The sequence below is a fragment of the Globicephala melas genome, chromosome 14, assembly GCF_963455315.2.
Source record: "Globicephala melas chromosome 14, mGloMel1.2, whole genome shotgun sequence".
NCBI classification, from domain to species: Eukaryota; Metazoa; Chordata; class Mammalia; order Artiodactyla; family Delphinidae; genus Globicephala; species Globicephala melas.
Genome location: NC_083327.1, coordinates 47921394 through 48498109, shown reverse-complemented (window position 1 = coordinate 48498109; position 576716 = coordinate 47921394). Strand labels below are relative to the sequence as shown.

At 37.0% G+C, this 576716-nt stretch overlaps 1 protein-coding gene, 1 long non-coding RNA gene and 1 other non-coding gene across 4 annotated transcripts; 1 reads left to right on the top strand and 2 right to left on the bottom strand.

Moving 5' to 3' along the window:
• Nucleotides 1-217510: 217510 nt before the first annotated feature.
• On the bottom strand, nt 217511-485843 carry LOC115851197 (uncharacterized). Its single transcript, XR_009558841.1, has 6 exons — nt 485758-485843; nt 315955-316029; nt 315231-315375; nt 313263-313370; nt 279389-279632; nt 217511-217799 (listed from the first exon to the last, which is right to left on the bottom strand). It is a non-coding gene; the product is annotated as an uncharacterized lncRNA (long non-coding RNA).
• LOC115851198 (glycerol-3-phosphate dehydrogenase 1-like protein) lies at nt 470155-471210 on the top strand. Of its 2 annotated transcripts, XM_030852868.2 has the most exons (2): nt 470155-470379; nt 470449-471210. In XM_030852868.2, the coding sequence occupies exons 1-2, from the start codon at nt 470155-470157 to the stop codon at nt 471208-471210; spliced, it is 987 nt and encodes a 328-aa protein (XP_030708728.2). The 2 variants fall into 2 exon arrangements, with proteins under 2 accessions (XP_030708728.2, XP_069899591.1); XM_070043490.1 differs by having other exon boundaries at nt 470155-471210.
• Nucleotides 485844-504205: 18362 nt separating the features above from the next.
• On the bottom strand, nt 504206-504267 carry LOC115851567 (U7 small nuclear RNA). Its single transcript, XR_004038845.1, has one exon. It is a non-coding gene; the product is annotated as a U7 small nuclear RNA (small nuclear RNA).
• Nucleotides 504268-576716: the final 72449 nt, after the last annotated feature.

Here is a 576716-nt window from a genome sequence, read left to right as displayed (position 1 = left end):
TGTAATGTAATATATTCACAGAGGGATTTGGGCATGGACATCATTGGGAGGGGCTATTCTGCTTACTACAGGTGTATATAGATGTATGATAATTACATCTTGGTGATGAATTGGCCTATTAATCATTAGACAATGTTCCTCTTTATCCCTTTTAATTTTTTCCCCTAGGACTACTTTAATAATAATAATAATCAAGTCTGCATTTCTTTCTTTTGATAGTTTACTTTTCCCATTTTCTTACTTTTAACCTATATATATTACATTATTTGAAGTGAGTTTCCTATAGACAAAATATAGTTAAATCACTGGTTGTATCCATTCTGCCAATATCTCTTATTTAACTGGTATGTTTAGATCATTTACATTTGGTTTAGTTATCAATATATTTTGATTTAGGTCTATCATTTTATTTGTTTTGTTTGTTCTTCCTGTTTTTTACACCTCTACTGAAAATATTTTAATATTCCATTTTACTTATCATGTTTTTGATTATATCTCTTTGTATAGTTTTTGGCAGGGGCCAAGTGGCAGGAAGATGGAGAGAAAAACAAAAGCAATGTGGATTGCTCTGCCACTAGGGATCATAGGTCACCTGATAAGAAAAGAAGGTTGCCCTGCCTCAGAGTTTTAGGCTCTTGTAGGTCTGCAGTGCTGCTATGGTCAATATTACTACTGCTGCAGCAATGACATTGCCTGTGGGTTGGGGCATGAGAAAACAGAAAAGATATAGAGGAGAATTCCCTTAATTTCTCTGAGCATTATTATTTCTTTTTCCCTTTCCTCAAACCTGAAACAGAACTCTCTCTCTCTCTCTCTCTCTCTCTCAGATTGCAACCACCTATCTCATTTCCCCATTCACTACCCCTTAATCATCAGCAAAACTGCCAATCACTCATTCCTCCAAGGTCTTTAATCACAAAATTAATTTTTTAAAAAAACTAAGGCTACATTTTTTATAAAACCCTCATCTTCTTCTCTTGCTAATTCAACACTTGTATTCATTTTCCTCCCTTTAAATTCAGTCTCCTAATTATTGTTGGATATATTTTAAAGATTTTTTATTAATGAGATTCAATAAAAAGTCATGCTGCTTAACTTCATCCATTTCATCCTCCTATGCAAACTTTATTTAACTTGCACAACATTTTACCAATATTGCTGTAATATTATCAGTGATTGTCTTGTGACTGAGTCGTAGTCTTTCCTCTGCCTCCATATTTGCAAGATTTTATTATGTGTACCACGGTCTTCTTGAAAAAAACCCAACTCTTGGTTTTATTACTCATTATTTTTTCTGTTTCCCCTAACTTCAAAGATGAATCAAAATATCGCTCAAAGTTTGGTCTCTTTTCTCAAAGTCTACATTTTTTAAAGGAAATGTTCTTTTTTCTACTCACAGTTACACATGGAGACTGTGGGGGGGAAGTTAATGGCTTTTTATCTTGACCAAACCAACACCTACAAGGCTTTAGAAGTGAATATTTTTCAAAAAAATGTTATTTTTGTTAGTTAGCTCAGGACATTTAGAATCACTTGGAAATAGTATTATAGCAAGCATTAATCAGTAAAAACGAAAGGACTGTACTGTTTTGATACATAATGAAGAAAATATAACTGATCACCTAAGAAGCCAGAAGTTAACATCTAGAACTAGTGAGTAGAGTTGCATGTGTGCAGGTGGACTTGAAATTAAAGATTTGTAAACGATAGGTAGTACTACTATTGTTATCAGCAAAAAGAAGAGCATTTTACTAAATTAAAGTTATCAAAGATGGGCAGCAAGGAGACTGACCATAACAACTGTCATACTTATAAAAGTTTATCTTAAGAAAGAATAATAAACTAAGCTTAAATCACAAAGTAAGGATTCAGTCTCAAAATAAATTAAAAATTCTTCTTCTCTGTAAAGGTTATTAACTACTGGGAAGAATTAATTAAGAAATTTTTAAAAACCTGGAAAGTCTTATTTCTTCAAGGTTTTTAATAACAGGATTGGCATCAATCTATAAGACCAGGTATAAGCACAGGGCAAGCGTTTGAACTAAGCAGGTTCTTGAGAAATTTATACTGCTATAGATTAAGAGCCAGGATGATTATAATAAACTCATAAACAACACAGGGTAAACCAAGAAAATAAGAATAATTAGAATAGATATAGAGCATTATTTAAAGGAAATATTTTCTTTCCTTTTTATATTTTTTAGATATATAAAGAATACATAAAAATTTCTATACAGGTGTCTGAGTTACATAAACACTTGTAAACCTCACAAAAGAAAACACAATTTCCTTATAAAATTCTTCAATTCTTTTATTGGTGAATTTATACCAATTTCCTTAGTCAACTTTCATTTTTCAGTTATTTTTAGATTATAACCAATAATCTAATTGGAGAGGTAATGTATGAGTATCTGCATATTTATGTGTGTCAATGTGTGATTGGAACCAGTATTATTAGTATGTTATTTTTACATCAGTAATATTGTTTTTCCACTGGGAAATATACAGAGAAAGAAATCTACTTCTCCGTCTTTACAAGCGGTTAGAGAATCATGTCACTGACCTAGAGGTGAAAAAACCTGCCTCATGTGAGCTTAAAATTTTGATCTGTCCAGCTGACTAACAGTATTATTTTTGACAGAGATCCAATAAATTTCAAATTTGGTCTCTATAAACTACGTATAGCCGTAAGCAATCCTCACAGGCAGCCTCATTCTGTATTTATAAAGCTTTTGGGGGCAGATTTCTTACTGTATCTCAATTTCACCAGAATAGGAGAGAGGCTGAATAATAATTTCTTTCAAAATTTTTTGTCTCTATAACTATATTCAAAGAAGAATTTGCTAGAAAAAGTAAAACTCATTCCCAATCAACTGCCCCTTTCATACCAAGCAAATTCACTTGGGATTGCACAAATGGACCTTTGTAGGATGAGGCAGCAAATGTACTGGCTGAATATTTTGGCTTTTAGGTGAGTATACCTTCTTAGAGAATACAGAGTGCTAGAATGCTGAGCAATACAACACTATGAATACATTTCAGAGACTTTTACAAGGAGGAAAATATGCCATTATGAAGAACAAGTTCTTTTGTTTTTGACATTCCCAGAATCCAGTAACGTTAGCAGGAAGAGCATACTCTGAGGATAAAACATTCTGGCTAAGGAAATAATAGCTGTAATAGCTCAATGCAGCAGTTTCAGGGAGGGGGAGGAAAATTATCATGGCATACACACACACACTTTTATTCTTGGTTCTTTCATTTAATCACAGATATGCCTACAGAAGCTTGTAGCAAAGTAAAAAATCCATGGCCCAATCAGAAAAGAAATTATTCTCTTGGTGAGAATTGCTATAGTAATATTATTATTATTTCTAACTTCAGGGTAGAAGTACCAGTTTAAAGGTTGCATCTTCAAATATTGTGTCCAAAGTTTAGATGATGGCCTTCAACATTTTCCCTGCATCCAACTGTCATTTTAGTTTTTTATGCTAATAATTATTGAAAAACATACTGATGAGTCATCATATGTAAAACTGTCCTAGAGATCAACAGGTAGAGCAAAGTATCACCTGAAAGAACTTCAGAAAACAAGAAAGGATTTTAAGAAAACTGAACAAAGAAAAGGGTTGAATTATAATAAAGTAAAATGTGGAGAATTTCCCCTATGCTGTACTCAGAAAAGGTATAGATTCAAGTTCACTAGTAATTTAACTGCAGATTTTAAAAAATATTGTAGTTTTTCCTGTGGGTATGGAGATATACAATGAACTATTTTTGATACAACAGCAAAAAAATAACTTGAATCACTTGTAGTACTTCAAGTATCTGTATCATTGCATTAACACGTTTATACCATTCTCATATTTTAATCATTGTACTCCACACTACGAAAAAAAAATCCTTTCCTTCACTATGGAGAGCTATGATGTTTAATTTTATGTGTTAATTTGGCTAAGCTACTATTGCTGTAAAAATATTTTTTAAATGTGATTAAGCCTTTAAATCTATAGTCTTTGAATAAAGCAGATTATCCTCCATAATGTGCGTGGGCCTCATCCATTCAGTTGAAGGCCTTAAAAGACCAAGATCTCCCAAACAAGAAGGAATTCTGCCTCCAGACTGCTTTCAGATTCAAGATTGGTACACCAACTCTGTCCCAGGTTTTTAGCCTGATGGGTTCTGATCTGCAGATTTTGGACTTACTAACCCCACAATCACATGAGCCAATTCCTTAAAAACAAACAAACAAAAACTCTCTCTCTCTCTCTATATATATATGTATATATACACGCATGTGTGTGTGTATACAGACAGAAAGACAGACATACACATCCCTTTGGTCCTGGAGGACACTAATACAGGAGTTCATTCATACTCACTTAGAATCTTCTAAAATTAAAATATTGACTCTTTTATTCCTATCCCTAATATTATGGTCATTTATTTGCTTTTATATAATTATTAATATTCAAAATTAAGAGCTTTCAGGATATGACATTTCTAGAGATCTTTGTCTTATTCATTTACTCAAGAATTATTCATTAAAACTAAACTCATTGCAGACATTGTTCTAGCAGCCAAAGATGTAACAGTGAATAAGATAGCCATGCCTCTGCTCTCAAGGAGCTTCCATTCTTATATAGACCAGTCAGGAACTCTTGAAAAGTCACTAAACTTTTAAACCAATTTATGTTACATATTAACTAATATTAATAACTGCTGATACCACAAGCTTCTATATAAGAAGATGGCAAAGTAGAAAGATCCTGGGCTTACCTTACCTCCTCTCGTGAGAACACCAAAATTACAACTATTTGCAGACCAAGTATTGATGACAAAAATCAGAAGACTAGAAGAAAAGTTCTAAAACTAAAGATACAAAGAAGGACCACAATGAGAAGGGTAAGAGGGGTAGAGATGCTGTACAGCCAAGACTCATACCCCTAGGTGAGCGACCCACAAACTGGAGGTTAATTACAATTGCAGAGGTTCTCCCCAAGGAGCAAGGGATCCAAGCCCCAAATTCGGCTCTTCAGCTGGGGAAGATGAGACTCCAGAACACTGGCTTTGAAGCCAGTGGGGCCTATGTTAGAGGAAGCCAGAGGGCTGTAAGAAATAGAGACTCCACTTTTAAAGGGCACACATAAAATCTCACGTGCTCTCAGACCCAAGAAAAGTAATTTGAAAGGAGCCTGGACCAGACCCACCTGCTGATCTTGGAAAGCCTTCTGGAGAGGCAGGAGGTAACTGGACCTCACCCTGCGGAACTAGACACTGGAAGCAGCCATTTTGGGGAGCTCATTCTACCATGTGGACACTGCTTCTGGCAAGTGCCATTTTGGAATCCTCCCACTAGCTTATTAGCTATTAACACTGGGACACAGTCCTATCCACCAGCTTAGAGGCACCAGTACTGAAACACCTCAGGCCAAGCAACTAGTCAGGCAGAGACCCAGCCCCACCCACCAGCAGGCCCACTGTCTTAAGACTTCCTGAGCCTACAGCTGCCCTGGGACCTGTCACTGTTCATCAGAGGGCCTAAGACCTGGCCCCAAACACCTGTGTACCTGCACTAGTCCTGGGACCCCCAGGCCCTGCAGCCAGAGACCCTGGGGCCCAGCTTTGCACGCCAGTGAGCCGGCACTAGCTGCAGGACCCCTTGGGCATCAGCCTTGCCCATGAGCGGGTCAAGCTCCAGGACCCACAGGCCCTGCAGCCAGAAATCTCAGGACTCAGTCCCACCCACCAGTGAGTAGGAATTTTAAAAGGCAAAGTATTAAAATCATCTATACCCACAATAAGTAGTTAAGGGATACACAAAACAAAAAAGATGTAAAATATGATGTCAAAAACAGTAAACATTGGGGGGGTCTAGAAAAATGCAGGGTTGTTATAATTCTGCATTTGAACCTTTTTGACCAACTTAAAATAATTACATATATATTGCTATGTACAGGGTGGGAATACAGTTGATAACTATGTAATACCTTCGTATGGTAAGATATTGTAAGTAGACTTATCATGGTGATTATGTTGAAATGTATAGAAATACCAAATCACTATTTTGTATAACAGGTACTAGCACAGTATTGTAGGTCAATTATACTTTAAAAACAAACTAGCTAACTAACTCATAGGAAAAGAGAACAGACTTGTGGTAACCAGAGATGATGGGTAGGGGAGTAGAACGAATTGGATGAAGGTGGTCACAAGATACCAACTTCCAGTTAAAAGATAAATAAGTACTAGGGATGTAATGTGCAATATGATAAATTTAATTAGCACTGCTCTATGTTATATATGAAAGCTGTTAAGAGTTAAGTCCTAAGAGTTCTCATCACAAAAAAAAAATTTTTTTCTATTTCTTTAGCTTTGTATCTATATGAGATAATGGATTTCACCAAACCTGTGATAATTATTTCATGATGTATGTAAGTCAGATCTTTATGCTATACACCTTAAACTTATACAGTGCTATATCTCAACTATATCTCAATAAAACTGCAAGAAAACATTTTTAAAGTTTCTGTATAAAATTAAGATGCTTCTGGTTTAAATAGATCTATTTCATGACAATATTTAATGATTTGAAAGCTTTCATCTAATATTTAGTGTACATTTGAAATTGTGAATATATAAGGCTTGTTTGAGTAATTCTTTTATTCCTTAACTCATTCTTTTTTTTTTTTTTTTTTGTGGTACGCGGGCCTCTCACTGTTGTGGTCTCTCCCTTTGTGGAGCTCCGGACGCGCAGGCTCAGCGACCATGGCTCACGGGCCCAGCCACTCCGCGGCATGTGGGATCCTCCCAGATGGGGACACGAACCCATGTCCCCTGCATCAGCAGGCAGACTCTCAACCACTGCGCCACCAGGGAAGCCCCCTATCTATTTGGTTTTGAGCATTTACTTATTGCCACCTAGCTTCTGTTGCTTCAGGGTTCTATCATTCTTCTCATTGAGCCTAGTTCTATAATGGTCTCTCCTACTATTCACTCTGATCTACAGAGCAGAATGAGATTCTGGTACTTTTCTCATAACTGCATTCCTTATGGCTTTGGTAACTGATATGGAACTTGGACCTGCCTTTGGAACACAATCCTCTTTGAGCCTCTGGCCTTACATAGTATATTTACCCTCACCTGCACACTTTCCTGAACCTTTCAATCCCTTCTTTCACCGTCTGCCCTGACAGTTACGGTATTTTGACCTTACTTACAATGGGTCATTGCTTGTTTTATGCTTCTAGGAAACAGCATCATAGCAAATATGCACCAACTCTTGGAAATTTTGTTAGACATTAAATCTTATATCTCGGGAGATCACTCACATAGCAATAAATCTTTCTTATAGCCTGGTTCCCTTGAACAAGCAATCTTGCTATTTAAATTCCTGACACATTGCTTGGGATTTCTGCATGCATGTCAAGTAAAAGTTCTTGGTGTATAACTTTCCTGATTTGTAAGATCCTTCTTGGGTTTTGAGACTAAGATAATGTTGGAATTTCAGAAGTGCATCTTATTTTTATACTTCTTGAAAAAGTCTGTATAATATTTGTGTTAATTTTCCTTAAATAGTTGTATAATTCAAAAGCAAAAGCCATATTGATCCAGAGTTATCTTTGTGGGAAGGGTTTTAATCACAAATTAATTTAATTGCCATTGGACTGTTTAAATTGTATTTCTCTTTTTGTATAAATTTCCATAAATTATATTTTTCGAGAAATGAGTCGATTCAATCTAAATTATCAAATTTATTGATTAAGGTATTTATAATATCCTTCTATTACTTTCTAGTCTCTGTTAAAACTATAGTGATATCACATTTTAAATCCTGATATTAGTAATTTGTATTTTCTTTATTTTTCTTTAGTGATTTATTGACTTTGTTAAACTTGTAAAGAAATTGAATCAAAACTTGATTTCGCCCCTATTGTCTATTCGTTTTCTATTTCACTGAACTCTGTCTTTATCTTTACTATTCACTTCCACCCACTTTCTTCAGGTTTGATTTTTTTCTAGCATCTTGAGATGAAAACATTAATTTTCAGCTCTTCTTATATTTTAATATAGGAATTTAAGGTTAAGTAAAACTAAGCATTATTTTAGCAACACTGTACAAGTTTTGATATATTTTCCTTACATTAGAGCAGTATTTTCTAATTTCCATTGTTATTTTTCTTTGAACCATGTAGTTTTTAGCATTGTAGTTGCTTAATTTCAAGCAGTTGAAAATTTTCTGGTTTTTTTTTCTGTTATCAATTTCTGAATTATTTCCTCTCTGGAAATATAGCAGACTCTTAATGATTTCAGTATCTTATAATAAGATATCTTCAATATCTCATAATACTGAAATCATTATTCCTTTACAACCCAGAATGCCATCAGTACTCATACTCTCACTCTTGTAGGACTCTGTCTATATATATCCATTTGGTTGAATTTGTTAATTACATTTTTAGACCTTCTGTAATATTTCTGGGTTTTTGTTTTGATTTTGTTGTTACCTGCTACTTCTTTTACTATTGTAAAATGTGGGCATAATTTCTTACTAAAATACTGGACCTACTCTCTTTGTTTCTTGTTATATCAAACTTTCTAAACAGATACCACTTCTAACTTCTTGAAATGAATATGTAGACAACTAATTTTTTCTAGCCATTTTTCTAATATTTAAGGCTCTAAATTTTATTATAAGCAGATTTGGATGCACCCATCAAATACTGTTGCCTCATATTTCTATTATTATACAGCACAATTCATTTTCTAATTTTCAGTGTGTTTTTATTTGACCCATATGTTGTTATAATTATTGTGTAATTTGTAAATATTTTGGATTCCTTAGTTGTCATATTGTTATTGATTTCTAACTTTATTCCAGTGTGTCCAGAGATCATACTGTATATAATTTCAATTCCTTGACCTTTGTTTAAACTTGCTTATGTGGCCAGTATATGGTTAATTTTGGTAACTAATCCAATGTGTACTTGTAAAGAACTGAATTATTCTGTTAGTGGAGATACCTATATATCTACTTATATCTATATCTACCTGGATATCTAACTATAGATACACATCTTTATATCTATATCTCTATATACATACAAGCATACTTATAGATTCATACATACATATTTGATTTTGCCAATCACCATATTTAAAGCATTTATTGTTAGGTTTATATTTTGTTTTGTTTCTGGGGAGCTGGGATTTTTTTAGTCTGTGCACTTAATTGATTTCTATTTGTCCTGAACTTGGAGCTATTGAGCGTTTTGTCTAAAATCTTCTACCATGAATATGGAATTGCTATATCTCCTTTAAAATCTGTCAATTTTTTATTTATCTATTTTGAATCTACATTACATCTTCCTGGTGGATTCACTACATAATCTATGATATGTCTACTATTAAATGTGTTTAAAAGTCCATTTTGTCAGATATTGAATAGTCACTTTCACTTTCCATTGATTTGTGTTTTTATGGTATATATTTTTGCATTCTTTTTTCCCCAATATTTCTCTATACTTAATATTTAAGTTGTGCTGATTACTATTACCAGCATATGAATGAACTGTATTTCATCCATTCCAACAATCACTTTTTTTAATTGGAGTATTTGGTTTCTCTATATTTACTGTCAGAACTCATATTTGTTTCAAAGTTTTCATCTTCTACTTATATACATCCCTTATTTTTCCTTTCCGTTCCTTTCTTTTATTTTTTCTTTATCTTTCTTTGTTCTGTACCTTGTTTGCTTTTGAATTTTAAAAAGTATCTTTTCCAATTCTCTTTTTTCTCTCTGTTAAATCTCTATTTATAGATGTTTCTTGTTTTCAAGAGTTACCATAGAATGTATACTACGAATTCTCAGTTTATTACAGTTTAATGCAAATAATCACTTTTAGCATTTCCGAGTAAATACCAGATCTTAGATCATTGTAACTACATTTACAACTCTTTGATGGTTTTGATTACTCTGTCATTTATTTTAATTTTACATTTAAAAATTCCAAAACATATTAGTAATTATAATAATTATTATTAATTATATTTAATCAATATTTATATTTATTCATGTTTTAATATTTTGTTTTTCTCAATTTTGTTCTGCATTTTCAGAGGCAATACATAACACCCTTTTTCCTGGATCTCTATTAGTGGCAGTCTGCTTGGGACAAATTTCTGGTTACCATTTGTTTGAAAACATCTTTATTTTAACTTCATGTTTGAAGAGTAATTCCATTGCAGATAGAATTATACATTTTCAGTTACTTACTGTCGGCACTTTTAATGCCACCTGAATATTATTCAGCCATAAAAAAGAAGGAATTACTGATGCATGCTACAATATGGGTTGATTTTGAAAATAGCATTGTGAGAGAAAACAGACACAAAAGGCTACATATTATATGATCCCATTATATGAAATATGCATAATAGGCAAATAGATGCAGAAAACAGAATAGTGGTTTTCTGGGGTTGGGAGGAAGGGGGAAATGGAAAGTGACTGCTTAATGGATACAGGTTTTCCTTTTGGGGGTGACAAAATGTTCTGGAGTCAGATAACAGTGATGATTGCACAAAATTATGGATGTACTAAATGCCACTAAATTGTAAATTTTAAGACGGTTAAAATGACAGATTTTATGTTATGTGTGTTTTCTCACAATAAAAAAAATGCCAAATAAAAAATTGCATTAAACTTTTTTTCCTGTTAAAATAGTAGCTGTCGAATTATTGTTGTTGCTTTACAATTAATATTACTTTTTTCTTTGCTGTTTATAAGACTTTCCCTTTACATTTGGTTTACAAAATCTTACCATTATTTGCTTAGGAGTGGGTTTCTTTGGATTTATGTTGTTTAAAGCTTTTGAAGCTTCCTAAATTTGTGGCTTCATTTATTTCAACTCTTGGAAATTTGTTGGTTATTTACTCTTCAAATATAACTTCTGCCTTATAATTTTCTCCTCTTCAGTGGGTCCATTTATACATAGTTTGGATATTTAACCATATCTCTTATAGTCCATATATCTTTGCTTTAGTCTGTATTTTCTAATTATTTTTCTTCTACTTCTTAACTCCTGTTTTGAATTATTAATATCAAGTATTTTGTGTTTCATTTTTGAAATTTTTATTCGATTCTTTTTTATAGATATTATAGATTTGTTTTGGGTGAAATTCTCCATCAATGTATCTATTCTCTTGAGCATATTCAATAAAATTATTTCTAATTCTATGTTTAATTTCTTCAGAATCTGAATCACATGTTGGTCTGTGTCTCTTTTTTATTTTTTCTTAATTTTTAGACATTTATTTCTGTCTTCATTAATTTTTATGCTAGCTATTATATACAAAGTAAGGTAGATATTCTACATGATATAATACTCCTTGCTTTTGCCAAGCAGTTAGAATAGAAGCAGTTCTTGTTCCAATCAGAGACTGAGATTATTAGGCCATGTTTCCATCTCTGTGAGGACTGATCTATTTCTGGTATACTTTACTAATCAGGTATTTCAACTAAAAGCCTTCCAGGTTTTTCAACTGCAAGCCAAGTATAAATACTATGTCTCTTCCTTAGTGGCCCCTAAACACTAATTTTTGTGTCTCCAGCTCAATAAAACTGGTGAAAGCTCTGCTTAGTCTTTTATCTTCTTATTACAACTTTCTGCTTGGGTTTTTTGACCTTTTGTTCTCTTCAGCTTAAATATCAGCTAATGCCTTAAGGGCTGGGGAGCACCACATAAAGTCAGCTCACTTCCCTTTAGTTTCTTTTCCCTCAGTGATATTGTCTCAATTCCTGCCTGCTTGGGTCGTGCTACCTTCCAGTGTTTGCCTGTCTAGGACCGTGAGACTGCTGGAAGCTCGGGGGTGCCTGTTTTGGCTCGGTCACTTGGCCCAGAACCACAATGTAATGAGTGAATACATTAAAGTGGAAAAGTGGCAGAGAATGTTATTTTCTTCACAATGCATTTTCCTTTGGCATCTTTTATACTCAAATCCTGGGTACCCTGGATGTTCTCTGACACATTCTGACAACTGGGGTTTTAGTTTCATAAAAGTTGATCCTTGATAGCCAAAAACAGTGTTTTAAAAAATCGTTGTTTTAATACGGAAATTTTTTGAGAAAAATTGAGAATGTATTCTTTTTGAAAGGATTTATTTTAGATTCTATCATGTGCAATAACACAATTTTCAGTTAATTTCTCAGATTGGAATTACCCACAACAAGCAAATGGTGTAAATTTGAAATCCAAACTCACAAAGAGCCACTCTTCTTTTCCTTTGATAGTTTTTTTTTTTTTCCCCAGTCTGTAATTTCATTAAAGCAATGGTTCTTCTATTCTGGCTTCATATGAGGTTCTAAGTTCTTAATACCTGCTTTACATGGGCCCAGTGCCTCATATATAGACCCCGATGTTAACCTTAAATTCCCACATCTAAGTTACCAAAGACCATCAGTGTAGGCATGTCTTCATTGGCATGTTCAGCCTTCGTTACTTAAAAGTACTTTTGGTTTGCCAAGTCTCATTCTATTGTTCCTGGGCTCTTGAAAAAGTCCTTTTAATCCGAGTTGTATGTCATCCTGAATTATGTATCATATCTTTTTTCCTTTCAGAATATGTTTATAAACTCAATATAATTTTCTGAGAGACACTTCAATCAATTTTATATATTTTCTAGAACAGTGTCGTAAGCCATAACCTCCCAAAAATGAAAAGTTTCAGTTTTGTAAGTCCAGAAATAATACCAAATACCAGATACTCAGCCTTGTATGTGGTTGTCCAAATCTATCCCTGTAATGTTTTATTAACTCCTAGAACCAGAACCCAAATCCACTTTCTTTTGGTACAGATATACCTTCCAGTTGGTCTTTTCTAGTTTCCAGTGGTAAAGAGACTATATCAGTGGTTCCAAAAAAACTTTTAATACTTTTTTTGTCTCTGCCAGCCAAACCTTCAGGGACCCTTATCAGCCAGGAAAGCAGGGCAATGACTTTAACGTATAAAAGCTTAACAACTGCTTAGTATCTTCATTCAGAAAGTTCTCTAACTTCTTAATAATTGAAATGTTTATAAATGTTGAATAAAATTGATCTCTAGTTTGTAACTTTATGAAAAAGAGTTTTTGAAAATTGATTTTCTCATGTTAGAGAAAGCACATAGTCTTGCCTACCTCTGTTTTTCTATTAAGTCCCTGATAATTTCCTCTTTCAAACATTATGATTCTGGTCACGAAGCGGTCTCTACTGGATGCCTCTGACTTTGCAAGTGTGTTCCAAAGCCCATCGTGGTTTCATTGGTTAAGTTGTTTTCCTTTGTAAAATAGTCTCGCTATTTTGGAAAAAGTGTGATATTTGCTGTTTTAGGATAAGAATTTTAATAATAGTTGTCACCAGTACTTTCACAGTACTCTGGTATTAAAAAATTAAATAAAAAGCCATTTAGAAAAGATTCACTTCTGCAAAGAGACAGAATTTTTATAAGTATTCTCAGGAAAATTCACTACAATTATATTTTTATTATTCCTTTCATGTATAGCACGACTCTTCCCCAAGCACCTCCTTTTTTGCAAGTCCCTAAATTACTTCACATCCAAATGACCCTCACCTCACCTTTTCTTCTGGACATATTTTATTCTTTTTAGAGAGCATTCCTTTGTAGGTTTCCAGTGTAAATCAATCTAGCATTTCTGGCTTCAATTTCTTAGTTTTATTCATTATTGTGATCTACTTTAAAAAAAAAACAAAAACAAGAGACATGTCTAGCAAAAACAAGTGTTGCTTTAGTGTGTTGGGAAGCACAAGAGACTCCATATAATCACCAAATAATTTATAGTATGATACACACAATCACACACACACACAACATAAACATCCTGATTTTTAAACTCTGATCAACATTTTGCTAGATTTATTCTTATATGTTGTAGAAAAAATTTTCATTCCCAAATTAACTGCTAAAATCATGCCAGTAAAAATGTTTGTCTGGACTTTTGTACTTCTTATATTTTTAAATCAATATCATGGTTACAAAAGGCATTTGTTAATAAAATTCTTAGATAATTACTTGGTCACCAAGTGTTTATGAGCAAGTCATTAGTATAATAACTTCAGGAATCAAAACGAATTAATTTGCAAAAACATTAACACCTTCTTCTTGGTCCAGCTACAAGGTTAAAAATGAGGTTAATATCATTCTTTCAACCAGATGGTCAAGTATGAATTTGGGGGCCATTAAAATGTGTTTTTAAGAGCATATATTTCATTTTCAGCTTAATTTTAACTTCCTTATTGAAAACAGTTTGGAACACAACTACTTTGTAGATTCCCCAATATGTTTACCTATCATGAAGGCCTCTCTATCCACAGTAATTCTAGGGGAATAGAAGATTCAGGTATTTGGCATGTTTTACTTCCTTGTTTTACTGTGATTGTTATACTTATGCTCAACTCAAACAATTTACCAATTAAAAATTATTTTTCTTCAAAATGTTCCTAATTTGATTTTAAAGATCTGTATTATGCTTATAGCCTTCATGCTATACTTACACTTTTCTTTCCAAAGATACACCATGTTTAGTCTCACTTCTAATTAATCAGTAATAAAGCACATATTTGACTATCTGACAACTTTTAGATTGACTTCACTTACTCTGTAACACAAAATAGTAGGTTTTAATTGGAGTGTTATTTTTAAAGAAAATGAAAAATGAGAGTTTATTATACCACGTAGTATACAGTAATTCATAGCAGGCCAAGAATCTCATTGCCAACAACTAGAAAAACTTGGGTAGAGCATCAGAGAACTGGAAAATAACTTGGACTAGACAGTCTAGAATACCAGAACGGGGACAAGCATTTGGAGTATGGACAGTCATTTCCCCTTTTGGACCCTGAAGGTGGTTTGTTTTGACAGGTTCATATCAAGAAGGGATTCTTGCAGGCGAGGGAGCACTTTTGCTTGAGTTCAGTTTGCAGAGTGTTCTGTTTCATGATCTAGGTGTCTATTACATGCTTCAGTTTATGAAAATTCATTGAGCTCTACACTTATGTGTTTGCATTTTTTGTATGCATATAATACTTCAATTAAAGAATTTTAAAAGTAAATGAAGAACAGCATCAAAATATACAAACTTGAAAATTTTGTAATTTTATGATATCTGCAAACTCACTGAGTTGAGAAATGGAATGAACCATAATTTAACAGTGTTTGTAAATAACATTTGATTGAGTATAATTGTGACATGATTTGAATGCATTCATGAGTGTCACCATTTAATTTTCTGTAACCAAAAACAAATTTTTTAAATACTGTTTGCACAGTGACAAGTTCAATAATTTATAAAGCTAGCTGCTTGGACCTTTTCAGATTTACTGATGAATCCAACTAACATTGCAGTTTGCTCAATCCGGCAGACTAGCACCTCTCACTAAACGTGTGACATTACACAAAGAGTAATTTGCCCTCTTCTCTCTGATTGTGCTCTCTGTTTAACACAGGTATACTTCCTCCTAGATAGAGTTCCTGTTTCTTAATAATACATTGTCCTTTCCTCACTAGACTTTTACCACACAATACAAAATTGAAGATATTGGATTTATTTATTTACTTTGTGTGCATTTGGAAATAAAACCTTTAAAAGCCTATAATTACATAGAGGAGATGGCATTTCACAGAAAAAACCATAAGAAAGTAACCCAGTCACATGATGCCTAGAGAGTATAAGGAATGTACACAGTGTGTTGATACATGGGGCTTCTAGAACAAATCTTGGGAAAAATAGGTACTCAATAAATACTTTTTGAATTGAATGGATAAATTTTTAAAAATGAAAATTTTTTTCCTAGATCATTGAGTTAAATTAAACTTCACAAAAACTCAACACATGTATCCTGTATCTTTGAGATAATCTTGGCACATCACTGCGTTCCCACAAATACTCATCCCAAATTGAGAGGCCCAGACATAAAGACATAATTAGGAATATGTTAAAAGCTTAAGTGACAAATTGTTCATCACAACATTCATTATAAAATAGAAGCAACCTACACATCAACAAATGGTAGTTAATTAAATCTATTCATTGAAATATGTATAATCTAATGAATGATATATGAGAATTTAATTTCTGGGAAGTGAGTACTTTTAACTTCTAATATATTCACCTATTAACACTATCTAGAAACATTGCAGCACAGTAGCTAAAAGCTTAGGATTTTTAAAAATAATTAGATAAACAAATAAAGCACTTATATCTAGCACAAAGGAAGTGCAATGTAAATATTACTATTTTAAGTGTTTTATATTTTATTACAACACATTGATACTGTTTTAGGAAAACATAATGCCTTATTATAATAAAACTCATTTTGTGTAGGTTTTTATGGACATGAAAGTGTTTCCGATATGATGTTTAGTGAAAATGTATGTTTAGAAAAGCATTCATTATATGATTTTAACTGCATATAAAATGTAGAAATAGATATTAAGGATAAAGAAAATGTTCATCCTGGATTTTTGTAAATTACAGACTATTTACTTTTTTCTCCTTCTCTTTTTGATATTTTACCAATGAATGCCATATTAATGAATTGAATTTATCAAAAAACATGGGTAACACTCTTTTCGAAAAACATGTAAATATTGAGGCAGATTATGACAGAATAGTGTGAGAACAGCTCTCACATTTTATCATCTAGGCCCAGATCTTAGCTTTACCACTTTAATTCTTTTTTCACATCCTTTTAAGGCTAAGGTCTACAATTTTGAACATGAGGAAATTTTGTTTTGCAAACTGATGATCTTCAACCCACTTTAAAAAATGAGCCCTCCAATTGGGACAAGTAGGAAAAATATATTTTAGGTGATATAATCTGTAAACCAAGTTATTTTTCTCATACTTATTCTGATTTACAAAGCGCAAGTTTCAAATTGGAAGCTCTAGTTTTCCAAGAAACACATTCTTTTCTGCTCAAAGAAGGCTGGAAACGGCCCATATCAAGTCACCTCCCTTTCTTCAAACCCAGAATAAAATCCTCCCTGAGGCCCAATCCAATTTAAACAAGCCTGAATTGTCAATCATGGCCATGAAGGCCACTGACAAAGGCTTAGCTGATTCATGAAAACAAGAGCTGGAATAAACTCTCCATGTTCTTATTCTTCATGATTCAAGAAATCCTTAAAAAACAATATTTAATTGAGTTCTTCTCAAATTAATTTACCATTACAATTAATTAAAATAATCTAAAGGAAATATTCATATGGAGAGACTGAAGCAGGGAGAATTACATACTATCAAAATCTTCATGCAATCCCAGGAAGAACACAGATCAAGAGACACCTGCCAGGCAGGGTGATATAAAATAAAATGGCTCCAGAAGTCTAACCAAGAACCCCTTCATCTGACTTCTCCCATGCAATCAGAACCACCTTAATTCTCAGTAAAATCATGCCAGGTACAATAAATGGCACATCCTACTTCAACCTCTTTTGTAATGTACAGCATGTGTGGTTTGCCAAATATGTAACTTCTGCCTAGAGATGATCAGAACTTTGCTTGCTTCTGGTTGTGGCTGACTACCTATTGTACCTGGAGTATGGTTGCATCCTTCAGATAGTCCTGAAAAGAACTAGCTCACCTGCCTCGAATTTGAAAAATAGCGGTGGCAGTGGGCTTGACTTGCAATTTACTGAAGTGTCAACTTCTTATTGAAGAGGTGCCTATGAGTGAATGGACTATGAGGTTTTTTTTTTTTTTTTCACCTCTTCTGCTTTAGCTGCTTGTTTTGGGACAATACATTTATTAATTTAGGGGTAATTCATTTCTCCTTAAGGAAAAACTGAAGGAGAATAAAAAATGGACAAAGCATGAAACCATTCCTTTTCACATCATTAAAATAAAAAATACCCTGAAATAGGTTGACACAATTTATAAAAACAACACTTTTAGATTACTGATAAATTTTCTTTACCTATGTCATTCTTCTTTCCCAATAATGCAGGTAATTAAAATATTTATCTCTGCTCCCCACTTCTGCTCTTACAAAATTTTTTACCCATAAGTTGTCTTTTGGAATAGGAGAATGGCCTCTGCGTGCATTTTATCTGGACAGACACAGCTGCTCTCATAGCCTCAATTAAAGTAGCAAAGGTGATGGTAAAAGAATCAGGACAAAGTGCCATGTGGTTTTTATGCAACTACAAGAATTTGAAGACATGTTAATAATTTTTAAGGTTTTTACATAATTTATACATAAAAACACAGGTATATATAATCATATTAGAATCAGTTGCATATTCAATAATTGTAACATATATTAAAGGTTTTGGACCTCTTGGTTAAAATAAGCAATAGTCATTAACAATACTATTTTTAGTTTTAAATATTTGTTTTATTTGGAAAAGTTAATTATCTCTAGGCTAGTCTTCTGAAAGAATCTGACCAATCCATTAAGTTTACTCCAATGTTATCATATAACCTCGCTTTGGTGAACTACAGTGTGGCTGGTTTATTTTGGGAAGCAAATGTGACACTGCTAATAAGAGGTGTTAGAAACAATGAAACTGCAATCAAACATTAGCAAGTCTTTATTACTAAAACATTATTCATGCTCATTCTGGATCTCTTGTGAGTAGGAGAAATAGGCAGACTGTCCCCGTTACGAAGCCATATATGTGCACATCTAGTACTGCTAAAAAAAAATCACACAAAGATTTTTGTGAGTAATAGAATTGCTTTGATCTGATGTATATTGTTTGCGTATCATAAGAGAAACTGACATCTGAAAGAAAATCTGTCTAAACTCATCCTGACTTAGGCCCTGAATGTGCTCATCCAATCCTTGGTCTTCATTTACATTCTAATGAGCTATGGCAATAACTGAAATGTTTAAGTAATAATGTAACAGTGAGTGAGTAATTGAAAGTTTCAGTCAGGAGAAAAGTTCATTAGGTTTAAGATTATTGAATTGTGTCAGCTTCACAGAATACACAGGTACATAATTAGCCCAGTATTCATCTTTTCTCCTGTGTGCCCATTTACTTTTGCTTTAAATCAGAGGCCATAGAAGAAAGGAAACTCTAAAAGAAAAGAAAATATACCTGAGAAAATGTTCCCAAACAACAGAAACAAGCTCTAAAGAGTTTCCAGAGGCTTAAAACCTTAACTGAGTGTGAAAGATAAGCAAAAGAAAAGCAGTAATGAAGAAAATTAATAATTCAAATAGACCCTTAGGAGAATCATTTCATTAAAAAAAGACACTTCTCCTTTCTAATGAGATAAAACTCTTATCTATGTATCATATCCTTTTTAGTTTTTTTCAAACTTTGGTTTTGAAAGTATCATATTGAAGTTGAAACCTTTTTGATCGTTTACTCAGCCACATATCTTTTCAGTGAAGATAAGTTATGATTTGTGCACCAAGAAATGTCCACTATACTTTTTATATTATCTTAAATAGACATTGCATATTACTTTCTGTGATAGGAAATAATTTAAGACATGCACAGCACTAAGGGTAGGAAATTCTCCTTCAAAAAAATTCCACATTAAGTTAGGGTAATTCAGTAATTTAGAAAATATATATGCATTTGTCTATTTCTGCCAGATTTACCTGTATTCATTAGCAATAACACTTGCAACAAATGAGCAGAACTAGAACTTCCATTTTACTTCCATTAACTCTGGACAAACTAATGAATTAACTCTGCATAAACTCCATATTAAATCACCTGCAGTAACAAGCCACCGGAACTCAAAATATCCATAACTCTATGTGAGCCTCAGATCATATATCATTTATTGGAAGAATTGAGTTAAGTTCTCACATCAGGTGAAATAAGATTGGGGGCATTACAGGGGCCCAGGGAGAAGACCTATCGCATTTGTTGGTGGGTAAAATAGCACATAAATATGGGCAAACCTTTAACAATCTTTACAAGCATCCCAAAGACTGACCATGCATTTCAGTTAAATTTTAAACAGACTACTGATTTTACACTGTTTCCTACTATGCAGGAATAATAGGAATTAACTAGAAAGTTAATATGTAATACTAACTCCTAAGTCTTCACCTGCAGAGATTTTCATTTAATTGACCTGGAGTAAGGCCCAAGAAACAATATTTTTACTAGTTCTCCAGGTGATTCTAAAACTCACTATGCCAACAATTTGCCTTTAAAAAATACATTGACCAAATCATAAATCTAGAGCATATGCCCAAGGAGAGAAGCAGCAACTGCTTCTGTTCCTCATCTGGTTATTCCCACTTCCTCTTCCTCAGGTTTTTAAGAATGTTAAAAATATGAGTCACATAATTTGATATAGACACACCACTCTATAAAAGAATAATGTCATTTCAGTAGTTGAAGCCACAGTGTTCTGGCGAAGAGTCTTGTGAAACTTCATAAAGATTAGAGAAGCCCATTGATACATAAACACCCTCAACCTTGTAAATTTTGACTGTATGATTCTAAGAGTAGTAAAACTCTACCTTGATCTTGTTTTATAGGCACCAACGAAAAACCAACTCCTGTAGAAAAGAAGTAATGAGTAGGTGCTGATAGTGGCACCCAGAATATAATTTTGTTTAATTTGTAAGTCTTAGTATAAGCCTCTGTGGTCACAGTTAAGCATGTTTTAGAACATTTTCTATATTCATAATTCAACATGATTGGAGCTTCTAGTAGTAACTATCATGAAAATATAGACATGCAAGTTTGCAATTGCTGAAATATAGGTTTGGGATGAGTTTGCAAATGAACTTTCCAGAATCCAGGTAATATTTCCCCAAAACAGTCCTCCAAAATTAAAGTCATGGGACTAATGAAAGCAGTATTTAGAGGAAAATTTATAGCATTGAATGTATGTATTAGAAAAGAAGAAAACTCTAAAATCAATAAGCAAAGCTTCCACATTAGGAAACTAAACCCAAAGTAAACAGAAGAAAAGTAACAACAATAGTTACGGTAGAAATCAATGAAATTTAAAACATAAAATCAGTAGAGAAAAATCAACAAAACCAAAAACTGATTCTTTGAAAACATCCATAAAATCAATAAGACTATAGCCAGAATAACTAAGAAACTAAGACATAAATGACTAATATCAGAAATGATAGAAGACGCATCACCACAGATTCCCATGATTCCCATGATTAATTAAAAGGATAATAAACGACTGCTATGAACAATTCAGTTACATGAAATGGACCAACTCCTTGAAAGATAAAATCTGCCAAAACTTACGTAAGAAGAAATAATCTGAATAGGTCTATATCTAGTAAATTGACTCAATAAATAATAACCTTCCATCCTGGGCATATATCTGGAGAAAACCATAATTCGAAAAGATACATGCACCCCAATGTTCATTGCAGCACTATTTACAATAGCCAGGACATGGAAACAACCTAAATGTCCATCAACAGAAGAATGGTTAAAGAAGATGTGGTACATATATACAATGGAATATTACTCAGCCATAAAAAGAATGAAATTATGCCATTTGCAGTCACATGGATGGACCTAGAGATTGTCATACTGAGTGAAGTAAGTCAGACAGAGAAAGACAAATATATGATATCGCTTATATGTGGAATCTAAAAAACAGGCTACAAATGAACTTATTTACAAAACAGAAATAGAGTCACAGATGTAGAAAACAAAATTATGGTTACCAAGGGGGAAAGGAGGGGGAGGTATAAATAGGGAGATTGGGAATGACATATACACACTACTACATATAAAATAGATAACTAATAAGAACCTACTGTATAGCACAGGGAAATCTACTCCATACTCTGTAATGAGCTATATGGGAAAAGAATCTTAAAAAGAATGGATATGTGTATATGTATAAATGATCCACTTTGCTGTACAGCAAAAACTAACACAACATTGTAAATCAACTACACTCCAATAAATATTAATTTGAAAATGTAAATTAAAAAAACCTTAAAACAACAACAAAAATAATAATAACCTTCCAAAACAGAAAACACCAGGTCCGGATGGGTTAACTGGTGAATTCTACCAAATTTGTAAGAAAAAAAATTATACAAATTTCTACAATCTCTTTCAGAGGATAGAAGCAGTGGTAATACTTCTTAACTCATTTACAAGGCTAGCATTGTTCCAATACCTAAAATAGACAAACATGTTACAAGGAAAGAAAGCTACACACCAATATCTCTCATAAACAAAGATGAAGGAATCTTCAACAAAATGTCAGCAAATCAAATCCGAAAAAGTATAAAAAGAATCATACACCATGATTAACTGAGCTTTATCCCAGGTATGCAAGGCTGGTTCAACATTCAAAATTCAATTGATGTAATCCATCATATCAACAGGGCAGGAAAAAAAATCACATAATCGTATGAATAGATTCCGAAAAAGCATTCAACAAAACTCAGTACTTATACAGGATAAAAATTCTCCATAAACTAGTAACAGAGGGGAAATTCTGCAATTTGAGAAAGAATATCTCCAAAAAAAGCCTATTGCTAACGTCATACTTAATGGTGAGAAATCAGAAGCTTTCCCATGAAGATTAAGAACAAGGCAAGGATGTCCCTTATCACCACTCCTTGTCAACATCATACTGGGACGTCTAGCTAATACAATAAGACAAGGAAAGTAAATAAAAGATATACAGATTGAAAAGAAATAAAACTGCCTTTGTTCACAGATGAAATAATTGTATACGTAGAAAATCCAAATGAATCAACAAAATATTTTTTTAAAAAATTTATTTATTTTAATTTATTTTTGGCTGTGTTGGGTCTTCGTTGCTGCATGCGGGCTTTCTCTAGCTGCAGCGAGCAGGGGCTACTCTTCGTTGTGGTGTGTGGGCTTCTCATTGGGGTGGCTTTGCTTGTTGTGGAGCACGGGCTTTAGGCATGCAGGCTTCAGTAATTGTGGCACATGGGCTCAGTAGTTGTGGCTCATGGGCTCTAGAGTGCAGGCTCAGTAGTTGTGGTGCATGGGCTTAGTTGCTCCATGTCATGTGGGATCTTCCCAGACCAGGGCTCAAACCCATGTCCCCTGCATTGGCAGGCAGATTCTTAACCACTGCACCACCAGGGAAGCCCCAACAAAATATTTCTGAAACTAATAAGCAATTAGAACAAGATTGTCGGATACAAGGTTAATATACAAAAGTCAACTGTTTTCTTTTATACCAGCAACGCACAAGTGAAATTTAGAACTGAAAGTACAATACCGTTTACATTAGCACCACAAAAATGAAATAGTTATAAATTTAAAATAAGATCTGTATGAGAAAAAATCTACAAAATTATAATGAGCAAAATCAAAGAAGAACTAAACAAATGGAAATATATTCCATGTTCATGGATAGAAACTAAATGTTGTCAAGATGTCAGTTCTTCCCAACTTGGGCTATAGATTCCGATACAATCCCAGAAAGTTATTTTATGGATATTCACAAAGTGATTTTAAAGTTTATATGGAGAGGAAAAAGACCCAGAATAACCAACACAATATTGAAAGAGAAGAACAAAGTCAGAAGACAGACAGTACCCAACTTAAAGATTTACTATAAAACTGTGGTAATCAAAGAGAGTGTGGTACTGGTGAGAGAACAGAAAAAGAGATTAATGGAACAGAATAGATGGCCCAGAAATAGACCCACATAAGTATAGTGAACTGATCTTTGACAAAGGAGCAAAGGCAACACAATGGAGCAAAGGTAGTCCTTTCAACAAATAGGGCTGGAACAAATGGACATCCACGTGCAAAAATAAATCTAGCTACATAACTTAGACTTTTCACAAAGGTTAACTCAAAATACATCACCAACCCATACATAAAACACAAAACCATAAAAATCCTAGAATATAACATAGGAGAAAACCTAGATGACCATGAGTATAACAATGACCTTTTCAACACAACACAAAAGGTGTGATCTGTGAAAGAAATAATTGGACTGGTCTTCATTAAATTTAAAAACTTCTGCTCTGTAAAAGACAATTTCAAGAGAATAAGAACACAGACTGGAGAAAGTACTTGCAAAAAACACATATGATGAAGTATTGGGTTGGCCAAAAAGTTTGTTCAGGTTTTTCTGTAACATTTTATGGATGTTATCCAAATCTAAATTTTGTTTTCCAAAATTTAGAAACAACTCCTGAAACTCAACAATAAGGAAGTAAACAATCCTATTTTAAATGGACCACAAAACTGAACAGATACCTCACAAGGATCATATACAGATGGCAAATTATCATGAAAATTATTCTACATCATAAGCTGTTGGAGAATTGCAAGCTAAAACAATTGAGGGCTTCCCTGGTGGCTCGGTGGTTAAGAATCTGCCTGCCAATGCAGAGGACATGGGTTCGAGCCCTGGTCCGGGAATATCCCAGATGCTGCAAAGCACCTAAGCCCGTGAGCCACAACTACTGGGCCTGTGCGTCTGGAGCCTGTGCTCCGTAACGGGAGAGGGCGCGAAAGTGAGAGGCCCGCGCACCGCGATGAAGAGTGGCCCCCGCTCGCCGCAACTGGAGAAAGCCCTCACACAGAAACGAAGACCCAACACAGCCAAAAAAATAAATACATAAATAAATTTAAAAAAAATACATAAATAAAAATAAAACAATTGATATCACTATATACCTATTAGAATGGCCAAATCTGGAACACTGACATCAAATGCTGGTGAGAATGCAGAGCAAAAGTAATGCTCATTAGTTGTTGCTGGGAATGTGAAATGGTACAGACACTTTGGAAGACAGTTTGGCTATTCCTTACAAAACTAAACAATCCAAGCAATCTCTTACCATACAATTGAGCAATCACACTCCTTGGTATTTACCATGCAGAAACCTTCACATGGATGTTTAAAGCAGTTTCATTCATAATTGCCAAAACTTGAAGTCAACCAAGATGTCCTTGGTGATTGAATAAATAAACTATAGTACATCCAGGTGACAGAATATTATTCAGTGCTAAAAAAGAAATGAGCTACCAAGCAATGAAAAGACATGTAGAAATCCTAAATCCATGTTACTAAGTAAAAGAAGCCAATCTGAAAAGACTACACACTATCTGATTCCAAATATATTACTTTCTAGAAACAGAAAATCTATAGAGACAGTAAAACATCAGTAGTTGCCAAGAAGGAGGGAAGGATTTTTAGCAGCACAGAGGACTTTTAGGGCAGTGAAACTATTCTGTTTGATCCTACAGTGGTGGATAATGCATGTCAATAAACATGTGTCAAAACTCATAGAATGTACACTAATGTAAGCTATGGCCTTTGAGTGATAATGGCGTGTCAGAAGTCATCATCTGTAACAAATATACCACCATGTACAGTATGTTCATGGTGAGGGAGGTTGTAAATGTGTGAAAGCAAAGAATATATGGAAACTCTAGTTTCTGCTCAATTTTGCTTTGAAAATTAAAACTTATCTAAAAAATAAAATCTATAAAAAAAGACAAACCATGTTACATCATAATCATTGATGGCAAAACAAAGAAACAAACTAAAAACAAAAATAAATTATATTAAGGTAGATTCTGTATTACATATACTACATAATTTATAAACACAAGAGTGATTCATATGACTCACAACATTCTTTTAAAAAAATAAAGGCAAATTCTAACCAAAGCTTCTTAGTCAATGCTCCTAAAAAATGTAGCTTTGGCAGAGAGACTCATGCTATCCTTTTCTTGGTAAGTATAATAGCAAAAACTATTCCAGGCCACTAGACACAGACTCTAGCCAAGAAGTTCATATGAACAAAATTTTGACTTGCTGCAGATGAAGTAACTACTATAACATGATACTCACTTTGGAGTAAAATAAGATTATTTCATAAAAAGCAATGATTTATACTCATCACATTTCACCAGTTCTCACTCAGAAATAAATACAGACTTGTATTAGGAAAATATCTCCACAATGGAAAATACAACTTCAAGTAAATATACCTCCAATCATTGCACCTTGTGAAGTAAAAATATTGAAACTGTTATTAGTTGGCCTGGAATATATTTTTAAAAGCCTTCTAAATTAAAAAATAACAGAAAAAGTAATAATTTCCTGGAATATCTTAGGTTCTGGTGCATTCATTTATGATTGCAGACTATCCCTTTTTGGAGAAAAAATACATAACAATTAACACACCCCAGGGACACAGTGTAGTAAGACCAACTGTAGATCCATGTGAGAGTAGTATAGCAGTTTGGTTAATTACTATTATTCTAACAATAGAGGAAGAGATTTTATTAAGTATTACTTATTTAACCACATGTATTGCAAAGAATCAAATTTTCTTTTCAAGATATAGTGTATCTCTTCCTATAAAGCTTACAAAGTTTATAAAGCTGTTTCAACTGCCAGATGGACCAACTTGTAAGGACACAGACAGATGTGATACTCAAGAGCTTTCTAACCTGATAACTAACAGTGTGAAACAACAAATCAAAGCACATGGAATCGATGGAGCGAAAAAAAGGCACTGGAACAACAACAAAAATATATTGTTTTACCCTAGTAATAAATGTTACCATGAAGTTCAAGCAAAAGAGATCAGGAAAATACTGTAAGGAATAATTAGCAGTCCTGGAGAATTGTTAAGACAAGAAAACCCCAAAACCCCACTTTATTTCTTTATAATTTTCTAAAATTTTGTTAGCCATTTTTCCCCATTCCATTTCCAAGGTTGTTTACGTTTGCAAAGTTGTTTGTAACATGTAAAAATAAGGAGAATGGAATGTGACTGCATCTATGAAGCAAACCATTCAACCCTACTTTACTTCAGAAATACTGATTGATTTTTCGTCATAACTATAAAAGCTGCATTCGTCATCTACAGATGCCAAGAAATTGTTAAACAGTTGTGACCAGCATCTTGGTTAACTGGGTGCTCTGTGTGCCCTCCCAATACAGATATGGGCAAAACATACTGTTCAAGCCCTCATAAGAAGTAGAGGAAGACCCTCAATGATCTCGCCATCACATCACCACCAGATGCAAAGCTAACCAAGCACACACACATGTATGATTTGAAATAAGAGCTTTAAGCCAGGAGCAACAGGCAAATGGGAGGAGCATGGTACCTTTGGGTGGGTGCCAATAGGAAAGCTGCTCTAATATCTGATCCATAGCACAGTGTGAACCAGGCTGCTTGCATTAAGGCAGAAATCTTAAGGGGGCTGAGATTGTTTCTAGTCGGTTGCTTCCCCTAAGCCAAAGAAGAAACAATCCTGTCTGGAGAAAAGCTTACTGAATTTCGGCCTGCAAGACTCCTACAGGTGATCAAGTAGTGAGCTACTCACAAACACATTTATTATTTGACTTGCTTTTCATTCTTTCTGGCAACACAGACCTTATTCTGGGATGACTTTTCTTTTTGAAATATATCCTAGAAAATTACCTTACCATAGGCTTTTTTTGGTGGAATTTTAATTCGTAATTTTTCTTGAATGATAATATTTCTGAGAATTTAAAGGTAGGTTAACAATCAATTTTTCATAACAATTGGCAGAATAAAGGTATTATTATTTCTTCTGGCTCTCCTTTCTTCTGGCTGCATAAAATATTTTATTTTTTTCCTTTGTGTTCTACAGTTTTACTTTGATGTGTTTCGACTCAGATTGATTTTTGTTTCTTCTGCTTGTGATATGTTACAAATCCTGGATCTGTGAATTTTTATTTTCTTTGGTCTTGTAAAACTGTAGCCATTTTCTTTCAAATATTACTTCTTCATTTTCTCTCTCCCTCTGTGATTCTATGCTGACACATGTTAAACCTTTGCATTCTCTCACATAGCTCTTACCTTCTCTTTCATGTATATATTTTCTGTCTCTCTGTGCACCACAGAGTGATTTGTTTAGATATATCTACCAGCTTATAACACTCCTTTCAGCTGTGTTTTTTTTTATTTAAGCCATCCAATACATTTTTATTTTATATTTTCAATTTCTAGAACTTCAACTACCCTTTATTTCTTTTTCAAACTTATTTGTTCATTCCTGGCATTTCCTTTATCTATAGTTCTTGGAAGACTTATGCATTGTTTGCCTTGCCTTCTACTCTGATTAAGAACTCTTGCTATGAATCCAGACAAATAATTGTATTAAAAAGACTGATGGTGACACTGATTAAGGTGATGATGAAGTAGGAATATTTGCTCTATCAAGTTATATTTTCAAGCTGTGGTAATTATAATGTGTGGAATTGGACAGAACTAAACAAACAGACTGAAGAGAATAGAGGTCCTAGAAAATGAGCCATATATAAATGGAAACTTGATACATGGACAAAGGTGATGCTACAGAGCAGTGGGAAAAGGAGAAACTATCAAATGACCCTGGAATGGTTGGTTATATTTGTGGCCAGCAGGAATGTGACAGCGTTACTAGTTTGCTAGGGCTACCATAGCAAATTGCCAGAGACAGGGTAGCTTAAAAAACAGAAATTACTTTTGTCAGTTTTGGAAGATAGCAATCCAAAACCAAGGTGTTGGCCAGCTTGATTTCACCTGAGGCTCCTCTCCTCGGTTTGCAGATAAGCCACCTTCTCATTGTGTTTTCACATGTTTTTTCCTCTGCTGCATGTGCATCGCTGGTGTCTCTGTTCACATTTTCTCTTCTTATAGGACACTAATCATGTTGGATTAAGGCCCATCCTAATGAACTCATTTTTAATTTAATTACCTCTTTAAAGACCCTATCTCCAAATACAGTCACATTTTCAGGTACTGGGGGTTATGGATTCAACTTATGAATTTGGAGGAACACATTTCAGCTCAAAACATATCTTACATAAAAATGAGTTACAAATGGATGAGGAACTTAAGTGTGAAAACCAAAATTTTATCTGGCTAAAAATGTAAAAAATATCTTTCACCATGGAGTAGGGAAGTATATATTAAATGAGACTCAAACATACACGCACACATCGATCAAAATGACCGCACTGACATTTTTCAAATTCTCTTTTTCAAAAGGTACCGTAAAGAAATTAAAAATAAGCCACAAACTGGGAGAAGATATCTGTAATACTTATAACCTATAAAAGGCTAAGATAAAGAATATATCTAGTGGAAATTAAAATAAACTACCTAGGAAGTATAATGAAATTTCTCCATTGCACTGATATCTGCAATTTCTTTTAGAACAAGAATAGAGATTTCAAGGGTAGAATATATATGCAATTGATATGCCTGAAGAGTTTGCAGCTTTAAGATTACAGAAACATTCTGTAATTAGCATTTCAATCAATCCAGAAAGACTTACAGAATTAATTACTGAGGATTAGAGACATATCATGAAGATGATTAAAGAGGAAGGTGTCTCTGGAGTTCATTTGTAACACACTAGTCCCTTTCGGTTGATGAGCCGATCAATATGCCATCTCAACCCCTCCATGCCCATTAACATAAGTCAGTAACTCTTGATTTTCATTATAATAATAATATACTATTATAATATCTGAATTTAATTTTAAAATGTTTTGGATAACCATTACTTACTATGCAATTTCAATGCTTAATATTATATTCTCATTTATATTTGTCTTGGTGCCTTTACCACTTTAATTGTAGTAGGCTAATAAGGGCAAAAGAGAATAATGTGCATATGCCCACCACTGTTATGTGGGAACTGAATGATATCAGAATATTATGTATGAAGAAATGTCCTCCAATAGCTTAACTAGACGAAAATGGTGGACTAAATTACTTATCAGATTTTACATGGCAACATAGATATGCCAAACTCACAAGCACCTGTGCAATAGTATCAGTACACAAGTCACACTGTGAAAAACAATTTAGTTTTTCAACAAAATGTCCACTCATACAACAAATTAATCCTTATGATTAAAATGTTATTGATTTTCTAGTCTTGCTTGTATTAGCTTACAAATTTGCTTTTTGGTTTGTCATTTATGGTTGTAAGAATTTATTGTTTATATTTGTACATATTTAAGAAATAGTACAATAAAAATAATTTAAATAACCTTAGGGATATATTAACAGGTTTTTTTTAGTGGTATCCATACATTACCTTCGAGAAATACAGTTTTATATTTTTTCTTTCCTTTTACATCCTCATTTTCCCCCTAAGAATTGAAGATATCTAAGAAATAAAATGTTTCTTTTACAGAGAGGCAAAATTAATAAGAAATATCTCTAGACTTCTTTGTACTTCATGGTTTTGACTCTGATAATGGACCAAGAAGGATCCAGATGTTCAGACATTCTATTCTACCACCATTTTAAACTTAGAAGAAATTTTAATGTACCAGTTATTTTTCTATTTTTAATTTTTTAGACTTAATCTTGGATTTCAGATGACCATATATTTATCACAACTTTATTAATTATGAATGAATTAATAAATTTATGTTACATGAGACATAAACATACACCAAAGATATTTTAGGAATGATATCTCTCCAGAAGAATTAATCTCTGTAACTATAAGGCCTCATGATTGCTGCAGGATCTCATCTAAAATAACATTTCCAAAATGGATAGCTAGTGGGAAGCTGCTGCATAGCACAGGGAGATCAGCTCAATGCTTTATGAAGACCTAGAGGGGTGAGATAGGGAGAGTAGGAGGGAGGCTTAAGAGGGAGGGGATATGGGGATATATGTATAGATATAGCTGATTCACTTTGTTGTACAGCAGAAACTAACACAACACTGTAAAGCAATTATACTCCAATAAAGATGTAGAGAAAAAAACCCACTAAACTGAATACTTTAAATGGGCAAATTTTATGTGAATTACTCAATAAAGTTATTTAAAAAAAGAAAGAAAACTTACTAGACAATATATAATGAAGAAATAATCCTTTAAAAATGCTTACAGTGAACACCTAGATAAATTTCTTAATTCTGCTGTGAAAGAAAGTTGTGGCATCAAGGTAATTAGATTTATTCTTTCAATATCTATTTCTTCAAATTCTGAAGCTAAATATGAAAAGCTCTAGAAACAGAAAAATAAATATATAATTTATAATGTAATTCATTGCTTAGAACAATTATTCTTAAAATTAAACTTTTATTTCTTATATTTGTCAGTTTGTTGGGTAACTGTTACAAATACCAAGATTTCCTACTCTACCAAATATATTATAACTAGTTAAGATGAGTTGAATGTTATTTTGTAATATAAATACCTCCTGTTTCTCACCCCTCAAAATAAAATAAAATAAAATAAATAACATAACATTTCCCACTAGGGGTATAATTTCCCTTTAGACAAACTTTGAATTTCTTGAGCCCTTAAGGTAAATTGAAAGATTTACTGACCACCGCAAATAAATGGAGTCTGAAATAAATTCACTTTAATCTAACAAGTGATTCTCATTTTTCAAGTCCTAACATTGCCATTAGAAATAGTTGGAATTTATTTGATTTGGCTATAAATTGTTCATGTATAACTAGAAATAAGAAAAAGTATTGTTCTTTGAAAAATGCACTAGCACGTTTTAGTACAGAATGGAAATATGTAGCTAAAAACAAAATTATTGTTTTGACTATTGAATAATATGCTGTAAGATACTACTTAATTAAGGATTTACTAAGATATAATAGCCATATTAATTTTTTAAAGATACTAACATTTTCTGAGTCCCAAATGCATGGATATTTATATGACAATCTTTGAATTTAGAAAACTGACTCCCAATTAGAGATTCATTATATACTTACACAGCACTATCACGTAAGTACATTTAAATTTATTTAACAAGCCATATGGTATATAATGGAAAGATCTTGGGCATTAAAGTAAGAAAAGCAGAGATTCCAATTTCAGCCCAGCCCCTGGACTTACTGTATGCTTAACTTTTCGTTGGCCACAAAAATTATCTGAGCATCAATTTTTTTATCTATAAAATACATAAAATAAACTTTTCATCACAGGTGACTATAAGAATTAAGTGATATACTATAGGTAAGAATCCTAACCTATGCTCATAGTAGTATAGTAATTACTGTTCCTTCCATGTCCACAATTATCCTTCCATAACTAAAATGCAAGTTATCATGTCTTATTTATGTCTGAATTTTAAATATAATCTCTGGCATGGGAAAACTGTTCAAAAATATTTGTTGAATGAATATGCACTGTCAACATACTGCCTAGGTTTCATTTCTTACTAGATGCCACAGAGAGGCTATAGAATTTTGATCAGGCAACTGTTTCAACAGATGCTAATTTGGTATTGAATGTTTTACATATAGGGAAATTATACTTGGAAATCTTAATTTTTCCAATTAAGGAAAATTGTTACATAGAGATGCATACCGGCTACATTGAGTTAGCTTATTTGCATTAAATCAACTTATAATCAGCTATACTTAAAATGTAGCTATAATAACATTTAATATTTATATACATATTTACAGTGTACAAAATATTTTCACATATAATAACTCACAAGGTCAGAGAAAAGTGTTATATTAAATATTGCTGGAAAAGAGAGAAACAAATTTTATTTTTGCCACTGGTTTTATAGTAATTGCTGTTTATTGCTAAGAATAGAGAAGTTTCATAGTTGATATTATAAATTCATATTTTACCTAACAGATTAATATGATAATAATAGAGCTTCATTAATTGAATCTTCCAGTAAGTTTCATGGCTACAAGAGATCCAATTTAAGTCAAATTAAATAGTTTGACATAATTCTGTAAGCATTTCAACCTCACACATACAATAAGCTGTGTTTTATAAAACAACATTGTTTGGAGGAATAACCATTAACTTCAGTCCATATTAGAAAAAAATCTTCTTTGTGGTCAGTACAAGTTGAAATGACTAGAGTAATTTAAGTGATGCACATTTTATCATTTACTTTATCTTATAATCTCTTTAACAATGTAGACGTTTTTATAGTTTACTTCAATAAAAGTAATATTTCAAGTAAAAAAAAGCATATCAAAAATAAACTATAAACAGTAAAAATAGAATGAAGAGGTAGACATGCCAAGATATAATAATTTGAAATTTTACATTTTAAAACTCTTAAAAGGGAAATTGCCTCAGTGTTCACATAGAAATTACATCTTTGTAGAACAAAAAAGGAGACACACTTGAAATAAGCTGTTAAAAGTCATAATTATGGTTAACCAGGTGGGCAGTAGAGACTGGCAAGGGACAGGTAAAGTTTGCCAGTGTGTTGCTAATGTTCTGTTTTTTCACCCACACGTTGTTACATGGGTATGTTCAGTTTATGACAATTTAACTAGCTCCACATTTATGTTTTCTATTCTATATATTTATTATAGTTTAATAAAAACTTTAAAAAATAAAGGAAGGAAGAAACTTTTAAAAAATTCAAAGGAAAGTGAAGAATTAGATGGTAAACGAAAGATCCATCATATGCATAATAGGAATCTTTAAGGAAGAAAATCAAAGTAAGAATAAAGGGAAAAGTACTAAAAACTATAACTCAAGAAAATGTCCTTGAGTGGCAAAACTAATTGAAATGACATACTGGATGGGCATATCATGTTCCTGAGAAAATAAATCCAGAATTACCAACACTGAAACATACTCTCAAAAAATCAATAAAAGTTAAATAAATAAATAAAACCTTGAGGCAAACAAGTAAAAATACGAAGTTAAAGAACAGAGTAGGGGATTAGACAAAAGCAAATTTTCATCACTTTTCAACCTCAGTTCTTTAGGCCAGAAGAATGTGGATTAAAATAGCTAAGATCCCCAAGGAAAGAAAATATGAACTAAGAATATTTTATCTGTCAGCAGATTTTCAAAAGTAAAGGCTACAGAAAAGAGTTATCAATATGAATGAAGTCAGGAAATAGTGTTCCCATGAGTCTTTCTTGAAGAATTTATTAGTGTACAAGCTTCAGGCAACCAAATGATTGGAGAGAAATCAAGATAAAGGCTAATGGTGAGCATTATATATAAGACTAAATATGACTAAGAAAAGTATATAGTATTTAATTCTAGTATTGCTGATACAAGTAACTGGAGGAGTTACTGTGACATTTCCAAGGATAATTGCTTTGGGATTCAATCAACACTTTGATTAGTGTATCCCCCTACTTGCCCAACACACTTGAGTTTGACAGTACTATCTATCAGCAAATTAAATAAGTGTTGACCATGGAGTAGGAGAAGCAAGATGGCTGGCTGGTTGTTATTTATTGAGGTAGCTTATCATTAAAAACAACTGGTAGGCAAATAGGGTCTCTCAAATAAAATATGACCAGAAAACTAAAAAATACCAAAATAGTGGGGCAACAAATTCAACAAGAAGAATTAACATCCTACCAGCAGAATACAGTTATTATTCTGACAGAAAATTCAGAATAGTTGCACGCAAAAACTCATACAGATTTTTTAAAAGAAAACACTTGATCAATGATATATAAATAAAAGCAATATATAGGTTGCATTGCTAAGTAAACATTACAGAAGGGTTAGAGAACCAGAAGACCATACAAAGAAGTTCAATTCTATCACAAAGAAAAAAGGATGGACAAAAATTAAAATATATGGAATATAGTTAGCATTTCTAATATTAATCTAGAAGAAGTTTCATAGAGAAGTTGGTGGGGAAATTAATGAAAGAAATAAAACAAGAATATTTTCCAGAACTGTAGATGGATAGGAATTTATAAATTGTAAGTGCTCTTTAATTGCTGAGCAGGATGCAATCTTATAACAGGGATAACTAAGAACTACAAAATCATCCAGATAAAGACAGAAAAATTAAAAGTATGGTTACAAAAGAACAAATGAAAATTTGGTATGGAATAGCCATAATGGATTCTGAAAGAAAATGAAGCAAGAGCTTGAAAATATAATTTCAATACAAGATAACATTCAAGCAGAAAGAAAACACAATGACCTTTCCAGTCATGAGATATATGACTGGAAAGACATATCTAGTCATATGATATATACTATAGGTAAGAATCCTAAAGGAAAGTATACTAAGAGACTATTAATGGCAGTAATAAAATCTCATGTAATTTCAACTTTAAGTATTCTGGAAAGATTGCAGGTGTTAGTGTCTATGTGAAATATCAATCATGAATGTTCAAAGAAATTTCAAAGTTAACATGCTACACACAAATCTCAGTGTGTTGCCTGTCAAAATAATTCTAAGAATTATTCCTCAATATAAATGTATTCTTTAAAAACACCCATGCAGTTGTTCAAACTATGAATCCAATACCAATACTATAAAAATACCAATACAAAATTATATTCATATTAATACAAAAGTAATAGCCAAAAAGGAGTGCATCCCTTTCTGTTTTATTCTTCACATCCTCTCGATCAGTGCTACTGAAAGTGTGGTCTACAAACTGCTAGCACTCTGGGATGAGATATGTACAGAAATAGAGACAATATTTAGAAATTCTCATAGCAATTTAACACAATAATTTATGTCAGTTGAATCTAATAATCAAATTGGGATTACATCTTCGTGTCTGTCAGTTTATTTCTTTGTAATTTATTTTTAGTTTATTTTACAAAATGTTGGCCTGTGATTACTGATCTTTACACAAATGTCCTTCACCACCAATATTTTTTTTCTGTATATAAATGTTTGTTTATTGCAAATTTATTCTTGTATGTTTGGATATAATTTATTTCTTTTTTTAACCCTTTATTGGAGTATAATTGCTTCACAATGGTGTGTTAGTTTCTGCTTTACAACAAAGTGAATCAGCTATACATATACACACGTCCCCGTATCTCCTCCCTCTTGCGTCTCCCTCCCACCCTCCCTATCCCACCCCTCTAGGTGGTCCCAAAGCACCGAGCTGATCTCCCTGTGCTATGCGGCTGCTTCCCACTAACTATTTTACATTTGGTAGTGTATATATGTCCATGCCACTCTCTAGAAACAGTTATAGGTCATATCTGCCATTACATCTTAGTAACATCTACTACTCCATCTCCACCCCACAACTGCCACACGTACAAAAAAATGATAAGATTATCATAGCTCTTCTGTCTGCTTCTCCTCTTTCCTTCTTTATGTTTTCTCCTAAATAGTTATAAGGGTGATGATTACAGATAAATTGTAAATAGATACATGCTATAGATATGCTACATGCTACAGATGTATTATACACTGTAGATTATTTCCTTGAAGAAAAATTAAAGTTGTAGAATTTTACTTTTAAAATAATTCATTTAACGTATCTTTTCTAACATAAACGTAAGATATATTATAGCAGTCTCCTCAAAATGATTATATTTTGAATGAGAGATAAATATCTATGTCAAATTTCCATTCTCACTGCGTGCAATAAGAAGAGGCATGCAGTAAAATCAGCTGAAAAAACATATTTCTTAGTCTCTTTTACCAATTAGTGTGGCTGTGCCCCCAGTTATGACCAATTTGATACAAGCAGAAATGACTGGGTTCCACTTTTGAGAAAATTCTTTGGAAGAAGGCAGAGAAACAAAGAATGTTTACCTTATTATTTAGCAAGTAAAAATTAGAATGACAGCTGATTTTCAAAAGGAACACTAGGTACTTGCAAATATTGAAATATCTTTAAATTGTTTAAAGAAAATAACTTTGAACATATAAATTTATATATTATCTAATAAAAATGAAAGTAGATGTGCACCTTGGAGTATGATGAAGTACTGTACAGAAAACCAATGCTCCATCTAATAACTAGAAAATAAACATAGTAAGTAACCACCACAATAGTAATAAACATTTATTTAAAGTTACCAGACAGTGGGAGGTAGATGCAAGAGGGAAGGGATATGGGGATATAGGTATACATATAGCTGATTCACTTTATTATACAGAAGAAACTAACACAACACTGTAAAGCAATTATACTCCAATAAAGATGTTAAAAGATAAAAAAATTTAAAAAATAATAAAGTTACCAGATAACTAATGAAGCAATCAATAATAGAAGAGCAAACTCCCAGAGAAGTAGTAACTGTGAAGAGATGAGCTGACATTTGGCAGCTGCATTTTCCCTTTCTCTTACTAAATGCAAGACAAGAAGTTTAGAACCTCGGCATTTTCGAGACAGAGGAACACTTCTAGGGGATAGAGAAATCAGGAGAAATTTTGTAGTTTTTCAGGAGTTGAGGGAAAAAAATTAGAAGCTAGGGAGATTAAGATCCTGATGAGTAAAAAATGACCAGAGAACTGAGCCTAAATGAAACAAGTTTTCTACTCAACACATTGAAAACTTTGGAGGCCACAGGAGCAGAAGAGATAGAAAGGCAATACAAAAACTTCTTTGAATATCTTGATGTGTTAAACAGAAGAAAATTTCAGTTCAGGACATAGCAATAGAATGTATACCCATGAGGACTGGCACCTCAATAACACACTTAGATATTTTTCTCTAAGGATAGCAGGGAAACTGAAGTAGATGGAGTAATACCAAATGTGCAGAAGAGTTTGACTCAGCTGTTTCTGATTGAATTAAGGTAAAGAACCCCATTCTATCTCCCTAATAGAGGAAAGGGTAAACTGTATTTAAAGGAGAAATATACCATGTGGAACACCTAAAATTTTTATCCACAATGTCCATAATTTAACCAACAAGTATTAGAATGGCCAAGATATGGGAAAATATAACTGAAAATCAAGAAAATAGAAGACTTATATGTGATTCAGATATTGGAGTATAATCACAAAGACTAAAATATCATGATTAAAATTTTAAAGAAATAGTATAAGATGGAGAAAAAAATTGTTAAACCTGAAGAACTTTACCAAAAAAATGGAACTGAAGAAAGAGCTAAATAGGAAATAAAGTGAAAAATTCAATAACAGAAATAATTAATTGGCATAATAAGAAATTAGACAATGGCAGGAGACAGAATTAGTGAACAATTAAGCCAAGAGAAAATATACAAACTAAAGCATAGAGGAAAAAAAGAGCAAGAGTCATATACTACCCAATGAAAAGATTTCATATTTATATGGAGTTTCAGAAAAAGAGGAGAGAAAATTTGACAGAGTTCATAAAATATATCAAAATATATTTCAAGATGGTCTGAAAACTCTAAGGAGAAAAAAACACAAAGAAAGCCAAACCTAGTTTATTTAGTAAAATGGCTGAACCCCCATGACAGAGAAAATCTTAAAAGCAGCTAAGGAATAAAGATACATTACCTTCACCAGAGCAGCAATAGAATAAAATAGACAGGTGGCTTCCCAACATAAACAAAGACATCTTGAATGTGCTCAAAAATTATTACCAACCTAAATTTGATCTAAAGGAAATCAAATAATATTCTTCATGCAGAATGATAATTTCAGATGGAAATAAGGAAAAGAAAAGGAAGTTATGAAGAACAGAAGAGGTAGCCATGTGGGAGTGTTTGTGTGTGCAAAAGTGAGAGGGGGAGAGAGACGCAGAGACAGAGAGGGAGAGAGAGAGGGAAGGAGGGCTCAAAATGATACTGTCTATGGGGTTTCAAATATATATAAATTAAAATTAAAATGCATGAAACAGTAAAACAAAAGGCAACAGTGAGGTACATGAATGGGAATTAATTGTTTTAAAGTCTTAACTTTATTAAAGTTATTAGGGGAGAGATAAAAAGTGTTCACTGTATTAAACTGCAATAAATCAAAGATACATGTAAATCCTATGGCAGCCATTAAAAAATAAGGAAATAATAAATAACTATATTATACATGTTAATAAATGATAAAATTCAATGATAAATACACTAGATTAATCAACATCGTCAAGTAAAGACTGATAAAAAGATATAATACAGGTGGTTTGAATAGAAAACACATAGTAAAACAAAGACATAAACCAAAAAATATGAAATAATTACATTAAGCCTAAATGGAATAAATACCCTTATTAACACAGATACAAAAATTCTTACAAAATATCAGAATATCAAATCCAGATAATATATTGCAGCCAATTGTCATAACCAAATTTTATTCCAGGAATTCAGAGATGGTTTAACATTTGAAAATAAATCAATTCACCAATTAACCAAAATAGACCTCAACATGATTTTTAAAAAATGATTAATTGAAAAACAAAATGTTTGTTTTGTTTCAAGCAAAATAAGATTGCCAAAAGGCCACGTTGATTTCTTATGTATGAAGGTCAACGATAAGGAAAACTAATCTATGAAGCTAGAATAGTAGATACTCTTGGATAGTTGGGGGAATTGGCTGTGAACAGGCACAAGGGTGTTAATTTACTACTTTTATCTGGGTGCTAGTTATATGCATACATTTACTTTCGAAAATTCTTGGATCTCTCCATTTGTATTTGTGCAATTTTCTATTTGTATGTTATGCTTTAACAAAAAGAGTTTCCTTAAAATGATGGGAGACTTTTCTAAAGGGCTATGATAAAATAATTGCAACAGTCAAATCTACCATGGAGAAATATGGAAATAGCCAGATAAAATATAAAAAACAAACAAATAGCAACCACCACAACAAAATCATTAGAAGGCAACAGAGAATTCCCAGAGGAAACAGTACTCAAGAAGCCAATATCCTAAAGAGAAAGGGAACTACAGATAAAGGAACAAATTCTGCAGACTCTTCATCCCTCAGGCCATTTGATAATTCTTGGTATGTATCTTGAGAGATAGTCCAAGTAGGGACTACTACTGCTAAAGGCAGAGAAGCCAGGAGATATTCTGTTAATTTCATGGGGCCAGAGGAAACAAAGTAAGGATTATGACTACAAAAACAGTCAGAACTTGGGAGAGAGGGAGTTAGCAGATATATTCCTGTGAGAATGTGCCACAGGAAAGTAAACCTAACATTATACTGGTTTTGTCCTTGAGGCAACTGCCAAATCCTTGAACTGCACAGGGCAGAATATAAGAAACTAGACAGAAAGTTCCTGGTGGTCAAATAGGCATTTTCTGCAGTTTTCAGTGCTGAGAAGACAAAAATTAAAGTTCAAGACCTCACCAAGGAGAGGCACCCTTGGTAGACACCTCATCATCTCAGTTGGGAACCTTACAGGACTAAGTAGATGCAGAAGTAGAGAGAAATTTAAAAAAACATGTTATAGTCACATAATTGAACACTAAATAGAAATAAGAATGAATGACCCACTGCTACATGCAACAAAGTGGAAGTTTCTCACAAGCACATATTGAGGAAAAGAAGCCACAGAAATAAGTACTTAACATAAGATTCATTTACATGAAGTTCAAAAGTAGGCAAAGCTAATCTCTATAATGTTAGAAATCAGGATAATAGTCACTTTGAGGGGCAGCAGTGAATAAGAGGGAGAGGGAGATTTCTCGATTGCTGGTCTTTTTCTATTTATTGATCTGTGAACATAATTTTACATTGTGAAAATGCTGCCAATATATATTTATTATTTGTAACCAGTTACACATGTATTTTATATTTCAGTGAAAATTTAGTTAATAAAAAGTAAAATATCCAGTGAATATTTTAATACTTATATCTTTAATATCATAGAAAATAAAATACAAGATAAAATGTCACTTTTACACATTTTATTAAAGACAAATAGGACAATAAATAAATAACTTTCAAGCATAAAATGCACTAAATTGGGAGAAAAATTCTACAAGGAAAGTGGAATGAAAATATGAGTTCAAAGTAGAAAAAGGGAAGATATAAAGTTTCAGAAAGTTAAAAAGAGCATGTTCATTAATTTTTAAGTGGATGTTGGTAGATATTTATATTCCATTGAATATATTTCACAAACTATTCAAATACATAATAATCTTATTACAGTTTTCATTAAAATGTCAATATTTAATTATACAGCAGTTACAAATTTTACAAATTAGAATGAAAAAAATGTGTAAAGATTAGATTTTAAAAACGTATTTGAGGGGATATGGAAACAAAGAATTTTGATGCCCTCTGTGTCCTATAGACCACTTTTTCTTATTAAAAACTAATGGATGTGCTTCCCTGGTGGTGCAGTGGTTGAGAGTCCACCTGCCGATGCAGGGGACACGGGTTTGTGCCCCGGTCCAGGAAGATCCCACATGCCGCGGAGCGGCTGGGCCCGTGAGCCATGGCCGCTGAGCCTGCGTGTCCGGAGCCTGTGCTCCGCAGCAGGAGAGGCCACAACAGTGAGAGGCCCACGTACCGCAAAAAAAAAACCCCAAAAACAAACAAACAAAAAAAAACTAATGGAATATTTATCATACAGTAAGTTTCCACAACTACAGGGAAATGTTCTTGTGATTTTTAGACTAATCCCTTGTACATTGCTGAATCAGTGCTACAAGATTTTAAAGTCCATGCCCTCAAGACAAATCTTTATAATTGTTATAGCATATTCTCCTAACATTTTACCTCACAATTTTCTTGTCCATTTTATTCGTTTACATCTTCACCCTTATGTAAGGATCAGCTTGTGAAGTTCTATGAAACATTTGATAAGGATTTGGGAGTAAATATTTGTTGTATTTTAATAAGGGATAAGTGATATTTCTAACAATACTCAATCTTTCTATACATGAACAGGGTCCACTTTCCAATAACTTCCTGAGAGAAATGATTGGGAGTTAAAAATAGTGAGATTTTGCATGTCTGCAAAAGTATTTTATTCTATCCTAAATTAATAATTTGCCTTGACAGTATTCTAGATTCTAGATGGACAATATTTTACCCTCAGAACATGGCAGGTATTTCTCCTCTCCCTTGTAGATTCTAATGTTACTGTCATCATCCTGGCCTCCAAGTCTTTGTATGCAATGTGTTTTCCTCCTTCTCCTCCTCCTTCTCTCTGGAAACATTATCTTATATTTGTCCCTCAAAAACTAAGAAAATTACACCATCGTGTCTTAGTTTATTTTTTATGGAATCATTGTGTAGGGTCCTTTGTAGCACTTTGAATGTGAAAACACATTTCCTTTAGTTTGGGAAAATTTTCTTGTATTATTTTGATCATTCTGTAACTCATTCAAAAGTTGCATCAGTTAAACTGTATTTCTATTTTTTCTCCCTTTTGAGTTTTGTAGTTGTTGTTATTGCTGTTTTGTCTAAAAAACTTTCTTCAACCTAGACCCTATATATTTTAATTAATATTTATTTCTACTACTATTTTTATTTCCAAGAGTATGCATTCTTTTAAAATATCTGTTTTCCATATGTAATATCTTTTCTTATTTCTCTGAAGATATTAACTAGGTTGTTGTTAGTTAGCTTCATTTTTCTATTGATTCTTCTGTTTCCTCTGAGTTCCTTTAGTTTTCTGTATGATTTTTGTATCTATTTTTGATATTAAAAAACCTTCCTCAACTGTATTTGTCCATTCATATTTGAGATGGAGGCACTGAAATTTACTTAGATGTTCTGGTTATAGAAACAGTGCTTTCCCAGTGCTAAGCTTTACTGTAGGCTAATTGTATAAGAGACTTAGCAGCTGAAGGTCTCAATTATCCATATTATTATCTTTTTTTTTTTTTTTTTTTTTTTTGTGGTACACGGGCCTCTCACTGTTGTGGCCTCTCCCGTTGCGGGTTAACAGGCTCCGGACGCACAGGCTCAGCGTCCATGGCTCACGGGCCTAGCCGCTCCACGGCATGTGGGATCTTCCCGGACCGGGGCACGAACCCGTATCCCCTGCATTGGCAGGCAGACTCTCAACCACTGCGCCACCAGGGAAGCCCTATCTTTGTTTGTTTGAGGCAGTTGGTGTGATCCAGTTTAGTGTGATCCTTCTGGGTGAAGAGTATAAGCCTCATTGCTGGCATTCTAGATGCAGAGCTAGAGAAAAGTATTGGTTATCTATCAATGGCACTGTTTTCTATATGGGCAGGTTGAGGAGGGGAATTTGAGGATTGAAATGCTTTTCACGAAGTCTCTCACCCGCACTTTCACTTTTCATGCTATACCACACCCTTTCATTTTCTAAGGTAACTGACATTTCCCATTCATCTTCTGGGAAAATGGCTCCCACTATTTCATGCATGGGTTTTGGCATTGTGGAAATAAATGAAGACTAACTGAAAGAGAAAAGCAAAGGCTATTTATTCTGGGCTTGCTTTAGCTAGGGAGTCAGGTTGGTGGTAAGTTGAAAGCAAGGACAAAAATTAGGTAAGCTGTCAATTATTAATCAAGTCCTTGTCCTTTTTAGCCAATTGTTACAGAAATTATTGTTTAGCTCCCTGAATTGTTACCAGTGATAGCAATCTGGCTTCCTTTAAGTCTGACTTACAGCAGGCTGGCTTCCAGAGTTGTTTACTATAGATAAGGGAGTTTGTTTCTTGGGTAGTTGCCTGCAGGTTGTGAGTCAGAGTTCTATACGGTCCACCTATTGTTTGTTTTTATATCAGTCCCTTAACAGTCTCTCTCTGACAGTTAACACTATTTCATCATTATCGAAATTATATAATTTTGTTGTTATTCTTGGAATATTCTTGCCACCTTCCTTGATTGTTTTTCATTCAACTGTTTTTATTTCTCCACTCTTCTTTTGAAAAATACAAATAATACTGCAATGAATAACCTTGTGTGTATGTGTATACATTTATATACGTATTTTTTTGAATTGTTGGAAGTATGTCTTCCGGATAAATTCCAAGAAGTGGGATTGCTGGGCTGAAAGATAAACACATAGGAATATTTTTGGTTTTGAGGTTATCAAATACTCCTACATAAGAACTGTATCAGTTTATTATCAGTTTGTACTGCCAGTAGCAATTGTGCAGAATGTCTGCTTAATCCAATCAACAGAGTACACTGTCAAGAGTTTTAATAGTTGCTAAACTCTGTCTTATGAGTGGCAGACATGTTTATATGTTTAAAACAATTTTTATATCTTATTAAATGAATTGCTTGCTTCTGTCTTTTACCCATTTCTTTTGAGTGGGCTGTGGTCTATTTTTCCTCAATTTTAAAATATTTTTTATATCATAGGGGATTTCAGCCTTTTATCTATGACAAATGTTGCAAATACTTTCTTTCGGTTTATTATTTGACTGATTTTACTTACAGTGTTTTATGTATTTGTTGTTGCCATATACGTATGTGTGTGTGTGTGTGTGTGTGTGTGTCTGTGTGTGTGTATGCATGTGTGTATAGCTGAATTTGTCAATCTTTTCTTTGATTGCAACTAGACTTTCAGCCATTGTTAAAAATCCTTGTCCTACATCTAGGTTATAGAATAATTCATTCATTTTCTTTTAATGTTTATATAGTTTCACTCATTGTGTTCATAGCTCTGATTCATTTGGAATTAATTCTTGTGAGATACAGATCAAATTTTACCTTTGTCCAATAGTTATTCACTTAGTCATCCAAAAACAATATTTATTACTCAATCTTTGCCCCAGTGATTTGAGATGCTTCTTTTATGATATACTAAACATGTGCTAAAGAGTATTGCTATTGCTTGCCTGTCAAGCACCTGTACCAAGAAGTTTTAATTCTGAATTTGTACAATTGTCTCCTTACATCTTTTTTCAGTGTTTACTGATGACTCTTAAAGACTTATTTTACTGTGTGAAATGAGATATCAACTGGTTCCTCACAGAAGCTGTGGATAATTTTTGTGGACTAGCATTAAATATTAAATATTTAGAGAGAACTAAAATCTATATGATGTTGAGTCATGTTACCTAAGAACAAGGGATGTCTTTACAATTCTTCAAGTCTATATCAGTGTCTTTCAGGAGTGTTTTAAAGTTTTCTTATATTGATTTAAAATAGTTCTTTTAACTTTCTTCGTAAATATATTACCTTTGTTTTACTATAGTAAATAGGGTTTCTCAAACATTATATTTTCTACTAACTGGTTATTGATCGTGTATATAAAGACTATTGATTCTTCCTATTAAGTTGATATTCTATACTCTCACTGAATTCTCTTATTGTTTGAGGTAATTTTGTCGATGATTCTCTAAGCATTTTAAGTTTACTAACATATTTTCTGAAAATAGTATTTTACTTCTTCCTTGCTAATTCTTATACTTCTAATTTATTTCTTTTGTTTGATTACATTAGCTAATACTTCTAGTATACTGTTGAATAAGTAACTGTGAGGATTTCACAAGCGTGAGTGTTTAAAGGACTCACAAGCACCCATGACTCTCCTCACGACACTCCTGCATACCTGTGGCCTGCTGTCTATTATGTTAATTCCTGAACAAGGTCTTCACATATATTTTTCCCTGTGGATAGAATTGTCTTCCACCCATTATTCATCTGGTGAAGTCCTATTACAATGCTAGGTTTCAGTTCTAATGTTAGTTCCTTAAAACAGTCTCCCATGACTTCTATATCCATGCACATCTTTAATGAACTGTATCCTTTTCACATCACCATGGGCTCCTTCCATTTATAACAATTTTATTCTACTTTGTATACATATGTATTTATTAATGTCAATCTCTATTTTATTCTTTACTCATGAAAACAGGATCCTCTATCACACAGCTGACTCACCAGTGCCTAATACATGTTTGTATACTTTGATGGTGTATAACACTTTTAAGCTGCTGAAGTGTCCACACTAGACCCAAGCTAGAGTCTCTTAGGCTAAGCCCCATGTCAGCAAACCAAAACTTAACTAAGTTTCTATGCTCAGCCTTCCAAGAAAAGGAAGGCCTAGGTCAACCAATCAGTGCTTGCCTGCTCAGCACAAGTTACCTGGCCTGGGTCCAACACTTCCCTTTGTTCCATAAAAGGAAAATGACCTGCTTTAATCAGTCAGCAAATGCCCAGTATAATTTCCTTGTTTCTATTTACTTCCATCTATAAAACCTTCTCTCTTGTACAACTCTTTGGAGCTTCTTTCTGTCTGCTAGAATAGATGCTGCTCAATTCATGAATCACTGAATAAAGCCCATCAGAGCTTTTCAAAATTTATGATTTGGGGATTTTTCCTTTAAAAAAGTAAATGAACAGATTAAAAGTATAATTTATATGATCATGTTTGATACATGCCAAAGTCCAACTCAAAATTCAACAATATTCCTTTAAAAATTTGTAAACTTATTCGCAGACAAAAGTTATGAGAGTACAGTAAGTCCCCTACATATGAACTTTCAAGTTGCAAACTTTCGAAGACGGCGAACATGCCCAGAGAAAGGACGAAGAGAGACAAGAGGAAGGAGAAGTAACTGAAGAACCAAAGAGATTCATGACACAGGAAATGGCAAGAGGAGGCACTGTTAGTTTTTGAGGCACAGGACCTGAATGTAGAATAGTACACGAAGGTTGCAGCAGCTGTTCCGAATGCAATCCAGTGCTAGCGTGTCATCTATGATGACAAAAAAAGAGCTACTACCCAGACATCACTGTATTGTTTTTTCAAAAGGAAACACAGAATTGAATCCAGCAAGGAACCAGAACCTGTGCCATCAACATCAGGTGTGAGTGAAATTGCAGCTTGCCCTCTGACCCCTATTGCTGACAATCCTTTAGCTCTACCATCTCCCACCTCCTTCCTCTCCTTCCTCCAGTCAGTAACTCTTCTTGCCTGTTCATCCGATGCCAGCCCCTGTATCCCAGCTGTTGTACTGTACTACTGTACTTTTCAAGGTACTGTACTGTAAGATTAAAAATGTTTTATTGTTTGTTTTTTATTTATTATTTGTGTGAAAAGTATTATAAACCTATATGGTACAATATTATATAGCCGATTGTGTTAGTTGGGTACCTAGGCTAACTTTGTTGGACTTACGAACAAATTGGACTTATGTATGTGCTCTTGGAACAGAACTCGTTTGTACGTAGGGGAGTTACTGTACGGAATTTAAAAGAAGGGACTCTGGAAGTAAAACATTTGAGTTTGAATCCTGTCACTTAGTAGTTATATAAATATAGCCAAGTTACATATCATTTTTCTTCCCTCATTTTTAAATAGCAGTATCTGTTTCGTGTAGTTTGTATAATAATTGAAAGTGTTAATACATGTAAACACTCAGAATCCAATGCAGAAAGAGCTTTCAAATCTGTTGAATTTCTTCCATTACAAGCTAAAACGTTCTCAGACTGATTCAAAGCAATAACTCTAGATTTAGCTTTCTACTTTCTGAATAGGAAGATATGGATAAATATATTGTTTTAAAAAGCATGCAGTTGCCAACCTTAAGCTTTAGACTAAACTTTAATTCTACTTATCTGTAGTTTCCTCTGCTATATAGGAAAAAAGGATATGGCAAGGTTAATAAGGTAGTTAGATAAAGCAGAATAAACTGAGACCTCACCAGATTAAAAGGCAATGGATGTGAGGCTAACCAGGTGTGGATGATTCATTTCTAGTATGGATTTGAAAATGCATACTAATAAATAAAGTTGGATATGAAGTTCATTGATGTTTTGCCAACTATCCATCATTCTTATTAATATTTTATATATATAATCATTCTCCTGTTTTCAGTGATAAATGTATCAGATACAATAACATCAGATTGTTTTTTCAGCAAAACTTATCAGAACCTTCAATTTAAATAATATTTACATGGATTGTAAATGTCATAAATAAGATGTGAACCACTAGGGAATATATAATTTTATAAAGTTGAATTAAACTCAAATATTTCAAATTATGAACCAGCTTTAAAGACCTTTCTCTTTAGAAGACAACATAACAGAATAAAAACTTTCTCTCTTATTTTACTTCTAGTAAACGTAACTCCTGCTACTAGTGCCTACCCAATGTTCACTCTTCCTTCATCATTTACTAACAGACCTCTAATTTTTTCTTTTTCTTTTTTTTTTTTTTGTGGTACGTGGGCCTCTCACTGTTGTGGCCTCTCCCGTTGCGGAGCACAGGCTCTGGACGCGCAGGCTCAGCGGCCATGGCTCACGGGCCCAGCCGCTCCGCGGCATGTGGGATCTTCCCGGACCAGGGCATGAACCCGTGTTCCCTGCATCAGCAGGCGGACTCTCAACCACTGCGCCACCAGGAAAGCCCCGTTTGTACTCTTAATAATACAAACATATTTGCAATCCAAGATTCCACTGAGCCTATCTTGCCATGATAAGCATACTTTCTGCCACTGCTTCCACTTTCTGAAGACCCAATAATGATCCCATTTGAGTGAGTTGGCTTGTAAGGAAAGCTGATTCCTCTCAGGACCCATAGAGCCATCTACTCTAAATACTTATAGATCTATAATTAGTGTCATATCCTAGCAACCCAGGAAGACAAATTAAAGTCTGTCCCAGGAGAAGGTACATAAATACCAGACAAATTGCAAACTTTTTCCAATATATACTGACAGAAACATTTGGAGTATGCAAAAGGATGCATTCTAAGGATATTAGATCAAGGAGGAAGAATATAATTTTGGATTGTCCAAATTTACTAGTTTTGAGTATACTTTCTAGAGATTCTCAATTTAACCTATAAGCTTGAACACAGAATAGCACTCACAATTTGCTTGGTTGCTTAATGAAATGTCAGCAACACTGGAAAATAATCTGAGAAACCAGAACTTCTTCGGTATGTTGTAGAAGACTTCTAATGGCTCAGACATGCACTGGTGTTAGGAGGGTGCATAAGTAGGTTTTTGCCAGCAATTTCTGGACAACTTCCTGAGAAGAACCCGCTCTGCTTAGGGGAAGTAGGAAGCAGAAAAACATAGATACCAGCTTTTATGTGATTCTGACCCTTCTGGTATTCTTGAAAGTTACCTTTCTAATCTGTTCTGGCTTGCAAAGATTTTATAAACCTCTACCTCCCTAAAATAAACTTCTTCCCATATTGACTGTCTAAGGTAGCTTCTGCTTTCCTTACCTAATTCTCATGATTTCTCCTTCCAATATCCATTCCTATTTTGGACCAGAGACACCATATTCCTATCAGATGGTTAGCATTCAGATATTTGAGTATCTGGTAATGCTTCCTGCCTAAGTAAAAGAAAGTCTCGGTAGTACTGGAAAATGACCTCAACACTATTAACCACAGAATTTCTTTAAGGCACTAAAATCTCTGGTTTTAGACATCCCCGCAGCCCTGCCCTTGACACAGGTTACATGAGTCTATGCAATCTCATTTCTCCCTAAGGTGTGTTGAGTCAGGTTGCTATCACTTGTAAAGAAAAGCTCCAATAAAAACAAACATACACACACATAAACCAGACTTCTGGCAAGAAGCTGTATGATTCAATATGCATAGGAGTAAGGATGAAATTGAATTAATTTGCATCGAGTTTTATAAGCAGTTGATTCTTACCCTTTGCTCTATAAACTGTCAAAAATGAGAAATACCACTATTAAATAATCTTATAACATAGAAGGTAGAAAAAGTCCATAAGGTATCATGATGTTGATGAATCTGCAGTATAGAAATCTCACAATTTTGATGAGTTTCTGCTAAGGACATGTGTACATAAAACATGTCATAAATATAATACAAATGTATTTATAAATTTATATAAATTAGTACATATTTATAAATCACATTATATAGGTGTGCAGATATTTATAAATTCTATTATATATTATGCTATTAGCTGATCCCTGAGCTATACTTTAGAGATCAACAATTGATATATTATTATAAGTACTCTAAGTGTGCTGATCATAAACCATTTGAGGTTACAAATTTTCTGGGAGATAAATAGGAAAAAATTCATGTATAATAGACTATTCTGATTTGTTATACCAAGCGATTCTTGGTACTTATTATACCAAGCATTCTTATTTTACACTATTCAGTAACCTTTAAGCTCTGCATTCATTACCCAAAGGAGAAAGCAAATAACATCAGCATTTCTAATAACTAAAAGTATGCTTTCAGTATAACTTTAAGGAGAAAGAAGAAGGAGCAGTTTACTCTGTATTATTTCCTTTATTAAAAGAAAAAAGTAATAAAGAAATAAGTGAAGCAAACTTGCCAGTGCACAATCCTGTCTTATCTTTTAGGAACATATATATTTATACAATTTATCATTAATTATGCATTACATGGACAATAGCTATCTCTGCCAGTTTAGCACCTTTGCACTTAGATTTCCTGCCCAGGGGATAATGAATGAGCAGGGACTGAATTTCAATAGTGAAATTCAAATCTATATTCAAATATAAAATTGAAGCCAATTAATTCAGAGTGCTTAACAGTCTCTTTAATTTTGAATCAGTCTGTGCTACTAAAAGTAGATCACCTTATCTAGATGCCACAGAAGACCAAATTAGTCTTTCAGGCCATTAATGCATTCTCTTTAATATTACAGCTACATCCATTCAATGTTCTTCCAGTGACCTGAAAAGTAGATATACTTCCAAATGACTTAATTTACATTCCATAAATTTAGCAATTTGTTATCTCTTTACTATATTATAAAAGGTCCCTTTTTACCCAGCTCCTAGCTATCTTGCCCTCTGTATCTATCATGATTGCTCTCATCAAACTTTATGCTTTATGCTCCTGGAACACTGCTTACAGTTGCTTGAATGAAACTTGCTGCTTTGATTTTTTACTTGCTCTTTTCTCATCACCCAATCAAATATTAGTCAGGTATTTACTCTCTCTTCTGTGATATATTGCTACGCAAACATTCACACAGACATAGACACAGAATGCAGTAAACCTTCAACGAATGTTGACTATGTGATAAAAGGGATAATTAAATATATGTGTGAAATGGATTTTCATATATATATACTCACATATATGACGTTTCATTAAATACACACTATATGCAAAGATATATATTAGGTCCATGGGGAATATAAAAATGAGTAAGAAAATATGGCACTGCCCTTAAAAGAGTTAAAAACTCAAACTGGGGCAGATTTTTAAGTAACTATAATGTGAGACAAAATGAAATAACCTCCACAAAGCAGGTACATATGTCCATGGATAGATCATGGAAGGCACAATTAATTCAACTGAGGAAATAGGAGTGACATCATGGGTGAATCATTTAATCTAAACCACAAAGGAAATAAAACTTTAATGGGCATATAAAGAAAGAAAGGACAAGCAGTGTAACCAAATAGTCAGAGGCATACTAGAACACAGGGTGGTGTGAGAAGGCTTTTGCGGTTGGAATTCAGATGCACAAAAAAGATGGGTATGTTAGTTAGCACTGATTGTTTTCAAGTGAAAGAAGCATATTGGAGCTATTTTACAAAATAAAATTGGGATAGGACTAGGATAAATTTGTCCTAAGAAAATAGAACTATCTCACAGAACTCAAGGGTGGGGATCTGTCATGGAAAAGAGAGATTGTAACCAGGATGTGGAAAACCATCAAGATAATTTTTCAATCTCTTACATTTTCTTCTCTTTACATATCTGATTATTCTATTTCTCTCTCTTCTTCCTCAACATTATGGAAGATCTAATATGATAATAACATAGTTCCCAAGTTTCCAGTTAAAGTTCTTGCCAGAAGCAGAAAAAAAATGGCATGTCACAGATATCCAGGTCTAATATTCTGGAAGGTTCTGATAATTCTCCCATCATGGGTCAACTGTCCACTTGTCTTATGGACAAAGTGCAGTGCATACACAGTCATACCTCATCCTCAGAATGAAGCCTATTATTTTACACATGTTAAGAACTGGTGATTGAGATGCCTAATGAGGTTCAGGAACTTCTACAAGTTCATAAATCAAGTAATTGGGTCATTGGTACTATCAGGATTTCAACACAGTCTGATAATCAGATTTGGGAGACTATTTTTAACCATTATATTGTACTGTTACTACTTCACACACTTAGCCCCTTGCCTACCTGAGCAAAGACTTTAAAAACTGATTTCTAGTATAGCTAGAGCAAGCCCATACCCCTACTCTTTTCATTAATATATTTTTTAAGACTTCATTTGTCAGCCATCTCATGTGAACGAAGACACATGTCCACTGGTAAGAGTCACAGCAGTTACACAGTGTAGTATGAGGTGGTAGTTTTTACTGTTTCTTCCAGGAAGAACATATAACAATTTTTAATGAAATAAATACCAAACTCAGACTGTTTCAGGCTATTACAGAAAAAAGTCAATTTATTCCAGGGAGTAGTTAATGAGATGTCTCACTAGATAAAGAGGCTTACCCAGTATATAAAAAATTTATATTGCAGAAATAGGGTTAGAGACTCTACATATTAATTACTACTCCAGGTGGTTAAGATTAGCAGAGAAATTCCAGCACCCACGTGGAGTGAGAAAATGAGTCTTCTCTTTATGGACAAAAAATTAGGCTTAGTTAGATTTCCCAATGCTCAAGGATGAAAAACAGAATAAATGTGAGGCCCCCCCAAAATTTCTGCATCATGAAAGACAAACAACATAGGATACAAGAGGGTGTAGAAGGACAAACTTTAGAAGCAAAATATTGCAGTAACCATAGGAAAAAATGGTTCACAACATTTGTTTGGTAGTTTTAATGAAATTCAGGAAAAATATATAGATATTGCCTAAAATAATATATGTCTACCCATTTCCATTTATATCTGTTTGTATTTAAAGAGGTGTGATATGTCTTTCTGCCTTTTTTCAGTTGGCATTTTCTTTATGAGGTAAAAGCCAGATTTGCCCAGAAGTGTGGGTGGGTGGAGTATTCTCAATTCAGATCTCATTTATGATAAATTCTATCTCCTCTCATCTACGGCAATGTTTGTCTCTACCAGCCTTGGGTTTTAGTATTATTTTCTAAACTTCCACTTCAGTTTTTATAAGTAACTGACTAATTGGAAAATTGCAATCTAAACACTATTTAAGAAGTCCTATGTATGCTATATTTTATGATTTCAAAGTTGATGAAAGCCTAGATGATGTCAAAGACCAAGGTGTAAACACGGGTATAGGAGGCAGAATGGAAGTAAAGTTCATGAAAGTGAAAAAAGTCAAAGATATGTAGCATAAATATTAGAAGAATCAACTCTGTAGATGCTGAAGCCCCATAAATCATTTGACATTCATAGGCATGAGCCATTGATGAATATAATTGATGAAATAATTACTAAATAACATTTCAAGAAGGTACAGTTATAATCAGACAGTATGGCTGCAAAGAAAGAAATTTTACACGTGAATGAGTATGTAATGTGCTATAGCAGGAGTAGAAGGTGAGAATATGCATTTTCAGAGTGATAGTGGTACCTGAAATGGGAAAAGTGAGCACCATTCACTTAAGGAAGCTTCTTCAAGAGAAAAGCTTTCCTTATGGTAGAGTCCAGTTAAGACAACAAATTAGTTACTTCAGTGAAAAGTTCATTTGTATTGATGCTGGACAGAGCCTCCAAAAGACATGACAAAAGAGTTTGAGATAGTGAATACATTTCTTAATATTTAATGAATACCAACTCTATATCAGAAAACCAGAAGTTGGCATATTACATTGAGTTCAAAACATTGGTTTCAATGGTAAACACAAGAGGCAAAGTACCTGCACACTCATGAAGCTTACTGTAAGTCATACATATACCTAAAATTTTGCTTGCTTAGAGAGCATAAAATGAGATGTATTCATCATCTGTATTATCTCCTTATGACAGCATTTTGAAAGGACTATGTTAATCTTAGTGATATCTACATCCTTAGCTCCTTTTTTTTCCCCCAAAATTGAACCTAAAAAATGTTGAAATCAGTTTAGATAAGACAATGCACATAGATACCAGGTAAACACTAACAGTATTAAAGAGCCATCAACAATAGATATTAAAAGTCTAAATTCATGAGCTCTTGGTGAGTTCTAATTTTTTCTTAAAAAAAGTGCTTCCATAAGCAATTGCAAAAGAGAATATACACTCACATTTCTGGATTATAATTTTCCTGATTACCACATTGTAGGCACTATATCCCAAAGGACGGTGAGATAATTATATTATCCTCAGAAGTGGTATAGTCCAAGGCACCATGTTGAGAACTGCATACAGCAAAGAGCAGAGCAGTTTCTCATGACCAGCAATGGGAATATGGGCAGTTCACGTGGCCTATTTTGCAGGTCAGATGTCGAACTTTGTATCATACTTGTATACCAATTATATACTCCTGGAAATGGCTATACTTTTTTTGTGTGTGGTACGCGGGCCTCTCACTGCTGTGGCCTCTCCCGTTGCGGAGCACAGGCTCCAGACGCGCAGGCGTAGCGGCCATGGCTCACCAGCCCAGCCGCTCCGCGGCATGTGGGATCTTCCCAGACCGGGGCACGAACCCGTGTCCCCTACATCGGCAGGCGGACTCTCAACCACTGCGCCACCAGGGAAGCCCTATACTTTTTTTTATATATATACTGGGTGTTTAGGAAAAGAGTATATTTGGGGATATAAAAAAACCTGAATTTTGGCAGGGTTTTTTCCTCAACTGTCACTGAATATTTTACAGCCATGAAAAACCACCGTTAACCTTTTTTAGGCTGAAGAAAGCATTATAAAAATCAGCTTTACACAGATAATTTCTTTATCATCCCATTTTCTTTCCTTTTTAATTTATTTTTCATTAGCACTTGTTTATAAGAAATTTGTGTAGTTGCTTGTTTTGTGCCAGTCTCAGGCTATCAGTAATCAATCATGTGGCTGGAATGGCCCTTGTGGTTCTTATGATTGCAAGACACCCTCAGCAATAACCATCAGGAAACTTAGAGGGAAAAAAAAGTTTTATCACATACATGTCCTAAAAATTACATGGCACACCAGGGGCCACACAGCAAGCTGGATGGCGGAGAGTGGAAGTGTGAGCATGAGCCTGGGGTTCTGCTTTTATGGGGATTAAAGGTGGGCGCTTATGGTTGCTGGAGCTCACTCTTTATTGATGAATTTAAAACTTAAGAGTGGGAATTCAAAGCCCAAAAAGAGAAAAAACAAAAACAACAACAACAAAAAGCAAGCAGTCCGAACAGTCAAAATAATCAGTTATTGAAATCACCCAAGATTTCTAAAACAAAGGAGCCGGGGCTGGGGCTCTGGCTCTTTCACATGGCTGGTGATGTGTTTATTCTAGATAACCATCCTTGAAATCGATACCCGGCAATCAAAGCTTAAGTCAGGCACTTGCATTAAAAAACAAGAAAAACCAACTGTCAGGTTTTATACTACACATTGCTACAGAAAGAAGTTTCTATTTCTTAGTTCATTTAGATGAGAATCTGTTGGAGAGGACAAACGTGATTAGGAAAGGATGGAATGGTAAATGGGGACAGGAGAAGGAACTTAAGCCCAAACCTGGGTATGAAGATGTTTCTCACCAACTATGTCATACATGTCAGGACTATAGGTAGACAAGTCTGACTACTGGGGGAAAGCATAATTTTTTTTTCTTGAAAAAATCTGTGAAGTGTGATTGTGTTGTTTCTTTTGCCAAGATTTTCTCAGTGAACTCACTGACTTTTTTTGTTAATGTTTCTTATTATTAACCACTGCGTTCATTAATAATTTCTTTATACTTCTATGTTACATGGAAATCTGGTAAGTTCCAGAGAGTGGCACTAATGCTTAGCAAATTCATTTGCAAAGCATTCAGTATAAATTCTGCACACCAAACAGAATACCTCTGGGTTTGAACTACTACAAAACTTACTTGCAACACTGGCAATGCCCATTTATGGAAAATATGAATTCTAACAACTTGTGTATAATTGTACTTGTCAGCAGCACCTATAACTTGAATGTAAGTTTTGAAGGACTGCATTTATTATGTCAAAGGAAAATTAGCAGCTGCTCAAATGGGGATGGTAGAATTTTAATATAACATCTGCAAAACAGCTTTATATATCTAGAATCAGCTTTTTCTCATGCAGAGCTTTCAGTGAGTTTCACTGATAAACTCACTCCGTATGTCTCCTGCAGTGTTTCATACTCTCTAGAGTAACAGCTATTTTAACTGGTATGCCTAGGCTCAAAAACCTTTATGTCACTGAGGCTTATCCATCTCCTTTACATTCCCTTCAAATTAACCTCCAATGTAAGTGCTATGTTTCTCTAATTCATAACACTGTCCTACATTTCTACATTAGCCCCTTATCAGTATAGGCCTAGATGCTTGAATAGGCTACATCTAGTTTTATGGTCTGTATTTAACATATTTTAAAATATCATTTTGTTATGTTACATTCTCTTCTCAGTGACTCTCCCTTGGAATTTGAAGAAAATGATAGCCTAGTAATAGAAGGTGTCTAAACTCTGTGACAATAAAACAAAATAAAACAAAAACAAAATGAGAAGAGAAAACTTTCACAATAAAGAAACTCTAGTATGAACATGAATAGAGAAAAGCATTATCCATACCTCAAGAAAATACAGGGTTTTTTCTTATATACAAAGCAAAGATGGTCATATTGAGAGATGTCAGCAAAGGACACAAGCCTCAGACTGAGATAACTGTGAAAAATTTATAATTTGTCTATTTTGTGGCAAATTATAAAGACATTTTAAAAAAACCGAATGGAAATAGAGGATAGATGAGATGCCTGGCCAAGAAATAGGCAGCAAGTATGGAGCTATACCTAAAGGACGTTTGCAGGCCATGAGCATTTTTGTTTATTTGGATTTTCAAAATGTGACAAGGTCCTATCAGACAAAATTTACCATTCTCCTGAACTGAAAGGTAATCTTCTTAATGTAGTGGGGAAAATACTGGAATTAATAGATATGGGGGATTTCCGTTTGTAGCAACCATTGCCTTAGCAGAAGAGCGAGGCTTTAGGAGTTACATAGTGTTGAACCACCATGTGCAGGAACAGGACTAAGAAAAGCTGTGGAATGTGCACCTCCTTCCTGACTCTGCTTTCCCCTGGCATTTCTGAATCTCATCTTGACTTAAACAAGCACTTTTCTGACTCTGAAGGACAAGCCCCAGTAGGGGTAGAGCATTCCTTTGACTACACCAGGAAAGAAGCCAGAGATGAAATAAGATATAGTTCCACTCCATGAGTTGAACAGGGAGCTGCCAACCCTGAGAACACAAACCTGGTCTAAGAAACAGGGGATCCCAAAGATGTAGAGAACATACAGTTTTCAGAATGAAGGGCAAAAGAACAAAATCATGGAAAAGAGAGCATATAATGGATAGAAAGGAAATGGTGATCAAAAATACAGATCAAACAATCATTCTTCTTCTTTAACCCTTCAGCTGCCAGAAGACTGTGAAGAAGTATCCACGTTGGTCAATCTCAAAATGCCCTTCCCTTCCATGGTTGAGAGTCATTGAGTACCAGCCCAATTAATAAAGGGAGAATAATGTGTTCCTCAGGTGGTGATATTGAGGTATCCCAGAATTACAGAAGGAGTTAGAGTGAAGAGAAAACTCTACCAGTTTCTATGATTGAAATAAATTGAAGGAATAACTCATAAATTAACATAAGATAGAAAAAGGGGAGAGAAAAAGAGACAAAAAGCCAATTGGTATGTTACAGAATTTGAAGGATTAAGTGCATGAAAGGAAATAAAAGAAATGAAAATCTAAAACAGAAAAAATGTTTTTGAAAAATTTTCAAATAAAGAAAAATAGACATCAAAGACATCTCGACAGCTGGATCAGGTAAGGCAAACTTGTATATCCTCACCATAACATTTCCTCTACATTCATTAAGTATCTAGTTAGGTAAATAGTTAAAATTTATCTTCCCACTCTTCCTCTCCCTACCCCATCCCTTCATTGTTCCTGTTAGATAATTTACTAGTTAAAAACCCTAACAGAAATCCGAGGGAAATTCTATGAAAGTAAATTTTAAAAGCTAGAAATATTTCGGAAAAGGAGAGATAAAAATCTAAATGAACTTGCACTTAGATTTCTTAACTTGAAAACAGAGGTAAGTTAAAACTGTAAATCTTGAAATATGATATTTAGAACTCAAGGCAAAAGCAACATGACATGAAAAAAGGTAAAGAGAAAATCAAATGCAAAGACACTGATTCCACTGTCTTATTCAAAAATGGTAAGAAATAATCATTTGAAAGTAAGATTTGTGTCAACACATGCATATTCTATGATATGTTGACATTCAGAGATCAGGGATTGAGATCTGAGAGCTTTTCAAGGATACTGCTAATTGCTTAAACTTTATACTAGTTATATGATAAATATTATCTTTGGCAATTACTTTTCTGCTTTATATGGTATCCTCAGCTCTATTTGTGCTAGCACCTCGGTTCACTCTAATGATGGGTCATGTATGTATAAGCTTTAAATATGTAGGCTTTCTTTAGCAAGCTGCTGAGTTCCAGTTCATACTGCTCTGGTTATTTATAATATTTATTATTTAATGTTAATGCCACTGTCACATTTTCAGTGTTTGTCTAAAGAACTCTTAGTGTCAACATGCAGAATGTCACTTCTTGTCAGGATGCACCTGCCCTGAGCAGCATAATTCTTAGATAGATCACAACCTAATCTGTGCAGTCTTTAGAACAAAACAAACTATCATCTTGCCAAAGGGGATGAGTATTCAGTACATAAAGTGTTTGACTAGACAAGGAGAAAGCAAGGAATTAAGGAAAGGATAAAGGAAGAGATTCCCATGTTTTTTGATTTCTTTAAAGAACATAAAAATAAGTTATACTAAATAAATACAACTAAAGAGAAAATGCATATTTTAAAAAAATCTTTATTGAATGTATTATATCAAAAAACTACCTTTATCCTTGCCATACTTGAGGATATAACTGCCCATAAAAAAAGGAATTAATCACTTTTTTCTGTGGATGCTTGCTAGAACTCAATCTTTAGTAGGAAAAAAACTCAGACTCTAAACTAAACTAGGACTATCTCTTCTGAGTAATATGAGGATACCTGGATGTTTATTATAAGAATAAATATTACAACTCTAAATGGATCTTTAGGAAGGTCTATTCCTTTGTATTCTGGGAGACATATAGTGTAGACTCTGGAGTCAGCCTACCAAGCTTTAAACTCTGGCACCACCACTAGCTGATATGAGACAAATTACATAAATTCTCATGTACAAACTGGAAGTAATAACAGTATCTACTGCAAAGGGATTAAATGGAACAATACACATAAAATGCTTAGAACAATACCAGTCACAAAATAAATACTCAGGTAATTATTACTACCTGAATTTAAGATCCAGCACATAACATCCACATACAGTGGAGATTTTTAAAAATTGTTAATAGTCATACATTTATACTTGTAAGTTTAGTTTCTTTGCCCTGAATTCTTTGTTCTAATAGCCATCAATTAGTAACCATTAACTTAATCAGTGATTTCAATTTTTATATTGCACAAGGACAATGTACAAGTATGTTGCCATCAAATTCAAGTTTCAAGTGGAATGTTCCCCTTTTAAGAAGTAAATCAATTAACTAGATAATTATTATACCCTGTTGTAAAACTTGGGTGATCACTGTAATATAGCTGTATTTTTGAAGAGTGCAAACACCAAAAAAGTTATATTCTGTTTGAAGTACTTTGTCAACATTTTTTTTCTCTTGATTTACTGGATCAACCTCACTTAATTGTTAGAAAGCCATAAGGCCACAAATCAGCTGACTTTGAGTTACTCAGAGATAAATTTTCCTGGGTGGGCATGATCTAATTGGGTGAGCCATTAAAAGGCGCTGGGTCCTTCTTGAAAAGAGAAATTCAAAGCAAGACAGGCTGTCCCATTAGCTTAAGTCTTCTCAAAAATTGCTCCATGAAACTTCCATACTCATCCAAAATCCTATCTGACTAACTTTTAGCCACAGAGAACACATACCACTAGGATACAATCTCAAAAATCTCCCTGTTATTTTTTCCACATAAGAACGTGAAACTGCATGTAGTCTCTGGCCTTCCAGAATCCCAAGCACCCAAAGCCTACAGAGTCCTCTTCCCAGCAGAGAGTGGAGCATTTCCAACCAATAATCTTCCATCACACTGCAGCACTTCGCAAGAAAAGTGAAATTGTTTTTTACTCTCAGAACAAAAGTCTGTGTCTACTCAAAGTAGACACAACCCCTTGAAGTGAAACTCTGACAAGGAGAAAGACAACATTTTACATTGGTATGTAAAGCGGGTTTATCTCCTCACTTATTTAAACACTTTCATTTCATAAAAGGATTTTGACTCAACTTCTATTGAATACATAAGCAAAAGATCATTACAATATCTTTCCCCAAAATAAACATTAGCCTTCTCCAAAGATGAATTAGAAAATAGCTGTAGCCTATTTAAAATAATAATTTTTACCCCTTTTTACTCTTCCAGATTGCAAATACTGAAATATAATCTTATATTCGACAGCATTCATTAAAAGTCTGATATAACTAAATATAATCGACAGCATTCATTAAAAGTCTGATATAACTAAAGAGGTATTTGAACTCAAAAATTGAGACTAAAGTATTGCAAAAATATTCTTAATTACAATGCACCATAATTTCATAACTCTCAAGGATAAAACAAATCTTCATTTATATTAAATAGGTATGTGTCTGTCTCTGTTGTTTGGATTACTGCAGTAAAGACTCTGTGTGTGGGTGATTATATTTAATGAGTTCAACTGGATTTGATATATAGCATCAGCAAACACCCAAAAGATTAGCAGAGGTTAGTGCTGATAGTTAACAGTGGCTAAACTAGATTGGAGTGTGTAATTACAATTATGACTTCTTAGTTGCCTCATTTCACCAGTTGATTCATCCCTCTGCCTTAAAACTGTTATCTCCCTTAGCATGATTCCCTATTCCTATAAAGAGCATTTCTTTGACCTCTCATTCTCATAACGGCAAATTGCCCAGCAGTTGCAAATCAAATGCCTCTTGAATGAGGCAGGGAACTTTAATGTATATAGCATACTGGATGTTGAAGGCTGGGTGCTGAAGGCCAAGGACTGCGTTAAATTGGAGAATGCATATCCAAACTAAAGGCATGTAAATGCAAACTCCTTGGAATACTGTATAACCAAGTAAAACATATCTGCAGAATGAATTTGGCCAAAGGATGTTAATTTGTCTACTGTCTTAGATCAATAGTTTATAAATTTGTGGGATGAGATTAAAATAATCCTTTCAGATTGTAATGAAAGATTTTCCCCATGGATTTTTTTCTCTGTTTTTATACTATATCTTGGATAATTTCATTCAAATTACTGAAGTAACCAATGCACATGGTTTATAAGTCAAATAGTACCAAAAATATTACACTGAAAATCACCACTTCTCAGATCCCACTTTCCCCACCCCTCCCTCCCTCTCCTCAGAAGCCACCAGTTTTGACTCAGATTCTTGTTTAAATTAGCACTATTTTTTAAAATACTTGCATTGCTAATTAAAATGATAAAATCTATACATTTTATTTACTTTATGCTATGATGGATGAGGATTAAGTAATCTTATAACAAGCCCAACTGTCCTTCTCCATCTTCTCAAAGTATTATGTCACTACTTTCCATTAAATCTTACAAGAACGTTTATGGCAATATGTCTTCATAAGTGTGTTCACAGCCAAGACAAGCAGAGGACTCTCATTACATTTCTCTTCTTTGAATGATAGTACTTTATCTTTCCTTGTGATTCTAATTGTCCCTTTTTTGGCAATATACTGTACTTTAAAATTCCATTATATCAGGCTCATTTTTCATCATTTTTAGTAGAGATATTTTAATAGGTTGTGCTTGTTTCCATAATTTAAAAAACAAAAGAAATATACAAATACAAAGATACAGGAGTGAAAGCCTCTGTGTATTTCAATCCCCTGTTTATGTTCTATAACAAGCCATCTGCTCCATGTACACATATCAGTAACAAGTGTTAATATATTGTTGTGTAACCTTTCAGAGTCAGCTATACATGTAAAAAAGCAAATATATATTCTTATTCCATCTTTTTGTATAACAGTAGGATACCACATATATTTTCTGAACCTTATTTTTTCACTTTATATTACTTTTATTTACATACAAAAAAATTAACATTTTTTTGCATTTCTTGAGTTTTGAGAAAGACACACAGTTGTGTTGCTACCACTATAATCGATGTACAGATTAATTCCCTTGTGCTGCTCCTTTCTAGTCCCACCATAGTTGGAAACTACTAATCTATTTTCTTTCCTTATTATGTTGCTTTTTCCAAAATGTCAAAGAAATGGACTCATACAATATGTAGCATTTTAAGCCTGATTTTTAAAATTTAGTGTAATGTATTTGAGACTCATCCATATTGTTGTAGGTATCACATTTCATTCTTTTTATTTGAGTTGTAGTCCATTGTAAGGATGGACCACAGTACGGTTCTGCATTCACCAGAAACAGTTTGATTTTTTTCTGTCTTTGTGATTATGAATAAACACTCGCTTGCTTAAAAATACATTGTGCATAAGGATCATAGCAAAGCAAGTGAACACAATTTTCATTAAATATTTTTGGGAAATGAGGTAAAATAACAACTATCTGAAGATGTTCCTCAAGAAAATGGCATCTAGGTATTAGGTAGAAGCATGAATAATTTATGTGTGGTAGCCAGAGAGAATGCCAAATGTGTGAATGCAGAAGGATATATGGATGTAAAGTATATGGTAATGGGAATGTTCTGTTATTATGGCTTCAATTTTCTCAGTGATACAGGGAACAAAGGTATCAGCTGATATAGTAAAGAAGGGAAGGTAGGAGTTGAAAGTTTTAGGGAAGAAGAGAAGATGCAAATAGAAGTAGACTGTAATGACTTGGAAGCATCATTTGAGGCTAATGATCATTAAGTGAGAATGAGACCAGTCAGCATGGCTGAGCTTTTCTCCAGCCACATTCAGTTGCCTGGGCGAAGTACAGAGGAGACGCAGAGTCAGACTAAATCAGGGTGGTATTTTGCATAATTTACATGGTGAAACAAGTGAGGAGCAAGGTTAATTTTTAAATACTTTACAATAGACTTTAAGCTGGTAGAGTAATAAGGGAGGATATAAAAGCAAAGAGCTACAAAGCAACTTTGGTAGTTTCATTATTTTCTTAATTATTTTATTTTCCTTTCTTTCTTTCACCCTTGTATTTTACACATTTAAATATTCTCTTATCTTATTTGATCAGCTTATCTATTTTATTGATTTTTCCCAAAGGTCTAAAGTTTGGATTTATTGATGATTACTCGTATGTTTTCTGTTTTCAATTAAATAATATCTGTTTTATCTTTATTTCATCCTTTTGCTTCAATTCAGTTTATCTAGTGCTCTTACTAATTTTGGGAGTCAGTGCTGAATGTATTTGTTTTCTTATCTCCTTATTTGTTGATGCATGCAATAAAGGCTATGAATTTCCATGTGAACTGAGTAACTGTACAGAAAACATTCTCATATCTAATATTTCATTATTATTTTTGCTAGAGTTAGTACTATTTGATTTGTATTCTTCTTTGACCAAATAATTAATGATTTTCTAAAGATAATGTATTAAGAGAGAAGCACTTAATTTCCAGGTGAAACAGCCTATTTTCTAAGTGTATTGAATTTTGAGCAGACAGTGCTCTCAGTACTACTTCTATTGCTTGGGATTCATGGAGGTTGTCTTCATAACTTAAGGTAACATCAATATTTTCAAATACTCTTTAGCTACCTGCAAAGAAGTTGTGGGCTCTATTTTCGCATAACACATTTCAACGTATACCAATAAGTTATACCTTCAATGTATATCAACTGTATATTCATGCACATCAATGTGTATCAAAAATACCTCAGTGTATATCAGTAACATCTGTCTTATTAGTCACACCTTCTTTCTTTCTTTTTTTATTTATTAAAGAGGTCAAATAAAATATCAATTTAGTATGTTTCTTCAACTTTCCCCTTAATTATTTTTAAGAATATTACTGCTGTTGTCAGTAGGCATTCCTAAATGTTACATCTTTATTGTGAATGCTGACAATATTTGACATTAAAGTGTCTGCACATTTGTCTGAATCCCACGTTTAGTAAGATCACTACCCCTACTAGCTTTATTTTCAATCATCTGCTATATCATTGCCCATTCTTTAATATTCAGCCCTTTTTAATGCTTTAAGGTGTGTTTCTTGTAAATAGTAAAATCTTAGGCTTTGTTTTGTTATACTGTCTACTGAAAACACTTTTGTTTAAATAGATGAACTTAAATGTTACTATCCTGACAGATATGTTTGTCCTTAGTTGTATCATATTATTTTCTATTGCATTTTTGTTTCCTGTTTACATTTATTTTTCAACCTTTCGATACCTGATTTGCTTTCTTTGGTGGGTATATGTGTGTATCTATGCATGTGTAATTTTCCTGATATTTTAGAGGGTTCAACTTTTTGTTCTAATGATGATAATCTAATGATTACTTTTATAATTATTTATGTATAATTATTTATGTATTACCCTCTTTGGTGTAAGGCCTAAATTTCATATTTTGTGCTGCCTTCATATCTAGATAGGAAGGGCCTGGCATGGCCAACTGCAGGTCGCCCCGACCCCACTCTGCTCCTATGTATAAGGTCCCCTAAACAACCCTCCTTACCAAACAGACCAAATGCAGTTCAGTGCCACTTATCATACACTTAAAGATTTTTGTTCAGGACTTGCTTCTCCCCTTTTTCACCCTGCTGGCTGGAAATGGTTTTAACCAAAGCAATCTTACAAGTCAAGTGTTAAAGACTGCAGAGCCACTTTGTAGCCTGGATCCCCAGGTGTCTACTTAGAACACACACACACACATACACACCTGCCCTAAACTGTTAAAATGAGTGATAAATAAACTACTTCTTGTTGAGCCACTATATTTTTGGATGTTTGTTAAAGCAGATTAGCCTTCATCCTAACTAATAATGTATGTTTTATTTAAATTCTTATTTTGAGATAATTACATTCTCACAAAGAAGTTCCAAAACAACACAAGAAACTCCCATTTACTCTCAACCCAAATTCATCAGTTGCTTACATTTTGTGCCATTTTTCTATCGTAATAATAAATAAAAGGAAACATTTACTATTATTTAATAAATATTGATTATGTATTCATATATCTGTGATTTTTATTAAACCATTTTGAAGTAATTGTTTTTTAGCTGCGCATTGTAAGTTAAAATTTGTGACTGCTAACAGAGAAAGTTTTATTCCTTCATTTCAAATATTTATTGTTTTGGGGGCTTCCCTGGTGGCGCAGTGGTTGAGAGTCTGCCGGCTGATGCAGGGGACACAGGTTCATGCCCCGGTCCGGGAAGATCTCACATGCCGCGGAGCGGCTGGGCCCGTGAGCTACGGCCGCTGAGCCTGCGCGTCCGGAGCCTGTGCTCCGCAACGGGAAAGGCCACAACAGTGAGAGGCCCGCGTACCGGAAAAAAAAAAAAAAAATTATTGTTTTTGCCACATGACACTGGCTAAGACTTGCATTAGAAAGATGAATAGGAGAGATGACAGAGAAAATTCTTGTCTTTTCATGATCATAACAAGGAATCATGTGATACATTACCATTATTTATGAGCTTAGCTGTATGATCTTGTAGCTATGCTATCAAATAGAGGTAGTTTTCTGCTTTGTTCTTAAGTTTTTTCGTAAATAGCCATTACGTTTCATTAATTTTTTGGTATCCATTGAAATGATCATATGATTTTTCTCCTTTACTTATGTGGTGAATGGTATAAATTGATTTTTGAATGTTGAACCAAACCTACATACTTGTGATAAACCCACATAAGTGTGATACAAGTCTTTAAATGTATGCAGGCAACATAGACTTTTTCTATAAAGGAAAAGATAAATATTTTCACTTAATGGGATCTAACTGCTTGACTCTTCTCGCCTAATGTAAATGCAGCCATGGACAATATATGAATGAATGGGTGTGGCTGGATTTAGCCTGTAGGTTGTAGTTTCTTTCTCACAATGATATCTGTCTGTGGCTTTCTTTTCTTATAATGTCTTTGTCATGATTATGTAAGAGGGATATATTGCCTCATGAAACTGATTGTAAAATACCTCCTCTTCCTCATTTTTCTGAAGAATATTGTTCATTAGATAATGTCTTCCTTAAAGTCTGAATAAATTCAAAAGTGAAATTATCTGGGACTAGAATGTTCTTTATGAGAAAGTTTTATAATTAGAAATTTAATTACTTTAATAAATAAAAAGCTTAGCAATATGTAGAATGTGTATTGATTTTAGCAAGTTTTGTTTCTTTGGGATTTTTTCCTTTTCATTTATGTTGTCAAGTTTATTGTCATGTAACTCTGCACACCATCATCACCTTAGAATCCCTTAAATGTCTATTGGATCTATGGTGATATTCTCTTTGATTTCTGACCTGTTTCTCTCTCTCATTTTTTAAATTGATTAATGTATTTAAAATTTTGCCAATTTTATTAATCTTTTTAAAGAAAAAACTTCTCACTGTTAATTTTCTCTTTTGTTTCTCTATTTTATATTTCATTGTCTCTGCTGTTATATTCATCATATTCATGTCCCTATTTATTTTTGGTTTAACTTGCTCTTTTCCTAGATTTTTGAGATAGAATCCAAATAACTGTTTTAATTAATACAAGCATTTAATGTCATAAATTGCCTTCTAAGCACAGCCTTTATTGCATTCCTCAAATGTTTATATTGTTTTTCCATTATCATTCAGTTTGGACTATTTTTAACTTCGTTTTTTTCTTTCTTTCTTGAACCATGGACCCCACAAAGTTAGTTTTAGTTGCCAAATCTTGTGGATTTTCTAAACATCTTTCTGTTATTAATTTCTAAGGTAACTTAATGATCAGAAAGCATAATCTCTAAGATTTCAATTTTTTCAAATTTATGCAGACCTGTTTTGTTTCTATATGTAAAAATAATATTTACTGCAATCGTTAGATATGGTATTTTTAAACATCAGTAAAGTCAAATTGGTTGATAGTGTTGTTCAAATCTTTGTTATTCTTGCTAATACTTTTATACTTAAAAAATAAATTATTGAGAAAAGTCTTTCAATCACAAACCATGATTTTGAATTGTTTCTTTCATACTTTAACAACTGTATTTGGTAATTCCAAATTTAACTAGTGTTTTATTTCTACTTGTACCATACTTATTTTTACCAATTTTTGATGTGAGATCAGGCCTTTTCTTTTAGTGTGGGTCCACACTTTGGATTTGCAGATTAGCTTTATTGCATAAGCCAGAAAATAACACTTTACATTCAATTTCTATGTTCTCTTCCTTTAAAGAGGAATGATAAAGTTATTACTGAGTACATATTTCCTCTGAATTTTTATAATCTACATTGAGTCTTTTATAGTTTTTGTTACCCACACATCACTAATAGCATATTTTTCCACTGACTTCTATTTATTATATTTTACCAAAGCATTCAAATCATATTTTTAATAAAAAATGTTAGCTCTTTTTCTTTCAAACTCATATTTTGTCCTTTAATTAGTAAATATCAATAGCAAATACAATCAATATAAACATATTTTGGAGCACCTGGCTGATTCTTGCTATCACAATTTGACTTATGGTTTCAAAAGCAGACAGCACATTAGAATTAGCCTTTTGGGGGAACTCTGTATAACATTTAAAATATTTAGTATGTTTTAGAGTATGTTTAGAAGGAAATTGCTGCTTAATTTAGCCAGTTAAGAAGAGATCAGTTAAGAGAACTTCTGGAATACTTCTTAAAAATATTTATAAGAAGAATGGAGATTTAACTACTTTTCTTAAAGTCTGTGAGAAAAATAATAGCCAACATTTAGTGACCTCATAATTTGAAGCAAGACATATTCTAAGTACGAAACAAAATTAAGATTTATTTCTCACAATAGCATTCACAGAAAGTTTAACTCACTTAAGTTCATTCAGCTAGTAGTTGGTAGAAGTAAAATTTTAATTTAGAGTCTGATTCCAGAGTTAGTTCCTTAAGCCTCTAAAGTAATACTGAAACTTATTTATTTATTTATTATTTTATTTTATTTTTTTTGCTGTACGCGGGCCTCTCACTGTTGTGGCCTCTCCCGTTGCAGAGCACAGGCTCCGGACGCGCAGGCTCAACGGCCATGGCTCACGGGCCCAGGCGGTCCATGGCATGTGTGATCTTCCCGGACCGGGGCACGAACCTGTGTCCCCTGCATCAGCAGGCGGACTCTCAACCACTGCGCCACCAGGGAAGCCCGAAATTTATTTTTTTAATCACCTTTAAGAAAATTTATTTAGAGTAAGTTAAAAAAACAGATGGAGTAAGTAAAATTAAAATTAAGCTAAGCACTGTATTTCTACTGGAAGCTTGAGGAATGTTTCCTAAACAATAAAAATAAATCTAGGGGATGGCATGAGCAATAATTTAAATTGGACCACCAATATCAGCTAAGAGCCTTCAGGAATCAATGGCAGAGCTTGAGCTATTAGCACTCAGACAGTTGCAATGTCCTCAAAGTGTAGGGGATGCTGGTGGGCACTGATGATCTCATTAACAGGGCTAGCAATGAGGAAATCGGATCTAGGAAATGGAGAGGAAATTTTAAAATATTTAAACCTTGGATAGGATAACTACCATAAAAGGTAAATATTTATTCCAAAGCTACAATACACAACCTGCAATAGCCAAGCATTTCTCACTCCAACAGCAGACAAGCTTTATAAGATTCAAAGCAAGCTCTATGAAATCAAGTTTACAGATTTAAAAAATCAGTTGTATACAAGTGGGCAATCAAGTACTATCTTGGCCAAAATTCCTGCTTCTAAATGTTTTCAAGTATATCTCTCTAAGTTGTTCAATTTATGAAGGAAATTTATGAAGGAAAAATACTGTTATACTTTCATATGTTTGAAAAAGTATTCTATAAATGGCACTGTGATACTCATAAGAAAGACTCAATCAGTGCCTTTGAGGCAGTCAAGTGAGACTTCAAAAAAGGATTTGGTTATTTTTAATTTATAAATGGATAAGAGAACACACACAAAGGCACAACATGTGAGTGGCTTGATGTGGTCAAGAATGATAAGCTTAGTGTGGTTAGAAAATATTTTATATGAAAAAATTGATATGAATAGAATTGTCAAGGTGAATTGAAATCAGACCAAATGCCATGATATGAAGTAGTAAAGAAATTTTAACTTTACCTTGAGTTCTATTTTAAGATTTATCACATACTAATTATAAAATTGGTATGAATTACTTAAATTTTATAATTTCTATAATTAGCAAAATTATATGATGGAACTTTGTAACTATTTCTCAATCATTTCTGTACATTAGGATAATCTGGGGAAATTTAAAAAAATAATACCAGTACCCAGGTTCATATCCAGAATGTCTGATTTAATTAGACTCAGACAGGGTTTCTCAACTCTGGAACTGGATAATTCTTAGTTGTACGGGACTGTCCTTTGCATTGTAATATGTTGAGTACCATCCTTGGGCTCTACTCGTTAAGATGCCAGTAGGATCCACCTAATTACCCCCTCACTTGTGACAACCAAAAATATCTCCAGACATTCCTTAGAAGTCATAATTCTCCCCCTTCCCTCATTGAGAACCATTGGTTCAAGTTATAACTTGGATTGGGTTTTGTTGTTTTGGCATGTAATAATTTGAAGTTATATGTGCCATGTCAACTTTTAAAACTTTTCTTCATCCTACTGAAGAAAAATTTACATACAATTAAATAATATGCTTATACATTTTTATGAATTTAACAGTTGCATACCATATCAGTAATACAATCACATCAATCAAAATGTAAAATCTTTCAGATTCTGAAATTTACAAGGAAACTCCATCGGGACCTATGCTCCTACAGATGATAGTTATAGACTCTGGACAAAATAGAAAAACAATGATTTAAAAACACTGGAAAATGATTTAAATTAAGAAGACTGTAGAGTGTAGTAAAAGCTTGGAAGAAAGTACTAGCACAACATGTTTCCCATTTTCACAGTACTTAGACTGAAAGCAGGACACAGTCAGTCCCACGTGGAGAAACGAAACTCAGAAAACCCAGAATCATTTTTTGCCTAATGATTGAAAGAACAGAATTCAGGTAATAAGAATCACTAGAAAGTAGAAAGAAATGCTGGAAAGCAGGGGTTCAGAGAGAAGGGGCCACTGATTTGACGTATAAAGTTGGCACAATACTCTGGTGACCATTAAATAAACAATCATTTAATGGAGATCTGAGCTGTCGCCCAAGACCTAAAATTTAATATTTGAATTCAACCAAGTAAATTGTTCACTAAAACAAAAACATCGATATACTTTGGAAAAGTAGAATGATCCAGAGTTTCCAAAACATAACTTTCACAACATTCAAGATTCAACCCAAAATTATTCATCACACAAAACAATCATGAAAACACATCTAACTCACAGGTAAAGATAATCTAATGAGATCAAATCTAAGATGATATAGATGCTGGAATTTGCAGACACAGATTTCAAAGCAACCCCTATGACCATAAACTGAAGGAAAGTATACCTGTAATAACTGAAAAGATAGAAACTATTAGCAAAGAAGTAAAAACTAAACAACAACAATAACAAAAATACAAAGTAATCACAGAACTGATAATTATATTACCTGAAATTTAAAACCTGCTGGTTTAGTGGAACAGCAGAATGGGGAAAGAAGAGAAAAACATCAGAGAACTTGAAGATAGACATTATCCAACACGATGATAGAAGAGAAAAAGATTAAAAAAAAAAAAAGAGCTTCAGATACCATTTTGGTACGATAACAAAAAGTCTACTATATGGATGTAGTTTGAATTCCAGAAGAAAAAATAAAGAGCAAGTGGGGCAAAAAAAAAAAAAAAAGTGAAGATGTATGTCCTAAGAAATGTCACAAATTTGGTTAAATATATGTATTTACATATTTAAGAAGATCATGAATCAGAGTAGGATTTTTTAAATGCCTGGGTACGTCACAGTCAAATTTCCTAAACGTAAAGTTAATGAGAAATTTCCAAAAGCAATCAGAAAAAAAAAAAAAATGACAGTACATACAGGGAAACAACAATGAGAAAATTGCTGACTTCTCATAATATAAGACACTATGGAAATCAAAGACAGTTTCACAACATCTTTAATGTGTTGAGAAAAATAAATAAATGAATGAAGTACAAATCCAGAACTCTGTGCCTAACAGTGAAGGCAAAATAAAGACATTTTTATATAAAAGAACATCAAAACTATTTGTCACCAAAAGACCTGCTGTATAAGAAAGATTAAAGGAATACAAGTAAAAATATACATCTTCAAGTAGATATGAAGAGTATGATAATATATATATGAGTCATTGTTGTGCAGGGATTATAATGTATTTAGATGCAATACATATGAAAACTATAGCACAAATGACCTGAACAGTTGCAAGTTTTCTATATTTGATGGAAAGCAGAAAAATTAATTATAAGTAGACTTTAAAAATATAAGTATATTGTAATTATCAAAGCTACCAATGTAAAGAAGGTGTAGCAAGGGAGCCAAAGACAAATTGAAATAAAATATAATTTTGATTTTTAAAATTAATATACACTTTTGAGTATAAAATATAGAAATTTCAGGAAAGAGTAAGAGAGAAACAAACTAGCAATATGGACAAAAAATAATACTATGGTGGAGCTATATCCAACTACATAAATTAACACATTAAATGTTAAAGGATTGAACACTCAAGTAAAATTCAGAGATTGTTTTCTACCAAAAAGAGATGTAATTTAAATAAAAAAGACACAGGGAGATTAAAAAAATGAATGGAAAAGATATAGCATGCAAACAATAAGCATAAGAATACCAGAGTAGCTAGATCAGTATCAGACAAACCAGACTTTCAGATAAAAACATTCCCAGAAAAAAAGAGACATTCCATAATGATAAAAGGGTCAGTGCATCATGCAGATGTAAAATGATAAATGTGCTAATAAATCATAAGGGTTTTGGAATTTATAGAGCATAACTTGACTGACTCAACGGGAAAATTAAACCATTTTACAATCCCAGTTGGTGGTTTTAACACTCAGGAACAGCAAGTAATAGAAAAATCAGAAGAAAGTTAATGAAGTTCCAGATGATTTGAACAAGTTAACCAACAACTTTGACCTAACAGATATTTTTAGAACACTAAGCCCTGTAACTGTAGAATACATATTTCTTTCAAGAGCAAATGCTGCATTCATCAAGATAGACCATATACTGTGCTATAAAACAAGTCTTAATATACATAAAATGACTGAAATCATATCTGTTCATAACAGTGGTAGGCTAAACAATGGCCCCCAAAGATATCCAGGTCCTAATCCAAGGAACCTGTAAATGTTATATCAAAAAAGTGACTTTTCACATGTAAGTAAATTAAGAATATTGAGATGAAGAGATTATGCTGGACCACATACATCCTTATAGGAGGGAAGCAGTGGAAGACTTGACTATAGAAGTGGAAAAAGGCAATGTGACAATGGAAGCAGGGGAAGAAAAGGTGATGTGATGCAAGGAAGAAGTCATGAGCCCAGAAATGTAGGTGGCTTCTAGAAACTAAAAAAAGACAAAGAAACAGATTCTCCCCTTGGAGTCTCCACAGGAACTAGCCTCACCAACCCCTTGACTTTAGTCCATAGGACCTTTTTAGACATCTGGCCTCCAGAAATGTAAGAAAATTAATTTGTGCTGTTTTAACACATCAGGTTAATCATAATTTGTTACAGCAGTCATTGGAAACTAATTCAGTGATGGAATTATATTTGAAATTAATAATAATAAAATGCAGAGGAAAACACAGGGTATTGGGAAATTCAACAGTATAATTCTAAATAGTGCATGTGTTAAAAAATCACAAGGGAAATTTTAAAATATTTCAAACTGAATAATATGGAAATATAATATATAAAAACTTGTAATATTCAGCTAAAGAACTGTTTCAAGGGAAAGTTGCAGCTTTAAATGCTTATGTAAACTCAAAGATCTAAGGTTTAACCTTAAGAAGCTATAAAAAATAAGACAAAGTTAAACCCAAGTTAGTAAAAGGAAAGAAATAATAAAGAAATGAGCAGAAATCAATCAAGTAGAAAACAGAAGAACAATCAAGAAAATTAACAAAGCCAAAAGTTTGGTTACTGAAAAAGTTCAAAATAATATATAAATACTTAGCTAGATTGATCAAGAAAAAAGGAGAAGAGCAAAAATGATCAGTATCAGAAATAAAAGAGGGCTTATCAATATAGATGCTACAGACATAAGGCAGATAATAACATAGCATGAATAATTTTATGCCAATAAAATAAACAGCACAGATAAAATGAACAAATCCACTGAAATATACTACTTACCACAATAAAAGTGACATAATATGAAACAGTACATCAGAATATTCCTTTATATACACAGGCATACCATATTTCTTACATGTTGAAGGTTTATGGCAACCTGTGTTAAGTCTATCAGCACCATTTTTCCAACAGCATTGTTTTTAATTAATGTTATTTTTAAATTAAAAAAAATTTTTTTAGACATAATGCTATTGCACACTTAATAGACTACAATATAGTGTAAACATAACTTTCATATGCACTGAGAAGCCAAAAAATTTCACATGGCTCACTTTATTGTGTTATTTGCTTTACTGTAGCGTCCTGGAATAAAACCTGCACTATCTTGGAGATATATATATATATATATATCCTTCCCACAAAGAAAACAGAAGGCATAGATGGTTTCACTTGTGAATTCTATTGAATAAAATATTTGAGGAAGAAAAAATAGCCATCTTACCCACAATATTTTAGAAAATAGGAGGAGTGTAAGCTTTCCAACTCATGGTATAAAGCTATCATGGTCCTACTACAAAACTTAGCAAAAATACAAAAAAGTGTATCATAGGCATGTCCCTTAAAACATAAACAAAAAATACCAAGATATAAGCAAACCAAAGTCAGAAATATAAAAAAGATATATTATCATGATAAAGTAGTGTGTATGCCATTGGGCATGACTTTATATGCATGGCTCAGATGATAATATTCAATTATTCAGACAAGGATTTGAAAATAATCTAAAACAGAGGCTCCACCTTGTGAACATGATGTTTAGCGTACCAATAATATCCCCTGGGTTGCTGAAAAAAGAAAGCATGAGTAGTGCTGAATAAAGAGGCAAGCATGGTTCAAGAAAAGGCCAGGGGTTCTTTTTATCCTTAGGCCAGTAGGATTTATTCAAGAGTTAACTATTTTTGCACATTAGTAAAGGCAGCCACCAGAGAATATTAGCTGTAAGATTTTTAGCAAAGGAAAAAAGATAAATGAAAATGTGCTATCACTGCTCCTAGCTTAAATAAGCTCTTTCAATTTGGAGGTCATAAAATGATCAGTCCCCCATGATTTTCCTACTTATGACTCAAAGATAAATTGTTAGATGTTTTCTTTGATGGAAGCAGGATCCAAAGTAGATTAATTTTCACCAAGCTTCGAAGAGATGAAGTGGATGTATTTTGAGTCAATCTAAGTGAAATTCAACTGGTTTAGTAAATATAAAATAAGTAAGCTCAATTGGGCTAAACAAACTCTTACCACAGTAATCTTGACTTTGCAATTTGAACTAAAAATAACTAACCAACCACCAGTTTTCACTTTGTTTCCCATGCAAGAGCACTGCCCTAATACTGCTTCTAACTCATTTTGGATTTTACAAAAATCAGATTTTTCAAATGGCTGAATGATCCACATTAGAGTTGTCAGTCCTCAGGTAAAATAGGGTCTTTGAAGAGTCAAAGATATACTGGAGTCACTAGAATGTATGCAGAGTGATGATAAAAACAAGAGGGTTCCCAGTTATATTAAGAAAAATTTTTAAATGTAGAAAATATTAATAAGATTCACCTCTGAAAAGACATATAGAATAAGAAACTCTCAAGAAATAGAAGGAAATAAAAATAATACAATAACCATAACAACATCTGTACTACACTTCAAAGTTTACATTTTTATTACATGATTTTTGCCCATCCTTACAGAAACCTTGTAAAGTACATATTATTATACTTGTGTTATAGTTGAAATAACTAAAAGACTTAGGAAGTATCTTGCCCAAGGTAACAGATGTGCCTGGAGTGAACGAACCAAACCCAGGTATTCATTTTTCATTTACTCTGTTAGGTCCTGGGTTTTCACGGACCACCTGGTACAATAAGGACCCTACTGCTTATCATGCAAAAAAGCTTTCATTCTATCTCTTGTAGAGACTCACGGTCTACAGTACAGCGTGATACTCTTGTATATGATTGACTCAGGTTCTCTACTTAGATTTTAGCTACTTACTATCCTAGGAAAAGCTTCTCTATATTCTCATTACTTCCATCTTATCACCACTACTCCCCTCAGCTATTATACACTGTCCTGGCTAAGGGTATTGCTATAACCTGGACCACTCTCCCACCCCGCCACATACATTGTTAAAACACTTAACTACTGACAACACAGATAAAGTGTGAGTTGCTCACATTCTCATAGACATTTTCATTTGGATTTATAGTCATTCTCAAAGGAGCCATACCCGAATCCAGGCAAATGCATCTATCTGTCTCACACTTGCCATTCCCCAGTTTATACAAGGTTCTATTTGCTTGTTGCTGTAGTTCCAGTTGGTTTTGCAATTAAATAATAAAGAACTTAATGTTTATTGAGTGCTGGCAAAGTACCAGGCATTGTACTCTTCCAATGTTTAACTCATTCCATAAAACAGAATACTACAACATAGGCATTAGTATTGTCCCCATTTTACAGATGAGGGAACAGAGGCAAAAAGAGGCTGAATTTGTTGCCAAAAGACAACAGATAAAGCCCGGATTTCAATCCTGGCATTCTGACTTCAAAGTCTTGTAAACTTATAAACTCTACATTATATTCCACAGAGTGAGACTATTTGAATTTGACAAAAGTTATCAACAGTAAAGTTATTTCTTTAAGGGAAGAGTGGTCACCTCTGCAACAATAATTAGAACTGTTAGACTAAGTTTTGAATTGAGACAGAGTGAAAAGGTTAGATCTGGCAAAAACAGAAAACAAAAATCAAAAAACTTGACTATGTGCCATTTGATTGTCCTTTCCTTCTGTTCAATTTAAAGCAAAAATCAAACTCGGCAAGTCTATCTGTATTCATATGATTGCCTTATCCTTGCACTCATCATAAGGAGATTAGGAGTGACAGCAACATTAGATCACCACTGGATGGCACCGTCCACCTCCCTGCTCTAACCTACACTCTTCACAGCCTTCAACACTCAGCTCACGTATCATTGTCCCCAGGAGGCCTCACCTGAGCCCATGGGCCTGCCTAAGTACCTTTCCCATACGTAATTATGACCCCTCTATTTTAGCACTGGTTGTTCCACCTTGCTCTGAAATCTTCAATCTATGTCTCTCTGGCCTGAAACTGAGAGCTATTTGGAATATTTCTCTACTTGAGAATGTCACAGCACATAGTGCCTAGTACTTTTTAGGAACATAAAGAATTATGTGTGATGATGGATGCTAACTTTCATAATATATAAAAATATTGAATCATTATGTTGTACATCTGAACTAATATTATACGTCTGTACCTCAAAAAATAAACAGAACATAAAAAAGAAAAAAACACTCAAACTTCTGAATTTATGTAGTAGAGGACGAGGTAGTTGTATTTATTTGACATAATTCCCTTTGTGAAACCAGAAACATAAAAGCCTGCAACTTAATAAATTTATAGTTGTAATTACAATGATAGCTTTTAATCATGGAAAGATTATGCATCCTCTACAATCCTCAATTTTCTCATCTGTAAAATGTGATAATTCATGGGATTTAAATGAGGATTGATTGAGTTCCTTGTAGAACTGTGTAAACTTTAAATAAGCATTTAAATATTATTATTAAAACCTACGAGGTTATAAGTTGCTTTCCAAAATGGAGCAAGGAGTGCCTTTTCTGGCTATGTTTTGGCAATGTAACACTGGAAAAGATGGAGTAAATCACACCTTCTTTAATGTTCCCCTCTATTCATTCCGAAACCAAGCCAAAATAAGCCAGTAGAAATCATGTAGAACAGAAGTAGGAGAAAATGAAGAGGAAAAAATGACACAACTTCCTCTGTTCTGTTAAAGTGGGTTTTCCTGATTCTTCAATAAACAATTTATTCCCTTATTCAAGTTTGATATAGTGCTACAGTTTCATAATTTTAAGTTTCAGTTTCAACACTGAAAATGTCTGATTTGTAATACTTCAGGTGAATCTGTTCTTTTCTGTGACCATTAGCCACAAATTTTGCAATGACTTACAAAGACAAGATACTTCACAATCATTCTGATGTGCCTGCCACTGCAACAAAATTTGAACTACCAAAAGGGATCCCAAGTGTTCCCTGGAGACAGATCTTTCCCATAAACAAAAGAAGCTACTTTATATAATGATTCATTGTGTTGAATTATGAGGGAGCCAGAGGTGAGCAGTCATATGAAATAATCAATTTATCCATAAAATTGCCCTTAATTTAAAATATAATAATTTTGTTATCTCAAGTAAGCTCAATTTTAGTCAAATCATTTATTACATAACAATTTTGAGTTTCATTAGTTTACAGCTATTTTTCTTCCCTTTTATCAAAATAAAATATAAAAAACATGGTATAAATTTCTTGATGTTAACTTCTTTTGTCACAAACAATAAAGCTTTCTTCTATAGACCATCAGAAAAAACGTACAATGTATCTTCCAATATCATTTTCAAATGAAATAAAGCTGAACTCAAAGTAAGCAGGAGTTATGCCAGACACAGTGGAGACTGATCTGGATCCAGAGCTCTGGGTGAAGCAGAGAAGACCCCTGTGGCTACATATTTGGAAATGAGCCAGAAAAGTTCATTTTCCCGCATGCAAAAGCAAAAATTGATTTGCAAACAATTGCATAGGGGTACTCTACTGGCAATACTTCCCTGGACCCATCTGGTTCTGTATGAAACAGAAAAATTAGGAGTAAACATGAAATCACACAGAAAATATATATTTACAGGAAGCAAGCTTTCCTTATGGCAGCAGGATCAGAGGGCAGGAAAGATGAGAAACTCTTTATTACTTTGATTGTCTGTATCAAATTTTAATTTTAGTGAATCCAGACACAAAATCCTGCTAGCCCAGAATATGTCCCTGGCTTCTCTCTTGCAGTGAGCTCACCAAATTAAAGAATTAAAAAAAAAAAAAAGCTTTCAAAAGTAAGATCCTATCCAAGCATATTAGCAGTGTTTGATACATCTATGTCTTTTGACCCAGGAGAAAACTCCCTCTTTGAAACATTATATTCACTTGACTCCCAGGATAACATCTTCTGGTTCTCCTCCTTTATCACTGGTTGCTAACTTTCTTAGTTTCCTTGGTTGTACTGTTCAAGGATTTAGTCCTTAGACATATTTTCATATCTAGGGTTACCCACTCCCCACATTCTATTATCCGCTCTTAAAAGGGTTTAAATACTACATATATGCTGATGAGCTTCAAATTTACATATTCAGCTTACACTTCTGACTACATTTCATATTTAACATGTTTAACAAGTTAAAACTTCATATTTAACATGTCCAAAACCAAATTATTTTATTCTCTCCAAACAGCTTCCTCCCTTGGTTTTCTTCATTAAATAAATGGAAACACCAAATTTCTGTTGACTCAAAACAGAAACTTAAACATCACCTTGACTCTTCCCTTCAGACTCCATATACAATCCATAAACAAATCCTGACAATGCACTTTCCAGATATATTAAAAACGTAACAATTTTGTGCTGTTTTAACCACTGCCACCCTGGTTCAAGCCAGCATTATGCTTCACCTTTCACAGTTTTGCTTCTATCTTTTCCCTGCTTTTCTTCGTTCTCAAAATAGAGCCAGAGTCACAAAGTAAAACTCTTCTATTCAGAGTTCTCCAACAGCATGTAAAGAAAGCACAGCCTTTTCAGTGCTCTACCTATATTAGATTCCTTGCTGTTCTTTGAACACACTGAACTGCTACTGTAACTCCTTCTGCAGGTAATGATTTAATCTCAGATATCCATGGAGGTTCTCCTTTTCACTTTCTTTAGATCTTTCCTTAAATATCACTATATCACAGAGACTTCAGACTACCTTAAAATAGCATCCCACTTTCATTCTCCACCCACTCATCCTGCTTAATATCCCCTTACACTTTTCAACACCCAGTATATTACACATCAATTTTTTCCTTTTTTTAATCCCCTGTGACGTTCCCCCTAAAACATAAGGACTTTTAGGGCAGGGAAAGTATTTTGCCGTCATATTCCTTGTACCTAGAACAACACCTGACATTTGCTAGATTCTCAAAAAAATATTTAATGAATACTAGATACAAGAAAATATGATAAACAAAATTATTTCAAATGAGTATGTCAAAAAGAAAGAACTATATATACAGTCAACATTAAGTGCGCTTTAATTGCAAGTCAGTTTTGTGGATAAGTTAACATACCAGGTACCTGACTAGACTGACTCTTAAGTGGGAAGAATGATATGAGGATAACCCAAGTTAGCATTCAGTCTGTGATATCAATGAACTAGCATATATACAGTTCTAAGAGATATTCCTCTAAATCTTATTCCAATGGATAACAATAATATGAATCACTAAGTGGAAGCTTATCATTCTTCAGCAACAACAAAAAATTATATAAATTTTGGGGTTACAGAAAGGTAAAAATAAGATAATAATTGGTATTTTAAATTATTTCAACTAAAGTACACTAATAATTTCCAGATATGGGGAAAATTCCATACACTCTGATTTGCAGAAGTGGAAAAGTAAATAGGGCCATTTATAGACATACATAAACTTTAGTAGCAAATATTTCAATCATTGATTTAAATTGTGCATGAGTATTTGCTTTGTCAATTGATTAAATAGTTAAAGAACTTTTATCTGAGCCTTACCTACGTGTCCTGCACCTAAAAATGGAAAGGCATGTCCTCCCCTTAAACCATAGGAAAATGTAAATTAGTACTTTGAAAGAAGCCTGCGGAAATCAATTAATGTAATCCACCACATCAACAGGATAAAGAAGAAAAGCCACAGATGATTTCAATGAATACAGAAAAGCCATTTGACAAAATCCACATCCATTCATTACAAAAACTCTCAGTAAATTAGGCATAGAAAAGAATTTTCTCAACTTGATAAAGAATATCTACAAAAAACTTACAACTAACATTATACTTAACAGTGAAAAACTAAAAGCTCTCCCACTAAGATCAGGAACAAGGCAAGGGTGTTCCCTTTTACCATTGCTTTTCAACTTCATACTGGACATCCTAGCTAATGTAATAAAATAAGAAAATAAAATAAAAGGTATACTGCTTGAGAAGAAAGAAATAAAACTGTCTTTATTCATAGATGACATGATCATCTACGTAGAAAATCCGAAAGAAGAAGAACAAGGAAAAGAATCCCTGGAACTGAAAAACAATTATAACAAGGTTGCAGGATATAACGTTAATATACAAAAGTCAATCACTTCCCATATACCAACAATGAACAAGTGGAATTTGAAATTAAAAACACAATACTATTTACACTGGCATCCAAAAAATAAAACACTTAGGTATAAATCTAACAAAATGAAAATTACAAAACTCTTGAGGAAAGAAGTCAAAGAAAAGTTAAATAAATGGAAAGATATTCCATATTCATGTTTAGGAGTACTCAATGTTGTCAAGATGTCAGTCTTCCCAACTTGATCTATAGATTCAATGAAATCCCAGTCAAAATGCCAGCACGTTATTTTATGAGTATCAACAAAACGATTCTGAAGTTTATATGCAGAGTCAAAAGACCCAGAATAATCAACACAATATTGAAGGAGAAGAAAAAAAATAGAGCTAACACTACTTGACTTCAAGACTTATTACAAAGATACAATAATTAAGAGTGAGGTATTGGCAAAAGAATAAACAAACAGATCAATAAAACAGAACAGAGCCCAGAAATAGACCACATAAATACACTCAACTGATCTTTGACAAAGACGGAAAGGCAATACAATAAAGAAAATGGTGATGGAACAACTGGACATCCACATGCAAAAAATTTAATCTATAAACAGATTTTACACCCTTCACAAAAATTAACTCAAAATGGAACTTTGACCAAAATGTAAGACTCAAAACTCTAATGCTCTTAGAAGATAACATAGGAGAAAATCTAGATGACCTTGGATTTGGTGATGACTTTTTAGGTATGACACCAAAGACATGATCGATGGAAGAAAGAATTGATTAGCTGGGACTTCATTAAAATTAAAAACTTCTGCTCTGTGAAGACACTGTCAGGAGAATAAAAACACAAGCTACAGAGTGGGAGAAAATATTTGCAAAAGACAAATCTGATCAAGGTCCGTTATTCAAAATATTTTTAAAAACTCTTACAACTCAACAATAATTAACCAACCAATTAAAAAATGGGCCAAAGACCTTAACTGACACTTCACAAAGAAAATATATTGATGGCAAATAATCATATGAAAAGACGTTCCTTGTCATATGTCATCAGGAAAATGCAAAGTTAAACAACGAGATACCATAACACACTTAGAAGGGTCAAAATCCAGAACACTGACAACACCAAATGCTGGTGAGGTTGGGGGACAACAGAAACTCTCATTGATTGCTGCTGGGAACAGAAAGTGGTACGGCTGCTTTGGAAGGAAGTTTGGCTGTTTCAACAAAACAAAACATTCTCTTGCCGCATAATCCAGTAATTGTGCTCCTTGGTATTTATCCAAAGGAGTTGAAAACTTATGCCTACACAAAAATCTGTACACAGAAGTTTATAGCAGCTTTATTCTTAATTACCAAAACTTGGAAGCAACCACAAGTCCTTCAGTAGGTGAATGGATAAATAAACTGTGGTACATCCAGATAATGGAATATTATTCAGCCCTAAAAAGAAATGAGCTATCAAGCCATGAAAAAACAGGGAGGAAATTTAAATGCATATTACTAAATGAAAGAAGCCAATTTGGAAAGGCTACATCATGTATGATTTCAACTATACAGTGTTCTAGAAAAGGCAAAACTATGGAGACACTAAAAAGATCAGAGATTTCCAATGATTAGGGGTTAAGAAGGGATGCAGAGGTGGAGCACAGAGGATTTTTGTTTTCACAGAATAGTGAAACTATTCTGCATGATATATAAATATGATATATATTATCATATATACATATAAAGTGGGGAAATTTGTTTGAGATTGGAAAATGATGACCAGTAATTTGTGGCTCAGTAATAAAAATAGCACTGAATGATATTAACCATGCATATATGGAATTAGAATTTAATTGATAAGTCATGATAGATTCACCATCTAAACATGTTTTCTTCTTCCTTGGTTACTTTAATAAGGCACTTTGTTTATTAGTACAGACTCAATTGTTTCAAAGCCCCAGTCATTGAAAGAAATAAATGATTATCCCCTTAGTAGCAAAAAAAAGTAGCAACAATTATTTAATGAGTTTGGACTAGAAATTGTAAATTTTTTATATTCCCAAAGTTTAGTTTACCTAATTGCAATTGGTAATTTCTCTTAAATTTTATAATATAAATCAATCATTACACAGCAATCTAACATACAAAGTCCTGATAAATCTTAAAATTTTTCCTCAATATTGACCGTATCTTCTTCTAAAACAATCTCCAGCAAGGAATCTGCACTACCTGAAATTATTTTTGATTGAACATATGTTTCTTAATAAAAGCAGCTATATTGGTACATACTTTGGAGACCATAATATATAAAATGGAAAAAAATGCTTAAACAGACTTATGTAAAGTAATATAAAAACAGATTTTGAAAAGTTATGATTTTTTTCCCTTAAAGTTTTGAAAGTCCTAATGGGATTGTTCCTAATCACACAAAAATGTCACACATGTATTATTTCTTACTTTGAATATCTGTTAAATTTTACCTAAAAAACATGACACAATATAGGTTTCTGTCTTTTGGGTTTTTTTTTTTTTTTTGGTCATAAACTGTTTTTTTTGAGGTTTTAGTAAATACAATAATCATCAAAATGAACTTGTGAGGGATATTTGGTAAGAAAACCAAATTGACAATTTTCATATTAATATGCCTGCACTATGGCTACAAGTCTACTGAAAGACACTGAATTTAAGTCAGAATATGCACCTTACCAATCTCCTGTCTTATTTACAAAATGACTTTATAACCACTTTCACTTACTCCTTAATTCAGAAAAGCAGACCACAACCGAACAGTTTAAGTGTTGCATAAATTGGCAACAGTGGAAATCACTTAATCCCAAATTATTATGGCAACATGCATTCCCAGGTAAATTACCTTATGCCAAATTCCACTCATTAATATTCTAGAAGTTCAAGAAGATATCTAGAATAGTACAGGGACAAACTCACAATAGTACCCTGCAACCTAGAAAGCAAGTTGTCAAAGACAAGACTATAACTACTGTAGATAAACTAAACACAATACGCTAAAAAACAACTTCTATAGTTGATTGATACAGAATGTTATCAGCAATGTTGTTTCATTTGTATTATTACAGAAGGTTTCACAGAGATGAATGGGATACTGAATACCTATAATTCTGCCAAAAACAGACTATTATATAACTCTTATGTGCAAAAATAAACATGTACTTTAGACCCATGGAAATTTCTTAGTAACAGCAACTAATTTAGAATAAATGCCTACATTTATTGAATGAAAGAGGAAAGAGTTCTAAGGAAAAGGAAAAACAAAAAGAGTGCAAAGTGAGAAGAATAAGGAGGATGTCTCTAGCTATAATTTCCATGTTTTAACAACCTTTTTCATCTATAAAACATAGATCCACGACAACATGCCCAAGTAAATGATAAAAAAAAAAAGTATCATTCCTACCTCTCTTTTGTACTGGTTAAAAGGGAGCATCATCTAGGGATGTTTTTCTGTAATCCATTACTCTTTTCTTCCTAGTTTTCTAATTCATGGAGATAAACCTGTGGAGAAACCAGCAAACAAAAATACATTATCCGAGTGGCCCCTTTAATTGAGAATCCCTTAGAGATTTTCTGTTCTTCAATAGAGAATGTCCAAGTATATTTATATTCTGGCAAGTCACACACAGTACAGCCAATAAGTTTCCATGATTGTTATATTATTATTATGAAATTCACAGTAATTGAGATTATTTTATAAAAGAGTGATCAACTAACAAATTATAGAGAAAATAAAGAGCATATATTAAACATACTTTTTAAAAAACACTCATTTAGAAACAGTAATTGTAAACAAAAAGGATTTAAAGTCCCTCTTCATATAATATTAGGAAAGTATATTCTACTAGTATAATTCAATTATTTTCATAAAAGGTATTTTGAATGTGTGTTATGACATGCTAGAGAATGTACAAAGAGCAGCTAAACAGACAAATCCCTTATAAAAGTGCACCTATTAGCATAAACACATATATGAAAATCATGTACAAATATCAAAGCTTTGCTTTAACATTAGTGAGTACTTTGTGTAGTCAGAAAAAAGGAGTGCACTGTGAGTTACAAGTTCAGGCAAGGCGAAAGGCAGCAAAGTTATTTTCCAGATCCAAAGAAATCTATAACACTTGAAGATTACTTTTTCACAAGATGAATAATTTGTTTGATTTTTGTAATTTCTCCAACACTTCAGAGGATTCGTGGGTCCATATTCCCTCAAGGACATTCTGATTTAGACACTTCACGTTTTTTAGCTCTTTCACAGAAATACACATGCAGAGAAAATGCCTAAAGGCCTGTTAGAATATACCCATTTTATTTCAATCCATAATGTCATCAAAAGGTTAATTTGAAAAGAAGGTTAATTTGAAAAGTGACTTCATTTTAATTGCTTTACATATTAGGGCAACCAATGTTTTGGAGAGTTTTTCTTAGACGACTAATTTATGAAAAATCTTAATTTAAAAATTATGTAAAAGGTAAAACTCAAATGTCTCAATTGTTTTTCTGTACTCTTTTTTATGATATTTAAACTTATTAAAATATTATTCACTTATAAAAATGTCAAACAGTACAAGGGTATATTAGGTAAAGCTTACATGTCCTGTTTCACCAGTCCTCAATACATTATTTTCTGTGTATCACAGATAATATTTGAATAACCATCCAGGGCTTTTTTCTATGCAGTTGCAGAGACTTTTATACACACAGCCATATGGATATTTTTAAATAAAAATGAGATCATACTATAGATATTTTTTGTAAATTAAAAAATTCCCTCATGGAACAAAAAATCATGAGTATATTATTCTCACATTATCACAAATCTACCTCATTCTTTTTTAAAGGGGGCAGATGTACTAATATTTATCCAAATATTTCCTAGAGATGGATATATACGTTGCTTCTGAAAATTCCTCTTAAAATATGTTACCTGGGTATTCTTATAGAGAAGGAGCTGAGCACATGTACAAACATTTCTTTAGTTTGAATATTTCTAAAAGGGTGGCTAAGCCAAGCTATGCACATTTAAAATTTTGTTAGTTGTTCATAAACAGACCTTAAAAGAATTTATTGTTTATACTTATTTCAGAAATGTATGAAAATATACATTACCACTCATGTACAATTGACTAGATATCATCAATCCTTTATTTTTTTCCAATATGAGATGTAAGAAATCGTATTCGTTGATGTGAAACATTTTGCCTTTAATGATTTTCAGTGAGTCCGAACATTTTATATAGGTTTCTATAAGCTATTTATATATAATGGATGATATTTTATTTAGCAAGTGTTTTTCATGTATTTATTCTCAGCCTGTATTTTACATTGTACCTTTTATATTTCACCGTGCTGATGTGAAATTTTGCATTGCAAAACCCACCAATCTTTTGCTTTACAGTTAAAACTTAAGTAGAAATAGAAAGCCTACCTTGTCACTAATTATGAAACAATTTTCTTATATTCCAATCTAGTGTGTGCACATTTTTTCCACATTTAAGTTATTTGAACATCTTCAACTTTTGGTATAGTATTATCCAGGGGGTTAACATTATTTTTTGACCCAAACAGATAAATGCTTTTGGAAAAGTTAGCTATTTAATAGTTTATATTTTGCCTTCTGTTATAATCCCTTTAAAATCTCAGTTTTCTTTAGCCTGCTTTGAATCCATCTTAATAATGTATTTATACTTCCTCCTTAATTGTACCCTTATTTTGCCTTAATTTATTAACCAAGCTATAAAAATAAAATGTTTGTCTACAATTAAGTAACACTTGCAGTAAAGAAAAGACAGGCAGACACAACTACACAATCCATTGTTTTCAATTCAATCCCTGTGATAAAATGTCCAGGAGTTTACATGGCCTAAAACTAGAATGTGACTTACAGCCAATTATATAAATGCGAGATATTTAAAATAACATAAAATATGTTCAGTCAATATTGCTCTGTAGAACAACTCTAAAAATAGCTGTTGATATTTTCCAAAAAGTCAGCGTTAATATTTGTTACTACAGGTCTTTAAACAACAAATTTTTAAAGGAAATGGGGAAAGCAAGCCAGCAATCAATTCAATATGCTTGTGCATCCCCCTGCTATACAGAGATATTCATCATTCAGCAGTGAATAAACTCCTCATCCTGCTTCTACCAGGGGGCATTATTGGGCCTGATAGTGAACATTAAAGGAAAAGCGAATTGCAGCCTAGAGAATTAACAAGAGGAAATGAGACAGAAGGAAAACATTGTTCTAATCATTCTTTGAGTCCTTATAATTATGAAGTTAAATCATTCCTTGAGCGTTATTATGGTGATAGCCATATAATGGAGAGGAGGCTGACGGATTAGGATAAAATATGTTGTGTCTGGGCTTGTATAAAAGGTAAATTTTTAAAAAAGTAGCAAGAAAATGATTTCTTTTACAGAGAAACATCATTTTGACTTTAGTAATTTAACAGTTGTTTATTAAGAGAAAATTTAGAACTAGAAGCCCTTTCCAAAGCAATTTTGAGGAGATGTGTAGGAAATAGGAACAAACTTATTGTTTTGGTAATTGTTAATGGAATTGGACCCTTGACGATGTATTCTCCAGATGTTTATTACTATTATTTTTATTATTATTGAAATTAAATGCCTTTGGCATTGTTCTTTATATTTAGAGTGGTTTAATCTCATTTTCAAATCCTACAATCACAGTTCCTAAGACTCAGCAACTAGTTCAAAAAGAAACCAACTTAGTCTTAAAAATAAGTTTAAGATCTCATCCAAATTCTGCCATCATCCCACTCCTTAAACTCATTTGCATATATAAATAAATATTTGTCAACATTTATATTTTTTAAATAACGTGGAAGTGAAAGTCACATAACACAAAATTAACCATTTTAGAGTGATTCGGTGGCATTTAGTACATTTATAATGTTGTACAACTACCATCTTTATTTAGTTCCAAAACATTTCATCATTCCAAAGTAAAATCCATTATCCATTAGCCCTCTTCCCCTTTTCCTGGGCAACCACAAACCTGTATTCTGTCTCTATTAACTTACCTATTTCTGGGTATTTCATATACATGGAATCATAAAATACGGGACCTTTTGTGTCAAGTTTTTTCATTTTGGAGGTTCTTCTATATTGTAGCTTATATAAGTACTTCATTGACTTTTATGTCAGAACAACATTCCATTGTGTGTGTGTGTCTGTGTGTGTGTGTGTGTGTGTATATATATATATCTATATATATACCGCAATTCACTCATCCATTCGTTGATGGACATTGTGCTGTTTCCACCTCTTAGCTCTTGTAAATACTTCTGCTACGAACATATGTATACATGTACTTGTTTGAATGACTGTTTTCAAAATTCTTTTTGGTATATACCTAGGAGTGGAATTGTAGGGTGATATGATAATTCTATGTTCAACATTTTGAGGAATCACCAAACTCTTTTACACAGAGGCTGAACCCTTCCCACCAGCAATATATGAGGATTCTAATTCTTCCACATTCTCACCAGCATTTGTTGTTTTTTATTCTTTGTTGTTGTTATTGCTCTTTGGTGTGTGCTTTTTTTAATACATACCCTAATTCTTAGTGGGTATGAAATGGTACCTGATTGGGGATTTGACTTGCATTTCTCTAATAACTAATGATGTAGACGATCTTTTCATGTGTTCATTGGCCATTTGTTATGTCTTTGAAGAAATGTCTGTCTAACATTTGTATTCATGAGCCCCATGGAATGGAAAATAAAGTTTTAAAATTTAGTTTCTTTAGTTTCTTTGCTGTAATTCTTCAAATGGCCATTCTATTCCTTTATCCTAAGAGCAAAAAAAGGTTCCCACTGTTTTATTTTCCATGATCTTTTATTTCAATTCAGAAGATGTAGGCAAAATGCCTCAGGAACACATAATTTGGAAAGCTGGATAGGCCTCACATATTGAAAGAGCACTCAACTAAGTCTTTGGAGGCTAAACAGAAAAATGTGTGCACTAAAAATGGTTTTACCCTATATGCCCATGTGGTGAAATGGAGATGTAATGAAAGGAATTTAAGTCATAAGTGAATGGTAACAACAGCTGAGTGACAACAAATGTGGCATAAATCTAGCAAATAGCCTTTTCTTTTCCCTAAATTTTCATTTCCCTAAGGCATGTCTCACTTCACAGAGCAGAACACTGGAAAACCAAATCTTGGTTGAGGTCCACCCCCACATATTCCTAGAAACTTAATACTTACTAGATACATGAAGTTTCTTTCCATTAATGAAGTAAATACATTAAACATATATTAAGTCACAACACAGGTCTAAAATGCCTATCAATATAACAAGGAGAAGCCCTTTCTAATGTCTCTTTTCCTCCAAAATTCTGTTTCTATTATCTGAAAACATCCTGGCTTCCAAGTTGACTTAATGACTCTTCTAAAGAAACAATCTTATTGGTTTTTAAAATAACCTTTAATTGACTTGTTATTTTTCCTTACTAAAAATGTAATTACACTTACTAGCCTAGATAACAAAGAAGCTTTTAGAATTTCAGTTCATCCATTTACTTATTCACCCAAAAATATTTTTAAATGTCTCATACGGGCTAGACACCATTCTAGCTTTGGATATTTGAAATGAATCCAACACAATCCTGTCCCTTAGGAAGCTCACAGTCTAGTCAAATAAACAAAACAAGAAAATGGAGAGTTATAATATAGTATGTTAAGTGCTAAGATCATTATAAACTCAAGGTGCTGTAAAAGAAGAGGAAGAACAAGTATTCTAGGTAGGTGAACTCATGAAAGTTTTCCAGGAAAAGCGGACCTTGAACTAAATCTTATAGAAGAGGTAAAGCAGTGAAATGCAACAGAAATTCGCTTCATGAATAAAATGCCTTTGCTGCCCAAGGATGTTTGATATGCTCTCTCTCATCAGCTACCACAATGCATTGACTTTTATTTACTGCATATCCTGTCTTCAGCCTTGAGATTCCCACTGATGGCAGCCGTAGCACCACATTTTCACCCAAAGCATACAGGGTGATAAAATCTATGGTCACAGCTGTTTTTATTCTTACCAAATTCAAACTCATTAATTGAGTGAAAGCTTTCAGAATACATAAACTGCCACCAAAGTAAACACACATGTTGAAAATATAGTATTTTGTCACTGTTAACATATTACTAATGGATGGAAATATTAAGACTAACTATGGACCCTTAAAGCAGTTATATTTAAGATAAAACATATCATGCAGAGCAATTTCTTATGGATAAATTTCAAACTTTTATAGCAAGTCAGTATTATTATTAAAAAGTTATTTGCTTCTAATATTAAAATTATTTGATTAAAATCAAAATTTTTGAGTATAAAGTATATTTTTTCCAAGAAATTTAACATTGTCATTACTTTTACCTGAATTTGGTCCCTATTGTGTCTGAAATCCTTTAGAGAAATCTTTGCGTTTTCTAAATGTTATTTTCTAGATATTAGTGGATCCTTGTTTAATCAATATGGGTGCTATATCCACACAATTTTACTCTGCTGGGAAACATTTCTTTCTCTTAAGAGAAGGATAGGAATTTATTTGCCTGCTTAAAAATCCACAATGCTAACACAAATGGATTCACACAAAATAATAGCATCTCTTTCTTTCACTCATCTATTGCAAAATCTAATTGTACTACTAACCATTAGTAGCCTTCAGAGTAAATAATAATTTGTTCTATATTATTATTTTCCTGAAAACATTAAGTAACTAATACCTATAGCCAAGCTTGGGGAGTTCATGTATGTTTGTGATTTTTTACTTCAAATTAATGTCATAAATTTATAACTTCTACTTGCCCTGCAGCACATTTAGCGATTATATTTGGTTTTTATTCAGTGGGAAAATCTAATCGCTGTCAAAGTATTCCATGTTGTAAATTAAGAGTCAGAACAGATATCTTCTTTGAAAGGAAGATTAACCCCACCCAGAAAACTGAAGCAAACTCATAATGGTTTATAAGCTCATATGGTTTACTTTACACATCTCAAGCTGCCTAAGGCAACTATAAATGGCAAATGAAATACAAAAGTCTTGAGGTAAAAGATAAGCGAAAATAAAAGGTAATAGGACAAATAGGGAATATATGAATAACATATTTGTTTTTCTTGTCTTGTATAGAACCAAAAAGTAATCAATGGATTGGAGTAAATACGGTCTATAGATTGTATATGAGAAGCATTAAGCAGAAATATAGTGTTATTTTATAAAGGCTGATTTTTTACTCAGTGATACAATGATAATGACAATATCCACCCAGAAGTGTTTTTTTGTTACCAATAATGATATGATGTGGATAAAACACTTGTAAAAGGGTATGCACATAGATCGATAAATAATTATTTTTTATAAAAATCATTGATAAATTAACTCTTAATGAAGTACTTAAACTATAACTTTCATTAAAATGTCTGTTAATTATAAAAGAGTTATTACAATTACTCACAGATTATCTGACCAGAGTTTGAAGACCTAGTATGAAATATGAATGGTTAAAATTCTTATTTATAGCCACAGATAAACTGTGAGAAAGAGCTGATAAAGTGAGCAGAAAAGAGGAAAGCGAATTTGTATAACCGAAAGGAAAAAGTAAGATGTTTACATTTCATGGGAAATAAAATCTTGGTCTTTTGGGGAAAAATTAAGAAGATATTTGTATTCCTACTTTCGAAAAGATAAATATTATTTTAATGGTGGATGGTTACTGTTGATTTAGAAAGTCAACACAGTGAAGGTGGGTGATATTTAAACGTCACTGCTCAATTGGCCTGGATAAAACATTAACAGGACTTTAGACACTTCTATTAGCAGTTCATGGGGAAAAAATGGAAAAAGTATATGGCATGGGAGGAAAAAATCTCTCAGAGTAAAGTAAGGCTTGAAAAGTAGCAAGTATAATGTCTTCGAGCAAGAATAACCAATGATTTGGTAGGTATGACCAAGAAGGTAGAGCTCACTGTTCCCCCAAATTCCAGTCAAGGGCTACAGTATCTCTCGGGGAGAAGCAGGCCACCAGCATTTCACATCAGCCTGTATTTCACAGGCTGAATTCCAGAGAAGTGCTGCTGAGAAACTGAAGGTTCCTTTCCCTAACCCAGCACTCTCCTGTATGGTAGAGTTTCTGCCTCAGACACAGCAAACTAAGAATACTGGGTCCTGATTGCCTAGGTCACTTGCAGGATGGAACATCCATGCTGGGAGAAGCAGCTGAGAAGACGATAAACTAATGCCTCTGTCTAGGCTCCGCTCATAAAACAAGAGTATCACTCCCAGAGATGTGGGCCAGTATCCCTGCCACCAACTCTGGGGTAGTAACTAAGAGATTTTGCCTAATGATAGAGGCAAATCATAAGATGAGAGAGATCCAAAGTTCTCTCCAAAGTAACCAAATTTATTTGGAACAGAGTGTTGGGAAGTTCATGTATAGGATACTTTTAAAAACTATGTAAATTTTAGCAGTAAGCAATTAAGAGGAAGCTAGTAGATCCATTAAAAAATTAAGCTTATTTGCAGGTCAAACAGTTTACCAAACACAACCAAGAAAAGAAAAAGAGATAACTAAGAGTTCTTCTAGGGTGAGAACAAACCACAAAGACCAGCCTCAAGAAATACTCCTGCAAAGGGGCAAATATAGGATATATATCCTATTGGTTCTGTTTCTCTGAGGAACCCTCACAAATATAGAGGCTATCTATAAACCAATGAAAGAGGCCTCAGAAGAAAAACAAAACAAAACAAAACACTGCCACCTTAACCTTGGACTACCAACTTTCAGAACTTTAAAAAATATATACTTTTGTTGTTTAAGCAACAAGTTTTTTGGTATTTTATTATGGCATCCCAGAAAAACTAATACAGGGGATTACCCAAAACCACCCTCAAGCTCAATAATTCACTAAAAAGACTCACAGAAGATAAATGCACAAATTATATAAATAGTTATATCAACGCAATGCTTTGTTTGCAATATATATGGATGTAATATGTGTTATAATAATGACACAAAAAGAAGGAAAAGGAAATAGAGTTATATAAGAATAATGTTTCTATATATTACCAGAATTAGTATTTCTGAACTAGATTCAATTAAGATGTATATGGTAAGCCCTAAAGCAACCAGTACTAATAATTACTCTAAAATATAGTGTAAAAATCCTTAAAGTATTTAAAATGTTATTCACCTAATGAAAGAGAAAGAAATAAAGGATGAATAGAGGAACATAAAACAAATGAGTTACATAGAAAACAAAATGTAATATGGCAGAGATAAAACCAAACCTATTGATAATAAAATTAAATGTTAATGGATTAAACAATCCAATCATAAGCAGAGATTGTCAGATTGAATATTAAAAAGATACGATTCAACTACATGCCATTTACAAGACACACAGTGCATTTTTTTCAACTTCATTAAGGTACAATCAATGAATAAATATTGTATATATTTAAAGTGTACAATGTGACGTTTTGATATATATTGTGGAATGATTACCACAATCCAGCTAATTTACATATCCAACACCTCATACAGTTACCTTTTTTTGTTTTTAATGAGAAAATTTGAGATCTACTCTCTTAGCAAATTTCAGTATAAAATACATTATTATTAAGTACAGTCACCATACCATACATTAGACCTCCAGAACTTCTGCATCATATAACTGAAAATTTGTACCCATTAACCAACATCTGCACATTTCCCCTAACCTTCAGGCTCTGGTAAACACCATTCTATTCTATGTTACTATGAGTTTGACATTTTAAGATTGCACATATAAGTGAGATCATACAGTGATTGCCTTTCTGTGGCTTATTTCACTTGGCTTAATTCCTCTAGGTGTATTCATGCTGTAGTAAATGTCAGGATTTCCTTCTAAGGCTGAATAGTATTACATCGTGTGTGTGTGTGTGTGTGTGTGTGTATCACATTTTCTTTACTCATTCATTCATGAATACTTAGGCTGTTTCCTTATTTTGCATACTGTGAATAATGCTGCAATATACCTGCAAGTGTAGATATCTCTTTGAGATAGTAATTTTATTTTGTTCAAATATTTACCCAGAAGTGGGATTGCTGGGTCACACAGCAGTTTCCCTTTATGTGGTTTCCTTTCACGTGGTGAGTCCCTTTTTCTCTCACTGTTTTCAAAATTCACTTTGTCTTTGACTTTTGACAGGTTGATTATAATGTGTCATGTGAAATCTTCTTTGGGTTGAACGAATTTGGGATCCTTTGAGTTTTGTGTACCTGGATGCCCATATCTCTCCCAGATTTGGAAAGTTTTCAGCTATTATTTCTTTAAATAAGCTTTCTGTCACTTCTCCCTCTTCTCCTTCTGGAACTCCTATAATGTGTATATTATTATTTGTATGGTGTCCCATAAATTCCATAGGCATTCTTCATTTCTTTACTTTCTTTATTCTTTTGTCTCCTCTGACTGGATCATTTCAAATGACTTTTCTTTGCATTCACATATTCTATCTTCTGCTTGATCAACTCTGTTCTTGATGCTATTACATTTTTCATTTTATTCACTCTATCCTTCAGTTCCAGAATTTCTGTTTGGTTCTTTTTTTATTATTATTTCTATCTCTTTGTTAAACTTGTTTTGTACATGTGTTCTCTTCCTAATTTCACTGAGTTGTCTATCTGTAACTTCTTGTAACTCATTGAAGGTCTTTAAAACAATTATTTTGAATTCATTGTTAGGCAGTTTGTAGATCTCCATTTCTTTAGGGCCAGTTCCTAGATAATTATGGTGCTTCTTGTTATAATGTTTCATTGATTTTTCACATTTCTTGATGTCTTGCAGTGCTGTCTTCACATATAGAGAAGCAGTCACTTCCTTCAGTCTTTACTGACTGGCTTTGGGAGAGAAACATCTTCATCAGTCAGTCTGACTAGGGATTATAAGGCTCTCTCAGGTGTTTTCTATGAATGATCCCACCTACAAGAGGGAACTCCTGTTCCCTCTTAGGGGGTAATTTTTAAGATTGTATGCCTTCTCTCAATTCCACAAAGCCAGACCAAGTGCTGAGAGCATCCCATTTATTTTCCTTAGGGCAGGACCCTGAAATGCTCAAAATTGTGTGTTTTCTCCCAATCCCACAAAATTGGGCCAGCTTTCTGCACATGCTCTCAAACTATCTGCAAAGGTTTACATGCACCATCCATAGGGGCTGGTACATGGCGGATTCAGCCACTGGGTTGCGGGTGAGGTGTGCCGAATGTCAGAGGTGCCCATGGGCCAACCTATGGGGTCTGAAGATGAGGTGTCCCAAAAGGCTCATGGGTCTGATGGAGTCTGTAAAGTGATTTGTGGGATACATGGACCTTTGATGAGTTCCAATCCTTGGCTGCTGTGCTTCCTGCCTTTCCCAACCCCTCAGCCCTGATGATAAACTCAGTATTCTGAGTGTGGTTAGAAAGAAGTAGCCCTCTTAGGCAGCATCCTGCACAGATAGGGAAGCCAGACACTCACTCACTCTGCTCTCATTTTTCCAATGGGAGAAACTGCAGACTAAGTGGGGGAGGTCTCTCTTCATATTGAGCTGTGCCACCTTAGGGGAGGGGTGACACTAGTTAAGTGAAACTGTTTTTCTTACCCTCTTCAATTCATCTATTTATGGATTTTTCACTCTCACGATGTACTGAAACTTTTCTGTTAAGACTCCTGGATTCCTACAAAAGTATTCTCATTTGTGGGTAATGGTCAAAATCAATGTTCTTTGGGTGGATAATAATAGAAAACTTCTATACCACCATACTGCTCACAGGAGACACAGTATAGAAAATAAAAGGTTAGAAAAATAATATACTATGCAAACAAAAACCATAACTGAACTGGAATGACTAGACTAACAGACAAAATAGACTTTAAAACAAAAAAATTACTAGAGATAAAGCTGTATTATAAAGAAAAAATGTTTAATTATCAGGAAAATGTAAAACATTACATTTGCAGCTAGTAGATCATATATAGAGATATATAGATATAGATATGTTCTATACAAACAGAATAAAGGACAAAAAACACAAAATTATCTCAACAGATACAGAGAAAACATTTGACAAATCCAACCTCACTCAGTGATCAAAAAAACTCAAAAAACTGGTAATAGATGGACTTTTTCAATATGATAAAGGACATCTGCAAAATCCACAACTAAGATCATACTTAATGGTGAAGAACTAAATGCTTTCTGCCTAAAATCAGAGACAAGGCAAGGATGTCTGCTTTCACTACTTCTATTCAAGATTGTAGTAAAGGTTCTAGCCAGTGCAATTAGTCAAAAAGAAAAATCATCTACATTGAACAGGGGAAATCAGCTATCTTTATTTTTAGGTGATAAGATCTTATATACAGAAAATCCTGATAAATCCATTAAAAATATATTTAAACTAATAGGCCAATTCAGCAAGTTTGAAGGGTTAAAGAGAAATATGCATTAATCAACTGTACCCACAAAAATAAAATTCAGAGAACAATTCCATTTATAATATCAAAAAGAATAATATATATAGGAATCAATTTCACAAAAGAAATGCAAAATCTGTACTCTGCAAATTACAAAATATTGTTGAAAGAAATGAGAGAAGACATAAATAAATATAAAGGCATCTCATGTTCATGGATCAGAAGACTTAATATGACCAAGAGGGCAATACACTCCAAATTGATCTCTAATTCAATACAATCCCTTTCAAAGTCCCAAAGGTATTTTTTACATAAATGAAAACGCCGATCATATAATTCATATGAAATTGCAAAGGAGCCCATAAAGCTAAAATAATTCTGAAAAAGAGGAACAAAGTTGGAGGATTCACATTCCCTCCTTTCAAAACTGACTGCAAAGTTATATTAGTCAAGAAACTGTGGTAGTACTCCCATAAAAATAGACATATTTTCAGTAGAATTAAGAATTCATTTATATACTTTCACATTTATGGTCAATTCATTTTGAACAAGAGTGCTAAGACAATTCAATGATGGGAAGGGGGAATAGTCTTTTCAATAAATGGTGCCGGGACAACTAGATACTCTGTAAAAGAATCAAGTTGGACCTCTTCCTCATACCACACACAAAAATTAACTCAAACTATATCACAGACCTAAATGTAAGAGATAAAACTATAGAAATCTTAGAAAAAAGTATAGAAGTACATCCTCATGACCTTAAATTAATCAAAGGACTTCTCTTATGACACCAAAACCAAAAGTGACAAATGAAAAAAGTATAAAAGTGGGACTTTTTTAAAATGAAAAACTTCTATGTTTCAAAGGGTACCATCAAGAAAGTGAAAAGACGACTCATAAATGGGAGAAATGTCTTTAAATTATGTACCTAGTAAGGGATTTGCATGTAGATTAAGTAAAGAAATCTTAAATTCAACGAAAAAGACAAATTGTCCAATTTTAAATTGGGAAAAGTATATAAATAGACATTTCTCCATGAATATATACAAATAGCCCAAAAGCACATGAAGGTACGCTCAAAATTATTGGCCACCAGGGAAATGCAAATCAAAACTGAATTGAGATACCACTTCATACTCACTGGGATGGCTGTTATCAAAAAAAGAGATAACAAAATGTATGGGCAAGAATGTGAAGCAACTGGAACTCTCATACTCTGCTGTGGAATGTAAAATGTTACAGCCACTTTAAAAAACAGCCCAACAATTTCCCTGAAGTTTGATATAGAGCTACTGCACAATTCAGCAATTTCATACCTAGGCACATTCCAAAAAAATAAAAAAATATATATGTCCATGCAAAAATTTGTACAGAAATGTTCATAGAAGCATTATTGATAATATCCAAATTGTGGAAACAAGACAAAACCTAAGAATGAACAAACATAATTTGCTATATTCATACAATGGATTATTATTTAGCAATAGCAAATCTGAAGTACTGCTACATGCTACATGGTTATCTGTGGATAACCATACAGTGCATGATTCCATTCAGATGAAATTTCCAGAATAGGGAAATATCAGTTAGAGACACAAACAGATTAATAGATGCCTAGAACTTAGGGAGGGGGGACTTTGGGAGAAAATGGGAAATGACTTCTAAAGGTTGTAGGTTTTATTTTGTGGTGGTGGTGAAAATGCTCTAAATCTGATGATGGTAGCAGTTACATAACTCTGTAAATATAGTAAAAACTATAGAATTGCACACTTTAAGTGGGTTAATTGTATGGTGTGTTAACTGAATCTCAATAACACTGTTCTAAACAGATTTTTTTGAAGAGTGAGTCAGGAGACACCATTGAGGAAACTTTGATATAGATTTATCTATGTTATATTTCTCCTGGAATGAGCTGAGTCCAGTAAAAATACAAACCCTTAGATATCATTAAAACAACAAGATGAATCAAAGGAAAACTTTCTTCTTCTATTTTAAAAAGTCTACCTCTGGGAAGGAATTTTTACTATAGTCTGAGATGGAAATAATTCATGAAAATATTAATAAAGACTTCCAGAAATAGTAGTGAGAATTGAAAAGAGTAGTTTCATCTTATGAGAAGAGAATGAAAAGATCTGAACTTTTGCATTTGGAAAACAAAAACTGGGGTAGGTATTACTGAACTCCATGAATTCTTGAATGGCACAACTAAAGTCAACAGTATGTCTAATGTTAATAGAAAGGGACACATTTTTAACTTAATCTAGTAATTTAAAGACATATTGTACTAACAAATGAACAGTATCCATTAACCCAAATATGATAGCAGTAGAAAAATAATTTCATTCAAAAAGAGTTAAGACTAAATTAATAACTATAAGTCCTCAGCAGACTTTTAAAAACTCAGTGATCTCTAGAGTTTCTTTTGGGGTGGCAACGAACCTCTCCTCTGTTGACAAAAGCCAGCTGGATAAGTCAGGTTTCAGATTCAGAAAGTTAGTTCTAATTTTCAACTGGATAAATCAAGTACACCATTAGATATACAGGTCTGGGTTTCAAAGAACAGCTCTGGGCTGGAGATATACATTTTGGAGGCAATAGAATATAGATGGAATTTAAAGCCAAGAGGATGGATGAAATTATGACAGGAATGTATATAAATATATAAGTGTAGTGGATGGAGTATAAATAGATATAGGTAGTGTAAGTGGCAAGTAATACGACCAATCTAATCTATGATGTACTATAATTATATATTTGAGTGGGTATTTCTTACTACTGAGTTCCACAGGAATCAAGTAAAGTTCATGGCATTTTACTTCAGGCCCAGAGTGGTACTGACAATTTACTAGACAGAAAAATGAAGGTGAAGCATTACAATAAAAAATAATATCAAAGCAGACTCAGAGATAAGAGTTAACCAATTCAAGATTTATACCTTGCAGGCTGGCCTCCCCCTAAGAACTTGGGAGATGCAAGTTTCCCTGGTAATTGGCTATAGCCCAGTTACAAAGGGAATCTGTTCTGGTGAACTGCAAGTCTTAACATCACGCCTAAAATGCAAGGGGAGGGTTTCTACTTCCCTAACACCAAACACTGGTATGAAAAATCCTGATTCCACTCTCAAATATCACATAGCTGAAATTATAAGGCTTGGACCCCAGGCTCAGTATTATGCCAGGGGAGGAGCTAAAGGGTATCCTTTAGTTTGTGAAGCAAAACTAGAAACACGTTTCCTTTGGGAGTAAATGGGTACATGCGGTTATTAAGAAATTTGCATTGCACTGTTTACTTTGGGCACATTTTAAAAATTTTAGGCAGACAATTTTTTTCTAAAAGCGATAATTTCTACATCCTTAACAATAAAAAGCATTGCTACCACCTTATGTTTAGATAAGGATATTTTCGCAAGAGATAAGAGTAATGCGAAACATCAGTTTGTTCACTAATTAAGTAGAGAGCACTTAGTATATACATTATTAATCTGCTTCTCTCCAACATCTAAACAACTAATTCCTTTAGACACTCAAGTAACTGTATCCATTTCTCCTGACAGTTACAAAATCACAGCTTAAACTCTTCTTAGATTAATTTGGAAACTTTGAGCCTGAGTTGAAAAATGAAACCTAATTTGTTATAAGGTTAATATCATCTTTGCAGAGATGGATTTTGTGCCTGATTTAGAAGCATTACACCTTTTCAAAAATATAAATGAATTTTAATGAATTAACAATAAAATGGAAATGTTCATGTTTCATATTATTTTCTCTTTACAGCATTTTCATTTTTAGCTTAATTTTTATTTTATATTAAAGTATAATTGATGTGTTAGTTTCAGATGTAAAGTAATTGTCATATATATTCATTCTTTTTCAGATTCTTTGCTCATATAGGTTATTACAGAGTATCGAGTAGAGTTCCCTGTGCTCTACAGTAGGTCCTTGTTGATTATTTTTAATATAGTAATGTGTATATGTTAATCCCAAACTCCTAATTTATCTCCCCCCCTTTCCCCTTTGGTAACCATAAATGTGTCTTCAAAGTCTGTGAGTCTGGTTCTGTTTTCTAAAGTTTATTTCTATCATTTAAGATTCCACATGTAAGTGATATCATATGATATTTCTCCTTCTAAATTACTTCAACTAGTATGATGATCTCTAGGCCTATCCATGTTGTGGCAAATGGCTTTCTTTTTTTACAGTATTTTCTAACAATTTATTTCAATTATCTGCATACTTTTTTTTTAACATCTTTATTGGAGTATAACTGCGTCACAATGGTGTGTTAGTTTCTGCTTTGTAACAAAGTAAATCAGCTATACATATACATATGTCCCCATATCTCCTCCCTCTTGCATCTCCCTCCCACCCTCCCTGTCCCACCCCTGTAGGTGGACCCAAAGCACCGAGCTGAGCTCCCTGTGCTACGCAGGTGCTTCCCACTAGCTATCTATTTTACATTTGTTATTATATATAAGTCCATGCCACTCTCTCACTTCGTCCAGCTTAGCCTTCCCCCTGCCCGTGTCCTCAAGTCCATTCTCTACATCTGCATCTTTATTCCTGTCCTGACCCTAGGTTCTTCAGAACCTTTCCTTTTTTTACATTCCATATATATGTGCTCGCTTACAGTATTTGTTTTTCTCTTTCTGACTTACTTTACTCTATATGACAGACTCTAGGTCCATCCACCTCACTACAAATAACTCAATTTCACTTGTTATATGGCTGAGTAATATTCCATTGTATATATGTGCCACATCTTCTTTATCCATTCATCTGCCAGTGGACACTTAGGTTGCTTCCTTGTCTTGGCTATTGTAAACAAAGCTGCAATGAACATTGTGGTATATGACTCTTTAGAGTTATGGTTTTGTCCGGATATATGCCCAGTAGTGGGATCGCTGGGTGAAATGGTAGTTCTATTTTTAGTTTTTTAAAGAAACTGCATACTGTTCTCCACAGTGGCTGTATCAATTTACATTCCCACCAACAGTGCAAGACGGTACCCTTTTCTCCACACCCTCTCTAGCATTTATTGTTTGTAGATTTTTTGATGATGGCCATTCTGGCTGGTGTGAGGTGATACCTCATTGTAGTTTTGATTTGCATTTCTCTAATGATTAGTGATACTGAGCATCCTTTCATGTGTTTGTAGGCAATCTGTATATCTTCTTTGGAGAAATGTCTATAGGTCTTCTGCCCATTTTTGGATTGAGTTGTTTGTTTTTTGATATTGAGCTACATGAGCTGCTTGTAAATTGTGGAGATTAATCCTTAGTCAGTTGCTTCATTTGCAAATATTTTCTGCCATTATAAGGGTTGTCTTTTCATCTTGTTGATGTTTCCCTTTGCTGTGCAGAAGCCTTTAACTTTCATTAGGTCGCATTTGTTTATTTTGGGTTTTATTTCCATTTCTCCAGGAGGTGGGTAAAAAAGGAGGATTTTGCTGTGATTTATGTCATAGAGTGTTCTGCCTATGTTTTCCTCTAAGATTTTCAGTGAATGGCCTTACATTTAGGTCTTAATCCATTTTGAGTTTATTTTTGTGTATGGTGTTAGGGAGTGTTCTAATTTCATTCTTTTACATGTAGCTATCCAGTTTTCACAGTACCGCTTACTGAAGAGGCTGCTTTTTCTCCATTGTATATTCTTGCCTCCTTTATGAAAAATAAGGTGACAATATGTGCGTGGGTTTATCTCTGGGTTTTCTATCCTATTCCATTAATCTATATTTCTGTTTTTGTGCCAGCACCATACTGTATTGATTATTGTAGATTTCTAGTATAGTCTGAAATCCAGGAGCCTGATTCCTCCAGCTCTGTTTTTCTTTCTCAAGATTGCTTTGGCTATTCAGGCTCTTTTGTGTTTCCATACAAATTGTAAATTTTTTGTTATAGTTCTGTGAAAAATGTCATTGGCAGTTTGACAGGGATTGCACTGAATCTGTAGATTGCTTTGGGTAGTAGAGTCATTTTCACAATGTCGATTCTTCCAATCCAAGAACATGGTATATCTCTCCATCTGTTTCTATCTTTAATTTCTTTCATCAGTGTCTTACAGTTTTCGGCATATTTTGTCTCCTTAATTAGGTTTATTAACAGGTATTTTATTCTTTTTGTTGCAGTGGTAAATGGGAGTGTTTCCTTAATCTTTCAGATTTTTCATCATTAGTGTCTAGGAATGCAAGAGATTTCTGTGCATTAATTTGTATCCTGCTACTTTACCAAATTCATTGATTAGCTCTAGTAGTTTTCTGGTAGCATATTTAGGATTCTCTATGTATAGTATCATGTCATCTGCAAACAGGGACAGTTTTCCTTTTCTTTTCTGATTTGGATTTTTTAAATTTCTTTTTCTTCTCTGATTGCTGTGGCTAAAACTTTCAAAGCTATGTTGAATAATAGTGGTGAGAGAGGACAACCTTGTCTTGTTCCTGATCTTAGAGGAAATGGTTTCAGTATTTCACCATTGAGAATGATATTGGCAGTGGGTTTATCATATATGGGCTTTTTATGTTGAGGTAAGTTCCGTCTATGCCTACTTTCAGTAGGGTTTTTATCATAAATTCAATGGTATTGAATTTTGGCAAAAGCTTTTATGCATCTATTGAAATGATTATATGGTTTTTATTCTTGAATTTGTTAATATGGTTTATCACATTGATTGATATGTGTACACTGAAGAATACTTGCATTCCTGGGATAAACCCCAGTTGATCATGGTGTATGATCCTTTTAATGTGCTGTTGGATTCTGTTTGCTAGTATTTTGTGGAGGATTTTTGCATCTATGTTCATCAGTGATATTGACCTGTAGTTTTCTTTCTTTGTGACATCTTTGTCTGGTTTTGTATCAGGGTGATGATGGCCTCATAGAATGAGTTTGGGAGTGTTCCTCCCTCTGCTATATTGTGGAAGAGTTTGAGCAGGATAGGTGTTAGCTCTTCTCTAAATGTTTGATAGAGTTTGCCAGTGAAGCCATCTAGTCCTGGGCTTTTGTTTGTTGGAAAATTTTTAATCACAGTCTCAATTTCAGTGCTTGTGATTGGTCTCTTTATATTTTCTATTTCTTCTTGGTTAAGTCTCCTAAGGTTGTGCTTTTCTAAGAATTTGTCTATTTCTTCCAGGTTGTCCATTTTATTCGCATAGAGTTGCTTGTAGTAGTCTCTCATGATCCTTTGTATTTATGCAGTGTCAGTTGTTACTTCTTCAATTCTAATTCTATTGAGTCTTCTCCCTTTTTTTCTTGATGAGTCTGGCTAATGGTTTATCAATTTTGTTTATCTTCTCAAAGAACAAGCTTTTAGTTTTATTGAAGTTTACTATTGTTTCATTTATTTCTGATCTGATCTTTATGATTTCTTTCCTTATGATAACTTTGGGGTTTTTTTGTTCTTCTTTCTCTAATTGCTTTAGGTGTGAGGTTAGGTTGTTTATTTGAGATGTCTCTTGTTTCTTGAGGTAGGATTGTATTGCTATAAACTTCCCTTTTAGAACTGCCTTTGCTGCATCCGATAGGTTTTGGGTCGTTGTGTTTTCATTGTCATTTGTTTCTAGGTATTTTTTGATTTCCTCTTTGATTTCTTTAGTGATCTCTTGGTTATTTAGTAGTGTATTGTTTAGCCTCCATGTGTCTGTATTTTTTACAGATTTTTTCCTGTAATTGATATCTAGTCGCATAGCGTTGTGGTCAGAAAAGATACTTAATATGATTTCAATTTTTAAATTTACGAAGGCTTGATTTGTGACCCAAGATATGATCTATCCTGGAGAATGTTCCATGAGCACTTGAGAAGAAACTGTATTCTGTTGTTTTTGGATAGAATGTCCTATAAATAGCAATTAAGTCCATCTTGTTTAATGTATCATTTAAAGTTTGTGTTTCCTTATTTACTTTCATTTTGGATGCTCTGTCCATTGGTGAAAATGGGGTGTTAAAGTCCGCTAGTATGATTGTGTTACTGTCGGTTTCCCCTTTTATGGCTGTTAGCATTTGCCCTATGTATTGAGGTCCTCCTATGTAGAGCGCATAAATATTTACAATTGTTATATGTTCTCCTTTGACTGATCCCTTGATCATTATGTGGTGTCCTTCTTCGTCTCTTCTAATAGTCTTTATTTTAAAGTCTATTTTTATCTGATATGAGAAATGCTACTCCAGTTTTCTTTTGATTTCCATGTAATATCTTTTTCCAACCCCTCACTTTCAGTCTGTATGTGTCCCTAGGTCTGAAGTGGGTCTCTTGTAGACATCATATATATGGGGGTCTTGTTTTTGTATCCATTCAGCCAGCCTACGTTTTTTGGTTGGAGCATTTAACCCATTTACATTTAAGGTAATTATCGATATGTATGTTCCTATTACCATTTTATTAATTGGTTTGGGTTTGTTATTCTAGATCTTTCTCTTCTCTTGTGTTTCCTGCCTAGAGAATTTCCTTTAGCATTTGTTGTAAAGCTGGTTTGGTGGTGGTGAATTCTCTTAGCTTTTGCTTGTCTGTAAAGGTTTTAATTTCTCCATCATACCTGAATGAGATCCTTGCTGGGTAGAGAAATCTTCATTGTAGATTTTTCCCTTTCATCACTTTAAATATCTCCTTTCATTCCCTTCTGGCTTACAGAGTTTCTACTGAAAGATCAGCTGTTAACCTTATGGGGATTCCTTTGTATGTTATTTGTTGCTTTTCCCATGCTGCTTTTCATGTTTTCCTTTGTATTTAATTTTTTATAGTTTGATTAGTATGTGTCTTGGCATGTTTCTTCTTGGATTTATCCTGTATGGGACTCTCTGTGCTTCCTGAACTTGACTATTTTCTTTCCCATATTAGGGAAGTTTTCAACTATAATCTCTTCAAATATTTTCTCAGTCTCTTTCTCTCTTCTTCTGGGACCCCTATAATTCGAATGTGGGTACGTTTATTGTTGTCCACAAGTCTCTGAGACTGTCCTCAATTCTCTTCATTCTTTTTTCTTTATTCTGCACTGTGGTAGTTATTTCCATTATTTTATCTTCCAGGTCACTTATCCGTTCTTCTGCCTCAGTTATTCTGCTACTGATTCCTTATAGAGAATTTTAAATTTCATTAATTGTGTTGTTCATTATTGTTTGTTTGCTCTTTAGTTCCTCTAGCTCCCTGTTAAATATTTCTTGTATTTTCTCCATTCTATTTTCAAGATTTTGGATCATCTTTACTATCATTACTCTGAATTCTTTTTCAGATAGACTGACTCTTTCCTCATCATTTGTTTGGTCTGGTGGGTTTTTACCTTGCTCCTTAATCTGCTGTGTGTTTCTCTGTCTTCTCATTTTGCTTAACTTACTTTGTTTGGGGTCTCCTTTTCACAGGCTGCAGGTTTGTAGTTCCTGTTGATATTGTTGTCTGCCTGCAGTAGCTAAGGTTGGTTCAGTGGGTTGTGTAAGCTTCCTGGTAGAGGGAACTAGTGCCTGTGTTCTGGTAGGTGAGGCTGGATCTTGTCTTTCTGGTGGGCAGGACCTCATCCGGTGGTGTGTTTTGGGGTGTCTGTGACTTTATTATGATTTTAGGCAGCCTCTCTGCTAATGGGTGGGGTTGTGTTCCTGTCTTGCTAGTTGTTTGGCATAGGCTGTCCAGCACTGTAGCTTGCTGGTCGTTGAGTGGAGCTGGGTCTTAGCATTGGAATGGAGATCTCTGGGAGAGCTTTCACTCTTTGATATTACATGGAGCCTGACTTGGCTTTCCCACCTCAGAGGCACAGGCCTGACACCCAGCGGAGCACTAAGACCCTGTCAGCCACACGTCTCAGAAGAAAAGGGAGAACAAAAAGAAAGAAAGGAAGAAAAAAAATAAAATAAAGTTATTAAAAAGTAAAAAAATTATGAAAAATAAAAAAATTAAAATGTAATAAAAACAAAAGAGTAACTAAACCAAAATTCAAATCCACCAATGATAACAAGTGCTAAAAACTGTACCAAAAAAAACAAAAATGGACAGACAGAACCCTAGGACAAATGGTAAAAGGAAAGCTATACAGACAAAATCACACAAAGTCCACTGCCTCAATTTTGGGATGATTTGTTGTCTATTCAGGTATTCCACAGATGCAGGGTACGTCAAGTTGATTGTGGAGATTTAATCCATTGCTCCTGAGGCTGCTGGGAGAGATTTCCCTTTCTCTTCTTTGTTCGCACAGCTCCTGGGGTTCAGCTTTGGATTTGGCCCCGCCTCTACGTGTAGGTCGCCTGAGGGCATCTGTTCTTCGCTCAGACAGGATGGGGTTAAAGGAACAGCTGATTCGGGGGCTCTGGCTCACTCAGGCTGGGGGGAAGGAGGGGTACGGATGCAGGACCAGCCTGCAGCGGCAGAGGCCGGCGTGATGTTGCACCAGTCTGAGGCACGCCGTGCATTCTCCCAGGGAAGTTGTCCCTGCATCCCAGGAACCTGGCAGTGGCAGGCTGCACAGGCTCCCGGGAGGGGAGGTGTGGATAGTGTCCTGTGCTCGCACACAGGCTTCTTGGTGGTGGCAGCAGCAGCCTTAGCGTCTCATGCCCATCTCTGGGGTCCGCGCTGATAGCCATGACTCACGCGGGTCTCTGGAGCTCGTTTAGGTGGTGCTCTTAATCCCCTCTCCTCACACACCCTGAAACAATGGTCTCTTGCCTCTTAGGCAGTTCAGGAGTTTTTCCCGGACACACTCCTGGCTAGCTGTGGTGCACTAGTCGCCTTCAGGCTGCGTTCACACAGCCAACCCCAGTCCTCTCCCTGGGATCCGAACTTCGAAGCCCGAACCTCAGCTCGCAGCCCCCGCCCGCCCCGGCGGGTAAGCAGACAAGCCTCTCGGGCTGGTGACAGCTGGTCGGCACTGACCCTCTGTGCAGGAATCTCTCCGCTTTGCCCTCCACACCCCTGTTGCTGTGCTCTCCTCGGCGGCTCCGAACCTTCCCCCCTCCGCCACCCGCAGTCTCCGCCCGCGGAGGGGCTTCCTAGTGTGTGGAAACCTTTCCTCCTTCACAGCTCCCTCCCACTGGTGCAGGTCCCGTCCCTATTCTTTTGTCTCTGTTTATTCTTTTTTCTTTTGCCCTACCCAGGTACGTGGGGACTTTCTTGCCTTTTGGGAGGTCTGAGGTCTTCTGCCACTGTTCAGTAGGTGTTCTGTGAGAGTTGTTCCACATGTAGATGTATTTCTGATGTATTTGTGGGGAGGAAGGTTATCTCCACATCTTACTCCTCTGCCATCTTGAAGGTCTCTTCCCAATTATCTGCATTCTGCTTTGATTCAACATTTTAATTTTAAAAATTCATGTTTCAAATGATTATAGGAGATCACACTATTCATTATTTTTAATCATGCTTCTCTATCCCTAGATATGTAGTGATTTTTTCCTTTTCTAAAGTTCATGAAATAAAGATTTTTTTAATCAATATATAATTAATGCCTAATGGTAGGAATTCTGAAAGGTACACAGGCCTTGAGTTTTGTAAATATTGGGTCACCAGTCTCTTGACCAACAAATAGAGGGAGCCCACACTGGCTATATGCAAAGCAAATATGCCCAAATGTATAAAGGAAGTAATATTATTCTGCCAATGGTATTTCAGTAGGTCTGGTTGTGCACTAGGGTGCAAGGGAAGCAGCAGTGTGTTGCTTTACTAGATAGGCAACATCACTGTAACCATTTTCTAGGTACCATCATGCCTCCTCTAACATGGGCTAAATGCTTTACACAACTTCTATGAGACAGGTATCATTTTTATTCCCATTCTCTTCTGAAAAATCTCCCAAGGTCATACATAGCCAAGGTGTTTGACAGAGCCAATATTTATTTATTTATTCACTTATTTTTAATTTATTCATTTATTTTTGGCTGTGTTGGGTCTTTGTTGCTGCGTGAGAGCTTTCTCTAGTTGCAGTGAGCAGGGGCTACTCTTCATTGTGGTGAGTAGGCTTCTTATTGCAGTGGCTTCTCCTGTTGCAGAGCAAGGGCTCTAGGCGCATGTGCTTCAGTAGTTGTGACATGCAGGCTCAGTAGTTGTGGCTCATGGGCTCTAGAGCACAGGCTCAGTAGTGGTGGCACGTGGGCTTAGTTGCTCCATGGCATGTGGGATCTTCCAGAACCAGGGCTCGAACCCATGTCCCCTGCATTGGCAGGCGGATTCTTAACTACTGCGCCACCAGGGAAGTCCAGAGCCAATATTTAAACCCTCAGCTGTCTGACCTCAGAGGATATGCTCTTAAACACTGTCCTAGGTAGCCTCCTAGCAAATAGGGTTAAAGAAGGTACTCAGGAATATTCTAGGTCAGTATACTCTGATTTGGAATAGTTCTCTAAACATCCTAATTTACAAAAATACTTAAGGCAAAAAGAGGTGAATGGACATTTTTCCAGTCAGCAGCACAATGGCAAGCAGGTCTGCACCACAGTTCTCACTGATCATAAACACAACTGCAGATTCAAAAAAAAAAATCTATACTGTGCTGTTTTGGTGTATTAGGTATGTGTTCACTATGGTGAGGAATCCAAATTCATTTTGTTTCCTCTTCAATGATCTTTGGCCTACCTATATCTTCAGCCATGAGCAAACAGCTGCATATGAATTTTTATCAGATAATGTGTTCATACCCGTAAGACATTTCCCCAGCACTTTTATTGACATATCTTGGCTTAATCCACATATTTGCTTAGGAAAAATAATGTGTTCAAATCTGTAAAATAAAATTGTCTAGAAAATAATATTATTTGTAAGCATAACTTGACAGCTCCACATTCACATCCCATTAAGGTGTGCATGGTGCAATATATTTTAAGATAGCCTTCAGGTTTATCTTTACATTTACAAAATAAAGGAAAATTCTGGGAGTTCACTAGTGCACGAAAGCTATGAATGTGTAATATTTCTGTTTCTGTGGAATTTTCTCACAAGCCATATTGGTTAGTGGGTCTATATCTCTTTCATTTGCTGTACTGAGTAAACCACTACCCAAGACAGTTAACTGCTGAATTAAAGTCTGAGGAGGTAAAGAAATAAATTTGTGCAGCATTTGTTCAACAGTAGTGTACTGTAAGACATTATGAGTTAAAGTAATGTTGTAGAATGCTAGCAACAAAGAATTTAGAGCAGACTCAGAGGGAACTCATAATCATAAAGTCATCCTTAGACAAGAATAATAAAAACACACAGTTACTGTAAATAGACCGAGTCCTCAGTAACACAGGATAAATCACATGGTGAAAAACGGAAAAAGCACACTACAGACATCATATGAGCAAGGCAGAGAGAAATGATCAAACAATGAGTTAACAGAAATGTCACAACACTGGAGCCAGTGTTCATTACAACTTCTCTCAATGCCATTCATTTCCCTTAAAGGTCAAAAAAAACTTAAAGAATGATGAAACACCAGTTTCATTTCCTTCTATTTTCAATTTTTTCTGTAAAAGTCTTACCTGAGATCAGACTTGAAAGCTGAAATAGCAGCCCCTAGTTTGGAAAGGAAAGTGAATATATTTTCTCCTAAGCTGATGATAAGACCCACTATTCTTTTTTTTCTTTAATTGAGGTATAAATGACATACAACATTATATTAGTTTCAGGTATATAACACAATGATTCAATATTTGTATATGACCCATTATTCTTAAAAATAATTTTATTGTGGTTAGGAAAGGGAAAGAAGCATCAATATAAGAATAAATAGGTTCATAGAAATGGAGGAATTATCATGAGAAATAAATTCTGTAGTAATTCAAAGCAGAATTCTCACTCTTAGACCCCATGGAAGGTAGAAAATGGAATGCTGGGACATTGACTTTGTTTAGAAACCATAGATGACCTTCCCTAGCTAATGCATAAAATCAGATGTCTCTGGCTTTTTCAAACTACTGCATATTTCTTATTTTAAGGAATCCCCATTTGTTTGCCACTTTTATGAGTGTCCTGTATTATAAACAATAACTAATAAACCACATGCCCAACAATGAGAAAGTCTAGGAAAATCAGATCTGAGGTCAAGAGCCTTTTTTAGAGGCAAAAGTGATCAATCTGAACCACCAAGGATGTGGCTAAAAGTTGAAGAAATTAATTCAAGTTTCCATTTTATAATTAAAGAAATGTAATCTTTGACTTGGGAAATTATTTCATTTTGAGAAAATTTGATTAAATCTGTGTATGATTCTTTTGACCTGGGTTAAACTGACAAGAGATCATCAAAAAAGCATACAGACCCAACGAAACTGCTAGGAAAGGTCAAATAGGCAGTCAGTTGCCAAGATCCACTGCTACAAGCTCTTGACCATCTGGTAGATTCTATCCAATTAACCAATTTTAAGCCTCATGTATATTATCAGATCCCACATCTGTCTATGAATTAGTTATGTATAAACTAAGCTACTATAAAAGAGACCCCAAAATATGGCAGCTCAACCAAGACAGGTGTTTTTTTTTTTCAATCACACAAAATAACCAGAGGAAGTGAGGAGTCCAGGGCAGGTAGGCAAGTCTGCTCCACAAGAACATCCAGGGACTCAGGTTAGCATAAAGCCCCTGTCATCCTTATTATGTGCGCCTTTCTGTTTTTTCTCTCTAGGCCTAATGTCACTGACTGATCAAATCTTAATCATTTTCTGCACAATGAGAAAGCCAAAAGAGGGAACTGAAGGAAAACCAGCATTCATTGGCCTGACAATAGTACATATCACTTCTACTAGCATTCCATAGTTAAAGGGCCATACCTAGCTGCAAAGGAAGCTGGAAAATTAAATGTCAAGATATGGAACTCTAAAACTGCCTGTGTGTATATTTGTGTATGTGTATATCTGAGTGTTTGAAGAATTCTGTTGCTCTAAAGGGAAAAAGGTGGAAGTAGTACAGGAAAATAATGAGCTGTCTCTGTCACATATTATTTTCTGACTATGGAAGTGGAATGTTAAAATTTGAAGCTAATTTAGTCATGTCTTAGAAGAAGACCTCATATAAAATTTTCCAACAGATTCCAGTCTGTATATATTCTAGGGATAAAGCTAGTAAGGTAGACTTAACCCAGATAAACTAGATGTAGTGATACTCTGTTTCCACTATTAAGTGGCTGTGGTACTACAGTTAATAAAGTCTCTATCTTTTCACCAGAATTAGAGGCAAAAGAGTCAGTTTCACAGGAAATTTCCCTGCACCAGTTGAGATAAGAAAACTAAGTAGTACAGTATTTATTAATAATTAGTCATATAAAATGGCAGTAAAAATAAATCAAGAATCATATTTTTGTACCTCTTATGATTTTATTTCATGTTCTAAATGATGCTATGATTTTTTGCCAATTTTTTGCCAATTTTTGCCAAATTATTTTTTGGTCAACTTATTGTGTCGTTTATTATTTCAGCTCTTTGTCAAAATCATGAAGTTAATAAAGATCACTTAATGCTGAAGTATTTCTCTATTTTAGATTTGAAAATTATACAACAGTTTGATCTTACTGAATCCTTGAGGATAATTTGATGGAATATAGTCCCCAGTTTCCCTGCCCCCCATAAGAAGATTATTTCTCAGCATTCATTTTCATGTGAGTTATGGTATATTCCTGTGGTTTAAGTATACTTTCCCACTGATTTACATTGGTTTAATAGGCCATGGAGTGCTGAGATATTTGGTGAAACATTATTGTAGGTGTGAGTGTGATGGTGTTTGGAGATGAGACTAACATTTGTATCAGTAGACTGACTAAAGTGCATTGCCCTTCCTAACGTGTATGGTCCCATACAATCTGCTGAAGATCTGAATAGAATGAAGAGACTCCACGTCCCCCAATTAAAAATGAATTTCCTCCTGCCTGACTGCATTTGGACTTGAACTGAAACATCAACTCTTGCATGTCTTGAGCCTGCAGGCCTTCAGCTCTCCGAAGTCTCCAGCTTGCTGACTGTAGATCTTGTATGTCACCCTCCATGATCACACAAGCTAATTCCTTATAATAAATTTTCATATTGGTTCTGTTTCACTGGAGAACTCTAATACACCATGTATCTGATATGTGAAATGAGCTAAAAAGTAACTTTAAATGTATTAATCCATTGAAATATGGGTGTCGTTTGTTATAACAGCAACACCAATTAGCAAAAGTTGATTTCTAAGAGTTCTTTATATGTTCCAGAAACAAGACCTTTGTCCAAAAAATGTATTGCAAATATTTTCTGACAGACTGCAGTTGAAGTTAGCTTTTGAAGAAGTTTTTCATTTTTATGAAAGCCGATTTATCATTTTTTTTCTTTTACAGTTAGTGTTTTTATGTCTGTCTAGGACATTTTTCATAGCCATTAATGTTTAATGTTTTTGTAAATATGTTTGCATTGTCTACTGTCTTGCCAATTGTTTTCTATTTGTCCCATCTGTTTTCTCCTGTTTTTTTTTGTTCTTTTCTCTTCTTTTACAACTTTTTTGTAGGTTATCTACCTTAAGATTCCATTTTCTACTATTGGCTTGTTAGCTATACATCTTTTATTTTTTAAATGGTTGCTCTGCTCTAGGGTTTACAATTTGCCTCTTTAACTATCACAGTCTACTTTAAAATAATATGTTAATTCACAGAGACTATGAGACCCTTACGAGAGTACATTTCCATTTCTCCTCTTGCATCCTTTTTTTTTTAAAACATCTTTATTGGTGTATAATTGCTTTACAATGGTGTGTTAGTTTCTGCTTTATAACAAAGTGAATCAGTTATATATGTGTGTGTGTGTATATATATATATATATATGTTCCCATATCTCTTCCCTCTTGCATCTCCCTCCCTCCCACCCTCCCTATCCCACCCCTCTAGGTGGTCACAAAGCACCGAGCTGATCTCCCTGTGCTATTGCATACTTTTTGATAGTGTTGACATATATTTAACTTCCATATATAAGTCCAAATTACTTTATTCATTTTTTTAAAGTCTGTATGTTTTTCTTTAACAGACTTTTTTTTTTTTTTTACAGAAGTTTTAGGTCACAGCAAAACTGAGCAGAATGTACAGAGAATTCTCACATATCCTCTGTCTCCTGACACACACAACCTCCACACATCAACATCCTGCACCAGAGTGGCACATTTGTTACAAATGATGTATCTACACTGACACATTATTATCACCCAATGTCCACAGTTTACATTAGGGTTCACTCCTGGGTTTCTACAATCATGGATTTGAAAAATGTATAATGACATGTATCCACCATTGTGGTACTATGGAGAATAATTTCACTGCCCCCCAAATTCTCTGTGCTCTACCTATTCATCCCTCTATCACTCCAAACCGCTAACAACCAGTAATCTTTTTACTGCCTCCATAGTTTCACCTATCCCAGAATGCCATACCGTTGGAATCACACAGTACATAGTCTTTTCAGATTGGCTTCTTTTACTTAGTAAATACGCATTTAAGGTTCCTCCATGTCTTTTCATGGCTTGTTAGCTTATTTCTTTTCAGTATTGAATAATATTCTATTGTACAGATTTACCAGTATTTATCCATTCACCAGTGAAGTTACTTCCAAGTGTTGACAACTGTGAATATTGGTTGTTTCAGAATATAGGCAATTATGAACAAAGCTGATATAAACATCCATGTGCAGGTTTCTGTTTGGACATAAGATTTCAGCTAATTGGGGAAAATATCAAGGAGTACGATTGCTGGATCATGTGGCAAGAGTATTTTTAGTTTTATAAGAAAGAGCTAAACTGTTCTCCAAAGTGGTTGTACCATCTTGCATTCCTACCAGCAATGAATGAGAGTTCCTGTTGCTTCACATCCTTTCCAGCATTTGGTATTATCAGTGTTTTGGATTTTTGCCATTCCAACAGATCTGCAATGGCATCACATTGTTGTTTTAACATATGAGTTGAGCATATTTTCATATGCTTATTTGTCATCTATATATTTTCTTTAGTAAGGTGTCTATTAAGGTCTTTGGCCTGTTTTTTAATTGGGTTGTTCATCTGCCTATTGTTCAACTTTAAGAGTTCTTTGTATATTCTGAACAACTGTCTTTTATCAGATATGTGTCTTACAAATATTTTCTCCTTGTTTGTGGCTTGTCTTCTCATTCCCTTGACAGCATCTTTCACAGAGCAGAAGTTTTTAATTTTAGTGAATTCCATATACTCAGTTATTTCTTTCATAGATCATGCCTTCAATGCCGTATCTAAAAAGTCATGGTCAAACCCCAGGTCATCTAGATTGTCTTCTATATGTTATTTTCTAGGAGTTTTATAGTTTTGCATTTTATATCTAGGACTGTGACCCATTTTGAGTTAATTTCTGTTAAGGGTATACGCACTGTGTCTAGATCCATTTGTTTTGTTTTGGGTTTGTTTTGCACTTGGATACGTGAATTATATTTTTAGTCAGCTTTATTGAGGTATAATTTACATATAATAAAAACCAATGATTCAATATATTACTTTAATGATTCTTAACAAATATAAATGGTTTCTTAAATGCTCTAACACACCCCCAAATTTCTGTGCCTACCTGCAAGAATCCCTTCCCCTTAACTCTAGACCCTGGCAAAAACTGATCCGTTTTCTGTAATGATAGTTTTGCTATTCTGGAATTTCATGTAAATGGAATAATGCAGCATAGAATCTATGCTGAATGGCTTCTCTTACTTAGCATGAAGTTTTTGAGGTTCATCTATGTTGCTACATGTATCAATAATTTATTCCTTCTGATTACTGAGTAATAATCTATTATGTGGTAAATATTATTTTAATTTCCCAGTTGACAAATATTTCAGCTGTTTTCAGATTTTTATATTATGGATCAATCTGCTAAACAAAATTATGCACTAGTCTTTGTGTGGATATGTTTTCCTTTTCCTTGGATAAATAGGCAAGAATGTAATAACCATATCATATAACGAGTACATGGTTAATTTTATAAGAAACTGCTGCTTTATTTTCCGAAGTCGCTACACCATTCCACATCTCCACCAGAAATATATAATGAGATTTCCACTTGCTCTACCAGCTCAATAATACCTGTTCATAGCCATATTTTAAACTGTGGCTAGTCTAGCGATAATGTACAATATTTCATTGTGGTTTAATTGACATCCTCAGTAAATAATGGTGCTAAGCGTATTTTTATTTGTCAGTGTGACGCAAATACATTATTATTTTTTTTTCCTTCAGATAAATACCCGGAAGTGTAATTGTTGGATCATATGGTAGTTCTTTTTTTTTTTTTAACATCTTTATTGGAGTATAATTGCTTTACAATGGTGTGTTATTTTCTGCTTTATAACAAAGTGAATCAGTTATACATATACATATATTCCCATATCTCTTCCCTCTTGCATCTCCCTCCCTCCCACCCTCCCTATCCCACCCCTCTAGGGGGTCACAAAGCACCGAGCTGATCTCCCTGTGCTATGTGGCTGCTTCCCACTAGCTATCTGTTTTATGTTTGGTAGTGTATATATGTCCATGTCACTCTCTCACTTTGTCCCAGCTTACCCTTCCCCCTCCCCGTATCCTCAAGTCCATGCTCCAGTAGGTCTGTGTCTTTATTCCTGTCTTGCCCCTAGGTTCTTCATGACCACTTTTTTTTTTTTTTTAGATTCCATATATATGTGTTAGCATACAGTATTTGTTTTTCTCTTTCTGACTTACACACTGTATAACAGACTCTAGGTCTATCCACCTCACTACAAATAACTCAATTTCATTTCTTTTTATGGATGAGTAATATTCCATTGTATATATGTGCCACATCTTCTTTATTCATTCATCTGTCGATGGACACTTAGGTTGTTTCCATGTCCTGGCTATTGTAAAGGGAGCTGCAATGAACATTTTGGTACATGACTCTTTTTGAATTATGGTTTTCTCAGGGTATATGCCCAGTAGTGGGACTGCTGGGTCGTATGGTAGTTCTATTTTTAGTTTTTTAAGGAATCTCCATACTGTTCTCCATAGTGCCTGTATCAATTCACATTCCCACCGACAGTGCAAGAGGGTTCCCTTTACTCCACACCCTCTCCACCATTTTTTTTTTTTTTTTTTTTTTTTTTTTTTGCAGTATGGGGGCCTCTCACTATTGTGGCCTCTCCTGTTGCGGAGCACAGGCTCCGGACGCGCAGGCTCAGCGGCCATGGCTCACGGGCCCAGACACTCTGCGGCATGTGGGATCTTCCCAGACTGGGGCACGAAACCATGTCCCCTGCATTGGCAGGCAGACTCTCAACCACTGCGCCACCAAGGAAGCCCTCCAGCATTTATTGTTTGTAGATTTTTTGATGATGGCCATTCTGACTGGTGTGAGATGATATCTCATCGTGGTTTTGATTTGCATTTCTCTAATGATTAATGATGTTGAGCATTCTTTCATGTGTTTATTGACAATCTGTATATCTTCTTTGGAGAAAGTCTATTTAGGTCTTCTGCCCATTTTTGGATTGGGTTGTCTGTTTTTTTTGATATTGAGCTGCATGAGCTGCTTGTAAATTTTGGAGATTAAGCCTTTGTCAGTTGCTTCACTTGCAAATATTTTCTCCCATTCTGAGGGTTGTCTTTTCGTCTTGTTTATGGTTTCCTTTGCTGTGCCAAAGTTTTTAAATACATTCTTCCAACCTGTATATTACATTTTCATTTTTCTAACCATGACTTTAGAAGAGCAGTTTTAAAAATTTTTTTGATTAATTAAAATTATTCTATTTTCTTTTATGGTTTATGTTTCTGTGCTCTGTATAAAAATATTTTTCTAAAATAAAATCACAAAGATTTTCTCCTTTTTAAAAAATATTTGTAGTTTTAGCTCTTATATTTATATCTCTGATTAGTTTCAAAGTGACTTTTGTGTATGGAATGAGATATAGGTTGAAAAATTGTTTTTATCATGAACCAGAGTTCCAAATATTATAGCATCATTTGTTGGAAAGACTATCTTTTCCCTATGATATCTCCATGGCACTTTATTCAAAATCAATTACCATTTGTTTGTTGGCTCTTTTTATGAACTTTATTCTGTTTCATTGATGTTTGGCTACAAAACAGTCAGCTGAAATATTTATTAGAAATGCATTAAATCTGTACATCAGTTTGGATCAATTTTGAGTGTTCCAATCCATAAACATGGAATATTTCTCCACTTTATTTTCTTTAATTTTTATGAGCAACTTTTTATAGTTTTTACTGCACTGGTATTGCATATTTGTTTATACTTATCCCTAAATATATCTTGCTTGATACTTTTATAAATGATACTTAATTTCAATTTCCGACTATTTATACATAGTATATAATATTATAATAAATTATTGTATATTGAACAAGTATTGCACAATGTTACTAAACGTACTAGTCTGAGTAGTTTTAAATAGATTCTTTCACATAGTCTATATAGATTAGCATGTTATCACTAATCTGTTTTTTACTATTTATTTTTCTTGCATTACCTTATTGCCCTGGCTGGAACTTATAGTAAAATGTTGGCTATGACTAGTAAGATCAATATAATTGCCTAGGTTCTGATCTTAGAGGAAAAACATTCAGCTTTCAGTGTTTAGTATGATGCTGGCTGTAGATTTTTATTAGATGAAATGTGTCAGGTTGAGAAAATGCCCTGTTACTCATTTTTTACCAAGAGATTTTATTATGAGTGTTTTTTAAAATCTGTCCAGTGCCTTTTCTACATCTATTGAAATGATCATGTCATTTTCTATTTTAATCTACTGATGAGGTGAATTACATTAATTAAAATTTTGAATGTTAAACCAACATTACATTTTGGGGATAAACTTTACTTGGTCATGATGCATTATATTTTTTGTATATTTTTGGATTTGACATGCTAGTATTTTAATAAGGATTATTACATCTCTGTTTATGATGGAAATCTGTTATATCAATAGCATTCTTAGCTTGTAATATCTTTGTCTGCTTTTGGTTAAGTTTTGCTCCTTGCTTTGTTACCTAAATATAGAGTACTGTATCTTAATTGAGCCTAATATCTATCATGCAACCATACTCAAAATACACCAGGTAGATAAATGTCATACCCCTTTTTTCCCCCAGGATCCCATCCAAAATACCACATTACATTTAGTCATCATACCTTCTTGACTGTGACAGTTTCTCTGATTTTACTTTATTTTTGATGACCTTGATAGTTTTAAGGATTACTAGTTAGGTGTTTTGTAAAAAACAAACAAACAAACAAAAAATCCCTCAACAGGTATTTTTCTGATATTTTACACATGATTCACCTGGGGTTATTTATGGGTTTTGTGAGAAAGACCACAGCAGTAAAGTACCATTTTTCTCCCATATCAAGGGTACACACTATCAACATGACTTATCCTTGCTAGTATTGACCTTAATCACTTGGCTGACGCAGGGTTTGTCAGATTTCTCCACTGTAAAGTTATTTCTCTCTTTTTTTTTTTTTTCTTCTCCCTTTCCATACTGAACTCTTTGGAAGGAATGCACTTTGTGCACCCAACACTTAAGAAATGAGGAGTTATGTTCCATCTTCTTGAGGTGAAGTAACTACATAAGTTATTTTGAATTCTTCTACAAGGGAGATATGACATTTATTTACTTAACTTATTCAGTCATTTATCTGTATCAATATGATCTCACGGATATTTATTTTGTATTTTGTATTATAATCTTATTTTATTTATTCATTGCTCTCACTGTTCCAGCTTTGGCCATTGGAATTGCTTTTGGTTGGTCTGAGTATCTGTTTATTATAACCACATAATTGCTGAATTTTTGTTTTTACCACTTTCTTACCTTTTGACACTATAAAATCCTCTAGGCTCATTGTATATTTCCTGCCCCAGTCCTAGATTAGTCATTTCACCAAAGAGCTTTATGCTTGTATTTAAATGTAGCATTCATTTATTTATAGAGCTTGGTGGACTTTGATCTTTTCAATAAAAACCAATAATAATGTATATAAACTATACAGTATCACTTATTATCTAATTTCAAGCATAATTAAAAAGTATTTCTAACGTAACTTTCCAAAATTCTTCTTCTTTCAAAGTTCATATTTATGCACTAGTGCCTTGATGAACTAAAGGCAGTTAAGACTTCATTTATAAAATGAAGACCACCTGTGAAAATTCAGGATGCCAAACACCTACATTGTTACTTAATACTTCCCATTCCCTATTTATTAAAGTTTATGGCTCTACCCATTAATTTTATTAAAAAGAAAGCAAATTCTTTACACATGCTATTGTTATACCTTTTCAGAAGTATATTTTAAATAAATTTATAGGTTTCTAGGATCATTTACATAACACGTTATGACATAATGTGTATCATTTTTGAAATTTAAAATTCCATACTATGTTCTCCTCATACCAACAGAAAATCATGATGTACAAGTTGAAAGATTAAACATGAAAACAATGCATTTCAAAGTGAATATTTCTAGAGAAAAGTTGTCCATGTAATATCCCATTAAGTGCAGTCCCTCAAACAGTCACTACGCTGTCCAAATATATTTGACTTTCAGATTTTATTTTCTAGTAGTCTCATCAGCATCTTGGTCATTACTGAGTAAGACACGTCATTCTTTGAGCTCTTTTGTCAACAAAGCCAGTAAAAGGATCTAAGTAAATATGTCAAATTAAAGCTAAGTACCTGAAATTTATCATTATTAAATGGCCTGTTACAGTTTCTATCATTTTTGGGCAACCAGAAAGTACTGAGACTAAATAAAATATATCTGTGATGAATCCTGGAAAGAGTTTAATGCTTATCAATATAAAAGTTATAAAATATATAGGCCAGGAAACTGAATAAGGTGTTTTATATTTCTCAGATTAGCATTATGGCATAAGGAAATGCAACTCTGTGCCTATTTGCAGAACAATCACAAATATTTTCCTCCCATTTAGGAGAAGTAAAACTCTTGGGGTCTACCCCTGTAAGCCTTTCCCCTTCACCTTTCACTCAAATACTTTTCATCCCTAAACCTAGGCATCACATTCAAAACTATTTCATAAGGATAAACTATAAGGGTTTTTACCCTGACAACAAAGGTGGTTTACTGAGGAATTTTCAATGTAATTTGGCTCTTTCATTAAAAAGACAATCTCTTAAATTCCTATCTCACCAGATTAAAATACTTTCATTCAACTCTCCATTATGTATTTGTTCTTTAAAACTCAAATTCTGCAACAGGGTTTCTTCACTAGTCCTTGACCAAGCCTCTCATGAAAGTATTTTATTGATCACATTTCAGAATCCTGGTGAAGCTAGTCTGTCAATCTCGGTTTACACAAAGTATAATTAGACACATTTGGATTTCACTTCTTACTGAGATTGGGATACTGCTTATCTTGCCAAAACAAGAGTTATTTTTCAGATCTACTTTCCTCTGAGCATTTAGCCAGTGGTTATTCTCTTCTTGTGGTATAATTTATACATAATTTTATTTCAGAATGCCTTGTTCTTGATTTGAAACACAAGTTTGGCCCCTGCTACTTTTTTATCTGAACGTAAAGAGTGTATGTATCTTAATTGAGCCTAATATCTATCATGAAAATATACTTAAAGCTCATGTCAAAACACGCAATACAGGCTTTTTTGCAATGTGAAAACCGTGTGACACAGGCTTTAAAAAATAAAAAAAAAAAAAGCTGAATTTGTGAATGGTTTGATACGGTGGCACCAGAGTCTCCCAATGCATAAACTACTCTCTTGGATTACATCTCTCAATTTTGGAATCTGTATTAACATATTCCATAAGTCATTTAGTGAATAGAAGCAATGGTACTTATTAAGTAATCCAGCAGTAATCAGTAAAATAAAGAATAATACAGTATCTTAAAGAGATCTCAGAAGACTACTTAAACATTGAGAGCATCTGATTAATGCAGTGAATAATCCCAAGGTAACTGTTCAGCTATGTCTTCCATTGTGAAGGATGGGACATGACCTTCTTAGTAGACTTGCATTCAATTATATACCTCTAGGTATTTCTAGTGGAAATTCAAAAACGAAATGAAAAGTGAAATTAAATAGTCATGTTCTTATCCAAGGCCCACCTTGTCATTTTTAGATTCACAATAAAAGTGCATATATAAACTACAAACCATAATTATCAATGTTTTACAAAACTTCCATATGCCTAATAATATATACCATAATGCCTATACTTTAAAGTCATAGAGAAAAATATAAATTTAAAGAGGAAAAAAGGAAGGCCATTAAATAGTTAAACGATAGGCTTTACAAGGGAAACCTAATTGAACTGGAATTATTTAAACTAGAGAATAATGGACTGCAAGGTGACTTACTGTTGAATATAGAAAGTATAATTATGAGGAGAATGCCAACTTGTTCTGTATTCACCAAGAAAGAAAATTAGATATGTATTAAATTTGACAATCCCTTCTTCCACCCTAGGCCTCACCCCTGTCCCCATCTTCTCTGTATGGATAAATAATTTAAATTGTAAATAGGACATCTTTTCAGGGTATGCATATCTAATCTTTCCAGCACTGTAGTGAAAATGTTTGTCTTCCATGTTAATACAAGATAGCATGTAGTAAGTTTCTCATGCTGTGTTTCAAAAGAAAAAGGTGGCTATTGTACTTATTCTTCAAAAGTCCTACACTTTGAAATACAGAATATAAAATGGCAGCTGAAAAATTACAACAGTTTTTGGGAGGTGTGAAATGAATAAATTATGTTAAACAAATGGAAAGAGATAATGAGGGAGAGAGAGTTTTTGAGGTAGATACTTTTTAGCTGTACTTCATTGAGCGGAGGAAGAGGGACACATTGGCATGGCAGTTTACTGGGCTTACAGGAAAAAGAAAAGAAAACATTGCAGGGGTGGCAAAGGCAGTATATTTTTCTATCATTTTTTTCTTTCTACTTCCTGCCAACAACTATTCAGTAACGAAGATAATGAAAATAGAATTTGAAACTTGAAGGGTGACTAACTGTAGAAGTCACAGTTTATGTCCAATGGGAGTCATAGAACTTGGCAGGCCTCCTAGAGTGCTATGAGTTTGCATCTAGGTGAAACAAGATAGGCGGGAAGGTTGACCCTGACTGCAATTTAAGCTTTTCTCTGTCAGTGCCTACATATAGGGCGTGATGGATTCCAAGGCAGATTTACAGGTAGTATTTTATTAAGATTATTTACGTTTCTCTTCCAAATACACCCTGAAAATATGTTAAAATATTGTTATCTCTAATAAATGTCTTCTTAGACAATGTAAAATAGACGTCCTGCCATTTGATGCCAGTAATGGGTTGGCAAAGGCTACAACACCAAATATAAGATATAATACATTCCTACCCAAATGCCTGACTCCACTTGAAGGTAGCTGACAGAAAGTCTTGACAATGATGAATCTGAGCAAAATGTGTTGCCTTAAAATTCTTTTACAGAATGTAATTCTTTAATTTTCTGCCAGACTACCCTTAATCCACCCCTTTTCTCTTACAAATCAATTTTTTCTCATCCCCCCTCATCTGCCAACAGATTACTGACATTTTTAAGTGCCCTGTGAACCTAGTCAATTCTAGTTAATTATCAATAGTGCCTGTCAGCAAATATTTGGCCTTAGCTGTTTTAATTATGGAAACCTACATAAAAGCTTAATTGGATATTAAAGTAAGAAGTTATTTCTGCAATTTTTGATCAATGGATTGTTGCACTTATGACAAGACTATGTGAGAAAGGGAAGTAAAGAGAGGATTCCTGATTATATTATAGAAAAGCATTAGAAACCACATAATGGTCACTTAGAAAAGCCATGAACAATCCCACAGTGAAACTCATGGAGCATGTCATATTTGCTCAACCCAAAAAACGGAGGAGAGTTTCATAGGTTCAAAATAACAACTTCCACACAAGACACTTTGCTGTGGAAAAGTCCTACATATATTCATCATATACTTAGATGCTGTAAAATAAGTGCTTTCCTGACTCAAAATGAGTGACAGTCTTGCTAGAATTTCAGCAGAAATTATTTTCTCCTATCTTTATGAACAACTTCTGCATTATATCAGTTCTCTTAATGAGTAGTGCAACATGTCAAACACTGAAAGGTAAAGAAACACATTTATGTATCGTTAGCTTGGCAATGAATTCAGATCCACGTGGCAAAAATATTACAACTTAAATCCATCTTACAAAAAAAGCCAAACTAGATTTTTCAGAAAAGGAATCGAAATATCTGATTGCACATTCACGCAAGCAATCAGCTAGCCAAAGAAAGACAGTAAAAAAGACATTTCCTAAAGTCCAACAGCATTCTGTCTGTTTCCAGGGATGTGTTCCAGGCCTTAGGTAGTGATAATCATGCTGCCTGTCTAGTCCCTGACCTCCTACTTCATCTTACCTCTTCCCTGTTAGTATTTAAGTTGAAAACACACCTGCCTAAATGCCTAAAGCTTAGAGCTAAATGCCTGCACAATACAGCTAAATGGGCTGAATGCAACCCAGCACAGAACCTTCCAAACATGTGCGTGAAATGCACTGAGAGAAGCATTTTTATGCAAAAATGACAGAAAATGTAATCGGAAAGAAAACCTCTAACAAAGCTGTAGCCAGATGGTGTCCTTTATCGGGGGCCAGCTCATATTTCTGAGCTTTTGAAAATGTCACAGCTTATTGCTGCTCAATTCTAGATTTACATCCTAAATTTGGGAAAAACCCTTCTCATGTGAATATTACAATCTCTTTCACATTTGTCTTGTAATTTACCATTTGGAAAATGCTTTCAATTTTTTGAAACAATTTTTTGTACAATTTTGTACAGACAATACATGTTCATCATAGAAAAACAGGAAGCAATGTGAAAAAATATAAAAGGAAAAATTAGAAGTAAAATAGTATTAAGCATGCTATTGTTTATATTTTGCTTTGTAAGTTTTTTTTACTATGTATCTAGATAAGTGTGTTAGAGTGTACAAAAGTTAAGTTCAACTATATGGAGATTTGCAAATTTTCATGTAAACTGAAAGTTGCATTGTGACAATTTATCTATCCATCTATCTTCAAATTAACATTTAAAATAGTTGATTGCTGTTTCACTTTAACGTTATTACATATTAACCAGGACAATACTGTGGGTTGTTTTTTGGCTTGTTTTGTTTTGCTATTTCTAATAATGCTGCAGTTAAGTATTCTTAACCTATAACTTTGTATTATTGTTAAAATGTTTGCTTAAATTCCTAGAAGTAGATCCATCAGGTCAAAGTGTATTTATAAGTCTCATAGTCTAATGACATGTTACCAATCATCTGTTATATTCTTCATTCAAAGATCCAAAGAGGTTGTAAGACTCCTAACTGCCACAAAACCTCAAAAACATATGACCCACCACTTCCACTAATGGGTATATATCTAAAGATAGTGAAAACATTCATTCAAAAAGAGGCATGCACCCCAATGTTCATAAAAGCATTATTTGCAATAGCCAAGGTATGGAAGCAACCTAACTGTCCATCAATAGATAAATGAATAATGAAAATGTGGCTCATATATATATATACACACATATATAAATACACACACACACATATACACACACAATGGAACATTAGCCATAAATAAGAATGAAATTCTGCCATTTGCAACAATGTTGATGGACTTAGAGGGTACTATGCTTAGTGGAATAAGTCAGAAAGACAAATACTGTATGTTATCACTTATATGTGGAACCTATAAAATAAAACAAAAAAAGGTATGTAACTAAAAGGAAACAGATTCACAGATGTAGAGAACTAGTGGTTACCAGTGGGGAGAGGGTAGGAGGGAGGAACAAAACAGGGGTATGGGATTAAGAGATACAAACTATTGATACTATGTATAAAATAATTAAGCAACAAGAACATATATTGTATAGCACAGAGAAATAGAGCCATTATTTTGTAATAACTTTAATTGGAGTATAATCTATAAAAATACTGAATCACTATGTTGTACACCTGAAACTAATATAATATTGTAAATCAAAATAATTTTTTAATTGAGACAAAAAGCCTCTAGGAACTCTCAATATAGGCACGTTAAAAACAAGACAACAGGCCCAAAATGAAGTTGCTTATGCTAAGCCCCTCATCACCAAACCAAGACTTAATTACAGTTTTGGCTCTCTCAGAAATGGAATCTTAAACTATGAATCACCTGAACAGCATTAGTTAGGTAATTTGCCTGATAGACCCCGCCATTCCCTAAAGAGAAGTAACCATGGAATAACCAATCTGCTTTTTAGACTATTATAACTTCCTTGTTCCTGCTCCCCTCTGTTTACACATCTCATATTGTACACCTCCTCAGAGCTTCTTTCTACCTGCTGGATTGGATGCTGCCTGATTCATGAATAAAGTCAATAAGATCTTTAAAACCTATTCAGTTCAGTTTTGTTGTTTAACAGGCAGAAAGTGGTAACTGTTGTTTCTTATTCTATTTATTTGTTAACGTGATTAAATATATTCACATATTTTGACTAAACATATGCATATATTGATGATTCATATCTTTTGGTCTTTATTAGAGTATTTGTCTTTTACATATTGACTTATATGATTTTTTATATTTACATTTTATATGCACTGCTTGCTTGTCATATGTAGTACATTTTTACACTTAGCTTTTAATATTTTTATTTTGCTTATAGTAAGTTCTACTGCATTTTACATATTATAGTTTTTCTTTTATGGTTTCTTGTAGATCTATTTGTAACTTCAAATCTTCCCACAAGCCAAATTTATAAAATTTTAAATTGTATTTTCTTCTATAATAGAATTCATTTTGGTAAATCAGTGACTTTCCTCAGTGACTTAAAAGTCATCTTCATGTTACACTGTCTATACTTATTTGAATGGATTCATAGACTTAGTGGGTGATTTTCTATCGTAAGATTTTTAAATTGAGACTTAACTTTTCTTAGCTAGTCAATTATGATCCCTCTCATTAATCTTATTTTTCAAACAACTAATAATGGAGACGTTTAAAGATAGATATTTTTCCCCTGCCTTCATGGGTAGCACGAAATATTTGCTTGGTCCTTTGCAATACAAAATTTTTGTCCATATGTATTCAATACTGGCACTTCAGATTAATTTTTACTAGTGTATAGTTTTAATTTTTCAGTTTTCGTATACAGTATTTATTCTTTATATAGAGCATTTCCACCCATTACATTACAGATTATCCCATCACTTTCATTTGTGTTGATCTCCAGTTTTGAAAAAAAGTTATATATACATAGCATATCTTTTCTCTATTCCTCATATAGCTAATCTTTTTTCCACGTTCTTTTTCAGGACTATTTCACTAAAATGATGAAGTGCATCTTTCATATTCATGTTTCAATTTTTTGACAGCTTTAGGTTTTATATTGACTGCCTCTATGACTGTGTTTTTTTTAAAAATTGTTTGTTTCCTTTCACTTATCTTTTTATTGAGCTTATAGTGCTGCTTTCCCTTTTCTCTGACCTATTTTTCTTTTTTAGGATCTTCTAGTCTGTGGATCCATAAGTAAAAAGGACTCTTCCCTACATAAAAAGATTTGAAACACAGGAAGTTTTACAGCAAATAACAGATGGCTTGACTTGAGGAGAAAAAAAAACACATGATCTTAGGTATTGAGCATGTTTTGGCAAAATTACCCACTGGTCAACCTATTACTCAAAATTTATGATATGATTAAAGTAGTTTACCAAAAAAGAAATTGTGAATGCAGAGTAATTCTATGATATAGATGAAATAGCTCTGAATCATATTATTTCTACCTACTAAAGTGACACAGAAAGTACAGTATGCATAACAAGATAGGAAAAAAATTAATGAAAGAAACACACAAGCTGCCTGGGACAATACAACAGAAATTCAAAAACTGTTGCTTTTTTGATTGGCCAGCTAAGAAATTCTAAAATGTTATAAAATAGACATTATTCATCACCAACATACTAATGACCATAAAAATTAACATGAATGGATTCTAATTTAGTCAAAGCTTCTTTTTTTTTTTTTAAAAAAAAAGAACATTATGAATAGAAACACTTAAAGAATATTTTAACTGAAAAGGCTTCTAGTAATATGGCTCCCTAAACCTATTTTGAGGATCATAAAGGATATGTTTATAAGCCCTGATGTAGCCTAACTGAAAAAAGTTTGGAATAAAGAAATGACTTAGGCAAAGGTTTGCCCTGTGTTTTGGGAAACACAAACTTAAAAGTCTGGATCCTAAAGAATCATGAGAATTCCTCTCCAACAAAAACAGTTTATAGTTCAGTATTAGTATAAAATCACTTTTCCAAGAAAAACTTGGTGTACTGATTATCATCAAGAAGACACAATCAGGGACTTCCCTAGTGGCACCGTGGTTAAGAATCTGCCTGTCAATACAGGGGACATGGGTTTGATCCCTGGTCTGGGAAGATCCCACATGCCGTGGAGCAACTAAGCCCATGCACCACGACTACTGAGCCTGCGCTCTAGAGCCCACGAGCCACAACTACTGAGCCCATGTGCTGCAACTATTGAAGCCCACGCTCCTAGAGCCCGTGCTCCACAAAAAGAGAAGCCACCGCAATGAGAAGCCCACGCACCACAAGGAAGAGTAGTCCCCGCTCACCGCAACTAGAGAAAGCCCACCCAGCAACAAAGACCCAAGGCAGCCAAAAAATAAATTAAATAAAAAAAAAAAAGACACAAATTCAGAGTAATATGTAGAGGCCAAAATTAGGTATATAGAAAACTGGACATGTATGTAGAAATGTATATGTAGAAAGACACATTTCACATATTTTATTGAAAAGATTAAATCAGTAGTCACTGACTTTATGATAAGTAGAAGGGCTATAATGCAAAAACTATGTGTCTTCTTTCAAACAAAGGAATGTTACTGCTTTCATTAAACATATATTCAAGTATATATTTTATTATAGTTAATTAGAACAAAATATTTAAATTTGTTTATGACTATGAATACTGGACATTTGCCGTGAGAGTAGATTTCAGGTGCTCTCATCACACACACAAAAAAAGGTAAATATGTGAGGAGAAAATTAACTTGACTATAGTAATCATTTCACTATGTATATGTATATCAAACCATTGTGTTGTACCTCTGAATTATACACACTTTTTATTTTAAAAATAAGTAAATTTTTAAAAATTTAAAATAAAACAAATAAAATTCTTAACCAGCCAATCAGTAGGTCCCATTATAATTATTAGATAAGCATGCTTAAGCTATAATTCTAAATAAGCATTGCTATTAAAGTGTTAGCCATCTGCCCACAACACTTGACTTATGAAATCATGGCTCCCTGAATCTACTGCACCTCTGTAAATCTGCTATTTCCTTCAGCCCATGGTTTTCTGGGAATTGTAATTTTTGTCTAGGATCAAAAAATGATGCAGGAGAGAGGTAGTAACAGCATTACACCATACAGATTAATATCCAAAGAGGTACACAATGATGATATTTTTTTTTCAGTTTGGTAGAGTTCTGCATCTTTGAATCAGAGTGCTCACTCAGTACAAGTATGAAGCTTTATTCTAATTTTTCTGTTGTGGAAAGTAAGGTCAAACTAAAGTCTGGTAATGATTTTCTCAGTCCAAAACTCTATTCCATACTTTTTTTTCTCTTTCTTTTAGCAATTATATTTCCTTTTATCTTGATTATGCCATTTTGAAATTTTCTCTTTTAATGCATCTTCAAGAAACTTTTATTGGGAAAGCCTTCATAGTATCAGCTGTAGTCTAAAAATTATTTTGAATTGGAAGTCCTGTTGCTTCGTTATGAAGCTATCAAAACTTATTTGGTACATAGAGCAGTGATACACCCTTACTACACAGGTGTGAAAACTGAGGGCCAAAGTGGTTCAGTGGGTTGTGCCAGATGAAACAAATGGAAACAGGTGGAGGTGTGATTACAGATCAGATATTTAGTTTTCATTATAATTGTTTTCTAATTTTACAAGTGATAAAAATATGATACAATGAAGATTGTTAGTAACAACAGTAATATCATAACAGCAAGAGGACAGTGGTAAGGGTTTATCAGAATTAAGTGACAATGTAAGATTCTCTAGTTCTTCACTGTAAAGAAATCGACAAAAATCCAGTATGTAACTGAGACTGAAATTTGAGATATACAGTCAAAATATAAGAAGCAAATTATCCCACACTTGACATTAAAAGGGATAGGGAGTATGCAAATGAGTAGTTCCAGGAAGTAGTGCAATTAAATAAAAATTATCTTTCCAGGTTAGAGTGGCAACAAGTTTACAGTCTGATATATTTTCTCTGCAGATTAAAATAAAAGTTAAACACTTTATACCAAAACCAGCATCTTTCAGTAAGAACACCAGCCACCTTTTTGCCAAAGAAGTAAACTTAAGTAATTGTAGCACTGATAAAGGTAGATTAAGGAAGAGAGCCAGGTTGCAGAGTTTTCTACTAATACAAAACAGGGAAATATTCAATCAGGCGGTATCAAAAAATGAGGACCATCTATATATATCTTAAAGGTCTCTGGTCTACATCAAACAAGAAACAGTTTCTTCCATACTCATCACCACACTACACTCAGCTCCCCAATTAAAGAGAGGAACATTCTGAAGCTATCAGAGTCACAGACCACTACAGACTGAATTGTGAATTCCAAAAGTTCATATGTTGAAGCCCTAACTTTAAATTTGATGGTGTTTGGAGATGGGGCTTTGAGAGATAATTACTTTTAGATAAGGTCATGAGGATGGAGCCCTCATGATGAGATTACTGCCCTTATAGGAAGAGAAAGAGCCACCAGAGCTCTCACTCTCTACCACGTGAGGACATAGTGAGTAGGTGGCCACCCGGAAGCCAAAAAGAGGACTCCACTGGAACCATAACACCTAACACTTTTGTTGGACTTCTCAGCCTCCAAAACTGTGCGAAAGAAATGTCTGTTATTTAAGCCAGCCAAGTTTGTGCTATTTTGAGCAGATTAATAAACCAGAGAAGATTAATACACATATCTATTCTATCAGTTTCTCATTTCTATCATCCATTTAGATACTTTCTGGTATATCAGGAAGAAATAAAAATTAGGATAGCATATGGTAGTACTTACAGAAAGGATCTGGAGCTTGTGAGAAGAAACTGTTAAAACTCTAGATTGATTTTCAGTGAAAGAACGACATACTCTTTGATTCTCTAGGATGAAAATTATCATTCAGCAGTTCTTAATGGGGATGGGATGGGCAGTAGGGCTGGAGATAGGAGTGGAAGGAAGTGATAGCATTCCCTGTAGTCCTTTATTCAAAATGAGTAGGTTCAAAGTAGAATCCAGACATGTATATTCTGAATAAAGTTCTTCAGCTCAGGGCTAGAACTAGGGTAAGGTGTGTGAGATACACACTTCAAGCACATTTAAGGAGGCACCAAAAAGTTCAGTAATCAAGATATATAATGTTTTACTGAAATATTTTTAAATGCAAAAAATCAATGTTGAAAAAAATATCAAAACTTAAAATAAAGCCAGGATGTGACCCTGCATCTGCATGACCCTGTCTCACTCACCTCATCCTAATCCAATATTTGTTCCAATAAAACTTTATCTATAAATAGAGGCCACCCATGGGTACTCCTCCTTCCCAATTTGATTTTATAAAATATTTTAAAATTTTGCATTACTTAAATATAACATGTTTATGCACAAGTATTATTTGTCTTGATTACTGAGATTTTCTTGGCATCCCTTTAAATTCTGCACCCAAGACAAAGTGTCTCACTTACTTTAACCTAGTCCCAAACCTGGACAGAATCTAAAAGCACTGTCTTTTTTGAGCATCAATTCCTAAAACATTAAAAAAAAAAAAAAAAGAAGTAAGTTAGGCATAGAGAAAAAAAAATCACAACTTCAGCATGGAACAATATTAAGATCAAGCCTGTAGTTACCAGAAATTGGACTACACACTATATTCATCAACTCAGGTTTAGATCTGAGAGTCTTCAGCACCCAAACACATGAAGAGGGCTCTAAAAACAATCAAAGCACCCTATTTTTAGCAAGTGCTTGACATGAAAAAAATGTATCCTCTTTCATACATGAATGATTAAACTAGGGTGGAAACTATTAAGAGTCCAGTGCAAAAGAAAAGAGTAACATTATTATTTCAGAAGAGAATTAATATCTTGAAAATAATTTAACACAGGAAATATATAAGGACTTTAAAAGTAACAGCTCCATGTCTTAAAAAATTCAGATATAAATGCCTGTATGAACAAATATTAAAATACCATAAAGAGAAGTAGCTCAGATTAAGAAAATTAGCTAAGATGAAGGCTGAGATGAAGGAGCAAGTTAAGAAAATAATTTTAAGGACACAAAAATGTAAGAGATTAACTTAACATCCTGTAAAAAGAATTTAAAGAGCAGAAATGACTCAGAAAATTTACTTTTTAATATGTGATACAAAGACCAACTTCAAAAGTTATTCCAGATTTCAGAGGAAGAAAATAAAGGAACACAGAAATACCTATAATAAGAAAATATAATAAATATGGAAAAAAGAGAAATTTTTCTTCAAATATAGAGATTCAAGTTGAAAATATAATCCCAATAAATTTAAACCAATAAATAAAATAATGAAAAGAAAACTTTCCATAGTTAAAAAAACAAAAGGAGCTAAACATACAGCTCAAAATAGTTCATAATATAAAAAACAGGTAAAAACTAAAACATAGATATATCTTGGTACAATTTTTGAATTTCAAGAAAAATGTGTCTGTATATGTAGTTAATGTATATGGAACAAAAAGAAGAGTGGCTTAATCACAAATGTTTAGGAGTTGCTTCAAGAGAGCTATAACATTTTAACTGTGAGATGAAAGAAAAAAGGAAAAGGCATTATGTCTAAAATGGAAGATAAGTAACACTATTTTCCCTAAGTTATTATGTGAATTTAATAAAATTACGAACAATATCTTAAACGGGACATTCTGAAATTGATCAATTTGAATTTCCATAAGAAAGTATAAATACACGAGAATGGCTGTGGATTATATAAAGAGTAAAAAAATAAGGATACTCTTGACAGATATTCAATATATTTTGAAAATATAATATTTTATATAGGAATAAACATTCAGACCAATGATAAAATCAAAGATAATGGGAAACAAATATAATGGTATATGCCAAAGTTTAACATAGGGTGTGTAAAGGAATCACGAGTTTATGTTAAATGCTACTTAAAGTTACTTGTTTTAAGTAACATTTACTTGTTAAGTGTTACTTAAAAATTAGTTAATGTAAACAAATATATCATGTTTAATCTCATCTTACATAATATCCCCAAATCAACTGATTAAAAAAATTGAGTTGGGGCTTCCCTGGTGGCACAGTGGTTGAGCATCCACCTGCCGATGCAGGGGACATGGGTTCATGCCCTGGTCCAGGAAGATCCCACATGCCGCAGAGCGGCTAGGCCCGTGAGCCATGGCCGCTGAGCCTGTGCTCTGCAACGGGAGAGGTCTCAACAGTGAGAGGCCCGCGTACCACAGAGAAAAATAAAAAAATTGAGTTAAGAGCATGTAAAAACTAGATGGAAATGAAATAACTAGATTTAAAACAAGACCACACAACTTCAAAGCGATTAGCAAAAAAGGGAAAAAAGCAAAAAACAGTGTTATGAAACTATAAAACAAAGTATAAAGAGTAAGAAAATATTTGCAAAAATAAAAAGCATAAATTAAAAAGGCAAAAGTGAGATAAAGTACAAGAGTTATAATAAATATAAATGGATTAAAAGTACAGGCTATCATATTTCGAGTTGAATAAGGCCAGTTAAGGGGAAGATATGATTTTCCCTTCAAAACCCCGGGTGAAAGGAAGGGTTGAGAAAAAGGTAACTCATTTAAAGTCCATATATAGAAAACTTGATTCACAATCCCACCTTCAAACCTATGCACACAGTCTTTTAACCATGCAGGGAAAAGAGAAAAAAAGAAGAAAAAGAAAACCTAGAGAATTTTTCTCCTAAGAAATCATAGGATCTTTTTGGAAAGAACTAGAAAGGCTAAAAGAGGCATTGTTTCTCCAGGGCAAAGTCCTCCACTTTATATAATGTAGGACGTTCTATGTGCATTTCCCATACCTCACTTAGGAAAACCAAGCTCTGCTGCCCACAGCCCTAAGGCAGGAATAAAATAAATACGACAAACTGGGCATTTTTCACAATAGAAACATGTATGAGACTGGGTATTATTTAAATTTGTAACTTCAAACATAGAGATTAAAAAGAAAGTATTTAAATATTGTATTTTTGCAGTGTGTTTTTCCTTCTATATAAACAGGAGAGCTGGAATTATTTTCTCTGCCCAAAAATGTCAATAACAAGGTTTGTTTTTGGAGAGTAAATATGTAATAGTGAATTGGGGCTTGAATCCTCACCTAGGAGCAATATTTTCATGTCACTAATTAACAAAAACATGAATAGAATTTTTGCAATAATCTTACAGTCACTAATTCTCAAATACTTGCCTAATTATGATATTCTGATGCTATCATATTTGGTTTACACTACTATATGGCACCACAATTCAATAACTTCTATTCTTGTCTTTATTGAAACTGCCAGGTATAATTAAGAAAGGCAAACCCAACAATGATAGTTCTAGTCATAATGGCTTAAATCAGAGATTCATTTTGGAATTCAGAATTCAAAAATAGTCCAATTTTGGAAAAATATTTCAGAAAGTCATGTCCTGAGAAAATAAACATCAAAACAGAAAAAAGGAACAAATGAGTTTCTCAAATATACATTTGGGACAAACAAATCAATGTATACACTTAGGTAAATACATGTGCATACATTTGCAGAGAAATCACATTTGGAAGAAAACTTAACTATGTGTGTTAATGTCAACCAAAAAGATCAGTTACATAATTCAACATCTGCTGGTGAACTGAGGTAGGGATTTTGCTCTGGGTGGCATAAATATGTTGATTTCTTCCAATAGTTCAAACATTTCTAGGCCTCCATATCCTTGCCCAGTCAAATAACTTCCAGACTATATTGTATATCCAGTCAGTTAAGCAAGATCTTGAGTTGACTAAGGTTTAAGGTCAAAAAAAATATCCAATTTACTTGGTTCATTTAGTAATCCAACAAATAGTTACTGAGCACCTTTTATGTTCCAGCCACTTTTCTAACCTCTGGGAATGAAAAACAAAAAATCAAAACAAACAAACAAATGAGACCAAAACTTAAAAACAATGTACCCTGTCCTTTTGGAGTTTACTTTCTAAGCATGCATGTGGGTGTAAGTGTGTTGGGGGCAGGGGGACAGAAAATAAAATATACAGGCCATAAGAATGTATGGCTATGGAGAAAAAGCAGAAGAGCGACATGACATGTGTGTGCTGGCAGGTGACAGAGGTAGGAGGTTCAGTGTTAAATTCTCTGACCAGGCAAGACATTACAGAGAAGGCGACACTTTGGGGAACAGCCAGATAAGGTAGAGGAACAAGCCTGTAGCTATTTATGGGGGAATTTTGCAGGCAGAAGGAAGAGCAGGTACAAAGGCTCTGAGGCAGAGGTACACCTGGCCCTTAAGATGCCTGAAGTGGATTAAACAAGGCAAAAAGCACTGGGATATGGGGTCTGAGAGGTTAGTGTGTGTGAGAACGGTACACACAATTGTGAAGCCTATAGGCCATGGTGAGGTCTTGGCTTTTATTCTGAAATGAGAAGATATTTTAAATTTTTAAGAAAAGAAATTTACATATATGCTCTGTTCTTTTTTCTGACAAAACTATTTCTAAATAATAATGGAATCCAAAGACATAAGCTCTATGTCTCTGCAAAATGTTAGTGCTTTTAATTAAGTTTATTTAAAAATCTAACATAGATCACCACTTAAGCACCATCTATATATACACTTACTTATTTGACCAATTTACATTAAACTTTTCTTAACACAGTAATTCTGTGACTCTCAAAGTCATCATCTCCAAATGTTATTCAGTCATATTAAGTTTTTACTGATGATGAATATATACATCTAAATAGCTGGCATTATATATAGTTGTGTTATCATCAGCTAGAAGAAACAAAGCCATAAATGACTTAACTTTTTTTCTTCCAACACAGACTGTAAATTTTTAGCCCTATCTCCTGTTTGCCTTATGTTTTCAATGATGGTTTCTGTTCAGGACATATAATTTCTATTGCCTTCAATAGATACTCTTTTATAAAACTACCAACTGTAATAAAAATGCTATCTAGGCAATTTTTAACCTAATTCATAGCAACATATCATAGCAAAATAACTTGCTTTATATCTATGCATTTGTATTCAAAAAATAAGCCTGTGGAAAGTTTAGTCCATGTTTCAGTTCATTAAGTTTTTCATCATGAATCTTTCCGTAGGTCTATCATAATCCTTAGTTTTTAGAGATATATATATAATGGCATTTTCCATTCTATTTGTTCAACAGACATTTAGTTAACACTATCAACATATAGGAAAACTGTTTACTTCCACTAAGGAATAATCTTTCATTATTTTTGAAACTAATTGTACTTTCTTTCTTATGTCTACTTTGAAAAATGTACAAATCGAGAATCTCTCTCTCCAGTTAAAAAAAAAAAATGGCACAAGGATGATGATGCATAGCAGCTGATACTTGAGCTTAAAATCAGGAGGACAAACAGGAGCAGAAATGACATGGATAACCTGGAATGTGTGCATCCCATCTAAGAGTAGAGGCTCTTATTTCTTGCCAATTACTTTCATTTAGGAATGAAAGTTCAATTTGTCAGATCTTCCAATTTGCCAAAAATACCAGAAATTTATATACTTAGGTGAAATCTACTAATTTTAAAATATCTGAATCAATTATTTTCAAAACTGTGCAGATTAGACAAACTAAGTCTGCAAGCTGTGTTTATCTTTTTAGTCACTAGTTTGTTATGTCTGCCTTAAAATCAAAGTTTCAATATCTACTTGATAAGATTTACAGGACAAGAAAGTAGAGAGAAGATGGGAGAGACAAGCTTTAAAAAAAAAAAAAACCCAGGAGAAAATTTCTTAGTAGTGAAGAAAGATATAACTCTTACAACTAAAAAGGCCTGCATTTTGGGAGCAAAAAGAAAAATAATAGCAAAAACAAAACTCACACCTAAAAATAGAACAAGTATGAAGACAGAATACTAAAAAGCTTCCAGAGAGAATGGGGGAATAAAAGATTACATTTTAAAAAGTACAATTATATGGACCACAAAGTTGCTATTGACAGCACTGGAAACAGGAAGACAAGGAGCCAAAGCTTAAAATTCTAAGAGAAAACAGCTTTTAAATTAGAATTGTAAAAAAAAAAAAAAAATTAGAATTGTATACCCAGAAAAACCATTATTTTTAGACAAGAGGACATAGAAAATTTAGCACAAATTTACTAATTCTAAAAAGCAAAGCTAGTGGACGTTTTTCAAGAAGACAAACAAGTGAGTCATAGAAGGGCAGTAAGAGAATTTGGTAAAGGTTCTTAACCAATAATCTGATGTGTAAGAATTGATGTAAAAAAGAAAATTATTTTAATCACAATCTAGTACTTAAATTACATTAAAACCTGAGATTGACAGAAACTAAGAAAGCAAACGGTTCTTCACATGTTTGGAAAAGAATATAGGCAAGTTTTCCATAATATTGGTACAAATGTAAAATTTAGCATGTGCATTAAATATTGAAAAATTATTCAAACAAGTGATGAAAAATAAAATACAAAATTTCTCCCAACTCAAAGGATCATAGTTTTGAATTTAAAAAAATGATAGAGCAGAATAGAACCCTAAATCAGAATGTAAGAAATAAACAGATTTCGTATCAGTAGAAAAGGACGATTATTTAATAACAAGGAAAGGACTTTAAAATACAGTAAGTACAAAAGAGGTATGCAAGCAGATACTTGTACACAAAGGCTCATAGCAGCAATATTCATGGTAGCCAAAAAATGGAAACAATCCAAATGTCCATCAATGGATGAAATGAAAAATAAAATGTGATATATACATGCAATGGAATATTTTTTTGGCCATAAAAAATTGTGAAGCACTGATATATGCTATAACGCTTATGAACCTCAAAAACATCATGCTAAGTGAAAGAAGCCAGCCACAAAAGATAATTACTTTATGATTACATTATATAAAATAGGTAGAAGAGGTAAATCCAAGAGACAGCGAATTGGTGGTTGCGAGGCACTAGCAGTGGGGAGAGAAAGGAGAGTAACTGCTTAGAGGGCATAGGATTTTCTTTTAGGGTAATGAAAATGTTTTGGAACTAGATAGAAGTGTTAGTTGCACATTATAAATATACTAAGTAACACTGAATTGTACAGTATGAAATGGTTAATTTTATCTTATGTAAATTTCACCTCAATAAAGAAAAGAAAAACACACACAACTAGCAAAAATAAAATCTTTTTTATGATAGTATAAAATTATAAATTATTTAATATGGTTTTGGAGTTTCAGAGCATAACAATGAGAAAATCTAAACAGAATAAGTAGTAGTAAAGAGTTTGAATCAGTAATCAAAACCTCCCAATTAAAAAAAAATGTCTAGGAACAGATGGCTTTACTGGTGAATACCATTCTACCAAATATTTAAAAAAGAATATCAGTCCTTCTCAAACTCTTCCAAAAAAAGAGGAGGGAACACTTCCAAACTTATTTTACAAGGCCAGAATTACCTTGATACCATAATCAGACAAGGACACTATAAGAAAAGAAAATTAAAGGCCAATATCTCAAATAAACATAGATGCAAAAACCCTCAACCAAATATCCAAAAATACAGTTGAAGGATTATACATCATGATCAAGAACATTCCTGACGCCTTCCAACAGTGGTCCCTTTGCTTTTGCACATAATTCTAGATGAAACTCCTTCTCTAACATGTGGAGCATTACCTCATCTACAAGACTCAGCTCAAATGCCATCGCCTCCTTGAAGCCTAGGATGCCAGTATACTTATAAGACTCGTCTTCAATGCCTCTCTCAGCATACTGGATGCATTTCAATAGCGTTCACTTTAGAAATGTACCTCTCATTCTCCCTCTCACACATATACACCACTACTCCCCACAATACCCTCCCCCAAAGTCCTTGCTCATTTCTTTCTTCAGTGTGAGTTATCCCAATAGTTACAAAGTCCCATGCAAGGTTTTTTAAAGACTTAAACATAATTATTTTACTACAAGCAATGAGACAAACGTGTGTACAAAATCAACGCACAGATGTGGGCTAGATAGAGCTTAGTTATGCTTCTCAATCATTAATTCATTTATTCAATAAACTTATTGAGTGACTACTAGATGTCACTTTTCTAGGTTCTAGGGATACAGCAATAAAGTTAGTGGGAGGGAGAAAATAAAGCTGTGTGTATAACAAATTTTCAGGTGATAGTGAGTGTTATGAAGTGTAAGAGGACAGAGCATTACAGGAGTTACTATTTGGGTTAAAAGGTCATTGATGCCCTTTCCAAGGAGGTGACAAATGAGCAAAGATCTGATTTCTTCAGGCTGGTACCTCTGCCCGGCTTCCAAATCTAGTCTATTTCTAGTCAATTCTCCTTTGGTTTAGTTCTTTGAAACACTTTATACTTAAATGTTCTAGTTAAAATCAGGCTTACTATTCAATCCTTAGCTATTCAATTCTTGTGAAAGGAAAGTTTCCGTAAAATCCAGTATCTTCAGCACTTTCAAACCAGATGCCAAATTTTTTTTAAAGTATTTTATCCTTTATATGCAGATTTACCTAGTGTGAACTTTTTGCATCTATTTTTCTATCTCTGAAATCTGAAGCATCTTGGAATCACTCTCAGCCACAATATTCATTCATTGCTAGACACATATAAGCTCATCATAGGTGTTCATGTTGTCACCATTTTGAGTTATGTGTACTGTTAATAGTTCATGTATTGAATTTAATTGCCTTTTCTACAGCTTCAGAAAGATTACATTCTGTTTCTGCTTTAAAATGAAATATGCTTTTTACTCAGAAATGAAACAACCGCGGCATAAATGTGAAGCAAATATCTGTCACTAAAGGAATAAAATCTTCTGGTCCCCATTAGTCTTCCTTCTTCCAGCAGACTAGGTGGGGCTAGTTCACATGGTAGTAGCAGATGTCCAAAGAGAGAAAGGAGAGATGCACAGGTCCTCTTGAGAACAAGGCTCCCCACTGGTTCCGTGGTACCTCACCACATTCTGTTAAACCAAGCAAGTGACAAGGCCAAGGTGGGTACAAGGGGTGGGGAAGTAGACACTTTCCCTTGGAGGCAGGAGCTGCAACATCACATAGGAAGGAATGTGTATATGGGGAGTGGTGGAGGATTGAGGCTACTTTATACGAAACCTACCCAGTATTACATACCACTATCACAACAAAATGCAAAAAAAAAAAACCTGGAAAAGCCCTTGAATAAATGAAAGAAATTTCAAAATCCTGAGAATTTGGAGTGACTAAGTTCTGTGATTCTGGTATTAAGTAGGGCTGTTATTCAATTATCAAATATTGATTTGTGAGACTTCTAACTTTGAACCAAACCTGCATAACTTCCAATGACACTTTTTTTTTTGAAACTTACATAATTTCCAAAAAGTATCAGTTACTAAAACCTCATTTTATTAGGTGGAACTATATGATATTGCCAAGAATTAATCATTTCGGACCTACAAAAACAGCAATTTCATGAGTTTCAACCCAGTATATACGAGAGAAAAATTCATCCTAGCCAGTAAAGTTTCCTGATATCCTATATATTTAATATCTTCCTCATCTGGGCTTGAAACAAGACAAAAAGAATTTGCTCAAAATCCACTTAATCATATGTTATCTCCAACCCTGTAGTAAACTTAATATCTAAACAAACATTACAACTTAATGTAAATATAGTGTACAGTTTTCATTCAACACTCAAGACTCATTTTTCCTTATACAGAGAGCAGGTAAATATTGTCTGGACAGGCACCTATGGGCCAGAGTCTCAATGCTGTAAGCTTGATTGTTGGCATTTAATTTCTTGCCTATGTATTATAAAGAACAGACTTTTAGCATTCTTTAATGTCTAGTTATTATTATATTACTAGTCCTGGAAAGTTTGATTACATTCTTTCCCTATTTTTAAATTTTTTTCTGTATTTTTAAAATCCCTTGTTTGTTCTTATTCCTGGAGTTCATAAGCATTTACTCATGGCACCTACTATGCACCAGCCACTGTGCTAGGCACTGGGGCTACAAAGTTGAACAACACAGACATCCGAGCTTTCACAGAGCTGATGTGATGTCTGCCTGTGCTGCTAGTCCTTCCTCCTTCACCTTAACTGGGCTCCATGCTGGACTTGGGGTAGTACTACTGCTGGTCTAAGCTCCCAGGATGGGGTACTTCCCCAGGAGTCACCATGTTTACCCTCTCTGTACTGTCCATTCAGAGGACTTTCTGCAAATCCTTTGGACATTTCCGCTTAAAACTCAATCTGTACATACCCAGTGTTCCCACATTGGCCATCCAGGTTGTCAGAATGTGACTTTACAAAACTCATTAACAGGGACTATTTAACACATGGACTGGATCTATACCTACCCTGTAGGAAATGCTAAAAACTGAGAAGGAAGGGTGGACCTCCTGGTAAAGTAATCCAGGAAAAAAGCACATGCTGTCTCTATGAGCATCCTGGGAGCCAATCACTTTGAGGCACTGGCTCGCCAACTTCAGTGCCCCTCAGAATCACCTGGAGGTTGTTACAGCATGGATCACAGGGAGTTTCTGATTCAGTGGGTTTGGGATGGGACTGAGAATTTGCATTTCTGCTCATCCTTGTCTGAGAACCACATGTTGAGAAACTTTGTCATAAAACCTCCTGAAATTGTGGAGAAAAAGAAGGAAATGGCTACTTTGGCACTAAAATTTGAAGATTTTTTGCTTTTAATTTTCATTTCTAGTATTAGTGGTTTTTACTTACTGTTTCAGTTACTTACTCACTTACTGTTTCGTCTAAATCATTTTTTTCTACAAGTATCTAAATAACTGAAAAATTCACCCAATACAATAAGATCACTAGAGTTCATTTTTTATATCAATAAAATATGAATTTGGTGTTTGCTTTGTCTGTTTATTATGAACTTTTCCAAAGACTGTGCTCTCTTATAGTCTCAATCCAAGACTTTTGGATTCCTTTTATGTAAAAATTAGAAAAACATGTGAAACGATACAAATGACAAACAATAACTGAATTTTACTGTTTTACTTCTGTCTTGGGTAAACAATAAGTTAACATTATATGATTCTTTTAGACTTCGTGGATATGAGAGAATTACATCATCCTAGAACAAGGCTAAAATTCTCCAAAATGGAAAGATGACTGATATACTGTTGACACTAGAATACAAGATTAGTGTTCAACTGACCAATAATCTATTACTTTGTCATAGAAATTTGCTCTTAGGTTAAGGACAGATCAAGATTATTTGAAACTTTAGAGTTCATGAGCATTTCTGAATGCTCAAAGGAGTAAAATATTTACATTAAAATATGGTTTAAAATTTTAAATATTTCTTAGGAGTCATGTTTTTCAGAATAAACATTTTATTTTTTAAAATATTTAACCTATACGGTATACATTGGGAAGGTCACTTCCAACGTGGTTTTTGACGTTGAACATCACAATAATAATGTTGGCAAATGGGACTATGCAGAGCTCTCCCAGTTCTTCAGAACAGACCACTTCAGGGACTATAGCAGGGATGACGGAGGACCAACTTGCTGTGCTCTTGTCATGTAGGGTATAAGGAATTTTTGATTCCTGAGTAGTCACGGGGGCACAACATTCCATGATATGCTGTTAGTTACTGAAGGTAAAATTTACCAATGGAATTTAGAAACGCTGGATCTAACTTCCAGGGAGTTAGTTCACTGGGTACATAAGGAAATGCAAAGTAACTAAAAATTTAAAATATGCAATTCCCTGGTTGTTATTATTATCAGTTATTATAATGGTTAAAACAGAATTAAGAGACAGATCAAGTTTAGATTCTGGCTGTTTCAAACTACAGCCTCTATCTCAGGCACCCTACCAAAGGAATGTGTTGGAGTAGAACCCTGACACCAGGTCAAGTTTAGATTTTAGATAGCCTGAGGTAGAACTGCTAGCCTCAGAGCCACTGCCAAAGAGAAAAGTTATGCTAAAACAAGGACAGCAAAGAAGGCTAGACTGATTTCCAAGACAATGGAGAAAAGCAAAGAGAAAAGTCAGTGGATTCATCCCAGCAGAGTGGAAATCTTTAAATGGTTATTAAGAGACAGAGTGAGTAAATTAAGCATTGATGTGGTAAAACAAAGGGGAAAGAGAAGGGGGAGAACCAAGGGGCTCATCCCAACAGAGTAGAAAGAAGTTATTTATAAGTCAGATGAATAAAGCAGACTTTGATGGAGTCAAAACAGAGATCTTAAAGCAGCACTCTCAGAGGTTGGGTGGACCAGTAGTAGCCCCCTGTTGGTCCCTCAACATTAAACTACTCTCAACAGATCTGCTTTATTCAACCTACTTTGGGCAAGGATCCCATAAGCAATCTAATCAGAACAAGGACTGACCCTTCCACTGCTGACTCAAAGTCTTATGCATATGAATGGGTAAAAGGATCAGCGAGTGGAGAAAAGACATTTCTGGGACTCCTTTACATGGGAGCCCTATGCATTTTGGTATCAAAACCCACTGGTGAAACCCTAACACGGGCTGCAATTAAATTGAAAAGATATAGAAATTTAAGAGTTGAGAGATTAAGGTGGAAGTTTGGATGAAAATTGCAATATTTGAACAAACTTTATGTGAAGTAGTAGCACTTCCTTTACCTGAATGTATTATGGGGATGGGATGAATGTATTATATTACTGGGGAACATTCCCAACATTTCTCCTACCTAGTATAAAACTGAAGGTATGTAAATCTACCCTACAGGCAATATTAATTAGACACACTAAATGGCAACCAATAAGATAGCCTGAGCCCATGCAAATTATTACTTTGAAAGAGAGTCGAATAGAAGCTGGAGTGTTGGTATGAACAAATTATTTGTACAACTGTCTACTGAACATAGATAGGTGCTTATTACAAAAGCCTGTGAGCAACATCCAGCAATAACTACTGGGATTTCAGACCAGAAAATGTCCTTTTGAGAAACAATTAGCTAGATATTGGGTTTTTAATGAGACTGCCCCTATGCCTGAAGGGCATAAAATAATCCTGAAGACTGAAATACCTCTAATATCTTGAATGATGTCCTAGAGATGCTCTAATAGGAAGGCAATGCCCAGAAGAGTTCCAAAAGAAAACTGAAATGGTTTATAGGAGAACATGCTATTGGGGGAATGCAAGAAGATATTAATGAGCAGGAAGGCTCTTTTCCCCTAGCGTCAACTTTGGAAATGCTTGACCCTATTGCTACTTGGGTGGTGCCCATGAACGGCTCTTGCTGGACTAACAAAGAGCTGTCTGGTTTATGCATGGTAGTTCCAAGGGAAATGGACAGCATCTTATTTGGAAGGCCACCACTCTGAAGAAGGTAGATCAAATCAGGTTGTTGGGCTGAATTGCACCATTTTTATCCTTACATTTGGGATTTTACCACTCATGGGCAGAAGCCAATATCCTGGCCATATGTTCAGGCAAAAGGACAATGGAAAACTAGCCTGTTAGGGGATGCCAACTTGCTGCATGGCCCTACGGGAATCATTTATGAGAATCTGAGGAATGCATTAAAAAGTAGGACATGTTGATGCTCATGAGAATAATCCCCTTGCAGGACTGGAAGCTGATCAGAATTGATGAGCAGATATTCTGGTGTACTCAACTGAGGTGGCCACCTGGATTCATGAAATAAGTGGTCATGGGAATACTACAGCTATGCAGAGATGGACTGTATCTAGACATATTCCTCTTATACCCTCTGAGGCATAAAATGTTTACCAAAACTGTTCTGTTTGCCAAAAACAGACAAAGAGACTGCAGATGTTTGTGGGGAAGACTTCCTGGGGGTAAGGCAAACTTGCAAATAACTGGCAAGTTGAACTGATGCCATTAGCCCCAGGCGGCTACAAATGAGCACTAACAGGAATAGGTACTTACTCTAGACTGAATCCAGTGGTAGATGTAAATACTCAAAGTATTATAAAAGAAACAGAACAGAAGATATTGCACCAATTGAAAAAACTGAGTCACATTTCTTCAGACCAAGAAATACTCTACAGTCCATAATGTCCAACAATGGGCAGAGATACAACATACTGAGAGTAATGATTTGATAGAGAATTGAAATGGGCAATTGAAACATGGGTTGTCTAAAATGGGGCAATATATCAGCCTGAAGGGCTAGCTTGCACACCATAACAAGTGTGTGCTTATACTCAGCATGGGCGGGGGGCAAGATAGATTCCTCAACTTTTAATTTTTCAGAAAAGAGAACTTTCTTTTCCGGTGAATTGGGGGAAGAAGGGGTTAGGGAGGATGCTGGTATGACTATACAATTCTTCCCAAATAACCTCAACTATTTTATTTTTCTTCATGTCACCTCAACTCCCTCGCCTACACACAAATCTGATGCAGTGGTGACAGGACTAGGACTTCCACTGCAGGTACCATAAGAATGATCCTTGATAAAAGCAGAAACTGTGACTATACTTTTAAAGATTTGTATCAAATTCCTAAGGTCCTGATTGACTAAATGGTGCCTTTTCCCCCTATGGCAAAATTAGGGTTGCCAGTGAATACAGCTATAAGCCTAGGGGTTGAGATAGTCCACACATTCTCTACCTGAGTAATCCTACCTGATGTGGATGGAAATGAATAAAGGGAGAAGCACTTGCTAGACTATCATTGCTGCCTCCAATCTACACTAGGATGGCCAAGCCTAACATTCCTTCCAAAGAGGAAACGTTTGACTTTAAGTTGAAAGAAAGAGGGATAGTACCTGAAGGTCAAGGAATGAATAAATGAATTATACAATAAGGGTAATCCAGTGTAACAAAAGAGTCTTAGAGCAAGAGACAATATGGTCTCTTAGGTCAATTCTGCCAGATACCAGAAATATTCCTGAGGCCAGACTTGCTTTTGGAACCTGACAAGATCAAATGGAAACCTGAAACCTTAGTGGCCTCACACTGGGAGATAGTTTGGTCATATGACATGATGATGGAGTGGACTAATTGCTAGTGACAGAAAGGACTTCGGTAATATGCCAGTATCTTTCGACCCTTATTCTTCAGGTTACATCTACCATACTGCATTATGGTAGAATTCTGGCATTGTTGGTAAAATTATAGTATCGATATTCATGGTCAAGTTTGGACTAAATATGGTTGCAATCCTATGAGAAAAATAAATCAGGGAAAATAGACAGGCAGTGCTGGTGGTGACGAAGTATGTGAGTCCAATTTTAAATAGAGTTCAAGAAAGGCCTCACTGAGAATGTGACTTTAAAGTGGAAAACTGAAGAAAGCAGGAGAGGGAGTTGTGAAGCTGTCTGGGAGAAGACCATTTCAAGTGCAAACAATACAGTGCAAAATCCCTGAGGCAAGAACTTGACCTAGGTGGTTCAAGGGCAGAGAGCTAGGGGAAGAGTTGTAGGAGCGAATATGGAGAAGAGGAGAATGTTGGAAATTCAGATTGTGTGTAGTTAGAGGCCAGTATGATACCCTTGGTTTTTACTCTGAGTATGATGAGGATTTTGAGCATGGGAGTGACATGATCTCGCATATCTATAAAGAATCACTCTGGCTGCTGTCCTCAGGAGGAAGCACGGAGGCTAGTTAGGAGGTTATTACCATAATTCAAGTGAGAAATATTGGTAGTTTGGAATAGGGTGATAGTGGAAGCTGACATAAATAGTTAGATGGCAAAAATGAGGCAACAAGATTTGTTGACAGAGGTGATGAGAATGCATGGAGCAGAAAGGAGTCAAGGCTAACTTCAAGGAATTTGGCCCAAGGAACTAAACGGATGGAGTTGCCATTCCCAGGGTTGCAAGGGACAACACTGCTGGAAGAGCAAGAGTCAGGGTGGAAATCTGGGCTTAGTTTGGGACATATTAGATTTAAGGACCTTTTTAGACATCCAAGTGGAGATGCTGACTAAGCAGCTGGATACACAAAACTGGGGTCAGGGAAGAAGTTTAGACTGGAAGAAGAAATGTAGGTATCTTCAATATAAAGATGTTTTTTAAAGCCAAGAAACTAGAGGAGATTAAAGAGTCAGTGTAAATAGAAAAGATAAGAAATCCAGATGGCCAAGCCCTGGGGCATTTAGTGTTTAGATGAGGAAAGAGGAAGCAAAAGAAAAAGAAAGTGTAGCTTTGAGGTAAAAGGGTAACCAGGAAATGTAGGTGTCCTGGGATCTCTGAGAAGGCCATGTTTCAATGTGGAGGGAGCGATCAACTGTGAAAAATGCTGCTCTAAGTCTAGTAAGACAAGCACCAATTTAGTCACCAGGAGATCAATAATGTCCTCAGCAAGCAATTATTAAAAAACAATTTTCTAAACCAAAGGCTAAAACTTAAAAATACCAAACATCACTATAAAACTGACAGCTTCAAAGCAACTGTCACAGGCATAACTTTATGATGCTATTCACTAAAATATTTGACAGCATTTCTCAAATACTATACAGATGTTCAGCATCACAAATAAGCCATAATTCAAAAATCTCCCTTTGAAATTTATTTTGTCTCTTTCTTAAGGTACTATTTCTTATTCTATTTTCTTTGAATAAATTTGCATTTTAAAATATTTTTTAGTTAGGGTCCTCCAGAGTTCCTTTATCATTATATTCTGTAAAAATTTTTCTTTAAAAATGTAATATTGCTTTTTAAAGACTGAAATGGAGGATCGGTATAGGAGAGTTTTGTTGATTTTATCATTAACTCCTAAAATTTTGCCGTTCCAAATGTATTTCTTTTAATTAAAATATGAGAGCGATTTATATCTCTTTACCTCTAAAACAAACCATTTTATGTCAAGATAGCACAATGCAGAATACATTTTTGTAAAGTGTTCATTAAATATTTTCTCAGCCTCAAAGGATAGACCCACTTCAATGTATTCTGTTATTATCACTCTAAATAATTAAGGGTCTTTTCTCCCCAGTTTGCCCAGAACTGAGTGGTATCCCAGGATATAAGACTGCCAGTGCCAATACAGGGGCAGCCCTGGGCAAATGAGAATGGTTGGTCACTCACTCCCAAAATATCACCTCCTCTGGGTGTCTTTTCCACCTGATTATACTACAACGGTTAAAAGCATAGGCTCTAGATTTAGAGGACCTGGGTTTGAATACTGACTTCATCCTTTGTTTATTAAATGACTTGGGCAAATTACTTTATCCCTAGGATTAAATGAAAAACTGGTTATAAATGCCAGGCCCCAGGCATGGCACAGAGTAGGTGCTCAAGAAATGTTAGCTATTTTTATTATGTGTTTCAGTGACATAACTTCTTTTTCATAAGAAAGTTAAGGCTGCTCCTACTCCAAAGCCTTAAACAAATAATGATGACCAACCACTGAAGAAATCAAAGTAAATAAAATATAAAAAGTATGGAATTTAAATATGTGAAAAATATTCCTATTGTAAAGCCTGAATATATCATTAACATAAGTCTTAAACTCTCTTTGGAAATGCAGGGACTGGGAGTGAGAGGTTGCTGTAGGAACAGAAGTTTATTAAAATAAAAAAATCATATTTTAGGTTTGAGTTGGTCATACCAGGGTGTAATATCTAATCAAGACCTGTAATCACAGAAAGCAGATCATTTAATAACCTTTCCATTTATATGTGAAGAAACTGAAGTCCAGAGAGATTAACTAATTTTTTCTTTCAAAGGCATCTAACCAGTTAGCACCAAAGGCAAACTTTAAGCTTCTCAGGGGCAGTGACCAGTTCTGCCTTTTTCATCTCTGCATCTTTTGTGCCTTTAACATTTCCCGACACATCATAGGCCCCAACCAAATAAACACATTGAGTGAGTTGGTTGACTCACTCGATGACTGACAAAATGAAAGAACGAATAAATGAATGAATAAATGAATGATACAAACCAGGGGAAAACGGGTTTCTTGATTCTCAGCCGAGACTTTCTCATTTTATCCTTACGCTGTACCCAACAATGACCCAAAGACTCTTTCTCAATATACCTCTGCCTTCATTCTCTCCAAACTTCTCGAGTCAGGGTGCATAACACAAACAGTAAAAATAAACACATTTAGTAGATGGGCTTTGTACTATGAACAGACAGTAACACTGAAAAATATATTTGATAAAATTTTGATGTGTGGAAGAAAAAAATGTTCAAATAAGTTCAGAATCCCTGGAAAAGAGGGAACTGCCACTGTGTTGATTTACTTTACCAAATGTCTCGTGTAGCTCCTGGATTCACTCCATTTATCTAGTCCTATATAGCTGTGCTCGACTTAAGACTTTTCTGCAAGAAAAAAATACTTCTGTACAAACCCCTGCATAATTTTCCTGGTGTGAAAGGACTTATTAATGGAAAAGTAAATTCTAGAATCAGTTCTCGGCACTGGATAGAAGCCTACACTATAAGCCAAAAGCAGCTTTATTCCTCAGCGTGCCTAAATATACCTGTGTGGATTGAAAAAGTTGTCACTGAATTACTGCTCATGCAGAAGAGAGAAAATTAAATGGGAGGCTATTTAATGAAAATTACAACTAATAGAAACATCAGATTTACAGAGTCATTGCTCTGCTTCAGAAATCCTTTAGTGTCTCTTAAGTCTTAAAGCACAGACCCCTAATGGATTCAGATATGTTTCAGTTTCAGTTTATACACCCTTGCTGCTCTGTTGGAAGGTTAGAGCAATGTTTATCTATAAGCGTTCCTGTTTTGTTCTTTCCTCGTTTTCCCCCCATAAATATAGACCCTAATGTCCAGTTTTATGAAACTATGCAGAATAAGGTACTATACAAATAGTTCTTGCCATTGTCACAAAAAAAGGAAACGCTTTATACTCAAACCTGATATCTCAGAGTAAGAAAATCAAATAGGGCTTTTTTTTTTTTTCCCAATTTCATGAAGCATCCTGAGACCCAATAGGTTACTCTGCTACAACTTGCATTTTGTGTATAGAATGCTTAGTCTTTTCTCAAGATGAATCATTGCCAAGATGAATGCAATCATTTTTTTTTCTCTATCATCCTAAGACAAAGCTTTCTATGAAGGAATTGTATTCTACCAAATGGCATGGAAATGCCTATGTACAAAAATGCCATGAACATCATGAAATACCTCAGTGGCACATACATTTGCAGTCAGAGCTATTGCTGGAGGTCAAGTGAGAACCAAGCCAGTCAATTGGAAACATAAATAATTGTTTGAAAATTATCATGAATTTGGGCGATTTCTATAATAAACCCAGAGAAGCAAGCAAGGTGATGAATGGGAACTGATAAGATACCAACACTTGCTGGCTGTGTCACCTTAAACAAGTGTCATAATTCCTCTGAATTTCACTTTCCTCATCTGATAATTGTGAAGAGGAAAAAAGATAATGAATGTAAAACACTCAATATGCTGCTGCCATATAGAATACATTCAAAAACTGTTAGTTGTTATGTTCATGTTAATGCTGGTGGTGGTAGTGGTGTCTTTTCCAGATTAAATGCTTAAAATATCCTCCATTAGCCCTGGAAAAGAAAAATATTGTCTGAAATTCCCAGATTAATGGGTTAAACACTAAAGTCAGTGATCAAAATATGTCTTTGCTAGAATATCTCTGAAGGATTCTCAGGGACTCAAGGGGAATTAAGTCATATCTTCAAAAGGGTACTGGCCAGTAGGGCAAGAAGGAGTTTGAAAGTCCCAAATGACTAGAGACCATTGTAAAAATTAATAAATAGAAACCTCAATTAAAATAGAGTTGGGAGGACAGAGGGGAAGCGCTCATGCCCTACCATGATAGCAGAGCCCAACAGGAAGGAAAGACTTCCTCTACTTGCCTGGCGAGAGCTCAGTCAATGACAAGCCACTATACTTTGAACTCTCAATTTCTCCATTGGACTTTTTGTTTACCATAGCTTTCCCAGCTTCCTTTCCCCCTTTTTGAAAGAGTTCTTCTCTCCTTTCTGTGGGGGAACTTGCATGTGGCTCACCGTGCTTGTAGACCCTAAACTGCCATTCTTTGCTGATCCCAAATAAACCAACTTTTGCTGGAGAGATAACTGGCAGTCTGTCTGTTTTAGGTCAGCACCATCATGCCATCACTGGTTAAGTGAAAGGTAAGAGTGTGTGATGACAGGAGGAGGGACAAAGAAGACAACCACTGTCCTAGAGAAAGGTTAGCCTAAGTTTATCTGAATACAGCTAGCTATTCATTGCTAATGCTGTCGAGATTCAGGGATTCAACAAATAAATTTATACTGAAAGCTTACTCTGTCCCAGGCACTATACCAGTTTCTAAGAAAATGACATACCCCTTGTTCCCCAAGAAGTCACCAGATATCAATACCATCTGCCTCAGCCTCCATGAACTTTAGGAGGGTATGAATGAGGTAACAGATCAAAAGAAATGAGTTGTCCTGAAAATGAGGCCTAGCAGGGGTTGACGATAGATCTCAACATGGGTATAATTATAAAAAATAAAATAAAAAAAAGATAGGCCTGCTCTAGCACTTCTTACAATACCAACAATACCAGCACACATTTTAATTGCCAGCTTACTTGTCCATCTACCCCACTGGATTCTGAGCCCCTTCAGGGCCCAGTCTGTGCTTCTTCATCATGGCTTCCCAGAACCTAGAATGGTGTGTGACTATAAGAAAATGTTTGTGAAACTGAATTATTCTGTAGCTTTCTTGGCTTAGCTCAATCTGATTAGACATGATTTAATTTTCTTAATTAGGATTAGAAACATCATAGGCTTTTAAATGACAGTGGCCAGCAGTAGGATCATGAATGGTATCAATAAAGAAGTGAGAATTAATAAATATTTTGTCAACATAAGCTGAAAGAAATCTATGGGTAAGGAAACAGGAAACCAACCAAATCTGAAAACAGATTATCACCTTGTAATTGAAATATAAGAGTGTCTGTATAGGACGTGTGTGCTCATTTAGAATGCAAAGTAATACAGGAGAACATGTTAGAACTTCTTTCGCACTGTCTGTGTAACTAAAGCAAATGAGTTTCCTTTCACACAAATCCTGCCTACGTTACTTCAGAAGGTTCTATTTAGAAGAGAAATGGATACGTTAATATATTCCCAGCACTAAAAGATATGAAATGAGCATGCATGCTTTTCCCCAGTGATGATTATTTTCTTAATAAAGGACCAAGGTTAAAGTAAACAAAAGCAAAAAGAAGATGAACACAGAGAGAAGACAAAGAATTAGACAAATGCAGATTTTTATTTTAAAAATCATTTGGGTAGTATACTGTCTTTTCAACACCAATTTGCATATGGGTTAGTTATTGACCAATACAAAGAAAAGAGAAAAAAAATTTTTCCCTCCTCAACCAGCTGAAACTACACTACGGTGGCTGTGCCCTTTTCCACCAAACTTATCTCTAGGGACTTAGATTTTTGCGGAGATCTTGTCCAAACAGCAAAAGCAAAGGAGTCCAAGAGGGGTCTGTGACTTCTTAGGAAAGAATACCAAAAGAATGTGATGAAAGAAATAAAGCCACAGACCATAAAATCCAAAAGCACTAACCAGACCTCTGAGGAATCAAAAGATGTAAGAAATTTATTAAGAGGATTAATCTGATTGAAAGCCAAGTGTGTAGTTGGTCATGCTTTTAATTCATGCAACACATAAAAAGAAAAATCTACCTAAACAACAAGCAACTGCAAGTCTTAATCACTGAACACACAGAATATAAGGGATTTGAGAGATAACAAAAATCATAAAATTCCGAAGGAATTTTACAGTATAGAAGGCAAGGTGTTGGAGGAAATTTAGATTAAGGCCCTGACCTGATCCATCATGGGAGCTTACACTATTTTTCATTCACTTCACTCCAGAGGTGAAGACTATATTTATCTGTAATGGAATGCTAACAAATGCAAATGTTGCAAGACCATAAAATAATGCTTTGCTAAGACATCACAAGATAACTCCTGAAGGAGAAAGCAAATAAGGAAGATAAATTAATTCTAGTTCAGGAAAACCTGTACTTTAGCACTTGTTTCATTCTTAAGAAATATGAAGTAAAAGGAATAGGGTTGATACTGAAACAAGGGATTTAGGTTAGACATCAGGAAAAATTCTCAAATGATAAAGCGGTGTAAATCAAATTCTAAGGTTGAAGCTGGGTTCCTAAGGAATAATACTGTTTGTTTATATATAACAAACATATTTTAACACAAAAATGGCAAAGTGCAATCTGCTTCTTAGAATAACTGTTTTAAAAAAACTATGCATCTATTCCTAAGAGATTTTCTTTTTGTGTTTTTTTGAGGGGTTTATATATATTTTAGGACATAAAATGGGAGGAAGGGTGGCATTTTTTTTTAATCAAGAAAGGTTGGATCTACCTCTTCCTGGGGATCTGCTGGATGTCTTATCTATGTTATATTGTTTAAATGACACGATTACCCTCTGGCGTATATCTTACTATTTATGGGTTTTATTATTAATACCTTATAGACAAGAAAACTGAGACTAACAACATTTAAGGTAATGGCTCAAAGCCACACAGCTAGGAAATAGCAGAGCAGGGAGACAATCTGGCTACATGTCTCAAAAGCTTACACTATTCCCCCTGTATTTTATTTTTTGATATGATCCTCAAAGCTGTTCCTAGTCCTAGAATTATGTGATTTATTCTAATTTATTCTTTATTTACTCTGATTTATTCTTTATTCCTATAAATCTGTAAAATTCATTATTTCCCCTCATCCCCCTATAATCAAAGAAAAGAGAAATATCCACTGTAGGAATGGTCTAGGTGAGAGATGCCTCAGTCCTGAACTAAGAAAATAATATACTAGGGGAGAGAATAGATAAGATTTAGCAATTAACTGGCATGTGTGGGTCAGGAGATGGAAATCCTTGATAATGAAAAAATAATAGAAATAAAGAAGAAGGAGTAGGCTCAGGGAAAAAGATAATGCTTTCAATGCTGGACATGAGCACTTAATATTAAGATATTTTGCTATGTCAATAATTAAATCTACCTGGGGCTTCCCTGGTGGTGCAGTGGTTGAGAATCTGCCTGCTAATGCAAGGGACATGGGTTCGAGCCCTGGTCTGGGAGGATCCCACATGCCGTGGAGCAACTAGGCGCATGAGCCACAACTATTGAGCCTGTGCTCCGCAACAAGAGAGGCCACGACAGTGAGAAGCCCGCACACCACGATGAAGAGTGGCCGCTGCTTGCCACAACTAGAGAAAGCCCTCGCACAGAAACGAAGACCCAACACAGCAAAAATAAATAAATAAATTACTAAACTCCTATCCCCAACATCTTCTTTAAAAAAAAAACAAAAAACTACCTGGATATGGTCCAAGACAGACCTTCCTTTCAGTTGTTCTTTATAGCATAATGAAACAACAGTGAATTATTTTTATGGACCAATAAGATGTTTAATTCAGGCAAATATTTGACATTTAAAATTTGTTCTTTATAAACAGTAATATGTGTCATACTGCGGTTACATGTATTAAATATAAAAATAGCTCACAGCAGATACTAAGTTAATAAATTCACCGTGGCACTGAAAATGTGCCTCCCACTACCAGAAAAATCTCATACCGAGTACTGAATACTCCCTGTGAGAGAAAACATAGCTAATCACAACAAGGAGGTAATAACTCCAGTTCTACTAAGAAAGTTCCTGAATTTTAACTTCTCTGTTGCAGCAGACTGAGGACACTTCAAGTAACACCTCATGAAAAACTGTAGTACATACAATGACTACACTGAAATGCTTATAAGACTTGAAAATCCAACATCTAACCACGGATATGATACTTCATTTGTTATATATAAAATTCTATGCATCCCATGAATGCAGCGATATTATAATGAAAAGCAATTTTAGGAAAATCCAAGATAGTCCACTGGTTTTAAAATTCAGCACAATCTAGCTGCTACTTACTTGGTAATATCATAGATATTATAGACTTTATAGCCTCAAAAGTATGATTCCTTCACTGCTTATGATATTTCAGCCCTTTGATGATAAATGCTATTAAAGTGCCTAGTGTCTGACTCTCTCTTTCCACTATCTCTTCTCTCAAATAAATGGTGTGAAACTCCTGAATGAAGTGCTACTCTTTTAATTGTGCCTGCCAATGGGGTGATTTTCATCTTAAATAATTCAGGTAATAATTTCATACTTGTTATGCAAACAGGATATAAGCCTCTTTTTGCCTTACATTTCTCACTTCAATAATGTGTCATGTAGAGCTAGGTTGGACTAAAAATATGTACAATGATATTTAAAATTGGACATTCAATTTCCTGTATGGTGGAAAAGAAAATATTTCTAGAAATGTGGTAGTAATAGCATTTTCTAAAATGGCAAAGGCTGAAGAGGCTATGTTTTACTCTTAAAAGATAAGAGGTGTCATAAGAATTTACTTCGTGGGTACAATTAAAAGAGCTGATCAGGCAAAATAAGGATACATTTTGTTCTTCTCCCAAGTACTATATTTCTGAAAGAGGAGTGAGAGAGCAGAAAGTAGACTGCCCTAGAATGTAGCACTTTAAAATACCCCCACTCAAAAATTTCTGATGCTCACCTTCCAATAAAACGCATTTTGATGGATGGGGAAGGAGAGGTGAGAACGCACAAATATTTTGTTCAATGTTTGTGGGGAAAAGGCTTTAGAGAAGTACCAATAAGACATTTGGAGAACTTTTTTTTTCCTTTGGGGTAGTGCTTTTTCCCCCAGAGTACATATTACTCAGTGATATTACTCTTTAAGCAGATAAAAATGAATACTAACTTTAGATCAGTAAATTTAATCTAGAATAATTCATTCATCTGGCTGCAAGGCCCACTATCCAGACAAATTTCTCTGTATCTTCAGAATCTCAATCCAGCAACTGTCAGTGCACTAGACGTGGAAAATTTTTCTCCCTTAAAGTATGTAGTAAAGAGAAATCCAGTTGTAAGCATGCTATAGTATAGAGGTTTAGAGCACAGGCTCTACATTCAGTCATGTGATGCTCTGAGTCTGCCTACTTCCTGTTCCCTCAGCTGTCTAGCTTCTCGTTTAGTGTTTAAGAGCTTGGGCGCTGGGTTTGGATCCTTGTTCTGTCACTCATTACCAGGGCCATTAGTATATACTATATGGAAGTGCAAGTGTGTGTATCAAATTGTTTTGTTTACTCCAGGTTTATGTAGGAATGGAAATAATAAAAATTTGCACATAGATGGCAAAACCAAAGTACATATTCCTCTTACCTAAGCACTGATGACACCAACTATTGCATCTATACAATCATATGAATACTTAGGCAAATAATCTAGTGAGTCAAATCAGATTCCCATGCATAGCTAAAATATTTGAGAACCCAAATGTAGTGTTTATATCTTGAAAATGCCCCATATTGTGAGACAATAAGTTTTCCGTTTCCAATTTTCATAAAACTGAGAACTTATCAAGGTGTTTGCCTTGCATAACATGTGCAGATGTGAAGCACATTTTTGGTTTGAGGCCTTTCAACACTACCTAGCATCTAGCATCCCTGTAGGGCAGCAGATCCCAAGTCATTTTGCTGAAATCATGCACATTGGCCATGCAGATGCAACTTGATGAATGTGATATCACCACATCTAACCTGACTACCCTCCAGTTATCAAACCAAGTGGCCTGGATGAAGAAAGATGAATCTTCCAATTGATTTGTTAATTATTTTTGCCCTTTTGTGCAATGGTATTACACAAAACACAGTTCTGAACATAAGGTACTAAATATTTGTGAAACTTCCGTCCATCATACCTTGCTATTGAGGTTTTACTTTACTCACCAAGAACAGTCATTTCTGCAGCCCTTGGATCTGGCCTAGAAGTGGCCTTTAAGGACCACTCTAACTTTTAAATCCTTCTGCCCATAATATATGCTTATTCAACTATTTAAGGTTGAGATGGTTAACCACATTGACAGAAGAGTTTTGGAAGAGTTAATATATCATAAAGATTAACAAAAATATCAGTGTAAACTGAACCAAAGTGGCATGTTAGTATCTAAGTTGGTTTTATAGGCATAGTTCGGTATAATATTCATCATAGCATTCAAATGATATTATCAGGCTAATGTCATGTATTTTTAGGCAAATAATGCAGGGGATGAAAGATGCTACTCCAAATAGATGCTTAAAAGTTACACCTGAGTGATAATGTTTCATGATAAAAAAATGTCTCAGTTCAGGCTGCTATAACAAGAATACCACAGATTAAGTGGCTTAAACAACAAACATTTATTTCTCACAGTTCTGGAGGCTGGAAATTCCAAGATCAGGATGGTAGCATGGTTGGGTTCTAGTGAGAGCCCTCTTTCTGGTTTCCTCACATGGCAAAGATAGAAAAGCAAGCTCTCTCATGCCTTTTCTTATAAGGACACTAATTCTATTTATGAGGGCCACATTCTTACGACCTAATTACCACCTAAAAGCCCCACCTTCTAATACTATCACATTGGACATTAGGATTTCAACATATCAGTTTTGGGAGGACCCAAACATTCAGTCTATAACAATATGTATGATAATGAGGCTACACTTTAGAATTTACAAAGAATTTTCCAACACATATTCTCTCAATAATTTCTCATGCAGCCGAGAAGGTATTACTGTCTCTCATTTTAAACATCAGGAATGGAAACTGAGGTGCTGAATGACTGGCATACATCCAGCAAGTATCAGAGGAGGATGCCGAGTTTAGTTGTCTGACTCCTGGTTCAGTGTCTGTCGATGTTCTCCAAGCTTTGATCTACATTTGAACAAAACTGCACATTAAAATGCATCACATTATGCTTCTAACAGTCTTTGTGTAGATCATCTGAGATGCTCTGTGACAGACAGAAAGCAGTAGTTTTTTATCCAGTGATGTGAAAGCCTTCAGTAAATATTTGTGCTGAAATGAATGAGTCCCAGACAGTTGGCCAGCACCTTTGCAATGTGGAGGATCAAGTGGACAGCAATGGCTGTGGTTCAGTGTTATATACAGCTGTGCTATTTTGCCTTACTGTATGCACAGTCTATGGATATTAATGTTCATATTATTTTAATTGACATTTAATTTTATTTTCCATAGAGTAAAGCTGTTTGTGAAAGACTAGGATCCATAATTAAATCTTTCTTCCCCTATGTAATAGGAAGAACAGTCTATCTTTATTTTAAGAGTAATTAGGACAGAGTACCAACATAATTGGAAGTATCCGTATTTAGGATAATAAAAACTTATTTAAATTACACATTTACATGATACACCTGGCTAAATGATAGGCAATGGATTTTACTTTGTAATGATTTATGTTTCTAAATTATATATTTAAACTGAAATAAGAATCTCTGCATTGTGTCCCCCGTGGGAGTATTATCATTAACAAATGCTATTTTTTGTCCCAGTGAAAAAGTATTTCATTCTTAGTCAACAAATGTGTAGAAATATTACTGTTATAAAAAGCCTAAAGGGGTGTTCCTCCCCCACAGACATCAATGGTATTGTAATATACAAAACTGTGTCATCAAAAATCATAAGTTTTAAAAGAAGAGATTATGTTCTAGTCTGTGATAAGTTTTTTTGTTTTGTTTTGTTTTGTCTTTTTGCGGTACGCGGGCCTCTCACCGCTGTGGCCTCTCCGTCGCAGAGCACGGGCTCCAGACGCGCAAGCTCAGCGGCCATGGCTCACGGGCCCAGCCTCTCCGCGGCATGTGGGATCCTCCCGGACCGGGGCACGAACCCGTGTCCCCTGCATCGGCAGGCGGACTCTCAACCACTGTGCCACCAGGGAAGCCCTGTGATAAGTTTTGATAAGTAAATATGGTCACTGAAAGCTAGAGCAAGAAATTACTAGTTGAAACATTCTGGGGAAAAAATCCTCAATTATAGGAGGCTTTTTAGTAGTTTGAGTCCTGTGCATAACATGCAAGACAAAAAGCTGACATTTAAAAATCATTATATTTAATATTTGCTTCCACAGGCCTGAAGCTTGATCATGTGTGTTTTTTATGGTTTACAGTTTCTGGAGTAGCTAACCCATAGATGGAAACACATGCTGACCAATTTGATGATGTCCTAATGAAAATTTTGTCAGGAATTTTCTTCAACATTTCCCACTGAGATCAAATCACCATCAGACTTTCTTCTGCACGGTATCTTCTATTTCATCTCTTAATGTTCCACTGTGCTTTTCATTTTACTTAATTAATCTTACAGAGGGCCACATTTAGTGCTGCCACCTGAGAGAGAAGGTATGAAGAGACAGGCTTTTGCAGTCATTCTTGGCTCAGAATCCTCCTTTCAACTTTAGGAACATATGTGCGCTGCTGGCTGCTTAAGATCACACCCATCTGCTCTGATGATGAGAAATCTGCAGGGAAGTTGGTTGCTTCTGTGCCTTAGGGTTTAAGTGTCATAAAGTGATGGGTGTATATGAACAAGCTGTAGGACCTCTGCCAGTGCCCCTGTTTCACCTGAACCAAAATAGGGGCTCAAACTCCTCTTTACATGCTGCTTTGTTGCTCTTCAACCCTTGCTAAAATATACTGGAAAGGGGAGCAAAATTGAGTGTTTTAGCTGCCAGGAACAACAGTGTTACAGGGGCCTTGGAAACTTAGTAAATCCTGAAGCTAAGCCCAGGTGAAAATAAACACCTGATGCAGAGAAGAGAATTCAAGCCAAAGATGCACTAAGAATATCGTAATACTAAAAGGGCATCTCTCTGATGTGAGACTAGAAATGCATGCACAGTTCTCCACCCATGATAGAAAATCGCCATAAGAAATTGATAGTAAAGAGACAATGGCACACTGACTTCTTAAGTCATTGAGAAAGTGTACCCAACCCCCTAGTCATTGGGAAAATAATGCCAAAGATTCTGTATATTTCCCATACAGTCAATGAAAAATTTATATATGTAAACACATTCAACCAGAATATAATATGAATTAGACACTGTGCTAGACATAAAAGATACATGGTTGTGCAATGACAGACCTTTAAGCTAGCCCACCTAGGCACCATGCCCTGCAAACCCTGCCAGCCTCACACCCCATCATTCAAGCTGGTGACCCATCCTCACAACACTTCTAATATCTACTCACCAATTCTTTTAACATTAACTGACTTTCTACTATGAGTCAAGTACTAAACAAGGAGCTCTTTCCATATATGTATAACTTCATTTAATCTTCATAGTGCTATTTTGCTTATGTCTGTCTACTCAGAACTCACGGCTATATTCATTTTGATGCATGCCTTAGTCCCCTCTGGATTCCACATCTGTACTGATATTCCTCCAGCAGAATAGCAGGCAGGCACCTAAGCAGAGAAGTGACTCACCAAGATGTAAAGTTACTCAGAGCCAGTGCTGGAAGGCACCAAAATGCAGAGAGTCTTGCTCTATCAAAGTCCCTTTTAAATATATACGATTATTTTTTTATTACTTTGTACAGTCTATGCACAATTCAGATGAGCCACCACAGTGCTGGGGAGGTACGCAAGAGAGCTGGCATAAGGTGGGGGAATAAAGATCTGAACTTAGTATAATAGGACTGTCCACAATATGGTGTTTTTAAATTCTATCTTCATGAAAAAAATTAGTGCTTACATTGTCACAAGACAAATTCAACAATTCAAGTAACAATTCATGTATAATGGTACACTTCTACCACTGTATTAGTCAGGGTTCTCCAGAGAAACAGAACCAGTGGGAGATACACACACACACACACAGACACACACAGACACACACACACACACACACACACACACACACACACACGGTGTGGGGAGAAGTAGAGGGAGGTAGAGAGAGAGGGAGGGAGGGAGGGAGGGAGAGAGGGAGGGGGGGGAGAGAGAGAGAGAGAGAGAGAGTCATGACGTATCTGGCTTACACAATTATAGAATCTGAGAAGTCCACGATTTGGTGTCTGCAAGCTGGAGACTCACAAAAGCCTGTGATGTAATTCAGTTCAAGTCTGAAGGCCTAATGATGAGTCAATGGCTTAAATCCCAGCCCAAAGGCTGTAGAAAATAAGGTGAGACGTCCCAACTCAAGCAAGCAGGCAGGAAGCAAAAAAGGGAGAATTCTTCCTTTCTCTGCCTTTTGCTCTTTTCAAGCCCTCAGTGGATTGGATAATGACCACCCATTTGGGGGATGGTGATCTACTTTACTGAGTCTCATCCAGAAAGACCCTCACAGACAAACCCAAAATAATGTTTCATATGGGCACCTCCTGGCCAGTCAAGTTGACACAGGAAATTAACCATAACAGCCACATTTCCTACATTCTTATTTTATTCTGGAATGTCTAGAAGTTATGTGATGATGTTGCTGGGAATGGTGGGAGATGTTGGATTAGGGGGCTTACAAGGCTAATCTTCCACCTCCAACAATATACATATACCCAACCTATCAAATATCCTAATAATGGCTCTTTTCAAATAGACCATAAGCTCAGAGAAGAGAGAAAACAACTAATAAGGCATCTGAGTAATCCAACTAAGAAAGGATGGGGATTTGAACTAAGGCTATGAACACGGGTATAGGGAGCAGCTGACGGGAGATGTATTATGGAGGTAAAATCAATGATATAGTTACTAACTGGATATGGAAGAAAGAAAGAGAAAAGGATTCCTAAATTTGGGAAACTAGAGAAATGTTCGTGTCATTAATTAAAATGGAGGTTTCAAAAGGAGAAACAGTTATAAGAATTTATATATATATATACATATATATAAAGTTTCATATGACCCTCTTAAATTAAAGATACTTTAAAACATTCACATGAAAATGTTCACTGCCTAGACCAGTGACTTGGACTGAGTGATGCTCTTTGAGATACTCTTTTGTTCTGAGAGAGACAAAACGCTTCTCCTGACAGACATTGGCCTGGGTCCCAGAAGTCTTTAAAAATGTAGACTGGCAGAAGTCCATGGGCCTCTTAACTTGTCAGCAGACAGATCACTACTTCTAATTGGGCAGTTTTATAAAAGGAGATGCTTCAAAATCTCACTTAAGTTGCATGGTAATATAGAGTCTACTTCTGTTTGCAGCAGTTACTTCCTGCCTCCTCTGCCAGTGGTCACTACAAAGAGTACCACAGATAAGACAGCATTTCCCATTGCTTGCACAAACACTACGTGCACTGTCAGTCAGAGACCATGGAGAGGAATTTTGGAAACCAAAAATATGGCCCTAGTTGATAAGATGCATCAGTTGCAAAAGAATGATTCTGTAGATTTGTGGGGTAGATTACAGGGTAATATGAATAAAGTGGTCTGAGTGGCAAAACTTGCCTTATGGGATCCAGGTTCTCTATTTAAATGCCTCAATGCCTATTTTTAATGCTAATAACCAGAAATGATTTAACCCATTAAAAATAATCTTACTCTGGGAAGTTAAAGGTTAAGTGTTGGTTTATGTGAGACAGAGGTAAGGAAAGTAGCATGCGCTCCTTGAGGGACTAGTGTGTTTGATGCCAAAATGACAAGCTCACTTGGTCATTCAGCCTGTCGATTTAAAAAGGAGGGTGTGTTTTTAGATTCCCCCATATAAGTGATATCATACAGTATTTATCTTTCTCTGACTTATTTCACTTAGAATAAGACCCTCAAGATCTATCATATTGTCTCAAAGGACAGGATTTCCTTCTTATGGCTGAATAATATTTTTATATGATACAATAATATTTCAATATATTATACATACAGTACACACACATACATATTCTTTATTCATCTACTGACAGACACTTAGGTTGTTACCATACCTTGGCTATTGTGAATAATGCTGCAATGAACATGGGAATGCAGATATCTCTTTGATATCCTGTTTTCATTTCCTTTGGATACATATCCAGAAGTGGGATTGCTGGATAACATGGTAGCTCTATTTTTAATTCTTTGAAGAACCTCCATACTGTTTTCATAAGTGGCTACAACAATTTACATTCCCACCAAAAATGCACAAGTGTTTCCTTTTCTCTACATACTTACCAAGACTTGCTGCTTGTCTTTTTGATGATAGTCATTCTAACAGGTGTGAGGTGATCCCATTATGGCTTTGATTCACAATTCCCTGATGGTTAGTGCTGCTGAGCACTTTTTTATGTACCTGTGGGCTATGTGTATGTTTTTTTATAGAAAAATGTCTATTCAGTTTTTCTGACCATTTTGTAATTGTATTATTTATTTTTTTGCTATTGAGTTGTAGGATCTCCTTGTATATTTTGGATATTAACCCCTTATCAGATATATGATTTGCAAATGTTTTCACCCTTTATAAAGGTTGCCATTTCATTCTATTGACTATTTATTTTGCTGCGCAGAAGGTTTTGGTTTGATGTAGTCCCACTTTTGCTTTTGTTGCTTGTGCTTTTGGTGTCATATCCAAACAAAACAAAACAAAAGTCATTGCCAATACCAATGCCAAGGAGCTTTTCCCCTATGCATTCTCATAAAACTCATGGATTCAGGTCTATGTTTAAAACTTTAATCCATTTCAAGTTAATTTCTGTGAGTGGTGTAAAATAGAAATGTTGATCAACAGGGGTTACCAGGGTGGGGGAAATGTGGCGATGTTAGTCAAAGGGTACAAATTTCCAGTTATAAGATGAATAATTCTAGGGATCTAGTAAAGTACAGCATAATGATTATGGTTAATAATACTGTAGTATGTACTTGAAAGTTGCTAAGAGAGTAGATCTTCAATGTTCTCACCCAGAAAATGAAATAGTAGTTATGTGATGAAGGTGTTAACTAAACTATGGTGGTAATGGTTTTGCAATATATAAGTATATAAAATCAACATATTGTACATCTTAAACTTACACAATGTTATATGTCAATTTTATCTCAATAAAGCTGGAATTTTTTTAATTTTCAAAAAAAGAAAAAGAGGAAGAAGAATAAATACATTAACTAAATTTTAAAGAAGAGGGAGTAGTTGAGGGTATTGTGTTATAGTGATGTCCATTAAAATTCATAATGGTTTTGATAAAAGCAGGCCCAGAACCACCGTGAGGACTGAAGCAGCTTACAACATAAAGTAAAATATAGAGGAAGCACTTCCATTTTTATTTCCTCTTCCTTTTATCTTCCTGTATTAGTCTTCTAAGGCTGCCATTATGAAATACCATAGACTGGGTGGTTTAAACAATGGAAGTCTATTTCTCGTAGTTCTGAGAGGCTAGAAGTTCAAGAACATGGTGTTGTCAGATCTGGTTTTTCCTGAGGTCTCTCTCCTGGACTTGTAGAAGGCTACCTTCTTGCTGTGTCCTCACATGGCCTCTTTGTGTATGAACATCCCTGATGTCTCTTTATCTTACAAAGACGCCAGTCCTATTGGATTAGGGCCCCATCCTTATGACCTCATGTAACCTTAATTACTTAAGGGCCCAATCTCCACATACAGTCACACTGGAGGTTAGGAATGCAAACTACAAATTTGCCAGTGTGTTGGGGAGGACGATGAAGTTCATAATACTTCCTTTTTATTCCTTTCCTCTCCTGAACAATTCCCTTCTTCTCCTGAACAATTCAATCCAAAAGGCTTGTGTTGGGGTCAAGCCAGATAGGCGTCAGACTAAGGTTTGGATGAGGACAGATTACAGTGGCAATATGCAGTGTGTCAGAGCCCATGTGGGGTGACGAGAGTGACAGAAAGGCAACCACAAGTGTGGGGTGTGAGGAGCAGAGAGGTGCAGGTGTCAAAGACCACACAAGAGGAGAAAAGACATCCCCACTGGCGGAGCTGGGGAAGACGGCCCATCATGGGTTTCTGGTACCCATGCAAAGTGAGGCAGTGCTCCACCCAGCAAAGAAGCTTGGTGTAAGTGTCAGACGACAGGCAGAATGAGGACAGCATCCATGTGGGAGGGGTGGCAGCAGCCAGCACAGAATATTGGAGCCCAAGTGGTGTGAGAAGGAGAAACATGCAAGTGGAGGGGGTGCTTGAACAGGGTCTCAGAGCTCTACAGGTAGAGGAGGGTATGGTAGTGGCAGCATAGCACACATTGTCTGAGTATGAGTGGCATTAAGGAGAATTTCCACATGGGGAGAAGGCAGTATCAAGAATGAGATGGGTTACATAGAGGAGAATTCATCAAATAAGTAAAAATGTTAAGAATAATGAGATCCTATTTCTCATTATCAGAGAAAGGAGTTACAAATACGGAAAAGGAAGAAACTAGAATGAACCTTGTGGTGTTGGATTGTAATTGGAAGTTTCAGTGTGAACTCATGGTTTTCAATAAATAGGAAAAATACAAATAAATATAAATGAATGTGTGTGTGCATGTACACAAATTACCTCCTCATGAAATGTTCATTAATTACAAAGGGAACAAGAGTAATTTATGGTAGAAAAGCCTGGAAATTAGCACCTTAATCAAGTGACCAAAGTGATCATCAATAATGGGACAAATTAAAGCCATGAGCCACTGATATGATGCAATGAGAAGAACACAGAATCATGACAAACAAAACTGAGAGACATTTTATAAAACAATTGGCCTATACTTTTTGAAGTTGCCAAAGCAATGAACGTCAAGGGAAGACTGAGGAACAGCTCCAGATTAAAGGTTACTAAAGAGATATAAAACTAAATGCAATGAATGATTCTGAACTGGATTCTTTTTCTCCCGTGCACTTTTATAGGTGAAATTTGAATGGATCCTGAGGATTAGATGTTAGTGATACTTCAACACTAATTCCTAATTCTAATGGTTGCACTGTGGTCCTGAAGGATAAGGTCTTTGTTGGAGGAAAAAACACACTAAAATATTCAGACTTGATGGGGAAACAAGTTGGCAATTTAATTTCAAATGGTTCAGGAAAAAAATGTTTTTATACTGTGTTTACAAAATTTTTGTAAGTTTTGAGGCTGTTTTAAAAATTAAAGGAAAAGAGACAGGAGATATATAATCTAGATTTAAAGAAACCAGACAAGTGATTGTAGGAAAGGGTAGGGCAGGGACTTCCTGAGAAAGGGCATGAGGAAACTTCCAGGGTTGGTGAAAATTTCTATAACTTGAATGGAGTGGTGGTTACTTCAGTGTCTATATTAATCAAAACTTAACAGACTATATATTTAAGAACTGTGAACCTTGCTGCATTATACCTTAATGAAGTAATAAACATAGAAAAAACAGGGTCAGTGAGTTCAGACAATTCATTCAAACTGCTTGGTTTGGAAAAAGAAAAGAGAAATAAGGCCTAGCTAGAGGGGGATCTAGAGGTTAAAAAAATAGCTTTCCTTTTGTTTACTTTTCTTTTGTTTTATCTCTAGATGTGCATTTGTAACATGTGACTATATCATATGAATTATCTGAGCATGTGAAAGGGAAAAGACGGCCCAGGGAGAGAGAGAGAGGCTGGAACTAGAGCAGAGCAAGATCTAAGAAAGTAAGGGCGAAGCCGCCAGAGCACAGTCCTGGAGGAGATGGGAAAATATGATCTGGTCAGACGTATACTCCATTCCCAGGACCAAATGAAAGTGACTTTAGGATGTGGGGAGCTAGACAGCTGAGGATCCTCTACCTGAATGTCTCTGTTTTTTTGTGAAGTAAGATTTGGGGTTATCTTTTGAATATGAAGGGCTTAAAATGGCTAACTAGGGTTTAAAACGTAGTACAAGCTTGAAATTGGAATACCGGGACCAAGATAAGGATCTGACTAGGCATACTAACTGTGTAATGACAACGCGGTGGCTTTACCCACTAATCTAGACTTCAGCTAGGAGAAAAGATAATTTCCTTAAATCTGTCCTTAGTCTAATTATGCAGTCTCAATCATCTTAATTCCTTAACTCTTACAGAATAGCAATTTGCTCGAATATACAGAATCTGAAGGAAATAAAGCAATAGGCCTGAAAGAAATGCATCATATCCTGGACCCACTCAGCAAACTGCTCAATTTTATGTGATTAATCTTTAAGTGGACATGATGATGATATGCATTTTGTTCTTTTAGCCCAGCAATGTGAGGAAGTGTAGGAGGTACGGAAAATTACTCCTGAAAAAGCTAAGGGAGAAAACTTTGGTAACTGTGTATAGACTACTTCTGTGCTTTTCTAGCTGGTGACAAATTCTGCTTTCAAAGCATAGCATTTTTTTTTTTTGGTAACAAATTTATCAGGAAGCTGTATATTAGGTAAATTTTTTTATTGACAGCTTCACTGGTTTCATTAGGATTCAAAGTTCAGAACTCTTCTTAAAGAGAAAGTCAGAATGTCAACAGTGGAAATGAGATTTTTCCAAGACTCTATCAAAAATGTAGCTGGGCAGCCTCAGCTTTTAGCCCTTCTCTGTATGTCTCTCACCTCCGAAGAGGCTCTAATCCACTGGGTCTTCCACACAAGTAGGTCCCATCCTGTAAAAGTCTATAGTATCAATTAGATGGCTTAAGTATTCCATTTGACCAAAATTCAGAATATCATATGCAAATAGCATAGATTTATGACAATTTTAAACAAAATGATTTTTCTTTCTGAAACTAAGCTACATTATTTCCTTCATTCAAGCAATGTGTTTTCCTAAAAGAAAACAAAAACAAAAAACTGGTGAGTACATTTAATTTCATTATTGTTATGAGAATTATGTAATGGGAATAAGGAAGGGGTGGTTTGCTTCTGATGTGTATTCAAGCACACTACTCAATCATTTCACTGGAAAAGAGGTGTATTAAAGCTACATTAAGAGCTAATTTAAGTAATGGAAATTGAATCCTTTCCTTCAGGTGCAAATTTCTCCATAAAGGCAATTTACGAAATTGTTTTATTTGTGGGCTTTTTCATTTTTGTTGCATGATTTGTTTGAATTGGAGGACATCAGGCAATCACTTTTATGGAGCCAGCTTGGAAACCAAACATTCTTGTTCCAATTTCTGAAAACACACGGAATTGAGAAAAACATACTTTTTCACTATCATTGGACCCAGATTCTCATAGTGATAGTCATCCTAAAACCCTCAGACCATATGTGACTCACAGAATATTGCATGCTGCTTTCTACTAAGTCACATTATGGAGCCAGACAACTTCCTTTGGATTGTGATATAACAGTTGACCTGGAAGATGAGAGATTTAAAACAGTCATCTCAAAAGACACAGATGGACTCATACCAAGGCGAGTGGGAGGAATTCATGAAGCCAGCTGATAAGAAATGAATGACAGACTTTCCTTGACTGATCTCTCCTTCAACCTAAAATAATACTCCTCACATGATAATCCTTATTTAGCTGTTTTGATAAGCTTGCTTTTAAATGATATCATGAAAAACTATACTTGTGCATTATAATAATTAGGCTGAATTCTTCAATGATTTCTCAGGGCCTCTGACTGTCATGGGGGGAGGGGGCGGTGGGGAAATGATCTTCAGAAATTAAGGAGACGTAATATGTTTTAGTAAACACAGTGCAGTGGGTCCACATAACTGCGTGCTGCTAGCGCTGCTCAAGGCTCCAGATCACATTGCTGGGTGCAGTGTCTCTGCACATAGCCCCACTGAGCCAAGGTGTCATGCGCAGAATGGCATGGCCTGCACTCAGGCCACCAGGATCAAGTATCAGGTGTAGCCCTTTCAGGCTACAAACTCTATCTGAATTGCCGGGAAGAGTGCCATTGCACGCAGTACCCTATAAGCAAGTGAAAAGAGACTAAGCACAAAGGAAAAAGTGCCAGGCACGTGTGCTGTCTCTTGATTAATTTTAAAAGATAGAAGTGAATACACGTAACTTGAGTTGAGTGTCCTGTGAGGAGCTTCAGCACATGTCCAAGCTGAGGTGTCGGCTCAGCCATTTCACGAGGAACTCTGTTCTGAAGGGCCAGGAGGAAGGCCTCTGCACAGAGCTCACTATGAGCAAGTGAAACAGACTAAGCACGAAGGGAAAAAAGGTGGATGGGGTAGGCCTGAAGTGAGATGGCCCGATTTAGGTCCTTTCCAGACGAAATGTGGATACTCTAGCAACAAGAGTATGGAAGATTTCCCTAAATCTGCCCTCAAGCTTTTCCTCGATTGATCTGTGAGTAGGGAACACTTCAAAACTGAATAGTGTGAAGAGAGAGGACCTTCAAGATGGCAGAGGAGTAAGACGACGAGATCACCTTCCTCACAACAAATACATCAAAAATACACCTACAGGGCTTCCCTGGTGGCACAGTGGTTAAGAGTCCGCCTGCCGATGCAGGGGACACGGGTTCGTGCCCCAGTCTGGGAAGATCCCACATGCCGCGGAGTGGCTGGACCTGTGAGCCATGGCCGTTAAGCCTGCGCGTCCAGAGCCTGTGCTCCGCAACGGGAGAGGCCACAACAGTGAGAGGCCAACATACTGCAAAAAAAATCTACATGTGCAACAACTCCTACAGAACACCTACTGAACGCTGGCAGAAAAAACTTCCCAAAAGCCATGTGGCTGATAAGGTCGTGGCGCTCCGGCCTGGTGTCAGGCCTGAGCCTCCAAGGCGGGAGAGCCGAGTTCAGGACTTTAGACCACCAGACACCTCCCAGCCCCACGTAATATTAATTGGCGAGAGCGCTCCCAGGGATCTCCATCTCAACGCCAAGACCCAACTCCACTCAATGACCAGCAAGCTCCAGTGCTGGACACCCCATGCCAAAAAATTAGCAAGACAGGAACACAACCCCACCCACTAGCAGAGAGGCTGCCTAAAATCATAATAAGTTCACAGACACCCCAGAACACACCTCCGGACACGGTCCTGCACACCAGAAAGAAAAGATCCCGCTTCATCCAACAGAACACAGGCACCAGTCCCCGCCATCAGGAGGCCTACACAACCCACTGAACCAACCTTACCCACTGGGGACAGACACCAAAAACAACAGGAACTACAAACCTGCAGCTTGCGAAAAGGAGAACACAAACACAGTAAGTTAAGCAAAATGAGAAGACAGATAAATACACAGCAGATGAAAGAGCAAGGTAAAAACCCAGCAGGCCAAATAAATGAAGAGGAAATAGGGAATCTACTGGAAAAAGAATTCAGAGTAATGAGACTAAAGATGATCCAAAATCTTCTAAATAGAAAGAAGAAAATACAAAAACCATTTAATTAGGACCTAGACGAACTAAAGAGCAAACAAACAATGAAGAACAACACAATAAATGAAATTAAATATTCTCTGGAAGGAATCAACAGAAGAATAACTGAGGCAGAAGAACAGATAAGTGACCTGGAAGATAAAATAGTGAAAATAACTACCACAGAGCAGACCAAGAAAAAAGAATGAAGAAAATTGAGGACAGTTTCAGAGACCTCTGGGACAACGTTAAACGTACCAACATTCGAATTACAGGGGTCCCAGAAGAAGAAGAGAAAAAGAAAGGGACTGAGAAAATACTTGAAAAGATTATAGTTGAAAACTTCCCTAACATAGGAGAGGAAATAGTCAATCAAGTCCAGGAAGTGCAGAGAGTCCCATACAGGATAAATCCAAGAAGAAACACACCAAGACATATATTAATCAAACTATCAAAAATAAAACACAAAGATATTGAAAGCAGCAAGGGAAAAACAACAAATAAAACACAAGGGAATCCTCATAAGGTTAACAGCTGACCTTTCAACAGAAACTCTGCAAGCCAGAAGGGAGTGGCAGGACGTATTTAAAGTGATGAAAGGGAAAAACCTACAACCAAGATTACTCTAACCAGCAAGGATCTCATTCAGATCCCATGGAGAAATTAAAATCTTTACAGACAAGCAAAAGCTAAGAGAATTCAGCACCACCAAACCAGCTTTACAACAAATGCTAAAGGAACTTCTCTAGGCAGTAAATACAAGATAAGGAAAAGACCTACAACAACAAACCCAAAACAATTAAGAAAATGGTAATAGGAGCACACATATCGATAACTACCTTAAACATAAATGATTTAGATGCTCCAACCAAAAGATATAGACTGGCTGAATTGGTACAAAAACAAGACCCATATATATGCTGTCTACAAGAGACCCACTTCAGACCTAGGAACACATACAGACTAAAAGTGAGGGGATAGAAAAAGATATTCCATGCAAATGGAAATCAAAAGAAAGCTGGAGTACCAATTCTCCTATCAGAAAAAATGTACTTTAAAATAAAGACTATTAAAAGAGACAAAGAAGGACACTACATAATGATCAAGGAATCAATCCAAGAAGAAGATATTACAATTGTAAATATTTATGCACCCAACATTGGAGCACCTCAATACATAAGGCAAATGCTAACAGTCATAAACAGGGAAATCGACAGTAACACAAAAATAGTAGGGGATTTTAACACTCCACTTTCACAAATGGACAGATCATCCAAAATGAAAATAAATAAGGAAACATAAGCTTTAAATGACACATTAAACAAGATGGATTTAACTGACATTTATACGACATTCCATCCAAAAACAACAGAACACACTTTTTTCTCAAGTGCTCATGGAACATTCTCCACGATAGATCATATCTTGGGTCACAAATCAAGCCCTGGTAAATTTAAGAAAACTGAAATCAAATCAAGTATCTTTTCTGACCACAACACTATGAGATTACATATCAGTTACTGAAAAAAAACTGTAAAAAAGTACAAACACATGAGGGTTAAACAATACACTACTAAATAACCAAGGGATCACTGAAAAAATCAAAGGGGAAATCCAAAAAAAATCTAGAAACAAAAGACAATGAAAACACGATGACCCAAAACCTATGGAATGCAGCAAAAGCAGTTCTAAGAGGGAAGTGTACAGCAATACAATCCTACCTCAAGAAACAAGAAAAATCTCAAATAAACAACCTAACCTTACACCAAAAGCAATTAGAGAAAGAAGAACAAAAAAAAAACCAAAGTGAGCAAAAGGAAAGAAATCATAAAGATCAGAAATAAATGAAAAAGAAATACAGGGAATGATAGCAAAGAACAATAAAACTAAAAGCTGGTTCTTTGAGAAGATAAACGCAACTGATAAACCATTAGCCAGACTCAACAAGAAAAAAAGGAAGAAGACTCAAATCAATAGAATTAGAAATGAAAAAGGAGAAGTAACAACTGACACTGCAGAAGTACAAAGGATCACGAGAGATTACTACAAGCACCTATATGGCAATAAAATGGACAATCTGGAAGAAGAAGACAAATTCTTAGAAAAGCACAACTTTCCAAGACTGAACCAGGAAGAAATAGAAAATATAAACAGACCAATCACAAGCGCTGAAATTGAAAATGTGATGAAAAATCTTCCAACAAACAAAAGCCCAGGACCAGAGGGCTTCACAGGTGAATTCTATCAAACATTTAGAGAAGAGCTAACACTATCCGTCTCAAACTCTTCCAAAATATAGCAGAGGGAGGAACACTCCCAAACTCATTCTACGAGGCCACCATCACCCTGATGCCAAAACCAGACAAAGATGTCACAAAAAAATAAAACTACAGGCCAATATCACTCATGAACATAGATGCAAAAATCCTCAACAAAATACTAGCAAACAGAATCCAACAGCACATTAAAAGGATCATACACCGTGATGAAGTGGGGTTTATTCCAGGAATGCAAGGTTTCTTCAATATACGCAAATCAATCAATGTCATAAACCATATTAAAAAATTGAAGGAGAAAAACCCTATGATCATCTCAATAGATGAAGAAAAAGCATTTGACAAAATTCAACACCCATTTATGAAAAAAATCCCTCCAGAAAGTAGGCATAGAGGGAACTTATCTCAACATAATAAAGGCCATAAATGACAAACCCACAGACAACATCGTTCTCAATGGTGAAAAACTGAAACTATTTCCACTAAGATCAGGAACAAGGCAAGTTTGTCCACTCTCACTGCTATTATTCAACATAGTTTGGGAAATGTTAGCCACAGCAATCAGAGAAAAAACAGAAATAAAAGGAATCCAAATCAGAAAAGAAGAAGAAAAACTGTCCCTGTTTGCAGATGACATGATACTATACATACAGAATCCTAAACATGCTACCAGAAAACTACTAGAGCTAATCAATGAATTTAGTAAAGTAGCAGGATACAAAATTAATGCACAGAGATCTCTTGCATTCCTATATGCTAATGATGAAAAATCTGAAAGAGAAATTAAGGAAACACTCCCATTTACCACTACAACAAAAAGAATAAAGTATCTAAGAATAAACCTACCTATGGAGACAAAAGACCTGTATGCAGAAAACTGTAAGACACTGATGAAAGAAGTTAAAGATGATACAAACACATGGAGAGATACACCATGTTCTTGGATTGGAAGAATCAACATTGTGAAAATGACTCTACCACCCAAAGCAATCTACAGATTCAATGCAATCCCTATCAAACTACCAATGGCATTTTTCACAGAACTAGAACAAAAAAATTCACAGTGTGTATGGAAACACAAAATATCCCGAACAGCCAAAGCAATCCTGAGAAAGAGAAACAGAGCTGGAGGAATCAGGCTCCCAGACTTCAGACTATACTACAGAGCTACAGTAATCAAGACAGTTATGGTACTGGCACAAAAACAGAAATATAGATCAATGGAACAGGATAGAAAGCTCAGAGATAAACCCACACACATACGGTCACCTTATCTTTGATAAAGGAGGCAAGAATATACAATGGAGAAAAGACAGCCTCTTCAATAAGTGGTACTGGGAAAACTGAACAGCTACATGTAAAAGACTGAAATTAGAACACTCCCTAATACCGTACACAAAAATAAACTCAAAATGGATTAAAGACCTAAATGTAAGGCCAGACACTATCAAACTCTTAGAGGAAAACATAGGCAGAACACTCTATGGCATAAATCACAGCAAGATCCTTTTTGACCCACGTCCTAGAGAAAGGGAAATAAAAACAAAAATAAACAAATGGGACCTAATGAAACTTAAAATTTTTGCACAGCAAAGGAAACCATAAACAAGATGAAAAGACAATCCTCAGAATGGGAGAAAATATTTGCAAACGAATCAATGGACAAAGGATTAATCTCCAAAATATATAAACAGCTCATGGAGCTCAATATTAAAGAAACAAAGAACCCAATCCAAAAATGGGCAGAAGACCTAACTACACATTTCTCCAAAGAAGACATACAGATGGCCAAGAAGCACATGAAAAGCTGCTCAACATCACTAATCATTAGAGAAATGCAAATCAAAACTACAATGAGGTATCACCTCACACCGGTCAGAATGGCCGTCATTAAAAAAATCTACAAACAATAAATGCTGGAGGGGTGTGGAGAAATGGGAACCCTCTTGCACTGCTGATGGGAATGTAAATTGATACAGCCACTATGGAGAACAGTATGGAGGTTCGTTAAAACACTAAAAATAGAACTACCATATGACCCAGCAATCCCACTACCAAGCATATATCCTAAGAAAACCATAACTCAAAAAGAGTCATGTACCACAATGTTCACTGCAGCACTATTTACAATAGCCAGGACATGGAAGCAACCTAAGTGTCCATCAACAGGGAAATGGATAAAGATATGGCACATATATACAATGGAATATTACTCAGCCGTGAAAAGAAACGAATTTGAGTTATTTGTAGTGAGGTGGATGGACCTAGAATCTGTCATACAGGGTGAAGTAAGTTAGAAAAACAAATACCATATGCTAACACATATATATGGAATCTACAAAAAAAAAAAAAAGGTTCTGAAGCACCTAGGTGTAGGACAGGAATAAAAATGTAGATGTAGAGAGTGGACTTAAGGACACAGGGAGGGGGAAGGGTAAGCTGGGATGTAGTGAGAGTGTGGCATTGACATATCTGCACTACCAAATGTAAAATAGATAGCTAATGGAAAGCAGCCACATAGCACAGGGAGATCAGCTCAGTGCTTTGTGACCACCTAGAGGGGTGGGATGGGGAGGGTGGGAGGGAAGTGCAAGAGGGAAGGGATATGGGGATGTATATGTATATGTTTAGCTGATTCACTTTGTTATACAGCAGCAACTAACACAACAATGTAAAGCAAGTATACTCCAATAAAGATGTTTAAAAAATTATAATAAAATAAAATAAAAAATTGAAAAATAAACAGTGCAATATTCAGAGACAGACATGAGTTCCATTCTCGATTTTGTCACTTGCAAACTCTATAATCTCAGTTTACTTATTCTCTAAGGCCAATATAAATTGTGCAGAGATCCTGCTGAGAATCAGTGATGTGATGCAGGCAAAATAACTGGCATGTCAGTGCTGCCCAATAATTGATAGTTATTATTCATTTATAAGATTCCTGATTCATTTTGTTATAACTCAGCACCTATTATTGTGTCTTACCTACTCAATAAATGAAAGATTAAATCAGTGATTTTTAGTGAGTTGTTAATCAACAATAATAAGTGCTTTATATTGAAAGCATTTAATAGCTGAATCCATAAAGTAAAAATAAAAGTCTTAACCTGGTTCATTCACAAAAAAACTGACAGAACTGAAACATTCCAAATAAAACATTACTGGTTGTTCTGATACTTTCAAAGCAATTTCAGTCCTATGTAAATGGGTAGAAAGTCATGGAAGATAAGCCTCTTTTAATTTTTCACTGCCTTCTCTTTTGCATCAGAAGAGGAATCATGGAGTCACAGCATTTTAGAGCTGGAGATGGACCATAGGGCTTTCTAATCAACCCCTTCATTTTACAGATGACTAAACTAAGACCCAGGGAGGCAAAGTGACTTGTGCATGATCATAACAGCAGAGCCAAGATTAGAAATCAGGTCACAGAAATCTCAATGCAGTTTTCTTTATCTTACATTATACTGCATAAATCAAACCTAAGATGTAGTGGTATGCTTTGATGCTCTAAAACAGAACTCTGTGGCGAGTTCCTATGGAGCAAAAGACCTCTAGGATTAATACAGCTCAAGATGAGAGAAAAGTAACACCTCATTCAATCAAGATTTTTATGGAAAATAATAAATTTAACATCACCTTTCTTTAGCCCCTTGGCACAGCATCTATACTCGGGTCTTACAAAATTACTGGTATGATCAAAAAGCACGTTACTCTTTTCAAGGCAATGGTAAATGGTTCTCTTGAAAGAGACAGGAAAACTATTCTTCAAAACGAGTTTTGCTCTTTGAGGATTTGCTGGTTGTGTGGAAACATTCAACCACATCCTTCTCCCTCAAGGGCAGAGTGGTTTAGCCTCAGCACACTTACTGGATAATCTTTGGAGGGTACTTAATTGATTTGTGCCTAAGTTTGCACCTCCAATCATATTATGATACTGGTAGTAGTTATATAGTTTGTATCGGGATTAGTTGAGATAAAGGATTTAGATGATAGAATATGTAAAGGATTTAGAATGATAGAATAAAATAAAAATGTAACAATTACTACATACTACTATTATTATTTTCATCATTACCACTACTATATATTGTCAAAAACAGATAATACTCATATATAGCAATATTAGATTCTATCCTCTCCCCTCCTTATACTTCATGAAGGTGGCTTTCCTATCTCAAATCCCTCTATCATCTTAAATGGTGACAGAAAATGTTTTCATCTTAGTCAGCCTCTATGGTTCTTGATATTGTACTTCAAAGCTTCAAAAGAAAATGACAGTTAATAAATATTCACACTTGCTTCAATGGACTCATAATGTTCTTTGAAAGTCCTCTTACTCTTCTTAGTAGCTTTCCAAATCTGCTAAGCTCCCCTTCACTTGGAAATCAAGATGAACAAAAGAAAAAGACTTTTTTTTAGAGAGGTGAATAAAATCAAAAATAAATTTAATATAGGACGTTTCTAAGCATGTGCAGAAATATGATTTCACTTGCTTTAAATGACTGCATATAACTTTTTAGTTTGTTATAAGAAAAACAACAGAAAGAGTTAGGAAAGAGCTTTTTTTGCATTTTCCATCAACTTAGTTCAGGGCCTAGCCTAGAGCTGAACTAAATATAAATATAAACTAAGTATAAACAGACCTCAGTAAATATTGTTGAATTAATAGATAAAATAAACCAGTGTTGTGGAAAATTTAAGTTGTCAAATATTTGCAGCTGTAACACTTCTTCAGTATAGGTTTGTTTGTTTTTCTTCTCTTTTCTTTATGTGTCTTCATTGGCAAAATATGGATGGATAAGTCTCGTCTCCTTGCCAAGACTTACAATGTGTATACAACTCTCTGTCACCTCTAAGGGAACAGTTATTAGCTATTCATTATCCACATGCCTGTAGCTGATTACCCTGGAGGCCATGCTAAAGAAAGTTCACTTCAAATTGTACTAACAACAGATTCCAGAACACTGGAGAAATAATGCATTTCTCAAACACAGTACACTTTGTCTCCTGATAAAGCATATTTGCAAAAGTTAGTCCAAAGTCAACAGGCCAAGATCATGACTAAAATTACATCAAAAAACATGTCGTAACAGAATATACATCATCCACCATTTTTAATTTTATGTACTCATTTGATAGCCAACTCTGTACTTCTTTGCTAAAAACTGGAATTAGTTGATTATGTCAGATAAGCATTGTCTAAATTAAACTACCAGACAAAAACATAAAAAAAAAAAGAATAGTGAATACTGGAAAATTTTTAGAGCAAATATAATTAATATGAATTAAATTTGATTTAGGATGGATATAAATTAGGTTTGATTCCAGATAGATTAAAAAAATTAATTTACAAATACATTTTAGGTGGTAAAAGTGGAAGAAAACTACTTTAATAAATAGACCTAAACAGTAGGTTAAATGAAACTTACTTTAAAAAATGTCTATGAAGTAATACTGAATGCTTTTTCCCCCCTGAGATATAGGAAAATAAATTTTAGACTTCCCATGAAAGAAAAATTATAGAATTTTCACCAACTCTAACTGACAAAATGTCTCTTGAATCATTTAAATACTTAAAATCTACTGCCATAAAAACGCTTTCTCTGATAAACCAAGATCAGTGTCTTCACTTTCCATTTATCTTAAAATAGCTGCCTGAAGACAATTACCACAAAGACAATCTCTCTGTGTGTTCTTTCCTCCTTGATTTCAAAACGCTTGAGGCCAGGAAAGAGAAGAATCAGGGTTGATGAGCTGAAAAACACATCCTACACAAAACCAACCCATCTTTATGATTTTTCCCTTGTTTGGTAGCATCACCTACAGAATAATGTTGCAACTCCTTATCATGACTCTTAAGGCTTTCATTAAGCTAAGATCTCACTGCATTCCTCTGCATATTTCACAGCCTGGCCACATGAAGTTGTTTGCCGTTTCTCAAACACACCACAGGTCTCTTGCTTCCAAATCTTTGAGCACAATGTTTATTCAACCTTTTTCTACCCTCCAAAAGTTTACTCATCCTTCAAGTCAAGATAAAACGCTATATTATTTGTAAACCTTCCTGGATATCCCCAGTCTGAATCTATATTATCTCACAGCATAATATAATCTTCTTCGCTAGGTCGTGTAGGGTGGTTAAAAGGGAAGACTGTTAGAGATTGACTCATCTTGATTAGAATCCTACCTCTGACATTTGTTTAAAATGTGGGGGGCTTTGGTAAGTCATTTGACTAGAGAGAATATCCACTTTCCTGGGCTGTTGTAAGGATTAGGGATGGTATGATATATAGTTGCACATACACTGTAGAGTCAAAATATTAGATCTCATATTATTGCACCCTCCAGCCCTGAGGGTCCTTCTTCATTTTGAATGGTGCACAGACACCTGATTATAGCATATGCTCAAAATAGATGTCCACAGAATTCAACTAATAAAGGAATATAGGTGTGAGAAACTGCTGTTCCTCTCATTCCTTGGAAAATATAGGTTTATTTTAGGCTAATCAAGAATTGCCAGATAGCCTTCTAAGGGAAGGCTAAAATGCCAAGATGGGGCCCAAACCAGCCAAATGAAGAAGGAGCCAGCTGTGATACATCAGTCACTCTGAGTATCAGGCTCCCACTATCTTCATGGACTCACTGAGGTTTAATAACAATTTAACGAGTTACAGTACTAACCCAGAAACTTCTGTAAAACTTATTGATCATGTCTCTATAATCCCCAAGGAATCACAGATCAAATGAAAGAGAATGTTTCAGTATCAGAGCATGAAGAGTCTCAAGATCAAAGATTTTTTCCAATTAAATAACAGAAGGAAGTAGTCATCTTACTATTCCTATCACACATGCCCTGAAATAGAAAAGAACAGTTTTTTTAAGCAATCAAAAATAAAAGGAAGCATAATCAGAGCTGGATATGTAACTTCTAAATAAAAACTGATCCTTGAACCAAAGCTATGTCTTGATTCTCAGAACAATAACAACATGATCTGTATTTATCATGGAACGAGGAGAGATATGTTTAGTTTTAATAAGGGAGAACGAAATACATGTTGCCTTTTTAAAGACGTCAATGTAAGGTACATATTAAGTAAATGCATAAAAACTCTCAGCAATGAATTGTAAAATGTATGTTTTAGGGTCTTTAATAATTAATTTAAATTAGGAGGAAATTTCTCTTTTGATATCTCCTAAGTGAGACATAAGGTCCTTTTGAAAGGGTGCTGGTGACACACAAGCCTTTACACTGACTCTGGGCACTGCTCTCTGCTCCCAAACACTCAGCCCAGAGAAACTGCAGGCTTCTGTTCACCTGTGAAATTGAGTGTGCACCCAATTCAACCTCTGTAGACAGAATGAAACACTGTGAACGATAAGAGAGTGATGTGAATTTGTAAGAAATACACGTATGCTGTTGGAATCTAATAGAAATATTTTAACCACTGGCCTGAATCCAATCTGTACAGTAATTTAATAGACTATCAACCACAAATGCAATCCATAAGGTCAGTAAATGGGTACCAAATGCAGTAGGTGATTTTCTTGGAATGGGACTGGTAGAATCAAACTAATCTATGTGAAAAAGGAAGCTGCCTGGCAACATCGTAGAGGGAAAATCTTCAATAAGAAAGTGTAACCAATCATATGATATATTGCTTTAGAAGGAATTTGATCAACACCATAGGCCTTAAAAAGTCTGAAAGATTTTTTTTTGGTCACAAGAGTTTCTTTTTTTCTAGCATATTGTATCTCATTAAATGTATAGGAATCCCATGGGATTTCCGGTGTTTTCAAACTACCATGTAAGCATACATGTTTAAATGACGACACGATAATTTTTTTTCTTTCAAAGCAACTTATTGCAACTTGTACCATTTTGACACCATTTTAGAATTCCACTTTAGGGAATTATTTCCAGAGTCACTTAAGGAGCCCTAAAGGAAATTAATCTCATCACTTTATAATCATAATTCAGAGAAGATGAATCCAGAGGGTTGTGATTAGCTCCATTCTAGCTCTACTAAATAGAAATATTTCGATTAGGTATAAAAATATTTTATAAGGGAAAAATACAAGTAAAACTTTTGTAGAAGGAAGCCATTTTTTTTAATTAATGAAAAGACTTTAAGACCAAAATGAACTGCCTTATCTAGATAGTTTGGAATTGTCTAAAAGGTCAGAAGTAAACCAGATGTTCTGAATGTCCCTTCTAGCTGAAGATTAGATTCTTCTGAGTCACATTATGCATTATGTCATACATATAGTATATGACAAAAATATTGCCCACCAGATATACTGCAGTTTTCTCTTACCACTGTCTGATTGACGTTGTCCATATAAATCCCCACTAATACTCTCTCTCCTTGGATGCTCAGTTGAAAATAAAATAAATATTAATTCATTAATTAAATAACCAAGAGATTTTGTTTATATAAGAAAGTTAATTTTACCATTAGGGACTAGATTGTTGACAGAACTTAAAAAATTGGAAGATAACTTGAAAAATCCAACACCATATTTTATTCATTTATTCAGAAACAAGCAGGTATTTATAACTCATTACGTGACTGTGCTCTAAATATTGACATACAGAAGTTAATAAAAGAGAAAATGGCCTCTGACCTCACAGAATTTGCATTCTTATATGGAAGGCAAACTTTAAGTTACACAAATAAATGTTCAATTAAATATTCTGATTAGGTCTATGATGAAAAAGCAAAGTACTTTGATAGAGAAGAAAGGATGATCTAATTTAGGTTTGAGAAAAAAACATTTAATCTGACTTCTGCAAGAATATTAGGATTTCCCAGGTGTATGTTCACTTCAGCAGAGAAAGTAATGTGTAGGAAAGTCTGCAATGTGGGAAACATCTTGATATTTTCAAGGGATTGGAAGGTAGACAGTGAGGTAAGAGCTTCATTAGTGATGGAGAGTAAGGTGAGGCTGGAGAAATAAGTATGGGCCAGGTCATGCAGGGCTCAATAGGATATAGCAATGATGTAGGTTTTTCTTCCCAAATGCAATGGAAAACCATTAAAGAGTCTTAAGCAAGGGAAGGACATGGCCAAACTTAATTCATAAAAGGTTCACTCCAGCATGGGGAGTGGTAGGGATAAATTATAGGGAAACAAGAGAGGTCATGAGGCTACTGCACCTCTGACATAATGCACATAGGACTTGGGGAGTGACAATGGAGATGGAAAGAAGACAGCTCTGAAATATACCTTTTGTGATATTACAGTATAAATTTAATGTCAGGAAATAAACACCAAGTGCTTCTTCTTGACTCAAGATAAAACTTTGCCAATAACCTTACAAAAAGTACTCTAATGAAAGCCTTTATAGATACAGTTTACAGAAAACAGAATAGGGCAGTTGAGTTTATAAAACTAATCACATATTTACCTACCAGGAGAGCTCTCTAATCCCTAGAATACCATCTGATGAATACAGATTCATGTCAAAGGTTTCTATTGTGATTAGTATCCCACTAGGCGGGATTAAGTTCAGAATTTGCCAATTCACAGCGAATTTACTTTTATGTGGTTACTGTAATCTGAACATTTAGGCAAAGAGAATATGCTTAGTTGGAAGAAAGGTAAAACAAAACAAAGTATTTGCTCATAAGCAAATATACATAAATATGAAAGGAAATCATTAAACAGGATTTCTAATGTGTTCTAACGCACTTGTCCTTGAATGTGACTTAGGGATTTGGATACATTAAACTGAGAACAATTATGTGCAAATGTCCATATCAATAAAAGTTTGAGCGATGTTAAACATAGTCCTTGGAGGTAAACTAATTAGTAAACTAGAGAGTCTTAAAACTCTCAAGTGCCATCTTTGAACTGAAGAAGACATCTACTAATGAAGTCCCCACTGGGCTAAAGGCCTGTATCTGGCAGTATGTGTATTTCTGTAGCTGAATTTCAACTATGTTGATGTATTAAAAGCAGTATCAGATGTTACTCCATAAAGAAAAAGCAGGGTAAAAATGTTTACAGAACCCTAAGCTGAAAGCTTTTTATTTTTAATTTCTTGGTTATATATAATGCATCTAAAATAATCAGATGTAACCAAAGTACCCTACAGACAGAGTGGAAAAAGGTAAAAAAAAAACCTTGATATAATAAGGAAGAGGGTAGATATTTGAGAGGAAAAATAATTAAACCCACTCTCTGACTCATTTACATATTACAAAAATAAAAGAGGTAAATTTGGCTCTTCTAAGAAGTTTTGTAGACGAAAATATCAAGCTTTATGACCAAATATACTATTATTTCAAATGGAATGTTTTAAAGTAGTGTACTCAGAACAGATATTTAATTTGGAAATCTATATAGATCACCTAATTGTCTTAAACCTGACAAGAGGAAAGGATTGTGCCAGCAGCTGGCTAACACTTACTGTTTATTACCAATCTATGATTTATTATACTTCATAGAAAAGTCACTTGCTATGAAACTTGTGTTTTCTAATAAGCATTCCACTATGATATATTTCTGAGTGTTTCCTCTCTTTTAGCAGGGAGCCTAGAGAAACTGAGTAGGTTTCAGGGACCAGAAAACCTTGCAAACAATATTGGCCTAGTCTTTAAAACAGGGTCACGACATACGGGAGCATATCCAGGTGAGAGAGCTGAACATACAGACAGCATGTCTTCTTCCTTCCCTAAGGACACAACGAAGATCCAATACCTATACCTCTATAATTTGACAAACTAAAAATAGATGAACATGGCAGACACACAATTTAAAAAAAAAGTTTCATCAAATTAAACGAGTTCAATTAAAGTAGCACAGCACACACATCCTTATTTTACCCACACCCTATCTCAGTCAGGAAGATTTTGATGACCCTCTTTCAAACTAACTCAACTTCTGAATCAAAACCTGACATTATCCTCCTCTCTTTTTTCACTTTTATCTTTATAAAAGCAGAGGAAGGAAGGAAGGAAGGAAGGAAGGAAGGAAGGAAGGGAGGGAGGGAGGGAGGGAGGAGGGAAGGAAGGGAGGAGGAGAGGGAGAAAAGGAGGAAGGAGGAGATGGAGGAAGAAAGGGAGGGAGGGTGAGAGAAAGGAAGCAACAACAAAACTCTTGTAGCCTGCTCGAAATCATCAGATGACTTTGACATAGATTTCACAGGAAAATAATTCAGAGATGCTGAAAAAGGAGAAAGCTGTGGGAAACAATGTGGGATGGTCAATTAGACCTGGGGGGATGGCAGGCGTTAGATATGTGTGCCTGCGGCCCAGTATACATGTATCTTACATATTTATCTTGCTTCTATTCTAACCTTTTTTGTCTTCCCCCCAAATTGCAACATATTTATAGACCTGTTTTTACTTCTGCTGCAAACTCTTTGTAGCTCTACGTTGGCATTCAATATTTTGCTGCTATTGTTATTTGGGATTTCTACATCCTCAGTCTTATTCATCAAAAGAAAGGTGGTAGGCAAAATGATTCAGGAGCAACAGAAAGTCCTTTTAGTTTTCTATTAACTAATATTTTTTCTTAATAATTATAACTTAAGCCTATAATTCCACCTGAAAATAAGCCAACTAGAGAGTGGTATAGGTTCTAATGTTTCTGTCTTTTAAAATGAAAACATTCCTAGGACCTTAAGCTGGGCTATCCATCACTGACACTTCAATGTAAAATTGTTAAACTATTAGATTGTTACCTCCTAACACTTTGCCCATGCCATTTAAACTCAAGGGGCCAGAGTTTCAGGGAAGAAGCCAGAGGTGAGATATATAAACAAGTGACATATACCAGGCATGTATGGTGACTTCATTAAATAAGAATCCTGTGGCATGATTTTGATTCTGGGGGCAAGAAATGGTGGAGGCACAGAGAAATATTAAGGTTTATACACTTTGCAATTTTTTCTCTAACAGCCCTGGGCTCCACAGTATTTATTATTAAGACCTTCCTTTAAATTGCCTGGTTCTTTTCCATCATCACAGGTACTTCTTAAGGTCATAAGTTGGTTCTAACTGCAGTTCTCTGATATTTTATCAGTGCTTAAAGAGTTGTTTAATCTTGCTATGAAGTGCAAATATTGATAAAAAATAGAATCATTGGGGATAAAGAAGTTTTCAAATAATACTTTTTTCCGAATTGATAGAATGAAGAAAAATGCTGACTAATGGCTCAAATACTGAAGGAGGATGAGGGGAAGAAGAAAAAAGGAATATATGGGAAACAAGGGAAATAGCTGATGGGTTGTAAGAATCAAAAGCAAGATAGTGAACACAGCAGTTTGTTCTTGGATGAGAAATGATACTTATTATAGCAAGGGTGTGGATTAATATAATTGGTGGATAGTGGTACAGAGACAGAAAGCAGGAAAACATAGACAACAAAAGGCACAAATATTTATGAGACAGAAAGGAAACTTTGTGGATCTATTTTGTTAAGTAAGAGAAAGACTTGGGATGTTCTTGAGGAAAGATGATGGGTCGAAAGAGATATATAAATAGAGCAACCTTTAAATATGTCTTTGATCCTCTTCCTTAAAGAAAATATTAAAAAATTTAAATTGAGATTGTTCTGCATAATTTCAGGTTTCCTGTTTGTTTAGTTGGTCACCATTGTTTTTTCTCATTTCTGTGTCATTTGCAACAATTAGATTCAGACAGAGGTGAAACTGCTATTATCTTAAAGGGCCAGCCCTATCTCACTTCGAGGAAAACTTAAGAAAAATCTCATTTGTTTCAAACAGGGTTGATTCTAATGGGAAAAGAAAAAGGTAATTTAAGAATGTTTTGCTCTAGATGATACTATATTGCAGTAGACAAAACATGGAGGAAAAAGGTATAAGGTATGTAATAAGATATAAGGTATACAGTAAGCAAGTGTTATGGGCATATTGCCCCAAAGTGAGGAAATCTTGCTGCATAAACTTCACACACGTTCACAACCCAACACTACTCCATTAGCCTATGACATACTTTAAAAATTAAACAGTATTTTCAAAATGCATCCTTGTTTTCATTTATTATTTCTCTAGCCCAATTCTCCTATACTCTGCTCTTTCATTATCTTTCTATCTGTATCCTTCAAAATGTAGGCTTTTTTCTCTTCTCTTCCCTTCTTTTTATTTTAGACCTCTCTCATTACCTTTCTGAAACCAGTGTATTTTTTTTTCCTGCATAGACTTTAGATCCAGATCGCTTTCCAGCCTCAAGAAAAACCATGCTCCTCAAAGTTATCTGACTCACACCTTCCATTGGTAAATATTTCCAGGTCGTTGGTGCATGAAAAACTGATCAATCTTTACCACAATTCCAGGGCCTCAGCCAACATGCAGTGTTCCACCAGTGTATCCTAGTTCTTATTCTTTTCCCCCTTTCTGTCCTTGCTTATAATGCTTTCTGAGTGATTATATTACTTCAAGCTGCTTCTTTATCTTTCTGAACTCATACTGGTTTCCTTAAACCACTTTCTCTAAATATTCCCATCTTTTTCCAAGATCACCAAACACCACTTGTTTCTTCACAAGAGCCCTTCCTTAGAAGGATGCCTCAACCCCTTTCACCTGAGTCCCTCACCAAGTCTTCATTCCAGAGCATTTTACCTTCCAGCATTTATTACCTTTCACTTGCTCCCAAGCAAATGCTCTCTTCACCTTTTGGGTGGGATAAAAGGAATATGGGAAGATGGGAGTTGTCACAGGTTAAGCATCACATTAGGACAAGTCAGAGGGAGAGCACTGTGGAACAACAGAAGGGAGCTGTAAGAGTAAAATATTAGGAAATTATCACGGACCCAACAAAGAAAAAAGCTTAGGTACACATTCAGACTACAAAACAGGAAAAACCTCTAGGTTATAGAAACTAAGAAACTGATAGAGAGGAACTGAATATATGCCAGGGAGAACAGAGAAAAAGAGAAGGGAGGGGAAAAGGGAGAGAGGGAGGAAGAGGGAGAGGAAAGGGAAGAGGGAGAAGGAGAGGGAGGGAAAGAGAGATGCAAAATCACATATACTTTAGGTAGGTAGGTTGTTAGAAAAGGGACAGAGGCTATTGTTGAGGACCCTCAATAAAAGGATTCATGTGAGCCAAATTTATTCTTCCAGTGCCAGTCAATAATTTGTCTTTTCACATAATTTCTGATTTTTCTCCCTTATCACATTCTCTCCTCCTATTCATAAATATTTTAGGAAGGGTATACAAATATTTTATTATTGGTCAGTAGCCATTATGGTAATTCACTGTTTCATATGATCTATTTTATACATTAATTAGAATAACCTGATATGGGGCTTCCCTGGTGGTGCAGTGGTTAAGAATCCGCCTACCAATGCTGGGGTGACGGGTTTGAGACCTGGTCCAGGAAGATCCCACATGCCGCGGAGCAACTAAGCCCGTGTGCCACAACTACTATGCCTGCACTCTAGAGCCCGTGAGCCACAACTACCAAGCACACGTGCTGCAACTACTGGAGCCTGCGCGCTTAGAGCCTGTGCTCCGCAACAAGGGAAGCCACCGCAATGAGGAGCCTGCGCAGCACAAGGAAGAGTAACCCCCACTCGCCACAACCAGAGAAAAGGCCGCGCACAGCAATGAAGACCCAACGCAGCCAAAGATAAGATAAATAAAATAAATATTTTTTAAAAAAGAATATCCTGATACTGCAAATAACAAAATAGATAACATTTATTTCATGTTGACTTTGTGTTAGGAACTTCACTAAGCAGTGTACATACCTTTTTGGCATCTTATCCTCACAACATCCCTATGGAACAGGTAATAATACCTTCATTTAACATATGAGCCAAACCAAGCTGCGGGAAGTTGAGTAACTTATCTAAGGTTACAAAACTGCTAAGGAGGCAGGCTGGGATTCACACCCAGGAGTACCTGGCACCAATGTTCATCTTTTCATTACATTCTACAACCTATTGACTAAGTTTTATTAGTTGGCATTAACAAAACAGTTTTTTGGCGAATCATTTTGCTCTAGTTTAAATGGAGATTGCAGGAGTAATATCCCAAATCATATTACCTCATTAAAAAATGGCTGGAAATATAATTATATTAAATAAATAATGTAAATTTCAATTGTACTAGAATACGTTTATTTATAATAGTTAAATATCTGAATTTACTTATTTTAACAGAGTGTTGCTTATTGGGTTCTAGCTGGTGACTTAATAAGGCCCTATATATTGTATAAAATAAAAATCACCAAGTTTAAGTGCAAAATTCAATGAATTGTGACAAATGTATACATTTATAAAACTATCAGCTAATTCAAATTTTACATCATTCAAATTTCCCTCTTGTCTTTTCGTCATCATTTCTCACCCCACTTTGGCACAGTGACATGCTTTCAGTTACTATAATTTTATATCTTTAAGAATTGCATATAAGTGAATCATACAGTATGTAGCTTTGGTGACTATGTCATTCCTGTAGATCCATGTTGCCATCTAGTATTATTTATACTCAAATGTGGAAAGAAATTTCTTTCCACATTTATATATATACAAATATATTTATATATATATATATAAGGGAGGCCTGTTGGCAATGAATTCTTTAAGATTTAAAAAATCTAGATATATTATTTCATCTTCATTTTGAAGGATAGCGCCACCAGATATAGATTATTGGTTGATTTTATTTTCCTTCAACACTTTAAATATAATGTCTCCAGGCTTTCATAATCTGATGAAAAGTCAGGCATTAATCTCATTATGGTTCCCCCGTATGTAATGTGTCATTATTCTCTGGTTGCTTTCTATATTGTCTCTTTTCTTAGCTTTCAGCAGTTTTACCATGATGTGTCTAGGAGTGTATTTCTTTGTGTTTAACTTGTATGAAATTCCTTGAGTAGGTTGTTTTCCATCAAACTTAGAATGTTTTGGACCTTTATTCCTTAAATTTCTTTCTGCTTTTTCCTGTCTCCTTTCTCTTTTGGGGATTTCATTTACATATGTGTTAGACCACTTCATATTTTCCTTCAGATCTTTAAGATTCAGTTCATTTTTCCTCATGCCTTTTTCTATTTCTTCTTCAATTGGATAATTTCTATTAATCTTAAATTTATTGATTCTTTCTTCTGTCATCTGCAATCTGCTGTTGAGCCCATCTAGTGATTACTTTTATTACTTCTACTTTTTCTACTCTATAATTTACAGTTTTTACTAATTGTAATTTTTATGTTCATATTTCTTATCTGTTTATGCATTGATGCCATATTTTTATTCAGTACTTTGAAAATATTTTTGATTTTCTTAACCATTTTTTAAAAATTGAAGTATAGGTAATTTATACTGTTGTGTTAGTTTCAGGTATACAGCAAGGTGATTCAGATATATAGATATATATATATATATATATATATATATATATCTTCTCAGATTATTTTCCATGGTAGGTTATTACAAGATATTGATATAGTTCCATGTGCTATACAGTAGGTCCCTGTTGTTTATTTCATATATAGCTGTGTGTATGTTAATCCCAAACTCCTAATTTATCTCCCCCCACCCCCACTATACCCTTTAATAACCATAAGTTTGTTTTCTATGTCTATGAGTCTATTTCTGTTTTGTAAATAAGTGCATTTGTATCATTTTTTTTTTAGATTCCATGTATAAGCAATATCATATGATATTTGTCTTTCTCTGTCTAGCTTACTTCACTTAATATGATCATCTCTAGGTCCATCCATGTTGCAGAAGATGGCATTATTTTATTCTTTCTTATGGCTGAGTGATATTCCATTATATAAATATACCACATCTTCTTTATCCATTCATCTGTCAATGGACATTTAGGTTGCTTCCCTGTCTTGGCCATTGTAAATAGTGCTGCAGTGAACACAGGTACATGTATCTTTTTGAATTATGGTTTTCTTCCGATATTTGCCCAGGAGTGGGACTGCAGGATCATATGGTAGCTCTATGCTTAGTTTTTTAAGGAAACTCCATGCTGTTCTTCATAGTGGATGTACCAACTTACATTCCCACCAACAGTATAGGAGGATTCCTTTTTCTCCACACCCTCCCCAGCATTTATTATCTGTAGATTTTTTAAGTTTAAGTTTTAAGGTCCCATTTGTTTATTTTTGTTTTTATTTCCATTACTCTAGGAGACCAATTAAAAAAACTATTGCTGCAATTTATGTCAAAGAGTGTTCTGCCTATGTTTTCCTCTAGGAGTTTTATAGTATCTGATCTTACATTTAGGTCTTTAATCCATTTTGAGTTTATTTTTGTATATGGTGTTAGAGAATGTGCTAATTTCGTTCTTTTACATGTAACTGTCCAGTTTTCCCAGCACCACTTATTGAGGAGACTGTATTTTCTCTATAATATATTCTTGCCTGCTTTGCCATAGATCAGTTGACGATAAGTGCATGGGTTTATTTCTGGGCTTTCTATCCCATTCCCTTGATCTATATGTCTGGTTTCGTGCCCATACCATACTGTATTAATTACTGTGGCTTTGTAATATAGTCTAAAGCCAGGGAGCATGGTTCCTCCATCTCTATTCTTCTTTCTCATGATTGTTATGGCTATTTGGTCTTTTGTGTTTACATACAAATTAAAAATTTTTTGTTCTAGTTCTGTGAAAAATGCCATTGGGAATTTGATAGGGATTGCATTGACTCTGTAGATTGCCTTGGGTAGTATAGTCATTTTAACAATATTGATTGTTCCAATCCAAGAACACAGTGTATCTTTCCATCTGTTTGTGTTGTCTTCAATTTCTTTTATCAACATCTTATAGTTTTCAGAGTACAGGCCTTTTGCCTCCTTAGGTACATTTATTCCTAGGTATTTTATTCTTTTTGATGCAGTGATAAATGGGATTGTTTCCTTAATTTTTCTAATATTTCATTGTTAGTGTATAGAAAGGCAAAAGATTTTCTGTAGAGTAATTCTGTGTCCAGCAACTTTACCGAACTCATTGATGAGCTCTAATAGTTTTCTGGTAGCATCTTCAGAATTTTCTATATATAGCATTGTTTTTTAATTACTGATTCAATTTCAGTACTGGCAACTGGTGTGTTCATATTTTCTATTTCTTCCTGTTTCAGTCTTGGGAGATCGGCCCTCTGGTGGTCAGGGCCATCCATGTCTAGCATCATGTCTAGAGGCAGCTGTGGGCTCAGGAAGTCTTTAGGCAGCCTATGTGCTGATGGGTGGGGATGTGTCCCCACCCAGTTAGCTCTTTGGCCTGAGGAGTCCCAACACGGGAACCTACAGGCTGTTGGGTGGAGCCAGGTCTTGGTGCCAGTGACCCAAGCAAGATGTCAGCCTCTACGACAGTTCATGCAGATGAATACCCCCCGATATGTCCACCACTGGAGTCTATGTTCCCAGGGTGAGCCACAGTCACCCCTCCTCCTCAGGAGACCCTCTAAGACTAGCAGGTAGGTCTACCCCAGGCTTCTATAAAATTACTCCTTTTGCCCTTGGTCCTAGCGCACATGAGATTTTGTGTGAGCCCTTTAAGAGTGAAATCTCTATTTCCCCCAATCCTGTGGAGCTCCTGCAATCAAGCCTCACTGGCCTTCAAAGCCAAATGCTCTGGGGGCTCCTCTTTGCAGTGCCAGACCCCCTGGGTGGGGGACCTGATGTGGGTGACAGAACTTTCATTCCTGTGGGAGAACCTCTGTAATATAATTATTCTCCAGTTTGTGTGTCACCCACCCATGGGGTATGGGATTTGAGTATATCGTGAGTCTGCCCCTTCTACTGGTCTCGTTTAGGTTCCTTCTTTATGTCTTTAGCTGTAGAAGATCTTTTCTGGTAGGTTTCAGACTTTTTTAATGATGGCTGTTCTGCAGATTGTTGTGATTTTGGTGTGGTTGTGAGAGGAGGTGAGCATACCTATGTCTGCCAAATCCAACATGTGAGTCAATCTACATTGACTGTCTTTATTTTCCTGATTATTTGTCAAATCTAGCTGTTTCTTTGGATGCCTGATTTTTGGTTGAAAATGCAGACTTTGCAAATAATATGTTGTAGTGACTCCAAATTCTATCCTGTTCTGGGAATTATTCTGGTTTTGTTTTCTTAGGCAGTTACCTTGCCTGGAGACAAACTGCAAACTCTGTTGCCAACTGCCTGTCTTCTGCTCTCACAATCACCTACCCTCCAAGTTCAGCAATATATAGCTGCTACAATATCTGCTTTGTTCTTATGCCTTCCTACTGCTGCATTTTTAGCCAGGTTTCCTATCGTCACCCATACCTGCCAAATTTGTCAAAAAACTGTAAATTTAGGTGGATTATGGGGCTCATGCTTTCTGCTTTACCTTGTTTCCAGGGAATCCCCTAATTTCCAGTTGCTCTGCTGGTTTTGGGCCCTGTACTCTGACACTTTCATCTTTTTGCTAACTGAATTGAGCATGACTGAGGAATGCAGTTCATTTTTAAAAACATCAAACTCAGAGGTCTGAATCTGGGACATCCTATGTTTCACCCCTGGTCTCTGGCTTCTTCTCTATCATTGCCTCCTGAGGTCTCCCCTGTACACAAATCATTTAGCTGTAAGCCAAATATTTGGACAGTTTATGCTCAGAATTTGAGACTCCTTCCTTCTCATACTACTTAGTATTTTCCCTCTGAACATCTAGTCTTGAACTCTGATCTCTAGCACACTTGGTTGCCATTTTGAACAGCTGTAGCCTTAGGGAAGAATGGCATACTCAGGTCAAGAATAAACAAACTTGAAGTTCTTACTCATTCTAGTTGTGGTTTTATGAGTTTAAACTATCCCTGGTTTCTGTTTGTTTTTTGTTATACAGTTATTCATTGATTTTAAATGTTATCCAGTATTTATAACTCTTAACTGATGGGTGTTCACATATCCACCTAACTCCCTGCTTTTCTGAGATTCTATAATTTTGTTTAGCAAAACCAAGCCTAAGAAGTCTTTCAAAATATTATGATTATCTGTGGTACAACTTGATTTTGGTTAAAATAGTTTATCCTGTTAAATTATCTTTAACATATTCATCTTTCTATATTTGACTAACTGCTTTATGTCTTGGGTGTGATGTCTTTTTATAAATCATAATTCTTAAGATGTTCTTTCTTGTAGGTATATCATCATTAAAACAACAATGTAGGTAAAACAACCAACCACTGAGAAGTCATTTTTTAGGTTATCCTGTGTCAATATGTGTTCAATGGTCCTATACTAACCAAACAAAATGGGAGAGAGGAGTATATCAGTATAGGTATAATGGGAGGATCCATAAAACAATCTTAAGCAGAAAAATATCCTGCAGGTAGAGAATCAAAGTATTTACATATTGTCTGGTATGGGATCTTTTCCAATCTCTGACATTATAAAGATGGGCACCAGATCATAAGGCATCAGTGCTCTGTGAAGCAATTAGGAACAATATATAGAAGGACTTCTGTTCATCATACTGATATCTGACCTTGTTCATCCACAGGAATAATTACCAATCAGCCCCTGGTCCAACCTCAAGCCACATATCTAAAACTAGAGTAGGACAAACTCTCTGGCCTCTACCATCTCTTACATCCAGTGAATCCACTAAGCTACTGTGATTTTTTTTTTTTTTTTTTTGAGAAACAGTATATCCATAAGACCCTGATGCAGGGGTTGATGGGAAGGCAGGATGCATCTGTGGGGTTTTTTTTCTTTCTTTTTTACTTATTCTGAGTGAAGTGTAAATTGGCTTCTTATTTTGTTTTAAGAGTCTAAATGTCAAGAGTGCTTAATTTGATCTACTTTACATATGTTAAGAAGGAAATCAGAAACCTTATTAAGGGTTGAATGCTAAGAATTTTCATCAGTAACAAATCTATCTTGGTGCCATTTTTTTACACGTTTATAAGTTGTTTGAGAGTTATGAAATTTGTATTAATGTGATAAAGACAAAAATTATCAAATTGAAAGGATGTAAAGATATTTACCTTTATCCTAAGGTACTACTTTGCTTTGATCCTTTGTGTACGCTTCAGACAGGAGGCCATCATTGTGCTGAGGTATAATAGTCTTAGAAAGGAGAATAGAAAAATGAGAAAATGGTTAAGTGGATTGGAATAAGAAAGTGCATGGAAATATGGACAAGAGATTCTTAGTGGTAGCTAAAAGAGGTGAGAAAGTAGAGACACAATATTTGAGGAGCTGAGCTAAAGGAAGGAAGGAAGTGGTTGTAAGGAAAAAGACCAGCGAACCAGCAATGTTCGTTTATCAGGAAAAGGAAGACAAACAAGGAAGTTGAGATTTGACCAGCTGCAATGAGAAATAGGATTGATGACAAAGAGATGTTTAATTATGCCACATAATATGCAATACAACGTCCTTATCTGAAACCTTCTGAAATCCCCCAAAATACAGTATCTCTTTTCAGTTTTTTTAATGTTACAATATGCTGTGACTGTTCTTAAAGTCAAGAGGAAAAAAAGACTTAATTTTATTCAAGTAACATTTCAGGGACTCATGGAATTTCAGATATAAGGTGACTGCCCAGCAGTACTTCCAGGGGACCAAGAATGCCCTATCATCATGAGAGTCAGGTTGCTGAATTTGGGGGACAAGCTTAATAGACACAATCCATGATTGGACTGCCCTTATAGTACCATATTAAGGTGAGAAGCAAACTGTAAGAATTACTCTAAGATAGGGAGAATGCCTGATCTGTAACTACATATACCAAATGGAATAGAGAGCCTTAGAACTATGTGAGATTGCTAGACTGTAAAAATCTAAGAAACTCCCTCATGAGGCTGCAGGAAGAAAATTAGTATTTAAGCCACATCTATAGACACATAATTTATTGAAACATCTGAGTCTTAGAAGACAGGCGATCTGTGACAGGTACAACTGAATAGTCTCAGGACGTCTGTCTGGCCCACAGGCTAAGACCTGATTCACTGGTGCTTGGAAACCTCAGAGGACTGAAAAATCCTTCCTTTAAGGAACTAGAGAAGTTTTCAGAAATTACATTCCAGGTCTGAAAAAGAGATGTTCTACTGAAATACTACAGTAATGGCAGGTCTCAGAGATTGAGAATCAACAGAAATTAAGAGGAACATTATGGGTCTTGCATTAAGAATAATTTGAGGACTTGGAGACGCAGACTTCCATTTCCACGACTGAATGCCTAGTAGCCCTAGAAAGAATGCAGAGCAAGTCAGGGAGTTGAGGGTATCAATTTATAAAAATGCATCAGAGGAAAGGGAGAAGTTTTCTGTATAGTGATGAGATTCAGGAGTCTTTGATAATAGATCACACAGTGCTAGAGCATAGTTTGGAGAGGTAAAATGGCTGGGGCAAGTCAATGCAAAAGAAAGTAATGCCAAAGGATACTGAACAAACAGACTTTTTCCCAGAATCATCAATGTTAATAAATTTAATTAAAGATGAGAAAAAAGAGGTTACCATGCCAGTCCTCACGGATAGGGTCAAACAATGGACTTCAGTCTAGAGATTCCAGGATAGTCATGGGGACCAGAAAAGTTAATGTAAGAAAGCATATACAAGGAATGAATCTTTAAATATATAGATTTTCATGGGCATGGAGAGAAACATTTCTCCTCTTTCTATCAAAAGACCCTCAGAACTAGCCTGGGGACAATATTATGGATTATGCCTTCAAATTTACCTTTTGTTCATAAGAGTTGGTCATTGACAGCAACTCTCTGGCCACTTAGCACTAATCTCCTGGAATGTATCAGAACCCAGATGTGGGGACAGGTATTTTAACAGTCCTCAGATAAGGACTTTGGGACAGAGCAACACCCTGTGTTTATTTCACTTACGGTAAAGTCAAGCATTTGTTGGCAGATTATACTTAAGAAGAAAAGTAATCAATAAAAACACCAACCCTCCTTTCTGATTGAATAGAAAATACTTCGGTGAGCACAGTAAGCTTGATTCAGAAAGAATAAGAACAAAAGTAAGAGTAACAGAAAGATGTGACACTCAACCCAGTGGAAGGAGTAGGGGACCAAAGGATTGAGGTTTGGATGGAAAGGGACACTGGATGCCAAAGTACATATTATAGCCTTTTTCATAAAGGATAAATTACAGCACTGTCAGCAACTTTATTAAAATCTGTCGTACATCCTTTCCCTCATCCTGACATCTGAATATATCCCTTTAGTTTCTTACTGAGTTGTTCAGCTGCAGGTCCTTTGCCAAGCTGGGTTGAACTGTAGGAAACATAAAGACAGGGAAGTAGCAGAAGACACTAAGGTGAGCTACACTAGAAAGGATAAGGCAGTAATTGGAGAATACATCTGTAAATAGGCAGAAAAGAGTAATTCAAGGACATTTCTAGATGGGGTAGAGTTGTATGTTGAGGAGTTTCATCATGGGTTGATTGAGGGAGGGATGATTTTATATTTGTGTTAGTTTTGCTTGGAAGAGAGAAGGAAAATTATGGTAAGATAGGAAATTGTTTTCAGTTTCCATGAAGAGCAGAAGTCTGGGGAGAGAGATATGGTTCCTTCTCATCTCTCAAGTCTCACTTATTTTCAGAGACCTTCCCTGTCCATTGTGTATAAAGTCGCCACACACACCACTCCACGTTTCAGGTACTCTCCATCATATCATTTATTAAACTGCACAGCATTTGTTATCACACTCTATAATTACTCTTATTTATGTATTTTTTTAAAATTTATGTCTGTCTCTCCTATTAGGATTGACATTTCATAAAGTGAGGATCCTTTGCTCTCATGTTCACACTATTAACAAGCCTACCACAGACCTACCTGTCTTAGTTCACAGGAGATATTCAATAAATATTTCATGAATGAATGACTGATTGAAAGAGTGAATAAGTGAAGAATGAATGAATGAATCAGGGTTTTATAGAAAATGTAGCTCTGTTATATACAGGATAACTTCCCAAGCCTTGTTTTTCTCTAATTAGATTAGTATACTTTTTTTTTCAAGTGTGGTTTTACAATACTCATACTCCCTTGATTTCATAAGAAGTAAGAAACAATCTTCCATGTTTTGACAGAGGAGTATGACAAAATCAAAGAATACCTCTATATTGACAAGACTGAGGATAACATATATTACTGTCATTTTACAAAACAAATATGTGTCCTTTATTCATATTTGATTTTGATTCATGAAAAACTTTACTTCCTTGCTCATTTTAGCAGTTTGTGACTCAGCAAACTTTGATTCCTTCAGACACAGTAAGTGCACTTCTCAAAATTAACCATAACCTATTGACTCTATCAATAAAGCACACAACTTTGTTCCCCATAAAATCATGTAGTTAATTGATACTTTAATCATTTTAATTGAGTTATCACCACTCAATTCATGTAACGAGGTAGAAAATTCTGCTCTAATCAACTCTTCCTCACAAAACTACATCTATACTGAAAACTGAATACACATTATTATCCTTCTTTTACTTCTTATTTATCAGCTGAATTCTGTAATTCAATTAGGCAACCTGGTATCAAATAACTTAAATTTGACTTTAAAAATGACCCAAGTGTAGAATGTATTTTCTACAATCTCTCAGCTGATCTCTGACTACTCTCCTTCAAATCCTTGATAAGCAAAGATATCCACAGTGATAGTACGGCTTTCAAGTCTTGATGATGAATTTATTTTTCAGTCTTTCAGATACAGTCCCTTTCTCAATTCCAGTGTTACCAACCTAGGTCAAGTTCCATTAAAACTCATCAGGACCACTGAAACTCTACACTAACTAGCTTGCTTTCTTTTATTTCAGAAGTTCTCAAATCTGAACTAGCCCTTCTGAAGTGGAGATCTCAAAACATTTTGCATCACTCACCTCTCAGTAAAAAAATTTTGTCTGTGCACTCACAGCATATGTGCATTTATTTATTCATAAATTATGTGCCTGTTTTATTTTGCCAATGCTTACTGTATATTTTTAAATATACAAAAATAATTTTTAAAAGTGAAGTATAAATAAATAAAAGTCTTCCTGAAGCCCAGTGAATCATATCCTTCTGCCCCAGGGTAGTGATTAGATGACTTTTAAAAGTCTATAATCCCTATATTTTGTATGTGCATATATAGCTTTCAAGTCATCTAAGACCTCTTAGGTTAAGATCTGGCAAACACATCACTTACACTGACCCCAGATTGATTTTAGTAAAACACAGATCTTATCCTAACACTTCCCCTTTCCAAAAATCTGTGTTTAAAGATTACATCCTCTCTTCTTTAGTTAGCATATAGTTCCACAGAATCTGAGGACAAACTTTGCAGCCTTAATCTCCTGACAAGCCTGCTGACTACACAGAAAAACATCCTTTTCTCTAGCACACTATATATGTCACAATTTTGTGTCATTTTCTACTTCTCTATGAAAGGAACTACCAGTCACATTTAAATAACACTACTAGTAAGAGCTACCATTTATCAAACATTTACTTCAGGTTACATATGTCCATTATCTTATTCAATCCTCACAGCATTACAGGATAGGTATTATTAACCCCAATTTACAGAAGAGTAAACTGTGGACCAGATATTTATTGCATTTTACCAAAGATCACAAAATTGACTTCAGAACCAAGCCTGGGTAACTAAAACCTGAGCATGTTACCAACACACTGAACTGTTTCCACACCTCAACTGCCATCTCAAATGTAAAGCCTGTCCTGACACCCTAGCCCCCAAACCACTCCTCGCCAGGCAGCAAGAGAAGTTATCTGCTCTATGTTTTTTAACACTTTGTTCACACATCTAAGCACTTGCAATTCTATATTTGAGTACTTTGGGTATTTGTGTGTATTTGTCTTCTCTCGCACCTTATTCTAAAACTACTAGAATGTTAGGAGTGTTTTGATTATTATTTCTGTCTCATCTATCTAGCATTTAATAAATGTCTACAGACACTCTTATAATGATATAATAAATTATCATTTGACTGTAAATTGATTCACATTTTATTTTTAAACAAGAAATGGCCAATGTTCTGGTTTCATATTTTTATATCCAAGTTCTTGTAACCAAGGGAACAAGATGTTATCAATACTTAGGACCATCTATCATCCAAAAGTAGTGTTAGAGAGTGGACTAACTATTTCTGGAAAAAATCTGAAATCTGAGAATTTCCTCAAACCCAAAGACAAAAATAATGAGGTGGCACACCATACAACATTTATTCTAAAACCACTCCTATTTTTATGGAAACAATAACATAAGTGCTTTAGAAAGACTGTAGAAATGATACCATACATCACAGCAGAGATTATATAAGCTTATCACATATTAAGAATAGATATGGTGACAAACAAATCCAAATTGAAGGATATTCTACAAAACAACTGGCCTGAACTCTGTAAAAATGTTAATGCCATGAAAGATACCAAAGCCTGGTGAACTGTTCTAGATTCAATGAGACTAAAAAGATATGGATAAATTTAACATATGGGGAGAGGGAGCTACACAGGACATTACTGGAACAATTAGGAAAAATTCCTGAATTTTCGTAGGGTGATAATTGGATCATAGTTATTTAGGAGAATGTCTGCTCTTAGGAAACATATATATTGAAGTATGTTAGTTAGTAAGTTAGCTGACTTTTAAGACAAATTTTTAATGGTTGTAAAAAAAATAAAAGCAAAAAATAGAACAGAGAGGAAAAAATGGAGAGAAGAAAGGAAGAAAAGGAGAATGGAGGGAGAGATGGAGGAAGGAACTATAGATGGAACAAAGGAAGGAAGAAAGAAAAAGATGAAGAAAGGAGGAATAAGGGAGAGATTAATAACAGGGGGCAGAGGAATGTTTAGAGAGAGATTATGAAGAAAATATGGCAAAACGTTAGCAACTGGTGAATCAAGGTGAAGTGTACATGAACTGTCATTGTACTATTATTACAACTTTTATGTAGGTAAAGATTTTTCAAAGTAAAATCTCCAGAAGCAGAAGAGAAGATGCTATTACTCATCTGTATCAACCATAAGAGAAACTCAGTATTACATATGTATATTATGCAGTTTTGAGCAGCATGCCCTCCAGTGGTCTCTCCAAGATGAATCAGCAGCAAAATGTACAGGATACTGAATAAATTCATCTGATGGACAGGGTTTTTAATATTTAAGATTCAAACACTGGAAAAGTCTGCCAAAAGCAAACATTTCTGACTAGACATTATTAATACTGAATTCAATTTTCCAATGATAACTTCGTAAGTTACGATTCTTTTTGCACCCATTCCCAGTGTTCAACAAAACAATATCATCAGTGAAAAATATGATGTCCATGCCATTTTTACAGCAGATGGACGTGATTTAATTTTTAAAAACAGTCACAATAATTATTTGAATATATTAAAGTGAATTGAAACATTTCAATTTTACACCAGATTCAAATGTAAGCCAGTTTATCAGGGAAATACTACTATAGACTGCTACTACCATGTTTATGTTTTAGGCTTTGCAAAAATCCTGAAATCTATGCTTAATCTTACAGATTGGTTTATACTAATTTTTATTTTAATTTACTCTTATAGTAATAGTATTAAAAGCTAATAATACTTCAATGAACTTTGCAGAGTCCTAGGTTTTTCTTGGCGACATGGTTGCTCAAACATCAGACATTAGCCTAAGAAATTTAGAACTTCCATTTAAATGCAGTATTCTGGTATACGCTTTATAACAGAATTAAATGTCACCCAGGTTGGATTACAATCTGGAGCCAAGTTGATGAAGAAACTGAGCAATCTGGACTGATCAGAATGGACTGATGTTAGTATCAGTGCATAATATCTGGGGCAGATACTGTAGATGCAGTACTTGGTTGTTGTATCCTCGAGAGTAGAGCCTCCTTAAGAGTTAATAATCTACTGGTGTATCATTAACGTCAGTTTTCTAATGAAGTTAGAAATCTCATTATCTCAGCTTCTTAAAATTCTGATTCAGTACAAATAGACTTTGAATAGCTATACCAAAGAAAAGAGTGGCTTTCAACATAATCCACATCATACATTTCAAATAAGCAAAAATGTGTACTAACAGGTAAGTAGTTAATAACACTGCCACCACTGCTTAAGGCAAAATTTAAATTCAGTCCAGACCTGTCCCACAAGTCGTCAGCTAACAATATGAAGTGTACTTATAGGTAAGTTTAGCTATGGTCTTGGCAACTATTTCTAGAGAAATATTCCATGAGGAATCTGTCTTCCAGTGATGTCCTAATGATAAAATATCAGTAGAAGATTGCAAATTATATCAGTTGAAACCCCTGTAAAGTAAATTAAATAGCTATGACATGTTGAAGACAAGAATCTAAAAACATTTTGACAGGATAAATAGAAAGTTTAAGTCCAGTTTGGCTGTATAAAGTGTCTGAATCATGAATACCACAAGTATTATTTTATTATATATGCCTTGTAATTGTGAAAACATTCTTCTAAAATTACCAGTTAAACCTCTTTTATTTCTAACAAAATTATGTCTTATTGCCAGTAAAGAAAAGGCTTAAACTTGGGAACAATAGAAAATGCATTTTGCAAAACGCAGTTTTCTCAGAGATAAACATTCAACTAAAAGAACTTAAAAATACAATTATTTTTCATTGCTATATCAACATTTAACAATCCAGGAGAGAAAATCTTTACACAGAGGGATCTTCCAACAGTCAACATGGAAAGAGAATGTATAGCTATTTATTTGCCTTTCAGAATTTTGGAAAATTAATCTTAGAAAAGATTGGATTACACTCTGAGGACATACCAATGAACTTGCATTTAAAGAATTAATTTCAGTAATAAAGTGGAAATACGGGGTAATTAGGATGACCAGATGTCAATTTTGATTTATATGCCTGAAAGGCCTGGACTTCGGATTCTGACCTATCTGGGTTGAAATCATGTTCCTGCTCTGACTAGCTCCACAATTTGCTCTGGTCACCTCCTGCTTAGGACCCCCTGCGTTTTTCCTCTTGGATCTATGAGTTATGGAATATGGTCACATCTCCCTGGTGATATAAAGAAGATACCTCAGCTTTAGCACACGTCTCCTGAGTAATCTGAGGACAGAAAGAGATTTGAGAAGACTTCAAACTTAGGAGATCTTTCTAAAACCTTGCCCTGCAAAAAGATGATTCAGCTTGGTTACGCTTATCCTGGGACAGAAAATTTGGCCTATTAGTTTTTAGGCATAAAATAATATTTTTCAGAAATATAAAAGAACAAAGGAAGTTGTATTCAACAAGTATCATGAGGAGCCAGCAGAGAAGTTTTCTATTTCACCTTTATTTTTAAATAAGCATGTGCAAGGCTGACTTCTCCATAATGAGATTAGTTTGGGAAATTGTTAAATGTTTTCATTTCCTTGCCAAAGAGCCTTAGAAATTCACAGCTCATTAGAACCTTCAGAGTAGTTAATAAACAAAGCTTGGTATTATTACCTAATTAAAATGTATCTCATTTCAACATTTTATTACCCACCATTAAGATTCTTCTGCTACAGAGATTACATAAAAATTATTATTCTGCTTTCTTTTAATTGCAAGTTTCACAGGGTAGTTCTTTCACATCGAAATACATAGAAATTGCAGATGGAAAGCCATGTCAGCCAATCATTTCAATAAGCTCTGAAACAATATTCTGAATGCAAGATCACCTAGGAAATCTACCTCAGAATTTGTACTTTAATAGTTTCTTCCATCACATGCTACTGAATCATAAACACAAATAAGAATTTGAATTAAAAACTTATTTATGAGGGCAATTTCTATGCCCTTATTCTTTCACTAACACGTCTTGGCACAGTGGAAGGAGCATCAGAAGGGGATCTACATGCTGGTTTTGGCTTCTGCCACCTTGTGCAACTCGGAGGAAAACTACTTATTCTCTTCGTGCCCCATTTTCTCTCCTTTAATATGTGTTTGCAACACTACTTTTCCTGCACACCTCACATGATACTTGGGAGGATAAAATGGAATTAACTCATAAAAATTAATAAATCTCTTTTATTTTATAGACTTTTCTTCTTATGGCTGAGAGGTGGCATAATGGGCCTATGGAATCCATTACTACCCCACCGCCCCACACACTGGGAGAGGCCAAGGGGAGATGGGGGTCCCAGTCTTTGGGTGAGAGTACATGATTCGGGGAGGTCAAATAAGTGAAGACTAAAAAGTCTGCGTTGGATTTCGTAAGTCTTGACCTTCATAAGAGGAGTTTGGTGGTGAGAATTAAGGTAAGGGAAAGAGGCTATGAGCCAGGTGCCAGCAGGTGCCAGCATTCACTGTCAATGTGTGAAAGTGACCTTGACAAGCCAAGGTATAGGATAGATGCTCTGATGGCCTGAGTGTCAAAACAGAAAGAACTCTTACAGTAGAATGTAGAAGGTGAAAGCACTGGGGAGCAAGGGGAATGCTGCTCTTACCTCCAGACCTATGTATGCAGGTTGGGGACTGCATGAGCAGCCTCAGTGTAGGATTACTATCAAAGGTGTAGTTCTCTGGTACCATTTGAAGCAAAGAGGAGGAATAAGGACTCTCCCAACAGCCTGAGAATATTGTAGAGGTTTCTAATGAAAGGAAGGAATGAATAGGCAAATTGTGGGAAAGGAAAAAGTACATGTAAGAGAGAAAAACAGATAGCCTGCACTTTGAGTGGTGGAAATAAACAGTGGGATGAAATGGACTCAAATTTCAGAACTGGATGTATCAGCTCTGAGGTGTAACCATCTGAAGCCAAAGTTTCTATAAGAAATGATTCTGTCTTGTCAATAAGGTGACTGACCATCCTTGTTTGTCTACCACTGTCCTCATTTTAGCCCTGAGAGCCTTGCTTCCCTGGAAACCCCTCAATACTGAGAATACTAGAAGTGTTAGTCACCTTACTCAAATGTATGGTTGCACTCAACAGCTAGGTTTTGGTCACACACAAACAAAACTGGCCATGGTAGCACATAAGAGCTGTTAACCAAAGTACCTGCTAGGATCACCACTGCCAGAAATCTGTGCTGTGTAGCATGGCTTGAAACTGAAGGATTCAAAGTACACCCCCACTGACAGTAATTGCCTTTAGATCCACTTCTGCTTTTATCCAGACAATTCAATTATTCAATTCAGGTCAGCATTTATTGACATTGAATATAAATTTAATGAAGGCATTCTCCTGCTAAATCCCTCCAAGAACTACTCACTGGCCTTAGTATAAAGTTTAGGATCATTACTAAGGCATCTAAGAAAGGTACTGCACCTTCTGGCCCTTGATTCCCTCTGCAGTCTCACCCACTGGCACATTGTTAGTTTGCTGTAATCCAGTAAACTTGGCAATTTCTCAATTCATCTGATATACTGAACCTTCTATTTCAGGGTCTCAATGATGTTGCTTTCCCCATTTATTAGCTTCAATAACTCCCACTTTTCCTGTGGGTTCCACGTCTTCATGGACACCTCTCTTGACCAGTCCAAACTGTGACAATATTAAGATGTTCCTTACCTGCTTACCTAGCATCCTGTCCTTTCCCTTCGTAATACTTGTTTGCATGGTAATAATTTTTGTATCATATGTTAATGGTGTGTCTCCCCCATTATATACAAAGTCCTATCAGAGCAGTTTATCTTATTCTTTGCTGTATTCTGAGCATCAAGCTGGGATTTTGAGCACACAGTTCACTGGCTTAGGGATCTCACACTGTAGAGTGTTTGCTCCTCAACATCACATGCTTTCAGGACCAACTCAGAAAAATCAAGGCATACGGTCACTGGAGCTTTAAGAATCCTGTGATTTAGAGTTGTTAATTCTCATTCTCACTGCAATAAAGCAAGATGTGCTCCTCAAATGCCAAAATGCTTAACGCACACTCCCAGTGAAAAAATGTCATAATATTTAGTACTCTACTTCCTCCAGAAGTGACTTCCATTTCCTGGTCTGGGAATCCAACTACATAATGGAAGCTTAATTGTTGTGTTCTCAAAGTCCCATTCAATGAACATGCAAAGGAACCTGAGGAAAATAACTCATCTGTAAATTGAAAATTATGTATATACTGCCTTCTGAATTCATTATGCCTTATTTTTAATTTAATGTGATAACATCAACATAAATTACTCCAATTAGGGAGGGTGGGAGGGAGATGCAAGAGGGAAGAGATATGGGGATAAATGTATATGTATAGCTGATTCACTTTGTTATAAAGCAGAAACTAACACACCATTGTAAAGCAATTATACTCCAATAAAGATGTTAAAATAAAATAGAGGTAATTTCAAATATTTTTTTATGATTATTAATACTAGCACCAAATACCCCTATTTTAACAAGTGTAAGAAGCCAAATTGACTTCTTGTAAATCCCTACTTGTAAGCTCTGAATGCTTACAGTTTTATGGTTTCAAACGTTTATGGTGTTCTTTCAAATTTTTTTTGGCCTTAAACCATTTATTCAATTTACTGATGATGTGCTTTATTAAAAACTCAATAACTGAATTTCAGCATCAGAGATTGTGAAATGCTATATTATATTTCTGGTAAGGGCATAAAGTTGTTTGAGTCCTTTTTCGGTAATATTGCCATGTAGAAAATTATTTTTTTATTATTGCAGAATTTTTAAGTTTTTTCAAATAATGTGGTCATTGGGTTAAATTTGACCATGGGAAATTCTGCTTCTAATAAAGGCTTTAAAACCACATTTACTTAATACAGATAAAGACTTTACCTACTGAATAACACAGCCTCTAGCACTTGTTTGCATTTTCACAAATAAACTAAGCACTATGGGAAAAATTTTTATGAAGAAAAACAATATTGAATTATTTAAACAATGTTCACACACATACGAATTTAAAGCCTCTTTTCATAGAAATTCAGTTGACTTTAGTCAGCTTTTTCTTCACTACTACTATATTATATAATGTGGCTATCATTTCATATGTAAATATGTATTAGGCAATCTTATTTATTTCTTACAGGGGATAAGAAAGGGAGAGAATGTAGGATCCTGAGAATCTTATAGAATGAAATGAGATTACTGAAATATCAGCATTTCAGATATCTGAGATCTATTCTTAGGACATTTTTGAGTACAAATAAGTAAACCAGCTATTTCTACAGCCTACAGGAGGGGCAGTTTCAAACCATTAAATACTTTCTACATCTCAATACAAATATAAACGCATGCCAGAAACATCTGGCATACATCTCAATACAAATATAAACGCATGCCAGAAACATCCCAAACCCTTTTTTTCATATACTTCATAAGTTATGATCTTAGAAATAACCTGTGCCACAACTACTGAAGCCTACACACCTCGAGCCCATGCTCCGCAACAAGAGAAGCCACTTCAGTGAGAAGCCTGCGCACTACAACGAAGAGTAGCCCCTGCTCGCCGCAACTAGAGAAAGCCTGCACGCAGCAACAAAGACCCAATGTGGTCAAAAATAAATAAATAAAAATAAATAAATTTATAAAATAAAAAAAAAAAAGAGTCTGTCTCCAGCAGAAATGTTGGAGTGGCCCAGGCAAATAACCTTTTCTTCTATCATTTCAAGTTGGATTCTCAGATGAGACACAGAGAAATTTCAAATATTTTACTGGAAACAGAATACAGCAGAGGTTCAACCTTAAGCTTAAGTCTTGTTTGCCTTAGGATGCAGCTGTATCTGGGTTTGTCTAAAAGACAGGTTGCCATAGTTGGCCAAGAGTCTAATTAAACAAATAATCAGGAAATATCATAAAGAAGAAAAATAATTTAGGAGACTGCTGGTTCAACAATCACCAGGCATGCATTAGCAGTCACAGACAGCAACAGCAGTAACAGCAGGAATCATGGTATCCCCAGTGTCCTAGAGATCAGCATTTTTAGTTTTTAGTTTCCACAGCCTTAATGCAAATGAACATCAGAAGCAGGAGAAACGTTTTTGTAAGGCAGCAGCAGTGGCCCTCGGGACTTCTGTTAATATGATACTGGGGCATAAATTACTGCTGATCTCAGAAGCAACTGAAGATATAAGGTAAAGAGACTAAATAACAGATCTCAAAGGAGTGACACGTTCTTGAAACAAATGAGATACCCACTGCAAAAGTTTTGGAAGCTCTTGAGGGAAACTAGAATTTCCAAAGATTAGACAGGTCCAGAGTCAAAGAAATATTGTTTTATGACTTACAATGTAGCCTCAGAAACATATTTTATTTAGGAAGTAAAAACTGTAAGGCTGACTGGATATGGAGAATAAGTGATAGAGAATTTCTAAAATGACTCCAACTCTTTTTTGCTTAGGCTATATAGGCAGATGATAATGCTAGCCACCAAGATAACAACAGAAGGAGCAAATTTGGGGCAGGATAAATGGGTGGCTGGTTTCAGAGATGATGACCTTAGCTTTTAACTTGACCTCTGTAGACTATACAAGTGGAGATGTTCATCATGTAGTATGTAACAGTCTTGATATCAGCAGAGCAATCAGTGAGTTCAAACAGAATAAAAACAAAAAGTGATGATTGGATTTACCAGTATATTTTTGGTGAATATGACAAGAACATTCTCAGTGAAGTGGTGGAGGTGGAAGCCAGATTTTTTGTGTGTTGAGGTGTGACTGCATGGTGAGGAAGTGTAAACTACTTTTTTTTTTTTTTTTCAAAATTCTTAACTAAGAAGGAATAAAGAAAGATAGGACATAGGAAAGGTCAAAAATGCTTCTTGGTTGATTTATTACAAGCAAAATGAAGGAGAACTGGAAAATGGAAGAAACGCTATTTAAAGAAATAGGCACTGACATCAGACAACTTGAATTTGGGGTGGAAATAAAGAGGATTTTCAAAGGTATGAGCCAAAACTCTATGTCTATTAGGCCACCCTCAGAATGAGGCTGCTTACAGTAGCACAATTCTCTTCCAAATTTCAAGCCTGTTTCTGCCTCAATATTTCTTCTTTCCAAGGAGAAATTGACATCACAATTAACCTTCAATGTAGAAGGGCCTCTGTGCCTTGGTTGCTTAAGTGAACTTTGACACAGAGATTGAGAAAAGCCTTGGAGGCATATTTTATTTCAGATACCTAGAAACCTTGTGATTGCTAGACGGCAGAAAGCAAAGGAATGACAACCCTAAATATGTAGATAGCACATAATCACAAGAACAGTGTACTGAAATGGCAAGAGGCTTGGTAAGCTCAGTGTGGCAGACGCCGTCAGTGTCCCATCCTTTACCCCTTGGTCCACTTGAAAGCTTTGGCAGTGGCAGTGTACAATTTTCAGCCTGATGACAACTTTACGCCTCTAGTACCCACATCTTTCTTCTTATCATCCTGTTCTGCTGCAAGGAGGCATTTCCTGGAGGTATGGAAATGGCCTGCTTGCTGCTTTCTGTGGGCTGGTTTCTCAAAAGGTCCCCAGTGGGATCAAGCCCCAGTTGCCCACATGGATAACCCACTCATTACAGCACCCTTTATTGGCTTTTCTTTTTTTCTCACCTAATTTTTTCCAATTCCTCACTTGGGCATTCTGGGATCTTCCAAATAAACTCTTTGCACACAAATACTTGTATCAGGGTTTGTTTAGGGACAAACTCAAACTGAAAAATCTGGTAAGTTATCATCTGGGAATCCATCTTTAAGAAAACAATTGGGAATGTGGGACAGGGAGACCCTTATGAACAAAGATTGAATACTGTGGTTTTAGTCATGCGACCCAAATCTCCCCAAGTCTACCAGTAAGTTTATATTAACATTGGTATTTGAATCCCAATACTTAAACCTAACTGGCTCTTAGCTCTTCTAAATACTTTTTGAAAGTCCACAAGTAGTAGCTTATGTTTGCCTCCAAATCACTCCGGGAGGTCACCACCTGAAGCCTCTGCCTTTACCACTTCACTGGCCTCTACTGCCCTGGGCTGAAGTCTCTGAACTTGCCCCATCACCGATGCTCATAATGATGATGCTGTTTCTTTTCCATAGCCTCTTTTTTTGTTTGTTTGTTTACCTGTATTTTATTTTATTTTACTTTAATTTTTAATTTATATTAGAGTATAGTTGATTTACAATGTTGTTTTAGTTTCAGTTGTACAGCAAAGTGATTCAGTTATTCATATACATATCCATTCTTTTTCAGATTCTTTTCCCATTTAGTTTATTACAGAATATTGAGTAGAGTTCCCTGTGCTATACAGTATATCCTTGTTGATTATCTATTTTATATATAGTGGTGTGTATAAGTTAATTCCAAACTCCAAATTTATCCCTCCCTCCACCTTTCCCCTTTGGTAACCATAAGTTTGTTTTTGCAGTCTGTGAGTCCATAGCCTCTTAAAACTTAGAAATTAATGTTCTACCCCTTCCTCTTGAAACTAGGAAGTTATGTTCAATGTGGGGTTCCACAGTAGGTTTTTGTGGGCATTACCTGGCTATCAAAGAACTACCAATAGTTAAGCTTCAGTTTAAACACATGGCTCTTCCTCACCTCTCCTTCAAGGCACACAGGTATCATTATTAGAGCATCTAGACTGAAAAAGGCATCCACACCACAATCATTTTGCAATACACACATGTATCAAATCATCACATTGCAGACCTTAAACAATGTTATATGTCAATTATACTTCAATAAAGCTGAGAAAAAACAGGTGTCCACACCAACTGTCACATTAAACCCAAAACTATGAGGCCACGTTGCCAAACCTGCTGATTTGCAAGTGCATTTTAGGAATTCTGTTTGATGGAGCTGCTCTTCTCCCTCTGAAGCCTAACTTATTGACTGGCTGACATACCTATACCTCAATCTATTACACAGGTGTGGACACATGCATACATACATACTTACATACACATGCACACAGGTACAAATGCATATATACATACAAACTCACATGCACACCCATATACACTCATATGCAAACATTATTTAAGGTTTTCTTTTGGAGAGTTGCACTGCCATCACATTTTTTTTCCAGTTATGAGGTTCCTCAACATCCGAAGTTAATGGCTATAAATATTTCTCTGAAGCAAAGACTGTCATCCATTTTAAAATGCCAGCCATATCTCAAAGTTCTGGCAGAGTCCCTATTAAAACGAGAAGAAATAAGAGAGAACGAGAGAAAGAAGAGGGAAATGCGGAAAAAAAAGGTTTTTTTAATGTAAGAGAGCTAGAAAGAGAGAGAGAAATCAAAAGCACCAAATATGGGAAATGGTTAAATAAACCATGGAATTACCCATACTCTATAGACTCTTAAAATATATTTAAAATGATGTCTATAAAGGCTTTACAGAGGTATATGAAATGATCATTATCATCTTAAATTTCAGAAAAAAACAAGATACAAAACACAGGACAATCACAACTACATTAAATAAAGGCCTGGGGGGAAAAAACCAAAAGGATATTAGCAGTAACTTTCCAATTACCTTTGGGTTATAGACATATTATTCATTCTTCCAACTTTATGGTTTTTTCTACCATTGTCAGTTTTATAAATAAACTACATATGTATGCATGTGTGTGTACGTACTATGTGTACATACACACACTTGTATGTGTGCATGCATGTGCATGTATGATAAGCAAATGTACACATTAAACTTCGTTTTACAAAAGAGAGGGACTGAGAACTGACACCCCTTGACATTTAATTCCTGGGTCAGCACCTTGATACAGTACACTCTCAGGCACTGTTCTTCATTTCCTGTTTAACTACTGCTGTTCTTAGATCCAAGTTTCCATTTCATTTAGAGATTTACTAAGAAAGATATGTGATCATGTTGTGATTGTAATATAAATGGGCCCCTTTTAATTCCACACCTCTCAGCCCCATCATCACAGCACTAGCAAGGTAAGACAGTTAGGTCAAGAGCTATTCTCCTATTTCCAAACTAAAAATGGTAAGTCAGGATTGAGTAACAATGGTGAGCTCTCTTACCAAGCCCAAGCAGTACTAAACAAAAGTTTAAAGACACACGTTTAACCTACTTACTTCTTTTGAACTGGACTAGAATCAAGAGATAGGAGGTACCTGCGCAGGTCACAGAAGATTTTTTTTCTAAAACGAGGAACAACTGATTATCTCTCAGGATATTATCCTATAACCAGGCTCTAGAGGACTTAGAGGTACACAGTACTCTCTTCAGAGGATTTATATCACGTACAAGCATAGATCAAGTGGTACTCACCACAGCAAGCAAGAGGAAGCTCTGGCTATCACTGTGAACACATGCTCCTCGTCTCCAATCGCAGAAGAGGCCACAGGCATCGTTTGTGTGTCAGGCACATCCTCTGAAGAAAAGAAAAGCCAATCCCTCACTTTTCTTATGACTCATCTAGGCTACATTTCAATCAGTCAAAACAACTTAATGTCTTGCTTCTAATAACATTAATTGAAGCAGAAAAGAGAAAAGGGGAGGAAAAGGGAGAGGAAGGAAGAAGAAACGAAGAATTTCTCTAGATGTAAATTTAATATTTTTCCAAAGCATATGAACAATTAAAATATATTTCTTTATTGTTTGTAGTTGTGGCATGAGTTCTCCCACATTACCCTTCAGACATCCTGCAAATGTCACTGGATTTTGCAAAAAACATGGAATATTTTAATTCTTGATTAAGAGAACATTCCTCCTAAGGGCACTAAATTGCTATGAACAGAGGCATCAGTAAAGGTACTTCAGCCTTCCTTGAGTACTGATGCCTGCACTGCTCTAATGTGCATATTCTTTGGAGACCTATTTCTATGTCCCACTGAGGATGATGGCGTTTGGTTTCCCAAAGCATCTTTCCACTTCTGCTCCTTACAGCTGGTTCTTGATAAAGCTTAGATGATAAGACTTTACAGAAGTGATGTCACTCTTTTAAGAGAAGGCAGCTATTCCATAGGAAAGGAATACTGTCCTCCAATTTACATTCCCCTGGGACTTCTTATATATTTTGCTACATTTCATTGCATTCATAACTCAAAGCCAAGCCTGTTTAAAGTTCCATTAAAATTTGGTAGCTAGGAAGCACTGAATGCTGTGATATAACATTTTAAATGAGTTACCAATAGCCATACATTTTTATACCTTTTATTAGAATACTGAGAAATTCTGGTTACAGAAATACATGCTATAGTACTGGGAAATATCATATCCCCATGGACTAAAGGAAGGCAAATTTGTGAGGAAAAGGTTGTTTCCAGTCTGGCAAAAGGACTGTTAGCTCAAGCTGAAACATAAATTTTAAAAGATAGTGTATTTAAGCAGGCAGGAATCCACAGATGGTCCATAAAATGTACTGACACAAAGGAACACAGAACTTACGGTTCAAATGAGAGGGATAAAATTTGTAAGGAGGAAAGGTAATAAAGGGGGAAAAAGAACGTATGAGATCCACAGAAATGTTCAGAATCATAGAAGCTAAAACTGCACACTATAAATCTGGGCTGTGTTTCTAAGCACAGTCCTGTCAGTGTTCAGATGGGTCTTATGACTGCTGCTCCAATCCCCCTTTTGCTAATCTCACTACATTTCTTCTAATTATAGCCCTTACTACCATGCCAAATAATTGACATGTCTTTCTCTTTAGGGTTAACATTCTCCATGTGATTGGAAACACTCGCACCCTCTTAGTTACCCCTTACCAAGCTATTTAATTCTTCTAATCATCTCTTCTAGAAGTAATCCTAGCAGTTCCCTATCCACTATTATTACTCTTCTCTGTATTTCTTGCATTTTGACTATAATTTTCTGGTAATGAGATCCCCCAAACAGAAGTATCATTTATTATTCCAATTACGATTGTGTCTCTGCCCCGTAAAGAGGTACAGCTCCCTCCTGCTACGTAATGGGGTGCATCCATAGACGGCTCTAAAATCATAATAATGCTCCTGTGCACCATCACGTTTCAGCCTCATTTCCCATTTGTTTTTCTCTATTACCATAGGTCTTTTTGACAATACTATTACCAAGGTAGTCTTTCCCTCTGAGGATCTTGTTTTTAATTATGTTTTCAACACATGTGAGCCTCCTCCTTTCCACACAGGATCCATTTTCTTGTTCTTTGTCCAAATTTATTTTTTCATAAGAATAACAAGTTCAGATTTGTTTTGTACCCAGCATTGCAAACCCCTGAAGACTGTACCTAAATGATATAATACCATTTCACCACTTCTGTTTAATAGCAAACATAACTATAAAGGCTTTAAGTGGTTTCAAATCCTTCCTAATTTCCATTTGAAAGTTTCTTCCTTAATCAGAGAAACTATTAAGATGAATAAATAGAGTTAAACAACAAATCAAGATATTACAAAATACAAGGCTCAAGAATGAATATTTATTGCTTATTGGTTTGCAAACTGGAGCGCATGTACAGAGGGGAGGGAGAGACCAAAGAAAGAGGCAGAACACTCCAGATTAGTAGGTGGCAGTTTTAATACGTAAGGGAATTTACATACAATGCTTGTGTCTTGGGGGAAGCAAGATGAGCAGCTCTCTGCACCCACCAACCAGAATCTTAAAACTTTATACAGAGATCTTAACCGGGTTCAGTCACGGATACCATCCAGCTGGTCTCGACAACACATTGCTCTGTCAAGGCTGCATCCTTGGAACAGCTCCCACTGTGGGAACAGTGGGCAAAAGGTGTACATCCTAAGGACAGGGGAGCGAATGCAAAGCCTCTAATACCTGGGTCCAGTTTGTGGGTCAACCAGCGGTCGTGTTCTCTCCAAGATCTCCTACAACACTCCACCCCCTCGAGACCCAGCTCTTGGCTCTTACAATCTCACACACACCCCACCTTCCGCAATGTGCCCTGAGTTACCAGCAAGGGGTTTCACTAGCGTGGAAGCGGCTCATTTGGTGGCTATCTGGCTGCATTGGAGGCAGATGCCACAGCAGCAATAGAGGCACACGCCAAGAGAAAACACAGATCAAAATAATGATTCCCAAAATAAATAACAATTTTTTCCACCCAGAGCCCCATGATCCGAACCACTGATTTATGAAGTCCCTTAGACTGGGGTTCTGATCCCTCAGAGCATTCACTAGTGTCCTCATGTGATTTAATAAAGACAGTACATCAGTTATGAACATACAAAACTCTGTTTGGATAATGGCACAGGTGTCTCCTTTTAAGGCAGTAATAATGTCAAAGGCCATCCTATTTTGAAAGACAGTTTTTCTCATTAGAGGCATTTTAGTGTTCAGTAAAGACAGGTTTTGCCAGCTATTTGTTAAACTTGCTGGTGAATTTAGTAAAGGCTTCTATGTGTGCTACAAATGTCCTCCAGGCCAATGGAGGGAAAAAAGACAGCAGCCAAATGATTGTATCAGTGCAAAACAGAACATGCCTACCTGACCTTGAAGTGGGCAGCTTTAGGAACTTGAGCGGGTTGTACACACTATACATACTGTCCAGGGGAAGCAGCACCGTCAGGCGTGAGGTGATGGACTAGGGCACAGGACATGCCAGACCAGGATTTCCACCTTTCCCTCCTTTCAGTGGTGCATGTTCCATTCCAAGTATAGTGTTTCAACAGGTCTGACTTGCAGCAAGACAATGGTATCCCAGTGGAGACTGAGTTGTTCCCCCTTACCCAGGGGTGCAAAGTAACTCACCCATCCTGGTGTGACATCCCATTAAAACTTTCAGTACAAAATGCCTTTCCAGGCATGACTTAGTGTTCTCAGCAGCATAGCACATTGATCTACCATGAGAGTTGGGGCAGTGGCTATCTCCTGTGACTTTCGTATCTTTACAGTGTTGGGTGTCTCGGCAGGGGTTCCCAGTCTGGCATACGGGGTAACAGGCCTTACAGGATGATCATTCAAATGAGTTAAAGCCTAGGACAGTACTTTAGTATACCTGGCCAACACTGTTTTACCTGTTAGTAATTTAATCGCTGCTTTAATATTTCATTCTTCCTCTCTACCAACGCTTGTGCATAAAGTTTACAGGGGAGTTGGAAGCCCCATTAAGGTCATGTTTTTTGGGTTTTTGTTTTGTTTTGTTTTGCTTTGCCCCATCTTGCATATCATGACCTTTGAAATGTGACCACCCCCCCAGTCACTATCTTTTAGATGAGGGTATGGTACTTAGCTTTTCTAAGCCCCTAACGGTGGCCAGCCTGGTTTCCATGGTAATAGGGGAGAGGTTGGGTTAAGCCAGATGCAGTGTCCACACAAACTAGGACATATTTAGAACACTCACTCAGAGGGAGGGGGCCAACATAATCCATTTGCCAATCCCTTACTAGCTGGGAACTCTGGTGGTTGGCCCCAGAGTCCTTTGGCAGCTTCCTTGGGCATTGTTTAGAACACACAGGACATGCTGTTATTGCATTAACTAAGTCACTGTATTTCAAGGGCAATCCAGCATCCTTGACAATATGCATTCCCACCTGGGTCGTATGGTGACTGCTCTTCCTAGGTATCCAATCTGCTATACCATCTACTGACAGGTCATGTGTTAGGGCTCATACCTGAGCTAGGGCATCAGCTTCCTGATTGCCAGGGGGTGCCAGTGCCAGCTGGGAGGGGGAAAACAGTGAGAACTGCCTCAGGCTCTTACAAGTGAACCCAAATGTCTACAAATCCTGACCTCACAAGTACTTATTCATGATTATTCACCCCTCAGCTTCCCATTGTCCAAGCTATAGGGTTAATCCCTTCAGAACAGCCTGACTCTCAGGGCAAAGGGTTAACAGCCAGGGCTCAGGAGTGATCACCAGTCAGTGGGCTCTAAGTTCAGTCCATTGGCTACAGTGGTCCATTCCTGTTTCCATCCAGATGGTGTCAGTGTTGGGCAGAACAGCCACTGTAGTCTTTGTGGATTTGTTGCCCCAACTCTCCATCTATCTACCAGGCCTCAGGGGGAATCTCCTCCACTCCCTTTCTACAGGCTGAAGGGGCTGCTACAGGAACAGGGGTGGGGGCATTTAGAGCTCTATATTCTCTGCAGGGCCTAGCTGCACCTACATATCTAGACACAGCGGGCTGGTGGACAACGTAATCCTCTGCTGCAAATAGGCATGCCACAGAGTGTGGGAGTTTGAAGTGGGTTAATGGAACATATTTTCAACCCACCCCTTAATTCGAAGGGAAGTTCTTACTATGATATGCTGTTCCTTCATGAGAGGCTCTACCTGGAGGAGTGCTGTGTACACGACTAGGAGCTCTTGCTCTGTTGGAGGATATCAGGTTTCTGCCCCCTTCCAGAGCCGGGACCAAAATCCTAAGGGTACTCTCTCCTTCTGTTGTCTCTGCCACAGTGTCCAACTCATACCTTCTAGAGTCACAGAGAACTACAATTCAAACAGTATTCCAGCTTGACAGATGCCCAGAGCTTTAATCTGCTTCACTAGCATATTTGCCTTCTCAAAGGTGTCTTGTTGCTCTGATCCCCAGTCCCACATCTGCCTTTTCTTTACAAGGTAGTATAAGGAACAGAAGCACTGTGCCAGGTGAGGAATAAAAGTCCTCCCAAACTCCCAAACCCCTCCAAAGCCTGCACCTCTTTCACGTTCTTAGGGGTTGAATAGGTTTGCACCTTATCAGTCACAGCTCCGGGACAATATACATTTTACCTGACCAAACAACTCCCCAAAACTTTACAGCAATGCCTGGACCTTGAATTTCTTGCCAGTTCACTGCCCGTTCTCCCTTACAAGTATTCCAGCAAAATCTGCAGAGTGTCCTGCAGCAGAGGCAAGGCTTCACATGTTAACATTATAGCATCAATGTCATGGGCCCATTTTACTGATGTGGGAAAGGAGAAAAGGGACAGATCTCAGGCTACCATCCCATGACACACTGTGGGGCTGTGCAGGTAGCCTTAGGGAAGCATGTGAAAAGTCCATTACTGCCCCTTCCACATGAAGGCAAATTGATCTTGTGACGCAGTGGCCAGGGGTATACTGAAAAAAGCATTTGTTTAAATCCAGCAGAGCATGGTATACTCCTGTGACTGTGGCCCAGTTATGTAAGATGGTGGCAGTGTTGAGCACAGACACATAGATGGGGAGCACTGCCCTGTTCAATTCTCAGCAATCCATGGTCATCTGCCAGAAGCCATCTGGCTGTTTTACTGGCCATACTGGGCTGTTGAAAGTGGGCATACAGGACTTCCCTGGTGGTGCAGTGGTTAAGAATCCGCCTGCCAATGCAGGGGACACGGGTTCGAGCTCTGGTCCGGGAAGACCACACGTGCCATGGAGCAACTTAAGCCCGTGTGCCACAACTACTGAGCCTGTGCCCTAGAGCCCGTGTAGCGCAACTACTGAGCCCACACGCCGCAACTACTGAAGCCCGCGCACCTAGAGCCCATGCTCCGCAACAAGAGAAGCCACCACAGTGAGAAGCCTGCGCACCGTGACAAAGAGTAGCCTCCGCTTGCTGCAACTAGAGAAAACCCGTGTGCAGCAATGAAGACCCAACACAGCCAAAAAATAAATTAAAAAAAAAAAAAAAAAAGGAAGTGGGCATACAACACCCACTTGGCACAGCTCTTAGGTAGTTTTTCCTATTTCCTTATGCCACCCAGGCAATTTATATTGTTTGACAGTTACCACTCTTCATGGAGCAGTAGGCTTACTGGTTCCCATTTGGCCTTTTCCTTCAGCAACGATTTCATTACTCTAACTCTGAGGAGAAATTCACCAATACAGGTTTGCAGAGTTTGACACTGTATGATATCAATGCCCAATATGTTCTCTGGTTTTGAAGAGATAAAACTTTGTATCCCCAAAACTTTGTATTCTCGTGGGGGAGAACAACCAATTTATAGTGTCAAAGAGACTTTTCTGATCATAACTGTTTGCCTCCATAACCACTGACGGCACTGAAGGAGCCAGGAAACTTCAGGGGGTGACTGTGTATTAGAGTACACTCAGTTCCAAAGTAAACCAGAGACATCTTTTATTTCTGAGGGACCAGTGAATAGTGGACTCAACATGTGGTCTCTGATCACCTCCAATGGCTCTCACCTAGAGGCCATCTTGGCCTGCATTCCACACATGGGACAAGGAAGGCACCCATCCTAAATAAGACTATATCCCTGAGGCCTCTGCTAGAGCAGGAGGGACATCATCAGGGATGGTTTAGATTGCCCCAAATCATAAATGTCTTGTCCCAAGACTGGGGCCAGCCTGAGTATCAGCATCCCATACCAGGTGCCAGGAGCAAACTACAGTATCTTGATTTTCATTCCTGCAGTGAATGTAGCCTGATCAGGGCTTTCAAAGACAGGGGAGTAGATTGCCTGTGTCACTCCCAACTCTCTAAGAACTTGTACCTCTTTAGAGACTTCCAGGGTTCACGTACCCAGGGAGATCCTCCTCATTGGGTTCAGCCTCCCTGCAGACTGGAAAAATCCATTGTACAAGGGAGTAAGTTCTTTGAACCCCCTTCATGCCACGCAGGTGCTGCCTGCAGGCAGGTGTGTGGTGATGCTGCTCACTTCCCATGAATCCTACCTGGTGAGAGAAATCCCATCACCCCCTCCCTTGGTGTGCACTAACCATGCCTGAATTATTTTCCCTGGCCTTTTGCTGGAACTTGGCAGCTCCTACAATAAACTCAGCAGGAGTATATTCTCTCATCAGAAATGTTTCCTGAATCGGGGGCTGACCCGCTGGCTGAGGTTGCTGTTGCTGTGCTTTTGTTTTCCTTTGTATTAAGAGTCAGACAGATGGGACACTCCATTCATTTCATTGTCAATCACCATAACATCTTCCTCTTCATTCTCCTCACTTTCCCAGCAACTCCACCTCTTAGCATCCCAATCAGGCTTCATAATAAGCTCTCAGACCTTAATCCACAGCAGCCTGTGCCCTCCTAGCTTTGCAAAACAGCACATTAAAGTCTCCGACTTACTATCCTACTCTCCCACCTGTCCTCCAGCCCCAAAGCTAGCGAAGCAGTAGATACCTGCATGTCTGTCTCTAACCTCAACTCTTCTTCCAACTTTCTAACTTGACCTTTAGCCTCCAGTTTGGCATCGCTAACCAGATGAACTGCTCACAGTAGAGGCCACCCTGTTGCAGCAGCCATCCATTTCCCTTCTTTGTCACAGTGTACTCTGCACAGCTCCTCAAACAAGCACATTAGACCAGCTGACGTTTTGGGGGCATCCCCATACCCACACAGTGGTCCACAAGCATCTAACATATAGGCCATCACCCCTACATAGAAGCCAATGTCCAACTCAGGATTTCCCCGCAAATGCCTCTTTCCCAAGGCCCATTTCTTCAGTGTCCAGACTGACTTGTCAATTGTTGGTTTGCAAACTGAGAGGGAGAGACCAAAGAAATCGGCAAATCACTTCAGATTGGCGTGTGGCAGGCTTAATAGGCAAGGGAACTTACTTAAGAAGCTTGTCTTGGGCAGCTGCAGGATGAGCAGATCTCCGTATCCACCAGCCAGAATCTTAAGTTTATATAGTGGCCTTAACTGGGCTCAGTCACATATACCATCCAGAGGTCTCATCAACATCTTACTCTTTCAAGGCTACATCCTTGGAACAGCTCCCACAGTGGGAATGGTGGGTAGAATGTAGAATGTGGGTCCAAGGACAGGAGAACAGATGAGGTGTCTTCGATTGCCCAGGTCCAGCTTGCAGGTCAACCAGTGGTAACACCATCTCAATGACCTCCTCCAAAAATGCTTCATACCTGGAAGGTAAGTAATCACTATTTAAGAAGAACAATCTTTTACCTCCCTTTTATTTACGCAATGTTTCACAAAAGAAGTGGAATTGTAAACAGTCTGTACAAACGAGAAGGGATATATTTATATGATAATGGAGAGCAATTTTTTAAATACTCAGAAAACAATATAGGAGGACTTCCGGGAAGATGGCGGAAGAGTAAGACGCGGAGATCACGTTCCTCCCCACAGATACACCAGAAATACATCTACGCGTGGAACAACTCCTACAGAGCATCTACTGAACGCTGGCAGAAGACCTCAGACCTCCCAAAAGGCAAGAAACCCCCCACGTACCTGGGTAGGGCAAAAGAAAAAACTAAACAGAGACAAAAGGATAGGGACGGGTCCTGCACCAGCGGGAGAGAGCTGTGAAGGAGGAAAAGTGTCCACACACTAGGAAGCCCCTTCGCGGGTGGAGGCTTCGGCAGGCGGAGTGGGGGAGCTTGGGAGCCGCGGAGGAGAGCACAGCAACAGGGGTGCGGAGGGCAAAGCGGACAGATTCCAGCGCAGAGGATCGGGCCGACCGGAACTCGCCAGCCGAGAGGCTTGTCTGCTCGCCCGCCGGGGCGGGCGGGACTGGGAGCTGAGGCTCCGGCTTTTGTCGGAGCGCCAGGAGAGGACTGAGGTTGGCGGCGTGAACACAGCCTGCAGGGCGTTAGTGCACCGCGGCTGGCCGGGAGAGAGTCCGGGGAGAAGTCTGGAACTGCCGAAGAGGCAAGAGACTTTTACGTCCCTCTTTGTTTCCTGGTGCACGAGGAGAAGGGATTAAGAACGCTGCTTGAGAGAGCTCCAGGGACGGGTGCGAGCCGCGGCTAAAAGTGCGGAGCCCAGAGACAGACATGAGACGTTAGGGCCGCTGCTGCCGCCACCGGGAGGCCTGTGTGCGAACACAGGTCACTAGCCACACGCCCTTCTGGGGAGCCTGTGCAGCCCGCCACTGCCAGGGTCCCGGGATCCAGGGACAACTCCCCCGGGAGAACGCACAGGCGCGCCTCAGGCTGCAACGTCTCGCAGGCCCGCCCCACACTCCGTGCCCCTCCCTACCCCCGGGCCTGAGTGAGCCAGAGCCTCCAAATCAGCGGCTCCTTTAACCCCGTCCTGTCTGAGCAAAGAACAGACGCCCTCCGGCGACCTACACGCACAGGCGGGGCTAAATCCAAAGCTGAGCCCCTGGGAGCTGTGAGAACAAAGAAGAGAAAGGGAAATCTCTCCCAGCAGCCTCAGAAGCAGCGGATTAAAACTCCACAATCAACTTGATATACCCTGCATCTGTGAAATACCTGAATAGACAACCAATCATCCCAAATTAAGGAGCCCTGTGGATGAAAGGCTCTTGGTGCTGCAGCCAGGAGTCAGTGCTGTGCCTCTGAGGTGGGAGAGCCAACTTCAGGACACTGATCCACAAGAGACCTCCCAGCTGCACATAATATCAAACAGCAAAAATTTCCGAGAGATCTCCATCTCAACGCCAGCACCCAGCTTCGCTCAACGACCAGCAAGCTACAGTGCTGGACATCCTATGCCAAACAACTAGCAAGACAGGAACACAACCCCACCCATTAGCAGAGAGGCGGCCCAAAATCATAATAAGTCTACAGACACCCCAAAACACACCACCAGACGTGGACCTGCCCACCAGAAAGACAAGATCTAGCCTCATCCACCAGAACACAGGCACTAGTACCCTCCACCAGGAAGCCTACACAACCCACTGAACCAACCTTAGCCACTGCGGACAGACACAAAAAACAACAGGAACTACGAACCTTCAGCCTGCAAAAAAGGAGACCCCAAACACAGTAAGATAAGCAAAATGAAAAGACAGAAAAACACACAGCAGATGAAGGAGCAAGATAAAAACCCATCAGACCTAACAAATGAAGAGGAAATAGGCAGTCTACCTGAAAAAGAATTCAGAATAATGATAGTAAGGTTGATCCGAAATCTTGGAGATAGAATGGACAATAGAATGGACAAAATGCAAGAATCAGTTAACAAGGACCTAGAAGAACTAAAGATGAAACAAGCAACGATGAACAACACAATAAATGAAATTAAAAGTACTCTAGATGGGATCAATAGCAGAATAACTGAGGCAGAAGAACGGATAAGTGACCTGGAAGATAAAATAGTGGAAATAACTACTGCAGAGCAGAATAAAGAAAAAAGAATGAAAAGAACTGAGGACAGTCTCAGAGACCTCTGGGACAACATTAAACGTACCAACATTCGAATTATAGGGGTTCCAGAAGAAGAAGAGAAAAATAAAGGGACTGAGAAAATATTTGAAGAGATTATAGTTGAAAACTTCCCTAATATGGGAAAGGAAATAGTTAATCAAGTCCAGGAAGCACAGAGAGTCCCATACAGGATAAATCCAAGGAGAAATACGCCAAGACACATATTAATCAAACTGTCAAAAATTAAATACAAAGAAAACATATTAAAAGCAGCAAGGGAAAAACAACAAATAACACACAAGGGAATCCCCATAAGGTTAACAGCTGATCTTTCAGCAGAAACTCTGCAAGCCAGAAGGGAGTGGCAGGACATATTGAAAGTGTTGAAGGAGAAAAACCTGCAACCAAGATTACTCTACCCAGCAAGGATCTCATTCAGATTTGATGGAGAAATTAAAACCTTTAGAGACAAGCAAAAGCTGAGAGAGTTCAGCACCACCAAACCAGCTCTACAACAACTGCTAAAGGAACTTCTCTAGGCAAGAAACACAAAAGAAGGAAAAGACCTACAATAACAAACCCAAAACAATTAAGAAAATGGGAATGGGAACACACATATCGATAATTACCTTAAATGTAAATGGACTAAATGCTCCCACCAAAAGACACAGATTGGCTGAATGGATACAAAAACAAGACCCATATATTTGCTGTCTACAAGAGACCCACTTCAGACCTAGAGACACATACAGACTGAAAGTAAGGGGATGGAAAAAGGTATTTCATGCAAATGGAAACCAAAAGAAAGCTGGAGTAGCAATTCTCATATCAGACAAAATAGACTTTAAAACAAAGACTATTAGAAGAGACAAAGAAGGACACTACATAATGATCAAGGGATCAATCCAAGAGGAAGATATAACAATTGTAAATATTTATGCACCCAACATAGGTGCACCTCAATACATAAGGCAAATACTGACAACCATAAAAGGGGAAATCGACAGTAACACATTCATAGTAGGGGACTTTAACACCCCACTTTCACCAATGGACAGATCATCCAAAATGAAAATAAATAAGGAAACACAAGCTTTAAATGATACATTAAATGAGATGGAGTTAATTGATATTTATAGGACATTCCATCCAAAAACAACAGAATACACATTTTTCTCAAGTGCTCATGGAACATTCTCCAGGATAGATCATATCTTGGGTCACAAATCAAGCCTTGGTAAATTTAAGAAAATTGAAATTGTATCAAGTATCTTTTCCGACCACAACGCTATGAGACTCGATATCAATCACAGGAGAAGATCTGTAAAAAATACAAACACATGGAGGCTAAACAATACACTACTTAATAACGAAGTGATCACTGAAGAAATCAAAGGGGAAATCAAAAAGTACCTAGAAACAAATGACAATGGAGACACGACGACTCAAAATCTATGGGATGCAGCAAAAGCAGTTCTAAGAGGGAAGTTTATAGCAATACAATCTTACCTTAAGAAACAGGAAACATCTCGAATAAACAACCTAACCTAACCTAACTAGAGAAAGAAGAACAAAAAAACCCCAAAGTTAGCAGGAGGAAAGAAATCATAAAAATCAGATCAGAAATAAATGAAAAAGAAATGAAGGAAACGATAGCAAAGATCAATAAAACTAAAAGCTGGTTCTTTGAAAGGATAAACAAAATTGATAAACCATTAGCCAGACTCATCAAGAAAAAAAGGGAGAAGACTCAAATCAATAGAATTAGAAATGAAAAAGGAGAAGTAACGACTGACACTGCAGAAATACAAAAGATCATGAGACATTACTACAAGCAACTCTATGCCAATAAAATGGACAACCTGGAAGAAATGGACAAATTCTTAGAAATGCACAACCTGCCAAGACTGAATCAGGAAGAAATAGAAAATATGAACAGACCAATCACAAGCACTGAAATGGAAACTGTGATTAAAAATCTTCCAACAAGCAAAAGCCCAGGACCAGATGGCTTCACAGGCGAATTCTATCAAACATTTAGAGAAGAGCTATCACCTATCCTTCTCAGACTCTTCCAAAATATAGCAGAGGGAGGAACACTCCCCAACTCATTCTACGAGGCCACCATCACCCTGATACCAAAACCAGACAAGGATGTCACAAAGAAAGAAAACTACAGGCCAATATCACTGATGAACATAGATGCAAAGATCCTCAACAAAATACTAGCAAACAGAATCCAACAGCACATTAAACGGATCATACACCATGATCAAGTGGGGTTTATTCCAGGAATGCAAGGATTCTTCAATATACGCAAATCAATCAAGGTGATACACCATATTAACAAATTGAAGGAGAAAAACCATATGATCATCTCAAGAGATGCAGAGAAAGCTTTTGACAAAATTCAACACCCATTTATGATAAAAACCCTGCAGAAAGTAGGCATAGAGGGAACTTTCCTCAACATAATAAAGGCCATATATGACAAACCCACAGCCAACATCGTCCTCAATGGTGAAAAACTGAAGCTATTTCTTCTAAGATCAGGAACAAGACAAGGTTGCCCACTCTCACCACTCTTATTCAACATAGTTTTGGAAGTTTTAGCCACAGCAATCAAAGAAAAGGAAATAAAAGGAATCCAAATCGGAAAAGAAGAAGTAAAGCTGTCACTGTTTGCAGATGACATGATACTATACATACAGAACCCTAAAGATGCTACCAGAAAACTACTAGAGCTAATCAATGAATTTGGTAAAGTAGCAGGATACAAAATTAATGCACAGAAATCTCTGGCATTCCTATACACTAAGGATGAAAAATCTGAAAGTGAAATCAAGAAAACACTCTCATTTACCATTGCAACAAAAAGAATAAAATACCTAGGAATAAACCTACCTAAGGAGACAAAAGACCTGTATGCAGAAAATTATAAGACACTGATGAAAGAAATTAAAAATGATACAAATAGATGGAGAGATATACCATGTTCTTGGATTGGAAGAATCAACATTGTGAAAATGACTCTACTACCCAAAGCAATCTACAGATTCAATGCAATCCCTATGAAACTACCACTGGCATTTTTCACAGAACTAGAACAAAAAAATCTCACAATTTGTATGGAAACACAAAAGACCCCGAATAGCCAAAGCAATTTTGAGAACGAAAAATGGAGCTGGAGGAATCAGGCTTCCTGACTTCAGACTATACTACAAAGCTACAGTAATCAAGACAGTATGGTACTGGCACAAAAACAGAAATATAGATCAATGGAACAGGATAGAAAGCCCAGAGATAAACCCACGCACATATGGTCACCTTATCTTTGACAAAGGAGGCAGAAATGTACAGTGGAGAAAGGACAGCCTATTCAATAAGTGGTGCTGGGAAAACTGGACAGCTACATGTAAAAGTATGAGATTAGATCACTCCCTAACACCATACACAAAAATAAGCTCAAAATGGATTAAAGACCTAAATGTAAGGCCAGAAACTATCAAACTCTTAGAGGAAAACATAGGCAGAACACTCTATGACATAAATCACAGCAAGATCCTTTTTGACCCACCTCCTAGAGAAATGGAAATAAAAACAAAAGTAAACAAATGGGACCTAATGAAACTTAAAAGCTTTTGCGCAGCAAAGGAAACCATAAAGAAGACCAAAAGACAACCCTCAGAATGGGAGAAAATATTTGCAAATGAAGCAACTGACAAAGGATTAATCTCCAAAATTTATAAGCAGCTCATGCAGCTTAATAACAAAAGAACAAACAACCCAATCCAAAAATGGGCAGAAGACCTAAATAGACATTTCTCCAAAGAAGATATACAGAGTGCCAACAAACACATGAAAGAATGCTCAACATCACTAATCATTAGAGAATTGCAAATCAAAACTACAATGAGATATCATCTCACACCAGTCAGAATGGCCATCATCAAAAAATCTAGAAACAATAAATGCTGGAGAGGGTGTGGAGAAAAGGGAACCCTCTTACACTGTTGGTGGGAATGTAAATTGATACAGCCACTGTGGAGAACAGTATGGAGGTTCCTTAAAAAGCTACAAATAGAACTACCATATGACCCAGCAATCCCACTACTGGGCATATACCCTGAGAAAACCATAATTCAAAAAGAGTCATGTACCAAAATGTTCATTGCAGCTCTATTTACAATAGCCCAGAGATGGAAACAACCTAAGTGTCCATCATCGGATGAATGGATAAAGAAGATGTGGCACATATATACAATGGAGTATTACTCAGCCATAAAAAGAGACGAAATTGAGCTATTTGTAATGAGGTGGATAGACCTAGAGTCTGTCATACAGAGTGAAGTAAGTCAGAAAGAGAGAGACAAATACCGTATGCTAACACATATATATGGAATTTAAGAAAAAAAAAAATGTCATGAAAAACCTAGGGGTGAAACAGGAATAAAGACACAGACTTACTAGAGAATGGACTTGAGGCTATGGGGAGGGGGAAGGGTAAACGGTGACAAAGCAATAAAGAGGCATGGACATAAAAAAAAAAAAAAAAGAAAACAATATAGAGGAATGCTAATGTTTCCTTAAAGCTAGGTGAAGTAAAGCAACATAAAAGTCACAGAAACCCAACTTAACTTCCAATTCTGTGGATAATTGAATGTGAATCTTTGATGAGCTAACCTTTGAGTTTTAGTTTCCTCATGGATAAAATGGATATATGACCACCTTTACATGACGTTGTGAGGTGCAGTAAATTATGCAAATAAAGTAATTTATACAGTACATAGCATACATCAGTAAGGTATTATATGTTTGATTAATTCAAAAAAATACCTACTGCATTGGCACTCATATCATCACCATTTGCTTTTGCTGCTACGGTCTACTAAGATGATTCTAGGATACCTAATTCTATAGTCTTAATTTGCCCTATTACTTTGTTTCAAAAGTTTGTCTAATATCAGTAGCCACAACTTTAGAAGTAAAATTCTGGAGGTTAAAGAGTTTTAGTTGTACTCGTAGCCTCTAATTTATATTGTATCAATTTATATCAAATTATATATCATATAATGTCACATTATCCATTGTATATTTTTACCAGCAAAACTTCTTAATGCTCAAGTGTCATGTTTAAATTATTTAATTCTTATCCTGGAAGATTTTGATAGTACATGCGTATCTCACAGTAACTATTTCTAATTGCTCATATTCTTTCAATTCATGTCTACAGTCCAGAAAAATCTTAATTATAACACAACTTGGTTATTATTCCAATTTTAGCCATGTGATCTTGGATAAATAAGTCCATTTCTCTTAGCCTATGGAATGTAAAGATAGATAGACAGACAAAATCAGTCCTATAATAAATGTTCATTAAATGCCATCTATACTAAATTTTTCATTTAAACTTTCTACGGCATAATCTGGGTCACCAACATTTTAAAAATAAAGCATCATCTGATGATTTTTGTCCTTCACATGCTCTCTTGCATCTACATATTCATTTTGATTCCCACTGTCATCCTTCATCTGGACCCTCATCCCCAAATGTCTAAGTGATGATATTAACAGGCTCCCATCTGTTCTTTAGGCCTCCAGCCTCCTTCTCAACAAATCAAAGTCCTGCCAAAATAACTCTTCTAAAATATTTTATACCATGTAACTCTACTTAAAACATTCACTGGCTTCCCTCTGCCCAGAGTGAAATTACCAAAATACATTCCACGGAATAATCACTCCACACGATGCTTCTGAGAAACAAGGTTCTGAGAACATACTGGAAAACACGGCACACTTACCTTCTACTTGAAAAATCACAGTGAAAGTCAATATAACAAAGTCTCCAAAAATATTAACTCCTTACTTTCCAAAAATTTTGATGTCAGGTTCCATCTTTATATAAGACCTCTAACTTGCATATCCAATTTGGATTTCTGGTAGGCTCACTGAGATTAATCTGTCCAAAAAGAGAACTCTTGACTCTCCTACGTCCCTTAATCCTGCTCCTACTCACACATCCCCACTCTCCCAGTTACTCATGACAAGAACTTAAACATCATTCTTGATTCCTCTTCTATTCCTCCCTAACATATCCAAACCATCAGCAAACTATCCGTCTCCTCTCATGAATAAATACTAAAACCGACCAATCGCTTCTTACAAAATACACTGAAAACATGGAAGCCCATTACACTCTTGCACAACTATATGAACTTTCTAAAGGATCTCTCTGCATCCACCCTGATCCTCAAAAGTCCGTTCTCCACAAAGAAGCTAGAATGACACTTTAAAAATATAGAACACATCATGTTACTTCCCTGTACAAAAGCATTCCGTGGATTCCTGCCACTTTCCATCATGGACTAACTGGGACCAGGCTAAACTTCCCACCATAAACAAATATAAAACTGCTCAAAAAAAGGTGAAACAACCATGTTTAGACAATGGATGTTGTTTGTACAGGGGACACAAAATTGAGATTTGTAAGAGAATAATACAAATGTCTTTTCTATCAGAGGGTACTTTCTAAACAAGCAGAGGAAGCAGTCATATTGGGTTGAAGACACAAAGATCAGAATTAGAGGAGATAGAGACTCACATTGCAGAGCAAGTTTCTAGAACAGTGTGGTATACCCAGAAAAAGGGCTCCAGAAATCTGCTTAGGGTTGCTCTTAAGTCTAGTGTTAAATATTAATTCATGCATGCACAGGATAAAATTTAACAAGACTGAGCAAATAATAACTAGAAGCCGCAGGCTGAACAGAGCCCAGAGCTCACAAAGGGCCAGGAGACATTTGAGATTCCATTAGCCATAATAGAGTTGTATTAACTCCTGAGGTAGAGAGAAAAAAGTAGAGATACAGAAGGTCCACATCTTCACAGTAGGACTGAACTATCTCTAGACCAAAGCCTATTCAAAATATATCTTTAAACTCTTTAAAATAAGCCCAGTGAATGAAATTCATATGCACACGACATAACCGTCTGTCAGAACAAAATACAACAGTCTTTAAAACAACAAAATTAAGCAATTAGCAATGTAATATTCAAAAGGTATAGTATCTAATAAAACTTCTATGTATGAAGAAAAGCAAGAGAATTGAAAACTGATATTCATAATTAGAAGTCAATAGAATCAGACCCAGAAATAAAAGAAATGATGGAATTTAAAGGAAATCATGAATAAAATAAAGAGCAAAGTGGAAGATATATAAACAATCACATAGAATTTCTGGATATGAAAAATGTATTATCTGAAACCAAAAAATCATTGAATGAGATTAATAGCCAATTAGGCATTACAGAAACAACAGTGAACTTGAAGATCTAGTGAAGAAAATTTTCCAAAATAAAGTAGGGAATAAATACAGAAACAGAAAATGAAACAGAGCCTCAACAACCTATGGGGGAAATTATCAATTGATGTGTAAGTCCCAAAATTTAAAGAGAGGACACCAGAAAAAAAATTAGAAGACATAATGACTGAAATGTTTCCAATTCCATAAAAACTATATATTCTCAGATTTAAAAGACTAAACAAACCCCAAGCAGGATGAACACAAAGAAAACTACAGGAAATATCATAATTATTTTGCTAGGAACCAGTGATAAAGAGAAATTCTTAAAGCATCCTGAGGAAAAAGACACATTATATAAGAGGAACAAGGCAATAGTAATCACACACTTCATGCTGAAAAGAAACATGAAAGCCAGAAAACATCGTTAAAGGACTGAAATAAAAATCTGTCAACCTAGAATTCAATATAAAATAAAAAAAAATCCTTCAGAAGAACAAAACTGAGAGAATTTATCACTAACAGATCTGTACTATAAGAAATGGTAAAGGAAGATTTTCAGGCAGAAAGGATATCAAGTAGAAATCTGTACCTATACAAAGGAATAAATAACATCCAAAACAGCCAATATGTGGGCAAACATAAAAGTCTTTTTTTTCTTGTTTTGAATTTTTCTAAAACAGTTAAAATTCTAATAAGATCTGTAGTTAATAGTATCATGCCAATGTTAAGTTCCTAGTCTTGAAAAATGTGCTATGTCATGTAAGATGTTAACATTTGGGAGGCTGAGGGAGGAATACACAAAATCACTGTACCATTTTTGCAACATTTTTATAAGTCTAAAATTAGATCAAAATGAAAAATTAATCAAAAACATAAGTTTACTCTTTAAAGCAAAAATAATGACAATGTGGGCCTTCACTGGTGGGGCAGTGGTGATAGTGGTGGGGCAGTAAGAATCCGCCTGCCAACGCAGGGGACACAGGTTCGACCCCTGGGCCGGGAAGATCCCATATGCCGTGGAGCAACTAAGCCCGTGTGCCATAACTACTGAGCCTGCGCTCTGGAGCCTGTGAGCCACAACTACTGAGCTCATGCAACATGACTACTGAAGCCCACGTGCCTAGAGCCCGTGCTCTACAACAAGAGAAGCCACCGCAATGCGAAGCCCATGCACCACAATGAAGAGCAGCCCCCACTCACTGCAACTAGAGAAAGCCTGCGCGCAGCAACGAAGACCCAACGCAGCCAAAAAATTACAAAAAAAAAAAGCCATCCGTAAGAGACAAAAAAAAAAAAAAAAAGACAATGTATTTTGGGGTTTAACATGTAGAAGTAAATTATTTGACAACAATAAAATAAAGAATTGGAGCATGAAATGGATCTGTGCTGTTGTAAGATTCTTACATTAGATATGTGACATAACATTATTTGAAAGTAGACTTTGATAAATTAAAATGCATATTGTAAACCATTGAGCAATTTCTAAAACAATATAAATAAATAAAACAAAAAGCAATAGCTATAAGCCAATAATAGAGATAAGATGGAATACTAAAAAAAAAAATACTAAATTAATCCAGAAGAGAGTTCAGGACAACAGGAAAAAGAGAAAAAAAACAGACAGAACAAATTTAAAAAAACAAATAGCAACACAGCAGATTTAAACCCAACCACTTACATTAAATATAAAAGATTTCAACACTCCAAATAAAATAAAGTCATAAAACAAGGATGAAAAAATGTAAATGGACTGAAACCACAGAAAGTATATTCTGTGGCCCAAACGTAATTAAGTTAGAAATCAGTAACAGAAAAGTCTTGCTTGTCTTACTACACATGCATATTGTGATATGTCATTGGCTTCCTCTGGTTGTTAAAGTACCTAAAGCTGTCTTTCTTGAAGTATGTGGTAGATACTGGAGTTCCACTAGTTTAGTACTTGCACCAACCATCTTTTTTGAGTATCCTTCCTATACTTACCAGCTTAGAACATCAACAGCTGTATTACCATTAGCTTATGGTTAGGGTCATAGACAGGCCCTAATTTCTGTGTCAGCCAGAGAAAGAGAGTAACAGGACGCAGCAGCCATGGATGAGGAGATGGACTCTTCTTGCAAGCAGAGGCCTTTGATTCTTCAGGATAACTCTAGCAGAGGTTCTAGCATTTGGTCTGATATTCTAAGTTTCTGTCTGTGTGTGAAGCAGCAGTAGTAATTTTCCTGATTCAAAAGCCAGTTCTGTGATGAGGTTGGTTATTTCTTCTGGTTACTGATGTTCCTAGTTTTATATTTTTAAAACTGGTTTCCTGGCACTCCCAAGATTGTGTAGGTTATGAAAATAACCTGTAATAAATTCTTGTTTGCTTATTCCTGAAATGAAGAATTCTGACAAATATATGGAGCTCTGAGTATTCTTCAGAGACCTCCCTCTCCATCATCGCTGGAATTGCACAACTGAATTTCTGTTTATGAAGTGAAAGCAGCTCCTCAGAATAACTATTTCAGTCTTCCCTTCGCTCCTGGGAATTTGTCAGTACAAAGTCCACCTGCTTCTGCTGAGGTCTCTTCACCTACTCATGCAGGCTTCTTGGAAAGGATCTAAGGGAATGCCAGGTTGGAAATCTAGTTCATTTTTGGTCCTTAGTAAATAAATTTCATAACTATCAAATTGTGGGAGTTCAGGTTAAACAAGTATAATCACCAAATTCTGTCCTATTGTCAGAGAAAGAAACTCCAGAATTCGCCTCTCACCTTTTATTTCTCAAGTGTTTATAATACCTGTCCTCTGTGGCCCCCAATCAGCTCACAGAATCTCTGAGAGGGACAAAGAATCTTGTCTGAATACTACACAGCTTGAATGATAGCATCTAAGGTAGGCCTAACCTCATATCCAGCTCTCTGGTTGACTGAAGCCCTGTAACGGGAAGAGAAGAGAAAGCAGCATGCTTCCTCATCCCCATGAGGGCAAGGGTGAGATTAAGAGCACCTCATCAATTCTCTCCAACTCTTAGCCTCTCTAAGCTCTTTTAAAGACTGTGTGTGAAAGGAGAGCTAAGGTTCTCAAAACCAGTTCTCAGGTACCTTAATTTGGGATATGGGAATACCTGTCATGTAATATTGTGTTCTCAGTCTCTGGGCCTAAGCAGAAATTTAGATGAAAGACTATTTAACCTATTTTAAACAGTTCATCACATTATATTTTGTACCCTAGCCTAATAATCTGCTTAAAATCCCCAAAATGTCATGCTCATTGCCATTTTCTCAACACTGCTTATCCATTTTCTACTCACTAAAAGCAACCTTCAGCTAACTTTAGGGCTTCTTTTTCCAAGGGCCAGCTCAATATTACCTCTTCTATGATGACTACTCATTTGAGTTTATCACTTTTTACTTCTGTGCCTGTACCACTTACTAGGCTCTTAGACAATGAAAGACACTCCAAACACAATACTAGTGCTTCATACCTTCCTGTTGTGCTCATGACAGACTCACTAGTCATTCTTGGTACTCTTTCTGGCTAAGGCATTGGGTGGAGTCTTCATAACACAGCTCTGCAGACAACTATGATCAACCAATCAGTGTTGAAGCATGGCGGGAAACCTATTTCACATACTTGAATTTTTAATAGAATTTCTACAGGTATATCCCATCAATAAATTAAAAGAGGCCAGAGAGCATATACCAATTCTTTTACATCCCCAGTGCTGAAGACAAACTAAGGTCTCAGTAATATTTGATGACTTTTACTACAATGGCTTTTAAGAGTGGACTGACTTTTAGTGCTTGTTCTCCTGCTGTTTTGTCAGTTAGTTTCTTGTAGCAAACACGTAGGAAGATCCTAATGTATTTTTAATGTTTTAATTCATAAGTTGGCAGTTGATGATTATATCAATTTAAAATATTTTGCATGTTTGAAATATTTCATATTTTTTTAAATGATATGATGAAGGACAGAATCCCAAGGAGTAGAAACTCTTATCACAGTACATTGAATCATGAAGAAGATCTGCAGGCATGTGTGAAACACAAACGATCAAATAAAACAAATGGGAGCCCAGGTGCACTTTGTTTAAGAAAAGAATATAAGAAGCACATATCTGGATCATGCAAAATGATATCCAGAGAGGCAGAATTAAACTCCTTATCCTTTCTTGATACACTTTCACTGTGATATAAATTAGAAGGCTCCATGTTTAGGCCATCCAAAATTTAGTTAACTGCCCCTGTTGAAGTAATAAGATTGATAAAAAGTATTAACTCAACAGAAATTCAATGAAAATATGTTATGAAAACAAACGTAAAGCCTCATCATTTTGTTTGGGAATTAGAATGTAATCTATTTGATTTCTTGCAGTAGTTTTCTTGTATGTCTTATGTATATCCCAGCACCTAGCAGAGTGCCTTTTATACACACAAAGAAGTACTTACTATTTGTTGATTTGTATCAAAAAGAAAGAATTTTATTGCAAGATTTTTCCATTAAGATCATACTCAAGGTTGGGGCTTGTTCTGTGTACTTTTATGTACCCATCAACAGTAGCTCTAAAAGATTCTTTATTCACAGAATGAAAAGGTTGAATGAGAAATCAGATTTTATTCAAGCTCTAATATTCATGAGTCTATGAAAATTGTCCCCCCAAATGAGCCAATCAGAAAGTTGAGAGCCCCAAGGATAACTGAATTGGTCCTGCACTTAGTTTTTCTGAATGATAAGCACTTTTGTAAACATACAGAAAGAATCACTTAATCTGTTCCTTTATTTATTCAAAGAATATTTATTGAATGCCTACTAAGTAAACTGCTGGTGCTGGGTGGTTCATGGCAGCCAAAACTGTGACCTAAAATTCACTAAAAATTAGCTTTAGAAAGAAATATTAAAAGCTGAGGCTGTCTTAGACAATCTCTCCTTGGACTTTTGACAGCTACACCTACATCCTCCTTCAAATCCTACTGATCTTACGGTTATTTACATATACGTTGAAATTACTGCCTCGGTTTTCTTCGTGTGTGTGTGTGTGTGTGTGTGTGTGTGTGTGTGTGAGAGAGAGAGAGAGAGAGAGAGAGAGAGAGAGAGAGAGAGAGAGAGAGAGAGAGAGGGCGAGGGCGGATTTGTTTGCTTATCCAGTCTTCCCTCCATATTTTATGGACACTCAGTTTCTGGTCTTAGTCCGCAACCTTCTTCCTTAGCCTGATGCTTCTTAAAACCCAGATTAACAACTGATGAGTAATCCAGACATTAAATTTTATGAGATCAGAGAAAAGAGAGGGAAGTCAGTATGGAGGTAGTGGTAAAGGGAGGTCCTCAAGGGAAGATATAGATACAGAGAGTGGGTGTTTGCAGGGTGAATAGGGTTTTAAAAGCTGCAATTAAAAGTTAAAGATACCTCAGACATACAAGAGTGCCAGGCTAAGACAGGCAGACAGTCTGATCAATGAGGTAAGTTAGGGAATTTGAAGAGACCAATCTACTGGAGGGATATATTTACGTATTTGAGAGATAAGTGACAAAGGCCTGAAACAGCTCACTCCCACCCTAATTAATACAGCCAAACGTAGGCACATACTGGAAACTACATAGGATGGCAAAATAGGCTCAGAATACTTTTATTTTTGCATAGACCTCTCTTTTCTTCAAATAGCGAAAATAATAGCCAGCCTCTTACTACTATACCCAGTCCTTTCCCAAGCTCCCAGAAGTAGCAGGAGAGCAGGGAAAAATAAAAAAAAAAAACTGTCAGGAAAAATAGTCCACAAAATCAATACAAGAATTCAACTCAGGGCTTCCCTGGTGGCGCAGTGCTTGAGAGTCCTCCTGCCGATGCAGGGGACGCGGGTTCGTGCCCCGGTCTGGGAGGAAGATCCCACATGCCGCGGAGCGGCTGGGCCCGTGAGCCATGGCCACTGAGCCTGCGCTTCCGGAGCCTGTGCTCTGCAACGGGAGAGGCCACACCAGTGAGAGGCCCACATACGGCAAAAAAAAAAAAAAATAATAATTCAACTCCATATAAGAATATCTGGGTAGAACTTACTTTTCTTTGCTTACAGGGCTTATTCAAACTACTTTCTCCTTTTGCATATTTCAAAAAGACTCTCAATTGCTTCATAAATGTTTCTGGCACAAACTGCCACCCTTCCTTCCTTTTATTCTCTCCCACACAGACCGCATCTATTAATTTTGACATTTATTATAAGAACCATCCCACTGCATTTCAGTTATGTGCATTAAAGTACAATGTATTTTCTCCATTACTCTTCCTTGTTATGTTCCTTTTTTTTTTTAATAGTGCAGAAAAACCTGTTCAAGACAGATCATTTTCCTACCTTACCTCATTATTCTAATTTTCAAGTAAAAATCACCAGCCAGTACTGGTGAATTCTGCTTTATAAATAAATTATATGCATATTACATATGTATAATTCTACACATATGCATTTATTGTACTTAGTATATAATATTACATAGCATTATATGCCTTAGTGTTACTTAATATGTCCTTAAAATTTTTCCTTTAATATTTAAAAGCCACTCAAAATATGCTCTGTATGACTTTTATAATAACACTAGAAGAAAATATTTGTCTGAACTAATAAATAACTTTTCTAGATTTGGAAAACAAGGTGTCTTTTTTTATGCCTTTGAAAACTCATCAGTTTACTCACTTCCTAAATCAGACAATTGGTTATGCAAAAAGCTTGTTGAAACACTAATGATACCTCTATCTATAAGAATTTCAGAAACTTCTGAGGAAGTACAAACCAATGAATCTCACTTTCATACTAAAAAGCTGGTTGGATTCAAATACATGTTAATTCAATGTATGCTGAAGCAGGCATAATCTCTAAAGGAAAAGAAACTTGGCCAGAAATCAGGTCTGACTACTTTGAGACACAAAAATAAGGAAGTTGAAAACAAGTAGATGATTTATTTAGTTCCAAAACTTCTTTAACACTTGACTTTGATTTTATTATTTCTATTTATCCCTGTATACTCAATGGGTACCTCAGTAATCAGCATTGGTTGGGTGCTCAAAAGATGATTGTAAAATTGAATGACCACACCAATAAAAATGTACATCAGAAATGTAGATATGGTTGTTTTTGTCATAGACAAAGTACTGAGTTGTAAAGAGATAGTAATGTGGAGAAAACAGTGGCTCCTTCAGAGTAAAGTACAAACCACTGGGTCCACAGGGATCAGAATTTCATAAATAACCAGGATGAAACAACATACAGTAAATTGCTTTAGTTTGCAGAAGATGGGCTTTTGGGGATAGTAAAATGCTAACCCAATGCAGAAAAGGTACAAAAATATTCTGCTTTGTGCCTGTGAAATAAAGTGGCAGACGAGCTTCAATATAAGTGAAAATCATATAAACCACACACAGTGAAAATTTGTGAGTTATCCATTATGATCCAGTGTCCATTAAACGCATGATTTGTTGCATTGTACCTATCTTAGGACTGTTGGAGAACTTTATTGTTCTTTAAAATACTTCAGTGTGGGCCACTGAGGATAATTAATTAGTAAGAAAAATAAAATAAGCACCAACTGCTAGGCACAGCTTGGACAATGTTATCATCAATTATACCCTAAGAAAGTTACTAAAAATTTACTATAGACTGTTCCTCAAAGAGGATGACTCAATGTAGTGTTATCACCAAAAGGTCCAAAAATGTAAGTTATCCTCAAGAAATTTATTAAAAACCAACAGAGAAAACATTCACCCTTATAGAAATCTACATGTGTCCCTCCCTGAAAACAGAAGTCCAAGCTGACACAGATGCCTGGTGAGATCCACACAAGGGTAGTATGTCAGAGTTCTCCAGGTAAACAGAGGCAGTAAGATACACACATATACACACACACACACACATTTATTTTAAGGAATCAACTCATGCAATTGTAGGGGCTAGCAAGTCTGAAATCTGCAGGGCGGTCTGGCAGGTTGGAAACTCAAGCTGTTACAGTCTTAAGGCAAACTCCTTCTTCTCTGGGAAACCTGTTTTTGCTCTTGAGGCCTTCAACTGATTGGATGAAGCCTGCTCACATTTTGGAGGGCAATCTTTACTTAAAGTCAACTAACTGTAAATGATAATCACATCTCCAAACTACTTTCACAGCAACATCTAGACTAGCATTTAACTAAACAACTGGGCATCATAGCTCCACCAAGCTGACACAGAAAACTAACCAATACAAGCAGCAAAAATAGTTAACGGTCTACTTTATGAAGACAAACAAAAGGGGAAGGGAAACTTTGAAAAGATAAAGTGGTTTTGTGTTCATTTCTATGATTTTGCAGAACTTTATACCTATAATTTTAGGAACTTACTACTATATGAGAAATGTATCAGCTATGAAAGATACCCTAAAACACTGATTGATGATGAGATTAGAATCAATGACTCCCAATCAGTTTTGCTTTTGCTACACAAAAGTAATTACCAAAACAACAGAATAAATAAGAAACATTCTTAAGAAAATTTGCTGCAAAGATGGTATTCACTTAAAGTAAAACGAATATATTGATATTCTCAAGACCACTGTGCTGTTTTCTCCTAATAGCTGTGAATGAAAGGAATAATTTTGTATCCCTGTTACTAATCTATCAGGATCTTTTGATACCTGGGGCTCTATCTGCCATCTCGGGCAAACCAGGGTTCTCAAAACAGGCAAAATCCCTCTGCCAAAGGATACGAGGTCACAGCTCTATTTTCTTTTTTTTTTTAAGCATGAGTAATGTTCATCTTATTCAAAGTAGGCATAGTACATTATATTTTTTTTACTGTGACATCATGTGACTGACATCATGAAAACTGCACCTGCCCCAGAATAAAATGCAAAGGTAGAAAATGGCATTTTCATTGCTGTCATGGAGCACCTTCAGTCAGAAATGCACAAATCACCATAGATTCCAACGGATCAAGGATAACCATGGACCACCACAGAACCACCAATAATGGGTTGCAATCGACCACCAACATGAATCATTATGAAATCATGTTGGATTCCCATGACTCATCTAAAGATTCAGGGATCACCATATGCACCATTGAGCCAGAGCTTTTATAAATAGTGCTTGAAAAGGTCACAAAACATGGGGGAAATATCTCTTCCAACCTCAATTTTTTTCTCCTTTCTTTCCTTCCTATCAACATACAAACCAACATTACCTATAGGTTAAAAGTGTGACCTGTGGATCCAGGAAGAATCGGTCGCAGTGCCAGCTCCCTAACCAACCCCCCTCAATGTTACTAGCTATATGACCTTGGACAAGTGACTTCATCTCTGTGAATCTGTTTACTCATCTGTAAAATGGGGCAAATGTCATCCTCATAGATATCTGAGAATTCAATAAAAGCATAAAGCTCTTAAAGCTTTGGGAATTATTGTTACAAATATGCTTAAATTTTCCTATGTTAAAAAGAAACTTTCCTGTCATACTACAGGAGAACTGTGTGTACCTCTACCAGACTATGGATACCTCTGAGGCAGAGATCAGATCTTATTCATCTTCTTATGCCTATCACACAGGACAGGCCTGCTAATATATATTTTTTGGAGGAGGAAAGAATAGAAATAGGGATGGAGATGTTCAGAAATCTCACTAAGATTTTGGGTGATGGCCTTGGCCGAGGGGCTTCAACATGAGGTGTTGTGAAGATTAGATTGCTGTGGGTGGGAAGGACATGATTTTCCTTCCTGGATGGGGACAACTGTGGAGTGGGGATCAAGGATAGATACATAGGCAGTTTTCTGAGTCCGGAATGGGAGATACCATAATGCCCAAAGAGGTGTAAAGGCTAAAATCTTTGGTTGTACCTCACATTAAGCCAGTTTCACTCTTGTATGCCTCAGGTAAAGATTCAAGGCCTCATCACTAGCCCTTAAATATCTCCCGGTTTGTCCTCCACTATGCCTCTGCTCACACTCAGGATCCCAGCCTCTCCCACTGCATCTCCAAATGCTCTCCATCTACAAGGGGAGGCAGAGGAATATGGTAGGTAAGACAGCTCTATTTTCTATTACCAACTTTATTATATTCACTTAATTTACATAGCCTAAATTCATATTTGAAATTATTTGGTTCACTTAATTTTCTAAATCAGCTATTGGGGTACCAGAGCTTTCTTTCTCCAGAGCTTCAGGAACATCTTGATTCTAAACTCTGATTTACTGCTTGGATTTATAAGTTTCTGGATTGTCCCTGCTTATAATAATTTTTGGCTCTTGAGTACCCGACAGGTTCTCTTAAGTTCGCTTTACTCTCAGTCCTGGCCAAGGATGAGAGTAATGGCCTTGTCTTTCCTATTTCTATCCTCACAACCTCATAACATACCTGATTGTCACTTACCTTAATGCAGTTATCAAGCTATCCCCTATAGAACCCCTTATTGTTTCCTACAGAGCTTGCCATTGCTGGAAGATATACAAGCTGTTTGTAAGTACCACGCATAACCCTCCACGCCTCATCCAAAAAGGGATTATATTTTTCTTCATTATTCCATGTGTCTAAAGGAAAAATTTTTCTATCTTTTCCCTAATCATCTTCCTGTGAAAAACAACTACTGGATGGTCCTGCAAGGTCTTAACACGATTTCCCTGAACTATTCTGGGAATTGTATCATCCAACACAGTTCAAAAGAAATAGCCTTTGACTCCTGGAAATCTGGGTCAATCATGGCCCAGTTATCTATCGTTGGGTAAGTGATCTAATTTCACTAAGCCTAAATTTTTAAATAGATACAAATAAAACTTTTGTGACTATCTAACAATGTCATTTATGCACTCAACAAATATTTAAATATTTGGTGAAGAGCTGTCCTAGATGCTATCCTAGGAGTTAAAAATAGAATGTAAACAAGATAATGCCCCTACCCTCATGGATCTTACCCAGTGACAGAAGATATACACGTAAACAAACAAAAAATCCATGACGTTTATATTACTAAGAGATTGTGATAAAAGCCACGAAGGGAATAGTCACTGTTCTGTAGCAATCTGTGGAGAGGAAGAGTTCTCTTTTAGATTGGTTGGGCGGAAATGCCTCTCGGGGGAAGTGTTTTTCAGGCTTACAGGTGAAGGAGAAGAGGTATCCAGGAACGTTGAGAGGGAAATAATATTTTAAGCAAAGAGTACAGAAGGTCAAAAGTAGGAAGGAACTTGGAAAGAGACCAGCAAGGAGGCAGTGGCCAAGATGAAGTCTGATAGGTAGACAGGGACCAAATCATATGGAAATTTGCAAGAAGTTTTTCAATTAAATTAAAGCATTTAATCAAGGAAGCAACATGATGAAATTAATATTTTAAAAATATTATACTGACAATTGCATATAAAATCAAGTAAAGCAAAACACAGTAGGACCAGCTGAGAAGCTGCAGGCAGTAGTCCAAGTGTAAAATCATGGTGGTTTTCTCTGGTATGGTGGCAGTAAAGGCAAGAGAGAAATCTATTTTTAGATATAACTTGGTGAGTAGAATAAGGACCATCATGCATGATTATGCAGGTTGTAAACTACACAAGGGTGCCACATCTAAAAGGACACCACTGATGCTGTAAATACAAAAGTGCTATATTTTTCCATCAATAAGAATTGCTGATGAACTGGATAAAGAGAATACACTAAACAGTGGGATCAAAGAAGAATCACATGTTTCTGTTTGAAATACTGTACGAAAGGTATTGCCTGTAGTTATCACTGTGAACATCACAGAGAAATAATTTTAGGGGTGGGGCAGACATGAAGTAACATTTCTGATAAGTTTGGGATGCCTATTAGACATCCAAGGGAAAATGTCAAGTTGGTGGTTGAATATTTGAGTCTGCAGGTCAGGTCAGAAACCAAGGTTTAAGATACAAATGTGAAAGGTATCAGTTTAGAGGTTTGTATTCAAACTATGAAACTGGTTTAGTTCACTTAAGGAGAGCACAGGAAGAAAACTGGGCCCAAAAGTGGAGTGCTCAAACATCTAGTGGTAGGGATAAGTGGAGGAGGACACAATTAAAGAGAGATGGAAAATGTTGCCAGTACGAAAAGAAGCCAAATTGGAGTGGGATGAAGAGTAAATAGGAGTAGAAGTCAGGTATACAGTTTTGCCTTGAAAAACAGCAGAGAAATAGGATGTCAGCTAAGAAAGGACCTGAGGTCAAAGGAGGGGTTTTGAAATTAAAATGGGAAATATTAGGGCATGAAAATACACGTGAAGGAAATGGACCTCGAATAGAGGCAAGGATCTCTTCAATTACAAAAGGAGAAAATACAAAAGAGGATCGGTGAAGATGAAGATAAGTTTGGTGATGGGAGAACAAAGCATTTGCAGTCTGCTTTTATTTGTTTAATGAGGTATGAGGTAGGCTATCAGCTTAGAATGTGGGGAGTATATAATGTGCAGGAAGGTTAAGGGAAAAGGAAATATTTTAAAACAGTTCTTCCAATGAATAGTAAAGCAAATCTACGAGGGAAACCTAAAGGTATTGCTAGGCATTACTAAGTGTAGTTCAGGTTTGTAGTAACTAAAGTAAAACCAGTTATTCAAGGTGGGTGATTTTTTTCCCCAGAAGTTTCCATTGTTCTCTCATGGGCATGGAAAAGATAGATGATGGGAACAAATAAAGTTAGAGTTTTTACAAGTGCCTATGATGGGAAGAGAGAGGGGAAAAGTTGTTGTGAGTATCCATAAGGAGGTAATCATAAAAATTAAATACAGAAACTAAATTGAATATGGAAGGAAATGAGAGCAAGAGGGAGGTGATGATTTTGTGTAAATAGAATCTGCATGCAGCATCATTTCAAGAGATGATATTTTGAATTGAAAAAGGAATGTAGGTTACACAAAGTTCAGAATGAAGGAGAAAAGAATAGAAGGAAAGTGGAGACAAAATCTTAAGCAGCAGAGCTGAAGTTCCTGGTCCTGACTTAGAAAGCAATTTTCTGAGAGTGATGGTAGTGAGGTAGCAAGACTGCAGAGAGAAATGGGAGCAGAGCTCACTGTAGATGGTAGAAAAGCAGTTGGGTAGCACTGAGGGCCCAACCAAGGTTGGACGTCATCAGTTTAAGGTGGCAAAAATACTCAAAACGGGGCATTTTCTCAAGAAGTGTTCAATGTTAGAGATATTAGAATAAACAGGTCAATTGGATAAAATGTTGAAGATTTGTAGGGCAGGTGTGGTGAGAGAACAAACACTAAGTAAATATAAATGATTAGCACTATTCTTTCTCTCATTACTACTTTTGATAACTTAATTCCTTGACAGAGCACAGGATAGTGTCTCTTGCTTCCAACTGCATGTCATAGTCACCTCTTCCAGCTCTCCTCTCTTTGATCCTGCTTCTCTCAGGCACTGAGTTCAGTTACATGCATTTCACAGTTGAAACAGCTCTGCTTCTTCCGTAGCCATCAGCCTAATTTGCTTTTGGTTAGCAAAAGTGGATATTTTCTGGCAGAAAATACAAACTTCAAAGTAGTCATACTTTTTTTCAACAGTTTAAATACAGACTTAAATGCAACATAATAATGTTTTTGAAACAGTTATATGGCAGTTTCCTCACATAGTCAAAGTCTAAAAAATCACGTTTATCCACTACAACCTTGTTCACCAAATTCCGTAAGAGCAGAACTAAAAGGCACCCTAGGTAGCCTAAAAGCTGTAGTTATAAAACAACAAAAGTAAAGTACTAATTTACACAGCAGGCAGTAAACTCATGAAACTTACTCCCCCCAACAGGTGGAATAAGCTAAAAACACAGCTTCCTATAAATTTTTAGATGATAAATTCATAATAGATTATTAAAGAAACTAGAATGTTGGGTATATAATCCTAACTTTTCTGAAGTTGAAATTATGAGGAAAAAATCAATTTCTGCCCCCCCCCAATTATTATACCTATAAAAGAAAAAGTGGTGGACTAAATAAACCATGGACCTAAAGAATTTGTTCAGTTCCCTCTTTTCTGATAATACTTTACGAATACGAGAAGAAAACTATGCAGCATGAATATTATTTATACTATGGAAAACACCACCACTTTGTCATTGATTTTTTGAGATAGTTTAAATTAAATGCCTAGCATATCTAAAAGAAAATGACACTTATCTTTAATAAAATAAAAGTTGTTGACAAAAAATGCAGTTTAGTGAACTTGGCATAGATCAGAAGCAATAAATTATAATCTTTATGATTTTTTTCGCTCCTGAGAAAATAGTGTTATCTAGACTTTTAAAAAGAGAAAGAGGAAGTTACAGCATATGTCAAAAATGTGACTGCTGAAGCTTGTTGGCAATACAGTAGACTGAGTGGATGCAATTCTATATCCTACTTCAAAAGTATGCTGGATACAATGTAACGAGAAAAGTTAATACATAGCCAAGATAAGAAATAAAGAACACCACAAATGTGCCATAAATTAAAACGAAACTTAAACCAAGAGCCTACGAGTGTGAACAGGCCCCACAGTGGTCCACTGGCTTCCTGGAAACTTATACATGCACAATTCACTAGAGCTGAGTTTCAATGCCCATGCAGGGACAGAATATGATTTTAGGCTCTACAAAGCAAGAAATAGAATGGGTATCTTTTTATATTCCTGATGACCATCTACATTTCCTCTTCGAAAAAATGTCTATTCAGTTCTGCCCATTTTTTAATCAGGTTGTTTTTCTGATGTAGATTTGTGTGAGCTCTTTACATATGTTGGATATTAATCCCTGATCGGTTATATCATTTGCAAATATTTTCTCCCATTCAGTTGGTTGCGTTTTTGTTTTGTCAATGGTTTCCTTTGCCGTACAAAAGCTTTTAAGTTTAATTAGGTCTCGTTTGTTTATTTTTGCTTTTATTTCCTTTACTTTAGGAGACAGATCCAAAAAACATACTGCTGCCTATGTTTTCCTCTAGGAGTTTTATAGAAGCTGCTCTTATGTTTAGGTCTTTAACCCATTTTGAGTTCATTTTTGTATATGGTGTTAGAGAATGTTCCAATTTCATTCTTTTATATGCAGCTATCCAATTTTGCCAGCACTACTTGAAGAGATGGTCTTTTCTCCATTGTACATTCTTGTCTCCTTTGTCATAGATTAACTGACCATTAAGTGTGTGGGTTTATTTCTGGTCTCTCTATCCTGTTCCACTGATCTATGTGTCAGTTTTTGCGCCAGTACGATACTGTTTTGGGGAAATGCAAATCAAAACCACAATGAGATATCACCTCACACCTGTCAGAATGGCTATCATCAAAGACCACAAATAACAAACGTTGGAAAGGATGTGAAGAAAAGGAAACCCTCATATACTGTTGGTGGGAATATAAGTTTGTGCTGCCACTTTGGAAAACACTGTGGCAGTTTCTCAAAAAACTAAAACTAGAACTACCATATGACCCAGCAATTCCACTCCTCAGTATACACCCAGAAAAAACCACCAAAAAAACTAATTCGAAAAGATACAGGCACCCCAATGTTCATAGCAGCATTATTTACAATTGCCAAGATATGGTAGTAACCTAAGTGTCCATTAACAGATGAATGGATAAAAAAGATGTGACACACACACACACACACACACACACACACACACACACACACACACACACTGGAATATTACTCAGCCATAAAAAAGAACAAATTTGCAGCAACATGGATGGACTTGGAGGGCATTATGCTAAGTGAAATAAGTCAGGCAGAGAAATACAAATAGTATATCACTTATATGTGGAATCTAAAAAATACAACGAACTAGTGAATATAACAGAAAAAGAAGGAGACTCACACATATAGAGGACAAATTAGTGGTTACCAGTGGGGAGGAGGAAAGGGGCAACACAGGGGTGGGGAGTGGGAAGTACAAACTATTGGGTGTAAGACAGGCTACAAGGATATATTGTACATCACAGGGAATATAGCCAATATTTTGCAATAACTGTAAATGGAGTATAACTTTTAAAAATTGTATAAAAAATTTAAAAAATAGATATAATTGCAAAATAAATGAGTAAATAAATTTTAAATATAAAAACAAAGCTCTGTAAATGCTGTTTTTAAAATCTAAACACTCAAACTAATATATACCATGGCCAGCGTTTCAAAAATTATTAATAATTGGATCAAGAGCGGCAAAATACACATTTTATAACTACATATAATGCATTACATTTATATTTTCCATACACATCAGCAAATAGAAAAATTAAATTTGTGAAAAAGAAAGACACCATTTCATTGCATAAAAAACATCAAATTCCAAGTAATAAAACACACTGAAAAATCCACAAAATGTAAGTTTATCAGTAGAAATGAAAGACCTAAATAAAGTAGTAACACACATGTTCTTTATTAGGTAACTCAATGTCATAAACAAGTCAGATTTCCCCAAATGGATCTATAAATTTAACATAATCCAATCAAAATATCAAGAGCTTTGTTATGGGAAATGAATGGATTATAAAATGGATATGAAAATACAAGATGAATTTACCCTAGTAGTTATCAAGAAAATTTAAAATCTTCAGCAATTCATATCTTTGGTGTTGGAGTAAAAAAAGATAAATAGACTGATTAAATAGAACAGAAGGCATAGGCAGTATCCAGTCTGGAATCTCTCCAATGTAGATATAAACCCCTCATTCATGGAAAAGATGACTCCTCAGTGCTGTGTGCTAAGACTGGTCTTTTCAGTAAACAGTGTTGGGTTGCTAGATTTATATATAAAAAAGAAATTTGGGGCTCCCCTGGTGGCGCAGTGGTTGAGAGTCCACCTGCCAATGCAGGGGACATGGGTTCGTGCCCCGGTCCGGGAAGATCCCACATGCCGCGGAGCAGCTGGGCCCGTGAGCCATGGCCGCTGAGCCTGTGCGTCCGGAGCCTGTGCTCCGCAACGGGAGAGGCCACAACAGTGAGAGGCCCGCATACCGCAAAAAAAAAAAAGAAAAGAAATTTGACACTTCCTTATACCATACACAAAAATTAATTATGGATGGGTTGTGTTAATGTGACATGTAATATAGTGATAGTTCTAAATGATAAAGTTGGAGGACATTTTTATGACTTTGAAATATATAAATATTTCTTAAACAGGACATAAATGTACTAATTATAAAAGGAAAGATTGGCACTTTGGTCTATATTAAAATTTAAATGAACTCCTGTTCCTGAAATGATAATATTAAGAGAGTAAGAAGACAAGCATTAGGGTAGGCAAGATATTTGCAACATCCATAATCAATAAAAAGTTTATATCCAGAATATTATAAAGAACTTATATAAATTAGTAAGGAAAATAAAGATAATGCAAATTTGTAAATTAGGCAAGGTATCTGAATAAGTTTATCATGAAAAGGACATTCAAACTGTGAATAGATATACTGAAAGGCACTATAACTCATGGATGGTCAGGGAAATGCAAATCAAAACCACCATGGGATAACACTACACAAACCAAACTGGCCATATTTATACAGATTGACAATACCAAATATTGTTAATGGTTTGAAGAAATGGAAAAATAATACATAATGGAAGTTTAAATTAAAAAAAACACTTTGAAAACCACTTATTTTTTTTTAACATCTTTATTGGAGTATAATTGCTTTAGAGTAGTATGTTAGTTTCTGCTGTAATATAGAGTGAGTCAGCTATATATAAACATATATCCCCATATCCCCTCCCTCTTGCGTCTCCCTCCCACCCTCCCTATCCCACTCCTTTAAGTGGTCACAAAGCACCAAGCTAATCTCCCAGTGCTATGTGGCTGCTTTGCACTAGCTAACTATTTTACAGTTGGTAGCGTACATATGTCAATGCTACTCTCTTAGTCCCAGCTTACCCTTCCCCCTCCGGTGTCCCTAAGTACATCCTCTACGTCTTCGTATTTATTCCTGTCCTGCCCTTAGGTCCTTCAGAACTTTTTTTTTTTTTTTTAGATTCCATATATATGTGTTAACACATACGGTATTTGTTATTCTCTTTCTGACTTACTTCACACTGTATGACAGACTCTAGGTCCCTCCACCTCACTACAAATAACTAAATTTTGTTTCTTTCTATGGCTGAGTAATATTCCATTGTATATATTGCCACATCTTCTTTATCCATTCATCTGTCGATGGACACTTAGGTTGCTTCTATGTCCTGGCTATTGTAAAAAGTGCTGCAATGAACACAGTGGTACAGGACTCTTCAAATTATGGTTTTCTCCAGGTATATACCCAATAGTGGGATTGCTTCATTGTATGGTAGTTCTATTTTTAGGTTTTTAAGGAACGTGCATAATGTTCTCGATAGTGGCTGTATCAATTTACATTCCCACCAACAGTGCAAGAGGGTTCCCTTTTCTCCACACCCTCTCCAGCATTTATTGTTTGTAGACTTTTTGATGATGACCATTCTGATTGGTGTGAGGTGATACCTCACTGTAGTTTTGATTTGCTTTCCTCTAATGATTAGTGATGCTGAGCATCCCTTCAGGTGTATGTTGCCAATCTGTATATCTTCTTTGGAGAAATGTCTGTTTAGCTCTTCTGTCAATTTTTGGATTGGGTTGTTTGATATATTGATATTAAGCTGCATGAGCTGCTTGTATAATTTGCAGATTAATTCTTCGTCATTTGCTTTGTTTGCAAATACTTTCTCCCATTCTGAGATCTCTCTTTTAGTCTTGTTTATGGTTTCCTTTGCTGTGCAAAAGCTTTGAAGTTTCATTAGGTCCCATCTGTTAATTTTGTTTTTATTTCCCTTTCTCTAGAAGGAGGGTCAAAAAGGATCTTGCTGTGATTTATGTCATAGAGTGTTCTGCCTATGTTTTCCTCTAACAGTTTTATAGTGTCTGGCCTTACATTTTGGTCTTTAATCCACTATGAGTTTACTTTTGTGTATGGTGTTAGGGAGTGTTCTAACTTCAGTCTTTTACATGTAGCTGTCCAGTTTTCCCAGCACCACTTATTGAAGAGGCTGTCTTTTCTCCATTGTATATTATGCACCCCTTATCAAAGATAAGGTGACCATATGTGTGTGGGTTTATCTCTGGGCTTTCTATCCTGTTCCATTGATCTATATTTCTGTTTTTTATGCCGGTACCATACTGTCTTGATTACTGTAGCTTTGTAGTATAGTCTGAAGTCAGGGAGCCTGATTCCTCCAGCTCCATTTTCCTTTCTCAAGATTGCTTTGGTTATTCAGGGTCTCCTGTGTTTCCATACAAATTGTGACATTTTTTGCTCTACTTCTGTGAAAAATGCCATTGGTAGTTTGATAGGGATAGCCTTTAACCTGTAGATTGCTTTGGGTAGTAGAGTCATTTTCACAATGTTGATTTTTCCAATCTAAGAACATGGTATATCTCTCCATTGTTTGTATCATCTTTAATTTCTTTCATCAGTGTCTTATAGTTTTCTGCATACAGGTCTTTTGTCTCCTTAGGTAGGTTTATTCCTCGGTATTTTATTCTTTTTGTTGCAATGGTAAATGGGAGTGTTTCATTAATTTCTCTTTCAGATTTTTCATCATTAGTTTATAGAAATGCAAGAGATTTCTGTGCATTAATTTTGTATCCTGCTACTTTACAAAATTCATTGATTAGCTCTAGTAGTTTTCTGGTAGCATCTTTAGGATTCTCTATGTATAGTATCATGTCATCTGCAAACAGGGACAGTTTTACTTCCTCTTTTCCGATTTGGATTCCTTTTATTTCTTTTTCTTCTCTGACTGCTGTGGCTCAAACTTTCAAAACTGTTGAATAACAGCAGTGAGATCAGACAACCTTCTGTGTTCCTGATGTTAGTGGAAATTGTTTCAGTTTTTCACGACTGAGGATGATGTTGGCCGTGGGTTTTTCATATATGGCCTTTATTATGTTGAGGTAAGTTCCCTCTATGCCTACTTTCTGGAGGGTTTTTATCATAAATGGGTGTTGAATTTTGTCTAAAGCTTTTTCTGCATCTATTGAGATGATCATATGGTTTTTCTCCTTCAGTTTGTTAATATGGTGTATCACGTTGATTGATTTGCATATATTGAAGAATCCTTGCATTCCTGGGATAAACCCCACTTGATCATGGTGTATGATCCTTTTAATGTGCTGTTGGATTCTGTTTGCTAGTATTTTGTTGAGGAGTTTTGCATCTATGTTCATCAGTGATATTGGCCTGTAGTTTTATTTTTTTGTGACATCTTCATCTGGTTTTGGTATCAGGGTGATGGTAGCCTCATAGAATGTGTTTGGGGGTGTTCCTCCCTCTGCTATATTTTGGAAGAGTTTGAGAAGGACAGGTGTTAGCTCTTCTCTAAATGTTTGATAGAATTCGCCTGTGAAGCCATCTGGTCCTGGGCTTTGGTTTGTTGGAAGATTTTTAATCACAGATTCAATTCCAGGGCTTGTGATTGGTCTGTTATATTTTCTATTTCTTCCTGGTTCAGTCTTGGAAGGTGTGCTTTTCTAAGAATTTGTCCACTTCTTCCAGGTTGTCCAATTTATTGGCATATAGTTGCTTGTAGTAATCTCTCATGATCCTTTGTATTTCTGCAGTGTCAGTTGTTACGTCTCCTTTTTCAATTCTAGTTCCATTGATTTGAGTCTTCTCCCTTTTTTTCTTGATGAGTCTGGCTAATGGTTTATCAATTTGGTTCATCTTCTCAAAGAACCAGCTTTTAGTTTTATTGATCTTTGCTATCGTTTCCTTAATTTCTTTTCCATTTATTTCTGATCTGATCTTTATGATTCCTTTCCTTTGGCTAATTTTGAGGTTTTCTTGTTCTTCTTTCTCTAATTGCTTTTGGTGTAACATTAGGTAGTTTATTTGAGATTCTTCTTGTTTCTTGAGGTAGGACTGTGTTGCTATAAACTTCCCTCTTACATCTACTTTTGCTGCATCCCATAAATTTTGGGTCGTGTTTTCATTGTCATTTGTTTTTAGGTATTTTTTGATCTTCTCTTTGATTCCTTCAGTGATCTCTTGGTTATTTAGTAGTGTATTGTTTAGCCTCCATATGTCTTATATTTTTTACAGATTTTTTCCTGTAACTGATATCTAGACTCATAGCCTTCTGGTTGGAAAAGACACTTGATACGATTACAATTTTCTTAAATTTACCAAGGCTTTATTTGTGACCCAACATATGATCTATCCTGGAGAATGTTCCGTGAGCAGTTGAGAAGTGTATTCTGTTGTTTTTGGATGGAATGGCCTATAAAAATCAATTAAGTCCATCTTGTTTAATGTGTCATTTAAAGCTTGTGTTTCCGTATTTTCATTTTTGTTGATCTGTTCATTGGTGAAAGTGGGGTGTTAGAGTCTCCTACTGTTTTGTGTAACTGTCGATTTCCCCTTGTATGGATGTCAGCATTTGCCTTATGTATTGAGGTGCTCCTATGTTGGGTGCATGAATATTTACAACTGTTATATCTTCTTCTTGGATCAATCCCTTGATCATTATGTAGTGTCCTTCTTTGTCTCTTTTAATAGTCTTTAAAGTCTTGATATGAGAATTGCTACTCCAACTTTCTTTTGATTTCCATTTTCATAAAATATCTTCTTCCATCCCCTTTCAGTCTGTATGTGTCCCTAGGTCTGAAGTGGGTCTCTTGTAGATAGCATATATACAGGTCTTGTTTTTGGATCCATTCAGCCAGTCTATGTCTTTCAGTTGGAGCATTTAATCCATTTACATTTAAGGTGTTATCCATATGTATGTTCCTATTACCATTTTCTTAATGGTTTGGGATTTGTTATTGTAGGTCTTTTTCTTCTCTTGGGTTTCCTGCCTAGAGAAGTTCCTTAGCATTTATTGTAAAGCTGGTTTTGTGGTGCTGAATTCTCTTAGCTTTTGCTTGTCTGTGAATGTTTTGATTTCTGCATGGACTCTGAACGAGATCCTTGCTGGGTAGAGTCATCTTGGTTGTAGGTGTTTCCCTTTCATCACTTTCAATATGTCCTGCCACACCCTTCTGGCTTGCAGAGTTTCTGCTGAAAGATCAGCTGTTAAACTTATGGGGATTCCCTTGTATGTTATTTGTTGTTTTTCCCTTGCTGCTTTTAATATTTTTTCTTTGTATTTAATTTTTGATAGCTTGATTAATATGTGTCTTGGCATGTTTCTGCTTGATTTTATCCTGTATGGGACTCTCTGTGCTTCCTGGACTTGATTGACTCTTTCCTTTCCCATACTAGGGAAGTTTTCAACTATAACCTATTCAAATATTTTCTCAGTCCCTTTCTTTTGCTCTTCTTCTGGGACCCCTATGATATGAGTGTTGGTGTGTTTAATGTTGTCCCCAAGGTCTCTGACACTGTCCTCAATTGTCTTCTTTCTTTTTTCTTTATTCTGCTCTGCTGTAGTTATTTCCATTATTTTATCTTCCAGGTCACTTATCCATTCTTCTGCCTCAGTAATTCTGCTATTGATTCCCTCTTGAGAATTTTTAACTTCATTTATTTTGTTGTTCATCATTGTTTGCTTGTTCTTTAGTTCTTCTAGGTCCTTGTTAAACATTTCTTGTATTTTCTCCATTTTATTTCCAAGATTTTGGATCATCTTTACTATCATTACTCTGAATTCTTTTTCAGGTAGACTGCCTATTTCCTCTTCATTTGTTAGGTCTGGTGGGTTTTTACCTTGCTCCTTCATCTGCTGCGTATTTCTCTGTCTTTTCATTTTTCTTACCTTACTGTGTTTGGGGTCTCCTTTTCGCAGGCTGCAGGTTTGTAGTTCCTGTTGTTTTTGGTGTCTGCCCTCAGTGGGTAAGGTTGGTTCAGTGGGTTGTGTAGGCTTTCTGGTGGAGGGGACTGCTGCCTGTGTTCTGGTGGATGAGGCTGGATACTGTCTTTCTTGTGGGCAGGATCGTGTCCGGAGGTGTGTTTTGGGGTGTATGTGAACTTATTATGATTTTAGGCAGCCTCTCTGGTAATAGGTGGGGTTGTGTTCCTGTCTTGCTAGTTTTCTGGCATGGGGTGTCCAGCACTGGAGCTTGCTGGTCATTGGGTGGTGCTGGGTTTTAGCATTGAGATGGAGATGTCTGGGAGAGCTCTCACCAACTGATATTACGAGGGGCCGGGAGGTCTCTGTTTGACCAATACCCTGAACTCAGCTCTCCCACCTCAGAGGCTCAGGTCTGACACCCGGCCAGAGCACCCAGACACTGCCAGCTTTTGGGAAGTCTGAGGTCTTCTGCCAGCGTTCAGTAGGTGTTCTGTAGGAGTTGTTCCACGTGTGGATGTATTCTTGATGTATCTGTGGGGAGGAAGGTGACCTCCACGTCTTACTCCTCTGCCATCTTGAAGGTCCTCTCCAAACCACTTATATTTTTAGAGTAGTTTTACGTTTACAGAAAAAAAATGAGCAGAAAGTACAGAAAGGTAACTAAATTTTTTTTTAGGTAACTAAATTTTTTAGTTCATTTTGTAGTCATACCATTAGCTAAGCCCAATGTATGCTGAATACTAATTATAATAAATGGCAACTTTGTCTTGTTCTTGACTTTGAAGGAAGTGTTTCCAACCTCTCACAATCATATTTTCTGTGGGTTTCTGATGGGTATACTTATACTAAGGCCATCCTTTATCAGACTAAGGGCGTACCAGGTTTAGTCCTACTTTGCTAGAAATTCACATTAAGAATTGGTGTCTTTTTTTTTTTTCTATTGATACTTTTTCCAGGGTGATCATATGCACAATCGGAGGAAAAAGAAAGAATCAACACAACTGCTGCAAACGCAATTCCACAGTCATTCATCATAAAGATTCTTCGCACATCCACTTCTGCACCTCATATTTACACTGAGAAGGTTGTTCCCCTGACAGCAATCCCTCCTTTGGTGCAGTTTCCTCCTCAAGTACCTTTAGCCATTTTATTCTCCTTTGCTCTAATTCAGGCTAATTTCTGCCTTTCAAAAATTTCTAAGAATATCTGCTATAATAAAGGAATCAATTTTTTTATCAGCATAATGAAGTATTAGTATTTTCTTTTCAGCTCAAGGAATTTGGGGCAAGAGTAGAGGTAGATAAAAGCACTCAGTCTACCATCTTATTTCAAGTCTTACTAAATTTTTGGTTGTTTAACTGATATGGATCCAACAGTTTTTTATTTCTCAGCGACACTCAAAACTGCCCATACTATCTGTAAACATCATTTGTTTATTGCTACCATCCCTTTAATTCTTTGATCTTGCGTTCTGTCATTTGACCACTGTGAATTATTGTGTGTGTGTGTTTTTAATAAATGAGGCATGATAGCATGTAGGATGGTGGTATTCAGACATCTCTCATGTATTTTTTTTTGATGTGGACCATTTTTAAAGTCTTTATTGAATTTGTTACAATACTGCTTCTGTTTTATGTTTTGGTTTTTTGGCCGTGAGGCATATGGAATCTTAGCTCCCCGACCAGGGATCAAACCCTCACCCCCTGCACTGGAATGCGAAGTCTTAACCACTGGACCACCCGGGGAGTTCCTGTGTGCTTTAATAATCATGTAGAAACTATTGGTCACAAGACTCTTGTAAGCTCTAAATAAAATCCTAATTGCTAAACAAAACAAAACAAAAACAACTTTCAAACACTGAAGGAAATATGACTCTCTTTTCAAGGACAGTCACCTTAAAAAAACTATATAGCCTTTGGATAAATCTTAGACACTCTTGCTGGAATCCTGAGACACTGAAAATTCTCAAATACGTGTCTCTATTGAGAGTAGATATACAAGGTATGCAATCGTGCAAAATACCTACTTCTCAATATGTATGAGAAAAAAAGTTAGTTCCTGTGTCTGACAGACATTGTCACGTGTGTGCATCCTCTACAAGTGGTTGTGCTTTTCTGTACTTTATTGTACAGTACTGTATAGAGTACAGTAATACAGTATCTTTATTTCAAGCCCAGGATGTCTGGAAGCAAACATAAAAGCAGCAGTGATGTAGCTGATACTGTTAAGAAGCACCAGCTGTTGTACTGTACTACTCTACTTTTCAAGGTACTGTACTGTAAGATTAAAAATGTTTTATTTTTTGTTTGTTTTTTATGTATTATTTGTGTGAAAAGTAGTATAAATCTATTACAGTACAGTCCTATATGGCCGATTGTGTTAGCTGGGTACCTAGGCTAACTTTGTTGGACTTACGAACAAACTGGACTTAACGAATGTGCTCTGTGGGAGGGAATTCGTTCATATGTAGGGGACTTACAGTATATATACAACATTACATTTTAGATTAGAAATGTTTTCCTAAAACAACAGTTTATTATGTTTTGGTGTATTTCTAAATCAAATCTCTATATTGTAAGTAGTAAATAGAGTTTATACCATAAACTTCTGCATACAACAAAGATTATGTTGAATTTTTAATGTTTTTAAATTAAGAATTATTTTAAATTTAGAATAAAAATGGAGACAGTTTGAAGGTATCAAGTCAAAGATATTTTAATTAAATGTAGATTCACTCAGGAAATCAAGAGGTTTTTTTAATTTGTAAAATCCTGAATGTATGCTGAGGCAGTGTTTCATTGCCTTTGGTATCCTACATCATTGTTCTACTTACTAGCTATATAGCCTCAGGAACATTACGTATCTTAAACAGTATATGCTTCATATGTCACATCATGTGAATTAAATCAGGTAAAACTTGTCAGGCACTTAGAACCATGCCTGACATGCGGTAAGTCCTAAATAAATATTAGTTATAATAATTTGTGTTTATTATTATTTCCCATTATCCCATCAAAGAATCCCAGGTTATAGAAAAGTAATTTCTTCTGAGATAAATATTGTGAGTTTGGAATTATTTTCTGGCAAGACTTAAGTAAATAAAAACATGTAGTATTATTACTAAAACATATTTTATGGTAATGACACTAAAACACACACACAATATCAATTCCTTTTGTGTCACGAGTTGTACTGAAGTTACTTGCAAGACCTCACTTGAAGATCTATGAAGTTTTACCATCAGTAGCTTTCCAATAAAGATACTGCTTCAGTCAGACACGCAGCATCAAATTCTCCCCACACTAACTTGTAGTTGTGTGACATTAAACTGGGACCAGTAGGAGATGATATGTCAAGTTCCAGAAAACTGGGACAAGGGAAAGGTAATGCACAATGCATAATTCAGACCATGAGTAAACCACTGGAGAAACTGGAGTCACGGGGTGGGGGTGGGTAGGGAAGAAGAAGTAACAGGAGAAATGTTGAATGTTCTTTAAACATAGCTTGCCCACTAATACATCATGCTACAAAGATCTGGAGCAAGATCAGGATTAGATTTTTACCTGCAGTCTGCATATGTGGGTGTGCATGCATGTGCATACATGCCTGTATATTAGCATTCAGTACCTACTCTTATTCCCTCCTTCTATTAACCTGAGTTTTCCATCACATACGAAAAGCATCTGTCCTGAACCTTCATCCTTAGTTTAAAACTGATGGTTCTTAGTCCCTGCTGGGGTTTAGAACAACCTGGGAGGTTTTTCAGAAATGCCAAAGCCCAGGTCCCATCCAGACCTATTATATCAAAATCTCTGAATATGTGGCCCAAGCCTCAGTGTTTTTTCAAAGGACTATAAATGACTGTAAGCAGGGTTTAAGAACCACTGCTTTTCTGGCTTTTCTTTCCTCCCCTGTCATGTCCTACACATGACTTGTCCCCAAATCTGCCCTAGTTTGCCCTCACAATACTTAACATTTCCCTTGAGTGTGTCTAACATCCAATGCACTGGGCAAGGGTAAATTCTTCTAGAACCTCAAAGAGCAAGACCAACTTGACCCATTTTAACCTTCCCAGATAACAAAGAGTATCAAAGAGAGAAAAGAAAAAAAAGCAAAAACAAAAACTCAGGAAATAAACAGCTCTAGTGGAGAGGGTTGGAAGTCACACTTCACCTGACTTTACCACTCTGTGTACCACTGTTGTCTTTTGTCCCCTCTATTTACCCATTTTTCATCCAGATAGCTGATCTGCCCCCCCATAACTGTCCTCTAAAACCACTTCACTCTCTGGTTCTGATAGCAAATTATTTTTCTCCTTAGCTTCCACTAAGAATGGACTCATTTTTTTCATCATACCCTTATTAGAAAAGTGGGAGCAATGGAAAAAAGACAAAATATTAAAAAGCAAAAATGTCAAAATACAAAATATTAAAACACAAAAAGTTTAATTCAAGACTGCCTTGCAATGACAACTCTAGAATACACAGGATCCTGTTCCTTTTACCTGAACTACAACAAGAACTATAGCCACCATTCAGTGAAAATCTTCTATGTTCCTGGAATCCTATCAGGAGGTCTAATCCTTATAGCATTACTGCACAGTTATCATCCCAGTTTCACAACTGAGAAAAACGGGTCAGGGTCACATAGCTGAGAAGTGGCTGAGCATGACAAAAACTCAGGTCTCTACTGCCAAGGCATATTCTGTTTCCAATGCAACACTTAAATTATACTGAACAAGCTGGCCTTGAATTTGGTTTGGATCTATTCCCAGGGTTATGAGACCCATCCAGGATATACTATCTAATCTTCTCTTGTAGAATCTCCACCCTCACTCTACCCTCCCCATCTCTACCTTTGTCTCTTCTGGTATTTATTCTTCAACTCTACAGCCATTCTAGTCTCTGGGGTCACTTCTGGTCCCAAGCTTTTTCTGACTTTGAATTCTTAGTTATCACTCTTTCTCCTCCCACAGGTCAACTGGAATTTATAATCATTACAGTTTTATAAGCTCAAAATAGCTTAACTATAATCTCACTTATCACATGATTGTAAGGGCAGAGCTACTCTTACATACTATATTTGGTACATGTGAGAGTTCTCCTATGTCATGACTCTTTTAAAATTGAGTTGCATTGGTGTTATTAGTTTTTTCAAAGTCCTTATTTTTTTCACCCAACTAGACGGAGAGATTCCTTTTAGGCAAGAATTTGGGTCATATGCTTCAGTTCTTTAATGCTAGATGTGTATAATTAAAGGTACAATAAAATATGCCAAGTGAACTTAATCTACATTTCAGTAAATATTACAGAAAAGGGCAACATAACTCAAAATAAAGAGACTTGAATTTACTTGCAAAAGCATAGTTTTTGAAGTCTCTTACTGAAGACAAAACTACATAGCTACATGATAGGATGCAATTAGAAAACAACAACTCATCTGCCATTCAGAACTCAGTTGCCAAGAATAACACAGCTAAAATGCATGCTGTGACCACTCTTGAAAGAGAATAAAGGAAAGTAAGTGTGAGGCCACCTCCTCTTTATAAGGCTGAGAATTCAATCTCAGAAATAAAACAAACCTTAACAAAAGAAGATGAAACATAAGAATAGCTACTGCAGACAAGGAAATACAGAGGGAAAATGAATCAAGACTCCTTAATGTATCACAACAATAGACACAAAATATGGGCGCTTTGAACAGAGCAAGGAAGGAAATTTAAATGTTTGGGATTCAAGACGTTGCAATGTTTGAATTCATTATTTTGTTTTCAAAGACAATGTCGGAACTCTAAAGAGGGTTGGCCTACCTATGGAAATTCAAGGGAGCCTTTCTCATTCCCTTTGCTTATTGATGGCCAATCAAAAAGACTGAAGAGAGGCCAAGAAATGTGGAGTTTGGTAGCACAGTGTACTGAGTGATATATTATGATGACATGAAAATTGCCCACTTAGATGCCCAAGAAATATGTGCCTTGTATCTCTGCAGTTCCTTAGTCCCATTTGGGACTTTCAATTCCTTGAGAGTGAAAGGCAGTGCAGTTATCTCCTCATTTTCTCCAGGAATTCTTACCAAGGTTAAGACAATAGAATCCAAGTCAGCTGGAGAAGCTCGTAGGCTCTTTGCTCTGATTGCAAGGCTTATATCCAACTCTAACTTCCTTTTGGCTCAGGAAGGAGCTGTTAACACAGAATTCCTTGACAGGCGAAAACTCACTATCTATAAAAATGCAGACATATAGGAATACAAACACACACACACACTGGCGCTGTTTTGTAAAGAGCAAGAGCTACCTTGTGTAAATACAGGAAGAAGCCTTGAGAGACATCATGACCAAAAAAAGAAGGCAAAAAAGAAGAAAAATTAAAATATAGCTAATAAAACATAAAAATATATGTCAAAATAGTCCTAATGTTCATTTTTCAAAATGTAAAGTTACCAGAGATAACTTTCCAGTTGACCAGAAATGCTGTATGTGGAATCATGTAACCACAAGGACATTATGTTCTTACTTGGTGGTTGTTTCTTGTTGCATGTGAAAACATCTCACTTGAAAAAAAAAAAAAAAAAAAAAAAGCTGTTGAGAGCCTCAAAACAGAATTCAGGAAAGAAAAATGGTGAGGGGCGGGGGTGGGGGTAGGAAAAAGTCTATCTCTAGATATGGCAGTTGCCATTAAAAGTGGGAAAATAATAGTATTTTGGCCCCTATTAGGAACTTGTATTATTATAAACAAATCAAGATCCTCTTTTTAGTAATGACTATATACGTTTGTTCACTGTCAGCATAGGAAATCCCATTAAAGGGGGAAAATACTGTCCATGATTCTCTATAAATGTACAAATTTGCAGGCTTAAATAACTATAAGAATACCCATATACAGAATCTGCTCCTCATCTATACAGAACCATGAAGACTCAGTTTACTTTCCAGAGGTAACAAATCAGTTTGATCCACATCAGGTCCTGGATGACCTATGAAGCTGGACCTGGCCAAGATTTTGAGGCAAAACCTGTACATTTACTAAACACACAATATTTATTTGGTTCACATTTGCCAACTTATCCACCTAAGTTAACTCGCTACAGAAATAAATGCAAATATATAATGCCACAGACTACAGCTGTCTACTTGTAAAATTGCTTAATGTGAAATAAAAAGCATGTTATCATTTGTCAAAAATATAAGAGCAAAAGTAGGAAATAATTCCCATTGCTATGTGCAAAATCATAGAGAATACGTACTATCGTTAACATAGCTCCCATAAATAATGAGGAATACTTGCATATTTCTTACTACTTACAAGTTCAAATGGTAAGATAATACAAAATAATCAATAGGCTGACACTAAGAGGTTACTATGGTGATATGAGCAAAGGGAAAACCGCAATAATAAATTTAAGTAATAAATCAATGATTCAAATGGCTTTTTGTTCATTATACAAACTTACTATATTCAGAGTAATAGAAAAGGTTAGAAATAATCACATTTAGCTCGTGTCATTATGATACTAATCTGCAAATATACAAAATGGTAGAAAAAGGGACATTAGGTAATATGCCAATTTTTATTTCAATTTAAAACCACAGGCAAACTAGACCTCAAAATATTTAATGACTACTTCTGCCACATTATTACTTGATTAGGCTACATATTCTATATTATAGATACATTGATGGAGGAATAAGTTTATGATGAATTTCCAATATACAACTTATAAAAACTTTTCTTAGAAGTCATTAAAAAAAAGAAAAGCCCCTATTTGCATTACCCTAACAGCTTCTGGAAAGTAATTAAAGGAATTTAGATTCAAATGAAATAATAAAAAATGAATTGATGTATGGAAACCTAAGAAAAATGTAATAATTCCCTATCAATCACTATATCATTTGTCTGGAGAAAAAATATATTTTCAAAATCCTGAGAGTACTCTGAGACTTTTTTTCTAATTTGAGTTTCTTATTTATGATAACCTAAAATAATTAAAATAAACATGTTTAAGTTATCTGGATTCTGCTGCTGGGTAATATGTGTGCCCTCATTAGTGCCTGTATTTACAATTCAAATGGCAACAAAATGCACAATTTGGGTTGAAGGACAAGAGAAAATGATGAACTTAGTAAAAAAGGAAGCATTTGAACCATGAGATGTCACAGCACAAAAGGGGAGAGCCTGGTTACACGGAGCTTAACAAAACCTGCACCACGCCTGTCACTTCTACAACCACACAGTGGTTTCAGCAGAGTGATAATTTCAGGCTTCATCATATTAAAATTCTGTTGTTAATTTTTATTGGTTTGTTATTGGCATTGATACTGTTTGCACTTGGTTTTCAAAGTTCTTTTGTTTTAGTTATGTTTAGGTTTAAGCATAATGTCATCTAGGTTTTCTCCTATCTTATCTTCTAGGAGTTTCATATTTTTGCATTTTACATTAAGGTCTATTAACCATTTTGAGTTAATTTTTTTGAAAGGTCTAAGGTCTGTGTCTTGATTCATTTATTTACATGTAGATATCCAGTTGTTCCAGCATCACCTGCTTAAATGACTATCTTTGCTCCATTAAAAAATGAATAAATGAATGCAACTCTATTTTACAAGCGATCAGGGCCAAGAAAAATTTGAGCAATTATACATTAACAAAATTAATGACACTATCTCCTCTTTACAATGATGCTCAGAGAACACAATATTTTCCCATATTATTTTGCCCTTTTAGGACAAAATTCACACTCACTTCTGGTGCCGGTAACATGGTCAACAATCTCAAAAACATTTAGCCAGTACATACAGTCAATCGAACCTTGAAGAATTTGACTCCAGTATTTGCCGAAGACTCAAAGATGACACTCTAGCTAAGGCTGGTGAAATTTTACACATAAACATGAAAAAGCTAGAATAAAGTGAAGTTTTCAACAATTTGGTAACTTGATGACAAGGCATAAAAATGGAAACAGAGTCTGAGAACTACGCCAACAAAATTAATTATGGAAGGTATACCAGATACTACAAATGTTAATTTCAGAACATCACAGAGACAGGATATGAACAGGGAACCAGAAGTATAATTTTAATAATTTATATGTATATTCCCAATGTAAACAATGATTAAATAGAATGATTAACAGTCAAGCTTGATAATAGGGAAAGAAAAAAATAGATGAATGATGAAGAAAATAAAGCTTTACCCACGTGGAAGTAATACAGAATTCTAAACCCAATCTTGAAAGAGAAATCTGCTTTTGTTTTGAGAGGTGTTATCAATATTAGTCATCATGTGATATAAAGTTAGCATAATAATAATGGTTGAGAAGAAAACTTTTATTGGATGCATATTTTGTAGTAAGGTACTTTACTTTACTCACAAAACACTGTAGTGTAGGAACTCCGTAACACAAATGAGGAAACCAAGTTCAACTGGAATCATAAGAGCATGATCTAGTGCAAGCTCTTCCAGTTAAGAGCTCTGTGGCTCTGGGGGAAATCACAGCCTCTTAGAGCTTTAGTTTCTTCACCTGTAATATAAAGATAACACTTGCCCTGCTGGCCTTCCACAGTTGTTTTGTGATGGCAGATAACACACAGAGCCCCTTTGCTGTAGAAACCACCTCACAAATATAGGGGGTACAAAAATTTGTAAATTACAGTTACAAAAATTACGCTGACAGAATTAACATAAGCAACAGCAAAGTGGTTAAGAGCTCAGACCCTGGTAATGTGCTAATTATACATTATGGCTATGTTATTTCCTACCTGTGTATCCTTAGGAAGGCTGCTTACTTTCTTTGGACCTTAGTTTCTATACTGGTATAATGGGAATAATGATAACGTCTATCTAATAAAACCATTATTAAATGATACAACACATTAAAATTTCTTAGAACATACTGATCATATTAATTTCTATATGGAGAACCATTCTCTGGGCATCTTTGCCAAATTTCACCAATGACTAAATAATTTGTATATTTAATTCTAATTATGCCGACAAACATTTATTAAAAATCACCATTCTGAAAAATACCATGCTAGATATTTCTGGGGATGTAAAAATAAACAGGATAGAATCTCTGCACTCTGAGGACTCAGGCTGCTGAGAGAAATAAACACATAAATAATCATAATAAAAGTAGTGTGATATATGAAATATCAGAGAGAAATTCCTACTTTACTTCAGGTATGAAAAAATTTGTTCTTTCCTTCGTTCATTTAAGTCTGCCCAGACCCTTAGTCCATGGTAACTGCAGGACAACATATAGGGAAGTATTTTCAAAATTAATGAGCACAATAAAAATTCATACTCATAATCTGTGTCTTGAGTTCCAATATGAGATGAAGATGTAGTTTTTATACTGAGAGTACTGGTCACTGGGCTGGGCTGTCCTCTGGAAATTGCAATAACTGGTCCATGGACTTGGAATTATTTTTCCCAGAGTGCAGAAAGATATGTGCTGATCCTTTCATGTTCTCTTATTACTGTTGCAATCCACGTTAAAGATAGGTGCCTATCCCCAGGAATCAGTCTTTAAGCATGGAACCAATCAAGGATAAAAATACATGTAAAGAGATTGAAGCTGAAACCTCATTTCTCTAGGTTGCTACTATGCAATCAGTCTGTTGAATTCAGTATGCCCAGTTACCAGACCAAAAACTTTGCTCTTTTTCCTTTTCCTGAGCAAGGTCAGCCAGTATCTACTCTGGATCCATGAGACTCAAATTGTATACTTCATCAAAATTCAATTAAATCATCAATGACATCAATTCAATACAATCCCATTTACACTGCAAAGATAAACTTTTCCTGGTTTTTTGTTAGAATTTTTCATTGAGAGATACTACTTGAAACAAAATTTAAGCATCTCACCCAGACTGTTGCAATAACTAACCACTTAATTGGTCCTAGTCCTACAGTTTCTCTTCTTTTGCGACAAATTTTTATAGTGCTCCTCAGCTGTCAAAGTATTTTATGTGATCATTCGATTACCGAGGGGCTGGAGAGGCTCAAATGAGTGAAAATAAGAAAATGTTTGATTCATATCTGAAATACAGTCGGAATTTCTCTCTGATACTCCCATATATCACACTGTCTTAAATTGTCATTTTGTCTGTTTTTATTTCCCTTACAAGACTATGAGTCTTTAGAGTATAGGAATTCTATCTTATTTACCTTTGAATCACCTAATGTGCAAGATTATCATAATGTGCAAGTATATTACAATCCAGATCAGGAAATTTCAGCAGTTACTTATTAATAGTTTATTGAAAAAAATTATTAATAGTTTATTGAGACAATACCATATGTGTCCCATCTACCTAAATTCCAATCTTATCTCCTGATATTCTCTCATATGTAACCTACACTCAAGTTGATTTCAAACCAGAAGAGTTGAAGGTGAGAGAGACTGTTTCGTTTCATCTTCAGACATTCTATGTTAGTAAGTTGTAGGTAGAGTTCACAAACATATATATATATATATATATAAAAAATACATGTCATATCCCAACTCTAGAACAAGTAAACTATTTCTTATTCTCCAAGACTACTCTGCAATGTCCTACACCCAGGTCTTCTATTATTATCAGACTAGAATAGTAAGTTTCTTCTCAGATTACTGCTTCTCAATGCCCATTTTAAATAACACCCTCCTACATGAAGCTTTTCCGGATTCATTGCTTTTCTGAGAGATTCTATGACATTTTGCTTATCTCTCTCTCTTTATACTTATTATAGTCTGCCTTGTAATATGGGCATCAGCTTATCTGTTATTCCCACTAACAAATATAATCTCTTTAAAAGCAGGAATTGTCTTACACATTTTTAAATCTCTCTGATAGACTCTGTATAATGGTTTACATAGAAGCTCATTTTTAAAAATTATGTGTTACATTATCTTATACTATTTAGTTCCTAGAGTTGGCCCTGTAATTTCCAAGTTGGAGTTAGCCTCTACACAGTTAACACATCACATAAGAACCTTAACAGTCAAACCTCTAAGCAAGCACCCAAACTCAATTTAAATATCCCTTTCTTCTAAAACAAATGCATTACACCACTAAAGCCAGCAGGCTTACTTTGTTCCTCTGGGCCACATAAAGTTGGAAGTTTCCAATTATCAGCACAGCAGCATACAGCTTTTACATAATAACTCAGTGTTATGCAGCATCATTGCTCTGAACAAGGGAGAAATGTTAATAGGCAGAGTGAAATGAACTATGCAGACGGATATGACAGGAAGTGGGCCCTTTCAGCACTACAGTTGTTTGAGCTGTGCAGGGTCCTATGCACAAGGCCTAGAAATAAAGTTCCTGGGCCACCCCATGCAGTGATGCTTTAGTGCTAGAGGAAAGGGGCAGCTTGCTTAACCAAGTTCGATTTCGACACCCATTCCTCATTCAGTGCAGCAGGAGAAATGAGCCTTAAGGCTAAAGGGAGGCTATCCATGAACCTCTACTCCAGTTCCTTTATAAACCGATCTCCCTGACACCCTGAACTCCTTATGGCAATGGCTTCATCCTTCCTCCTTATACCAACCTGCTCCCTTATACCATTATAGCCTTACACCATTTCTGAAATGTTAATCTTTTATATTCCTTTTTTCTTTTTTTTTTGAAATGGAATGATTCTAGCAATTCCGTAATTTGCATAAGGAATTGCACCAGAACTTCATCTACCTGGACCTGATCTGGAGGATGAGATCCTGGAATTTGAGCTATTTCTTTAGTGACATGAGAATTTGAGGGACCTTGGGAGGAGATCAGAGTACTTTGCCTATGAAAGTGTTATGAATTTTAGGTGTCAGAGGGTGAATTGCAGCAAATAGCCTCTAATATGTCCTCCAATTATTCTGCCTATTGGTATTCATACTGTTGTGTAAACCTTTCCATTTAAGTGTGTACTGCATTTAATGACTCAGTTCTGAGGCATAGAATATGGCAGAGTGATGGGAGCCTTTTTATGTTCCTTTTTCTTCATTCTTTATTCTTCAGCACCCCTTTCCTTCATCTTCCCAAATGTCTGTCTCCTGTGACAAATCATTTTTGTACAGCTAATAGAGACCCCTCCAGTGTCACACAAGCTTTCATGTAATATCACTGATGGCTTGAGGCATGCTGTAATCATGGAAACATGCAATAAAATTTTCCAAACCTAGTTCCTAAAGGAATATATTTTTCCAAGGTTGATAAATCACCTAAACGCCCCTTCCCCAAAACGCCTTTCTAAATGCCCCTGATGCTTTTCTCTCTGAGCTCCCATAGGCTTCTTAGTGGCAATTTATACCTTAAAATATGGTCAATTACATAATTCTTATTTCCACTATAAGATTATAGGTTTCTTGAGAGGACGGTTTCCTACCTTATTCTTTTCATGCCTTTCGCTGGACCTAGAACTTTATCTTGGGTATATCAGGTGTTCAAGAAATGATTTGCCAATTACTAATTAATACATCCCCATAAATGCTTCTTAGCTAATAGGATAAAAAAGGTATTTATTTTCTGTTTCTTTCTGTCCCTATTGCCCTAAATCTCCTCTGATAATGCATGTTTACCAACCAACTTGACAACACATACAAGTCCCAGTGTGTCCTTCTACATCTGCCTCCCTGGCCAGGGCAGCCGGGAAATGTGACAGCACCAGGCAGCTCAATCAGATCTCTGACAGGTGCTGCCCCACTCTGCACAGCCTGAGACCCAAAAAGGAAACGTACATCAAGGACAGGGATTGTCAGGGAAACTCCAGGGCGCCATGACAGAGCCACGGGAGCCATGTCTGACTAATGCTAATGGGAGACCAGTCCTCAGCGGTCAGCAAACCTCGCTTTCAAACATCAGGAAAATGACAACAGAAAACCTGTTACTGAGAGCAGGGAGATAAATGGTAGTCAAACTCACTGAAATTAAATTAGAAATTAACTCGTGTTACCTTTAAATGTTTACAAACTCATCACTGATTTTTTTTTAACAGAATCAGGGTGAATGCTTTTATTTTTTTCCATCTCTTCCTCCTCAACACAGGCAAAGAACTGCTTGCACTTTATCAACGAGAACACACAGGAAACGCACAGAAGGAAGCCACACACAGTCATGGTGTGCTTGCTCACCCAAGCAAAGCGACTTGTTTTGCTGCCTGCTTTTTCCTCTTGGCTGTCACAAAAGATTTAAATATCTAAGAGCACCTCGTAAACATTCTTTCTCTTTATAACGCCTAAATTTCTGTAATGTAAAGAAAACATAACTATTTTTTTTCTGGGAAATACAAAATACGTTTGGGTAAATGCACAGTCTGACAAATTATATTGGGAAACAAATTAGTGAGTGCATGCTCTGCGGCCCTTCACACACGTACACACACAGCTGTTTTCAAAACACTCTCCTCTCTTCAAAGATTTCACTCTAGTTGCGTCACAGGCAAAGTCCATTAACAATTCCCAGGAAACAAAAACAGAATCTGGGTAATAAAATAAAGTCTAACCTTTTTTTCTTTTCCTTCGTGCCCAGTCTACTTTCGCAGAGGCCTTGGCCTGGCCCTTCAGGCCCGAGCTCCTTGGGCACAAAAGCTGCGCTGACTCACCTTGGCGAGCCGTGCGCAGAAGCGCTGCGCACACCACTATTCAAGATGGCGGCGGCGGGCTGTGTGCAGACGCTGCGCCGGGAGAGGCGTGAGCAGCACAGCTGCGCCAGACTTGTGAGAATGCCGCGGCCGCCCCCGTGCTGATGAGAACCATATAAAGCAGCCCCGCCCACAGCCCTGCGGGAAGATCATGCACTCTAAAGCGCCAGTTTGCACCGCTTCACACTCTAGTGGAAGACTAAAGCTTTCTTTTGCTTCTAAACCAATCTCGGTCTCGTTCTATTGGCTCAAATGACACCGGGCAGAAGGACCCTTGTTGGGAACTGACTAGGGAGGAGTGGTAGCAGCTGTAGTGATCCTCCCTGAAATAAGGGGACTCATAGCTTGATATATCACACCAGAACTTCATCTACCTGGACCTGATCTGGAGGATGAGGTTCTGGAATTTTGAGCTATTTCTTTAGTGACATGAGAATTTGAGGGACCTTGGGAGGAGATCAGAGTACTTTGCCTGTGAAAGTGTTATGAATTTTAGGTGTCAGAGGGTGAATTGCAGCAAATAGCCTCTAATATGTCCTCCAATTATTCTGCCTATTGGTATTCACTTTTGTGTAAACCCTTCCATTTAAGTGTGTACTGCACTTAATGACTCAATTCTGAGGCATAAAATATGGCAGAGTGATGGGAGCCTTTTTATGTTCCTTTTTCTTCATTCTTTATTCTTCAGCACCCCTTTCCTTCATCTTCCCAAATGTCTGTCTCCTGTGACAAATCATTTTTGTACAGCTAATAGAGACCCCTCCAGTGTCACACAAGCTTTCATGTAATATCACTGATGGCTTGAGGCATGCTGTAATCATGGAAACATGCAATAAAATTTTCCAAACCTAGTTCCTAAAGAAATATATTTTTCCAAGGTTGATAAATCACCCAAACGCCCCTTCCCCAAAACGCCTTTCTAAATGCCCCTGATGCTTTTCTCTCTGAGCTCCCATAGGCTTCTTAGTGGCAATTTATACCTTAAAATATGGTCAATTACATAATTCTTATTTCCACTATAAGATTATAAGTTTCTTGAGAGGACGGTTTCCTACCTTATTCTTTTCATGCCTTTCGCTGGACTTAGAACTTTATCTTGGGTATATCAGGTGTTCAAGAAATGATTTGCCAATTACTAATTAATACATCCCCATAAATGCTTCTTAGCTAATAGGATAAAAAAGGTATTTATTTTCTGTTTCTTTCTGTCCCTATTGCCCTAAATCTCCTCTGATAATGCATGTTTACCAACCAACTTGACAACACATACAAGTCCCAGTGTGTCCTTCTACATCTGCCTCCCTGGCCAGGGCAGCTGGGAAATGTGACAGCACCAGGCAGCTCAATCAGACCTCTGACAGGTGCTGCCCCACTCTGCACAGCCTGAGACCCAAAAGGGAAACGTACAAGGACAGGGATTGTCAGGAAAACTCCAGGGCGCCATGACAGAGCCACGGGAGCCATGTCTGACTAATGCTAATGGGAGACCAGTCCTCAGCGGTCAGCAAACCTCGCTTTCAAACATCAGGAAAATGACAACAGAAAACCTGTTACTGAGAGCAGGGAGATAAATGGTAGTCAAACTCACTGAAATTAAATTAGAAATTAACTCAAGTGTTACCTTTAAATGTTTACAAACTCATCATTGATTTTTTTTTAACAGAATCAGGGTGAATGCTTTTATTTTTTTCCATCTCTTCCTCCTCAACACAGGCAAAGAACTGCTTGCACTTTATCAACGAGAACACACAGGAAACGCACAGAAGGAAGCCACACACAGTCATGGTGTGCTTGCTCACCCAAGCAAAGCGACTTGTTTTGCTGCCTGCTTTTTCCTCTTGGCTGTCACAAAAGATTTAAATATCTAAGAGCACCTCGTAAACATTCTTTCTCTTTATAACGCCTAAATTTCTGTAATGTAAAGAAAACATAACTATTTTTTTTCTGGGAAATACAAAATACGTTTGGGTAAATGCACAGTCTGACAAATTATATTGGGAAACAAATTAGTGAGTGCATGCTCTGCGGCCCTTCACACACGTACACACACAGCTGTTTTCAAAACACTCTCCTCTCTTCAAAGATTTCACTCTAGTTGCGTCACAGGCAAAGTCCATTAACAATTCCCAGGAAACAAAAACAGAATCTGGGTAATAAAATAAAGTCTAACCTTTTTTTCTTTTCCTTCGTGCCCAGTCTACTTTCGCAGAGGCCTTGGCCTGGCCCTTCAGGCCCGAGCTCCTTGGGCACAAAAGCTGCGCTGACTCACCTTGGCGAGCCGTGCGCAGAAGCGCTGCGCACACCACTATTCAAGATGGCGGCGGCAGGCTGTGTGCAGACGCTGCGCCGGGAGAGGCGTGAGCAGCACAGCTGCGCCAGACTTGTGAGAATGCCGCGGCCGCCCCCGTGCTGATGAGAACCATATAAAGCAGCCCCGCCCACAGCCCTGCGGGAAGATCATGCACTCTAAAGCGCCAGTTTGCACCGCTTCACACTCTAGTGGAAGACTAAAGCTTTCTTTTGCTTCTAAACCAATCTCGGTCTCGTTCTATTGGCTCAAATGACACCGGGCAGAAGGACCCTTGTTGGGAACTGACTAGGGAGGGGTGGTAGCAGCTGTAGTGATCCTCCCTGAAATAAGGGGACTCATAGCTTGATATATCACACCAGAACTTCATCTACCTGGACCTGATCTGGAGGATGAGGTTCTGGAATTTTGAGCTATTTCTTTAGTGACATGAGAATTTGAGGGACCTTGGGAGGAGATCAGAGTACTTTGCCTGTGAAAGTGTTATGAATTTTAGGTGTCAGAGGGTGAATTGCAGCAAATAGCCTCTAATATGTCCTCCAATTATTCTGCCTATTGGTATTCACTTTTGTGTAAACCCTTCCATTTAAGTGTGTACTGCACTTAATGACTCAATTCTGAGGCATAAAATATGGCAGAGTGATGGGAGCCTTTTTATGTTCCTTTTTCTTCATTCTTTATTCTTCAGCACCCCTTTCCTTCATCTTCCCAAATGTCTGTCTCCTGTGACAAATCATTTTTGTACAGCTAATAGAGACCCCTCCAGTGTCACACAAGCTTTCATGTAATATCACTGATGGCTTGAGGCATGCTGTAATCATGGAAACATGCAATAAAATTTTCCAAACCTAGTTCCTAAAGGAATATATTTTTTCCAAGGTTGATAAATCACCTAAACGCCCCTTCCCCAAAACGCCTTTCTAAATGCCCCTGATGCTTTTCTCTCTGAGCTCCCATAGGCTTCTTAGTGGCAATTTATACCTTAAAATATGGTCAATTACATAATTCTTATTTCCACTATAAGATTATAAGTTTCTTGAGAGGACGGTTTCCTACCTTATTCTTTTCATGCCTTTCGCTGGACTTAGAACTTTATCTTGGGTATATCAGGTGTTCAAGAAATGATTTGCCAATTACTAATTAATACATCCCCATAAATGCTTCTTAGCTAATAGGATAAAAAAGGTATTTATTTTCTGTTTCTTTCTGTCCCTATTGCCCTAAATCTCCTCTGATAATGCATGTTTACCAACCAACTTGACAACACATACAAGTCCCAGTGTGTCCTTCTACATCTGCCTCCCTGGCCAGGGCAGCTGGGAAATGTGACAGCACCAGGCAGCTCAATTAGACCTCTGACAGGTGCTGCCCCACTCTGCACAGCCTGAGACCCAAAAAGGGAAACGTACATCAAGGACAGGGATTGTCAGGGAAACTCCAGGGCGCCATGACAGAGCCACGGGAGCCATGTCTGACTAATGTTAATGGGAGACCAGTCCTCAGCGGTCAGCAAACCTCGCTTTCAAACATCAGGAAAATGACAACAGAAAACCTGTTATTGAGAGCAGGGAGATAAATGGTAGTCAAACTCACTGAAATTAAATTAGAAATTAACTCAAGTGTTACCTTTAAATGTTTACAAACTCATCACTTATTTTTTTTTAACAGAATCAGGGTGAATGCTTTTATTTTTTTCCATCTCTTCCTCCTCAACACAGGCAAAGAACTGCTTGCACTTTATCAACGAGAACACACAGGAAACGCACAGAAGGAAGCCACACACAGTCATGGTGTGCTTGCTCACCCAAGCAAAGCGACTTGTTTTGCTGCCTACTTTTTCCTCTTGGCTGTCACAAAAGATTTAAATATCTAAGAGCACCTCGTAAACATTCTTTCTCTTTATAACGCCTAAATTTCTGTAATGTAAAGAAAACATAACTATTTTTTTTCTGGGAAATACAAAATACGTTTGGGTAAATGCACAGTCTGACAAATTATATTGGGAAACAAATTAGTGAGTGCATGCTCTGCGGCCCTTCACACACGTACACACACAGCTGTTTTCAAAACACTCTCCTCTCTTCAAAGATTTCACTCTAGTTGCGTCACAGGCAAAGTCCATTAACAATTCCCAGGAAACAAAAACAGAATCTGGGTAATAAAATAAAGTCTAACCTTTTTTTCTTTTCCTTCGTGCCCAGTCTACTTTCGCAGAGGCCTTGGCCTGGCCCTTCAGGCCCGAACTCCTCGGGCACAAAAGCTGCGCTGACTCACCTTGGCGAGCCGTGCGCAGAAGCGCTGCGCACACCACTATTCAAGATGGCGGCGGCAGGCTGTGTGCAGACGCTGCGCCGGGAGAGGCGTGAGCAGCACAGCTGCGCCAGACTTGTGAGAATGCCGCGGCCGCCCCCGTGCTGATGAGAACCATATAAAGCAGCCCCGCCCACAGCCCTGCGGGAAGATCATGCACTCTAAAGCGCCAGTTTGCACCGCTTCACACTCTAGTGGAAGACTAAAGCTTTCTTTTGCTTCTAAACCAATCTCGGTCTCGTTCTATTGGCTCAAATGACACCGGGCAGAAGGACCCTTGTTGGGAACTGACTAGGGAGGGGTGGTAGCAGCTGTAGTGATCCTCCCTGAAATAAGGGGACTCATAGCTTGATATATTTCATTTCCCCACTTCACCTTTCACACTCTCAAAACACATAATACTTAAAATCACAAATTAAAGCAAAGTAGTAATTTTGTCCCTACATTTATAATGGATAGAGGGCCCTAAAGGTAGAATTCTCTTTTGCTTTGAAGACCGTAAAGCAGGAAAGCATCTGCCTCAAGATGGTCTCTCTCTGAACTTATTTTTCTAGTAACATCCTTACAGTACTATTTAAGGGAGATCTTAATTAATAGACATATACCCTGGATTGAATATAATTGATGTCAATGGAAAATCTAGTCAGCGTTTGCCCATGTAACACATTTCTAACTGAATGAATGTAAGCCCAATGCTATCTTTAAAAATGAAGACTAATTTACTAAAGAAATTTGAAATACATTAAGAGGTCTTAGTGCAGACAGCCCTGTCTATGTTTATCTAGGTAGCATTGAGGTAAATTAATCTTCACCAACTGTCTAGATTGGTTAAAATTTTACAGATATTTCTTTTAAATGCTAATCTTTCAATTTGTCCTTACAAATCCACAACATACTCAAGCAGCTTGCTTATGAACACAATTGCCTGTTGCTCCATAGACAAAAGAGGCAAACAAAGGTCAGAAAGGTGTTTTTTTACTAGTATAGATATCCTCCAGAAGTCACTACAATAAGGAAAGAAAATCAAATTATAGAATAGATTAGGGCTTCCCTGGTGGTGCAGTGGTTGAGAATCCGCCTGCCGATGCAGGGAACACGTGTTCGTGCCCTGGTCGGGGAAGATCCCACATGCTGTGGAGCGGCTGGGCCCGTGAGCCAAGGCCGCTGAGCCTGCGCAGCTGCCACAACAGTGAGAGGTCCGCGTACCGCAAAGAAAAAAAAAAAAAATATATATATATATAGAGAGAGAGAGAGAATAGATTAAAGAAAATGAGATTTAAAAATATTCAAAACTTATAAGAAAGAAAGAAAAAGGGAGGGAGGGAGGGAGGGAGGGGGGAGAGAGAGAGAGAGAGGAAGGAAGGAAGGAAGGAAGGAAGAAAGAAAAGAAAGAAAGAATTCCTATTTTCCTGTTTCTGGTTCCACATATAAGGAGCATGGGAGCTACCATTCCATCCTAACAAGTGAAAAGCTGAACAGACTGAAAAGCCAACAAACTCTTCTTGGATCCGTAAGAAAGGAAAAGACACAGGAAAAAAATCACTACCCTCAAGTTTGGAAAGAGACAGGTGAACACAAGGAGTCACCGATTGCTAAAACGAAGACACATGAGTGGAAACTATTGCAGGAGCAAGTGCCAGAGTGGAAATCCTAAATTGTAATTGATGAGTTGCTGGAGGTTCAGTGTGGACAGCTCTGAGAGTTAGAAACTCCATGGGAGCCCAGTCATTGGGAAGTAGAGGGTTACAATTTTGTGATATTTACCTTCAGGGACTCAAGGAGGTTCTCACAATAAATATCAAGAAAAATCTCCTTGTACTTCTAGCAGAAGGAAGGAAAAGGAACCGTTTTGAAATAAACCAGATTGCTATGATCTTCATAGCAAGGACTGCCTTCAGGAGAAACTAGTTAACTAGAGCCTAACCTGCTGGGGTATTATCAGAGTTTAACTGACCTGGGAGAAAGGAAATATCTAACTCCAGTCCACTCCAGCCTTACACATGGAAGAAGGGAAAACCCAACACCAGCCTATTCTGTTTATGATGTCTCAGCTAATGGAGGAGAAAAACACTGAGAAACGTTTGTGAAGTTCACAGTCCAGAGGCATAGGCTCATTAAAAGACTGAGACATAATGATAGGACAACAGAGCTCTTCCTCTTCCCCCATACCTTACCATCACATTACCAAACTATTTATAGCAGTTCCTTTTACCTGGTACATCATGCCTAGATATCAGGAAAAATTGCAAGGCATACTAAAAAACAAAAACACAATGTGAAGAGACAGAGCAAGCATCAGAACCAGACGTGGGATGTTGGAATTATCAGACCAGGAATTTAAAACAACTATGATTAATATGTTAATGGCTCTAATGGATGAAGTAGACAGCATGCAAGAACAGATGGGTGATGTAAACAGAGAGATGGAAATTATAAGAAAGGACCAAAAAGAAATGCTAGAGATCAAAAAGATTGCAACATAAATGAAGAATACCTTTGATGGGCTTATTATTGGGCTGGACACAGCTGAGGAAAGAATCTCTGACTTAAAGGATATATCAATGAAACCCTCCATAACTGAAAAGCAAAGAGAACAAAGGCTAAAAAAAAGAGACAGAATATCCAAGGACTCTGGTACAACTACAAAAGTGTAACATAAATGTTATGAGAATTCTAGGAGAACAAAGAAAGGAATGAAAATATTTGAAACAATAGTGACTGAGAATTTCCCCCCAGTTAATGTCAAACACCAAACCATAGATCCAGAAAGCTCATAAAATACCAAGCAGAATAAATACCAGAAAAACTAAACCATGGCATATCATTTCAAACTACAGAAAATCAAAGATAAAGAAAAAATCCTGAAAGAAGCCAGAGGAAATAAATACCTTACCTAGAGAGGAACAAAGATAAGAATAACATCCAATTTCTCTTCAACAACCATGCAGGCAAGAAGAGAGTGCATAGTTAAGGTGTTGGGGGGAAAAGCAGCAAGCTATAATTCTGCACCCTGCAAAATTATTCTTCAACAGAGAAAGAGAAAGACTTTCTCAGACTAACAAAATTGAGAGAACTTGTTGCCAGTACACTTGCCTTGTAAGAAATGTTAAAAGAAGTGCTTTAGAAAAAAAGAAAAATAACATACATCAGAAACTTGCATCTACATAAAGGAAAGAAGAGCACTGAGGAAGGAATAAGGAATACTGACAGTAAAATACAGACTTTTATTTTTAATTTTCTTATTCTTAATTGATCCAACAGACACTAATTTGTTCAAAATAATAATAGAAACGATGTTTTTGATATATATAAACATACGTAATTAGCATAAATTCATACGTTTATGTATGCTTATATATAAGTGAAATAAATGGTAAAAATAATATAAGGGATGGGAGGGAGGAATTAAGATTCTGTTATTATAAGTACTTATACTACCTATGAAGTGCTATACTGTTATTTTAAAACAAATTTGGATTAGTTGTAACTGTATATTGAAAACTCTAGGGCAACCACTTTAAGAAGTAAAAAGAGAAGTATAACTTATATCCTGAGAAAGGAAAAAAACGTGTCAGTGTAGGTTCATCAATTTTAACAAAGGTACCACTCTGATGGGTGATGTTGATAACAGAGGGAGGCTATGCGTGTGAAGGTTTAGGGGGTTAAATGAGAAATCTGTGTACCTTCCTCTCAATTTTGCTGTGAACCTAAAACTGCTATAAAAAATAAAGTCTTTTTTTTTAAAAGAGCGTTTTAGTCAAAACCTTAAATTCTTTATTTGTCTCTATTGCTGTTCCTTAATACTATGCTGTGACACTAAGTTTCTATGACTTCCAGTGTTCCTTTAGCTGGAAATGGAGATATCTTTGTCTCATCGCTCATTTGGTGCTCAGGTCATCCTGACAAGGATGAAGCCAGCTCCAAGACCCTTGAGTAAAAGATGAAAATGCCAGGGAGGTGGGAGTGGACTTCTAAATTTAGGGATAACACTGTAATTGGACACCTTCTTAATATGATAATGTAATGTAGCTTTGGGAAAAAGAAAGGTCATCTCAGCAGTATGGGTAGGAGGGAGACGTGAGCGGGAGGGGATATGGGGATATACGTGTACTTGTAGCTGATTCACTTTGTTATACAGCAGAAACTAACACAACAAAGTACAGCAATTATACTCCAATAATGATATTAAAAAAAAACATTTAACAGTCAAGTAATAAATTCTCAATAAAGGCAATTATGTTAAAACTGTTATCAACTCTGTTAAAAAAATAAAGAGTTGAATTCAAAATATCAATTCAAACTTACATTTATTTTTTCAAAAAAAGGTTATATTCTGGCCAGACAAAAATGAATCTAGTTGCTTCTGTGTCATCCTGTCCTATCTCACAGGCTCCTGTAAAGAAATGCATCCAGTATTCAATTAGTCGCATCCAGATTCAATCCTATGGCTACTCTCCACTAAAAGGAGCCACGTCTTCTTGGAGAATAATTGATTCAATCTATGTAGACAGGTTGACTCCCAAGGCACCTTGTTGTCAAAGCAAGTACACTTTCAGAGTAATGTAGAGGCAGTGTTAGGGGGAAAAAGAGGTGAAGTCTGAAAAGAGAGCTACTAGCATCCAAGTTGTATCAATAATCTCTTCAAGACAATACATTTTCTACTGTCCCCTTGGACAGTATCCTGAAGAATCTTAGAAGCCCTACTGTTTAATTAGAAGGATCTGTGCAGCATGCCCTTAAGCTACTTAGAGGTCATTGTGTCTGTCTGAAGGTTTCTAATGTAGCTCTATCTTAAATCAATTCTAAGGTCTTAACAAAACTTTGTATAATTCCACCCTGGATTTGATCTTTGTGTCGAGGTCCTTTCTTACCTTGAAAACACTTGGTTGTCTGAAAAACACCCTCTGGAATCTACATTTCTTCTGAATTCCACTTTAAAACTGAATAACTTTTTCTTCAATCCATCTCTCGCCTCTCTTTTTATTATTGGTAGCTAGGAGAAGGTAGGTGGCACTTTCAGGACTATGCCTGGAAACACCCTTAGCTACGTCATAAAGTGGTAAATATACATACAATGGGATATTACCCAGCACTAAAAAAGAATGAAACCTTGCCATTTGCACTGTGTTTTTTTGATGTAGCCTCAGAAGTCATGCAGTCATTTCGACTGCATTCCTTCAGTTGCAAGCAAATCGCAAATACACTTAGATTCAAGATTCCAGTCTTAGAATTAGACTCTAGTTATAGTGGAAAGGTTCTAGAAATCCATATGGAGTAACAGATACCTCTTGCAACCACCTTTGGAAGATAAAATCTGAGACAGTGTCTGACTGTGGAGACCTGTGGCCCATTTGCTGGGCCAACAAGTTCAAAAACTTTTTTGTTTAGACAAGTTCTAAATTTCAGTGTTCGGGCTAGTTAAGAAATATGTTATAAGTAATTTATTCAAATAATAGTTTAAACTATCAAAACTGAAATATATTTTTTACAAAAATAAAATAGAGCTCGTATAAGGTTATCCCTTTATAATACCCCACTCATTCACTTAGATACTTAGGAGAAAGGGTTGGGTTTACAGCTAACTAATAGGCAATTTTACAATTCTAAAGCCAGTTTTGTCTATGCCAAAGCCTAATAAGATAATACTTAAGATGTGGATATTGCCCCTCTTATATTTCAGGTTAGGAAAATATTGAAGGCTGCTGTTGCAACCAGTGAGGAGCCATTGAAAACTTGAATGTCAATTCCTGTTTTCCAACCTTAGCTGTGACCTCATGGAGGCTAAATATGATTCTTATTCATCCTTTTTGCTACCATTTCTTTTACTATTCCAAACCTTTGCCACTTTCCTCAACCCCTTAATTCACTCTAACCCACTTCATTTTCCAACAGATGGTTTCAGCTCAGTCATTTCTTCCTACTCAAGTTACCAGTATTACCATTAACCAGTCACCCAAGCTAGGCACTTCAGAGTTTTCCTCATCATCTCCAACTCCTCAACCCCTAACAATCTGTTCTCAAGTCTTACACATTCTAAATCTAAAATGCTTCTTCAATTCTCATTGCCCTACGTCAGTCCTTCAACATCCTTTACTTGAATTACTTCAGTGAACATCTAACTTGTCCTCTTAACTCAAGTCTCTGTTCCTCAATCAATTCTCCTTGCTTCCCTGCAAACAATTTACATTGGTACCTCGAATTTTTTTCTAATCATGGACTGGATAAAGAAGATTTCCCTTTACATGATACCAATAAGATTTAAAAACCACTCACTTCATCTCAGACTTCTCAAACTATAAATTTCAGAATTCCAATTGTTGAGTACAAATGAGTACAGGTTCTGTTCCAAGGACCAAAGAAAATGTGTTCGTTGTGGAGGAGGGGAATAGGAATCGAAATCATCACATTACATCTAAGTCAAAAATATTCATCTTAAGTATGGCAGAAAGCACAGAGGGACTAAATATAAATATTTTATGAGGCTGTTGACATGTCTAAAATTTCCCCACTACCAGTAAACTCTACTACCAGTCTTTTTATAAATGTATTTTTAAGAAATTTTATGTTCAAATGAATAGTGACTAGTTCTCCCATTTTAATACTCCATCATAATTTTGCTAATAGTTGTGTTTATGTATCAAAAACTCATCTTTGTTAGTTAGCACAGTTAATAAACAAAACAAAATATCATCATAATATTAAACTTTCAAAATCAAAGCAAGCAGATACCTTCCAGATAATTTATGTTTTCCCTCAACACAGAAGGAATGCTATGCACTTATCGCAATGGACTTTTCACCATTTCCTACACCAAAAACTCCATAGAAAATCCTGGTCTCTGTATATTTGCTTATACTATTCTCTCTTCTTAGAATTTACTTTTACTCCGGCTGTGACTGACATAATCCTACCTACCTAGTAAAGCTAGCTATAATTTGGAGCCCTTGCTGATGGACCAGACATAATTAATTTTATCTTCCTGGGGCTGCCAAGATATTTTAGTCATTCCACCAGTATGACATTTAGACCTAGAACACAAGATATTAATCCAGTGTTCAGAGACTGTCCTTGGGATATTTTAAATTTGAAGTGAAAACCTCCTAGGTCTGGGGAACCTACTGCTCCTGAGGATTGGTACTCATAGCATGGATAAGTTCTCTAAGGCCAACTGGTAACTCAGGGGCAGTGACAATTCACACAAGGGAGGGTTAAGGTCCTTGCCTATGTTTTGATAGCAAAAAAGAGAATGATTTCCAAGACTAAAAAAGACAAAGGTGTGAATACACTGACTTATGTGGGATAAATCACATCAACTTTGAAATGAAACTAAAAGGAGAAACAAAATAATATATCACACACAAAATATGCACAACACTTAATATGTATTGTGTAATATGTAATATCTAATTCATAACATGCAATTAAAATTATATTTATATATAATTGTTTATAACTGTATAATATTATATATAACATACAACATATATGATATAAACATCCTTAAAATTATTGTTTTAATAAACTGCACTTTATCATTGAAGCTGCTGAAGCACAGAGAGGATCAGCAACATGCCCAACATCAAATGTCTAATAACTGGCAGAGCCACCATTGAAGTCAGACTTTCTGACACTAAAGTTTTAACGTTCCCTTCGTCATACTACGCTGTCACCAATACGCAGTTTATGCCCATGAGTTAGGCACAGACAGATGTGGATATGTTTTCAAGAGCAATCAAAGTAAGATGGACAGTTGCAGCAACTCACTGCAAAGCAAGAAACAGTTTGGGCATCACACGACACTAAGATTAAAGCACATGACTGATCCCTGATCAGGGAAATGTGCAAGACTGAGATAATTGGTTTTCCCAGCTCTTCATCCAAAACCAAGTAAAATTCACCAGTGGGCACTAAGTGGTAAAGAGGTAGATGCTTGTCAGAAGAAGTCACTGAAGTAAATAGCTTATACGGCATGGAGGTTACCTCTAATACACAAAGCACTAGAGTTTTGAGGTAAAAAACAATTTACATTGACACCTATGCTACCAACTTGATCAAAAAAGAGGTTTGGAAGGCTGCTACTGTCAAAGAGAAAAATATGCTTTTTTTGTTTCCTAAAGAAAACATTAGATGTTATTATGGCATAAAAAATAGTTAATTTAAAACAGCACAAAAGCTGAAATTGTTATGCAAGACATGGCTGATTTTGATCCTACTCTAGTTCTGCATCTATGCACAATTTGACACAGCAAACAAGATAACAAGAAGCTCAGAATGATAATAATAATAATAATAATAATAATAGTGAATATTCTGACCTTTTGGGTTTAACCCAAACTTTAAGGCACAATAATCATAATTAAACTGTCAACACATCATACAACTAATTTGTAAACTACCATAGTAAAAATAAGAGAGTAAAGGCAAGATGCATGCAATTTAGGGAGATGCAATAGTGCAGAGTAAAAATATAGCAAAATACATAAATCGGGTGAAAAAAATCAAAAGAAGAGAAGAATCTCCGTGAATGTCAAATCTGCTAGAGTATTCCTAGATTGTAAAATCAGAAATGTCATATAAGTTTGGGATACCTATTGAGGTATTCTAAAATAAAGAGCTAAATCCCTGCTTGGCAATGGCTAGAAACAAATTTAAAATAAAGAATTCTGATATTTACTTTCCCAAACTTTTCTGTGAGGAAGATGACATTATTCTATACTCATTTACATAGCAGCTCTAAACATTTTAGCCTACAAGAAATAGTTTTACCTATAAGAAATGATGTAAGATATACACACCCTGTCTGACAAACATGGTCCTTAGCTTCTGGAAGTCCTATAATCCCTCTGCTGAAGAAGAGTACATGAGAGAATAGCAGGATAGGTAAGTCACACAAATGGAAAATCTACTCCCTGCTCCAGGCAGAGAACAGGGTGAGCTTCTGCTGCACCTTGAAATAAGCACCATGAGAAACCATTTTTAGAATAGAATCTCCATGCTCTCTAATAGGCTGCTAAGAACTAGTCACACTCAGTTTTATAAAGAGGAGAGAAAGTCTGTGAAAGAGAATGAGTCTAAGCATATAAATCTATACATTTTAATATTGCGCATGTCACTTAGGTTATGGCTAAGTGGAATCATCTGCCCTCTCATACCACACGTCACTTCTTAGCACACTCCATTCATTTCTGTGGTCAGAAAATGGCTTTTGAAAATGGCATGAAACATTTAGAAAGCAACTTACCTACTACACAGATATTTTGTTAGGGCACATTGCCAGCTACCAGACACAGACACAATTTTCAGGGTCATTTCCATGGTCAAGGGAGTTAGCAACTACATGGAGACCCAAGAGGAAGTTGGCTAATTAAACTGATATCTAACAAGCCATCTTCTGTAAAATGAAGACATCCAGCTGTCATGGCAAAATGTCCCACCAATGTGTATTGTCTTTCTTGAAGTCAGGTCTTTCCTTAACTTACCTTTTTGATGGCTATTACCACAACTTTGGAACATCATGTGGCAAGGCAGAATAGCGCACTTGTTGGTTAAGAGTGAGCTCTGGAGTTAAGAATGCCTCGGTTCAAATCAGGGCTCAAGCATTCCAATTTAGAGCTGCAATATCGTTCAATACCTCTAACTCTCAGCTTCTTTGTTTTTTTTATTTTTGCTTTAATCTCTGGAAGAGGGATAATAATATCTGTCTCTTAAGGTTGGTCTAACAATGAATTTTTAAAAATCTATGTGGAATGCTTAGCATCTTGCCTGAAATAAGTGCTTAATAAAGGTTCATTGTTTTTATTACTCTTGTTTACAAAAAGACTCCAGCTCTCAAAATATACTTGGCCTAAAATCCATCATCATTACCAAATATTAACTCAACTTCTATCATATACTAAGCACTCTATCAGGCTCAGGGTCTTCTCATGCATTTCCACAGGGAACAAATAAAAAACTGCCCTTAGGGATATTTAGAGTCTAGTGCACTACCTGTCCAGGGTCTCTTCAATGACCTTAGAAACAAAGCAGAACAAAACAGAGTTCCAAAAATATCAGCTGACCCATTTCTGTGCATGAATATCAACATTAATACATTCACCTGGTTTTTTTTAAAAAGGAAAAAGAAAACTGTGCTTAAAATAAGACATCAGTTGATTCAAACATACCACAAGTCTTCATTTCCCTTCTTGCTGATTTTCTGGTGACTGAAAGCTTGTACACAGTGCTCCCAGGATGTGAGATATGTCCTAAGCCGTATAATTTTTTTTTAATTTTTATTTTATATTGGAGTACAGTTGATTAACAGTGTTGTGTTAGTTTCAAGTGTACAGCAAAGTGATTCAGTTGTACATATACAAAGCCGTAGAATTTTGATGTTTGCTGCTCTTGCTGAGTTGATCATTGAGTTATCTGAAAAAATTATTTAGAAGATATTTAATATTTAACATGTCTTAACAAGTCCGCTAGTCTAAGGATTTCATGGGTTACTGAGCTACAAGTCTTTCATTGTCTTTCTCCTTTTACCATACATATCAAATACATGGCAACATCTGATAATTTTAAGTTATCATTACTAAACAGTCACTTGGTACTCTATGCATCCAACCACAATATAAAGTTTCATCATACAATGTTACCTTGGTGGAAATTAGTTGAAATAAACTGGTCTCTCTCAGACTTTATTACCTAGATTATAACATTCATTTCTCTGACCAGAGAAAAATAGGTCCAGCAATTCAACCCCCAGAGTCATCACTTAGTTTTTATTGTCTGATAATCATATGGAGAAAGAACACAAATATACAAGAAAGATCATTAGGATGATTGGAAATATAATGAAAATTCCAAATGAGAAGTAAGGCAATAAATCCTATAGAGATTTCAAGGACAGCAAGATCTCAAGTAATGTTTGAAAAGGAAAAAAATCTTATGTTTGCTAGGAGGCAAACTCAATCTCTTCTTAGCTTGTTTGGTCAGCAAGTTTAGTCAAGTATCATAGACACTCTATGAGTTAGTATGATTTAAGAAAACCCATAGAAATGTTATCTGGCATCTAAAGCTACAACAGATGGCACACCTAACTATATGAGCATTAATGTGAGCTGATATATGCTTGCAGGAAATCAGTGTTATAAAGTGGTTTACCCACAGGAGGCCTTCCAACGTTGTAATGCTTCACGTAGGCTTATTTCTTTTGGAAGTAAAACATGATTTTTCTACACTTTCTATGAAGCAGCAACACCCTTTCCTTAAAAGTTAAGGACTTAGTTTTTGACTATATATATATATATATATATTTACTTAGCAAAAAATACAAATATTATATCTTAGATCTTTATTTTCCACCTCAAATATCCCCTTAAACCTAGCTCTTCATTCTACCACTCTTCAACTGATCATTCACAAAAGGAAAAGTCTCCTTTCCCAAAAAGCAGTTTGACATTTATATTCATATCTTTTCATCTCCCTTAAGGACCCAGATCTGTTTACAGGCATCTCATTTAAGAAGCATTCTGATATGATGTGGAAGGAATTAAGAATGAAGGAAATTGATCTGATCTAATCTGATGCAACATAAGCCAAGTGGTTTATTATAGACAAATTCCCTCAACTGTGAGTTGTTGCCCACTAAAGGAAGTTTCATATACATGATTACATGGATGGGGAGACGTGAAAGTCTGGCAGACATAGCCACCACAACATTAATTTTCTTTTTCCATAAACAGTATTTCATACCCCTCCAACCAGGTTCATTCAGAAGAAGTCATTCAAACGCAAATTACAAAAATATCCTAATATGTATGTGATGAAGTTAACCACCCGCATTTGGAGATTTGTGGGAGGTTAAGAAGTCAGACTTTAAAGATATCAACCACAGGGACCCATCAATCTCCAACCCTTTACTCCTCAGATGGAAATAGCTTCGACCATAAATATTGAGACATAGTCTCTAAAATGTCTCAGTTAAATGGTACAAGAGATGAAAAAAGTGAAGACATTTCCAGCCAAAGACATGGCTTCTCTAGTTTTTACCTATTTGAATATGGATTAATGAGTTGTCATTGTGAATTCTTTGCAAGTCACATTATATATTGATTTATTTCAATAGCAAATTATGGGAACATGGCAGTCAGGAGTCCTGAGTAAATGGGAGAGCTCCAGACATTAGGTTAGACCAGAACTACTTAAAGTGGGAGCTGTGGACCTGTGTGGTCCATGTAAAGAAAGTTTAGAAAGAGAGAGTTAATGCCTATAACTTTTTTTTTTTTTTTGCGGTACGCGGGCCTCTCAATGTTGTGGCCTCTCCCGTTGCAGAGCACAGGCTCCAGATGCGCAGGCTCAGCAGCCACAGCTCAGGGGCCCAGCCGCTCCGCGGCATGTGGGATCTTCCCGGACCGGGGCACGAACCCGTGTCCCCTGCATCAGCAGGCGGACCCTCAACCACTGCGCCACCAGGGAAGCCCTTAAGTGTTAATTTAATATTTATATTAGGTGCTATGTCAGTTTTCATCAACATATACAACATATACATATTCATTCAGTCTTCAGCAAACATTTAATGATCATCTTCCATGTGCCAGACATTGTGTCAAGGTCCTCATCTGTCAAGTTATTTTACAGTGTGAAATATTAACAATGAAAAAGGGCATTATGATTTATGTAGTAGTAGATTATTATTATTCCCATTTTGTAGATGAGGAAACTAATTCTTCAAGAGGACTGTGCGAGGTCACTCGGGTAGGAATTAGTGGAGTACGGATTAAAATCCAAGTCCTATGACAAAAAACAAGCAGATCTCACAGTTTAGAAACAAGCCTGTGTGCAATTAAGCCTCCCCCATCCCCATAGAAGTGATATTCCTCAATACATGCTGGCTTTTCAAGTTAGAGAGAGCAGAATAAAACTTATTGTTGCAATATAAGGTTCAGGTGAGCATGGCTGCAAACTTCTCAGCACATAGTCTGCAGAGCAGCAACATGGACATTACCTGGGAGCTTGTTAGGCTTCAACCCAGGTGCTCTGCATCGGAATTTGTGTTTTAACATGATACCCAGGGGATTCAGAGGCATATTAAGTCTTAAGAGGCATTGGCCTGCAACCCTGATAGCAACCCTCATTTTCAATCTGTTTTGATTCTCAAGTCTCAGTTTACCAATTCTCTCATCTCTTTTAGAGATTTGAAGTTAGAGTTACATAGGCCTGAGTTCTCTACAAACTTGCATAACCTCCCTCATTTAAACTTTGTCCATGTATAAATGAGGATAGTAACTCTTACTTTCAAGGGTTATTATGAAAATTAACAGAAAGTGTGTATACATTTCTTTATACACATAGTAGGTACCCAGTAAGTATGAATTCACTCACATCACCATCAACCACAATCCTCACACCCTCCGTTATAACACACCTCAGCTCAGTCCTCGCTTCCATCTTTGTTCTAGCCCTAGTTCTAGCTCTCCCTTGCTGATACTTCCTGCCTCCTTTCCCATCTTCAGTGGAGTTCCCTATGTGTCTCGGTGTGGTCCAGCATTCTTAATCCTCTTCAGGTGACATCCTAGGGTCACAGATTTGCAGCACGTGTGCAAAGGTGCTGCAAGATGATTAGCTAGCAAAACTCACTTCGTTTATTTGGTGAATTTTCATGCCTCCTGGTGAAGCACTGTACGCTCAATTTGACCACAAACCTTTAAACACCCTTTGTCTTAACACTGGTCACATTCTCAGCAGTATATTTCTTGTCATACCCCTGCATGCTTTTGAGTTTGTGAGTTTTTACACCCCAACTCCTTTAGCTTTTATCCTTATTTACTATTGAAGAATAGAAGGGCAAACAGTTTAACCTATTAGCTAGTGACAGACAGAGGCCCCTTTACTTAGACAGACACATACCCTATTCCCCAACCCATGAGTCTCTTGGTATGTGGTCCTCTGCTGCCCCCTAAGGGCCTCTGCTCACTTTACCCACTGGCCTTGATTCACAGCCATTCAAAACCATTAAGAATACCTGTTCTGATTTTAGTACATGGAGTGCATTGTATGGAGTGTACACAAGTATAATTATAAAGTTTCACATTGTAAAGGATGTATTTGAAGTATAAAATATACTCCTCAACTGAAAGTGCTCCTTTTATGAGGTCCTTCCCATAGTACTAATCCTACTCTTGAAACATCATTACCTGTCCATTTATGGTCCCCATTGAATGGACAACACAGTCAGAGTAACATAATTCAGCCTGGGAATGAGCTAAGGCCTCCAAGAAGAATGGTACCACAATAAGATAACACTACATGCCCATTACAGTGGTAAATTTTTAAAAGAAACTGACAAGGCCAAGTCTTGGAGAGGGTAAAGAACAACAGGAAATCTCATATATTGCTATAAGAAATGGTACAGTTTCTTTGGGAAATAGTTTGGCACTTTCTAATGAAGCTAAATATGCAGTTATCATATTCCATATCTAGGTGTTAACCCAAGAGAAATAAAAACATATGCCGACACAAAGATCTGTAAACAAATGTTCAAACAGCTTTATTCAGAACTTGCCAAAGCAACTCAGTATCCTACAATAGGTAATTTGTGGCATATGCATGCAGTGAAATACTAGTCATCAAGAGAAAGGAGTGAACTATTGAAACAGATAAGTTAAATGCATGTGAAAAGCACTTAGCTAAGCCAAGGGAGCTACAAACAAAAGCGTACGTGCTGTTTGAGTCCATTTAATGAGATCCTAAAAATGGCAAATCTAATATATAGGACACAGATCAGTGGTTACATGGTCCAAGGTGGAATGGATTGAGTGGGAAGGAACATAAGAGACTTCTGGAAGGTGATAGATATGTTCTATATCCTGACTGTGATGGTGTTTACGCAGGGGTTTAAATGTGTCAAAATTCCATTAATGTACACTTAAAGAGGGGTGCATTTTATTAAGTCAATAAAATTGACTTAAAACAAGCAAACAAATATGTAGATAAGTACTTAGTGATTTAAAATGTCATAATCGACAATGCATGAGCTACATACACATGATGAAGTTGCTTTGGCTTGCTTACCTCTCTGGAGCCCCTTTTAATTGAATTCTAATAGCAAAACACATTGACATGTCTCAACAGCATTACGAAGGACTAAAAATCAATTTTCAATTTTTTTCCACTCATGTGTGATACAGAGCATTAGTGTCCTATCTAAAAATATTTAGTTCAGTCTAATTATTTCAGAATATTTTGTGAACCTTTAGGCAGATATCACTCCATCTAATAAAGAGCCTAGTTGAGTCATCACAAAAGTGAAAACAATAACAAATTAATGTGACAGAATGCAAAAGAGGCTGTACTAATGATCAGTGTTAACACAACCACCAAACAGCTGCTCAGCTCTTCCCAGAATCAGCCTTACCCTTGACTACATCTTCTTAAGCCTTTCTCTTCTGGCTTTGGACCATCTGTCATTTGGCAGATAAGCCATATTCTGAGACATCTATATTGAACCACCATTCTCAAACTCTGTGAATACACACTAATTCTAGGCAAGACCATGCTGGTCTATTTTAACATTTTTGTTTTCCTTAGTTTCATTTAAAACCCTGTCACACAAGGGAGAAACTTAGAAAATTTCAGTGGCAAAATGCAGCATAATTGCCTCTGGGAAGTTCCCCTTACCTTCTGCAAGCTTTTGGTAGCAATTCAATAAATTGTCAAGCCTTGCAAAGAAAGAAAATACAATTTCCTCTAGTCAATAATGAAGATTCACTGGGGATTCAGCTAATTCTGAAGTCTCACAGATTTTGAGCATCTGTAGGATTTTTCTCCTTAGCTGCCTTTCAATCTCAGTCCTGAATATAATATTTTAATTAGTTCTGACCATATTCAGTTATCATTCTCTTACTTTCCAGACTTCATGTATCACTTATGAGAAATGAAAACAAAAAATTGTCTTTCTTGGTCTTTGAAATAGCCCAGAGCACCTAGTCAATTTCTAAAGCTATTTTTCTCAGCTGAGTAGGGGAAGAAAATGAAATGGAACCAGCTTGCTGAGCTAAATAGAAAAAGTTCAGAACTGAGGTGAAGAGCTAAATTATCATTTCCAATACATCACATCAACAAGTTCATACACAGCCCAGGAAATTCTACACTCTAAACCCTTCTACTGAACACCCACTGAATACATCATCTAAGGTGAGGTAAGAAATACGGAGGCAATGTTATCTTCATATCTGACTATTCCCAGGAGTCTATTTTGTTTAAACCATGTTTATCAGCTTATTACTCTCTTGACAAGCTATCTGGTTTGTACTTAGATCAGTCAAAATACTTGATTTAAAATATAAAATGAGAAGCACTCTTATATGTCATAAAACCAATTTAGTTTTAATTTAGAAATAAAAATAGACCCTAGTGCAACCCACTGTTTATTCTTCTACTTGAACATGTTTTTATATTTCAGGAGAGAAAGACTACTTTTCTCTCTGTACAAAAGCAAACATTTGAAAGGACCACAGGGTAGTATGCAGGAGGTTCTCAAAACAGGAAAATTCCTTTCTTTCCTCTGCTGTTTCATCCCTTCCCGTTTTCAGTTTGGAGCATTGACTGGTGACTTATCCTTATGCCTAAGAATCAGTAGATATAAAACTAGGGGATAAGAGTTGTGCTGTAAAAATGAACACTTAGGCAGAGTGTGGTGCTCCCATCACTGGAGACCAGTCACAGCTTTGATTTATTTGCAGCTCCTGGCACACTAACCACCTGCACAGCTAGTAAACAGGACAGCTAGCCAAAGATCAGGCAGTTCACGTGTTAGAATGCTTTGCTTACCAAGAAAGCACCTACTATATTTGCAAGAACCTTTACACAAAAACAAACACAGTGCAACCGAAGGCAGTGCATTTTTTTTTTTTTTTTTTTTTTTTTTTTTTCGGTACGCGGGCCTCTCACTGCCGTGGCCTCTCCAGTTGCGGAGCACAGGCTCCGGGCGCGCAGGCTCAGCAGCCATGGCTCACGGGCCTAGCCACTCTGTGGCATGTGGGATCTTCCCGGACCGGGGCAAGAACCCGTGTCCCCTGCATCGGCAGGAGGACTCTCAACCACTGCGCCACCAGGGAAGGCCGGCAGTGCATATTTTAACTACAGCTCCTCCGAAGAACACTATTTCCACTAAACATCCAAACAGATTCATATTGCTGCAAGCAAGCACTTGGCAGAACTGTAATGGTAGGCACTGGTGGCCTCACCATCAGAAAAATATAAAGACTAACATAGCCTAACCCTGTTGCCTCCTGCTAGTCCTTCTCTTGCTCCTTTCTTTTCTAAAGACCAAGTAAGGAAAAGTCAAAATAAGAGTAATATTTTTCTTTACTGATGGAAATAGAGTTTTATGAATACACAGTTTCACACCATGCCCCCCAAATCTGTATTTGGGATCCTCTTATAAATAGAACAAGTCTCCATTCCAGTTTTCAACATTGCCCCAATTAAACACACACGCGCATACTCATACACACCGAAAATGTATACACAATTTTCAGGGAACCTTAGATATCCACAGCATATACTTAGATCAATTCAAATCCACGTGCAACCATGTATTTGGCCTGTCAAGGTATGTTCACATTTGGAAACAGTTATGATAAGCAAAGATTATATTTACCTTTGAGCTTTTGACCCTGTCATCACAAACGTGACAGATGAGGCACAGAGGACTCCCCCCTTCCTTACTGCCCACAGTGAGTACTAAATATTTAGAATGAAACTAGAGAATCCCCAGCCCTAAGTTAGCAAGCAAACAAAGCAATTACAAACAAAAATCAAGAAACCTCAGCTGACTCTAATCCTACAGTTCAGAGATGACTTCTGGTGCCATTTTCAACCCATACAGGAGCAAGATCACAGTAAAGTGAGTGCTGTTAATTCTCTTTAGTAAAGCTATTTCCTTATTTCTTATGAGAATAAGTTTTAGGGAACAAAATTTGATAAAGATCCCAAAACTAGTCAGAGTCGAATGATAAGTTTCACCTACAAAGTTACAGAGTATATCTTTCGGTGGTGGTGGTGGTGGTGGTGGTGGTGGTGGTGGTGGTGGTGGTGGTGGTGGTGTGTGTGTGTGTGTGTGTGTGTGTGTGTATACATGCAGTTCTGTACCTGTTTTTCTAAGCTATGACTAAAAGAACAATAACTAAATATGCTTTTCAAGGAATAATTACAAATGATAACTCCATTTCCTTCACTGAGTAGGAACGGGACAAAATTCCAAAGCCATTGTTGGTACTGAAATTGTTCGATTTTGCTTTCTGTTAAGGTTTCCATTATTGTATAATGTTATTAAGTATGAAGAAAAGAATTAAGAAGTGACAGAAGATGAAAATCTCAATCCCTCAAATGAGAGTACCACTCTCTTCATTTCTCCACTGGCACACATGGCTCAAGCCCCTAGTCCCCAGCCTGCTGCTACCCAGGACAAGGACCTTCCCCTGATCTCTGTCCCACCACCCTCAGTTTATTCCCTAAGAGACCACTTCATTATGCAACCTGACTTCTTTATTCTGCCTACTCTAGATTTGCAGGTCCTCTACTTGCAAAGCTTTTCCCACTGTTGATAGCATTTAATCCACGTTTGGAGAAAAGCAGCCTCTTCACATCCCTCAGTCCGTGTGCAGTTACAGTTTGCAACAGAATATGTCCAGGTGCCTGACATGGATTCAAAAGTGCCCTGGCAGTAGCATCGCTGCACAGAGACGACGATTATATGTCTATTCCCTCTCAGGCACACAAAGAGAGGAGACCACCCACCCCAAACCAGTGCCAGCAGCTAGCTGTCCCTCTGCTTCTTTTCAGACCGCACACAGCTGTCACAGTGCTGCGAGGGAAAGCACAGCTGCCTCCGTTTGACCCACACCTACAGGCTTTTCTTCATTCCCGCTCTCATTTCCATGAGCCCCAACTGCTTGCATCTCTCCTCCGCTTCTATCTGTATTAGAGGAAGTACAAGGCTGTGGGCAGAGTCCCCACTGTCTTCCTGTTTAGATCAGACACGTAAATAAACACATCTGTTTGGCTAGGACACAAGCAAAGCCTTAAATAGTAGCATTGCCTAAAAGATATCACTAAGTTCTGTGAAAGAATTATTACAATCATTCTCACGACAAGGCAGCTCTCATACAGCTAAACAAGACACCATTTCACAAACCCACTTGCCTCATTTTTTGCGTATATGAAAAATGCCGGTACTAGAGAACCACAGAAGGCAAGCAATTGCACATAACAGCCAAGTAAATCCATGTTCTCAAAACGGGGCACCATGGAGAAAATCACAGTCTTATGAAATAACAACTCTCTCTAAAGCAGATAAAATCCTTTTTAAACATCTGCCTTAGGAAATTCAAGTTGTTTTCATGAATCTCTCTCCTCCCAATCTACTCTGAATTTGTTCATAAAAATGGATGTCAATACTAGATGTATATTTTGTTGTTTGTGAAAAAATATCTCTTGAGGATTGCCTACTATTTTTAGCGACAGATTATTAACCGTTTTCTTAACTACCTTCCTTAAAGGGAAAATTAATGGCCCCTGTTTATTTCTCATGTTTAAAATAAAAGAAACCCTAATCTACACTTATAAAATACTAGCATAATCTACATTTATGTGACACAATTTGTTTATTTAGGTACTTCCCAAATACTGTGAAAAGCTTTTAGCTCTACTTCTCTGTTTTCATGTCCAGGACCCAAGTGCTGTGCTGTCTAGAATAACAAAGACCATTCTCTCTCCTGTAACTGTGCCCATTTTTCAGCCAGCAAGGCAAACAGGCAAGTGCTAATGGCTGGTCTGCAGCGACGGCACTTTGTCACGCCAGGAGTTAGCCACAGGCAGCTCTGGAGCCAGATCAGCCCAGGACATTGCCTTGTACCCTTTCTCAAGTATTAATCACCTTTCTAAAGGTCACAGTGCCTGACATGTGGACAGAAAGGCAGGACTCCACCAGCCAAGCTCCCTAGAGCAGTTCACACTACTGGTGCACTTTGCTTGAGGCTTACATCACTTGCTTACCTTCTCGTACAATGTTACAATCTTCAAATGTTGTACAAGCTGAATCCTACCCCCTTATCCATCTGGAAAACCCACACTCCTGAAGCCCAAGTATCTCTTCCAGGGCAAGCCTTTATTGATGCCACAAGGCTCTGTTTATCTTCCCTTTTTCAATGCAGCCAGCAGATTCTGTATTCACTTCCTTACTTCTGCTAAAGCCCTGACTGATTACACTGCCCTATGGTGACCTATACGCATGTCTAGCCCTGCCTTTGCCCTTAGATTTCTTCTTGGAGTCTAATCTTAATGTGACTCCTCAGGCTGACCTTCCCTGATGGCTCAAAGTTGGTTTTCTCTGTTATACGCTCCCATTCTGTTGTGTTCTCTTCCTTTATATAAAATCACATGTCAGCATTGTACGGTTTCTATTTCCCGCAACCTTACATTCTGTGACTGTAGGGACCTTAACAATCCTGTTCGCAATTGCATCCCTAATGCCTGGGACAGTGCCTGAAATCTATTAGTTCTCAACTGTCTGAAAACATCAGGTGAATAAATAAATGCATAGTAGCTTCTTGAAAGTTGGAACCATATCTTATTCAAATTACTATGCCCAGTCTATCCAAGTCAGTGAGCAGCAATTTTTTGACTCAATGATGAACTCAGTAAATTGTGTGTTATTCATTTATAACTCTACAAATATAGTCAAGTTAAACAAACTTGATTCTCAAGGAAAGTGTGTAACCTAATTTCCTAAAATTTATAAGGATCAGAGAAATGGAAGAGTAGAAGAAAACATTGAGAATTTAGATTTTTAAATACAATTTATTTTTGACTAGTGGTATCTTGAAAATATTGTACTATGCCATCAAAAATTGCTTTGATGTATGTCCAGCAGCTAAACAAAAGTCAATACATATTTATCTACGTTTATTATCATGCATGGAAAAATTAAATCACAGGTAATTCAGAGCAATTCAAACCTTCACTTCAGTTTTGCCTTCAATATTACTTTCTACTCATATTTGCATATTTAAAAAAATAATCAATTAGTCATAGTCAACCTTTATGTGCAGACACCATATTAGGCAATATGTAGAAATGCAAAAGTAACAGGAGGGAGACAGATGGCTCCATGTAATATACATAATAAAGTGTCCTGCTTTGCTCTGCCTTACTTAGATATTATGCATTCAATCTGTAATGCTTTATATTCTTTTGCATAGGTGTGGGGTTTTTCCTCTGATTAGACCTGAATTTCCTTGGCTACAAACACCTTGACTTTTGGTTAACTCCTTTTTATCATCATTTGTCCTTTCTTACTGTATCAACTCATACATTCACTCATCAAATATTTATTGAATGTCTGCTATGTGTCAGTTACTCTGCTAGACCCATGATATAGAGAACAAGATAAAGTCCCCACTCCCGTGAAGCTGTATTGAATGTGTATGTGGGAGGCGGGGTGGAGCAAAGATTAAACAAGTAAACAAACAAATATGAAATACGTTAGCTAGAAAAAAGTGCCATAAAGACTTATATAACAGGTAAAGGGTTAGGAACTGGTAAGTATGAGGGTTATTTAAGATGAAATGGCCAAGGAACAATTAAGCAAAAACCTTAATGTACTGAGGAAAGCATTGAAAGATCTGGGTAGAAGAATGTTTTAGGCAGAGAGAACAAAAAGTACTAAGGCTCTGAGGTGGTAATGAGCCCTGTGTGTTCCAACAACATCAGAAAGATGGTGTGGCTGGAGTTGAGTGAGAGTGGGGCAGAGGGGTATAAGATAGGGGTAGCATGAGCCAGATCATGTAAGGCCAGCATAGGCTATGGTAAGCAGTTTAGATTTTATATTTATGCAATTAGAGGCTTATGGAAGGTTTTGAGCAAAGGAGTGACATAATCTGATTTGTCTTTTAAGATTACTCTAGCTGCTCTGTGGCAAATAGGCTATAGGGTTGCAAAAATGGAAGCTAGACCAGTTGGGAGGTATTGCAATGGGCCAGGCAAGACGTGGTAGTGCCTTGGATTGGCACTACCTGGAGGTAATAAGAAGTGATCACATTTTGAACATACTTTGAAAGTAGAGATGGAAGACAAGACTTTCTAAAGGTTTTCATGTTAATTGAGAGGAAATAAGAATTGAATATGCCTTCTAGGTTATTAGTCTGAAAAGAGGTGAATAGTGATGCAGTTATGAGATGCGGAAGACTAGGGGAGAAGCCTAGAATAGGGCTCCCAAGAGCAGATGCTCCACAAATGCTAATTCGGTAATTAAAAAACAAAAAAGTACAAATTAATACCATTGCAAGCTGTTTATACAAGTGATAATAAGTACATAACTTCAAATTCCAAATCTGTAGCATTTTTAAAAGTAGCAATAGTAATCAGAGCAGGAACAAGGAGAAAATAACATCCCAAGAAAAATCATCTTTAGAACGCATAATTGAAAATCATTTCAGACTACTGCAGGACTTCAGCTTCAAATTTCACAAATTCTAAGAGCTCTAACATTAATTAAAATTGGTTTAAAGTTATTTGTTGAATGATTAACAATGATTCAATTCATTTATCTCTCACTTATTTAGCAGAAGACATTACTGTTTAGCATAAAAGACTCTCCTACCTCTAGATACTCATGTTTTCAAAGAAGTTAGAACGGACAAGCTACATCATCTTTATTCATTGTCACGATAGTAATCAGCTGAGAACTTTCAACTTGACCTCTGTGTAGCACTCAGAATAGATAAAGATTGGTTGCTATGATATCTTAATAACATAAATATCCATTCCATCAAGCCAGGCTCTTGAAATTCATCTTAGAGTTTAATAGTGAAGTACCCGCTCCTTAATTGGTAAGGTTTGATTAATATGTCCTTTCTAACATCCACATGGCCCATTTGCAGTAGGTTAAACTTGTTTCATTTTTCAAGTTACAACAGTTTAGGGATTTCTGCTTCCCTTTTATCTCTGATGTAAAGTATTACACCTAAGGAATGTGCACTAAATCTGTTTTTACTAATATTCTAGCTGCTTAAATTCAAGGCTCTAGACATGTAATAAAGAGTTATTTCTTGATGGTTTTATAAAGATCCAAAGACTAGACACTAGGGCAAGAAGCATCATTCCATTTGTATAGAATTTTTGAGGAAGGGAAATAGGGGGAGTGTTCTTTTGTTATTTATCACCTAAAATTTGAAATTTTTGCCATTACACCACTCAGTAAGCCCTAAGGATAGCTTCCAGTTGGTCTGAGTTACAATAATCTTGTGAAGATTTACTGCTGAGTTTCATGTTATTATAAATGAAGGAAATTCTACTCACAGTCCAAATGTCAAATGCAGCTTCACACAGGGTCAGGCAACAACACTGTGCCACGGGCTTTTATCATAAATCAGACACTCTGGAACAAATTCGGAGCTCTGACTTCCCAAGTTTCCATGTAATATTCTGCACTGTTTTTTCATTTGAACACATGGAGGCCAGCTGTAAATCATACACTAACCTAAAAACTAGGAGACTATTTTTTTTTTTCTCCCTGGAATAAAAACTAAGTAAATGGCTGATTCAGGAAAATACTACTATTGGCAGGAAGTGGAGCACCCTTAGAGGACAGGCAGAAGCACATTCAATCCCTGGCCATTTAACAAGATCTGCCAATTCTATGTCATATCTGTTCCCACAAGACTCCTGTCCCAAATTGCACCATGTATTTGCTTTCGTTTTATTCCAAGTGGAGAGTTCGTTTTCTTTTCTATAACTACTGACTGGCCATTCCATATGTAACTTGCATAATCATCTCTATAGGCCATGGAGAAATATTGTTTGTATCAGTAAGAATCCCTATTATTTTTTTTAGTTTTTCCCTATCAAACCAGCATTCCTCTTCTGCTGGGATTGTCTCACCCTTTATAGATAGTCCTATGTAATGGATTTCAAAATGTCTTTAACTTGGTTCTCTTCTGCAGTGTCTCTTTAGCCCTGATAAACCCTTGGCATGTTTGCCCAACGTGGCCACGGAACACCGTGCACTGTATTCCCCACGCAGTGATGTACACAAAGGAGGGACCCTCATTCTTGACCTCAAATGGTGCATCCTGGAATGGGGTTGTGCGTGCCTGTAGCAAGGAGTGTTTTTTCCTTATTCACACAACGGGCTAGCAACAGCTCTGTTTTTGCCCCACAAAAGTCACGTGCCCTTGACTCTGCCACAGCAGGCAATTCTAACCAGCTTCTGCTCTGTAGACTCTTTCAGGCTAAAGTCTGGTACCTGCATCTGTGCGTCAAAACCTCCGGGGTACACAGTCAAGTTCTCCCAATATCTTTGAAACCATATCCAACTCTGAAACCATGAAAAACTGGGTCCTACCTTAATGTGAATGGTGAATATAATGCATCAAAATCTTAAATAAAATATAGTATTAACCAATCAAATCCAGCTGTATATTTAAAATTAATATTCTTTGCGTTTGTTCCAGGAATATATAGGTTACATATAGGTATGTATCAATAAAGTTCATAACATAAACAGATCAACTAAGAAAAAAACAACTCAATTTATAGTACATTGAAAAAAGGCATTTGATAAAATTTACCATCCACTCTTAAAGGAAAAATCTCTTAAAAACATGAATAGAAAGATGTATATTAAAATCAATCACAGTTTTTCCAGCCAGCCTCATACTTGAGCATTGCATGCTTGCCCATTAATGCCAGATAATAGTATTAGTATGCCCAAAATAATAATCATTCTCTCTACAAATAATGCACATATGATTACTCTGAATCAGCCAGTCAGTGCAATTAAATAAGAAAATGAAATATAAGTGAAAAGTACTGAAATAGAGGAAAACACTTAAATATATTTGTCTATCTAGAAAAAAAAATAAATGAATCAACTAAGAAGCCATTGGAAATAGAAAGTAAAGTCAGTAAAATGGACAACTAAGCTAAAAAATTAATGTTTCCAAAATTTTAAAATGCAAAGAAAAATATTTCACATAAAATAGTAACAAGAAATGCAAAGGAACTACAGAGGAAATTAACTTCACAAGACGTTAGATCGCTTACTTGAATAAAATTATAAAATTTTAGTCAGAAGCATAGGAGCAAAATGAATATGTGGAAAACATACAGATTATGAGATAGAAAGGAACTTTTAAAGAAAAATAGAAATTCTCCAAACTAAGCTATAGATTTATTTCAGTTTCAGTCAGAATACTGAACATTTTTTCAGTGAATTGATAAAAATTATGCTAAAGTTCACTGGATATCCAGGAAAATTATGAAAAAGAAGAATGAGAGAGGACTTGCCCTTTCAGAATCTAAAATGTAGTGAAAATTTGTCATAATTGAGTAATTTTGGTGTTTTTGAAATAATCAATAACACAAATACACAAAAATTGGTGGATAAAGATGGCTTTTCAAGTTGACACAGGAAAGATAAATAATTTAATAAATGGAATTGGGACAATGGTTGAGTAATATGGGGAAAAAAAATTAGGTAGATTCCTGCTTCATCCTTACCTTAAAATTGGCTGGAAATAAAGATTAAATATAAAAGCAAAATCATAAAGTGCTATAAGCATATAGAGATGATATTTATATGTCTGGTATAATGCATTATATAATTTTATATTATATTACATTATAAATGCAAAAATATAAACATGACATAAAAATTAATAATCATAAAAAATATATTTGACCTCACATAAATTTAAAACGTTTGTTTTAGACACCTATTGAAAATTACAGCGTTGATATATACGCAAGCAAAGATGATGTGCATCTATAGCATGATCTCATTTTGGAAAAAAGTCAATAATTATATGTTTGAATAACATGACTATATTATACACTCACAAAGTTGGATGTTTAAAAACATAATGCTTTTTTGTCTTGAAGTGAATTTATTTTCTAAATCTGGATCGCCAACTCACCAGCCTTATATCAGGCAATTTAATTTAGTTCTTGCATTCTAGTTCTGCCCCATCCAGTGATTTAATAGTCCACTTAGACTGTGTAAACCAGTTACAGTGTGGTTCTCTAGTGCCTCCTAGACATTTCTTTTTCACCTCATCGAGCTGTCAGTGTTCCAGGGTATCAAGCACCTGCCTTCCACGGGCAGCAGCTGGCTGCCTCTCTGTAGTGGGGAGAGGTTGTGAAGAAGAGTGACAAAATCTACTTTCTGTGTGGTATTCCACTGCTTCTGTCAGCGTAGTCTCTTGTCTCTGAACCACATCAAGAGGGGTGCTGGTAGGGGTCACATTTGGTTTCTGGCAGCAAACTGGAAGGGTGACATCTCAGAGATGCAGCAGCTCTGCTCTTCTCTCCTCAGCCTGCACATGAGCTGCCCCTCCCAGGTTAAGTCATGAGGTCCATCCATGTTCAACTCACTGTTGTGAACAACTCCCTGACACGTCACTCTTGGACCATGTAATACCCTGGAGACTCAGTGGAGGGCAGGGTGTGGTTGGAGGCCCCTCTCATATATAAATGAACCATGTATCCATCTCCCTTGCGTTACCAGTGCAGGATGGTGCAGTGCACATCTGCCTGGCTGCCACATTTAAACTGCAGCCAGAAGACAGTGCATGCATCTCCTTTTCTCAAGTTTCTGCCTACTCCCTGGGGGTTTCTAATATTTGTGTCCTGCTTTTCCATTTGATATTCAGCACAAGGAGTCAAGGAATAAAACAACACCAGGCCAGTTTTTACTCTCTCTTCTTCATCTAAAACTCGATTCCTCTCTACGCTCAACGTGGTTCAAAGTACTTTATTATGTAAAGGGGAGTAAAAAGAGCTGAGGTCCCTCAGCTCTTTATCTCAGCAGATGTGTTTGGTCTCTGCAGCCCTCCCTGCTCTATAAGAACTCATGATCTAAATTGGAGATGGTCATGAGGAAGAGAGAAGTAAATGTTCTTTGATACTGCAAGTAATTATAAGGCATTATAATTATAACATTATATGTAACATTATAACTCAGAAATCTTGAGACCCAGAGTGCTGATTTAGCAGGTGTAACTTTCCTGTTATGTTTCTAGAATCATCATATTTTCTAACTGAATAATTTGATTTCTTGCAGGCAATATACTAGGATGGCATCTTGGAATAACCAGTGATGTTAGGAATTGGCTCAATCCTTTACAATTTTAAACCTTTACCCTTAAATTTCTCAAGGAACATTACTTATAAGAAAAAGAGGAAAACAAGAAATAGTCCAGTACTCAGACTTCCAGGAACTTCAAATTCACAAGTGCTGCAGAAAACTCTAGTCAAAGGCAGTGGAGATCAGGAATAGAGCATGGAAGCAAGTTAACCACTCAGGACCAAGTGCTCCTGCACTGCCAGACCCCAAGTTACTCAAGAAGTATTAGGCCATCCTCCTGCACCCTCAACTCACTCAGCCCTGACCCCACTACCAAGGCGTAATCAGAAAACTTAATGTAACTTGATTACACAGTTATTCCTTTCCCTATGTGAAGAGTTACCCACTTTGATCTAATTCCTTAAAGCCTCAGGGAGCATATCATAGGGTATGTTTAAGTTAAATTCCACTAGTCAAATTATGTGGCAAATCTTCTGTGTGTGTTAATTGTAATAATTTCTACGTCTATATATAGCGTTTTAACAAAGCACCTTAAAATACATGATTAATTCCACATGATATTCACAAGACTTTAGGCCAAGTAACAGAGTTCAATATAATAAACAGAAACACTTTAGATGTTTTAAGAGAAATGGGTTTAATTCAAGAAATGAGAGGCTTACAAAAATAACTAGAAGTTTGGAAGGAATGGGCTCTAGACTGGGCCTCCAGGAATAACCCCCAAACACTGCATAACCAAAACACCAGGAGGGCTGCTGATTCTGCCACAGTCAGAGGTAAAAATCAAGAGGCCACTACTGGAACTATTAAGTCAAGAACATTCTGTTATGGACTAAGATATAGAGGCCAAACTAGTGGTTACCAGTGGCTGGGGTAGCAGGGTTCGGGCAATGTAGGAGTTAGGGAGTGAGAGGTACGAACTACTGGGTATAAAATAGGCTCAAAGATGTACTGTACCACACGGGGAATACAACCAATATTTTGTAATAACTGTAAATGAAAAGTAACCTTAGAAAATTGTATACAAATTTTTTTTAAATTTTTAAGTAAAATAAAACAAAACATAAAAAAGACATTATGCTATGGCTGTGACCTGGAAATGAGAAAGTAACTGCTGTTGTCACCTTAGCTACTACGTAAAGCTGGACACTGGAACACTGCTGAAGAAAAACCCTACATCTTTGCAACCTGTTTTCTGAAAGAAAAAAACAAACAAAGGTGCAGGAAGATGGCTCCCTTATTACTCCCACCTTATAAATCTTGAATCAATACTTCTAAATGATAGAATCAAATTTGCTTCCAAATCTTAGCAGCAAGGGAGCCTGGGAAATATGGATTTTTAGCTTTCCAGCTTCTACAGGCCAAGAAGGCAAAGCAGAAGGAGTTAGAAATGGATGCTGGGACTTCCCTGGTAGCGTGGTGGTTAAGAATCCGCCTGCCAACGCAGGGGATACGGGTTTGTGCCCTGGTCCGGGAAGATCCCACATGTCGCAGAGCAACTAAGCCCGTGCACCACAACTACTGAGCGTGCGTTCTAGAGCCCACGAGCCACAACTACTGAGCCTGTGTGCTGCAACTACTGAAGCCCACGTGCCTAGAGCCTGTGCTCCACAACAAGAGAAGCCACCACAATGAGAAGCCCACGCACTGCAAAAAAGAGTAGCCCTCACTCACCAGAACTAGAGAAAGCCCGTGTGTAGCAACAAAGACCTGACACAGCCAAAAAATAAATAAAATTTTTAAAAAAGAAATGGATGCTGAGAACAGACCAATCAGCCATACCACCACACGGAGCTTGTTGGAACTTCCATTTCACAGATGAGGAAACTGAGATTCAAAAAATTTAAGTGATTTGCACAAGACTTCAGTGCTAAATAAATTGTATTACCAGGAATAAAACCCAGGGATTTCTATGCCGTGACCAGAATACTTTCCAATTTGCCATTCTGTATTAATTGATTATGAGGGATTATTAATCCAGAAGAAGAAACAACTTATTACACCTGTAAGAGGACCTAACATTTCCTGACATATATTTGCCCATCTATCAGGCTATTATTATGTTTCAAAGAGATCAACTTAGAAAAATCTCTAGATATACAGCACTCCTTCTCAATGGATATTAAGTAGTTGATAGAGTTTAGGGTATAGATGAAGTAAACTTGAAAACTTCAAGCTCTTGTCTTCCTTCAAACATTCAAAAATTACTCAAAGCCTAAAGACAGAAAAAGGCAGCTGAACAGGCAAAAATGTTCTTGATTTTTATCCCCATTCCCTCCCCAAATTAAAAGATTATTTGCAAAGATTTATAAAAAGTCAAAGAGTAAAAGAAAAACTTACTTACGTTATCTGAATTAAATTCAGAAATGCTATTCGAGACAAATGTAATATATAAATGTAAGTTAACTAAATACTGGTGAAGTTATCTCTTAAAGAGATACTGGCCTTAAAGATGTAACTATACAGCTATTGAATATAATGTGGCTTGCTTATCAGCTTTCTAATACATATCTCTTTTTAGTAATTGGTTCACTTTTAAAAAATGAATTATTATCCATGTGTTCATATGTGGATCATAATTTAATCAAATGTGAAATTTTAGATTAATTTTTAGCATATTCAAACTCATCCCAAATCCACTAACAGACATTCAGAAAATGGTTTTGCTGTCATTCTACAAATCTCCATGGCAATGTTCAGTGCTCATTTTTGTGACTACCTCTTTAAAGGGAAGCATTTTGGAAGGTCTCCTGAGGGCGTTTATAATAAATCTTTCCTGAGTTTCTTTTAGGCAGAAAAGAAAAATCCACTTAAGACAATGCTTTAAGGCAAAGTGTTACCTGACTTCAGATTCAAACGTTTTATTTATTAGGGAAGAAGTTAAAATCTCCAGGGGATGCTGAATCAGTCTATTCTGAGAGGTAGAAATGGAGAAGCTACTTCAGGTAAATGGTGTCTAACTCTGGTAACAGAGACAAGTCCTAGCCCTGCCAACATTCTCTCTCCTGGAAATACCACCACTCTACTCCACAGGGAAGGTATATTAATTGCTTAATTGAGAAATGAGAAGACAACAGTGAAGAATTACAGCAGCTTTTATTTACTGAATCCCCACTATATACCAGCCATGTTAGATGCTTCAAAACATTACTATGAGCATTAATCCCACATTGCAGAAAAGAAAGCTGAGGCTCATAGGAGCTAGAAATGTGCCTAATGTCACACAGCTAGTAAGCAGAAGAAGCAAGACTCAAACCATGACCGACTGGCCTCAAAGTTTGCATGCTCTCCCCTACAGCATAGCGATGAGAAACCCAATATCTCGAGCAAAGGTCACTGTCTACTCAAATAGAGATGGTATGAGGCAAGCAATGTAAATTGACCCAACGAGGAAAAACCTACACCATGTAAAACTGCAACGCCACAGAAGCTTCGCAATCTTACCTGAATGTCTCTAGCAATCAATGTAAAGGTTATTCAAGTTCAGGAAACTTGCCTCTAGCAAAATACAGCTAAATTTGTTCTACTTATGGGAATGGAAGGAGAGTAAAAAGATTCCTGTTTCCTCGTTTGCAGATCTATCCCCAGTGTGAATTTTCACCTTCATGAGTTAAAAGATGCAGCATAGAAAGGGATGCATAGTTCTGAATAAACAAGTTATACTTGAAATGACAATCAACACCCCTGACACACTTCTATGTACGTCTGATTTTTTTTTTCTCAAGAAAAGATTATGTTTCTGATACAGGAGTGATCATTTCTAGCCATGTTTCTCATGCCCAAGGTATATATTCCCTATAGTCTCTATGTAATATACCTTCAACATATTATACTTTTTATGATTATTAAGGTAAAACTTCATTTTCCAGCTATAGAGTCAAGCCAATTAATCTATTTCACTTTGGGTTTTTGGTGGGGAGGAGGATATTTTTGACTAGTAAGGCTTTTTTCCTTTATTTAATTGTACATTTTCCCTTTCTACTGCCATTTCTTCCACCAAATGTCTGCAACTGATTGTAACTCCGACATTCAAAATCAGATGTGATGTCTGAAGCATTGTAACTGAATTGTGCAGGAAGAAACACTCAGGACTGTGATTATTCTTCATATAGTTCTTCAAAAAACATTCAGCTTTTCTGCTGCCACATCACATTATAAATTAATTTTGTTTCCAAGTAATGCTCACCTTAATTTTCTTTTACTTCACTACTCTAACAAGTTATCTTGGCTCAGGCTAAGATGAGCTAGGCAACAATCTCTCTGGAGGCTTGCACGTGCCACGACTGCATAAAATCACCTTAAATGGGAATTCTTAAGGACACTTAAAGAGTTTCTAGCCATATTCCTGATTTGCCTGGGGAGCATTAGGCCTGTAAGAAAGAATTTCTGACATACTGGGGTGGGATGTGGTATGAAGAGTGATTGCTATGTTGGCACAATGAGCCTGAAAAAATATTATACATCTTCTACCAGGAGCAATACTAAAAGGGAATAGTATTTCTGAATACAGTAGGAGACGTTCCTTGAATTCACCACGACTGCACAGACAGCTCCCACTGCCACCAGCACGCAGTGATTATTTTCCATTCAGCCATTCTCCAGTCTCCTACTACCCAGATCTATGTTCTGTAGTGTTCTGTGTATGGCAAAAAGGCTGACGCCTGCAAAACTGCGTCACCTGGGCTAATGGCAGCCCAGCAGGAAATCAGAAAGTGGGAAAAGAAAGAGGGCAGGGGCTTCCCTGGTGGCGCAGTGGTTGAGAGTCCGCCTGCCGATGCAGGGGACACGGGTTCGTGACCCGGTCCGGGAAGATCCCACATGCCGCAGAGCAGCTGGGCCTGTGAGCCATGGCCGCTGAGCCTGCGCGTCCGGAGGCTGTGCTCCGCAACGGGAGAGGCCACAACAGTGAGAGGCGCGCATACCACAAAAAAAAAAAAAAAAAAAAGAAAGAGGGCAGGGTTCTTCTTGGCTTGCTCATGCCTGGATTCAATGCTAGGATTCTAACAGCAGATGCGGCTCCCTCTGACCACAGCTCTGGACAGGCGGTCTCTCCTCAGAGCTCTGTCTCTCACAGGGCTTTAATGTGTGTTCCTCTCCTCGGGTTTAGGGATGGCAACACCTTCCAAATGTTGCTAGTCAGGGGTGCCTCAACTTCTCTTGTTTGTTATCTTCCCCAACCTCACACTTCTCTAACAAGTACTTTCATTAAATTCTCCTCACAATTCCATCAGTGTGCATTCTGTCTGTCTCTCGCTGGGCCCCTGGCTGATGCAGTAATTGGTTCCAGGAACAGACACTCAGGTTGGAATTCCAGTATTGATTCCACACATATTATTTTAAAACATACAGATGACTTACCTACTCAAGTGCGAGGAGGAGTGGAGGGTAAAGAGCAGAGGGCAAGATTGTGGGAGATTAAGTATCTGTTTCATTTGAGCTTTGTGGTGATAAAGATTACAGGTGGCCTCTCACATGCTGGAGAGATTATAAGAATAAAAATATAAGCTTAGTGCCTGAACTTTCAACTCAAGGCATGGTGGAGAACCGGAAAGTTTCTAGTTAACTTTAAATGTTATCTCTTATCCCGCGTATTGTACAACAGACATAGTTGATGATCAGAATCATGACATGATGATATGAGCTGCAGAGCTGCAATACCAACTAAATAGATACATCCAGTGGGCTTTGAAGGTCCAAGTTAAAATTAAGCTTAGCAGCCCTTCTCAAGTCTCAGGATCCCACTTCTTTGTAACCAGGGTTCTAACTGTAATCTAAGAGACTTGTAATAAAGCACTGGTTGAGAAAAGGGGAACCCTGACACCTGAAATGAGGTCCTTAACTTGAATTCTCAAATCCCCCTGCATCGTCGTTGCTAGTTGATACAGTCCCTCCGGACTAAAAAAATTACTTTCAGTAGCTTCATCTGGAACGCTTACCTAGCCAGGACATTCCCATTATTCTCAAGGTTAAGCCACACCATCATCCGTAGATTCCATGGCCACAAGGAGAATTGCAAAGTACTCTCAAATGTAAGATAGGTTCAATATCAAAGGGGTGATAGGAAGGTGCCAATTTTTATAGTCAAAAAATGGGAGTAGGGGAAGCATGTTTACAAATAGATTCTGACAGGATTAAATCAAGGAGCTAAAAATATAAGGTTGTTTCAAGAAGAATTTATCAATATGGGAAAGCTTATCTAAGATTCTAGATATATTATGTCAGCTGAAGCTCTAATTAGTTTGCTTGAAGCCTGAACTCAGTGGTGACCTACAGTAATAAGGTTGAGATGCTGGGACTTCTCTGCAACAAAGAGGAAAGAAATTAAAGGCATAGGGAGGTGGGAATGCTGGAGTGGACCTATTATCTGTAACTTACTCAGCCACTCTTACCATACTTCTAGGAAGGACCAAAGGACACTTCCTTCCCCAAAGCAAAAAGAATACCTTGGTAGTGAGCACCAGTACCCCCCAAAAGTTCTGTCATGGCTGCCCTGTGTAGGCTAGAGATGCTACTGAAGAATCAGGCTCCCTAATCTCAATGAGAATGATGGGGTCTTGGAGTGGTAGAGGCCAGGCGGCAGTGCCCAGTTTCAGGGGTGAGGGTGGCACAACTACTGAAATAGACCACAAAGACAGAACAGCAATACAAGTGTGTTGACCTACATGGATATATGATTGTGGTTAATTTTGTGTGTGTGAGAATTTTAGGAATGAAATAGATTATCAACCTTCTAAAATATTATTTAGTCTACGTTATCACACCAATTCTTCCCCTGGTAGGCAATACCCAAATAAAAATACTATAGTGGGAATTCATGGCCTCTTACCCAGTTCACAAACCCAGAGCCTTTTCAGATAGAGGCTAGTTTTGTTTTGTTTTGTTTTTTAAAGGAATCATTCTGAAAGGCAGACACAAAGATACACTGCAAATCTTCCTCCAAACCTTCCCTCACAAGATCCATGGCTGTTTAACAGAGTGACAGTGAATTGGGAAAGAGAAATAACCATACTACCCAGGAGTCATTACCTCAGTTTAGCACTAATCAGTGTAGGCACAAAGTCAGGAAATAAACGGAGTCTTGGCCCAAATCTACCTTAGAGTGGTCAGTGGGCTATATCCCTTCTGATTGTTATTTCCCATGCTTCTTATTGTATACTTGGAATAATCATAACTTAACAACTGGAAACATCCTTACGTTGGTTCTCTGACCTATGAAGTAAATGCTGTACGGTGGGAAGAGCCAAGTAGGGTTTCTGGAATTTCCCCTGTCAAGTAGTAAACAGAAAGCAATACCCTGAAAACACTGCAGAAATATGTACTACTATCAAAGATTAAAAGCAGCATGGATGGCAATGCCGGTCCCTTCCTCATTTTATACTGGCCTTGTCAGTTTGGAGGTCACAAAAGCCAAATGGATGCTTAAGAATGACCCTGAGTTACTGTGATCGGCCACGGCTGCTGATCCAGATGTAGTGCCCTAACTGGAGCAAATCAACACAGCTGCTGGCTCCTGGAATGTAGTTATTGATCTAAGAAGTGGTTTGTTTTCTTGTGGGGTTTTTCCCATTTGCATTAGTAAAGACAATCAGAAACTGTTCATCTTTATCTAAATAGCAGGAACATAATTATACCTTCAATGTCTCAACTCAGGACTATGTCAACTCTCCTGAAAAAATCTTCACCATTTTGAAATCCCAGAAAACATCACCCTGATCTAGTATATTGAAGACATTATGCTAACTGGACCTGATGACCAGGAGGTCACAAGTTCCAAGATGCCTTAACAAAACCATGTGTGCTAGTGAGTAGAAGACAAACCACACAAAGCTTTGGGATACTGTCAAACTGCAAAATTTCTAGTAATCCTTTACGGTAGAGCATGTGCGGATATTCCCTCTAAAGCAAGCTACAATTAATTGCACCTTGAATTTACTACTATGAAGAAAGAGGCAGCATATTTAGCTTAAGTCTTTGGGGTTTGGAGGAAGACTACACTACATTTGGCAACACTGTTGTAACCCATTTCCTGAATAATCCACAATGTTACCAATTTTATTGCTGCCCACAGCATAAAAGGCTTAGCAATAGGACCAGGTTATGGTGCAGGCTTCCCCATCTTTTGCATTTCATAAGCTAGAATATTTAAATGGTACTTGAACTCTCTGGTACAACTTGAAAGGCTCCCTTTGAGGCCTCTACTGTGCCGCAATAGGAGAAACACAGTATAGACCCTAATATGATAGAGCAATCCAAACTCCCTCCTGCAAAAAACTATCCCATTTGTAAAACTATTTCTGGTTTGCTACTGGCCCTGGTACAACAAAACAACACCTGAGCACAACAACCAGGAGACCATATGACCTGAGCTGCTCATCATGAATTGGGTATTATTTGGTAGATGTGTGCATTGAATGATTAAATTTGGAATGGAATATATCTAACATGCCCAAGGAAGTCCAGAAAACTCAAATAACCCAGCTGGGCAGAATCAGACTTCAAAGTACATACACCTAGGACCTAGAGATTAACATACTGAGTGAAGTAAGTCAGACAGAGAAAGACAAATATCATATGATATCGCTTATATGTGGAATCTAAAACAATGGTACAAATGAACTTATCTACAAAACAGAAATAGAGTCACAGATGTAGAAAACAAACTTATGGTTACCAGAGGAGAATGGGGGAGGGATAAAGTGGGAGATTGGGATTGACATATATACACTACTATATATAAAATAGATTTAATAAGGACCTACTGTATAGCATAGGAAACTCTACTCAATACTCTGTAATGACCTATATGGGAAAAGAATCTTAAAAAGATTGGATATATGTATATGTATAACTGATTCACTTTGCTGTACACCTGAAACTAACACAACATTGTAAATTAACTATACTCCAGTAAAATTTTTTAAAAAACAAAAATTAAAAAATTTTAAAAAATAAATCAATTAAGAAGAAGTCAAAAGATTTCTTTCAGCTCAAATAAAATCAATTCCATAACAAAAAAATTGCATAAAGCAAGATTAATTTTTCGTATTTCTCGGTATTATGTGGACAGGATTCTTAGTTCAAAAACACCTTTCTGTCAGTATTGTGCAGTTTTAAAATGGATGTTGGGGGCTTCCCTGGTGGCGCAGTGGTTGAGAGTCCGCCTGCCGATGCAGGGGACACGGGTTCGTGCCCCGGTCTGGGAAGATCCCACATGCCACGGAGCGGCTGCGCCCGTGAGCCATGGCCACTGAGCCTGCGCGTCCGGAGCCTGTGCTCCGCAACAGGAGAGGCCACAACAGTGAGAGGCCCATGTACTGAAAAAAAAAACAACAACAACAAAACAATGGATGTTGGTAGTGGGGTGGGAGAAGGAATAGGGGTTGGCACATCTCGTTTCTCTTTAGTTTCTATAAGATCCTTAATTTCCCCTCTGTATAAGTTTGCTCAGGCTGCCATAACAGAGTACAGGCAGACCTTGGAGATATTGTGCGCTCAGTTCCAGACCACTGCAATAAAGCAAATATTGCAATAAATCAAGTCACACACACACACACAAGTACATACTCCTATTGCTGTCATCAGTTCCTCAAACCACACTTGTGGCCTCCTGGGAAGTTATCTATGACTGTTAGCCAAGAAGGAAAAATTACCTTTCTGATGGATGTTGACCACATCCAGAAATGGACAGCTGCTACACTCCAGCCCCATCTGTGACGGTCTGAAAGAAATGGACAGCTGCTACACTCCAGCCCCATCTGTGACGGTCTGAAACTCCTAAAGGGAAATATTTCCATTTGGCAGAATTTTGTGTTGTACATCTGTACACTTTGTGTGGAGGGAGAGATGGTCCACTGTATGGATCCACAATGACTCCTGGGAGGAGCTAATGGGATGCCTTTCCCACCAGGGATTTGAAAAACAAGATTAGAGGATTGGTGACAAGGAGTTCTGGGGAAAAGTTATGTGAATAGATGTCTTGGTATAGTCATGGACTGTTGGCTATTTATGTCCTATAGAAAAGTCTACCAGAGGGTATCTATTGCTGAGGAATCTCTTAATGATCAGAAAGATTACTATTACAGATGCCATTCAGCCTCTTTACCCAGCCAATCCAGCATGTGTGTTCAAAATGGCCATGGTGGCAAGGTGGAAGGATACACATGGAACTCAGCAACATGGACTTGCTCTTCCCAAGGCTAATCTATTACAATGCCTATGTACCCAGCCTTTCAGTCATAGAGACCAATGATGTGCTCTGATATGACACCATTCTCCAAAAGGACTAGCAAGCTCCCTGATGGAAAGTTGATTATCCTTTCTACTTGTGAGTGGGGTAGATATTTGTCCTCAGGAACCCAAATACCTGTCCCAGATATGCATTTGGCATCCCAGTCTACAGTGTTTCTTCTAACACCCTACTATAAGCTGAATTGTGTCCCTAGTTGAAGTCCTAACCCCCAGTACCTCAGAATGTAAACTTATTTGGAAATAGAGCCATTGAAGATGTAATTAGTTAAGATGAGGTCATACTGGAGGAAGGTGGGCCCTTATTCCAACATGACTGATGTCCTTATAAGATGATGTGAAGACACAGGGGAAAAGCGTAACATGATGTTGGAGGCAGAGATTATAGTTATGGAATTGTAAGTCAAGGAATGCCAGCAACACCAGGAGCTCATAGCATGGAACTGATTCTCCCCTAGTCCCTTGAGAGATCACAGCTATACTGACACCTGGATTTCAGACTTCTAGCCTCCATCCAGAATTGTACAAGAATAAAATTCTGTTGTTTTAGGCCAGCCCATTTGTAGTATTTTGTCACAGTAGTCCCAGGTATCTAATACACATCCTTATTCATACCTTATTCAGTCAAAACTTATATCACAAAGCATCAACCTCAATCAAGCCACTCACTTTATAATGAAACAAAGACAGTGATGGGCTCACGCCTATGGAATTCATGGGTTTTACCACATGTCCTATCATCTAGAAGTGGACAGCTATGGTACCAGCTGAGGAGGGTGGGGTTAGGGTACTTTAAACCAGTGATCAATGTACAGTAATGTCCCCCTACTTACCCGATAGCCAAGTCCCAGAACAAATTGGTAGCGGTCCCTCAATATTAAACCTGAAATCTCCATGTTAAAAATTTTGCTTCTTGTTCCTGCACCCTTGGGTTCCACAAATTTGGAAATATGAGTTCCTAAGAGAATACCACCTTCAAATGGGAATGAAGTCACGATTTCAGTATATTGGAGACTAATTCCACCTCCTGTTAATTTAGGGCTCTTAAGCCACTGAATTGAAAGCAGAGGAAGAGTGTGTAACATTGTTGGAGTCATCCATTCCAATTGTCAAGGGGTGATTTTACTGCTGCTACAGAAAGGGAATAAGGAGGGAGACGTGGGGAGTTTGGTAGATTCACTGGAGCACCTCATTATTCTCACAATAATTTTTAAGAGAATCTGTAGAAATGCAATAAAGGTAAAGCCACAAAGGGTTCAAATCCTCTGGTGATAGAGGTTAGGGCCACCGCACTGGGTAAAGGACCCAACCAGCTAAAGCACTGGCAGAGGTAAGAGAACTCAGAATGGGTGGTGGGGAAAGGAGTTTTCAAAGATCAAGGATTCATCAGCACCACTGGAAGGGCAGCCTGAGCAGAAGGTCTAGAATTTCATAAAGCACCAGATGTTTGAAGACAGCTGCAGTATGGAGGCTGAGAGTCACCGAGATGAGAAGAACAGCTTGGTACTAAATGTGAATCAGATCTTCCCCCTCTTGGGGATTCTGAGGACATTTTACAGGAGAAAAGCTGAGATCCTACCAGTCTGCACGTGTAAGACTCTGATCAGATTTGGAGACTATAATGGTTAGTTTTTTGTGTCAACTTGGCTATGCCAAGGGATTCAGGTACCCAAACAAACACTAATTTAGGTGTTCCTGTAGAGGCGCTTTTTTAGATCTCGTTAAGATCTACAATCAGTTGACTTTAAGTAAAGAAGATTATCCCTGATTATGTGGGTGGACCTCATTCAATCAGTGGAAAGGACTTAAGAGCAAAACAAATTTCCCTGTAGGAGAAATTCTTCCTCAAGACTGCAGCATCAGATGCTGTAGCCTGCCGTACAAATTTTAGACTTGCCGGGCCACAGTCATATAGCCAATTCCTTGAAATATATATATCTAGATATATATCTTTATATATCTATCTATATATATATATATCTGTATGATGATCTCTCATTTTATTTGTGCTACTTGCATCAGTTTTCTGTAAGTCACAGTGGCATGCTGAACTGCAGCTTTGGGTTCAATAATATGAGTTGTTTTACCTGTAGCTGGGATGGATTATTTGTACCTGGTGCTCCTATGAATCATAGTGCAACATGTCCAGGAGGGGGGGCCAGCTGCCGTGGGCAGCAAGTAATCACAAATGGAAACCACTTAACTTCCTATCTTCACCCCATAAACTTGGCCTCGCTGATACAGTGTCCAAACCAGAAGAACTGACCAACTGCCTCCTGGTTTTCAGACAAAAGATTGAAATTACTGAAGAAAATGCAGAGAAATTCCACATAACTGTTCAAAACAAACTTATTTGACCCTTAAGAAAGACCACTACAGGGTATGTAAATATTGAGTGCACATGGATAAATTTAGGAATTTTACCTTAAAAAATTGAAAAAGTAAAGTGAATCAAGAAAAACTTTCATTTAGAAAACAACTACTTAATTCAAAATTTCTTAAATTTGAATAATGCATGGAACTTCTTTGAAGGGAAAAATATTAGACAACCCACTATTACATACATTATTTTCCTAATATTATATGTATATGTACAAACACAAAAGTAGGTATAAAGTCCTTATGCTTATGCTCTTACAGAGCTAAAATAAACAATTTTATGTTAAATGATAGCAAAATTACAAAGCCAATGAAATTGTAATTTAAAACACTAAATTAGTATGACAATATGACAAATAATTATTTGCTTACTTGGTTTAATTAAATTTAAAACAAATCACTGTTTAGTTTCATGGAAAAAATACATGGTTTACGTAGATGCTTTAGAACACGATGGACCACCATTTGGGTTTTTGTCATTGTTAACGTTACTTATTTTTAGATAATTCTTTTTAAACACTGATTAATTATTTTGGTCAACCAATGAATTTAATAAAGAACCCAAAATTACAAAAGTTGGCAGTAATGTTTCAATATAATTCAGCAAAAAAATCCTCATTGTGGATTTACTAGGATAATGACTGCTAATGAGCTTCAGCAACTCATTAAATACCAAGACAGAACTCATGAACCTTAATTCACAGCAGGAACACGCAACTGTTACGACACAAGTTGTTCTGAGTTAGACATGTGTAGATTAAAGGAAGGCTCTATCTTGTGTTAGAATCTTTTGGATACATGGAATAGAACCAATTCAACCTGGCTTCAGCACAAGGGTTCTGCCTCTGTCCTCAGCAGGGAGGGGGAGTTTGGGGGGGTGGCTGTGGAATCAGGAACTGGTGAGTTGTTGGGATCTGAGGCTATTCCATGTGTGTGTCTCTCCTTCCCTCTAACCCTCCTTCTCTCTCTCTTTCCCTCCCTCCCTCCCTCTTTCTCTTTCCCCCTACTGGCTGACCCGTCTCCCTCTATCTCTGTATTTCTGTATATGTGTGTCTGTCCCTCACGCCATGAGGTCTTATCTCTACTTCTGTCTTTCATGTCTCTATTATCTTCCTTCTGTGTTGTCCAGATTTATCTACCCATTTACATGTGAGGCAAAGACTAATACTCCCAGTTTGGGCTTAACACCCTTTACAAATTTAAATGCTGATTAGGGAGAAGACCTGTGTCCCACCTCCATATTTCTAGGAGAGGGAACAGTTTAACAGACCACCGATGTTAAGCTGTGGCTAGTTTGGAGTGAGTGTCACATGGGTGGCTGTCCACTCAACAGTGGCTATTAGAACATACTTTCTGAGAAGGACATGGGTATTATAGGAAACATGTCTATTTACATGTCTATTAAGGACACAAAACATCAGTTTCTCCTAGCAACTATTCATTAAAGTACTTGAAATATCCAGTTGATTCTGACATTAAAGATAGTGTCTAAAAACCAATCCAGGAAATTATACCAGAGGACAAAAACAAAAGCCTTTTAAAAACATGAAAAGAGCCCCTGACACCACCTAGAAAGAGGTGAATGGCCCAAACCACAAGGGCTATTGGACTGTTCCACCAACAGACCGCTCTTGAAGGCACTCACTTGAAGCATGTGAAAGGACTTGACTTCAAGACTTTGGATGAACAACCTAAGTGTCCATCATCGGATGAATGGATAAAGAAGATGTGGCACATATATACAATGGAATATTACTCAGCCATAAAAAGAAACGAAATTGAGCTATTTGTAATGAGGTGGATAGACCTAGAGTCTGTCATACAGAGTGAAGTAAGTCAGAAAGAGAAAGACAAATACCGTATGCTAACACATATATATGGAATTTAAGAAAAAAAATGTCATGAAGAACCTAGGGGTAAGACAGGAATAAAGACACAGACCTACTGGAGAACGGACTTGAGGATATGGGGAAGGGGAAGGGGAAGCTGTGACAAAGCGAGAGAGAGGCATGGACATATATACACTACCAAACGTAAGGTAGATAGCTAGTGGGAAGCAGCCGCATAGCAGAGGGAGATCAGCTCGGTGCTTTGTGACCGCCTGGAGGGGTGGGATAGCGAGGGTGGAAGGGAGATGCAAGAGGGAAGAGATGTGGGAACATATGTATATGTATAACTGATTCACTTTGTTATAAAGCAGAAACTAACACACCATTGTAAAGCAATTATACTCCAATAAAGATGTAAAAAAAAAGACTTTGGATGGAGACCCTGGCCAGCAAAGAATGTATTTTTTACCAGCACTTTTTCTGGTAAAGGAGCATGGGTAAGAATATTTAATCCTTAAAAATTAAACATAATATTATAAAATCCTACCAAATCACTGCCTTCTATAAGTACTTTTACTTATACACAACAGTAGAAACACTAAGATTGCTTTAATCACAAAAATTTTTTTAAGTGAAATTATATCCTCATCAAAAGTGAAATTATATCCTTTAATATTTATTAGATATAGGCAGGATAGGTGCAAAGTGTATTCACAGAGCTTACAATTTGAGAAAAAAGGGAAGATGGGATTAAAATTAATATGTAGGAAAAGCACAATGATAAGCTTTTACAAGCGTGCTGAAGATTTGGGGATTATGGATGGGGCTGCTTAAATGCAATAAGTCCTCCGAAAAAAAGTTGGCCTGAGTCTCTCAAAAAATGAGAAGGACACTTTGAGAGAAAAGGTCAAATAAATATATGCAAAGAGTATAAGTGAAAGAAGGAAGAAAATTTGGTGTGGGGAGTGCAGAGGGAAGACACGGCTTCCATGTGGTATGGTGGCAGGCAAGGTGCTAAAGAGTAGAGGCTTGCACAAAGCAGTAACTGGAGTTTCTGAACCAGGTTCAAGAGAGGGGAGATTAAAGCAGCAAAAGTGGTCAATTCTTTTGGCAATGATATGTGGCATAAATTGAATGATGGAGCAGACAGGGATTATCACTTTGCCTGTTATAGTCAGCATGATGCCCTTCAGCACTGAAACACACCTAGTCACCCCAGGACCTGCAGATCTGTAGGGTGCAATCCCTGTCGCCTCACCTACCACAGCTGGCCTCACACATCACCCTGGCCCCTGCAACCGAAATTCACTTTTCCAGAACCTTGACTGATTCCTGACACTGGCAAGAAGCCAGATCTCAACTAAGCCAGACACTAGAGACACTCACTGTACCTCATGTCCCCTGCTCTAAATAAAACTCTCTTCTGCTGCTAATACCAGACAAATCTAAATGAGCCTTGTCTCAGTGTACACACGGATGAAAGTGTCAAATTGGCTCCATGGGGATCAAAAGAAAGAGAGGTGATGGAACAGAAAAGAAACAATAATGTGTGGAGGGGGACTACTAGGCACTTCTGTGAGGAGATGATGAGAAAACAGGACCTGGAGGGTGATGTCGGGGGAAAAAAGAATCACGGTGAAAAAGAGAAATGAGGAAGTAAGAAGGACACAAGAGAAACACTTGAGAAAATAAAAAGAAAAGGAGTGGAGGGGTCCAAGGAGAACAAAAATTAATCAAAGACAGAGGGGAAAAAAGGAGATAGAACGAAAGCAACAGAAAAGCAAAGCCAGCGAGCTAAGGAGGAGAACAAGAGGAGAATCTGTATGGACTGTGCATCCTTTTGGTCATCTCTGACCAGGGTTACTGGTGCAAATCCACATTTCATCTGGCTAGTCAGCAAAAGACAAACAAAAATAAAAAGGGAATGTGAGGGATAGAAATGTCTGCATAAAGTCAAGCCTAAGACAAGGTTTTAAATAATATTGGATTTTTAGTTCCCCTTTGATAATCAATAAAAAGACATCAAAGTATCTGTTTTTTAAAATTATGTATTCATATAATTTGTTTGCATATGGAAACTACCTACCTTTTGGAATATGTGGCTTTAAGTGTGTATAGACTGTCCTTCCACTTATGACCAGTAATTAGCCTCCTAGCCCTAAGGCTTCATACCAGTGTAGCATAAAAAATTCATTAATTTCCTAAGTGCAACAAATCACAAAAACCTTAAATGAATTAACAATCTGACAGTGATATAAACCCAAGAGCCTTCCTCTACCTCCTCATCATTAAATATAAACACAATGACCAACAGCAGGGTGCTCTGTAGGAGTTACAGGAAAGTAACTTTTAGCCTATGATTTTGTTCTCTCTGACAAAGGAGAGCTTGAATAAAGGAGAATGATCGAAGTTTCTTAAGAACTATATACATTATTGGTTATGTCATTTATCTCTTACCTGGAGTAAGTGCTACCTCAGATGAATTATATTCATGGGTTATGCTCTCAGGACTGTCTCACTCAGGTGATATTTGATGAGTCCTTCTTGGTAACTTTCAAGATATATCTGTAAGAGATGGTATGTTGAGAAATTTTTACATCTCTATTATGTCACTGAGAGTACCACATCAATACTTACTGAATAATCATTAAAAGTTTAGAGCCATATTTGCTTGAAGAGCTCAGTGGAAAGACAATCTACAAAACTGTTTACAGTTTTCAATGTCCTTTCTTACTCTCTATTTTTTTAATTCATTTTGCTCAACTGTTTAATATAGGAGTTGGAAACTTCTTGAAGAGTCCCGTGGGGATATTAAGATTAAGAGGTTTCAGAGTTCTGTTGATGTATATGTTTTCTTCTCTTAGAAAATTCATTCAGGTAAGAACTTGATTGATTGGAGGTGTAACAGCCTATCATCCCCTCTGAGACTGTAGGCAGGTAGGCACTCAGGGAGGCAGGTAGGCAGAGGGCCAGAGAGACACAGAGGTGACTAAAGGACATATCCTCGCGCTCCTGAGTGACTGTCAGTACTATGGTCCGAATATTTGTGTCCCCCCCAAAGTCACGTGTTGAAATCCTAATGCCTAATGTGATGATATGAGGAGGGGGGTCCTTTCGCAGGTGAGTAGGTCATGAGAGAGGAGCCCTCCTTAATGAGATTAGCGTTCTTACGAAAGAGACCCCACAGAGATCCTTCCCCCCTTCCACCTTGTGAGGACACAGCAAGAAGGCACTGTCTAAGAACCAGAAAGTGGGCCCTCAAAGATTCCAAATCTGCTAGTACCTTGACCTTGGTCTCCCTGGCCTCCAGAACTGCGAGAAATACATTTCTCTTGTTTATATGCTACTTATTCTCTGGTATACTGTTATAGCAATCCAAATGGACTAAGATAAAATATCAGAGTGAATATTTTATTTTTGGTTATGTTGGTATGAAATATTCCACATTGGCATGAATTATAGAAAAATTGGAACATAAAGATAAGCAAATACAATAAAATAAAAACTCACCATAAACTCACTACCCAGACACTAATTTTTCGGCCAATTATTTTCCTACCAGATTTATATTCTTTGCATACATATTTTTAAACAAATATATTTTTACATTATTTGATAGCCTGATTTTTATACACTCAATATCACAAATACATTTCATATGAATAAATATGATTCCTATACTTTCACTGTTAATTGTATACATGTTATATATTGTATTATATATTGTACTATATATGTATATATATAAAATCTACATAAACAATCAGACATGTTTGACAACAATTTTTTTAAAAAACATCAATCTATGATTTTCAGGGAAAGAGTAGCTCCAAAAAATAATTATCAGTCAACTAATACTGAAAAAAATTTTTAAGCAGAAATTCAGAGATCTCAGTATGTCCTGACCTCAGAACAAGAACCAGATGTTCAAATATGGATAACAGAGATCCTCATCTAAAGGAGCTACATTATGGTATTTTTCCTAAAATATTATACCCTACCTTTTTTAATTGGAGGACTCCTATCATCGTTTAACCATTTCTTGATGAACTGTAAAAACTGGCTATTACGCCATGTATCGATATAGTCAGTCTGCTTTTCAGTTTGGGGATTGCTGGTCTTATTGCCACTGCTCCATAACAGCCTCAGTAGCTTTCTAGTCACTTTTCCTAATTCTAGTTTATCATGGGCTGAGACACTGGAGACCTAAGTTCATTAACATGTGCATAAGGCCCAAAGTGTGTTAAATAAGGCCCCCGAAAATCTATAAGGGAAGTATTTGAGTCAGTAAATATCATCCATTGGTTTTATATATTATTTTCACTAACATTGTTATATAATATTTATAAAAACCTGTACATAAGTATTAGGTATTTTATGCTTTCAAAGAAAAGGAAACAGATTTGGAGAAATGAAATAACTTACCCAACGTTACCTAGCTGTAAAATTACAGCATAAAGTCTCAAACCCAATTCTTCTCATTCCAAATCAACTCTAAGGACTTTGTTAAAAGCAATTTCAGGTTTTTTCGTGCTTCTGGCTGAGGAATTGTAATCCAGGGTAAAGCTTCCTAAAACATGTTTCATCAAACAAATAATACAAGGTATATGTATTATGCAATCAAAGAGGCAAACACTGGCTCAAACAACTTGCTTTACTGGACTTCTTAGAGATTTTAATGTGTTGACATACTTCATAAATCTCCGAAAGCAGTATTTCCATAACTACTTGGACCTCCGAGGTGACCCTCTGTAATGGCATACCCCCAGACTTCCAAGGAGCAAACTGCAGAAAATAATGTCCCAGTGGGGCAGGAAGTGGGGGAGAGTTCACCAGACCAGGTAAGTGAGGTCTGATAATCTTAGTCTTTGCATTCACTTCCCAATTACAATCTGTTAGTATAGCTAAGATTAAGCAATAAATTCTGGAAAAGCTTTACATTTATGTGACCTTTTATCTCTTGATAATATAGAAAATTACTTCTAGTAAAAGGAAGAGATAACTCTTTCAAGAATAGCTACAGAATGCACCATGATAAAATATAACATAATATTAATAACATTTAATCGGATTAAAAAAGTTTAAATTCCCAGAACACATGGATATAAAATGGAAACTCTTTGGCTGAATTTGGAGTTAAACCACGCACCATGACAGACCACAGAATTTTGTATCATAACCTTCCCCTGAGATGTGATGCACTGTCCTCAGATCTTCACGATCTCTGTAACAGAAAGAGAATTCTCAACGAAATTCAATAATTTCCACCTTCACAAATTGCACATAATAAAAATTTTTGAGCAATTCTTCAAAACTCAACAAATATCCTTTAAAGTAGCTAAATCTATTTGCAGTTAATTTAAATATTTTCATGGAATAACACCATTTTAGTATAATAGAGAAGGTCATTATACGGCCCATGAAATAAAAGAGTCTCTGAAGGGAAACAGTTCCCCAACTTGTCTCCTTGATAAGGTTTTGCATCATGGAAACCCTCTTGGCAACACGTTGTCATCAATATCTGTGAGTGGAAATTTTGCTAAGCACTCTGTACTTATTATCTTATTTAATAATTAAAACAATCCAATAAAGTAGTTACATTGTAAATAATCTCCAATTTTACAAATAATAAAATTGAGGTTAAGAGAAACTAATTAAGTTTACTGAGGAGGCAGAGCTAGGATTGGAAATCAGGCTGCTGTTTACAAAGCACTTTACTTAACCCACCTCTCTCTGCAATGCTCATATTCAGTTACCTGTTTCATGTATTAAAAATACGTAACACCCTGATTTTCCTATTTAAATCTTACAGGAGCCATGGAAGTTTTAAAAGTAGAAATGTGTTCTCAGTAAGATTCCCCTATTTTACCTTATTAAGCTTCTTGAGACCACAAAATAACGCTTCATTCACTTTGACCTATAACTAACCTCCACTCTTCAACTGGAAATCAAAAGACCGTGGCATCTCATGATTTCTTCTTCTCTTTCAACATTTCTGCTGTCTCATCAAGGCCTTTACAAATGGAACTTAAGTATGATTAACTGCAGTACAAGCTAAACCCCATATATGAATGGCAAAGCAAGCCAGTTCTAAAACCAAAGATAGCTTTATGAGAAAACTAGTAGATGTTCAATCTGTAATTTTAGATTTTATATAAATTAGTTTGAAATCAAAAGTCAATAAAAAGGAGAAGAAGGGATCATAAGACTAATTTGCCTGTCAGTGCAGGAGAAGTTGGAATTGGTATGACTGAAAGAGTCTAGAAGGGAATCCTATCAATCAATCCACAATTACTTATTGAATATCCACCACCACTAACTACCATTATGCCACAATTCTTAGAATTCCAGCCCTTGAGTTATCCATTGGGGTTAAAGAATTCCCAGAGAATTAGTATATGTTAATGTAAATATGTATTACTCGAAGATGGGATAGCAGTAAGTCCTTGGCCACTATTATTGCAGTAACATAATATAATGCAGAGCTCCAAGGGGATAGAATAAAAGACAGATAAATTATGACTGAATCTGGAGAAGTCACATCAATGGAGTAAAGGACCAAAAATGCACCAGAGCTTTGGGTTTTATTTCCAGAAGGTAGAATCATTGTACAAGGTACTGGGTACTAGGAAAGTGAAATAAAGGACAGAGCTGAGATAGAATATTGGGGCCAACACCAGAAGTTTCCCTACAACTAATGATAGCTTTTTTGTCCTCCATTTGTCTGTGTAAGTTGGTTACTTTTTACAATGTAATTGTGGAATTGGAAGTTGTGAAGTGGAATTGGATGTGATGCTACAAATAGAAAAGAGACCCTCCCCATACAATATAGGAAAAGGTCACAGAGGTCTATTACATAAAACTGGGATCATTATTTAGACTTAGAGCTCATGTTGAAGGAAAACTACAAAGGGACAAGAATGGATTTCTCTTGCATTCTCGTCTGCAAAGAGCACTAATCTTTCCAACAAACCATGCCCTCTATCCATGGTGTGCTGATAAGGGTTCAACAACTGACTCTCCAAGAAAAAAAATTATTATAAATTTCACTGCTTTAAAAACATATAGCAACATGATTTACAAATAACGATAAAATATATAATAATCATCATCGTAAATTCCATTCCAATGACTTCAGTGCGGCTTGCTGTTTCCTATAAAATCCACCATCAGTTTCATTTTCATTCTGTTCCCAACAATAATGCCACAAAATTGGACTATGGATAAATGTTTGATTACAATCTGATTCAAAAAAGAAGTCCTCATGTCAATGTCCACTCATTGACAAATGAGTGTAGTTCTGACATAGATGTTGGCTGATATATATATTTTTTATATTATAGGGTGAGTCTAAAGTAAAACAACAAGGATGTCTGTCAGACGTCATTTCATTTTCAATGACATGAGTAATTTCTTTGCTAAATCGGATAGCAGTTTTCAAACACTAAAAGAATATTTTCTCAATTTTATGTGCTATTTACAATGTAACAGCTGCAGATACAAAACAATTTAAAATTTAATCTGCATTGCTAATATGAAAATATTAATACTTTTAAGTCTAGACAATGAACAAATCAATAACTTTTTAGCATTTGTGATTGTCATGGTATAAATATTTCCACTATAGTTGATTCCAAACTACCAGTGCAGGACTGGGAAGAGCAGATGGCATTACACAGCATTTCCACCATACAGATACCAGACATGTAAATAACATCAACAACATAGGGCTTCCCTGGTGGCACAGTGGTTGAGAGTCCGCCTGCCGATGCAGGGGACACGGGTTCGTGCCCCGGTCTGGGAAGATCCCACATGCCACGGAGCGGCTGGGCCCGTGAGCCATGGCCTCTGAGCCTGCGCGTCCGGAGCCTGTGCTCCGCAACGGGAGAGGCCACAACAGTGAGAGGCCCGCGAACCACAAAAAAAAAAAAAAAAAAAAAATCAAAAAAAACCCACATAGATAATAGTAAAATGCAGTAAAATAATTAAGAAGTGACAAGTCTTTCATATTTACTATATCTGTTTTTAACATAATGCTCAGTTATAAGTTTATGCAATTTCATTTTTAATAATGGCTATTTAACAAACAGCAAAATCACTGTAAATTTAACAATTGTCTCTTGAGAGCCAGTAGGAGGTGGCTGGAGCATGCCAGCTGCCCCTAGCCATCCCAACGTCCAGCATGCTGCCCTTCTAACTAGTCTTTCTAGGTGTATTTCCTCAGCTGCAACATTATTTTGGAAATTCCCTACACAACCTCTTTGGTTTTAAAAAATGCTCATTATTATTTCCTGAACTGGAATGAAATCTGAGAGATAATGAATGCAGGTGAAGAAGAGTGGGTCTATTATCCACTGAGGAACAAACTAGGAGGTAGTGACAAGAGCGCTGGGATTTGCCGTCAGAAGACCTGGACCTACTACCCAATCCTGCTGTCTCAGATGTACCTCTTCAATTTTGAGCTTCAGGATTCTTATCTGCAAAACGCAGTTAATAGTCAATCACCTCACAGTTTTTTTTAAACAAAGGGTACATAAAACACCTGTGAAAGTGTTTTATAATTAAAATTTATGATATATAATAAATCCTTTTATAACATGTTATTCTTTCAAATGAGTTTAACCTTTTGGAACTTCTTTTTTTTTTTTTTTTTGCGGTACGCGGGCCTCTCACTGCTGTGGCCTCTCCCGTTGCAGAGCACAGGCTCTGGACGCGCAGGCTCAGTGGCCATGGCTCACAGGCCCAGCCGCTCCGCAGTATGTGGGATCTTCCCGGACCGGGGCACGAACCCGTGTCCCCTGCATTGGCAGGCGGACTCTCAACCACTGCGCCAACAGGGAAGCCCTGGAACTTCTTTTTTGATTGAGGAAATTAGTCATATTTTAGGTTTTTTTGCTACTTTATTACAATTGACAATTTACGATTAAAGACATTTTTCTGGTTTGGAAAAAAATCTTGTATTTCAAAATAGGTAGATTTGGTTATGAGTACTTATATTACAGGAGATACCAAGCATATTTAAGAGAGCTCCAGAAATGACATTCAAGAGACCAGGATTTCACAGCTAGCTCATTCAACAATATTTACGACACATTTTTAATTTCTCTCAGCCTCATTTTGTTTATCTTTCAACTGCCATGATGGAGTGAAATAATCTGATGTTCTTTCTAAATCCAAATTTGCCTATAATTTCCTTATAATTTTCCTAAAGTGTCCCCTTAAATATTGATTCATTTAAGTGGTTATTTACAAAATATTAGCTACTATTTCTGGCTTTTAGATTCTTAAATTCACAATTAGACCTTACATAGGAACATACTTTGAAATAGGTCATTTTCTTATAGAGGAACAGTCCACAGTCCCTTTATAGCTACAAAGTGGTGACTATTCTGCTTTTTAGTCACTGGGGTGTTTAGCAAAGGGACAGAAAAATTTTAAACCAAAATATAAGAAGCAACCTTCTCAGGATAAAAAAATGAAACGTCTCTGAAAATATAAGGCAAATGAAACACAAAATCTGATTTATTCTGTTTGGTGTTTTACCCTTAAGAACACATCAATTCCATGAAGATGTATAGAATGTCTAGAAACACTTCCCTTTTTCTTTTTTTTTTAATACCTAACTTCAAGTCTTCCTATTTTGAAGGGCTGATTCCTCACGCCGAACTAGTCCTCCAACCTGCCTCTTCCTCCTTAGAGGTCTGTCCCCTGGCCACAGAGCTCCCAAACACACTCCTTAGCCTATCTTAGAACATGTGCTTCTAATTCAAGCAAAAAGAAAACTAAAGCAAAACAACAACAACCTCCAATACAAGTAAGAATCATTCTACACATAAGAGAATGTGGTAACTGCCTGACTCATACAGGGTTAGGTACAGAAGTGAAAATGCCACCTGAATGATTCTTTAGATAATATGAATCTTTCCTGGAACTTTTTTATTACACAATGAAGAAGAAAAGAAAGTTCTTTATGAAATACTTTTCTTGGGAACTAAAAATGTAAGCTTCTACCACTGACAAGGTGGCATTTTTAGATTAAGGCGTGGGAAATCTAGCATGATTTACAAATACAACAGTCCAAGAATAACAGCCTTCCTGCCATTCGTGATTGGCATCATTATTACAGACTCTGTTATAATCTTATCTCACTGTCCAACAAAGAAATTCATTCAGCAACTAAGCTCACGTCAAAGGCAAGGCAGAGACTACTTATTTGCAGAAAAATGCTTTTGAAAAACATAGTCTCATTGTTCAGACAGAACCATGACATCGTGCAAGGTGCTTATGATAGAAGGTGGCAGGAAATGAAGTCGAAACAGAAATACCAGCTGAGAAGGTGTTTAATCTTCAAGGTGTGAGGTACCACATTCTAGCACCCTCTCTGACTGATAGCAGGCATGAAGGGAAAAACTATCTAAAACATATGGGGAAAAGTACACTTAGGACTCTTTGATGTCTGTGTTGGCAAAGCACTTCAGCTTTGACACCCAGTCTTCAATAAAACAGCTGAAGCTTTTGGTTTGTAAGTAAAAGGAAGCTAAGAGATTGCTGAGTAGGGTCTGTCGCACACACAAAAATGCAGCTTCACTTCAATGGATGCCTGAAACTGTTCATCTCAATATTCACAGACACACAGACACACACACACCCCTTAGAGCTTTCTTATAAGCTACTCCATATCTGCTTTTAACAAGGCTTATAATTTTCAAATAATTTTTCCCACGGAAACTAATGAATTTCTACAACTGCATATAATCAAAATGTGGAGGGAAGCTGGAGAGTCCCTCTTTTCCCAAAAGGCAGAAACTGAAGACCATAAACACAGTGGGGATGAGGCCAATATAGGTCTCTCTGCACGAGGAATGATCAATGAAACACAGAACTGACTTTTTCTTTTCAGCTGGAGTGAGGGGTAAACACAATAGCAGCAAACAAAAAAAGGGAGATTTTGTCAATGATTCAGGTATTTCCCAAACTGTCCTCGGCCTCCAAATCCACAAAAACAGCAGGGTCCTGCCAGAGACCATATGCGAGGCAGATAAATCTTAACCCCAGAGAATCTAGGCCCTGCCGCCCATTGGTTTTCCCTGTAGAGCCCACTGATGATCCACACAGCCCAGGTTAGTAGAGAGCAGTTCCTTCTCCATCCCTACCCTCACCAATGATGCACATGTGTTCTTCCACACTCCTCTGGAACTACTAACTCACACCATCTCTTGCTAAGTGCTAATGGAGAAACCTAGAAAGCATTCAAAGAAATGTGTGTTTTTTAAGCAGGTCTATTCTATTCACCCAAGACAGATGAACAGAATTCTAAGGAACTAACAATTGGAGCCAAACTCTGAGATCACCTAAATCCAATCCCACCCCAAAAGAATCCCCTCAACTGCCCTTCTGACTACGACAATGACCTTGCTTCAGTCTCTCCACTGCAGGCATTGAGAGCATGACTGTGACGTTGGTTCAGGTTTGGACCACTGTAAATCTTACGGAAATTTTTCTTATTTTGACTTGACATCTGTTTCCCTTTGTTTTTTACCTGGAGATTCTGACTAGTCCTAGAGAGAGAGAGAAAGAGACAGGGACAGAGAGAGAGAAGAGCATTTTTCTAAGAGATCTTTAGTAAACTATTTATAATAGTTTTTAGCTCTAGACAGTTGTTTTTTTCTTTTTTTTTTTTTTTTTGCGTTACGCGGGCCTCTCACTGTTGTGGCCTCTCCCGTCGCGGAGCACAGGCTCCGGACGCGCAGGCTCAGCAGCCATGGCTCACGGGCCCAGCCGCTCCACGGCATGTGGGATCTTCCCAGACCGGGGCACGAACCCGTGTCCCCTGCATCGGCAGGCGGACTCTCAACCACTGCGCCACCAGGGAAGCCCTCTAGACAGTTTTTAGCATTGACATTAAGTATATCAACACCCATTTTTTAAGACTTTTTGATATACTTTTTTAGAAAAGTATCAGTCTCCTCGTGTGTTGTCTCCCAATTAATCATGACTGTTAAATATTGCTGATAGATATTCTGCAACTATGTTTACAAGTCCTTTCAATAGATTATAAGGTCATTTATTGGAATTAAGATGATTTTTGTATAAAGGTGACCAGTGTCATTTATTGTTTCATCATATATTTCAGACTTTAATTCTACTTTTCCAGTTGGAAAACTAATTTTCAAGAGCAATCTTGAATATGTTGAGTAGAGAAGTATCTACCATCTTGAGTAACACACCACCTAGGAAAACAGTGGGCTGCCTCACCCTTGTCCATCTCGCTCCCTGCCCTCTGTAGCAGTCTTTTATAATTCTCTACTATTCTAGCCTTTTGCCTGCTTTCATATTCTTTCAGACTTCTGCCACTCTTTAACGTGCATGTGGCACTCCATCTTCGGGGTCCCTTAGAACCTGAATCATCACAGCATTTTCTGTGAAGTGTCATTGATTTCTTCGGTTGTCTCCCCTTTATTTTTCTTCTAAGGATAATTAGCAATTTTACTATCAGATTTTCACATCGTTCCTTTCTAGAGGACCTCATCTCCCTTTAAGAGTATCTGGTTTTGTGATGTGCCCATCTCTTTTTTTTCTCCCAACTCTTGGAGCCAGGCTTCCATAAATTCTAGAGGTATGCTTGTCTGGGACCCGTAAATTTTTTTTTCTACTTTTTTATGCATTTTTTTCCATCCAAGCAATAAAGTCTTGGTAGGGCTCACTGCTATGACTATCTCTCTCAGAATTAGAATTCAGATGTGAGAGGATTTCATGAAGACATGTATTAACAGGTGTAACTGAATTGAGAAGTGAAGTCAGACTTTTTCTGACAGTAAATCTGATTCGGCTGATTGATTTGATTTCAGGACTGGCTTTGCCAAATAAGCAACTTAAATATTTCCCTTAAATTAGTTATTTCTGTAGCTCTGAGATTTTAACAATAGTATATTTAAAGTGCATGAAAAGAAAGTGTTTTATCAAAACTGTTTATTGGTAGATGTGCATCAGAATTAATAATAATAGTGATTGAATACATCTCAGTAAAGGCTTTTTGGTGTACTGGCTATAAATTGAGAAAGAAAATGACTCTAATGACAGGGTGACAAATCCTTTTGAAAGTCAGGATCAAAACTGAAGAGAACATAATTAAATTGTCAGCTCGTAGATTAATATAAACATTTTTGATGATAGATCACTATATGAATTTTTGGCACAGAACTCAGAAAGAACTCAAAGAATTGAGTGACATTACTATACTAAAACTTCCATTTTTATCTTCTTATTTATAATGTTTCCTCAGTGTTTACATATATATAAAATATAAAAATATAAATATAATTGATGTTGAACTTTGCCTCAATTACATTAAAACTAATATTCATCCAGGAAAAAATAAGCTATTCTTATTAAGAGATTAATTTTCAGTAATATTTTGCTTTTTGCATTTAATAAGTATTAAAATTTATAGTATGATTTTTTTGATCAATTGGGTAGTAATAATAATTTTCATGAAATTCAATCTAGAAGAATTTTTTAATACTTAGAGCCTTATGGCCAGAAAAATAAAAAATAATTAAATTTTAATTTATACAGACAAATTTGCTTGTTGCAGAGAAATATGATAGGTGACAAATACAAGACTTTCAGAAGTATAAAAGTATATTATATTAGAGTAAAAGTTTATTGGAGAAATATAATGGAAATATGAGATCAAAGAAGAAAATATACATTTTTAAACTGTTAAGAGTTTGTTTATGTATTCTTAAATAAATGTGCCTTGAATCACAGAATTTAAGAATTGGAAGAGAAATTAAAGGTTAACTATTGAACTGATCTTCACACATTTGCCTGTGTTACCCCACATAATACTGAATAATTTCATACTCCCTCAAACATGAAACTGACTTCTAATTTTTTCTATCTGAATTTTAAATGGTTACCAAAGATGTAATTTCTGTCACAGTATAAATATTTACACTAAAAAAATTTTTTAAAAACAGTTACTTAACTTTTTTAAACATAGCCAGAGGGAATCTGAATGTAAACACTATGGTGATTTGATCCTACCGTCATCCCTTATCTGTCATCTCATTGGTGTGCTTCTGTAGTGTCACTTCTCTTCTCTGCTCCTATAATCCTGAATATTTCCTATTGTGTTTATGCTGTCAAGGAAAGGGTTTTCCACAAAGTCAATATTTTTCCAACTTATTTTTTAAATTCATTTTCTTCTGAATCATAAACACCTTGCATAAACCATACACCACTTCTTTACAGGTGTTCACTTCCATTCTTTCAAATTCTGGTGATAACTATGAACATGCATTTATTCTGTGTCATATGTATTATTTACTTACAACGTACCTAGCACCCAGATGCTCAATAAATGTTAGCTTCTATGGTTATAATATTGTCTTCTTTGATAAATACTTCAAGTACACTTCGTTATCAGTCTCATACACACTGTTTTTTATATATATATATATGTAACATTTTAAGTATTTTTCCAGTATTTTTAGGAGTACTAGTCAGTTTGTTAGCTTTAAATTTTTATTTAGAGATTTTTCTTTTTCACCTCAGATTGCTATTTAAAAGTATATGTCTAAAATTGAGATATTATTTCAATGACCATGGGTATTATATACTCCAAAATCTTTATTTTATGCTTGAAATGTTATCACAGAGTGATTTTTACCTGATCTGAATTTTGAAGTAGTTAATGACCAAGCTAGCCCCTGAACCGAGATAGAACTTAAGACAGACTCATTTAGCTCTCTACTCTAGACAATGAAGAAATTATCACTGCTACATCACTCTCTAGTCGTCCCTCCCATGCTTCAACCGGCCAGCTTTTGTCATCATATACCATTGCTTTTCCACTATCAAAGTTTATAACATTTATATTCTTTTATATGACTATAATTAAATCTCATGGTTTTATAACTAAAATTAAGTTTCAATTCTAAAAATTGAAAACCATTAATATTATCATTATGTGAATATTATTCACTACAGAACCCAGTATAGTGACTGGGTAAATTATAAAAAGACAAGTAATTTTATTCAAAAAGCCACTGCCTCTGGAAGGAAAATATTAAAGGCTTGTGGTCAAATGAGTTATTTATTTTAAACTCTTAGTTACTCAATTTGCTTTCTATATCTAGGGCGAACTTTTTGTTAGCCCTTTGCTTGATTTCCTTTGAAAGCGTAATGTTTCTCCCCACCCACTCTCTCATTTATTTTCTTGTTTACCAAATAAATGTCTCCCTCCTTGGCCAAACAACTAAGTCATACAGCTTCTTAATCAATTAAATATGTTGAATGAATTTTTTTTTCTTGAAAACAATATTCTTAGAATCCTACTGCTATCTTTTCTTCTTTCACTCATGTGAGGAGGCCACATGGTATTGCCCTGTGTGGTATCACTGCAGCCTCACTTCACACAGAGACCAGATTAATAATGTTTCAGTAATGAAAATTCTTTATTTCTTTTCCCCATTGGGTATAAAACCTGTTTCTCCCTATGTATTTATACATGGAAATTAAAGATATGATAAACTTTAATCCTGACAGAACCTCATCTGTCTTGTTTTTTACTTTTAGACCCCCTGTACCCACTTTTCCCACCCCTCACTCCCTGCCTCTGGCAACTGCCCATCTGTTCTCCATATCTATAAACTTGGGTTTTATTTGTTTGTTTGTTTTTAGATTCAGCATGCTTGCAAGAGAGATCATATGGTATTTGTCTTTTTCTGTCTGACTCATTTCACTTAACATAATGAATGCCCTTGAGGTCCATTCATATATTGCAAGTGGAAAATTTCATTTTTTTCCATTTTTATATAGACAATATAATATACTGTATATGTATGCAATATATATATAATATATATACGATACATATATAATTTCTTATCCATTCATCCATTGATGGACTCTAGATTGTTTCCATATCTTGGCTATTGTAAATAATGCTGCAATGAACATTGGGGTGCATGTATCTTTTCAAGTTAGTGTTTTTGTTTTCTTCAGATAAATACTTAGCAGTGGAATTGCTGGATCATATAGTGCTTCTATTTTTGAGGAAACTTCACACTGTTTTCCATAGTGATGGTACCAATTAACGTTCCCACCAATGGTGCACAAGAATTCCCTTTTCTCCACATCCTTGCCAGCACTGGTTATTTCTTGTCTTTTTGATAATAGCCATGCTAACAGGTGTGAGGTGATATCATTGTGGTTTTGATTTGCATTTCCCCAATGATTAATAATTTTGAGCATCTTTTCATGTACCTGTTGGCTATCTGTGTATCTTCTATGGAAAAATATCTATTCAGATCTTCTGCCCATTTTTAATTTAATTGTTTGTTTGCTAATGAGTTGTATGAGTTTTTAATATATTTTGGATATTAGCCACTTATCAGATACATGATTTGCAAATATTTTTTTCTCATTCAGTAGGTCATCTTTTCATTTTGTTGATGGTTTCCTTTGCTGTGCAGAAGCTTTTTAGTATGATGTAGTCTCACTTGTTTCTTTTTACTCTGTTGCTTATTCTTTTGATGTCAGATTCAAAAACTCACCACCAAGACCTATGTCAAGGAGCTTACTACCTATGCTTTCTTCTAAGAGTCTTAAATTAATTTTTGTGTATGGTGTAAGATAATGGTCAAGTTTCATTCTTTTGCTTGTGGCTGTCCAGTTTTCCCAGCACTATTTATTAAAGAGACTGTCCTTTCCCCATAATATATTCTTGGCTTCTTTGTTGTAAATTAATTGGCCATATACGAATGGGTTTATTTCTGGGCTCTCTATTCTGTTCCATTGGCCTATGTGTCTGTTTTTATGCAACACCATAGTAAAGCTAATTACTATAGCTTTAAAATATGGTTCGAAATAATTAAGGAGTGTGATGCCTCCAGCTTTGTTCTTTTTTCTAAAGATTGCTTTGGCTATTCAAGTTCTTACATGGTTCCATACAAATCTGAGGATTATTTTTTCTATCTCTGTGAAAAATGCCACTGGAATTTTATTTATTTGTTTTTGTTTATTTATTTTTTTGCGGTACGTGGGCCTCTCACTGTTGTGGCCTCTCCCATTGTGGAGCACAGGCTCCGGACGCGCAGGCTCAGCGGCCAGGGCTCACGGGCCCAGCCGCTCCGCGGCATGTGGGATCTTCCCAGACCAGGGCACGAACCCGTGTCCCCTACATCGGCAGGCGGACTCTCAACCACTGCGCCACCAGGGAAGCCCTGGAATTTTGATACAGATTGCATTGACTCTGTAGATTGTTTGGGTAGTATGAACATTTTAACAGTAGTATTGATTCTTCCAGTCCATGAACATGAAATATCTTTCCATTTATTTGTGTCTTTTTCAATTTCTTTCATTAATGTCTTATAGTTTTAATGTACAGGTCATTCACCTCCTTAGCTAAATTTATTCCTAGGTATTTTATTCTTTTTGATGAAATTATTTTCTTCATTTCTCTTTCTGATAGTTTGTTATTAGTGTATCGAAATGCAACAAATTTTTAAGTATAGATTTTGTATCCTACAACCTTACTGAATTCACTTATTATTTCCAAAAGCTTTTAGATTGAATCATCAGTGACCATTTTACTTCTCCTTTTCCAATTTAGATTCCCTTTATTTCTTATTCTTGTCTGATTGTAGTGGCTAAGACTTCCAATACTCTGTTGAATGAAAGTGACAAGAGTGGGTATCCTTGTCTTGTTTCTGATCTTACAGGAAAAGTTTTCAGCTTTTTGCCATTAAGTGTGATATTATCTGAGGGCTTGTCATATATGGACTTTATTATGTTGAGATATGTTCCCTCTATACCTGCTTTGTTGAGAGTTTTTATTATAAATGGATATTGGATTTTGTTAAGTGCTTTTCCTGCAACTATTGAGATGATCATAAGATTTTTATCTTTCATTCCGTTAACGTGATGTATCATACTGACTGATCTGCAGATGGTGAACCATTCTTGCATCCCTGGAATAAATCCCATTTTTTCATGATATATGATCCTTTTACTGTATTGTTGAATTCAGTAAAATTTGCTTATAACTTGTTGAGGATTTTTTCATCTATATTCATCAGTGATATTGGCCTGTAATTTTGTTTTCTGGTGGTGTCCTTGACTGGTTTTGGTATCAGGATAATACTGACCTCATAAAATGAGTTCAGAAGCATTTTTTCCTCTTTTATTTTTTGGAAATGTTTAAAAAGGATTGGTATTAATTTTTCTGTAATGATTGGTAAAATTCAGCAGTGAAGCTGCCTGGTCCTGGACTTTTGTTTGTTCAGAGGTTTTTGATTATTGGTTCAATCTCCTTACTAGTAATTAGTCTCTTAAGACTTTTTTATTTCATCAAGATTCAGTCTTGTTGGTTCCATGTTTTCAGGGATTTATCCATTTCTTCTAGGTTGTCTAATTTGTTGGCATATAATTGTTCATAGAAGTATCTTATCACTCTTTGTATTTCTGTGATATCAGCTGTAATATCTCCTCTTCCATTTCTGATTTGACTTGAGTCCTTTCTCTATTTTTCTTGGTGAGTCTAGCTAAAGGCTTGCCAACTTTGTTTATCTTTTCTGATAAACTAGTTCTTAGTTTTCTTGATCTTCTCTATAGTCTTTTTAGTCTCTATGTCATTTACTTCTGCTCTAACCTTTGTTATTTCCTTCCTTCTTCTAAGTTTGGGCTTCGTTTGTTCTTCTATTTCTAGTTCCTTGTAAATTGTAAGTTTAGGTTGTTTATTTGAGGCATTTCTTGAGGTAGGTATTTATTACTATCAACTTCCCTCTTGGAACTTAAAATGTAGCTTTTCCTGCATTCCACAAATTTTGGTATGTTATACAGATTTCTCCTGCTATTCAAAACTAGAGCATTCCTATGAAAGCTTTCATATGCTAAAACAGCATAAAGCAAAGAAACAATTATTTTTTTTTTGTAAGAGCAAAAATCCTCTTCAGATTTCTTTCTGTTAGCGAAACAAAAACTAATGTAGGTCTTTCATAAAAGTGAAGTGGAATAAAGTAAACTTTTGAAAACTGGGGGAAACCTGTATTTCCATTTTCATTTGTCTCAAGGTATTTTTAAATTTCTCTTTTGGTTTCTTCTTTGACCCATTGGTTGTTCAACAGTATGCTGCTTAATCTCCACGTATTTATGAATTTTCCAATTTGCTTTGTGTAATTAAGTACATGATAAATACAATACAGTAATAGCAGGGGATTTAATACCCCAGTTACATCAATGGATATATTATTCTGACAGAAAATCAATAAGGAAATATTGGTCTTAAATGACACGTTAGACCAGATGAACTTAACAGATATATGCAGAACATTCCATCCAAAAGCAGCAGAGTACACATGCTTCTCAAGTGCATGTGGAACATTTTCCAGGAGAGATCATAGGTTAGGTTACAAAACAAGTCAATAAATTTAAGATGATTAAAATCATATCAAGTATCTTTTCCAACCACAGTGGTATGAACTTAGAAATTAATTACACAAAGAAGCCTGTTGCTATATTTTCTAAAGTTGATGCACATTTTTCATTCTGACATTTCTTTTTATAGTATTCCAAGTTCAATCTCATTTTTTTTTATTTCCATGCTGTATGCTTGCTTCATTTCTGTTTATGTTTTGTTGGCATATGTTCTTAACTCTATTTTTAAAGTTGACAGTAAGTAATATTCTTTCATGTTCTAATATGTTTTCCTTTTGCCCTCACACTCAACTGACAGACTAGCTGGGGTAAGATTTCTAGGTTCAAAATAACTTTGTTCAGAATTTCAAAACTTTACTTCTTGGCCTCTAATATATATTGCTGGTGAGAAGTCTGACAACAATCAGATTCACATCCCTCTGTTTGTAAACTGTTTCATATTCCCTGGAAGCTTTGAATGTCTTCTTTATATTCTAAATTGTAAGCCTTCATTAAGTTAGGCCTAGAATGTATACAGCTTCATTCATTCCATTTGGTCATTAATCAACTCTTTTAAAAGTTCTTCATCTCTGACAACTCTTCCTGCAGTCTTTCTGTATTATTCCCTCCCACCCATTGTCTCTGTTCTCTTCTTAATGTAAATCCTATTAGATAAATATCAGACCATCTAGATTGCCCTCTATACCTCTCCCTTTTTCTCTTTGCCTTTATTCTTCTACCTTATCAACAATTTACCAACTTTATCCTTTAACCCTTCTATTTAATTTCTATTTTACTGATCATACCTTTAATTTAGAATAAACACTTGTCCTCTGGTTGATTATTTTACATACCAGCCGATTTTAATTCTATGAAGGGGCTATTTTATGGAATACTCCAAATGTGCAAATTAAAACTTTTTTATCTTTTTTTCACTTGAAAAAGATTAAGCATTAGTATTTTCTGTGTATTGATCCATGTCTTTTTCTTTCATGCTTTTTATTTTACTCAAATATATGTGCATTCTTGATTTCCCACTTGTATTTATAAATCATTTATTACGCTTACAGGCATTAAACATTGGCTCCCCTAACTTTTTCATAGTTCTGCCATTCCAAGAGGCTTCTCTGTGAACTTAAAGACTAGCTTCTTATAAATTCTTAGACATGAAAACCCTGAATAATTACGCAATGGGCATTAATCTTGATAGTCCTAACATTCAAAGGGTAATAATGCTGGAACTAGATTAGATGCCCTTACACAATGGCCTGTCAGTGGAAATGTAACCAACCAATCTCTGGATGTAGAGTTAGAAATAAAGATAGCCACATATAGGATGGAACCAATAAGATAATTTAAGTTACTGTCTTAGTGACAGTAGTAAAGTAACAACATTAGATTGGAAATCTCAATGCCTGTGCTCTAGGCCTACTTCTGCCACTAACAACTAGCTATAAACCTGTAAGAGAGCCATATACTTCTTGGATTGTAACATGATAATGCTTGAGGCCCTACCTATCCTAAAATTCTATAATAGTAGGAATTTAAGTGTTCATAAATGGTCTTTCTGCTCCTAGGATGTATAACCAAATCAAACATTAACACCATAGAAATGACATATCAACATATATAACATATCTATATACACATTTATTAAACAGGCACTGTATTTAGTGCTAACACCAATTTTTCTCCTCTCCAGGATACTCTGATTGGTCTTCACATAAACATTTTTTTATCCCACACAACCTACTGATGTTTTTTAATCACATAGAACTCAGAGGAATACTTGAATTACAGTGTATAATATATTCAATCAACAATATGAAACAAAAATAGGGTTTTCAACTGAAACATCCATTTTCATATAAAGCTTTTGTTTTTTCTTCCTAACTAAATCTCACATTATCCAACTCAGCAAACTCACCCTGAACATCTTATTGGTTCAGGTATAGTTGTGATCTTAGAGATCTCTGCCAGTATTCATTGTTTTGCTACTTTTAGTCATGTTGTCACATAGGTCATCTTTCTTACTTTAGATCCAATCACTTCTCTTTTTCATAAAATTGCAAAATGTCCTTCACATTTTCATCAATCAAGAAAACAGATTTAATCTTTATAACTGACAAATATTACATACACAAATGAGAAAAGTTATCATTCTTCCTATTGTCCACACAATCTAGTTTTATATCCTATAAATAACCAAGATTATCGAGTATATATTTCCTGATTATTTAATAAGAACATTTTTTAATTTAATAACTCTGATATATGGTTTACAAACCTTCTTTAAATACATTACCTCATTTGAGTCTTTGAATTTGTCTGGGACATAAAAAGGAAAATATAATTCTCACTTTACAGATTGAGGAGGTGAGGCAAGAAGGTGCAGAAGGATGAACTACAATTATATCCCAGGATTCCAGGAGCCAATTCTGATAATATTTTCTGCATACTCCCACTACCAAATTTTGCATTCCATTTTTCATCTTTTTCTAATGTCCACTCAACTTCAGTACCTATTTTCTACAAATCTCTTTATTCCAAACTTCTTTCATTCATTAAGTAAACATTAATCAGCTCCTACCATGTGTCAAACTGTGCTAGATACTAAAGCAGAGCTTGGACTAGTGAAGAAAAAGCATTAATCAAATAATGACAAAAGAAAAATGAATATTGCAACTGTGACAAATGCTGTAAAGTAGAAGCACCCTGTGTCATCAGACCCTGTACTTAGGAGATTTGATATAGTCAGAAGGGTCAGGAACGTCCATCCTGAAACAGTTTAACATTTGAGCCTTGGTTGAACAATGAGGCAGAATTTACTAGATAAGAAGAGAAAGAGAAAACAACACATGCAAAAACTGTTAGCAGTAGGAAGCAAGCATGGTAAGTGAGGAGTAAAGAAAGAAGCCAATGTGATGGATTCAAGAGATGGAGGAGAACACAGTTTGAGATGAGACATAAGAAGAAATGGAGACCAGGGTCTGCAGGGTTTTAAAGCCAAGGTTTATGAGTTTTGTCTTTATCCAAAAAGCAATGGGATTGTATTATTTAATTTAATGAAATATACAAAGTAGGCAAATCCGTAGAGACAGAAGGTAGATTAGTAGTTGTCAGGGGCTGAGGGAAGAGGAGAATGGAGTGTGACTGCCAATAGATACAAGTTTCCTTTTTGAGAAGAAAAAGATATTTTAAAGTTAGTGACGATAATTGCACAACTCTGTGAATATACTAAAACCTACCAAATTACATACTTTAAAAAGGGTGAATTTTATGGTATGTAAATTATATCTTGATACTGTTATTATTAAAATAATAACAGTGGAAAAGTATTAAAGATTTTAAAAGGGAATTCTCTGATAAGATTAGAGTTTTAAAAGGATCACTCTGGCTTCAGTGTGAAAAAATAGATCTGCAAGTAGAGAAAGGAGGCTATTATAATAATACAAGTGAGAGAAATTTAGAAAGGAAAACCAATAGAGCTTAATTATAGATTTAGTATTGGAGACAAATAAAAAGAGATGTCAAAGTATAGTCCCTAGTTTTCTAGCTTGAACAAGGAAATGGATGTTGGTACCGTTCACTGACATTGTGGTACTGGAGGGTGATCAGATTTTGAGGGGGAGAGGATTGGATGTTGAGTTCAGTCTTTTATTATATTGAGTTTGAGGTTCCCTGGAGACATGTCAAATACAAAAATTAAGATATATCAGTCTGAAACTCAGAGTAGAGTTTTTAGTAAAGGGAAAAAGTATGAGTCTTCTGCATACAAATTAAAATAATAGACATGGATACAGAGAAACAACTTGGGAAGAGAATACATAGGGTAAGAAGAGAAGAGGGCTACGACCAACCTTAGAGGAACTCCAAATTGTTGGTCATAGAGTACAAGTTTGTAGTGGAAAAATAAAAATAAACACAAGGCAGAGAAACAGGGATAAAACCAAGAGAGTGTTCTGTCAAAGAGGACAAGGAGAGCATTCAATCACCTCTATGATAGCCCTCACACTATTTGATTCTTTCCTAGCTTCTCTGCTAGATTATGAGTTTTTTGAAGGCAGACATATTTTCTTCTTGCATTTTACTTAGTATTGGGCCCATAGCAAGCAGTCAATGAACATGTGTGGTTTGCAATTAAATGTTTGAATTTGCTGTTTAGTGAAAAAAGTGTTACACTGATAGCTCATAATTTTATGCCAGAAAAATTTTAGTGGAACAGACAGAAGTTCCCGTTTTTCCTGACTAAATAAAGATATCTCTAACTCCACAGAATAACACAAGTAAATGGCATAAACAGAGCTCAATGAAAATGACTAGCAGTAGCAATAGTCTAGCAGCAATGGTGGTAAAAGCAGAAACACTTGCACAATAAAATCAAGGCTTAAATAAAATGAAAAAGGAGTCTGAAGGGCTACAGAGTCAAGATATTTCCAGAGCTAGATTTTTTAGGGAAAAAGACAGCCAACTCAGTGAGCAGAAACAAAATGCAAGGAGGCTGAGGAAGACATAAATTTGTGAACCATGGCTGCAATTTGGCTCCTACCCACCCAGGATTCTGAAAGATGTGACCAGTCTGTACTGAGAGAATTGTTAATAAACAAGCTTACCTGTATAAAAGGTACATAAAAATCAGCAGTATATTCATAATTACACATATATACACATACCAAGGTTAACTACTTACTTCATAAGCTATTTACATTGTTCTTTTAATTTGATTCCTTTGTTTCCTAATATCCAGGAGCTTGTGGAAAGCCTACTGACCATAATCTTGATGCCCAAGCAGGGATTTCCCCAGAATGGATGAATTCATCTTCTTCACAGCTGCCATGAGGAACTTTGGGCATGCCAGCTAATACTACTTGGAGAATAATACTGAATGTTAGGGAGATCTTCAGGGGATTGTTGTGGCAGAGACTCTGCTGTACATTTGCATAACACAATGAATATTTTGGGGGGACAGATGCTACTCTACAAAAGTTTGTCCTGATTTATATTTCTACTGATGTATGTGGGAATTCTACACACCTATTTATAGCTGGACTGAAAATTTTACGCTACCCAAACTTTGTTGGGCAGCCCTTATCAGTTGGGGCTTGGCAAGTAAAAAACAAAAATCTATGATCTCCCTTTAGAAAATCCATCATGTCCTTTTCCCTCATTCTAACCTTGTCTCAAAGTTTCACAAATCACACATCACAACAAGGAGTTTGAAATCTCCCATAAGCCTAATCTTGTCATCTTCTCTTGCTCTTATTTCACATATTTCTTTGCTTTATCTCTTGTCCCAGAAGTCTGTAGTATACCTACTTCTAGTAGCTTTATTTTTAAACCTTTTAGAGAAGCAGTAACTTATTCTCTTAATCTGATTCTTCTTATATGAAAATTAGTCAATAACGCTCCCATTTATACCCCATCATTACCCTTTCCATTTGCAAGCACATTGCATAATAACATGTTCTAGACTTTTCTGCTATCCTGCAACAGTAAGACTGCTTTTTTAATATAAAATCTTTGTATCTCATAATTTTCTTCTGTCACCCATGCTGTGGATGTTTTGTTTCTAATGCTACTCGCCTACAGGCACAGACACTCAATAATTTTCATTTCCTTTTCTTGTCTGACTTTGTCCAAATTTATCTGGATGATCATTTCTTCTCCTATTTTTCCCAAAACAGAAATATAAAAGTAAATACAGGTACTGCATTTTCAGTTTACTTTCCATTTATGTGGAAAGCCTAGAAGCTTAACCCACAAAAGCAAGCATTCTTAAATTTTTGTTCAGATCAGTTCTCTTGGCTATCAGCACCATCACTGTAACTTGAAAACTAGTTTCGTGGCAGAACTGTGCTGATCAGTCTTTCCTTCACTTGCCAGAGGCCTGAGTGCTAGTCAGATGTGGGAACCATTAATTTTGGCCACAATGGGTCAGACAGAGCAGCTACTGGGCTGCTCTCCTCTACTGCCTCCGGTGGAAGAGTCAGCAGGAGAGGGGCTATGAATTAGTACTTCCGCAGCAGTAAAGGGCTCCACAAAAACAGGTCAATCAGCAAGCAGTCTGGGGAAGTTATGTATGTTATTTACTCCATAGAAATCCAAATAAGGAAATCTAAGACTCTGAGAAGTACTGCAATAAAGAATGTTATTCCCCTTGGTTTAACTTTGAATTTCCTACTCTTCTTAATTTGAGATCATTTTTTGTGTTGTGCACATGTGTAAAAACTATTAACGTTTAGTGAATCAAGCTTCAAGAGACAATCCTCTGGAAATTTTTAGATTAAGAACCAAGGCCAATTCTTATGCATCTAAGATTAATAGCCTTTAGATCAGGGGACAAATCTTTCCAGGACAAGATTTTCTCATGTTGCTTTTCTCCTCAGACTTCTACAAGAAGTTTCATTTATTACATAAACCTACATTTTTCAAGGTGCTCCCCCTATAAACTGCCTCCACTCTACCCAAAATGTGATATTCTAAAGTCAGCAGATCAGTGTTCAAATCCCAGCTCTGCTATTTACCAGCCATTGGGCAATTAATTTAATCCCTTTTAGCCTCAGTTTGCTCCTCTGTAGAAGTGAGAACAGGTTTTCCCTAATATTAGCACAGCCTAAGGCAAAAGGACAAATGAGGGCCAACATAGCATATGTCTAAATACCTGAAAGTTATCAGATAGACTATGCCCCCTACCTGCCTGTTTTCCACTCAGCCTCCCCCTCCCCCCTACTCCTCAAGTCTGCTCCTCTAGAATGTGCTCACCACCCAGAGGCCAGAGAGGCATTTGCTCTCCCTGAGCCTGCCCCTGCCTCCCTGAAAGCCTGGGTGGGAGTATAGATCTTTTGGGGCCAGAAAGGTAGAAACTTCCCAGGCCTCCTGGCTGATGATTGGAGTGCCAGAGGGATATCCTTCTGACTCAGGATTTACAGAAGACTCTAAGCATCTACCAAAACTAGACCATCCAAGGAGAGGGAGTGAAATAGGGAGGAAGAGAATGCAGCTATGTGGGGATCTTAGTCTGCCTAGACAGCCACTTTGGTGTCTGGACAGCTGGATGTAACCAAGAGCACCAATTCTTTCTCTAGTTTCCCAGGGCAGAAAATGTGACAACACATGCACACACACACACACACACACACACACACACACACACACACACACACACACTCAGCCTAGCATCCTCTGGCCTGGGACAGCCATTTTGGCTAATGCATTTATTTCCCATAATTCTTGTGTAGTCAAATTAATTTCAAACGTAAAAGGGAAAAAAATAAAAGAAAATCTTAGCTTGAAATGGAAAAACTTTCTTTGTGTATCAATATCTGTGATTTGCAGTGTTTGCTAAGGCTCAGAGCATTGACTGGGCACACCTCTTACTCATGTCTAAGGGCAGGAATGATTGTGATAATTGTAACTATCTCATAGAATTAAGTGGGAATTAAATATGATAATGCATATGAACTATGGTTTATACCATTATCAAAATCAGGAGTAACTCTTCTCTAAGCTTGGCTTCTAATTCTCGTTGGGAAAAAAGGTAATGAAGCTGTATCTTTAGAAAATGAACAAACCTGGAGGCCAGTCAGTGTTATTTCATTGTTCAACCATTGCAAGACATTTAGGGATTATAGCACTGTATTGGACTCTGCGCTTTAAAGATGATCAATTTTCTCATAATATTGAAGAATAACAAGATACTCCAACTCTGTGAGAGTAAGCACTAGGCTTGCCTTCAGTTGACTGTCTGCTTTATTGGAGTGGGGGAAACAAACTCCTTATAATCTCTCTTAGAAATGATAAGCAGAGATGACATTCAAGCAAACATGATGATCTCATATGGAATATTTTTAAGCAGCAGTTCCCTCCCTGATCTTTCACATTAATTAAACAAGTAGGTTGGTTCAATTTTTCGACAAAGAGTTTGCATGAAACTTTATAAATATTATATATCCCAGTTGTGACAATGATACAAAATTTATCTTTCTAAAAAACAAGCACACAGATGGGACTGACTTGAGGTACAACTTGCTAATCTCATACCAGAGAAGAAAAACCTATATTGTATAAGAATATAGTTATAAGAATAACTATATTGTGAGTACTGCAGGGCTTCAGGCCTCTGAAATGGAATTTGACCAAGGATATTCTGAGCAAATGGATAATACTTTATATGATATATATGCTATATGTTCACCTTACCTATAAGATTCTTACACAAAGTCTTCAATCACGCCAGCTACCTACTGAAGACCCCATGTTCACTGCCACCACTAAACCCTCTAAAATTTATCCATGCTTCATGATGTCCTCCCACCCAAACGTCTTTTAGGAAAACTTTGCCCTGATAGTCTCCTCTGGACTTCTTTCTCACGCCTTTGGTCTCTAATTTTTTTTAACGTCACATGTGTATATTTTACCTTGCTATTGACATTTTAAATTACTTAAGAATAGAGAACAGGGGGGGCTTCCCTGGTGGCAGAGTGGTTGGGAATCCACCTGCCAACGCAGCGGACATGGGTTCGAACCCTGGTCTGGAAAGATCCCACATGCTGCAGAGCAACTAAGCCCGTGCACCACAACTACTGAGCCTGCGCTCTAGAGCCCGCAAGCCACAACTACTGAGCCCATGTGCCACAACTAATGAGACCCACACACCTAGGGTCTGCGCACCGTAACAAGAGAAGAAGCCACTGCAATGAGAAGCCCGTGCACCACAATGAAGAGTAGCCCCCGCTCACCACAACTAAAGAAAGCCTGCACACAGCAACGAAGACCCAACACAGACATAAATAAATAAATAAATAAATAAATAAATAAATAAAGATTCAACTCAAGGGCTACTTTAAAAAAAAAAAAGAATAGAGAACAGAAATCAAATGACTTTGTACCCTCCCAGAGTGCCTAGCATAGTGCTAATGGCTTCACTCTAACACAAAAGAACTAGTTAGTACATGGCAGACCTCAAAGGTCTGCATAATTAATTGGTGCCTAACCCGTTTTTTTTATTTCCAGAAGTAAGGTTAGACAACATAGCAGGCTATTTGAGCTCTGCTTTGTCCAACATGCTGTCAGACACCTGACAAATACAGAGATATGAACTAGGTAACATGAACCCTCAAATAATTAAGGGGTTTAGTGTGTATGTGTTCCTATAATGAATAATTAACAGAAGCAATTTGAGAGACTCACCACACTAATGCAGTGGGAGATGCAGTTGGATTTGATTTCCCTTTATGTTTCCTTTAAAGCATTCACACACCAGCCACCACCTTTTATACCACGGTTATAGGTATGTCATGTCTGGAGCCTCTGAGGTAGAAATTATGACAGTTGTTCTAGAAGCAGTGATAGAAAGATAATTAAAAAATAATTAACAAGAATAATTAGCATGGGGCCAAAGGAGGAGAGCTTTTATTTTATCAGCTAGATTGATGTGATTAAATGTATACAGAACACAGCCAGAAAAGTAACTTTACGTGGCAATATGGAAGAAACAACAATTTTTCATTTTTATTTTATTTTCCTGCTATTCCTTCCCCACCCCACCGAAAGTCAGCAAGAAGTAGTTGCTGTGATCCTCACTGCCTTTAGAAAAATTCCATTGAGCACCTCTCACAACATATCTCCATTTGACTGAACAGCTCAAATGAAAACACAGAAATGGAACATCAGGATCTGTCAACATAATGCTTCTGGGGGTTGCGTATTAGGTGATTACTTTGGCACTAGCTAAGCAGAAAAGACGGAAGAAGGCAAAGGCAGTAAGCAGCAATAGAATTTTTACTTGTTTTTGTTTATCATGTTTTACTTTCCTGAGACCAAGACTAAACTATGACAGTAAAAGAACAGAGGCATTAACATTCACTTTTAGCCAGTAAGGTGTTCCCAGCACTGATTGTCTTATAATTGGACAAGACAGCATACAGTTTTATCCGGTAATTTCCTGTTACAGGGAAGAAGCTGTATCTGCTCACGAATGGTCCCCTGTTGAGTGAAAAGCCCTGAGTTAAACAAGCCACTCAGCCAGGAAAACACGCTACGCGGTCAGACAGACCGAGCTGAAACACTACCTTCTGTCACACACTAGTACAGTTAAGGGGCCTTAGGCAGAATACTTTCTCTCCCTGAATTTAAACTGTCTTCAAAATGGTGATGACAATAACTACCTGGCCTAGAGTCTGCATTATCATATATTTGAATGCTACTCTTTTGTCACAATACTTGTTTTTATTATCAAGTTCCTTAGCCTCTCAGAACCTGCTCTCCCACCTGCAAAATGTAGGTAATAATAATCTCATAGGTTTAGGATGAAAATTAAATAAGGTCTCTAAGAAAATTATCTCCCCAAGCTATATCATTTACCAAAACCCACTGAGTAAAAAACTATACAATGTTAGAAGGTAACTTCTTTTTTTTTTTTTAAGAGTTTTCACATTGGTACCAGTAGATTTTAATTTTGTAGTTCTCAAACACTTTCGTATCCTATCCCTATTAAGGATAGGGAGCATTTTGATAAATGCTCCCTATCCTTAATAACACCTTTCTATTGATATTTCATTTTATTTTTTTGGCCGCACCACCCAGCATGGGGGACCTTAGTCCCCCAACCAGGGATTGAGCCCATGCCCCCTCCACTGGGAGCGCAAGTCTTAACCACTGGACCACCAGGGAAAGTCCCAGCAGGTAACAATTCTTGACTTACATTTATTGAGAGGAAAAATAAAAAAGAAAGGTATGATATAGCTATAGACATAGGCAGCCGAACAATGGCTTTTGTGTATTCCAAAGATCTGAATATAGTAATGCTTGGTAATTTTTATTTGTTTACTTGCTTTTTGTTTTGTTCATTTGCTTATTTTTAACATATGCAGGAAACCAAGCTGTGTCCTAAGTACTAGATATTTAAGGCATAAAAATATAATTAACACATCATCACACAATTCTGTTTCTCCCCGGAACTTGATAGCACTGGGGAACGAGGAAACAGAGTAAAAGAAGTAGGCAAAGCCTTTAACAGCGATTGTAATGGTAGGCAGGAAATAAGTTGTAAGGATATGGATTCTTCAGATGGGGTTCTCAGACGCAATTTACGTAGAGGACATTTGAGATGGAAAGTGGAGAAAGAACAGGGAGTCAATCACATTAGAGGGTGTGAGAATGGCTGACCTGTCTGAAGTTACACCACAGAGAGTTTCTGGTAATTTGTGTTAATCATCTCAGGAACCTCACTCCCCAGGAGCCGTGGTTCCCCTGGGGGGGCGGGGCGGGGGTCACTGGATTTTAACAGAACCCAGTCTTGGCTTGCAGAGCCTTAGAACACTTTACTAGACTCATGGTACCTGTTAGCATGATTCATCAATTCATTTAACAAGTATTTTTGAGCAGCACCCTGTGCCACTCATTGTCCTCCTGGACTTGTGGTCTGGAGGGAGCAGAGGCAGGAACGGGCTCTCTCAAGTCTAGCTCAGATAAATAAACATTAAGAAAGTTTTATATAGATTAAAACCCCCATCACCACAGCCACCAAATCTAATAATACACAGTAGAGAGATTATGAGAGAGGAAGAGATTAAAAGTGCATATGAGTCTTTTCCCTCCAAGCAGGAGATGTGTGCCCTTAGTGGTGTCATATAATTAACTTACTTCTCCTTGTGAGTGTTTGGCACCTTGTTATACTGCATGACCCATTAGCTCTGAAAAAGCCCCAGGTATAACTGGTTGCTCCCAACGTGTTAGAACCAAGAATAATTCTCAAATGCTTCCACGTCCAAAAATACTAAGACTAAACATTACAGCTCAGGTGACTGAACTTTAATGACTGTGCCTGGAACACATCACTCAAATATTTATTGACTAAGTATGAACAACAAAAGGTTCTGAGGTAGAAGAGAATGAAGGAAGTTTGTGGACGATAAGGAAACATTTTCAGAAGAAAAAAAGAAGGAACACAGTGTTAGGCAGGCTGGCTGCCTCCATAATCTGGGGCATTCCTCATAGTTCATTCCAATTCTGCCTGAGACTCCCTTCCAAAACATCCTCAACTGTTAAGACAAAAGAAAGCTAACAGTTGGAGGACATTAAAGCTGATTACCAATAGGTTGTATTAACATGCAAAGCAATCAGGAACCACTAAAGAGTATTAACATGATCCGCTGATGCTTTGTGTACCAATCATAATTCTGAAACTGTGAAAGTTAACTCCATCTGCAGCCAGCCTTAGGCACTGTGATTCAGGGCTTCAAAAATGATACTTGTCGGAGGAACTTCAAGATGGCGGAAGAGTAAGATGTGGGAATCACCTTCCTCCCCACAAATACATCAGAAATACATCTACACGGGGAACAACTCCTACAGAACACCTACTGAATGCCGGCAATAGAACTCAGACCTCCCCAAGAGCAAGAAACTCCCCACGTACCTGGGTAGGGCAAAAGAAAAAATAAAACACAGAGACAAAAGAATAGAGACGGGACCTGCACCTCTGCGAGGGAGCTGTGAAGGAGGAAAAGTCTCCACACACTAGGAAACCCCTTCACTGGCAGAGACAGGGGGTGGCACGGGGGAGCTTCGGAGCCACGGAGGAGAGCACAGCAACAGGGGTCCAGAGGGCAAAGCGCAGAGATTCCTTCACAGAGGATCAGTGCCAACCAGCACTCACCAGCCCAAGAGGCTTGTCTGCTCACGCGCCAGGGTGGGCGGGGGCTGGGAGCTGAGGCTCAGACTTCGGAGGTCGGATCCCAGGGAGAGGACTGGGGTTGGCTGCGTGAATACAGCCTGAAGTGGGCTAGTGCACCACAGCTAGCCGGGAGGGAGTGCAGGAAAAAGTCTGGAGCTGCCGAAGAGGCAAGAGACCATTTTTCCGGGGTGCGTGAAGGGAGGGGATTCAGAGGCAAGAGACCATTTTTCCGGGGTGCGTGAAGGGAGGGGATTCAGAGCACCGCCTAAACGAGCTCCAGAGACAGGCACGAGCCGCGGCTATCAGCGTGGACCCCAGAGACGGGCATGAGACGCTAAGGCTGCTGCTGCCACCACCAAGAAGCCTGTGTGCGAGCACAGGTCACTATTCCCACCTCCTCTCCTGGGAGCCTGTGCAGCCCACCACTGCCAGGGTCCCATGATCCAGAGACAGCTACCCCAGGAGAACACATGGATGGCACACCTCAAGCTGTTGAAATGTCATATAGGTCACGGCGGCCGCAGGCTCACCTCACATCCGTACCCCTCCCTCTCCCCGGCCTGAGTGAGCCAGAGCCCCCGAATCAGCTGCTCCTTTAACCCCGTCCTGTCTGAGCGAAAAACAGACACCCTCAGGTGACCTACACGCAGAGGCGGGGCCAAATCCAAAGCTGAGCCCCGGCAGCTGTGCGAACAAAGAAGAGAAAGGGAAATCTCTCCCAGCAGCCTCAGGAGCAGCGGATTAAAACTCCACAATCAGCTTGATGTACCCTGCATCTGTGGAATACCTGAATAGAAAACAAAGCATGCCAAAATTGAGGCGGTGCACTTTGGGAGCAACTGTAGACCTGGGGTTTGCTGTATGCAACCGACTGGTTTCTGCTTTTATGTTTAACTTGGTTTAGTATTTAGAGCTTATTATCATTGGTAGATTTGTTTATTGATTTGGTTGCTCTCTTACTTTTTTTTATATATAGATTTTTTTTTTCCTTTTTCTCTTTCTGTGAGTGTGTATGTATATGCTTCTATGTGTGATCTTGTCTGTATAACTTTGCTTTTACCATTTGTCCTATGGGTCTATCTGTCCGTTTTTGTTTTTGTTTTTTTGTTTTTTTGTTTTGTTTTGTTTTGTTTTTTCAGTATAGTTTTTAGCACTTGTTATCATTGGTGTATTTGTTTTTTGGTTTGGTTGCTCTCTTCTTTCTTTCTTTTTATTACTTTATTTTTTTATTTTAATAATTATTTTTTATTTTATTTTATTTTTTCTTTCTTTTTTTCCTCCCTTTTATTCTCAGCCGTGTGAATGACAGGGTCTTTGTGCTCTGGCCGGGCGTCAGGCCTGTGCCTCTGAGGTGGGACAGATGAGTTCAGGACATTGGTCCACCAAGGACCTCCCAGCTCCACGTAATATCAAACAGTGAAAATCTCCCAGAGATCTCCATCTCAATGCCAAGACCCAGCTGCACTCAATGAAAAGCAAGCTACAGTGCTGGACACCCTACGTCAAACAACTAGCAAGATAGGAACACAACCCCACCCATTAGCAGAGAGGCTGCCTAAAATCATAATAAGGTCACAGACACCCCAAACACACCACCAGACGCAGACCTGCCCACCAGAAAACAAGATCCAGCCTCATCCACCAGAACACAGGCACTAGTCCCCTCCACCAGGAAGCCTACACCACCCACTGAACCAACCTTAGCCACTGGGAGCAGACACCAAAAACAATGGGAACTATGAACCTGCAGCCTGTGAAAAGGAGACCTCAAACACAGTAAGTTAAGAAGCAAAATGAGAAGACAGAGAAACACATGGCAGATGAAGGAGCAAGGTAAAAACCCACCAGACCAAATAAATGAAGAGGAAATAGGCAGTCTACCTGAAAAAGAATTGAGAATAATGATAGTAAAGATGATCCAAAATCTTGGAAATAGAATGGAGAAAATACAAGAAACGTTTAACAAGGACCTAGAAGAACTAAAGAGCAAACAAACAATGATGAACAACACAATAAATGAAATTAAAAATTCTCTAGAAGGAATCAATAGCAGAATAACTGAGGCAGAAGAACAGATAAGTGACCTGGAAGATAAAATAGTGTAAATAACTACCCCAGAGCAGAAAAAAGAATGAAAAGAATTGAGGACAGTCTCAGAGACCTCTGGGACAACAATAAACGCACCAACATTCGAATTATAGGGGTCCCAGAAGAAGAAGAGAAAAAGAAAGGGACTGAGAAAATATTTGAAAAGATTATACTTGAAAACTTCCCCAATATGGGAAAGTAAATAGTTAATCAAGTCCAGGAAGCACAGAGAGTCCCATACAGGATAAATCCAAGGAGAAATACACCAAGACACATATTAATCAAACTGTCAAAAGTTAAATACAAAGAAAACATATTAAAAGCAGCAAGGGAAAAACAACAAATAACATACAAGGGAATCTCCATAAGGTTAACAGCTGATCTTTCAGCAGAAACTCTGCAAGCCAGAAGGAATTGGCAGGACATATGTAAATTGATGAAAGGGAATAACCTACAACCCAGATTACTCTACCCAGCAAGGATCTCATTCAGATTCAACAGAGAAATTAAAACCTTTAAAGACAAGCAAAAGCTAAGAGAATTCAGCACCACCAAACCAGCATTACAATAAATGCTAAAGGAACTTCTCTAGGCAGGAAACACAAGAGAAGGAAAAGACCTACAATAATAAACCCAAAACAATTAAGAAAATGGTAATAGGAACATACATATCGATAATTACCTTAAATGTAAACAGATTAAATGCTCCAACCAAAAGACATAGACTGGCTGAATGTACACAAAAACAAGATCCTTATATATGCTGTCTACAAGAGACCCACATCAGACTTAGGGACACATACAGACTGAAAGCGAGGGGATAGAAATATATATTCCATGCAAATGGAAATCAAAAGAAAGCTGGAGTAGCAATTCTCATATCAGAAAAAATAGACTTTAAAATAAAGACTATTACAAGAGACAGAGAAGGACACTACATATGATCAAGGGATCAATCTAAGAAGAAGATATAATAATTGTAAATATCTATGCACCCAACACAGGAGCACCTCAATATATAAGGCAAATACTAACAGCCATAAAACGGGAAATCGACAGTAACACAATCATAATGGTGATCTTTAACACCCCACTTTCACCAATGGACAGATCATCCAAAATGAAAATAAATCAGGAAACACAAGCTTTAAATGATACATTAAACAAAATGGACTTAATTGATATGTATAGGACAGTCCATCCAAAAACAACAGAATAAACTTTCTTCTCAAGTGCTCATAGGATAGATTATAGCTTCGGTCACAAATCAAGCCTTGGTAAATTTAAGAAATTAAGGAAACACTCTCACTTACCATTGCAACAAAAAGAATAAAATGCCTAGGAATAAACCTACCTAAGGAGACAAAAGACCTGTATGAAGAAAACTGTAAGACACTGATGAAAGAAGTTAAAGATGATACAAATAGATGGAGAGATATACCATGTTCTTGGATTGGAAGAATCAACATTGTGAAAATGACTATACTATCCAAAGCAATCTACAGATTCAACGCAATCCCTATCAAACTACCAATGGCATTTTTCACAGAACTAGAACAAAAACTTTCACTATTTGTATGGAAACACAAAAGACCCCGAATAGCCAAAGCAATCTTGAGAATGAAAAACGGAGCTGGAGGAATCAGGCTCCCTGACTTCAGACTATACTACAAAGCTACAGTAATCAAGACAGTGTTGTACTGGCACAAAAACTGAAATATAGGTCAATGGAACAGGATAGAAAGCCAGAGATAAACCCACACCCATATGGTCACTTTATTTTTGATAAGGGAGGCAGGAGTGTACAGTGGAGAGAAGACAGCCTCTTCAGTGAGTGGTGCTGGGAGAACTGGACAGCTACATGTGGAAGAATGGAATTAGAGCACTCCCTGGCTCCATACACAAAAATGAACTCAGGATAGATTGGGGGCCTAGGTGTAGGGCCAGATACTGTGGAACTGTTAGAGGAAAACATAGGCAGAACACTCTATGACATAAATCACAGCAAGATCCTTTTTGGCCCACCTCCTGGAGAAATGGAAATAGGGACAAGGATGGGAAAGTGGGACCTGATGAAACTTGGGAGCTTTTGCACGGCAAGGGAAACCACAGACAGGGCGGGAGGACAACCCTCAGAATGGGAGAGAATATTTGCGGGTGAAGCAACTGACAAAGGATTAATCTCCAGAGTTTACAGACAGCTCATGCAGCTCAATGTCAAGAAAGCAGACGACCCAGTCCAGGGATAGGCAGAGGACCTAAATAGACATTTCTCCAGGGAGGATATGCAGATTGCCAACAAACACATGAAAGAGTGCTCAACATCATTAGTTATTGGAGAAATGCAAATCAAAGCTGTGGTGAGGTGTCATCTCACACTGGTCAGGGTGGCCATCATCAAAAAGTCTACAGACAGTGAATGCTGAAGAGGGTGTGTGGGGGCGGGGGGCCCTCTTGCACTGTTGGTGGGAATGTAAATTGATGCAGCCACTATGGAGAACAGTATGGAGGTTCCTTAAGGGACTGGAAATGGAACTGCCATACGACCCAGTGGTCCCGCTACTGGGCATATGCCCTGAGAAGACCATAGTTCAAAGGGAGTCATGTACTACAATGTTCATTGCAGCTCTGTTTGCAGTGGCCAGGACATGGAAGCAAGCTGGGTGTCCACTGACACATGGAGGGATGGAGAAGATGTGGCACATATATACAATGGAATATTACTCAGCCATAAAAAGAAGTGAAATTGAGTTATTTGTAGTGAGGTGGATGGAACTGGAGTCTCTCATACAGAGTGAAGTAAGTAGGAAAGAGAGGGACCAATATCGTATGCTAACACTTGTATATGGAATCAAAAAAAATGTTCATGAAGAACCTAGGGGCAGGACAGGAATAGACATGCAGACATACTAGAGAATGGACTTGAGGACACGGGGAGGGGGAAGGGTAAGCTGTGACAAAGTGAGAGAGTGCATGGACATATATACACTACCAAATGTAAAACCGATGGCTAGTGGGAAGCAGCCGCATAGCACAGGGAGATCAGCTCAGTGCTTTGTGACCACCTACGGAGTGGGATAGGGAGGGTGGGAGGGAGGGAGACGCAAGAGGGAAGAGATATGGGGATATATGTATATGTATAGCTGATTCACCTTGTTGTAAGGCGGAAACTGGCACACCATTGTAAAGCAATTATACTCCAATAAAGATGTTAAAAAAAAAATGATACTTGTCAATACCCTTTACCTGTGGCCTCTTCACATGATGAAATTCCAGGCCTGTACCAACCAAATGGCCACCTCCCACTTTCCTTAGTCTCCTATGATTGGCTGAGTGTCATCAGCAGAAGAGTTTTCTCTTGAAGTCACTAGAAATTGACGACATCCCATCTCAGGTGATCTTTAACACTACCAAATAATCCTTCTGTTTCTGTCTTTCCACATTTATCTCTAGCTCCCATTTTCCTCAACTGTTACTCCAAAATCTCATTTAAGCCCCGTCTGCCATTACTTCCTTCATCATTCTCAGATGACCATACTGCTTCCTAGTTCACAAGTTAAGTAAAGCTCATGAGAATTCCTTCAATTTCCTTTGCCCATCTTGATATCACAGACATTCCCACTATTCTCCCTTCCTTTCTTCCTACCTAGTATTTAGGTGCTCCTTGTTCTATATATACTAATCGTTTAACTGGCATCCTATCCCCCTGGTAAGTCATTCCATCAATTATTCCATCTCTCTCCTGTAATTCAGCCTTTTCATGTTTAGTAGTTTACATAAGTATGTTCAAATCTCTCCTACTTAAAGTAACAAGGGCTCAGCCCTGTAATTCCTTAATTATCTTAATACATATTATAAACATAGTTTTCCAGATATATTATGCAATTTTAAGAATGGATTTTCTTTACTATAAAACTGACAATGCTATTTGACTTAAAATTAGTGGCTCCTACTGAATAAAACATAAGTTCTCTAACATAGCACACCAGGTTCTTCATTGCCTCTCCCTACTCAGCTTCCCTCCTCATCTCCTACCCATCTTCCTTAGGAACCCTGTGAAATACTGAACTATTTCACCCAACATTCTCTATCACCACTCTATGTTTACAACGTGTTTTGCTCTTACTGGGATATAACCCAGGTCATAAAACAGTGGTTTTGGGCAATTCTCAGACGGAAACATTGGGTAAGGCAGCAAATTGACTTGTTCGTTGTAGCTGTAGACAATGGGAATTTCTAAGGTTTTGTAAACAGGGAAGTGGTGATACTGGGTTTCAATATGGATCACTCTATATGAGAAAAGATTTAAAGAGGACAGTGATGGAGAAGGGTAAAACCAGTTAGAAGTTTGCTGAGGTTGTCCAAGTGACAGCTAATGGGGGCCTGAAATAGAGTCATAGCATTTAACATGTAGCCTCAAAGAGGCCCAAGAAGCAATACCACAGAGGTCAGAGTTAAAAAAGGAGACTATATCATCACAGAAACCTAGAGTGTAGAGAGTCCAGCATGAGGACCATTGACTCCAGAATCAAACGTCATAGAAAAGGACCAAAAATGTGGCCATTTGATTCAGTAATTAAGGAAACTTTTTTAGCCTAGTCAGCAGCAACTGCAATAGAGTAGGAGCAGAAACAAGAATGCAGAATTGAGGAGTGAATGGGAAACAGGGAGTGTCTGGCTAGTCCTATGAGTGGCTAGTAATTTCCAAGAAGTTTGAAGAGAAGGGAATTGAAATTGACTAGAAAGGTCTAGAAGCTCTACAGAGTCAAAGGGCTAGTGAGGTAGAAAGAGATTTGCATGTTCTTGGCTGAAAGAGAGCTTGGAAATTTTTTTCTTAAAAGATCAGATAGCAAATATTTTCGGCTCAGAGGTCACAAGGTCTCTGTTGCAACTATGCAACTCTGTTATGGGAGCACAAAGCAGCCAGAAACAGTACATAAGCTAATGGATATAGCTGTGTTTCTATAAAACTTTATTTACCAAGAAGAGTGGAAGCAGGCCTTCTGGCCATAGTTTGCTGGTCCCTAAATGACCTCAGGCAGACAGAAGGGGTGGGATCCATAGCAAATCTTGGCCTTAAACAAGAAGCAAAAGGACAGGAATTCCATGGCTGTCCAGTGGTTTGGACTCTGTGCTCTCACTGCCAAGGGCCTGGGTTCAATCCCCAGTTGGGGAACTAAGATCCTACAAGCAACGTGGCACTGCCAAAAAAAAAGAAGATGATAAAGGCGTAGTGATATACACCTGTCAGTAGAGGCTAGATTAGCATTAACTAAAACCTTGAACAATTAGTTAAAATAAAAATTCAATTTTTTAAATTACATAGAGATATCTCTTAAAAGTGAACTCAGATGTTTCTAAATGGCTCTTTATAAGAGCCTAACGAAAGAAATATTTAGTTGTATTGAAGTAATTTGGATATTTTACTTTCTCAACCATGATTCATCTAGTATCATCTCTCAGAAATTGTGAAATAGTGTTAATGATAGCAGCAAGGACCTCCCCCTTACATCCCGCCTGAACTTGGTACAACACAAATTCATCACCGCCTGCTCTAAAAGGAAGGTCTGATTTAAAAAGAAGGATGGCATTATTCTCTTTCAACCCCTGATCTACAGATATCTTATTTGTAAAGCTGATTGTGGAATCTTGGCTTATTTCCATAACTAAAGAAATGTGATTAAGTTCCTATAGGTTTTAGATAATCACCAAAGCTTTCTGATTCTTATAATCAGGTCAGAGCTTCAATCAGTGAAGCTCTCCTAACACTATTGACTGTTTTAAGAATCTGGACAGGATAGCACCTAAAAACTGCAGTCGTCCTGAGCAAAAGCTTTTTAATATAGTTTCCTTGGTAGAGCGTGTACAATATGACAACGAAGGGCTAGCATACCATGGATGGTCACATCCTAAAGCATCATGGGCAGGGGCATATTTGTAGGGCAAAGTGGCAGTGATTCTATATGTTATTGATTTTCTAATAATCGCAATGGTCTTTCACTGAGACAGATACACTAATCACCCTTGTCATAATTAAGCTGACTGGGCTTCAGTAGCTTTTCCTACCCAGCCAAAATTTGCCAGGTAAGTTATTTTGCCAACTTAAATCATGTGAATAGTATTATTAATTCCTCCTAAAAACATGTCTAGCAAGGCAACTTTCTCCTCTGTAAAAACATGAAAACTGTCTGGCTAATAGTGCTCTTTGCCATCCACATACCATCAATAAGAATGTCTTAATTTTAGGCAGAGGAGCAGGGTGGTGGCTATTTGGTGGCAAAAATCAGTGATGCTAGAGTTAAAGAAAAAATGTTCTAGTGCCTGTCAGGGGAGACACTGAAGACTTTAACTCCTCTCTAAGACTGTTCTGCTGAATTGCTCTGGGGAAAAGCTTCAGGCAGCCCTTCTGCTGTGGATGGAAGAAAAATAGAAATGGAAGGAAACGTATTAGGAAGCAAAGAGGTGGGCCTGTGGGGAAGAACAGCAATCAACAAATAAATCTCTTGATAGAGTTTTGGATTGATAGATAGCACTTCATCCTGAAGCATTTCTCAAAATCCCACATATGGATTTTCACAAAAGAAATGTAAACCCTTCAGGAATAGAAGAAAATCAGAAAAAAAAAAAAAAAAAAAAGCAAAGAGCCTAATGGTGAAAAAGGAAAGGGAATACTTTGGACCAATTTCATTTGGTCAAAACACATTACGGAAAAGACCATGAGCTCTTAAATCCCCACAAGGTCCAGGTAAAGCCTCACTTTCTATGGTCTCATCCTTCTGGGATTCCATTTGGTGGTCTGAAAGGTTGAGTCACAGCCCTGTTGGGAATAGACTCTGTCCCAGAAAACCAGGCAATAACAAATGTTATGGCCAGTCCACTAAATCACACCCTAAGAAAACCCTGACTTACTCTAAAGCTGAATTTCCTCATTTCTCAGAATCTAAACCATCATTCTGATGGTGAGTTATCTCCCTAAAATCCTCTGCAGAAGCAGGAAGTCCTAAAGCTCTTGGAGCATTTTAAAAGTTCAAATTCCACTGGGATAAGATACCAAAATCACAGCTCAGAACTAAAATCTCCACTGCAACCAAAATAACTTGCTCACTCCCACCTAAAAAACTTCATATGGCATCTCCGGATGCCACTCCATCATTTTTGTATAACTAATAGCTTGCATTCTGAAGCCATTTATATTCTACCTGGGTGCTTTTACACAGCATCACAGTTATACACTTTCTCTCTCTCAAGAGTTGCTATACTTATGTGTGATCTATATTTTGCAGGCTATTCAAGCACATAACCACAAAACAAAAATGTTTCTAATCCTCTCCTACTTGTTCTTTGAGAACCCAAGCATCATACAAATTCCTGGGAAAACGTCTAGGAATCAACATAGGATTTTTTCTGATGTAAACAAAGAATTAATTCTCTTGGCCACCACCATCTTCCTGTCCTGCTTTAGGTCTTTATTGTTTATGTGTCGTATAGCCAACATCAAAAGTGGTAGCTACATGGCTTCAGCTTTTCAAAGGCATGACCACCATCATTGTTGAACACGACCACCACAGCTGCGGATGTCAGCCATAGGCATCGCTCTTTCGGTTGCTCTTCTCAGCATCAGAAATGATGCTGAAGTCTATGCCATGTATGATGACTAATATTAGAGCCCCATCCACTAACTCCATTGCTATAACCCTATACTAATCACTACTGCCCCCAGTGCTACAGATGCCCATGGGAATTGCCGTGAAGGCAGCAAGCATTGCAGCCATTACTGCTGCCAATGCTGGGATTACAACCACCGCTCTTCTGAGGGCCAGTGTTGATTTTATCCTGGCTCTGGTGATGGCTCCTATGAGTCTTTTATTGTATCCATCTTATGGTAGAACCAAGACAAGTCTCCTCAGTGGTGGACTGACAGATGGCTGAAACACCAACCTAGTTGCTCCAGTAGAACTTCTAGGGCACATCCTTGAGAACACTTTCCCTTATCCCACATCTAGAACATCACTAAGGTAACTACTTTCAAAACATATCCAGAATCCAACTACTTCTTTCCATATGTATCCCTACAACTCTTATTCAAGTCATAATCATATTTAGCCTAAACTTTGAAACGATCTCTGAGTTGGTCTTCCTGCTTCAATTCTTGCCCCCCTACAACCCATTCTTCATATGTCAGCTAGAGAGAGAATTTTATAAATATAACTCAGACAATGTCACTCCCTTGCTTGGAGCCCTCCAATGTGTCCCTGCCTTACTCTAGCTTAGGAAGCTCCATGTGATGTGCCCCAGCTAACCCCTCCAACTTCACACCACTCTCAACTTCAAGAATTTATCTTCTGCCACTTTGGCCTTCTCTCTGTTCCCCAAATACACCAGCTCATTCCATCCTGAGTGTCTTTGCACTAGCTATGTCTTTTGCTTGAAATGCAAAAATGCCATACAGTATTTGTGTGGCTCCTTTCCCTCAGAGAACTGTTTCTAATCCAAAGACGCTTCCAAGTCATTGTACTTCAATTCACTGAAAAGCACTTACTCTATTTTTCTTGTTTATCTGATTATCTGATCGATGTTTACATAAATTGATGCCACAGAAATATACTGATGTGAAATAAAATCTTCAACTACAAAGTCTATAGGATTATATAAACAATCTGCTTCAGAGAAGAACTGTACCCTGATTCCCCCAAAAGTCACAAATCAGTAACTGACACATCCTGTCCCAGAGAATATAAAAACTCAGAAATTCAACTGACATTAGAATATCTCTGCCCAGTTAGGCCTGATGCAGGCAGGAATTCTACGGTAGCAAAGGAAGGCATGGGCAGGTTCTTTCTATGTTCATTAGCTCCCCATCCTCCACTGACCATTCCACTCTCTCCTCCTTGCTGCAGCTTCCAGCCCTTTCCTCAACTGAGGAGGAGAGAAGAGAAAAAAATGAGGAGAAACCTTCCAAGATCGGTCCCAGTATTGTCGGGATTTGGTTTCCTCTGGTCCTGGCAGTTATTTTAAGTTCTCTCTTCTCCTTTCTTTCCTGGGCACACCTATGGATTCTTCAAAACCACAATCTCCCCGGCAGCTCCCTGACATAAATATTCACCCTCCCTCTGAACACCAAGGAGTCCCCCTTGGCCCCCAGTCTAGGCAGTAGGCCTCCAATCAGATTCTTGCTATTGGATTGTCCCAATTCCCCAGAGGTCCCTTAACACTCCCGTAGATGGGTCAGACTCCAGGTGGCTATCTTAGTTGTTAAGTAGTTCTATACCACTGTGTTCTCTCTCCTTTTCACACTGGATGAGGGTAGTTACGGTTCTTACTGCCTTCTTTACAATCCTACTGAGGGGGTCTAGCACCTCGCTTTGAAACTTCTTATCATGGGCTCAGCCAAAAGTAATTTTCCATATTTTTGCATTCTTATCAAAATGTACAGATTTTATTAGTCAGCCCCTCTTCTATGAAACATTTTCCACATAGGATGTCACTGTTTATAGTATCAGCTTAGGCAGTGAGAAGAATAAATATATATTAAGTCTAATATATGCAGTTCAGAATATGTAGTCCAGCCTTATGAATAGTCACCCAGATGACAAGTCTAAATTAATGAACTTGCAGAAAAAAAACATTGATTTGGTTCATTTGGCAATGAATATTTGTCCATGAAGAAGAGTACATTTTTATAAACAGTTCAACATTCTCGTTTTTCAGGTTTATTATACACCCAATGGAGCAGAGTTGATCTCAGCATCTAGATAATAATAAAGAATGAACTGTTAAAGATACTCAACCCCCCATTACCACAGGCCCTGGCTCGCTTGTTGTTGATGCCATTTGTATTAATACACAGACCTCATAAAGCTCACTTTTAGCAAGACTCTCCAAATTCCCAAATACTTACCTCCAGAGGAACTCAGTGTCCCCCAGGGTTAATCCCTTATTAACCCCCAATACTTCTGAGGGTTGGCCAGGGAAGCATTAAAATTTTAGTGCCATAATTAATACCAGATTACAGTCACACAGGTATTATCCTTGCTGATTTATGATACCATATAGCACCCGTAAATGAGCTGTTCCTTCCCCTTGGGTCAGTTGAAAACTTCTAATTCTTTGTTTCTCATGACACATCTTTCTGGGATGGGGCAAGCAGTGAAAGCAAAGAGAAAAAAAAAGTATCTGACAATGTCTTTGATATAAATCCCAGGTATTCTCTTTCTTCCCCAAAGCAGCCTAGATTACCATTATGAAGAAAAGTCAGAATTGAACATAAAACAAAAATCGTAACAAAGAGAAACATCTCACATCCTCTGACAAATTTGAACAAAGTCATGAAGGTCACTTACCCAAAACAAGGAAGAGAAAATCTGAAAGGAATTGTGTCTACTATTTTAAAAACACCCTGATAGAACTCAATAAATGTTTTAAAAAAATCATTCATTATAGATAGAATGGCTTCCTTACTCATTAGCTATGTGGTCTGGAAACTGTATCTCCTCAAATGTGAAGTAGGATAGCACTGTTTACTATTTATGGTTGATTTAAAATTGGAGTGATTCAAGATATAATGATTTGAGATTAGATGTTAAAATGCACATAGATTTAATAGGCCAGAAAAATGTATTCTGAAATCTTCTGAAAAATGTCAGAAGATTTTTTTAAACTTGCTTCCAAAGCAAGGTTTATTCATCCTTCTAGTCCAGAGACCCTACATGAACGTGTCTTATTTAGAATAGTGACACAAAGGAGGTTCTATAGCCTCATTTCACAATTCCTGTAGTTATTTTATGTCAGAGACTTGACCTCTTTGTGAACAACTATATAGACATCTATATAATAGATGTTAGAGGTTGTAAGATCCTATTTACTTGGTTGACTCAGTCTCACAACTAAGGAAAATGTCCCAAGAATACTAACACGCTTAGTTCTTCTTGCTTCCGGCAACAAAAATGACCTTATTTATATGATTATTTTTATATAAAACACCAATATTGTCCCACATGGGTAAAATGAAAAACATTTGTTTTTTTGTGTCTAATACCTTTTTTAGAATAGGGGAAAAAAGAAAATGAACGCTTCAGATTACTTTGCAGAATAACATTCAGCTGTCTAAGAGAAACAGCCTGGGGGGGGGGGTGCCAACCTCTTCACCTGGCATGTTCACAATCTCATTGCAAACTACTGTACCTGTGAGTCAGAATTTGGCTGCCAAGCATGTCCCAGGCTGCAGGATGTGGAGTTCTAAAGAGATTGGCCACAGGCATTGATTAGGAAGAAGCTCCTGGAGGACAGTGAAGCTTTCACCATGTTGTTAATAAGGATTTTCGTGTGGAGTGACTGGAGAGCGTGCAACAGTGACTGCAAGCCCCAGGAAGTTGCCAAACACTGAGCCTGCATGGGTGAATTCACCCTGTCTACCTTGTTTGATATAAAACCAGAGGAGGGCCAGGCAACAGCCATAAATTCAAATAAGTTTTTAAAGCCTTCTCAATTGATCACTACATAAAAAGACACAGAGCAATTGTATAATCACCTCACAGACAGGTAACTAAATATGTTACTCTTTCGAAATTCACTGATGTAAAACACGGAGTTTTTTCTCCCCAGCTAATGGTTGAGAGCAGGTTTATATTGCTTTCTTGTGAACTTAATACCCAACAAATAAATGATAGTCCTGGAAGGAGCTCTTTGGGTCAGACAGTAACATGCATACAATGATATCTGCTTGTGGTAAAATAACTATTACAAGTGAAGCAGAATTAAAGCCTTGGTTACACTTCTGTCTCTTACAAATATATTAAATTTTTCTCTGAAGGTCAAAGAAAACAAAATTTTCTCCTAAATTGCTTGTCCTCTTATGTCGTATTAAAATATATAAGCTTGACTCATGAGATGACACAAACTGGAGCAATAAATGACACATAGAATATTTGTGAATTCACAAACCATTAATTAACTCCTGAATCTACGTTCAAACGAGGGGCAATGTGGCAATGGGAAACAGAAATGATAATCATACCTAAATGGGAAAGTAAGTAGATGGTAAGTACCGACAACAGTTTCCTAGTGTAAACATTTTATGTGATAATCTGGGCCAATATAAAGTTGAAGTCAGAATTTAAACTCTGGATTTTACCCTTGACTCCTCAGTCCATGAGCACAACTTCTATAACCACAAGAACAATATTATTATTCTGTCTTTCACTGAGGTAATTTAAAAGGAGAAAAAAAAATGATTCCCGCCTCAATGACATTTCCAAATGATTACATTTCCTCATATGACTATCAACATAGAAATAGGCATCCTCAGAAATCTCATAACCTTTCACAGGTTTCTGTTGTTTCAGGGTCTCCATCTTTTCAGTGAGTGTGGCTTCACCATCAAAACAGATGCTAAAAGCTTTTTGAAACATAGAAAACCTGTGTGTATGTGCACATGCATATATAAAATGGTATCATTGCTAATACATGCAATCTAGATGAGATCTAAAGCTCTACTTAACCATGCTCCACAATGTATAGGATTCCTTATCACAGTGTCTGACATATAGCAGAACAGCAGGCTCTCAATAATTCTTTATTGAATGATTATGATTATGATTGTTAACACTGAAGGCTGAACTCAGAGACTTCTACTAAAGAGATTCATTTTCATGTTTGCTGTGAATTTTTCTTGAACCAAGATGTTAACTCCTGGCCATGAAAATATCAAAGGTTTTGTTGTTTCTTCACATCAAAATTAATTGTGATAAAAATAAAACTGCAGGCTCACCAGAAAGATTAATACCAGATTCAAGAAAGAGGTGGCAGTCAAATTTGTCCATATGTGGGGAGTAATGCACAATTGAAATTCTCCCCCAAGGAGAAATCAGATACAGCTTGTAAGCCATTACAGGAAATTGCTGCCATAGCTTCTCCAATTACACATTAAGTATCAATCATACCAAGCCAGAAATGATGCCAATCTTATACTAATATCAGATCAAATGATGTAAATTCTAATTTAGGTATATTTAGACATTTTAGCTTGATTCTCTAATCCTTGTCCAAGAAAAAGAATATTCCACCTTCCAAAATTAATATAAATAAATCCATTCCCAATATACTATCTCCATTAACCATTATTTGGATGCGATTACATTCTCATGGTCTACAACCCTAAGGAACAAAGTCAAATTGCAAGAAAACAAGCTGATATCATGCAGTTTGAGAAAATCATTTCCGCAGAGTCCAAAAGTCAGAAGAAATTTAGTTTTGTTTCCTAAACAACACAGGAAACTTTGATGTTCTGAATGACCACCATGAATCATTTATTGTCATAATCAAAAAAAAGGAAATTCAATTATGTTCAGTATATTCTACTAAGTCAGTCAAGTGGATGCAATTTTTTTATTCCCATCAACATAAAAAGATTCTAAGCTTGAGCAGAAATTAATCAGAAAATTCAGTGAACCCCAAACACCTGTCCTCTAAGAATTTTATTAAGCTTTTATAAAAAGTCAGAAATAACACAAAAAAGAAAATTAAAATAGCTCAATAACTTTGCAATAATTACACTATACCATACTAGTAAAGGTTTTTTAACTAAATTATCAAAATCTATCTTAAGAACTTAGATTTCAGTGCCCAAAATCAGAATGACTTTGACCTTCCAAAAGTCAATCTGCATATTCTGAAGAACACTGAGTCACTTCTGCTTTACTTTGATATATTAAAGGGAGAATGCTGAGATATTTCTAGATAAAGTCGCACATGTTTACAAATAGTCTAATGTGGTTGGCTTCCAAAGTTGATTAGGATAGAGTTCCTCATACAATTGTTAGCTCACAATCTCATTTCTTCAAGATGTTTTTGCTACCCCATATTCCAAATGTTTTTCTGTGAAAGCTGTGGTAAGATTTCAAAACTTAAGTGAGGAAAACACATTCTCTTTACTAATTAAAATGAAATACACTAGGCCCTTGACATTTATATCAGATAGTTCCAGGAACTTCCACAATCTTGAAATTTTAAAATATCACCATAGAGAATCAAAACTCTGCATAGAAAGCAGTATAGCTGAGTGCTGGATTGTCAGTGGGGCTCAATCACTGGCTAACAGCTGATTTTCCCAATCACCACACCAGCCTCGAAGAGTTCATAAGTCAAGTTCTTGCCTCAGCAAAAACACAAATTAATTTCTGTCGTCAATTTTCAGTTTAATTATGAAGAAATGAAACCAAAAAATTTAATGTGCAAATATCAAAGTTATAGTATAAACAGGATGCTCTCCAAAAATAATACAATAAATGTAAGCTCAGGGACCAACGAGTCTCTCCAGAGCCACTGGGTAGGCATTAAAAGGATGTCAACAAATCTGTCTAAAGTTTTTAATATAATACCCTAAAAAAAGGAAGCCAAAACTAGAGCTGTAGGTAGCTTAAAAGTACTATTATCAGGGTAAACAGTGAAGTTTATTTCAGATTTGGGCAGCAAAAGCAATTATCACCTCAAGGAGAATGTTTTTCTAGGGAAAAGCAATTCAAAAATTTTCACTCAAGAGGGGACTAATGTGATACTCAATTCAAAAAGATCTATCAACATAAATACACTCTTCTGTTCATATAAAGTTTTTGTCATGAGTACTCATTTTAATAAGATAGAAACTGTAAAGTAAGGATTGTGAAGACATCTATTTCTGGTAATGGTAGGTAATTTGAGCCAACTCTTCAGTTGAGGATAGCTTAAAAAGCTGGACAGAATATACATTTTTAAAGCTGCCTAAAGGTATTAAAAGCAAATTTCTAAAACACCGTCGAAAGAAATAGAGAGACCCAGGAAGATGAGTTCACTTTGCGGGCTAATTTTTCCCTCAGAGCATTGACTGATTGTGGAGGGAGTGGTTGAGAGACTAAAAGATTGAGCAGAGCTTTGGATGGTCTCATGAAGATAGGGGGACAGTGACTGAAGTCCCAGATTCACCGTGTAGGAGGTTCTTGGTGAATCCACCTCACTATGGATTGGGACTTAAAAGGGCTAGAACCTACAAATAAAGGTGAACTGGAAATGGAAATGGATCTCACAGAAACTGTAACCCAACTTTGAATCTTATCAATTCCTGAAATTGTATTAAGGTGATCTGAGAGCACGTGGCTCTAGCATCCAGAGTGGTAGATCTCCAGGGAGAAATAAATATAAGTTCTCTCAAAAGGAAGATGACATCACTCTAAGCACTGAATCATTTCTTCACACAATATTAAAAATATAATGTCAGGCTCAAAATAAAAAGTTATCTTGTACATATGTGAACAAGAGGATATGATTTAAAAGCAACAGCAATAAAAGACAGGAGAAACACAGTTTTAGGGTATACAAATTAAGGTTATTGTCCACAGGCTTTAAAATGGGTGTTCTTACTTTACATAAAGAGATAAAAGAAAAGACTGGAAATTTTAGCAGAGAACTGGAAACCATAAAAATTAACCAAGTGGAAATTCTAGACAATAAAGTAATATAATAAAATAGCCAAAATTAAGAACGCAGTGGATCATTGTACCAGCAGATTAAACACAGCTAAAGAAAGAATCATTGAACTGAAATAAGCCAAAAAATGATATATCCTAAATGGTGCACAAAGAAAAAAAACAGAAAAATACAAAAAAGGGGATAATAGACATCAAAGATGATGAAAGGATCTACAGTGCAACTAGTTTTCTATTGCTGCATAACTAATTACCACAAACTTGCAGCATTACACACAACTGTATGAGCTCACAGTTCTTTTCGTCAGAAGTCTGGCATGGCATGCTAGGTTCTCTGCTTTGGGCTCACGAGATTGCAATCAGGGTGTCAGCTGGGCTGAGTTTTTGTCTGGAGGTTGTGAGGGAAAATCTATTGCTTTCTCGTTGGCGGAATTTAATTCCTAGTCTTTTGTGTGACTGAGATCCCCATTTCCTTGCTGACTATTAGTGGCCACCACCTTCAGCTGCTAGAGGCTGCCCACATTTCTTGTCATGTAGCCTCTTCCATCTTCAAATCAGTAATGAGGCATCAAATCCTTCTCATGCTTTGAATCTCAGACTTCCCCTTCTGCCAATAGCCAGGAAAACTCTCAGCTTTTAAATGGCTCATGTAATTAGGTTGGGTCTTTAGATAAATCTTATTTTAAGATCAACTGTGCCATATAACAACATAACCGCGGGAGAAAATCCATCATATGTACCATCCCAAGGATTATGCAAGGCCTGAGTACTAGAGGAGCAGGAAATCTTGGGGACCATCTTAGGATCTTGCCTACCACAGGTGTTCTCATCAATGAGCAGGTCACACTAACTAAAGAAGCCCTGGAAGACAGAGTAATCTGAATACAAATCCTGGTGTGTTTATGCGTTTGTACAAAAAAAGAAAAGGTAACTGATTTTCTCTACACCCATTGGAAAAGGGTCATGGTGGTCAATGTTCAGCTTCAATCTTTAGTTGAAGATTCAACTAAAACCTTAAAACTAAGCATAATGTACTACTACAGTCAATAAGTTGAAACCCATTTAACACTGGGTCAGCACCATAACTGGAATTACAATACAGATTTGTCCAACCCTAATTTATTCCACTCACTGAATCAGGGCCACAAGTTAGGGTTTTGCTACACAGTAAGTCAAAGAAAAATAAAAGACTGCTAGAAGAGTTTTCTTCCCCACAGAGCAGTTTGCCTAACGTGTTCACACATCCACCCACTGAAATTTAATCATTAATATAGCACATTGCCAGAGAGATGAAAGGTAGCAAGGTAACATAGGTTAGTTAGATCTCAGGAGAAAAACCAACATATCAAAGTCCTGTCAGAATAAGAGATAGGGACCCAAAGGACAATAAGAATTTTGTTTTGCACAAAAGAAATGTTTCTATTTATCAACTTCTACTTATTTGTTAAATATCTCATCTTTTCCCACCACCATCCACCCCATCAATATGACTGAGGCAGTAAATTTTTAAAAATAAAAGATGGTCAAAATAGGAAAGTCTAACAAAATTGCTGGTAAGGATGATAAGGATTGATTTTCCAAGGTTGTTCTAATATTTTGTTTTTTAAATATTTAGGAAAATAATGTTATTGGCAAGGTAAGTTAAAAGGCCTGCAGGAGACAATTTGAAGAAGGATCAGGCTAGACTATCAAAATCCAAGTCACAAATTCAAAAACTTACAAGGCCACTCGGGTAAAGTAAGTAATGAGGCTGGTCTAACATAAAATCATAGGGAGTGGTACCATATCAGAAAACACCTGCTCTGCTTGGATATGCAGTACTATTCTACTGTATCAAGGCAATACCACGAAGGAAGTGGAAAAAGTCGTCCCAGATCTTTTAATTTCTCTTCAAGAGAATCTGAAGATCTGGATGCTTGTGTTAATGTTCTCAATTTTTATCAAACTGAAAGCAAACAAAAATTATGCATAAGCCATTTTGAACTCAAATTCTGCTATATGTGGCCTCTATTCTAAAAGGAAATAACTACATGATATATGGAAAGGTTTGCTCTGTAATTCAGCTAATATTAACAAAAATATAACAAAACTTTGGAAACTATTTTTTATCATTACCTCTGCGATATGATTCAATTTACCTTATACTTTTGGTTAATGTTGGAAAAAAGATACACAAAATCACCCTAAGAGGACACTTTGTAATCAGAAAGTTATCAGGACCTGGGGTCAACTTGAATATTGGTCTCAATACCCAACAAGCCACTGGAGCAAAACTAGGCATTATAAATTAGAAACTCCTTAGAAAAGGCCAGTTGTTTAATTCCCTAACCTTGGTACATAGCCTTAAGAGTGGGGGAAATATGATTTTAATATTTTTCTCCAGTATAAATGTCACTCAAATGCATCAGCATATTTGAAGGGTATGTTTGTATTCCTTCCAGTCCCTTTATGGCCTGAAATGTCAACACACAGTCAATACCTCATTTCCTGTTGATCTTTCAGAACTAATTTTTTTTTAATGAAACCAAAGATTTATTTCTAAAACTCTCGGTTTCCCATTAGGATTAACACTGCTTTGGGCTCTGCATGCATCTCCCAATCAATTGGATGTCTTTCCTGATCACCCTCTCATCTTCACATCAGTGTGACCTGAGCTGTTTCTCGGTCTTCAAAGATGCTGCAAGCTGGGACTGAGCTCTCCTTAGCAGAGGTCCTCCCTTACACAGAGTCCCCCCTCTTCAGTCCATCACAGAACAATTTACTCAACATCCTCCCAACACAGTTGATTTTCAGTGAACCCTGCCTCAGTCTTTTTTTTTAATTAATTAATTATTCAATTTATTTTTAGCTGCTTTCAGTCTTCGTTTTGCACACGAGCTTTCTCTAGTTGTGGTGAGCAGGAGCTACTCTTCGTTGTGGTTCATGGCCTCCTCATTGCAGTGGCTCCTCTTGTTGCAGAGCACTTGGGCTCTAGGGCATGCGGGCTTCAGTAGTTGTGGCGCCTGGGCTCAGTAGTTGTGGCTAGAGGGCTCCAGAGCGCAGGCTCAGTAGTTGTGGCGCATGGGCTTAGTTGCTCCGCGGCATGTGGGATCTTCCCGGACCAGGACTCGAACCCCCGTCCCTGCATTGGCAGGCAATTCTTAACCACTGCGGCACAAGGGAATTACCCTGCCTCAGTCTTTAAGTAACTTTAGCCTTGATCCATGAATCCATGTATTTCTAGTGTCACAGATAAAACTTGCTAAGTAGTTTAATTTGGCTTCAATAGCTGACCTGAATTTCAAGCCCTTATGGATAAGATTCTTGCAACACTAGTTAAATGTGGCCTAGCCTTGGCATCTTGGAAAAATTTCCTAAGTACATATTACTCTATACCGTTTTGTCAAATGAGGCACTGATCATTTTCTAATATTTTAAAAATCGCTCCTCAGGCTTCCCTGGTGGCGCAGTGGTTGAGAGTCTGCCTGCTGATGCAGGGGACATGGGTTCATGCCCCGGTCAGGGAAGATTTCACATGCCGCGGAGCAGTTAGGACCGTGAGCCATGGCCGCTGAGCCTGCGCGTCCAGAGCCTGTGCTCCGCAACAGGAGAGGCCACAACAGTGAGAGGCCCGCGTACCGCAAAAAAAAAAAAAAAAAAAAAAAAAAATCGCTCCTCTTCTAACAGTATGGCTCCAAAAGAAGGAAATTTCAATTGTTTCCTTTCACTGTGTTCCAAGTGAAGATTTGTAGGATATGAAATATTTAAAGTTGTAATCAGAAGAAAGAAAGTGCAATAGATTTTAAAAAATGACTCTTCACTGAAGCTCCCTTAATACTCAGTAGCACGTATTTCCTTCTCAAGAAAATCAAATTTGCAAATGCACATCAACATCAAGCACTGTATCTAGCTCAGTAGATTGCAGTGGTCACTCGATATACATTACTGACTTCCTTCTTCAAGGAAGAAGGAACCCCCTTCTTCGAGGGTTGTAAGTGAAGTCAGGTAGATTTTCTCACACTGTCAGTTCCAGTAACTCCTCTTTGGTGAGTTTGGAGAGTAATATCAGATATATAGATACCATGAGTGTCAAAGTAGAGGAGAATTAGTCACTAAACATCAATCATCATTTTCCTACAGTACAAAATGTAAGGATTACATACAGTATACAGAAATATATATATGTAAGTTACATGTGCATGTGGGGGACTGAGGGGAAGGAATATTGCAGGAATTACGTGAAAAAGAGAGACTCCAAGGAGAACAGAATTTTAGGGGAAGAAGAGAAAACATGGACATAAAAATAAATAAAAATTGAAACATGAGCTTCTTTTCAGAAGGAGGCTTACAGGTGTGAGATAGCCAGGATTCCATGGAATACTGGATGTGCAAAGTTGATGGATTGCTGAGAGAGAGAAAGCAAGAGAGAGAAAGCCCAGTACCAACACCCAGAAGGTGGGAAGAGGAGGATCTCATTGTACAAAACCAAGAAGGAGAAATCCCTTGTTTAAAACTGGCCTAGGAGTGGTCACTGATTCAGGAGTTCACGGATAGAGTTGATGGGAAATGGGAAAAAAATTGGAGTTTTCCATCTCCCTACCATGCTCTTAAGCTAATTTTTAAATATTATATTTTCGTGGGTTATGCATTTAATTATTTTATGCCAGGAGCATCGGTTGAGGTCTGTAGGGTCCTTGTTTTTTTTCAAACAAATTGAAAACTTAGATAAGAAAGGGCTATAGATCAAAATATCACATTTGTTAGCCATAAAGACCATTAGAGAAAGATAACTTACTGTGAGAACCATGACAACCCTGATAACTAAGCCCAATAATTCAGTAGATTTTACCAGCTTGTTACAGGAAAAACTAAATAGCAGATGATCTCCTTATTCTGGGTGGTAAGGTTGCAGAACTCCTGCTTCCTGGGACAGCTAGACCCCAACAGGAGAGAAAAAAAAAAAAGCAGAACTAAGACAAACACGATAGGTTTACTTTTACCAAATGCTTCAATCAGGTAAGTCACCCTTACTTGCCAGGAGTGGAGCAAGTAAAGAAAAGGAGAGATTCTGGGAGCATTATACTAATCAAGCTCTCCTACCATGGACCTATATTAGAGATAATGGCGTAAGGAAGTCACATTCCCACCTTACAGTGTTTGCAAGAACATGTTTGAAAAATAACTGCTCCTCACTTTATTGTAATAGACATTCCCACATATCACAAACAATAAAATAACAGAATTTTGATAAGATCTTTTATCCAGGCCTTTAGTTCAGTAAATGGAGAAAAAGAAGTTGCACACAGAAAGAAAAGATGAGTTACAGGCCAGATTAAAAAAAACTTTAGGAAATTACATCTATCTTTGGACAATTAAATTTCTTAATTATCACTAATTCTTCCAGAAAACATGAATTTTAGAATTCAGTTCAATGTGAATCATCATTTTACGGTTTGGGTCATAACAGCAAACAATGCCCATCTGATCTGGTAAAAAAAAAAAAAAAAAACACAAAAAACCAACACACTGATAGGAGAATTGTGCCCTGACTTTTCCCTAATAAGTTCACCAAGTTGTGATTTTTAAGACCATAAGGAGTCAACTTTGAGCAGGAGAAAGAGCAGTGATTGGTCACAAAGTCCTTTATTCAAGCCTTAAAACTGCCACTCTCTTGCACTATGTCACTGGCTATACCTGGATCATTTTTTTCGTCTCTAAAGCATGGGAGCTGAACAAAGTCATTTCTGAGGGCTCTTTCAGTTTGAAAGTTTCATACTCTACTTCTAATGTTATTAAATTACTTCTCAATATTTGAACCAAGTTGAGACCATGTAGAAATATCTTCATATTTGCTTCTTTATTTCTCAGTATTTTCCCAGACTGCTACACTAGATCCCATACTAGATATATATCCAGCACTAGACACTATATCCTGTAGGCGAATAGCAACACAGATGAGCAATTTCTTGGGTAATGGTCTCTTAAAAGGTGTTTCCCAATGGTGAGTACTTAACCTTTCTTGAACATATACTTATGAAAAACCATACTCTTCCTTAACAATGGTCCTATTTACACAGCAGGGAATATCAATGCTGAGTATGTGCATCAAAATACATATAGGCCTCAGTCAAGCCATTGTATAAGAAAGCACTCAAGTGAGTGATCAGTAGAAATCTGTTGCCATCACAAAAGCTGAATGTTAAAACTAAATAAGCACTTAGAACTAGGTATTGAATAAATGTGAACAAGAATATTAAATTATCCTTGTTACACTGCAGGAAGTTTTGACAATAAGGATTTACCTTCTCCAAGTATTTGGAAAGCATAAACTGATTAAAATGAAAATAAAGTGAACGCTAAATAAACAGCAAAACAAGAAAGTAAGTAAGCAATACATAATATTAGAAGTTTGGGAACCACAACATTTGGAAAATTCCATGAGCTTTATTAGCATTTCTATTGCCATTATTCAGAAAACATAGACATGGACTTCTAACATACTACTGATGCTAGAACTAGCTTTTCTCTTTTCCTAAAGTCACCTCTTTTCAGATATTCTCATTGCAGGACTTCGTAGCCTGACCCCAGAATACTTAGCTTTCTCTCTACCAAGATTTCTCCAAGTTGGCCTATTATCAGTGATCACGTTATATGCAATAGTCCTGTTGAATCATTCTGTTTTGATTTTCTTTTTTCACATGATATGATCTTAAGGAAATATTCATACTTCACATCTATAAAATTAAGATTTTGTACTAGGACAGTATTTTATATTCACTTAATAAAAACAGAGCGTTTATAGGATAAAAAAAAAAGTCTTGTTAATTAGCCTGGGCTCTCATGCCCACAAATTATTATGGGTCTTAATGTAGGCAGAGAGAACATCGTCACAATTACAGCACATCCTGTTAGTATCTCACTTGGCTAAGCTGCTGCTGTTCACTGACTTCAGACATCTCCATGTGGAGATGCTGGTAAGTATGAGAAGAGCTGATCAGGTATTTGCTGCCTGGAAGATCAACTGACTCTATCTGCAGTGCTGAGTAAGCCTATTTTATCTCCCTCCTTCAACACGATGCTCAGCACCAGAAACTGGATGGAGAAGCTTACTAATGAGGGCCCAGTCCCTTCAAGTGATTGAAAGCAAGGTGGTGACTAAAGGAGTTTTAGTTGGTACAACTTTGAAAAGAATACTGATGATCATGGAATACCTGGGTGACCCTTTCCCTTATAACATAAAAATTCTCTCTTTACTCCTAATGCTACTCAGAATGTGGACTCTATAGTAAGTGAAATGATATAAATACAAAGAACAGTTATTCTAATCAGCTAATTAGTACACTTTGGCAATTAATATTGTATGTAATGGTGTAAATTTCCAAAAATGTAATATTTTTTAAAATAGTTTAATAGGCCTTTAATGAAGACCAGATAAGCTAGAGATCTCACACTGGAGCATCAATTGAATTTAAATTAGGAAAAAGCAGAATTGGCCTCTTAGTAGGTTTGGCCAGTTCATAGAAAATGTTGCTGAAATCATCCTAAATTAATTATAATGAAATGGGACTGGATGAGTCAGCAAGTTTGTCATCCTGGAAATAGAAATAGTGCACAATACCCCTATCATGATATGGAAAAGGAGCTAGAGTCATGAAACACTCCCTAGGAGATTTTCCAGAATCTCTACTCTTCATTTTGAGACTCACCAAATTTGTGTTAAGAACAGCTTAGTGGATCTTATAATACTAACAATGAAGTAAAATAAATGATTCAATTCTTCTTTGGGCTGCTTTTCAATATGAAAATGTGCCTTTCTATAGTTCGGCCTTAACCTCAAGATTCTAGCAAATTAAATAAAATAGCATGTTTAATCTTTTGGTCAATTTGGATGAACTTGGAACTTACTAAGTGTAACATTAATTCCCCATATATACGTAGGATGCTATCAGTTAGCTTAGGCTGGGTTATATGTGATAACAAACCATCTCAAACCCTCAATGGCTCACAGCAACAAAAGTTTTGTTTTATTGTACTTTTCCTCTTATTCATACCACGTGGTTCTGCTCAATGTTATCTTCTCAACAGCATTTAGGCTGATAGAGTAGCTTTCATCTAAGATGTTGTCCATCTCATAGCGAGCACACTCTGTCTTAACATTTCCACTAAAAGTGGCAAACATTATTTTTGTTCACATTTTCTTGGCCAAACAAAACAAGTCATATTGCCAAGTCTAACATCAGTGGGATTCAAATATATAACCCTTCCACAGGGAGATACATGACAAGAAGGGGCATTGCAAGGAGGGCAGGAAAAAAAACTTAAACCATAGTATAAAGTATAACAGTCTGCTCTCTTATTCACAAATATTTAATATCCTCTTTTCCATATTTAAAATATCATTCCCATACTATCTCCAAAAGGAAGCAATCTGAAAGTCCCATCATCTCATCAAGGCATGAGGCTCGCACTCACATGAGGCTTTCAACACTAGGTTCATATGTGGATCCTCTTGATCCAAAGACCCAGACAGAACTAAAAAAACAATTTATTGGCCCTCCCTACCCCACCCTGCTTCATAATAATCACACCCATTCAGAAACAGGAAGAATGATAGACACAAGTGGCCACTGATCCATAGTAATTCTAAAATCCTGCTAACAGGCATCGTAAGGACCTCACCGTGAAGGTAGGTATTACAGACTTAATGTTTGTGTACCATCAAAATTCATATGTTGAAGCTCTAACCTTCCAGTGTGGCTGTATTTGGAGATAGGACCTCTAAGGAAGTGAATAAGGCTAAATGATGCAATAAGGTTAGGACCCTGATCTGATATGATTAGCATCCTTACAAGAAGAGACACCAGTGAGCTTAGTCTCTCTTTCCAAACCAAAGAAAGACCATGGGATTACATGGTAAAAAGGCAGCTGTCTGCAAGTCCTCACCCAAAACTGACCATGCTGGCACCCTGATCTCAGACTTCCAGCCTCCAGAACTGTGAGAAAAGAAATTTCTATTGTTTAAGCCATCAGTCTGCAGTATTTTGTTGCAGCAGCCCTTGCAGACCAATACAATAGAGCATGTTTCTTGATTAAGCCATGTTTCTGCCTGGAGGAAGAGCTTTCTATTCCATTGTTATCAGTAGCCTTTGGCTCAACACTCTGGAAAGTCTTTTTCCATCATCTCCCTCGACTTCTTTAGGAAGACATTAGAGCAAATGATCTTTTTGGAATCTGAGAAAATTTCACATCCTGTTTTCTACCCATAAAAGATTGGAAGCCTAAGGGTCATATTAAGTTTGATTTTGGGGTCACACTAGTCTATAAAAACATAGTTTCTCATCTGTTTGACTGCAACCAGAACCTTGTGTCCAGAACGACAATATGGCAATTCTTTTTGGAACATGCCTCCACTCTAGTTTAAGCTTGTCAGGCTTCTATAAGAGAACCATGATCTTGGTCTCATCTCCCTGGGAAATTTTATCCAGTTGAAGGAATATGGCTAACACCTTAGTCAATTTGAAGATCTTAAGCAATGGGATTTATAGCCAAACTCTTGCTTTTATTCAAGCCATTTTTTCAGTTTTAACTAGCCTAAGTTGCTACCAGATGTTCACAGTTTTATCTTCTAACAGTTGGAACCTGTTTAATACTATGTATGGGCTACTCTTGGTTATGTTCAACAACTTATTATAAAAAAAGAGATAACTCTGAAAAAAAGTGGCTTGTTTGCAAGCACAGATGAAAGGGAATAGAGTCAGGGGAAAGAAATCAAAAACTTCCACTTAAAACATATCAGTTCTGCTCATATTTCATTGACCAAAGCAAAACACATGCCCAATCTGATATCAGCAGGAAAAGGAGTATAAATCCTTCCATAGGGAGGGACAGTGAAAATTTTGAACAGTAATAGAGTTTATCACAAAGCTTTACAGTATCTACATAAATTTTTCATTATGCACATATATCATTCTTGTGAAACGGGGAGGAAGAAGTAGATGGTATTACTAGCCTCATTCTCCAGGGTATGAAATGGAAGTTCAGGGGACATTTAAATTATAACTCAAGACCAGACAGCTAATAAGATGAAAAAGTCGATCTAGAACCCTAGATTCCAGGCTTTTAGTGCAACATTCTTTCTACTACTCTTAGCTGGTACTCATGAAATACAAATTTACACAATATTGGTATACAAAGACAAGTGCCCCATGAGACAAGAAACACTGAAGTTAGGAACAATGTTCAGGTATCAAAGAACTCTGGGTTCCAGGCCCAGCTCACTTACTTACTAACTGTATGAGCTTCAGCAAGTCACTTAAGTTCTCTGTGAATCTGTTTCCTCATCTGTAAAACGGAAATTGTTTTTATTTAAAAGTGTCTAATGCGGAGTCTCAGATACTAGTTTAATACATATGTTTGACACTGCATTAAAAATCAGATCCAGAATGTGGAAAAAAAGAATGCAAAATGAAATGAAAGTACAATGGAGGCATATTTGCCTGGATTTTCTCCCCTCATTTATGTCCCTATTTCTCTCTATAGAAAGTGATCCTTTTTTTTAGATGAGCCCATAAACTATGCACTTGAATAATTTATGCAATTAATATGAAGCATCATAAACAGCCATTTAAAATTCCTAACCTTTTACACTAGCAGCAAAAACGTAGGATTTAGGTAATAATAAAGATTAGAAAAGATAACACTAGATGCATATTTGATTTCATTTCAAATACAGATTTGTTTTATTATAAATACATTGTTTTATATGTGGGACAGGAATAATATTATTATCCTAATTTTCCAGATTAAGTAACCTTTGTTCCAAGAGGTTAAACCGCTTACAGGTTAAGATCTTGGACTTAGAAACCAATGTGTGCCAATAACTCAAAAATTCTTATTCTAGGTAATCATATTCTCATGGTCTTAGGCATAACTGATATGAAAAATTTTACTCACAGTTCCTTTTCTCATCAATCTTCCCATGCACATATGTATTGTAGTATCAATCTCACACAAAGCCAGAGCAAGTGCCTCTTTCTACCGCCTCAATACATACTATTACATCATTGAAATGTTAATACACAAGGTTTTAAATCTCAAGTACGTTCCTTTTACAAGATTCATAAAGTTCAATGTATTTCTTAAATAAAACAAGCAAAAAAAGTATTCTATAAGTACTGTGAAATCCAAGTTTGAACATACAGAGAAATAATGTGTCCGGTGGAAATTTTAATAGCTATCAATATCTAATGACTATTCAGTTTGGACATTTATGCTTTGATCCATACTAAAATTCTGATCCATTGCTGTAAGATATACAACCAGAAATCATATACACTGCTATACACAGGAAATTGTTCACGAAAAAATAAACCCCTAAGTAATAGGCAAATCTTAAATAGAAGCTATTTTCAAAGCTGTGAAAATCACCATTAAGTTAGAAAGAAATAGGATCCACTTAGTGAGTCGTGTCAGGATCAGCATCAATCTCATCAAAGAACAGAGAACCTTCCCTCTCAGTTAATACTGCAGAGAGAAATGCACTCTTCCAGAAAGAGAGGAGTCCACACAAATTATAATAAGCATCAGTAACTCCAGTCACAACATTACAGGAAGAACACTGGCAAACACAAAGGCTTCCTAAAGGTCCCATAATGAGGAAAATGAGTGTATTCTGGGGGAAAAAAATTACCCTTTTTTTTTTTTTTTGGTTAGTTGGATTTTAAACTTTCCTTTTTTTTTTTTTTTTTGAGCTGCTGCACAAAGCTGAAGCAAAGGGTCAATGACCCCAAAGCTTTATTATTTATTTAAATTGGTTTTTAACATAATTTTTGTGTACAACATTATATTTCAACTTCTGCATACACTACAGAATGCTCACCATCAAAGGTTTAATTTCCATCTGTCACCATACAGTTGACCCCTTTTACCTATTTTGCAGTCTCCCCACACCCCTTCCTCTATGTGTTTGTTTTTGATTGGTTTGATTTGTTCATTTATTTTATCTTTTTTGCTTGTTTGTTTTGTTTTTTTTGATTCCAAGTATGAGTGAAATCATACAGAATTTGTCTCTCTCTGTCTGACTTCTTTCACTTTTATAATACCCTCAAGGTTCATCCATGCTGTTACAAATGGCATTAAACTTTTAAAAATTTTACTCAACACTTCAGCTAGTAGAAATGTAACAAAACAATAAAATATCACTTTCTACCTATCATTCCTGCAAAAATTAAAAAGAGCTAGAGATTTCAAGGCAGAATGTGTGAGGAAATAGAGTTTTTACACTCAGAATATAAATTGCACAAGCTTCTGGATGGCAATGTTGCAATGCACCCACCGCAGCAATCTGTTTATTGTCACAACAATTCCACATTTCGGATTTATCCTACAGGAACAAGAAAAGCAAAAATGCAAAGATACCTGTTACTGTGAAGTCCACTGGGGGATTGGGAGCATTTGTTTCATTAGTAAAATTTGAAATAATGTAAATGTTGTCTAATAAAGTTTTTAAAATAGAGAATATCCATACAGCCAAATACTATGCAGCCATTAGGAAGGATCAGGTAGTTGCTAGGTACTGGCTTACCATACATTAAATGCAAATTACAATTCAGTATGCATAATATAGAAAATATACACATTTAAATGTGCACTGCAGAAGGCTGGAAAGATAAACATTTTACTAATAACAGAGTTTGTCTCTGGAGAGTGGGATTAATGGGCCACTGAGAATCTCTCACAATTATGCAGATCTGAGGATTGGACCAAAAACAACCAAAAGAACATGCTGGACAAGGAAAGGTGCCCATGCGGGCACACACATGCTCTTGCTCCTTTTATTAGTGCACTTTGCATAAGATATCTTTAGATGCTTTGTGCACTTTCATGATATAATAACTTCGTTTGCAGGGAAATAACATACAAGCTCAAGATTACGTCACATCTTATACTAGCACCAGAGGGTTAGCATTTGGGACAAGTGAGGGAGAAATTACCCAAATTTGAGTTATACTCTATGTTAACAAATTTATCTGTCATAAATTGGATATCTGGCAACACTATCTCCCCTAAGCATTACTTTCCTCAATGTGAGAAGGCCACTCAGCCAGACTTGGAAATACTCTTTAATACACAAGAAAGTAAAAGGGTAAAACAGGCAAACACACACTGTACCTGGCTAATTAAAAGTGCTTTTGAAGTTTTAGGTCACAACTTATACTAATAAATCTTCTCCCTAAGTCTCTCTGTCTCTCCTTCTCTCTCTCTCTCTCTCTCTCTGATATAAGCAATAATTTTATTGCTGAAATTGGTGCTTCAGCTAAACTGTAGTTATCTTTATTATTAAAAGTTAAAAATGGATTAGGAACCAAGATGGCAGAGTAGAAGGACGCGCTCTCACTCCCTTTTGCAAGAACACCAGAAGCACAATTAGCTGCTAGACAATCATCAACAGGAAGACACTGGAACTCACCAAAAAAACACCCCACATCCAAAGACAAAGGAGAAGCCACAATGAGATGGTAGGAGGGGCGCAATCACAGTAAGATCACATCCCATAACTAGTGGGTGGGTGACTCACAGACTGGAGAACACTTATACCACACAAGTCCACACACTGGAGTGAAGGTTCGGAGCCCCACGTGAGGCTTCCCAACCTCGGGGTCCAGCAATGGGAGGAGGAATTCCTAGAGAATCAGACTTTGAAGGCTAGTGGGATTTGATTGCAGGACTTCGACAGGACTGGGGGAAACAGAGACTCCACTCTTGGAGGGCACACACAAAGTAGTGTGCACACCGGGACCCAGGGGAAGGAGCAGTGAGCCCAGCGGAGACTGAACCAGACCTACTTGCTAGTGTTGGAGGGTCTCCTGCAGAGGCAGGGCATGGCTGTGTCTCACTGTGAGGACAAGGACACTGGCAGCAGAAGTTCTGGGAAGTACTCCTTGGCGTGAGCCCTCCCAGAGTATGCCATTAGCCCCAGGAAAGAGCCCAGGTAGGCTCCAGTGTTGGGTTGCCTCAGGCCAAACAACCAACACGGAGGGAACCCAGCCCCACCCATCAGCAGTCAAGTTTTACTGAGCTCTGCCCACAAGAGCAACAGTCAGCTATACCCAACACAAGTCCCTCCCATCAGGAAACTTGCACAAGCCTCTTAGATAGCCTCATCCACAAGAGGGCAGACAGCAGAAGCGAGAAGAACTACAATCCTGCAGCCTGTGGAACAAAAACTACATTCACAGAAAGATAGACAAGATGAAAAGGCAGAGGGCTATGTACCAGGTGAAGGACAAGATAAAACCACAGAAAAACAACTAAATGAAGTGGAGATAGGCAACCTTCCAGAAAAACAATTCAGAATAATGATAGTGAAGATGGTCCAGGACCTCGGAAAAAGAATGGAGGCAAAGATCGAGAAGATGCCAGAAATGTTTAACAAAGACCTAGAAGAATTAAAGAACAAACAGAGATGAACAATACAATAACTGGAAATGAAAACTACACTAGAAGGAATCAATAGTAGAATAACTGAGACAGAAGAACGGATAAGTGACCTGGAAGACAGAATGGTGGAATTCACTGCTGTGGAACAGAATAAAGAAAAAAGAATGAAAAGAAATGAACACAGCCTAAGAGACCCCTGGGACAACATTAAACGCAACAACATTCACATTATAGGGGTCCCAGAAGGAGAAGAGAGAGAGAAAGGACCCCAGAAAATATTTGAAGAGATTATAGCCAAAAACTTCCCTATCATGGGAAAGGAAATAGCCACCCAAGTCCAGGAAGCGCAGAGAGTCCCATACAGGATAAACCCAAGGAGAAACAGGCCGAGACACATAGTAATCAAACTGGCAAAAATTAAAGACAAAGAAAAATTATTGAAAGCAGCAAGGGAAAAATGACAAAAAAACATACAAGGGAACTCCCATAAGGTTAACAGCTGATTTCCCAGCAGAAACTCTACAAACCAGAAGGCAGTGGCATGATATACTTAAAGTGATGAAAGGGAAGAACCTACAACCAAGATTACTGTACCCAGCAAGGATCTCATTTAGATTCGATGGAGAAGTCAAAAGCTTTACAGACAAACAAAAGCTAAGAGAATTCAGCACCACCAAACCAGCTTTACAACAAATGCTAAAGGAAATTCTCTAAGTGGGAAACACAAGAGAACAAAAGGACCTACAAAAACAAACCCAAAATAATTAAGAAAATGGTCATAGGAACATACATATCGATAATTACCTTAAACGCGAATGGATTAAATGCTCCAAACTTGCTTGCTGAATGGATACACAAACAGGCTTGCTGAATGGATACACAAACAAGACCCATATATATGCTGTCTACAAGAAACCCACTTCAGATCTAGGGACACATACAGACTGAAAATGAGGGGATGGAAAAAGATATTCCATGCAAATGGAAATCAAAAGAAAGCTGGAGTAGCAATACTCATATCAGATAAAATACACTTTAAGATAAAGAATGTTACAAGAGACAAGGAAGGACACTACATAATGATCAAGGGATCAATCCAAGAAGAACATATAACAATTATAAATATATATGCACCCAACATAGGAACACCTCAATACATAAGGCAACTGCTAACAGGTATAAAAGAGGAAATCGACAGTGACACAATAATAGTGGGGGACTTTAACACCTCACTTACACCAATGGACAGATTATCCAAAATGAAAATAAATAAGGAAAGAGAAGCTTTAAATGACACAATAGACCAGATAGATCTAATTGATATTTATAGGACATTCCATCCAAAAACAGCAGATTACACTTTCTTCTCAAGTGCGCACAGAACATTCTCTAGGGTAGATCACATCTTGGGTCACAAATCAAGCCACAGTAAATTTAAGGAAATTGAAATCATATCAAGCATCTTTTCTGACCACAATGCTATGAGATTAGAAATGAATTACAGGGAAAAAAACATAAAAGACACAAACACATGGAGGCTAAACAATACGTTACTAAATAACCAAGAGATCACTGAAGAAATCAAAGAGGAAATAAAAAAATACCTGGAGACAAATGACAATGAAAACATGACGATCCAAAACCTATGGGATACAGCAAAAGCAGTTCTAAGAGGGAAGTTAATAGCTATACACAAGCCTACCTCAAGAAACAAGAAAAATCTCAAATAGTCTAACGTTACACCTAAAGGAACTAGAGAAAGAAGAACAAACAAAACCCAAAGTTAGCAGAAGGAAAGAAATCATAAAGATCAGAGCAGAAATAAATGAAATAGAAACAAAGAAAGAAATAGCAATGATCAGTAAAACTGAAAGCTGGTTCTTTGAGAAGATAAACAAAATTGATAAACCATTAGCCAGACTCATCAAGAAAAAGAGAGAGTGGACCCAAATCAATAAAATTAGAAACGAAAACGGAGAAGTTACAACAGACACTGCAGAAATACAAAGCATCCTAAGAGACTACTACAAGCAACACTATGTCAATAAAATGGACAACGTGTAATAAATGGACAAATTCTTAGAAAGGTATAACCTTGCAAGACTGAACCAGGACAAAATAGAAAATATGAACAGACCAATCACAAGTAATGAAATTGAAACTGTGATTAAAAATCTTCCAACAAACAAAAGGCCAGGACCAGATGGCTTCACAGGTGAATTCTATCAAACATTTAGAGAAGAGCTAACACCCATCCTTCTCAAACTCTTCCAAAAAATTGCAGAGGAAGGAACAATTCCAAACTCATTCTATGAGGCCACCATCACCCTGATACCAAAACCAGACAGAGATACTACAAATAAAGAAAATTACAGACCAATATCACTGATGAGTATAGATTCAAAAATCCTCTACGAAATACTAGCAAACAGAATCCAACAACACATTAAAAAGATCATACACCATGATCAAGTGGGATTTATCCCAGGGATGCAAGGATTCTTCAATATACGCAAATCAATCAATGTGATAAACCATATTAACAAATTGAAGAATAAAAACCATAGGATCATCTCAATAGATGCAGAAAAAGCTTTTGACAAAATTCAATACCAATTTATGATAAAAACTCTCCAGAAAGTGGGTATAGAGGGAACCTACCTCAATATAATAAAGGCCACATACGACAAACCCACAGCAAACATCATTCTCAATGGTGAAAAACTGAAACCATTTCCACTAAGATCAGGAACAAGACAAGGATGTCCATTCTCACCGCTATTATTCAACATAGTTTTGGAAGTCCTAGCCATGGCAATCAGAGAAGACAAAGAAATAAAAGGAATACAAATTGGAAAAGAAGAAGTAAAACTGTCACTGTTTGCAGATGACATGATACTATACATAGAGAATCCTAAAGATGCCACCAGAAAACTATTAGAGCTAATCAATGAATTTCTTGCAGGATACAAGATTAATGCAGGATAATAATAATGCAAGATTAATGCACAGAAATTTCTTGCATTCCTATACACTAATGATGAAAAATCTGAAAGAGAAATTAAGGAACCACTCCCATTTACCATTGCAACAAAAAGAATAAAATACCTAAGAATAAACCTACCTAGGGAGACAAAAGACCTGCATGCAGAAAACTGTAAGACACTGATGAAAGAAATTAAGAATGATACCAACAGATGGAGAGATATACCATGTTCCTGGACTGGAAGAATCAATATTGTGAAAATGACTCTACCCAAAGCAATCTACAGATTCAATGCAATCCCTATCAAATTACCAATGGCATTTTTTATGGAACCAGAACAAAAAATCTTAAAATTTGTATGGAGACACAAAAGACCCCGAAGAGCCAACGCAGTCTTGAGGCAGAAAAACGGAGCTAGAGGAATCAGACTCCCTGACTTCAGACTTTACTACAAAGCTACAGTCATCAAGACAATACGGTACTGGCACAAAAACAGAAACATAGGTCAATGGAACAAGATAGAAACCCCAGAGGTAAACTCACGCACCTATGGCCAACTAATCTATGACAAAGGAGGCAAGGATATACAATGGAGAAAAGACAGTCTCTTCAATAAGTGGTTAGGAAAACTGGACAGCTACATGTAAAAGACTGAAATTAGAACACTCCCTAACACCATACACAAAAATAAACTCAAAATGGATTACAGACCTAAATGTAAGACCGGACACTATAAAACTCTTAGAGGAAAACATAGGCAGAAGACTCTCTGACATAAGTCACAGCAATATCTTTTTTGACCCACCTTCTAGAGTAATGGAAATAGACGAAAAGACAACCCTCAGAATGGGAGAAAATATTTGCAAACGAATCAACGGACAAAGGTTTAATCTCCAAAATATATAAACAGCTCATGCAGCTCAATATTAAAAAAACAAACAACACAATCCAAAAATGGGAAGATGACCTAAATGGACATTTCTCCAAAGAAGACATACAGATGGCCAAGAGGCACATGAAAAGCTGCTCAACATCACTAATTATTAGAGAAATGCAAATCAAAACTACAATGAGGTATCACCTCACACCATTTAGAATGGCCATCATCAGAAAATCTACAAACAACAAATGCTGGAGAGGGTGTGGAGAAAAGGGAACCAACCCTCTTGCACAGTTGGTGGGACTATAAATTGATACAGCCACTATGGAGAACAGTATGGAGGTTCCTTAAAAAACTAAAAATAGAATTACCATATGATCCAGCAATCCCACTCTCTGCATATACCCAGAGAAAACCATAATTCAAAAAGACACATGCACCTCAGTGTTCATTGCGGCACTATTTACAATAGCCAGGTCATGGAAGTAACCTAGATGCCCATCAACAGACGAATGGATAAAGAAGATGTGGTAGATACATACAATGGAATATTACTCAGCCATAAAAAGGAACGAAGTTGGGTCCTTTGTTGAGACGTGGATGGATCTAGAGACTGTCATACAGAGTGAAGTAAGTCAGAAAGAGAAAAACAAGTATCATATATTAAGCATATATGTGGAACCTAGAACAATGGTACAGATGAACCGGTTTGCAGGGCAGAAATAGAGACACAGATGTAGAGAACAAACGTATGGACACCAAGTGGGGAAAGAGGCAGGGTGGTGGTAGTGGTGGTGTGATGAACTGGGTGATTGGGATTGACATGTATACACTGATGTGTATAAAACTGACGACTAATAAGGACCTGCTGTATAAAAAAATAAATAAAATAAAATTCAAAAAAATGTTATAAATGACACAATATCCGTTCCAAGTTTTCTTCATCTAGCTCTAAATAGAAGCTAAGAACAGTGAACAAATTTCAAGCACACAGGGGATAGGACCAGGCAAAAGAAGAGCAACAGACACAAGGCAGAGTTGCAACAGATGCCTTCATTTTTGACAAATATGCTTTTGCAGAGGGTCTCTCTTCTCCACCTCTGTTAACTTAACAAATGTCTTAATTATGTCATCCACATAACGACACTGGAAGAAAGGTTCTGGCAGACCCACTGTGAAATGTTAATAGTGTACTTCAGAAAATAAATATTATTTTGGCTTATCTCATTCATCTTGGCCATTCCTTCCTTCCCTTCAGGCAACCTGCTTCGGAAAGACAAGTACTTTATCCATGTGACAGAGCTATAGGAAAATTGCCACTCAGACTTAGGAAATGAGTCTTTCCCATTTTCTGACAACCATTTATCTCTCTGCCATCAGGCAATATCTAAAATTTTTATGTGGGCTGTATCTTAAAGATGAATTCCTACTGAGTCTCAGGGTCTGTCAATATATTTTTAACCTTTGAAGGAAATGCTATCTTTCCAAAACAGCCATATTTTATTTTCCAAGGTTAATACTATCACTTAAAACAATTATCCAAAAACTTTGGCAGGCTACCATATTCTGAATTTTATAACATGACCTCACTCCTAAGTAATTCACAAAAATGTGTTTCAAACAAATTAAACATCATTGAAAATGCAACACTCAATAAAGCAGACAGGAAAATTGCAAAATTATTCAATTTAGCTTTAAATAATTACTAATAACAAAATTGTAATTTTTAACTTCAAATCCCATTTTCAAACTTTCACTTTTATACTTTTTTTCCGTAAAGAAATATACCAAAATGTATGCAATGTATATAAACCTCTCCTACATTCCAATTTTTTAAATTATCATCATTTTCTTCTCATTAGTTTCTGTATTCTCTTTACTCTAATTTGTCCCAGCCTTCTTAGCTCTTTCCCTGATCCCCACTCACATACTTGTGAACTATAGCATTTTCCTATTCCAGGGGATTTTTGTCCCTAAATTGATGATTCTTTGTTGTTCAGCTTTTATTTTAATGAGACTCCATATACTGCTTTTTTGTTTCTATAGCTTATTTTCTTTCTCCTATAATATTAGCTGTGTCCAAAAATCCTTTTGCTACTTGTGACATGCCCAAACCTTGATCAACCAGGTTTCTCCTTAATTTGGAAGATTTTCTATCAAACAATCCTCCAATTCATATTGACTTGAACCAACAATTCATTATGTAAAGAATTTCTTAGGAGATCTGACAAGCTCTGGGTTGTTTTTTATTTTCTGGAGGATATTTTCCTATAGCATCTGTGCTGTATTTTCTATTTATCCTCCAGATCCACTCTCCTCCTTACACCTTGCTCTGTGCAGTGAGAAGCTGTTCTTCATCAACAGTCTCCCTTGTTCTCTGGCTTCTAGTTGAGAGGTTACCCAAGGGGAAGCACAGCCCGGAGCCTGGAGGACAAGAGTGTAGTAAAGCTGAGGTCATTGTCCCCCCGATCTATATCCTGATGTCCCTGTATTGGCAGCCTCTGCCAGAGACCCTTTTCCATATAGCTACCATTTCCTGGGGCTGGAAACCACCGTCTTGTTTCCATTTCAGATCTAGAGGTAGAAACAGCTCCTCATTTTGCTAACCCTGGGATTCTGAACTATCTCTTGTTAGTTTCATTTAGCACCTTGTACAATCTAGTAAGTGATCCCTTTATCAGACTTCCCTCAATCTACCTAATTGAATGTGCTTCTAAATGCTATAGCTTCTTAAAGACCTTTAAAAACATTCCGACGTTCAAATTCATGAATTTATTTTGTATGTGTATGTGCTTTATCATCTTACTTTTCCAGTTTTTCATTCAAGTTATCAGTCTTTTTAAAATCTGTGATTTTGCTTATGATTTTCTGTTTAGAAATCTGTGTGTGATTATTGTAGAAATTCTGAAAATTACAAAGAAAAAACCCATTTATATTGCTAGCACCAGGAATAAGTACAGTAAACCTTTTGACAAATTTTTCTCTATATAAAATTTTACACAGGTATGTATCATATGCTTTTGTTCAACATCATATAAGCAATTCCTCACATCATTTAAAACTCTATAAAAATTTTTAGTAGCTGCATAATATTTTTCACTAAATATATTATATTTTACTGAACCATTCCCCTCATGCTAGATATCTAATTGTTTCTAATTTTCACCATTTTTAGTGACATTTCTACAAACATCATTGTGCCTAAAACTTTGTCTATATTATACACTATTTGTTTTGTATTGATTTCTAGCAGTGGAATTAATGAGCCAAGAGTGATAAATATTTTAGTCTTTTGATACATATTATTAAATTGCCTTCTAGAAAGTTTCCACTCCCGTAAGTATAAATGCATGACTCACTGACCTACATTACACTCAGTATTATCGATTGTTAAATCTTTAAATATTATCTGATAGGTCAAAAATTGTATCTCATTGGCTTCCCTGGTGGCGCAGTGGTTGAGAGTCCGCCTGCCGATACAGGGGACGCGGGTTCGTGCCCCGGTCCGGGAGGATCCCGCATGCCGCGGAGCGGCTGGGCCCGTGAGCCATGGCCGCTGAGCCTGCGCGTCCGGAGCCTGTGCTCCGCAGTGGGAGAGACCACAGCAGTGAGAGGCCCGCGTACCGCAAAAAAAAAAAAAAAAAAAAAAAAATTGTATCTCATTGTTTTTTGAACTTGCATTTCTTTAACTGCTAATGAGATTTAACATTTTATTTTCCCTTTTATCAGTTTTCAGGTCAGGTACTATTGTAGTCCTATTGTCCATCTAAGTTATGTAAGCTCTATATTTAGAGGATGTAAATTCTGTTTTTGTCATATTTCTTGCAAATATTTCCCCCAAATTAATGCCTGTCTTTATGTTTATACTGCTTTGAAGAATCAAAGTTGTTTGAACTTGTTTTTCAAGTCAATTACATTTGTCAAAAATTTCCTCCAGTGCTTTTAAGGTTATCTTGTTCCATGTCTAGACACAAGATAAATATTAATCTTTTCCAATGTTTTATGGCTTGATTTTTTTTAATGTTTAGCTCTAACTGCCATTTTTTTTTTTTTTTTTTTTTTTTTTTTTTTTTTTTTGCGGTACGCGGGCCTCTCACTGTTGTGGCCTCTCCCGTTGCGGAGCACAGACTCCGGACGCGCAGGCTCAGCGGCCACGGCTCACGGGCACAGCCACTCCGCGGCATGTGGGATCTTCCCGGACCGGGGCACGAACCCACGTCCCCTGCATCGGCAGGCGGACTCTCAACCACTGTGCCACCAGGAAAGCCCCATTTATTTTGATAGAGTATAAGATAAGATCTAAACCAACTTTTTTTTTTTTTTACAAATAGCAAACTGAGTGTCCTAGCATCATTGATTTATGATAATTTGTTACTTATATCACCTGTATTTACTAAGAACTGTTTGGCTACCAAAATTTCCCTTCCTCCCACTTTCCCATTCCTTATAAAAATACTCTGCTAATTTAATGAGTACTTTCAATATGTTTTACTATCTAATAATGGCAAAAAGACGTATTTTTTTCATTCTTCAGTTTTCTTCAATTTAATTGAACATCTATTTATCTATTTATCTGTTCATTCATTTATCCCATCCTAAGACCAGAGATTGTGATTTGTCCTAGGAGATGTACAAACAATAAATTCGACAAGATCTCAGGAAGTTTACAAATAGTGGCAGAGAACAGACAGGAACACAGACAACTATAGTACAAGTAGAAATAAAATGGCATCAGAAAGTTATTAGGTTCTATGAAAGAACCGAGAGAGAATCTGATACACAAGAGTCATCTGGAAATCCTTTATGTGAAGATGGCATTTGATGTAGGCCTTCAAAAGGAGCTAGAATTCAGCAGGCAAAAAGTGGCCAACAAGATCAAGTTCACCAGAGGGAGTGAGATAAGTAAAGGCATTAAAGTGAGAGAATGGAAGATTAATTTGGGACACAATAAATAATTCAGCATGCATGGTGTTCAAGTGAGGAGACAGAGCGAGCCCTGCAGTTTTAGGCAGGGGTCTGGGCAGATCAGCTCTTTGTGTCAGGTAAATTACCACATCAGCCTTCCACAGCACAGATATCTACCCTTTAATACATTAACTCCTATTTGCAACAATAATTTCTCTTCAGGAGAACTTTCCCTTGTCACTAGTTTTTAAACATTAGGAAGGAGAATTTGATCCTACACTCAACCAGCACTAACAACGCCAGCAATTCCCATCATATTCTGCCTCAGTGTTGACATCTCCAGAAGGTACATGTCATATCTGACTTTCCCTCTTTTCCTCTAGCCTTAAAAGGCTTGCTTGAATTCGTCTGGGCAGGTTCATTCACTGAGCGCTTTTTTTGTTGTTGTTCCTTGTTTAGAATTCTGTACCCTTGAAATGATTCCAGCAACATCTGCTGTCCTTTTCATCTGCTTTTCCACAGACGGCATTTCTGTATGCCACTCTTTAATGACATTGGCTAAACAAACTTAACATTCAGATGTTTTCCTGAGCCCTACCTGCAGCAAGCCATTGACTCTGGCTTGGTACTTGTGGAATCTCTACTGATCAATACAGGCCACACTCGGGTAAAATAACAAATAAACCACCAAATATCATCGGGTTAGCTCAATTACAGTTTACTTCTCACCAGGCATAGCATGGTAAAAACTGGGCTGCCCTCCTTCAACTTGTAGCTATTCCCACTGCAGCATTTGGCCTCCAAGGTCACTGCCACAAAAAAGAAAGCTGGAAGGACAAGAGAAATGTTTTATGGTCCAGGCCTGAAAGTGGCTTGTATGATTTCTGCCTTCATCTCACTGGCTGAAACTCATAGGTATTGCCCCAACCTAACTGCAAGGTGTGCCCAGAAAAAGGTAATGGTGTGATGAAACACAGCATATATTGGCCCCAGATAGTTAATCCCATCTAGACCCTCACTTTAGTTCCATCCAATATTTACATTTTCTAATCTAAAACCACACCAGAATGTTCCTTTTACTATGACACTTAATGCAGAACAATGAGTCCTACATCCCAAACCATATATTTTCCTAGAGGGAATGAACAAAACTTGTACAACTGTTCTGTTAAGTGGTCTAAAACATTTTCTTCTAATACAGTCATTGAAATAACAGCAATTCTCTGCATTCTCATCAAACTCCAGAAATCCAAATTATTAAGAATGTTTTCCTTGGGTTCATCTTAACTGATTCTAATCAGGGTTCCATTACACAGTTCTCTTCCTGGAGAGTTACCTTTATGAAATGTAAAACATAATTTCTGGACAACTACTTCTTTCAATCAAATTTTAGGTTATCTGCTCCACTCCTATAGGCTGCCTTTTTTTTCCCTTTTCCATTCCGTCTTTTCTCAACCATTTTATCATGTGGAATAAAAAAGATTAAGTAACAATTTCTGCTTTCTTTCCATGTTCTTGCCCTTCTTCTCATTGTCTTTTTTACTTTCTTTCTCCATCTATTCTTTTTTGTTTTGTTTTGTTTTGGGGGGTTTTTTTGCGTTACGCAGGCCTCTCACTGTTGTGGCCTCTCCCGTTGCAGAGCACAGGCTCCGGATGCGCAAGCTCAGCGGCCATGGCTTACGGGCCCAGCCGCTCCGCGGCATGTGGGATCTTCCCGGACCGGGGCACGAACCCGTGTCCCCTGCATCGGCAGGCGGACTCTCAACCACTGCGCTACCAGGGAAGCCCTCTCCATCTATTCCTATCCTCTAGCTTTCTTCTTTCATTCCTTTTCCTCAAGGTTCTCGTGCACAGCTGGCTTACAGAAGTTATGTAAAGAAGGGCTTCTGATGCTACCACTTCTATTGTCCTTGTACTTTTCTCTTTATCAGTCTAATTGCCTGAGACCTATATATATTCACTGGCATTCACCTCCACTTCTTAAATTTCTACCACATCTCAGAATACTGCTCCCTCAGACCCCCAAATCATTTTGAAATTATTTAATGTCACTGCTAAAGCTAACAAACACTCTGTGAGCTTGGTGGGCAGAAATTAGCCACTTTCTTACAGATAATAAAATAGAAACATGCAGCAAATAAGAATACACCTCTGAAATTAGATCTTTTATATCCTAGAGCAGGAGGAATAGACAAACTAGGGCCAATTTTTTTACAACTTGCAAGTTAAATATGGTTTTTACATTTTTTAAAGGTTGTAAGAAAAAGCAAAGAATTGTGTGGCAGAGGCTATATGCAGCCCACTGACTCTAAAATATTTATAATTTGACCCTTTACAGAAAGTTTACTGACCTCTATTCTGGACTATAGTTCTATTATTACACTTAAATCATCATAAAGATGTTTGTAAGTTTGGGACTTCCAGGAAACGGATATCAAGAAAAAATTCAAGGGCAAGAGATTTATTTTGGGGGGGGTGGATAGGGAGCAAGAGTAGGCAAGGAAAGCTTTCAGACCAAGATACAAGACTGACATTTACAAAAGGAAAGGAAGGGGGAGGGAGGATTCATTAGGAAGAGTCTCAGACAACAGCGCAAGCTTGAGAAAGTCTTGGCCTGCCCACCAGGCACTTCAATGCCAAGATCAATCATAGAGGAGTCCCGCATTGGGCAGAAGTCTCCAGTCCCTGTCACCTCCCCACCAATGCTTGGGCATCAGCAGGAAGCATCTCACGGCCTCAATGTGTTGCATCCCAAAAGCGTGGCCGATGGAGACTATCAGCTCTCTACTCTCCTCGTAACAGATCCCTCACCTAAGTCAGTTTCATCTCTCTGCTCCCTCTCCTACTCCACTATTTTCATATGCCAGAATTCAAATGTCTTTATCACTAGCAATTGATTCAGATTTTCATACAAGTATATTAGAGACCATGCTAATGAATACTTATGGAAAAGCAACGTAGGTTGATGCAGACTTCTTCAGCATTTGTAAAATTTTGCACATAATAGAGTATTGTTGTTTGTGTTAAAAAAAAATAACTTTCAATATACACCACTTGTATGTTTATATAGTCTGCTGTGGACTGTTTTTGCTCTTCATATTTAAAGATGAAGCTGCTAACAAGATTATTCTCAGCCAGGGGCACTCACATGACTGATGCATGAGCTGCAATCACTCAGGGCTATATAACAACCTTCTCCAGGGTCTGTCATTATTCAGTAGTCTACAAGAGACGGTATTAGGTCCCTCATTTCTGACTGGTACATGCCATCACACTGCCTGATGGCATCTCTTGTCTGCCACAATTATTCTTTAACCACCACATGAACACACACACACGTATTATTGTATACCTCCTCACTAAGCCATAAACACCCTTGTGCATTCCCATGTGGCTGTGCCTGGGACCCTCCCCTTACCTGCACTGCCACTTCTCTCCCCAGGAGCCCTGCGCATCTTTCAAGGTCCTATTCAGGCTCTGCTCCATCCAGGCACCTTCCCTGATTATTTTAGCTCTCAGATATTTCTCTAATTCTGACCTCCTACAACTCTTACACACTTCACTGTTCACTTTCACTTCACCTGTATGTGTCTAGCATCTTCAGGTAGCATTTCACTTCCTTGTGCTGAGAGACTATTCTCTGAACTGCCTCTGTACCTCTCACAGAACCTAGCTGGATCTCATATACACTGACCTTGATGGAATGCCCTGCCTTCAAATCCCCTACCCTTCCTTCAAGGCTAATTTCAAACTCCACATTCTCTAAGTATTCTTTCCAACTCCAACTTAAGACTGTATCTTACTCTGCACTATCATATACTTTGCTTGTACTTTTAGTATATAATTGTTTCTGCTTTGAAACATAATCAGATGTATGTATATTTTTATTCTCTACCCTCATGAGGTTATAAGAGCTTAGAACACATATTCATCTTTGTATCCTTCATTGTACTTTTGCTCTGCTTAAGCTTGATCTTCAGTTTTGCACTGAATGAAATAATGTCTGAAGAAAAGAATGGTAATAGTTAAAACCTTGTACAAAAAGAAAAGTGACATGAAAGAAAATGTAACCAGTAATGGGAAGAAGGCTCAACAAAAAGCCTCAACTCTATCACTGACTAGTTGTAAGGTCTAGGAAAGCCAGGTAGTTTCTCTAAACAAGAATTCATCATTTGTAGAAATATGTGGATATAATAAACATTACTAAATAACTGAACGTTTAAGAACATGAATTCTGCACACAGTATTTGAATCTCAACTTTGCCAATTACCACCTGGGCAAGTTACCAAACTATAACAAGTTTATTTTCTCACTTGTAAAATATCATAGTACAAAATGATAGCCTATCTCATAGTGTAATTCTGAGATTTAATGAAATAACATATATAATGATCTTAGTAAAAGATCTAGGATATAGAAAGCTTGGTGTGCCTGGTAGTTGTTAGTTTATTACTAATATTATTATTATCTAAGATCCCTTTTAGTTTTAAAAATCAATATTCTATGACAGCATATTCAACAGCTCCATCAATCTCTGAACACATACTCTTGTTTCAAGACTCAGCGCTGAACTGATCATTTATCTGCCTGCCTGTTAACATAAGTAGGGTTCCTGAGGATGACTTCTAACTGTTAAACTGTTGGTTCACTACAATGAGAAATCTACAGGGAAATTACAATGTACTTAAATATCAATATCTAATGTTGACTACTCTATCGAAGCCTTATAAAAGAGATTGCCCAAAGTGGACACCATCATAATACTCTTAGAATTAGTGCTGATGGCAGCATAGCACACTACATTGAATCAAATTGATGAGTTCAAATCTCAGCTCTATATTTACTGTTATGAGAACTGGGACCTTGTACAAATTGCTAAGCTCTTTGTATTTCAGTTTCCTCATCTGCAAAATGCCATAATAATTATCACAATTTCAAAATTTATGGGCATTAAATAAGTACATGCAATGAGTGTCTGGCATATAGCAAACACTCAATATATATTGACTATTATCATTACCCACTCAAGTACTGTGTGCCTGAAAAGCCATACAAATAAAGTATTGCTACCAACGCAACCCACGTGAAACTTATGTGGAAATATTAATCAGAGAAGCAAATATAAATTAGTGCAAGAAGGAGAGAGCGTCAAGTTAGATTACAGAAATAGAAGTTAAACTAGTAAATTCAGGGAAAATTTTGCAAATTATGTAATCTTTGAGGTGGACTGGGAGAGGAAAAGAGAGATCTGCAGACAGGCCTTGAGGAGGTATTGAGACTGAACAAGGGGAGGAAAAGGAGAGAACAGTGAAATGACTTAAATATTTTAAATCACAGATTGAGGGAAGAAAACATCATGATGAGAACAGGATCTAAAACAGATAAAGGCTCAGGACAAGCTACTCTCTGCATGCGCCATTGCTGGTCCTGCTATAGCACGCATACCTATGATACCCACGCTAGAATAATAAAATATAAATGCATGTGAAGTGTAATCATGGGTGGTGTCTTCAAAAACTATCTGAGAAGAGCTCTTGAAAGAATCTGTATCTCTGACAAAGAATGGTGTCATGAAAAAGAAGAGTATGACATATTATAAAAGGTTAGTTAACTTCAGCCTATTGCTAGCATCCTGAGACTACTCATCGCTAGCTCCTTCCAAGTACTTTGGTTGGCTTCCTGGCATCAGCATTAAGCAATCCCAGAGATATATTTCCGTGCTTTCTCAACTGGCCCTCTGGCCAAGGCTGATGCTGGGAAGGAAACCACAGAAGTCACGGATCCACGGCTGGAGGAAGGTGCATGCTCACTCTCTGTTGCTTGCCTGCCCTCTTATCACCCTTACCATGACCCACCACCATCACCTGTCCAGGGCTGGGCGTACCAGGGAATAGTAGAAAGAGGAACAACATAAGACTACTTATATCTGGTCCTTTAAAAGGAAAAAGGAAAGCTTAACAAAAAGATCAAGATCATTGATAATGTACTCATCCAACTTCCCAAGCTAGGTCACAAAAAAATTCACATGACAAATTGTGGGTAAATAACTTCAATTGAGAAAAATCAAAAGCATTATAAAAAATGGGTGCTATTTACATATTTATTAAAAGATAAAACAGAAGATTTCAAGAAACTTTCCCACTTGCATAGGACCATTATAGTCTATACCCTCTGCCTCTGCCAAGCCTCCTCTCTCCCTCTATTTTCTCACCTCAAATTCCCAGGTAAACTTGTGATTTCATCCACTATTAAGGCACTTTGGTAGAAAAGTTTAAGAATCACAGGATTTTGTTTCCTTCACATCACAAAGACAAATACCGTTAGATGAACGTGTTGGTGCAGAATGAAAAGTTTCTCACTTCCCACACAGTATTTTAATAAGCAACAGCTAAAAAGCCTTCCTCTACCCTATGGTTCTTCAGTTCTGCATCTGTCACTACCTTTGTGTTACTACATTTGTAAATCTCCGTCTTGTGAAAGTCACAGTCTGTGCTTCACCAAACACACCACCCAACAGCTTCCCTGATGAGAATATATGTTTTACTATTTTGGTTTCCTGATTAGACACAGGAGAATGTAATACCACTTGCCTGTTCCTCCCCTCAATGAGAGGGAAAATTGCTAGTTTCCTCTGTGTATCAGGAACCATTAGTGTGGAGATGGCTGCCCTGCTTCTATCCTGCTGCTCAGGTGTAATCTTTATCAAGAGTATCTCCATTTTCCTTAACAATTTCCTAGGATTTGGCTTGCAGAAAAATCAGCCCATCAAGCTGCAGTCCATTTCATAAACATATAGTCTTTTTGGATTTTCCTACAAATATAGTGCTGAGGACAGTATTCCCTTTTTACTAAATATTTAGATTATATGAATTTGGTGTTAACTGGCATTAAACAGCATGAACTAAATCATTATTGTTAATAAACAATACAAATACGTATTTCCGTAGATATTGATATGACTTTCATCTCACCATTGAAAGCCATTGCTTCTCTGTTCAACACATATTAGGTGATATAAGAATGTATTCTTCCTCATTAAAAGCAGAATAGGTGAGGTACAGCAAGATGAAGTGATTTGGACAGGAATAAGTCGGCACTTGATTGAGAGAGCTCTTTAAAATAAGAAGTTTGGCGTTAGTTGGGATTGGACCAATAATGAAAACAAGTTTTATCTCATTGGCTCTCAGTAGATTTTAGAGTGTCCGTGAATGAAGTAAAGCTGGAAAAAGAAATGGCATTACATGATAGAGGTTGAAGTGAGGCGACAGGTGTGGACAGATAGTCAAATGGACAAGCTCCCACAATGCCCACCTCGTAACGTTGTGATGATTAAACTACACAATACATATAAAGCCCTTAGCACAGTACTAAGTGTGGTCTCTAAACATGAGACAGGACTACAGATGGAAATGAGGATTGGATAGACAAATGTAGGTCTAGAGCTTGTTCCAGACACATACAAGAAACTAGCAATTTTTAAAAATTTATATATAGTAAAATACACTGGATCTTCAGTGTACAAAATACTAGTTTTTTGGGTTTTTTCCTCTTTTTGCGGTACGCGGGCCTCTCACTGCCGTGGTTCCTCCCGTTGCGGAGCACAGCCTCCGGACGCGCAGGCTCAGCGGCCATGGCTCACAGGCCCAGCCGCTCCGCGGCATATGGGATCCTCCCAGACCGTGGCACAAACCCGTATCGCCTGCATTAGCAGGCGGACTCTCAACCACTGCGCCACCAGGGGAGCCCCAAAATACTAGTTTTGATAAACGTATACAGCTATTTAACCACCACCCAAATCAGGAATATAAAGCATTTCCTTCACATCATAAAATTCACATGTGCTTTCCAGTCAATCCCCTCCTCCATAATTTCTATTACTGCATCTCAGTTTGCTACTTCTTGAAATGCATATAAATGAAATTACACCATACGTACCCTTTCCAACCATATTGACTTTTTCACTTAACATAATGCTTTTTGAGATGCTGCTTGCATGTATAATTGTTTATTATTTTTTATTGCTGTGTGGTATTCCATTATATACAGGATAATTTGTTTATTCACTCAAATGGACATTTGGGTTGTTTCTGGTGGGCTATTATGAATAAAGCTGCTCTAAATTTTCTTGTACAATTCTTTTTGTGAACTTATGGTTTTATTTATCTTGGGCAAATACCTAGGATTGGAATTGCTGGGTTAGATGATTTAATGACAGTTTCCCAAAGGGGCTGGACCATTTTACACTCCCACCATCAAAGTATGAGGCTCAAGTTGTTTTATATCCTTAACAACATTTCAATCATCACTCCTTTTTATTGTAACTATTCTAGTGAGCATGAAATCATACCTCATGTTGGATTAATTTGCATCTCTCTGTCACCTAATATTGTTGAGTATCTTTACATAGATTCATTTTATTTGTATATCTTCTTTTGTTAATTGCCCAATTTTCTTACCCATTTTTCTTCTCTCTATATTATTGATTTGTGAGAGTTCTTTACATATTCTGGATACAGTCCTTTGGTGAATATGTGTTGAGAATACTTCTCCAAATTGATGGCTTGACTTTTCACTTTCTTAGTGTATTTTGATGAGCAAACATATTAAAATTTGATGAAATTTATCAATTTTAATTTCATGCTTAGTACTTTTTTTTTTTTTGCGGTACACGGGCCTCTCACTGTTGTGGCCTCTCCCGTTGCGGAGCATAGGCTCCGGACGCGCAGGCTCAGTGGCCATGGCTCACGGGCACAGCCGCTCCGCAGCACGTGGGATCTTCCTGGACCGGGGCACGAACCCATGTCCCCTGCATCGGCAGGCAGACTCTCAACCACTGCACCACCAGGGAAGCCCCATGGTTAGTACTTTTCATTTTGTGTCTATAAAACCTTTGTTTAGCCCCAGGTCTTAAAGATATTTGCCAATGCATTTTCTAGAATCATTATACCTTAAGTTTTACATTTAAATCCCACTCCAATTTGAATCAATTATTATGTGGGATGTGAGGTAGAAATCAGTGTTCATTTGTTTTCATACATACACCCAGTTGTATGTATGAACTTTTCCTTCCTCATTCAACTGTATTGGTACATTTTTTTTTAAATCACTTGACTGCATAATTATGGATCTCTTTCTGGACTCTCTGTTCTATTACACTGATCTATTTGCCTGTCTTTATTCCAGTACCACACTGTCTTAAATACAATAGCTTATAGTAAGAGTTAATATCAGGTATTCTTAAGTTTTCCAACTTTGTTCTTTCTCACTATTGTTTTGGCTATTGTCAGTTTTTCATTTCCATATAAATTTTAAATCAGTTTGTCCATTTCTATAAAAAATTGGATGAGAGTTTGATAGGGATTACATTGAATCTACTAGTGTTCCAATCCATGAATATGGTTAAGTCTTTCCATTTACTTAGAATGTCTTTAATTTCATTCAGCAAAGTTTCACGGTTTTCAGTGTAGAAAGGTCTTGCATGTATTTGTTACATTTTCCTAAGGTGTTTTATACTTATTGATTCTATATTAAATAAACCTTTTTAAATTTAATTTTAAAATTGTTTGCAGTTAGTGTGTAGAAATGCAGCTCATTATCTTTATTGACCTAATATCCTGAGAAATCGCTAAATTCATTTATAACTTAAAGTTAGTTTTTTGTTGTTTTTGTTTGTTTGGGTGTTTTTGGTAGATGACTTGATAGGATTTTCTGTGGACAATCAGTGAATAGATTTGGTTTTACATCTTCCTTTCAAATCTATATACCATTTCTTTCTTTTTTCTTTACTTATTGCATTGGCTATACCTATCTAGTACAATGTTGGACAGAAGTGGTAAAAGCAGAAAAACTGTATTTATTCCCACTCTTAAGGATAAATATTTCAGGTTTTTCCCATTAAGTATGTAGTTAGCTGTAATGTTTTGTAGATGTCCTTTACCAGATTAAGGAAGCTTCCTTCTACTCCTTGTTCACGAATGGATGTTGAATTTAGCCAGCTGTAACTTTCTACTTGGGGTCTAGCCTCCCTGCAGGCCATACTAAATAGTATGCTCTCAGGAGAAGGAGCCCCATAAATATAGACTTCACTCAAAGTACTTACCTTTTTTAGCCAAAACCTCTCGTTTACACCTGCTTATGATTGCTCTACATGACTTTAAATAATTGTGCATATATATGTGTGTGTGTGTGTTTAATTCTGTTCATAACTTATAATTATTATCTGCAAGACAATTATACCAACAATCTACTCCTACTCCTTCACTGTTGACCATCAATTTTCTTTTAATATTTTTCATTTTATGACAGCAAATTGATGAAACAAATAAATAGTATTGCATTCTCTTGTATCTAACATATAGTAACGTTTATATTCTCATAAAAGCTTGGAGTGAGATCAAGAGGTACTAGTGAAGAACATATTTTGACTTTCAAAATAAGGAGATATACAGATGTGGTAACACAAGTGGGGTATAGTTTTTTTCTTCTGGTTTGCTTTCAAACAAGAATATTTAAACATTATCATGTTCAAATACCTTCTCCTGCCAAGTTAATATAATCAAACAAATAGACTAAGAAGGTGAAAGAGTACTCGGGGGTATCCTAAGGCAAACTGAATAACAGTCCTATGCATGAAGACTGTTAAACAAATGAAAATTATCTCTCAGGGAAACAGTCCTGTTCCCCAACATCTATTTAGCCTACTCTGCCTGAAAATAAGGTTATTTCCTTCTCTTTAAGGTATTCAAATGCTTGCTCCCACTGCTCCTTTGGTAATATTTTCTTCTTGTCAGAGCTGGGGCTGAGGCAGCAATGGGACAGGAGAAATAAAGAAAAACATGGGTTTAAATTTAAAAGCAAGGTCTCAGGTTAATTACTCAATTGAAAGGAGGTGTAGAACGTTGAGTCATATGTACAACCATCATCAATGAGCCATCATCCCATGGTACAGGTAGGGTCGAAGACAGAAACATGGTGACAAAATGTCCACTCTGTTCAAGATTAAGAGATGGTTTCAAACACAAAGAGCTAATGAAGATTTTTTGGTGGTGGCAAAGGGCATGAACAAAAGTGTTATCAGAGGGGGCTGATATCAAAAATAGAGCTTGTATAATGTAGGACACAAATCACAAAGGTATTTTCAATAGTAAAAGTAATATTGTTTCAGAACTCCTGTTTTTCAGTCCCAGATCCATCATCTTCTAGCCATATGATCTCAGGAATTTTGCTTAATCTCCTTGTGTTTCATTGTGACATCTGGGAACAGGGGTGTAGTGACTGAGGACCAGACCGCAGTCTCCAGATGTCTCAATTCACCGATGGATGCCTGAGTCTCCCCACAATTTGGTCTTTTCAGTTCCAGTCTGGCCATTTCAAACTCTCCTTTCTCTACTCCTATTTCCTATTATTTCAATCTCTCCAACTTCAGCTCTTATTCTCTCCAGAATTAAACTTAAATATTTCCAATTCCTTAAAAAATTTATCTTAGATCAACTTTCAAGCCAGCTTATATACTTTCACTTCAAAGGCTGCTCTTGGGAAACCACTGGTCCAGTTGAAACTTCCTATACCCCAACAGATGTTTCATATCTATTTATGTAAGTAACCACATACTACTGCTATAAGCACTTTAACAGCACTCTATCTAAGCATTCCATATTCCTCCTTTGCTAAAGGCGATATCAAAAAATGGCACTAAAAACACAAATAAAGGGAAATAAACACAAAAGTGTCTTTTAAAAGCTTACACAACATGTTCAGAAGAGCAGGCACTTTTAATTAGAAATGCTGCACGACTGCAAGGAGCAGCAAAATGTGATTCCTTGAAACATACATAATAGGATGTGCTGATTCACAGGAAAGAGGGATAAAACCCAGAAGCTGCCTGTCTGCTACAGCAATCCTGGCCCTTCCAACTCCATTTCTGAAAGATCAGCCTCAATGGGAACCTTTACACACAAGCTTGGACTCTTCCAGAGGAAAAATAGGCATAGCGTTTCAGTTGGCAAGATAACTGTGTGATTCTCATTTAGCAGCAAAAAAACATAGTGTCCCCTATCCCTGAAAGCTCTTCTTTTCCTTCTAGGATCATGGAGATTTGTGTAGGTTGTAGCTTTGCTTAAAATCCCTCAGGCCTGAAACAAATAATTTGAAATGCTTAAAACCGTCATGGAAAATATATGGTTGGGTTTATTTTTCACACGAGAAAATGAAAGGGGAGTGACTATCATCAAACAAAGTCAAGGAAAGTGCCTTTTCCCACTTGCCTAAGTTTAAATTGTTTGAGTGTTCTATGCCTTACATGAGGTTTTTTCTGAGAAATACCTTCCAGCACAGATACACAGAGTCACTGCCTGTTTGATGTCGGGTGTGGAACCCACAGTACAGCTTTCCCAAGGCAAGTCATCCTTAAGTAGAACTGGCATAAACAGGCATCTTAAATTTTAATTTTACATTGCACAGTTTTCATCTGAGCCACCACAAGAAAGATGTGAAGGGCTACTCTGCACCTATGACCTAAAACATTATAAATAGTGAAATGTAACATTTGAATGTTTCCCCAAAAAACACAAAAGCAATTTCTTATGAGGCAAACCTTTGCTGCTGCCTCTGAGACCTGCCTGCCTCTATGGATCCCAAGAGGAATATCAGACTCTACAACATACTTCAATTTTAGTAGTTTCTAAGAGTGGTTTAAGAGTATTCCTGGATACAAGCAAAACAACAAGCAAAATGTCTTATCCTAAATGACTCCTCTTCCTCTGCCGTATAAACCCATTATGATGGTTAATTTTATGTGTCATCTTGACTGAACTAAGGGATACCCAAATAACTGGTTACACAGTATTTCTGGGTATGTCCGTGAGGGTGTTTCTAGATAAGACTAGCATTTGAATTAGTGGACTAAGTAAATCAGATGGCCCTTTTCAATGTGGCTGGGCATCATCCCATCCAAGGAGGACCTGAATGAAAGTAAAAGGTGGAGGAAGTTGAATTCATTCTCTGACTGCTGAGCTGAGACATCCACCTTCACCTGTCTCTGGTGCTCGTGCTTCTCAGGCCTTCAGAACCAGATTGGGTCTCCAGCTTGCAGACAACTCAGTCTCCATAATCACCTGAGCCAATATCTTATAATAAATAAATATTTCTATATATCCTATTGCTTCTGATTCTCTAGAAAACCCTAACTAATACACCTATTAAAAGTAAGAATTTCACAAAATTCTCACTTACATTTATTATGGTAAAAAATAATAAATCAAATTTTAAAAAAAATTATTTATTGACTGTCCATTAAGTAAAAGATACTAGGATAGGCACTGTGAGATATAAAATAAGGAAGATAAACAGTTTTCTTGTAAGAGGTTTATTGACATTTTACCAATTTCAAAATATCCATCTTCAAAAGATGAGAATTCATCATCAAAGCTGACACATTTGAAAAACAATGTGTTGCTGGCTTTAGATACAATTCTCTAACATTATTCTAATCAACAATGAAGCAACCAATCCTAATTCAACAGAGGCAATAATATCTATTTGGATGCCCAAACTGTTGATTTGAAATTAAATAAACATATATTTTACACTTATCTCATTATATTGTATCTTTGATTCATATTGAACCCATCTCCCTATTTTCTGCAACTCCTAGTCTTCAGAGCAAATTCATAAGAATTTCTAGATATTTCTGGTCCGCCTTCAGTTTATAGAATGAGTGGGATCTGTATTTCCCATTTCAAAATCCCAAATTCAACAGAGTCTTTGGGATATACCCACTGAAGTAGTGGAAACACATAAACTCTGTAGTCAGAGAGTCCTGGGTTCTTATCCCAATCTGATACTGCAACTCTGATAATGTGACCACGGGCCAGTTACCTAACTTCTCCAAGCCATTGTTTTCTCTGAAAGTAGGCATGCAATTTCCCTAGTTCACAATACATTACAACTATTGTGAACAACAGTAGCAGCAACAAAATTGCTCATCTTAGTTGAAGATCTGGCAGTGCCTCAGGACAATCATTCTAACGATTCAGTGATTACCAGATTAAAAATCATTTTAGTGCTTGAAGGGGACAGATCCAACCTCCTCATTCCACACATGAAGACACTGAGATATAAAGGACAGAAGGTACTTGTCCAGGGCCACACACTTAGATAGTGGCAGACCTTGGATCAGGTCTTGACACCTAATCTAGTCCCCTTTTTGCAGTACAGTAGATATGTCTATGAAAACTACAGAAAAGTAGACTGACTTTATAATGATCTTTGATATCGGCAAATTAGGGGGTTTCCTATTGTTAACACATCTCTTTTAAAAGATGGTTGTTAGAGCTCCAACTTTAGGCAGAAAAATAGGCACTAATCTTTAGGCCATGGGCCGCATTTTCCTCAATATAGTAAAAAAAAGGTTTTGACCCACCTCCTAGTAATGGAAATAAAAACAAAAATAAACAAATGGGACCTAATGAAACTTAAAAGCTTTTGCACAGCAAAGGAAACTATAAACAAGATGAAAAACAACCCTCAGAATGGGAGAAAATATTTGCAAATGAATCAACGGCCAAAGGACTAATCTCCAAAATATATAAACAGCTCATGCAGCTCAATATAAGAAAACAAACAACCCAATCCAAAAATGGGCAGAAAACCTAAATAGACATTTCTCCAAAGAAGACATACAGATGGCCAAGAAGCACATGAAAGGCTGCTCAACATCACTAATTATCAGAGAAATGCAAATCAAAACTACAGTGAGGTACCACCTCACACCAGTTAGAATGGGCATCATTAGAAAATCTACAAACAACAAATGCTGGAGAGGATGTGGAGAAAAGGGAACTCTCTCGCACTGTTGGTGGGAATGTAAATTGATACAGCCACTATAGAGAACAGTATGGAGGTTCCTTAAAAAACTAAAAATAAAATTACCATATGACCCAGCAATCCCACTACTGGGCATATACCCAGAGAAAACCATAATTCAAAAAGACACATACACCCCAATGTTCACTGCAACGCTATTTACAATAGCCAGGTCATGGAAGCAACCTAAATGCCCATCGACAGACGAATGGATAAAGAAGATGTGGTACACATATACAATGGAATATTACTCAGCCATAAAAAGGAATGAAACTGAGTCATTTGTTGAGACGTGGATGGATCTAGAGACTGTCATACAGAGTGAAGTAAGTCAGAAAGAGAAAAGCAAATATCGTATATTAACACATGTAGAATCTAGAAAAATGGTACAGATGAACTGGTTTGCAAGGCAGAAATAGAGACACAGATGTAGAGAAAAAATGTATGGACACCAAGGGGGGAAAGCGGTGGGGGGTGGGGGAGGTGATGAACTGGGAGATTGGGATTGACATGTATACACTGATGTATATAAAATAGATAACTAATAAAAAACTTAATGAATTAAAAATAAAAAAGGGATGTTTAACCTCAAAAGTTTTATCATCATTTAGCTATTCTTCTAAAAGAGAAAAAGGGACTAAAATATGGATAATTGAAAGTTCCAGTTAACTAGGTCCTAGTTAATCTAGGTTTTATTATTTCTAAACCATCGCATTACAAACTCTTATTGGTATAATTACTTTGGAGGCCATTCTATATGGTGCCTTCTGTTCTCTAAACTAAGCTGACCCCAAAATGAAGAACCCCTAGAACTCAATCTGAAAGCTATACTCAGTTCTTAGAATTAAGATGGCATTTTAGTCTCCTGTTTTTGAGCTAGTGCCTTTTCCTATATTTTTACATTTAAAAATCCAATTCAAGCTTTTTGCCTCATGTCCTCCTCTCAGACACCTTAAAAAAAAAAAGTGAGTAAAATAAATCTTTACCCATAGAAAATCTCACACATAATGTTGCCAACAGGCCTTTCATTTTATTGGTTTCCTGGCTGGCTAGTGTATTAGAAATAAGTGAAGATGCGAAAATAACAAGGAACTAGTTTCTGCTGAGAGGAACAAGTTCTTCAAGTTATGAAGCTGTAAGGAAAAGCACAATGAGAAATAATCTTAATATCCCAGAAGCAAGCAATTCTCAGCTGTAAAGCAGTAACGAAGAACTGAAAATCTTAGGAAACACTCAAAATAGGCAATAACAGCACAAAGGCATTTCAATGTTTTGAACTGCAAGGTGAGTTGAAAAATGGAGGAACTGTCTTGACAACTCTCAAGAGTAGTCAGATGTGTTTTATTTGCTTTCCCTTTTTTTAATCTGAGTGATTACCTCACCTGTTTAGGCCTTCTACCTTTATATCACAGCAATAGGAAAAGACACTTAAGACGTTCATTAATTTAGACTCCTTTTGTAGTTCTACTGTAAAGGATAATCACCTGTTAGCTTAAGATGGGAACTTATGACTTAACATATTTATATGGCAGGCTCTCTGCTGTGAAGTTAGACTTCAAAATTCAAACTGAGGACAGGAATCAGCCAGAGCTCTTAAATGAAGCAAATATGTTTCAAATTTCAGCAGAAGAGCAAGAAAAGTCCTTAATTAATTAATGGAATGGAACAAGTAGCAATTCTGCCTGAATTTATGTATTCCACATCAGTTGTTCTGTACAAAACAAAGAGTATTGTTGTTTATGTGTGTTTCAAAGAACTAAAGAGAAAGTATAGGCAACATGAATTTTTCCCCTATGTACAAAAAGTCAACAGCAATGACCTAACAGTAATAGAGACTTTGAGTTAGATACAATCTGCTTTTAAGATACCAAAAATTCTCTTTCATACCACGTTAACCAAAGGTACTTTAATAACATCTTACGAGCTGAGTAGGTGTCAAGGATCATCTTTCTTTTACCAATGAGAAAATGAAGCAGAGACGGTTCTGTGATTTAGCCAAGATCAAATGTCAGTAAAGCAAACAATCTCAAAATCAGAGTCTTTCAAGTCTCAATTGACAGTTCCAGCCCAGAGGGTCAATTCACTGAGTATTATGTGAGAAAATCACCTGATAGCATCAAGGCTCAAGATCTGTGGGCTCTGGGTTTAGTTCTATCCATTTTTTTGTCACAAAAATTTTTATTCTTCTATGCAAAAATTAGAATGTTTGTATTACAATATCATCTGAAAGTCTTAATTAAAAGTTAGTTATTTCAGGGGGAAAAAACCCAAATTGTATGACTCAGTTATACTTCATGTTAGTTTTACAACTGATTTCTTACTCCACCACTAGTACATACTTGTATGTTTTAGGTAGATATAAGGAAGGCATTTTAAAGTAAGCCTATAAAAGGAATTGCATACCGCCTGGAAAGCAACCCACATGCATCAACTCCTTCCTCTTTTGCAGATTCCGTGCTCTAAAATCCCACTCAAAGGCATCATTTGTGCTTCTGACATTAATGGTAAGACAGGCTCAAGCCTTTATAAAGCAAGAAAATAGCTATGAGGATTTTGCTGTATAGTATTGTAGCTATTACAGATTTTCAATTAACCTTTGTGCCTGCTTGGCAAATACCATAATGGTCAGACTCCAGTGCCACAGACTATGTCACAGTGCACAACATACAGCTAAAGATATAACTAAGACTTGAAGGCAGTTCTGCAAAGATACAGAAATCATTCGAATTATATACTTGTATAGAGATATTGATCAAAAAAAGGAAAACTTCTCTGCTTTTGACCAATAAATTTGTATTATACTCTATGCAATATTAAATATCATTAATTTATCTAAGCATAATATCATCATTAAGTTATATTTTGTTTTGTTTTTTTGGTTTCTTTTGCGGTACGCGGGCCTCTCACTGCTGTGGCCTCTCCCGTTGCGGAGCACAGGCTCCGGACGCACAGGCTCAGCGGCCATGGCTCACGGGCCCAGCCGCTCCGCGGAATGTGGGATCTTCCCGGACCAGGGCACGAACCCGTGTCCCCTGCATCGACAGGCGGACTCTCAACCACTGCACCACCAGGGAAGCCCTAAGTTATATTTTAATCCAAGTGTAAGTAGAATATTGGGCTTAGATATTGTATAAATCACATGAAAAAGATATAATCCTTTCCTTTCCAGAGCTCAAAGGAAAACACTGTTATATGCACTGGAAGACACAAATGTACAATATACAAATAAATAACACTAGGAAAGATATAAAATATTATTTTCAGAGCCAGTTACTTGTGTTCTGAATATATTTATCACTAAATTTGTACATAAGAAGGGGAGAAAAGGATTTATTCTTATGTAAAATGTTAGCTCTTAAATTTACTATTTTCCAATGTCAAAAAGGTCAAAATGAAACACAGAGGAAATCCAAAGGACTGCAAGGTAGGGAATGCCTTTGGCATTTACCAGTGTCGCCTTATCAGTCAGCCAGTGAACGATGGTCTGTTCTCTGGAAGTCATCTTCTCACAAGTCTCAGAATCCATATAATTACATTCAAGGCTTATGATGTATCCACTTGAGTCACTGGGCCCAAGAGCTCTTTTATTCAGATAAAGTACTCTTCCTTAATACACTGGAAAATGGCATGCCTTCTACTCCTCATTTACTTCCTAAACAACCTATCTCATCTAAATGATTGTTCAATTCAGATACTAAGTCCATAGATTTGATAATAATCTCTTAACATGAGCAATTTATATATAGAATTCAAGCATTCCTAAACAGGAAGTTACAATAAGGAAAAAAGAATGAGAAACATTATCTGTCTTAAGTAAACCAAGTTCATTCCAGAAGCAGAAAATCCATCAAGAATGGGTTATTCTTCTCTGAAATACGTTTAGAAAGCTTCATGACAAGAAACAGTTCAAGAGCTGCAAAAATTTCCAGAAATGGTGGAATGAGACAATTACAAACAGAAAGATTGAGGTATTCATGTTTTGGACCTGAATTCCAAGAGACCCTCTGCTAATCCACAGAAAATTTTACCCGTGACTCATGGAGAGGTCAGGCAGGAAACAAAAAGTTGGATCTGTCAGAGCAGATGCTGAACCAAACCTGAGGGTATCGTAAAATACAATCATCCCACAAAGCCCCATATCTTCGTGGGAAACCAAGAGGCATGGAAAGTGGGGGAAGGAAGAAGGAGGGTCCTACCAATATTTTTCCATTTTTCTTCTTCCTCCCATTCTAAAGAATGGCCTCCTTTCAAGTAGATTTCACCAGAACACAAATGCGTTAGGGTGTGGGGTTGTTGAGTTGCTGTGTATTAGAAGGACTCCTGGTCTTCCTTTTACCTCACTGATTGCTCCCCAATCCTCTCTACTTATCCTTTTCTTCAACATACATCAAAACTTTAAACTCCCAAAGCATTTGTTCCTTGGACTTCCTTTCTCCTCTACCTATACTCACTTCCTTGGTGATCTTATCCAGTCCCATCATCTATACAGCAATAACTCCCAAAGTCACATCTCTAATCCCCACCTCACTACCTGCCTCTTTAACTACTCTCTTTGGATGCCTAATCGCCATCTCATATTTACCTTGCCTAAAATTAAATCATTGATCCTCACACTCACCACTCCCCAAAATATCTGCTCTGCCTGCGGTTTCTTATCACAGATAACAGTAGTTCTTCCCTATTGCTCAAGTCAAAAACTTGAGGCCACTTTGACTCCTCTTTTATATTTATAACATTCATCCAATCTCTCTACAAACTCTGTTTTCTCTTACTTCAAAAATATATTCAGTACCTGATCCTTTCCCACCACCTCCATTGCTTTCATACTGTTCAAGCCACTGTCATCTTGTTATATCTCATCTCTCAGGTCTTCGTTCAACACAGGGAGATACAATGTCCCCTCACAGAGACTCAACAGAACCTAAATTGTCTTGTGGTTGTACAGAGTTTTCGCTCCTTTGCCTCTGGTTGGGGAAAAAATGTGTCCACTTTGAGTTAGTGGAAACATATCCTTATTAATAAAATATATATTCTTCCAAATCTGTTGTTAGCCAGTTCCCTTATGATCATTTCTTTTGACATTCAACAGCCTAGATTTTCAAAACCCAAAATCCCTTTCTCTGCTTTGGTGTTACAATAACTCTGACCTGTGACAATAGATGCTTCGCAAATTCTACCTTCAATGGAGGAAGAACAACAAGTTGAAAAATAATTCCTGGCAATGAAAAAAAAATTGCAGTAGACGCATCTCCCATATATGCAGGCAGACTGAAGGGTAGGCTGGTTTAGTTGATGTTGCTGAAAGGACTCTTCCTTGGCCAGGAAGAAGTTTAGCTATTTTAGAAATTCAGAGTCCCTAACAGCTTCAAAAATCACCTTCCATTTTTCTCCCTTTCTTCCTTTGCCAGTTCTCCTTTATCTGAGATTTCTTCTAACAGGGAAATTTAAGACATCATATAGTTCTTTCACACTAAAACTTTCACTGAAATCTTTAGTAACCTCTGAGTCCCTTTCACTTCTACACACCAGATCCCTCACAGGATGACACCCATTGCCTCTAGATGATTTTGGACCAGGGTTTATAATCAATATGGTGCAGAGATGGGTGATCATGAGGATTCTTGAAAATTCTGGACAGTCCCAACTCGAAACAAGTATAAATAATCTTAGGTCAACCAACTCAGGTGTTTAAGAAAAGTAATTTTCTATTTTATGGTTGAATTTAATTTCCATTTTGAGTGCTGGATTTGCTAGGTGATAAAAAAAAATCTTAAGTCAATTCAGGTCCTCTCTCACCTTCTTGCCCCCAGATTCTACTGCACATTCTGGCCAAAGGATACAAAGAAATTACTTGGAGAAACAACATCAACAAAATTGGGCAAATATCAATGGAGAAATAGATTTTCCAGGTCAAAGAAACTAGAGTCAGGGGTGTGTCTAGGGTTACCTGTGTACTGACAAGGATGGCCAGTTGCTGATGCCTCAACTGGTTCACGAACTGAAAAACTCTAATGTTTGTAGACATTCCTTTAAATGGAGTACCAACATTGTTCACGTAATTCTTCTAAAACAGTGCTATAAGCGCCAGTAAAAAGAGCTGTGCCTGACAAAAAACCCATCTTCATTCTTATTCTGGCAAGATCTTAGCTGAGAAGAAACTGTCACAGGCTACAGCTTGCCCCACATGGAACAAGGAGAAGGGAAAAGCTATGCAAAGATACTTGGCTTCTGCTCCTGCTGCATAAAGTAACCTCACTCTTGTTACAAACTGTAGCATGGCTAAACAAACTGGGAATTTTAGCAGGCGTGTGTGTAATCTTCAAAAACCCTACCTGTAATGCCCATTCAAAAACCCTACCTGTAATGCTGCAATATCAAAATACCTCTTCTGGTGACCTTGGATAACTCACCTCTAACACAGAGGCTAGAAGGCATAGTATGGTTCTTCGTTAGATAGGTAGGTAGATGACTCACTAGATAGACAGATAGATAGATAGGTAGATGGACAGACAGATGAATGGTGCAATTATTTGGTTATTTTGGTTTCTTACCAGCTGCAGATGTTTCCCTGGACCTGACAGAAGGCTGATTGGGCAGCAAAGGTTAACAAGACTGAGCCTCTGAGCCTTCTGGGGTGAGAGGCAAACCCCTTTTCTCTGTTACATTGCTGCCACTGCCTCGCCCCACCCTTAACTCTGAACTCTGGGGTTCTGACCCAAGCCCAGCACCTAACCTAGATTTTGCTTTGTTGTTGCTGACTATGAGCTGTGACTCTGATTAGCCTAGAAATAGCAAATCTGGAACAAGTGACTGCATTTATGTTTCTGCCAAAATTAGCATAGAATTTTTAGTCTTGAGGACAAGATCACTATAAAAATTGCTGTTTATACAACTTTATATAAATTATATTAGTTTGCCAAGTCATCATCAGTAACATGAGGCTAACCTCATTTGTATGTATTTAATAAGATTTCATTTTTCAAATCTAACTCTGGCTTAGAGCTGTGCTGTCCAATACAGCAGCCTCTAGCCACGTGAGGCTGTTGAACACTTGAAATATAACTAGCGTGATTTGGATTTTCTGTAATTTTAATTTATTTAGATGTAAATTTTAAAACATATTCATTTCAGTTATCAGAAAATTTTAAGTATTTGGGGACAACTTAGATATGAATCTACTTTTTCTCTTGTATGTTTTATGAATTCTAAATGCAGATAAAATATTTCCATATTAGTTTGCCAATTAAGGTGTGCTGAAGTATAAAATTTATACTGGATTTTGAAGACTCAGTATCAAAAAGAAGTAAAAACTCTCAATAATTTTTTATTCTTTATATCCTGAAATGATAATATTTTGGATATATTGTGTAAAATAAAATACAGCATAAAAGTTACTTTCACCTGTTTGTTTTTATCTTTTTAATGTGACTATTAGACAATTTAAAATTACATATCTGTTTTTTTGGGGGAGTTGTTGTTGTTGTTTTTTGCAGTACGCAGGCCTCTCACTGCTGTGGCCTCTCCCGTTGCGGAGCACAGGCTCCGGACGCGCAGGCTCGGCGGCCATGGCTCACGGACCCAGCCTTTCTGCGGCATGTGGGATCTTCCCGGACCGGGGCACGAACCCGTGTCCCCTGCATCGGCAGGGAAGCCCTACATATCTGTTTTGAAATGTATTTCTACTGGACAGTGCTGGCTTACACAAACTGCTCATTAAGTTGCCTTGGTGTACTTTGAGTTACATCATTCTCTGTAAAAGTTTACCCCAAACACTCTAAGTTAACACTTTAACCTGACTCTCCCACTGCAAAAAATAAAACTCTCGGGTTCTTTTTCCACCCACAGAAAATACTATAGGAAAACCTCTCTCTCTTTCTGATAGGAACATAGGCTCAGTTATGCAAAGCAAAACAGGAAGAATTACTTAGGCTCCTCACTCTTTTCCAAAATTTGCATCGAATAATGCATTCCTGACATTATTTCTGCAGCTTCCACCATCACTGAAGCTCTTTCTGTTGAAAATCCTCCCAAATGAAATAAAGAGAGCAGATGAATGAATGAAACAGATTAGGACGTTATTTCCTTCTCCTTTTGTTAGCTGCAAAATGTACCATATGGACATATCACAATGCGCCTTGCAGAAATTTGAATCTCTGATAAAGTTTTTTTTTAAGAATGACATAAAGTACTCATGATGAATGAACTTTGAGCATTAAGTGATGAATGAGTTTTTGAATAACCATCCTTTCAGAAGTTATATCAAGTTTCTAGTAACATAAGCATTTAAGTTCTAAGTGGCTCATACTTCAGGTTTTTGAACAAATCTAATGCCTCTATAAAATCTTACACTGAAGTAAAACTTACTCTTTCCAGTGTTTATATAGAAACAGATTTTAGAGATTTTCAAATTAAGATTTTAATCAACACTTTCAGTTTCTTGAGTGAGGAAACTAAATCAACTCTACTTTGGTCTTTAAAAATATATATCGCTAACTTATTTGAGTAAATGCTATCATTGCTTAGGAATACTGCTGAACAATACTATTAAAACCTTATGGGAAACACTACTTGGCTAAATACATATTAAATCAAAGATTCATTGGACACTTTATTTTTACTAAGTAAAATGAATTAAAAAGGCAAACTAACTGCCCTGACTCTTCAGGTATTACAACGTATTCCCAGAGGTTAGAAATACCCATGTAGAACATTTATGCATTAGAATTTGCTGTCTTTGAATAGACAAAGGAGAATAAAAAGAAAAATAATGGAAGGGATCACCATAAGCTAAGACACAAGACAATAAAGAAAATCTTGACCAATTAAAAGAAAAATATACATGTGCTCCAAATAGGGCCAATATAATTACTATAGCTCAGATTCAAATATGGTTTTACTTCTGTTTCTAGTAACATGGCAGGCTAAGTAACTGGAACAATTTTATACTGAAAATAACTAATAATCTTGAATATAATAAATGTTTAAATATCCTTAACAGAAACAATAAGCTGGCAAGAATAAAACAAATTCTCAAGTGAAAAAAGTCATATAGAATCCATAGAAGTAAGTAGAACACTAAAGTCAACTTTCACCCTGAGATCATTTGCTTAACTAGGTAAAATTAAGCTTCAATTTTCATACACTCATGAGATTTTGGAGCCTGTAACACCAAAGAGATAAACCCTCAGTGAACAGTCAACCAAATATACTGGAGAAAACGGAACCCTCCTATACTGTTGGTGGGAATGTAAATTGGTGCAGCCACTATGGAAAAAAGTCTGCAGGTTCCTAAAAAGCTAAACATAGAGCTACCATATGATCCAGCAATCCCACTCCTGGCCATATATCTGGAAAAGACAAAATCTCTCATTTGAAAAGATACATGCCCACCAGTGTTCATAGCAGCACAATTTACAATAGCCAAGACATGCAAGCAACAACATAAATGTCCATCAACAGATGAATGGATAAAGAAGATATGGTACATATATACAATGGAATATTACTCAGCCATAAAAAAGAATGAAATAATGCCATCTGCAGCAACATGGATAGATCTAGAGATTATCATACTAAGTGAAGTCAGGCAGAGAAAGACAAATATTATATGATATCACTTATATGTGCAAACTAAAACATAATAATACAAATCAACTTATTTACAAAAAAAAAAACAGACTCACAGAAATAAAAAACAAATGTATGTTTACCAAAAGGGACAGGGAAGGGGGGACAGATAAATTAGTGGTATGGGATTAATAGATACACACCACTATATATAAAATAGAAAAACACCAAGGATTTACTGTACAGCACACAGAACTATATTCAGTATCTTTTAATAACCTATAATGGAAAAGAATCTGATGCTGTACACCTGAAACTAACACAATATAGTAAATGAACTATAGTTAAATTTAAAAGAAGAAAAAAAAAACAAATATAACCCTCTGCCCTTCATCCATAGAGACCTGAAAATAAATTTATGTATCTCAAAACTTAGGGCTGAACGAAGGGAAAAAATCATCACTGAGAATTTGGAACCACAAGCCAATCCTCACCAGTGTCCACAGGACAATATACATCACCTCAGTGTTTGGAAAGCATTAAGGATGAAAACTAGATATTCTGGAATGAATTTTCCCTGGTTGCCAGACAAAAGCAAATGAAAATCCTCACAAAAGAAACTCCTCTCATTTCAAAGAACATCATCAGTTCACAAACAGAAACTAAAAACAAAAAGAAAGAGGCACCATGATTGAGAATCAGCAGAAAGAAAACAGAATCTAAAAGGACTTCAGATAAGGAAGAGAATTTTCAGACAAAAACACTGAAATAATTATGTTTAATGTTTTTTTTAATAGATCTTTATCGGCGTATAATTGCTTCACAATACCCTGTTAGTTTCTGTTGCGCAACAAAGCAAATCAGCCATATGCATACACATGTCCCCATATCCCCTCCCTCTTGAGCATTCCTCCCATCCTCCCTATCCCACCCCTCTAGGTCATTGCAAAGCACCAAGCCGATCTCTCTATGCTGCTGCTTCCCACCAGCCAACTATTTTACATTCAGTAGTGTATATATGTCGACGCTACTCTCACTTCGCCCCAGCTTCACCCTCCCACCCCACGTCCTCAAGTCCATTCTCTATGTCTACCTCTTTATTCCTGCCCTGCAACTAGCTCAATCAGTACCATTTTTTTTTTTTAGATTCCATATATATGCATTAGCATATGGTATTTGTTTTTCTCTTTCTGACTTACTTCACTCTGTATGACAGACTCTAGGTCCATCCACCTCACTACAAATAACTCAATTTCATTTCTTTTTATGGTTGAGTAATATTCCATTGTATATATATGCCACATCTTCTTTATCCATTTATCTGTTGATGGACATTTAGGTTGGTTCCATGTCCTGGCTATTGTAAATAGTGTTGCAATGAACATTGTGGCACATGTCTCTTTTTGAATTATGGTTTCCTCAGGGTATATGCCCAGTAGTGGGATTGATGGGTCATATGGTTGTTCTATTTTTAGTTTTTAAGGAACATCCATACTGTTTTCCATAGTGGTTGTATCAATTTACATTCCCACCAACAGTGTATGAGGGTACCCTTTTCAGCATTTATTGTTTCTAGCTTTTTTGATAATGGCCATTCTGACCAGCATGAGGTGATACCTCATTGTAGTTTTGATTTGCATTTCTCTAATAATTAGTTATGTTGAGCATCTTTTCATGTGCCTCTTGGCCATCTATATGTCTTCCTTGGTGAAATGTCTATTTAGGGTTTCCACCCATTTTTTAACTGGATTGTTTATTTTTTTGATATTGAGCTCCATGAGCTGCTTGTATATTTTGGAGATTAATCCTTTGTCTGTTGTTTCATTTGCAAATATTTTCTCCCATTCTGAGAGTTGTCTTTTTGTCTTGTTTATTGTATTCTTTGCTGTACAAAACCTTTGAAGTTTAATTAAGTTCCATCTGTTTATTTTTCTTTTTATTTCTGTTACTCTAGAAGGTGGGTCAAAAAAGATCTTTCTGTGGTTTATGTCAAAGGGTACTTTTCCTATGTTTTCCTCTAAGAGTATTATAGTGTCTAGTCTTACATTTAACTCTTTAATCCATTTGGAGTTTATTTTTGTGTATGGTGTTAGGCACTGTTCTAATATCATTCTTTTATATGTACCTGTCCAGTTTTCCCAGCACCACTTATTAAAGAGGCGGTCTTTTCTCCACTGTATGTTCTTGCCTCCTTTGTTGTAACTTAGGTGCCCATATGTGGGTGGTTTCATCTCTGGTCATTCTATCCTGTACCATTGATCTATATTTCTGTTTTAGTGCCAGTACCATACTGTCTTGATTACTGTAGCTTTGTGATATAGTTGAAGCCCGGGAGCCTGATTCCTCCAACTCCATTTTTCTTTCTCAAGATTGCTTTGGATATTCGGGATCTTTTGTGTTTCCATATGAATTGTAAGATTTTTGTTCTAATTCTGTGAAGAATGCCATTGGTAGTTTGATAGGGATTGCACTGAACCTGTAGATTGCTATGGGTAGTATAGTCATTTTCACAATGTTGATTCTTCCCAGCCAAGAACATGGTATATCTCTCCATCCGTTTATGTCGTCTTTGATTTTTTTCCTCAGTGTTTTATAGATTTCTGAGTACAGGTCTCTCACCTCCTTAGGCAGATTTATTCCAAGGCATTTTATTCTTTTTCTTGCAATGGTAAATGCGAGTGTTTCCTTAATTTCTCTTTGAGATTCTTCATCATTAGTGTATAGGAATGCAAGAGATTTCTGTGCATTAATTTTGTATCCTGCAATCTTACCAAATTCATTGATTAGTTCTAGTAGTTTTCTGGTGGCATCTTTAGGATATTCTATGTATAGTATCATGTTATTAGCAAAGAGTGACAGTGTTACTTCTTCTTTTCCAATTTGTATTCCTTTTATTTCTTTTTCTTCTCTGATTGCTGTGGCTAGGACTTCCAAAACTATGTTGAATAAGAGTGGCAAGAGTGGACATCCTTGCCTTGTTCCTGATCTTAGTGGAAATGGTTTCAGTTTTTCACCACTGAGAACGATGTTGGCTGTGAGTTTATCATATATGGCCTTTATTATGTTGAGGAAAGTTTCCTCTATGCCTGCTTTCTGGATGGTTTTTATCATAAATGGGTGTTGAATTTTGTCAAAAGTTTTTTCTGCATCTATTGAGATGATCATACAGTTTTTATTCCTTAATTTGTTAATGTGGTGTATCACACTGATTGATTTGTGTATATTGAAGAATCCTTGCATCCCTGGGATAAATCACACTTGATCATGGTGTATGATCCTTTTAATGTGCTGTTGGATTCTGTTTGCTAGTATTTTGTTGAGGATTTTTGCATCTATGTTCGTCAGTGATATTGGTCTATAATTTTCTTTTTTTGTGATATCTTTGTCTGGTTTTGGTAACAGGGTGATGGTGGCTTTGTAGAATGAATTTGGGAGTTTTTCTCCCACTGCAATTTTCTGGAAGAGTTTGAGAAAGATCAGTGTTAGCTCTTCTCTAAATGTTTGATAGAATTCGCCTGTGAAGCCATCTGGTCCAGGACTTTGGTCTGTTAAAAGATTTTTAATTATGGTTTCAATTTCATTACTTCTGATAGGTCTGTTTATATTTTCTAATTCTTCCTGGTTCAGTCTTGGAAAATTGTGCTTTTCCAAGAATTTGTGCATTGCTTCGTGGCTGTCCATTTTATTGGCATATAGCTGTTTGTAGTAGTCTCTTATAATCTTTTGTATTTCTGCAGCGTCAGTTGTGATTTCTCCTTTTTCATTTCAAATTTTACTGATTTGCGTCCTCTCCCTTTTTTTCTTGATGAGTCTGGCTAATGATTTATCAATCATGTTTATTTTCTCAGAGAACCAGCTTTTCATTTTATTGATCATTGCTATTGTTTTCTTCATTTCTATTTCATTTATTTCTGCTCTGAACTTTATGATTTCTTTCTTCTACTGACATTGGGTTTCCTTTGTTCTTCTTTTTCTAATTGTTTTAAGTTCAGGGTTAGTTTGTTTATTTGAGATTTTTCTTGTGTCTTGAGGTGAGATTGAATTGCTATAAACTTCCCTCTTAGAACTGCTTTTGCTGTGGGTTTTGGGTTGTCGTGTTTTCATTGTCATTTGTTTCTATGTATTGTTTTATTTCTGCTTTGATTTCTTCAGTGATCTCTTGGTTATTTACAGTGCACTGTTTAGCCTCCATGAATTTCTGTTTTTCACAGTTTCTTTCCTGTAATTGATTTCCAATCTCATAGTGTGTTGGTCAGAAAAGATGCTTGATATGATTTCAATTTTCTTAAATTTTCTGAGGCTTGATTTGTGACCCAGAAGTGATCTATCCTAGAGAATGTTCCGTGTGCCCTTGCGAAAAAAGTGTAAACTGCCAGTTTTGGGTGGAGTGTTCTATAAATATCAATTAGACCTATCTGATCGATCATGCCATCTAAAGTTTGTGTTTCCTTATCTATTTTCTGTTTGGATGATCTGTCCACTGGTGTAAGTGGGGTGTGAAAGTCCCCTACTATGATTTCCCCTTTTATGGCTGTTAGCATTTGCCTTATGTATTGAGGTGCTCCTATGTTGGGTGCATAAATATTTACAATTGTTATATCATTTTCTTGGATTGATCCCTTGATCATCACGCAGTGTCCTTCTTTATCTCTTGTAATAGTCTTTAGTTTAAAGTCCATTTTGTCTGATATGAGAATTGCTACTCCAGCTTTCCTTTGATTTCCATTTGCATGGAATATCTTTTTCCATCCCTCATTTTCAGTCTGTATGTAACCCTAGGTCTGAAGAGGCTCTCTTGTAGTCAGCATATATATGGGTCTTGTTTTTGGATCCATTCAGCCAGTCTATGTCTTTTTGTTGCAGTATAAATCCATTTACACTTAAGGTAATTATTGATATGTATGTTCCTATTACCATTTTCTTAATTGTTTGTGGTTTCTTATTGTGGGTCTTTTCCTTCTTTAGTGTTTCCTGCCTAGAGAAGTTCCTTTAGCATTTCTTGTAAAGCTGGTTTGATGGTGATGAATTTTCTTAGCTTCGTCTTGTCTATAAAGGTTTTAATTTCTCCATTGAATCTGAATGAGATCCCTGCTGGGTAGAGTAATCTTGGTTGTACGTTTTTCCCTTTCATCACTTTAAATATGTCCGGCCACACACTTCTAGCTTGCAGAGTTTCTGCTGAGAGAGCAGCTGTTAACCATATAGGGATTACCTTGTATGTTATTTGTTGCTTTTCCCTTGCTGCTTTTAATGCTTTTTCTTTGTATTTAATTTTTGATAGTTTGATTAATATGTGTCTTAGCATGTTTCCCCTTGGATTTACCTTGTATGGGACTCTTTGTGCATCCTGGACTTGATTGACTATTTCCTTTCCCATATTAGGGAAGTTTTCAAATATAATCTCTTCAATAGCAAAGATCAATAAAACTAAAAACTGGTTTTTTCAGAAAATAAACAAAATTAATAAACCATTAGCCAGACTCATCAAGAAGAAAAGGAAGAAGACTCAACTCAATAGAATTAGAAATGAAAAAGGAGAAGTAACAACTGACACTGCAGAAATACAAAGAATCATGATACATAACTACAAGCAACTATATGCCAATAAAATGGACAACCTCGAAGAAATGGACAAACTCTCAGAAAAGCACAACCTTCTGAGACTGAACAAGGAAGAAATAGAAAATATAAACAGACCAATCACAAGCACTGAAATTGAAACTGTGATTAAAAATCTTCCAAGAAACAAAAGCCCAAGACCAGATGGCTTCACAGGCAAATTCTATCAAATATTTAGGGAAGAGCTAACATTTAGAGAAGAGATAACACCTATCCTTCTCAAACTCTTCCAAAATATAGCAGAGGGAGGAACACTCCCAAACTCATTCTACGAGGCCATCATCACCCTGACAACAAAACCAGATAAAGATGTCACAAAAAATGAAAACTACAGGCCAATATCACTGATGAACATAGATGCAAAAATCCTCAACAAAATACTAGCAAACAGAATCCAACAGCACATTAAAATGATCATACACCATGATCAAGTGGGATTTATCCCAGGGATGCAAGGATTCTTCAATATACACAAATCAATGTGATAAACCATATTAACAAATTGAAGGAGGAAAACCATATGATCTTCTCAGTAGATGCAGAAAAAGCTGTTGACAAAATTCAACACCCATTTATGATAAAAACCATCCAGAAAGCAGGCATAGAGGGAACTTTCCTCAACATAATAAATGCCATATATGATAAACTCACAGCCAACATCATTCTCAGTGGTGAAAAACTGAAACCATTTCCACTAAGATCAGGAACAAGACAAGGTTCCCCACTCTCACCACTATTATTCAACACAGTTTTGGAAGTTTTAGCCACAGTTTTGGAAGTTTTAGCAATCAGAGAAGAAAAAGAAATAAAAGGAATCCAAATCGGAAAAGAAGAAGTAAAGCTGTTTGCAGATGACATGATACTATACACAGAGAACCACAAAGATGCTACCAGAAAACTACTAGAGCTAATCAATGAATTTGGTAAAGTAGCAGGATACAAAATTGATGCACAGAACTCTCTTGCATTCCTATAAACTATTGATGAAAAATCTGAAAGAGAAATTAAGGAAATGCTCCGATTTACTATTGCAAGAAATAGAATAAAATACCTATGAATAAACCTATCTAAGGAGACAAATGACGTGTATGTAGAAAACTATAAGACACTGTTGAAAGAAATTAAAGATGATACAAATAGATGAAGAGATATACCATGTTCTTGGATTAGAAGAATCAACATTGTGAAAATGACTTTACTACCGAAAGCAATCTACAGATTCAGTGCAATCCCTAGCAAACTAGCAATGGCATTTTTCACAGAACTAGAACAAAAATTTTTACAATTTGTATGGAAACACAAAAGACCCCAAATAGCCAAAGCAACCTTGAGAAAGAAAAACAGAGCTGGAGGAATTAGGCTCCCTGACTTCAGATGAAAGCTACAGTAATCAAGAGAGTATGGTACTGGCATAAGAACAGAACTACAGATCAATGGAAATGGATAGAAAGCCCAGAGATGAACCCACCCACATATGGTCACCTTATGTTTGATAAAGAAGGCAAGAATATACAATGGGGAAAAGACAGCCTCTTCAATAAGTGGTGCTGGGAAAACTGCACAGCTACATGTAAAAGACTGAAATTAGAACACTCCCTAACACCATACACAAAAATAAACTCAAAATGGACTAAAGACCTAAATGTAAGGCCAGACACTATCAAACTCTTAGAGGAAAACATAGGCAGAACACTCTATGATATAAAACATAGCAAGATCCTTTTTCACCCACCTCCTAGAGAAATGGAAATAACAAAAACAAACAAATGGTACCTAATGAAACTTAAAAGCTTTTGCACAGCAAAGGAAACCATAAACAAGACAAAAAAGACAACTCTCAGAATGGGAGAAAATATTTGCGAATGAAGCAACTGACAAAGGATTAATCTCCAAAATATACAAGCAGCTCATGCAGCTCAATTTCAAAAAAACAAATAACCCAATCCAAAAATGGGCAGAAGACCTAAATAGACATTTCTCAAAAGAAGATATACAGATTGCCAACAAACACATGAAAGGATGCTCAACATCACGAATTATTAGAGAAATGCAAGTCAAAACTATAATGTGTGGGGCTTCCCTGGTGACGCAGTGGTTGAGAGTCTGCCTGCCAATGCAGGGGACACGGGCTCGTGCCCCAGTCCGGGAAGATCCCACATGCCGTGGAGCGGCTGGGCCCGTGAGCCATGGCCACTGAGCCTGCGTGTCCAGAGCCTGTGCTCCGCAACGGGAGAGGCCACAACAGTAAGAGGCCCACGTACCGCAAGAAAAAAAAAAAAAACTAAAATGTGGTTTCACCTCACAGTGGTTAGAATGGCCATCATCAAAAAATCTACAAATAATAAATGCTGAAGAGGGTGTGGAGAAAAGGCAATCCTCTTGTACTGCTGGTGGCAATGCAAATTGATTCAGCCACTATGAAGAACAGTATGGAGGTTCCTTAAAAAACTAAAAATAGAACTACCACACGACCCAGCAATCCCACTACTGGGCACATGCCCTGAGAAAACCGTAATTCTAAAAGGGTCACGTACCAAAATGTTCATTGCAGCACTATTTACAATAGCCAGGACGTGGAACCAACCTAATTGTCCCTCAACAGATGAATGGATAAAGAAGATGTGGCACACATATACAATGGAATATTACTCAGCCATAAAAAGAAACGAAATTGGGTCATTTGTAGAGACGTGGTTGGACCTAGAATCTGTCATACAGAGTGAAGTAAGTCATAAAGAGAAAAACAAATACCGTATGCTAACGCATATATATGGAATCTAAAAAAAAGAAAAAAAATGGTTCTGAAGAACCTAGGGGCAGGACAGGAATAAAGATGCAGATGGAGAGAATGGACTTGAGGTCCTGGGGAGGGGGATGGGTAAGCTGGGACAAAGTGAGAGAGTGGCATGGACATATATACACTACCAAATGTAAAATAGCTAGTGGGAAGCAGATACATAGCACAGGGAGATCAGCTTGGTGCTCTGTGACCACCTAGAAGGGTGGGTTAGGAGGGTGGAAGGTAGACGCAAGAGGGAGGGGATATGGGGATATATGTATACATATAGCTGATTCACTTTGTGATACAACAGAAACTAACACACCGTTGTAAAGCAGTTATACTCCAATAAAGATGTTAAAAAAAAAAAGCCTATTTTATCTCATACGAGTATTGCTACTCCAGCTTTCTTTTGATTTCCATTTTCATGGAATATCTTTTTCCATCCCTTCACATTCAGTCTGTATGTGTCCCTAGGTCTGAAGTGGGTCTCTTGTAGACAGCATATAGATGGGTCTTGTTTTTGTATCCATTCAGCCAGTCTGTGTCTTTTGGTGGGGGCATTTAGACCATTTACATTCAAGGTTATTATCGATATGTATGTTCCTATTACCATTTTCTTAATTGTTTTGGCTTTGTTTTTGTGGGTCTTTTTCTTCTCTTGTGTTTCCCACTTAGAGAAGCTCCTTTTGCATTTGTTGTAAAGCTGGTTTGGTGGTGCTGAATTCTCTTAGCTTTTGCTTGTCTGAAAAGCTTTTGGCTTCTCCATCAAATCTGAATGAGATCCTTGCTGGGTACAGTAATATTGGTTGTAGTTTTTCTCTTTCATCACTTTAATTATATCCTGCTACTCCCTTCTGGCCTGCAGAGTTTCCACTGAAAAATCAGCTGATAACCTTATGGGGATTCCTTTGTATGTTATTTTTTTTTCCCTTGCCTCTTCTAATATTTTTTCTTTGAATTTAATTTTTGTTAGTTTGATTCATATGTGTCTTGGTGTGTTTTTCCTACAGTTTATCCTGTATGGACTCTCTGTGCTTCCTGGACTTGGGTGAATATTTCCTTTTCCATGCTAGGGAAGTTTTCAACTATAATCTCTTCAAATATTTTCTCAGACCCTTTTTTTTTCTCTTCTTCTTCTGGGACCCCTATAATTCGAATGTAGGTGCATTTAGTGTTGTCCCAGAGGTCTCTGATATTGTCTTCAATGTTTTTCATTCTTTTTTCTTTATTCTGCTCCTCAGCATTTATTTTCACCATTTTGTCTTCTAGATCACTTATTCGTTCTTCCATCTTGGTTATTCTGCTATTGATTCCTTCTAGTGTATTTTTCATTTCAGTTATTGTGTTGTTCAACTGTTTGTTCTTTAGTTCTTCTAGATCATTGTTAAACATTTCTTGTATTTTCTCAGTCCATGCCTCCATTCTATTTCTGACATTCTGGATCATCTTTACTAACATTACTCTGAATTCTTTTTCAGGTAGATTGCCTAGTTCCTCTTCATTTATTTGGTCTTGTAGGTTTTTACCTCGCTCCTTCATCTGTGACCATTTTTTTTTTTTTTTTTTTTTTTTTAATGAGTGGGATATTGTGTTTCTGTTTTACTGGTTGTTTGGTGTGAGGCTTCCAACACTGGAGTTTGTAGGCTATTGGGTAGAGCTGGGTCTTGGTGCTGAGATGAGGACATCCGTGAGACCTTATTCCGATGAATACTCCCTGGGGTCTGAGGTTCTCTGTTAGTCCAGTGGTTCAGACTCGGAGCTCCCACTGCAAGATCTTCCGCCCAACCCCGGGATCATGAACGAAGATCCCACAAGCCGTGTGGGGTGAAAAAAAAAATGAGAGAGAGAACAATAACTAAGTAAAAAATAAAATTAGACTAGGAAACTAAAAGGTATGTTAGAAAGAATGTAAAAATAAAAATATAGATGAATCAACAACCGGAAGGTACATCAGTACCACAGTCCTAGAAAAGAGGAGGCCGGAAAAGATTAAAAAAAGAAGGCGGGGGAAGGTCTTGACTGTGGAGGGTGGGGCCTAAGCAAGGGTGAGGTCTGGGCGGTGGGCAGGGCCAATGCTCAGGACCCACAGGGCTGGAAAAGGTCCTGGAGCTTGTGGGGAGTGAGGCTTAGGCTCAAGGAACAGAAGGGGCTCAGGTGTGCCCCCCACCCCTGGTCTCAGAGGGCGGGGTACCTCACCTGGGAGCCCAGCAGGCTTCCTGGGCTCCAGTCGGGGGGACAAATGCCCTCCTCCCCTCTCCTGCTCCTCCCGTCTGGAGTCTGGGAGGGCCCCTCCTGCCTGCCTCTCCTGATCTCCCGTCTCCCTCCTATGCCCCCAAGGACCCACATGGCCTGCCGGGGTGTTTGGAGGGCAGTGGATCAGCTTGGGAGCTCAGCAGGCTCCCCGCCCCGAATGCGCAGGGCAATCTCCCTCTGCTCTTCTCCCGCTCCTCCTGGAGGGCCCCGCCCCCCTGCCACTCCTGATCTCCCCAGCCTCCCTCCTATGCCCCCAGGACCCATGCGGCCTGGATGGGGCTTTGGAGTGGTGGTGGGGGCAACTGGCTTGGGAGCTCAGCAGGCTCCCTGGCCGTAGTGGGCCAGGCGATCGCCACCTGCTCCTCTCCCTCTCTTCCCAGAGTCCCTCCCGCCTGCCTCTCCTGATCTCCCCAGCCTCAGGGGCATAGATCCTGTCTGGTTTCCACTTCTCCTCCCCCCTCAGTCCCCCTACATCCTACCGGTTCACTCTGGGGTTCCTCCCATCTCCTTGGGTGTCAGAGTCCCCCACCAGCAGCCAGCAGGTGCCCTAGTTGTGGGGAGACTGTACCGTCTTCCCACACCACCATCTTGACTCCACCTCCCCTGTTTAATGTTTTTAAAGAAACTTTTTAAAGCTAGGAAATATATGCGAGACAGACAAAGCATATTTAAAACAAACATTACTTCTAGATGTGAAATTTTAAAACAAAGTGGAGAGGTTTAAAAACAAATAAATAAGGAGAGAATTTGTGAACTGGAAAATAGATACAGGAAAATGAAGAAATGATCCAGATTGTAGACAGCATAGACAAAGAGACGAAAAATAGGAAAGAAGGTTAAGAGATAGAAACAAAGTGAAAAAAATTACATAAGCAAAGAAATTAGACTGATTATTTAATATGTTGAGATAAAATTATCCAGTTATGTACCTAGCAAAAATATCTATCAAGAACAAATACAAAAGAGGACATTTTCAGAAAAACAGGATCTAAGAGTATTTATACTCAGCTGTTTTTCACTAAAAGAAAGTTGGTAGGATGCATTTCAGAAAGAAGGCAAGTGATCCCAGAAGGACAGCCTGAGCTCTAAGAAGAAATGAATAGCACATAAATTGATTAGCACAGTTAAATAAATATTAACTATTCAAACCTATAATAACAATGTATTATAGAACAAATAAGACAATTAAAATATACAACCACCAAAAATAAATTAAGTGAAAGAAAGGGTGAATATAGTTAAGGAGTCTAAGACCATTTATGTCATCTGAGAGAGCAAAAGGTATTTATTAAATGTAGCCTTTGAAAGGTTAAACATGCATATTATCACTATAAAAAATAGAAATGGAGTATAATTTCTAAAAAGATAGATGAAAAAAATGAGAAAATTAATCTAAGAAAAAAAAAGAACAAGAAACATAAAAGGAGTAACAAGCTGAAAGCCCATAACAAGACAGTTCAGTACATATAGTTGTATCAAGAATTATATTAAATGTAAAAGGACTGAATGCTCCATTTAGAAGACAGATATTTTTAGAATGGATTTTTGAAAAAGAAAAGCTAAATGCTTTTCAGAAACACATTTAAGTGTGTTAAGAAAATTACACATTGAAGAAGGACACACTGGAGACTTCCTCTTCCAGGAATATGGAGGAAATTAACTTTTCCCTACTCCTCCCTCTAAGTACAACTAATAATTGGAACTTCATATATAAAACAAACATAAGACAACCCTGAAAAGTAGAGGGAAGAAGGCAGACCAGCTAGGAACGTTGAAACCTAAGAAACAACACAATGGTGTGTCTCCAGGTTTTCTTTTTGCTTTACAGACCTCAGAGTTGTTGCTGAAGAAGCCGGCAACCTAGAAACACCAACAGGGAAAAACAAAAAAGCCCCAGAAAAACCCTGCTCTTTCTAGCCAAAGGACCAAAAATAAGATCGAGCAAGAAAAAAAAACTTTCAGACAAAAAAACTTTCAGACATGCCACGGAAAAAACTGGGGCCCGACCCATGGCAGCAAAATCAGAATGGGGAGCCTGGACTTGCACTCTTACCATTGTAAAATACCTAATAATACAGCCTCAAAACTTACAAACAAGCATCATTAGAACCACCAGAAGAAATGGAAAACGGGGGTTATTTGTTACCACAGCCTACTACTCTAACTGAAATCCCTGCACAGCAGATTTCATTCAGCAAGAAGCCTTGTTTAATTCTGGAGAAAATGAGGTATTGAGTATAGAAGAAGATTTTCCAGAAAGAAATACAGTATATTGTCACACCAGCCACATGTACCTCTCATCTACTCCGTTGGCCTTCCTAGGAGGTGTCAAACTGATGGCAACATTTCTCCTACGGATGCAGGTGTGGGTGGATTGTGAATGAGGAGAAGTAGCATGGAAGTCAGCTGTGCCCGATGCTTACTGCAGATTTCATTGCTACGAAGTATGAGGCTTTAGTGAAAGTCAAAAAAAGCATTAGACATTTCCACAAATATGAATAACATCTGTTAAGATAATGGCATTTTCTACAGCAAACACAACAGTAATGATTATGGAATGTTCCCATTATAATACCCCATGAGTCCCTCACTCAGAAGCAAACACCCACGATTAATCTAAAGTAGATTACTTATTACTGCTTCTTGGCATTATGCTTTCCTAGGGTTACCTAGACTCTCCTGTGAGCACTAACAAAAGTATCCTAGTGGGCATCATAACTTTTTCTTTCCCTGGGCGAAGTTCAAATGACACAGTGTTAGAGAAAGGAAGGAAAGGTTCTCCTGACCAACCCCCAGTTACTAAACAAAGTGCAGGGCGAACAAACAGTCTCCCATCAGCTGTTCTTAAATAGGCTCAGGGGCAAAAGCTGAGTGGAACAGTCCTTTAACTAGCCAGTAGTGTAATAAGAGTATCTCTAGGCAGGAAATCAGAAAAATCCACAGATTTTTCTCTCTGCTCTCACGGCCCTCCTTGAGAATGTACCTTTCATAGGAAAGTATGAATGGACGCAACTGCATGCTGCAGCTCTCAAATGTATCACCAACAGGGGGCACCAAAGGAAAAGTCAGGACCCTAAATAAGACTCTCAGGGCTAAATTGATCTCTCAAGGGCAGTCTTCCACAATCTACCTTTTCCCAACCACCAAGACTGCAATTCATAAAGGAAACCCCAGATTATAAATGAAGAACAAAGGGGGTCTACCCTTGGCGGGCAAAGTTGAAAGCAAGCCTGCTAGATATGTTTCTCTCTCCCAGCATCAGTACCAGGAAACCACAGGAGAAACAGCTATATTGTTAAAGGATTTTAAGTCTAAATGTATCAATCGCATGAATTGTACATAGTCTTCCTTACCAGAAGACCTTTTATCCCAGCCTATAATCTAAAAGACCTGAAACTTCACTGCTGGCACTGCTGGAAGCTTTTCCATTGAACCACATGCTTTAAAAAAAACCTCTGCATTTTGGTTTTCATCTCCTCAGCAGAGCAAATTATCCCATCAGCCTGTGGTGAAGTGGGAGGTTATTGTTCATGAAACTATGAAAGAACATAATACCACAATGCAAATGAGAAGCTTGAAGTCTCTTTTACCCATTAAAGCTATTCTGGAAAATACTCATTCTCAGAGAAAAGAGGAGAAAAAAAATACACTGTAGCCTTTATACAGGAAGTTTTGAGAAGAATATTAGGACTGCATTTAAGGGAAGCAAGAAATAGCTATTCAACTCCACGCCTCCCTCCATCACTCCAAGGCCACCTTTTAAGGAGGTTTTGTTCTTATGAAACAGAATGAATGCTTTCTGCCCGTTTGACCTAGAGAAGCATGTTAATTCACAGATCTGTAGCTTCTGCCTAAAATGCACTGACTGAACGCTATCAAAATGGCTGAAGGACATTAGCTGTCCACCGTGCAGGCAAACACATCTCCTCCCCCAGCGTGCTCCCACACAGCATTTACTTGAGGCAGCAGTGGCCTCCCTCCTCTTAAGAAGCTGGGAGCCAGCTAGAAGCAAAGTGCCAGGAAGAGAGTGGAGGAAAATCCATTCCAGTTTCCAGGGTAACCCTTGGGTAGTCTCCCTGTTTTTCAAAAACAATGAGCAATTTATTTGGTTTTAGACCATCCACATCCTGGGGCAGGTCTTACCTGTTCTATTTCATGCTTTCTGGAGAATAATCAGTGCAAGTCACAAGATATGAGTACATGAAGGGAGAGTCTTCACCTCTTAAGACAAACTGTACTTAGAAGAGCTTTGTGTGTTTTGGCTGATCAAGGAACAGCCAGAAACTAGAAGCCCACTTGGAATGCCTCTGTTGTTGCAGGACAGAAGAAAAAGTCATATAAGACACACAGAGTTACAGCAGAGCCAGAAATAATGGAGTCTTGGAATGCTTTCAAGGCCTACTTTAAATAAGCACCTGTTTGAGATCTTTCCCTACTTCCCAGATAGCTTCCTCCACTGCAGTGTTGTTCATCATATTTCTTAAATCCCAATAATATAATTCTGCTTTTAGATGCCTCCATTGGCAGTGTACTCACAAAAGGCAGACCTTGACTTATTCGTGCATATGCCCCAGCATTTAGCACAGGTTCTGGTGCTCAATAAATGTCTAATGAATGGATTGGGGGTGTTTCCTTGTGGATCCTTAACCTGAAGGAGCTCAAACATCTATTCTTGCTCCCAGGTCACTTGATAAGCCTGATGAATAATCATACACATATGCTAATTAGATCTATTCTAAACACGGTTTTCAACCTCAGGGGCTTATGGTGATACCCAGCAATTCTATCACTTTTTCCACTCCCTGGCCTATCTCCATCTCTTATGCAGCTATTTCAAATTTTTAATCTTCTAATCCCCCTAAAACCAATTCCAGAATCTGACTGCCATCACATGTCATAATACCCCACTGAAAAATAGAGACCATCATGTACAAATTTCTTCCATTTCTTTCTTCTTTACCTCCTTGCTACCTCTTTAACTCTATACTCATCCTTTTCTCTTTTCTTCTTTCCTTTCTCAGAGGAAAATGTCATATTCCATTTAATGTGAACCACCTATGAATGGATTTTCTCCTTTTCAATATGCTCCACGGTTTCTTTCCATCAGTTACGCACCTCATTCTTCATTTTATGTCTCAACTGAGAGGTTTGAAGACAACAGATCTGTGTCATCAGTTTCAAGCTATGTAACCATGGACCAGCTCTCTAACCTCAGTTTTCTCATCTACAAAATGGAAGTAATAATCCATGTCTCAAAAGAGCTTGGAGGAGGATTAATGAGATACTGCACATAAAGCACTCAGCCCAATGCTTGACACATATGCTCACTCAGTAAATATACTTCCTTTCCTTTTTTTCTTCCCCATCCAAAACAGACTCAGTTCTAAGGACTCTGCTTCCCAGTCTTAATTACAACATCTTTTTTTTCCTTCCCTTCCTTCCAGACCCTGAAATCTGTGCCCACAGCTCCTCTCCTCTCATTTACTCCTCAGCCCACTGCAATCTGGCTTCTCCCCCATCACTTCACTGAAACATCTCTTACACATGAAACCAAGATTCCTAAATGCTCTGAGTTTCACAGATTTAAATATTTTCTGAAAAAGCCAAGGAATGAATCACGGAATAAAAGACAGGATGAATGCATGAATAGATAATATTCTCCCTAATTGATCTTATCTACTTTCATGGCTTTAACTTTTACCCATATTTCACAATTTCCAAAAGTATCTCCTGAACTCTCGCTCCTAAACTCAACCACTTATTTTCCCAAGTGCTTTCGAATACTTTCTACCTAGATACATCTTGAGACCACAATAAAGAATTAGGCAAGAATCCATCCAGCTACCCAAGCTGGGAATTCCAGCACAGTCAGGCCCCAGGGAAGCATCTCTTTTCCTACATGTCAGAGTTAGTCAGTCACAAAATCTAGTCAATTCTACATTCAAAATATCTCTCAATATTTTTCAAATTTCTGGAGAGTGGAAGGTTTTCTAAACGTTAACTATATATTCTAAGACTCAAGCAAGCACCTGTAGGTATAATCACACTTACTTAAATAATCCATGTTCCTTTTCCCTTTACAACCTGTAAATGTGGGCCTCTGATATCCCCAGTCTGCAAAGAGAGAGCCTTACATGTGCTCACAAACCACCTGCAGTTTTTGTTCTCTCTGCATTAGCTTCCCTTAATAAGTACAAGGCCTGCCCACAATGCCACCCTTAGGTGCTTCATAATTGCCACTAATGGTGCCCAAAGTTACAAAATAAATGAGGCCGCCTAGAAGGTTCTCCCACAAGTTTCCCTTTGGGACATCAGGGAGTGTCATATTTTATGTACAAATGAAAACATGGCCCTTCGCCCCACTCAGGCTGCATATTGTCTCCTTGTCTGGGAGCAGAATTACTGCTCTTACAGCATCTCTCAGAAATCCACCCCATCATTTTTCTCATGCTTCATTTCCTAGAACTACCACCCAGTTCAAAGAGTCAAGGAGGAAACCTGTGGTGTTCAGTTCTCTCTGCCAGACTAGTCAGTGAGCCAGCATCTCTGGCAAAAACGACCTTCTCATTTTCTGTCTAGCCATTTCCTTGAATTATAATAAATATCATCTCTAATAATTACATTCTCTGTAAATGAGGTGGCTCCACCCACAAGTTCCGCGAACAGGCAAACTCAGAATCTTAGCTTAGGTTACCTAGGAGACCCTACTGCATTTATTTAAGACATGGATACATTAAAAAGAGGAAATAGAAAAATGAAAAAAAATTCTGAAAATCATTAGCTCCTTTGCATTTAAAAAAAGAATTAAAGGAAATTATGTATGTGAGCACTAACATTTTAAATTTATAATAAATTCAAATTGCTAAGAAAAACACTAAAAACCCAATGCATAAATAGGTAAAGAATGTGAACAAATTATTTAAAAAGATGAAATATGAATGTCTAAATAAGATACGGGGAAATATTCAGACTCACTATCAATGAAAGAATTGTAATTTAAAACAGCAATGATATAATGGGTTTTTTTCCTATCAAATTACTAAGACTTTTTAAATGAAAGCCTCCAAGTGATGTTAGATGAGATAACCTCCTTCATATACTGCTTGTAGGAGTACAAATTGGTGCAACTATCCCAGAAAGCAATAAGTAGCAATATGTATCAAGAGTCTTATAATTGCTCATTTCCTTTTTACCCAGTAATTGTTCTTCTGTGAAAATATCCCAAGGAGATAATCAGAAATGTAGAAACATTCTGAAAGCAAAAGAGTATTTATTTCAGTGTGTTTTTACTAATAACAACAACAACAACAAAAACCAACACAAAGGTCCCATTAAGGAACTGATTAAATATGTCATGGTACATCTGCTGATAGGATACTACAATGTATTATGGAATATCAAGTTTCTGAGGTTTCCAATGACATGAGAAAGTAAATATATTGTAATGTTTCCTTTCAATAGTAGAACTCAAAAATTTTTATATAATATCAACTCAACTGGAAAAAATTTGTAGGAAACTGAAAGGAAATCTTTTAAAATACTGAGAGTGACACAAAAGTGCGGGATTATGAGTGACTGGCATAGGAAAAGGGATCTTTATCTCCTGTAATACTTCAAAATCTTCTACACAAGGGGCTCAATGGGAAAAGGACACAAATTATTTTTACCTATAAAATTAGCAAAGTAATGATGATCGATGCTAGACAGAATGTGGTGAGTCAGGCCCTGTCATTTACTCCTGGGAGAAGCGTTAAAAAGATTTGAAGAAAATGTACCAAAATGCTAATAGCAATTACTTCAAGGAGTTGGTATTAAGTTTCTTCTTTCCCAAAGTCTTCATAGTATTCTAGGACTGCCATAACAAAGTACCAAAAACTGGGTGGCTTAAAACAACTGAAATTTGTCTCAGTTCAGGAAAATAGAAGTCTAAGATCAAGGTGTCTATCCTCCTTCTTTAATCATACCTGTCATGACTTCCTGTATATAACGCTCTGTTTTCCCCAATCCAAGCGGCCTATAAATTAGACTTGCTGCACTGCACAGTTTCATAAATGTGCCAATTTCACATATTGGATTTTAGACCCCCACTCCTTTGACCTCATTTATTAATTTATCCAAGAAATACATATTAGGTACTCACCACATGGCAGGCATTGTATTGATAGTAGGGATTTGCCATTTAAAATTAAATCACACCCCCCAACTTTCAGGAGCTCAATTTAGTAGAACTCATCAGACATATGTAAATAGTATGTTCTAAAATATGGTATAAGTACTGTTATAAAATCTTACCAAGGGTACAAATGGGGCAGAAAAGTAGAAGGAGTCAATTTTACTAAAAGTAGGGAAAGATTTTGTAGCAGAGGTATCCTGGAGCCTTAAAAACATAAGTGACTGTTCCACTGTGCTGCCCCTTCTTGCCTCCTTTAGCTGCCTGATAAAAATTCTATTTATTCTTCAAGGACCAATATTCCCAGACCTTAGCAAACCATTCACGTGTTATTCCATGATCAGTGAATCATTCAAAGCATGTTGCTGTTTGCGCCTCTTTGCCTTTGCTCTAACCCTAAAAGAGATGTCTGTTCTCCTATTGCCCCACCCCATCCTAGAGTGTCACGTGCAAGGTAACTTTCATGCTACTGTCTTACTCAAGGGTCCCTGTTGTTTATAAAAGGCTTTATAAACTTTTCAAAAGCTTTTCCTCATGTTATCTTATTTGTATTGCATACACAAGTTGAGTATATGTGATTATTCCCATTCTACAGATGCGTAAATCAACACAAATGGTGGAATGACCTGCCCCAAGTTCCACCATGGGAGAGTGAATTGCAGTGCATGGGCAAGAACAAAACCAGATACGCTCCTCTTGGAGGATACATTCTCCTGTGGCATTGCTCTTCCCAACAGCATGTGTGGTATGTCATCATTTTGCCATCTTTCTCAAGCTATGCTTCAGCTTCTAGATTCTCTTTTATTCACAGTACCTGCAGTGCAGATTCCTGTACAGGATGTAAATAAATGTCTTCACACCTCTGTGTGAAAACACTACATTTGTGTAAAAAAATGTCATACAATAAGGAAGGTTCAACAGAAAAGATCAAGATGATCCCAAACCTCCATAGTGCCCCATCTGGGGTCACTCTTAGCTCTTCACATGATTGTTTTGTATGGGCTACTGTTGATGTTTGGGGATAATCACTAATTTATTATTATAGTACCCTCAAGCTATAATGACGTTTCCAATACTAGTTTTTTGTCCCCATCAATATTTATTGCATTTTACTGCAGCTATTTTCCATTAGGAAACACAAACAGAAATCAGTATTAAGATCATTCTCTAGGAATACTATGTCCTCTGCACTGTCACTCCTTATAAGTGATTTTTAGTAAATCCAATATAATCTGCTATTTCCTAAGACCTCAGTGATAAACTCAGTCCTTGAAAAATGCTTAAATTTTAAAAGTAAGCCAATGTACTTCTCAGGGCTGTGTTTATACTGTGAAACCTCACTTCATGCATCCCAACCATGCCTATTGAACTTGTTAAAAAAAGATAGTCACTTCTTCCTTTCCGAAAGAGGCAGACGCACTGAATTATTTTCCCATGAGTTGCTTCCCTAGTGCGACTGAGGCCAAAAAAGCTTTCTGGGACAAACACAAAGCACATCTTTTCCATAGCACCTGTAATTCAGGACATATTATACCTTAAAATCTACCAAACTGTGTCAAATCTGAATATCTCACCAGGATCCCCATTTGGAAGTGACAGAGTACACCTGTGCAGAAAGCTCTGCCCTCCCCCACCCCCAGACATCCACAGAAGGTTCAGGACAGCTCCTGCGAGGTGGACCTGCATACAGCACACAGCAGGGCTGAGTGCAGAGCATTTGATAACACACCAGGTGAGCCCATGCAGCTGTAGCAATAAGGTGGGGTCTGTAGTGTATTTCGTAAAGCCGTGAAAAAAATGAGATGGGGCCACCAGTTGTCAAAGCTTATTAATCTGCCCGGGATCTTTCAGACTCATGACTAAGCAGCCATCAGTAGGTTGTAAAGTCCCCACAGGGTTGCTGCTTCCAGGGATTTCTCCTGGTTTAGTGTGTAGCTTCTCTCCCTTGTTCTCTGTCTTCGCATTCTCTTTTCTACCCCCTCCCCACCACCATTTTATTTTTCTTCAGTTTCAAACTAGTGTGAAATCTCTGCACTGTGGAAAGGTTTCTCTGCAAACAAACAAGGAAAATCTGTGCTCCGAGTCTTAGCTCGCCTGAGAGGAGTAAGGCTCAGAACCTGGAGGGTTGGGAAGACGAGGGGAGCAGCCTGGGTGAGAAGAGTGGAGCGGGGGCACGAGCAGGGGAGTAGCACCCTGCAGGCACAAATATTGAGACAGGTTTTCCCTCTGCACTAATTTAGTGTCACCTGCCACCCACACATTCCCCATGGGATACAGTTGGCCACATAGTGTTAGCAATGGGGCAGAATGGAGGCGTCACGGTCGTCCCTCTTCATGCTGGGCTGGAATCCACCCCATCCCTGAACATACAGTGCTAGGCTATTGGAACTGGGCTTTCAGGCTGGAGAAAGCTTCCAGCTGACCTCACCCTACTGGCCAATGAAGCCCAACGGGACACATTACACAAATGTACCCATCAGCTCCCCAAACAGCAGCTGAAATGGATGCTGACGAGATGTTCCCTGACTCCTTCCCCAGACAGGCCCCTCCTGCAACAATCACGTGCATGGCATCGACTTCCCAGCTGCTGCCCTCCACCAGCCTGTTACAGGATCAGAATCTAGTCATACTGCACGAAACCATCCTATTCCTCTGACAGGAAATGAGTACATTTTATTTTTTTTTCCTGTTTTTAAATCTGTGCAATAGAATCAGAGCAAGCCTGAGGAATAATGATTCATAACCTTCCCAAGTGCCTGTCCAGAATGCGAAGCCACTCCCAAAACCCCGAAAAGCAATTTGGGATAGGAAAAAGAAAAGGATAGCCTAGAGAAATGACTATGTTGTTATTATGCTGCCTGACTTCCTGACTAAAACAGAAGCCATGCCTAATGCAGTGCTGGCAGGTGAGGTAGACGCTTTATGTCCTTTGCATCTGAGAACCTGAATTTAAGCAGACTTTGGAGTCACAGTAAAAGCTATTTCCCAAACACAATTGATGCACATCGCAAGCTCCTCGCCCTCCTGAGGTCATTGTGGCTCCATGTTTATTGATTAGTGTGCTTTATCCTAATCAGTATTCAAATCAGAGTGTTTGGCTAATTTTAAACCCAATTTTACATATACTGTGGTTTTAGAAGTTGTTTCAAAAATGAAACCTTTACTAACAGCACAAAGATAACAAACAAGAAGCAACAGAAGGTTTTGTAAAGACTATAGAAAAGCGGGGGGGGAATGCCAGTGATTACTCAGGAAAAATCCTTGAAAAACATTCTGTGCGGAAACAATTTCTGCTGATGTGTCACATCTTGCAGGTTTTCCATGAGGTATCAGTGTCTCTTTAAAGAAACATTTGTCAGGAAGGGTGAGCTCGAAATGTGTCATCTTAATTATTACATGAGTAACCTTCAGATTCAAAATGATTTTTTGATTCACCTACTGAGTAAAATACTTGAAAGCTAACCAAACTTTTTTTAACATTACCAACAAGTTCTTTTCCTGTGACTTCCAATCCAAATAGCCTAGCAACACTAGGACAGAGATAAGTCTAATAGTTAAACTCTATTCTCTGAACCATGAAAAATATCAATAAAAAATTGTTGCTGGTATGATGAGAGTAAGGATAAGACTGTCACTTGTGTGGGTGTCACAGATGGCAGGTTAAGTCTCTTGCAGGTATCTGTAATCATGAACAAGTTCTAATGCCCTTCAAGTCCTCTCTAAGCTGAGCAATCTACAGAGAGGGAAACATCCAGAGAAATACTGCAGCTTCTTCTATTGGTTTCTCCTCTGCTGTGACCCTAACTTTCCAAGTTGATCTTTAGCATCCATGAAACAAGGATTAGGAAACAATGTGAATTGGGGGCCTGTGTTTACATTAGTTTATTTGAACTACAGAAATTAATAGGGCTGGAGGACACCAGCCATGCAGGAAATGTCTGCCCTTAGGACCTCGTAGAGCCAAAAGCGGTATGCGGACAAGCTTCAGGTGGGGAATCGGCACCACTGTGAACAGGTCTGACAGGTGAATTCTAAGGACGCTCTGTGGCTGCAGGAAGGTGTCAGGGATTAAGTCTATACATGCCTGAGTGTCATCTAGGGAGGGTAGACCAAGTATAAGAAAAAGGAACCCAACTGCAAACTACATTGCACCGTATCATCCTAGAAAGCAGAAATCAAGTCTCTGACCCAGTACTTTTCTAAAACTTCCATAAAACAAAACCCTAAGTGGCAGAAAAGAATGACAATGGGAACCGACCACAGTCTAGGTGGGGTTATGGAGACTGGGAGTTAAGAAAGAGCCCTAAATCTATCAGCAACAAGTTCAAAATATCTTTGAACTCTCCTGGTTTAACTTAAAAATCAATACAAATTAGTAACATACCCTGGAATGAATCTTTATTGGTTGTAATATGAAGTCATTCGAAAATTGTTTTCCACAAAATAAACTTTGCCTGTTTATTCTGTGTGCACTAAGGGTAACCCACTGCCAATCTGAGAAGCAGGGTTCTAACCTCTGGACTCGGTCTTTAAGAAAAAGTGTGAGGTAGGTGACATATCAGTGGTTTGATTTTCTCCTTAATAACATGTTTTGGGGGAAAAAAAATTGACATAATGTAGAAAAAGTCTGCTCAAGTGATCTACAGAGCACTTTTCCTTGAGTGTCAGGCTGAGATGCATGGGAACTAAATAAAATATGATCAGTCTTAGAGAAATACAACACACAGTGCGACCTCAGTTTAGAATCTAAAATACTTAAAAGAAAAAGGTACTAGCCTAACTGAAGCCTGTAAAATATGATTAACTTTCAAGGAGTCCTGGCCTAACAAAGAAGGCAAAACATGGTAAACTTTATATTTGCAAAATTGGATCTAGAGAGTGCTGGATAAATTAGTCAATAACACTAATAATCTCCATAAGCTCTTCCTCCCCCAAACCACCCTAAATAAGCAAACAATCTACGAAAAACTGGAGTGTTCTCTCAAGTCCTTACCGCTCAACTTCCAACTATTGCTGTTCTCACCTTCCCTATGCAAAAGTTCTACAACCAGCACTAGATTTTACCTGCAGCTGTTAATAACCAGAAGCAAGCTCTACTTCATTACAATAAAGGTATCTGTTATAATGTGAGTTATCTGTTGTAATGGCTCTTTGGTATCTATGTGCCCTATGAACTGGCATTTAAGTTTATCCCAATTTTTGTCCTATTAAAACACAACCCCATTGAGTTCACATTTGTATATAAATATCTCTTTAAAGTGAAAAAATTTTAATAAGATGGAATTGTTTAATCTAAAATCATGAACATTTTGCATTTTGAAACCCTCTGGAAGAGTTTTTCCAATTTACTCTCCCATTAATGGTCCATAAATCTGAAGTTTTTCACATACCTTTACTGACTTAAAGTTTTGATATTATTTTTATCTTCACTAATCTGACAGAAGAAATTTTATCTCTATTTTTTCATGCAATTCAACTTTTTTTCATAAATTCATTGGTTATTCATATTTCTACTTTTTTGAATTGCCTGTTCAGGTCTTCTATCCATTTTCTTTTGGGGTGATGGCACGTTCTGATTGATTTCAAAGAGCTCTTTCTAAATCAGCAATATCAACCCTTTGTCACATGAAATACAATATTTTCCCAGTTAATCATTTTTTAAATTGTAGGTACATTTAACATATTTATGCTATAAAATGCATTGTTCTTTTCTTGCTTAGAAAAGCTGGATGTTCTCCAACATTTGGAGTAGTCATGTTTTCTTTTAAAGATTTTACATTTAAATCTTCAATCTACTTAAATTTATTTTGGTGTTAGAAGGATACAACTTTATTTTCTTACAAATGGATAATAATTACCAACAGTCCTTTATTAAAGCCACAGTCCAAAATCAAGGTTTCTCAACATAATCATAGGAGTCAACTGAGGGATTAGTTAAAAATAATCATGTCCAGGTCCCAATCCAGACCTGCAGAATTAGAGTCTCCAGGAAAGCAGTCTGTGCATCTATATCTCTTAAGAAACATTGCAAATGATACTTACAATCAGGAAAGTTTGGGAAATCATCAGAAGAAACATGTGAAAGTTATTTGTATCTATAAGAGACCAAATGGAATTTTATTTTTAAATTATTATTTTTCTTCTTTTTTGCAAAACCCAGGTTATGGAAACTTCTAGACATAAATATTTGAGGTTACCGCAATGTAGCAACTAACAGGAACCTTAAATACTATCTGGAATTTAAGGTGAACTGTGATGAGCTAGAATTGACTCCTACTGGCTCAAGAAAGTTGACTGTTGAATACTTAGGAATTTTTGCAAGCTGAGTGTTAAGATAGCCATTATTAAAAATTATATTATATAAATTTACAAGTAAATAAATTATATTAGAACTAAGGTAATAATATTCAAAAGTCATCAATTCCCAGTTATTTTACAACACTTTACCATCATGTGTTTTTAAGGTTATAAATTACATCTATTGTGTCTGTGATGGAAATCTATTATTGCACATCTCTTCCCAGCTCTGTGTTCAGTGATGTCACATCGGCATCTTGAAATCAGCCATGGTGTGAACATTTACACCAAGGAAATCAGCAAATGTCACAAGTCTTGACTTATTGTTTGTAGGTTGGCTACACCAGGGTCGGCAAGTGTTTTCTGTAAAGCACCACATAAGAAATATTTTAGGCTTTGTACGTCATATAATCTCTGTCACAGCTACTCAGTTCTACCATTGTTGCCTGCAAGCAGCCATAGACAACATGTAAATGAATAGACACGGCCAGATTTCACCCACGGCCAACCAGGTTTGGCCTGAGGGTCATAATTTGCTGAACCCTGGAGTAGACTTAAAGTGTATTAGTCTGGCATAAAAAAGTACCATAGCATGGGACTTAAACAACAGAAATTTATTTTCTCACAATTCTGGAGGCTGGAAGGTCCAATATCAAGTCTGTCAGTGTTTAGTTTCCAGTGGGAGCTTTCCTCCTTTGCAGATAACAACCTTCTTTCCATGTCCTCACACAGTGGAAAGAGAGAGAGAACAAGCGCCCTAGTGTCTCTTATTATAAGACTCTAATCCTATAAGTGTTGGGGCCCCACCCTTATGAACTCATTTAACCTTAGTTACCTCCTTATAGATACTATTTCCAAATACAATCATACTGGGGACTAAGGCTCCAAAATACCAACTTTCTGGGGACACAATTCAGTCCATAGCAAAAAATGATAGAGAAAACATTACTAAAGCAGATTAAACTTAAAAGTGTGTTATGTCTGTAGCCAGTAGGTTGTGAGAAAATATTCTTCCACTATTTGTTTGTTTGTTTGTTTTGCGGTATGCGGGCCTCTCACTGCTGTGGCCTCTCCTGTTGCGGAGCACAGGCTCTGGACACGCAGGCTCAGCGACCATGGCTCATAGGCCCAGCCGCTCCGTGGCATGTGGGATCCTCCCGGACCGGGGCACGAACCCGTGTCCCTTGCTTCGGCAGGCGGACTCTCAACCACTGCGCCACCAGGGAAGCCCCTCTTCCACTATTTGAAAGCTATTACCTAGTTCAGCAAAGAACTCATTCATGTCACTTAAGGACAAGTGAAGTTCCAGCATATATTTTCATTGTTTCTCTTTCATCCTAGTTATTAACATAAACATTCCTGTTGGAACTATGCTTACCCAGCAATTGCAATCATAGGTTGGCTACAGATATAAAAGTATGACAAAAATCAATGAAAACATTTTATGATGATCAATTGGCTATATTAGATTCCCAACAAAGAGTATTGTAAGTTATACTATTAGAAAAGTTTGTGCTACATATTCTTTATATTATAAAATTATAGTTACTTGTGTGTGTGTATGTATGTATGTGTATTTAGGAGGGGGGGAAGGGGAGCCAGTTATTAAACAGTTGCCAGCACTCCACTTTCATAACTCTCTTATGTTATAAATAAGGAAAATGTATCGAAGAGATGCATACTGTCAACTCCTTGATGGACATCTCTTGGTTTTGTCTGCACAGTATCTTTCCACAATTCTACTGGTAAGACACCTTAATTTTCCTTTGGGAACTGTCCTCTCTTACATTTCAAATGGTGTTGGTGAACAAATGTGTACTGCATTACACACTTTTAACTTTAAGACCATCACCATGACTAAAAAGCAAAGATGCCAAAACCCTTTTTGGACAGACAAGGAAATTGTGGCTTATAACACACAAGTGACTTACTGGATTCCACGTGGAAAGTGAATGGTGGAGCTGAGCCTTGGACTCAGGTCATCTGACCCTTTCCTTCTTACCTGACTTAGTTGCTATGTCCTCTTAGGTCTACTGTGACACATCTGATTGTCCTGACTGCCTTTGACCCACCTCTTTGTGCTTTCTGTGTCTACACAAAATTCTCACCTTGCTCCTGCCCAACTCCCAGCTGTAGTCTTGGCCCTCTTAGTCTGCACACTCATCTCTTTCTCCCCACCCTCCTGCTCCACATGGAGAACCAAGCTGCCGCATCCCTTTTCCCAGGCCCTAAGCTGAGACTGGACTTCTTTTCAATGCATACACAGCAGCAGAAGCAGCAGCCGCAGCAGCAAGCCTCTCTCTTCCTGGCTCCACAGCACCGTGAAGCACATGGCAGAGTGAAGCAAACGGTCAAATAAAAAATGACCAAGTTCTGATTGTACAGATCTTGCTCTAATTTTCATGACTTCTTACAACCAAAATATGAAAAAGCCTCAGTTCTAAATTAGAAGCTTTGTTTGCAAAAACTGTCTTTGAGTAAATAACTCATTAAGGACAAAGTAAATGGGATCCTTGCTAGACGGTGACTAGACCTGTATTAATAGAGAGGGAAGGCCAGAAAGTCTTTCAGATACTCACACAATTACTTCTCTTGGGCTGGCAAACCCTCAACTTGCCCAGATTTCTCTACTGCTCTAATTCGTTGATTTACTCATTCATTCACTATGCATTCCCTCAACTAATATTTGTTGTTTAAGGGTTATACGTATTTGTTTCACACATACCTTTACTCAACAAGTTATTATTAAAATTTATTTATGATATTAATGATATTTCATATTTATGTGATTTATTTCCATGAGGAGAAATTGGTGAGTTGACAGATTCAAAGAAGAGAGGGAACAATGAATGAGGGCAGGTGGGCAGAGAGCAAGTGAAGAAATGAGAAAGAAAATCAATATTTATCTAGCTAACCATGTCCCAAGAATTGCAGGAAGCAGTGACATGGGTTCAAGCCCTCGCTTTGCAGTTTAATAGCCAGATGACTTGAGACTGGCTCCAATCCTCTCTAAAACTTAGTGTCTTTAGCTGTAAAACAGATATAATGAAAATGCCTACTTTTTAGAAATGTGGTGAAAATTAAATGAGATAATGCAGGTAAAAAGCATTTTGCAAACTGTGACACAGTAAACTAAAGTTAATTGTGGTTTTTATTATCTGTACTTCCTTTCTCTCCCATGAGCTGAAATTAAAAGACATAGTCATTGCCATAATCTCCTTTGTATACACTGGACATTTGAATGTGGTTGACTGACTGATTGATCAAGGAAGAGAGAATCTCAGACTTAGCTCAATCTGAAAAAAGATAACATTAGCTAAAGAGACAGGACCAGCTTTGCATACAGACAAATACTGCTGTACCTTCTAGAGAGTTTACAAAGTTCCCAGGAGCTTAAATAACTACCTCTATTTCCTGGTTCCTGCCTAAAATTTTGTTATGTATTTATCTCCTCAGGTAAAATCTCTGATACCTCTAAAATGGAAATATCTATGGAAGGGTATCCATTTCAATCATTTGCAAGTCAGATCTAATGAAAGATCAGGAAGACAATCTTGGTGGATATGGGACCCTAGTACACTTGCTATCCTAGGACGAAAAGGAGAGATGATCATTGGGAAGGCTGGTAACCGAGAGCACAACCTGTCTTCTTTACAATTTTGCTTGCAGTCCATTTCTATCCCTAATTTCACTGCATTTTAGTGACGTTCTCCACTATATGAGTTTGTATATTTCTGGAAATTTCTTGAATTAAGATATATTTCCCATTTGTAAAGCTGTAACTAAAGTTTTTGAATAAAAATGGGTATTTGCAAGTCCCCCAATCAGGAGATACCCACTTTTAAAAAAAAAATTTATTCAATACCAACTGAAGTGAGAAAAATGCTTGAGGTTTTTAATAGAGCTGTGGTTATAAGTTGAAAACTTCAGACCTCTTACTGTTAAAAGGTTCTCTCTTAGTTGAATGCACATTTTAGAACTCTTTTCTGCCCAAACTCTATAAAAGTTAAAACTTGAATCTATGTTCTTAAGACAGACTCTACCTGTTTGTCATGTGTATATTCATTTGTTACTATTTTCAGCTACCAGAGGTTTTGCTTAAGCAAATCAATGATTCTTTAAAATTACACACTTAGCAAGAAACACAAGAAACAAAGTCCAACATGAAATTCTCTAATTTCCAGTCTTGACAATGTTCCTTTTGAAGTTTTATAGATATATTACATATACATATATATTTAAGGAAGAATATAAAGGGTCTTCTGATATAGTAAAGTGATTACCTCTGACAGACTGGTTTCAAATTCCAGCTCTGTTTGTTCAAGCTACTTAGCATTAAAGAAGTTTCCTAAACTTTCAATGCCTCAGTTTACTCATTTGCAAAATGGATATAATAACATTGATTCATAGACTTATTGTGAAGTATAAATGAGATAATTCATATAAAGCAATTTATATAGTGTCAGCACATACCTGTATTTCAACAATTGTTAGGTATTATAATTGTTAGCTATTATAATTGCTGTTATTATTATTATTATTTTACTACCATTATTACTAAAGGAATAGAAAAGAAATGAATGTCCTGGGTGGAATGCCTCACAAAATGGGAACAAAAATATCTTCCAAAATAGCTACTTAATTCCTTCAGTCATAAGAAAAGAAGAGTAAAAAAAAATCTCTACAATATCTTGAAATCTAAAAACCATATTTCAAATTGACAGGCTCAATCATGTACTCCTCCAACTATTCAGAATGGAACAAAAGGAGAATGTTAAACACAAGTTAAAAACAGGAGTCATGCCAACTACAACATTTTCTCCACAAAAAAAACTTTTAAAACTGCCAAAAATTTCATATGTTGATAATTATGGGAATCTAATAGCTCTAATTATGTCAGATCAGAATATCTAAAAATTAACCAATATATATCTCCAACCCTGTCAGAGGTAACATACATCTTTATAGTACACTGTAAGGACCATGGTGATTCCTGATAGTGATTGCTTTGATGAATCAGGCATTTTTATACACTTATGAATAAGACGACCTCAACCTAGCTTAAGAGCACTAGGTAGAAGCTACCCGCGTGAAGGTCAAAACTTGTTTTAAAAAAACAAGTCATCTCAGAGAAGTCTACTAGGAATATAGACCTACAAAGTATTCCAGAGAAATCTCTCATTCAAAAATTAAAATCTCAGACAGGCAGGAATTTAGTAGAGGTCTAACTCTATAATTTGATGGTAGGTCCCAAAATGGAGCTTTTTCAACTAATGCTGATAGACTTTTCTGACCAATAGATTACCGGAGAGCATATGAAATAGCAAAGTTCAATGTCTATCACAGACACAGAAAACAAACTTATGGTTACCAAAGGGGAAAGTGGTGGTGGGGGAGGGATAAATTGGGAATTTGGGATGAACAGATGCACACTACTATATACAAAACAGGTAAAAAAATATATATATACTATATAGCACAGGGAACTATGTTTAATATCTTGAAATAACCTATAATGAAAAAGAATTTGAAAAAGAATATATATATATGTATAATTTAATCGCTTTGATGTACAACTGAAACATTGTAAATCAACTATACTTCAATAAAAATAATAATAAAAGTTCAGTGTGTAAAATGTTACAATTCAAATGAGAAATATACAAGGAGTGCAGTAAGAGCTAGAAGACTATAGAGTCTCCCTTACTGTCTCCCTTATCCAATCACTAGGTTAATTTTATCTCCTATGTAATTCTTTAATTTTCCCTTGCTTTCCACTGTCATTGCCACTACCCTTTTTCAGTTTCTCAGCATCGCTCACCTGGAGTGAGATAATAAAGACATGTAAGGACACAAGGAGGAAGGCCACCTTTCCTTTCTGGTTCCCTTCCTCCAGTCTTGCCTTGCATCCATCTAAAATGCAAGTTAGAGCTTGTCATTCTCTGCTCAAAATCCTCCAATGGCTCTTAGAGCCTTTGGGATAAAGGACAAACTGCCTGGTATGGCAGCCAAGATCATTGTCTCCCATCATCCTATCCCCAACTCTTCCTACACACTTGCCTTGTAGGCAATATCCAATGTCTCTAATGCTCTGAACATGTCCTGTTGAGTCACACCTCTCTTCTGTCTTAGCATATATAATTCCCTCTGCCTGAAATGTCTGTATAAAAACTCCTACTCACTCATCCTTCAAATTTTGACTCAAATGTTATCCCTTTTTCTTACCTGCTCTTTTCTTTCTACTCTCATTTTGCTTTGAATATATTCATGAGAGCTGCTGTTCTTGCTTTGTAAAATGGCTTCTTTGCCAATCTGTGTCACTACCATAGTGTAAAGTCCTCTAATCTTTGTTATCATGGGTTGTATGTATTTCCCTTATATACAATGCCTGGCCTAAAGTAGGATCTCAAGGAAGGAAAGATGGAATGAAAGAGGGAAGAGAGACAAGGAAAGAGGGAACATGGGAGAGAAGGAGGAAAAATATGCTTGTAAAATTAGAGGACTGTTTGTTTATCAAAGGCAGATTTGGACTAAGAAAGAGGGTAGATAAATGGGTGGATGGATAGATGAGAGATAAAATAAATGATAGTTAGATAGAGATTAAAAAAGAAAATAAATAGATAATAAGCAAGGGAAAAGCCCTGATACAATCTTGATTATCAGGATCTCTGGGCAAAATGTCACTTTACTGACCTTTCAGAATTTATCAGTGAAAATCTCTAAAACATCATACTTTGATTTTTATGGAGAGACAGAAAAAGGATATAATTCAAAAAGGCAAATAGTAGGAAAAATGGCTTTGTAGCTCCAAAGGGCTTTGGAATGGCAATATAACTGATCATCTCTAGTGAATCAAATAAATAACATTTAGAATTTTAACAACAGATACAATCTGATAAAGCCATTATCTCTCTTTGATTGAAATGTATTATTTATCCTATATATCTTTATCCTCTTAGGGACAGAATTTGGGACAGAAATGAAAACTGAATCTTTCACAAACCTACAACGGTCCTAGGAGCACTGTCCTCTGTTGAGAAACTAGCCTGGCTTTATGAAGAGAGATTGTCTGTCAATAGAAAAAGGATTATGCCTTTTCTTTCTATTTCACAGAATTTCTCCTACTGTTAAGATCTGACTTGGCCAAATGGTAAGGACATGTTGTATATCTTGATAATCCTCTTTACTAACATTTTCTTTTCTACAAAGAAATAATCCTAAGCATTCTAACCAACTTTGAATTCTGAATTCAAGTCATTATTGTGAACTTTAAATTTTAGATGTTTCACAGATATATGGTAGGAGAATATCAGAAAGATTTAAGCTATGTTTCTAAGCATTTAAATATTCAGTTTGAGTCTATAAATATGGTCTATGACCTTAAGAAGTTTACAGTCTAGGAGGAGAGATAAGGCACATACATAAATCACAGTAATGCAAGAAAAAAGTAGGATCCATATTATAATAGAGATATAAATAAATGTGGTCTAGGACCACAGAAGAGAGAACAATTAATTCTACCTGGAAAGCTCACAATTATGCCTTAAAATTTATGTGGAAGAAGACCGTGATGCATTCCCTAAAATTTTACAACCTGATTTATAGGTCAGGACAACAAGCTCCTATCGTTGCTCTTTCTGTCTAGGACTCAACTAAGATGTTTCCTCCATAAATCTGGTTTGGGTGTAAGATGGCATGTTGTCTGGCTGAAATGGATGCAGACAGCTCCATACATCATTCTCCATTCCCCATCTGGGTCTGTATACTTAGATAGGCATGGGGGGCTTAAGTTTGCTAACTAGAGAAAGAGGGAATGTGTTTGTCTTAGGGGAGAGGGACAGAGGAGAGGAAGATGACAATCATAGTGTATGTACAGCCTGCCTGGCCTGAGGATTGATTTTTAAATTATGTTTAACAAAAAGAGTCAGAACCCTCAGAACTGTTTTCTCTAAGAAACTTACTGAGATTCTGAGCAACTATTACATAAAACCCAACAGAACCTTTCAAGAGTAGCTATGGCACAAGCAGACATGCTTTAGGCCTGAAGTTTGAAAAAAAAAAAAAAAAAGTAGCGTGGAGTCTGTAAGAATGCCATTCTGCACCTCTCAATATATTGGGTTGGTCAAAAAGTGCCTTCAGTTTTTAAGTAAAAATAAAAGACACATTTTTCATTTTCACCAAGAACTTTATTGAACAATGTATTCATCCTTTTGTTCCACTACCTCCTGCCATTTTTCAGGTAACTTCATAATTCCAACTTCCCAAAACTTTTTAAATCTTTTTGAGAAAAGAGCTGTTCCAGATGCATTTTACAGTCTTCCAGGGAATTGAAATTTTTTCTATGAAGAGAATTTTGTAAAGACCTAAATAAACGGAAATCCAAAGGTACAATGTCTGGTGAATACGGCAGATGAATCGGATCTTCCCAGACAGGCTGTACCAGTTTTTGCCTGGTCATCAAAGAAACATGCCATCTTGTGTTATCCTCATGGAAGATTATGTGTTTTCTATTGACTAATTCTGGATACTTTTCGTCGAGTGCTACTTTCAGTTGGTCTAACTGGGAGCAGTACTTGGGATAAATCATTTGGTTTTCCAGAAGGAGCTCATAATAGGGGACTCTCTTCCAATCCCACGATATACACAACATCACCTTCTCTGGATGAAGACCGGCCTTTGGTGTGGTTGGTGGTGGTTCATTTCGCTTGCCCCATGATCTCTTCCATTCCACATTATTGTACAGTATCCATTTTTCATCACCTATCACAATTTGTTTCAAAAATGGAACGTTTGCATTAGGCTTAAGTATGTCACATGCGGACACATGGTCAAGAAGGTTTTTTTTGCTTAATTTATGTGGAACCCAAACATCAAAGTGATTCACATAACCAAGCTGGTGCAAATGAGTTTCAACGCTTGATTTGGATATTTGGAGTATGCCGGCTATCTCCCACGTGGTATAACATTGATCGTTCTCAATTAATGTCTTGATTTGATCGCTATCAACTTCAATTGGTCTACCCAACCATGGAGCATCATCCAGTGAGAAATTTACAGCACGAAACTTCCAAAACCACTTTTGACACGTTCGATGAGTCACAGCACCTTCTCCATACATTGCACAAGTCTTTTTTTGAGTTTCAGTTGCATTTTTACCTTTCTTGAAATAATAAAGCATAATATGCTGCAAATGTTGCTTTTTTTCTTCCATTTTCAATATTAAAATGGCTACAAAAATTTCACCAGTTTTGATAAGTCTTTTTTTAAATGCACTCAGATAGGACAACTGTCACATACAATCTAACAAAATTGTTTCAAATGAAGTTAAAGACAACTAAGTGCTACTAGAGCCATCTTATGGAAAAAACAGAACGAACCTTTTGGCCAACCCAACAGGACCCATCCATTGGTTCCACCCTGCACAGAACAAGCTGTAGGTTCACCTTGAATATGGATAGTGGTATTTCTAGGGAGAGAAGGAAACAGCAGCAATTCTTCACCTAGTGAATGCTACAAAGCTAGTGAAAAAGATTAGCTGCGATGGCACACTGGGGTGCTAGCTGACTGGATGATGACAGCTCACTGTCAAGCCTTGCTCTGGGGATGCTGGAAATTGCTGTGATACCTTCTGGGAGTTGCTGGTTCTGATACTCAGGCCAGGGGGCTCAAGCCTTATTTTGTAGACATATTTCCTGACACCATCTTGACCTCAGAGTCAGGTAGACCTGGGTTCAGAACTCATTTCTAGCATCAATTAGCTGCAAGCTTGAGGTCTCAGCTAATTTAAACTTTCTGAGTCTCAGTTTCCTCACCTATAAAATGGGGATAATAATACCCACCTTAAAGGATTATTGTCAAAATTAAATAAGACATAGTTAGATAATATACAGATAATTCCTGACATAGAGAAAAAGATTCATTAAGGGACAGCTAGTCTTATTGTTGGCATTATTGTTTATAAATGTATTAATAGTCATTAGTAATAAAATAACTCCATTTGCTCATGCTGACATTTAACTAATAAAACACAGATTTTCAGAGGCAAAAGCTAACCTTTCAATTACATCACCTGGCCCTTTATTTTGCAAATTAAGAAAATGTGGCCCAGAAGAGTTAAAAATTCCCCCAAATCCTCCAGGTAGTTGGTGGAAGAGCAGAGTAAGAACTCAAGGACTCTATTGTTCTTTCTATGCCTGGTCTTGTGCCTCTTATTATAAAAGATAAATCAGCTTTTAATGTACCTTTTCACACTTAGAAACCATGGAATTTTGTGAACAAAATAAATCTGGGACCCCATGTGGCTCAGGCTCAACTCAAAGTCACATTCAAAGCAGCACAACTGAGCAACTAAGAGGAATTTAAAAGGAATTACAGTCTTTACTTGCATATAATACAATTTTAGTGATTTAATTTATAAACAACAGCAATATTATAAAACTCATGTTTTTCTTCTCTTCCATTCTTTGGCATTACAACTATTCTCTATTGTCTCACTCGTCAATCCAGAAAAACTTTTAATGCTATTACTAGGCACTCTGCTTTTCTGTTTTACCTCTCTATTTCACTTTCTGATTTCCCCTGTCTCACTTAACATTACTTCCAGAACTGGAAGAGACCAAAAGGACTTCAGCTCCCACCCATACCTGCCCACTAGCAGCTTAGGGGTGGTCAGAATTGCCCCTTACGCTGGGCTCTCCTGGTACATCCTCACTACTCGCTTCCCTTCAATATGACTGTCTTTCTCATAAGATATTCCTTATAAGGACTTTCTGGTGAATGGTTCACCTCATCACAATTTCAAATTTTAACTGTTATATAAAACTAGAATTTTCACCTATGATCCTAAAAAAATATGCTTCAAATTTAGTAACTAGAAAACTAAACATTTTGCGCTCGTTGAGCCTCTAGCAATAGAGTGCAATTACCACAAACCACTGATGAAAGAAAAGCTCTGAAAGGGTAGTCCTCTTCATTTGAATTTACTTCTTTGGAAGGAATCCAGGGGAACTAGTGAGGGAGGAAGGCAGCCACTTAGGTAAATCGATCAAATTGTCAGTGGGTTTACCACCGCTGCAGCTATATCATCCTTGTATCTTGGTCTTTATGTCACTTACAATAATTTAAAAATAATGCTCATAAATCGTATGTATGTATGTATGTGTGTATATATATATATATATATATCAATAAAAACGAGTAATACAAACTAATAGAGAAATTGAAAGAAACAGAATATTATACTCATAAGAATAAAATGATCTGAGGAAACTCTCTCTTTCAATTAAAATCTAACTTAAGCTTGTCCATTGCCAGGCAACTAGAGAATAAGATACAGAGAGCCAGGTGGAGGATCTAGCTAGCCTCTTTGGTGGTGCTCTTCTTATTTGGTTGCATAGATGCTCATACCACTTATTAGGTCTATGATTTTAGTTTTTGATAAGACTTTTATCTTCTGCTTACACTCTCAAAACTCATAGCTTAAAGCTCTCAGCCAGGTCCATGTGACTAGTATGCACAATAACATCTAGCCTTCTTTTAGACCGACAAAGTTTTCAAAGTCCTATTTACATTTGTTGAAAATGGGAAATATTAGAACACTTAGTATGGAGACTGATAAAGGATTTGCTTTATAACATTTACAAACAATTAAATGCAATTAGGGACATTTCAATACTCTTCAGTTTTCAAGTGGATAAAAATACTACCCTTGAGTATTGAACTTCATAAGCTACAATGCACAGTCTTACATTCCTTAACTTTTCACAAGCCTAATGAAAATTACAGCAACCCTGATGGATGGGCAGTTGCTTGAAAATTTGCATTTCTTCCACCTAAAATATTTACATTTACATTATACTAGTAAATTACTTAGAAAATCCATATGTTAGTTATTAACAATGTTCCTTTTATTTTATAAACATCCATTCTGCTAAATAACCATGTCTTTACTAAGTACCATATGCACGTAATGACCAATGGAGAAAAAAAAATTTATTACTTACATATTTTTATAGCTTCTAAAAGGAGAAGGAAAAATAGAGTCTAAGCAGGGGGTGGGGGGAAGCCATGAGAGGAAAAAGAATAGAGGAGAATGAAACTGATGCTAAGCCCTCTGACCTACTAATGGATTCTTCAAGAAAGACTTTGAGGAGATTAATTCAAAAGGAAAATGAAGTGGAGCCCTGAGCTGTTATTTGCTGAACACTCTCATTGTAGAGCAATGGGAGTTATTTTCTCAGTAAATGTGTTGCCAAAAGTCAAGATCACTAATATATATTCAACCATTCCCCGTGAACAATTTATAAGTATTCAAGTACAGACTTTCTCCTCCTCCATGGCCTCTTCATTTACCTCCTCATTCGTCCACCATTGTTCTGCTTCTTTATGAACACAGCTCACTGAAGCTTGAAGACAAAAATATCCTAACCAGGAGTAGTCATGGGATTATGAAGCCAAAGCAAGAAGGAAAACAAAGTGAAAACCCCATTTCAACTATCACGCTGACATCTTCAAGTCCAGTGCTGCTTAACCACAGCGCTCAAAGAATGCATAGTGATAATTGTAAGATGTTATGTAAGTACTGCTATTGATAATCATCAAGTTACTGATATGCATTCATAGACATAGGAATTAAATGCCTGTGAGTTCTGAGACTTTTGTTTTTGATGGTTTCTTTTTAAACTCACCTATGGATAAACTTTTGGTAATTAAAAAATGGATGGATAAACTATCCATAATAAATTTACACCCATTTTGTCCACAAGTAAAAATGATGCCAAAACACTTCTAGTAATAAAAGCACAATTACATTTACTAAATCAAAGCCAAAGTAATAATGAAGGAGAAACAGAGGTGAAATTGGTAATAATAAATGCTCATAATAAGATAAAAACATGCAAATTCTCTTAGTGTAATATTAACAATAAAAATGAGGTTTATTGTGTTCCAAGGGTAATGATGGAGTAACTTGTTATCAGTGTCATTCTCCTGCCCAAACGATTACAAACTGTAAATGAAGTATAAAATGCAACTGTGGAAAGGCACTGGAGAGCCACCAAAAGCAGATTGAAACTGGAGGGGATTCAACTCTTGAGAGAAAGGAACCAAACTAGGTGAGATCACATTTTTTGGCTTTTTCCTAAGGCTTTCCCCAACCCAAGTACGTAAATGGAGATCAAGGAGAAAGCTGCATTTTTATTTCCCTGAGGAGTCAGAGGACACATTTAGAACATATTTAGAGCCCCTGGAAATTGAGGGACCCACAGTGGAGAACACCAAAATCTGTGTAGAAACTCCCCTCAAATCCTTGGTTGACTGCAAAACAGTTCATGATGTAGCAAGACTCCAAAGACCCAAGGGGGGTTATCAACAGCCGAAAGTCTACAAAGCTGAGCAAAAATTTCCTCAGCTTCCCATAGCAAGAGGTATGGAGTTCAGGTCTTGCCAAGTTACAGTGACTTTCCATTGAAACAAAAATGAACCATGACTTGAGAGTCAAGAGCAAAATAAAAGTAAAGACCTACCTAACAAAGGCGAAAGCCAAGCCTTCACCATCCTAAAGTAATTTCCTGCCTGCTAGAACAAAACTCAACCTTGTTCAGAGAAAAATAATGGTGTCTAGGGTCTACAACATATCATTTGAAAAAAAATAGAATGAAGGTATCGGTAAAATGAGACAAAATCAATAAAATAAAAAGAAAAGGAAAACAGAAATTCAACAGGGCCATAATTAGTTCTTTGAAATATATAATAAAATTAAATTATTAATTAATTTAATTCATAAATTCCTAGCTAATCTTCTAAAGAAAAAGAAAACAAAACACAAAGATTATCAATTTCAGGAATGAAAGAGAAGACATCATTGAAGACCCTGGAGATATAAAAAGATCATAAGGAAAAATTATGAAAATTAAATTCAACAACCTAGTCAAACAGACAGATTTCTTGGAAAACTTAAATTACCAAAACTAAGAACAAGAAGAAATAGTAAACCTAAATAGTCTTATGCAAACTAAAGCAATTGTATTCATACTCCAAAATCTTCCCATAAAGAAATTCTACTCTAGATAACATTCTTGGTGAACTGTGTTGAACTTTTAAGAAAGAAACAATAACAACCTTACATATTTTCAGAAAAGAGAAGGGGAGGGAAGAAATTTTGCCATTTGTAACAACATGGATGGATCTGGAGGGTATTATGCTTAGTGAAATAAGTCAGAGGTAGAAAGACAAATATTGTGTGTTATCACTTATATGTGAAATCTAAAAAATAAAGCAAATGAATGAATATAACAAAACAGAAACAGACTCACAAACATAGAGAAACTAGTGGTTACCAGTGGGGAGAGGGAAGGGGGAAGGCGCAAGATAAGGATAGGTGATTAAGAGGTACAAACTACTACGTATAAAATAAATAATCTACAAGGATATATTGTACAGCACAGGGAATATGGCCAATATTTTATAATAACTTTAAATGGAGTATAATCTATAAAAATACTGGATCACTATGTTGTGTACCTAAAACTAATATAATACTGTAAATCAACTCTACTCCAATTATAAATAAGTAAATAAATAAATGGGGAGGGAAGACTTACCAAATCATTTTACGAAACTAGCACAATCCTGATACCAAAAAAAATTTTTAATTACAAAAAAAAAAGCGTGAGATTTAGTTTAAGGGTTTTTTGTTTGTTTGTGACTATGGATGTCCAGTTACTGCAGCACCGTTTGCTGAAAAGTCTGTCCTTCCTCCATTGAATTCCTTTTGCACCTTCATCAAAAATCAGTTGGGCATATTTGTGTGGATCTATTTCTGGATTCTCATTCTGTTTCAATGATCTATGCGTCTATCCCCCGACCAAAACCAGATAGTCTTGATTGTGGTAGCTATATAATAGACCTTAGTATCAGTAGAATGACTTCTTCCACCTTGTTCTATTTCAAGATTGTTTTAGCTACACTGGAGACTGTGTCTTTCCATATAACTTTTAGAAAATCTTGTCTATGTGTACAAAAAACTTTCCTTGGATTTTGATAAGAATCTCATTAACCCAATGATCAATTTGGGGAAGAGTAATACCTTTACTATGTTGAATCTTCCAATCCATGGACATAATACATCTCTCCATTTATTTAGGTTGTCTTCAATTTTTTTCATGAGCATCTTGTAAGTTTTAGCATATAGATCCTACACGTTTATTAAGTTTATATCTAATATTACATTTTCTTTGTGGTGATTATAAATGGTATTGTATTTTAAATTTTGGTTTCCACACAGCCATTATTATTATAGTATATAAAAATGTGATTGATTTATTGTATCCTGTGAAATTGATGAGCTAACTAATTAATTATAGAAGATTTTATGTTGATTCATTGGGATTTTCTACATAGGCAATCATGTCATCTACAAGTATAGACAAATTTATTTCCTTCTTTCTAATCTGTATGCCTTGGATTTCTTCTTGTCTTATCACATTGGCTAGAATTACTGATACTATGTTGAATAAACGTGATAAAGGCAGACATCTTTGCCTTCCTCCTGATCTTAGAGGGAAAACATTCAGTGTTTCTTCACTAAATATGATGCTAGCTATAGGTTTTCTTGTAGATACCTCTATCAGTTTAAGGAAGTTCTCCTCTGTTCCTAGTTTGCTGAGAGTCTTTATCATAAATATTTGTTGGATATTGTCCAATATTTTTTATGTATCAATTGACATATTCATATGATTTGTCATTTTTAGCCTGTTGATAGGGTAGATTAAATTGGTTGATTTTCAAAAGTTGAACTATCCTTGTATTCCTGGAATAAATCTCACTTGTTTATGGTATATAATTCTTTTGATGTATTGTTGGATTTCACTTGCTAATATTTTGTTAAGGATTCTTGTGTCTAAATTCATGGAAGATATTGTGTCTGTAGTTTTCTTTTTTGGTACCATCTTTATCTGATTTTGTTGTCAGGGTAATACTAGCCTCATGAAATGAGTGAAAAGATTCCTCTCCTCTTCTTTTTTCAGGGATAAATAGTGTAAAAATTGGTGTCAAATATTTAAAACTTTTGTAGAATTCTCCGGTGAAAACACTGGGCCTAATTTCGTTTTCAAGAGATTTTAGTAACGAATTTAATTTCTTTGATGGTGATAAGACCATTTAGGTTACTCATTTCATCTTAGTTGAAGCTTGGTAATTTATGGTTTTTGAGATTGTTTTGGTCTATTCTAAGTTTTTGAATTTATGAAAATAAAGCTATTAACAGTAATACCTTGCTATCCATTTAATGCCTGCATAATCTGACATAATATCACATATTTTATTCCTGATATGGATTTTTGTTAGTCTTGCTAGAAAATTATCAATTTTGCTGTTTTTAATGAAGCATCTTTTTAGTTCATTAATTTTTTCTATTGTTTTTCTGTTTTCAATTTCACTGATTTCTAATCTTTGTAATTTCATCTTTATGCTTGCTTTATGTTTATTTTTCTCTTCTTTTTCTGGTTTCCAGGGGTAGAGGTTTAGATTATTAATTTCAGATCTTTCTCTTTTCTAATGTGAGCATTTAGTACTAGGAATTTCCCCCTCAGCACTGCTTTAATTGTATCTCAAATATTTTGATATGTTGTGTTTTAGTTTTATTCAGTTTTATGTCATTTTTATTTCCTTTAAGATTTCCTCTTTGACCTGTGGATTATTTAGAGTTGTGTTGTTTAATTTCCTTATGTTTGGAGAGCTTCCTTTATCTTTCTGTTATTGATTCCTAGTTTGCTTTCATCATAATCAAAGGACAAACTCTATATGATTTCAATTATTTTTAAATCTATTAAGGTCTGTTTTATGGCAGAGGATACAGTGTATCTTGGTGAAGGTTTCAAGGACATTTGAAAAAAAATATTTATTGTGCTGTTGGGTGGGATGTTCTACATATGTCAAATAAACCCTCGTGGTTGATTCTATTGTACAGCTTTTCTATATCCTTGCTTACTTTCTGTGTAGTAGTTCTATCAATTGCTGAGAGTTGTCTTGAAGTTCCCAACTATAACTGTGTCTTCCTCCATTTCTCTTTAAAGCTCTGTAGTCTTTCCTTCATGTTTTTCGGGGCTCTATTATTTAGTGTTAGGTGGAGTGATCCTTTTGTCACTATATATTTTCCCTCTTAATCTCTAGAAATTTTCTGTGCTCCAAAGTCTACTTTTTATGTGATATTTAAATAGCCACTACTGCTTTTTATTTTTTTGGTTAACATTTGCATGGTATATTTTCCATCCTTTACTTTCAACCTACCTATGTGGTTGTATTTAAAGTGAGCTTGTAGGAGACATATTGGATTATGTTTAGAGGGGTGGTGTTTGTTTTTAATCCATTATGCCAATTTCTGCTTTTAAACTGGTGCAGTTAGACTACCATTTAAGATCATTGTCTTAGTTCAGGCTGCTATAACAAAAATACCATACACTGAGTGGTGTAAACAACAAACATTTATTTCTCACAGTTCTGGAGGATGAGCACTCCAAGATCAAGTTGGTGGCACATCCAGTGTCTGATGAGGATCTGCTTCCTGCTCTGCAGAAGGCTACCTTCTCATTGTATCCTCATATGGCAAAGAAAGAGAAAGAGAGGGTGTTCATCCTCTTTGTATAAGGATGCTAATTCCATCATGAGGCTTCCACCCTCCTTACCTTATTATCTCCCAAAGTCTCCTGATCCAAATACCATTACATAAGGGCTTCAACATATGAATTTTGGGAAGACACATTCAGTCCATAGCAGTAATTATTGACTTCTTAGGGCTTAAGTCTACCATTTTATTATTTGTTTTCTGTTTGTTTCAGTTGTGTTTTCTTATCTTCTAGTAGGTTATTGGAACGTATTTTAGGATTCCATCTTGATTTATTTATAGTTTTTGAGTATATAATTTTGTGTAGTTTTCTAGTGGTTGCTCTAGGTTCTACATATTGTACATACATACACAACTGATCACACTTTAGTGATATCAACAATTTACCACTTCAAGTGTAGAAACCTACTTCTATTTATACCTCTTTATCCCAACTACTGTTTAAATATAATTGTCTTAAGTATTTCTCTCTACATATATTTAGCACCAGATCACTTGGCATTATACCTTTTGCTTCAACCATCAGATATGATTTACAAAACTCATGAGAATTAAGTCTATTAAATTTATCTCTATTTTTATTTATTCTGATATTCTTTCATTTTGAAAGTTTCAGACCTTCTTTTACCATCTTTCTATTTAAAGAATTTCTTTTAGTCATTCTTGAATGTAGGTCTGCTAGCAACAAATTCTCTTAGGTTTCCTTCATCTGAAAATATCTTTATTTCCCTCCAGTTTTGAAGGATATTCTTCCAGGATATAGAATTCACTGATGACATTTATTTTCTTTCAGTACTTGAAAAAATGTTATGCCACTTCCTTTTGGCCTCCATAGTATCAGATGATATATCCACTGTTATCCAAATTGGTGTTTCCGTATAAGTAATATGTTGTTCTCTCAAGCTGCTTTCAAGACTTTTTAATGTCTTTAGTTTTTAGAAGTTCAAATATGGTGCATCTTGGCATGTATTTCTTTGGGTTTATCCAATCCTGGTTTCACTCAGCTTCTTATATCCATAAGCTTATGTCTTTTACTAAATTTGGAAAATTTCAGCCTTTATTTCTTTAACTAATTTTTCAGGTTCAATCTCTAATCTCTTTCTGCGAATCTTATGATAAAATGTTAGCTTTATTGTTATTTATTTATTTTCCCTGACATTCTGTTGTTATTGTTCTTGTTGTCAGTCTATTTTCTCTCTATCATTCAGATTGGGTGATTTCTACTGATTTGCACTTAGGATCCCTGATTCTACTCTCTGTCATCTCCACTCTACTATCAAGGTGACCTAGTGAGTTTTTATTTTGGTTATTATATTTGTCAGTTCTATAATTTCCATTTGGTTCCTTCTAATAATTGCTATTTCTTATCTAGACTTTCTATTTTTTTTCATTTTCTTTAAAAATTCATAACTGCTTCTTGAAGCATTTTTATTATGGCTGCTTAAAATCCTTGTTAAATAATTCCAACATCTGATCAATTTCAGTGTTGGTGTCCACAGATTTTCTTTTCTCATTCATGTTGTTATTTTCTTGGTTCTTGGTATGATGAGTAATTTTCTGTTATACCCTGAACATTTTGCATATTATATTATGAGAATCTGGGTCCTATTGAATCTTTTTTCAGTAGGCAGTCCCCCTTTTTAGGTATAGTGTGAGGGTCGGGTGGGTGTATATGATCAACTTCTCTCTGGGCTCTTCCAACGTCATGCCAGCAAAAGTGTAGCACTGCCTTGCACTGCTTTGTTGGCTCTGAAGGAGCTTTTAAGATCACCTCCCGGATAGACCTAGAGTCTGTCATACAGAGTGAAGTCAGTCAGAAAGAAAAAGACAAATACCGTATGCTAACACATATATATGGAATCTAAGAAGAAAAAAAAAATGTCATGAAGAACCTAGGGGTAAGACAGGAATAAAGACACAGACCTACTGGAGAACGGACTTGAGGATATGGGGAGGGGGAAGGGTGAGCTGTGAAAGGGCGAGAGAGAGGCATGGACATATACACACTAACAAACGTAAGGTAGATAGCTAGTGGGAAGCAGCTGCATGGCACAGGGATATCGGCTCAGTGCTTTGTGACCGCCTGGAGGGGTGGGATAAGGAGGGTGGGAGGGAGGGAGACGCAACAGGGAAGAGATATGGGAACATATGTATATGTATAACTGATTCACTTTGTTATAAAGCAGAAACTAACACACCATTGTAAAGCAATTATACCCCAATAAAGATGTTAAAAGAAAAAAATCACCTCCCTTCTGGACTTCACTGCCACTAGAGACAGAGTAAACAGAGGGCTGACTCATACTTCTCTGTTGCTACACGGTGGGGTCAGAAACTCAGCTCCACACAGGGCCCCACTGACACTAAGGGAGAGGATGAGAACAGAGTGCCAACTAGCACTGCCTGCCACCACATTTACCTCATAATGCCTTGTGGGGGTGGAGGCTCAGCTCCCCACCAGGTTCTGCTGACATAAGATGACATCACACTACCTCATTAAATCTTGTTGCTGCTGAGTAGGGTTCAGCTCACTCACTAGACCCTGCCAACACCAGCCTGAGAGGGGGAATCAGAGTGTCATATACTTCTACCAGGTAAGGAATATAAGAGCCACTTCCTGCAGGCAGCCTCACTCATACTACCTGGGCAGGAGAATCAAAGGACTATCTACTTCTGCCTGATGGGGAATGGAAGATCAACTACCCCCTCCATCTTGCCAATAATACACCAGCAGGGGAATCAGATAAGTGCTGCCTGCTTCTGCCAGGCAGAGACGGAAGAACAGCTTCCAGCTAGGTCCCACTAACAGCTCACAGTGGGGGAATCAGAGCATGCTGCCTACTTCCTCAGGACAGAGGGTAGGAAGAGATAGTGGAAGCATGAAAGGCAGGAAGGTGATTTTTCTACTGGTGTTTGGCCAGAGTAAGGTGGGTATTGCCGAAACAATTTTCTATTGTTAAAACACACTTTTTCAGTACTTTGCCTAAAGGGAAAAATTTCCTTGGAGCCTTTTTATTTTATTATTTTTTTTTTTTTGTCTGTGTGTTTGACAGTTCTGTGTTGGAGGCCTCTGCAATACTCTGTCTGAGATATATGGGAAGCAATGAGGAAATCCAGAGAAGTCACCACTGTGTCATTCCTAAAGTTCTGAGGTCCTTAGGTTGCCCACCTTATTTTCACCTTTCAGTTTTCCTATGCTTGTTGTATTATATCCAGAGATTTTTAGTTGTAAGAAGGAAAATCTGGGAGGAATGATGGGGCTACTTCATTTCAGGTGAAACAGAAACACTGCCTCTTGGCAGAACCAGGAACATGCCCTTCAATTTATATATATTTTTTTATTGAGGATTAATTAATATACCATATAATTCACTCATTTAAAGCACATAATTAATGGTTTTTAGTATATTCACCGAGATGGGCAACTATCACCACAGTCAATTTTAGAACATTTTCATCACCCCAAAAAGAAATCCCATAGGCACTAGTAGTCACTCTTCATTTCTCCCCAACCTCCCCAGTCCCAGGGAACCACTAATCTACTTTCTCTCTAAATATTTGTCTTTTCTGGACAAATGTTTGTCTATTCCATTTTATATGAATGGAATAATATAAAGTCAGTCTTTAGTGACTGATTTCTTTCACTTCACGTAATGTTTACAAGGTTCATCCATGGTGTAGCATGTATCAGTACTTCATTCCCCTTTATGTCTAAATAACATTCCATTGTTTGGATATATTATATTTTGTTTATCCATTCATCAGTTGAAAGACATTTGGGTTGTTTCCATTTGGGGGTTATTATTAATAATGCTGCTATGAATATATGTGTATAGGTTTTCATTTCTCTAGGGAGTACACCTCGAAGTAGATGTGCAGGGTCTTTATCATAACTCTATGTTTATTCTTTTGGGGAACTGCCAAATTGTTTTCCAGAGTAGCTGCACCATTTTACATTCCCACCAGTGTTATATGAAAGCTCCAGTTTCTCTACTTTCTCTCTAACATTTGTTATCTGTCTTTTTTAGTATAGCCATCCTAGTATATATGGTTTTGATATTCATCTCCCTAATGACTATGCCAACTGAAAAAAATTGCACAACCTAAAACTTGAGGATTATGTTTTATTTGGTGAACAAAACAGAGGACTTAAGCCCGGGATTCAGCCTCTCAGATAGCTCTGAGAGATTGCTACAAAGAGGTAAGGGAGGAGCCAGGATATATAGAAGTTTTTGCAACAAAGACCAGGTAGTCGGAACTTCAAAACATTACTGTTAACTAAAGAAAACCAGGTATCTCAAGGAATTTGGCACTCTTCTACGTATAGGAAGATGTAAGAGTTGAACTCATTCCTTTGATATGTACCATAGCTATCTAGGACCAGTATCTTGTTCTTTTCCCATCCTGAGTCCCCTCAGGGTGTACCACTGGGGGTGGCTGCAGTGGTCGAGGGCTTGGCAGCTGGCAGCTGGTTTGTATCCATCCTGAGTTCCCTCAGGGCTCACCATCTGGGTGGCTATAATGTGATGGCTTGATGGCTGCAACATCCTTTGTTTACTGATATGGCAGGCAACATTTTTTATTCACAGCTAATAATACTGAGAATATTTTTATGTGCTTATTGGTAATCTGTATATCTTCTTTGGAGAGATGTCTGTTCAGGTCTTTTGTCCATTTTTTTAAATTGTGTTAAATTGTCTTTTTATAAATTGAATTGTAAGACTTTACATATTCTACAGGCAAGTTCTTTATCAGATATATGACTTGATATATATGAAACATGATTCTATGAGTTCTCTTTTTACTTTCTTAATAGTATCCTTTGAACCACAAAGGTTTTTAATTTTGATGAAGTCCAACCTTTCTTCAATTTTTAAAAATCAAGTAGAATTATAATTAAATCAAGTAGAATTTTTTCGTTCAGTAGTATATACACTATATATTCGCTTGTCTATCTTTATTTGTATTATTTATTGAGTAGGTACCTAGAAAACTTTAAGACATCCTTTAAAATGTTTCTGGGCCATCCTTTAAGCTCTTTAAAGAGCACCTATTGGGGATTAAGCTTGCATGACTATTATATCAATACATGGTCTGTGTGGGCTTTTTATTTTATTATTTTATTTGCTTTTGTCTTTTCCTCCTAACAGTTTTAGGAATATCCCCAAATACCTACAAAATTTTTGGTCTACATGTATAACTTTGTCATGAATGTAAAATTCAACTGTCATATGTGGCAGAGGAGAAAAAAGGTGGAGAAATGTATTAATCAGGGTTCTTCAGAGAAAAAAAGCCAACAGGATATATATTGAAATATAAGAGAGTGCCAATGTCTGAAGGGAGGAGACGAGGATGTCTCAGATCAAGCAAAGACAGTGAATATACCCTTCCTCTGCCTTTTTGTTCTATTCGGGCTCTCAAGGGACTTACGTGATGCCCACCCAAATTGGTGAGAGCTATCTTCTTTACTCAGTCTACTGATTCAAATGCTAATCTCTTCTGGAGACACCGTCACAGACACATGCACAGATAATTGTTTACCAGCCATCTGGGCATCCCCGTCAAGTTGACACAAAAAATTCACTATTACAAAAAACTTGTGTATAGTCATCATAGTTGTTTGTATTTAGGAAAGGACCAAAATCTTGACACGGAAGTCACACTCTGCCTGAGCTAGATCTGGAGTTCAGAGAAGTCTCCAAGGAATTCTCTGTAGGTGTCCTGGATGCCACCTTGTGCATGGTATGAGGCCTCAGCTACAATCTTCCCATGAATCATGGAGAGCTACCAAACCATGCAGTATTAACAGCTCTGTGTAACAACAGAGATAATAGATTCTGAAAACAGTAAAAGAAGGTGATCAATATTCTATTATGTTTCATGGTGTTTGATTTTCAAGAAAAATAAATGCCAACTAAACTGCTTTAAAATGAGATGCACTCAAGGGAAAAAAGCCTAAAGCTTGGACCCAAAAATCATTTCCTAAAACAATTTTATAGGGGCATAAAATTCCAACATTATAGCATAATGTGTAATACTATTTTATAGTGTAGAGTATTAGTTCAGACATACACTTTGTTCAGTAATAGCTTATTGAATATATAGGATGTGTGAAGACAATAATAAAATCATGAACATTGTAAAACATAGATTTGAAGGTGCATGCAGTCCCTCACCCTGAGATTTTACAAGCATAGTATTTTAGAATGGCTTGCCTAGAGTTTTGTAATTTATTGATCAAGGATTAAATAAACTACAAAATAAACTAATTAACTGAGTTCAAAGAATGTAAATCTTATTTGAAATGTAATGTGCCTAGTATCCTGGGATTGCAATTACTACTATATATTATAGAACAAATTATGTATAAATATTCTCCCAGTATATTCCCTAGAAATATGTTTTTCAATTTCTTAAAACTCTCCCCACACATTGTTTGGCTGACCAATTAACTAGCACTTACTATCTACTTTAGAGATGTTAAAAGAATAAGAAGTAGGAAATGAGTAGTTTGAATATGGGCTTCTTAGAAAGGAACAGCTCATGAAATTCTAAAGGTATAAATGAGGCAGAGGATGTATATTCTTTAGCCAGTGACCTTTGGAGCAAAGGAACGGAGGGCAGTAGCAGTGGCCTAAAAATTGTACATAGGACCCTGGCATCATTCTTTTATAAAAATCATTTTTTTTTACAATTTATAAAAAAAATCCATTATAGAAATTTTAAAATAACAGCAGATTATTACACTTATAGATATATATAGTTTATATATAAAAATAAAATCATAATCTTATGTCTGGGTATATATTACTATCAAGTGGATTTCCAAACTGTTTTCAGTGTATGTAATATTAATTATATAGAAAGTATATAATGCATTTCACAGAATGGCCCCATGACATTGTCACCTTGGCCCCAAGTGGCATTCAGCTCATCTCTGAGCAGCAGCTATAGTCCCTCCCATCTTAGATACCAACACAACTTCAAGCTGTCATTCCCTGGCCTTGCAGGACTATTAGTAAAGATGTCACTGTGAAAAAAGGAAGAGTTATAAATGCCAAGAAGGGCTGAGCTATAGGTCTTGAAATACCAGCATTTTCAGTTTTAATAAGTGAGATTTACGAATCCCAAGTATACAAAGATATAACTTCCTTTATGTTGTGTTTTATTGAATTTAAGACACCATCATTTGTAAGATGCACTGTTATTTTACATACCATTAGGAAAGAAAAATCACTGCAAACTAAACTGTGATATGTCATGGTTTGTGAGCTGCATCTCAATTTCAGATATGTTAAAATGTGAAAAAAAATGTGTGTCTTGGAATCAGTGAACTAGGGTATTTCTATAATTGTACTTAACTCTCAACCCCCATTTTTATTGATAACAGAAACACTGATCTTTCCAGTGCAAAGTAAACTCTGTCTTTTCTGGATTTTACTCAATCTCATTTGGGCAAACATTCAGTCAATTCATAATTCTCCTGGAGATAATTCAGAGGGGAGGTCCTGCTTATTTAATTTCAAGGGGTTATACCATCTTAGCCTCAGACCTCCTCAGGCCATAGTAGCCTCAGCTGGGATGTATCACAATCTGTTTTGGACATCAGTGGCCCCTCCATGACCTTTGTTCTCCTGGTCCATGCATTCTCTGCCCAGCATGACTGAACTGCAGGATGCCTCCAAGTCCTCCAGCCCTTTTGGTTATCACTCAAGAAGCTCAGGCACTGCCAGCTGACATCCCCACCCTACAGTGAGATGCAGGACGCAGCTGCGTATACATGTCTCTCAACTAGGGCCATGTTTCTGCTCTGGCTCCATCCTGGACTCACAGCTTCTTGGGAAGACTTGTAGTTTGTCCTGATTACAACCTGGGTGAAAATGTTTAGATCCCTCTTCTTAATAGAGGTCTCAAACTTTTCTTAGATTCTATTATTCCCTCCAACACAGAGAACTCCAACCTGGGAATAAGCCAGGGATATACCCCTTTCTCAGGGATTCACAACAACTACTTTTATTCTCCTCTTTTCTCAACTTCACTCCTTCCCTCAATCAACTGAGTGTATCTTTACTCCCAAGGGCAGAAAAATCTGACCAAGTATTCAGACTAAACAATTATTTGTGCCAGAATCATGGCTTTTGATGACATGTGTCAGGTGTCTTCTTAGAAGTTCGAATGGCAAGGATTTGACTTTTTCTTATTCTGGTTAATCCCTCTCCCTTAAGGCAGCTCATATGGAAAGCTAGGGAGAAAGGAGCAAGGGAGCTGAGCAGTGGGAACAAGGAGAAGAAATCTTAGGGAACATGTCAAAATACAATGCCACCAACAGTGATTCTGTGATACCTGGCCATATTCTTCCTAAAACACCTGAAGGAATTAAGCCTCTGCTTTCTGAGTATGCAAAGTTTAACCATATCTTGGGTTAAATTTGCTGGGCAGATACTTTTCGAAGGAAGTTGTAGGGCTAGCAAAGCATTATACATTACTTCAATGGTGTGCTCCAATTCCAACTTCAATGGTGTGCTCCAATTCCAAAGATCTGAGTTATTGGGTGTAACAATTGAGATAAACTCCAATGTATTTTAGGAGTTATTCCACTATTGCCCGTGACAGGCAATGGAACTATATGTAACAACTCTACAGTACATGCCTTAAGAACTACTGTGCTCCTTCTGAGAAAATCCAGGTTGCAGCATATAGCCCACAGAATTGACTCCACAGAACCCCTAAGCCATCTCTATTGCACTAGGAAAACCAACTTCGCAGAGTTTGAGATTGTAGTGAATTGATGACAAAAACGGCCTCAATTCTCTACTCTTTTCTTTATCCATAACTTTGCTACATGACTTTGAATTTTCTCACAAGAAATGAAATCTGTTTCCCCACTGCTGGTATTTAGACTGGCCTTATGATTTGATGTGGCCGATAGAAAGGGCAGAAGTGTCAGTGGGCCACGTCTGAGCCCAGACTTCCAAAGCTCTTACATATTTCTACTTTCTCTCTCTTAGAACTCTGTCCAGTACCATGAGAACAATCCTATGCTAGTCTGCCAGATAATGAGTTGCCCCCATCAACCAAAAGCAACCAAACATCCTATTTCAGGCAACCCCAGCCATTCTGAGCGACTCACACCCTTGAGCAAACCCAGCTAAGATCAAATCTGCCAAGCTGACCCATCGGCTCAGGAACAATAATGAAGTGCTTATAGCTTTTAGTGCTACCTTTAGGGGTGGTTTATTATTCAGCATCTCTATAGAAGTTAATACCTAGGAGGGGATGCTGCCTTAATAAAACGTAAGACATATACCATTGGCTTTGGGACTTGGTAAGAAGCAGAGCCTGAAAAACAAATAGCAAACTATTGGCAAATTTGGAAAAATGGTGATGAAATTATACTGGCGAATGAAACTATGGTGACCTATGTTACAGAGTAGCAAGACAGTTGACAAAACAGTTGTCTGGCTTAATGGAAGATGTAAAACATATCCAATGAACATTTGGATTTCACTGAGGAAGTCTCCAGCAAAATGTTTAAAGTGTTTTAGCTGCATGTGATATGACACTGGAAGGGAAAAAAAGATAAGATAAAGAAATAACTAACCAGTTTGAAAGCAGAATTTGGAGGAAATATCATGAACCATAACATAGTGAGTTGGAAAGTAAAACTGTTTCTCATCACCTGTTTCCTTAGCCTGAGGGAAAAAGTGAAATCAAGTGTTAAAGTCTGTGAAAGAATTAGGTGGTTCCTAATAGATCCTCTAACTTAAAAAAAAAAGAACTGATCAGAATTTTCAGAGTTGGTTCTACAGAAGTCATCCCAAAGTAGCAGCAAGGCTAGAGAAAGTGGAATGTTTGGGTTTTGTCCAATGTAGTGAAATTTTATTCAATTCGTAGACATATCAGAAAGTTGTGAAAACACCACTAGCCTGGATTAAAAGGAATAGACTGTTCAAACTGTAAAGAGGTCTTGGCCTTCAGCTTGCTGTAGAAGGAAGCAGGCTACAAAAGTGAATCTGCTAGCCAAAATGAGCTGTTTCTTCAGAGGTAGTCAGGGGGTGATGGGTAAGGAAGGATGAACAAGTAGAGCAAAAAGTGATGAAAAAGGGTGGACTGCAGTGCTACTCATAAGAAGCAGCAGAGACAAAGCGGCTGAGAGGACACTCCCAGGGAGAAGAACCCAGGTCTAATCAAGCAACATCCCCAGCCTCCAGGGGAGGAAGACCTGGCAGCATGTTTCCAGCTGGAATTCAGAACTTCTGCAAACCACTGACAGCTATGTACTTCCCGTTCTTCTCTTATTTAACAGGAGTGTTGTCTGCAGTTATCTTGTTGCTATCTCTGTGTTAGGTATGTAGGAGGTAGTTAACTTGTCATTTCAGTTCATAGGTTTCTGTATCAAAAGGAGCTACAACTAATGAACCATATTTGAATCTGATTTAGATCTTTAAGCTGTGGAATTCAAGTTTGATGGCATGATTGACTAAAGCTTTTGGGGACCTGGGGATGAGGAGGCAGAAGGGTGTTTTACTAGAATGGCCCCAATTCTCTCCCCAACCTCTTTTATCCACACCCTTTGCAATGTGACTTTGCAGCTCCTCCCATCAAGAAGTGGATTCTATTTTCCCTGTTGAGTTGATTCTGCCAAAGAATTGTGGCAGAAGTGATGGCATGCCAATCTTGAACCTAGACCTCAAGACATCATACAAATCTCTCTCTCTCTCTTTCCCTCTGTCCTTCCCTAGCTACTATAACAACCTAGGCCAGTCCACTGGAGGGACAGGTGGCCTAGTTATCGTTCTCACTGTAGACAGTAGCCAACTAGCTCCCAAACATTTCAGGGAGGAACAGATGCACCAACTGACAGCAGATTCATGAGTGAGCTTAGCTAATATCAGCCAAGTCTGGCCTAGCTCGGAAAAATCATCCAACCAACTTACAAACTTCATGACCAATAACAAAATGCCCATTGTTTAAATCATTAAGTTTCAGATGGATTGTTGCACAGCAACAGTTAACTGATACAGCATGATACTCCACCAGGAGGATCATAAGGAAAATGTTGTCAATATTTTTCTATCAATTCTGAGACATACCTTATATCTTTCTAAAAAAATTACTTTTCTATTATCCATAGTCAGTTTCTGTTGTTTGCATCTAAACCTCTAATTTTTAAACTAATCATTCATAGATTATAGACAATGAATATTTTATAAAGTTGAAATACATACTTTAAAAATTATGACATTAATATTATATATACATAAAAAGAGAGAGAAAGAAATGTTTGGAAGGATTTTGGGGAGGTGGTATGTCTTCTAAAAAAAGATTTATGTGTAATTTAATAATTCCATCACTTAGTTTTTCTTCAGTAAACTTCAATTTTCAAAATTATATCTTCAACTTTTAATTTTAAAATCATATGCATAACCAGTTCTTTCTTTCTAAAATTATATCTATCATTCCATATATATTGATAGAGAGATCTGAGAGCTATGTGTGTGTGTATCAGGATTTGTGGTTATTGTGCTTACAATATGTTAAACAAACAAGTGACTCCAGTCAGTCTATTCAAAGATCAATCAGTTCGGGTAAGACAAAGATTCTCAAACTTTCTCTCTCACCAAATACACTGATCTATTGAATTAAATCAACATAATAAAACCTATAACTCTATGAAACTCAGGATTAATCATATCAAAAATATTCACTGATGGAAAAACTCTAATAAAACTAAAGGACATATGCCCTCATATTTTCCAAACCTTGAGGAGGAGAAACAAAGCACAGCATAATGTGATCCTTTTTTCACTTCCTGTAGGACCAACATTTTTTAATCCACTCATTCTTCATGAGCATCATCTTATGATGATCCCAAAGAAGATATAGAGCAACACTAATTGTGGGAGATCAGATTTTCATTGAACAATTCTCAGTAGGAATTTTGTAACTGATTCCAGGGAACAAAATCAGAAATTCAGAGAAAATCCCTAAAATATTAGTCTTTGTTTTTTTCTAAAACAATTTAGTTTAGGATAATCAATCATTTTCTTAGGATATGTAGGAAACATAGAACTCTGGATTACTATCAAATCAAAATCGTCTTCTGAGTTTTTTTTAAGTTACAATTTACATTTACTTATTTCCTCTTCAGGTAGGTCATGCTTCACAGTTTACAGGCAAAAATAAGGTCACCCTACCAATCTCAAAACTCTGTTTTATCTGTATTTACTTACAATAGTGTAGGAACTCTTCTTTTTCCCCAAATTTCATACTAATCTATCTAGGAGTCCCTTAGGTACTATCTCTGTACATCTGACCTAGTGTTCTCTGTTACTATGTGGCTGGCAATCAACATTTCCATCTTTTGTTGTGCTATCTCACTGCTATACTGGTACTTAGGCCACAGATGCCCATTAGCAACATACAAGCAGAAGCAGATATACTGACAGTGTAGCCAGGAAGAGTCAGGGAGATTGAAGATGTCTTCATTGTGGTTGCTAGTTTGGGCTATCCTGGCATCCTATGCCCTCCTGATGGTGCCATTTCTCCCTTGTCTCCATCACTGCTGCTGGAACCAATGACAGTGATGATAAGTTTTCAAAGATCAAAAGAGATTTTCATTAAATGGTATTTTTAGTTTTTACTTTTAGCTTTTATTATTCGCTCACTCTTATTTTAGGTTTCCACCCTAGAGCCCAGCCTGGGAGCTGACTGCTCAACTGGAGGCACCACACCCAGAATAACACTTTTTATTTGACTTTAACTAAGGCAATGTGCCTCAAATCTCTTCTGTTATGATGGCCCTTCCAGGAAGCAACATAATTCCTCATATACATAACCCCCTGATAAGACCCTCAACTATCCAGGCACACACAGGCAGGCTATATAATTCAAGAATAAAATATAGCTTGGGCTCTAATAGGGTCTCCTCCATTTTCATTACAAAGCAAGTGAAAACAACAAAAACCCAACAACTATGGCATTGAGTTGCTTTCTATTTAGTTGAAGTAGGTTTTTCTATGTGTCAATACAGGCAAATGTCCTGTAAACTTTACTATTCATAATAAAGCTCATCTATCATGAGTTTATCATGTTCCAAACACTACAAAGTGCTTTATAAAGAGCATCCCATTTATCACCTTTTCAATGAGAAGATTCAGGTTTAGAGAAATATTTAGTAACTTGACCAAAGTCAAGAGTTAATCCAGGCCTGCTTGATGCCAAAACTCTTTGTTCTTAATCACTGTGATCTAAAGCAGCAAGGGACATCTCCTGCAGAAAGAATGGGATTTTGAACATGAAAACCACTGATTTTCTTTCATTTAATGAGCAATTATTACATTCTTATTTATCCTTTAATCTATGCTAGACACTTGGAAGGCAACAAGCAAGATGGCCTACGCCTTCATGAAGCTTACATTCAATTTTTTTTTCTCCCATCCTTCTTGACAGATAATCCAAGACCAACAAATGCAACTTCAGTAGAAGGGAAGTACAAGAATTCAGACGATCCTCGAAAGGTAATGAAGCATTTGAGAAATATATACTTCTTAGACTTTCTTGGAAGCTACAGAATAAACCAAGGATCAGCATCAACATGCATGAGCTTTGTTTGGTGCAAGGTGCAACACGGAAATGCATCTGAGTTACAATTTAGCATAGTCCTGAAGAAACTCAGTCCTTTTGTTAGTAAAAATGTCTAACTTAGATCAATTAATATACAGAGCCATCTACAGAATGATGAGTTCACAGTGCAATTCCAAAATGAATCCATTTCTGCAATATCTTCTCTGCCAGCTAATGAATTTAGAATATACTATTTGCAAAAACAAAAATACTATCTTTAAAGTAAATCAGGCCTCGGGGAATCTCTGGTTTATCGTTGATATATTTCCCAAATACTAAAATTTCTTAAACTTGCATTTGAAAGAACTAAAAGAAAAAGTCAATGCTCTTTCTCCCCTCCAGAAATATTGGATATTCCCTTCAATTACTGACAAACTATATAATATCTTAAAGAGTAACTATATGTGCCAACTGGGACTTGGAGGGAGGGAGGGGAATTCATTTATGTGATCTGCAAAACAAAGTCAAAAACTTTAACCACATTGATTCAGTAAGATTTTCAAAAACAATAACAAAAAGGAGAGTTTCCTTGACTTGTTTTGTGCTTCAAGAGAACCATTCACTACATTAGAAATAGGACGGAATTCCTTGCTGGCCCAAAAGACACAGAACCTGTATTTCATCTTCTTCCAGTTAGAAAAAACTGTTCTGTTATAATATTATGTCTAAAATTAGAATGAATGAAAGAGTAGAGAATTGAATTAATTTATATGGAGGAGTAAAGTCTGTCATGCAATCAAGTGAGATTGGCTAAGTGCCTTACCATAAGTAAAAAAGAGAGCAAGCAGCAATGCAGAAAAGACCCCATAGATTATTCTACATTTTTATAGCTTAAGTATGAGTCCCTTCTTCTGAAGAAAGGACTTTAGTTTCATGTAAGGAAAGAATGTCAAGATTTATTTTCTTCCTACTAGTTCAGTGTATAGCAGGCATTTAGCCTCCATGGTACACTCTGAAGGACTGATCAAATCTCACCATCACACCCATCCCCCATGTGTCTGAAATTCCACTATTAGCAGTTCAGTCCTTTGGATCTGGTAGGATTTTGATTTTGAATGCACCATGGTCTTTTGTGGCCTAACCTGTATAATTGCTTTTGGCATTTGTGAATTTCTCTTTAATTTCTCTTCTGTATAGAACTTTGCATGTGTTTGAATTAGCACTTAAATGATCAATTAAGGTAGAGTGCAAACATGATTTTAAAAATTAGTTATGAAAGTACAGGGAAAGGTCTTAGATTTTGAATAGAAAATAAGCTAACGTGCAAGGTCATGATATCTATCCCTCCCATTTCAAAGATATGAAACTATTCCATTTTTAATCACATAACCTTCAGGAAATAATCTAGACATCCTATTTTGATACCTAAACCAATGATCAACAGCCATCACAGACAGGCAATTTCTCATCTAAAGGATAAGAAGTTTTCATTTGGAAGCCTAAGTCTACATCTCTTCAGTACAATTTAAACACTGTGAGCATTCACTACGGACCAGCCACTATGCTAGGCACATCAGAGAATATAAGATCAGACATGGTCCCTGCCCTCAAGGGAACCCACATCTTCTGAAGGAGAGAGATACAAATTCAAGCAGTTCTAGAGCCGGGCAGACTGTGACAAACGCATCAGGAGAAGTATAAACAAAATATTAGTAATTAGTAGAGAAGGTCAGAGATACATATCACCTTAAAATTGGGGCAGTGGAAAGATCTTTTAGAAAAGGTGAAATCTGCTGAAAAATCTAGTTTGTGCCAAAACAAGACAGGAATAAATAAGACAATGCCTGCATTTATGAAAACTCTCAGGCTATCAGGAGAACAGGCCTTGAAAGTACTACAGCAGACCAACATGGGAGAGTGATGGTGTGAACAAATTACAGTACCATGGAAGAGAAGAATGTGGAAGATTTGTCCTTCTACAAGGGTTGGGGAGGGGTCTGCCTTGAAATGGAAGTAAGTTTTGTAAGGTCGGGTCGGATCTTAACAAACGGCACCGCGAAACAGAGGAAAGCTACAAGTGAGCTTTATTAGGGAGCGCTCCCGGGCGAAGTTCACTGGTCCGAGAGAAAGGGGCCAGAGAAGTCGCACCCAGGGCGAGGGTTGGGCAAGATTCTATAGGGGAAGAAGGGAAAGGGGTGTGGTGAATCTGGGAGGGCGCAGGGTATTCCTTATTTGGTGGTCTTTTCGGGTATCCTGGGGGACGGTTAGTCCCGCCCCTCGAAAGGCGGGAAGGCTGGGCTGGGTTCAAAGTCCCCAGGTCAGTTCCTGGAACTGGGTAGTCCAGAATGTCTCCAGGTCAGTTTCTGGAACTGGGTGGTCCGGAGAATTTCGGTCTGATGCAACCTGTGAATCTGATTGTGTTCCCCTGCCTCCGGCCAGTTGGCCTTACAAGTTTCACGAGCTAATGAAGGGGAATGAAGGACATTCCAGGCAGCAGAGTATCACATATTTGAGGAACGGCTCTATAATAAGGGTGTAAGTTTCACAAGGGTAGATGAGAACGGGGATTTCAAAGACAAGGGGATAAACAGCAGTTCATTATTGTCTACAAAAGAAGGCTTTGTAATTGGAAGACAACTGTTGACTCAAATTTGAATTTTGTTCTTCCTGGATTTTATTTTCTAATTCTTTCATTGCTGCCCGGGCTGAGCTCTCTCATGTTCCATAAATTCATCTTGAGGTTGAAATTCACATTTCCCTCTATACTAAGAGCCTGGCCACTCATGGCCTCCCAAATTCAATACACAATATATATATCAGTATATTTCAAGTCTATTCTCTACTTGACAAAGGCAGAGGGACTTCTCTGTCTACAAAGGTCATATGGTTTTACCTTGCACAAGTAGGTAATTAGTCTATCTCTTCTATTTTTAACGCATTCTTACCATTGTTCTAAATAGCCCAGACTGGAGCATGTCCCCACAGGCCACCACCACAGTTTGTGTTATCAGGCCAAGTTATAAGATAATCACCATAGCACTTCTGTTGAAACTTTTCTCCTTCCTCCCCACAATTCCTCAGAATGGGTACTCATTGTTTCTTACTCATTGTTTCTTTCAGGTTTTGTTTTGTTATTTTAAGTGCTTGTGTTTTGCCCTTGCTCAAGAAAGCATCTGCTCCATAAGCTATTCATCAGAAACCTGTGGTTCAAGAAGTTGCAAAGACCTTCCCCGGATTACTGTTATCTCCCTTCTACATGAGGGTCAGTTTCCCCCAGGAGGCACCAAGTTACCGTTTCTGGCCTCTGGCCCACCAGGTAGTAACACCTCTGCTTGGAGGCCAGGAACAGCTGGCAGTACCTAGGATTAGGCAATAAGTAGTTTCCACAACCGGCACTCTGAAAGCAATGCAATTACTTGCTATTTATCCTTGCCTTTACCGTAATGCTGTTTTAACTGTACATGGTTCTAGCTTATGGCTACTTTCCAAGAAAGTCACTGTCTTGCTTGTCCATTTATTTATTCACTTAACAAATCCTGAGACCACAAAAAAGAAAGATATAAAGAAAACAGATATAACACCATTTAGTGGGGGAAACATGCAATATCAATACATATATAAATATATAATATAATGATATGTAATAACTATATATCATGTTAGGCGGCAAATGCACCAATGGAAAAATAAGCAGGATAAACAGACCGAGAGTAATGGGAAGTGTTATTTTAGATAGCGTGACCAAGGAAGGCCTCTCTAACGTGGTGATATGTGGGCAGAAACCTGAATGAAGTGAACAGGATGAATATCCAGGGAAAGAGCACCACGGGCAGAGAGAACTCCATGCGCAAGGGCCATGAGGTGGAGCATGAATGTGTGATCCAAGAACAGCAGGGAGTCAATGGAATTGGAGTATGAAGAGCAAGTGGAAGGACATGAGGCCAGAGACTGGCCAGGAGCCAAATCCTGAAGGGCCTGTAGGCTTTGGGAACAAATTTGCATTTTACGCTGTAAGTGTGATGAGAAGGCAGTGCCCACCCCACATCCCCCCGGGTCTGAGGAAGATACAGGAATCACAGTGACTGCAAAGTCTAGACGTGCCATTTACTACGACAGGGAGAAGCAGGTAGGGCCTGAGGTGGGGAAGGAAATGAAGATCGGTGAGTGCCTATTCCACATTACGGCGTGATTATTGGCTCTTTATACACTTGAATCTTCGGAGTTTTCTTCCCAAATCTGCATGTACAATCAACTTCCAATTATTTTGGTCAAGGGAGGCAAGTAACAAGAAGGACAATGGAAAACTTATTTACATGTTATGCAGAGCTGATTTCTGACACCATTTTGAAGTAGGCAAAGTTTATGAAGTTTCCCAGCCTTTGAGTTCATCTCTTCCACACCCCACCCCAAACTTCCTGCTCCACATTGCCCCAGATTTCTTCTAAAGACATGTAGTATCCTCGTTTTCTGTTGTGTGTGTGTGTGTCTGTGTGTGTGTGTGTATGTTTCTGTCTCTTTCCACCTCTCTTTCTTTCTGCCCCCACTCATCACCACCCATGTGACTATGGAAAGGATCAGGTATCAGTCATTTACATCTTAGGATGAATTGAACCCCACATATATCTCCCTGCAGTATTTGCCCTTTATACCTTGTCTCTAATTATATGCTGAATATTCCCCTTAAGGGGATGTTTATTTAATTCTCCTCTTAAAAAGCACTGATATGTTTAGACACCTACAGATTTCACCTAGATGTAAGACAGGATATAAAAATAAGAGTGATCCAACACAGTATATACCAGGGATGCTTCTTAAATGCCCTCTACTTCCCCAAGAAAGAAGGCAAAAAGGTTTAAAAATAAAGCAGTCTACTGGGTAAAGAACAGTTATCTCTTAACTACTGCTATGATGAATGTAACGTGTAAATAACAAAATATTGTCTGAAGTGTTGGGATGAAGGTTAATTGTCCAAACTGATCATCAGAACAAATGCCCCTAAGGCAAGTACCTGGAACAGACCAGTAAAGCCAGGAGCTACCAGGGATCCAGGAACATGACTCCAGGGAGCAATAGATCTGGAAAGAGTGCAAAAATATCAGAAAGAATTTCTGAGACGAGAAGCCACTAACACCACAGCTGTGGTTAGTTTTTCAGTTTCATGTTCATATATGTGGGCACAGTGTCTTAAATGCCCCAGGGCCAAGGGAAGATCAATACCCATTGCTAAATCATATTTACCTTAAGTTAAATGCTTCTAAAAGAGTAAGTTCTTTGAATTCTAACTTTATGGCTGATTTTTTCATCAAATTATTCATAAATATAATTAAAAAATGAAAGAACTATAGGTAGAATACTATTAATTTTTTGTTTCATTGAAGTATAGTTGATTTACAATGTTGTGTTAGTTTCAGGTGTACATCAGAGTGATTCAGATATATATATATATAGATAGATAGATATATATATATATTCTTTTTCAGTTTCTTTTCCCTTATAGGTTATTATAAAATATTGAGTATAGTACCCTGTGCTATACAGCAGGTCCTTGTTTTTCATCTATTTTATATATAGTAGTATGTTTATGTTAATCCCAACCTCCTAATTTATCCCTCCCCACAGAATACTATTAATTTTTATCTGTACCTATTAGTTGATACTCCTTTCAATATTACTATCCTGTTACCTTTTAGGTGAAAGTGAATAGGCCTGGGCCGAGCAGGCGGAGACAGGCGACCTGCTGGCTGGGGAGGTGCAAGCCAGGCTGCAGCGCTCCTGCCTGGCCATGGCAGCATCACCCCTGAAAGTGTGCATCGTGGGCTCGGGGAACTGGGGCTCAGCTGTTGCAAAAATAATTGGTAATAATGTCAAGAAACTTGAGAAGTTTGCCTCCGTGGTCAAGATGTGGGTCTTTGAAGAAACAGTTAATGGGAGAAAACTGACAGACATCATAAATAATGACCATGAAAATGTAAAATATCTCCCTGGACACAAGCTGCCAGAAAATGTGGTTGCTATCCCGAACCTCAGTGAGACTGTGTGGGATGCAGACCTGCTGGTGTTTGTCATCCCCCACCAGTTCATTCACAGGATCTGTGACGAGATCTCTGGGAAAGTGCCCAAGGGCGCGCTGGGCATCAGCCTCATCAAGGGCATAGAGGAGGGTCCCGAGGGGTTGAAGCTCATTTCCGACATCATCCGAGAGAAGATCGGCATTGACATCAGTGTGCTCATGGGAGCCAACACTGCCAATGAGGTGGCTGCTGGGAAGTTCTGTGAGACCACCATCGGCAGCAAGGTAACAGAGAATGGCCTTCTCTTCAAAGAACTTCTGCAGACTCCAAATTTTCGAATTACGGTGGTTGATGATGCAGACACTGTTGAACTTTGTGGTGCCCTGAAGAACATTGTGGCTGTGGGAGCTGGGTTCTGCGACGGCCTCCGCTGGGGCGACAACACCAAAGCTGCCGTCATCCGCCTGGGGCTCGTGGAAATGATCGCCTTCGCCAGGATCTTCTGCAAGGGCCAGGTGTCCATGGCCACCTTTCTGGAGAGCTGCGGCATAGCCGACCTGATCACCACCTGCTATGGGGGTCGGAACCGCAAGGTAGCAGAGGCCTTTGCCAGGGCCGGAAGGACCATTGAAGAATTGGAGAGGGAGATGCTGAATGGGCAGAAGCTGCAAGGACCTCAGACTTCCGCTGAGGTGTACCGCATCCTCAAACAGAAGGGGCTGCTGGACAAGTTTCCACTGTTCACTGCAGTGTACCAGATCTGCTACGAAGGTAGGCCCGTTCAGGAGATGTTGTCTTGTCTCCAGAGCCATCCGGAGCATATATAAAGTGAATTATGCAACATGTCAGGGAAAGGCCTGCCCTTCCGATCAATCATTTGGATTCAGTGGAAACTGGGACTTGCCAACAAGATGTTTGCAGCATCATAACCCCATCATGGATACTATGAATTTTTACACGTTCATTTTTGAATTGTGAGATGAAGTTCATTGGCTAAGATGTTACTGGGCAACAACTAGATGCACATATGTGAACGTGTGAGCGTGTGTTCCTTTCTCATTTTGTGGATGTTGCTATCAACCAAAATTAAAGGCCCTTTTTAAAACTTACTTTTGAAATTTTCCCACTGTGGTAGCATATAAGATTGGAACTATCGCAGCTAAAAGTTTTGGATCTAATTCATATGTATCTCAGTGAAGGTATTTTTTTTCTCATTCTCTTGAGGTTAAAATTTAACCAGCATTAACATGGTAGAGTGGCAGAGTGAGTGGGTTCAAAGATCAATATACTGTAACTTCTAAATACTATCTCAGAGCCAGCATAATTAACTACTTCGATCGTGGGTTGATTTATTATTTTAAACAATTACGTATTTTTAATAGGTAATCCACTTATATATATTCCTCTTACTACAGTTTTCTGCATTTTTAGCCTCTTTTCTCTTCATTAGCTACCAGAATGTACTTTCATAAAGGCTCAGCAGTAGCAGAAGACAGAAAACTCATCTGGGATTTTCCTGCTGTGACTGAAACATTCTTCTGATTAATGACACTTGTATGATGCTTTTTGTCAGGTAGTACTTTTGTGCAAACATTTCCTTTGAGCCTCACAGATCCCCTGAAAGGGGGCCGCTATTATTCATCATTTAAGATGCAGTCACTATGCCTGGTTGCCTGGTGAGTAGGGGCAGAGCCAGAGTCAAGCCCAGTGGTCCTCCCCCTACCAAGGTGCCAGGACCTGCTCAGACATCACTGGGCTGGTTTGACCTCCTACTAATTGGCTGTAGGATACACAGCCTTTACTGAGGCCATAGTCGGGCTTCCTGCAGCTGAGGTTTGTGTGGGTCCTTATCTAGAAGGATACCATTCAAAGTGTGGACCTCTCTCCATCAGCTTCACCTGGAGTCTCTTAGAAATGCATGCTCCCAGGTCCCAATCCAGACCTCTGAAGTGGGATCTTGTATCTATGCTTTGACATGTCTTCTGTGTGTTCATTACAATTTGAGAACCACCACTTTAGAAAATTTACTTTAGATTGACATTGGCATTTCTCAAACCATGTTCCATAGGAAATGAGTGTCCTGGGACCCAGTGGTGGTTCCGGTGTTCCCTCCAAAGGTCCACTGAGTTTGGGAAAAGCTGCATCTGTACACCCCTCTTGAAGGGGTAGAATGTATGTTAGTTTGTTAGTGGAACCTGTTTATTTAACCCAGCAAGTCCCAGACATATAAGATTATGGAGATTTCTTTTGGCAAGAAAACCTACCAAAGTTTCCAAGGTACACTGTTCCTGGCTGAGGTGACCTTAGGACAGCTCAAGTATATGTACGAGTAAGTGAATGTCAACTTCACCGAAACACATGTTGTGTGGACTAAGTGCTTTTAAATCTAGAATTAGAATGGGAATTACTGTATCTCTTAAATGAGATTGGCTTCAGGATAACATTACAGTTACCTTACATAGCACTTGATAAATATTAAGGGAACCTATGAATATCACTTATATATTCATGGATTTTCAGTCACTTTGAGATTTTGATCCTTTTTTATTTTCCAGCTTGGGACTTTCTTCTTCTATACTTGAACTGATTTTTGAATAGAATTTGCACGAGTTTTTTTAAACTCCTGTATACAGAAGTATGTGAAAGCACACAAAATCATACAAGTTTCATTGATTTTACTGCCACTGTTAAGTCAATTTTTGCTTGTCTCATAATTAATCTTTTAAAAAGTTTGTACACAGGTAACAAAGTGTTACTTTTTAAGATACATAACAGGCTGTAAATTAATTGTGGTGTCTATTAAGTAGGATAATCAGATATGAGGAATTAGGATTTTGTCTTTTGTATATTCTCATCTGCATTCAGCTTCCTACTCTGGGTTTTGTACTTGAGCGTTTTTTCTTTATAAACGCCTTATTACCACTCTGAAGTCTCTGACTGTACCACTTGAACATACTTATAATATTCCGCTCATATGGAAAAAGGTAAATTTTATGTTTGTGCTTTGCTAACTGTAGATGTTTATTACTCTACAAGTTATCTATTTTTATAACTACCTGTGGTCCACCATTTATTTTAATTCATCTTTCTTACTAATTATGGTAATAGGGAAGAGAGAGACATCTAGAAAAGAAGCTTAATTTATACTTTTTCAGCCAATCTGTGAATGTAAAAACTACACTGTTGCCTTGCCATAATCCAACCTACTATAATGTGAAACAAGTATCTGCTTTGAAATCCATCATAGCAGGTGGAATTGAGCTAAACTCCTTCTGGTTTTTCATTTAACTCACCTAGAACATGGCCCCATGGCATTGGCCCAAGGAGCAGTGAGGTACCACTGTACAAAGGAATCTTCAGTTTTTCCACTAGTGCTAATCTAACAGACTTTTACCTACACATGTACTATATTTGTTTACAGATTATAGGTCGATATGATTTAAAAGTCTGATTTAATAAACATTTAATCCCCCAAACCTATGCTACTGATCCTATTTTTTAATCAGCTTATTTAACAATTTTATTTGTTTAGGTAAGCTTTTTTTTTTTCTCCCTGAACTGGGTTTCATTGACAACAATAAAAAGGCAATTAAAAAAAAAAGTGAATGGGTCTTTCCCCCGTTTTCTTCATTTTCATGTACCCCTGGACTCTAGTAAATGAATTAGTAAATGGATATTTCTTTTCTTTTTCTAAGAGGAATATATGTGGGCACAGATTAAAATGTGTTCTAACAGAAAATCAATCCCACTAATGACATCTGACTTAGTATTGGAAGAATAAAAGAACTATAAACAAAGAAATCCCCAATGAGGCATTTACATCTTCTAAAAAAAACAAGCAGAAAATACTTTTAAAGTTGCTGAAATTAACTTGTTACCCTCAACCCAAAGAAAACCTGTTTGGTTAGGTCACCAAACCTGAGCAGAAAATATATCCACACAACTGCATTACAGCAGCCAATATGGCTGCCAGGGCCAGGCTGAAGTACAAAGCCAACACTGAATAAATAATATCAAAACCATGACAACTAACAATGCTCTATTCCTACCTAACTCTCAAAGCCAAGGTGACTTCACCAAAGGATAATCTTATGACCTGCATTTTTTGTACAGTTTCAGAAATAGGTATGTCCTAAAACGCCTAAAACCTCTGACTAGAGAATGACATCATGGGAATGTGCTATATATATATACATATATATGCATATGTACACACACACTAAATACATATATATATTCTATAAATATATTCCACAAACATCTAGAAATATATATATAGTGTGTGTATAATATAATGTATGTATATATACAATGTGTGTGCATACATGTATTTACTTTTTAACATTTTATCTCTCATTTTAAAAGGGTATGTTTCTTTTGATCTGGGACAAAATAAGGTTATAAACCTGATCATGTTGTAGTTTTGCCTTGCATATCAGATAACTTAGAGAAAAAATTAATTCTTTTTTTTTTTGAAAAAATTAATTCTTAATTACATCTAGTGTTCTTAACCTACGTTTTTAATCAAATTTTCTCTCCCTCAAATTTCCCCATCCTCATTATTTAGATCTTGGTTTAGTAACCTAATTCTACTGATTGTTTTGCTAATGTGCCTATTTTTAAAAACTTCATATCTTTTGTGTTTGTAGGTATAGTATATATAAAGAGAGAGATAATATGAGATATATGAGATAATATAAGTATACTTATATGTATATATCATAAAAATAGGATAATAGCTATTATTGACTTACACTTTGTACTGAAAGTACTCTGCTCTTTCTCAAGTGAAATCTGAGAGTGGGCTTTGATATGGAAGAAGGGATTTGAGGTACAGGAAACAAAAAAGCCACCACCTAGATGGAGGTAGCAGGTGCTGAAAGCACTCTTCTTTGTCATGTTAATCACCAGTCAGCTTTGTCCAGGGAAGAACTCTGGTTCTGAGGAGGCTCAGGTGGGTAGAGAAGAAGCTAAAGGAGAGTAGGTCCTTAGTAGTCAGGCGATTGCCAAATGGGAGCTGAAAATTCAATTGCCCCTAATTGTTCTAGAGCAGGTTCTGGAGCAAATTCTAACTCAAGAGCCACTGAAGAAAGAACAGAAGCCCTGCACTGGCTCTAGAACTTCTTTGTCTCTTGGAGCTACAACAGTGGAAAGGATAATGGATCAGCCTCTATGGCTAAAAGAAAAGCAGTCACACTGAGTTTTACTCCACAGTGGGGTAGAGTTAGATAGAAAATTCCTCACCGAATGGAACTTTCCACTCTTTATTATCTCAAAAGAATTTTCTTGCCAATAGATAAAATATATTTCACATTGTTTAATAGAGGAGATCAACTCAATTATAACCACTCAACTCAGACCACATCCAAAACACCTTGCTAAGCCACTGCAATTAATGATTGATCTCAACCAATTTCCTGGTTCTAATTATAGTTGGCCAAGCCTTGGTGACACTCGGGATCTTCAAGACCGTGAGCTGAGAAAAACCTAACAGTAAGGCAAGGCCACTCTGGGAAGAGATCACTAGTCCCATTGGAGCACAGTAAACTTAAAAGTAGTCTAGGCATGTTGCCACATTCCCCAAATCTCATTTCAAGGAGCAGGGGAGGGCACACAGAACAATGTCTAATCAATGAAAGAGTTGTCCAGCCTAGTAGGAGGCAGAGTAAGATTATGAAGGTCTATTTAAGTCTCTTTAAAGGATGCTGGAAGCGGGATCCAGGCCCAGAGAGAAAAACCTGGCAGGAGCTTAGAAATAAGGTTCAGTCCCAGCCAATTCCATGATCCAGAATTCAGTCGCAGGAAAAAACTAGAATGAGAACCAAAAGCCAAGAGCCCATCGACAGAAGATCTGTACAACAGACTGGCCACACTTACAGTGGGATGGCAAGGTAAACAGAGGTGAAGATGCTGATCTCTGCTTTGCCAGACACTGAATCACTGTCACATATCAGACAATGTGACAGAATAATTACAGATCATTCTCCCTGGTAGGAAGAAGACCCTCAATGTATTGCCAGTCAGGCTTCTTCTGGTTCAGGAACCAAGCAAGGAACAAGCCTGTGGCTGGCAGGTCTGAATACCAAGAGTCGCAGTTCCTGCGAGCATCTGATATTGTGCCTTCCCTGTCCCTGACACAGAGGCATCTGCCCAGGGGGAGTGTGAGACAGCCCTACAGAGAGACCAGCCAGAGCACAGGGAGCACCACAGTGGGAAGAAGAACACGTAAAGGAGACTGATCAGTTCAGGAGCTCAGTCTTAAAAAAGGGAATGACCTTCTTCCCAGCATAATCATACTGAATTTCAGGCTATATTGATGCTACAAAGGATAATTTTATCATAATTTTTTTATGAATAAATCAGGAACCTTTATTTTCTCTTTAGAAATTTTTCCATCTAAATATTTTATATAAGCTCTTTTTTCTTAAAAAAATTCAACATTTTTATAATACATCAGCCTGATATATTTTATAATACATGCTGTTTGAGTTAATGAAAATCCTGAGATGAAACTTATTACTTAAATTATTTTAAGGTACATTATACAGCTTGTAGGAAACTGCCACTTTCCTCTCAAGATAAACCATTTCCCTCTGGTTTTGCATAATTAAGACTTGCAATTCATAAAGTCTGGCATTATAAATCACTGTATCCCCTTGAAACACGACCAGTCAATTGTCTTCCTCAACTAAACTGCATTGAGTTGCTACTTTGTAGGCTATTATAATCCAAGATACAAACTAAACCAAAATTAACTGTACATAAAATCTATTTCAAAGAAGTTTATAAATTTATCACCTGAAAGTTTTAAACAATAAAATGAATATGCAAGAAAAGGGGAGGTTTAACATGAAAACCATTATAGGGAATACCTTTTTATAATTAATTATAATTATATAATTATATTATCCAACATTGTAACTAAAGTATGAGATACCATAATTAGAAGTAATGCGTTTTATTTTTTTTAAAAAATTGCACACTGTGAGCTTTTTCTTTTGGCAAAATAACAGTCTGAGGAAGGACCAGACCCATCTGATCTACCTCGTGTATCTACTCTATGAGAAGAAAATACAGTACCCTCCATTTCCCTCATGAAATTATGAGGGAGAAAGTGAAAAGTGAACTGCCCATACTCGCACAGCCAGGGCAGGCTTCACGGATACGCAAGTTGTTCAGTCACCCAGGGTACCAGACTTCAAGGGTTCTGTACTTGATCTAATGCTCTGCTGTCACCATCTTGAAATTCTTAATTTTTGAACAAGGGCTCCTGCAATTTCATTTTGCACTGGGCCCCACAAATATGTAGCCAATTCTGCCTACAAAGAGGCCAACTACAAATCAAGAAACATCATCCCAATTGCCACGTGATGCAACATGTACCTAGTGTATAGGATGCAAACAGGAAATGTTCACTGAATGAATTAAGTCAAATGTATTCACTAGTTTCCAAGATAGATTTTAATCCAAACAGTTGAGTTTCTTTAAATCGTTTTATAGTAAAAAAAAATCAGAGAAAGGAAACTTCCCCACTGATAACCCTTTCCCATGTCAACTTATCCATATTATTGTTATTCTCTTCTCTTTTTTAGCAACAGATACGCAAAGCTTATTCATCTGTACTGTCCTAGTACAGGTGTCCTAATTAGCAAAAGCACAGCAGAACCCTGAGATATTCAGGCAGCCCACCAGGACTTCTTTTACATGAGGATCCATTTCTGTAGACTTCTTTAAGGAAACACAAATGGTAACTCTGTAATTTGGTGGTTAGTTCTCTGAGGTCCTCGAGCTCGCACACCCTTGACTCCAGAAAAGCAGTGAGTCATTCTTTCAGCAAAAGCTAGGAAAGTGATTTGATTTTGGCAAGAAGGAGTGCTACATGGGTAAATGTCATTCATATGCACTTCTGTAGGCAGCTTTGGGACTCCTCCCCAATCCATGTCATCTTATATGTTACAGCACAGCATCTACTTTAGGGGCAGGCCTAAGTGGCTATATTTTTATCATAACATCCTGCTCCTATGACCGCAGGTGACTGAGCAACACATGGGCACTAGTCTCGAGGGCAACTTCTTCCCTGAGACTTTGATCTAAGACCTATAGAGCTAGAGTCAGATAGCAGGAGCTTACCCTGAAACGTCATGCAGAGGTGGGACCAGAGTGACCATTTCTGACCAAGTGTGCACTAATTTTTAAGTCATAGAAAGCTAAATTGCACAGATAAATAAGAGAATAGAGCAAACACACCGAGAAAGCAAAAGCCAGAAACCCAGAGAGAAACAGAGAAAGTAGCTGTCTCTGTTCCTAACAGCTTTCCAGTTTCCAACTCCATTCTCACAAGCCCCCGCTTGTTTTCATGTTTCTTATATTAAATAAAAATCCTTTCACTAAGCTAGCTTGAGTGGGTTGTGTTCCTTGCGATCAAATGTGTAGTACAGCATCCCTGAAGAATGTATTCTAAGTTATTTGACAGCACTTACTGTGAAACTGAAATACCAAACAGCTGGAGTCACCAAAAATACACGACCATCTAGGGTTGGCCGTAAGAGCTCTCATTAGATTGGAAAATTTTTCTTCTCTCAATCTCAAGAGAAACAGAGTCAATTATACAGTCCTGTACAAGCTGAAAATCTTTACCTCCTTCCTGTGTGCATTTCAACTGTTCTAAATGCACCCACCTCCTGCTTACAGACCGCTCTGTTCCTCTCCTATTACTGAAAAGAGGGTAGGAAGCCCAGCCTTTTCTAGCACTTCCCAGAGTCCCAGGACTTGGGTAGCCAGAGCCTGAGCACCAGCATAAGCCATGACAATGATACCAGTTCCCCAGAAGTGCCCTGGCACCCAAAAGAAAGAAAAGAATCTCAAGAACAGGAACAAAATCAAGCAGAGGTCTATATTCAAAAGCCAATCCAATGGTCATCCACATCCTTGCTTATTTATCCTCATGATTGGTACAATCTGAAAAAGCAAGGAATCAATGCTCTTGATGGCTTTTTGTTCAATTCATTTAAGATATTTGCTGTAAGCCTTCTCATTATCTTTTCATACTGCTTCATTGTCATCTCCCCCAATATACTTTCAAAGGCAAGATAATGCCAAGAATAATCTTTTATCTTGCACAACATTTGGCACAATGCTGGACACACAGAAGGTATTTAAAAGTACCCATTCGACTTAATTAATTGAATGACTAGTTCCTCAAATGGAGTTAACTAATTTTTATTCATCATGTCGTAGAATCTAGCCCAGTATCTTGAAAGAGAAAAAAGTGTAAAGCACAAGGGGAAAATGCTTCACCTACCCTAACCTCTAAAGCTTAATTGATCTTCAAGTGTTTGCTGAATTTTCCCCCAATATTATTTGACTTTTTCACAACATGGATTCCTGCCAGGCCAAGCTTGAGACAGATTACTTCAGCCCAGATGAAGTCACACACACACACACACACACACACACACACACACACACACACATACATGCATGGGTCATATTGTTTTTGCCTAAAACAGATTCTTTGTTGAATTTCCCTTAGCACAGCACATAGCATATCACATAGCTGTCTGCATACACTAAGCACTTAATAATGCTCTGCAGTTTTAAGTAGCTGTGTGTCCCTAGAGAGTCTTCAAAATATAGCCCAATACTAAGAGTAAAAGTGAAATCTCAATGACAGTTTTTTTTAAAAATACCAGAAAAGGGATGCCAATAGCTATTTCTCCTTGCTACTGGCCAATGTTTTTATACATTGTTTCTAGATAATATGAAGAAAAAGACCTATAAATTTAGATTTATATTCTCTAAATTTCACTCAGGTAGATGTGGGTGACCTGGGAGGTAACTGTAGAAAAATATACCCGTGTAAATTTTAGAAGATTTTATTTATATTTAAGCCTTTATTATTCACAGTTCATTATATTTACCATTTTCCTTTCATTTAGTAAAAGTATTTAATGATATCTTAAAGGTCACAATGAAAGTAATAACAAAAAATAATCCTGGCTGTTCCTGAGAGATTTTTCTATTTTTTTATTGCTGAATACAAAAATTAGAGTAAAATGTCTAAACTATTACTAAAAAATACGTTTATTTTTATTGCTAATAAGATTTTTTAAATTATCACACAGGTCTTTCTTATAAAATGAATAATAAAATTATACATATAAGTAATTAAGCATGATTACTCTTATATTTAGGTAAAATTTTTCCTGCTGATTTGAGAATTCCTGTTTCTCTTCCTTATAAAATATCTCTATATGAAACTGATATCAAAGCTTAAAATTCTACAATTAGAGATGAGACTTTAGATTTAACATAAAGTCTCCTTCCAAAAAGACACTTACAAGGGGGGTGTGGAATACTGGCTGGAGAGATAACCTTTACCAGACAATAGCACCTTAAAGAGAATTAGTTTATCAAGTGTGTTTCACCTGATAACTAAGTTCAAGTAAGTTACTGAGAAAATGGTAGTCTTAACATGGTTGGAAAAACACTAAGAAAGAGATGAGAACGGCCCTGGATAAGGTTTTAAATAGCAGGCACCAGAAAGCCAGGAGTAAACTTGAGAGCATTTTGTGTCTTAGGAAAGAAGGCCCAGTATAAGGTTAAGAAAAGAAATCAGAAAAGAAATGCAAAGAACATATATTCACAACTTTTTCTATGGCTGAACCCAAAATTTCCTTCTTGGAACATGCCTTTAAATAATATTATCCTCATTAAAAAAATTAAGGGGCAGCAGTGGTTCTGGAATCAGCACTGGATAGAAACACTCCACAGCTCATTTCTCTAGTTCATTACAGCAAAAAAAAATGGTTGTCAAATACCTGAGGGCTCTAGAGTCAACTCCTGAGGCTTCTGAAAAGTAAATCAAAGCAGGTAGATTGCAGAGAGGAGCCAAAATATAGAAAACAAAGTGAGAGATGTTTCCTTTTCTTTCCTCACAGACTTGCCCCCAAGGGTAAGGCCCAGTCATAGAGTCACTTACCAGTGGCAGCAGCCACAAAACTTTCAGAAGAACTCCCTTTTTTCTGGTCAGAGAAATAAGGAAGAGAAGATTCTACAGGCTGGAGGGTATAAGGAAATTTCAGCACACTGACGGCTAGATGGGGATTTATGACCTTACACAAGTCTCAGGCTTATCTATCATCTATGCATGCGTGGGACAGACCAGACCAACATAATAAAGGCATAGAGAAGTAAAGGGAGATTTGAACCACTGCCCATGTCTCATACTAACCTCTGAGATACTTGTGTGTGTAACAGACTCAAACTAGCTTATAATGTGCTTTGAAAACTGAATTGAGATATAAACCAGAGGCAAAGAAGACAAAACAGAACACATAGTCTTAATCTACTCAAGTTCTCCAACATTTCCCAGAGGATTATAACCAGACCCAGTGTCTACAAAACATAACAATCCGCTTGTCCAGGATGAAAATCCAAAATTACACAACTTGCTGAGAACCAGGAAAATTTCACCAATTCTAAAGTGAAGACACAATGTGCAGATGCCATTCTCAAGATGATCCAAGTCTTGGAATTACAAGGCAAATACTTTAAAGCAGCTATTTAAGCTATGCTCTGTGAATTAAAGAATAACACAGCTGAAATGACTAAAGGATAAGGGTTCTTAGAGGAATACATACTATCAATAAAAAAAAAATAAGGTCAACATGTGAAATAAAAAATTCACTAGATGGGTCCAGATAGAAGATTGGAGATGACACAGGAAAAATAACAGTGAATTTGAAGATAATCAACAGAAATTATCCAACCTGAAGGAAAGAGAAAAGAGTATTTTTTAAAAATTAACAGATCTGCACAAGAGTCAAAAAACAATTTTTTTAATGGGACTGGTAAGTTCTTTCCTATCAATAATTTAATGTAAATGTAAACGGGCTAAATTCTCCAGTCAGAAGACACACTGTAAAATGGCTTAATAGATAGAAAATAAAATAAAAATAAAAACAAGATCCAATCATATGCTGTCAATAAGAGATTCACTTTAGCTTTAAGGACATATATAGGCTGGGAGTAAAGGGATAGAAAAAGTATTTTAAGCAAGTGATAATCAAAAGAAAACTAGCATAGTTGCACTTATACCAGAGTGAATAGACTTTAAGTTCAAAATGGTCACATGAGAAGGTCATCATATAATGATAAAAAGTCAATTCATCAAGATATAACAATTGTAAATAAATACGCACTCAACATCAGAGCACCTAAAAACATAAAGCAAATACTAACTTAACTAAAAGGAGAAATAAGCTGCAATACAATAACAGTTGGGGACTTTAACACCCCACCCTCAACAATGGATAGATCATCTAGACAGAGCATCAATAAAGAAACAGCAGATTTGAACACTATAGTTGAAATAGACCCAACATATGTATACAAAACATTCCAGCCAACACCATCAGAATACATGTTCTTCTCAATAGGACTCAGAACATTTTCTAGGATAGATCACATTTTAGGTCACAAAACAAGTCTCAACAAATTCAAGAAGACAGAAATTATATCAAGTATCTTTTCCAACAATGATAGTATGAAATTAGAAACCAATAACAAGAGGAAAATTGGAAAATTCACAATTATATGGAAATCAAACAACATACTCCGGAACAACAGATGGATCAAAGAAGAAATCAAAAGGGAAAACAACTGAAACTAAAACAAGAAAACTAGGGAGAAAAGCAACCTGATATTGGTCTTAACAATGATTTTTTGGAAATGATACCAAATGACATAAGCAACAAAAGCAAAAATAAATGAGTGGGACAACAGCAAACTAAAAATCTTCTGCATAGCAGAAGAAATTATCAACAAAATAAAAATCAACCTATGGAATAGGAGAAAATATTTTCAAACCATGTACCTGATAATAGGTTAATATGCAAAAGATATAAGGAACTGATATTACTCACTAGCCAAAAAAAAAAAAGTCCAATTTAAAAATGGTTAAAGGACCTGAGTGGATATTTTTCCAAAGAAGATATACAAATGGCCAACAAGTATATGAAAAGGTGCTCAACATCAATAATCATCAGGGAAATGCAAATTAAAACCACAATGACAGATGGACAACAGGAGCATGAAAAGATGCTCAACATCGCTAATCATCAGGGAAATGCAAATCAAAACCACAATGAGCTATCACCTTACACCTGTCATCAAAAGAATACAAATAACAAGTGTTGGCAAGGATGTGGAGAAAAGGGAACTCTCCTACACTGTTGGTGGAAGTGTAAATTGGTACAGCCACTGTGGAAAACAGTATGGATGTTTCTCAAAAAGCTAAAAATAGAAATACCATATGACCCAGCAATTCCACTCCTGGGTATACATCCAAAAAACCAAAAACACTGATTGGAAAAGGTACATGCACCCCAGTGTTCATAGCAGCACTATTTACAATTGCCAAGATATGGAAGCAACCTAAATGTCCATCAACAGGTGAATGGATAAAGAAAAAGTGGTATATATACAATGGAATACTACTTAGCTATAAAAAAGAAAAAAATTTGCCACCTGCAGCAACATGGACTTGGAGAGCATTATGCTAAGTGAAATAAGTCAGACAGAGGAAGACAAATACTGTATGATATCACTTACATGTGGAATCTAAAAAAGACAACAAGGGAAATTCCCTGGAAGCCCAGTGGTTAGGACGCAGCGCTTACACTGCCAGGGGCTAGGTTCAATCCCTGGTCAGGGAAGTAAGATCCTGCAAGCCATGCAGTGCAGCCAAATTTTTAAAAAGAAATAAATAAAAATTTTTTAAAATTAAAAATAGGTCTTCCCTGGTGGTGCAGTGGTTAAGAATCCACCTGCCAATGAAGGGGACACAGGTTCGAGCCCCAGTCTAGGAAGATCCCACATGCAGGGGAGCAACTAAGCTTGTGTGCCACAACTACTGAGCCTGTGCTCTAGAGTCCACGAGCCACAACTACTGAGCCTGCGTGCCACAACTACTGAAGCCCATGCGCCTAGAGCCCACGGTCCACAAGAGAAGCCACTGCAATAAGAAGCCTGTGTACTGCAATGAAGAGTAGCTGTCGCTCACCACAACTAGGGAAAGCCCGCATGCAGCAATGAAGACCCAATGCAGCCAAAAATAAATGAATAAATAAATAAATGTATTTAAAAAAATAATAACTAATAGTTTAAAAATGAAAAATAGTGAATATAACAAAAAAGAAGCAGACTCACAAATATATAGAACAAACGAGTGGTTACCAGTGGGGATAGGGAAGCGGGGAGGGACAATATAGGGATAGAGGATTATGAGATACAAACAATTAGGCATAAAGTAAGCTACAAGGATATATTGTACAATATGGGTAATATAGCCAATATTTTATAATAACTATACATGCAGTATAACCTTTAAAAATTGTGACTCACTGGGCTTCCCTGGTGGCGCAGTGGTTGAGAATCTGCCTGCTAATGCAGGGAACACGGGTTCAAGCCCTGGTCTGGGAGGATCCCACATGCTGCAGAGCAACTAGGCCCGTGAGCCACAACTACTGAGCCTGCGCGTCTGGAGCGTGTGCTCCGCAACAAGAGAGGCTGCGATAGTGAGAGGCCCGCACACCGCAATGAAAAGTGGCCCCCGCTTGCCACAACTAGAGAAAGCCCTTGCACAGAAACGAAGACCCAACACAGCAAAAATAAATATAAATTAATAAACTCCTAGCCCCAACATCTTAAAAAAAAAATTGTGAATCACTACTGTATACCTGTAACATATAATATTGTACATCAACTATACTTCAATAAAAATTTTTTTTTAAAAACCCACAATGAGATACCACTTCACACCTGCTACAACAGCTGTTATCAAAGAGACAAGAAATAAGAAGTGCTGGTGAGGACATGGAGAAAAGGGAATCCTGGTACATTGTTGATGGTAATGTAAATTGGTGAAGCCACTATGGAAAACAGTATGGAGGTTCCTCAAAAAATTAAAAATAGAACTACCACATGATCCAACAATCCCACTTATGAGTATATATCTAAAGGAAATGAAATCACTGGCTCAAAGAGAAATCTGCACTCCCATGTTCACTGCAGCATTATTTACAATAGTCAAGACATGGAAACAATCTAAGTGTCTGTCAACAGATGAATGGATAAAGAAACTGTGAGATATATATATATACACACACACACACACACACATATATATGTACATATATATACACATACACACACACAACGGAATATTATTCAGTCATAAAAAGGAAGGAAATTCTATCATTTATAACAACATGGATGAATCTTGAGGACATTTTGCTAAGTTAAGTCAGATAGAGAAAGACAAACACTGTATGCTCTTACTTATATGTTGAATCTAAAAAAATCAAACTCACAGAAACAGGAAGTAGATTGGTGGTTGCTGTTAGGTTGGTGGTGAAATGGGTAAAGCTGGTCAAACTTCCATTTCTAAGGTATCGTCTAGAAGAAAAAAAAATTAACAGAACATCAGAGACCTGTGGGACATTATCAAAAGGTCTAACATACATGACACTGGAGTCCTAAAAGGAGAGGAGAAAAAGATTAGGACTGAATATTGGAAGAAGTTATAGCCAAAAACATGGTAAAGTTTGATTTAAAACATATACTAACAGATCCAAGAATTTCACCATGCTCCTGTTGGAAGACAACTCTCTATGGCAGTTCTGCACATTTTGTATCAACTTTTGTTTCAGACTATCTTTTTCAAGCATGCTTGTATAGCAAATAATCCTGGAAGATAGAGATAGTGTCTCCCTCTGAGACAGAGGGAAAACTTGTTTCATGACCATTATAATAATGATAATGTCACTTGTCAGGCAAAAGGTTGGCTGGTTTCTTTTCAGTGTCCTTTGAAAGATTGGAGTTTCCTCAGCTATGATTCAAACCCACCGCATGCACAGCATCCTCCTTGGCTGCTCTGTATCATACCATAGGACCTGGGAGGCAAGGAACATCATCATGAACATGAAGTTCATGCTATCTGCAGTGCCACATGTAATAAAATCTTCTGTCTCTTACCCAGCAGTAACATGTCTTCTACCAGCATCCACAAAACTATTAACTTGTTAGCTTACAAGCAGGGTAAAATCTCAGGCCCTTCACAGTTCTTGACTATCCAAACAAGACAACTTCAAAAAGAAAATCATAACCTAACTTCTGAACACCAAACATAAAGAAAAATCGTGAAATCAGCTAGAGAAAAAACTCTGACATACAGTGGAACAGTGATTTGAATAATCATGGATATCTCACCAGAAGTAATAGAAGACAGTGGAGCAACATGTTTAAACCATTGAAAGAACAGTCAACTCAGAATTCTATATCCAACAAAAATGTATCATTTTCCTCCAAAAATAAAGAAAAAATGAAGATATTCCCAGACGAACAAAAACTAATAAAATTCATCATCAGCAGACATGTTCTACAAGCTGTGGTAAAGTAGATTCTTCAAATTGAAAAGAAATACCACCACAGGAAAATGTAAATCTCCAGAAATAAAGGAAGAACAGAAATGATAAATATCTGGATAAATAAAGATTATTTTTTTCTGGTAAGTTCTGCTGAAAGTAAAAATTATAACACTCTGTGTTGGGATTTTCTATAAGTACAAGTTATACATATGATATGTATAACATAAAGGACCATAATAGAGTTATATGGATGCAAGTTTTCTACATTTGATATGAAGTGGTACAAAATTAATCGTAGCAGATGATGAAAGGTTAGGTATGTATATTGTAATCACTAAAACAACCATTGAAAAATAATACAAAGATATATAGTCAAAAATTTAATAGACAAATGTAAACTCAATACTAAAATAATGTTCAAGTAAACTAAAAGAAGGCAGGAAAGGAGGTGGGGGAGAGGTGGCTGAGTTAGAAAACAGAGAGGATAGAGGAAAAAAATAATAAAATAGTAGACTTAAATCTAACCATTTCAATACTTATATTAAAAGTTAATGGTCTAGAGGGGCTTCCAGGAAGATGGCAGAAGAGTAAGACACGGAGATCGCCTTCCTCCCCACAGATACACCAGAAATACATCTACACGTGGAACAGCTCCTACAGAACACCTGCTGAATGCTGGCAGAAGACCTCAGACCTCCCAAAAGGCAAGAAACCCCCCCACGTACCTGGGTAGGGCAAAAGAAAAAAGAATATACAGAGACAAAAGGATAGGGACAGGCCGGCACCAGTGGGAGGGAGCTGTGAAGGAAGAAAGGTTTCCACACACTAGAAGCTCCTTCGTGGGTGGAGACTGCGGGTGGCGGAGGGGGTAAGCTTCAGAGCCGCGGAGGAGAGCACAGCAACAGGGGCGCAGAGGGCAAAGCGGAGAGATTCCCGCACAGAGGAACAGGGCCGACTGGCACTCACCAGCCCGAGAGGCTTATCTACTCACCCACTGGGGCAGGTGGAACTGGGAGTTGAGGCTCAGGCTTCACCGGGAGAGGATTCGGGTTGGCGGCGTGAACACAGCCTGCAGGGGATTAGTGCGCCACGGCTACCTGGGAGAGAGTCCGGGGAAAAGTGTGGACCTGCCGAAGAGGCAAAAGACTTTTTCTTCCCTCTTTGTTTCCTGGTGCACGAGGAGAGGGGATTAAGAGCGCTGCTTAAAGGAGCTCCAGAGATGGGTGTGAGCCGCGGCTATCAGCGCGGACCCCAGAGACGGGCATGAGATGCTAAGGCTGCTGCTGCCGCCACCAAGAAGCCTGTGTGTGAGCACAGGTCACTATCCACACCCTGCTTCCGGGGAGCCTGTGCAGCCCGCCACTGCCAGGGTCCCGGTATCCAGGGACAACTCCCCCGGGAGAAGGCACAGCGCACCTCAGGGTGGTGCAACGTCACGCCGGCCTCTGCCGCTGCCGGCTCGCCCCGCACTCCATGCCCCTCCCTCCGCCCGGCCTGAGTGAGCCAGAGCCCCCGAATCAGCGGCTCCTTTAACCCCATCCTGTCTGAGCGAAGAACAGATGCCCTCCGGCGACCTACACGCAGAGGCGGGGCCAAATCCAAAGCTAAGCCCCGGGAGCTCTGAGAACAAAGAAGAAAAAGGGATATCTCTCCCAGCAGCCTCAGACGCAGCGGATTAAAGCTCCACAATCAACTTGATGTACCCTGCATCTGTGTAATACATGAATAGACAACTAATCATCCCAATTTAAGGAGGTGGACTTTGAGAGAAAGATTTATGATTTTTTCCCCTTTTCCTCTTTTTGTGAGTCTGTATGGGTATGCTTCTGTGTGAGATTTTGCCTGTATAACTTTGCTCACCATTTATCCTAGGGTTCTATTTGTCTGGGTTTTTTTGGGGGTTTTGGTTTTTTTTTTCTGTTAATAATTATTTTTTATTGTAATAACTTTATTATATTTTATCTTACTTTATTTTATTTTACTTTATCTTCTTTCTCTCGTTTTTCCTTCCTTCCCTCCTTCCTTCCTTTCTCCCTCCCTCCCTCCATCCTTTCTTTCTTTCTTTCTTTCGTTCTCTCTACTTCTACTAATTTTTTCTTTCTACTTTTTCTCCCTTTTATTCTGAGCTGTGTGGATGAAAGGCTCTTCGTGCTGCAGCCAGGAGTCAGTGCTGTGCCTCTAAGGTGGGAGAGCCAACTTCAGGACACTGGTCCACAAGAGACCTTCCAGCTCCACATAATATCAAACGCCGAAAATCTCCCAGAGATCTTCATCTCAACACCAGCACCCAGCTTCACTCAACGACCAGCAAGCTACAGTGCTGGACACCCTATGCCAAACAACTAGCAAGACAGGAAAACAACCCCACGCATTAGCAGAGAGGCTGCCTAAAATCATAATAAGTCCACAGACACCCCAAAACACACCACCAGACGTGGACCTGCCCAATAGAAAGTCAAGATCCAGCCACATCCACCAGAACACAGGCACTAGTCCCCTCCACCAGGAAGACTACACAACGCACTGAACCAATCTTAGCCACTGGGGGCAGACACCAAAAACAACAGGAACTAAGAACCTGCAGCCTGTGAAAAGGAGACCCCAAACACAGTAAGTTAAGCAAAATGAGAAGACAGAAAAACACACAACAGATGAAGAAGCAAGGTAAAAACCCACCAGACCTAACAAATGAAGAGGAAATAGGCATTCTACCTGAAAAAGAATTCAGAATAATGGTAGTAAAGATGATCCAAAATCTTGGAAATAGAATAGACAAAATGCAAGAAACATTTAACAAGGAGCTAGAAGAACTAAAGATGAAACAAACAATGATGAACAACACAATAAATGAAATGAAAAATACTCTAGATGGGATCAATAGCAGAATAACTGAGGCAGAAGAACGGATAAGTGACCTGGAAGATAAAATAGTGGAAATAACTACTGCAGAGCAGAATAAAGAAAAAAGAATGAAAAGAACTGAGGACAGTCTCAGAGACCTCTGGGACAACATTAAACGCACCAACATTCGAATTATAGGGGTTCCAGAAGAAGAAGAGAAAAATAAAGGGACTGAGAAAATATTTGACGAGTTTATAGTTGAAAACATCCCCAATATAGGAAAGGAAATAGTTAATCAAGTCCAGGAAGCACAGAGAGTCCCATACAGGATAAATCCAAGGAGAACTGCGCCAAGACACATATTAATCAAACTGTCAAAAATTAAATACAAAGAAAACATATTAAAAGCAGCAAGGGAAAAACAACAAATAACACACAAGGGAATCCCCATAAGGTTAACAGCTGATCTTTCAGCAGAAACTCTGCAAGCCAGAAGGCACTGGCAGGACATATTTAAAGTGATGAAGGAGAAAAACCTGCAACCAAGATTACTCTAACCAGCAAGGATCTCATTCAGATTTGATGGAGAAATTAAAACCTTTACAGACAAGCAAAAGCTGAGAGAGGTCAGCACCACCAAACCAGCTTTACAACAACTGTTAAATGAACTTCTCTAGGCAAGATACACAAGAGAAGGAAAAGACCTACAATAAAAAACCAAAAACAGTTAAGAAAATGGGAATAGGAATATACATATCGATAATTACCTTACATGTAAATGGACTAAATGCTCCCACCAAAAGACACAGATTGGCTGAATGGATTCAAAAACAAGACCCATATATTTGCTGTCTACAAGAGACCCACTTAAGACCTAGAGACATATACAGACTGAAAGTGAGGGGATGGAAAAAGATATTTCATGCAAATGGAAACCAAAAGAATGCTGGAGTAGCAATTCTCATTTCAGACAAAATAGACTTTAAAATAAACACTATTAGAAGAGACAAAGAAGGACACTACATAATGATCAAGGGATCGATCCAAGAACAAGATATAACAATTGTAAATATTTATGCACCCAACATAGGAGCATCTCAATACATAAGGCAAGTACTAACAGCCATAAAAGGGGAAATCGACAGTAACACATTCATAGTACGGGACTTTAACAACCCACTTTCACCAATGGACAGATCATCCAAAATGAAAATAAATAAGGAAACACAAGTTTTAAATGATACATTAAACAAGATGGACTTAATTGATATTTATAGGACATTCCATCCAAAAACAACAGAATACACATTTTTCTCAAGTGCTCATGGAACATTCTCCAGGATAGATCATATCTTGGGTCATAAATCAAGCCTTGGTAAATTTAAGAAAATTGAAATTGTATCAAGTATCTTTTCCAACCACAACACCATGAGACTAGATATCAATTACAGGAAAAGATCTGTAAAAAATACAGACACATGGAGGCTAAACAATACAGTACTTAATAACGAAGTGATCACTGAAGAAATCAAAGACGAAATAAAAAAATACCTAGAAACAAATGACAATGGAGACACGATGACACAAAACCTATGGGATGCAGCAAAAGCAGTTCTAAGAGGGAAGTTTATAGCAATACAAGCTCACCTTAAGAAACAGGAAACATCTTGAATAAACAACCTAACCTTGCACCTAAAGCAAATAGAGAAGAACAAAAAAACCCAAAAGTCAGCAGAAGAAAAGAAATCATAAAAATCAGATCAGAAATAAATGAAAAAGAAATGAAGGAAACAATAGCAAAGATCAATAAAACTAAAAGCTGGTTCTTTGAGAAGACAAACAAAATAGATAAACCGTTAGCCAGACTCATCAAGAAAAAAAGGGAGAAGACTCAAATCAATAGAATTAGAAATGAAAAAGGAGAAGTAACAACTGACACTGCAGAAATACAAAAGATCATGAGAGATTACTACAAGCAACTCTATGCCAATAAGATGGACAACCTGGAAGAAATGGACAAATTCTTAGAAATGCACAACCTGCCAAGACTGAATCAGGAAGAAATAGAAAATATGAACAGACCAATCACAAGCACTGAAATTGAAAGTGTGATTAAAAATCGTCCAACAAACAAAAGCCCAGGACCAGATGGCTCCACAGGTGAATTCTATCAAACATTTAGAGAAGAGCTAACACCTATACTTCTCAAATTCTTCCAAAATATAGCAGAGTGAGGAACACTCTCAAATTCATTCTACGAGGCCACCATCACCTTGATACCAAAACCAGACAAGGATGTCACAAAGAAAGAAAACTACAGGCCAATATCGCTGATGAACATAGATGCAAAAATCCTCAACAAAATACTAGCAAACAGAATCCAACAGCCCATTAAACGGATCATACACCATGATCAAGTGGGGTTTATTCCAGGAATGCAAGGATTCTTAAATATATGCAAATCAATCAATGTGATAAACCATATTAACAAATTGAAGGAGAAAAACCATATGATCATCTCAATAGATGCAGAGAAAGCTTTCAACAAAATTCAACACCATTTATGATAAAAACCCTGCAGAAAGTAGGCACAGAGGGAACTTTCCTCAACATAATAAAGGCCATATATGACAAACCCACAGCCAACATCGTCCTCAATGGTGAAAAACTGAAAGCATTTCCACTAAGATCAGGAACAAGACAAGGTTGCCCACTCTCACCACTCTTATTCAACATAGTTTTGGAAGTTTTAGCCACAGCAATCAGAGAAGAAAAGGAAATAAAAGGAATCCAAATCGGAAAAGAAGAAGTAAAGCTGTCACTGTTTGCAGATGACATGATACTACACATAGAGAATCCTAAAGATGCTACCAGAAAACTACTAGCGCTAATCAATGAATTTGGTAAAGTGGCAGGATACAAAATTAATGCACAGAAATCTCTTGCATTCCTATACACTAACGATGAAAAATCTGAAAGTGAAATCAAGAAAACACTCCCATTTACCATTGCAACAAAAAGAATAAAATATCTAGGAATAAACCTACCTAAGGAGACAAAAGACCTGTATACAGAAAATTATAAGACACTGATGAAAGAAATTAAAGATGATACAAATAGATGGAGAGATATACCATGTTCTTGGATTGGAAGAATCAACATTGTGAAAATGACTCTACTACCCAAAGCAATCTACAGATTCAATGCAATCCCTATCAAACTACCACTGGCATTTTTCACAGAACTAGAACAAAAACTTTCACAATTTGTATGGAAACATAAAAGACCCCGAATAGCCAAAGCAATCTTGCGAATGAAAAACGGAGCTGGAGGAATCAGGCTCCCGGACTTCAGACTCTACTACAAAGCTACAGTAATCAAGACAGTATGGTACTGCCACAAAAACAGAAAGACAGATCAGTGGAACAGGATAGAGAGCCCAGAGATAAACCCACACACCTATAGTCACCTTATATTTGATAAAGGAGCCAGGAATGTACAGTGGAGAAAGGACAGCCTCTTCAATAAATGGTGCTGGGAAAACTGGACAGGTACATCTATAAGTATGAGATTAGATCACTCCCTAACAGCATACACAAAAATAAGCTCAAAAAGAAATAAAGACCTAAATGTAAGGCCAGAAACTATCAAACTCTTAGAGGAAAACATAGGCAGAACACTCTATGACATAAATCACAGCAAGATCCTTTTTGACCCACCTCCTAGAGAAAGGGAAATAAAAACAAAAATAAACAAATGGGACCTAATGAAACTTCAAAACTTTTGCACAGCAAAGGAAACCATAAACAAGACCAAAAGACAACCCCCAGAATGGGAGAAAATATTTGCAAATGAAGCAACTGACAAAGGATTAATTTCCAAAATTTACAAGCGGCTCACGCAGCTCAATAACAAAAAACCAAACAACCCAATCCAAAAATGGGCAGAAGACCTAAATAGACATTTCTCCAAGGAAGATATACAGACTGCCAACAAACACATGAAAGAATGCTCAACATCATTAATCCTTAGAGAAATGCAAATCAAAACTACAATGAGATATCATCTCACACCAGTCAGAATGGTCATCATCAAAAAATCTAGAAACAATAAATGCTGGAGAGGGTGTGGAGAAAAGGGAACACTCCTGCACTGCTGGTGGGAATGTGAATTGGTACAGCCACTATGGAGAAGAGTATGGAAGTTCCTTAAAAAACTACAAATAGAACTACCATATGACCCAGCAATCCCACTACTGGACATATACCCTGAGAAAACCATAATTCAAAAAGAGTCATGTACCAAAATGTTCATCGCAGCTCTATTTACAATAGCCCAGAGATGGAAACAACCTAAGTGTCCATCATCGGATGAATGGATAAAGAAGATGTGGCACATATATACGATGGAATATTACTCAGCCATAAAAAGAAACGAAATTGAGCTATTTGTAATGAGGTGGATAGACCTAGAGTCTGTCATACAGAGTGAAGTAAGTCAGAAAGAGAAAGACAAATACCGTATGCTAACACATATATACGGAATTTAAGAAAAAAAAATGTCATGAAGAACCTAGGGGTAAGACAGGAATGAAGACACAGACCTACTAGAGAATGGGCTTGAGGATATTGGGAGGGGGAAGGGTAAGCTGTGACAAAGCGAGAGAGAGGCATGGACATATATACACTACCAAACGTAAGGTAGATAGCTAGTTGGAAGCAGCCGCATAGCACAGGGAGATCAACTCGGTGTTTTGTGACCGCCGGGAGGGGTGGGATAGTGAGGGTGGGAGGGAGGGAGACGCAAGAGGGAAGAGATATGGGAACATATGTCTATGTATAACTGATTCACTTTGTTATAAAGCAGAAACTAACATGCCATTGTAAAGCAATTATACCCCAATAGAGATGTTAAAAAAAAAGAAGAGGAAAACAACACAACTGAAAAATGGAAAAGAGATCTGAATAGACATTTCTCCAAAGAAAATATAAAAATGTCCAATAAGCATATGAAAAGATGCTCAATGTCATTAATCATCAGGGAAAAGCAAGTAAGAAACAGCAATGAGATACCACTTCACACTCACTAGGATGGATATAACAAAAATGATGAACAATAAATAAGTGTTGATGAGGATGTGGAGATATTTAAATCCTCAAATATGGAGGAATTGTAAAATTGTGCAGTCACTTTGAAAAACAATTCGGAGTTCCTCAAAATGTTAAACATAGTGTTACCATGTGACCCAGACCAGCCTGAATATACATATTCAACCTCCATATGTATAACCAAGAGAGCTGAAAACTTGTGTCTACAAAAGACCCATACACAAATGTAGCAGCATTATTCATAGTAACAGAAATGGAAATTACCCAAACATCTACAAACTGATAAATGGATAAATACAATGTCTTTATCCATACAATGGAATATTATTTGGCCATAAAAAGGAATGGAGTATTGATGCACGCTACAGCATGGATGAATATTAAAAACATTACGTTATGTGAAAGAAGCCAGTCTCCAAAGGCCACATATTGGATGATCCCATTCATATGAAATGTCTAGCAGAGGCAAATCTATAGAAACAGAAAGTACGTTAGTGGTTGTGAGGGGTTGGAGAGAGAGGGAATGGGGAGTGATAACTAATGGTTACACGGTTTCATTTGTGGATAATGAAAATGTTCCAAAATAAGATAGTGATGATGGATGCACAACTTTGCAAACATTCTAAAAGCCACAGAGTTACACTCTTTTAAATGGTAAATTTTAAATTATAGGAATTATAGATCAATAAAGCTATTATTTTTTAAAAAGTTAATAATCTAAACATTTCATCTTTGTCAGTCTCTCTAAAAACAGAGAATGAGAGTGAATATAAAAGCATGACTCTACTATATGTTGCCTAAAGGAGACATACTTTAAATAGCATGACTCTACTATATGTTGCCTAAAGGAGACATACTTTAAAATACCCACTCTTTTTAAATATTTAAAAAGTGCAAGCAAATGAATGGAAAAAGAACTACCATGCAGTGAGATGGAGTGGGTATTTTAATATCAGATAAAAGAGACTCCAAGACCAAGTGTATCACCGTGCATTAAAAGGTACATTTCCTGGGCTTCCCTGGTGGCGCAGTGGTTGAGAGTCCGCCTGTTGACGCAGGGGACACAGGTTTGTGCCCCGGTCCAGGAAGATCCCACATGCCGCAGAGCGGCTGGGCCCATGAGCCATGGCCACTGAGCCTGCGCGTCCGGAGCCTGTGCTCCGCGACGGGAGAGGCCACAACAGTGAGAGGCCCGCGTACCAAAAAAAAAAAAAAAAAAAGGTACATTTCCTAATGATAAAAAAGGGAATTTCTAAGGAACATTTAACAAATATTTCTATCTCAGAATTCGCATTTAGACGTGAGGTGATTACCCCTTGGTCATGCAATTACAAGTTATCTGTCTCAAAGTAAGCCTGATTATGTTGATTCTTTTCACAATGAGAGCTAGTTTTTCCAAGTTATATGGTAGGCATTTTCCATAAAATGGATGAACTAAATTTGTATCTTCTAGGTTTTGTTGAAAATATATTGAAAGCTCATAATAGAAATACTTTAGTAAAAAAATTTTTTTAATGTATTAACATTATTTTAGTTTCCTCATTTTCAATATATGCAGTTTTACAAGCTTTCATAAGAGAAATGGTATGAATAATTGTTAACTGACAAGTCTACCTTCTGGTACAACTTCCAGAAATTGAGAAATTGAATGACTCTAGTAGCTGAGTACCAAATATATTTTTAAGTAGATAATTTCCGATTTTTTACTTCCATCAAAGTAAAAATATGGCCCAAGTGTGATATTCAAAAGAGTTAACAAGTAAGACAAGGCATGGGCAGCAGCCTATCTTTTCACTATGAGATTTTCAGCATATAGCTCCTCAGGAGTTCAAGTGCTTGAGTGACTTTGCTATAAATAAAACTCCTATTTCCATCTACCTGTTTATGTGAACAAGTTCTTTCACCATCTCTATAAAAATAAAAAATTAGAATAGCATGTGTGTTTGAATTTCATATTTATCCTAAAATTTTGAACACTGAGGGGCAAAATCCCATTCATGGACTTGCAAAAACCAATTTTCTCTTATATATTTTAATTAGTTTGTAATCTTTATGTTGTTTCAATCAATTGTGTACTAATAACTCTCATAACGATAACTCAAACCAGAAAAAATGTTTTAACGTTTAGAGACTTAGAACCATAGGAAATAAAATACATTTCAATTAATATATTTGATTAGAAATGAGAAAATTATACATAACAATATATGCTTAAATAATATAATAATATATATTAATAATAGTATCATATAGGATTAGGATAGTAATATAATAATAGGATGATTATCTGGAACGATTTCACTAATTCCAGAGAATTATTCTAATTTAGGTAGATCTTTTAATTTAGATTCTATTAGATACATTGAAAAGAGTGGTGACAGTTTCCTTTTAAAATATCAATAATAATAACCTGCCAGAAAGTACATCCTTTGCAACAGTATAAAATTATGATTTAAAAATTTTAGACATTAACTTACATAGATTCCTCCTCATGACAGGGGTTTGGAAGACAGAATAAGAACCTACTCTTTTCTCAGCTGCAACCCTAGTATCTAAGAACTTTGCAGGGGGAAAAAAGCACGTGGAAATTATATAAAATGAGAAACTGACTACCTGCATCAAAAGCACCCCTCCCTTAGTGACTCTGGATTCCATGACCTGGGTCAGAACACACTTCCTCTGGGCAGTTAGCTCCAATATAGCCAGGAGGAATACAGCATTTGGGACAGAGGGCTAATCTTTTTAAAGGAAAAATATAAGCTTTGCCATCCACTTTCTACAACTCTCCCCCAAAATAACAAATATCACCCTCTCCTTCCAAGAAAGGAGGAAAAATGATCATTTGGCTACATAAATTGTAAAAGAAAATTTAGTTCTTTTTGTTATTTGATAATGTGTACATGAAAAGTTTTCCATTAAGAAAAAAAAAAATTGATAGATAAGGAACATTGTCCCGGGTAGCTATCTGGCCCACAACAGAAGTTGTCTCTCCAAACACACGATGCTTCTGCTACACTTCTCTGAAGTCTGAACACATTTCTTGGACTCCATTGCAGCTAGAGCTCCAGACATGTTTAAGTTCCACCAACACTTCCATAATAATTAAAAGGGGGAATTAAGAATGAGGCTGTACCTCTGTGGCTCTCTTGTTTCTACTGGCAAGCACTGTCATGATTTTTGTGTAGTATGTTCCAAATTGCACTCTCTTCCAGATCCTGACGCTGGTCATGGCAACTTTACTGACCATAAGAGAGACAAAAGCGCACCTGTGTGTCACGAGCCCAAAGTTGTCCCTGAAAGCATAACTTTCTGTTTCTTCTATTTTCTACCTATTCTATAATCAATTTAGAAATTGTAATGACTATAGTTAATCGTTTGTCTTAAACGAGCTGGAGCTGGAGTAGTTTCTGACTGATATGCCTCTGTTGGGCCTGGCCCAACAGTAACAAGCTGCCATTCACAAATTACCTTCCAGATTCCATTTTGCAGGGCATTCTCTTGGGGACTGATTAAAGTTAGGCTGCATCTGAAATCTGCATATTCAGCTCAATCCTTCTCATCAACAGTCCCAGGAGCTCAGCTCTCTCTTCTCAAGGGTAGCAAGGTAACTGCCTTTCCCATTTATAACTGGTGCTTAATCAGAGCTCCCTAATGGTCTTATCTCTGCCTAGCTAGTTTTAAGCCTCCAGACAGGAGTCACCTTTGGTCTCTGTTGTCTTACATTTCTACATCATTTGTCTGAATCACGTTACTATGAACATCACAGTTAAGAGTCTCTTTCCTTCCTGGAAACTGGACTATATGGAAATTACCAGATTATTTAATTAAGTCATCACATTCCTGTTTTGTTCATTTAGATTAAAGCACTATCTCATATCTCTCAAGAAAAGTTTTTACATAGCTTATTCCCTTTCTGAACTTCAGACAAGAATTCCGTGCAGATGTCACAGCTTACCAATTTTCTGTCTCTAATTTCCTCCCCTTCTGAAAAACTGAAGTCCTCTGTTTGCTTTAAATGGTAATTTTATCAACACACACAAGCCAAAGCAATTGCTTTAATTTAGGCTATTTGAGGCAGTGCACAAGGCTCCCAAGAGGAAAGAAAATACATTTTACTTCCCAAAGACTCACTTCCAACCACAGGCAATCAAGGTGAAATTATTTTAAAGCTGCATGTGCTTGAAACTACATCCATCAGAGGATATTAGGTCAGCAATCAGGTCCTTAAGACGTGTCTATAATTTTCCTAGATCTGCCTATTCACCTGGTAGCATCTGGACTTCTTTCCAACCTACTAGACTCTCATTTTATTCTTTCCAGACTGATTCAGTTTCAAACACACTCATCACATGTTTTCACCTCTTTGTTGGATAACAGTCACTATAAATAGAGCCTACTATGTAAGTCTACTTCACGTCTTCTATTTTCTGGCCACACAATAGCTACCTTCTGTGAGTTCTTCACCACACTCCTTTCCTGTACACTCACCGTTAAATAGTATGCCCTGTTTTCCTGTGAGTCTATGGGGATGAGGTCACGGACACCGGAGTTCAGCAGATCTAGTGTCAACTCCCCGTTTGAGTTGAGTGACACTGGGCAACTTATTTAACTGTTTAAGGCTTTGTTCCTCATCTATAAAGTGGGATTGATATAATACCTACCTTAGTGCTGTATGTTGTCAGAGAAAACAAATGAGATAACATGTAAAACACCTGGCTCAGCGCCTGGTGAAATTAAAGGGAAAACGATGAGTCTTTTGAAATGTAATTCTCCAGATGTGATTTTATAACTCAGTCTATTGCTCATGACTAATAGAGGATTTGTTTACCTCTAGAGGCACTTTCCCAGATGCTATGTGATTTGTTTCTGGAAACAGTCTACAAATAATCAAAAATAATTTTTTTTTAAATTTTAGGTGATATGCTATGGATTTACTGAAATTTAATGCCATAATTATATAGGTAGTAGAGGTGTCATTGAATCTTGCTCAGCCCTGCCCCTCTCAATCCTGCCTTTTCTCCTTCATTTCATCTGCTCTCTCACACAGCACTCCTCCAGCAATATTCCTCCCCAGGTTAATTCAGGACAAGAATTATGTCTGCTAAGTCTTTGTATAATGAAAGTATGTATAAAAGCTTTTCTTCCCTATTCCAACCTCAAATTGCCCAATGCTCTTAACACATTGTTTTCTACAGTATTATTCTCTAAACAAATCTCGTTTGTCCTAAATTCTTAAATGCAAGTGACCTGCTCAAAATCTAAAACAAAAATAAGCGTGTAACCAGAAATTGTCATTTCAATCAGTTTTGGAATTGGGGATGTTTCCCTATAATTTAGGTCTGTGATTCAGACTGAGGGTGTAGGACAAGGGGTTGGCAATGTCTCTAACTCACTCAGGAATCTGCAAGTTGCTTGCCTGCTTTTATCTATCACTAGGGTTTGAAGCAAGACTCATCATCTTTAAGGTGAAGCAAATTTAGATGGAGAATTGATACAGGGTAGAATTCAACTTATTTTGTCTCTAAACAAAAGAGGCTACACTTTCTATTTGGTCAGCTGTAGATTAAATGTTATTAAGGTGCAGGGGTCACATACCAAATTTAATTTGCTTCCACAAGAAGATCCACACACAAAGAACTGTACTTAACTACTAAAAATACTGTAACAAGAAAATTTAAATGATTTTTTATATTTCAGTGTACTTAGGAAGAGTATTTTGATAGTAAATATTTTAAAACTTGTTGTAAAGAAGTAACTGCAGTTTGTGAAAACTTTATACTGAAGTAAAGAGAAAAAAGCGAACTCAACATTGACCTTCACATTTTTAAGTCAAATTTTCTAATGACATGGAGAATTCAGAAGAAAATTTAAATTGTCCATTATCAAACCACCCAAAAATTTTTCATTTTTATTAACATGTTGATGTGATTTCTCCCATTCTTTTTCTCTGCTCACTTTTGAAAATATTCTTAATGATGTAACAATTAACTTTTATATCTTATTTTTCTACTCATGTATCATTATAAAACACTCTCCATATCATTAAAAACTCTTTGTAAACATAGTTTTAATAATTCCATAATATTATATCTATGTACATAATTCATTTAACCATGACCAGTTAGGCTACTTGCAATAGTTTACTTTTTATACAAATATTTTATGTATTCAACTTTGTTAAAATTTCTGGTTATTCCCTCAGTATAGCATTAGAAAAGTAATACATTTTACCATTCTTTTTATTTTGAATTTTATTTATTTTTTATACAGCAGGTAGGTGCTTATTAGCTGATATCCCCTCTCCCCAATACCTTACTCCTCCCTTCTCACCCACCCTTCAATCAGCCATGCAAGCAGTTGCAACCTGTGTATCATTGCCTCAGAGAAATGATCTAAGGGCAGAAAGAAAAAAGCAGTCCTTTGCTGGCTTCTGTGTTTCCATAACTGAGACCCTCACAGCATATACCAGAGATGTGAGAGAAAATATGATCAATAAAGGCAAGGCTTTCTTCTCCCATGTCCCCTTCAGCTAGAGAAAAGTTTTCCCGGTCTTGAGCAAGGGGATACAGCCAGAGGGAAAACAAGGAGAATGTAGGAATGGTGTTTTCCAGAGAGAGGGCACCAGACCTGCTTTCTAGGCAGGTCCTAATAAAGGCTTTTGAGGTCCAAGAGGAGAGAGACAAAAGAGAACAAACTGAGGGAATACAAAGGGGCATAAAGGAATTTTGGGAATGATGGATATGTTTATCATCTGGATTGTGGCAATGGTTTTATAAGTGTATACATAGAGCAGAAAATATCAAATTGTATACTTTAAACATACGTAATTTATTGTTTGTCAGTTATACTTTAATACATTGATGAGAGACAGAGAGAGAGAGAAAGAGACCTGTGCATCAATTCCAAATAGATCCTCAGGGAGGATACGGAAGCCAGAGAATAAATGGCTGCCTGGTGGTATGTCTAGACGAATAGGATCTTAAGTAGCCTGTCAGTTTCCAGTCTCTCTGCGTGGTAAGGGAGACAGAAAATGAACATTCTGTACCGAGAAGTGGCAGAGAAGCAGCAAAGAGAGCTGCCTAGAGTCATGTGGGTAAGGACAAAAGACATTTCCAGGCCAGCATGTGGACTACCGACCAAGCAGCTAATTGGGCAAAGGCCATTTCAGCAGATGCCTGTGTGGCTAGATTACAGCAGGGACCCGCGGCACACCCCCTCCCAACCCTACTCTCTAGTCTTGGCTCAGGTTAAACTCTCTGGAACTCTAACACAACCCTGGGGTCCTTCTCTCGGGGGAAGAAGGAGAAATCTCTGAATTCACTGACATTTAGTTTCTGCCACTCTGGCAGAAAAAGGCTTAAAATAGAAACTGGGTAGTTATAGATGAATAGATACTGTTGTCCCTCAGTCTCCAAGAGGGATTGGTTCCAAAACCCCCTGAGGACACCAAAATCTGTGGATATTCAAATCCCTTATACAAATAGTGTAGTATTTGCATATAACCTAGCACATCCTTCCCAACACTTAAATCGTTGCTAGATTACTTACATAATATCTCATACAATGTAAATGCTATGTAAATAGTTGCCTGTGATCACCCAATTCAAGTTTTGCTTTTGGAACTTTTTGGAATTTTTTTTTTTAAATATTTTTGATCCACAGTTGGTTGAATCCACCGATGCAGAACCTGGGGATACAGAGGGTCAACTGTATACATTTCTTGTATATCTCAGTTCCAAATTCCATGACTCCAGGCTGAGACATAGTCCTTCCCTTCCTAGAGCAATACTGGAAATCCAAAGAGTATGAATGAGAATGTAAGAACAAGGGTAGGTGCTATGACAACACTGCACGACTATCATCTAGTTTGATATCTAGTACATAATTGTACTTAATACGTATCCGTGGAATATTCCGATGGATGGACGGGCAAACCCAAGTATACAATAAATCGTTGCTAACCATTCAGAGGAGCACATGGTAAGTGCAAAATGAGTGGTTTTAGAAGTAAGTGCAATAAAGAGAGACTGCTAAGGGCTGGAGTCACCACTGATTTCTTCATAGGAGGAAAAAGAATTGGAGATGTACTTGAAGATTGAGTAGAATTGGTTCAATAAAGAGACAGGATGAGTAGAGAATGTGGGTGGGTAAGCCAGGGTGCAGGGAGGCTAAAGGGGTCACAAACTAAAGTAAATTTGATGCCAATCCAATGTACTTTCATCTGTAGTCTTTTCTAAGCATAGTATGTGGCAGGGATATGATGACAATATTTGATGAATGAAGGATGGCTGGATGGAGTGGAAGAATGTTAGGAATAAATTTTTTTTCCCTAGTAAAAAGAATTGGGTTTGAAATCATGAGACAGTTTAGTCTCTACCTAAAGTTTAGTTTTTATTTTTTTAAATGCTCTTAACTTTTATTCTAATAGCAGAGTAGATACTTACGGAAGATTTCACAATATTTGAAATTACGTTTAATCAGCCTTAGACAGTGTTTTTGGTTTTGTTTTTTTAAACCTGGAATCCAAGCCATTGAAGGACTTATTGGGTAAACTCTTTCTAACTCTGCCCACCTAAAAAGAGCTCTAAGTCCATATCATTATTTCAATAGCAGTTCTGCAATAACAGTTAATGTTGTGTTACAATTTACTAACCTCTCTCACATATGTTGTCTCATTTATTCCTCACAATACGACCTCTGAAGTAAATCTCCATTTTTATACATGTAGAAACAGAGACCCAGCAGGCTCACTTCCTTCCCTCCTTCACCAGGCACTAAATGGTGTCAAGCAATAATCAGTACCAAGGCTGCAAATAACAAAGAGTTTTATTTGTGGTCTTAAGAACTGCAATTCAGGAGACACAGATTCCAGTAAGACACAGATTTCAGTAAGACTGAAAGTGTTCTGGGGAAGAGGAAGAGTCAGGGGCTTATAAAGGCAAAAAGTCCCAAGGTTATTAGAGTTGCCCCGTGAAAATGGTGATTGACTCTGACACAAGTCAGGAAGTATTTATCCTTAAGGAATGATGAGTTATTTGGGGGAGGGATACAATAAGCAGATAGGCTACCTTGAGTTATTTTAGGGTAAGGGTCCAATCCATACCTTGAGTTTCTGGCAGACCTTCTGGATGACTTTGTTAGGACAATCAGTGGTCAAAAGGTCAGATTCCTTCCAGGTTGAGCCATGCATAGCTCACACTTCCTCAGCAGCCTCCTGGCTCCATTTTACAGAGCTCTCTTAGAGATACTGACTCCTTTTTTATTTTCCTTCCACAATGGTAACACCTAGACCCACCCCCACGCCTCTCCTCAGCACCATCTTGCTTTGCTACTGTCACCTGAAGTCCGTAAAGAATGAGAAAAAAATGCCAAACTGTTGAACTGTGTACTGAAGGAGAGAATATAATGGTGAGTCAACATTTTGAAGGATTTTTTTCTTCACGAGGGGTTTTCCAGTGCGGACCGGAAAACCTGCTAGACAAATTCTAAAAGAGCTGTCACACTAACATATTGAAGGATTTTAACCCTGACAAAACATTAGTTGTCATTTGAATAAAAAGAAAATCTTTACTCTTTAACTGGAAGGGAAAAGAGTGTTCTTAGCCCAGCTACTCCATATTCATTATGTATATTTGGGGGAGCTTCTATATAATCTCCCACAAAGTCTCCCTCCTATTTTAAGTTCTCTCCCTGGAGCTAGAATGCTAGAGAAAAACTGTTATGGAAAAAACAATTAAGCTTTCTCGCAGAGCAAATCCCACAAAGTAATGTATCATAAAGAAAAACTCTAACCCAATGTTCTTCCTACCTGAGAGTGTTAGGGAACCGTTCACCGAAACGGCCTGCCTTGACCAGGCACGATGATAATAACCGTTTGCGCGCGCTGTCTCACCACAGGAGGCCCGGATTAGGAACATGGTGCTGCCACTGAAAACTAACCGGGAGAATTCGGGAGGGGCCAAGAGAGGGAGGAGACGCCAGCCCAGGATATAGGCCAGCCTCCCAAAAACCCTCACCCTGGAATCCATCTTGGCCGAGAGATGCGCGCGCCACCAGGAAACTCAGACCAGATATGGGCACAAGCAAGATGATTGGCCAGAGACAACCCGGAAAGCTAAATCATTAGCATAAAACCTGAGACTGCGAGCCCGTCGCAGAGCAGTCCTCCTGGGTTCCGTGACACTGCTGCTCTCCACACGAGCACCCCTTCCCAATAAAGTCTTTTGCTTTGTCAGTACATGTGTCTCCTTGGACAGTTCATTTCCGAGTGTTAGACAAGAGCCTACTCTCGTGCCCTAGAGGGGATCCCCCTTCCAGTAACAAAAGTACTAATTTAATTTTACAACAGAACATCTTTAGGGATCTTAAGAGCAGGATCAGGAGGGAGAAGAGGGCCCACCTAGTTGATCCTCTTACCCCCTATTGATACAGGTTTGTTTCATAATAAGAATTATTTTGCACTTTGTGGAGTCTGGTTTTAAATGTTTCAAATAATAAAGCTTAGGCCACTTAGAATGGAAGAGTCTGTTTTGCGAATACTAATTAGTTTTAGTCCTCTTTCTCCCTTCATGGGAAATGAAAGTTGGGGTAATTTTTCAGGGTAAAATGAAATGTTAGGTGTCATAAGGCAGTCACAAATGGCTGGCATTTGGTACTTTTCAAACTCAAGTATTTATAAACTGCAAATGCTTTAGCCTTCCCACTTCTTTCTCTCTTCTCTAGTCACACTGACATGGTAACCATGTTCACCCAAAAGAGATGACATATGAAAATGTTAATTTGAGAGATTGTATTGACATCACTGTGGAATAAAAATGTTTGAAAAGTTACTGATACATGGTGCCAGGCATTTTGATGCCTTTTGCCACAAAGCTGAACTGCATATTCGCAAATATATGCAATCTGTTTCAAAGGTTTATTTATTCAACTGATACCTGGTTGTTAAAGGAGAATCACAATTGAACAGTAGACTCACACTCTGATAGGCCAGGCTACTACTCCCACATTCCCACAGCAAGCTCCTGAAGTGAGAACTTTGACATTTCCATTTTGATACTGTCATGTCCGTGCAGCTTCATTGACACAATATGTCAAAATGTACATTCACTGTTTCGTATTGCCAAGTGATTCCTGTGACCCATCTCTCTGACTCTCACTCAATATTTAACCCTTCCCCTGATTATGGGGCATATTCACCTTCTAGCTGATCCATGTATTCATTGTTTATGTTTGTAAAAATTCTTATATTTATTTCATTCTTAGAAGAAACCAAAACTTGCTTTAATTTTAATCTTTGAGAAGCAGTTTAGCCCCTGAAGTTTGCTTGTTGTCTATCCCCCAAACAATCATTAAAAAAAAGCATATACTTTACCAAATCGTGAGAGGACTGTTAGAGAGTTCATTGAGATTTCCTGGGCACTTTGGAATGGAGAATAAGAGAATACATTTTGGAAGTCTGCCAAAAGAAAAAATAAAAGCTGTCCATGCTCTAGATTTTCAAATAAAAAACAAAGAACCGTTATCAAGCAGGCTAATCAAATTATTAATTGAAAGTAAATGAAACAATATTATTTGCAAAATAGTCAAGATTCACATGAGTTCTCAGAGATTAAGTGACTAGTTAATACCTTGCTTAGCATGACTAAGTCATCCTTTCTGAGATGAGCAAGTTCCGCAGACACAGAAGCCCGATTTTATGCAATTCGCCTATGTAGCAGGTTTGAATTTTACTTAGTCACATAACTCAGGTGTGCATGAAGAGCTGATTTCTTTACATCTTTACAGTTAAACTTTTCTTTAACTCACAGTCCCTATTTTTGCTAAATCTTGTGAAGTCATCATCTCTGTCATTTCTCTCCTCCTCCCAATTGTGTGTCCTCCTTCCATCCACCAGCCCTCTCACTCACACCTACATTCGCCTCAGTGCTCTGGAGATGCCTGCTTGCTCTCCACACACCTGTAGGGCTGTGTAGACCACTCCAGGTACAAACCAATATTATGAATGTGGACAAAAAATGTTGCCTGCCATATCAGTAAACAAAGGATTTTGCAGCCATAAAGTCATGAGCCACTGCAAACCCCCCACCCCAGTGCACCTTGAGGGAATTAAGGATTGAGAAAACAGGATACTGGTCCTTGATAGCTAAGGTGCATATCAAAGGAATGATTTCAATGAATCCAGACTCTTGCATCTTCCCATACATAGAAAAGCACTAAAATCATTGACTTGAGATGTCTGTCTTTTCTTTAATTAACAGTAATCGTTTGATGTTCTGACTACCTGGTCTGTGTTGCAAAAACTCCTATGTATCCGGGCTCCTCCCTTCCCTCTTCAGAACAGTCCCTCAGAGCTGTCTGAGAAGCTGTCTCCTGGCTTAAGTCCTCAGTATGTCTGCCAAATAAAACATAACTCTCAACTTTTAGGTTGTGCTTTTTTTTTCAGTTGACGTGCAGATACAAAAATAAGAGGGAGAAAAAACAAAAGAACATGGGGTTAGGCAATCAAGTAGTAAAAAGAAAAGCAGGTGTTTGGAGAGTGTCTGAGTCAGGTTAAAGGGCAGAGACTAGAGCAATTATTCCTGAACCCTGTGGCTGAAGCCTCCAGGGCCTCCTCCAGGACCTGACCTTTTGTGCCTCCTGAGGCCAGACTGTTGGATTTTCCCTTCCATCCGTGCCCACCCTACTTAACTCTCAACTGCTATTACTGGGGACAATTTGAATCTCTATTGTTTGCAACCATAAAACCAAAAAGAAAAAAGAGACACAAAACAGTTAGGATATCTACCTTGAAAGAAAAACAGCTTCTGAAAAACAGCAAGCCATTTCTTCCATGTAACCACCCAAAATTGTCCTCATAGAATAGTCTGCAAGTTCACCAAGACAAAGGTGTGCATGTGTTGTATAGCCTACGCTACATACTAGAGAAATTTCAAATAGTTGTCCCATCCATAAAACACCTTTTACCCAAGTCAGACAAAATTCCCCTAATAATGTATCTTTTGGGGTATTTTTAAAGCCAATTTGCCATTATTCAGCCTCACTAAAGCCATCAAAGTGTTTGATAATGAAAAGAAAAAAAAACATGCAATTGGGCAAGTAACTTTATCATATTCGTTATTTTCAGACCATATCAATCCTGTTTTTCGGAAACACACTCATACAAATCTTAATCCCTAAGGTTATTCTACAATCAGGAAATAAGATAAAAATTTTAAGTCTTACAAAACTTAGGCAAAATTGCAAAACATGTTTGAAAATGTTGAAAAAACTATCAGAAAAATATATGCTTAAACTTATTAACTCCTGTTAACAAATAAAAATGAGTACAATAAAGATCTCAATAAGGGCTTCCCTGGTGGCGCAGTGGTTGAGAGTCCGCCTGCCGATGCAGGGGACACGGGGTCGTGCCCCGGTCTGGGAAGATCCCACATGCCGCGGAGTGGCTGGGCCCATGAGCCATGGCCGCTGAGCCTGCGCGTCTGGAGCCTGTACTCCGCAATGGGAGAGGCCACAACAGTGAGAGGCCCGCGTACAGCTGCAAAAAAAAAAAAAAAAAAAAAAAGATCTCAATAAAATATGCCATAGTAATTTGGATTTCATTTTAATAAAAATTGTTAACATGTTACAACACTGCTTAGGATAAGTTCAAAGTGTTTTCATTAGTTTTTTCTATGCATTTTTGAAAATGGCATGTTACATATAATAGTAATATATATATATATATATATATGCGCTACCAGATTTTCTTCTAGTGTATTTCCAATTAAAAAATTATATGTATGTGTATATATATATAAAACCTATCCTTTAGATACCTTAGACTAATTATGTAACTTTATTAATATTTCAGTAACATTTCTACACTCCCTTTATATATTTTAAAAATCCTACTCTTACTTACTTTTAAGATTTTACTTGTATACCAAGTTGAGAATTAACATCCACTGGAGGATATTAACTATAAGGCTCTGTACAAATGTCATCATTATTGTTACTAAAATGTGGTTCCTGTCCCACAATTTTATTTACAATAATACAAATTAACACATTCCTTTATTATAAATATCTTAATGATTTTCAAATTGAGAGGTATTTCCAAAAGCCTCTGGACAAGAGATCAATGCATAATAGGCGTGAAAATAATTAGAATTCTTGTATCATCCTTGTTACTTGAATGTCTGGTTTAAGCATTTCTACACCTGACACATTAATTTAGCTACAATGCAGCAAAACCAGCATTGTGGTAATAGAATATTGATTGTACAGTGTTCAAAGACAAAGAACTTATGTTGTTGTACTTTTTATACATGCATGATATTGCAGCCCAATATCCATGGGTTGGATAATTTTCACAAAATGAACCCACAACCACTGTGCTCAATGGCAATTTAATTATGAAATAGTCAACCTTTTGATTAAACACTTTATCTCACATAAACCTAAAATATAAGTAACCATGCTGGGCTTGGAAGAGTTTAGTACAAAAGCACAGTGAAAATATACTTACCAAGTTCAAGTATATTATTTTCCTAATTTTTATTACTAAGATTTTTATTCTCATTGTGAACATTAGAAAGAATTTCCTCAGAGATTCTAATCTCACAGGGATCAAGTATTAACTCCATGTAGTCCTTTTCCCAGCACACAAAAAAATTAGGTGTAATTTTATCAAGGTGCCAAAATATAATTTTAAACAGAATCCCTCCGATGGGACCATTCTTATGGATATAATGCTGATGCTCTTTTTAGAAATAAGTTAATCATGAAGAAAATAATGAAGAGATGTTATTCTATTTACTTGGAAATGCAAACATAAAACCGAACAAGGATTGTAAATAGAAACCAGAAAGTAGGGGCTTCCCTGGTGGCGCAGTGATTGAGAGTCCGCCTGCCGATGTGGGGGACACGGGTTCGTGCCCCGGTCTGGGAGGATCCCACATGCCGCGGAGCGGCTGGGCCCGTGGGCCATGGCCGCTGAGCCTGCGCGTCAGGAGCCTGTGCTCCGCAACGGGAGAGGCCACAGCAGTGAGAGGCCCGTGTACCACAAAAAAAAAAAAAAAAAAAAAAAAAAAAAAGAAACCAGAAGGTAATCTTGGCAACAAGATCAACAAGTCTTTATTAAAATGTTGCTTTGAGAGAATTAAGCAGTGAGGAATGAGGAACAGGAAATAGTACCTTTACAAATTTAAGAGTTGAAAAGGTCATTAAAATTTATTAAAACTGCCATTCTACATAAATCCCCTTTCTAGCATCCCCAACAGATGTTTATTCAACATCTACTTGAGTATCTCCAGGACAGCTGTTTTGTTAAGATGTTATATCTTACATTGAGACAAAATCTACTTGTTTGTCTTAAGCTGGTCTCCTATACCACAGGTGAGAGTCTAAAAGTGTACAATTTTTCTGATGTTTATTCTGGCAAAACAAATCACAAAACTCTAAAATGTATCTATACCTTGACCCTGTAGTTCTAGTTCTAGGGCTTTAGCCTAAGGCAATAATCAGTTATATATAAGGAATATATATATTCCATATATATATTTCATATAGACATACATGAAATTTCTAATAAGGAATTTACATATATAGAAATTAAGTTGTTACTTAGAAAAGTGAAAATTTGGAAACAAACTAGTGTTCAAGAATGGAGAATTATTAAACTATGATTAATCCATATAAGAGAATGCCATGCATCACCACAAATCATATTGTAGATAAATACAGTCACAATATGTTTTAACTAAATAATGTATATAAAGTGCTTAGTAAAACTTTCTGACACAGAAGAAACAAAAAAAAATATTAATTTGTATATTATTATTGTTTTTAAATTTGGCAATAAATAAGCATATTCAGTATACCATTTATTTAAAAATACATATATGTATATATTTATATGTTTGAACAATTATAAAAATATGCCAAAATATTAATAAAAGTTGTTTTTAAGTGGTGAGATTAGAAGAGATTATAATTTTTCTTTCCCTTCTTATGTTTCTATATTGTCAAGTTTTTTGCCTTAAGTATGCCTTCCTCTTGCAATTTAAAAACTAAATGTTATTTTAAATAGATTTATTTCACTAATACTTGATAAATACCTACTCTATGCCAAATACCAATGAACAAGGCTTACTTTTCATTACAAAACAATATATACAGATTATGAATGTATATATAAATATATTTATATATTTTATAAATACCAAAAAAAATAAACAAGAAGAATACAATTTCATGAAAGTAGAAGCTTCTGGAAAGGAAGAGAAGGCAGTAAGGCTGCGGAAGATTAGAAAGAAATGTAAATTGTGTCCATAAAATTTTATTTCTTTAAAAAGAAAGTAAAATATCTAAAACAAATGATAGGGTGATATCATTTTTCAGTTATGGGTAGTAAGTATGATCATTCTGGGTTCCTTTATTTTTTAAAGATTAATAGTATAATAAAATGTAAAATTTTCAGCAATAAATAAAACAAATACTATACTACAGTAAGTATTATAAAAAGAAATGAACATAAAAATTATGTGTTCTATGACTGAACAATTCCACTCCAACTTAAATGAGTCCATATGTTCACCAAAAGACACATTTAAGAAAGTTTATTGCAACTTTACTCATAATAGTTCAAAACTGGAACCAATGCATGTGTTCATTAACTGTAGAATGGATAACTAAATTTTTAACTTAAGTAAGATATTATTTAAATACCGTAACATTTACCCAACTTAAAATGTGCAATTCAGTGATTTTGAGTAAATTTACAAAGTTGCACAACAATCACCATAGTCTAGTTTTAGAACATTTTCACTACCCCAGTAAGAGTCCTCATGTTCCTTTACAGCTAATCCCTGTTCTCAACCTCAGGAGGAAGCAACCGCTAATCTAATACTTTCTTTCTCTATAGATTTGCTTAATTGTGGTAATTTTCTACCACAAAAAGCTAAAGCAAATTGTGGCATATTCTTATAAAGAAAAAATATAGCTACATTCAACAACAATGATGAACTCACAGAAAAACATTAAATATAAGTCGCCACACAAACAAAACAAATAGTTTATGCTATACAGTTTCCATTTACAGAAATTCAAGAACAGCAAACACAGTTCTGTGATGACAAAGGTCAGAATAATGGTTATCATTAAGAAGGGTATTGACTTGGGATGGAAAGCAGGGAGGCTTCTGAAGTGCTGGAAATATTCTGCTCGCTGATCTGGGAGGCGGGTACATGAGTATATACAGATGTGAAAATTAAGAATCATTTCATTTAAAATTTAAAATCATTTCATTTTTATTTTATGCCCTAATAAAAAATTTTAAGGAAATAAAATAATGCCACGGCCATACTAATTCTTCTTTCTTAAACCCTCGCTTATCTCATCATTTTTCCCCTCCTTTCACTTATGTTTCTAACATGTCATTGCCAAGTTCAAAGGTGGATTTTCCGAGAAATGTTACTAAAACCATTCAGTTATTTATTTAAAGGACCTGAGAAAAGACAAAGCAAATGTCATAAACTCATCTTCTCTCTTCTCCACTAGTCTACATTTCTGAAGTGATGTGTTATGATAATGGATATCTGATGAGAAGAGGAAATGAGTTTACAAGATAATAAAGCAACAGTGAAAACAGAATAACACACTCATTTCAGCTGAAAATAATACAACCAGCACCACAGCCAAATTGTTATGGCTTTCTTAAAAAAAAAAAAAAAAAAAGGAAGCAAAGGAGGGAGGAATAAAAGACTTGCCATCCAAAGCTTTTCGATTACTTAAATTTTTACATGCCTTCTTTTTTAAATACTCTCTTTTATATATAAATTTATTTACTTTTTTTTTTATTTTTGGTTGCATTGGGTCTGCGCGCGGGCTTTCTCTAGTTGTGGCGAGCAGGGGCTACTCTTTGTTGCGGTGCGAGGGCTTCTCACTGCAGTGTCTTCTCTTATTGTGGAGCTTGGGCTCTAGAGCGCAGGCTCAGTAGTTGTGGCGCACAGGCTTAGTTGCTCTGTGGCATGTGGGACCCTCCCGGACCAGGGCTCAAACCTGTGTCCCCTGCATTGGCAGGCGGATTCTTAACCACTGCGCCACCAGGAAAGCCCTACAGGCCTTTTTTTAACGTGTGAAATGTACCATGTAAAAAGATAACAAAATTGAAGTGTTTTTCCTTTTGAAAGCCACATGAAACATCTTAAAGTGGTAACACACATTCTACATAGATTTTAAAAGACTAGTGTTTGAATATTACTAAGTATCTGGTATTCAAAAATCAGCAGTGTAATGAGGAGTAACACCCATGTGGTTTCTGTGCCCTGGATAGTGTGCTTCAATAGTAAGTCAATCATGGTAAATAAGCACCACAAACCCAACTCTAACTACACTGCTTAACCACAGGGCAATGACACCATCTACTGCATGACCACATACTCTAGGGAATTCCAGCCATTTGAAACCATTTAATCAATCCCCATCACAACACCTGTGCTTGAGAGTACGCATCTCAAAGAGCAACTGTTCATTGGAGGAGACTATGGAGACCCACTGTTCAGCGACCCACCAAACTCTTCTTAGCATCACTTCGATATCATTCTTTAATAATGCAGCCATTTTCAGAAGAGACTTATGCAATCAGTCAGTAGCAAACCTGAAAATAATTCTCAGGCCCTTTTATTAGAAAACCAGAGTACTGTCTCACAGTTTCAAAGCCATGTTTTTTCTCATTCTATACCTATTTTCAGATATCAAAGTATAAAATCTAGCCATCAGTGTCTACTCAACAATAATAATCTTGAGCATTTGAAAGGCTGTGACTTTATTGAGGTATTAATCAACAGTCTTTCAGCTAAAAGTGATTAAAAAAAGCAGTAAAAATTCAACCTCATTTTTTAAAAAGAGGAGGAGCTACTTTATTAGATAAATAGCTAGGAGTTGAGGGTTTGGTACTGATTACAGACTTAGCTAGATCCAGGCCCCCACTCCACCACCTCATCTCTTTCTCTGCTTCTTTGCATGTTGACCTTAATTTCTTTTACAGAAGAAGCAAAGAACATGACTCTTTAATAAACTCTAACTGATATTTTCAACACAGGTTATCATCCAAAAGAAAATGTAACCCTCCCCTCCCCACCCTCCCCAAAGGCTGACATATCAGATCTTAAGAAAAACTTATCCTAGTTTTGGATCATGACTATCACTGAACAAATCACGAAGACCAAGAGGAAGGAACATGAGGTCTAATTGGCTGTTCTGGTCATAAACTCATTTCTAATGCATAGAATAGAGAGCACCCATAGGACTATATGGAGTTGAGGAGAGGATATTTCCCAAAGGAAAACTGGTGTGCTGGTACTGAAGGAAAAAGAAATGGTGAGCAAGCCAAAACAACAGATGCCTACTGTTGTCATCACACTTAACTAACTTATTCTTTCCATGTACTCAGCAGAGGTTTTCTGAAAAACAGAATGTGTATTTCTGGTTTTAGCATTAGTATAGCATTGCAAACCATTACCGTAGTGAGCCTTCAAAAAACTTGAAAGTCATTTGAGAGATTTAAATGTAGGGGGAAAAAATTACCTTCATTGCTTCATAAACTTGATAATAAAAATTATAAAAATCCCCATAGGAAAAAGTTCTTCCCGTATCCATCCTGAATACATTTTAGCAATTGAATTGACCTACCCACTTAAACATGGATATTCTGACTTGGCTGCACCAAAATGATAACCAAGATATGTAAAAATATTGTTATTTGTTTTTGTTTTAATGATGTGTTAAGTCAAACTGGTGCCTCTAAGCTTTATCCCATCTGCTAATTTTGCTACATCTGACGAAGCTAGGAGTCGGGTGAAGCTGAAGAATGGGCTGACAGTATCTGTTCTACAACACTGATGGTCAAAAACACCAGAAACAAAAAATCTACAAGGAAATCTAGGTAAACATTTCTATAACTATAAACTTGGGATGTCAAAATATTTCTAAAGCAAAATATCAAGACCAAAAATCATAAAATAAAGATGGATATATTCAACCACAACAGTGAACATAATCATTAACAAAATTACAAGGAAATGGAAAATTAGTAAAACTATTTGGAACATATATGATGGACAGAGGATTGATATTTTTAATATAATAAAAATTTTATTATGTTAAAATACTAAAGTATTTTAAAAATCAATAAAAGGCAAATGCTGTAATAGAAAAATGGTCAAGAAATATGTACAATTCCAAAAGAAGTAAATGAAAAAATATAGTCCATTGACATGTGAAGCAATGTTCAGATTCATTATTGATTCATTGTTACTCAATGAAATAAAAATTAAACAAATATGATTTTACTTATAATGGCAAATATTAAAGCACTTAATAACACCCACTGCTGTTAGAAGTTGAGATTGGTATAGTCTTTCAGGAAAGCCATTTAGCATTATATATCATTTTAAATTTTAACTGTATATTCCCCTTGATCCAGCATTCTGGCTTCTGAAACTTATACCAAGGGGGAAAACTACAGAACCATGTGAAAATATCATTAGTGTGTTTATGTGTGCATTTGAGTGTATATGTTTAAATGTATGTGTGTAAAAGGATTTGGGGGTTGTAATATACATAATAACAAACAATCATAACTCCCTAAATGCCCAATAACAAGGAATTAATTAAATAAGCTGAAATTAGTCTCTAAGATGGATCCCCTAAAAATTTTAATTGATGTTGTTGATCTCTATGTGGAGAGTTAAAATGATACTTCTCTGTTTTAGATAATGTTAGGCTTTTCTTTGCCAACCTCAGCTATTTTTTAAATGTGCATATAAGATCAAGATTCAGACCACAGGGGCTTCCCTGGTGGCGCAGTGGTTAAGAATCCGCCTGCCAATGCAGGGGACACAGGTTTGAGCCCTCGTCCGGGAAGACCCCACATGCCGGAGAGCAACTAGGCCCGTGCGCCACAACTACTGAGCCTGTGCTCTAGAGCCCACGAGCCACAACTACTGAAGCTCATGCGTCTAGAGCCCATGCTCTGCAACAAGAGAAGCCACCGCAATGAGAAGCCTGCGCACCTCAGAGAAGAGTAGCCCCTGCTTGCTGCAACTAGAGAAAGCCCGTGTACAGCAACAAAGACCCAATGCAGCCAAAAATAAAAATAAATAAATTTATTTTTTTTAAAAAAAGATTCAGACCACTAATTTCTATGCATGTTTCTCACCCCTCCTTTGGGGCGATTATTTTTTATTAAAATTCTTAGCCAGGAGAGTACATTTCTCGCCACCAGCAGAGTTTCCTGCATGACCAAACTCCATGGACATCCAGGTCACTGGTATTCTCTAAACAAACTGTTACAAAATGGCAAGCATGCACAATTTTCCTGGCCAGAGGACAAGAGATGTTGGATTTTGCAGAATATTTTATGCAACTGAATCCATCCTAGTTGTGAAGCATATAAATTACCTTATGAGATAAAATAGTAATGCCCAAGCTCTAGAAACAATAAATGAGTTTATCAATCAAATCTTTCCAGAAAAAGAGAAAATCTTCATGTGACTTATGACCAGGAAGCTCCCAACAGGCAATACTAAGGGTCTCTTGCCCCTAGGGCATAGGGGCTGGGGAGGATCTAGATTACCAAGCAATATAAATGATGTGTTCTCATTTTTGTTTTTTAAGTGTACATATGTGAAATGTGTTAACAATGATCACAGCTGAGTGGTGAGATTACACTTGATTTTTATTTTCTCTTTATATAACTCATAACTTTGTTTGAATCTTTTATGGTTACAAATAACACCATTCTTTTTTAAGTTTTTTTTTTTTCATTGGAGGTGGGGGAATCACTTTACTGGTTAATTTGTAGATCTTGTTAAAATGTACCCTTGTCAAAAAAACTAGCTAAAAGCCTTTATCATTATTTCATATATTCCTTAAGACAATTCTGATCACCTTTTTGCATCCGTTGCTTCATTCTGCTAGCCCAGAATTTCCTAAATTTCCATAACATTTGTAGTTATTACATGAATATATATTACATGAATATATATACATATATAGAGAAACATATTTAATATACATATATGTGTATATATATATTTGGGAAACACTAGGATAAGCAAAATTAGGCAGGTTTCATTGCTTTAGAACTTTTCAGAATATTAAATATTAAACTTTTCAGAATTTTAAATACACTAACATAATATGTAGTATTTCCCAAATTTATTTTGCTCCAGGTTTTTTTTTAAGGAAATGTCTCACTGTATTAATACTCCAAGGAACAGAGTTAAGCAAGTGTTGTGGCCTATTCGGATTTTCCTAAACTCCTCACGATTCTACTTACAAGTGGGTCCCACCTGTGGTACAGTCCCCCTCCTAGAGATACAGTTCACCTCATTTTCTCAGCCGGTCCTCATTAAACCAAGATCATCAAAGACCTTTGTAATAAAGCAAGAAATGGAATCCCTTTCTCCAGTCCTCATTTTACTCCACCTGTCTTCAACTTCTGACAAAGTGGACTTCTACATCTTTGAAGGAGTCTTCTTCCTGAGTTTTTTTCTATTTTCTTAGGCATTCTCGTTTAGTTTCCTTTGCAGCTGTTGTTGCCTTGTTAGCTTCCTTTGCCCATTTTGCTTTTTAAATGTTGATTTTTCCCTGGAGATTCTGTCTGGCAAATAAGCTTTTGAGTCGAAACACTCCCTGAGTGATCTCATTTTCACCTATCATTTTAACAAGTACCTCTAATAAGTCCATGATCCACAGGTCACAATGTTCAGCCGAACCTCTCTTTTTAGTTTACAAAGCTGCCCTCCTTAACACCTCTCCTTGGAAGTCCTACAGGCACATCAAAGTGAATACATCCAAAACTGAAAAGGACGTTTCTTCCCCCTCACCATGTGAAATTGTTTCCTACATCAGCAAATGATGCCACTCACCCATCCAGCTTCCAGCAGCTTCACTTACCTCTCTCCCTCACATACCAAGCCCTGTTAATAATCAATTACTGTTGATTTACCTCCTTCATATCTCCCCAAAGATCTACTTCTCCCCATCCCCATGGTCATTATCTTAGTTCTCAACACCTTCATTTGCCACTTAAATTACTGGTCTCCCAATTTGCACCTAGTTCAGTGTTAACACTCAATAAAAATATGTTGAATAAATGAATAATTTTCCTTAAGTCTTGCCCTTCCGATCCACTCTCTCAATTGCCACATGGTGATCATACTAAAACTCAAATTGGATTATTTCGTCTCACCTTGAAGGGTAAATGCTGCCCCAAAGAAAAAGAAAAATTGCATTAGGCACATCAGTTAATGAGTTGACTCTTACACACCTCTCTAGCCTCACCTGTCACCACTTCCCAACTCAAAGCATATCCTCCAGAAAGTCATACTGAACATATGCAGCTCCTTAAGTGATACCAGAATAATGTTTCTCCTCTTTCTTTCTTCCCCAACGTCACATGGACCTAATTCTTACTCAGCATTCAGGGTTCAAAATGGATGTCACCACCTTAGGAAACCTTCCAATTTGCCACTATTGGGGTAGATGCCCTTTTATAAGACTCCATAGTACTATATTCTTTCCCCTATTATTACATACATCACACTGATGAGTTGTTTCCTGGTGACTTGACTCTAGTATCCTCAAGGCAGGATCTATGAATTATGCATCATGTCATGCTCAAGAATAGCTTGGGATCTGACACACAGAAGGCCACTCAAAGGTCCTCATCTGTATAATGGGGGACACTGTCCTCCCAACTTTACAGAGTTATCAGAAGTCCAAATATAGAGTTGCCAAATAAAATACAGGACAGCTGGTTAAATTTGAATTTCAGGCACACAAGGAATAATTTTTAGTATAAGTATGTCTCAGGCAGTATTTGAAACATACTTACACTAACAATGTGTTTGTTGTGTATCTGGAATTCAAATTTAACTGGATGTTCTTTTGTTGTTGTTGTTGTTAAATCTGGCAACCTTAACCAAATAAGATTAGATATAGATGAAAGCTTTACAGTCTATAAAAGTTTCTATAAGAATGTAAGCAAATATAAGCTCTGTTCCTCTCAAAATCCATTATGGCTTTGAAATGAATAATGAGAGACGTTTCCACGTCAAGCTTCTGTGATTTTCATCCATAATTGACAAATCTTGCTATGTGAATTTATTTGTTCTTCCCAAATTAAACAATATTCTTCTTGAAAACAAAAGTACATTTCTTGGAGAAATATGTATTACTAAATTAAATATTTAATTCCAGGCAACCAGATACCAGGCTGCATCCTGACCACCTAAAATGATCATTACATAGAGGAAGAGTGGGGACAAGAGAAGAGAGGGAGGGAGGAAAGAAGAGAAGGAGAGAAAAGTAAAACTGTGTTTGTATCAGGTAATTTCAAGAGAGGAAACCCTGGGGCTAACTCTTAACACTATTTCTACATTTACTACCATAAACTTAGAACCCACTGATCTACTCTTTTCCATATTGATTAACTTCAATAAATTAGTGAAACGTAAGTTTTCTAATTACCCACTTGATTTAAAACGTAAGAAGCTTAAATATAAACCAGCAAAAGCTCTGGCCTGGAGAGAACTAAGATGCCTACTTCTTCAACTAACTCTTATGTCTCACCAGTCCAGGCATTTGTTTTCTCATCTTTAAAAAAAGACAGTAGATTCAGGTGATTTCTAAATTTCCTCATAGCTCTAACACTGAAATTTTATGAACCATTCACCAATATCGTCATGCTATAGGCATTAGTAGAAATGAAATGTAAAAAAATGTCTTATTTGTGTATTAATTTATCAAATGAAACCTTATCCAATGAAATTCATAACTCCCTTCTTCACTCTGTTATAATTATACAAGTCTAGTCCACCCCAGAGGCAGCAAGTAATGCTACCAAAGTTTTAGTGGTGGCAGAATCATAATGCTTGAGATTTCAACAAACTTACAGGAGATCCACATTGGCAATGTTCACACAGAAGAACATCTCTCCACCCCCTTCTCCTCTTCCATCCTCCAGAAGGGGAGAGAAGAGAGAAGAGACTAATTTGGAACTGAGGTTGACTGTCACAAGTGCTGGCACATCAGGAACAAGAACAATTACCAGAATCACTGGACTGGAAGAGATTTAGGAAATCATCCCAGACAGGCACGAATCACCCCTGGGAAACGGATTCGCTTGCAAGTAGCAAAGTTAAAGCACAGATGTTCCTGCTCTGCATACACCAATACCACAGAGGATGCTCCCCGAAATGTAACTGGCCTCAAGTGCATGAGTGAAGTAAACATAGTTTGCTCTGCTCATCTTTCTCATGTCTCTTCTCTGGCCCTCACTCACTGAGTCCCCACAACCTCTCAGAATATTTGGGCTGATGGTAGGGACAATCTGGGGAAAGCTTCTAGGGCCCCTGAGCTGAGACCTGGGAAGGAGATGGAGTTAGTTAGTAAAGAAGGAGGCCATTTGAGGGAGATGTTTATTATTTGAGAGATTGTTCACCTCCTTTGCTTTGGATGAGCACTGCACTCTCCCTCTTACAGAGCATGGCCCTTCTCCCTAACTCTCCTGTGGGTGCTCTAACGGGGAAATGCCATCTTCTTAAATGGTCCTGCTCTTGGGGCCGTTGTGATTCATCCAGGTGGAAAGTGATGTAAGATGGGCCAATCATCATCTTTCTTCATGATTTTCTAAATTAGAAGGAAAAGAATAGAGTCTTCAGCTCTCTGATGGTGAAGCGAGGAAAATGTCAGGCAACAAGCTGTTAAGGCCACATGTAAGATGCGGAGCTGCAGAAAAAGGAACGGAGCCAAAAAGCAGACAGAAGCAGAGAGCCCAGGCGGCTGGAGAGAGTCCTCACTCTATTCAAGGCCGGGTTCCACTTGTATTGCTGCCCTTCCCTGCTTTGCTCAATTTATGTGAGCCAGTAATTCCCCTCCCTTTCTTGAGTCTCTGCCAAGAACCTTGAATTGTAACATTAAAGACTGAGGGTATCTGCAAAGGCTAGGAGCAGTGGCATAACTGCTAAAATGTCTAATTAGGGCCCCCAATCTCTGCATCTCTCCAAAATACTGGTAAAATATGCCACATTATCATAATCCAAGCAGAGCATGATCTTCTCTAAGGATTGTGGCATCATTAATTTGGGAGAGGCCTTTATATGAGCAGAATAGGAAAGTCTGAATTATGGCAGGAAAACATTGATAAGTACAGTAATGTATTTGCTGTTGATTATACATACTCTCATGGATATTTGATCTGGAATTTGAAATGTGGCTATTCAACAGTTCAGGAGGGTGGGGCTTAAATTGTACTGTACAGTAGACAGAATTATGAACTACCCACGGGCCACGTGGTAGAGCTGATTTCACGGACTGTGTTCTGAGAAGAAATATGCCTGCTCACACAGGACCAGGAAACACCGCCTGATGAAGCCATCCTCTTGGAGATTCACAATGCATATTAACACGTAAGAACGGTATCAGTAAATAAATCTGCTTAATTTTGTATAACGGTTAAACAAACTTATTTGCTACAAGGAAAGATTTGTTTTATTTTTCTCACACTTAACAAACCCCAAAGCAGTTTACCCTTAATAGCAGTTTGCATGTAATACCAGTAAGAGAAGCATACAATATAGATATGTACTAATATTTTAAGGTGTTTCGCCTCCTCTCTTGTCTTAGAGACTCAATGGAAAATTAAATTATGAAAGCAATTATACACCAATAAAGATGTTTAAAAAAAATTAAATTATGTGTTCCAGTACCATAAAATCACAGGTAGATTTTAAAGAGGTTCAGGTAAATTTCCTTTCTATTCAAGTACATTTTTTTCGTTGACATGCTAATGGTATTAGAGCTTACTGGTAGTGATCAGTTGGGAATTTTATCTCCAATTCTTACCAGACCCTTTAAAGCCCAGATGGGCAGATGGAATGCCTGAGCTACAGTGGTGTTAGCTTTGGCCCTGGAAGAGAAGTAGGGAACAATATGAATTATTCAGGGAAGTCGCAGGTAACTGTATTTGACAAGAGAGTAGATGCAAAGCCAGGTAAGGCAGGTTAGGGGAGACGTGGGTCCCAGATGTGGTAGTTAAGATGAAGACAAGGGCATGGATACAAAAGATTAAGTATATGCTGACTGGCCAGTGTAGGAGGGGGTGAAGGAGTCATTGGTTTGATGGAGTTTCTGGCTGGGCCACTGGCTGTGTGGTGGACTGAAAACCAAACAAGCAATTTCTCATTCCTGTCAGAACCAGAAATGCAGGCCCAGTAAAGAGTCAGAGAAAGGAGAAATTCTCTCCTTCTTGCTAGGCCAGCTCCTTTCTCTGATGTCCTCTCACTGTCATATGATTCTAGAACACCAAGGGCATTTAAACCAGCACAAGGCGACAGAAACAAGAGCACACAAGAAACCTGCTCATTCACAGATAAGCGTACCTACCCAAGTGCTGAGAATCATTTAGAACCATCTGAAACCAAATGAACTGTCAATACACACTGGATGATAGCTAGTAGAGATAAAAATTGTAAAGTTAGTCCTGCCTCACCTGGGCAGGATAAATACAAAGTGAAATCCACTAGAAGGCACTTAAGATGCCTCAAAATGACAAGCCTTGCTTTAATGATGTGAAGGATGAAGGATTAATTTTCTTCTGAAAAAGAGTTTGTCACATAATAGCCAGTAGTACTAAAGCATTAGAAATAATTACAAATGGTACATAAATAGATTCAAACAACCACATTAAATAAGGATTTAAAAAATTCACGAGGTGCCATCCTTTACTAAACTGTATATAATTTTGCAATATTTTAATAGCTTGGCAGTACTATAATACAATCAGCGTTTCTAGAATAAATCCTTTCTGTTTCTCACTATTGAAAACATAACCCAAAACTTTTCATGAGGGCTTCCCTGGTGGCACAGTGGTTGAGAGTCTGCCTGCCGATGCAGGGGACACGGGTTCGTGCCCCGGTCCGCGAAGATCCCACATGCCGCGGAGCGGCTGGGCCCGTGAGCCATGGCCGCTGAGCCTGTGCGTCCGGAGCCTGTGCTCCGCAACGGGAGAGGCCACAGCAGTGCGAGGCCCATGTACCGCAAAAAAAAAAAAAAAAAAAAAAAACTTTTCATGAAACCCACTCCACTATATTCAAAAGGAAATGCTGTATTCAACCATATCCAGAATATAATAAAATAATTCTAGGATAAACTCTAAAAATGTTTTCTTTGTTCTTTTCTAAATAAATCTTATGAATATGTCTGGCAAATAATTCTCTCTTCTTAAAAAGAAATATATCGCAGTCCTTACTTATTTCATGCTATCCTCAAAACTGCTTATATACCATCATGTTTCATCTCCTCATCATTATCTTGAATTCCTAGGGAATGAATGACTGAAGTAAAAATGTATTCTGTTTTATTAATGCTTTCCTATGAATTAGATATATGTGTATGTATCTCTTCTTGGAATTTCAGTTGCTTTTGATCTGCCATTATTCACAGATTATCAGAATAATAAATTCTTTGTAAAATAATTTCACTTACTTTGCTAGTAATGCAGATGTAGGAATAATCTATTCTTTACCAGCTCCCAAAAAGATAAAACATATAATGGCATTAAAAAGTAATTTGGATATTTTACTGACTTTATATTTTGGCAATGTTTCATGCCTCATTTGCCTGAAAACTCATTAGATTAGTGCAACACCATGTTTTAATGCAAGAGGTTCAGACTTATTTTTCCAAATAAGTTGAACCCTGCTTATTTTCTGTATTTTCAATCATGAGTTAATAAATTGCAAAGTTTCCCTCTTCTGTTTGCTCTGTTTTTCCTTTATATACCATTTGTTGGAGATTCTCTATTTTAAGAGAGAGGGAGGAGATGAAAAGTAAATTATCCCCTTGGGCTTGTGAAATAAAGTTTGCCTATCTACAATCTGTAATCTCAATCATTTCTTATATTTTACTGAGCCTTTAATTTGCAACAAGTATATGCACTAAAACTAGCAGATCCACGAGGAAGAAATCAGGAAACAATGATTGGAAGGGTGCCTGGTGAGGACAGCAATGGAGATCACATCCTGTCAGCAAGTGTAATCACTAAGCAGTGAGGCTTTGAAGACTAGTAAGGCAGGGGACTTCCCCCTGCCCCAGCATGGGCCCAGGAGGCCTGTGTCTTCCTTTCTCAACCCTACAGAAGGCATATTTTTAAAAAATTGAGATGTATCTTGGCCTTCCTCCTGGTCATGTAGCTTCATCTTCCTTATAATTACACTTGAACGTAACTAAAATATACTTTCTTATGGAGAAATTACTGAACAAGCATACATCAAAGTTTCATCTAAATGAGTCCTGTCATCTGGACAACGGTTTAGGAGGCATTTAGGAGGCATCTGAGAGTTATCTTAATTATGAAAGCTCTACCACGCTCTAATCATGACATATAAAAGTCAACTGCACACCTTCTTAAGTATCTGAACTACTTTCTCTTCTCCTTGTCAACTTTCCAAACTCTACACCATCTCTCTGGCCCTCATCTGCCCCAGCTCTGGCTGGAGGTCCTGCGATCACACTCCCAGACCAGGGCTCTCAGCTTATCCATAGTAGGAAGTATTGCCTGACCCCTATTTAATCAGTAATCATATCCACCTCTCTTAGTCCTCTTCACATTACCTGCCTTTTTATGTAGTGTGGTTTTAGCTCCCCAATAAGATGGCATGTGCCTGTGAGATCTCTGTCGTATTTGTATACTGACGAGTGCCCTAAAAAGAGTGCATGCTCAATAAAGTGTTGTGAATTTGTTAATTCTTCTCATTTTACAGAAACCATTTAGATAAAAATAGAACATGAAGCTTTGTACTTTTCCTCCCAACTCTATCTTCAACTCACATCTATCATCTACACCCATATTGTTTTTCCAAATGAGATTTTTTTCCCATGGACATTTCAAGAACCTACCCAATTTCACCACAGCACTAAAAACTGATGTTTGACTGCTGTAAGTTTACTAGTCCCCAAGAAAAACTTAGAAAAGCCCTCTCCATTCAGGTCACAAGTATTTTCTTTCTTTCCCCAGGGGGTTGTCTTCACTAAACTTGTGAAAATCTCCAGTCCTTCTTATGGGATTTTGGTCATTCTTGGTTATCCACTGTCCCTCTCTAGTTATGCTACAAGTTGGAAAACTACTAACATATGGTAAAATAAGATATTACTCAAAGTGTATCATCCATTTAATGCTATGATGCCCAGCCTGCTGTGGTCAAGTACAGCCACAAGAGGAGACGCAGGAGAGGCACAAGAAAACAAAGTTTATTACACTCACAGGTCCTAGAGAGGGGGGTCACTACATGTCACACAGGGTCACAGGGGTACCACCAGGTTTTGATCAGGTGGCAGAAGATAGAAACAAGTGGAGTGCTTAGGCCACGGCCTTTATGGGTGTTTCTGCAGGAGATGTAAGGCAGGCCAGGGTGAACAGCTTTGGTTTGGCTGGTTTGAATGATTTCAGTGGGCTCTAAGCCATAGGTGTGGTCTCTAGGTCCTAGTGTCTGGCCCTGGGATGATTAAGGCAAAAGAATAGTGCTTCCTGGGTGTATGGGCCAGATAGAGGAGGTATGGCTCTAGATTGGTCCATTGCATATCAAAGGCATTCTCGGATGAGTTCTTTGCTATCTCGAAGAACTGGCTAGCCCCAGGAGGGGCACTCTCTCCCCAGCCAGAAAGATTTTTTTAAGATGTCAAAAACTCATAATATACAGAATGTAAAAACTATATACGGTACATTCAGGAGCACTGAGATGGGCAGCAGTGCTGCCTAGCGCAGAAGTAACTGGACTCTGAATTCACATGGCCTAACTTAAATGGCAGTGTCCTGTCTGTGGGGTGCTGGGCAAGTTACTTAGTCTCTCTGTAAATCATCCTCATCTGTAAAATGAAGCAAAACCTGTAGAGTTGTCTTGGGAATTAAATGAGATGATGTATGCAAAACACAGCCCAACACCTGTACCAAGGAGACAATAAATTTTTTAAATAAACTAAGTGTTTGGAAGGGGAATGGGAATTGATCCAAAAGTTTAAAGGAGGAGTTGAGCCAGGAAGCAGAGGTAGAAAGCAGTCTCATACCAAAGAATGATATGGGATCAAGCATGGAACCACAGGTCAAGTTTTCCCAAAGAATTACTTTTTGTCTCAAATAAGTTTAGCCCCAAAAAAGTACCTTTTATTACTTAGCTCTTTACAGTTTTTTTTTAAAGTGTTTTTATATGCCTACCTACACACGGTACGATGGCAGAAAGACTTTACTATTTCTCCTTTCTGGATAAGGAAATTAAATCTCAGCAAAGTTAGCCTGAATTGTCCCTGTCACTAATTCGCTAGTGACCCTCTGAAACCACAGTTGTCTGAACACTTGTCCCAGGATTCTTTCTACCACATCAATCTGATTCAGATAAATCACTTTCTTTCCATTTGGATCACACATATTACAAAAAATAAAGAGCTAAAACTGTCCATCAAAGGTAAAACATGAGAACTTCCCGGGCAGTCCAGTGGTTAAGTTAAGCCTCTGTGCTTCCAATGCAGGGGGTGCGGGTTCGATCCCAGGTCAGGGAACTAAGATCCGGCATGCCGTGTGGCAGGGCCAAACACCAAAACAAAACAAAAAACAAACCACACCTTCTCTAGTTGATTTGTTAAAGCCTATGCAACAGACTTGGGAAAAAAATGAGAAAACTAAAAATATCTGCATGGAACAGTAAATTATAAACAAAAAATTTGTAATGCCTGACTGATATTTCAATATTTCCTCCATGGACATAAGATCTGGGTTAGAAAGGAGGCTTTGCCCTGTCAGGAACTGAAATGACTTGAAGATTGAGAGATTGGCCAGAGCTGTGCTGGCCAGAGCTGTGCTGGTAACTACTGGCCTCAGGTGGCTACTGAGCCCTGGAAATGTGTCCAGCACCTCATGTTGAAATGATAATATTTGGGGTCATATAAAATATATTATTAAATGAATTTCCCATTTCTAATTTTCACGTGCCCATTAGAAATTGTTTGTTTGCGTTTGCCACACTGTGCAGCTTGCAGGATCTTAGTTCCCCGACCCGGGCCCGCGGCAGTGAAAGCGCCAAGTCCTAACCACTGGACAGCTAGGGAATTCCCTAGAAATTTTTTTTTTTTTTTTTTTTTTTTTTTTTTTTTTTTTTGCGGTACGTGGGCCTCTCACTGTTGTGGCCTCTCCCGTTGCGGAGCACAGGCTCCGGATGCGCAGGCTCAGCGGCCATGGCTCACGGGCCTAGCCACTCCGCGGCACGTGGGATCTTCCCGGACCGGGGCACGAACCCGTGTCCCCTGCATCGGCAGGCGGACTCTCAACCACTGCGCCACCAGGGAAGCCCCCTAGAAATTTTTTAAATGTGCCAAGTGTTGTTCCCCTTGGGTTGGGCTCAAAGGGTCATCATAATCTGAAAGCCACGGTCCCTCTCCACACCTTTGTGCCCAGCGCTCTTCACCCACGTGCTGATATAAGGAGACTTAACTCTCTGAGACCCAGTAATCAGTATAGTGCCTTCCTAAGAAGCAATTGCCTCTGTCCATATACCACTTCAGTAAAGCAGCTTGGTACCTACTACAGCTTGCTGGTTATTCTAGCCCCAGGGAGTAGCATTTGCTCAATATGTGAGAGACCAAAGCAAGTCTATTGCTAAAATACTTTCTTTCTAGTTAACGCAAGCAATAAGAAGAAGATGAATGTTAAATTTTTTTCAAACTACCATCAGGAAGGAAAATATCTGAAAAAATGGACTGTTTTATAGAAAGGTCAAATACTGTTACCAAAGTTAATTGTACTTAGTATCTGCATGTCACAGTCTTCTTTCTGACTCAAGAACCGATTGCTAGGAGCCCTTTGAAGTTCTGTGGGTAGATATAATAGAAACGGATTATGACATTTTTACCTACTAACTTAGCATAGAAATGTTCACAATGTCAAATAGGAAATTAATAATTACATGACTTTTTATCACTGAATGTCTGTCAAAGAGAACAAAACCCTGTCAAGCAGAAACAAAGTACAAAGATGGAAGCATTTGTGACACCAGCTCTCATCCCTGTGTGAAACAGCAAATCAAAGGCAAGATCAATATGTTTGCCCAAAAGTTAATAGCCATATAGTACTAGTGTAATAAGACAAATTAAATTAATTTAGTATTCAGCCTGCCTTTACGTACCAAGAAATAAATTCTGTCACATTAAAATAGAGAGAGATTTAAATCAAAAAAATCTCAGGTCGGAAATCAAACTTCTGTAACATAGGTACATTCTTACCTGTATAATATCCAAACTTACACTAATAAAAATAAGTCAAATTTCCTACTAGTTACGCTAATAAAGGAACTCAAAACATTGATCGCTTCAGATTATCCACACCACAGTCTTGTGGCCACTTGTGGTTTGGCTGAAAGGTGAGCCAAGCCAGTCACCAACTTAAGGTGTTTAACTGTAAAAAATTATATCCTCCAGGGTTTTGAGAAAATACAAACCACTTTATTCGTAAAGTAAGTATCCCCTCTGTGATCTGATTTGCAAGCTACCAGAAAGGTTCCTTCAGTGAAAAATATTTTACCAATGGATTCTGGAAGTTCCTCATTAATAAAAATCATCCATAAAAACCTTGACCCTATTAGCAGTATTTTGGGTCTCAAACTACATCACTTTATCAGAGTGGGTTTATCAGGCAGCCTCATTCCTAGTCTGGAGTAGAGAAGGGAGGGAGGTAAAGGTTAAAATCTAAAGGGAATGGGGCACCATTTCGGAGGGACTAGAAACAGGAGGCAGAGAATGCTAAAAACTAACAGCATACTTCAATATTTTCCTCAGAAAAAGAAGTAATAGTCTTGAAAAGATGGCTAGGGTCTAAGGCTCTCCGTGTATGAATCATGTTAAAGACAAATGTATACTTTACATTCATCGTGGGCTTCAACTCCAATAGATCACCCCCTTAAGTCTCATATGCTAAATAATTTTTTTTAAGAATACTGAAGAGCTTTGTGTTGTAAAGGAAATTCACCTGGGTAACAATTTCAAGATGCCAAGAGTCTCAGAGCCCTGCTTTTATCACCAGCTGAAAAGCCAATAAGTCTTAATTGTCTCTGAACAATCTCCAGCTGTGTAACCTTCTTTGCAGGATCCTTATAAAAGAGAGGCCTATAAAATAGTTTTCTAAGTGCTGTATTTAGGCTGAGATTTAAATTTCAATTACACATCTCCCATTTGATGCGAATGCATTTGAACACATTATTACTATAAAAGTAAAACCTGCTTAATCCTCTCATAAACTTAGTAATTTTATAAAACTCACATTGTTTCATACACATAAAATGTGAATGACAATCAGCATTCTAAACAGTAGCCTGTCAGAAACACAAGGGTTCATATTATTCTCAGTGTGTTCTTGCATTTACTCTGTATGACAATCACAGTGAAATATGCTTCCCGTATTTTAAAAGTGAAAATAGGGGGTTATTATTCTATGATTTCTGGATCTCATGAATTTAACGTCCTACACAAAAAGCGTTCAGAACTACTTTTTAGCACACTAATATTTCCCTGAGTCTAACCTATTGTACAATATAAATCTGAACGTTTTAAAAACTAAAAAGCACTTCTTTCACTACAAAACACTCAAATTGTCATGGAAATCTAATAGCTCCTCCATTCACCCTCTAATCACAAACCAAAGTGGGAATCTGGAGCACTATTTTTGGAAATACTTTGCCACTATCCCTAGGTCCTACAGGTCAATAAACAGTGTCTAAGTAGTACAGAGGAAAGACCAAAATTCCAAGGAAAATGGGAAGAATTTGCATCACGAGGTGGTTGGCGACGCTACTATTCTCCAGAGGGACTGAGATTGCCAGGGGAAAGGATTTAACAAGTCCCTTTGTCCACGTCCATAATTCAAAGCAAGTCCTGTATTAGAGACACACTTTCTGTCTTCAGCCCTCTTCCCTCCCCAATTTCAGGAAGCTTTAGGAACCTCCCAAAACATGAGACTTCCCAGTCATATCCACTTCTTCATCTTCCTGCTTCCACAGGCAACAGGCTTTAGATGACATTATAGATTTGAAAAAGTTGGGTGAGGAGCGAAGAAGATTAAGGATAAAGGCGGGCTTCCCTGGTGGCGCAGTGGTTGGGAGTCTGCCTGCCGATGTAGGGGACACGGGTTCGCGCCCTGGTCCCGGAAGATCCCACATGACGCGGAGCGGCTGGGTCCGTGAGCCATGGCCATTGAGCCTGCGTGTCCGGAGCCTGTGCTCCGCAACGGGAGAGGTCACAACAGTGAGAGGCCCGCGTACCGCAAAAAAAAAAAAAAAAAAGGAGAAGAATAAAGGCAAAAGAACTTTTGGCTAAACCTCGTTTTCTTTTTTTTACCACACATTTTTCTAGAAATATTAAGGTTGGCGGTAAAGAATTACAGTATTTATTCATGTTCATGTTTTAGGATGGCTTTCAGAATAATATGTGTACAGCATATAATAAAACAGGAGATTAACAAGCAATCTAAAAATAGTATCTGTTTACTGCCTTGCTCACTATTTCTAAGGAGAACACAGGCTCGCATCCTTAGAACTTGTGAAGTTATCTTTGCCTAAAAATTGGAATGCACGAGGCAAAATTTGCCATTCAGTAACTTCAAAACAAAGAAAATTCTTCACATCATGCCAAGACATTATGCAGTAGGTGGTGTCAATAGGGGAAGCTTTTATCATGAGAAATTAGAAACCCGATTACCTCCTAAATTAATAACTGCAACCTATAATATGAAGTTCTATTTTAGTAGAGCTTTGTATATTTTTAAAGAATAAGAAAAGATCATTTGTCTCCTGTTCTATGAACCCGGGCCACAAAATCGGTTGCCAATGCCTTTTCTTTTTTATTCTGTTCCCTCAAAAAACAGAAGGCAATAATAGTCCTACAAGGTCGACTCCACATGAATGGACTAAATTCACAAGAACGAAATTCTTTTCATGAGGAAAAGAGCATCCTGGCACTCTAGGCAGAGATTAATATCTGGGAGTAAGTAGACCACAGACCATTTGACAACTTTTGTTTCAAATATTGTCTCTAAAGAATGATTTCAACAAGCCAGAACAAAATCCATCTTTTTAATCTGTAGTCACACCATGTAAATCAGGTTTTTTATGGAAATGCATGAGTCTCTCAGGAATGATCAGGGATTGATGATACACACGTTTCTGACAGTGCTGCTGAGAGCCAGGCAGGAGGGAGACCTGCGCTCACACTAGCCCACCTGCTGGGCCCAAGCGAGAGAGGAAGCAATCACTGAAGCAAGCTTTTGGCAGGAGCAGGACACTGATGCTGCAGGCCCCAAGCCACACACTGGTCTCTTTACCTTCCAATATTCTTGCTCAGAGAAAACAGTAAAGGTCTCAATAGATATTTATTGACCAGTCCAACTTAGGCAGTTCTACAAACCCTCTAATACCCCTGGTGGAACATCATATGTCCCATGGGACATGGCATGACAGGCCATTACCGTGATGCAACAGTACTTTGTTGTGTTCTGAAGGGCATAGGGCACTCTTGTGACCCTTCATGGACACCCCCGGAGTTTCATCTCTAAAGGAGTCTCATCCCTAATGGTCTGGACATCAGCAGAGCCACTAAAACAGTCAATGGAGTGCACGCTGTTGAAGCAGTAACAAGACTGAAGGGCCCTTCAAGACTGAAGGGCCTTTACTTTGGAGCTCTGCAAGCCCAAGAACGAAATGGGCTGAAAGGAATTTCACCCTTGTAATGCAATAAACCTATACATTTACAATGGATAACTTAACTATAACTTGACGCAGCACAATACAAGTAACACCCTCAGTAGTTACACTTTGGGCCTACTTTTTAGCTGCCAATCATTTTTCAATAAGACGCTGGTAAAATCCTAGCCACACAAGGCTAGGATAATGTTTCTGCCTTAGTTGTGAACAAGATCTTTTTTTCTCCCTTTCACTATTTTTTTTAATTTAAATTAACCTTACCATTAAATACCACCTCCAAAACTGTTCTAAGCACTAGAGAATACATAGTGATGTAAAAGTTACATATACATATACAGAGTGCTTTAGACTAGAGTAAAATGGAATGATTTGCCTACCCACTCTGGCTAACTCCTGTCAAAATGTGCTGAGAATATTAAAAAGAGAAGAAGAAAGGGAGGGAGGGAGGGAGAAAAGAAGGAACTGAGCTGCAGGTCTGCATTTCACCCAGCCTGCCTCCCATGTCCCTGCTGCCCTAACTTTCCTGGGTCTTAAAACCCTTTCTCTCACACTGTGCCCCTGCTACTGTTGCTCTGATGGCCCCCCTTGATAGGCACCTAGGTTTGGATTCACTCTCTGTGCTTTGACTTCAATGCTATTCATCCAGGACCTGACTTGTCACCACTCACTGACCTCCTACTTGTGACATGAGGATAGAGGCTCCCAAGACCTTACCCCACTGCCTCCCTGTGGGACCCACTAGAAGAGGAGACTCTTCTCCCAGCTCCCACATGGGGAAAGGACTGGGCAGGAGACTACAGAGTGAGAAGCTCAGTGAGACCGACAAAGCCAGAAGGTGTTGGTCCTGCCTTTCCTAGCCCCATCCAGCTGCGTGAATAAGAAGTTTAGACTATACTACACCTAGCCTGATGCACTCCCTGGGTCCAGCCTACAAGCCCAAAAGATTATTAAAAGTATCATCCGTCCAGCACCTGGGATCTAAAATAATCTTGCTACCTAAAGTCTAGCCTCCATATTCACCTCAGTCACAGCCTTCTCCCAACTCCCTCCACCATTGCCTTGTTCTGTGCCCCAATTCCTGATTCCTAGCAGGTTTCCAATGGAATCGGAGTTCTACTTTGATGCCAAATGACTGCCTGTAGCACTAACAACATAGCTAATTCCTGGCAGCCCTCTGTCACCCAACATAGTTGCTGTCACCTGCTGGCTTGGGATCCAGCCTCAATCCAGACTGACCCTTGGTGCCAAAATACAGCCACCTTGCTGATTCCAGTATCATGGAAGCCAAAACTCCAGCCTCAACCATGAGTAGGAATTCTTAGGTATCAGCACCAGGCCTTGCCTCCTTGAACGCTGTGAGTGACCTACTGACCTAAGCCCTCTGACCCTCCTGCAAAGTCAGTCCTTACATCCCTGGCTCTGCCCATTGCTAGTTTGCTCCCCTTTCCCTCACAATATGTCTCCTAGTGAAGTCAACATGGGTTACAACAAAAACATTAAGAGAACGTTGTTGCCCAAGGTGGAAAACAGGTCTCAAACTTCATATGTATAGTATTTCTGAATGATAATAATAATGTCTGAAGCTGAGTATCATTTGAGCAGAGTCAAGGAATTTGAAGGTAGATGTGTGACAAAGGTCTCTACACAAATACGAAGCCCCTATGTGACACTAGGGACATGACAGAGAGGAAGATAATGATTCTGATGCTCAAGTGGTCAGTGGGTAGAGAAACATGGCCTGGAGATTGGTGGGTGGGGTAAGCAGAATTCTCAGAGAGCTTCATGATCTCCAATCCCTGGTGTTATTCCAATAATTGTGTTACATTATATAGCATAAGAGATTTGAAGATGTATTTAAGTGCACTAACCAATTGGGGCTTCCCTGGTGGCACAGTGGTTGCGAGTCTGCCTGCTGAGGCAGGGGACACGGGTTCGTGCCCCGGTCCAGGAGGATCCCACATGCTGTGGAGTGGCTGGGCCCATGAGCCATGGCCGCTGAGCCTGCACGTCCGGAGGCTGTGCTCTGCAACGGGAGAGGCCACAACAGTGAGAGGCCTGCGTACTGCAAAAAAAAAAAAAAAAAAAATTAAGGAGTTTTCAGCATCTTATCAGTATTTCCTTCTCATCAAAGAGATTTCTATCTGTTTCATGAATGGTATATTGGTAAAGCAATTTATCATTTGATGAACTTATTTCTATAACAAATCTAAATTAATTTGGAGAAAATATCACTTCATACATGAATTGATTGATTAAATCAATTATAAATTTTTTTCATGTAAAATTACGATTACAAGTTGTATGCAAAGATAATATTTTGTACTTTTTAGTGGGAATGGAGAGGTTTTCCTTATGATTGTGATATAAAGGAGCATCTGCAGTGAACAAAATTTTTGTATCGATTTATGGTTCTAAATGAACCAAATAAAACTATTATCTCAATGACTTGTAATTTACAGGACTTTTAAATCTCCACAATTAGGCAATGTCAAGGTGCCCTTAGAAATAGCCTGGCACTTCTGAGTAATAAACAGTCACTCTGAATTTACTTGCAATTCACTTATTCAGGTAATTTTTCACTAAATTCCCTGTATTAAGAATTCACTACCTAATTAGAATTTTGTTATTTCCTGATTATGAGATATAGCCCTTCCAAAAAATGTGTACTTTAATTTCTCCTATTAGTCATAGAAGAAAGGGCACTGCATTGAGCTTCATCAACATGAATACCTGAAAATGCTAATTGATTGTAAATGAGAATCTGACCAACCTACAAAATTAAATGGGGATGTGGACATTTTAAAAATGAAGAAAGTTTTAGAGCTATAGCAAGAACTTGGATAAGGTAACATGGATATGGGAACAAGAAAGGCGAAAGGAGGGACTGAGTAAAAAGAGAACAGAAAGACCTGAAGAACATATATCAAAATATTACCCTTTGTGCAGTAAAGCAAATAAAAGAAACAAAAGGCATAAAGATTGAAAGGGGCTCTGTAAACTGTCATTTGCAGATAAAAAGACTGTCTTACAGAAAATCCTAAAGAATGTACAAAGCAACTAGAACAAGTAAGTGAATTTAGGAAAGTCATAAGATACAAGGTCAATGTGAAAAATTCAGTGGTATTTCTATACACTGGCAGCAAACAATTGGTCAGAGAAATTTAAGTAACAATTCCATTTAAATACTATCAGAAACAACCTGTATACTGACAACAATGAAAAAAATTGCTGAGAAAAATGTTTAAAGATCTAAATAAATGAAGAGATATACTGTGGTAGTAGATTAAAAGAATCCTTATTGTTAAAATGTCATTTCTCCCTAAATTAACTCACAGATTCAAAAGACTATCTTACAGAACTTTACAAGCAAATTCTAAAATTTACTTGGAAATACAATGTTCCTCAATAGCCAAAACAATCTTGAAAAAGAAAAACAAAGCTGGAGGACTTAGACTAGGTAACCTCAAGACAATCGAAAGCTACAGTAATCAAGACGAGGTGGTACTGGCAATAAGGACAGACAAGTAGATCAACGTAACAGAACAGAGAATTCAGAAACAGAACATGCTTAAACAGTTGATTGATTTTCAACAAAGGAACGAAGACAACTTAATGGGATAAAAAAATCTTCTCAATAAGTGGTTCTGTGGTAACTAGATACTCATATGAGAGAAAGAGTGAGAGAGAGAGAGAGAAAGGAACCCTGACTTCCTCTCTGAAACCATACACAAAAACTAATTCAAGGTGAATTATAGACCTAAAAGCAAAAACTAAAAGTTTCTGCATGAAAACATCAAAGAGTATCCTTACAAATCAAGATAGGCAAAAAATGAAAAGGGAAATCTCAGGCTGGGAAAACATATTTTCAATATATATCCGACAGAGGATTTGCACCCAGAATATAAAGAACTCCTACAACTCAGGTAAAAACACAATCACCAAACAAAAATAAACAAACAGAAGGGGGAAAAAAAAACAGAAAGCAACAAAAGACTTGAACAGGCAAGAGAAGATATACATGCATTCAGTAAGTACATGAAAAAGTATTCAACATCTTTAGTCATCAGGAAAACGCAATACAAAACCACTAATGGCTAAAATTGAAAAGACTGACAATACCTAATGTTGAGGAGGCTGTGAATCAACTCCTGCGCATTGCTGGTGGGAGTGTAAAATGCTACAGCCACTTTGGAAAGCAATTTGGCATTTTCCTGTCAAGTTAAACATACACCTACCCTCTGACTCATCAATCCCACTCCTAAATAATTACCCCCTCCAAAAAGAAAGATGAAAACATATGTCCATAAGAAGATTTGTACAGAATCTTCACAACAGGCTTAACTGGAAACAATCTAAACGTCACACATCAACAGGGAGAATGAACAAATGCAATGAAATAGTATTTGTCAATGAGAAGGAACGAATTACTGTAATAGGTACCAACACAGATGAATTTAGAAAACATCTTCCTAAGTGAAGGAAGCCAGACACAAAGGAATGCATACTGTGTGACTTAATTTATGTGAAGTCCGAAAACAAGCAAAACTGATCTGTGGTGATAGAAAATCAGAAAGAAGATCAGAAAGATTGTCCCCTGAGCCGTGAAAGATGGACGGGAAAATGGCTTGCGGGAACTTTTTAGACTTTTTAGACTCTTGAGAAGTATATCTTGTTTTGGGTGGTTGTAAAATGGGCGTATACAATTGTCAAAATTTCTCACACTTAAGAGGTATGCATCTTACTGTATACAAATTATACCTTAACACTTTGCCATGCCAACAAAAAGACTGTAAGAAAATATGACAGAATGTCACCCTTTGTTAATGTTGGTTAGTGGATGTATGGTAAAGAATTATTCTCTGAATTTTCTTGTGTTTACAAAAACCTTTAAAATATTTTAAAGTTACATTTAAAAAAAAATCTAAGTCAAATAAATACTTTTTGTTCTTGGGGAGCTTCCAAAATAATGCAGAGTCAGACAAGTGAATAAACTTTTGCAATTCATAAGAGTCATCATGGAAGCAAAGACTTTATTTCTCCTGTTCCTGAGGTACAGTGTGTCTGGGACACAAGAGATTGGATCTGAAATGGGAGACATTCCCAAAGCCCTAATGAACTTTGTGCTCTAATGTCACTATAGTGAACTAGAGCGCCTGGACCTTTGTCTTGAGCCACTAAAATTTATAGGAAGCAAATAATAATAATAATAAATATTTCTAAATTTATTTCTTTGAAAATATGTGGCTTTTACGTGTTTACAGTATATGCCCCCTTTCAGTAATTCAGAAACGCGTGAGTTCAATACCTAGCTGCAAAAAGAACTAGTAAAAATAGGCAGCGACCAGATGGCATCTGCTGATAATAGCACTGTTTGAAAGTCACGTCACAAAGAACAGAGGTAAATTTGTTTTTCATTCTGCTTCTCCTGGGCTCCAGAACTGCTCTGCTCTGAACTCTAAGGTCACATAGCAAATGTTTTTCACTCTAAAATAATTGTGTCAACAACTGGGTTCCAGCTAATGAGGGAGAGGAACCTCTAAACACCAAAATTATGACTGGGTGTGCTTTTGTTGGATGTATATCCCAACCTTCATTCAATTACAGATGGAAATGTTGGGTTGAGCTAAATGCCAACTTCCCTATGGTTCCTGGTTGAAGCCATACCAGGAGAGTACTCCAGACTTGAGAAACATTGCTTTGACACATTATGACATCACTTTTCATGAACTGTACTTGATAGTATTCGACTGGTTTTAGGGATAGCATTGAGGACATTGCCCACATCATGAGGTCCCATGTATGAAGATCTACTGGAGACCCCTCTCTAAGGCCCCAGTGTTGGGGAAGCTATGCTACCTCTGAACAGTGTTCTGATGACCCATGAATCCTTCAGCAGACTGTGATCTCCTTTTGGCTTGGGCCAGTAAAAAACTCCGAATGAAATTTGCAACCCAGTTCTAGCAATTGTCCATAAACTTATTGTATGATTTATTTTTATCTATTTATTTTATCATGATATATTACTGCATTCATTTCTTTTAGCTTCCTGAAATCCTTTCTGGAGAAAATAAGATTATAAAAAATTAAATTTACAAATTCATCAATCATATGGCTAATTTTTTTTAAGGCTACTTAGTCCTATTTTTTTATAAATTTATTTATTTACTTTTATTTTTGGTTGAGTTAGGTCTTTGTTGCTGCGCGCGAGTTTTCCCTAGTTGCGGCGAGCGGGGTCTACTCTTCATTGCCGTGCACAGGCTTCTCATTGCAGTGGCTTCTCTTGTTGCAGAGCATGGGCTCTAGGCGTGAGCTCAGTTGTTGTGGTTTGCCAGCTCTAGAGCACAGGCTCTGTACTTATGGCGCACAGGCTTATTTGCTCCGTGGCATGGGGGATCTTCCCGGACCAGGGCTTGAACCCCTGTCCCCTGCACTGGCAGGTGGATTCTTAACCACTGCACCATCAGGGAAGCCCTCATATGGCTATTTTTTTTTATTTACATCCATACCTACTTCCAAAAAGCATTTTAAATGTCTCCATCAGATATAATCTAAAGATAAATTGAAACTCAGATTGTATTTACCTTAGTTTCATTTTGTTTCATTTTGTTCCATGGAGATATTGCATATGCACAGACCATTTGGATGAATACTTAATGAGATAGCTAAAAGAATGAACTGCAGTAAAAACAATTCTTTAATGCATTGGGATAATTTAAAATGTAAATTGGGTTTTTTCCTTATGATAATTCAGGATAGGAATAAGGGATATTTTTTTCTGATACCTCTATGGATGGACAGATAGCATTCAGTACTAGGCAAGCTACTGTCCCACATCTTGATAGAGTGGAGATTCCCCAGACCTTACTCATGACAATGGGGGATATGGGAAGAACCTCCCAGATTGATAAGATTAAATTCCCACCATCCCATAAAAATAAGAGGTTGAAATAGAAATTACAGTTTTAGAAAAACAATGTTCTGTGTCCTGTACAACTTAATTTGTGTACATACTGAGGCTCGTAATATGAACTAGAATGATATTTTCTCTATATACATGCATATGCCCATCTGCTCAAATTCATATATGTACAGCATTCCTCTGAGCAAATATTGGTAGGGAATATAGAAACCAGCTGGTGTTTAAAACCTATATTTTACCAAAGAAAGAAACTTCCTGTACATTTTCCTGTGAAATTAAAACTGTCATTTTTGTTTGTTTTTATCAAAAAAGGCAAAGTGGTTCATTTCATGTAATACAGTTATTTTTAAATAAATAGTAGGAATATTAGTTGGAACATTTAATTGATATGGTGTATTTCTCCAAGGAGAAAAATCTTTTACTATAACTTCAAAGCATTTTTAAGAGATTTTTCTCAACCTTGACCACATACAATAAACAGAGGACAGATATTTTTGTTTTCAGGTGAAAAAGTTGTACCCTAAAATGGTTAAATGACTATTGAAGTTGATATAGTGGGTCTGTGATAATGGAATGATCAAAATATTCTGCATATTGTTTGATCTTAAACATTACAATTTATTGATTTATATATAGCTTCGTTTTACCATAATGAGCCATTTTTTCTTTGCCCTTTTTTTCATTGTCACTTCCTCTTCTATAAATAGGACCCACTTTTGAATCTCATCTATGGAATAGATAAATTCCTTATTGTGGCGATTGTATATAAACGCTCCTTTCTCTCCTGAAATCACGAATCTGATAAATTATTCAAAACAGTAGGAACTGATTGCTGTGTGTGTTGTTCTCAAGACCCAGAAGCACACATACCACAATTAGAACTACAACCTAAATCTATCAACAAGTCAATCCTTCACCAGGTCAGTCATGGCTTCATGTGCTTCCTGCAGCTAGGTTTGGATCTCTGCCATAAGACTTTCCCATCTTAATTTATATTATAAATTTCTGTTCACATGGGTATCTCTCTCCTTGGACTGTAAGCTCCTCGAGGGCAGTAACGGTCATGTCATCTCTGTATCCCCCCTCAGTACCCAGCACAGCTTTATGTAGGACTGACCTCTAACAAGCGTGCACTGAACCAAAACAATATGCAATATGACCCACAGGGAGTTTGTTTACACAAGGTCTCATTTGCAGTGATTCATTTAGGCATACAACAAGCCGTCCAGCCAAGAACTGGCACCATTCAGGAGCTATGAAAAGCATCCTACTACCTATTCACATTTTTCTCTCTGCTGTCTGTCACGCATCTTAAATGACTGCAGTGCCAAGGCACTGATGGAGTGCCACAGAGCCTACGGCCATCTGTCATGCCAGGCTGTGGATGGCAGCAGGTCGAGGGATCCAGGCAAGGAGCCAGAACCAGGAAACCAGGATACAAACAAAACATGAGGGTCACAACAATAACAGGATTGGTCAAAAGTCATTAAACAAATAAATGTCCAAAGGACACTGACAGCAGAGGACAGAGAATGATAAAAAAGGCCCAACAATGAGCAAATGAGAAATCAGCAAAAGTTGAAGGTCAGTTCAAAGTAGAGGGTTGTGATGCCCAAATGAGGTTACACACACACAGATGCAAGAGATACACTGTCAGGAAAGAGAGAGGGCACTTGTCACAGAAATTTAAATAACAGTGCCAAGACCAGACCTACTAGTGCACTTGGAACTGAACTATTTTTTAGTAAATCTTGTAATATCTTATAAGAAGCATTGTGTTATTGTCTGATAAAACATTAATTTATTAAATTTAAATACTTTAAACACAACAATTTTTGCAAACCTATTTTGGATTTTCTTCTGTTCTGCAGCATATCGGGAGCTTCAAAATAAGAGATACTTGACTTAGAGGATACATGCGAGGGCCCATACATCGCTTTTATCACGCTGACAAGCGTCCGAGCAAACAACATTTTAACCCTCTCCTAGCTCACTAAGACCATATCTAATCTCCCTACCCTGGTTTATCAGGCCTTCCACAACATGGCTCCAACCTATTTTTCCAACCTTAACTCCTACTATTTGTAAAGAATAAAGCTATCTCCCCATGGCAGACGTAAAGAAGAAGCCAAGAGCTCCATGAGCTCTGGGTAGCTAAGCCTTGCCCATCCTCCCTCTTGCCATCAGCAGGAATAAAAAGGGGCGCCTCGATTCCTGCGTGTTCCTGGCAAGACCTCCACCCTTTCCTCCCCTGCCACACTCACAGTCTTCGCACCATCATCTGCCTTGAATCCTTTGAGGCCAATCTCCTTACCCTGTATCCCTATGCACACATGTCAGAAAAGGCATTTCAGGCCTCCAGATCTAGACTCATGCCTAAAATCACAATATCCTCCCTCATCATACTGCCCCCCCTTTCCTGATTTTTCTCTATTATATTCGACACAAGATATATTTTTCTTATTATATGGCTATCTTCCTCCACTTGAACACAGCCTCTATGAGGACAGGAATTTTTGTCTGTTTGGTTTTCTGCAGTATCCCCTCTGCTGAAAACAGAGCCTGGGACATAATAGGCACACAAAAAATATTTATCTAATGAACGAGTGGAAAAAATCAGTTTGGACAGTCTGCTCTACATCCTGAATACAAAGAAATATCACACTGTTCTGCCATTCTGTTCAAATAGTTCCTGATGCTGCAGCTGAGGGCCCTCCCTCGATCCCTTCTGCCTCTGCAAACCCTAACTGCCAAGACCCATCTATAATCCCTCCTCTCCTGGAAAGCTTCCTCAGCCCACTCCAGCCTGCAGGTATCTTGTCCTCCCCTGAACTGCCATGGTACTTACTGTCATTTAACCATTAATCATCATCTTGCCTGTGCCAGCTCTGCACAGTTATGTAGAACCACTGTTTATAACTTCTGCAGTTATTTAACTTAGCACTTTTAATTTGTCTTCTAAACTAGATTGTAAAGCGATAAGAGCAGGAATCTTAATTTTATTCTTCCTTGTTTGCCCTTCAAAGCCTTCCAACAGAATAGGAGTTCAGCAGATTATTCTTGTGTTATAATGATTGAATGTTATAATGAATAAATGATTGAAATAATTTAGAACTGAGCCTGGAAGGAGGAACAAGGACAATTTTCAGTTATCTATTCCAAAGGGTGGAAGCAACAAAAGGTTGTTGTTAACCTTTTAGTAAAAATAGAATAACAGAAGCAAAAGTATTTCAGACAGTGTGTCATAAGTTAAGAACAGTAGAACCAGTATGAAAGTAGCATGGAACAGACTTAAGGACTGCAGTGGTCCCTGTCTCCCCAACATTTGTTTACTCTCCCTCCTGGCAAACCCTAGCTTTGTTCAGGTGTCCATTCTTTTCTGCACAGTCATGTGCTTGAGGGGAAATGATACAAGCCTCATCCCCAGAGACTGAATTCTGAATGCTCTAAGCTAACTAAGGGAGTCCTACTGTCCTTGCCATTAGTTACTTTAGTCATTTGATGCAATTCTGGGCATTTGATGCAATTCTAACCAATGAAAACTAAGGCAAAGTCTATTGAGGGACTTCTGGGCAAGACTCTTTGATCTTCAGAAAAAAACATGAGGAAAAGACAGCTCCATCTACTACCTACAAACATTGTTCTATCTGAGTAGAATGGTTGGTGCTGTCACAACTATCTTGTGACCAGGAGTGAGGTTAGTTTGAGGACAAAACCAATACACAGAAGAATAGAGGCTTGGAAAGAGAGGGAAAGCCTGGGTTTTTGATAATGTTGTTTATCGGCTGAATTAACCACCCTAAGAGCCATTCTTCTTTTGGACTTTTGTTAATAAGATCATAAATTTCTCTCTATATAAACTTTTTTATTGACGTATAGTTGACTGACAATATTATAGTAGTTTCAGGTGCACAACATCGTGATTCAATATTTTTAAATATTATGAAATGATCACCACTATAAGTCTAGCTGCCATCTGTCACCATACAAAGTTATTATAATGTTATGACTATATTCCCTACGCTATACATCACATCCCTATGACTTATGTATTTTATAACTGAAAGTTTGTACCTCAGTCCCTTTCATCTAGTTTACCCATCCCCCACCTCTCTGACAACCACTTGTTTGTTTTCAGTATCTATGATTCTTTTTGTTTTGTTATGTTTGTTCATTTGTTTTCTTTTTTAGATTCCACATGTAAGTGAAATCACACAGTATGTGTCTTTCTCTGTCTAACTTATTTCACTTAGCATAATGCCCTCTAGGTCCATCCATGTTGTCACAAATGGAAAGATTTCTATATTTTTTATTTTTGATTTCTATATTTTAAGTTGATTTGAGGCAATTTTCTGTAACTTGTGCCATGAGCATTCTGCATGATGCAATGGTTTAAATGTTTTCTCAAAATGAACTAGGAACAAAGAACTGTAAGTGAATGTTTATAGCAGCCTTAATAATAATAGCAAAAACCTGGAAATAATCCAAATGTCCATCAACTGGTGTATGGTTAAGAAAATTACAGTATATATTAATACAATGGAATACTACTTAGTAATAAAAAGGAATAAACTCCTGATACATCCAACAGTATGGATAAATCTCAAAAGCATTATGCTAAGTGAAAGAAGCCAGCCACAGAAAGCTACTTACTATATGATTCCATTTACCTGATATTCTAGAAAAGGAAAAACTAAATGTATCAGCTTGGCTAGGCCGTGGTACCGTTTTTGGTCAAACATCACTCTAGATGTTGCTGTAAAGGTATTTTTTTTTAAGTTGTAATAAAATACATGTAACATAAAATTTACCATTTTAAGCATTTTTAAGTGCACGGTTTAGTAGTGTTATGAACATTCACATTGCTCTGCAAACAACTCCAGAATTCTTTTCACCTTGAAAAACTGAAACTCTATACCTATTAAACAATTACTCTCCATTCCACCCTCTCCCCAGCCCCTGGAAACCACATTTCTACTTTCTGATCTCTATGAATTTGACCACCCTTTGTACCTCACATAAGTGGAATCATACAGTATTTATCTTTTTGTGACTGACTTATTTTACTTAACATAATATCATCAAGATTCATCCACGTTGTAGCATGTATCAGAATCCTTTATAAGGCTGAATAATATTCCATTGCATGTATAGACCACATTCTGTTTAACCATTCATCTGTCATTGAACCCTGGCGTTGCTTCCACATTTTGGCTATTGTGAATAAAGGTGTTATTAACATGGGTGTACAAATATCTTTTCAAATTCCTGCTTTCAATTATTTGTGTATATACTCAGAAGCAGAATTGCTGAATCATGTGGTGTGAGGTTTTTTTCAGATGTGATTAACATTCAAATCAGTAGACTTTAAGTAAAGCAGATTACCCTCCATAATGTTGGTGGGCCTTGTCCAATCAGTTAAAGACTTTAAAAGAAAAGACTAAAGAAGGAGGGAAGGAATTCTGCTTCCAGACTGCCTTTAGATTTAAGCTGCAACAGCAGCTCTTCTCTGGATCTCCAGACTATAGGTTTGCCCTGTAGATTTCAGACTCACCAGCCCCACAATCACATGAGCCAATTAAATCTCTCTAAATAGAGGGGAAAGAGAGAGACAGGTACATACTTTTGGTTCTGTTTCTCTGGAGATCCCTAGCTAATACATGAAGGGACAAGAAACAGTTCAGTAGTTGCCAGGGATCAGAATTGGGGAGAAACAGATTGACTGCAAAGGGGCACAAGAAAACTTTTGATATGAAGGGAATATTTTATATCTGCACTGTTGAACACAGTAGTCAGTAGACACATGTGGCTATTAAGCACTTGAAATGTGACTAGTCTGAATTAAGATGTGCTGTAAATGTAAAGAAACATCAGATTACACTTTGCATGAAAAAGATAATGTAAAATATGTCAATAACTTTTATATTGATTACATATTGAATGATACGTTTTTATATATTTATTTAAATTAAATGTATTATTAAAATAAATTTCACCTTTCTTCTTACTTTTTTAGTGTGGCTACTAGAAATTTAAAGTTACATACATGGCTTGTATTATATTTCTACAAGACAATGCTGTTCTGTTACCTTGACTGTGATATTGGCTACATGACTGTACACATTGACAAAACTCTGTACACTAAAAAGGCTGAATTTCATGTGTGTAAATTATAACTAAATAAACGTAATTTTAAAATATGGTCTAGGAAAAATAGAAACAATTTTATCATTCAAAAGGTATTATAATATTCATGTTATGCTCACCCCCACTGTTGGATCTTTGTTCATGTTCTTCCCAGTTCTTAGAAATTCAATGTTATTCACCTTTTAAGAAATGGCTAAGTCAATCTCATGCATCATCCTCATTCCAGCACTTCCCTGACACTCTGTCTTTTCTAAATTCTTGTTCCACTCAGAGTTGAAGTCTTACTCTTTCTTCATGACATGGAACTTGAGCTTGCTGGGTCAGATACCAGCCAAGAGAGGATGAAGGACTTAAGGGCAGGGATTGTGTTTAAAGGGTGATGAGTTCAAAATCTTAGATCAAGCTAGACTGGTTTTAAGGACCATGGCTGACAGCCAATTGCTCCAGTTCAGCTTCAAAATGTTTTCCAGGTGTTTTGTCTATGTTACATATGGCTTCCTAACTGCAGCAAGTTACCTAAAACCAGGAACTATGTCTTATCCTTCTTGGGCAACCCCTGAGATACCCACTGCCCTTGAGTTTGAAGTGCAAGACTGTTGAATCTGACACCAACAGCATCCCCTGCCTTAATGAAACCTAGCTTTCCAAGGACTCCATATACTCTCTGACCCTTTCAAGGGGTACCTATTTATTATCTCACACCTCATGTACCTGAAGATCAATGAATGTGGTTATTGTCTGCTTTATTCCTCATTGCAGCTTCCAGAATCATATTCCCTCACTCTTGAAAAAAGCCATGTTCTTTTAAAGAACATGAGCTTCTGCTGTTCCACCCTCTCCCTTTTCTCTTCATATTTGAGAATTGCATTGCACATCCCCTCAATTGTCAACATCTGTAGCACCTGGTTCATATCTTCCTCTCCACTCCAAGTCCTGCTATCAGTGACACAAGAGAACACCCCAGCCAGCCCGAAACTGACTTCTTGTGGTTAAATTAAGCAGATAAATTTGGTCAATATGCATACAGTGAATTAGTCTCCTATATCTCCTATTCCTTGATTCTATCCTCTTTTCACCACCCTATTATATTCTGAGGAATGCACTGGAGGAGGAGGAAGACTTCTGCAAGAATAGAATGTGGGAAACACTGAAAGATATGAGGCCTTCCAGAAGGCTTAAGGGGGATAATTTGTTCCAAAGACATTTATGCTTCCTTTTATAATTTAAAAAATGATTAATTAGTATATTTTAGTGTGCGAATGTTGAACAATTATAAGCAAAGAGAACAAAAGTCAAAATGACCCAGAATTTCACCAACCAGAGAAATCTCTATCAACATTTTAGTGAATATTTCTTCCCAGACTTTCTCTTCTAAGCACCTAAATTTTTCTTTTTCATAACATGCCAACTTAATGAACATACCATTTTGTAACCTGCTTTTTATATTTGAAATAACATGAATATCTCTCTAAATTAATAAATATGTTTTCCATCATAGCTTTTAATTTTATATCACAATTTATTTAACTAATTCACAATTGTTGGGCATCTAGCTCATCTACAAACTTCTGTTATTATAAACAGAATAAAATGAGCACTTTTGTGTGTGTGTGTGTGGTACGCAGGCGTCTCACTGTTGTGGCCTCTCCTGTTGCGGAGCACAGGCTCCGGACGCACAGGCTCAGCGGCCATGGCTCACGGGCTCAGCCCCTCCGCAGCATGTGGGATCTTCCCAACTGGGCCACGAACCCGTGTCCCCTGCATCGGCAGGCGGACTCTAAACCACTGCGCCACCAGGGAAGCCCTAAAATGAGCACTTTTGTAGTTAGATCTTTGTACACATCCTTAATTTCCTTAGGATAAATTTCTATACATAGGGTTTCTGTGTTGAAGAATCTGTAATGTGAAATAGATATTAATATCTAAGTATGTTTTAGATAGAACATCTAATATTTGCGAATAACCACTTCTTTTTACATGTTTTTAGACTGTTATTTGACAGAATTCCCTTTCTAAGTGACATCAACAAGTAACTAAGCTTCTATCAATATTAGCATGAACGATTTTTGTGTATTCATTCTTAAAGTTCCTGGCCTTTCTCACATTTATTCAATAAATATTTATTTAGGACCTAATATGTGCTGGGCACAGTGCCACATGGTAGGGGTAGGAAGTAAGTAAGACTTATTTCCTGGAGTAATGATCCCAGTGTGATTCAATATATTTTTCTTGCCTCCACAAGACTACAGAGGAAGGTGATCTATTCAATAAACCGGCCTACACTGGTCAGTAAAAGCTTCTTATTGTCAGGAGATGATGTCTGGATGGCATCTTTAAGGAAATCATCAGGTAGCCCAAATATTGCAGGTGGTCCAGAAAGGAAAGAACATTCCAGGCAAAGAAAAAAAAATGTGCAAAGGACAGAAGCATAAAAGAACAGGTCATTTTGTGTGACCGTAACATACACAATTGGAGCCTTGCCTGAAACCTAACAACACTAAAAATACTTGCTGGTAGTATGGAAATTCTGTGCAGAGGCTATATTACTGGACCACCACCATTGTTAATTAATTATTGTCCTTTGTTTATATTTCTTTAACATTCTGAAGGCCTATTAATTCTGAATAAACTCACTCAGCTCAAGTTTTCTGTTCGAGCCCAGTAATTAATATTTGGAAGAAAGTTGCTCCGCTATATCTCTATGTTTTGGATAAACTCTATACAAGGGCACAAATGGCTGAAGTCCAGAACCCACAAGCCCCAGTGGAATATACTTTTCAACCCCAGGAGACACCTTATTTGACCAACACACTAGACCTATTTTTCAGATTTTATAGTCTTCTGCAATAAGTAGGAGGGAAAAAAATTCTCTTTCAGATCTGCATATAATCAAAACAACAAATCCACATGGGATAACTTTTTCTTACTAAACATTGTTTAAAATGCATTATTACAGAGACCATCAAGATGGCAGAGGAGTGAGAGGTGGAGATCACCTTCCTCTCCACAAATACATCAGATATATATCTACATGTGGAACAACTCCTACAGAACACCTACTGAACGCTGGCAGAAGACCTCAGACTTCCCAAAAGGCAAAAACTCCCCACATACCTGGGTAGGGCAAAAGAAAAAAGAATAAACAGAGACAAAAGAATAGGGACGGGACCTGCACCAGTGGGAGGGAGCTGTGAAGGAGGAAAGGTTTCCACACACTAGAAGCCCCTTCACTGGCGGAGACTGCTGGTGGCAGAGAGGGGAAGCTTCGAAGCCGCGGAGGAGAGTGCAGCAACAGGGGTGCAGAGGGCAAAGTGGAGAGATTCCCACACAGAGGATCAGTGCCGACCAGCACTCACCAGCCCAAGAGGCTTGTCTGCTCACCTGCCGGGACAGATGGGGGCTAGGAGCTGAGGCTCGGGCTTTGGAGGTTGGATCCCAGGGAGAGAACTGGGGTTGGCTGCGTGAACACAGCCTGAAGGGGCTAGTGCGCCACAGCTAGCCGGGAGGGAGTCCGGGAAAAAGTCTGGAACTGCCTAAGAGGCAAGAGACCATTGTTTTGGGGTGCGCGAGGAGAGGGGATTCAGAGCACTGCCTAAACGAGCTCCTAGGACAATGGTAAAAGCAAAGTTATACACGCAAAATCAGAGACAGGCACGAGCCGCAGCTATCAGAGTGGACCCCAGAGATGGGCATGAGACGCTAAGGCCGCTGCTGCAGCCACCAAGAAGCCTGTGAGCAAGCACAGGGCACTATCCACACCACCCCTCCCAGGAGGCTGTGCAGCCCGCCACTGCCAGACACCCGTGATCCAGGGACAACTTCCCCTGGAAAACACACAGTGCACCTCAGGCTGGTGCAACCTCATGCAGGCCTCTGCCGCCGCAGGCTCTTCCTGCATTCTGTATCCCTCCCTCCCCCGGCCTGAGTGAGCCAGAGCCCCCTAATCAGCTGCTCCTTTAACCTCATCCTGTCTGAGCGAAGAACAGGTGCTCTCAAGCGACGTACACACAGAGGCAGGGCCAAATCCAAAGCTGAACCCCAGGAGCTGTGAGACAAGGAATATAAAGGGAAATATCTCCCAGCAGCCTAAGGAGCAGCAGATTAAATCTCCACAATCAGCTTGATGTACCCTGCATCTGTGGAATACCTAAATAGACAACGAATTACCCCAAAATTGAGGTGGTGGACTTTGGGAGCAACTGTGTGGACTTGGGGTTTCCTTTCTGCATCTAATTTGTTTCGGTTTTATGTTTATCTTTGTTTAGTATTTAGAGTTTATTATCATTGGTAGATTTGTCTATTGATTTGGTTGCGCTCTTCCTTTTTTTATATATATAGATATACATTTTTTTTCTTTTTCTCTTTTTGTCAGTATATATGTGTATGCTTCTTTGTGTGATTTTGTCTGTATAACTTTGCTTTTACCATTTGTCCTAGGGTACTGTCTGTCCGTCTTTTTTTTTGTTTTTTTTGGTATAGTATTCAGTACTTGCTATCATTGGTGGATTTGTTATTCGCTTTAGTTGCTCTCTTCTTTCTTTCGTTCTTTCTTTTCTAATTACTTTTTAATTTTTTTATTTTTAATAACTTTTTAATTTAATTTATTTTTTTTTCTTTATTTATTTCTTTTTTTCTCCCTTTTCTTCTGAGCCATATGGCTGACAGGCTTTTGGTGCTCCAGCCAGGCATCAGGGCTGTGCCTCTAAGGTGGGAGAGCCAAGTTGACGACATTGGTCCACCAGAGACATCCCAGCTCCGTGTAATATCAAACAGTGAAAGATCTCCCAGAGATCTCCATCTCAACGCTAAGACCTAGCTCCACTCAACGACCAGTAAGCTACAGTGCTGGACACCCTATGCCAAACAACTAGCAAGACAGGAACACAACCCCACCCTTTAGCAGAGAGGTTGCCTAAAATCAGAATAAGGTCACAGACACCCCAAAACACACCACCGGACATGGTCCTGCCCACCAGAAAGAGAAGATCCAGCCTCATCCACCAGAACACAGGCACCAGTCCCCTTCACCAGGGAGACTACACAACCCACTGAACCAATCTTAGCCACTGGGGGCAGATACCAAAAACAACAGGAACTAAGAATGTGCAGCCTGTGAAAAGGAGACCCCAAACACAGTAAGTTAAGCAAAATGAGAAGACAGAAACACACAGTAGATGAAGGAGCAAGTCAAAACCCCACCAGACCAAACAAATGAAGAGGAAATAAACAGTCTACCTGAAAAAGAATTCATAGTAATGATAGTAAAGATGATCCAAAATCTTGGAAATAGAATGGAGAAAATATAAAAAACATTTACAAGGACCAGGAGGAACTAAAGAGTAAACAAACCATGATGAACAACACAATAAATGAAATTAAAAATTCTCTAGAAGGAATCAATAGCAGAATAGCTGAGGCAGAAGAATGGGTAAGTGACCTGCATGATAAAATAATGGAAATAACTACCGCAGAGCAGAATACAGAAAAAAGAATACTCCAATAAAGATGTTAAAAAAAAAAAAAAAGAGTGAAAAGAATTGAGGACAGTCTCAGAGATCTCTGGGACAACATTAGCACACCAACATTCGAATTATAGGGGTCCCAGAAGAAGACAAGAAAAAGAAAGGGACTGAGAAAATATTTGAAGAGATTATAGTTGAAAACTTCCCTAATATGGGAAAGGAAATAGTCAATTAAGTCTAGGAATCACAGAGAGTCCCATACAGGATAAATCTGAGAAACATGCCAGGACACATATTAATCAAACTATCAAAAATTAAATACACAGAAAAAATATGAAAAGCAGCAAGGGAAAAACAACAAATAGCATACAAGGGAATCCCCCTAAGGTTAACAGCTGATCTGTCAGCAGAAACTCTGCAAGCCAGAAGGCACTGGCAGGACATATTTAAAGTGATGAAAGGGAAAAACCTACAACCCAGATTACTCTACCCAGCAAGGATCTCATTCAGATTCGACGGACAAATTAAAACCTTTACAGACAAGCAAAAGCTAAGAGAATTCAGCACCACCAAACCAGCATTACAACAAATGCTAAAGGAACTTCTCTAGGCAGGAAACACAAGAGAAGGAAAAGACCTACAATAACAAACCCAAAACACCTAAGAAAATGGTAATAAGAACACACATACCAATAATTACCTTAAATATAAATGGATTAAATGCTCCAGCCAAAAGACACTCCCTGGCTGAATGGATACAAAAACAAGACCTTTATATATGCTGTCTACAAGAGACCCACTTCAGACCTAGGGACACATACAGACTGAAAGTGAGAGAATGGAAAAAGACATTCCATGCAAATGGAAATCAAAAGAAAGCTGGAGTAGCAATTCTCATATCAGACAAAATAGACTTTAAAATAAAGACTGTTATAAGAGACATAGAAGGACACGACATAATGGTCAAGGCATCAATCCAAGAAGAAGATATAACAATTGTAAATATTTATGCACCCAACCTAGGAGCACCTCAATACATAAGGCAAATGCTAACAGCCATAAAAGGGGAAATCAACATTAACACAGTCATAGTAGGGGACTTTAACACCCCACTTTCACCAATGGATACATCATCCAAAATGAAAATAAATAAGGAAACACAAGCATTAAATGACACATTAAACAAGATGGACTTAACTGATATTTGTAGGACATTCCATCCAAAAACAACAGAATACACTTTCTTCTCAAGTGCTCATGAAACATTCTCCAGGATACATCATATCTTGGGTCACAAATCAAGCCTTGGTATTTTAGAAAATTGAAATCGTATCAAGTATTTTTCCTGACCACAACGCTATGAGACTAGATATCACTTACAGGAAAAAAATCTGTAAAAAATACAAACACATGGAGGCTAAACAATACACTACTAAATAACCAAGAGATGACTAAAGAAATCAAAGAGAAAATCAGAAAACACCTAGAAACAAGTGACAATGAAAACACGACAACCCAAAACTTATGGGATGCAGCAAAAGCAGTTCTAAGAGGGAAGTTTATAGCTATACAATCCTACCTCAAGAAACAAGAAACATGTCAAATAAACAACCTAACTTTACACCTAAAGCAATAAGAGAAAGAAGAACACAAAAACCCCCATTAGCAGAAGGAAAGAAATCATAAAGATCAAATCAGAAATAAATAAAAAAGAAATGAAGGAAACAAGAGCAAAGATCAATAAAACTAAAAGCTGGTTATTTGAGGAGATAAACAAAATTGATAAACCGTAAGCCAGACTCATCAAGAAAAAAAGGGAGAAGACTCAAATCAATAGAACTAGAATTGAAAAAGGAGACATAACAACTGATGCTGCAGAAATACAAAGGATCATGAGAGATTACTACAAGCAACTATATGCTAATAAATTGGACAACCTGGAAGAAGTGGACAAATTCTTAGAAAAGCACACCTTCCAAGACTGAACCAGGAAGAAATAGAAAATATAACAGACCAATCATAAGCCCTGGAATTGAATCTGTGATTAAAACTCTTCCAACAAACCAAAGCCCAGGACCAGATGGCTTCACAGGCAAATTCTATCAAACATTTAGAGAAGAGCTAACACCTATCCTTCTCAAACTCCTCCAAAATATAGCAGAGGGTGGAACACTCCCAAACTCATTCTACGAGGCCACCATCACCCTGAAAACAAAACCAAAGATGTCACAAATAAAGAAAACTACAGGGCAATATCACTGATGAACATAGATGCAAAAATCCTCAACAAAATACTAGCAAACAGAATCCAACAGCACATTAATAGGATCATACAACATGATCAAGTGGGGTTTATCCCAGGAATGCAAGGATTCTTCAATATATGCAAATCAATCAATGTGATAAACCATGTTAACAAACTGAAGAATAAAAATCATATGATCATCTCAATAGATGCAGAAAAAGCTACTGACAAAATTCAACACCCTTTATGATAAACACCCTCCAGAAAGTAGGCATAGAGGGAACCGACTTCAACATAATAAAGGCCATATATGACAAACCCACAGCCATTATCATTCTCAATGGTGAAAAACTGAAACCATTTCCTCTAAGATCAAGAAAAAGACAAGGTTGTCCACTCTCACCACTATTACTCAACATAGTTTTGAAAGCTTTAGCCACAGCAATCAGAGAAGAAAAAGAAATAAAAGGAATCCAAATCAGAAAAGAAGAAGTAAAGTTGTCACTATGTGCAGATGACATGGTACTATACATAGAGAATCCTAAAGATGCTACCAGAAAACTACTAGAGCTAATCAGTGAATCTGGTAAAGTAGCAGGATACAAAATAAATGCACAGATATCTCCTGCATTCCTATACATTAATGATGAAAAATCTGAAACAGAAATTAAGGAAACACTCTCATTTACCATTGCAACAAAAAGAATAAAACACCTAGAATAAACCTACCTAAGGAGACAAAAGACCTGTATGCCAAAAACTATAAGATACTGATGAAAGAAATTAAAGATGATAGAAACAGATGGAGAGATATACCATGTTCTTGGACTGGAAAAATCAACATTGTGAAAATGACTCTACTACCCAAAGCAATCTACAGATTCAATGCAATCCCTATAAAACTACCAATGGCATTTTTCACAGAACTAGAACAAAAAATTTCACAATGTGTATGGAAACATAAAAGATCGTAAATAGACAAAGCAATCTTGAGAAAGAGAAACGGAGCTGAAGGAATCAGGCTCCCGGTCTTCAGACTATACTACAAAGCTGAAGTAATCAAAACAGTATGGTACTGGCATAAAAACAGAAATATGGATCAATGGAACAGGAAAGAAAGCCCAGAGATAAACCCATGCAGATATGGTTACCCTATTTTTGATAAAGGAGGCAAGAATATACAATGGAGAAAAGGCAGCCTCTTCAGTAAGTGGTGCTGGGAAAACTGGACAGCTACATTAAAAGAATGAAATTAGAACACTCCTTAACACCATACACAAAAATGAACTCAAAATGGATTAAAGACCTAAATGTAAGGCCATTCACTGAAAATCTTAGAGGAAAACATAGGCAGAACACGCTATGACGTAAATCACAGCAAGATCCTCTTTGACCCACCTCCTAGAGAAAGGGAAATAAAAACAAAAATAAACAAATGGGACCTAATGAAACTTAAGAGCTTTTGCACAGCAAAGGAAACCATAAACAAGACCAAAAGACAACCCTCAGGATTGGAGAAAATATTTGCAAATGAATCAACTGACAAAGGATTAATCTCCAAAATTTACAAGCAGCTCATGCAGCTCAGTATCAAAAAAAACAAACAACCCAATCCAAAAATGGGCAGAAGACCTAAATAGACATTTCTCCAAGGAAGATATACAGATTGCCAACAAACACATGAAAGGATGCTCAACATCACTAATCATTAGAGAAATGCCAATATAAACTACAATGAGGTATCACCTCACACCAGTCAGAATGGCCATCATCAAAATATCTACAAACAATAAATGCTGGAGAGGGTGTGGAGAAAAGGGAACCCTCTTGCACTGTTGGTGGAAATGTAAATTGATACAGCCACTATGGAGAACAGTATGGAGATTCCTTAAAAAACTAAAGATAGAACTACCATACAACCTAGCAATCTCACTACTGTGCATATACCCTAAGAAAATCATAATTCGAAAAGAGTCATGTACCACAATGTTCATTGCAGCTCTATTTACAATAGCCAGGACATGGAAGCAACCTAAGTGTCCATCGACAGATGAATAGATAAAGAAGATGTGGCACATATATACAATGGAATATTACTCAGCCATAAAAGGAAACTAAATTGAGTTATTTGTAGTGAAGTGGATGGACCTAGAGTATGTCATACAGAGTGAAGTAAGTCAGAAAAAGAAAAACAAATACTGTATGCTAACACATATGTATGGAATGTAAAAAAAAAAAAAAGGTTCTTCGAATGGACTTGAGGACATAGGGAGGGGGGAAGGGTAAGCTTTGACAAAATGAGAGAGTGGCACAGACATATATACACTACCAAATGTAAAATAGATAGCTAGTGGGAAGCAGCCACATGGCACAGGGAGATCAGCTCAGTGCTTTGTGACCAACTAGAGGGGTGGGATAGGGAGGGTGGAAGGGAGACCCAAGAGGGAGGTGATATAGGATATATGTATATGTATAGTTGATGTACTTTGTTATAAAGCAGAAACTAACACATTGCAAAGCAATTATACTCCAATAAATGTTAAAATAAATAAATAAAATGCATTATTATACCCAAGAACACAATTTTTTACTATACTCCAACTACAGCTGAAGTAATATAAATTTCCCATTCACATACAGCTTTAGAGTATTCAAAGCACTTTTACATTTTGCTTATGAGCCTCAGAACAACCTGGGAAAGTCTTGAGACTCAAAACAACCTTGTAATATTACCCATATTTTTGCAGAGTAGGAAACCAAAATTGAAAATAAGTAGCTTACCCAAAGTCACACAATTATTATGACTAAACCATGCCCCTCAGAAGTCAGTTTAGCCATCACCTAGTCTAGGAAACCTGAAAAGTCTCAATCAAGACTGGACTAATTGTCCTTCTTTGGGGTTCCCATTGCCCCATTGCCTGTCCCTACCAAAGCACTCATTTTACCAATATTTCTCAACCTTTAATATGCATGCAGATTATGACTCCCTTGATTTAGGGGTGGGGCTGAGATTCTGTATCTCTAATGAGCTCCAGAGTGATGCTGATGCTGCTGGTCTAAGGCATTCCAGTGGATCACTGCAGCCTTGTTTTCCGTTTTTGTTTTTGTTTTTAATTCTCCTGCACCCTACTCCATGAGGCCCTTAACTGTGCATTATTAATCATAAGGATTCCCAACATTTAACTCAAGATTTGACAGGCTATAAAAGTCTCTGTAAATAAGAAATGAATGAATAAATAAGTGAATAAATGAAATCCATGTTTCTAGCCTAGAGTTGCTTCCAGTATATTATGCTACCTCTAAAACATAGGGCCAGGACTACCTTTCCCTTTTAATTACCACATTAGTTAAGGAAAACTCCAGCTTTCTTAAGCAAACCCAGTATCTCAGTGGCTAAACACATTGAAGAGGTTTTTTCCTTGCTCACCTAAGTACATATGAGTGTTCCCACTTGGGGTAGGCAAGGGAAGGTAAGGAGTACTCTGCTCCACTCAGTCATTCAGAATCCAAGCTGACAGAGGCTGTGCCAACTGCAGTATGAGGCTTTCAAGGTCCCCTCCAGAATCAACTTCTAACTGGCACATGAAGCCTGAAAATAACCCATTAGTTCTGCCTCTCTTCCAAGAGAACCTGGGAATAGAACCTGTATCTTTCAGTTGGGTAGTCACACTCTAGCAATAATACACTAGAGAAGAGGGCAGGAATCACAGGTGGACACAGCCCCTTCTACTCCTGTATAAGCCCCCATGACAACCCACTGTGCATTAATGGTGTTCCATATTTTCCCAGATTTTATGGGCAAATTCATGATTTTCTCCTTTCCTGGATTTCCTTCACCCAAACAAGCTCCATCTGTTCAATTCCTACCCACTCTTCAGTGCACATCTCAAAAGATATTTTTATGCAGCTTTTCCAGATCTCACAAACAGTATGTCATCTCCCTTTTTTGAATCTCCCTAATGCTTTGTACTTTTCTAATAATCTCTAACATATTCTACCATGCAGCTCAATTATGGGTGTGCTTATAAGTTCCCAGGGGTTTATACCTGAATCATCTTGGTAGCCCTCTCAGCATCTAGCACAAAACCTTACATATAGCAGCAATAGAGTAAATAGTGGCATTTGTAAGTTGAACTGAAAACACATATAATAAATATAAAGAGCTCATCAGGTAATAACCTTGCTTTATGTTTTCAACAGAGGAGACAGCTGTAACTCCAAAAGTGAAAGAAAGTAGAACTGCCAGTGCTCAAAACCTACAAATATAGCTAGAGCCATGGCATAAAATGAAATACTTTGGCTCATATACTTCCACTGAGCTACACTGAATTTTATACACTTCTTCTTTAATGGTTCCGACATATAGTTCTTAACATCACATGGAGACTCTTAACCTTCAGAATACAGCATGAATCAGCTGGCTCCACTGCAAAGAGAATACAAAATGCCATTAAGAATATCCTAACTGGAACAGTAAACTTTTAAAGTACAAACAACTCATCTGTTAGCAGCCTGGCATTTGACTGTCTGGAAAGTAAATACATTAGAAAGATATCTTTAAAGAGATTCTATTACCTCTTCTAAGTCAGCAATTTTCAGTCACGAATCTGTGGCATATCCAGGTAAGAGGTGCTGTGACCCGGCCTTTCCGCAGTGGATATGGCATAAAAAATCCCTTGGTCTTAACATGAAGAGTTTCTAATCACCAGCCTTGAATCTGTAATAACTTCCTTAACCTGAGCCAGATTTGTCCTCACTGACCCAGTTTATGGGGCATGGATTCTTGGATATACAATCTATAGAAGGATATCGTTAAAAACATAAATCTGAACACAAATACATCCTTCATTATCTTACCTTTTTGGTTTTTCAGAACTTGGCCTGAGTGGTCTGGTTTGCTTAAAGGTGCTTCAGGGAACCCAGTGTCCAGTCTAGGGACCTAGTGAACAGCCCACCCAGAGAAACAGTTCCTGCTTTGGCTTGAAGAAGGCTGTTGCTTTTCACCTGAAGCCTGGAATCAGCAACTCTCTGCAGCTGAGACTTTTCAGGGTGCAGGTAAGGGAATGTAGTTTAGAATGTCTTTCCAGGAGAAGGGATCCTCTTCACTCGATACACTTCTCTCTTGGTTCTCAAACAGTCCCGGTATACAGATGGTGGGGAGAGACTGAAGAAAGAGACAGGTAGGTGGTAGGTTTAAAAAGCAAGGGAACTCACATACGAGGCTCATCTTGGGCGTCTCGTCAGCAACCCGTCTGAATTGTAAAAACTTTATATAGAGGCCTTCACAGGGTTCAGTCACATATAGCAGCCAGATGGTCTCAAAAACACGTTACTCTCTCAAGGCTGCATCCATGAAAATGGCTTCTGCCGTGGGAATGTTGGGCAGAAGACACATTCCAAGGACAGGAGGAGGTGAGGGAGCCTCTGACTGCCTGGGACTAGCTCTCAGGTCAAGCGGCAGTCACGTCCTGTAGATGTCCTCCTCCAACACTCCACCCCTCGTGATCCAACTCCCAGCCTAGGGGACTTCATAAATCAGTGGTTCGGATCATGGGGCTCTGGGTGGAAAAAATTGTTACTATTTTGGGAATCATCTTGATCTGCGTTTTCTCTTGCCTGCGCCTCTATTGCTGCTGTGGCATCTGCCTCCAGTGCAGTCCGAGAGCCACCAAACGAGCCGCCTCCACGCTGCTGAAACTCCTTGCCGGCAGCTCAGGGCGCACTGCGGAAGTGAGGTGTGTGTGAGATTGTAAGAGCCGGTCAGGAGGGCGGAGCGTCGGAGGTCATCCAGAGGGCGCGGCCGCCCATTGACCTGCCAGGCGGACCCCAGCAGAGAGGCTCCTCGCCCCCTCCCCTGGCCTTGGAATTACGTTCTGCCTACAGAGCCCACAGTGGGACCTGTTCCATGGAGAAGCCTCGAGAGAGTAACGTGTTTTTGAGACCATATGGACAGTATACATGACTGAACCGAGCTAAGGCTTCTGTATAAACTTCTAAGATTCTGGAGGGTGGGTGAGGAGATCTACTCGTCTTGCAGCCGCCCAAGACAAGCCTTTAATGTTCCCTTGCTTACTAAAATTGGCCACCCGCCAATCTGGAGAGACCTGCCGCTTTCTTCGGTCCCTCCCTGCCCTCTGTGTCCAGAGACCAGCTTCAGATTTCAGTAAGAGAACTTCCGAGGTTGTGAACCAACATTTCCACAACGCGCCGCACCCAAGTGAAAAACAAGGGCGTTGCAGAATAAAGGAGAAAAAAAAGGTAAGCTTGAGAAAAGTTCCCTGTTGGGAAAGAGGAAAAAAAATAGGATCAGACTACAAACTTCACAGCTTAAACACTGAAAAAATGGTAGTGCAGTCCTTCCACCAGCCCCAATATGTGTAAAGGAGTATCAACAATGGTCTGATTTCTCATGTTGATTACTTTATATTTATCTCTTAACAGGGAAATATAAAATATGAAACTTTCCCCAAAGAATTTTGGCCACCACAATTTTATGGTTGTCCTACGGGTAGGCTTTCCTATTAAGTGGTCCCCTGTGGGAGGTAGGAGCTTTAGGAAATAGTTAACACCTAATTCTATGGCTGTCTTCTCAAAATGTAGAATTTCTGGGTGCTATGACAGGTAATCCAGCAACCTGAATCTATCAATTAAACTTAATTAATTTCTCAATAAACTGAAATTATCAATTAAAGGGGCATTGGAGGATCTTCCATGTGATCATGTTGGATATTGCAGGGGATACGAAGATGAGTTAAGCTATGGTCCTTACCTTCAAAGGGTAAATTGTCTGTTTGGGAATTTTTGTTGTGGTTTTTGAGTGAGGATGGCTGCAGGAAAGGTTTTTAAAAGTCGAAACTAATTGTAGGACATGGAGAAATATAAGTTCCAAAAGAAAGGGGAGCACATGAGAGTTTAGAGGAGGGTGAGAAGAAAACTGGTTGAACGGAGTAAGAAAACGTTATAACTGGACAGGGTTTGAGAAGAGACTTAAGACTTGAAGGACGGCTCGTGTTTTGTCCAAAGGAAACAGAGGTGAAGAAGGTTTATGGAAAAGAACAGCATAAACAATAGTCGTCATCATCCTGACTGGCATTTACTGAGTACTTGCTTTATGTTAGGATCTGTGCTAAGCTTTACATGCATTAACTCCTGTAATCTTCACAACGACACTGCCCAGTAGAGTCTGTTATTATCTCCATCTTACAAAAGAGGAAACTGAAACTCTGGTTAATTGCCCAGGACCACAGAGCTAAAAGTAGCACAATCTGAAACTGAGAAAGGTTCAGGTAACTGAAAAGTTTGAATAGAGCATATAATGACTATCAATAAACAAAAAGAACTAAGTCTGGAAATGCAGGTCAGAATTTCCCAAGGCTCCAAATGTTGGAATAAAAACTGTATGTGTGGGGCTTCCCTGGTGGCACAGTGGTTGAGAGTCTGCCTGCCGATGCAGGGGACATGGGTTCGTGCCCTGGTCCAGGAAGATCCCACATGCCGCGGAGTGGCTGGGCCCGTGAGCCATGGCTGCTGAGCCTGCGCTCCGCAACGGGATAGGCCACAACAGTGAGAGGCCTGTGTACCGCAAAAACCAAACAAACAAAATCACCATTTTCATAAATTTCAAACAGTATTCTATTATTTGTCATATTTCTTTATTAAAGTTGGTTTCAATCTCCCAATCTGTGCCCTTCCCAAGGAAATTTTCGTGCTTGCGAACCCCGCTTTCCACTATGGTTACTTGTTTACATAGACCGTGCTTTCCCCAGCTAAATCAGTCACCATAATATTATTCACTCAAGTATGCAGGGCTGAGCACAGGACACCACAACCTAGAGACCAGGAATTCGTGAGGAAGTGAATGTGATCTGGGGAGTTCAGGGAGCATGAGGAGTAACCAGCATGGACACAACAAAGGGCGGAGAATGGTCTCTACTGAGGAATAGGTTTGCCAGGTAGGATGTGGTCAGATTAGGAAGGGCACTGAAAGCCATGCAAGTCGTAGTTTAAACTTGATGTTTCAGGCCAGTGGAAGCCAATAAAAGTCTTTGATTCAAGGTATGGCAATAATAAAAGCAATGCCTCAGAAAGATTCACCTCACAGTATGAGGCTGGAAGAACTACAGCTAGAAAGAGAATGGAATCAGATGCACCAGCCAATGACTGATATAAAAATCCAAGCACGAACTAATGAGAGCTCCGACAGGAACGATAGAAACAGGAATGATGTCTCAACGCTGGACTAAGCTACATTTCCTATGTTTCCTTAAGACAATTATCTGTTTAAGTTGTTTAGAGAGCTTAAGTGGTGATGTAGTTGCTGACGCGTTTAATAATGAAAACAAACAAATGATGTTAGAGTACACTTAACATTCCTTTTTCAAGGCCTTGCAGCCCTTTCTCTTTTGTGCACTGAAGCCATTATCTACTTGATACTCTCCCAATATATGTCTTTAGGAAAAGCTAACGCTTGGGAGAAAACTTGAGTTTTCATTACAAGGTGATGAACAGGTGCAGCTGTGAGAGGGTAGCTGGCATCAAAAGGCCTGGGTTTTGATCCCAGTCCTACCAATTGGAAGCTGTGTGGCTTTAGGCAAGTTTTCTCACCATCCTGAACTTCAGTTTCCTCAGCTGTAAAATGAAGATTACAATACCTATCTACAGGATTACTGTCGAATTTAAATGAAAAAAAAAAGTACATGAAAGCCCTTCATACATTTCACAGTACAATGTGAGAGCAGAATTTAATTTTGGTGAGCAATTATACATAAATCGAAACTACAGCTCTCATTCCTTCAAAATGAAACTTCATTAAAAATCTCTAGAGTTACTTATTTCCTGGAAGTACTGGGATGCGCCCAGCAGCAGAAAATGAAAGGAAGTGGCCTCAGGCAAGCAGGTGATGTCAGAAATACATCCATTCGGGAATAGAACTCCAGGCAGCTCTGAGAAACAACATCCATGATGCATCATAGACAGGAAATACATGAAGACTTGGAGGGATGGGCTGGGTATCAGGAAGGTCAAGCAACAGGGGATAAAATCCTAGACAGATATGGCACTGGAGTTCAGGCTAGGGAGGACCAGCAAGGGCAAAGCCAGACTCCAATTTCAGAGAAACTTAGAGACAGAAAAACCAAGGGAAGATCATGGGCACAGAGACAAAACAAGAGAGAGGCATGTGATATAATAAATATATACTTGGTCTTCATCCTTATTAGAGTTTCCTGAGCAATAAGAATTTCCTGAGCATCTTTTGTCATAATACTTGTTCTCTTGTCCCCAGTTCCTGAAATCGCTTCAGAGCCATAAAGGTGAAATGGGTCTCCTGTTGTTCATAACAAGCCCCTTTCCATCACGATTGGGTTTATGTTGATGAGGTGACTTTTGGAAAGTACCTGAGGATGGGGCCTTATTGTCAATGAAGGCAACCATGTGACTAGAGGGTTGGAACTTTCAGTCTCCCACCACTGAGGAGGTGAGAGAGGCTGGAGATCGAGTTCAATCACCAATAGCCCACGATTTAATCTATTATGCCTATGTAATGAAGCTTCCATAAAAACTCAAAAAGGACAGGGTTGAGAATGCTTCCTGGTTGGTGAACACATGGAGATTTGAGGAGAGTGATGTTCTCTGAGAGGGTATGAAAGCTTCGTGTCCTTTCCCCATACCTTGCCCTGTGCATCTCTTCCATTTGGCTGTTCCTGAGTTGTCTCCTTTTATGATAAACAGGTAATCCAGTAAGTAAAATGTTTCTCTGGGTTCTATGAGCTGCTCTAACAAATTAATTGAACCCAAGGAGGATTTTGTTGGGACCTCTGGTTTACAGCCAGTTGGTCGGAAGCACAGGGGACAGCATGGGCTTACAACTGGCATCTCAAGCTGTGGGCAAGTGAGGGTGGTGGCAGATCAGATTTTATAGGACTGAGCCCTTAACATGTGGAATGTGATGCTGTCTGCAGGTAGATAGTGTCAGAACTGGGTTAAACTTTAGGACACGCAGCTCTTGTTGGAACAATGCTTGGTGGGTGTTGGGGGGAACCTCCCCACCCCACATTGGAAACTGGTCTCATACCCTTTCAGACATGTTACCAGAGGTAGGTTACAAGAAAAGAATTCGGCATAAGGAATAAGGCAACAATTTTGTTATGGAACCAGGATTTAAGAGGTGAGCCAGGCAGTCATAAAGCTAATACAATGCTGAGCTGCCTGAGATACTGGACTCAGGTTCTAGAAATTTCCCCTCTACCAGAGAGGGTGATGTGTGTTTAAACTTCAGTACAGGAGGTTATATTTCTACCTATTAAATTTCATCTTGTTTCTTTTGGCCCATTAGTCCAGCTTGTCTGTATCTTTTTGAATCTTAACTGTGTCACCAAGTAATTAGCTGTTCCTCCCAGTTCATGTCATCCTCAGTTCAAGGAGTGTATCTTCCATGCTTTGCAGCTGGTTTATTAAAAGTTCAACGGAACCCTGTGGCACATCCCTAAAAACTTTCTCTAGGAGATAGCCCTCTTCAAAGCCACTTACGGCTTTGAAGCCCTCAATGAGCCCTCATTTCTTCACCTTCCTACAAGAGCATCAAAAGAGGTATGATCAGATGTCTTGCTAAAAGCCCCAAACACTGAAAGTCGTAGTCGTGCCCTCACTTTTCCACTCTCCATTCCACTCTCACACACTTAGCTACCTCTGCACACAGGCTCACCTCTTCCTCCCACCATGTCCCATCTCCAAGTTACGGTCACTCCTTCTGCCAAAGTCCATTCCTGTGTCATGAATCCCAGCACCTCCAATTCTCCTCTAGGTCTTTAATTCATCATTTTTCTTCTCTTTTTTTCCCATCTCCTCCTTTCCACCAGCTTCTTCCTTAGCCTAGCATGGTGGTTCCCAAATTTTAGCATGCGTCAGAATCTCCTGGAAAGCTTATTAGATCGCAGATTGCTGGGGCCCAAGAATTTGCATTTCTGACAAGTTTCAGTGGTTCTAATATGTGGTCCTTAGACCAGCAGCACCAGCACCACCTGGGAGCTGGTTAGACATGTGCATTCTGAGGCTCCACCCCAGACCAACTGAATCAGAAATTTGTGGGCTAGGGCCCAGCCACCTGTGTCTTAACCAGCCCTCCAAGTGATTCTCATAAACACTAAAGATTAAGAGCCACTGGTCAGCATATTGAGGAAAAACAGGACTTTACAGACAAGGAAATTTGAGTTTGGATCCCTGCTGTGTCCCTTCCTGTGTACTGAGGTCACATGACTTAGCATCCCTAAACCTCAGTATTTTAATCTATAAACTGGGAATGATAATACCTACCTCTATGGATGTAAATGAAGATTAAATGAGATAATGTAGTTAAACCACTCAGCACAATGCCTAAATATTCAATAAATGGAAGCTATTTTTGCTTAATCTATCAGAAAATGCCTAAATCTCCATCAGCATTTTTAAAAAACTCCCTCCCTTTACCCCATGTCCCACTTTACCCTTTATAACCAAGCTCATAAAAACCTGTATTCCTTGTCTCCACTTTCTCATACCTCATCACCCTTTAGAATGTTGTAATCAGCCTCTGGCCTCACCACTCCACTAACCTTGCTAAGATCTTCAATGATCAAATTCCAAAAGTAGTGGGCTCTGCAGGTCTCATTTTTCTAGCCTGTGTATTCTTTCCTTCATCACATTCTCACCTCCCTTGGTCTCCAGATAGCCCCCCTTTCATGAAGCACCTGCTACCTTCCTGCTGATCCTGTCTCAGCCTCTTTAACGGGTCCCCTCCCCTCCCACCTGACTTTCTTCTCACCCCAGACCACAGCTTTATCTACCACCTATATGCCTTCTCAGACAAGAGCTCTCTGGAGATTCAGACATCTACAAATGATAACTAGATATCCCAACTTGGAAGAACCTCAAAATTACCACACCCAAAGACATAATTCATCGTGCTCCCACGGATCTGTTCTTCCTGCTCGATTCCTTATGTTCCCAAATAGATTGGGAGCTCTCGAGGTCAGAGTCAGAGTCTGATTATCTTAGATCTCTCATACCTGACGCCAGAGGCAGGTAAGCACTTAATAATGTATGTATATATTGAATGCATTAATCAACAAAGTGAATTGTGTCATATTGCCTAGTAACTTTTATAAAAAGAAATTAAATGCTCACATAAGAAAAAGAAAATTAATTACTTTCTAAGTTCACACTGTTAATAGGAGACATCACTTCCCCTTCTAGATCTTGACTTCAAATTCACCAGTCTTTAGGGTCTGAAACCCACTTTCTCCCCTAATGAATAATTGGGATAACTACCCATCCTGGACCTTGCATACCTCTCTTTATAAACCCTCCAAAATTACCAAGGGTAGTTTCATAATCACACCAGTAAATGATTTTGCTAAAATGCAGTTTACCCAGGGACTTGAATACCTTTAGGACAGCTAAGTGCTTTCTCACTAGTGCTCCCCTTATCTGGGGTTTCTGTTCTTTATACTTCTTTTTTTTTTTACATCTTTATTGGAGTATAATTGCTTTACAATCGTGGGTTAGTTTCTGCTTTATAGCAAAGTGAATCATTTATACATATACATATGTTTCCATATCTCTTACCTCTTGCGTCTCCCTCCCTCCCACCCTCGCTATCCCACCCCTCCCGGCGGTCACAAAGCACCGAGATGATCTCCCTGTGCTATGCGGCTGCTTCCCACTAGCTATGTACCTTACGTTTGGTAGTGTATATATGTCCATGCCTCTCTCTCGCTTTGTCACAGCTTACCCTTCCCCCTCCCCATATCCTCAAGCCCATTCTCTAGTAGGTCTGTGTCTTTATTCCTGTCTTACTCCTAGGTTCTTCATGACATTTTTTTTTAATTCCATATACATGTGTTAGCATACGGTATTTGCCTTTCTCTTTCTGATTTACTTCACTCTGTATGACAGACTCTAGGTCTATCCACCTCATTACAAATAGCTCAATTTCGTTTCTTTTTATGGCTGAGTAATATTCCACTGTATATATGTGCCACATCTTCTTTATCCATTTATCTGATGATGGACACTTAGGTTGTTTCCATCTCTGGGCTATTGTAAATAGAGCTGCAATGAACATTTTGGTACATGACTCTTTTTGAATTATGGTTTTCTCAGGATATATGCCCAGTAGTGGGATTGCTGGCTCATATGGTAGTTCTATTTGTAGTTTTTTAAGGAACCTGCATACTGTTCTCCACAGTCGTTGTATCAATTTACATTCCCACCAACAGTGCAAGAGGGTTCCCTTTTCTCCACACCCTCTCCAGCATTTATTGTTTCTAGATTTTTTGATGATGGCCATTCTGACTGGTGTGAGATGATATCTCATTGTAGTTTTGATTTGCATTTCTCTAATGATTAGTGATGTTGAGCATTCTTTCATGTGTTTATTGGCAGTCTGTATATCTTCCTTGGGAAAATGTCTATTTAGGTCTTCTGCCCATTTTTGGATTGGGTTGTTTGGTTTTTTGTTATTGAGCTGCATGAGCTGCTTATAAATTTTGGAGATTAATCCTTTATCTGTTGCTTCATTTGCAAATATTTTCTCCCATTCTGAGGGTTGTCTTTTGGTCTTGTTTATGGTTTCCTTTGCTGTGCAAAAGCTCTGAAGTTTCATTAGGTCCCATTTATTTTTGTTTTTATTTCTATTTCTCTAGGAGGTGGGTCAAAAAGGATCTTGCTGTGATTTATGTCATAGAGTGTTCTGCCTATGTTTTCCTCTAAGAGTTTGATAGTTTCTGGCCTTACATTTAGCTCTTTATTCCATTTTGAGCTTATTTTTGTGTAGGGTGTTAGGGAGTGATCTAATCTCGTACTTTTACATGTACCTGTCCAGTTTTCCCAGCACCACTTATTGAAGAGGCTGTCCTTTCTCCATTGTACATTCCTGCCTTCTTTATCAAAGATAAGGTGACCATATGTGCGTGGGCTTATCTCTGGGCTTTCTGTTCTATTCTATTGATCTATCTTTCTGTTTTTGTGCCAGTACCATACTGTCTTGATTACTGGAGCTTTGTAGTATAGTCTGAAGTCAGGGAGCCTGATTCCTCCAGCTCCGTTTTTCGTTCTCAAGATTGCTTTGGCTATTCGGGGTCTTTTATGTTTCCATACAAATTGTGAAAGTTTTTGTTCTAGTTCTGTGAAAAATGCCAGTGGTAGTTTGATAGGGATTGCATTAAATCTGTAGATTGCTTTGGGTAGTAGAGTCATTTTCACAATGTTGATTCTTCCAATCCAAGAACATGGTATATCTCTCCATCTATTTGTATCATCTTTAGTTTCTTTCATCAGTGTCTTATAATTTTCTGCATACAGGTCTTTTGTCTCCTTAGGTAGGTTTATTCCTAGATATTTTATTCTTTTTGTTGCAATGGTAAATGGGAGTGTTTTCTTGATTTCACTTTCAGAGTTTTCATCATTAGTGTATAGGAATGCCAGAGATTTCTATGCATTAATTTTGTATCCTGCTACCTTACCAAATTCATTGATTAGCTCTAGTAGTTTTCTGGTAGCATATTTAGGATTCTCTATGTATACTATCATGTCATCTACAAACAGTGACAGCTTTACTTCTTCTTTTCCAATTTGCATTCCTTTTATTTCCTTTTCTTCTCTGACTGCTGTGGCTAAAACTTCCAAAACTATGTTGAATAAGAGTGGTGAGAGTGGGCAACCTTGTCTTGTTCCCGATCTTAGTGGAAATGCTTTCAGTTTTACACCATTGAGGACGATGTTGGCTGTGGGTTTGTCATATATGGCCTTTATTATGCTGAGGAAAGTTCCCTCTATGCCTACTTTCTGCAGGGTTTTTATCATAAATGGTTGTTGAATTTTGTCGAAAGCTTTCTCTGCATCTATTGAGATGATCATATGGTTTTTCTCCTTCAATTTGTTAATATGGTGTATCACGTTGATTGATTTGCATATATTTAAGAATCCTTGCATTCCTGGAATAAACCCCACTTGATCATGGTGTATGATCCGTTTAATGGGCTGTTGGATTCTGTTTGCTAGTATTTTGTTGAGGATTTTTGCATCTATGTTCATCAGTGATATTGGCCTGTAGTTTCCTTTCTTTGTGGCATCCTTGTCTGATTTTGGTATCAGGGTGATGGTGGCCTCGTAGAATGAGTTTGGGAGTGTTCCTCCCTCTGCTATATTTTGGAGGAGTTTGAGAAGGATAGGTGTTAGCTCTTCTCTAAATGTTTGATAGAATTTGCCTGTGAAGCCATCTGGTCCTGGGCTATTTTTTGTTGGAAGATTTTTAATCACAGTTTCAATTTCAGTGCTTGTGATTGGTCTGTTCATATTTTCTATTTCTTCCTGATTCAGTCTTGGCAGGTTGTGCATTTCTAAGATTTGTCCATTTCTTCCAGGTTGTCCATTGTATTGGCATAGAGTTGCTTGTAGTAATCTCTCATGATCTTTTGTTTATCTGCAGTGTCAGTTGTTACTTCTCCTTTTTCATTTCTAATTCTATTGATTTGAGTCTTCTCCCTTTTTATCTTGATGAGTCTGGCTAGTGGTTTGTCAATTTTGTTTATCTTGTCAAAGAACCAGCTTTTAGTTTTATTGATCTTTGCTATCGTTTCCTTCATTTCTTTTTCATTTATTTCTGATCTGATTTTTATGATTTCTTTCCTTCTGCTAACTTTGGGTTTTGTTCTTCTTTCTCTAATTGCTTGAGGTGCAAGGTTAGGTTGTTTATTCGAGATGTTTCCTGTTTCTTAAGGTAGGATTGTATTGCTATAAACTTCCCTCTTTGAACTGCTTTTGCTGCATCCCATAGGTTTGGGGTCGTCATGTTTTCATTGTCATTTGTTTCTAGGTATTTTTGATTTCCTCTTTGATTTCTTCAGTGATCTCTTGGTTACTAAGTAGTGTATTGTTTAGCCTCCATGTGTTTGTATTTTTCACAGATCATTTCCTGTAACTGATATCTAGTCTCATAGCATTGTGGTTGGAAAACATACTTGATACAATTTCAATTTTCTTAAATTTACCAAGGCTTGATTTGTGACCCGGTATATGATCTATCCTGGAGAATGTTCCATGAGCACTTGAGAAAAATGTGTATTCTGTTGTTTTTGGATGGAATGTCCTATAAATATCAATTAAGTCCATCTTGTTTAATGTATCATTTAAATCTTGTGTCTCCTTATTTATTTTCATTTTGGATGATCTGTCCATCGGTGAAAGTGGGGTGTTAAAGTCCCCTACTATGAATGTGTTAATGTTGATTTTCCCTTTTATGGCTGTTAGTATTTGCCTTATGTACTGAGGTGCTCCTATGTTGGGTGCATAAATATTTACAATTGTTATATCTTCTTCTTGGATCGATCCCTTGATCATTATGTAGTGTCCTTCTTTGTCTCTTCTAATAGTCTTTATTTTAAAGTCTATTTTGTCTGATATGAGAATTGCTACTCCAGCTTTCTTTTGATTTCCATTTGCATGAAATATCTTTTTCCATCCCCTCACTTTCAGTTTGTATGTGTCTCTAGGTCTGAAGTGGGTCTCTTGTAGACAGCAAATATATGGGTCTTGATTTTGTATCCACTCAGCCAATCTGTGTCTTTTGGTGGGAGCGTTTAGTCCATTTATATTTAAGGTAATTATCGATATGTATTTTCCTATTCCCATTTTCTTAATTGTTTTGGGTTCGTTATTGTAGGCCTTTTCCTTCTCTTGTGTTTCTTGCCTAGAGAAGTTCCTTTAGCAGTTGTTGTAAAGCTGGTTTGGTGGTGCTGACCTCTCTCAGCTTTTGCTTGTCTGTAAAGGTTTTAATTTCTCCATCAAATCTGAATAAGATCCTTGCTGGGTAGAGTAATCTTGGTTGCAGGATTTTCTCCTTCATCACTTTAAATATGTCCTGCCAGTGCCTTCTGGCTTGCAGAGTTTCTGCTGAAAGATCAGCTGTTAACCTTAGGGGGATTCCCTTGTGTGCTTTTGTTGTTTTTCCCTTGCAGATTTTAATATGTTTTCTTTGTATTTAATTTTTGACAGTTTGATTAATATGTGTCTTGGCGTATTTCTCCTTGGATTTATCCTGTATGGGACTCTCTGTGCTTCCTGGACTTAATTAACTATTTCCTTTCCCATATTAGGGAAGTTTTCAACTATAATCTCTTCAAATATTTTCTCAGTCCCTTTCTCTTTCTCTTCTTCTTCCGGAACCTCTATAATTCGAATGTTGGTGTGTTTGATGTTGTCCCAGAGGTCTCTGAGACTGTCCTCAGTTCTTTTCATTCTTTTTTCTTTATTCTGCTCTGCAGTAGTTATTTCCACTATTTTATCTTCCAGGTCACTTATCCATTCTTGTGCCTCAGTTATTCTATTGATCCCATCTAGAATATTTTTCATTTCATTTATTGTGTTGTTCATCGTTGTTTGTTTCATCTTTAGTTCTTCTAGGTCCTTGTTAAATGTTTCTTGTATTTTGTCTATTCTATTTCCACGATTTTGGGTCATCTTTACTCTCATTATTCTGGATTCTTTTTCAGGTAGACTGCCTATTTCCTCTTCATTTGTTAGGTCTGGTGGGTTTTTACCTTGCTTCTTCATCTGTGGTGTGTTTTGCTGTCTTCCCATTTTGCTTATCCTACTGTGTTTGGGGTCTCCTTTCTGCAGGCTGCAGGTTCATAGTTCCCGTTGTTTCTGGTGTCTGTCCCCAGTGGCTAAGTTTGTTTCAGTGGGTTGTGTAGGCTTCCTGGTGGAGGGGACTAGTGCCTGTGTTCTGGTGGATTAGGCTGGATCTTGTCTTTCTGGTGGACAGGTCCACCTCTGGTGGTGTGTTTTGGGGTGTCTGTGGACTTATTATGATTTTAGGCAGCCTCTCTGCTAATGGGTGGGGTTGTGTTCCTGTCTTGCTAGCTGTTTGGCAAAGGATATCCAGCACTGTAGCTTGCTGGTCGTTGAGTGAAGCTGGGTACTGGTGTTGAGATAGAGATCTCTGGGAGATTTTCGCCATTTGATATTATGTGGAGCTGGGAGGTCTCTTGTGGACCAGTGTCCTGAAGTTGGCTCTCCCTCCTCAGAGGCACAGCACTGACTCCTGGCTGCTGTACCAAGAGCCTTTCATCCACATGGCTCAGAATAAAAGGGAGAAAAAGTAGAAAGAAAGAATTAGTAGAACTAGAAAGAGAGAAAGAAAGAAAGAAAGAGAGGAGGGAGGGAGGGAGGAAGGAAGGAAGGAAGGAAAAAAAGAAAGGAGATAAAGTAAAATAAAATAAGATAAAATATAATATAAATATAATAAAGTTTATATTATATTAAAATATAATAAAGTTATTAAATAGCTTAATAACTTATTTATTTAATAATAAAGTTATTAAATAAGTTAAAAAATAATTATTAAGAGATAACAAAAGAAAAAAAATTAAAAAATAAAACAGACGGATAGAACCTTAGGACAAATGGTGGAAGCAAAGCTATACAGACAAAATCTCACACAGAAGCATACACATACACACTAACAAAAAGAGGAAACGGGGAAAAAATCATAAATCTTGCTCTCAAAGTCCTCCTCCTTAATTTGGGATGATTCGTTGTCTATTCACGTATTTCACAAATGCCGGGTACATCAAGTTGATTGTGGAGCTTTAATCCGCTGCTTCTGAGGCTGCTGGGAGAGATTTCCCTTTCTCTTTGTTTTCACAGCTCCCAGGGGCTCGGCTTTGGATTTGGCCCCACCTCTGCGTGTAGGTCGCCTGAGGGCGTCTGTTCTTCTCTCAGACAGGACGGGGTTAAAGGAGCCGCTGATTCGCGGGCTCTGGCTCACTCAGGCCGGGGGTGGGGGAGGGAGGGGCACGGCGTGCGGGGAGGGCTTGTGGCGGTAGAGGCCGGCGTGACGTTGCACCAGCCTGAGGCGCGCCGGGGAAGCTGTCCCTGGATCCCGAGACCCTGGCAGTGGCGGGCTGCACAGGCTCCCCGGAAGCGGGGTGTGGATAGTGACCTGTGCTCGCACACAGGCTTCTTGGTGGCGGCAGCAGCAGCCTTAGCGTCTCATGCCTGTCTCTGGGGTCCGCGCTTTTAGCCGCGGCTTGCACCCGTCTCTGGAGCTCCTTTAAGCAGCGCTCTTAATCACCTCTCCTCGCGCACCTGGAAACAAAGAGGTAAGAAAAAGTAAGAAGAAGTCTCTTGCCTCTTCGGCACGTCCAGACTTTTCCCCGGACTCCCTCCCGGCTAGCCGTGGCGCACTAATCCCCTGCAGGCTGTGTTCACGCCACCAACCCCAGTCCTCTCGCGGCGCTCCGACCGAAGCCCGAGCCTCAGCTCCCAGCCCCGCCCACCCCGGCGGGTGAGCAGACAAGCCTCTCGGGCTAATGAGTGCCAGTCGGCCCTGATCCTCTGTGCGGGAATCTCTTCGCTTTACCCTCCGCACCCCTGTTGCTGCGCTCTCCTCCGCGGCACCGAAGCTTCCCCCTCCGCCACCCGCAGTCTCCGCCAGCCAAGGGGCTTCCTAGTGTGTGCAAACCTTTCCTCCTTCACAGCTCCCTCCCACTGGTGCCGGCCTGTCCCTATCCTTTTGTCTCTGTTTATTCTTTTTTCTTTTGCCCTACCCAGGTACGTGGGGAGTTTCTTGCCTTTTGGGAGGTCTGAGGTCTTCTGCCAGCGTTCAGTAGGTGTTCTGTAGGAGTTGTTCCACGTGTAGATGTATTTCTGGTGTATCTGTGGGGAGGAAGGTGACCTCCGCGTCTTACTCTTCCGCCATCTTCCCGGAAACCCTCTCTGTTCTTCTTTTCTATATTTGGTCTGCTCTTTTTCATTTGAAGATGATTCTTCTTGATATAAAAGACAGAGGCGAGGGCTTCCCTGGTGGCACAGTGGTTGAGAGTCCGCCTGTCGATGCAGGGGACGCGGGTTCGTGCCCTGGTCCGGGAAGATCCCACATGCCGCGGAGCGGCTGGGCCCGTGAGCCATGGCCGCTGAACCTGCGCGTCCGGAGCCTGTGCTCCGCAACGGGAGAGGCCACAACAGTGAGAGGCCCGTGTACCACAAAAAAAAACCAAAAACAAAACAAAAGACAGAGGCGAAATCAAAGCTCAGTAGTTCTGTTCTCTCATTTAGCCTTACACCACCCATCGCTACTCCATCTAGGCTTTATCTCTTCCTGATTCTTTAGTTCAAAATACAGATTTGAATGTCCTTTTCTATTATATGTAGCATTTTATCATGATGAAGTTAGCCTTGCTGATTCCATTCTTACATTGTTAACCGCTTTAGGAATAGTCAGCCTTGGTAATGAGTCCCTCTTTTAGTCTTTTGTATCTTGGCCCAGGGAGAGGGGGTGAAGAGTTGGAAGAGCCAGGCTGAAATGGAGCAGGTGTCCCCTGCCCTGGGGAGGTCGTGGAAGTACAAGCAGCACGGGTCATCAGAAGGGCACAAAGGTTGAACATCAGATCTTAGTAACCAGAAAAGGCAAGACCTGGACTGGCCAGATGTCTCCTGTCGAACAAGACAGTCACGTATTTTAGCTTCTTATCTGATAACATGGACATTTCAAATTTGCTATTTTAATTTTAGATTTGCCTTATCTTATTTCGAGATTGCTATTTAATCAGCAGTGGTTTGGAACATTTCAACTTTTAGTCTCTCACCAAGTTAAGTATGTAATGATCTGTAAACAAACACTTGAGAAGATGCTACTTAAAGGGGCTCTGATCCCTCTGTACTTTGCTAAGTGAAAGAATTCACTCTTGAATTCACCTTCCAATTTTCGCATAATCAGTCTGCTACGAATGTCAAAAAAATGGGGCTGGGGGTGGTGGGGTTTGAAGAGAAGGAAGCATCACTATAGCAAGCTTTTGGGTTTTTAGCCCCGGCATCAACTGGAGGTACACTGTTTATGTGGAGGTTCTCTGGACATCATAACTGGGAGGGAGAGTTAGGAAAGGGGAAAGAAATCAGGAGGTAAAAGTGGAGGACCAAGAGAACAACCGACCATGAGAGAGAAGGAAAAGCTATGTAAGTGTGGGCTGAAATAGGTTGAAATCCAAGAGAAACACCAAGAAGAAAATACAAGAATGAATGAGAGCCAGAGAGATTAATTTAAACACAAAGATGAGTTTGTTAGGAGATCCAATGCCAGGGGAGATATTAAAAAGCAAACAAGGAAAACAGAACAAGAGTGAATAGGAAAGACTTGGGTGTGATATAGCTACTCGTTAGCTATATCACAGCTATACCACACTCACTTCAGATTCCAAGAATGGGATTGATGTTCTGCAGGTTCTGGTGCACATCCAGAACCAAAAGGCTTGGAGCACATCCTTTTGAAACATGCACTTACCTGAGAGCTTCCTGTTTCTTTATATAACAAAAATTTATCCCTCGTAAGAACCAGTTCTCTCTGGACTGTCAGATTCTTTTCTAAATAACCACTCATGCCTCTTGGCCCCTTTATAGAATTTCAGGTTTTAAGATTATGCTTTTTGATAAATCTCCCTCTCCCTAGATGTTAGGGTTTTTTCCTCTGGCTATTGCATATATCATAACAGTCCCTTCCACTTCAGCAATTAATCTTCCCTTATTCATCAGAAATAGGTGCCGAGTGCCAGTTCCCCTTTTTACTTCCAAGAAATGAAACTGTCAGGAGGACAAGTCAAGTATTCTCAGATGTTTTTCTTCCATTTCATTGTCATCATTGTCTCATCATATTTGAAAATCTGTCATGATGAGGTTTCAGCTACAAACCCCAAAAATGTTTGCACCTAATTCCCCACCTGAGGTCATAGAAGTAGAAATAGATCCAAATCACTTGTAAGCAGACTCTGCAGTCACAGAAATCATCACCATGCAGGCAACGCCACAGGATTTTTTGGGTCTGTAAGACTACCAGGGCATGGGGAGGTGGAAATGGGCAGATTTCTTAGGGCCAGGGTCACTGGCAGTAAGTCCTGGCCCGAAGCAATGGGGACACTGAAGTCAAAGGGAAGAACAGACTGGAGGTTGTGAGAAACAAGTGTTGAAGAGGGTGTGGAGAAAAGGAAGCCCTCAGGCACTGTTGGTGGGAATGTAAATGGGTGCAGCCACTAGGGAGAACAGTATGGAGTTTCCTTTAAAATTTAAGAATAGAGCTACTGTACAATCCAGCAGTTCTACTCCTGGGTATTTATCCAAAGAAAGTGGAAAACACTAATTCGAAAAGATATATTTATCCTGATGTTCACTGCAGCATTATTTACAATAGCCAAGATATGGAAGCAGTCTAAGTGTCCATCAACAGATGAATGGATAAAGAAGATGTGGTATATGTACAATGGATGCTACTCAGCCATAAAGGGAATGAAATCTTGCCATTTTTGGCAACATGGATGGACCTGGGGGGTATTACACTAAGAGAAATAAATCAGACAGAGAAAGACAAATATTATATGATCTCACTTATATGTGGAATGTTAAAAAAAAACAAAAACAGAAACAGACTCATAGATACAGAAAACAAATGGGTGCTTACCAGAAGAGAAGGGGGTGAGAGGATGGACAAAGTAGGTGAAAGGGACTAAGAGGTACAAACTTCCAGCTAAAAGATAAGTAAGTCATGGGAATGTAATGTACAGCATAGGGACCATAGTCAATAATATTAATATTATAATAACTTTGTATGATAGGTAATCTATAAAAATGTGGAATCGCTATGTTGTACACCTGAAATGAATATATCGTAAGTCAATTATATTTAAAAAAAAAAAAAAGTAGGGTGGTGAGATGTGCAAAAATCCCAAATGCCTGGAGGGAAGTGTGCAAAAGCATTAAACATGATGTGCTTCCCAAATGTGGGAGCCAGCGTTTAGATGCGGAGCCAAGAGTTCATTAAAAAAAAAAAAAGGAAGAAAAATACCTGGAGCAAACCAGTATGATTTATTTTGATTTTGGCTTTGCTTCGTCTAATTGTGTTGTTTTTCACATTCATGGGAGCAGAATCTCATCTGTTTGTTCACTACTCTATCCCTGGGGCCTCTCACAGCCCCTTGCATATAGTAAGTGGTCAAGAAATTAGTAGTGAATCAATCAAACGTCAGTGTTTTCAACTCATTTTTTGTTTTGGGGGTTTTCTTATTTTTATTTTTTTAATAGATCAGCATGGGTGTGGTACTCAGTGATTAGGACTGATTCAGAGCCAAGGCCAAAGCAGAGATTATGCTACAATGCTGAGTCAGCCCATTTGGCCAGGGTCTACCCTCTGTCAGAGTTACATCAATTTATAATTTTTCAACAGTTTCAGTACCACTAAGCAACCCCTACAATAGAAATGAGAGAGAGCCTGCATTATACATAAGTATGCATCTCACACTAAAAACCTAGCATCGCTAAGTGTTCATGGGAATGCTAATGTCTTCCATGCCATGGGTTAGGTTAAAAAAAAAAAAAGATGACAACCCCTTTGAAATTATAATAAAATACATTTTGAATAAACTAGACGGTTCAAACAATTACTCTTTTGAAAGGTCTTTCCTAAGTAAAATTAATCTGAAACCTTAGATGGAACTATTAAATGTATTTTCACCTTGGTTAAAATAGTTACTAGTGAGAATCTTTAGGAAGACATTAATGGGCTTTTTTTGGTTTTGTGCTGCAAAAATGAGTGGATTCAATACTCATCTGAACTGTATAATAAATAACTTAACAATTCCCCAATTTCAAGCTAAAATTTCTATCAGGAAAATGATCCCACTATCATCATTCATGTTGAAGTCTGACCAGTTCGTTCGAAAGATTTCTGCTTCTTATAATATTGCAGAACAAGACGTTTTCATCTGAAAATCTCTGGGGCAATAGAATCCTAATATCTAACTCTTTGTAACTTTAAAATGTTGTGAATCTTTGATCCCGGTTTTGTAAGAACACTGAGGGTTTTCCGTGCTGGTTTTCTTGATCTTGACCTCCACCCTTGTCACCCCCTCAGGGGAGCATAGCAGGCACTGTGTAAACCACCAGAAGATGTGGCAGAGGGTGGGCCTTCAAGAACAGATTTTCCACAGAAGGGCTTTTCTGAGTTTCTCTCCTGATAATGGCTTGCTTTAGGGATGATAATCTGGTGGCTGTGTCCTTGCTGTTGAGAAAGCTGAGCGTGAAGAAAGTCCAAGGAAGGTAGATGGAAAGCAGCACCTTCCTTGGTTCAATCTTTCTCAAGTTGTCCCTGAGACACGGAAGCCACAAAGGCTACCAAAAAATTAATGCATGGATATTGTTGTGAGGTGTTCTACTTCACAGAGTAAATGGAAAGAAGACTTAAAATGGGGCCTAGGTAAGTGAGTGAGAAAGCTCCTCTCTGAATCTCTTTTCCTCCAGGTACCCACAAAATGCTAGGATGCGACACTTAGCTCACACGTACTCATGGCCACGACTGGAACAAAAGAGAAAAAGCATTTCCGT

What these genes read in the sequence shown, in the direction of transcription:
- LOC115851198 (XM_070043490.1), top strand. Translation starts at nt 470,155, where the DNA reads ATGGCAGCATCACCCCTGAAAGTGTGCATCGTGGGCTCGGGGAACTGG.